Source organism: Mustela putorius, unplaced genomic scaffold (genome assembly GCF_011764305.1).
Source record: "Mustela putorius furo isolate JIRA1106 unplaced genomic scaffold, ASM1176430v1.1 tig00000695_pilon_pilon_pilon, whole genome shotgun sequence".
In the NCBI taxonomy this organism is placed as follows: Eukaryota; Metazoa; Chordata; class Mammalia; order Carnivora; family Mustelidae; genus Mustela; species Mustela putorius.
Window position 1 is genome coordinate 8,259,781 of NW_025421447.1, and position 424,734 is coordinate 8,684,514.

Sequence of the window (424,734 nt, forward strand, 5' to 3'; positions counted from 1 at the left end):
GTGCAGGGCAGGTCCCAGGGGCTGAGCTAACTGGGTTCCTGGGAGGCTATATTTAAACCTCCCAATGGTTGTGCTTTCTTTAATAAAGAATTCAGTCATTAGAAACCCCTTGCGTTGCCATGCAGAGCAGGGGAGGAGGGGCTTGTTACCAGGAAGCTGTAACGTCTGCACCCACCTGTTTCAAAGACAGGTCTCGGTGGCGGGCTTAGGCTGGCCGTGGAAGGCCTGGAAAGCCCTTACCTTGAGGCTTGGAGAGGTGACAGAGATGCCTTCAGCTTCTCTGGAAGAACCAGGACCAGCCCAGCTGTCGCAGGGGTCCGGCTCTGAGAGATGGGGACTGTGTTCTTGGAGCCGGGGGGGTGGGGGGGGGGAAGCCCAGCCAGGCGTGATCTCCAGTGTCATCAGCTCAGGACATGCCGAGGAGAAAGGAAGCCCCAGGGTGGGGGGTGGGGGTGGGGATCTGTGGACTGAAGATCCGCTGAGTCACTAGGGCTAAGAGGCATGTGCCACACACTCACCTTGGGTCATCGAGGGTCAGGGATCCAGTTCTCAAGGATTTTCAGGATGAGGCTTTTTTCGGTCCTTCATAAAAATGCTATCTCTGCCTGAGGGCACTGACTCCTTTGGGGCCCCGCCGTAGCCAGGCCCCATGTGCAGCCACAGCCCCAGCACCCAGGCCAGAGAGAAGCTCCCCATTGGTCAGCGACAACATGAGAGCATGGTCTGTAAAACAACCTGCCTCCAACGGCCTTGTGTTCTCGCTGGGGAGGGACACGCTGCCACCTGCCGAAGTCAGTGCAGGAAGGGAGCCCCAGACGCTGCTAAGTGCCAGCCCAGGAGGGCCGACAAACCCAAGGAGACAGCCGCGGGTGCCCAAGGAAGCCAAGCGACTCCATCCGGGACTCCAGGTTCAAAGCCCACACCCTCAGGGCCCGGGACACGTCCCGGGGTCTGCCCAACTTTCCGGGAGGCGAGGCCCCCGCCCGCCTTTGTAAAGCCGCCCCTCCTCCGGAGTCGGGGTGCCGGGACTGCCTGCTCATGGCAGAGACGCCTTGGGTTTCAGATTTTGTGGAACAGACATCTCTTTCCACGCTTTCTTAAGACTAAATAAAGGCAGAGAAGGCGCGTGCCACGAGAAACGAGGAGGCAAGGACGGGCAGAACCGGGAAGACACACAATACATGGGTAGATGAGCTCACTGCTGGGAAGGGGTAAATGCTTGTGATTGGCATGTGGTTGGGAGAAAGTCTGCAACTAGACGAAGCAATTAGGGGAGAAATACCCCCATTTAACTTAAGTGGGGCTAGGCTGGAAAACCCAACAGATAAAAGGAGATCCGTGGTCTGAGCACAGAGGTCTCAGGGTAACCCCGAAGCTGAAGACGCGGGGAGTAAGGGGTCGAACAGGCTGGGGCTGGCCTGGTGGACCAGGAGCGAGGATGCGGCCGCAGGCCGGCTGGCTGGTCTCCATGGGCAGCCGCTCTGGAAGCAGAGGGGCCTGTGGGAATTCCCCAGCAGCCCCGTGGACGGACAGGACTCTGCGGGGGCTCCGTGGACCCTGATGGATGCACAGCGGACGCACTGGGGCTGATGAAGACCAAGCTTTACAGTTATTAATAATAACAAAATTTCAACAGAACGTAAGTACCAGTCATAAGCAGGTGTCTGGACTTCTTTATATGGTATCCAGCCTTTAAATGCTTATCATTCACAGTCAGGTAAGTTAAACAATACTTACGCTGTTATTTTAATATGGTTTATTTTCACAGAAAAAGGCCCTATGTTGCCTCTCTTCTCTGTGCTTAGGGTGAAGTCCTAACCACTCACATGGCTGATGCAGAGCACTGTGGGCCCCTGAAACCCCTCTGGGGCTTGGCGGTGGGGAGACCAGGTCTTAACGGGTTCACTTTCCAAACCAGCTGGAAAATGCCCCCGTTCACGTCAGCCACGTTAACTCCGGGGTGGGTCTCGACCCAACAGATCCCCAAACCGGGCGCATCCCAGCCAGGCGCCCTTCGCTTTGGAGAGGTGGGTGTTTCCCGTGGGAAACTTAGCCCCCAGGAAGCAAAGAAGAGGGGGGATCCTTCCTGCACTGCACCACCCCGGGGCTCACATGGCAGGTCCTCACGGCCAAACCAGACGGCATTTCGCGCCTCCCCTGTCTGCGGGTCCAGAGAAGTGAAGTCACTTGTCTAGGGCACCCAGCTAGCAGCGCTGGGGCCGGGCCCGGAGCCCACTCCGTCAAAAGAACAGAAGCTGCTGTGTGCAGACATCGGCTCAGTGTTTGGCTTGAAAAGGCCTTTCCGTGTGACTGAGCCAGGATGCTGTGGCTCTGGTTCAAAGACGCCCCACAAGTTGCCGGGGCTCCGTGCTGAGCAAGTCAAGAGGAGGTGAGAAAGTCAAACAGAACTTCAGTGCTGTCTCCCATGAGCCCCAAGGTGGGGGGGCTCCAAGGAGACGCTGTTTATGCGGATTCGGGGGTTTTGCACGACGAGGCTGGAAGGCCGGCTCTGCAGATTCTTGATCGTCCTCTGGGTGATCCGTTAGCAACCACCTGCCTACCCACTTCCCAACAAGGAACACGCATCCTGGGGTGCCTTACTATCCGCATGGCCTCTCTCCTTCGAGAACACACCCACATCGAGACAAGCCCCCTTCGGTTTCTCATCTCAGCGTCCCAGTCCAGGTCCCTGACAGCGTGGCTCCTGTTCACCGCGGCTGCCGCTCCCCAAGGCCTAGCCTTGCTCTGGTGTGTGCGCAGCCCCCCCCGAGGTCAGCAGGTGAATAGGATCCAAGAGTGCGCAGTAGAATCCTGGGGCTCCGATGTGGAGACCGTCCAACCCGCTGGGTTTCTTCTTAGGTTAGCGATCACATAGCTGACCGGCGTGTGCCTGTCCCGGGGGCTGTGCCCCACCTAGCTCGGGCTCTCTGCCTTCTGGCCATGTCCTGAGGCCCTCACCCGGTCAATGAGCTGTGAGCAGAGGAAATGGGTTCACTTCTGGACAGAACATTCCACAGCCACTATGAGGGCTCCCAGTGTCCCCCTCTCCTCTGTCAGAGCCTGCCGTGGCTGTCCCCAGGGCTGTCCCCCTAGCTCAGGGTCTGCAGTGAAAAGACCGGTCACTCGAGGGATAGGCAGCAGGGACAAGACACCCATGACTGGGATGGACCCAGGACATTTGGGTCTAGGTGGTTGGGGATGCAGCACTATCCTGTCAGTTCCAGCTGTCACTGGGCAGGGTGCAGGGACCAGGCAGGCCAGGTCCAGGGCTGGACGCCTCTCAGAGAACAGGCAAGCATGTCCCAGCTGCGTGCACACACCAGGGGCAAGCGGGACCACTCAGGTGGAGTGGGGGCTGGCGGGAGCTTAAGTGAGCCCATACTACCGGAGAAGAGCTGCCGAGAGGAGGGTCACCCCCCCTTTCTGCAGGATGTAGGACTTATCAAGCCTCTGACCGAGGGCCAGGCCTCTGGACTCAGGGCCTCCCGCACACGGCTATCTTTGGTCTCGTGGCCAAGGACACGCCACGCTGGGTGGTGCTTTGACTCTCCCTGTGTCCATCTCTGCCCACGGAGGATCCCGCTGTGCCCTCAGAGGGCAGGAGACCCTGGGATTTCCCTTCCACGGGCCCACTTTCTCCTTTTTCCTCAGTGAAACCTCGGGCTTAGGGAAGGGCCCCATTGCCAACCCTAATTCCCTCCCCCTCCGCCAGGGAGAGCAAAAGCCTGGCCAGCTGGCCACCCTGCTCTCTCGTCACCCAGAACAGAGGGCATCTTTTAACGCGGAACTCCCCGAAGCTCCTGCGGGCTGGGGGTCCTCAGGACGCCCACCGCACCGCTTGGCCCTGGCACTCACGCGCACGCACACATGCAGTGCCCTCCACTCACACACACCGGGTGCTTGCAGCCCGCGGAGGAACCCAAGAAAGGCCCTGCCCTCCTGACGTCACATTCACACCTCTCTGGACCCTAACAGGTGCCTTCCAGCCCGATAATGTCCCATGCCTCCCCACTCCTACCCTACTCCCCAGACCTGGTCTGGGGGCTCGGAGCCCAGTCACTGAGGAAAGCAGCGGGAGCTGCTACTGGGTCTGAAGGCAGTTCCCAAAGTAGAGCCTGCAAATGTCCCCGCGTCATGGCAGCAAGCCCGGGAGCGCGGACTTGGGCGGGTGACAGGTGCGCACTCACACATGCGCCCCTCCTCCCCGTGGGGCCGCGGCTGTTCACTCACCGTTTCCCTCGCGGGCACACGACTTCCCCAAGCAGACGGACGCCTAGCACACTGCGGGGTGGCCGGAACTCCCCCCGCAGCCATGGGGCACGGTCACTTGGGCCTGGCACCCAAATGACCAGTGCCAGAAGCAAACGGGTGGCACGCGGCCTGCGGCCCTGGAGCCTCCCACTACGGGCCCATTGACGCAACGCGCAGCCGCAGTTCAGAGCTTGGGGGGGGGGCATTTATGGACGCAGTGCGCAGCCGCAGTTCAGGGCTTGTGGGGGGCGGGTACTTTAATCGACGCAACGCGTAGCCGCAGTTGAGAGCTTTGGGGACGTTTATTGAGAGCGGGTTCAGGTACCACCTGGGTGCTGGGCTTCTCTGCGGCGCTGGCAGGCATCACAGCTGGTGCGCTCCTTACTGCCATTAGTTGGTGGGCCAGACGGCCACGACCACAATCGCCACCAGCAGTAGCAAAATCACCATGATCATCCCTGGAAAAGACAAGCATGAGAGACGGCTTCAGTGACTCATGCTGGAAGGGCATGACCTAGCCTGTGACCTACCTTTGCGGGGGACAGGGAAATGTGGCTCTGCTTTCGGATTGCACTGATGAAACACCGAGAAAGCAAAGGGCATTAGGGTCTGCAGGGAAAGGTTAAATCCAGAATCCATTGTCTCCACTGGCTACATGGCTCTGCCTTCTTGAACTCAAGATGCTTAGGTCACACATTGGCAAAAGCATCCAATGGAGGGCTGCCTGGGTGGCTCAGTGGGTTAAGGGTCTGCCTTCAGTTCAGGTCATGATCTGGGGGACCTGAGCCAGCCCAGGGTCCCTCAAGGGTCAGGCTCCCTGCTCAGCGAGGAGCCTGCTTCTCCCTCTCCCTCTGGCCCTCCCCACCATTCGTGCTTTCTTGCTCTCTCAAAAAAATAAAATCTTAAAAAATTAAAAAAATAGATATCCAGTGCAGGGATTCCTGCAAAGTCGGCACTGGATACACATCTGCTCTCTCAAGGGTCTCCTGAGTTACTGAAGCCCCCAGAGGGAAGCGAGAAGCACACGAGGTAAAGCAAGTGAACATGTCTAGGAAGTAACAGGTGACTCAAATGTGTAGGATTACGTGGTTCTGTGGCCCCCAGACGGAGAGGCTATTTCCAGAAAGGCCGGTCCCAGGAGTTCAACTCCCGATGCTCTTACAGGAAGCGCCCCCAGCACATTATGCATCTTATTAACTAAATACCCACTGGCCACATGGGGCTCCTTACATTTCAATGAATTAAAATCAAATAGAGTAGAGAGCTCAGTTTCTCGGTGCCACTAACCATATCTCAAGTGCTCAAGGGTCCCATGTGGCCAACGGCTACCATGTCGGACAGAGACAATTGGTGAACTTTCCACTGGACAGAAGTGATGGAAGGTATGGAGATGGGATTACATCACTGGCTGCTGCACCCCTAGCTTCCATGATGGCACCTGGAGTGGATTCAATGCCCGTTTGTTGAATAAATGGGTGAACGGTCACTCAGTGTGTCCTCAACACTCACCCTACCCTCGGACAGTTTCCCACACTGGGAGTTCTGCTCTCCCTTCTTCTGGACTCGGTTTTGTTAAGTTAGATTTTTCTGGGAAACTGCCCACTTTTTCTGAGTGTTCAAAAATACTGGTGTAAAACCGTTCTCTTAGAACACTAGGCTGTACCCGTGCTCTTCTTTTTGTCTCTAATGTGGTATATCTGGACATTCCTTTTCCTGATTAGCGCTGCCTCAAGGTGCCTCTTTTGATCATCTTTTCCAAGAACGGGTTCTGATGCTGCTGGTCGTGTCCCCTCATTTCCTGTTTAAATTTCTGCATCTGTATTCCTTAATCCTACAACTCATAGGTTTTCTTTGGATTCACTCTACTGTTCTTTGAACTGAAAGTCAGCTCATTCATTTTCCATCTTTCTTCTAAATATTGTCCCTCTACACCTACAACTTTCTGTTTTAAGATTTTATTTTCAAGTAATCTCTAACACCCAACATGGGGCTCGAACTCAGGCCCCTGAGATCAAGAGTTGCACGTTCCATCCACTGAGGCAGGCGGCTGCCCCTGTCTATAATTTTTGGTGGGAAATAATTTCACTGCTCTTAGTTTCTAAGTTCTATGTATTTTAGATTTTTCAGCAATTTCTTCTTTGGCCCAACAATTACTCAGAAATGTGTTTTAAAATTTCTGGTTACAATGGAACATGCTTATCCAATATATATATATATATATATATATTTTTTTTTTTAACTCTGAGAATCATCATGTTTATTATATACACAGTCATATGGTTATGAGTGTTTTTAACACAATGGCAGCCCAGAATTCACAGCCCCTCCTCTTATTCCAATATATATTTTTAAAAATTTGAGATAATAGTGTATTTTGATGTGAAAATACCTGCGATTTTTACAGGTGACAAAGCCACCAGGACTTCAAACAATAACGTGGTTCATTGCCTGCATTCTTAACTGAAGAAAAGGCTGTATCTCAGTTTTCCCACCCAGTTCATAGATGCCCTGAATTCCCTCCACAGACCTTCAGGGTTCAATGTAGTTCAAGTAGTGAGCATTTTATTTTATCTTTTAAAGATTTATTTACTGGGCACCTGGGTGGCTCTGCTGGTTATGCATCCACCTTTGGCTCAGGTCATCATCTTGAGGATCACGAGATTGAGTCCTGTGTCAGGCTCCCTGCTCACTGGGGAGTCTGCTTCTCCCGCGCCCTCTGACCCTCCTCCCCGGCTTGTGCGCACTCTCTCTGGTCTCAAATAAATAAATCTTTTTAAAAATTTTTAAATAAACATTTATTTATTTATTTCACAGAGAGACAGGGGAGGGGCAGAGGGAGAGAATCCCAAGCAGACTCCCCACTGAGGGCAGAGCCTGACTCCGGGCTCGAGCTCACGGACCCTGAGATATGACCTGAGCCAAAACCAAGACTTGGATGCTCAAGCGAGTGAGGCACCCAGGCACCCCAAGTGGTGTGCTCTTTAAACTCAACCGTTGTAAAGCACAGCATGGGCACAGTGTCAAATATTAAGAAGGCACATAAAAATATATAGCAGGCTTCCCTGTCATTCTGTGACAGTGGATGATTTTTTCCCAATACCCCTCTTTCCTCTAATGATCTGATCTTTTGCAAGTACTCCCTCTTGGGACCTAAGAATTCTCCCCAACTTCGTATGGACACTAACCCAAGCCTCTCCATCAGGAGCCAGCAAAGTGTGGTTCCCCTGGTTGCTGGTCTGTTTTTGTACAACCCCCGAGCCAAGAATGGTTTGTACATTTTTTAAGGGCTGTCAAAGAAGACAAAGAGAAGCTGTGACGCACCGTCTGTGGTCTGCAAAGCCTAAACTCTTTACTATCCGGTCTTTCACAGAAGTCTGCGGATCCCTGCTCTCTATCACTAGGGCCGATAACGACCCAGCTGCAGCCTCGGTTCCTCCACTCAGGCTCTGGTTTCCAGCTCTCTCTCCCATTTCTCTCCTCTGGGGATTTCCTCTCTTCCTTGTCAATTTGGCTCTGCATCAGCATTTGAGGGGCGGGCTGTGATATTTTATCTCGCGTTTCAAGACATGTATAGTAAGATGCACGAGTGTGCATAGGTGAACGTTATCTCAGCCCATCTTCCGGCCAGAGCCAGAAGAACAAATCTCCTCTTCCTTTATTTCTGCCTCCAGAAATATCTTTATGTTGACCAAAAGCTCCCCCTGGGCAGGAATCCCACCACCTCCTGGCTGGGCTGAGAGGTCGTCCTGCTTAGGATCAGGGACCCAGCATGGAACTGGAGGACACAGAAGGATTGAGGAGCACTGGGGGGCACCTGCTAGCACTCCAGAATGCAGGGTAACCCCAAAGACAAGGGGGAGGCCTGGGTGCTGAGAAAAGACGGGAGACAAGGCATGGTGTTCAGTTACGGCTGCTCAGGCAGGATTGGAGCTGGGGGAACACTTGGGGCCCAGAGGCTGGTTGTGCAGCAGCAGTGGTACTGGACTGGAGGGAAGGGGGAGGGCCAATGGAGAGGCTGACACCAGGACCCCTGAGATTCACAGCGGGCAGTGACAAGCACAGTGGAACAAGAGACCGGAGCCAGGAAATGGAGGGCAGAGACTGGCTGAGAAGAAGAAACCATATGCCGGGTTTGAGCTCATACACGGTCAGGGAAGGGGCCTCCAGGCTCCGGTGGCTACTGCTGCCTCCCACCTGGGCCCACCTGCCGCCGCTCTGCCCAATGCCTTCCCTGCAGCTGAGCTGGAGCGTAAACCAGATCAGGTTACTGGCAGCCTTGCAACTCTCAGAGGCCTCAGCAGAAATCCAAACTCTTTAGGGGGGGCCTCGCACGCTCTGCGTCCGGCTACCCCGGCAGCCATTCTCTGCACCGGCTCCAGACACGCACCCTTCAGTTTCCTCAATGGCCAGGGTGACGCTCCTTCCTGTCCCTCTTGGCCCACGTGCTCCCTACTCGTCCCCCAGAACCCAGTGCCAATGTCACTTCCTGAAGGACCTTGTCCCCAGCATCCCATGAACCATGCTCCGGCTGTCCCTTCCATGGCCCTGCAATGCCCCCTTCTTCCGTCATGATTTAGGTGCTCAGACACTGTCTGTCTCCACCATGGGCCCCGGAGAGTCCGACACAGGGGCTGCGCCGGTCCAGCTCCCCTCCACAATGCCCCGTCCCCAGACCCTTTGTTGGTTTCTTTTCTTTTCTTTCTTTTTTTTTTTTTTAATATATGTACAAATGAGTCAATGTATCAACTATCAGGAAGAGACGAGAAGAACCAATAAGAAAGGCAAAGCGGGAACAGTCAACAGAGAGAGAGAAGCTGAGAACATGTGTCAAGGAAGCCAAAGAAGGAGAAGATTGTAAAGGCGGCAATCAAGAGACACCGCACAGACACCAGGAGGCCAGACAGAAGCTTCTGGGCTGGGAGTCCTTCGATGGGACAGTTTAGCAGCCCAGTGGGTGGGCCTCCTAGATCACTCTTAATACAGCAATTCCTCTGTAAGGTGGCAATGGTTCTATCTTGGACACTGTGAGTCGCACAACACGTGCCACAGGAGAGGTGACACAGGCACCCTGACACCCGTGCCAGCTGGAAACGCAGAGAGCGAGCACCTTGATGTCATGGGCTCAGCTGGGCTCCTGTCCAGAGATGAGAGGGGCTCTAAGGCCGAGTGACAGGTACGTCTTTTATATTTTCAAGCCTTTCGGAGCAAACGGGGGCCCTCTGGCCGCGACATTTTCAGCAGGTTTCACTGAACGGGTGTGCACGGACCGTCAAGTGAGGAAGTCCTCTCGAGACGGCAAGTGACAGTGACAAGCCAAGGCCAGCGCAGCCTTTGGGATGCTCCCGGTCAGAAAGCAGGTGTTCACAGACCTTCCCACACAGCAACGCTTTCTCTTTAAGAGTCTGGCCTTCTTGGAGCCAGGCCACGGCTCTGGCACCTTCCTTGAATGGAGTCTCTCTTCTCTGGAGGATGTTTCGGGAAGAGTGACCAAGGCTCGTTCTGAAGCCAGGGAGGGCTGAGCTGCACCGTGCACAGAATACGTGGATGCGGGAACCAGCCCGGAAATCCAGGTGGGGCACCCCCCACCAGCACCCAGCTCCACCTCGTCCCCTTTCTCTGCACCCGTGGGGCCGGTGCAGGGGGGATCCCGGTCCCCGACACAAAGGGGGGCTTCTCAGGGACGGGGGCCCCAGGCACGCTGGGACTCGAAAACAGGGATACAGAGCTTTGACTCGGTTTTCTCTTCTCTTTCTCCTTCCTCCTTCCCTCCTTTGCAGTCTGTATGGTGGAAACTTTCAGAGATGAGGGTGGATGGGCAGGTGTACTGCATGGGCACAGGGATCAGATGGTGGCCAGTCTGGTTTCACCTGTGCCCTCCCCTGCGCCCTGAACCCCAGCCGTACTTCCTCTCCCACTCCCACTCCATCAAAAGCATCAGAGATAAAGAATCATTAACACAAGTCACCACCACACAGAAGGCGATTTGCCTTTCCTTCAAGACAGAGGCAGGGAAAGCCTCCAGCCCTGGAGACACAGGAAAGTGACTGTGGCCTAGAGGCCACAGCAGGAGACCATGTGGCCTAAGGGGATAGTATTCAGTCACAGTGGGGTGGGGAGAGAGAGAGAGAGAGAGAGAGAAAACTTCCTTCTTTTGCCTCAGAGTGGTGCGTAAACCTCAGGGGGTCTGCTCATCTGTCCCCCAGCTACAGAGATGTGTGACATTTCAGAATGAGGAAAGACAGCTGAACTTCTGGGAACCTGCCAACTTCTGGAACAATGAAGGCTCTCTACCCCACCCCCGGCACAGAAACACCTGGCGAGGCTCCTGACCACGGCACCCCTCCTGCCGAACCCCCGCTGCTGCGCGTCCCACACCCAGGTGCCCCTCTCAGGGCCAGGCACGGGCGCCAGAGGCCCAATCGTGGAAAAAAATGGCCATTTCCTTTGGTCAGTCTACCAGATGGGGATTACTCAACCACTTACAATATTTACAAGTCCAGCTCGTGGCAATTAAAGAAAGATGTAGGAAAACAAACTCCTTTCAGACTGGGAAGGCACATGAAATGCAGTTCTCTCCAGAACTTCTGAAGAGTGTTCATCGGGATTCATGGCCCGTATTTTTTCCAGTGAAACACTGGAAACCTGCGAAGTAATGGGCACTGTGTTGCCAACGCATCTGCCCCGGGTGAGGGTAGGTCACTCTTGGTGCTTGAGGAGGAGGGAGGGGAGGCAGAGGGAGGGGAAGGAGAGGGAGAGATGGGGGAGGAAGGGGAGGGAAAGAGGAGGAGGGGGGGGAGTGGAGGAGGAGGAACATGGACTGTCTTCTGGGGAGAGTGAGAGCAGACAGCACAGACCACTTCCCCCTCAGCGCTCAGCTGTAGGGGCTAAGCACGGTGCGAGAGTAGGGGTGGGGGGTAGCAGGGAGAGGCATGCAAAGGGCCGAGTTATCTGAAGTTTCCTGATCTGATCACAGGAGAGCAGCACTGGTTGCTTGTGACTGTCCCCGCACCCCTATCCCGTTTGCTCCTGCGAGCCCCTCTCCCACAGTGAACAGCCTCCAGAGCTCTAGCCTAGACATCTAGGAAAAGACCCCCACGGCGGGCTGGGTTTTTTCCCAGGGGTGCCTGTTGACAGGTGACATTTGCTTATGCATTAAGCAGTAGGTTCTCCCTGATCAAACAGATTTCTTGCAGCAGACTCCTGAGCTGAGATGGGGAGCGAGCCAGAGAAAAGACAAAGCTGGAATATTTGTTTTCTAAAGTTCATGTAAATGTTCCCTTTAATCCCATTACTGGGCAAATAAGCTGAGAAAAGAGTAGACACCCAGCAGAGAAGGTGAACGCATTTACAATCTGAGCGCCAGGCCACAGGGCACAGAACGGCAGGTGCCCTGGGGACCCCACGCGGGAGCTGGGTACAAGGCGGCATGGGCGGGCTCCCCAACAGCCTTCTTGCCCGCAGCCTGGAGCTCAGCCGGCCCAGCAGACAGGTGCGGACAGCCGCTCCCTCCCCTGCCGCTCTGCTTTCCCGCCACAGTCCCGCAGACAGCGCTTCCAGTAAAAACCTGAGCTTGAGTCTTCTGTTCTGACTTTGGTTCTGTTTTCACCTGGCACTCAACACATCCCTGGGATTTCTTCTCTGCTTTGAAGAGTGAACCCCCGGGCAGCACTGGTGGGCTCCGTCCCCTCAGCAGACCTCCCGTCTCCCTCTCCCTTCTGCTTCTGCCCTTGGCCCTCCGTCACCCTCTGCAGGGACACAGCCTGGGACCCTCCACGGACCCTGCTTCCTCTAGGCTGGTGGCTCACTGCCCCTGGAGCCAGAGACACTCCAAGAGGCAGGCCAGTGCCCCTAAACCTCCTCCACCCTTCAATGCCTGTGTTAGATATAATATTCCTTCCGTTAGGCCTGACGATCTGCAGCAACAGGGATGGCGCGGTCTGGTGTGGGGGCAGCGGTGCTGGCCTGGGGGTCAGGGAGGCCCAATCTCCATGCCTTTATGGTGAGCTCAGTTCCACCCTCTGTCAAAGCCCCGGATACCGACTTCCTAGGTGCATGGGGAGGACTCAGTGAGATGAGGTGTGGGAGGCTCCCTGGGGGCGAATCTAGAGGCCCTTCACAGGCAGAGCGAAGACACTAATTATTCCTGCATCTGGGACCCTCCGCTGGAGCAGGGGGCCTCCGAGCAGCACCTGCGGCACAATGTCCCAGAGAGAGCCAGATGCCATTCATCCCCAAAGGGAAGGGAGGGGCGCAGAACCAGAGGGGACACCTGGGTGACATTTCGTGCAGACACAGAGTCCGGTTCCAGCCACAGCTCGGCCGTGATGACGGGTGTCCAGGAAAGGCTGAATTTTAGGGTCAGGTACCTGGCCACAGCCGTTTGGGTCCTGAGCACAGGAAGGGCAGCTGGGCTAGGCGCAGGCCGCAAGGCGAGCGGAGCCAGCTGAGCGGACGCCAGGTGATAGGAGCAGCGGGCCCTGGGGTCGGCAGGGGTGGTGGTGGTGGTGGTATGGACAGGGCTGGGGGTGGAGGCCCTGTGAGGGGGCCAGGTCAGAGCGGGGGCAGCACCAAGGCCAGGGTCATGGGCCCAAGGACTTAGAGACGTACAAACCAAACCCAAGGGGAACCTAGAAGGCCTGCAGAAAGCCTGACTTCGAAGCCGTGCCAGACCCTGGAAGCCCATCAGCCCTGAGGGTGGTGGGGGACACCGGGCACCGCAGCGGCGCCGGCAAAAGGCATTACGAGTAACGGCAGCGTGGCGAGAACAGAAGGAACACAGAGGAAAGGCAGCTGTCCACGCCGCTAGACATGGGCTCAGAACGTGCCATGCCCCGGTCCTGTGCTGTTCCCACCAGGAGTCAGCAGGGCAGGCAAAGCAACAGTTCCCCCCCTGCTTTGGAGGTGAGGAAGTGGGGGCTCACAGGTCAGCCCTGCCCTGCCCTGACGGGAGCCCCAGGAAGGCTGCGGGCCAACAGCCCAGCTAGCTCTGGGCACACGGCCACGTTCCCTGGGAGGGAGCCCCACGGGGCCGGGCCTCGCTGGGGACCAGGCTCACCAGGGGACCCAACCCAGGTGACGGTGGGAGGCCGTGTCTGTGATGCCAAGTGACAGACTCAGAGAAACACACGAGAAGGCAAAGGATTGGCCTGGAATTAGCCTGTGCTTTGATTCTGACTGAAAACCAAGAAAATTTAGATGAAACAGGTCTTAACGTTGCCTTGGCATTTATGTTACTCTGAGTGTCTGTCTTCGCCTTTGGACAGGATCATGGCCGGCCCCAGGACAGCACCTGGGCCCACGTGACCAAACCCTGGCTCCTGCGGGAAAGATGAGCTTCCTGAAGGTACTGTGCTCTTCTCGGGAGTGGCTCTGGAAGGGGCAAGCCTGGAGTCCCATGAGGGGGTCTGTCCCGGATCTGTGCTGGGGTGACGTGGGGAGGAGAAAGGGGCACCTTCCTCACCCTGCCCTATGAAGCTCCAGGTCCCATCTGGGGACAATTTGTCTCCCTGGTCCCCAGGATGCCACCCCATCACAATGCGGACGAGAGGTAATGCGTCACGTCCACAGAGAACCTGGAAGAACGTCATTCTGGAGAGAAGGCAGGAGACTGGGGGGAAGGAGGATGGTGTGGGGAGACATCTGGGGGCCAGAGAGACCCCGCAGCCTCGGCAGGAAGCAGGAATGGGGAAGGTGGCCTGACAGGAGTGGGGGATGGGGCAAAAGAGGGGCTTGCCTGGAAACAGGAAATTGAAAGGAATTAAGACCGCAATAGCTGGGAGGAGCTGGCTGCAGGCCTAGGGGAAGGCAGGTTCCCCGGGCTCCCAGCTCCAGGGACCAGACCTCTGCCTCACTGGGCATCAGGCGTCTCTGTCACAGCCACGAGGCCCCTGTGAGGCCAACACCTGATGTTTGCTTGGGACAGGACAGTGCACGTCACTAGCTAGGGCACATCATGTCGCAACCTAGGCGTCAGACCTGGGCAGATCTGACCACAGGGTAAGGGTCTGGCCAAGAGAGCCAGATTTCCTCACACCAGAACCTTCTGTGGGGCAGGTCCGACGGGAGCAAAGACACGTGTGTGGCTCTGCGTGGGCCCCAGGTCTCAGGAGAGGGGCAGAAAATCAACCCCCTCCCACAAAAAAAAAAAAAAAAAAAACAAGAACACTTGGCCTATGACAGCGCTCCTTGGAAGGGGGTATGCACAAATTCGGCTAGTCCCGCTGCTCCCCAAACAGAAGGTGCAGACGAGTTCCTCGGCTCCATTTGTGTTCTGAACGCGTTACTCAGTTCCCTCCCCCAACGTCCGGCAAATCACCACAATCCAACAGCAGAACTCTGCTGTAGAGAGACGACCTTTCCCATCAGTCATCAAAAGCTGCCTCTCTTGAGTCGTCAGGGCAATAATTTAATGCCCACTCTCGGGCGCATCACTATTGGCTAAAGAGATATCCCCTCGCTGTGCCGCGGGGTCCCCCTGGGAAAGCGAGCCTGTCTGGAATCTGGCAGAAATTCAAGTGCCTTTGAAAAGACAGTCAGGAACTCTGTTATGGATATCTTGTTTTGACAATTCCCTCTTGACTAAGTGTCAAAAGATTTCTGGATGGCTCCACCCGGGCTACGGATTCAGCATTACGAACCCCTCTCTTGGTGCCGTTTGCATTGGGAGACGTCACCTGGCATCAATTAGGGAGACCGGGCCGGGCGACCAGAGTGGGCTGCAGCCCAAGCTCTAAGTCAGGTACAGAAAGGGCGGGCACGGAGCTATGGCCATCCAGAGGCTACTTTTTCAATACAGCAGATGCTGGGCTCTCTGAAAAAAAAATTTTTTTTTTTTTTAAGTAAATCATGTGCCTGAGAAGCGGAAGCCCAGAGTAGTATATTTGAACCGAGGCTCTGAGTTCCAAACCCCAGGAGAACATCCCCCGGGAGGGGTGGGGACAGCTACGTGTCTGTTCAACTTGGCATGAGGCCATGTGAGGCCCCCGGGCTCTCCACTCCACGAACCGCAAAGCTTGGACTGAGCGGAGTTGGGCTCCGTCACCACAATGGTGACACTGTGGACGGGTGGCTGACAAAATGGGCCTGGAGGTCCCCCGCTGGGCCGTGTTTCCGACTCTTCCTGGCTCAGTTATCCCTTGGAATCTCACTAGTCACCGGACAGCATTCAAACAAATGACACGTTCTTTAACCTATACGAGCCAGAGCCCTTTCCTCTGACTACTTCTTCTTTTTTTTAAAAAAAGATTTTATTTGACAGAGAGGGGAGATCACAAGCAGGCAGAGAGGCGGGCAGAGAGAGAGGAGGAAGCAGGCTCCCCGCTGAGCAGAGAGCCCGATGCGGGCCTCGATCCCAGGACGTTGAAATTATGACCTGGACTGAAGGCAGAGGCTTTAACCCACTGAGCCCCCCAGGCGCCCTTTTCCCTCTGACTTCTAACTGGGAGCTTTCAGGAAAGAGCTCATCAGCAAAAGTAAGTGTCTCTAATTTGGGAACACGGAAGGGCGGTGCAAGGAAATAGCTCGCCGGCAAGACGCCTTCTCAGACACTCTCTCGCAGTCATGCCTCCAGTGACATCACAGACGTTCTCAGGGTAACGCCATCAGTGCTGTCCTGAAGAGACAAAGTGAGCAGGAGACGCGTGGGGGTTCTGGGGCAAGAGGAACTGGGAGCAGAGGTCGGGGCAGGAGAGCCCCCCTCCTGTCAATGAGGCGAACAAGAACCCCTTGGATGGGGTGAATGAGTTGCTTGGAGCCTTTCCCCTGGGGACCCCTCCTGCCCCAGAGTACACTGTGGACGGGCCCGTGGAGGGTGTGGGTCAAGCAGACCCACACTATGGACGCACACCGTTCCGGCCACCGCTGAGCTGCTAATGAGAGCCACGTCTGTCCCCATGAGCGGTGCTAGACACTCTATCTTCATCACGTGTGTGACGGGCTGACGTGCTCAGTAAATGTTTGATCGACAAGATAACAGAAGGCTCCCACTCCTGGGTGGCCAGGAAAGTGAAAACAATACCCAGAGCCTCTAGATTCTACTTCTTTACAATGGATTTTGATTGAATTTTTACAAAGATTTTATTTATCTGAGAGAGAAAGAGAGAGCATGAGCAGGGGGGAGGTGGGGAAGGGCAGAGGGAGAAGGAGACTCCCCACCGGGCAGGGAGCCCCACGTGGGGCTCGATCCTAGGACCTGACCATGACCCGAGCTGATGGCAGACGCCCAGCAGAGCCACCCAGGCACTCCTGGATGTTGATCTATTTAACAAACATCAATCAATCCATCTATAGAGTGCCAGGCACTGCTCTAGTCACTGGGGAGAGGACAGTGAAAAAAAAAGACAAAAGTCCCTGTCCTCACTGAGCGTCTATTTACACCTGTGCATGCTCACACGCATGTGTGCACCTGTGTGTGCCTGACTGCTGGGAGGATACGGCGGGTGAAGACAGACAAAACCCAAAATAAGTAAATGACATTGTGTCCTCAGAGGTGCAAAGTGCTGCAGAGAGGTGAGTGCTTGCTGGCAGCTCAGAGGCATGGATCCCCTCCCTCCGGCTCCAGGGGCAAAAGCAGGAGCGGGTGCTAATACTTTCCAGAAACCGGCCATCCCACAGTGGGATCTGGAAACGTGCTGTGGGTCAGATGAGTGTGCCTTTCTACGGGGCATCAGGGAACGGCCACCAGTGAACGCTAGTGACAGGTAAGGTCAGCAACAACATATGACAGAAGTTGGCTGGAATGCTGAATGACGTCGCGACATGTGGAAACAGAAAGCGAACTGATCAGGGAGTGCAGAGAAGACAGGCTGGCGAGGCTGACCTTATCAGGGGGTCCCCGGCACTTTCCAGGACAGGATGCCCTGGCTGGTGAAGGCTGGAAGCCACGCGGTCTCGGGGGACGTGTGGTTTAACACGTGGTCTGACATGAAGGAGTCGTACACGGCTTCTCCGACGGCAGCGGTTCCCCACACGACCCGTTCTGACAGCTCTGTGCCCAAATGAACATCAGAAATGGATGACTGCCACCTTCTGGGGGGGGGGGTTCACTTTCAAGTAGCACTGCCCCCCCCACCCTGCTGCTGCTTGCTAAAATCTAAAGGAAGTCCACATTCTGGTGGCAGGAGGAGGAGGAGGAGGGAGTAAGTGCCAGGGGTCACCAGAAGTCTGGAAGAATCGGGGTGAATGCATTTCAGGGGGATCATTAGTGCTACTTCTGGGGCATCAGGTAGACAGCCACTCTGTCAACCCCAAGGCTGTGTCTGTCCCCCCAATCCTGTCCCCCAACCTCAGCGCTCCTTTGGCCTACAAGATGACACAGACCATGTATAACCAAGAGCCACAGAGAAGAAAGGTGACTGGTAAGAGCCATGGGAGGAAGAAGAAAGAAGGGCTGGAGAGAGCCGCCCGACACGGCCCTTTCCTTTGAAGAGCAGCGCCTTTTCCCAGAGTCAGAACCTACGTCATGGTCCCTCGGTTTGGCAACAGAGCCTGTCCCTGTCATCAAGGCAGAAACATGAGCTCCAGTGTACTCTGAAGGTCATCCTGCTTTTTCAAATGGTCACCAGTAAGCCATGTGAAGCTCCCTGGCCCCCTGACTTCCAGTACAGTGTGTGTGTGTGTGTGTGTGTGTGTGTGTGTGTGTGTGTGACTTCCCAATTGTGAGGCCAAGTGACAGATGGGAGAACATACATGTATGTATGAATACAGGGTCCAGCTTGACATGGGGAGCGGCAGTGTGGGCTGAACCATCGGCCAGCTGGCATCCACACCATGGCTCTGGGGAAGAGACCCCATCCATCCTCAGTGCCTAAAATTGGGGGACACTAGCCCTTAGCTCCCAGAACTGCCATGGAGATAGGACGAGGTGGGATGCTCAGTGCCGAGCACGCTCCCCGGCCCACGGCATGTACTCAATGGACATCAGCTGCCCTGACTCCTGCTGGAAATGGTTCTGGCTACAAAAGGGGCCTTCACAGTCTGTACTCTTTGAACAGAAGACACTCTGGTCGGCATCCTGTCTGCAAATCACTCTGGTTGCCAGCACCACCGTATCTGTCCACCACACGACACCAACACCAGGAAGAACGGGGACCCCCGAGAAGGATGGGACCACCCTCCGTCACTTTCAAGCATGCTACCACAAACAGAGATTTTGAAATGTGCACTCATGCAAAATCCCCCAACAGCCTGGATGACTGTGTGAAAATGCCCATGTTAAGCAGCAGCTCTTTCTGCTCACGGGTCCCGTCCCTGTGCTTTTTTTTTTCTTTTGCACCAAGGATGGCACAAGAATTCCTTCTTGGCTGTTGGCTCTGGACCTCATCTCCATTCCCAAGCTGCATCATATGGTGCCTGAACCTGGGGCTTTGCATCTTTCCACCTGGGCTCGGAGCCTTGGTGCATGCTTGAATACTTTCTGTGGTCCCGTGGCGGGCTCTACGTTCAGCATGGAGTCTGCTTGAGATTCTCTGTCTCCCTCCTTCTCTGCCTCTCCCCCTACTTGTGTGCACACGCACAAGCACGCGCGCTCTCTCTCTCTCAAATAAACTCTTTTAAAAAATACCCTCCTTAAGAGTACTTCCAGGGGCGCCTGGGTGGCTCAGTGGGTTAAAGCCTCTGCCTTCGGCTCAGGTCATGATCCCGGGGTCCTGGGATCGAGCCTTACGTTGGGTCTCTGCTCAGCGGGGAGCCTGCTTCCTCCTCTCTCTCTGCCTGTCTCTCTGCCTACTTGTGATCTCTCTCTCTGTCAAATAAATAAATAAAATCGTAAAAAAAAAAAAAAAAGAATGGAAGTTTATATCAGTTTTGAGGATAAGGCGAACTAGGGAGGTCCTCCCCTGCAGGTGGTCATTGTGGAAGAGGCTTCATGAGACTTGAAAGATAGAGTCCAAGAAAGGCATCTTGATGACACAACTGAGTGTCCCAGGTGCCCTGTAGGCTGTTCCTGCCAACACCAGGTATGCGTCCAAGGTCAGGAGCCACACACAAAACAGAACTGCCCTTCAGACTCGTGTTGTGGGCACAAAAAATAAAAGGCTATTGGAGGATAACACAATGATGCCATCAGCTTCTCCAGACCCAGTCTTTTTGGAAACAAGTAGAACAGAGGATCCAGAATGTCAGATTTGGCTCTTTGAACTATTTGCTGACTTACACTGAACTTGGTCTTGTCAGATAACTTCAGCAACCATTTCAAGGCCGAACAGCAGAGCTGAGTTACGACACGCTGCCAGTGCGAGGATCTGATTTTCCCACCTTGGCCACTGCCGCTCAGTGCGCCATGATCTCACACCTCCTGCCTTGGCACGGGGCTGTTCACACCACCCTATAGCCCTCCACGTTTTCCACACACCCAGCACGCAGACGCTGGCTTTTGGCCTCAGCTCAAAAACGTTCCCTCCCCAGTGACACCTCCTCTCCCATGCCCAAGGCACCCAAGGACTGCTTTTCCCTGGCTGCTTCTGCCAAGGACTGTATCCTGAACACACGCGTTACAGAAATTAGTTCATCACTAGCGTAAACTAACAATCGGTCAGATTCATGGAAAGCACAGCCCTTCCCTGATCGTCTGTAAATTCTTGAGAGGACAGACAGTCCACGCACTGCCATGACTCTAGTCCCCGTGATGCTCTCCACAGGTGCCCAGCACAGATGTCGTACAATGCGCACTTTCTGCATCACGCACTTGTGTTTTGGTTGACGGAAAAGAAGCTCATCGTTTAGACTCAAATACTGGTTGCGTGGGGGTATGGAGAGTCAGCAGTGGGGAATTCAAACAGCACTTTTACTTGGTGATAATTAACGTGGAGATATTCTAGCAGCTAGACTCGTACTCCGCACAGACTAAGCACTCAATGAGTATGTGCTGAATGAACGAATGGAAGAGGATAAGCTACCCACAGAAAGGGTTACTAGGGAGTGTTGGTTCTAAAGAACTAAAGGGGATACGAGTAAGTACAGCTGGTTCTGCCAAACTCAAAATCAATATATTACCCCAAGTGGTGAATATCGGAATATAAAATTACAGAAGAACATATTCTACTAGGTTCCCGCAGATAGATCCACGGTCACATTCTCTCGAAATGTCGGGATTGTACCAGAGACTCAGAGCTTCTTTTTAACACGGAGGAGGACTTGGACTCAGCTAAGTGGATCCTCTGTATTGCACAAACAGCCCGCATCTTACTCATTCTCTATAACTTTCTATCCCTCTCTATTCGCAGACATTCCTGAGGAGGAAATCACTAGAAATGGCCTAACGACGGAGACACCATGCTGGCATTCCAACACTGTCACTCCTGCCTGATCGCTGGTGAGTCTGTCCCACCAGGGGGAGATGGTTCAAGAGGAGACTTCTGATCCCCGCCTCACACCTGCTGAGTCCAGATCTCTGGAGGTGGGACCCAGGAAGCTGGGGGCGTCACATCCCTCCACGCCACCCTTCTGGCACTAACATTTGAGAACGGTGTCTTAGAAGGCAGAATCAAGAGCTCACCAGAAGTTCTCCAGCCCCTAAAGTAAAAAGTCAACTATGAACATGCCAGCAAGGGCTGTGCTTTCGCTGGGCACTGTGAAGATGAAGGGACGGGGTCCACAGCTAGTAGGAAGGCCACTGTCCTGGTGGGCAAAGCAGGCATCCAATGACTTCCTGCTGATGACAGGCACCCTGGCAAGGAAGGGGTATACAGCCGGGGATGTGTCCGATGCACAAAACTCACCGGCTTTCGCAAGGCCCCTGTCCCCAGCCAATAGGAGCCCTGCCCCCATTTCCTCCCTACAGAGAGAACTCTGCTCTGCGGAGGTCTGCGGGACCACAGCAGCACGTGGATGGCCAAGACTGCCTTGCTTCGAACACAAGGAACCATCTCCATGACTTTCCAGTTACCATCAGGTGGTAACTTTAGCAGTTACCAGTTAGCCAGACTTTGCAGTTACCATCGGGTGGACCCAGATGGTCTGTGCCACTCAGCAACATTGACTCTTCCTCCTCGTGGGAGCCTGAAGGAAGGCCCAAGACAGAAAGAAGCACCAGTGAGGACAAGGACAGCAGGAAGGAGCTGGGATGATTCCAGCTTCCGACGCGATGGCTGGAGGCGACGGGGCCGCTATGATGCTCACTCTCCCGCGTGGCGGGTCCTGATCTTGGCCAACGCCCGTATTTCTAGCGCACCTGAAGAACAAAGATTCACCTGCCTGCAGGCACTGGGCACATCGGGGTGGGGTGGTAGGTCCACCGGCGGCGCTCCGTCACCCACACGCGGCCCCCAGTCCTCCCAGAGGGTGCTCCGGAGCTGGCCCGCTGGAGAGCTGGTTTCAAAGCTTGGGCAGCCCCTGTGTTAGCAGCCTTCCTCCAGCATGGTGGGTAAGGAAATGAGAGAGGGAATGTTTAATGATTAGTTCCTTATGGCCCTCACATTCTTGAAGTGGATTCTTTACGCCCGCTGGAACGCTTCTACATTCTTGATAGCGGGACCGTAATATAAGTCCCTTCCTTTCGCAGCGCTGTCTTTTATTGACACACTAAAATACCCTCGGAGCAAGAGATGCCCCCCCTCCCCTCACGCCCCTACATCGCCATGGCCAAGCTCCCAACGCCCGCCATTCCTTGTTCTCTTTCTAAGAATGCAATAAACATTTCAGCACGGTCCTTTCAATCCGCATTATTTATAATATTCTGAACATCCATCGAGCCTGACTAGAACGCTAAGTAATAAATCAAACTTAACAACAACAAAAAAGGAAAGGGTGGGGGGGCGGATCGCCCTCTGGCAAGGCTAAAGCCTGAGCCGGTTTGTTCCCCAAAGGGCTTAGTTATGTTAGGAAAAGTGAGATGGGGATGAGACTCGGGGTTTAGAATGACACTGAAGCAGGAACTGGAATCTATAGGCATAATCATAACTTTGTATAAATCTCAAACAAACTTACTTCTCTGGGGTGTCATGAGGATAAATGAGATACGTGGGAAGCATTCGGGATACCTCGAATGAAACCAAATGGAGCCCAGTTCTCCTTTCTGGGTCCAAAAGGTCGTCATCTTGGAATGACGAGGCTGAAAGCCTTCCTCCTCTCCTGGAGTTCCAGTCTTTGCTCATTAATGTCCCCTCTACCAGTTTGGATGGGGGTGTCCGGGGGGAGTCCTGAAGTGAGGCCCCAGGGGCCACCCTCGGGACCATCCCCACCTCCACCATCACTGCCCCGCCCCCAGAGGACCAAGCCAGGCCACACACGGTCAGAAGTCTCTCTCTTGAAGGATTCTGCTCCAGCCTGGGGGGTAGGAGGCGGAACTTGTCCCCCACCCATACTGCCTGGCGCTACGCAGGTTTATACCGTCTGACTTTCTCCTCGCAGAGGCAGAATCTGGCTCAAGAGCTCGCTGATGATTTCAAAATTTATCTAAACAAACGTGGAGGCCAGCATCGGCTCTTGGCTAATTGCATAATTGGCCTGAGGCCTCGCTGCCTTGGCGACTTCCCGCTCATTCCGAATCTCGCCCTGGAAACCCAAGCCACTCAGCCTCGCCACGGAGCAGGCGTATGTTTACGTGGCCAGACCTCAGCTTGGTGGCCCTGCAGGCGTGGAGTCTGACGTGCTCTGCGATCTGCTCTAAGTGGTCCCTGTCTATGGCTTCTGGGAGTGGGGGGAGCTGCTGCCTTTCTGGGCTCGTTCAGCAGCACGAGTGTGAGATGGGAGTCACTGAGTCATGACCCGCACTGTGTCATCTCGGTCTCTTGCTGCTTCAGGAGAAATGACCAGAACCCACAGGTCATGGGACTTCTCTGCAAGAAAGCCACTTTTCCTATTAAGTTGGTCAAGCTTGCCAAGGAGTCTGGTGGCTCTGCCATGCTGTCACTCTGCATTTTGACCTCATCTGCCCTTGTTCTATGACTGACGGGGCTTCCTGTTCCGATTTGTCACCTGCCAGCTGGACTGGGTGTCCGTAAGGTCTCGACCAATGTTCTAGAAGGGATCTGATACGGGCTTTGTTGTGTTCACCCACTTCTACCAGTAAGTGTCCCCCCAAAACCCTCAAATTTATGGATGATATCCATATTTGCTTTTAAAAAGTCCTGTAAAATTAAATTTTCTTTTTCTTACAATATCCCTAGGTCACGGGGACCCCCAAAGTCTTTGTTATGTGACGACTATGGTCGGTGATCTTCTGAAATGTTTGCTTCTGATCACAGACACCCTCCGTGCTAGGAGGACTGAGTGGCTGACCCAGATCTCTCGGGTCTCCTCCCTTGCAAGTGTCCACTCTCACTCCATACTTCATGGGGAGTCCTTTCCCTTGGCTCCTACCTCCGAGTCTGGGCTCTTCTACGCTCTGAGCCCCCCCGACATTAAACAGATGATCCCAGGAACCACTGCCACTCTCTGCCTCTCCCACCTTCAACTGCTTAACACATGCTTTCGTCTTATCTTTACTCGGATGGGGTCAACACGTAAGGAGTGTTGAAGCCCATGGTTTTGCAGTCAGATGGCCTGGGTTCAAATCCTTACTGTCCCACTCCCTGTAGGCGAGCTTCTTCACCAGTCTGGGCCTCACCTGCAGAACAGGGATAACAGTAGTATGTGTATTTGTTGGGTACGGTCCCTGTAATGCAATATAGGGCTTGATAAACCTCTGTTTTCCCAGTTACAAAGGCTTTACCAGACGTGTTTCCTGGTGTGCCTACAGCCCCTTCAAATGGGCTCTGTTTTGATCCAGGTTCTGGCTGACAATGAGCCATGGTTATACTTCAGGATACTACCCATCGAGCCCTAGTGACTTGGGCACACAGCTGATCCAGGCTGGCCAGCAGCTTCTGACCCAGCACATGAAGCTGAGTTGAGTGAAAAGATTCTTTTCTCTTTTTGAACTAGGAAATAAGGACCAATGCGGACTTGCGAGGTGTCCTTATAATAAATCTACCTTTGTGGATGGTCATAATACGAGCAGGTCTCTGTTCTTTTGTGCCCATTGGAAAGATCCTCCAAGGAACAAAAGCTTAATTCATATACAGCTCATCTATGTCACACTGCAGATACATGCACTTAAAAGACCAGATTTTGACTTAGGAAACAAATTTCTAGTGGCAAAATTTGGGGTCATCAGCAAAATGGCTGGAAGGCTTTCTGTCTATTTCTTTTGCAATAGACTTTTTAGGCCGTCGGTGAAATACCTAAGACTCGAACAAAATTGGTCTTAGCCCCCTTTTAATATCGACCCCTATTTCAAATCCAGATGCTACAACGTCCATACATTTAATCAGGATGAAAGTCGTTTTTGTTTTTTGTTGTTGTTTTTTTTTTTCTAAATCAACAGAGTTCACAGGTGAAAGTCTTCATGAGTTAAGGTGAGTACAGAGCAAACCCTTTCCTGGTTAACTTCCTTGTCACTCTGGAGAACATCTCTACCAAAGCCTGGAGCTTTCTGGAGCTAGGGATGTGGGAGGAGGTATAAGAGAAGAAACAGCCAGAAATGACAGCTGGTGAGGGTTAATGAGGGCCCATGATGGGGTCCAGGCGGAACAGAGAGAAGAGAGCCAGTCATCCTCCATCCATCAATAATGCACTCTAAGCCGGGTACCATGTTAGACGCTGGGAACAGACCAATGTTCAAGATGGATGCCATACCTGGCCCCAAGGTTATTACATGTTAATGGGGGAGGCAGACATTCAAATAATCACACAGTGAAATCACCACAGATCATAGATAAATGTGACAAAAGAAACAAATGAAGTGTTATGGTAAGAAGTATGTTAATGTTGTGGTCAGATGAAGGTTCTAGTCACAAGACAAGGTGGGCAAAGACTACCCCAGCTGGAGGGAGCAGTAAGCATGGGACACGTGGGGATCTCATGGCATGGAGAGAAAGACACCGACCGTGGCTGGAACTGGCCGATGAGAAGGACAGAAATCAAGATGAGTTTGGTAAGAAGGCCGTGGCTAAGTTTTACATGGTCTTGGGGATCACGGTCAGGAGCTGGGCTTCATTCCGAGCACAAGGGAAGCCACTGGCTAGGATTAAGCAGGGGAGGAGCAACAACTCATTTATGTTATATAGTCATTCATGCCACTGTGTGGATCCTGGATGGCAGGGTCCAGCCTTGGGGTACAGGTCAAGTCAACAAGACCCTGAGGAAACCAACACAGACAGCAACCAGGTGGGAGGGGGGCTGTGGAAGGGAAGCAAGATTTCTTGAATAACTGGTTTGTGGGGTGCCATGCACTGAAATGGAGAAAACCAGGGGCTTCTGGATTGGCTGCAGCGGGATTTTGGTTGAAAGCTCAAATAAGCATGTGGGTGTGCAGTAGAAACCTGGAGCTCTCAGCAGACAGGTCTTGGTTGGTGAGGGAGAGATGGGTGCAGATCAGAAGGCGAAAGAAGACCTTCGGGAAGAAACGTCATGGGAGAGGCAGAGCAGCAGGGACAGAAGAGGAGCAGCAGCAGAAGGAGGTGAAGGCAGACGGCAGAGGGAGGGAACGCAGAGCTTCGGGACTCGGGAGATGAGGGCCAAGGGTTGGTGGAGGGGGACCAAAGGGAGATGTCTGGTTCTGTCACTACCCGCTGAGGACAGCAGCAGCAGCAACAGCCAGAACTTACTGAGGGTCTCCCGCATGCCAAGCCTTGTGACCACGGTCTCAGATACAGCATTTCTACGGCCAGAACCACGAACGGATACCATCACGATGATGAGGACGATGGCGACGATGAGCATGACAATGATGATGATGATGGAACCCGAAGCTCAGAAGAGTTGAACAACTGATCTAAGGTTTCCCAGCTCTCCAGTGTTGGGAACTGAACACAAGTGTGACTAGCTCTGACCGTCAGAGTCCTAGAGACTGTGTATTAGTACAAAGACCAACAACACACCTTCCAGGTCATTTCTGCTTCCCTGGCCAGCTGCCTTGTTCTAGGCAAGCAACTATGGACTTCTCACCGTCTTCCTGCCACAGAGCAATCCAATGTTTCCCCCCCGCCCCCACCCGCCACCCCCGCTTGCTCCCTTCAGGAGCCCAAGTCAACGCCCTTCCTAACTGCCAACTCAAAGCCAAACCATATCTGTTCCTCGGTTTCCCTTCAGGAACTAGAAGAGACCAGATGGTTGCGTGTGGATGACGAAGTGCCTGACCTGGAAATAACAAAATAACCAATAGAAAACCTCTCTGAGCTGAAGATGCCAGTTAGCAAATAGACTGAACAATGAAACCCCTTCTTATGAAGCAGTCATAAACACCAGAAAACACATGAAGAAAAGCTTATTAGCAACTAGTGAATGGAGAGTAAAGGAATGAAGGAACATGGACAGGACTGGTATCTTGGAAGTTCTGTAACTTTACTGAGGGCCATGAAGGGAAATTCAAATGGAGAGAGAGAGAGAGAGAGAGAGATGTCCCATATTCCTAGATGGGAAGATTTAATGCTCTGTACCTGTCAACTCTCTCCAAACTCATACGAACATTAATTTGGTTATATTAAAAAAATAGCAACATGGTGTTTCAGGAACCTGCCAATTATGGTACAACTAGACTATCCCCATCTTGCAGATAAGGAAGCCAAGGGCTCAGGGGAAGAAAGTGGAGTAGATTTTAGGGAAATTAAGGCGGAAGCACAAAAAGATACCTGCATGATGTTCACTGCAGTTGTGTGTGGACGTGTGTGGGCAGAGGAGGAGAAGAGCAGATCACAGGGGCCCTAAGCACTGTCACAAGGAACATGGGCTGTGGGGAATCTCTGGAAGGCTTAGCGGGGGCAGCAGTGCTAGAGGGACAGGCTGGTAAGAGCAAGTCCGTGGTTTACAAAGCCCACCCTGTCTTCAGTGTGGAGAAGGCACTTGAAGGGGGCAGATGTGCAGACAAGGAGGTGAGTCAGGGAGCAACAGGAGGTCCCAGAAGGAGACAGAAGGACAGAAGGACAGGGGCGCCCAGCTTCCATAGGCACCGAGGATGGAGAACTCACACGAGTTGGCATTGGATGGGATATGGCCGGCTGAGCGAGAGGGAAGAGCCAGGGATGACTCCCGAGTGTCTGGCGTGAGAAATGGAATGGGCAGTGGGTCTGCTCATCCAAACAGAAGACAGAGAAGGAAAAGCAGGGCTGAGAGGATCATGAGCCCAAGTCTGGACATCCTGGGGGTTATTTCAAGCAAGTCTGACAGCACAGTACTGCTATAATCCACTGGGATTATAGAGAATTTATCTTTGGGGCTAGCAAGCCATTAGGGGAAAATGTCCTATTTGGGGGTAGGAGTTGGAGGCAGAACACCACCTACTTTACGTACCCCAAATGCGAAGCAGGCACGTAGCCTGGAGTGATAAAGCAGTATAAGAGCTTGGGGGTGGGTATGGCGTCATGGCTGGTAAAAGCCTCCCCAGCAAGACCCTCTCTGGGCTCTTCCCACACTCCTGTCGGAGGCCGAGTCTGCTGCAGCTTCGCGGTTTTCTCTCCTTTACCCCAGCACTCCCAGATATTTAGCTTATGCTTTTGTACATTTGACAAACTGTTGGTTGGCACTTGACACCTCTTTCTTTTCTTTTTTCTTTTCTTCCTTCCTCCCCCCCCCCTTTTTTTTTTTTAAAGATTTTTATTTCTTGAGAGACAGAGAGAGAGAGAGAGCATGAGCAGCGGGGAAGAGGCAGAGGGAGAAGCAGACTCCCCACTGAGCAGGGAGCCCAATGTGGGACTCGATCCAGGACCCCGGGATCATGACCGGAGCCAAAGGCAGACGCTTAACTGAGCCACCCGGGTGTCCCAACTGACGCCACCTTCTTACTATAATCTCCCTCCTCTCTGATATCAGAGTGTGTTCTCCTTCATTTGTCACATTCCTTCAGATGTGACACTGTTTCCGAGGACGGTAAGACAGCTGTCAAGAGGAACGCCTGTGACTAAAGCCAACCTTTCTATTGATGACACAGGAACGTCTGCGGGGTCTGTTTTCTTAACCTGTAACCATCTTCATCGTCCTGATCCTTGCAGTTGGCTGTTCATCGTGGTGTTCGGAAAACAGGTCAGCCAAAGGAGAGCTAGCTTTTCCCCTCTGTTTGACACTCCTCTGGCCAACCTGCCAGCTAGGGAGAGCAGAACCGAGGCGCTCTCAATCACCTGAGGCAGAATACCCACCCGGAGGAATCCAAAGGAAATGGTCCAAGCAAGAGTTACACTCGCAAATCTGACTCCAGGAAATGAGAGAGTAGCTTTATGGGGATGTATTTTCTTTTTCTTTACCCAAACTACAGAAATGCGTGTATCTGTCTTCTGGCAAATGGGTATCCCAGACATCAGCACAAGTGGAAGAAAGTTGCTGTGGTTGCTGTAGAGATTAGACAGGGACTCCCAGGGGGTCAGAGTGGGCGGTAGGGCATCCTCAAGAGGAAGAACGGGGTATTCGCAAATACAGATCCCTGAACTGTGACCTCGGGTGATAAGCATCTGAGAGACTTACCTTACAAAGCTCACAGGGCAGCCCAGGGTAACTTGGGAACCCCACACCATCAGAGAATATATTTGACGCTGACAAAAAGTTGTGGATAATTAGAACTGCCTTTTCTTACACGAAGGAGTTTTCTCCCTTTCTATAAATATTTAACCTTCTGTGTTTGTAATAAAAATTCTCCGAGTTTGCATTTCATGGGGTGAAGATATCAACTCAAGCAAAGTGCTCAGCGTGCCAAGCTTCCAACGGAGAGCTTTGGCGACGCATGGAACGGTTCCCTTCATTCTCGAAGCTTAAACGGCGCGCGTCTTTTAAAATTTAAAAACAATTTTCTTGAGCAGCTAAATATTTCCAACAACTTCTGTCTGGAGGGATTAAATGAGAGTTCCTTTTATTTTCTGGAGTCATTTTATTAATCAAACGCAAAAAGGCCATCCATTCAGTGGAGCCTGGTGGAAACAGTAACCCTGAATAATATTCAAGGATTTTCTTTTGAAGCTGAGAGCCGGCAATTACTGTACTGCAAAAGACTATTTTACTATGGTACATTTCCTCAGGAGAGGAAATGATTTTTGAGAATACTGAAGCCTTTTTTATTCTAAAGCAGGCCAGCAACACCTGTACACAATCTTTCTAGACAACAATAAGACTTTTCTGAGGTTTCGTGTCATGACCATTTAATTTAATAGCGCCGAGAGTTTAAACAGGACACTAATACCTCAGTTAGCTGGCACGATTGGCGAACTGGGGATTCCAGTTAACTTAATTTTTCCATCAACTAATAGGAACCCATTTATGCAATGAAATTTCCTCACCAGGATACAGGGGATCTGGACATCTCTTTGCAGGTATGTACAATTTCATGTTTTGTCTCTCAATCTGACATTTTTTTTTTAGAAGAAAAAAAATCAGCATTTTTGCCCCTCCATAAATATTCAAATTAATAAACCAGTAATCAAGCACATGTGAGAGGCCTCTCCAAAAGGGGGGGGGTTGAATTTCACACTGATAGTCTCCAGCTAAAGAAAATAAACTTAGCAAGGGAAATAAAATATATTCCTCTGAATCTGTGTAGCATTCATTTCACGTGCTACACATCGACCTGCACCTGGGGAGACAGAGACACACAATACATGTTTATTCGGACCCTAGAGGCTCACAGTTTACATACAGGCGAAGTTGAGAACTTCAGAAGACGCCAGAAGTGACAGGTGTTTTAAAATTTTTTTCTTTAAAAGTGTAAAAAGCTACTCTTGCTTTTGAGAAGTCAAGGCAAGTGAAATGTACTTTTTGAAATGATTAGTGGAAAGAAAATAAATTTAGAATTATCCCTAGATCTTTTTTTCCACCAGCGGAAAATAAGAACTGACTTTTTATCTTGACCTCAGCTTGGCAGAATTAGAAAGCTTCAAAGATTCTCAGAATGGTGGGGCGCCTGGGTGCTCAGTCAGTTAAGCTTCCGACTCCTGATTTCGGCTCGGGTCAGGACGTCGGGGCTGTGAGATAGAGCCCAGCATTGGGTTCCATGCTCAGTGGGGAGTCTGGAACTCTGTCTCTCCCTCTGCTCTTCCCCTGCTCTCTTGCTCGCTCCGTCTCTCTCAAATAAATAAATCTTAAAAAAAAAAAAAAACAAAAAACCCCCGATTCTCAGAAATGTGACAGGCAAATGGGGAAAAGTAACTAAAGGAACTTTCTGGCATGATTTGCCTTGGGCCCGAAGACCCCCAGTCTTCCTCAGTTTTTCTAGTTTCTAGGTCTCGTACTTGTCTTTTAATTACCAGATGCAAAGTCTTTCCAAGTCATGGGTGGGTCTTGATTTCTTTTCTCTGATGGTTTCCAGCAGGCAACCTTGGCCTCGGGATCTTAAGTTTTCTGGAATGCTAGGTTCCCTTCTCCCTGCTTCCCGGGGCCCCCGCCCTGCTGGAGATCCCGAGCCAGTGGATCTGGGATGGGGCTCAGGAATTTGTATTTTTAGAAAGATTATCACGTGATTCTTATCATTAAGGAAGTTTGAAAAATATGTCCCTGGATAAGACGATCTGCCTAAGAATCATGGGGGGGGTGGGCAGGGCAAAGTGGGGGGAGGTGATGGTGCCGGGAGGGAAAAGCACATTCCCAGGCCCCACCAGCCGCAGTGGCAGATTCATTAAGCCTGGGTTGGGGCTTGGAGATCTGCGTTTTCAACCAGCACTTCGGCCGACATCTGGTTGACAGAAACACTGCCCTCCGTGCTGCTGGACACAGACAACCAGAATCAGGAAGAAGCCCCGGAAAGGTCCGCAGTACTGATACAAAGCTGGGGCATCTGGAATACCTGCCTCTCCTCACGCCCTCCCCAGCTCCGGGAGCCCCGGGCTGCTTCCTGTCACTCCTGATCTACCCTAGTTGGACCACTTCTCCAGGGCCCCAGCAGCGGCCAGGGTTAAGGCCAAAGCACAGCCAAGATGCCATTTTGGCCCCGACCCATGATCTAGGACATGGAGAGAAACGACGACAGTCGCCTTAGGGAAAAGTGGCAGAATGTCTTTTGGAACGGTCATGGCTTGGGGCGATCGCACCTAGAAATCACGAATAAAGCTGTCACTGGCAGCTCCAGGACGAACACGCAGCTCCCTATGAGGTCTGCTTGAAACAAACCTGTCTCCACCACCAGCTGCTATAGCACTCATGCTTAGAGAAACAAATACTTCAAAGACAAACAACACCTTCTCATTTTTCCCTTCAAACATGACTAATTTTGCTCAATACTTCTGAAAAGTTGTAACAAACTTCTGGAAAGCCCACATTCCTGCACTGGGCCCTTGCCAATAACTGTACGGACCTCGCTCTCCCGGAACGCCAAGGGAAGTATCAGACGTGATACAGCTAAAAACTTAAATATAGGGCAAGATCATAACTGGGATGCACAGCTACAATCGAACGCTTCCCCACGTGGTCTGACCCCAGCCTTTCCTCCAAGAGGCTGAACTCCCAACTTACCCGGTAGTTCAGCTCTGCCCACATGGCTCTCATTCACATCTTAAGGATTCCAAATGAAAACAAACTTGCGTTAGCGCAAGCAGGCTGCTTCTCCAGAAAGGACAAGGGAAGGGACGTGGTTCAGCCCACCCACAGGCACTCTTCTCTGACTTGTAAATATCGATGTGCAACACACCATTATTTTGGCTTTGGAAGACTATACTGTCTGCTTCATTGGGGTGGGAAATTACCAGAGGGGGGCAAAAAAAAAAAAGAAAAAAAATCTCATCTTGAACATGGCCAGAGCTGAAGATTCTTATGCATGAACAGTACAAATGGTTGTCTTTCAGTTTGGAAAGAAAAAGCACCCCCGCCAAAAAAAAGGTTTGCTGGGGAAGCTTTGCAGTGGTATTTTACCTCAACACATCTTTCAAGTTGGATGGCTTGTAAGCGCATGGCTTTGGTTCTGGTCTTCCGCCTTCAGACAACTCTAAGCTGTCTGTGGCAGCTGCAGAGGCCGGGTCTTGAAATGAAATAAAGAAATAATTGCTTCGGGGAACAAAGGAAGAAAAAAAAACCCGCTCTCTTAGCTGGACTGCACGGCCTCTGGGGAATGTGTGTGGTATGTGTTCCTGATTAATACTGTGCGGTGTGGTGAGGAGGAATCCCTGAGCAAGCCCAGAGCATCAGAAAGACGTGTGATGTGGTCAAAAGAGCGGCTTTCAGAGGCGTATACCTGGACTGGAATCGCGGCTCCGCCACTGATCTGCTACGTGACCTTGACAGAGGGCCTTGACCTCTGGGGTCTTCACTCCTTAGCTGCAGCATGGGACTAAGACCACCTACCAACTCGAGGGGGTGTGAGGGAGACTGGGGAGGACGACATATGGCACATGCTGACTTTGGTAAAACTCCACACCCACGGTTGTACCTGCCCACAACATCCCCCCACCCGCCAGAGGGAGAAGAAAGGGATTCGTCTATAAACCAAAAGAACAGGGAGGAGGCGATACCCACTCAGATGGGTCAGTAAAATGCGGAAAGACAGTCAGGCCGTGGACAACAGGGCACAGATGGTAACAACTGATCGGGGTGGGAATCCAAAGTGGGAAGTTGACTGGTACCCCAGGCCCCTGGAAAGGCTCAGGGGTGGGGATGCACGAGGTAGTTCTAAAGGCAGAGCTGGAAACAGAGGGGGCTGGTTACAAATGACATGAGCCTCAGTTACATCCCAGAGCCCCTTCTGTCACCCTCCACGACCAGGCAGCTACCTCCCCACTATCCTCTCGGGAAAGAGGTTCAGAGGAGAAACTGGACCAGAGGAGTTCTAAACACGGGGCAGCCGACACAGGAGAAGGAAGAGATTAGGTGAGAGGTTGAAAATAGGGAAATTAAATACGACTTTTCATGTGGACCAGAGAGCTGGCTATCCCGTCCCCCTACTGAGCTCCCAGATGCCGCTGGCTAGGCTTCTATTCACCAGACAGGGGACTACAGGTCTCCCCTCGGCAGAAAGGGACCAACCAAAGAGAAAAAACCTGCTAGGGGACATCTGGGGTTCCCAATAAAATAACTAGGTCCTTCCCTGTCTGATCATCCTCCAGGCAAAGTTACAACTCAAGAGACCCCACTGATGCATACACAACTTTTGGGTGTCTTTTGGTGTTTCATTCTTAAACAGTAATGGGTAGCCAAGCATCACTAGACATTTGATGCAAGAGAAAAAGAAACCCCCCCAGTCACTCCCCCTTCTCCCTGCCAACCATCCCCCACCAAAACCATGAAAAGGAATTGAGGGAAAAGACGAAGCAAACAACAGAAGAAACCGTCAAAGAAACACTAATTGATATCCTTAGAGATATAATGTCTACTAAAAGATTTTGTGTCTCTGAAACCAGAACTGAGCACCACTTAAAAATCAGAAAACCCAAGTTACAAAAATAAGACAGCAGCAGTAAACCAAGGGATAGATGTGAAGAAGTAGATGAAGAAATGTTCCGGAAAGGCACAAAAACACAAAGAAATGAGAAACGGGAGAGAAAACAAGGAAATCATCAATTTCTTTAGAAAGATTTATTTATTTGAGAGAGAGAGAGAGAGAGAGAGAGAGAAAGCATGAGCAGGGGGACAGAGCAGACTCCCTGCTGAGTAAGGAGCCGACGTGGGGCTCAGCCCCAGGACCCTGAGATCACAGCCCAAGCTGAAGGCAGATGCTTAACTGACTGAGCCACTCAGGTGCCCCAGGGAAATCAACAGAATTAAACCAGGAGGCCCAACAGCCAACCATGAATGTAGAATGTGCCAGAGGGAAAGGAAAGGAAAAAGAGAGGAGGTACTTATCAAAGCTCTAACAGAAGAAAAAATGGTCAGGACAAAGGCAATGAACTCCAGCCGGAAGGGTTCACAAAGTGGCCAACACCAGGACAGGGGGGCTGGCATTATTCAAAGGTCTTCCGTGTGAGATCCAGAATGTTCACGCTAAGGAAAAGCTCTAAAAAGCAAAGCAGGACGTGTAACAAGACTCAGGACAAAATGGCACTGGACTTCTCAGGAGCACCACTGGGAGCCAGAAGACAATGAAAGATGCCTTTAGCGTTCGGAACACAAATCGCCCTTGGCGGAAAATTCTATACGCAGTCGATCTGTTAAACTGCGCGAGGCAGAAAGGGGGTATTTTCAGACATGCTGTATCTCAAGAAATACGCTTCTCAGGCAGTCCCCGTCAGAGAGCTAGGAGAGGGTGTGCCCCATCACCTAAGGAGGTAAACCAAGGAAGAAGATAACGAATTCCAAGGAAGGGGGCTCCGAGGGGAGATCAAGGGGAGAAAAGTGTCAGGAAGATATCCACGTCGCAGGGCAGTGGAGGAGCAAGGGACCTGGAGAGCTCGCAGTTGGGTTCAAACGGAAGCTGGGGGCTCAAGAGAGCTGAGCCCCGAACAGAGAGCAGAATGCGGACAAGATGGGTCTGCTGGTGCGCGGCTCACAGATCCAGAGGCAGTTCTCAGTTCCGCAGGGGCCAGAGTTATGAGAAGCAAAGGGAAAGGGTGACACAAAGTCCAGGAAAACCAAAATACCGGGTCGGAAAGGAAGTCTAATTATAGTGAGCTACGCGGCTTGGGGAAAGACACCGACATGATCAAAACGAAAATGCTGAACCATGATCTACCTAACAACTGTGACTGAACTCTGTTGGGGGCAGAGAGGAGGGGTGTGTGCACGCGTGTGCGTGCGTGTGCACGCGCGGGAGGGGGTGGGGGGCAGCCGGTGAAAAGGCGACGCCCACCTTCCATGGCAGAAGTTAACAGACAACATCTCAAACCGCAGTTAGATCAAGTCCTAGGGGTACAAGCATATTCTGCAGAAGGAAGACAGTGAGATCCAGGGGAAACAGCTAGGAGGAGCTGAAAGCGCTCTCCTCGGGGGACCGGGGCCCGGGGGAGGGGAGGTGGGGCAGGTCACCGTAGCTTTCTGTTCCTGGTTTGAAACAGACCGTGCACTTCTGTCTTTGTGAACTATGCCTGCACACTATTTCGAGTCATCCCCAGGCCAGAGTCTGTGTGAAATGCCTCCCCCTGCCTGCTGGCCATGGGGATCAAGGGCACCTGTGCAGCAGGGGTGGGGGGCTGGGGCGGGTGAGTTCCACCCCCATCTGAACCATACGGATCAGACCCAGTACCCGGGTGCAAGAGAGAGAAGAGAAACACAGACTCTCAACGGTCTCTGCTTGGCTGTCCCGCCAGCACATGGCCACACACAGAAAAGATTTCAACAAGCTGACCACACACTGATGATCATATGACTTTTGAGCGCACCCCAAACTGCAGGAGAAGCATCTCAGATCCCACTGTGCTACTGCACAGAGAAGGAACGTCAAGGAGCCTCTGGCGAGTCCCTATCTCTGGTTGAGAGGCATTTTTTTTCAATCTAAGGCATCTCGAACTCTCCATGGCACGAGCAAATAACGGAATCATCGTCTCTATGTCCTGTATATACGTACACGGAAGCACACCTCTCACCAGTCCAGGGCGCCACTTTCTGAGGCGGTGCCGACTGCCCCTCCATCCAACTTCCCCCGCCCCACCAGGCTCCTTCCCTTCTAGTGCAGTCTGCGGGGAGGGGGGGACACCCCTTGGGGGGCTTTCCCACTTGACCTAAGGTCAGCCACAAGAAGGACATGCAGCAGAGCCACGGAGAGCAAATTCTGGGAAGGGAGGAGGAGCCCATCAGATCTAAAAGGAGTATCAACACAAACACTGCTCATCGACTGAGCGGAGAGAGTTTCTGGGTGTTCTACAAAATCACTGTCGAATTAACATGCTGCCAGCACCGCGGTAAATACTCAGGCCAGGACAGAGCTAGCTCTTCTTGGAAAGCACTGTCCCTTTCTTTTCTGTTAGTATTGTCACTGGTAAATAAATAGGTGACAATTCTTTTTGCATTTTGGTTTTCCAGGATTCTCTTCCTGGCGCTGAATTTGGTGTTTCAGCACGAGAGTAATTTAGTGCTTGATATATTCTATTTATGCTCTTGTCTACGGGTAAACGTTTTCAATTTCTTCAGCCGTGCTGATGTTAAACACACACATATATTTTATCATAAACTACTCCATATCTTCTTTGGAATACGAAGTTTATGAATTATAAATTAAATCTCTCCTGGGATCGTGGCTGGACTGTCCTTGTTCCAATCTGCTCTACAAGGTCCTTGGGTTCCAAGGTGGGAGAAGGAATGAGGCTCTCTGGACAGTCTGGAAGGCTTGCTGGCCGATCAGCCCAGCGTGCTGTTCCATCCGTAAGTCCCTGCCGGCCAGACTCCGTGAGCTTACCCATTTATTTATGCTGTTGTGTATATTTTGCTGTTGTTTCCAAGGAACGGTTCTGTTTGAAATTCTCCAGCCTTGCCTTAGTTGAACTAAGGGGAAGCAGGATTGTTTTTCCTCATACGCCTATGTGTTCCCAAGGGCTGGAAGCTGCCAGCCAACCAGACCAGAACCAGGACTTGGGAACAAGCAGCTTCTTTGCGTGGTCAGAGGGACACATCAGACAAGGGGTCCCTGAACATGAATCTCAGAAGGGTAAGGGCAGAGGCACCCTGAGAGTCCAAGCATGGTCTCAGCGGTGGTGCCCGGTGGTGGGGCTTCAGTGTGGACTGGCTTGGAGACCTCCCCCTGCAAGCTTCGGTATGTCACCACCAAGTGGCGGCAGAGAGAGTAACAGGCGCACAGGGCCAAGGGGGCTCCTGGTTCCCAGTCGGGAGACGGAATGCTCTTCCAAGCCGTGGCTCAGAATAAAAATAGAATCTGTTTATTAAACTTGTCTCTTTCATAACACAACACAGGCTAAGAAAGAGAACCACTCAGCAGACACAATAAAGGGAAAGCATTGGGTGTTTCTCTGGCTACCTGTGAAAGCCTACCCTGCAGCTTGCTCCGCTCTGAGCTCGGGCCAGACAAAAAGCAGTCTCCTCCTCCCACCGAACTCGGGCAAGAGTCCCCTTAGCTGTGCCTTTGGACTCCTCCAGCCTGGAAACGCTCACTTCTGGCCTCAGGTCTGCAAAAGGTGGTTGGTTTCTTCTTGCCCCTCTGTTTCTGATCTCCAAATGCTCAGGAACCCGAGTATTCAGATGTCATGACCCGGTCCCCCGGCCCCGTCCTCAAGCACAAGGGCCTGACGCTGGGCCAGAGAGCTGGCCATCCGGAGACTATTTTCAACACAGATGAAGGGAATCTGCCAGAAAATGGGACAGAGCATGAAGCCTTCGTAACGATCATGACGGGTACTGGTTGGCTGGGCAAACAAATTCAACGCAGCAACATTCTGGAACTGGGTCGAGTCTTTAAGTAACAGCACACGCCTCCATAGCCATGTTCCTCCAGGTCTACCGATGGAGGAGGAAAAGGACCTACCAAGCACTTACTGGGGGCCAAGCGTTGTTCTTGTGTCTTAACTTTGTCATCCTCACAAACCTTACCACCAGAGGGATGTCTCTCCCTCTCGCTCCTTGCGCTGTGCCACCCTTGTCCCGAGGAGCTCTCTGCTGGCTGTGGGGTCAAGTTAGCAAGGCTCCGTGGCCAACACTGCAGCTGTTAGGGGCGAGATGACCCACACCCCCAGCTTCCGGCAAAGGAAAAACAAAGGGGTGTTCCAGGTCACACAGCTGGTAAGTAACAGAGGGGGCTCAGATCCACAGTCGGGCTGTGCTGCTCTCCCCCGAGCCCCGTACTTCCCAAGCTCCCCCCCACCGAAGGTAGTGGTTTGTTCCTCCCCTATCAGGCCAGGAAGGCTACACAGAGGGCTGGAATTTAGAGACTAGTATTGAAAATGACCACATCATAACCTGAGCGCGCGAGAAGGGTGCGTGTGAACGGTAAGATGGCTTTGGAGAATTCTTGGAGACCTGGTGAAGGGCCTTTTGGGTTATCTGATTACAGTGAAACAGGGGATGGGAGAGGGTCTGATGATCCCTCACCACTGGAAAACACAGCTGCAGAAGCACAGGACTCTAACTGCTTTTGGACTGAATCCTGCATGCTGTACTTTGCAGAGAGCCTTTACGTTCATGTGTATTTTGCAGTCCGCAGTCGCTTGCTACACAAGTGGGAGAAGTCTTCTTTGTTCACGGTGTCGCACTCTTAATGCTGCGGGGAGCCAGATACAGAAGGGATTCCTTGGGGTGAGGGCAGAGGCAACTGCTGCTTCCCCACCATGGCCAGCCTTGGACGACGGTGGAACGAACAGCCGACGCCTGGTGTTTTGCAAGTCGGAGCTGTGTCAGCCTTATGCTCTTTACAACAGACATCAAAGAGCAGACTGGAAAGACTGAATCACCGCGCTGAGGCTTCTGGGCGCGGGCAGGGTGCACGGGAAAGGACTCTGAAAACAAGCATGAACAGAGGGATTGTGGGGTGCCTCCATGGGGAGGGATTGGGGGAACTGGGGGGGGGAGCAGGGAATCCTGGGTGTTGGCGTGCATGATGGACTGACTTATGTCCCCCCTCCTCAATTTGTACATTGAACCCTCACCCCCATGTGACTGATTAAGGAGGTAATGAAGGTTAAATTAGGTTATAAGGCTGGGAGTCCTCATCCAACAGGGCTGGTGTCCTTATAAGGAGAAGAGACACTGATGGAGACACTCACGCTGTCTCCCTCTCCCTCTCCTTCCTCCCTCTCCCCCTCCTCCCTCCCCCTCCTCCCTCTCCCCCTCCTCCCTCTCCCCCTCCTCCTCCTCCTCTCCCCCTCCTCCTCCCCCCCCTCCCCCCCCCCCCCCTCCCCCCTCCCCCCCCCCTCCTCCCCCTCCCCCCCCCCTCCTCCCCCTCCCCCTCCTCCCCCCCCTCCCCCCCCTCCCTCCCTCCCCCCCCCCCCCCCCCCCCCTCCCCCCCCCTCCTCCCCCTCCCCCTCCCCCCCTCCCTCCTCCCTCTCCTCCCCCCCCTCCTCCCTCTCCCACTCCTCCCTCCCCCCTCCTCCCCTCCTCCCCCTCCTCCTCCCTCTCCCCTCCCCCCCCCTCCCCCTCCTCCCCTCTCCCCCTCCTCCCTCCTCCTCACACCTGGCGCCGGGAAGGCCATGGGAGGACAATGCAAGGATGAGGCCTCACCAGAAAGCAGGGCTGCCGGCACCTGGATCCGGGACGTCCCAGCCTCCAGAACCGTTAGCAAACACATTTCCGTTATCTCGGTCACCTGGCCCATGGTTTTTTTGTTAAGGAAGCCCTGGCAGACGGACACAGTGAGCCGTGGCCTTGGCCCTTGGCCAACGCTCGCTGTTCTCTGTACACTCCCGAGATACCTCCTCCGCCAGGCCTTTCTCACCCAGCCTGGCCACTTCCTCCTGGATGCTCCTACTCTACACGAAGACATTCTGTCTGGGAACCTGTAGTGAGTCTGTCTGCCCCTACTTTTTAAAGACATAAGTCCGTCTGCCCCTTAGACACCAAACCTCTTGAAAGAAGACACCATCTTCGGGGCGCCTGGGTGGCTCAGTGGGTTAAGCCGCTGCCTTCGGCTCAGGTCATGATCTCAGAGTCCTGGGATCGAGTCCCGCATCGGGCTCTCTGCTCAGCGGAGAGCCTGCTTCCCTCTCTCTCTCTCTGCCTGCCTCTCCATCTACTTGTGATTTCTCTCTGTCAAATAAATAAATAAAATATTTAAAAAAAAAAAAAAAAAAAAGAACACCATCTTCTTCTTCAACTTTATATTCCTAGTCTGGGCAGGTGGCGAACATCTCATAATTTCACAGAATAGACAAAGAAACAAATGAGTCTAGGATATGGTCTTGGAAACGTGCGTTTTAGCGTAAATGTAACGACAAGACTTATTCACTCGACTCAACAATCAAGAAGTATATAGCTTGGGTGGGGGGAACAAAGAAGTAAATCATGAAGAGAGAACACTATAACAGCAAGAACATTTCTAGAAGATGACGTGACAAGAATGAAGGACTGGCAGCAGAAGAGAGTACCAATTCCACTCACTTGTATGAATGATGTATGATCGTGTATAATTAAACGGGAAGGGTTAGCAGCACAGAGAAGCTAAGTGCGTTTCAGAGGGGGACAAATGTGGTGGCTGCATCCTGCCTCTGGTGCCTGAATCCTGCCTCTGGTTTGGGGACTCGGGGCAAGACACTTAACTTCTCTGGGCTTCACTGTCTCTCTCTCTCTCTCTCTCTTTTTTTTTTTTTAAACACACATAAATTTTGCTATAGTATAACACACACACAGCCAAGTTGCTTGGGGAAGAGCTCAGTGGATTCTTGAGTTGCAGTATCTTGTAAACAGAGATAACACATGTACCTGTTGCAGAGGGCAGATGTGAAGGTCAGACGGTGTAACGCGTAGAGTGCCCTCCGCCCGGGGCCTGGCGCACAGGGAGCCTATTACTCCTACGGTGACCTGTCCTGCCTGTGACTGCGGTTCCAAACCTGACTCACACAGGGTCGAGCCCTGCGTCATTTTTTACACAGCTTGGTGCAGACTCAAGAAAAAGAGACGCTGAATCCCGCTCCCAATACACCTGCGAATCTAGCAACTCAGCATTAGGATCCCCTTTCTGCCACCCTGCCCGCCACACTGGTTTAACAGACAGGCTCTTCATCTACTTAAAATGCCAACTACGCTTCCAGTTTCAAATGGAGCTAACGGAGGCAGCGGAACAGATCTGGAAGTTTCTTTGGTCGGCACACGAGAGAGAGAACCTCTCAATTCTCAAACAAGCCGAGTAAGGGCTCTGGAGCCAGGCAACGTTTGTTAGGGACACAATCAGAAGACAGGGACAGTTGTGGACCCCGGTGTATTTTGAGCAGCATGCTTATACACCAAGTAACCTCTGTGTACCGAACAAGGCCAGACCAAACCGTCACTTAACTGGGGGTAGCCTGACGAGTAGAAAGAAGTCCTTCCTCTCTACTCCTGAATGTCTTCCCTCCCAGGATTTTGGGCTCAGGGTGCCTGAAATTCCACCGCAGGGGCGTTCTGTTTAGGAATCTGTCATTCTTAGTCTGTTTGCATCTGAAATGGCGAGATGGCTGGCTGGGACGACACTTTCTGTCCCTGGTATGTGAGCGTGAATGAACTTGGGATTCCTGTGCTCTAGAGCAGAAGACAGCAGACCCCGGAGACAGGCAATGACAGAAGAGCAGTGCATGTGAGTACGTGTACAGCGCGTAAGCTGGCGGGGCAGGCGCTGGAGAGGATATGGATCCTCTGCACCTTGGGCCCCCAGCTGGCCCCCCGGGACCCATACATAGGCAGAGGACAGAATCTGGCAACCAAAAGGCGATGGAGGAACTAGTCCCGGGTGTCCTGAGCGGCTTTCCACCCGCCTCCTCACCCTGTTCCGCTCCTGTCTCATCTCTTGCCTCTCCCACGAATGCTCCGGAAGCCGACATATTTCTGTCCTTCGACTTTAACTGAGTGGCACCCATTCCTGCAAACGTTTCTCTGCAAGTCCTCAGAAAACCCAGGTTCTCCTAAGTAGGGAGGGCAGATGTGGCTGGAGGGGAATTTACAGTCTGTGACCAATTAGCCAGATGGGCTAACCTTCCCACCTGGTTTTTCTCTTGTCAGCGTTTCGTGAGCTCCCTCACTTTCGCTGGCCCCCGTTTGCGGAAGGTCATTTCCCTCTGGCCTTGGGGGTTCACGGTCTGAGGGCCGTTGGGGTTCACGTATGCTCTTGGACTTCAGATGGCCCTGGCGACCAAGACACGCTCTCCCCAACAAGCGTCTTGGCCCAGGCAGCCTGACCTTTGCTTCTAGATGCGTATCTCAACATTGTTTCCACACTTCTGTGAGCTCCAGCTTTGCAGCTGGGGTAAATGTGGTTCTGTGATTAATTCCAAACATATGCCGCACTGAACGCTGGGTCTTAGCATACATATCTGCATATCATTTCCAAGGCAAACTGAGGAACGGATTTTGAGCTGTAAAAACCCATGATCTGAGAGGAGGAGGGGACGGCCTGTTTCAGTCTTTGTTCTTATACGGTTTAATGTGCTACTTCTGGCCTCCAGTCAGGGGAGCTGGGCTGCTTCTCGTTCTAAAGGTCATCCTTTCAAATTCTTTGTCACTGTGAATGCCGTGTAAACTCCCTGACTTTCAGTCTGGGTTTGCCTTAATCAACCAGCCGACACTGGGAGATGGAGAGGGCTGTATGTGGTTATCTAGCTGAGATCTTGGAACCCAAACTAGGTATGGACATAAATCACATAAGACAAACATTCATCTCACCTTTTTTTTCTTTTTAAACAAATTTCCAGGGTTGAAAATTCCCCCATCGTTTCCAAAGCCAAAGAAACTGGACATGACACATCCCGACAAAGGCATTACGATGCGTTACATACTCGCTTTCCTTTTCAGGCATGGGTTTACTTTCCCAAGAACAGTGCCATTTACAAACACAAAATCACAAATGTTGCTTTTTCTAACCTGCATTTACTTCCCATGCAACCACTGTTTTTTTTAAACTGACATTTCCTCTCTGTCCTTTTTTTTTTTTTTTTTTTTAATTTTAGAGAAAGGGAGAGAGGGAGTGAGCAAGCACGAGTTGGGGGAAGGGCAGAGGGAGAAGCAGACTCCCTGTCCAGCAGGGAGCCCGACTCCGGGTTGGATCCCAGGACTCTGGGATCATGACCTGAGCTGAAGGCAGAGGCTTAACCCACTGAGCCACCCAGGTGCCCCTCCTTTCCATCTCTTCATTCCTCCGTTGGCGAGGTGGTCAGCATGTGCTCTCTCTTAAGCCATCTCTGGCGTCTTTGAAAATTCTCGACAACTCCACGTTCTTACTACTACTACACAGAGGTCCTGACATTTAAAATCTATGTCATCCACATCTCCCCCAGGGATGTGCAGTAAGTACAGATCTCCATCAACCAACCCCCACTTTCTTTTGTATACTTGTAGTTTCTGATCAGATCATTTATTTGTACCTTCTTCCGGCTCTTTTCATGTTGGCAAACCGATTCCCCGAATCATATGGCATGAAAACAAACTCATAATGTCTAATGCCTAACTTTGGGTGGAAAGGCTGAGCATAGTAATAGGTGGGAAGGGAGTGCGCCTTCTAGGTCGAAGGAAACCCTACACGCCTAGTGGAGAGCCAGCGCTCAAAATAATGTGAGTGGCATTAGCGTATCAGATGTTAGATCTCTGAATACCCAGCTCCTAGTTGCCTGACTTCTATAAAAACTGTTCTAGGAGAAAAGCCTTAAAAATCAGGTGTCAACACCGGATCTTATTTTAAGCCTAGGACAGATGATAAACTAATGACAAGATGAAAAATACACCAATTAAGCTGGCTTCCTGACCCTGGGCAGAATTTTCTGAGCTAATCTCACTATGTAGGCCTGCTACTCTGATGAACTTTAGAAGTGTGATGTCAAGGAGCCCCCCAACTCCCTCTGGGATTCTGAATCAGAGTGTGAAATTTATAAACTAACTTGGGGGGAATCTACATCTCTACACTTTAGGCCTGCCTATCTAGGAAAATGGCACATCCCTACATTTATTCAAATCTTCTGTCTGTAGCTATAATTTTTCCTACCCGCTATCACCCAAGCAACCTGCATAAAATAGCTGAAAAAACAACTTGCCTGCACCTTTGACCAGGGGCTAAGCCGAACGCAGGCACTCATGTTTCATAGATGGATGCAAGACCCCAGCCGGGACCCAAAGCAACCTTTCCCACGACCCTCCTGATTGCTGTTAAGGAAGGAATCCTTCCACAGAGGAAGACGGACTTGAACGTGTGGCTGCCCTGTGCAGTGCTCTCCACCATGAGAAGAAAGACAGTCTGTGGCAGGAAAGCAGGAAGTCCATGCAGAGATGATAAAGGAGGAACGGTGCACAGCCCCACCACTAACCCCGCGGTGCCTCTGTGTGCATCAGAAACAATTACTTCTTGCAAATCCTAAAACCGCTGCCCTAAATATATGACTCTGTGATGACTGTGACCCTGACTGGCAAGCACGTGGATTTAGAGCTGTGCACACTCCCAACACCTATGCCCTGCGGTCCTAACATAAACAGTCCTGGGGGCACTGAGGATCCTGTTCTGCTCCGTAAGGTTTCAGTTCCTCTAGTTGTGACCTGAAATTCTTCTGGGTATGACCTTCCCCCCACCCCCAGTTCCAGCTCCGGGGAGCACCCCTCCTTTGCTTTTGCTTCAGCTACAGTTGGGTCTCAAACCTGAGTAGTGTTTTAGTTTTCTTCAAGGTCCCCTACTTCTTGTTGAGTTTTTGTAGCTATTGGTTTGTTGTTTGCGGGGTTTTGTTTTAAGTAGGGTCCATATGTGGGGCTTGAAGTCACGACCCTGAAGATCAAGACCTGAGCGGAGATCGAGTTGGATCCCCAACCAGGTGTCCCTGGAGCCACCATCAATGTGCCCTCTTTGTTCTCTGTGACATTTTCTAACTGGTCAGGGGTGTTTGTGAGAACCACTTTTTGTGTATTTATCTTATAACTGGCAAAGGGCTTGGCTTTCTTTCTGGTTTTTAGTGGATTCTCTTGAATTTGCCAGGTAGAGTCCTTACAAATGTTTACAAACATGCTAGGTTTGATTCCACCTTATTAATTTACTTATCTGCACACTGTAGAGATGAATGATGGGCATCAGCAGTGAAAGAGGACATTCTTATTTTGTCCCTGATCTGATCTTGTAAATTTTTACCATCAAGCAAGACAGCAGCATTTAGTCTGCAATAGTTATTACTGGGTATGATATCATCTTTAATTCCTAGCTTGAAGAGCTGCTTTTCAAAAAAATCTTTACTTTTTTAATGTGCTTTTCCCTAGTGCGCAATATATACTCTTTTCCAATAATTCCCCAATGTTGAGCAATTTATACACGGTTTTTTCCCGTTTATATATATTATTTGGTTAGGTATCTACTTGTCTTGGCCTTTTTATTTTAAGTCTAGTTTCTTATTGTTGCATTCCACTACTTCTTTGTATACATTTCATGCAAATCTTTCTTCAGATAAGTGTTTTGAAGACATAGTCTTCTAGCCAGTGGCTTGCCTTTCCATTCTTTGAATGCAGTCTTTTACAGAGCGGACATTGTAAATTAATTAAAGTTCATATTTTCAGGGGCGCCTGGGTGGCTCAGTGGGTTAAAGCCTCTGCCTTCGGCTCCAGTCATGATCCCAGGGTCCTGGGATCGAGCCCTGCATTGGGCTCTCTCCTCTGCGGGAAGCCTGCTTCCTCCTCTCTCTCTGCCTGCCTCTCTGTCTATTTGCGATCTCTGTCTGTTCAGTAAACAAATAAATAAATAAATCTTAAAAAAAAAATAAAGTTCATATTGTCATTTTTTTCTTGGATCACGGTTTCTATGTCGTATAGGAAAATTAATCACCAAACTTTAACCCATGTAGATTTTCTCCTAAGTCCCCCACCATAATTTTTATAGTTTTGCATTTTATATTTAAGGCAATGAGCACTTTTGAGTGAATTTATATCTAAGGTGCAAAGTTTGTGTAAAAAATTCCTGTGGTTGTCCATTTGTACCCTCATTTGCTGACGATGACTATAGACCAAAAACTAAACAAACTATTTTTTCTGCCTTGATGTGCTTTTATTCCTTTGACCCAGGTCAAGTTAACTGTATCTGTGTAGATCTGTTCACGGACTCTCTGTTCTGTTCCATTTATCTATGTGTCCATTCATTTCAAAACATCATGCTCTCTTAATTATCGTGGCTTTATAATAAATCTTGAACCGGGCAAGTGTGAGTTCACTGACTTGTCCTTTGTCAGTAACTGCCAATGTGACTCAGTGTTTAACACAAGTTTGTCACTATTTACAAAACAGCTTGCTGAGATTTCTAGGAGAATTTTATTGGCTCGTCAGATCAATTTAAGAACTGATATCTTGATAACATTGTGCCTTTTGGTCAGGAACAAGAAATATATCTCGAGTGAATTATTTTTCTTTCATGGCTTTCAAGAGTGTTTCTTAATTTTTACATTGTACTTTATTTATTTAAACTTAAAAAAGAAAAAAAAAAACAAAACAGTTCACCCATCTCTTCCAGCCCCCAGCTCTTGCAACCACCAATCTGTTCTCTATATCGATGAGCTTTTTTATGTTTTGTTTTGTTTTGTTTAAGAATCCACACACGAGGGGCACCTGGGTGGCTCAGTTGTTAAGCATCCACCTTCAGCTCAGGTCATGGTCCCAAGGTCCTGGGATCGAGCCCCGCACTGGGCTCCCTGCTCGACGGGAAGCCTGCTTCCCCCTCTTCCATTCCCCCTGCTTGTGTTCCCTCTCTCGCTGTCTCCCTCTATCAAATAAATAAATAAAATAAAAAGAATCCACACACGAAATATCATATGGTATTTGTCTTTCTCTGGCTTATTTCACTTAGTGTAACACCTTCCAGGTTCATCCATGTTGCTATAAATGACAAGGTTTCATTATTTTTTATAGCTGGATACTATTCCATTTGCACACGAACATGTTGTAAATAATGCTGCAATGAACACGGGGGTGCACATTTCCTTTTGAGTTAGAGTTTTCATTTTATTCAGATAAATCCCAGAAGTGGAACTGTTGGAGCCTATGGTAGTTCATTTTTAATTTTTTGAGGAACCTCCATGCTATTTTCGATAGCAGTCGCAACAATTTACATTCCTCCTGACCGAGCAGCAGGGTGCCCTTTCTCCACGTCCTTGTCAACACTGGTCTCTTGTCTTTTTGATATCAGCCCATCTACCAGGTGTGAGGTGGTATCTCATAGGGTTTTGACCTGCGTTTCCCTGATGATGAGCGATGATGAGCATCTTCTCATATACCTATTGGCCACCTGCATGTCTTCTTTGGAAAAATGTCTATCCAGATCTTCTGCCCATTTTTAATTGAATTGTTTGGTTTTCTTTTTTTCCCTACTGAGTGGAATCCTTCATATATTTTGGATATCAGTCCCTTATCAGACACATGGTTTGCAATCATTTTTCCCCATTCTGTAGGCTGCCTTTCATGTTGTTGATGACCTCCTTTGCTGTGTGCTTTTTTTTTTTTTTTAATTTCAAACTGAGAACAGACACTGACTTTTATTAAATGCCTTTTTAGTTTTGACATTCAGCATATATATCATCTTTGTTGGGTTCTGACATCAGAGTCATTCCAACTTCACACAGTGAAGTGAGATGCCTTCCTTCTTTTTTCTGAATTCTGAAACAGCATATATAACACAGGAATTCTTTTTCCTGGGAAGTTTAAAACAATGTGCCTATACAACTGCCCACGGCCAGAACATTTGGGGAAAGAGAAGTGCTTTGGATTGTTTCTTTTTTGCCACTGGACTGGGCATACATTTTCTATTTAATTAGCCTTTCTGGAAGGACGGCTTTGATATTTACAAATAAGTCTACTGCGTATATGTTCCCACGTGGGTGGAATGGTCATCCTCCTCTGAAAGCTTTCAGTTGGAACTTTCTGGCTCACAGGACATTTACATCCTCCGTGCTGTAACAGCTCACTTCAGCTACTATAAGAGTATCTCTAATCAAGAAGACTTGGTAAATGCTGGATGCTGCCCGTGTCCACCCAAGCCACCTGGTAGTGTGGCAGGCAAAGCTGCCTTTTGGGAGCGGGGAGGAGGGCTCGTGACATTTCACTACAGGGTTGATTTCACAGATCTGCTTCTTAAGGAATTCATTCACACCTGCCTCACGTAATCCTGAAAATTAGGTGGTAGAAGATTACTTAACAGTTTTCTATTAAAATAACTACAATAATATAATTAAATATATTTAGGGATAACGCACATGGAGTAAGGAACCAACTTGTGGCAAGCCACTACAGGAAGGAGATGAGCTCATGCGAGAGTTGGCCGGTTTATGAGCGGAGATGGAAGGAAAGGGTTGAGAAGACTGGGTGGCAAGGCCCGGTACTGCCAGGCCTGAGGAGGAGGAGGAGGTTAGGCTGTAGGTATTCACAGCCTTTCCCAACAGGCTCCCAGAAGGCCAAAGAAAGAGGTTCAGCCTCAGGGCAGAGATCAGGTTTACCGCCATCCTTCCTAAACTCACCTTTCCAGGGAACCCCAAAGTAGTGGTTTTTGAAATGGGGAGACGGGAGGAGTGTAGCTGGAAGCCACAAAATCAGCCAGGACTGTGCACAGAGATGGAACCGGGATGTGGTTCCTGGCCCACAGAATGGCAGTCCCATCCGTTCCTGAAGAAATCATAATCCTGGGGAAGAGCTGGGCAGGGGAGATACAAACAGCTTGTGTCTCAGTTCTGAGGTCCCTAGAACCATGGGCCCCCTCAGCATCTATCTGGGAAGACCTACCATCACCCAGAAATCCTGGCCTTTGAGTTGCGCGTAGTGACTGGATGGGGCTTGGGCTGGCTCCCTCGGGGAGAGGGTGTGTTCTCTGCGGATAAGTAGGTGGCCAGGCTGCAGGGGTGAGGGCGAGAGGAGTCCGCTGGCATTCCCTTTCTTCAACGCTAGGCTAGTCCATTTCCGGGCTAGGTGGGCACGTTCCTGCATTCTCACTAATGGAATTCGAGCCCAAGTGATGTATCCCCCCTCCAGCTCTGCAAACACATCGATGCGTGTTAATGCCCCTCTCCTTCCTGATGTGTAGCCCATGCCCTGACCATGACCATGGGGATAAGGATTTGCAGAGCATAGGGGAGAGAGATAAGACGGAGACAGAGTGGGCCAAGAATGGTCCCGCGACAAGGCAAAAACCATTAGGGACAGAATTTAGAGCCGTGATTGTCAGGGGCTGGGTGTGCTGGCGGGGGAAGGGAGAGGAAGCGAAGGGACTGACCACTAAGTAGTGGGAAGGAACTATTCGCCGTGGTGGGAATATTTAATGTTTTGACCGTGATAGTGGTTACACCATATATGTTTGTAAAAACTCATAGAACTGGTCACATAAAAAGTCATAGTTTACTGTGTGTAAATTAAACCTTAAAAGGAAAAAAAAAAAAAAGAATGACCCCCCCCATGGAGAAGAGACCTCCCTTTCTAAGCTAGACCCAAGACCGCTCACTCAGGGGCTGCTTTATGAAACAGAAATACCGTTCTGTGTCACAGAAGCCACTATATCATACTGATGTGGCTGTTACAGCAGCTTATTCTTTACCTGAGGTGTGTGCACGTGGCTACTAATATACAGAAAACAGTAACACTAGGAAATTGTAGAATTAGGGTCATTTCATCGTCCAAGTTTTGTTTGTCTATATTTTGTTCTGTGAACACATATTCATTTTTTTCAAAACTACTAATTTCACATATACAAAGATATTTTAAGGAATGTCACCATATATATGTGTGTGTGTGTGTATATATATATTTCCAGCCAGAAAGTTTAAATACATTGCCAGGACTCAAAAGCTAATCTTGCCAATTAGTATACGGTCACAGTGATATCCATAATCAGTAGGGCTACGGATGGAATTGTTGAACCAATGGTGTTGGAACAACCAAGGAGCCATCTGGAAAGAGAAAAAGTGGTCTCTCTATCTCAAATTGGGATAAACTCCTAATGGATCCAAAATTTAAAGGCAACAAACAAAACCATTAAAGCTCTAGGAAAAAAAAAATCCCCAGTAGAATTCCTTCATGTCTTTGGAGTAGAGGTGAATTGACATGACTTAAGAATCTGCGTGTTGGGGCACCTGGGTGGCTCAGTGGGTTAAAGCCTCTGCCTTCAGCTCCGGTCATGATCCCGGGGTCCTGGGATAGAGCCTTACATCAGGCTCTCTGCTCAGCAGGGAGCCTGCTTCCCTTCCCCTCTCTCTCTCTGCCTGCCTCTCTGCCTGTTGTGTTCTCTGTCAAATAAATAAAACCTTAAAAAAAAAAAAAGAATCTATGTCATTAAAGGAAAGACTCATCATTACAATTACATAAAAATCAGAGACTTCTGCAGGCAAAAAGTAATTAAAAGCAAAGTTGGACAAATTCAGAAAAAAATATCTAAAACTCACTCTCGCAAGAGATTCTTCTCCTGAAAGTACAAAGGGCTCCTTAAAATTGATAAGAAAAAGACCAGCAATAGAAAAATACGCCAAGGTCAACAGCATGTTCAGAACAAAAAAGGAAGACAAGGGTAGCTGAGCTCCATCAAAAGGCATTTTGTTTCACTTGCAAGAAAAATACAAAATAAAGCTGTTAAGTTGAACCGTATGAAAGTGCTGATGGCCTACCACTTCTGGCCACATAAATTGCAATTCCATGTGCTTTTACCCAATATGATGAAATGATAGTTTTTCACCATCAGATGGGCAAAATGCCAAGAGCTGAGTGACATACTCTTCCAGCAAGGTTGCGTGAACACTTTCCTATAGTATTGCTTGGAACTGTGCTGCCCTTCAGAGGGCAATTCGGGAAACTGACCAACATGCCCATCTCTAGGAATTTCCCCCACAGAGATACTGGTATGTGTATATAAACTAATGGGCTACGGGCAGAAAAGTATATGTGTATGTAATACACTATCTTTCATATGGAGAGATAGGGATATGAGGTATATAGACAGGGACATGATTTGGGGACACACATACACACACACACACACACCTGTACCTAGGAGAAGACATGAGAAGCAGATAAAAATTAGTTACCTATATGGGAAAGAGGGGAGAGGAGAAGATGGGAAAGAGAGGCCAGATTTCTCGGGGTATACAGAGTTGGCTGTACTGGCAGTTAAAATACATATTCAAAATAAAAAGTAAGTAGAAAAGGTAAGGGGTAAAACTACAGATATTTAAAAACCCTTTGTCATAGTCCTAACTAGTCAATGTCGCTCTATTATACTCTGGTTTGCAGGACTGATCTCCACAAACCACATCACTTTGGGTTTCCTGTTGGGTTTGGCCAATGGAGGTGCTGGCTGCAGGTCAGAGGTCAGGAGAGGGAGAGAGGATGGTGGGTTTCTTCTCTGGTTCTCTCCTTGCTTTAGCACAACCCTGCAGCAGCCACCCTTCTGGTCTGTGGTCCCCTTCTAGGGCTGGAGCTCTTAGTAAAGCTGCCCCCCCCACCCCATCCTCCTTCGCGGTGGGGGGTAGGGGGGTGTGGGTAATGGTGACCTGACTGCTCATCCCTAGCGACTGGTCTGTCTTCTGGCTTCTCTCATCCCTGACTACACCTCTGTAAACTATCCAACTCAGTCCGCCATCCACCATTCCTGACCCATCTAGTCAGTCTTCTGCTTCCTGGAAAAACCATTCAAAATTCATTCTTTCTCATCTTTGCAGCCCAGGGCTACATGGACTCTCTCTCTCTCTCTCTCTCTCTCTCACACACACACACACAAAACTTCGCTCCCATGTATCTCTATACTTCCCAGGCTCATGATTATCATCTCCCTCTTTCCTGCTTTTCACAAGTCTTGAAACTCATTCTGCGTTGCCCGTCAATTAAACCAAGACCTCACCCCGAGGTCCTCTGTCAGAGATACTTTAAATGACTATACTCTCATCCACCCATCCATTCAGCATGTACTTTCTGAGAAATGAGCTACTGAGATTCTAATGGCGTATAAAAAACAGACAAGAGCCTTATGTACTCATGGGAGGTCTAACTTTTGTGGGGAGAGAGAGAGAGGGAGAAATATTCTGACCATATGAAAAAAATGCAGAATCATAACTGAAAATGCTACGAAATAAGAGTAAGAGAGCCTGAGACTCCCTGGGATGTGGATCAGAAAGGGCTTCCTGGAGAAAGTGATGTTCCGTGTTTGAGCTGTAATCGATCAATCGACTGATCGATCAGAAAGAGAGGAGGGCACTGACCAAGCAAGGGCAAATAGTAGACAGGAAAGCAGGTGCTTCTGTTTCTCCCTTCACATACAGCCTTCTTCCCAGCAGGAACTTGCTCCCCACCCTGGAAACTTCCTGAGTTTTGCGGGTAGCCGCAGTAACACGGGAAAGAGCGCATCTTTGTTCTGCCCCAACCAGTATCAGCTCCTAGCACGTTCCCATGCCTTCAAGTCTTGGTAAAAATCTCAAGCAGCCCTCTCTGTCCCCTGCAGGCACAGTGCAGAAGGTTCTAGTTCCCTCCCTGCAAAGTGAACGGTATTCCAGGGAACCTTTTTCGGCAGTAGAAAACCCATTTTGGACTTGTTACTTGGATGTGTTTTTGTATTAACAAACTCCAGGATAAATGTGATGTGTGCCTTAAAACACACACACAATCAGGAAGTTTTAGGAAGCAGAACTTACTTTTCCTAAAAGTAATGTTTCTAGTTGTTGGCTTGCAGAGAGCAGCTTAATCTTTAATGCTGACTTCACTTAGAAAGAAAAGGGGGGGGGGGTCGGGCGGGGGCAAATTAGTGTGAGCCATTGGCAGAAACAAAAACAAAAACCTTCCCCGAACAAACCCAGGAGCAAACGTCCAGAGCTAGCTGTGAAGAGGCCAGTCCTATCTCTGGGGGTGGGGGGGACGTTTTTTCTCACCCATTTATAGTGCAAGGGAAAATATCTTCCAGGAAGCCAACATTTGTAAGATTTCAGCTTTTCAAATGCATGGTACTTGTGATAAAGGGTGTTTTCCAGCCTCTTCTTCACCGTAACCTGCCAGCCAACATGGGAAACCATTAGCTCAGGCTGCTACAATTAACTCAGGGCTGTTTCTTGAAAGGCTCACACAATTCCCAGCTACTTATCATGCAAACAACCTGGGGGACTCATTTTCCTTGCAATGCAGTAGGAGGGGTAAATTACTGAGATAAGTAGATTATTGGGAAAAAGTCACACTCAGAGGCCTTACGCGATGATTAAACCCTGGGAAATTCATCCCCCGAAATCCCTGGCCCCTGAGAGTACACATTCATTACTGGCTCCTGGATAATCGACAATGGAGAACCTTCTTTGGAAGCAATAAATACCGCCATGCCACTGAGTTTCCATCTCACTTTTCAAACAGCGGGTTCTTCAGTTGTATGCTGAGATTCGCCACAAAGTGAATTAAAGCAAATGGGGGAAGTTATCAGACTTGTAATTTTTTTTTTTTTTTAAGATTTTATTTATTTATTTGACAGAGATCACAAGTAGGCAGAGAGGCAGGCAGAGAGAGAAAGAGGAGGAAGCAGGCTCCCTGCAGAGCAGAGAGCCCGATGTGGGGCTCGATCCCCAAACCCTAGTATCATGACCTGAGCTGAAGGCAGAGGCCCTAACCCACTGAACCACCCAGGTGCCCCAGACTTGTAAATTTTTTGTTTGTTTGTTTTTTGGGTTTTGTTTGCTCATTTGTTTTTCGGGAGAGGGAGAGAGAGAGGGCAGGGGGAAGGGAAGAGGGCAAGGGAGAGAGCAATCCGAGCAGACCCTGAGCCAAACCTGAAGCCCCACATGGGGTTCGATCTCACCACCCTGAGATCATGGCCTGAGCCGAAATCAAGAGTTGGACGCTCAACCAGCGGAGCCACCCGGGAGCCCCAGACTCATAAGACATGTAAAAATTTCTAAGATAGAAGCACAAACACTAAAGCTAATAAAACAATTACTCTGGGAAAATGTGGTCTTACTGACCTCTCTGTATTAACTTCGTAAACTCCACATGAGTAGAAACCACTCTGAATTTGATTAATAGCCATGGTCAAGGCCACTGTCACACTCTGTCTTCTCTGTAATTAAGTACTTCCTTGTAGGTCGCAATAATCAACAAATTGGCAATTATTGGTGAAGGTGATGATTAGCTTAAAGTCACTTAAATGTAGCCACGGGCTAGAGACAGTGGAGACAGAAAATGAACCATGATCTTCTGGCAAGAGGGAAAAATTTACAAATCAAGAAGCCAGTGGGGGAGCTCTGATAACCAAACTCTAAGTAAGACAACGGACGGACGTGGTGGTGGTGGTGGCTATTAGTATCCACGCAGACTTCCTGCTGCAGAGGCTGAATTGTGAGCAGCTGGGATAAACAGGCACAACACTGCCCCCTGAGAAGTGAGGAGGCACCTGGGAGGCCTCTAAAACAGGGTGACGCAGCCCCCTCCCTTAGTCTGGGCAACACTTAAGGAATCATCGGCTCTCCGTCAAGCTTAGGGGAGTGCACTTAATTTAAGAAAGGGACCCACTTTTCTTATAAATGAATATGCACTGACTCCTGGGAGCTGAGGCTTCTGTCCACCTGACAAAGCAGAGAAACGGGCCAGGACAGAAGGGCCCAGGAGGCTGAAGGGGGCTGCTGGGGAAAGACAAGTACAAGACAAAGCAGGGACTCTTCTTTTTTTTCTTAAAGGAAAGTTGTGGTCAGTGGGACACAATACAATCTGCTCTTCTGTCTCCACAGGAAACCTTCAGTAAAGTGCAACTGTCAGGTTTCTGGAAGCTGTTTCTGTCCATGTGCAATGGGTATGTGGTTGTTTGGGGAGCTGGGTGTGATACGATGCACTGGGATTCACCTTGTGGGGAGAGGTATGGGGTGCGGGGGGGGGCATCTATGCTGATCTGTTCACATTCACTATACAATAGGCTACCCTCAATCTTCCAGAAGTATCTGACATTTACAGAGGTTATGTAACTTGCCCAAAGTCTCAGTGCTTGGGCTGGGATTCACACCTACAGTTGGGTTTTGGAACCCAAAGCCTAAATACTAGACAAGATGTATCCTGGAAGACTTCAGAGAAAAAAACACCAGCCCTGGGGCGCCTGAGTGGCTCAGTGGGTTAAAGCCTCTGCCTTGGGCTCAAGTCATGATCTCAGGGTCCTGAATCGAGCTCTGCATTGGGCTCTCTGCTCAGTGGGGAGCCTGTTTCCCTTCCTCTCTCTCTGCCTGCTTCTCTGCCTACTAGTGATCTCTGTCAAATAAATAAATAAATAAAATCTTTAAAAACAAACAAACAACAACAACAAAAAGCAACACCAGCCCCTATCCCAAAGTGCTATACTTCATTTATCAGAGGACGCATTTCTGGATGTAACACAAGGGATATTTTCAAAGAGGAGGAGCCAGCAGGGTAGTATAGAAAAATTCATCACCCCCGCCAGCCAACAGCTGCCTGAAATATTTATCTGCAATAGCGCAACATTATCTTTCATGACCAAATTGAGATTCAAATCAGAATGTACAGCAAGGAAATAATACAGGAGAGAGAAAGAAAAAGCATTTCATTAAAAAAAAAAAAAAAAAAAAAAAAAACCCGGGTGGATATATGAATGGAATTCTGCTTTTAGAAAGCACAATGTGTGATGCTGACAGTGAGACAGTTATCACATATATCGTTAATGAGAAAAAAGTGTTTTTCATATCCATATAAAGATACACAGATATCTTGGCAGCCCTTAAAACAGGCGAAGGGGGTGCAAACAGAACGGCTACTAAGAACATGGACAGCTCGAATCCCAGCTCATCCACTTGTCACCTTGGGAAAATCACTTAGCCTTTCTGTTCTTCATTTCTTCATCTGTAAAATGTAGACATTAAATGTCCCTGTCTCATTGAATTGTTCTTGAGGATTCAGTGACTTAATGTAGGAATATGTTTGGGGCGTGTACCTGATACACGATATGTGTATCTGATATGTGTACCTGATAACGATAAGCACCTTATAAGCATTAGCTAATATTATATTCTCAATGCAAAATATGGGGAGAAGACATCTCTACCGGCACGGAGCATTTTAGCGGTTAACATAACATAACATAAGCGGTCAACATAACATTTAGCGGTTATCATAACATAAGCATTACAGTGGTTAACATGGTAAGTGAGTCTGCTGGACTACATCGGGCTGTGGCTCACCAGGGAAGAGAGCTGGACTGACATGTTAGGACAACATGGAAGAAAAATGAAAAATGCCCAGAAGATAGAGCAGAGGTCGGCAGGGAGGCAGTAGTGGCACAGGAGGCTGTGGCCAGAGAGGGGAGCTCTTACAGGTGACACAGTTCCAGCTGTAGCCCTGGAGAGCGAAAGGCAATGAGACCACAGTGTTGCACAGACCATCACGTAGACTCCTTCTCCACCCGTTAGCACGATGGCCAGAAAATGCGGGGAGAGACATAACCATGAATCGAGAGTCAGAAACTTCAAGGAACATGGGTGGGTGACTGTAAAGTCCAACCAAATGGTACCAGTGGGGGTTTTTAGCTGTTGAGACCACATCCACTCTAGCTGGTTTACGAAAAAAAAAAGAAAGAAAAAAGAAAAGGGGGTGGTGTTGGAGCTTATGGAACCTTCAGAACAACCAGAAAACCAGATTTGGAGGATAAACAATGACCAGGACCAAAAGAGCCGGCCCTACAGGAGGACAGTTCCACCTCACTGCTGCAGCACCCTGTTGCAAGCCTTGCCTGACGAGAGGTACTAGATTCTAGAATCTTCACAGAGCTTCCCACAAGAACCAAACACTCTCCACCCCTGTGCCCGTCAGGAGATCGGATCTCCCTGGACATCACTAACACCTTGTGCCGGTCTCTCCTATCTCCGCGTCTTCTAAGATAGAAACTGGGCCACATGTGGAACCCTCGTGGCAAGGACCTGTGTAATTCAGGAAGGACGGGGGGCTGAAGTGACAGGTTGAAAAAGCCGACCCAACCTACCCACCCGCAGTGGCAGCAGTTGGAAAGGAGATGTTGGCGCTGCATGGCAAGGGCGTCCTTGGATGGGCTAACAGGAGCAGAGTGCTGGGACGGAGCGGGAGGGGAAGCTGTATTTCTGTGGCTCTGAGATATGAACATCGGGTGAGAACAAAGACCCTCAGCAGAACAAGGTGCTATCAGAGGAAATCTATGCTTTAATTAATAAGCCAGCGCTAAAAGCAATGTTCTAGGAAAAGGGCATTACTTCATGAAGACTTATTATGAGCATCTTCAAAATTCTGGCTCCAGTCAAGGTGAATTTCTCTTTGTACCCTGGATTCACCTGAGTTAATTCCTCACCTTCATCCCCATTGATCCAAACTGTCTTTCAGTGAGCCATTCCTCAATGACCCTGTTTTCATTTCCCTTACACAACACGCACACTGGCAGGAAGTAATCTCTCCCTTTACGCAGAATCCCCATAACATTTTAACCTATATTCCTCAGACATCACTAATCTCATTTTGCCTTGCATTGGAGAGTTACTTAGGTACGTGTCATCTACTTCTTGAGGCAGAGTGAACAATCAGACGGACTTCGAGTTCTCCTCAGCATCTAATACAATCACTTGCACTCTAAAGTTCTTCGAAAAGAATACGTTATATCCATCATGTGCTCTTTGCTCTATCATGTGACAATTCCCAATTTCTGTGAGGAAAGAGATCACCAGATATCCAGCCGATCTGTTCTGAGGTTCATTCTAACCAAAATGCCAAATCTTAAAGACGCCCGTAATTCTGGGCCTTGTTCTACCTATACAATGGGCTTGCCACTAGATTATGGGATTGGGAATACATCTTTTATGTCTTCCTAGTCCCCGTAATGCCTACTGTGGTACACACTCAAAGAATACTTGTTGACTCATCTAGTCTCAGAGGTTATGTGGGACACGTGGATAGAACCTGAACTTGGTCTTACTAAGGACGTCTACAAAGACTGCTGTGTGTATGTGTGGGCAGACAAACGGCAGTAACAGGTATTAGGTTAGCTTCACTCTGGAAAAAGTATGGTTTAAGGGGAGACAAAGAGGATGAGAGGCATAAAAGAGGTGTGGCCCTGCAACAATGAGGAGATCTGGTGAGGCACCGTTAGTGAAGGCAGACCCCCACTAATTTCTTGAAGACAGAAGACCAGTGGGGTACGGTTGACAGCCAAAAGTGAAGAGGAAGCTGTGGCATTGAGACGGGGGAGAGCTGGAACTGAAATGGGTGCCAACCAGCCAAGCACAACTCTTGAGAGGCTCCGGACTGACAGTGAGCAAGACGGTTAGAAACTGAACAAAAAAACAGGATTCACTGAAGAACTTTCTGTGGACCCTCCTCCTCCCCCACTTACCAAATGACAAAGCCACCAGGCAGCCAAGTGTTTATGTCTACATTAAAAGCTGGAGAAAGAAACCTCTCTAAAGAAACCCAGCAAACGATCTCTGGGGCACGGGGGCGGCTACTGTGGGTGCTCCTGTCCTAGTATAGATGTAGAGTCCTCTGCTATGTGGCATGCTGGGGGTGGGGAGGCGTGAGGCCCATCAATTGTCCAGATCCATCAAAATACAGAGCTTCCCATCAGCCTTTCTACTTCCGGATTCATACAAATGAGCTCATCCCCAAGATTCATCAGGCATTAGGCAAAGCCCATAGCATGACATAGAAAACATGGAAAAATAAAAGAACTGACACTAGAGGATACAGAAGAAATTCTGATAACAGATGAGAACTTAAAAGCAAACAGCAACATGACAAAAAAAAATCTAGTTAGTATTCTGGAAGGGATTGAGGAAAAATATTGCACCCATAAAAACAAGGACAAAATCCAATAAAAAAAGGGGGGGGACAATTAAGAATAAGAAAGAGTTTTAGAAATTAAAAGACCCAGAATCAGACACATTGTTTTGACATTTTGAAAGTGGCCACAATAAAAGACACTAAAATCTTCCAGAGCCAAAACCAAACAACGAGGACAGTGAAAAGATAAATAAGAACAGGGTACAAAGAAAGAACTAGAATCGTATTGGTGTGAACATCTCAGTAGCGACACTGGATATTACTAGACATTAAAGCAAGTTCTGAAGGAAAAGAATTTGCAACTTAGAATTCTAGACCCTGTTGAAATATCAACTAAGCATGAAGATGGAATTAAGCATCTTTACACATGATAACTCATGAGGCATACCACTCTGGGGCCCTTCTGCAGAAAGTTGAGGATACTGTTCAGCAAAATGAAGGTTAACATTTTTCAGAAAAAGGAAGACATGAGAACAGAGAAACGGTATACGTACACAGGTTACCAACAAATAGAGACACCAGGATGGTAAGCCATGAAAACCTCCCCCTCCCCCACATAAACTAAAACCCATCTAATTTAGATTGGACCCAAAAGGTTCTAGAAAGCAAAACCTCCAAGAGGACCAAGAAACCAACAAATAAGTAAACAACAAACCAACCAAAATAAATACATAAAAACCTTGAGATTATCTGACGAGTTTTTCCATGTGGAAATCAGTATTGTTAGGTATTCTAAAGAGATGTTAATATATTGGGGGAAACTACGAGTGCCTTGAAAACCGAACAAAAGAACAAAGGGAATTATCAACATCTAGAAAATAAAAAAAATTATGTAAAGACAGAAAACACAATAGAGGCATACCACTTGGATCAGCAGTAAACAGCATTCACAGAATCCTAAAACTATCCAGATTGGAAAAGGAAGCCTGAGGGCTAGAGGATTTAGGTTTGGGGGGTGGGGGGAGGGAGGGGAGGGATTCAGTTCACAAAAACTTCAAGAGAAAAATAAAGGCAAAGAATGTAAGGAAAAAAGAAAGGCAACAGGAAACTCCAGGATATGTAGATAGCAGTATTAACTCTGTTTTTTGGTGTATGTGGAAAGCAGTAATTTAGAGCAAGCACATTAGAACAGAAAGCTGGTGGGCTTCCAGAAGGATGGAATGGTTTCAAAATAACAGAGTGAGTTGGAAGTTGGAAGGTATCAGGTGTAGGGTGAAAAAGACATGCTTTGCTTTTTTTTTACCCCCGAGTAAGAAAAAGGGGGTGGGGGTGGGGGAATCAGAAAACAAACAAACAAACAAAAGCCAAGAAACAACAACAACAACAACAACAAAAATATGATTTTTTAAAAATTTTTTTGCAAACAAAGATCCACATCTTGGTTTTAAACCAGTGACGGAATGGAAGGAAAGAAAATAGATTTCAACAGGGATTATGATTTAGGATTATAGAGAAGGAAATATAGTCAACCACAGTGCCTCTCTTGGTTTTGCAATATGTAATATTCGTATTGATATAATAACATGAAAGCTATTTATTAGCTTCTAAAATTGGAATCAACCTAAAATCACAGTACAAAAATCTTGATTGTGGTCAGAATGGTAGGGAAGCATCGTCAACACCTGATAGGAGTGAAGGGTATAGAGACGAGAAATGGAGTGGCAGAAAGGTGAGGCAATCATCCTGTCTGCAATCCAGGTAGCAGGGAATAGAGATTTGAGTATATTACTTAAAGTTACAGTAATAATATACAGAGGAATAAAAGCAGGGCTATTGGAAAGAGAAGAGTTATGGTTATAGAGTTTGAGGAAAACCCTATATATCAGATCAGGAAATCAATAGGTCATGTCCAAAGTCGAGACATTAGAAATGGTGTGTATGAATGTATCAGTCCATAATACGCAACAGAAGGAGGAAAAACAAAGAGGATTCAGAGCCATTGATTCGGGTTTGGGACAGGGGATGAGGAGGGTTGGGGCAAGGGACCGGTTCATTTCTTTCTTTCTTTTTTTTTTTTCAAAGCTGTGGCCACGCATTATTTAATTCTTTTAAAAGTAAATATTTACTTTGGAACATGCACATTTTGGCTCATGGCCGCTATGACATTAACCTCTGACACGTACTATTGGGATATACTTATTTCTACAGCAGAGTTTCTGTCCTGAGTTCTCCAGACACGGGCCAGCAGGACACAAGTCCTGGGGGGAACAGTATCCCCATGGCATCCCACAGGCCAGGATGTAAAGGATGTAGGAAGTACTAACTGGGTTTACCAGCCTTCTTAGGGAATTTTTGCGACAAGTCAAGACAAAGAGGAAGATCTCCCCCAGGCTTACTGCCGGAATAACCCTGGGTCTTACCAGACTTCCATGCTTCTGCTGGACAGAATAAGTAAAATGTCTTATATTTTCCTTTTGAAAGCACTAGGAACAGCTCAAGGATTTGCACAGCAGAATGAAAGAGAAGCTGTCACCGAGTTCCTTAGGACTCACAGCTTGAAAGGAAAGAGGAGGCCCACGGGGGGCCTGTGGACCAAGCCCAGCAGGGGAGACTGAGCACTTCCACAGCCCAGGGGGTGGGACCACAGCTCTTAAAGCCACAGATCTCCTCTGTAGGCACAGAGACCCTCGCAGCAGGAATCCATTCACACCAGTCACCCTGGGAGACTGCTATTTATGCTAAAGAAATTTATCCCACTCCATTGTACGTTTCTTGTCCAGAGTTCTCTTGGATCCCTTGTTTACGGCCTTAGTCCTATATTGTGAGCAGGGGAATGGACAGGCCATTTAAGAGGGCAGGGTGGCTAATGATGGGTCTGTTAGCTTTGCAGTCAGTCTTTCCTTTGTGAACCAAACCCAATTTGGGTGCATTTGCTTAAAAAAAAAAAAAAAAAAGAAAGAAAGAAAGAAAAGAAAGAATGAAAGAAAAAAAAGAGAAAGCAAAAACCTCATTTGAGATTGAAGAAATGTTAGTTGTGTTCCATCCTTTTTACTGCGGGGGACGAAACACCCACTGCTGGAAGAAACCAAAAATCCTATAATATTTATAATCCATTCCTTTGGGTGAAATACGTACGTAGCCGATTATTTCAGGTGTAGGGGCAAATACTGCGGCTGTAGCTCCAACCTATCAGGAGGATCTTAAAACACAGGAGGCCTTTTCATCACTAGAGGGATGCTAATTTTTATCTTGCAAAAAGTAAGGAGAAGTCCCTACTGAAATGTTTTCTTTTGAGGCAGAACTTAAACGCAAGCTATTGCTTTCATGAATTCTGTGAGCCAAATCCTTATAAATCCTTTCAGTTGACAGATCAATTATTCCTTCTAACAGCTAATGAACTAATAACCCTTGGAAATTTTTCCTTCCCTGGGTTTAAAATAGGGAAAAAAAAAAAAACTTCAGGAGGGAGGAAAAAAAAATCAATGAGAGACTGCATAGCAATAAAAACGAAATTCATTATAGCTTTTTAAAGAGAGCTGTATTTTGTTGGAGAGCTGTGATTTTTAAATTAAAACCACGTCATAGAGCCTTGTATTTTATAAGACACCATAAATATTCTAATCTCATATTGCGTCCTGTCGAGGGATGGGAATGAGAAAGGAAAGGGGAGAAGGAGAAAGGGACAGGCACGGGGGAAGGACGGCAGCAAGAAGGTGCCGTGGTTGGCTCTCTGGGAACCATGGAGAAGGAAAGCATGGGCTCACGCAGGACAGGGACAGGGAGAGACTTTGACCGTGGGGTGCACTAGGCAGGGACGGTAAAGAGAAGAAGCCCATCATACTAAGCCTTATGCATGGAAGGAGGGTTGGGAGTAGCAGGATCTGGCAGAGAGGAGACTTGGGCATTCACGGAGATAGACAGGAGGGGACCACCAAGGGCTAGAGCAGGTGGCAGAAAGGGAACCGGGACACGGGAATGCACGGCAGGGCAGAGAGGCACAAACGTTGCGGGAGAAGGTCAAGCACTTAAACAGATGAGAAACCGGAACCACCTGGAAGTGAGGGAAAGACTTGCTCAAGGTCATATCCTGAATTCAGTTGTACTTGTCCCACACACAAACGTCTGCTTTATGTTGATTTGCTTGTAACTTAAGTGCTAGACTGGGGGTCCAGCTCCTGGCTGGGGAGCACTGTGCTCTCTGCTTCCTGTCACGCAGGTCCTGGATGTGGAAGACCAAGCGTTTAAGGGAGTGAGTGGTCTTTTCTCTACAACAGTAGCAAGTCTGGAGGATGGCACCCCAAGAGTGCTGCGTGCAGCCGTGGGGGCGCCACACGACTGTCCCCTCTGAGCTCTGGAGGAGCCGCGGACATGGCGTGGAGAAAGGGCAATTCAGAGTCAGAAGGCTCAAGGGGGAATCACAGCCTCGTCTGCTCTAACTGTCCAACGGGGATGATGGTAACTGTGAGCAGGAAATAAAGTGAAGTAACAGTGACAGATCCGAAATCATCTGAATGGCTTTAAAAAGGCCTCAAGACCCGCCTGAGGACCAAAGGACAAGCCAAGGCTGGCTTCATGGGTGCGTGACCCGAGCAGGGTGCGGCACGGGGCCCCCATGCCCGGGAGGGCACCATGTGTGGTTTCTGCTCTGCTGTAGCCCCCTGAACGTTTAAAATCTCCCCCTGCATTTGCACCTTTCACTGGGCCCCACAAGGATAAGTCGTCTTGGGTCAAGCTGTCCACTCCAGTGACAGGAGCCAAAGAAGATGTCCATCTGTGGCAAATGACTCCCAGCAGAGTGAGGGGACACGTGCTGGGCTTTCAGCTGCTCTGCATCTGAATCTACCTCGTATATTTGAGGAATTCTTTGCTACCTGAGTTTTGACAGGAGGCAAGGACAAAGGGCCAAACCTTGGCATCCCCTGCCCCCAGCCCCAGCGTGTCAGTTGGTGGCCAGCCACTCGGGTGCTAAGACTAAGGACCACGGGACATTCATTCTGGTGGTGGCGGCAGCAAGGACATGCTCCGGGAACATCAGTGGGAGCCCCAAAAGCTATGGCCTCTGGGGCCCTGCACTGGCAGGGCTGGCCAGCGGGGGGCCCTCAGCAGGTGCAGCAATGAGATCTGCCCTGGAAGGTTCTCTGGGGGGAGGGGGGTAGTGGCAGCCGTGCTGGTTTCTCTCCGTGTGGTAGCCCGATCTGCCAGCCTTCTTGGAGATTTACTTTTCAAACTACTCACTACCCTTTCAGTCAATTCCTTCTGCACTTAAGTGACCAGAGATGGTTTCTGTTGCTTATAGCAGCGTTTTTTTTGTTTTTGTTTTGTTTTGTTTTTCAGATACAAAGCTGGATGCTGTTGCGGAGTTTCTACCCTGCTCTGATAACGCCTCGGTTGACAGGTTGACAAACGGCAAAGGAATCCTGTGTCTGGAGGAAGAACCTGCTGGGCCCTCTGCCCCTGGGGATGGAGGTACCCACATGGAAGGGCCCTTGGAGGTCATCCGGTCCACACCCTTTCCAAAAGTAGGAATCCTTCCAGAATAATTCAGAGTCCGAATTAGATGCAAATACAGATGCTCCAGCTAACCAGAAGGGCATGCTACGCAGAAAGCCTCTGTCACAGGCTGGCCAGCTCCCAGGTACACGCTATCTGGCCAACGGTCCCCTTAGGGTTTCTGAGGATGCCCCCAGCTACCAAGTTGTCAACGATGAAGTCCAGGGGACCTTCCCGTCACTCACGGGCAGAAGACGGAATGCCATTCCTCCGAGTATGCAGGTAAGAATGGGGGCTCATTCTGCTCCTGATGGATTTCCAGAACATGAGGGGGCTAAGGTGCTCTGAGGTTATGACACCAGGGACCACCTGGAAAGGATCCCAACATCCCCCCGCCCCAGCATGGCCACAGAAAAAAACCCTAAGTGTCTAATAGCATGATGCTGCTTCTGGCGTCTGGATCCAGATGCCACGGGGCGATTTCTTTTCCTTCTAGAGGCATGTTCTGTCAAGGAGCTCAATATTCTACATTTTGCCCAGGGTTGGGAGACTGGGCGAAAAGAGTTTGGACGAGCTCATTTTCCAACACCTGCACTGAACTCCTGGCTGAAATGAAATCACTGATGGTTGGCATTACAGCTGTGTGTCTCCAGCGCCACTTGGCCGGCTGGGTATTTTCCAGTCACTGGGTGAGTGACCATGGTGGCAGGACAGGGCCATTAGCCTGTGACAGCAGAAAGACCCAATCATGAGAGGCCTCCCTACAAAGTCTAAGATGGGCACTCCCCGCTCTGACAGAGCTAGGGCCAGAGGTAGAGTAGGGTTCCTCCCGGCACAGCCCAGCACAGGGCACCAGGACAGGCTTGGCCCATCATGGCCAGCGATCACAGATGAAGATGGTCATCATTTATGTACAAGGGAGGCAACTGGGTCTCATGAAGTCCATAAGCCAGAGGGCAGCAAGGGGGATTGGAGGGTGCAGGCAGCCAGGGGACCAGGGCTGGGGTCACCCGAGCCCTGAGGGCACCAGCTCCTGCAAAAGAGGGTGCAGCCGGCCATGGGCAGGAGGAAGCCGAAGGCCTGCAGCGCCCCGCTTCCCCCTGCCTGGCAGGGAGGGGCAGGCCGAGGAGGAGGGACCCCGGGAGGTCTTGCTGCTTCAAAGGGAAACGAAGAGAGCCAGGCAGGGAGAGAGAGAGGGAACCGGGAGCCTCTCTGAAGGCTTTCCAGAATGAGTAAAGTACTCATACCCGGGGCTTTATTTGAATTTATCACCTCTTATTAGTGTCTTTTGAAATGCGAATTAGCTGATTAACCACCGCTCACAGCCTTCCCACTGTTCTTTATTCTCCCGCATTCACCAACTTTGTTCTAAATAGGGTAGGCCACAGTAGCCCACCAGGGGGAAATTATTCTCAAGGTTAGGAGAACAGTGACCACAGCAAACTTGGTCCCCGGGGCTGGGTGGAAGCAAGGTGGGGGTGGGCCAGGGCCCCAGGCCAGGCTCGAGCTGCCCACGGTTTCCATGCAAAGGGCTGGGGGTGAGCCCCTCGGCCCATCCCGATGCTTTGGAAACAGACTGCTGGAAAACAGACAGCCCCTCATCCCCCCCCCCCACCCCCCTTTTTTGTTCACCAATATTCATTTTATAAAAGGTTCATTAGTTCTAGGTCCTGAAGGAACCTTGAAAGCTCCTGCACCTTGCTGGAGCTTTCTGTTTGGGCCTGGGGTGGGGTGGGGGGCTTACGTTTGGGACAACCAGGGATGACCTCTGGCGGAGCCGGGTCCGCACTCGCTCCTGTCTCCAGTCTGGCAACACGACACAAAGGCAGTCCAGCGTGTACACACTTTCCAGGCTGAGGCCCTATTCAGCGGGGGCCACAGCTTGCGCGGAATGGGCCCCCTACAGACAAAGCCAGCAAGTTTCTTAATTAAGTCTAAGTGAAAGACAGACCCTGCTTACATCTTCGGAGAACCTTCCTTCAGAACTTCAAAAACACCCAAGAGACGGCCCTATCAAATCCAGGCACGGATAACTCGCGAACAATTTTTTTTCCTCCCCTCTTTTTAAATACAGAAAGCCAAGCCCCCGGCGCCAATTCCTCGGCCCCTCTCACTTTCCCTGCACTTTGAGACATGCCTCTGGTTTCTAAAACAGGAAACAAAGGGACTTCTTGTGTGTCGGGAGGAACCCTTGGAGGGTCTGCATTTTAGCCCGGGCCCGGCCTTCCCCTAAGCACCAACCGCACTGTCTGAAGAGCTCTTTAACTGGTCTGGTCTTATTATCATTTCCACGAGGTATCAGGGGGGTGCTCAAAACCAGCATGGGTACACGTATTACAGAAGGACAAACCCTAGCAGGGGGTGATGGCAAAAAATTAATTATTAGCTAATTACCTTTGCAAAAATGTGATTTTCATCCCCCCCTCCCCTCCCACTCCCCACCCCCCCCATCCCTGTAATGCACCCGTTTCTCCCCTGGCCTCGGCAACCCCTCTCTCTCTCTCAGACAGACCTTTCTGTTTTCTGGGCTTTGCTGTGATAATGTTCTTTGCAAACAGAAACCAATTATTCTGCAGCAGTAAGTCACCAGGAGTATGAATTGCTTTAATTTTTCCCCCTTTTAGCAGCTGCCCAGGGTGGGTTGGGAGGGGGCCCGCAGTAATGAAGCGGGAATGAATACGAAAGCAGCACTAAGGCCGGGTGTCCTGCAGGGAAAATGATGTTCAAAAATAAAAGTGCGTTTTTTTTTGTTTTTTTTTTCCCCCGTTTGCAAGAAGCTCATCAATGAGTCAGACGTTTCCAAAAAAATGCGCTTTCCACTCTGAATCTGCCTCGCCAAGGCCGCCTCCCCCAGTGGGTCCTGGGCACCTGACTAGCTTGTAAAAATGTCACCTCACCGTTAAAGTGCTAAACACGCCCTGTTTTTCCGCGCCTGTGCTCTTCTCCCTAACCACCCCCCCCCAACTCCTTTTGCCTTTTTCCTTCTGCAATTCTTTGCTTTCTCATTAGAGATGCCCAGCAACGTCCAGCAGACAAAGACGCGACCAACAAAGTGTATGGAAAGGGGGGAAAAATTAAAAAGGAAAAAAGTGCAGAGGAATTCTTCACTCACTGATCTCTAGAATACATTAATATCTGAAACTTGGCACAGCCCGCAGGACCCGCGCAGCGAACAATGCGAGCAATGATTCCGACTCTGGGATCTTCAAATAAAGCCCAGCGCTGTGTCACGGCCACCAGGAAGGAGAAGAATGCCGATACTAGCTGACCTTCATTTTGTTGTCTCTTCAGACCTGACTGCGGGACCCCTGTTTGCCTGTTACTAGGATTTCTTGGCTCAAAAATTTTAGCATTTCCCAGGCCATACAAGAGCCAGTTTATTAGGTAAATAAACCAGGCCTCGGGCAGTGTTTTCCTGCTTCCTAATGGGGCCTGGGTGAATGGGAATGAGGACTGGGCTGGAGTCCGGGAGAACGACGAAGAACCAGACCAAAGGCCATCCCACCATCTTCTCCCTTCGTCCAGAGCACCAGCGGACCACGAGGGCAGATTTTAACAAATAGCTGAATTGGTGTGCTGGCTTTTTTGGTATCTTAGTGGACCTCAGCCCAAGGCTTGGCTCACGGAAGCAAAGAGCGAATGTGGCGAGGGTCTTCCCCTAGAGATCTAGATCTTCCATGGCATCTCACGTACCCCAGGTTTATGAGCAACTAGAATCCATTTTATAACACATTTGAAAGCAGCTAATTGTATCAGATCGCATTCATCTGCTGTAACTTATCTATAGGCCCTCAGGTTATCCATACCGCTCTCTGGTGTCCTTCTGAATGCTGTTAATAAACTTAAGTAATGCAGACCCGGATTTTTTTTTTTCCCCAGAGCCTTTGAATCCAGAGGGCCGACCGGACCGGCTGTCTAGACTATCATGATATGGGTAATTCTTACATTTGTGTGTGTTTACAGTTTACTGCCTCTCCTCCTTCTCCTCCCTTGTCCCTGGACTCGCTGCTGTGGCCTCTCCCACCTGCATGGCACCTGCCACCCAAGACGACAACGCCAGCCTGCCCACTCTTTTTGGCCCACCTTCAGGTAGATACACTGCATCTTTAAAAGCTTTCATCTGCCCCATGCAATAGGAGGAAGAGGCAGTATTTCCTTCGTGTAGTACTTCTCCACTAAAAACGACTTTATGTTTGGTGTGGTTCAGAACTTCCAGATTAAAATGTGTCTTTTTTTTTTTTTAAAGATTTTATTTATTTGACAGACAGAGATCACTAGTAGGCAGAGAGGCAGACAGAGATGGGGAAGCAGGCTCCCCACTGAGCAGAGAGCCCGATGTGGGACTCAATCCCAGGACCCTGAGATCATGACCTGAGCCGAAGGCAGAGGCTTAACCCACTGAGCCACCCAGGCACCCCTAAAATGTGTCTTAACCCAGGGCTAGAAGTGGCCACTCTGCTTAAGGCAGCACATTATGGCAAGAGGTAGAGTACACACGCTTTTTAAAAAAGTTACAGTCACTGGAGGCACCATCTTGGAAACAATGGAAAGACAGAACTTTCTCAGACTCCAGAAATGAGAAAGGCAAATTATATAGTCTATGAGATACGACCCCAGAAATGTTTTAAAAAGGTAACGCATGTAGACACAGTCTTCTCTATGGGCCCCAAAAGAGACTGGAAAGATCCACCCAAAGTGTTAATAGTAATCATCTGTAGGGGTGGGTTTTTACTTTGTTTCCTGTAAACCTGTTCTGTTTAAAATAACTAGCAACCTTCCATGAGCTTTTGTGCAAGAAGATCTATTAGGAAACGAGCAAGGTGTCTACCTCGAGACTATTGAAAAAGAAATTGTGGTTCCTTTACTACAACAGGGACCCAAGTGCTGTACCTTAGATGCACACGTGTGAGCACATGTACACACCCCCAAATCATGCGTGTGTGCTCCCCGCAAACACACGCCTGAGAGCTGACCAGAAACACTGTGGGGCGGGGGTGTGTCTGTGGCTACTTATTTCCGAGTTTATTGAGCTAAAAAATGCCAAAGGAGTCCGGAGGAAGTCTCTCTCTCAGCTTGAAGCAACTTGGTTTCACATTTCCAGGTTTTAAAGTAAATTATATTCAAGGATGCTCAGTTGCTTTCAGTAGGTGTGACATTCCAGGCTGGGGGGGGGGGTACTGGCACCTGTTGGCAGCTGCATATTAGCATTTCAAAACCCTTCTGAGGCGACTTAGGAACCTTTCCGTGAGGGAGTTGTAACCCAAAGGACTCTTCTGCCCAACACAGCTGCCCAGACCTACGGGGTGACATTCCTGCATCAGGAATTAGGAATAATAATGCTGCCTTAAAGATGGCCAAGGGAGCTTGCTTACAGGGCAGGGTGGGGGTGGGTAGTGACTGTCCCTGGGGGAAAAAGCCTACGGTGACATAGGACATTTGTGACATTTACTCCCCAGCTCCCCCCACCCCTGCTTTACCATCCACTTGCTCCTTCTTCACCTCTGCACAGCTCCTGTAAGGCCCTGGTGGAAATGCGGGTGGGGGGGTGGGGGAGCCATATTCACAACAGTCAAGCAGCTGTTTCCAACCACCATGTTGCCTTGAGGATGTCATTTTAACGGGATCAGGAAGTAGGTGGGGCCCAATCCGGGGGACCTGTGGGCTTCGCATGAGAGAGCCTTCAGACAACGCCTAAAACAGCTGGAAATTCATTTCTGAAACACGGCATCCCTTCATGGGCACGCAAAAAACATCTTGAGGGTTCCATGGGAAAAACATGCGCCCATCCAAGCACCCACTTATTTTAAAAACCTGGTCCTGATATTTTTGCCTTCTGCTTCCCCGAGTCTTCTTTGGAGACTCTTGAATTTGAACGGCAATATCCTCTCTGCGGACCAGCATCCCGCTTGCACGAGCTTCTCCACCTGGAACTCTGGCCTCGGATTTCCCGTCACTTTTAGGCACTTCCCTTGACAGGACTGTGTGAGTGAGCAGCAGAAGCGCTCTCTCTTTTAAACAGTCTGTGCTTATGAGGCCCCTCTGTACTAGTTGTGTGCGTGTGTTTATGTACACACAGACACACCCACACCTCTGGAACACAGTGCGTATAAACTTCCCATCATCCATGTTATCTCGGTGGGTCAATTTCTTTTTAAATCCACTTTCTCGGGCGCCTGGGTGGCTCGGTTGGTTAAGCATCTCCCTTCGGCTCTGGTTATGATCCTGGGGTCCGGGGATCGAGTCCCGCATGGGGCCCCCTCTGCTTCTTCTTCTGCCTTTCCCCCTGCCCCCTGCACTGTGCACACAGGCTCTCTCTCTTTCAAATAAATAAATAAAATCTTAAAAAAAAAAAAAAACCCTTTCTCCACCAGTATTCAATTAGAGCTTTTATTATTACCTAATAAAGACAACAGGGGCAAGGGAGACTCGAACTAGCCAGAAGAAGGAATCTAGAACATCTGACAGAACCACAGACAGGACAGGTCCAAATGATCGCAAAAGTATAAGAATGTAACACACCCACTGAAAAAAGGAGCTATGGCATATGAAAATTAAAGAGAAAAAAGCTGTTTCCTAGACTACAAAACACTGATTAAGGTGTCAGAGAACAAGAGCTCATCAGTATTTCAAAGAAGGGTGACAGCAGTCTAATCTCCGCAGCCACTGGGTGGGTGGCTGGCCACTCAATCACCCAAGGGACCACTGCCTGTCCCTACTCTTCCCCTGCCTCTGCCACCTCCCCCACTCCCACCTCTCCCCTTCTCTCTCCCTGTGACTGTTCTCTTTCTTCCAGGCCTCTCACTACTTCTGAGCCCCTCCCTCTTTTTTTATTATTTGTTTTATTTATCGACAGGATTTTCAAGCCCTTTACTCTTAAATTTTCTTTCTTTCCTTTTTAAAAGATTTTATTATTTATTTGTCAGAGAGAGAGAGACAGTGGTAGGCAGAGGGAGAAGTAGGCTCCCCGACAAGCAAGGAGCCCAATGCGGGACTCGATCCCAGGACGCTGGGATTATGACCTGAGCCACCCAGGCGTGCCTATTTTTCCACTTTTTCAAGTGCAGTTAATAATTCAAGTGTAGTAACCACTCCCTGAATATGAGGGCTTGAGTTCTTAAAAATCCCCCTGCTGGAGAGAACTCAGTTCTAGAACGTCCGATGTTCCACAGGGGGAAATGGGTGTTTAAATGAAACTTAAAATGCTCCTACAAAGAGCACATAAAAGAACTCTGAATACTGAGACAACGGGGGCGCTGCACATCCTAGATGTAAGTAATACATGGCACCAAGAACAACTTTTCCATTTGCCAAACCCGCTCCCAAGACCTTTCGCAATGTCCCTCTCATCCAGGTGCTTAATCCACACATTCTGGAACATAAGCTGAGCAACCTGGCTTCGCCTGAGGTTGTCCCGCTTTCCAAACGCTGCATCAGCTGGCTGATGCTCGAGGGTTGGGTGATGCTGCTCCTAGCCTCCAGGCCATCCAGGGACCGGACACGGGGTTCCCGGAGCGCTCAAGGTGTTTCGTGACAACCATTTCCCACCCCATCATTCCCTTCATTGTCCTTCCCCCTGGCCCTCCTTCCTTCCTTCAATACTTAGGACGGGCCCCCCATGCCAGGCACTGGGATAAATGCTGGTTCTTCTTTTATGCTGTGAATTGTGTGAGTCCAGGGACCAGGTCTGCCCAGCGGGCAGCATGGAAAAGGTCCCCCAGGAAGCCCTCTTGAAAGAACGAACAAGAGACAGCACCCACTCTTGGGAGACTAAGGGTCCACTGGGGGACATAGGCAAATGGTCAGTCTATGACCGAGGATGAGCATCCTGTAGGCATCCATCGTCTAATCTGAAGTGCCTCCTTTGTCTCACGCCATCGAAATCCCACCCATCTTTCCTGCACTAACTCCAATGCCTTCCCGTCCCAAGGCCGGAAGTGAGCTTTCTGTTGAGCTTGAACTTGCACGACACGCGGGATGGACCACCAAGCAGCCTCCCCCATCGGCTCTATCCTGGCAGTTATGTTTTGGCTGCGGTCTATCTTATCTCTCTGGCTTCTAGACCAAGGCTTTGCAAAGAATAGTTTTCTGAGCATCACTAATTCACCACCGAGGGTGCTCACTGGACGGACAAAACCCGAGACTCCCCGAATAGGTCTCACTGTGTGGGGCCCAGACGTCTGCATTCAAGAAGGACTCCATGGGTGCCCTAGGTAGAGACTTGGGGCACAAGACTGCGGACTCCCTGAGATCCAGGGCATCTCATATATCCCAGTGTCAGGTCCTGCACCTCTTCGTACAACTGTGGCACGCCACAGGCCAGGCAGGGGAGTGAATGAAGTGTTTTCCCTTTTTCCCTCGACCCATTCGTCATTAAGTAACAAATCAAGGTGTCCCCAGAAACAAACCGAGAAAGCTTATGGGAACTTAATGAAATATGGTAGAAATATACCCTTTGTGGCTGATCTGTCCTCAGTCTTCTGGTCTATGCTCAGAAAGGGCTTTTCCACAAGAGCCGGGAATGGGTCTGGTTTCCCTCATCATGAATTTAAGATACAGAAGACTGGAACCGAACTTCCCCAAAGAGGTGAGGGACAGACCCACAGAGACGGCAGATAGCTCGGAAAGCATCAGAGACACGTCCTCTTAATTATTGCTAACTTTCTAGATCGGTCAGTTAGGACCTCAGGAACACGGACATGTTCTTCCTCATATCCCTGTGCTTGTGATGTTTGTGATCCTCCAGCCAGATTTTTTTTTTTTGTTTAATTTTATTTGTCAGAGAGAGAGAGGGAGAGAGAGCACAAGTAGGAGGAGTGGGAGGCAAAGGGAGAGGCAGACTCCCTGTCGAGCAAGGAGCCCGATGGGGGACTCGATCCCACAACCCCGGGCTGATGACCTGAGCCCAAGACAGATGCTTAACCAACTGAGCCACCCAGATGTCCCTAGTTTTCCTCCCCACCCCTTTTTTTCTTAAAGATTTTATTTAGAAGAGAGAGAGTGTAAGAGAGCACAAGCGGGGTGTGGGGGCAGCAGAGGGAGAAGCAGACTCTCCACTGAGGGGGGAGCCTGATGCAGGCAGGGTTCAATCCCAGGACCTCTGAGATCATGACCTGCACCGAAGGTAGATGGTTAAGGGACTGACCCACCCAGGCACCCCCCTCCCACTAGATTTGAAGCAACGTGCAGGCGGGACGTTGGCCCACGCCCCCTGAGACCCTCGCAACAGCTCAGCATCATTGATGGGACTCAGTACAAATGTGATGAATGAATGAAAGATGGCACTGTCACAGAGGCCCAAATGCTATAAAGCAGGGTTCATCTGGAATTTGCACCTGCATAGGAATTCCCTGAACACCTGCGGAGGCCAGCGCCTCCTGTCTTCTCTGCCCATCAAAAAGGGCAGCTGCTTCGTTCCCTCCCGTGACCTTTCATTCATCTGCTGGGAAAGGGCTGTGATCTTCCCCAACATACAGACCCTCTCAGCATGTCACAGCACCGCCTCCCCCCCACCCCCACCAAAGAGACCTGCCCTTTAATGTCAACCTGGTAAAATTCCATGTAAAAGTTTGTTTCATTGGAACATTTTCACGAAGGAAAACAACAAAGAGATAGTGAAGGCATCCGGTTTTACTGGTTTAAGGGGAGAGGCTGTCTTACTGAAGTCGGCCGCAAAAGGAAAGAGCCACCAAACACGGCCCTACTTCTCTCCTGCCATCAGAACCCTAAATTCAATTCCTGGATTTCCAGCCCCCCTCCTTTTTGAGATCCCAAACCCATCCCGAAAAGCAGAATTCCTACCCTTTTTAGTATGTGCCCAAGGCATGAACTGCTATTTCATACCCATGGTGCACATGCAGAAGCCCCCCACCCCTTTTTTTTTTTAAGATTTTATTTTTACGTGATCTCTACCCCCAATGTGGGGCTGAAACTCAGGACCCTGAGATCAAGGTTCGCACACTCCATGGCCAGCAGCCTTGCGCGTCGTAATCTGTAAGTTGTAATCGCAAGCAATGGTGTTTCCCTGGTAGGGACCACCTTTTAAAGTATGATGTGAACAAAATGTAAATTAAGCCATTTCACAGGGAAATGAAGACTTCCGGCTTTCCTGGAAAAATCAAAGGTGGACCCACCTGGCTACCAGGCAGCAATCACCTGGGGCTGACCCCTTCAAGGGAGGGGATCCCCCTACCAGGCTCGCTGGCTCCCATACCCGCCTGACCTGGCTGCCTTGGGGTGACCACAGAGAAGGAGGCAGAGCTCCTCTCCCAAAAGTACTTATATTTGTATATTGTTTTTTTAAGATTTTATTTATTTGAGAGAGAGAAAACAAACAAGGGAGGGGGCAGAGGGAGCGGGAGAAGCAGCCTCCCTACTGAGCAGGGAGCCCCGTGCACTTCTTGATCCCAGGACCCTGCAATCATGACTTGAGCCAAAGGCAGATGCTTAATCCACCGAGCCACCCAGGTGCCCCCCTGTTTGTGGATTATGAATAAAAAGTAAAAATGCATGCTTGCCAGGAGGGAAAACGGAGTGTCGGTCACAATAAGACCCAAGGATTAAGTGGATATGAGGAAGGCTGGAAACAGAATGGCCACCAAGGGAAGGCCGCCAGTGGGAGCAAGTGCAGACAAGGTGGCCGGAGATCGCCCATTTGGAGGAGGGCAGGGTTCCCACAGGAGGAAAGGAGGAAGATGGCAGATGGGAGAAAGGGTAGAGGGGTTGCACAGGGCCTTAGATGCAGAGCCAAGGGTTGTGGGCTGTGTTCTAGGGGCAGGCTAGACTTCTGGCAGGTTCACTGCCAGTGGCCTGACGAAGGACAGTAGGGTTTCGGAGTGATCAAGCGGGGTGGCTGTATCAGACATACACCGGAGAAAAGTGGGACCAGAAACAGGGGCACTGGGGGCCTCTCAGGGAGAGCAGCGGCAACTGGCCTGCTTGAGCGGTGGCAGAAGGAATGCAGAGGGAGGGAGAGGCTGGGTGTGGGTGCTGAGCCCAGGAATCATCCTGGCCTGGGGAGCAGAGGCACTGGGGGAGACGGAAAGGAAGGACTGGGAAGGTCGTGCCACATGCAGGTCCCCGTGAGGGGAGCGCTGTTTGCTTTGGTTTCAAGGGCCTATAGGTTGTAGATGAGGGACATGTGTTTGTGGGGGTGGGGGACAGTTGTAAATGATGAATTTGCTCCAAGACCCCGTAAGTGCCGGAAACAACCGGCCATCCTACAAGACAGATGTGCAGACTTGGGGCGCCTAGGCGGGGAGCCGCTGAATGGCGAGGACAACAGGGACCCAGAGATGGGCTTACTTTCTGAGAAAGAAGAGCAGAGGACATCTGTGCCGCCTTTCTGCTCCACTGTGGGGACCTTTCTGCTCCACTGCGACAAATAGTGGATATTCTTCCACTATTCTTCCACTAATTCTTCCCTAGGTAGCCTTAGAAACCCAACCAAACTGTTGTCCTGGATACTCCCAACCACTCCGAGTTTTTACTGAGCCCTTGGCATGATGGATGAGGCTCAGTTTACCCAGAGACAGTAAAATCAGAGGAAGGGGGTTACGTGCAGCTGTTCTCTCTACTCCTAGGTGCAGAACAGCCACAACGAAGCCAACGTCTATTTAAACAGGCAAACTGATCATTGTAATGGTTTTTCTATAAAACAAAACAAAACAAAACAAAACCCAAAAAACAAAAAACCACGCATTTTAAGCCCTATCCCCGCTTCTCAAAGCCTCTCTTAAGAACGAACCTCAAAGTGAGAGATGGCAAAACCAACCTCGACCTTAAAGAGGCCTTGATTTATCATTTCACAACTGGTTCCCAGCACCCCACCTCCCGCTTTCCATTTTTTTCAGAACTGGACTATAAATTCTGCCGTCAGAGCAGGGGAGGCAGACATGGTAGTGATGGATGGTGGACCAAGGGTGGGGAAGGCGAAGTGCGGCCCTGACTGGGAACAGACAGGCATGCACGCTGGCCAAAGCTGGCTGGTTGCTTTCTCACGGAACGTTCTAGTTCCAGCTCAAGCAGCCAGCAGCCCTCTCGCCTCTTGGCCTTCCCCATCTGCCAGCCCAGCAGTCTCTTCTGCTCCTAGCTCCTGGCTACGTCCACTCTTGTGCTGGGGGAAGGAAACTTCTATTCCTGTTTCATCTTGGTTTACGTTTTTGTTTCTTTTTGGAAAAATACCAGATTAATCAAGCCTACCTAATTAAAAAAATAAAGTTCGGGGCGCCTGGGTGGCTCAGTGGGTTAAGCCGCTGCCTTCGGCTCAGGTCATGATCTCGGGGTCCTGGGATCGAGTCCCGCATCGGGCTCTCTGCTTGGCGGGGAGCCTGCTTCCCTCTCTCTCTCTGCCTGCCTCTCTGCCTACTTGTGATTTCTCTCTGTCAAATAAATAAATGGAAAATCTTTAAAAAAAAAAAAAAAAGTTCACCTGTGTTCCCTTACCTACCTACCTTTTTTTTTTTTTTTTTTTTTTTTGAGCAGATGAAAATATACAAGTGACGAACAATGAGGACCAAACACAGAAGAACCGATCAACAGTCCAATGAATTAAGTTGCAAAAGGTAAAAGTAACAGCTTAAAGCCAAGCTAATCTACCTTGTTCATGTCCCAGGGTTTCTGCCACGGAGGTGGAGAGTTCCTAACGTTTATCTGTAGGTTCCAACTTTAAGCAAAGGGGGCACTTCCCATTTCCTTTGGGGAAGGCAGAGCTGGGCCCGCGCGTGACCAGGAGGCTTCCAGTAAATGTGGAAGTCCGGCCATCTGCCTTTGATGCCCAACAGGTTTATTTCTTTTTGTGCTCTGTCCCCATGGCTTGGTTCTCCCCTGCCCAGCACCAGAGACCCAGTGCCACTGCCTCCACCTACCGAGACACACAGCATCACACCTCACCCACCCCACCTCCCACCAGGGTATAAAATGGTTTCTCACCAAACTTCAACTTTCCTAGTATGGATGATTTCCTGGTGACAGATATTTTTTAAATCAAATTTTGTTACTCTCAGAGGTAAACTCTTTGGCCTCTCCATTCTGCCCACTGCCCCGCCACCATATTCAGCCTTTGTGTCTGTACTTGTAATCTGTTGACTTCAATCCCTGGTCATAACTTGTCAGTGGCCAGCCAGCCAGGTCCAGTTGGCATTTAATGTCTTCCTTTGGGCAGGATTTGAGGGACTGGCCAATCTGACATAAAATCGGGTTTCTCTTCTTCTCAAAAAGGAAAGGAAAGGAGATGCGGCAGCTGACTTGGCAGCCGGGGCCCACAGTTCCAGGTGGCCACGTGTCCTGCCGCCCAAGGGGCAGCCATCTTGTCTGGATGGGCATGTGACATCGCCCTCTCCCCAGAGGCCATATACCTGGTCTGTGGCTCTCCTGTTCTTTACCTGACTGGCATCTGAATTCGTGAACCCTGGGTTACCCCACTCTAAAGCACGACATGATGGAAATGAGCAGAAGACATATTTCTAGGGATGGGTCCTTCCTAGCCTCTGGCTGTCCTCAGAGTCCTAACCCAAACATTCCTGTTTTTCATTTCTCATGGATTCAGGAACTCTAGAAACAAGTCACTGCTGGTGCCAGAAAATGAATCCCAGTATAGGAAGGGGATTCCTTAGGGGAACATGGGAGGCACTCATTATTGGGGGAGGGGTCTCTCTTCTTTGCCCTCAGTACCCCTCTTCCCTCTCTTCCTCACTCATCTCCTACATTTCCTTCCTGTCCCTGTCCTCCCTGGCCCTCCCCATCTCACCCTCGGCCAGTCACGTGTTACCACAGGAACACACATCTCTCTGTGGTCTGCCTGGCCATCCCACTTAACCCCAATCCTCAAGGCTCTGGCGTGTCATGGAAAGTTAAGAACTTCTGAGAGGTATCATGGGAAGAAAAAGTTCAGCAATGCGATGGCCACAAACCACGAACGCTGGCCGCATCTGGTCACTGTTCTTTACAAAACTCAAAAACTTTATCAAACACTCGATGGGGGGCCTTCCAGCCTATGCAAATCTAAGGGCTGATTTCACAGGCACCCAAATCAAATATTTTAGGGAAAAGCAAACAAACTCAGAAACTGGGAGGCCAGGAAGCCAACAGTCTCCCTGGAGCTTCTAACTTGCCGTCTGGCAGCAGTCAGTTAGCAGATGAGAGTCACGCTGGGTCAGGTCCAGTGTTATATCCTTGCCCCTTTTATGACAGTGACAAGGAGGGACATACTCAGAAAGAAATGCCTCTCCTCATTAGATAGATGTCAAAAGCTAGATGTGCCCCAACTTAACCTAGCTGACTCGGAGAACCTATTGTCATTCTGCATGGAACTGTTTTAGACTTTTACTTATTTTTTAGAAAGATGTTATTTATCTATTTGAGAGAGAATGAGAGAGGGAGAGAGCATGAGAGTGGGGGAGAAGCAGACTCTCTGCTAAGCAGGAAGACTGATGCAGGACCTTATCCTGCGACACTAGGATCATGACCTGAGCTGAAGTCAGTCGCTTAACCAACTGAGCCCCCCAGGTGCCCTGTTTTAGACTTTTAAACCAGGAACCCCTAACCTTTCCAAGTTGCTTGTGCTGCTTGAAACCGCAGGACCGTAGAGAAATTACTTCATAAGAATTAGTCCTTATTTTTAATGGCTTTTTAAAATTGCCGTAAAATATAGATAACGTAAAATTTACCACTTTAACACGCAAGGTCATTGCCATTAATTACATCCACAATGTTGTAGGACCATTGCTACCACCTTACTGTGTCTTCACCATCCCAAAAGGAAACTTCATACCCACTAAGGAGTCTCTCCCTGTGCCTCCCCAACCCCTAACTCCTGGCAACCACTGATCTGTCCTCTGTCTCTGTGGATTTGCACATTCTAGACAGTTCACGTAAATGTCATCATACAAGATGTGGTCTTTTGATTCTGGCTTCTTCCACTTAATAGAATGTGTCAAAGTTCCTCCCTATTGTAGCATGTATTGGTACGTGTTCCTTTTCTGACTGAACAGTATTCCCCTGTAGGGTACATGTGGGAGTTCTTGCAATACTATGATGGTGGCTGGAGAGTGTGTGGCCGTAAGCTACCAAACTTTCTTTCTGATGGTCCTAGATATTTGAGTATTGGACCAAATCCAAGTGTACCTTTTTTTTTTTTTAAGATTATTTATTTATTTATTTGACAGAGAGAGATCACAAGCAGGCAGAGAGGCAGGCAGAGAGAGAGGAGGAAGCAGGCTCCCTGCTGAGCAGAGAGCCCGATGTGGGACTTGATCCCAGGACCCTGAGATCATGACCTGAGCCGAAGGCAGCGGCTTAACCCACTGAGCCACCCAGGTGTCCCCAAGAGTACCTTTTTTATACCATTCACAATCTACTAAATGTTCTATGCTAACTCAAACCTCACCTTCCCAGGCTGACAAGTCCTTAAAAATAATCTGAGGATTCAGAAAATCCTCATCCCATGATTTCGGTTGCCTTTCAAATAAATCCAATACAAAGCCAATCATCTCGCCTCTTGCTAGGGATCAGAACGACAGATCCAGTCAGAAGACCTCAAGGAAATCAAGGTCTAGCAAGCAGATAAACACCCAAACAATTTCACCACAGCGTGATGACTTTCAGGATGGAAACGTACACTGTGATGAGTTGGGTGCACAAAGTATTCCGCCCGAGGGAGTCCATAAGCGCACTATGTGCGCAGACAATGCTTCGGTTTTGCATCTTGGCCAAGGTCTTCAGAGAAAAGCCTGCAATGAGACAGGTGTTGCTTGCTTGAGTGGCTGGAACCTTATGATCCCATATGTGTAGCATCTACCAGCTTTGCCTAATACACCAACTTGCTCACACGGAAGGGCATGTATCTCCAAAGGTCTTCTTGATCTGAAATCAGATCTGAAAGCGCGTATTAGCGATATACGTAGAAAGCTCACCGAGCTATTCATTCCCTCCTTAAACAACATATTAAAATGTGAACGAAGACAGCAATCCATGGGAAACGTCACTGTTTCTCTCTCTTCCCTCCCTTCCCCAATGTTTTGATTTTGACAGATTTAGAACCTGCAGAAAAGTACAAAAAAAAAAGATACTACAAACAGCACCTGTATACCCCTCAGTGAGATTCACCAAGTAACACCGATGGACAACTGTCACATGTAATTGTCTAATAAGTAAATAACAGTGAGTGTATCTGTTTTCTCTCTAATTGTATTGTGCGTGTGTGTGTCTGGCTGAGATTCTGGAAAGTGAACAGCAAACCCATGACACCTCATTCCCAAGAGCTTTAGCATGCATCTTTTAAGAACAAGGACATTCTCCAAGAAAGCACAAAATCACTGTTATAACCAAAAACTTCAACATCAACACAATCACTTTATCCAATACATGGTCCATTATTCAAATGCCCCTCAAGGTCCTAGGACTGTGCTTTCAGCTGTGTGTTTCTGACCACAACCCCACCAAAATCACAAGGTGTCTCCTTTAATCTACAACAGTTATTCTGTCTTTCTCTTTTTTGCGTGACAATGACACTTTCGAAGGGTCCAAGATACTGTCTCATAGGTCGTCCACCAATCTGCACTACTCTCATTATTTCTTTTTTTTTAAATTTTATTTATTTAACTTGACAGAGAGGACAAGTAGGCAGAGAGGCAGGCAGAGAGAGAGGAGGAAGCAGGCTCCCTGCTGAGCAGAGAGCCCGATGTGGGACTCGATCCCAGGACCCTGAGATCATGACCTGAGCCAAAGGCAGAGCCTTTAACCCACTGAGCCACCCAGGTGCCCCTACTCTTATTATTTCTTGATATAGATCAGGGTTAACGATTTGACATAAATACAATGGAGTGTTTACTTCCCGCTGGGTCACACCTGGAGCCATGCAACGCTGGGCTGTCCCCAGTGCTGGTGACCCTGAGTGCGCTGGCTTGGCTCAAGTATCTTTCCTCCGTTATGATTAATAAATAAGCTGCGAGGTTATAATTTGAGATTGAGAATATCCCACTTCCCACAACCTTTTCACCGACCAGCTCAGCATCCACGGATGATTCTGAAACAATTATACTGACAGTTGCAAAACGGTGATTTTATGATTTTATTATTCTTCTCTACTTACTAGCTGGCAAGAAGGCCCTCTCCCCAGCACCACCTCTGCCTTTTTTGATTATTGATGTAGACTCGTAAACCCAGTGTTTATTACCATGATTATGACTTTTATTCCTTCAATTGCCCCAAATCTGACCATTGGGTGTCCCTTTGAGGCAGCTCCTACAGTCTTGTGATTTGCCTTCATCATTGTTTGTACGTTTCCTAGACTTCTGACACAAGAGAGTCTAGCCTGGTCTTACATTTCTCTGCCCTAGACCCAGAATTAGCTGTTTCTGCAAGGAGCCCTGGTTCCTCTTCATGGTGAATAGCACTTAGAAACCGAGAGCTGGGTACTCATTGTACTCACTGCTATTGGAATAGAATTGCTTCTAGGTTCCTTCTCTGGTTGAAAGCAGGAGATTTATTACTCTTTAATCAATGTATTACTGTAATCATACTCAGAATTCAAATCTAACATGAAAGAGTTCATTCTTACTTTTCCCACTTGCTATATGTATCTCCCTGTTTTGTTTTTTTAAGATTTTATTTATTTGACAGACAGAGATCACAACTAGGCAGAGAGGCAGGCAGAGAGAGAGGAGGAAGCAGGCTCCCTGCTGAGCAGAAAGCCTGATGTGGGGCTCGATCCCAGGACTCTGAGCTCATGACCCGAACCGAAGGCAGAGGCAAAACCCACTGAGCCACCCAGGCGCCCCTGTATCTCGCTGGTTTTTAAGTGCATTGATATGTTTACTCACTTTCTTTCTCTCTCCAACTAACACACAAAGTAGATTCAGAAATACTCTGCTAATACCACTCCCAACAACAAACCTCTTAGTGGAGTCTGAGATTTCTACAGTTCATTTTGGGAATATATTCAACTAAGGGTATACAAGGAACTCTACTCAAAAGTTACTTGAATTCTTTTTTACTTAATAAACTCTATATTCTCTAAATTCCACAATCTCTAAATTCCATCCATTTTAGATATTACATCGTCATTTCCTCTTTCATACAGAAGGATTTAGTTCTAAACTCCACCTCTTCTATTTCCCATCTACCATATCATATACTTAAATCATACGTTTAGGTTATTTTAACAACTAAAGTCTAAATTATTATGGCTATGCCATAATAAATAGTGCCATAGTCACTCATAAGCAATGACTGTAACTATGTTTCCTTTTTTTTTGCACTACTCTTTGTTTTCTTGGAGTTACTAATTGCCTTTCTTTTTCAATTGCTTAGATTCCCTGCTACCGAATCTCACACCCTCCAACCGCCTCTCAGTGCATTTTTTTTCATCTAGGAAAAGTCATCTAGCTGACTTCTAAATCTATTCTGGAATGGTGATTTTCTTGGCCTGTTGCAGTTATCATCCCAGGTCTACCCACCGCTATCCTCCAGGGAATTCTCTTTTACTTTTCTCCTTCATTTCTGGCATCAGAGATCCCCTTTCTAGAGTTACTTTCTCATTTAAGGAAAGTACATCTGCCAGGAGCTTCCTCAATACTTCGCTGCCATCCAGTGTTTTTCATGAGATACTGGATGCCATACTGATTTCAGGTCCTTTGAAAACTCTCCCCCACTCTCTTGTGCCCCCTTCCACTTAACTCTGGGAAACTTACAGGAATTTCTCTTTATCCATATGTTTTGAAATTTCATTATATTGTGCTTTGACATGGGTCTTTTTTTCATTTATTAAGCAGGGTACCTAGTGGACTCTTTCAAGATGGTAAATCCTGTCCCTCAGTGCTAGGGACATTTCTTGCATTCTTTCCTTGGAAAATTTCCTTGCCCCTATTTTCTCATTGTGACATTCCTACTATTCAGGATCTTGGACTGGTCCTCTCATTTTTATACCTCCCTTGTCTTTGGTTCTAATTTCTGGAAGGTTTCTTCAACTTTACCTTCCAGTCTCTAAAACCTGCCGGGAGTGGCCCATGGTCCTTTCTGTTTGTCACATTTTTCACAGATCTTCCACAAAGAGAAATTAAATAACTGAAGAATATTAGCCAACCTAATTATAAAACATTAAGTCCAATTGTTGTACATTTGTTCATATCTATAATTATTTAATATGGTAGGCCCACGTGCCAAGCAATGGAAATGGTATCATTTCTTCCAGTAGCTCAACATGACAGCAACACTGTTTTTTGTTAATGACAATGTATTATTGTCTGAAAGGCTGATATTCATATTGCTAGGGATGAATGACTGTAACCAAACAGTTTTCTATACATATAAATCTTTTTCCAGTTCAACAGGTCCACGAGGAACTTCCCAATTCTGAGAGAAATAGGAAAAGCTGGGGAAACACCTCAGATGATTTCAGTGAGAAAGATACAGAGAACATCTCAATGGTCCCCAGGTAAAGAGCCTATAGGCCAGGAATTATCTGCTGTCTCTTAGCGCTAGGTACACCTGCCCTTCTTCACTCTGTCATGCTGCAGTTTGCAAACCACCTTTGGAGTTTGCAAAACACTTCTCCCAGATTCCCTTGCCAGCTAGCTTCCTATTAGATTCTGCCAGTATTAGGTACTAGAAAGAGTTCAGAAAGCAAGAAGGATGGAAGCTTTCCTTCTTCCTCTCCTTCATCTGCCTCCAGCAGGGTCTCTGCAAGTTTCTCGATTCCCTCAGTGATCCCAGCTGCAGCCACAGCAGCCTCTTGCGCAGCGCCAGGTCTCCTCTGGTCTGATGGTCATCTGAACATGGCCCTGCTGTTCCAGCACTGGCCGGGCAGCAGTCCCAAGAGGGCAGCATGAGTATGTGCCTGTGTTCTGGAACACAGTTCCGTGCCTTCCTTTTCCCATGTCTATGAGCAGTAGCTGCCTCACACAGCTACAATGACTGGATTACCTCATCCTCCTTTTTTTATTCTCTCAATCCTTCAGACTAGTTCTCTGTATTAAATCTCCTCTGTCTGAAATACCTAGTACGGTTACCCTTTTTCCTGCTTGGCCCCTGACTGGTAGCACTGAGGGATTAAAAAAGGTTTTTTAAGCAGCTATCCATCCTCATTACCAGAAAGAGTTAAGGCTTCATCTATGGTTATTATCGCAAAACTACAACCTGACTTTATTATTTAGATAAAATCAGACATCTCTAGAAGATGGTGAAGCAACCCTTGTACGAATTCCTAAACCAAAGTGATCTCCACTGCTTTCCACACTAAGTAGCCAACGCATGACAGACCCTTCTCGGTTAAGTCTAACTGATATCAAAATGGCGGCCATACTGCTAAGACGACCAAAGAACAAAACCCCAAACACCTTTTACAAGGAAGTAAAAATGAGTCGGGAGAAGGTAGCTTCAGTCTTCAACTTGGCAAAAACACAGTCATGAGGCATCACTCAGGTACTAATTCACTAGCTTCAACACACTTTAAAATGAGTCATGGACATGGCAAGCTTATGTACACAAGACATATTTTTACAAAGTAAGCTGTAGAGTATATCATAAAGATATGATACCATAACTTTTATAAAAATGTACTTCTTGACTATTTCTGTCTTCTGTTCAGTAGCAAACTTCCAGATGGTTCCATGCTCCTTGACTCAGCGAGGGCAGAAAGGGGCTGGCTGGGACACACACAAGAGAGCAGAGGAAGACAAGGCTTTGCAGAAGCTGGCTGGGAGGGCAGGAGGAAGCTGAGAAGCAAGGCCTTTGTAAACACACACACACACACACATATATATTTAAGATTTTATTTATTTGTTTGACAGAGAGACCACAAGTAGGCAGAGAGGCAGGCAGAGAAAGAGGGGGAAGCAGGCTCCCTGCTGAGCAGAGAGCCTGATGCGGGGCTTGATCCCAGGACCCTGAGATCATGACCTGAGCCGAAGACAGAGGCTTAACCCACTGAGCCACACAAGCGCCCCAGAAGGCACGTTCTTTTAATGAAATGATGAATAGCGAAGAGCAGTGAGGAAAAGGCGGCTGGGAGTCTGAAAGCTTTCCTGAAGGAAAACAGGAAAGAAGAAGAAAAAGGCCTAGAAAGAGAGGACAGAGGAGAGTACAGAGCGCACAGGGAGAACCCAGCACCCAGAGCCAGAGACACAGCTTAAGAGTGAACGGTTAGGGCTCCACTGACTGTCATAGTCCAGAGCCCATCAAGGCGAGCCCCTGGGGGATGTTCACGCTCCAGGGCTGTGAGCTCAGAGAAGCTACTTAGAATGACACTTGACCCTTGAGCAAAGAGGTGTTAGAGGCACGGACCCACACACTGTTGAAAATATAGGTAGTAACTTTTGACTCCCCCAACATGGATCCACTCACAGCCTACCGCTGACCTTCCAGTAGCGCCTTGCTGGAAACAGTCCATTAACACATGTTCTGTGTGTTGGATGTTTTCTACCCTGCATTCTTACAGTAAACGGAGCTAGAGGGAAGAAAATGCTATTTAAAAAATCACGAGGAAGAGAGAATATATTTGCAGGACTATACTGCATTTATTGAAAAAAATTCTATGTATGAATGGACCTGCACAGTTCAACCCTGCGTGGTTCAAGGGTCAAATGTGTTGTTGGCCTTCTCCCGCCAGAACTCAGGAGCCTGAGCCAAACTAGGAACATCAGCATGGAGGAGAAGAGACATTACCGCCTGTGGGAGTAACTACTACCTTCAAAACAAACCCATCAGCCCAGGGAGGAAAAAGGTTGGATAGAGTCTCAACTCTGTAGGCAGAAATTCTCCAAGGCGCTCCTTATTACTTTCCATCACCTGCAAACCCGACAGTGTTCCAGCAATGCCAGAGGCCCCTGATTTGGCTTCTTTGAAATGAGCAGATAAACAAGTTTGCATGCTGCTTGGACAGAAAAACTCAGTAAAACTACCACGTGCATTCTGAGCTGTACCGGTATTATCAGTAGTAATTTGATCTTTTTCCAAAACAAAAACAAAAACAAAACCAAGAAACCCATGTAATATGTGCCTTAAAAAATACCTAAATCTTCTAATTTGCCACCAGCATGTTATTCTGTTCAGCTGTGCGAGCATTAGAACAGCCACAGGACAAAGAGAAGCTTCCAGATGGCTCTCCTTTCCCTCTCCCCTCATATATAAAATTGTATCACAATTACAGTCTGCACTTTGCAAAGTGCTTAGAAATATTTACTTAGTACTGACAGGCTAAAAGGGCTCTTGTTCTGAAAAATTTGCCCAAGGTCTAGAATTTTCGCCACCTGGCAATAAAGGTGCTTTGGGTAGGGGGAAGGGGGTTGGTGGTGAGGGAAGAATATTGAAAGTCCAGCACATCTGGCTATTAAGTTGACTGGACCCCGCACGTGCTACCCAAAATATTAGACACAGCTAGAAATACTTATGGAAGGAGGAAAACCACAGAAGCCGCTCCAGATCACTTTAAAAAACAGGAAGAAAGAGAAGCAGAGTTGAAAAGGCAGGCAGAAGGGACGTCAGTTTGGGTCACAAAGAGGTCGACCATTGTTCGGAAGGACTGGACGTTTCACTTTGCTGAGGAAGGCGCAGCGAGTATAAAACAGGCTCGCTGTCACGGTTAAGGGGAGCCTGCGTCCCGACCGAAGTGAAAACACACGTCAGAGGAGACAGAGGAGAGTACAGAGCGCACAGGGAGAGGCTTCATTACCTGCAGCCAAAATGAAGTCAGAGCAGCAAGGTGGGGCAAAGGCCCTCCCTGAGTTATCTAGGATGAAAATGCTATGAATCACATTACTCAAACTGTGTGAAAAGTGTTAATGCCAGAGGGCTGATGACGGGAAGAGGGAGTCTCCGTAAACCAAACATTCCAGGAAGAAAACCTGCCTTTTGGGTTTCAGAAATAAAGTGCCAATACTTTTGATATAGGGATGTATCAGGGATCAGTTACCTGTGCTTTCCCAATACAAACAGGAATAATAAAGATAGGGCAACAGTAAGGCTTCATTCCCCTACATTTATTCGTGAAAGGTCCTCTAGTGTTTGAGGGCATTTTTGTTCCCTTCTCTGTTTTGCTTAGGCAAATCTGGATCGATATAATTAAAATTCTGTTACCACATCTCATAAAAAAATGGTTGTATGGGGCAGTATTGTATGTCATTTTATAATGGTGCCAAGAAATCTTAGAAATTGTATTACTATAGCTTTGCCATAATTTCATGCAATGAAAAGTTTATTTTTTAAAGATTTATTTATTATTTATTTGTATTATTATTTATTTATTTGAGAGAGAGAGAATGAGAGAGAGAGCATGAAAAGAGAGAGGTCAGCAGGAGAAGCAGACTCCCTGCTTAGCGGGGAGCCCGATGTGGGTCTCGATCCTGGGACTCTAGGATCATGACTCAAGCCGAAGGTAGTCGCTTAACTAACTGAGCCACCCAGGCGCCCTCATTTGTTTTTTAAATTAAAAAAAATTTATTGTGGTTAAATGCATGTACCATGAAATTTAACATGCGAACCATCCTTAAGTGTGTGGTTAGGTTGGCCCTAAGTCCTTTCATGGTGTTGCGTAACCACTGTATTTATTCATTCTTAAAAGTGAGCATTTTCTGGGGCGCCTAGGTGGCTCAGTTGGTTAAATATCTGCCTTTGCCTCAGATCCTGATCTCAGGGTCATGAGATCGAGCCCTGCGTTGGGCTCTCTGCTTAGCAGGGAGCCTCCTTCTGCCCCTCTTCCCATTCAAGTTCTCCCTCTCTCTCTGAAATAAACAAGATTTTTTTTTGAAAGTGACCATTTTCCAGTTTCTTTTCACCTCTCTGTGTACTTACAGGTGGGAAACTATACAGGACCGATGCCAACACTACAATGAAAACTCTCAGATCCATAGCTACAAGAAAATTTTAAAATATATAAGGCTTTTCAGAAATCCCAAAGTCATTCTGAAAGGCGCTATTGCTTCAAGGGCTGAAATCTCTAATAAGCACGAGTACGTGGACACGGGGAGACTGCTGAGGGCACACAAACGCAGGTGTGTGCCTGACGTGCGGACATGAGCAGAGGCCCGAGGCGCCTGCGTCACGGACCGCTGAGACTCAAGTCCAATACTAAGAGCGTTCTGCTGCTAATCCGGAGAAATTGATCTGACTGTTCACACGTGCAAGCAGAGAAAACTCATCAATGATTTAAAATGAGTCCCAGATCAATTTTTCTTAACAATTTAACGCCGGTTCAATGACTGGAAATCATCATGATTGCTTGGCCTTGCGACAGAAAGAAAAGGTGAGTTGGAGATTAAATACTGAGTCACTGGTGAGGCTGGGGTGAGGTGAGGAAGGACTCTCTCAAGCTTTAATGAACATGACAACATCGAGAGTTGAGTTTTTTAAAGGTTAGTATCTGGCTGATAACACTGCATGTCCCAGGGGCTCAGTAAGGGAGAATGGTCTATTTTTTTGAATACTACGCATTCCCTTAAAACTACCCAATCCCTTTGACTGCGTCCCAACGTTTGCCCTTCCAGGTGCCAGGTGGGTAAGTCCATTTGGCTCGAGAGGAAGTCACAACGGCAGGTTCTCTGGACCGTAAGCATCGCTTTGCACTTGACCTGCTTTCCAGGCAGGCTCTGAAGCAGGGGCAGGGTGAAGAGCCAGTAGAGTGGGGATTCACTAGGGGACGGAACCACACCACGTGCGCCCGCCAGCAGAGGCGCCGTGTACACAGTCAGACGGTACTAGGGCTGGCTGTTAACTGTCACGATTTCTAAAATGACAACTGCTCAACCTTTTTCAGCAGTGGCGGTTTCTCCTAAGCGATGCTGGCTTTCACAGCCAGTGTCCAAGCAAACCGCCCCATTCACTGAGCACCCACCAAAACCCGGCGGGGGCCAGGAGGCTCCCTAAACAGAGCAGACACAGGAGATCAGGAAGATAATCTGATACCTGAATTTCTGTTTTGATGACATACGAAGAAGATAATCCACTTGTAAATGAGTGCGACTTCAACAACCCTAAACCCAGATATGCGTCCAGTTAATGCATTTTAGCAGTATATTTTTTAAGAGGGGAGAGGCATGAAAACCTGTACTCAAAACTTCAATCTTAGAGCTGTTTCTCAAAAATTTTTAAAAAAAAAAAAAAAAAAAAAAGCCCACCAACTCTCTTCTAAAAACGTTAAGTGAAAATAGCCCAACTCGAGAGAAAAGTGTTAGGAATCTCTTTCTAGCTACTACTCTTGAACACAAAACCCAGGAGTTACTCCCATAACCCCCTTCCTTTATTTTCCACCTTTATCAACCCACCCAACTTTCTCTGTATCGTCCATTAAAAATCTCCCTGACTTTCTTGTTTTGTTCCAATGAGAAAGATGACAGACGTTGGTTAACAACACTTAAAACCAATGCAGCAACACGTGACGGTGCGGGTCAAAACCCTGGCTCGGCTATGATTTAATCCTGCAAACCTCCAACTTGGTGCTCGCCAGCCTTCAGGAGACGAGACGGACACGGTTCTGGCCTAGACCGCCGGCCCGTCTCGGATTTGTCACCCATGTGCATGCGTCAGGTACAGCAGGGTTGCAAGGGGGAGCCCGATTCTCTCCAAAGGGGTCTGGAAAGCAGACGACAGAGTCAGAAGAACCTCAAAGAGCGTCTAGTCCAAGCCACTGGTCTTGCCAGTACAGAGATAGCCAGAGATCTCCTGCTCCCAGGTTTCCCCAGCCCGGGTGATCTCTGTCACAGCCAGAATCCAGTTTTTCATCTCGTATCAGTTTACAGATAAAAAGAAAGTCCACATACGAGTGGGAAGCACTTGGGTGTCACGGTCAAGTCCTGAAGGGTTAGGTTGAGTTGACCAGACATGTCAAGCAGGTGTCGACGCACTCTTCCCCCACCATGGGCAGTGGACAAAAAAGAGAGGTGAAGTGTACCTCGAGTATGTCCCAGGTGTCCTGACGGTCCTTCTCAGCCCAGCCAGCCCTTATGGGTCCCAGAGGGCCAGCAGAAGGCCCATGAAGTCACTGGTGAATGCACATTACCAGAAAACATGCACGAACACGTACATTGGGGGGGGGGGTAGCTCCTACTGAGGCCCATATGGTGTCATTATCACTCCCGTAGCAACAGGAGCCACTCTTGGAAATCACACCTTATCTTTCCAAGCCACACCAAGCAAAAACAGTAATCAAAAAAATGATTCTACTTTGTGATCATTTCTGACCCCTTGATGATAGCCTCGTAGCAGATTACAGAAGCGTGGAGGCCTCTGAGGCTGTCAGATGCCATCAATCACCTTCCATTAAATAAAGGTTTTCCAATTTTGCGCTTCTCTCAAAGGCTTCATTTTGCCCGGATTAAGCCAAAGCAGCAACATTTGAACTTACTGCTCCTATTCCTGCTTCCCAAATAAATGCGGTGAGCAGAAAAATGGGCTTTTCCACAGTTGGAACTCAAAATCAATGCAGACAACAGTGATATGGTCACATATATGAGACATCAGGCCACAAACGCCTCGCACGTGCATTTTACACATTTCACGGGCAACCACAGGGCCTAGGAGGGAAGGAGCACGTAAGGGGTGCCCCGAGCAGGAGAAGTGTCTGTGAGCCGTACGCATTAGGCACTGAAATGCATCTGGGCCAGTCCCAACATGGTCATGAGAGTTCTACAGATTTCTCTCGGGTTCCAAAAGAAGCAGGTCTCCTAAGAGTCGTGCACTGTATGGTTTTTTAATACATGCTCTCTGTCCTCCCCATGACGGAGAAAAGTCATTTTGTCTAAGATGCAGCTGATGGGCCTAAGGGAGGGAAACAGTTGAAAATCGACCGGGAAAAGACATGTTTAAAAAATAAGCATCTTCAGCAGACAGACTCATTTTTTTTTTTTAATGCTGACAGATGGGCGGGGTGTAGCAGGACACGTTTGCTGCACTCGCTCACCAAAACCAGAAGCCGCAGGCCACAGTTTCTATAAACATGATCAAGACCCCACTCACATGCATTCTTCTGTCCCGATAAACAGGCTTCGTCATTATCATCTGTAATGGCCACATAAATGTGACAAGAGCCAGGAGCAGAGACACAAGAACATCAAGCAATGAAGGGGGGCGTGGGAGATCTCAGGGTCATTCCCAAACAGGCCTTGAGTGGGGGCGGGGGGCGGACTGGATGGATGTGACCGCAAGTACCATGCCAGTGACGTGCTTTATCTGGCCCTCATAGACATTTTTTTAAACGTTAATTTACTGTCAACACTAAAATGCTGGGAGATTTCACTTGAAGATCCAGATTCCAGGCTCCTCCCAAGACAAAGAGCAGAGAGATGACCACACAGCATTCCTAATCGGAGATGATCTGTTGTTTACTCTCCAGTTTGCCCCCGGAAGTCATCGTGGCGGCCCGCATCTTTATGAAGGTTCCTGTGGGGTCTCCGAAAGTATCTGAGGGGATCAAGGGAACTTTGAGCTGGGAAAAAAAATAGGAAGCAAGCATGGAAGAGGAAGCTGCATGGGGCTGAAGGTAAGGAGTGACCAAAGAAGATGCACTGATGGAGAGGGTGCTGGGGGGCAGGCCAGAGAAACAGACTGGCACAGCCAGAGAAATGGACCTTGAACTTCAGGTGCAGTCTGGGTCTGAGATGTGGAACTGCCGGTTGACCATGAAGCCATCCAAGAGAGCCATGAAAGAAGCTTAAAAATAAGGTGCCAAGAGGACTGAGCCCAACATAAGGTCTTTTTTTAAAAGATTATTTATTTATTTATTTATTTGACACAAAGAGAGAGAGAGATCACGAGTAGGCAGAGAGGCAGGCAGAGACAGAGAGGGAGGGAGAACAGGCTCCTTGCCGAGCAGAGAGCCTGATGCAGGGCTCGATTCCAGGAGCCTGAGACCATGACCTGAGCTGAAGGCAGAGGCTTAAACCACTGAGCCACCCAGGTGCTCCCCCCTTCCCCCCGACAACGTAAGGTCTTCAGTAGAAGCAGGAAGAAGGAAAGCAATGCCAGCCAAAAGGGGGCTGGGTTTGGAGCTTGGGCTCCCTTGAGCTGGCCTAGCTTCTGTGACCAGCCTCATTGCCATGCCTCTCTGGCAGGCACCCTTGGGCCCAGGCAGCCAGCCCCAATTTTTGTTTGAGAAATCAAGTGTCCTTTCGGGTCTTAGTGTCTCTTACAAACCTGTATTTCCTACTGCCTGGAAGGCTAGCCTGCGTCTGCAAGATTTCTACCCAACTTTCCAGAATAAGCAGCCCCAATGAGGTCACTTTAATGGTGTTGTGTGACCATCTGGCAGTCCATCGTGCTGCCCTGAGCTTGCTGCCTTCCTGTCTCAGCACATGCTCCCCAAAGCTGGCCACCAGGTCTTATGACTTCTTCTTGCTCAGCTACTCTGACCGCAGCATCCTGGCCTCCTTGCCCAGGGATGGCTGCTGTGGCCCCGGCCCTCCAGCCTCCCGTCCCTTCTCAGGGCTCCAACAACCTCCCAATCCCTGTCGAAAGTAAGAACCAGACCCAGCCTCTGCTTCTGGCCCCAGAAGCTAACCAATGCCCTACATGACAGGAACAAATCTTTTATATGGAGAAGAGCTTTATGTATATGATGCAGCATTACTTAAACAGCAAAATGAGGAAACAGGCAAAAAGCCCCCAAACAACAGCACCTAAGTAAAGGACGGTGTATCTATTTGCTAGAACGGTACTAATGATACCAAAAGAAAAAAGGGCTCATAAGAACATGTTAAAAAGATAGAAGCATTAAAAATAGAATACCGTCAGCATTGTGTAAAAATACCACGAGTAGAAAAAAACACTAGCGGTACCAAAAGATAGAAATAGATTTTCTTCCAAGTTTCAATTAGAAAATCAATTAGAAAAGTACCCCAGGCCCTGACAGTCTCTGGCACCCCGCCTCAAGCCTGGCCCGCTCACACCACTCTGAAGGAACAGTGTTAGCTCGGTATGTTCTAGCAAACCGTCCTCTACAGTTCCGACACGGGTCTTCCCACCTTTCCCTCTGTCCATCCCTCCTTTCTTTCCCCCCTTTCTCCTCCCCCTGCAGGGGCTCACAAGATACACACCCTGCTTACTTTGGGTTTCCACTTCACCAGACCCAGGGAAGCCTATCCTACTCATTCCTCAGGTCCCTCCTCCCGTCTTGTGTCCTGCTGGAACCCTGGAGGCCCTAGGCTGGCTGAGATCCTTCTCCGCCTGGGCACCTTGCAGCCATGGGGGATCTACACTGTGTCCTTCTCCTCCACACCACGGTAGGCACTATGTCCTCCCCACCCATCAGCTTGAAGACAGCCCAGTGACTGGCCCACAGATGGTGCCCAGTGTTGACAGGGAAGAAGAAAAGAATGAATGGATGGGGAATGAAGCTTGAGGACAAGATGGCTTTGAAGGCAGACATGCAGGACCAGGCACTTCTCCACAGACCTGGAATGAAAGACGACCTGGGTGCAGAGACAGACAGGAGGGTCTGTTGAGAATAAGGGAGTGGAGGAACTTAACCGGATTATCTCAACGAAGGAAAAGTAGAGAAAGTAGCAGAAGATAGGCAAGAAAAATATTCCTGAGAAGCAGTAAGAGAAGCAAAAGCATCTGTACAGTTTTTTTCCCGCTCCATAATTAGGTATCTAATGACCTGTTTGTGGTAGCATTTTATTATTTTTAAGATTTTATTTATTTGAGAAAGAAAATGAGCGAGAGAGAGAGCACAAGTGGGGGGAGTGGCACAGGGAGAGAAAGGAGACTCCTCGCCGATCAAGGAGCCAGATGAGGGACTTGATCCAAGGACCCCAGGATCATGACTAGAGCCGAAGACAGATGCCCAAACGACTGAGCCACCCAGGTGTCCCTGTGACAGCACTGTAAAACCAATTCCTTGAGAGATCAAATGGTCTCCAAGGTCAATTAAATAAACCAGACAACTCAGAATTCAGCTCCCTACCTATGTTAAATTCAAAAGAGCTAACGTAAGAAGAAATACGTTCGCGCTCACCCAAGGGAAGGCAGTGTCAGCCAAGGTGCACTCAAGGCACCCCTTACCAATTTCATGCCTGGCAATGGCTTCACCACAGAATTATACATTTCAGCGTATCGGAAGGAAAGCTACCCCATTTATAATTCAATGAGGATGTGAACCTCCCAGCTCTGGGATCTCCCTGCACAGCCTTCTTCGGTCATCGCTGTTCTCCTTAAGAGCCTTTTTCCGCTGGCTTCCAATAAGGGTCACAGCCTCTGAGTCTTACTCATCATGGCAGCTCTGGGCAACAGATGGAAACCCATCCTTCCCACGGCGCTGGCTGGGGGCACACTAGAACTGGTCACTGGGCCACCAGCTTGCTCTCATAACCATGAGGACAGGGCATCTGGGTCCTAAGTGGACTCACTGTGAGCCAGCTGGGGCTCCTCATCAGCCTCCCTGACGCCAAAACGCTGAAGGCCCATCGAGGGGCTCATGTTTGGATGGCGTTAGCACAGTGTCGGCCGGGTGGGTTTCTCCCCACATCACTGAAATTGTGGCTAAAATCGCCATCGACGTGCTCAGACAACATTACGTAATAGTCAAGATGCTGAGAAGCAAGGCCATCCCTCAGCCCGAGTCATTCAGAACTCTCAGTCTGGCCTCTCACAATTGGCTTCGTCCGTCAGACTCAGACGAGGCTCTATTTTGAATTCTAATGAGGACGGGGTACACTGAATATTTAGCTGCGATGACAAAGATCTTGCTTTGTGGAGATGCCCTGACACAAGTAACAGATCTGAAAGTACGTATAGGGACCAGTGAAAAATGCCAGTCTCATTTGTGTTTGGATGCTTGCAAAAGACAATATTGTTTTCTACTTGATGCTCTTTGAGAGCTGGGGGTGGGCCAGAAAAAGGGAGGAAGAGTCACACAAAGATCTCAGGAAAATTTTTACAGCCGGGGCTCCTGAGTGAAAGGTTTACAAAGACGTGCTTGAATCCTTTGTTAACAACCGCGCAAACAAATTCATCACCAGGCCCTTCTGTGTGGCCCCCTTGCAATTCAGTCTGTGCTAACAACTGGAAATTTCCTCTCTGCAGAAGCACCCATGACTTATATATATCAGATCAGCAAGGAAGACACGCTGAGGGGAGGGAAATCAAAGCCCATTTGAGGGTTCACAACCTACCTCTGCACTTAAAATGATGATGTTCCCGCTGCCACCCCAGAGTTAAACAAATGGGGACCACGTGAACAGTAACCGAGGGACATTTGAGTGGGTCACTTAACGCTGACCCTGCAGACAGTTAAAATATACCTCACTTGTATCTTCCTATGCATGTGTGCCCATGTTTACGTGGAAATGATCAACTGTGCCTTACATTTGGAAAGTGCAGGGGATCGACCCTTTGCTATGTCTCGAGGCTCCTGGACCAAGCCCTCCAGACCTTTCTTATTGAGATCGTAACGTTACTTCCCTAGCGTCTGGACATCCTCTTGTCAATGCTAGCTACCAATTATGGAGAGAGGATGGCTTCGATTTTTCCTGGTTGATTCTCTCTGCTGCTACCAAATCTGATCACTGAGTTTTGAACTTCAGGTAGTTTGTTTGTTTGTTTTTTGGTAGGAGCTCGATTTTAGTCCCTTTTCAAATTTTCTGCTACTTTCTATGGTTTTCTGAAGCCTGTCACTTCTTTCTTTAAAGGTACTAAACATAGATGTGTCTGATAATTCTGCTACTGCGAGTCTGTGCAGATCGGTAACTGCGGTCTGTGGCTCACGCTCTGCTGTTTCCACATCTTCCAGGTTATCTTTGACTGTGTGCTGGGTACTGCTCTGAACAATTCATTCTGGGGTAATTCTTAGAGACTGGGGGTAAAGATGTCTTCTTCCAGATAGGCATGTCATTCTTTCTGCTAGTCTTTTGGAGCTCCAGCATGTGAATCTAGAACTCCAGACCAAAAGCAGTATCTGGGGCTTCCTGGCCCAGGCTACAATGGATATCCACAATGCTAATCCATAGGGCCTTTCTGGGCCCACAACTGGCCAGGAACTACAGTTTTGCCCCTTTCCCTCTCTAATCTTCTCAGTGCCAAGGCTGCGTTCTCCACACTTCTCAAGGGCACCTTACTTCCAGTTCACTTTTACCCTAAGGGTGCTCTCTGGGGACCCACTTCAATGGGGGAAGGGTCCCCTGTTCCATTTTTCAGCTGGTGTGGGCCCAGGGCAGTAACTTCTACCCCAACTGTCTGTCTCTCTCAGACTACAGAAGTCTCTGACCCCTGCCTGCAAACGGGCTTTATCAGGAAAATAATCAAACCACCAGAAAGTACCTAAGAGTTTAAGGACTGAAGGGCACCTGGTGACTTGGTCGGTCAGGTGACCAACTCTTGATTTTGGCTCAGGTTGTGATCTCAGGGTCGTGAGATCAAGCCCTCTGTTGGGTCCCACATTTGACTCCAAGCTCAACGTGGAGTCTGCTTGGGATTTTCTCTTTCCCTCTCCCTCTGCCCCTCCCTCAGCTCGCACATGCTCTCTCCCTTTCTATAAAATAAATAAGTAAATCTCTAAAAAAGAGAGAATTTAAGCACTGGAAGCAAAACAAAAGGATGTGTTAATACAGTATTTCTGTAAAAAAAAAAAATTGAACACTGAATTATCATTTGATTCGGCAAACTGACTTCTATGTACACATGCAAAAACTCGGTGTTGAATCGACACTTGTATACCTACGTTTGTACTGGTGTTATTCACCCAATAGCCAGAAAGTCCACTGACAGATAGATGGATAAACAAAATGTAGTATATATATGCACTGGAATACTACTTAAGCCTCAAAAAGTAAGGGATTCGTGTCACACACTACAGCATGGAGAAATACTGAAGACATTCAAATACTGTGTGAACTTACTCATAGGAGGTACCTGATGTAGTCAAAGTCACAGGGAGGGAAAGCAGAGCGGTGGCTGAGAGGGGCCAGCTGGAGAAGGAGTAGTAGTCATTGTTTCACGGGGTCAGAGCTTCCCATGAAGATGGAAGGTTCTGGAGACAGGTGGCGCTGACGGTCCCCCAAGTGCAGGAATGCACTCTATGCCACTGAACTGTGCACTTAAGACAGTTATGATGGCAAATTTTAGGTGTATTTTATATTATGGATCTTTTACCATAATAATTTTTTTTAGTTAGGTTAATAGGGGCGCCTGGGTGGCTCAGTCATTTAAGCACCTGACTCCAGCTCAGGTCATGATCTCAGGGTCCTGAGTTCGAGTCCCAAGTCGGGCTCCTTGCTCCTCCCTCCATCCCCCGCCCCCAGACCTGGCTCAGGCTCTCTTTCTCTCAAATTAAATAAATATAAAATCTTTACCAAAAAAAAAAAAATGGTTAGTCAATTTTGGCAAGGGCTGCTGAACCCACTCAGTAGATTCCACAGGGCATAATAACTTTACGGGGTTCATACTGATCAGCAGGAAACTTATTTAGATGGTAATGGCGGGGTGTCATGAAACCAGTGTGACCTCTCTTCGAGCTTGGGAGGCCACACAATGAGCCTTTATCAACATGCAAAAACTGGCGCTGCTTACCAACAAACAAACATATATATATATATATATATATATATATATATATATATATAAAATAACAGATTTCCCTATAAAAATATAAATGCAATACATTTTCCTTTAAAGGTATCAGGCATCAGAAATGTTAAAAGGTTAAGTTGTTAGGGTGTGGACCTACAGTACCGATGGTATGGGTATGGCTAAGTAAGTATTAGGGAAACGAATTGATGGGGTAAGAGGAAAGAATTCTCTTTAAAGTATTTCCAGTGAAAAGAAGGAAGAACGTCTGTCTATTTCCCACTGCTGTATCTCCCTTCTGAGTTCCTACATACACAGTTGACCCTTGTATAACACAGTTTCAACTGCACAGGCCCACTTACACTCAGACTTTTGTCAATAAACATGGTATGGTACTGTAAATGTACTTTCTATTCGTTATGATTTTAACATGTCCTCTTCTCTAGCTTCCTTTATAGGAAGAAATCAGTATATAACATATAGTATTACTATATTAAGCAATATTAATCAATTATTATTGTTAATCAATAATTTTATATATTAATTATACCATATAATTATATTACATAATATATACTACAATTTTAAGACATATATGTATATATGTATAATTACATATTATATATCTATAATATAATACAGTATATATAACACACAAAACGTGTTAACTGATAGTTTATGTTATGGGCAAGGCTTCTAGTCAACAGTAGTCTGTTAATAGTTAAGTTTTGGGGGAGTCAAAACTTAGACGTGTATTTTCGCCTGCACTGGGGGCCTGGGGGTCAGGACCCCTGACGTCTGCACTGTTCAAGGGCCAACTGTAATTCTGTTACAGATTATAGACACCTAAATATAAATGGTGCAGAAGATAAACTTACAGTTAACTCACTCTGAGAGACCCAGTTTTAAAAACATGCCTTTTTGCAATTAAGGGAGCCTCTCCATTTCTTCTACTAAAAAAAAAAAACAGAGCTCAAGTCAGAAGATTTTATGCACCTTTCTGGGTGTAAACACCAACACTAAGCAATACCATAAAATAAAAAATTGGCAACAGAAGTAACAGTCCTCGTTGGGACTTCATGAGTAACGTGTGCTGAGGGCCACTGTTTGCAAATACAAAAAGCTTCCCGACATATCTACAAATATGTTCATTCCAAAACAATAACGACATGACTGCCGCACACATAGCAAAAACTTCAAGAAAGTTGTCACTGAGTAGGGAAGTCTCTTCCTATTTTATTTATTTTTAAGAGATTTTATTTATTTATTAATTTAGAGAGCACACAAGCAGCGGGAGAGGGAGAGGGAGAGAGGGAGAGAGAATCTCAAGCAGACCGCGCTGCGTGCGGAACCCCATGCCGGGCTCAATCACAACCTGCAATCACAACCTGAACCCAAATCATGAGTCGGTCGCTTAACTGACTGCGCCATCCAGGCGCCCTAGACTATTCCTAGGTTAGACACGTGAGAGGAAAGCTAATCCTTGCTCATGGCTTACCGTGTGCCACATACTCTACCTGTGTCTTTATCTATATTAAGTCCTTTCTCCCTTATGACAACGCTCTCAGGGCTATACCATTAGCATTCCTATTTCAAAGACAGGAAAACTGAGGCAAAGGGGAGTCTGGGCTTCCCCAAGGTCACCAGCTGGTGAGTGGCAGAGCTGGGATACAGGGCCAGGTTCTAGAGTCCCCACTTCTCAGCCCCCCACCTGCAGGGCCTCCCCACATAAATACGGAAAGTCAAGGAGGGTGGCCAGCACGAGACACCTCACATGCTCCATACAGTTTAACTTTGATAACCAGGTTTTTAAGAGTCAATAAGGTTAAGTTTCTATAGAGATCAAAGACAATGTCAGAAGAGATCTGTCTCCAAACGATCTAGTGCAGAACCAAAGTCTCTGTGGGCAGAAGCTACATGAGAAGGTCGGTAAGGCAAGAAGCAAGGAGGTGTGGCTTTCAACAGGAAGCGCTTCTGCCCATGGGGGCAGGAACACAGAGTGGCCGGCATCTGGTAGATGAGAACCCCGGGGCCAGGGAGCACAGACAGGTGATAGCAGGGGAGCAGTGAGGCCCCTCAGATTCCCCTTCCCTGAGGTTTCAGAGTCCATGGCTGCCCGTCCTCAGTCACCCTGTTATTCTAGACCTCAGTCAGCCAGCACATCAGGTAAAAAGGTAATGCCTCTTGGGCCGTACATCTTGGGCAGAGGGTCTCGTTCTAAAACTGGACAGGTCAGAGGGATCTGTCGTAGTTTTCATACCAAAAGGACTAAGAGGCACTGGAGTTTGGAGTGCTATCATACTTCTGCTTGTAATAAATGTATTAGCTCGTGCACCTTTGTGAGACACAGTACCGAGGAACCATCACTGTGGTCACTCCTACTGTCACTACCATTTATCAACACTGGCCTCGGGCAGGGCGCTGCACACAGGCAGTGGATAATTCAAACCACACGGAATGCAGCCCTCCTTCATCAGAAGCTGTGGGGCAAAGCCAGAGCATCAGTATTGCTAGAATCCCTTGTCTTGGCTCGTGTGCCCCCATTTTATGTACAAGGTAGTAAACGGTGAAGCGACTGCCAAAGATAACATCACTACATGTAGGATCTGAACTCAATGGACTTCAGAACCTGGCCTCTTAACTGCTCGGTGGTCCAAGCTCCAACAATTAAGGTTGTGACAAAACAAAGGAATCAAGTGAGCAAGATGGCCTTCAATAGCCACGAGAATGTACCAGCACCAACCTGTATATTGTCACACAAATTCCCAAACAGGTACTCTCGAGAGGTTTCCTATCTTAAATTTAAAAAATTAACAATGTATTATACTTCTCCCACATTTGGAGCAAGTCGCTTCATTTTTCCTTATTTTATTCTTTTTTAAAGTAAGCTCCACACTGGGTGTGGAGCCAAAAGCAGGGCTTGAACTCAGGACCCTGAGGTCAAGACCTGAGCTGAGACCAAGGGTCAGACGCTTCACTGACTGAGCCACACAGGCCCCCTTACAACTCACTTCACTTTAGCAAGATTTGGGTCTCTTTGAGCAATTTCAGTACTTCATCAAACAGGACTGTCTGCGTTAGAAGCGGAACCAAACCCCTGCAATAATGAGACAAATGTGGGAAACAGGAAACAGAGGATGGTTGAGCGGCGAGAGAGGCAAAACCGTAAGGGCAGCTTATCCTTTACCGCAAGATGCTGATTTTCTGTCCACCATAGTCACACGCCTGGTCTCCGTGCGGAGCTTCCCGTCTGTGTTCTCCACCAGGTTGGCAAGGTCATCAATTATTTCTAGAAAGGAAGACAGAGATGCTGGTTAATACTCCAGAAACATCCCGCTCACATCACTGTATCAGAGCTGTGGCTGGCCTCCCTACGAATAAATTCTCTCCCGTGCAGTGAGGGAATAGGTAAAAAGCTCATCTATGTTCTCTGAAATCTGCAAATCCAACCCATAAAAGGTGGTGGTGTGGGGGGAGTAGTAGTAAAGAAGAAAACTGATTTCCCGTGAGTCCGCGACACAGAGGAGGGCTGTAGGGAGTCCAAGGGAAAGAAAGCAGGACGCAGCGAAGTTATGCTCAGCCGAGTTGTCATTCCAGCATAAAGCTGGTGGACAGACTACAGGAGACTGCAAGGACTACTGGAGCCCTTCTCGAGAAAACAGCTTGATGATCAAATCCAGCCAACTGAGAGGCTAGTAGAAGTAAAGAACTCCAGGATAAGACAAGCCAGAGCCATGATGGAAGAGATGCCGGGGAGAGCTAGGGCCATCGAAATACTGAGTTGGGGATCAACAGATACACGGGTTACACTGCAAAAAGGTAGATAAGTGCTGTGCAGCGATGCTGTAATTATAACTGAAAGTCAGGAAGCAGTTGGGGGGTTGGAGGATTCGGGGTCAGGGGGAGAAAGGTGGAGGGAAGTTGGAAGTGTTAATTTCTCCATCACTTCACAGAGAAGTCCTAGTTGAAAAGGGAGGTATTGAAAAGGGAAACATAGAGACCCACGGCTTTTCAAAACCACCATCTTTTTTTTGTCAACCTTAGATGGATCTTTTAGTAATTACTATCTCTTGTCAAGAAACCTTTATGTGAAGTTCAGCTTCTATTTTTTTTTACACTAATCTATTCTTTTAAAATTGGAAGTATCATTGACACTACACTAATCTCCTCCAAGTGAAATTAAGCACTTAGCAACACTTAAAATAGTATATATTGTATGATCCTAATGATGTAAAATTATTTCTATCCCACCGCTCGTATTGGACAAACTTACAAGGATATATCTGGCTGATGTCAACCTAATGTGAATAATGATTATTTCTAGGTGCTGGGATCCTGGGTGAACTTCCTTACATTTTCCGTATTGTTTGAATTTCTTCTAACAAGTCCGCACTATTATTTCCATTTTGGTTCCTGTTCCTCACTCCTTCCCTCCTTGCTCCTTCTTTTTTTCTTTTCTGATTGCTTTAGAGATACACTGTCCAATATGAGTCACTGTTTCTGTTAAATAAATAAAAGGAATCAAAGGAAGTTTCCAGAAGGATGCCAGAGCTGAGTTTTGAAGGACGGGTCGCTGAAGAGGCAGGAAGGGGACAGTCCATATGGAAAGAATAGCATGTGGAAGGCACAGAATAGCTGCTCTCTCTCCTGGGTTCCCGCAGCCCTTCCTACAGCCTGTTTACTTACAGACCCTTAAGGTTCACATTCTAACAATTTGCTCGTATGTCCTTCTTTAGCGGAAAGAGTATGACAGAGAATTGCCTTCATTCATGGCTCCCCTTGTGATGCCTGGGAGAGTGCCTAGTACACAGCCAGATAAAACAAATGCACACAGATAAAGGCAGTGGATGCATGAAGTCTAAAAGAGACACATAATTTCAAAGCACTTTGCTGCATCTTAGACTAAGCCAAATCTGTCAAATATTACCTATAGAACACCTGCCTAGAAAACCTTTCACTGCCATTTAACAATTAACTCGTGACTCTCTATTCCTTCATATTCAGTGACATTCTCTCTCCCAGTCTTCCTTCCATCTGTCTCCAAGATCTGTCTAGAGTCTCCTCTTCCCATTAAATGCTGACAATCCCACACTTCTGTATATTTTTACTCTCTAATACTACCATGGTGATTTTACATACCTTTTGGGTTCCTCAATATGTAAATTAAAAATGTGAAAATCTGCTCCGCATAGCGCTCCAAAATTCTGGACCCAGGTAGCAAACTGCCTACTACTTATCTGTGCCTCAAGATGCGTAAAATATCTAAACTAAACTCTTTATCTTCCCGTGAACCTGAGTCCCTCCTACATTCTCTGTCCCCATTAATGGCATCTGACATCCACTTGCTGGCCCATGCCAGAAATCTTCAGTCACCAGGCCTCCCTCTTCCCCAGCTTAGACAAGCCACTTGCAGCCACTCAGGTGACCCTGCCTCCAGGATCTCTTGATCCCACAGTGTCTCTTAAACTGTCTTATTAATACCTCACAAAATTGCGCCAGTGATTCCAAAAACAATGTCCTAACTCCTCTTCCTGTTTGTGGTTCTGTATCTTCTCAGTCTATTCCCCATACTATAGCCCGGGATGTGTTTTATTTTATTTTCAAGTTTTTACTTAAATGCCAGTTAAAAAACAGTGTAATATTAGCATCAGGTATACAATTTAGTGATTCATCACTTTCATACAACACCTGGTGCTCATCACCATAGTGCCCTCCTTAAGCTAGGAACATATTTTAATTTTTTCATATTTTAACTAATTGAAACTTAAATAGCTGTGTGTGGGCGGTGACTACTGCCTTGAGCATCAGAGCTCTAAAGCAATCACTTAAAAAAAAAAAAGAACCCCCCCCCAAGGTATAGATTTTAAAACAACAAAAAACAGAGGGAATAAAACTAATACTAAAAAAATGCATGATTTACCCAGAAGGAGGCAGGGAAGAAGGCACAAAGGAACAACAACAACAACAACAAAAACGGGACAAAAGGAACATAAATACCTAGAAGGCAGACCTAAACCCAACTATATCAGCAGTCACATTAAATATAAATGGACTAACTCTCTAATTAAAAGACAAAGACTATCAGCCAAGACTAAGAAAGACACAAAGACAGAAAGGAAGAAAGAACAACTATATGCTTCCACAAGAAATTCACTTTGAACATAAGCCACAGAAAACATGTGTAGGAGAAGGCCGACATGGCTACCTCTGCTACACCAGACAGACTTCAAGCCAAGGAGTATTTTTTTTTTTTTAAGATTTTATTTATTTATTTGACAGACAAGAGATCACAAGTAGGCAGAGAAGCAGGCAGAGAGAGAGAGGAGGAAGCAGGCTCCCCACAGAGCAGAGAGCCGGATAGGAGGCTTGACCCCAGGACCCTGGGATCATGACCTGAGCCGAAGGCAGACGCTTGACCCTGGGATCAAGACTGAGCCACCCAGGCACCCCTAAGCCAAGGAGTATTATTGGAGATGAAAAGAAACCTTTTTTCATGGTGAAAGAGCACATGTGACGAAAACCAAGAAAAATCTCCACATCAGAATATTAAGGAAACCACCTTTGAAAAAACCTACGGGACAAAAATAAAAATCATAGGAAAAACAGAAAATGCTTTGAACTGAATGATAATGAGAATCCAAAATTTACATCTATGGGATGCAACTAAACCAGAGCTTGGACAGAAGTGTACTGTTCTAAACACAAACAGTGGAAAAGGAGAAATACATAAAACTGGTGATTGGACTAAGAGATGCTCATGATCATTTCAATAAATGCAGAAAAAGGATTTGACAAAACTGAATGTCCATTCATGATACGAATTCTCAGCAAAACAGGACTGAAGGAGCACTTCATCAACCTGATGAAGGACATTTGTGAAAACACCAAACTACCACTGTCCTTAAGGTGATCCCAGTGACACTTGGAAATAAATCTAACCAAAGACCAGCAAGACTTCTACACTGAAAACTGTAACAGTGCTGGGACAAATTCAAGAAGACCTAAAGAAATGGACAGTTGTCTACCACATGCATGGATCGACAGACTCAGTGTTTTAAGGATACTTTCTCTCTCAATTGATCTGTAGATTCACTGCAGTCCCAATCAAAATTTTAGCAGGTTCTTCACTCATATTTAGAATTTAAGAAACAAAACAAAGGAACAAAGAAAAAAAAATAAGAGAGACAAGCCACAAAATAGATTCTTAACTATAAAGACCAAACTGATGATTATCAGAGGGGTAGGGGAGTGGCAAGGGGGAGATGGAGAGGAGGGGTGAAACAGGTGATGGGGATGAAGGAGGGCACTTTTTTTTAAAATTTATCTTTTATTTATTTTCAGCATAACAGTATTCATTATTTTTTCACCACACCCAGTGCTCCATGCAATCCGTGCCCTCTATAATACCCACCACCTGGTACCCCGACCTCCCACCCCCCCACCACTTCAGACCCCTCAGATTGTTTTTCAGAGTCCATAGTCTCTCATGGTTCACCTCCCCTTCCAATTTCCCCCAACTCCCTTCTCCTCTCTAACTCCCCATGTCCTCCATGCTATTTGTTATGCTCCACAAATAAGTGAAACCATATGATAATTGGAAGGAGGGCACTTGTGATGAGCACTGGGTGTTATATGGAATGGCTGAATCACTGTGCGACGTACCTGAAATTAATATGACATTGTATGTTAACTACACTGGACTTAAAATTAAAAATTCATTATTTAAAAAATCCTAGTGTAAAAAAACAAAACAAAACTGGAAAGTCAATTCTAAAATGTGCATGGAAAGTAAACAGTTTAGAACAGCCAAAATAAAAATACTCTTGTCAATGAAAAAATAAAAGTTGGAGGTATTATACTATCAAAATCCAAGCTTTATTATAAATATACAGCAATCATGACCATTTGGTATTGGCAGAATGACAATGGATCAATGGAAGAAGACAGAATCCAGAGACAGACCCCTCTGTGTGTGTGTGTGTGTATTCAATTCTCAACAAAGGTAACAGTCAGTCAAATACACAAAGAAAAGTCCTATCAACAACAAATGATACTGATACAAGTGACCACCCAAACAAGGAAGACAATCTTGACTCTGCTCCCATCAGATGCAAAAAATTCATTTGAGATGGTTCAGAGACCTAACCGTAAAACCTAGGAGTGTAAAGCTCCCAGAAGAAAACAATCAAACAGTATCTTCATAACCTTGGGTAGGCAGAAATCTCTTGGATGGGACATAAAGAGATTATGCACAAAGGAAAAGTAGTCAAGTGGGCTTTATCAAAAATTTCTGCTCATCCAAAGACACCATGACAAAAATTAAACAACCCACATTCTGGTAGGTATCTGCAGAACATAATCTGATAAAGTATTCATATCCAGAATATATAAAGAACATACCCATCTATCAACAAGAAATAAGACAGTCAACCTAATCTCATTTTATTTTTTTAAGACTTTATCTGTTTATTTAACACAGGTAGAGAGGGTAAAAGCAGGGGGAGCAGCAGAAGGAGAGGGAGAAGCCAGTTCCTGCCAAGCAAAGAGTCCGATGTGGGCCTCGATCCCAGGGCGAGAAGGCAGACGCTGAAGGACTGAGCCACCCAGGCGACCCAATCAACCTAATTTTAAAATAGGCAAAAGATTTGAGCAGATGTTTTGTAAAGAAGACACACAAATGGCCAATCAACACATGAAAAGGGGCCCAACCTCATCAGTCATTAGGGAAATGCAAATTCAAACCACAATGAGATACTACTTCACATCCACTAGAACTAACAATGCTAATTGCTAGGGATGATTGGGCACAAAGGTAATTGTAGAAGTGTTTGTCAGTTCCAATCAAGTTAACCATTTATCTAACTTAGGACCCAGAAATTTCACTCCTATGCATTTAGCAAACAGAAACAAAAACAGATTTCTCCAAAACACCTGCACGGAAAACATACACAGCAGCCTTATTCCTTAGAACCCCAAACTAGAAACAACACAAATATCTATCTGTAGGAGAATGGATAAGCAAATTTGTGTGCTAAGCATATCTGTATAATGGAATATTATTCCGCAATAAAAACAGTGAGCTAATGATTAATGCAGCAACCTAATAAACCTCAAAAGCATTCTGTTGGCTAAAAGAAGAAAATGAAAATCAACCTATATTTCCCAATTCTATTTCTATGTCGTATAAGGATAAACCAAATGTACTGGTTAGAAATCAGAAAGTAGCTGCTTCTGGGTGGTGGTGGGAGGTACTGACTAGATGGGGACACAAGGGAAATTTCTGGGATGATAGAAAGATTCTAAAGGATGACACGATCACATACAGTTGTCAAAACACAGAGAACAGATCTGTATGTTTTGTCGTATGTGAACTGCGCCTCGATTTAAAAATGTAAACTAGAAAAAAAAATTAAGTTTGCAATATTATGATACTCCTAAGATCTTCCAGGAAGGCAGGCAGGCATGTGTTCTGGAAAGACAAAGCAAATGCCTTAGGATCACAAAATTGTAGAGTGGCAAGAGGTCATGTGATCATGCACAGCTTTTCTCCTTTTTTATAGAAATCCCAGCAGCAGGGTGATTAACATTTTGCTGAATGCTCCCTGCAGCTGGTAACTTGGAAACAGGAACTCAGTTTCTTGCCTGAGCTGGAGGGTAACTCTAATTATTATAAAGTTCTACACTTTGAGCCGAGAACCTGCCCGCTCTCCATGGTCTGACTTAGTCATTTCTGGAACACAATGCCAGTGTTCTGTCTTCCACAAGACACCCCTCATCCACCTCCCTAGTCTTCTCTTCTGGGAAAAAGGCACTTTAGCTGGAAAACTCTAACAGACCCTCAGAGGAAGTAATTTCAAGATCTTATGAGACCTTCATGCTCTGGGCACAGAATTCGTCCTACAATGTGACGTGAGGACTGGACATGCCCCTTAAGCTTTTGTCTAAGTCAGCACGGACCACAGATGAGCTTATACACAGGAGCATATACAATGTTTTTATCACCCATTCTTCATAACCTACCAGGCTGTTTCACCTGACAGTTACGTTTCATACAGTTGCCTGGTACACACAACTGATCAGTTCAATTACGTTCTAAAGCCGCCATCTATAATGTCAACTTCAGGCCCGATCTGCCTCTGTCACTCAAAGAGGGTCAAGTGTGAAACATTCTTTGACACTAAATATTTGTCAGTTGTTACGGGTTAATTGGGTTTTTAGAGAGATTCCTTTTAAACTTTATATAAATTATGTACAGCTTAGAGGTATATCAAGACTTTGTAGCGAATGAGCTTGGCAAAGTTCGGTAGGCAACACGGAGGGGCTGGATTCTTTTTTTTTTTTTATTCTAAGTTTACTTATTTACTTTCGCAATCTCTGCACTCAGCAGTGGGGCTCCTACTCATGGTCTTGAGATCAAGAGTCTGGTTCTCCTCTGATGAGGCCAGCCAGGCACCCCAAGGGGGTTGATGTTTTTAATCTCAGACCAAACACAAAGGTTTTCACTGGGTTGGTAAACCTCTTCTGATTACTAGTTTGTTTGTTTACAAAGCTGACTCTACTTTTTTAAGCGATAAAAAATATTTAATAGCAGCTGATAAATGGGGGGGGGTCAAAAGTGATCCAAGCGTCCCAGTAATCACCTCTATGTGTTCTCTCCTAAGATTTGACATAAACATATGATTTTTATGTAATTGCAACATATAAGCCTTTTGCCCCATGCACATGGTATCTTTCACCCTCTTTCATGTTGCCAGGCTCCATTCACAGTTATAATTTCTAATGGTTACAAAATACTCATTCCATTAAATAAACACTCATTAAAAATAGCCCATTGTGGTGAACAGAGAATGCTTCTATATTTACACATAATGAGTCAATGGATTCTTTCCTCCCTGATCATTTTCCTTCTTTTGTCTCATTTCCTTAAGTTAACAACCTGTGGTTAGGACCGCTGAGTGGACTTTGAAACACACTGTCAAATCCCTTTGTAAAAGGTTTAGACTGCCCCTGGGGGATTGGTCTGCTGGCACTGCCCTCCTACCCCCCCCCACCCCCCTGCTGTCAGCTGGTAGGAACTCCCAGGATTTCCAAGGGCAGGGAGCCTGGGGGAATTCCCACCCTGCAGCCCAGCAAGCTAAGGTGGGAATTCCCCCAACCACAGTCTCAAACCAGCAAATTAAACGCAGTGTGCAGAGCACACAGGTGTGGAGAAACCACCAGCTGACTCTTGGGTTCCGGACAGTCCAGCCTCCCGAGAAACTCCTCTTTGCTTCCTGGTAAGGATTTGCATTGGGTTCTGAGAAGCTTCTATTTCGGTCATGTGTTAATTTGAGACACCAAGTGGAGTGGCCATTCTGATGCAGTCAGGAACACCAGACTGTGTACAGTATGATGCAGAACAGACAGGATCAAAGGCAGTCAGAAATACGAAGTATCAAAATATCGGACTCCAAGTAATTATATCCGTCAATTTTCTCTACTCCCAATTAGAGTGCCAGTACATTCTATCTAAAGGCAGAACACGTGCTACCTACTTTCTGATAAGTTTGGGGCCTTCTTGTACTCACAGTGGGTGCCCGTGGTTGTGAATCATTAATTAGACCTTTTGCTTCTACTGCTCATCACACTTAAAGGTTAAAACAAAGAGCGAATAAAGAGCTTTTCCTGAGGGTGTTTGTTTAACTCCCTCTACTCCCTATAATGTAGATTCAGAGTGGGGGGGTGGTGACCTCTAACAATATCACTAGGAAAAGAGGTCAAATATGTAACAGAAATTGGGAACAGAAGGAAATCTGTGCCTCAGCAAAGGAGAAGCTATAACTCGCTCACAACGGGGCAATTGGTGGGGAACTCCAGCACACCCAACCAGAGCCTCTGGGACCTGCTCAGGCTTTGGAGGCCTAAGAAACCCCCCCCCCCCCCACTTAGCTATTATACCTGCTCCCATCTTCAGGAGGGACAGGTCAATGAGTCTAGACAGAAAGCAAAGACTCCTTTCCTTCTTCCCTCGTTGGGGCCTTAAACTGTCCCAGAAGCCCAAGCTGACATAGAGGAACCTTCTCCACTTCTTCTTTTTGAGATTTTATTTATTTGAGAGAGAAAGAGCACAGCAGGATGCAGGGTCAGAGGGAGAGAGAGAAGCAGACTCCCCACGGAGCAGGGAGCCCAAGATGGGGCTCAATCCCAGGACCTTAGGATCATGACCTGAGCCCAAGACAGATGCTTTACCGACTAAGTCACTCAGTCATCCCAACGCTCCCCCACTTCTAAGAGTAGACGGACAAAGATCTCCCTTGTATGAAGAGGAGCAAACAGGAGTAAGCAAAGAGCTCAAAATGAGGGAGCAGCCTCTCCCTCCCTCACTTCTTCTGCCCAAGAGAAGACAATTCCTTCCAGAAAAGCAGAAATCCGAGGGACCAGTTTCTTTGTTTTAAAACAAGATTCAAGATGGCAGTAACTGTGTGCAACCGAAACACAGAGCCACAGAGAGGTAACAACTTTGTTACTAGCCACACTGCATCCAGACAGAAAAACAAGTGTCCAATTAACCACAAGAAAGGCAACTAAACAGATGGCCATCTAAATACAAGATTCAGACAACAAGCCTGAATGATTTCCCAGAAGTCACAGAAAAAGGTTAGAGAGGACAAAATATGGGAGGGGAAAACCAAAAACGACAGGGCTAAAAGAAATTCCAGGAAAACAGAAGAAGGAACAATGACCAAATAAATAACTAATTTTCCTTGAGCTGACAAAAGACTTGAGTCTTCATGTTAAAAAAACAAAAACAAAACAATAACAAAAAAGAGGAAACATCATTGAGCTCTGAACAACGGTCTTATAAAAGATCTAGAAAGATCTCATGAAATTTCTGAATTTGGGGAAAAAAACATTCTGACTGAAAAAAACATTCTGACGCACTCAAATGGTAGTGCAAAACACTGAATATTTAGTAAAAAGGTGTGAGCGACCCAGGCTAAGCTCATGGATGAGAGGTAGTCAAGTCGCGAAGTACTCGCCCAGCTGGTTTCTGCAGGATACAGGAATTCAACCTGGAACAGAACTGCAGAGTGTGTGACGGTCAAGTTCTTACAGGACCATGCAGAGGTAAACACTCACATCTGTGTGGCGCCCCACAGCCACCGCTAGGCCTTGGCCATCCAGCCACCACTCCGTCATTTCTCAGTTCACTCATTCCATGTTGCAGTTAACGTCGGTGACGCCCTTCAGAGCATCAGAGAACTGGCCAAGTCCTTACCTGCCTGCCGGTCTTAAACCTCACTGCATTGCAAAAGCACCTGGGCTGCCCTACAACTCCTGTCATAAGATCCAACAAGAGGGTCTTCCTACGTTTCTCTCCAAGCCAAATTTAGCAATATCACCTGGACGCTCTGGTCAGCCGTTAGAGCTCTGAACTGTCAAAACGCAAACGCAGCCCAAGTGGAGTAAATAACATATGCAAAGCGCACTCGATGTAAGAGGGCCAAGTGGCTGCGTGCATTCACCCCACGCCGCACTCATATTTGGCTCCCGAGGGTATAATCTCCTGGACGAGCTTACATTTGGAGAAAGCATCACAAGTGTTCAGAGCTGGAGAAAAACAAATGATACACATGTCTAAGAAAAACATTTTTAAAATTAACTTATTTATCTGAGAGAGAGGGAGAGAATGCCCACCTGTGAGCTGGGGGCGGCAGGGGGCGGGGCAGTACAGGACAGAAGGTGAGAATTCCAAGCAGACTCCCTGCTGAGCGTGGAGCCCTACGAAGGGGCTCAATCTAGGACCCCAAGATCATGGCCTTAGCTGAAACTAAGAGTCAGGAGCCCGATCAACTGAGCCACCCAGGTGCCCCCCAGAAAAGCATCTTAAAGACAATTATCATTATAACACCCTCCAAAGCCTGTGAGTATATACGCTTTTTTTCTTTTCCTGAAAAAAAAAAAAAAAAAACACTTAAAGAAGTATTTTCGGGGGCACCTGGGTGGCTCAGCCGTTAAGCATCTCCCTTCAGCTCAGGTCATGATCCCAGGTTCCTGGGATCAAGCCCCTCACGGGGTTCCGTGCTCAGCGGGAGGCCTGCTTCTCCCTCTCTAGTTCCCCTTGCTTGTGTTCCCCCTCTGGCTGTCTCTGTCTATAAGTAAATAAAATCTTAAAAAAAAAAAAAAGAAGAAGAAGAAGAAGAACGGGGCACCTGGGTGGCTCAGTGGATTGAGACCTCTGCCTCCCGCTCAGGTCATGATCCCAGGGTCCTGGGATAGAGCCCCGCATTGGGCTCTCTGCTCAGTGGAGAGCCTGCTTCCTCCTTTCTCTCTGCCTGCTTCTCTGCCTACTTGTGATCTCCATCTGTTAAATAAATAAATAAAAATCTTTAAAAAAAAAGTATTTTCAGCTGATGAAGAACTGAATGGAAAAAAGAGAAATCCAGATTAAGTCATAGTAAAATAATAAAAAATATTAAATAAGTCCTAATAAGCAATGAATCCTTGACACACAAATGTAAATATTATCATGAAACTTCCATGCTAAAATCTTAACCTTTCTCACATACAGGAAAGCACATGTACAGAAAACAGATGTATAGTTCAGTGAATTATTAAAGTAAATATATCCATTTAATGATCACACTGGCAAAGAAAAAGGTGGCTTCAAATACCTCAATACCCTTTTTCTTCTTCCCAACCCCCCTGTCTCCAACTATCTAATCACTACCTCCACCAACTTCCCTGAAGTAACTGCCATTATGACTTTTACAGAATTGCTTCTGGGCTTTTCTGTATAGTTTCACCACCCACAAAAAGTCAATGATTCACACCATTTTGTAACCACCTATATAAATATTGATTCAGGGAAGGACCATCAGTAGATTTTAAAACCACTGGGTGCGGGGGCAGGAGTTTCTCTGACACGTCAAATTTCTTCGACAACATTTTTCTAGCTACGCCTCTTGAGACAAGGAATACAAAAGTAAAAATAAACTACTGGGACTATAGCAAAACAAAAAGCTTTTGCACAGTGAACAAATATTTGCAATGACACATATGATAGAAACTAATACTAAAAACGTGTAAAGAATTTATGCGACTCAAAACTAAAAAAAAAAAAAAAATAACAATTTGATTAAAAATGGGCAGAGGACCTGAGAAGACATTTTTCTAATGAAGACATATAGATGAAAAGCAGATACATATGAAAAGATGCTCGACATCACTCATCATTGGGGAAATACAAGTTCAAACGACAATGAGGCACACCTGTCAGAATGGCTAGACTCAAAAAAAAAGACAAGAAAGAGCAAGTGCTGGTGAGGATGCGGAAAGAGGGGACTCTCGGGCCCCGCTGGCGGGAATGGAAATCAGTATAGCCAATATGGAAAACAGTATGGAGAGTCCTCAAAAATTTTAAAATAGAAACACCATACAATCCAATGATTCTACCAATTGGTATTTATCCAAAGAAAATAAAAACACTAATTTGAAAAGATATATGAACCCCTGTGTTTACTGGACACTATCTACAATAGTCAAGACGTGGAAGCAACCCAAGTGTCCACTGACAGATGAATGGATAAAGAAGATGTGTTGTGGGGCGCCTGGGTGTCTCGGTCATTAAGCGTCTGCCTTCGGCTCAGAGCATGACCCCAGGGTCCTGGAATCGAGCCCCAAGTCAGGCTCCCTGCTCTGCGGGAAGCCTGCTTCTCCCTCTCTCACTCCTCCTGCTTGTGTTCCCTCTTTTGCTGTGTCTCTGTCCAAAAAAAAAAAAAAAAATTGTGTTGTATAAATACAATGGAGTATTATTACTCAGCCATAAAAAGAATCAGATTTTGCCATTTGATGATGACATGGATGGACCTAGAGGGTACGATGTTATGTAAAATAAGTAAAAAACAGACAAATATCACATGATCTCACTTATATGTGGATTCTAAAACATAAAGCAAACACACAAACAACAAAAAAGTAGAAATAGTTCCATAAATATAGGAAGCAAACGGGATTGCTAGGGGAGAGACAGGACAGGAGATGGACAAAATGGGTGGAAGTGGGAGGTCTAGGCTTCCATTTATGGAATGAGTAGGTCTCAGGGATGAAAGACAAAGCACAGTGGTATTGTGGTATTGTAATAGTGTTGCATAGTGACAGACAGCAGCCATACCTCCATAAGCATAGCCTAACATATGGAGTTACCAAGTCACTATATTGTAGCCCTGAAACTAATATAACAATGTGTGTCAACTGTACTTCAATTTAAAAAAACAAACCACCCAACCACTGTGTAAAGGGCTGATGGGAATCAGTGTATCCATAGTCTCAAAGTGTCACCCCAGGAATTCCTACCTACTTAGAGAAAAAGGTACCTTCACAATGAAAAAAGTACAGCAGGTAGCACTTTAACCAAGCCAGCAAACTTAAGGTCGGCAATATTGAGACAAACTGTCACTTTAGGTTTCCTGATGTCATGCGATGAGAAGGACACAACTCTACCTATGTGGTCTTTTTACCAAAAATATTTACCTTGACTCTAATGATAAGGACACACTCAGGAAAATCCAGATTGTGGGAAATCCTACAGGACAATCTGCCATGGACTTTTCACAAACATCAATGGCTAAGGGGTTCTGGGGAGGCTCAGTCAGTTAAGCATCTGACTCTTGATTTCAGCTCAGGTTGCAATCTCAGGGTTTTGAGATGGAGCCTTGGTTGGGCTCTGTGCTGGGTGTGGAGGCTGCTTGGTATTTTCTCTCTGCCCCTCTCCTCCCCTCACTCTCACACACACTCTCTCTCTCTAAAAATAAAAGTGGGGCGCCTGGGTGGCTCAGTGGGTTAAGCCTCTGCCTTCAGCTCAGGTCATGATCTCAGGGTCCTGGGATCGAGTCCCACATCGAGCTCTCTGCTTGGCGGGAAGCCTGCTCCCTCCCCTCTCTCTGACCGCCTCTCTGCCTACTTGTGATCTCTCTCTCTCTGTTAAGTAAATGAATAAAAGTCTTAAAAAAAATAAAAGTGAGGGAGATGTTCTAAATTCAAGGACATTAAAGACACAGGACAACTAAATGTAACGCTTAAATTATGAACAAATGCTGGAGAAAAACACGTCAAAAAAAGAAAGTGGTTAAAGGACATTGCTGGGGCAACTGCGGAAATTTAAATATGGGCTCCATGCTAAGCAATATTTCATGTCAAAGTTAGGTTTCTTAGCTGCTAATGATACCATGGTTATGTAGGAGAACATGCTAGTTCTTGGAAAATGCACCTCAAGTATTTAGGAGATATATTCATCTGACTTTTATATGGTTTACTGGAAATTAAAGTATATAAAAAAGGAAGAAAACAGGGTAAAATGGTAAAAACTGGTCAACATAGGTGCACAGTGACCAGATATGCAGGAAGCACATGTACTCAGCTTTTCTGTTGGCTTGAGAAAAATTTTAAATAAAAAGCCAAAAGAATAAAAAAATCAGACTCAGATCAAGTTAAAGAACACAAGAAGAACAAGATCTACAGTGGGAAGTACACAGCAGAGGGGGTAACTAAAGCCCCAGATCTGGGCCTGGAGGAACAAAAAAGGGAGGCCTAGACACCAAAAAGTGCCAAGAAGACCATGTGGAGAAAGAAGATGAGGAAAGAAACGCTTAAGGCTGTTTCTGAATTCTGGGACCCCTCTAAGCTGTGCATCTGTGGATATGAACTACAGAACAGAAAGACACCCACTCCCAGACTGGCCACTGGCAGGCGCACAAATGGGTCAGATCCAAACAGCACTGTGAAGACTGAAAACTTAGCTGACACTGGAACCACAACCCATGGAAAGCTAGAGGGAGCTTGCGGCCTCAACGCAATCAGGTCAAATGCATGCTAAACCAAAAAATATCAACATCCCTGTAGGATTTAAACAAGAATCAGTATCTCATAACATAAGAATCAAAACGTCTGGGATACAATCCAAAATCACTCAGCATAGGAAGAACCAGAAGATATGCAGTTGCATGAGAAAAGACGATGCCAGTGCGGCCAATGGAGGCCAGCGCTGAGGTGACACAGTTGCTGGAGTTATCTGGCAAGGACTTTAAAGCAATGAGCACAAACATGCCCCAGTAAGTAAAAGTGAACACTCTTGAAACAAATGACAATTTGCAGAAAATTTCAGCAAAGAAACAGAAGATACAGAAAAGAACAAGATGCAGTGGGTGCCTGGGTGTTTCAGTTGGTTAAGCGCTGGACTCTTGGATTGGATCTCAGGGTCGTGAGATCAAGCCCTGCATGAGCCTCTATGCGGTGTGTGAAACCCACGTCAGATTATTTCTCTTCCTCTCCCTCTGCCCCTCCCTACTTGTGCTGTCTCTCTCTCACTCAAAAAAAAAAAAAAAAAAAAAAAAGCCAAATGCACATTTTGAAACTGAAAAATACAATAAATGACTTAGAAAAACTAACTGGATGGGCTCAACAGCAGTATGGAGATGACAGAGGAAAGAGGCAGGAACTTGAAGACAGGTCAATAGAAATTGATCTAATCTACGCAAGAATAAAGGAGACTTCATGGGGGGGGGGGGGCTGATGAAAGCCTCAGGGACCTGTGGGACAATGGCAAAAGGTCAAACATTCCTAACATCAGAGTCTCAGAAAAAGAAGAAGAGTATGGGGAAGGAGTAATATTTGAAGTAAGGGCCGACGTTTTCTTAAATGTGGCAAAACACAACAACAATCTATAAACCTACACATTCAGGAAGCTCAGTAAACTTCAAACAAGATAAACACACAGAAATCCACACCTACACATGTTATACCCAAGCTGCTGGGCACTGAAGAAAAGAAAAGAAAAAAAGAGAGGAGAGGAGAGGAGAAGACAAGACAAGACAATGTTGTTTTTTGTTTTGTTTTGTTTTAAATTTTAGAGAGAGGGACAGAGAGAGCCTGGAGGGGCGGAGAGGGACAGAGGGAGAAGAAGAGATATTCAAGCAGACTCCCTGAGAAAGGGAATCTCCCTGTCAGAGCCTGATATGGGGCTCGATCTCACAGCCTGAGCTCATGACCTGAGCTGAAATCAAGAGTCAGATGCTCAACTGACTGAGTCACCCAGGTGCCCCTAGAAAAGACAGTCTTGTAGGGGTACAGAGATTTGAAAGATTGTGTAGTTCTTATCAGAATTTGGGGATGCCAGAGGGAAGAGCAACAACAATTTTAAAACTGCTGAGAAGAAGGGACTGCCAACACAGGACTCCATTTGCAGTGGAAGTCCCCTTCAGGAGCAGAGGGTAAAGAGAGACATTCATTCTCGAACAAATAGTGTTAAGAGACTGTACTGTCAGGAGGCGTTGTAGGATACCAGAAATGAAGGAAAGGCAACGGAAGTGATAAATGCCTGGGTAAATAGATCAGATTCTCCTCTAATTAAGCTCTTTAGTATTTGACAGTGAAAACACAACTCAGCATGTCCAGTGCTCAGTGCACTGACAAGGACAGCATACAAGGGCAGGGTAGAGGGGCTACATGCTGGTAAGGCTTCTATGCTTGATTTTAAGCAGTAAATACCAGTTCTAAGTGGACTGCAGAAGGTTAAGCATATATCTCATCATCCCTAGTAACCCTGAACATAGTTCCTACAAAGACATAAAGTTAAAAAAAAAGAAAGAAAGAAAGAAAAGAAAACCAGAAAAATTAAAGTGCAATACTAACAAAGTTCCTACATAGGATTCCATTTATGTGGTATTTTCAAAACCCCCAAAATGATGGAGAACAGAACAGTCGGTGGTAGTTGCTATGGGGAAGGGATGGGACAGGGTATGGCTGTGAGAAGAAAAGGACAAGGGAGTCTTTGGAGGGATGGCACTGCTCTGTGTTCTCTTTGTGGGAGCGGTTACACAAATCTATACCACCACGCCCTATGCATCCACACAAAGTCAATGTTGCTGCGTGTTAATTTAAACATTAGAGTTAAGAACAATAGAGTGAACAAAAAGAGGTTGGCGTAAAGGAGGAATCTCAGAGAACACTAGTATTTGAAGAATAAAAAGAGGGAAATGCTAGCAGGAGGGAGGCGGGGGGGGGGGGTGGACAGAAAGACCAAGAATTCCACTCCAGAGGGCAGCCCTGCAGAAAGGGCAGGCAGGACAGACCACGTCTAGTGCAGTGGCAGCTGGGGAGCCAGTGTGGACCATGCTAATAGTTGCTTTGGGTGTGGGGGGTGAGAGGAGACAGAGGGCATTTTGCCGGAGCTGCGGGCCTGAGTGAACGCCAAAATGTGGGAAGGGAAGACATCCAGGCTAGATGAGTGTATCACAGAAAGCGCCTATTATGTAAAACCATAACAACAGCTACTAATATTTACTGAAAACTTGCCATGTGCTAAGCCATTGTTTCCCTATCTTGAGTTGCATATGGTTAGGAAGTTAAAAAACAAATTCCTCGACACCCCTCAACATTAGTCATTTTGTTCAAATTATTTCATTAAATATAACCACACATCTGGATACATATTCTTGGCTTATGGCTCTGTATCCCACAGTCCTAAACACAAATATTCATGTTAAAAGTAAATGGCATAAAAGTAGAATTCTACTTAACAACAGTTTAATGTTGACAAATAAAGGTTGTGTCCTTAATACTAAACTGCTCTTGAAATGTGAATGTGACATAGACTATAGTACAGCTCCTTCAGGCCTGTGCTGCTAGCCTTCATTCTAGCTATGGAGACACCCTTTAGACACGGCACAGTGACAGCCTCTGTCCTTCTCCCGGAAGGAAAGATCGTTCTATACTGAGGGAACCTTCTTTTCTCATCATCCAAGAACTGTTGGGATCAAGGACATTTATACACACACATACAAACACGGGCTGGAATTGGATGGTGAGACACGCTGGCGTGGTCGTCCTGATGATCGGAATATTTTTTAAAATTTCTAAATATCATCAGCAGCACAGAAACACAAAATTTAAAACGTTGCTAAAAAAACCCACAGAGCTCAGAGAAGACACTACGAGCCCTAATTTGAAGACACGATCTAAAAGCATAACATACGTTAACTTAGTTCAGGCATAAAACAACTCTACGATAGGAATGATAATTAACCCCTTGCCTAGTTCCCTAGAACCCCCAATAAAAAGTTTACTTAAAAAAAAAAAAAGTAAGCTACATTGGAACCCTTGCTAAACAAGGTAACAACAAAAATACACTTCCCATTATTTTAGAAAACTAGGATCCTGGTGATCATGTGTTTGGGACTGACTGACTGATTCATAGATAATCAACCTGTATTTCTTAGCACCCTGCATGTGTAAAAGGTGCTGTAATGCATGAATCCAATTATATGACCTTCTGGAAAAGGCACAGCTGTTGCGAGAGTACAATGGTCAGTGGTTGCCAGGAGTTCGAGAGAAAGAGAGGAAGGATGAGTAGGTGAGGCACGGGAATTTTAGGGCACTAAAGACATTCTGTGTGATACTGTAATGCCAGATATGTGACATTATGCAATTTTCAAAACCCACAGAACTCTAGAGCACAAAGAGTGAGCCTTAATGAATGTAAATTAAAAAAATCATTTCGGAGGCAGAGAGTTCCGGGAGGGAATGAGCATGCTGGTGGGAGAATCGAGCTGTACCATAAATGTGTAAAACATCGTCACTGAGAGGGATAGAGAAGAGGTGCTGATCCTAGTTCCTTTGGAAATGAGCAAAAACCAAGACTCAAGGCAAAAGTAGCTGCGTATTAGAATGAAATTCTATTTGACAGATTTGTTTTCTTTCTTTTTAAGATTTTACTTATTTATTTGAGAGAGAGAGTGGGGAGGGGCAGAGCTGAGGGTGAGAGAGAATCCTCAAGAAGACTACCCGCTGAGCATGGAGCCCGATGTGGGGCTCGATCCCAGAACCCCGAGAGATCACGACCTGAGCCAAATTCAGATGCTTCACCCACTGAGCCACCCAGGAGCCCTGATAATGTTGTTTTCAGTTGGAGTCTAGCTAACAATTCAGATACTGCTCCTATATACATGAGCAGTATCTGGGAAAAAAAAAAAATATATATATATATATACACACACACATATATATTTACACACACACACACACACACACACACACACATTCTGTTAACTGAACAACTGAGATGAACAATGAAAGGTAGCAGCCAAATTCTCACTGTCGGAGTGGGAATTTAAAGACAGGCGAGGACAATCCATATGATAATGGATGAGAATTAGAGACATCGGTATGCACTTGAGTTTAGCATAAGGTAAACATAGACGGTTACATAGAGGTAATAAGCGTACATACACATACCTGTAGTTCTATGCTTCCTCAGCCAGGAAGGTCTTTAACAAAGCAGTAGCAATGAGCACACTTAGCATCCAGACCTTGGTTTCTAATCCTTTTTTCCAATAAAAAGAGCCAGGGCTCTTTAGAGAAAGAGGCTGACTCTCAGACTGGGGCTGGAAATACGTAACATGAGCCTGAGAGTCTGGTAGCACTAGAAACTGAGGAATCCCTTCAAGAAATGAACGAACAAAAAACTATACCATCAATGGGGGTATGTCACCAGAGCGCAGACACAGGGACCAAATGACAGAACTCCCAATGACTAAAACAGGGAAAGTTTGAGCAACAAAATACATGAAGCAGTTTTGGATTGAGGCAAAAATATAAAATACTATCCATGCATCCATGCAGATAGAAACCCATGACTGCACAAACTCATAAATGCAAGAGAAGAGACAAAATTCCTGCTCAAGAGTCCCAAATTGTTTATGTGGATACTCCGTCTCTGAAGAGGGGGTTGGGCTGTGAGTAGTGACTCCCTTCCAAAGGGTAGAGTATGGAAATGGAGGTGGGGGGTAAAGTGTAACTTTACAGTGGAGAAGCCTGACAAATGCATCTTGGACAGACAATTAAGGTCAACACCAATAGTCACAAGCCATGTCCACAGCACGTACCCTTGATACGACAGGAGCAAAGAGGTCCTGCACCTCTGTGGTCTTCCTCCCAGCAACCCATAACCCCAGTCTTATCACAAGAAAAACATCAGACCAGGTCTGGTATATCCCATACCAGACCTGATCAGTATCCCTCAAACATGCCAATGTCACCAAGAACGAGGAGAGTCTTAGAAACTTCCACAGCCTAGAGAAGCCTAAAGAGACATGGTTATGAAATGTTAACATGGTATCCTGGTTGGGATCCAAGAACAGAAAAAGGTCATTCAGTAAAAAATGAGGAAATCTGAATGAACTATGGACATTAGTTAATAATAATATATTGATATTGATTCATTTATGTAAATACAACGCTAATGTAAGATGTTAATAATAGGTGAAACCAGGTGTGGGGTATTATGCAAACCCTCATGTACTATCTGTTCAATTTTTGTAAATCTAGAACTGTTCTAAAGAATAAGGTCCATTATTAAAAAAAAAAAAAAAACCCTTATAGCTAACATCGTATTTTTTTAAGATTTTATTTATTTATTTGACAGAGAGAGAAAGCGAGCACAAATGGAGGAATGGCAGGCAGAGGGAGAGGGAGAAGCGGATTTCCCGTCAAGCAGGCAGCCTGATGCAGAGCTTGATCTCAGGACCTTGGAATCATGACCCGAGCCCAAGGTAGATGCCAACCGACTGAACCACCCAGGCGCTAATGTCATTCTTAAAGATGACACACTAACCACTTTCCTCTAAGATCAGAACAAGACAAAAATGTCCACTCTCACCACTTCTAATCAATACTTTGGAAAAATAAACCCGGAGTTGGAAAAGTAATACTATCTGATCTCAAGAAATCCTATAAAATTATAGTAGTCAAGATAGTATAGCAAGGACAAAAGCTCAATGGAACAGAAGGTTGTCCAGTAGACTCGCATGTGTGGCCAAATGGGTAACCACCAAGGATATCCATCCAAACCTCAAGTTCCATAAGTAAAGTCTATAGTTGGGGCGCCTGGGTGGCTCAGTCAGTTAAGCATCTGACTTCGGCTCAGTTCGTGGTTCCAGAGTCCTGGGATCAAGCCCCGCATCAGGCTCCCCGCTCAGTGGAGACCCTGCTTCTCTCTCTGCTCCTCACCCCACTTGTCCTCTCCCTCTAGCTCTCTCTCTCTCTCTCAAATAAATAAATAAAATCTTAAAAGAAAAAAAAAAAAAGAAATGTCAGCAAGCCTACTTCCTCAGTTCTCATGGGATCCCAGTTTTCATGCAATAGTGAGAACACAGTAGGGGAAACTATCAGTTCCCCAGTGGCTCCTAGGAGCAAGGTACTATTCCTGTGAATCCCTAGGATAACCCTGTGAGGCTAGTGATATGGGAGGAGAAGCTCAAGGAGGTCATCTGTCCACAGGCACATAGCTGGTAAACAGCTAGGGTGGTCTGTGCAATCAACAGATTCTACACGCTTTTCTGTAACAGTCAGAAAGGGAAGAGGGCATCCAATTAAACACCTCAAGACTGCCTTGTTTGTTCTGTTTGTTTTGCTCGGTTTGAAAGATGAGATCATTCAGCTTCCCTCATAAATATCTTCTAAGCAACTGTTAAGTAAATCTTTAATTATTATTTGCCACAATGAACATTTTAATTTATTAGACCAAATATCTGGTCCAGTTGAGTGTTTCTATGTGCTGTGAATCTATGTTGTAGAAACTCAGGGCTTTTTGCATAGGCAGTGGAATTATTTAAATGCTATAAAGTTAAAAATGTAAATATAATTAAAAACTATTTTTAATTGTTACATAAATGTTCAGTTGTTACTTGTTACCCTCTCCCTTGTTGGTCATACACATGATTATCTACCATCATGACTTTGGTCAAGGATACAACCTTCAATGGTGAAGCCAAGGTCATTTGCTAATACTTTCCCCTCTTAAAAATGCTTATAGAGGGGTGTCTGGGTGGCTCAGTAGGTTAAAGCCTCTGTCTTCGGCTCAGGTCGTGATCCTAGGGTCCTGGGATCGAGCCCCGCACCGGGCTCTCATCTCAGCGGGGAGCCTGCTTCCCCCTCTCTCTCTGCCTGCCTCTCTGCCTACTTGTGATCTCTGTCTGTCAGGTAAATGAATAAAATCTTTAAAGAAATGATTATAGAAAACTGGACAAGGGGTGCCTGGCTGGCTCAGTTGGTAGAGCATGCAACTCTTGATCTTGGGGTTGTAAGTTCAAGCCCCACATTGGGTGTGAAGATTACTTAAAAAATAAAATAGAATCTTCAAAAAAGAAAGAGAACCCTGGACAATTTTTATACCTTCGCTTACCACTTAAGTTTCTAGAGTCTCTCATCAAGTATCTGGACTCAAACTATTAGATCTCTACTCCCTTCAAAAAACAGCCTACATCTCAGATCCAAAAAGATATGTCTGCCTAAGTCATTATCTTTCCTCTGGGACTCAAAAATGCTAATAGAATCAAGCTTATATTTCCATATCTGCCCATTACCAAATATTGAGAGCATGTTCAAATTCTTATAACATAAAACAAAAAGTGTAACATCAAGAAGAGAATATTAGGAATGGAGAGAGTCTTGAACATGATTTCTGGGTTCCTCCTCTCAGAGCTCAATAAGACAGATGAGCTTTTCGTGAAATGCACAAAACGCCGTCCTTTCTAAGTTAGGGCTTACATTTCCTGTTTCAATCTGGTGTCATATAAATGAAGAGCTTTAAAAATACTTCTGATGGTGGGAATACAGTTTTAAAGCACCGTTGCCGGGTCTCTCTCAGATCCCCCTGACAACCCCGAAAGGTAGATGGGGAAATTGTTCTAGTATTTAAAGATGTCAAAACGGGCCCACGCAGATTATGTCATTTGTCCAAGTCCCCGGGGGAGTGAGTGGGAGGGCACGAGAAGATGCGTCTCTGGGTTTCGATCCCTGAGTTTACACAGTAGCACATGCCTCTCATGTCTCAGATTACAGCTCGTGTCTGACTGCAGACTAAACACCGTCTGCATTTTTCCCATTCCATAGGCACCTCACCTTGATTTCTCCACACTTCCCTTTTTTTTTTTAAAGAAGCGCGAGAAGATCCCTGATGAAACCCAGACAGCCGGTGAAGACTTGAACTCTGAGAGACTCAGAACTGCGACATCTGTCAGTCAGAAGGCAGATGCTAACTGAGCACTCCGTTTTTTTCTTTTTTTTTTTTTTAAACAACAACAACAACAACAACGATGATGAGCTTGAAGAAGAAACATTTCTCCACCTAAGGAGAGAATGCTCCTCCTTTGCAGTAGAGCTATCTGCCTTTTTTTCAACACGTTTCCACACTTCAGACATATTTCGGATGTGTTTCTTGTTCTAGAAAGAGGGCACAGAAGGAGATACGTGCTAGCATTTATCCATTTATTCTGAAGCAGGTAGCTACAGGCAGGCTTCTCAGAGCCACAGTTTGCATGTGCGTCTTTGACTTTTTGACTATAAATGCATTTTTAATAATCCTTTTGTTTTACCTTAATAGGTATTTTTAAACTCTCCAAGCACACAAAAGAAATCCCAATGCAAAGTACCATAGGAAGCAGGGCCCGAGTAAAAGTCAGGGGGAGTCCCATTAATGGAAGAAAATGTCCCAGTTTGATAAATTGCATTGACAGACTGATACTCTGCATTATATATATTTTCTTCCTTTATGCTGATGGTCATTTTACTGCCTCTGGGCTCCAAATTCACCCCTAGAACTGACTTGGAAGCGCCAAGCTGCTCTCCTTTGCAGGCAGCCCGATGCACCGCCTTCTTGCAGAAGTGTGGGATGGACCGTGCAAGGGGAGGTGGCCACTCCAGGATCAGGGATGCTAGCATTTTTTCTTCTTCCTGCTGCAGTCCCTGCCTCCTGTGTCTGTCTATGGAGACGCATAACATCCAGCAGTGAGCTGGGGGGATGGCCCCTCAGTGAGCTCAGAGCCCTGGGCTGGTGACCAGCTTGCCGCTGTCCTGCACACAGGGGCACTGCACTACCCTGCAGGGAGCCAGCTCCCACTGTGGGCCTGCCCACTGCCCCAGCCTGCCTTCAGCCAGAGGGAGGCTTCCTCATTGCCAATCCTGGTTGTGGCTATTTTGTCTGTTGGCTTCTGCATCTCTTCACCCCAAGAACAGTGTTTTCTGTGTAACAGCCCTGGTCCAGGGAACCCAGCAAACGTCTCTGCCCTCCTTCTCCAAAGGGGTCAGAGGGGACTGGAGGGCTGTTTTCCATGAACAGACAAACCCAAGAGGAAAGATGTATATATTCTGATCTCTGACATGCCTACAGTGAAATGGTTGAGTCTCCCCTCTACTGCTCTAAAGGGAGGCCCACTGGTTCAAGTTCACCCAAAGTCCTTTGGATCAACTCACAGCACCTCCCTTTTAAACATGAGCATTTAGATTCAGCAGACATTTGTAGAAAGGTTCCAAAACAAACTTTTGGAGCAAAAAAAACACACACACAGATGCATGGATGCATGGACACACACGTCCTCAGAAAGATAAAAGACAATGTCTCCGCAAAACTGTAACAAAAGGATGACAGAAGAATTTGGGGAAAGAAGAACGAGTTCTTAAAATTAGGATGGCAATAACAGTTCCGAGTCTTGACTGTGGTAATGGTCACACGAATCTACACATGTGATAAAATGACATGGAGAGGCGCCTGCTGGCTCAGTCAGTGAAGCGTCCAACTTTTGGTTTCAGCTCAGGTTGGGATCTCAGAGTCATGGGACCGAGCCCTCTGTCAGGCTCTGTGCTTAGTGTGGAGTCCGCCTGAGATACCCTCTCCCTCTGCTTCTCCCCCACCTCATGTAACTAAAAAGTAAAACCTTCAATTTAAAAAATGTTATGAAACCCAACACGCATATACTATACCAAAGTAAAATTCCTGCTCTTGATATTGTCCTATACTTACAGAGAGAATCCTTGACAGAAAGTGGGTGAAGGGTATATGGGACCTTGGTACTATCTTTCCAACGTCTTGTGAATCCATAATTAGCTCAAAATGTAGATACGATAAAAACTTTTTTTTTTTTTTTAAACAAAAGCTAGGAGACGAGACAGATGGGGGAAAGGACAGAATTGTAAGATAGAGTTGAAGACATTACTTCAGAAATAAAGCAGTATGACAAAGCAGTGAGAACTAAGAGAGAAAAAATTTTTTAATCAAATGGAGGATTACTTCTTGAGGCCCGATGCTGACAACAGAACTACAAAGAGAAAGAGAGGAAAAAAGGAGAAAAATCATATGGAGGAAATTAACAATCAAATAATACAAGAAAGGTCCCCAGTATTTAAGGACACAAGCTCCCAGATGAAAAGAGAGTAGCAAGCACTCAGAGCAATGAGTTGAGGGGGGTAAAATGTCACACCCATATCGTTGTGAAATTTCAGAAACTAGAAATGAATGGTTCATTTCTCAAACTAAATGAAAAGGTTCTAAGAGCTTTCAGAGAGATGGGAGAAAAAAAAAAAAAGTAGCTCATGTATAACGGAAATTTGAACAGCAGACCTTTTTAGAGCATCCCAGCAAGCTGGAAGCAAATGGAGGAACGCCTCCAAAATTCCAAGAGAATTAACTCCAACCTGCAACACATTCATTCTTTCAATCAAACACGAAGGGCCAATGAGGTGACTTCCAAACAGGTCCACTCTCAGATTGTTTTTACCTCCCACGCCCCCTTTCCTGGAAGTTCCTGGAGAATGTGTTCCACCAAAGAGGGGAGAGGGGAAAAAGAGGAAGACGGTGGTCCAGGTAACAGGGCATGCCCCTGAGAGAGAGGCAAAGGGCATCGTGTTCCCGGTGCAGCAATGCGTGCCATCCCAGACAGGGAGGCAGCTGCCTGGGGGTGGTCTGTCCAGGTTAGACGGGGGAGCGAGGGCTCCAAACAGACGAAGCTTGTGGGCTACTGCTCTGGTATGAATGTGTTCATCACCCCCAAGCTCATAGGTTGAAACTATAACCCTACAGTGATGGTATTAGGAGGTGGGGGAAGTCTTTGGGAAGTGCTTAATCCCTGAGGGCGGATCCCTCATGAATGGAATTAGTGCCCTTATAAAGAGACCCCACAGAGCTTCCTACCCCTTCTGCCCCATGAGACACGAGCCTGTGACCTGGGAGGACCCTCACCTGACCACGCTAGCAGCCTGATCCCAGGCTTCCAGCCACCACCCCCCAGTCGACACTCTTCTGTTACAGCTGCCAGAACAGACCACGACAGCACTTCTGGTATCGATCTTTAGAAAGGGATTCCATATCACTGTCAGAGGTAACAGGACGGGGGTGGGGAAGGAATGAAAGATGCTACAGACAGCTAAGCGAATCAAAAAAAAGAAAAAGGAAAAAAGAAAGAAACAGGTAGGGGTGCCTGGGTGGCTCAGTTGGTTGAGCTTCTGACTTTCGGTTTTAGCTCAGGTCATGATCTCAGGGTCGTGGGATCAAGCCCCGTGTTGGTCTCCATTTTCAGTGCAGAGTCTGCTTGAGGTTCTCTCTCCCTCTGGTCCTCCCCCATGCTCACTCTCTCTCCCTGAAATAAATACTAAAAAAAAAGAAAAAGAAAAAGAAATAAGTATAGTTGCTAACTTTAGAAAAGAGGGTGCAATGAAATGAAATCTGATTCTGGTACACACTATGACTCAGCAGTGAACAACACTTACAAAGTCATAATTCCATAAATACTGCCTTAGCTAAAATGTGTGATGGGGGGAGAGAAGGGCATCTGGGTAGAACTGCTACAGGTTAAAGTAATATCTTCTTCAGGAGGGGAGGTCCACAGAGCACAAGGTGGAAGACGTCAAGAGCTAGGAAGCACGCTGTGATATTACTGAAGTGCAGATACCGTTTTATAAGCCCAAGGAATCAGATGCACTGCTTCGGCGGGGTAGGACTTTGAGGTGGGGCGGGGGGAAGCCCTGCTTCTTCTAGTCTTTCTAAAACTCTCTGACTTGTCAAAGTACGTAGAGGTATTATTCCGATACAAATAAAAATTTCTGAAAATTAAGTCCAAAGAAGAACTTGGCGTGAATGACACTACAGGCAAATGGGACAAAAAAACGTCACGGTCTTGGAAACATGGCGTAGGCAACAACACCCCACTGAAGGGTGTCAGCAGGCAGGCGACATGAACAGAACTGTACTTTAGAAAGAAAGTCACTGAGATGGAAAACAGCAACAACAAAGGATGGGCTGAAAGAGGGACAGTGCGGGAGTTAAAGGAAATTTCTAGAGGGCGCCTGTGAGCACTGTGGGCAGAGTCTGTGGCAGGACTACTGGAAGGGTGGGGGTGGTGGGCTGCTGGGAGGGTGTCAATCTTTCGATCTGGTGGTTCTCCGACTGTGAGTTTGTGTTCAGTACAGGGATGGGGACAGATCAGATAGCAGAACACCCTCTCACATGTGGATAAAACCCCACCCTGGGTTATGAATCAGTCATTCAACAGCTGTCACCTAGTGGGGATTTCAACCATGTCCTAACCCGACCACCCTTCTAGAACCTCCATCAAAGTCCTAGATCCCGTGCTTGGAGAGGCCAAACCTTAAAGGTAAGGACACTTGGCTAAATACCGCCAAGCCACCCTTCTACATCCCTTCACTCACCAGGGCTCTGGCCTCCATGTTTACGAACCGAGACTATGGAACATCAGTTCACTTTTTTTCCCCCTCTATCCTCCAGCTACCAGAAGATGCACTGGACAAAACGAGGCAGATGATGTGTCTGGATTTTGGAAGACGTGGGCAGAAGGACTGGAGGTTTGACCTCCTGTGGCTCATCCATCAGAATTGTGTCCTAGTTCATGAAACAGTCCCCTGGGGGCCCCGGCAAAGGTTGTGAGCATTGGGGATCCTGGGAAGCAAGTACTAGGGTGTATGAGGAAGTCAGAGTCATACCTACCCAAATGCATTTGGGGTCAAGCCACAGACCAGAAGTCACACTGAAGCCCAGGATCTCTGCCCCAAACATGCACGCCCGCCTACATCCCATGCCTGTTTAGAACCCCACTGCTCTCCCATATGGTCCTCAGCCACGGGCAGCGGCATCCCCAGGGAGCTTATCCGATGGGAGCGAATCTCGGGCCCCACCCCGGAACTAATGAATCACAATCTGCATTTTAACAAGACCTCTGGGGGATATTTATGCTCTTTACGGTTTGAGAAGCACAGACTTAGAAGAGAGGGAAGGGAGTCCTTCTGGCTCTGTTGTCCCCAGGGGCTCCCCAGCCGGTGCTGGAAGGCGTGCAAACTGCACTCGCACCCAGGTGTCCGAACCCGCCGAGGCAGCAAGAAAGACGTGTGCTCAGCGTGAAAGCGGTCAGGAGGAGCTGGCAGCTCTGTCTCTTCTGGAAAATGCCCCGATTCCAGGACACCCGGTTATTTCTTAGGAGTAAGATTTTAGACTCAAGTGAGAGCTCGGGCATGAACCGCAGATTTCCCTCTAGAGCTGCCTATTTTACTTAAACAAAAAATGCTAAACATTAATTTTAGTTGTACTTAATTGAATAATTTCTCGGGGGAATAGTTCAGGGAGAGTTTAAATCTGCCTGTTTCCAAAAGCCATTACAAATTGGCATACGCTAAATGTCACTGTGCCAACCCAAACAGCCCGCTTCAAGGTCCCTGGGGCCGCCCTCACTCCAGATGTGCTCAGAACGCCGAGTAATCTAATGCAGGCAAAAACCGTATTTACGCGAAGTTGTATTTTGAATATCCTTTTCCAATTATCTGCAGTGAGATAATAGATCCCTAATTGGAAGCACTGGAGGTGGGGGTGGAGATCAGTCCCCGGGTCTCCCCAGCGAAGGCTTTTCATGAGTAAAAACTAAGAGGGTCCGTCCAAGAGTAAAAGAAAGCTCCTTCACCACGTTGAATCTTCGGAACTCATCTATAATCTTGGAAAGGGCCCTGTGGTCACCTGTAATTAACTAGCTGATTTACTTCAAAAGACTGATCTTGTCTTTTCCTGTAAATCGCAAACACAAAGGACTGGGGTTGGGGGCGGGGGGCAGGAGAAACGCACTCAAGTGAAAGAAATCCACAAAATGCTTTGTGGGCAGGTGTCCCTGCTCCAACCATCAACCTCCCCGCCCCCGCACCAATCCCACCCAAACACCCTCAATCCTGTTCTGTGCTGGCGTGAACAGCACCCATTCTGAACTCTCATTCCTGACTAATAACACTAGAGACAAGGCCGCTGGGTAAGCCAGAACCATTTCTCACTGATGTGCTAACCCGTGTCCCCAGTTCAATCTACTGATAAGGAATCACCTCGTTATTCTCTTATTTAAGCATGTATAAACAACAAAGTGACGCATTCTATGCTTTTTGCCAGAAGTTTCCATCCTTCCCATTTTTCTAATGTCAACTTAGAATTCAGGTGCAAGTGAAGTACATTCTTTGGTACAAACCGGCAGCCTGTTCGGCGACAGGCGATTCAGGCCCTCAAATGTGCTGTGCAATCCCAGCATTCTTAGTGACTGGAGCTGTCTGTTTTCACAGATGTCACAGAGAAGCCATCTGAAAAACTATGCAAAAATGCAGCTGTTCCTGGCTGTTAGCAAGATACACTTGGAAACCTTGTTCCCTAAAATGTTCAAAATTGCAAAGGGCTTTTCTAAATATAAATTAATTCCCGAATTCCGTGTGTTGACAAGCAAACACTCTAATGTTTATGCTTCAAACTTGACAAAGGAAATTTAAGCATATTACCCAGAAACCTCTAAAGGAAACAAAGTCCTTGTATGGTATTCACTCCATCACATTTTTTTCCTAAAATGTTTAAAAACATTTTTATCCCGAAATGCAGCATGCAAATAGCAAAGCAAAAGACTTGTCTGCACAGTTTCGCAAACAGTTACAAAGCAAAAACTGTATCTAACCATTCCGTGCCTGCTGTCCCAATCGACCAGGGAAAAATCTACATAAGCTCCTTTACTCAACCTGGCAATCAGCAAACTATATGCCCGGCATTGCGTTACGTGCGAATTTCAACACCCTAGCAAGTTTTGCTTGCTGACATATTTGTTCAAATAACAGTCGCAAATTCCTTCACTGTTACCTACCTGAGTTTCAAAGTAAATAAATATATAACTTTATCATATGGACAAGGAGCCTTTTCCCCCGATAAATCTGCACTAAGGGTTTGCGCTCTGGGGATGCTTGACGATATATCACTTCTGAAAACACCGCAAGAAAGGGCTTGGTGGTTAGTAACACCCAGATGTGAACTTTTCTCTCTGACCTGTACCAGCAGTGAATGATGTTCCCAGTGTCCCTCTGATTAACCCCGGAACAAAGGCCTCCCCACTTGGGAGCTACTCAGAACTTTCCCAAGCACCTTGCAAAGAGTCTTATTTTTCATACTGTGTCCAGATCTGAAAAAAGCATTTGTTCCAGTACAGAGACAATGAAATCCCTGGTTACGATGTTCTCTTAACCCTCAGAAAAGAATAATCCGCAGCTCTGCTTTAAGAGAAATAGTTCTACCTTATTAATCACAAAGCTTTCAAGTAAACTTTTCTGTGAGATTCTCAGAAACAGTTCAGCTGTTTCCAAATCACACACTGGAAAATTCCTCCGTCACACGGTCCAGGATAATCAGTGTAAAAACAATATACATAACAGCATCGCTTCCTCCCCTGGTTCCGTTTCTGTTGGGAAAGGAGAGAGACACTCAAACCAAGACGATAAATTTAAGCCAATAATCTACAAACTGGGGGGTGCAAGGTGAATCACTGAATTGTGGCAAGAAAAAAAAACCTAAAACTTCTTTTAATAAGCGGTATTTATTTTTTAACTCAACCATTACTGATTTTAAAAGTCCCACAATATGTACATAGTAGTACATATAATCTTATAAAGGCAATTATTTTTTTAAAAATCCTACAGGGTTGATCTTAATATTTTTAAAAGATTTTAGTTATTTATTTGAGTAAGTGAGACAGAGAAGGAGCAGGGGAAGGGACAGAGTGAGAAGGGGAAGCAGACTCCCCACAGAGCAGGGAGCCCGATGAGGGGCTCAGTCCCAGGACCCTGGGATCATGACCTGAGCCAAAAGCAGCCGCTTAACTGACTGGGCCACCCGGATGTCCTAGGGTTGATCATAATTTTTATAGAAGTGGTACATGATCTCAAAATGTTGGAGGCCAGGTGTTAGGAGTGGTACAGATTATCTATCAAAGGATATAAGTACATGTAGCCCAAGCATCTAAGAGTTAAACATCTTTGTCATTGTTCAAGCAAACATTACATAAGTCCTAAGGGTAATAATTGTGCATTAGTCAGCTTCAGTGGGGGGAGGGTTAAAGACCACACAAACACACAAGCCAAGGAACACAGCAGTTAAGATGTTCGTATTAGGGAAAGTGGACAGAGGGAATATGTGGGAACTTGGTCTTACTTTTGCAACTTTTCTATAAATAAAAACTTAATTCAAAATAAAACACTTAAAAGTGATTTATTGAGGCGCCTGGGTGGCTCAGTCGGTGAAGCGTCCAACTTCTGATTTTGGCTCAGGTCATGATCTCAGGGTCATGAGACTGGGCCCTGCGTCAGGCCCTGCACTGGGTGTGGAGCCTCCTTGAGATTCTCTCTCTCCCCCTCTCGCCCCCCAATCTTTGAGTGTTCTCTGTCTCTCAAATAAAAAATAAAAAAAGTGATTTGTAACTGATCACAGCACCAAAAATTACAAATTATTTTCTTTTATGTATTTTTTTTAAAGATTTTATTTATTTATTCGACAGAGTTCACAAGCAGGCAGAGAGGCAGGCAGAGAGGAGGAAGCAGGCTAACCGCTGAGCAGAGATTCCCGATATGGGGCTCGATCATGACCTAAGCAGAAGGCAGAGGCTTTAACCCACTGAGCCACCCAGGTGCCCCACAGTTATTTTAAATAAAGCAGAGAGGAAGTAAATCCTAAAATAGCACACGTATTTGCGTTACCCCTCCCCTGCCTCTCCCCTCTACGTCAGAGATCGCTTTTACTGATGGACACCTTGTAGGGGCAATTTGGTGTTACCTCAAGGCTCCGCTTCCCTGCAATATTTTGAGAGCTTTTGTTTGTTCAGAGTGCTCTTTGCGTGGGATCTGTCTCTGGAGTTCTGACAGAAGATGACAAACACAGGTTGAGAACTGCCGTACCAGAGCCGAGTGCGGAGCCTGACTCGGGACTCGATCCCAGGACCGTGAGACCATGCCCTGAGCTGAAATCAAGAGTTGGACACTTAACTGACTGAGGCACCAGGAATCCCTCTCCCTCTCCCTTTACTCACCTCTGTCTGGTTCCTCTCCTGTGTCTTCACCTGATTTCTCAAACAAAATCTCAAGACCCAAGTGCCTGGGTGGCTCAGTGGGTTAAGCCTCTGCCTTCAGCTTAGGTCATGGTCTCAGGACCCTGGGATTGAGCCCTACAGCGGGCTGTCTGCCCAGCAGGGAGCCTGCTTCCCCCTCTCTCTGTCAAATAAATTAAAAACAAAAACAAACAAACAAACAAACAAAAAAGCCAACCTCAAGGCCCTTCACCTGACCTTGATGCCCTCATGAGTTCTCTCCTGTCTGGTTTGCACCTTCCTTCCACTAACACTGTTGCAGCGCCGAGAGTTCACACCTGTGGCATCTGTGGCCTCTTCAGAGAATGTCCCTGAATCTGGCCTAGCATCTACCCCAGTGCATGCTGCTGAAGCTGCTCCCTTATTAACCCCCTTGGGAATATGGCCGTTACAAAAGCCACAGCTTTTCTTCTCCATCACCCAAGTCTTTGTCCTGGCCCCATTTTGCTGGTAATGAGCTGTCCTGGATTTATTTATTAAAGATTTTATTTATTCATTGTAGAGGGAGGAGAGGCAGATGGGGATGGGGGGAGGGGGAGAGAGAGAGAGAGAGAGTCTGAAGCAGACTCCACACTGAGTGCAGGACTTGATCTACAACCTTGAGATCATGACCTGAGCCGGAACCAGGAGTTGGATGCTTAACCAACTGAGCCACCCAAAAGGTGCCCCCCCTGCTGGATTCATGTCTAATTTGACAGTGACCCCGAGTCCACAAGTCCAGGCAGTCATTTCCAGGGAGCTCCAGCGCCATGTCACTGGGGACATCCCACCATCACGTGATTCCCAGCCCAGCTCATGCATTTGAAGTACCTGAGACTCCTTCAGTCAGACCATCCCTGGGCCTCGCACTCAGAGATTCTGGCTTAATGGGACTGGAGGTAGAACGGCAGCTTTAATATATATGTATTTTTTCTTTGATAGGAAGCATTTGAAACCATTGCCCAAGAAGACTGCTTCCCAAACTTGGCCGCGCACAGAATTACATCAGGAAACTTTAGAAATACAGATGCCTGGCTCCTACTCACAGAAATTCTAATCAGGTTGGTTGGGATATAATGAAAAAGATCTATCTGGGGGCGCCTGGGTGGCTCAGTAGGTTAAAGCCTCTGCCTTCAGCTCAGGTCATGATCCCAGGGTCCTGGGATTGAGCCCCAAGTCAGGCTCTCTGCTCAGCGGGGAGCCTGCTTCCTCCTTTCTACCTGCCTTTCTGCCTACCTGTGATCTGTCTGTCAAATAAATAAATCTTGGGGAAAAAAATAAGATCTATGTGGTCTCTGTCTCTGGTTCCTGGTGCGGAGTTCCTGAAACTGATCGGGATTTTTTTTTAGTGATATGAGTATTGTCGGTTAGTCCTAACAAGGCCCTTGTGGCCATACTGAAGTTTATTGTAAGGAGGTGACTCTTGTCCCCGGCAGGATGGCCGCTGGTCACCAGAAGGAACCATGTGGTTAGAGGATTGGCACTTTCGGTCCCACCCCTGCACCTCGGCAGAGAGAAAAGGGGGGTGGAGACTGAGTTTAATCCAATGGCCAATGACTTCATCAATCCTACATGTGTGATAGAATCACTAAAAATTCCTAAACGATGGGCTTCAGAGAGCTTCCAGATCGGTGAACGCATCCACATGCTGGGAGGGGACAGAGGCTCCTGCACTCAGGGCCCTTCCAGAGCTCATCCTATGCCCCTCTTTATCTGGCCTGTTCATCTGTAGCCTTGCTACAGTATGAGCAAATACAGCATTATCCTGAGACATTCCAGCAAATTACCCAATGGGAGGGAGAACAGTGGGAGCCCCCAAATTTGTAGCAAGTGGGACAGAAGTGCAGGCACCCAAAACCGCGGTACCTGATACCTGTCTGGGGTGGGGACAGTCCAACGGGAGCTGTGGGGACTGACAGCCATTACTGTCAGAACTGAACTGCACTGTAGGACAGCCAGGTGGTGTCAGAGGATGTGAGAACTGGTGTAGGAAAACCCTTGAGTTGGTACTGGGTGGAGCCTGGACATGAGGCTTTTTAAAAACTCCCAGGTGGTTCTCATCCGCAGAAGTGGAGAACCACTGCCCAGGATCGCGCGCGCACATCTGAACTTGCCTTTCAGTCCAAGTAAGCCTTCCTTCTTAGCCTTACTTCCCAACCACAGCGAGGGAGTTTTTTAAAATAAATGCACCCGTGCAACTCAGTGCTCCATCATCCGGCCTTCTACTACTTGCTGGTTGTGTTACCTGTGTTAGTCTTCCCTCCCAAGCTGTATTGGAAGCTCTTTGAAATTTAGGTAGTATTTTGTAACTCTTTCAACACTCACAGTGTCAACGACACAGCTAGGTGTACAGCAGTATTCAGCATTTACTGTGGGTTCAAATTTGCTTTTCAGGCAGGATCACTGCATCTAACATCAAGTCCCTCGCTACGGTAAGGCTCCTTGAAGGGACTAACTGAATCACACACTTCTATCTCCAGGGACAGCCATAGTGGTTCTTTGCATTCTTTACACTATAAAATTATTTATGGCCAGAGAATCTAGAGCAGCAATCTTTTTCTCTCTTTTTTTTTTTTTAAGATTTTGGGTAATCTCGACACCCAACATGGGGCCCGACCTCACAACCCTGAGTTCAGGAGTCACATGCTCCGGGGACTGAGCCAACCAGGAGCTCTGATTACTTTTTAACAGGATGCAGTGTACCATGTACTCCTGAAAATATGTGGCGTCCGCTGGGATCATTCATTGCTGAAACGTGGAAGGAAGGAGTTCAATGTCAGCGGCAAGTGCAACTGATGGGAGTACATGTTCAGCGTCAAGAATGCTATATCCAAGAATGCCAGTGGCTGCTCACACCGGGTACTGGAAAGCTTTTGCTATCAGCTTATTGGTCACTGGGTCATCAACAATCAATGGCGTTAGGAGGATTCACCCCTAACCTGAAAGGCCACTTACACCCCCACTAAAAAGCCTGAGTTTTCTGAGCTCTATGGACATCTATCTTGCTCGCACTGATTTTTGCTAGAACAAGCAAGCAAACTAAACAGGGGAGGTGGGGGGAGGGGGAGAGAGAGGAGGAACACATGTCTGATCTAGCTACCAAATCTCACAGGATTCACAAAAACCCTGCAAGAATTGGGAACCACCTGTATGTGAACTAGAAATGACCTTTCATGTTGGTGTAGGTTAACTGGCAACTGTGTAAAGGTCACCCTCGCTGCCCATATAACTAACCCATTGGAGGGCTGTACAGATTCAACCATTACAAGTCTACCACTTGTAGCCACTTCTGCGAGTTTTGGGCTGCACAAGCGAAGAACTAGCAACACTTCTACTACTCTGTCTCATGAAGGTCTCGTTGACAAATTGGACGTGATCTCTAGTGTTCTTAGAAGGGTAAACCCCCGACACCCAGAACGTGGTCAGTAAGCATCTGCTGACTGAGTCCTACGAAGTCACCCGTGGTAGTGAACATGAGCCGCCAGGGACATTCAATCCCAACTCGGAGCAGCCGCCCCACACTTCTGCAACTCCCTTACACCCCTGGACCCTATCCATCACCTTCCTCATTTCCAGTCCGTGCTCTTGTCTATTATTTCAGAGGGAAGAGGTCCTTTAGAAGAAACTCTCCTCTCCACCTCTTACCTCACCCACAGACACCCTTCCTGGCAGCCCATTTTCCTCCTCCATGCAGGCTCCACCAACCTGCTGCCGGACCTCGATATGCCGCCCCCCTTCTCCGGGCCTTCGTCCACCACAGCTCCCGCCCGCATCTTCAAGGAGGCGAGCGTGGATCCTCCCTCAGCCTGCGAACACACTCAGATGGTTCCCTTTCTATAAAAACCAGGCCTCAAACTCGTGCTTTCAAAGCTTCCTTCTTTCCTTTAACACCAACCTGCTGGACAAGGTGGTCAACAATTCCGCCTCCGTGACACAAGCCCTTGCTCACTCTCTGCCTGTGACCACTGGGCTGTGGTACCATCGTTCTGGAGATGCCGCTCCCGCTGTGGTAAATCGAGGCACTAACCGGGAATTCCAAAAGCCTTCATCCTGTTGGCTTTTCTCCGGAACGGGAAACCTCCCAGAAACCTGGGCCCCCTACTTCCTCACTGCCATTCTCCGGGAGTCGGGGCTCTCGACTTCTCAAACCAGAACAGGGTCTCTCAAGTTGGGACCGTTAGTGGGCATTTGTTTGGGGAAAAAATGTACATTCATGGACATAAAGAAGCAGTGGGGTGGGGGCGGGGTGGGGGCAAAGGGTCTGGAGACTCAGCAGATTCTCCAAAGGATCTACGGCCTCCCTCAGGAGCTTCCCTGACTCCAGTCTTTACATCTACCCAATCCTTACACCTACCTGGGTCCATCAGATCCAGCCTTCACATTACCGACAAAGGCATTTTTCAGACACCATCAGAGGGTGGCAAACTGTGGCCCAGGGACCAAGTCTAGCCCACCTTCTCTTACATACATCAAGTACAAAGTACCAAAACACACAGCCACGCCCACTCATTGCCATACTGACTAGGGTTACTCTCCCAGCCCCCCAGGTGCGGACTGCCTCTCTTTCTTCTATTGGGGTGAAATTCACATAACACAAAATCAACAATGTCGAAGTGAACAATTCAGTGGCACTTCATACATTTCCAGTGTGGACAAACCACACTACCTCTACTTCCAAAGCATTTTCATCACCCCACAAGGAAACCCCCCACTGCCCCCATCAAGCAGTTGCATCCCACTGTCCCCTGTCCCTGCCAACCACCAATCTGAATCCTGCCTCTACGGATTTACCTATTTTAGGCACTCATATAAATGGAATCATACGGTGCGTGACCTTCCGTGTCTCACTTCTCTCCTTTAGCTCATTACACATGTGTCAGTGTTACGTCCTGCTCGTGGCTGCATAGAATTCCACCGCATGGACGTACCACCGTCTGTTCACCCAGCTGAGGCTGTTTTGAACTATAATCGCAGAGGTAAGTGGTTGAAACAGAGACTGCCGGCCTGCGGCAAAGCTGAAAATACTTCTTATCTGGATCTCCACTGGAAAGCTTTGCTGAGGCCTGGATTACACAGGCCCCGACCTTCAGAAGTAGTCGTCTTGAGAATCAGCTTGTTAATGGTCACGGCGGTACTGTCTGGAACACAAACACACTGGAAATGAAATGTCTACCATTAGGGACTTGGTTAAATTACGGTGAGTCTGTACTTGAAATAGTATACGACTCCTCGGACAAATCAGGTAAATCTGTGTGCTCACAGGGAATGGTCTCTGGGACTGATTAGGTTTTAAAAAAATGCAAAGGCATATGATACGTGTAGTACATATATCCTTTTCCTTAAATAATCACGGCCTATAAATAAGAACATATCTACTTCTCTGCATAAAACTTTCCTGAGAATCACAAACTTTCACTGACTGCACTGTACCTTTCTGTACTGTCTGAAACTTCTACCTTTGTACATGCCTTCCTTTCTTAGCAGTGACCAAACACAGAAATGATGGTGTGTTTACTTTTCTTCTTTAGTGATCTCTGTATTTCCATGTAATCAAGAAAAGCCAGTCTAATAAACGTATGTGTAAAGAAGAACAAGAAAATTCAAAACAAAACGCTATGTTAAAAGCTGATAGGAGTTATGTATTTTTATAACCTTCCATTTAAAAAAAATTTTTTTAAACCTCTGCAGGTCAGTGATCCTCTAAAGATAAAGGAAAAAACCCCTACCAGTGGTTCGATTTTTATCTGCCAGAAAACTAGACATGGTACCGGGCGATTTTTTTCACATGCTGGTCCCTGTCAGTCACAGACCGGGTTTCTACTCCGGTTTTCGGCTGATTATTATTGAAAAGCATACCACATCCGTCAGACCCAGGACACTGCAGGTTGTGTCAGGCCACAGAGCTCCATACAGCAGGGACCTGGGCCTCAGCACACAAGTCAGCCATGACAGGCTGGCTTGGAGGGTTTATCGATGTTGGCTGATAGTCCCCAAACGTGTTCCAGATGTGCTGACCTCATAAAACTGCCACCTACCACAGGCTGTGAAAGAATCGCTCTATGCACGACTGTATTTTCCCATCCCTCAACTGCAGCAACCCCCAGGGCTCTCTGGCTGGGTCACCCCCAAGGTTCTGACGCTGGGTTGGGCGCCAGTCCTGAGCCTTGATGACAGAACGATGGCCGAGGGGCTCACTAGCACCTGCCCAGTCTGACTGTCCCCAGGGGCCAGGAGCCTGCCCCGTCCTTTTCCCTGAGGCTTCGGCTACTGCTGGGCTCTGGGGCCTGGCCTTCTGCTCTACTCAACCTGTGCCTAAACCCCACTCCCTTTGGTTGGGTCCCCATCACTTGCCGCCGAAGCTCCCTATTAATGGACTATCAACGCCCTACAGCCACCCAGATGGACCGAGACAGCACTCCTACTGCCTCCCCAGGACCCCGCAGTCGACCTGCCTCAACTAGCATAGAGCAGTGGGACCCCTATTTGCCTACAGACTGGAGCTCCTTTCCCCCTTGGTGCTTTTCCCCCCACCGTGAAACTCTGGGTTCGGCATCAGGCCCGGCCCATTACTGATAAAGCCCTAATTACAGTATCAGTATCAGCTTTCTCACGGAAGCAGGCCGGACAGGTGGACCGTTGAAATGTATTTTCTTAAAACTTACAAGGGGAAAAAAAAAAAAAAAAGAACTGAGGAACCAACTCCAAATTGAAAATAGTTATCTTTCTCGAAGTTGTCTGTTGTTCTAGGCACTCCGTCCATCTTCCAGGACCGCAGAGATAGGATGGAGTTCTTCCCTTGAGGAGTTTGGAATTCAGTGGAGAGAGAGAACAAAGTCAGAAATAAGGATAAATCATCCGACACAAAGGATACTCTCTGACACAGGGTGCCAGATGGGTACCAAGTGCTCCAGGGGTTTAAGGATGAAGAGATCATCCCCTCCTGGGAAGCAGAGAAGAGGTCCACGAACCAGGCGGCATTTGCGGTTCATACTGATGAATGATCAGGATTTCTGCTGGGTGGGATGCAGGCCGCCGTTACTGACGAGGAGAAGGGCGATTTTTCAAACCTGTGTATAAATAATGAGCAAATCTGGCCTCCTGTCTATACGTTCTTCCTAATCAGCTGGCTTTTTGTCCGAAACATGATACTACTTCATCCCAAGTTGTGCATAGAGAAAAATATCTTCTAGGGAGAATCATCATTCAACCCTTTACAAAATCTCAAGAACCTCCATCAAGCGCCCCCCCACACCCCCAGACAGGTTCTTCCTTTTCAAAAGCCTAACTAGCCATATTTCACATATTCGCTGTAATTTAAAATTATGTCTATTAATATCCGCACGATAAATGACACGATTCCTCTGTCGTTAAAACAAAGATGTGTGCCTGCAAAGGGCTGTCCCATTTAACAGCTGCGCTGAATAATGACAGATAATAGCTACCAGCTACGGAGTCCCGCATGGACTTCGAATGTTACCACCTAGAGGTTTGCACGGTGAAAAGCACACGGTTTTTAACAATTTCCTTATCACATTCATTATGATCAAAAATTTGTAGCACTTGCCCAGTAAGGGCAGGATTTGGTTCTTCCTTCTGGGTAAGGGACAGGGAAACTGCACGGCCTCACACGCCCTCCGGAGAGCCTCTGAGATAATCTGTTAATGTCCTGCTCTGCTTAGACCCCCACATTCGCTGGACCTGTGCGGGCCCGTCCCTGCACGCAAAGGCTCAACGCACACTCCTACGGGCCTGCACTTCTATGCACAAGTCAGATTCAATCTCTGCCCCCCTCTCTTAGGTACATGCGCACACACAACTGAAAACATGGCTTCAAGGTCACGCCATTTATCCTGTAGTACTTGTTCCCTCTCTTCTCACATAGGGCGGGCCGGCCACCCACTAAAAAGCAACCTGTGAATTAGAACCCAACCTGCCTTTTAATTTGCTCAAGTGCCAAAGCAGCACCCAAGTCCTGAATTTCGACATTCTGAAGGATTTCCCCCTGGGTTAATAAAGAACTGGGGTGGAAAAACCTATTCTCTGATTTTCAGAGGTTCTGATCCGAGACAACAAAATAACTCGAAGGGAGCTATGCCTTGACGTATTTATTAGTTGGAAGGAGGGAAGGCAGTCTGAAATTCCTATTTTACCACTATCTATCCCATTTCTATGATTTGCACAGTAACCTTTGGCTTCCCAAGTTTGCACTTCCCACTTTCTCCTTCGTGGGGGTCGAGGTAGGAGAGTAGCTTCCTAAAGGTTTTGCCAATTTGCGAAGAGAAGGAATTCCCCCAAAGTGTGTTAGTGAGTTGACTGTTTAGAACTCAAGGACAGAATACACTTTCTCATAGAAATAATGTCGTGTATACAGAAGACCGGTCCCCGGGCAGCCCACAGACTTGCATACACCATATCCTAGGCGTCAACAGTGTTCATCCAGCCACACTGATCAACATACGCGACAGTCTCAATGTGCCGGGGAATGCCCAGGGGCACACCATCCCTGTAGGGCAGCAGGACCTTGGCGTCCCCTGGGTGGCGCAGGACACCGTTCAGGACTGGGGTCAGGGGTGGGGGGCGCTAGGTCTGGCTACAATATGATACACGCGTTCCTGAAAATCCTTACCTCCTGCAAAAATCACACTCTGAAAATAACAGGGTTTATGGTAGAAAACACTGCGAGGGCCAAACCACTCGAAACCTATGTAACTCTGTAACCAGAGCACTAACCAAGAGAATGATTAATACTAGGGAGAGGAAGTGGACAGCCCAGGCAAGCAGCGTGGCCGTGGCTGTGACCCTCTCAGGCGATGTTAAAGACGCAAGGGACAACTGAGCAGCAAGGCTGGCGTGCAGACACCGGAAGGTCCTGAGCCAGAGGGAACATCTCTGTGTCCCCAACACACACACCTCCCCGCCCCGGAGTCAGAGTCCCACACACACGGCTCAGGGTGCTTCTCTAGAGAGGGGGCCCTGGGTAGAGGTGTGCATTTTTAATTTTCTTAGAACAGAGTTGAAAGTGCATCTGCTGCCTGTGAGGGCTCTTTTCCTTTCTTGTCAAAGGCTGTAAGTCTAGTCCTGCTGCTTCTATTCCTCTTGCCAAAAAAAAACTGCCTCTGAACCAATCCAACCTCCAGGGCCTATGGACGCCCATTCCTCAGCTGTCTGATTACACTCCCCTGTGTTATAGAACCACGAGTCCCAGATGATCAAAGCACATTCCCTCAACCTGGTCAGAGAAGGACCTGTCCTAGGTCTGCCATTTGCAAAAACTCTGAATCAGAGACGAAGGCACAGCCACTGTTGGGGAGGTGAATTCCCTTAACCTCCAGGCCAATTCGGGGAATTCTTTTGTAGTCTACTCAGTCATTGGAAGTGATTCTTGGAGTGCCTGGGTGGCTCAGATGGTTGGGCGTCTGCCTTCAGCTTGGGTACTAATCTCCAGGTCCTGGGATCGAGCCCCATGTCAGGCTCCCAGCTCAGCAGGGAGTCTGCTTTTCCCTCTCCCACTGCCTCTTCCCCTGCTTGTGCTCTCTCACTCTTTCAAATGAATGAACAGACTCTTTGTGGGGGGGGGGGGAGAAGTGATTCTTAATCTCTCAAAGTCCATGAATCTTGGGTGGGGTCAGTCTGATTTCTAGACAAGACTGTCCCATCAAAATGCGGAAACTGAGTCACACATGCAATTAAAAAATTGTTAGCTGGGTGCCTGGGTGGCTCAGTGGGTTGAACCTGCCTTTGATTCAGGTCATGATCTCAGGGTCCTGGGATCGAGCCTAGCAACAGGCTCGCTACTCAGCAGGGAGCCTGCTTCCCCCTCTCCCTCTGCCTGCCTCTCTGCCTACTTGTGATCGCTGTTTGTCAAATAAATAAATAAAATCTTTTAAAAAAAATGTTAGTAGCCACATTCAAAAAGTAAAAAAAAAAAATATATATATATATATATTCAGTGGTATATTTTATATAACCAAATATATCCAATATACTATCATTTCAACATGCAATCAATATAAAAATTATTAGCAAGATACTTTGCATTCTTTATACCAAGTCTTCAAGATTCAGCATTACTTTGCACATGTAGCATTTCTCAGTTCAGTCCAGCTACATGCTAGGTGCTCAACAGCCACGTGTGGCCAGTGGCCCGTGGACTAGACAACCCAGGTCTATTCAGATGCTCTGTGGATAGCTAAGTGTCCTACTTCTAAAGATACGTAACTAATGGAATATACAACCCACTGCAGCACACACAAAAAAATTTTTTCAAGTTTATCTTCTTATACCCCACATAAGAATACCTTTCACTTATTAGTTTTGGTGCAACTGCATTAGTCCTTAATTACTAGAACATTCGGTTAACCAGAACATCATGCTCCCTACCTCTGCATAGTTTTCCTTAACAGCGTTAGCAAGAGATAATGCATATGTCATAAATTCACCCATTTAAAGTATACAGTGCAGGGGTGCCTGGGTGGCTCAGTGGGTTAAGCCTCTGCCTTTGGCTCAGGTCATGATCTCAGGGTCCAGGGATCAAGCCCCGCATCCGGATTCTGCTCAGCGAGGAGCCTGCTCCCCCCCACCTCTCTGCTGCCTCGCGGCCTACTTGAGATCTCTCTCTGTCAAATAAATAAAATAAAAATCTTTAAAAAATAAATATACAGGGGCGCCTGGGTGACTCAGTGGGTTAATGCCTCTGCCTTCAGCTCAAGTCATGATCCCAGGGTCCTGGGATCGAGCCCCGCATCGGGCTGTCCACTCTGTAGAGAGCCTGCTTCCTTCTCTCTCTCTCTGCCTACTTCTGATCTCTGTCTGTCAAATAAATAAATAAAATCTTTAAAAAAATTTTTTAAAAATAAATAAATATACAGTACAGTGGGTTTTGGTGTATTACATAATTCTTTTAAACAGTGGTAAAAATATATATAATGTAAAATTTGCCATTTTAACCATTTTTTTGAAGTTTCTTTCTTTTAGTAATCTCTACACCCAATGTGGGGCTCCTGCTCACGACCCTGAGATCAAAAGGCACATGCTCCACTGACTGAGCGAGCCCGGCGCCCCCTGATTTTAACCATGTTTAAGTGTACCATTCAGTGGCATTAATTACATTCACAGTGTTGCACAACCCTCCCCACTGTCTATTTCCAAAATTGTGTCATCGCCTCAAACAGAAATGCTCCATCTAGAAGGCAGGCGTCCTCTCCGTTTTACCAAGAAAAGCAACAGGGCAAAGTGCATTTATGCAAGATTAAGAGACTAAGAGCAACACCCACGCCAGACATCTTGGCGTTAACGTGATGCTGTCGGGACGAGGAACGCTGTGTGTGTACACACACTCTCTCCAGAAACCTCCCTTCCCTCCCTTTCTGAAGCCGGGAAGTTCCTGGGCTACTACCTCGTTTCACAAAACATTCTGGAATTCTGTGAGCAGCTCGGCACCTTGTCTGCTCCCTTGGACTCAGTCTCCCGCTTCCTAACAACACGATCAAATGCGTTTCGCAGCAACGTTACTGTCGTGGAGGCAAGAGACACAGCTCCGCCGGAATTCGAAGTTAAAAACCCACATTCGAAGAAAGGAAGCTCACAGGCTTTGCTCTAATGTCAGTTTCAAGCCACAATACACTGCTCTCCAGGTTCTTTTTTTTTTTTTAAGTGGTTCTCAAGGAAAAATAAAGAAGTTCCAATGGACTTCCTCCGGCTTATGATGGTAAAACGAGATGTGGAGAAAACATCTCAGAGTACCCACCAGAGTTAATTAATTCCAGTATAACCTTACACAAGGCCGGTGCTTGTGACCAGATGTGCTGGCTGTATAGTTCAGGTCAGTTTCAGCACATTGCTGAGAGTAACCTCCCATCCCTCACAGAGTCTGGTGGGAAGTGTGCAATCCACAGCAAGCAGCCAGGACACGTGGAAAACTGGGATTTTACATCCCCCGACTCCACTCTTCATGGATTCCCAAACCTCTGCATCTCAACAGGAAAGGAAAGAAAGGGGAAAAAAAAATGCTCCCGTCATCCCAATATAGACCATACAAAGTATCAGACGCTAAAAGAAAAGATGAGGAAGCAATTTTAAACCCAGTTACCACAAATGTGTTTGGGGGAACTTTCACCCTTGTTTCTCATAAACTAGAAAAGTGTACTTCACGTTCCTTTTGATTTCTAATGATCAATGCGTTTAAACTAACATTTCATTTCCAACCCGAGTCTGTTTCAGAGCTAACAGCTGGACCATTTATTTTGCTAGCTGGTGATAGAATTAAATCCTGAGTCTTTGAAAACATTTACAAGCTTTCCCCCTAACCTTCGGTGTACTTTCCAAATTAGGCTACTTTGATTTTTATTAGCTAAAGGTTTACATACTGCAGTACTAACACTGTTACCTTCAGAATAAATTGTTTATAGCTCAGGTGCGGTTTAAGACATTTTCCTCCACGGGATACTCTTGAGATGGAGAAGAAAACTTGAACCGGTTCTCTGTGGATCAACAATTTTTCTTTGTGAGTCAGACAATATTAAGGGCATACAGATAGAGAGGCAGGCGGGGAAGCAGTTGTGAAAACATTTCTAGTCCCCTACAAAACCACGGGCTTCCTTTGCACTTTCCCAAGTGCTTTATAATCACGAAATCGCTACCCTCGTGGAGGGCCCCATAAGGCACTCTCAAGATTTAGTCTGCGGCACCAGCATTTTGACACGGGAAAGACAAGGCATGAGCCCAGACCCCAGACTGGGTGCAAATCAGGGCTCCTTTGCTGATTAGGGAGAGAATCACGCCCCGATAATTTAACCCGAGACTTGGTTTCTCGAGCTCTGCAAAATGGATATAATTACTTCCTCCTTGTAACTTTACTGTGAGCACTTGCCATCGAACAGACATTCAATTAGTGGTTTCGATGGAGCCAAAGAGCCTCCCCTGTCACAAAGCCTTCCGCGGTGTCCCCAGCCCACAACCGGGGATACTGAAACACTGGGGATCCCAAACAGTGAGTACTTGAGTGGCCACACAAATGTGAGTGACCGCACAATATGGTGAGAACTAGGGTCACAGATATTAAAATAGGGGGATCCCAAACAGGGGTTGCACGCAGTATGACGAGAACCCAACACCTCATGGAGGAGGTGATGTTTGAGCTCCGACTGTGTCTCGGCAGGAAAGGCAGGAACAGCATCGCAGGGAGAAGAAATAATATGTGAGAAGGTAGAGAAGTGACACGGACAACAGGTGAGGTTGCTGCGGGGTTAGCGTGCTGGACTCTGACCGCTGCTCTTCTGCCCTAAACGGGATGAGGAGCCACTAGAAGTTGCTAGTTGTTTCTAAGAAGCCGGTTCTGTCCGCAGAGGGGCAGACAGAGCACGGCACTGAACACCAGTGGCAGGTGAACCAGCAGCAGTTCTCAAAGGGGCCTTAGGACGAGGAGGTGGTGGCCCAGGTGGGGAGAAAAGACCGGAGAGGCCTTTGGAGGGGTGAAACGAATTGAATTCAGTGACGGCTGTAGCGGTCTGAACCGGAAGATAAATGGGACGGCTACACCAGTGACCTGCAGAACAGGTTGCAGGGAAAGGTAAGGGGTTCGGTGTTAGACCCTCCCTTGCTCTGGGAGTCCCCCTCCGGGTAAGGGTGCTCAGTAAAGGCGGAAATACAGATCTGGGATTTTGGGGAAACAGTGAAACCCGATCAGCACCCCTACGAGGCCAGGGGCGCAGGGATGGGTGAGGATACTGACCAGCCGTCAGGGACAGGAGAGGGTGTGGGGAGAGCACGCAGAGTAAGGAGAAACCGAGGACAGGGTCCTGGACGGCCTGGGATTTAAGGGGTGCTTACCTGTGTGACTCACCTGTTCTTAACACAGCCTTTATCACTAGTTAGTGGCAATGTGAAAACACACTGTCTCCCTAAGGACGTTAAAATTATAATGTTTCATTTCCACCGCTTAGAGAGCACCAGAAGGTATGCAAAAGGCGTATTTGGAATTGAAACAGAAGAAGTTCATATGGCACAAAAGAAAATGAGAACTGGATTAAAAAGGGCTTTGGGTCGCCTGGGTGGCTCAGTGGGTTAAAGCCTCTGCCTTTGGCTCAGGTCATAATCTCAGGGTCCTGGAATCGAGCCCCGAGTCAGGCTCTCTGCTCAGCGGGGAGCCTGCTTCCTCCTCTCTCTCTGCCTGCCTTTCTGCCTACTTGTGATCTCTCTATCTGTCAAATAAATAAAATCTTAAAAAAAAAAAAAAAAGGCTTTAAGGGGTGCCTGGGTGGTACAAATGGTTAAGTGTCCAACTCGATTTTGGCTCAGGTGGTGATCTCAGGGTCGTGAGATTGAGTCCCACATCAGCTCAGCTCTGGGAACAGAGTCTGCTAGAAATTCTCTCTCCCTCGGCCCCTCCCCTGCCCTGCTCATGCTTTTTCCCTGAAAAAAAAAAAAAAAATTAAATTTGAAAATAAAATTAAAAGGGCCTTAAATAACTGATACAAGGGATTTTATCATTATCTACCAGATTTTAAGGAAACACCTGAAGCTTTCTGAGCATTGAAGTCATGTGGCAAAAAATGGTATTTTTAAAAAAGACTGATATGAGTAGTGTACTAGTAGAAGAAAACTAGAAAGTCTGCCACGAAGGAGCGACTTGGAAGTAACTGTGGGAAGTGAGCAAAACAAGAGCCAGAGGGGTAATAATCATCCCACTAACAGAACAGAACAACTTGCATGGGTCGTAAAATGGTTTTCGTAAAGCAAACCTCTCACTTGCTGAGACAGAGAACAAGAACCATAATCAGCCCAAGGACTGCCTGAGACACCCCAAGAAGTAGGTGGGTAGAAAGGGAAAAGCCTGGGAAGGTACCTGAGGGTCTGTGTTTGGTGGTAAAAGTGGTGGGACGTGGCACCCATGAGATGAACGAAAGCAAGGACTGACATCCAAAATGGTTGGGATTTTCTGTTTTCAAGATTTTATCTTTAAGGAATCTCTACACCCAAAGTAGGGCTCGAACTCACAACCCTGAGCTCAAGAGTTGTGCGTTCCACTAGCCCAGCTGGCCAGGTGCCCCTAAAAGGGTCATGATTTTGAAAAATATCAGTTAAGCGACAACAACCACCACAAAAATAAAATAAAATCCACTGAGGTTATACAAGATCACCAACATACTTAGGACCAAATCTAAACTCCGGGCTACTCGGGTTTTAATAATCAGGATAATGGTTTGGTGGCGATGAATATAATAGAGTGGATGATGATAAACTGTCTGAAAATCCCGAGCTTTTTTGAAAGATGTTTGGCCCACATGGACGTATGGACGTGGCCGGGCTTGGAGATGTGGGGGTGGCAGGCAGATTTGCAAAAAGAACAAGCCGCATTGTGTGCACGCGGCCTCCCACCAGCTGTTCCTCCCCCAGGTTAGCAGAATGAAACAAACTCCCCCGGCAAGATATTGATTCCCATTTTTCAAGTGCTGACTCCTGGTTTGGATACGGAGCTGAGGTCAGAATTCTTGCGTCCTTTTCCAGCCAAACTGATTTTCGGGACAGGCAAGCAATCACAGAATGCTCTTCCGTGCAATAAATATGAAAATACTTAACCCCCCGGGGGGATTAGGAAGCATAAATCATGTCCTTAAAGGCCCGTGACAAGCTGAAATGAAAAGCACTCGGAGTAGGAAACAGCATGAGACCCCCGGCTACAGCCACGCTCACTGGGTTTGGGGCAGATCGGTATCCTATTAGTTGAATAAGTTTTATGGTTCTGAACGTTATTTGTCAATAGCTACATATCAAGTTGCTCAAACACTTGGTGACTCACCCATCTGTCCAAGTGTGCTACACTCTCCCTGTATCGTCTTGTTCCAAAAGGCTAGTTTCTTTCCAGCCTTTTTTTTTTTTAAAGAACATTTTTTTTTAAGGTTTTATTTATTTATTTATTTGACGGAGAGAGAGAGAGATCACAAGAAGGCAGAGCGGCAGGCGGGGCAGCGGCGGGGGGAGCAGGCTCCCCGCCAAGCAAGGAGCTTGACGTGGGGCTCAATCCCAGGACCCTAGGATCATCACCTGAGCCAAAGGCAGACACTTAACCAACTGAGCCACCCGGGAGGCCCTAAAAAGGACTTCTTCATGGAGTGATGAGCAGGAGGGTTCACTCATCAGAGCCTTACAACAGCCTGCAGCTGGGGGATCACATGACAAGCACAGAGCCTTTTCCCCAGGCTGGTATTAAGAGATTACAGGGAAGGGGGGTGGGGCGCCTAGGTGGCTCAGTTGGTTGGGCATCTGCCTTTGGGTCAGCTCATGATTCTGAGGTCTTGGGTTTGAGTCCCACATCGGGCTCCCTGCTCTTAGGGGAGCCTGCTTCTCCCTCTTCCTCTGCGTTCCATTCCCCCCGCTTGTGTGAACACGTGCTCTCTGTCAAATAAATAAAATATTTTTAAGAGAGAGAGAGGGGAGGGGGTACAGGATGAGGGAGAAATGGACCCAAGTGGAGAGGAGCAAGGCCTGGGATCACCTCTGCCTACTTTCTAGGTAAGCGAGAAAACTGTATGAGTCAGGCAAGTGTGGGCTTCTTAAGCACACACAAGGGGCGACTCAAGGGATAGGAAGTACAAATTGAATTCTAAAAACCACAGCTGATTTTGAGGCGTGTGCTGAACGGCTGGCCTGGCTAGCTTCTCATGAAGGTTGTGTTGCACCAGCTGACAGAGATCAAGGCAACAACACCACCGTGTTAGACGGGGTCTTTCCACCTGACGTACAACACACAGTTCTGCCTTCCCTCCTAATGATCATCTCCTCCTCTGCTTCACGGTCAAAGGCACTGATCTGGAAAGAGCTCAGTCACCACTTTCCACTCGAAAAGTCCAGCTGCTGCGCAACCCAAGGCACTTCTCTCTCCCCGCTTGACATTTACCTTTGGTCCCTGCAATGATTCTACAATTCCGGTTACTCGTTACAAAGTGCTTCCTGGAGGAAAATCAACACTGGCACTCATGGATCCCAGCGCTGGCTTCCGGAATAAAGTAGAATAAGCCTATTTCTCCTTGAAAAATCCTAGGAGGGGCGCCTGGGTGGCTTGGTTGGCTGAGGGTCTGCCGTGTGCTGCAGTCATGATCCCAGGGCCTGGGATCGAGCCCTGCATCGGGCTCCTTGCTCGGTGGGGAGGCTGCTGGTCCTTCTCTCCCTCTGCCTTCAGCTCCCCTTGCTTGTTCTCTATGCATCAAATAACTAAAATCTTTTTAAAAAATTCTATAATCTCCCCTTTACAGTATATCTCTTTGTTTCTTTCTGTATTTGTTCTAAATACCTAGGCCCTTACAAACCCAAGTATGACCCAAAGAGCAGTGGTTCTGACACCGTCCAGAAGCTGTCAGAAAGGCAGACTCCCAGGCCTTGCCTCTGGCCTCTGGACTCCGGATCTGCATTTTAGCAGGATCTGCAGGTAATTCATATGCACATTCCAGTCCGGGACCAGGAGTTGGTAAACATTTTCTGCCAGATGGTAAATATTTTAGGCTTTGCAGGCCATATGTCTCTGGGGCAATTAGCACAAAAGCAACCATAGATAATATGTAATCAAACAAGCAGGGCTGTCTTAAAAAGAAAAAAATAACTTTACGGACACCGGCATTTGGATTGCATATCATTTTCACAGGTCATGAAATACTATTCTGCTTTTGGGCTTCTCAACCCTTTAAAAATCTAGAATCCTACGTTCTTAGCTTGTGTACCGTACAGAAAGGCAGTGGGCCCCAGTCTGCTGAGCCCTGCTCTATACCCTGGGACTGACATTATTTGCCAGCTCCACTGGGGCTTGTTCCCCGAGTCTAGATAATGTGTTCCAAGCCCTTAATGCGGCATGTAGAACTGAATCAAACACAAAGGATGATTTTTCAATAATGCAGGGTACGGCAAGACTGTTACTTTTGATTCTAATAGTCTCAGTCTTAACGGAGACCAAGGCTTATTAACACAATCCTACTTTAGCACAGCAGGGTGCAATACAGCTGGACGAGATCGAGTCGTGAACAACTAAAAGGCTGGGTTTTTTTTCTTGTTTTTTTTTAACCATTTTGCAAAATGAACTTTTATCCCCAATAGCCGTATCCTCTCCATACCGGGGTAACGGCTATGAATTACCACTATTATACTCTCCTCCATATAAATTCTGTCATTTTTATCAGGGAAGGACTGCTGACCAGCCTTCCTGATTGGGCGAGGGGGAGTTCTGGAGCTGGAACGTTCCGCCATATGCCTTTTTTTTTTTTAAATCCATTAAAAAATTCTCACCAGAATATCCCCTGGTGTGTGTGACAAATGAAGACACGTGGGATTTTTCCAACCATGGTCGGGACAGGTAAAAGGAAGCTGGCAGCCAGGCATGGTGGTGGCATAAACCAGCCCACGTGCAGAGCCCTGGAAGGTGTCGCCAGGAAATGCACGAAGAAGGGAGGCCATAAGAAAAGACGGGATAATTCCTTTAAGTCTAATGACCTCTGACCTGAATTACTCCATGAGATCACAGATGGGAGAATTACTGAGTAAGATGACATTAGAGAGATTTTCTGACTCTGAAATGTGGAGATTTGTCCCTTGTACCATTACTCACCGGGGCTGGGAGGCACCTCTCATTTACCCCACGGCCCTCAGACCTCCCTTTGGATTCATCCCGAAAGCCTGCAGATTCCTCCTTTCTCTTTCTCCGATGTACCCCTCCCTCCCTTCTTTGTCACCATCCTTGTCCATGCTTCCCTCCAAATCCAACTGGCCACAGACATCCGTGATATTCCAAATCACCGCCCAGTGAAATCCATGCAAATCACTTTTTCTTCCTCTTTTGCTCACTGTCATTCTGAATAATCTTCTGGAGTTTCCCAATACTTAGAACACAGGGCCCCGTGTCCCCAAAGCTACCACCCACTCTTTCTTCAAAGACAATGGCCCAGCTCAGCCTCCATTTGAGGCCAAAGTGACTCTCCCCCCTCTTTCCAGAGCCCCCTCTTTCTAGCTCATCTACACTTCAGTTTTAGAGCCCCACTGTCTCTGGAAAAATGACACATCCTGCCTCCCCTGACCAAGGGGCAAAAAACTCTCTGCTCCTTTATATCTCCGTACTCAGTGACAGAATCTGTCCATCCAGCGGGCTGGGGTGATCATAGACAAGAAAGAACAATCAGTTGTGTTATGAAACCCCCACCAAATAATATGCGACCTTTCTATTTTTTTTAAATGTTAATTTAATTAAGTAATTAAATAATTTATTTGAAAGAGCATGAGTGGGAGCGGGCAGAGGGAGAGAGAGAATCTCAAGCAGACTCCATGCTAACCATGGAGCCTGACTCGGGGCTCAACCTCATGACTTTGAGGTCACAACCTGAGCTGAAATCCAGGCAGATGCACAACCGACTGAGCCACCCAGGTGCCACACATGCCTCCGTCCTCGCACTTCCGCCCCCGTGCACAGGGGCTCACTCAGTCCCTCGTCTGCTAACCTTTCACACATTGCACTCTTACTTGCTCCTTCACGTCCACCAACTCAGTCCCTCTGCTGTGCCACGCTTCCCGGACCATGCTGGCCCCCTTCTGCACTAGCCAACTCTGAGAAAGATCTTCCAAAAGTTCACAACTAGAGGGGCACCTGGGTCACTCGGCTGGTTAAGCGTCTGCCTTTAGCTCATGATCCCAGGATTCTGGGATCAAGTCCCATGTCAGGCTCCCTGCTCAGCAGGGACTCTGCTTGTTCCTCTTCCTCTGCCCCTCCCCACAGCTCTCATGCTCTCTCAAATAAAAAAAATCTTGAAATAAAAAAAAATGTTTGCAACTAGGAAGACACATCATGTCCAATTAGCATGGACTCAGCAGAATCATCTCCAGCCGAGACCTGGTCTTTCTACCTTAATTTGTAATATTAGCCCTCCAGGGAAAGTTCTGCAGCTCTGTTCAAGGCAGGATCACAATGCTGGCTTCACCTGGAGCTTAGAGAGGCAAACTAAAAATCCTAAAACCCAGGACCAGCTCATCTGGAAGCGAGAAGTCTCGAGAGGTGGTAAAATTCCTATCGTGAACACATCATCTTCACGAAAGAAAACCAAAAGGCTAGTTCTCGTGTGTGCGTGTGTGTGTGTGTGTGTGAATGCACACTTAACATAAATTCTCTTTTTTTTTTTTTCGGGGTGGGGAGGAGGCAACTTCCTGACCTCTCCAGATGATTTCCTTAGGATCCTGGCTGTGGATATTTGCATGGATTTTTCAATAGCTGGTTGTGTAAAGGGAGACAGAGCTTTTGTCTTTACCCCCGAAAAGAATTGAAACAGACTCTTTCTTTCAAAAGTTGGCAGAGCTACGTGGCAGAGGGGTCCAGCTCATTTGTAGAGGCGAACATGTTGCCGTCTAACCCAGATTGATCACCAGCTGGGAGGCAAGGCGTTCCACTGGAGGTTCACAATAACACTGGCGCTTTGCTGCTCTGCTGACGGTCAGCGACAGATTGATGTGGAGTTCTTGGAGCAGGGAGGCTGGCTGCAGAGGAGGACTTGGGGCAGTGAAGGAGGTCGCAAGTGGATTATTCATGAGCTCCCTGCCTATAAAAATAAAAGTTTCCCACCTTTCTGACCTGAGCCTGGAGAACCGTCAGGGCCTCAGTTTGCTTTGTGACTTGGAAGGCTGAGCAGAGCTTTCCAGAAGAACATAAAAAATGAGTACTTATTGGCACTTTCCAATGAAATGCCAATATCCACAAAGAGAAATGACCACGGAGCATTTTTTTTCCTTTTCCCACTGCGAGTGGGAAAGAAGAGACATGATGTTTTATGTCACTGCTCAAGAGTTTGTTTTGTGAGAACAAGTGAAGATGTACGGCTTGTGACGCTATCTGCAGCGAGTCTGGCCAGGGTCTCGGGAGAAGAACGGCACGTTGCTGGGTGTCTTTGAGGACAGGGAGGAAGGCAAAACTGTCGGAAGGGAGAGCCTGGAGACACCACGCAGGCAGGCAAGGCACCTTCGCTTGTTTAAGAAAACTGGTCCCACAGTGACAAATTAAAAAAAAAAAAAAAAAAAGGATTGACCTGCCAATGGGCTTTATTTCGTGCAAGTGTGAATTATTAAATTTTCCAAAATCTTGCATTTTTAAAAAAAAAAAAAGATCATAACATGCTTCCCACCCTCCAGTTTACTTTTTTAAACCACGAGGATACTCTAGGTACGCGAATACTCCGAAAGTCGTTTTCTGCGCTTGTTTTCTGCCGTCTCCCAAGAAGACGTTTTAACCAGAGACAGGCAGCCCACAAAAATGGGGGCGATCACACAGGCGTCAGGGACCATGCTGCTTGCCACGGGATTGCTAGAGCTTAGAAGAATGCTGGCACATAGATCCTCACTCAATATTTGCTGACTGCCTGGCCATTTGCTGGAAGCCAACTTAGCAACTTGTTATTCTAGCCTACTAGGAATGTTTAATGACAAAGTTTCGGGAGCCGCTTTCCCACAAACTTCAAAAACCATCTTCATGGAGAGACACAATGAACACTGTCCCGGGGTCTTCTGTTACCACTGGGTCCACGGTTACAAGTACTAAATTAAAGCAGAATGTAAAGAAGACATTGGCCCGTGGGATTAATTTCGGCACAGCTAGTGAGAGGGAGGAAGCAGACTACTGTTTTCCTTTTCATGGGAGTGCTGCATGGGTTACTCTCTACAAAGATAGAGAGGAATAAATATGTACTAGTTAATGACGGGAGAAGCAACAGTTTTTTGGCAGTAGTACAAAGCCAGGAAATTTAGCAGTTTCCAGAGAGCTGCGTATGCTTTTCGGTGAAAGGGCTTATGATAGCACTCCCTAATGAAATGCCAAAATCCACACCGAGAATGACTGAGTAGCCTTTCTTTTTTTCCTTTTTCCCACTGCGAGCGAGACAGGAGATGCGTGATATTCATGTCACTGCCAGGATAGTTTGTTTTGTAACAATATATGAAGAGAGACGGCGTATGACACCACCTGTACTGTGCTGTTTGTTAGTATTTTAATAGGTGATTAATCTTGATTTGATAGGATTTAAGATTTTTATTTTTTGGCACATATGCTCAAGCTATTATGTTATAAATCTCCAACTTTTCAGCAAATGTCATCCTGATTGTTCCCTACTGCACAGAACACTACCAGCGAAATATTCAAGGTCAGGAACTTGGATTCTTTATCCACTGTATTCAGGAAAACCAATTTATTGTTCTGTCTCGGTAAAGAGGGGTGACTTCTTTGGGACCTATATCATATTGGCAATCAATCTAGAAAACTTATAATTACTTTTAGGCAATGGGCGTTTGGTAAGTGCATTAATCTGTCTCCGTGAATTTAAACACATGCCCTATAGCTATTACTAAGATAAAATTCAGAGCTGAACATTTCTTATTACTTTTTAAGAATGAAGTGTATGCTTATTATGTTTGAATGGTGCATGTGATCTTCCAGCATAAGTCAAGAGCAAGACTTTGCCGTGGGGGTGAAATCTTGGGAAGGTCTTGAAGTGGTTTTAAAGCAATCTCCACACTGAGTGGCCCTGGTTTGGCAGGTTAATTTCCTAATTTCTCGGAGTAAAAACACTGGCCGCTGCTTGCTCTTAAGACCAAGCCACGACAAATCGTTGTTTAAATTAAGCCGGATGTTAAGCATTTTGGAAGAGAGAAAAACAGAGGTGAATTCGCCACTTGCTAAACTGCATCTGCGACCCCCAGAACGATACCCGTGACACCTGTGCAGTCATTCCTGGCCACGCGCAGAGCGTAGATAATCTGAGTCATCTGACCGCACTCCCAGCTGGGTCCCAGCTCCCAGCCAGACATGGCTCGGCCTTCTTGTGTCAGCTCTCGCACTGGAACCATCAGTTTCCTGGCCAATTGAGTGCCATGGTTTTCACATTCTTGTGCTTTTTGTGGGTGGTTAGGCATGGCCCCCCAGCACAGGTTGGGATGTGTCTTATGGAGTGAATGCACGCATTAGATTAATGCACGAATTCAGCATAACTGAATCAACAGTGTATTATAGAACGTGTTTTTAAATAGAAACACACTTAAGAGAAGATTACATATTGATCAACTGGCAAAATTTTGGGACCGGAGCCTCCTAGGAACCTCACCTTGGACATCCCCTGGGATCGATGGCTCAGTAGTCACAAATTCAGTGGTCACAGTGACTGCACAGACCACACGTACGCTAAATAACGAGAACCGGGGCTAATTATTTTTTAAATGACCTTCAGGCAAAACTTTCACTCTTCTGAGAAAGAGATTTTGCTTTTGAAGAGGAAGGGCTAAGCTCTCTACATTATCAAAAGTATTAATGCAGCCAATTTTTATATTTTTAAGGTTTTATTTATTTGACAGAGAGAGAGCACAACAGGGCGAGGGTGGGGGAGGGAGAAGGCGGCTCCTCGCTGAGCAAGGAGTCAGATGTGGGGCTTGATCCCGGCACCCAGATCATGAACCAAGCCAAAGGCAGATGCTTAACTGACTGAGCCACCCAGGCACCCCAGGAATCAGTTTTTAAAGAGGTGCTAAAAACGGCTTTAAAAAAAATGCTTTTAATGACAATACCAGCGCTGGCAAGAATGAGGGGCAACAGGAACCTGCATATACTGCTGGCAGGAATGCAGGCACGAAAACTGATCTTACGTTCTCCAAGGAGAGCAGCAAGCCTATCCCAAGGAAATACGCACAGGAAATAAAAACAGGGATTCACAAAGACCTAAACATGATTGTTTGTGGCGGCATTATTCAAGAGTGCCAAAGATCGGAAGCAACCCACTGTCCTTGCACTGGTGAATGAACTGACAAGCTGGTACGGTGATACGGTGGGACAGTCACCAGCAAGAAAACGGAATGGGCTCCAGATATCGGCACCCGTCTGGACGAAGCTCAGACGCGCTCTCACCTCAGTGAAAGTAGCCAGATTCAGAAGCCACACAGTGCCTGACCCCATTTCTATTCCACTTTGGAAAAGCAAAGCTGGAATGGGAGAAAACAAATCGGTGACACAGGGGGAGGGGACAGAGGAGGAATCGGCCACAAAGGGGTGTGAGGGAAGTTTCTGGGCACGATGGACCTGTTCTGTATCCCGGTTGCACGTGTTTGTCAAAATGCATAGAACTGCTCCCCTAAAAAGGACAAAGTTTACTAGAGGGGAGTCCCATCTCAAAAACCCCACCACACATACACATAAGGTAACAAAGGACAATAACGCATTGACGATAGCCATGCCATTCAATTCTCTGATTTTTACCAAGGCTCACAGGCGTGCTTTTAGCCAGCATCATATAAGTGGATGATTTATTTTGTCTTTTAGAAAATTTGGTTTGTCCTGCCCCTCTAGCGAAGACAAGCTCGTGACAGTGGGACCTGTGAATTGGCTTCCCATAATCATCTTTCTCGTGCAGAAATGGTTTTATTCTTGGGTGTTCTCAGCCTATTGTGCAAGATCTGCCCCTACCCAGCCACTGCGGAAAGGCCAGCTGGGGTCCCAAGACACGGCCTCTTTGGTGGCCTTCCTGCAGGGGGGGAACCTTCTCCTGCTTCCAACCTCAGAACCAGCATGTAAGGAGCACAGACTGTGCCCCCAGGCCCGGGGTGCAGCCGGGGACTCCAAGAGTGAATCAGACAGCCTGCTTCCCATCACTTCCTCGCTGGGTCTTAAAGCAAAGGCACCTGCATGGATCTGATCCCTTAAAACCTCTGGCAGGAGCTCCACATCACAATTCTCTCCTTTGTTTACACTCTTTCTCCCTCTCAGCATTTATCTTCCCTTTCCCCCAGCCTAATCCTCACCATAATCCCATTACCATCTCAACAGTTTGACTCACAGGGTAGTCCCAGCTCCTGGTGCTTAAAGCTGTCTCCTTGTGGAAGAAAAACAGGGCCACAGGTGGCACTGCTGTCACACCTTTTCCTCTCACGCGCTCTTACGGAGGATGCACGAGACTGGTATCTCTACAGAGACCAACGGTTCCAGTGGAAGAACTCAACACGAAGCATCATTTCCGTGTTTAATGTAATCTCCCCAAGTAAGTACGAATTCCCTTTGGATACAGCGGTTTTTGTAATTTTCCTGAGTAAATGCTCCTCTGACAGAAACGTGGACTCTGCTACAGTTCATGGTTTCTAATGACTTACAGGGACTTAAAATACTCTGTGTCAGCTACAAGTAACTAGAATGTCTAGTCCAAAAGTCCTCATTTAGCTCCTGCAATACGTATGTCCAAATTCTCTTCCTAATCTTATCAATATACCTGTCTTTACGTTTTCCCTCTCGATAAAAAATGAGTATTTAAGGAAACATGGGAAGATAACCCAAGGCATAGGGTTTTCCCCAAATGATCATTGACTTTTGAATACCTCAGAAGACATGAACAGGTAAGGTAAACACACACACCTACACTCATGTACACAGACACACAGAGTCCCCAGATTCTTGGAAAACTGAGCCAAAGTCTCACTGCTTCGGAAATCTGCATTTGACAGGTTTTTTTTCTTATTTGGTTTAGTTTGGGTGTTATCTGCTATATGCTTTTTTTCCTAAATCCAATTAAATTAAATCAACCATTTACACTTAAAATGCAGAGGCACTAGAGGTGCCTGAGTGGCTCAATGCTCGATTTTGGCTCAGGTCATGATCTCGGGTCGTGAGATTGAGCCCTGTGTCGGGGCTCTGCGCTCTGCACGGAGTCTGCCTGTCCTTCTCCCTCTGCTCCTCCCCCTGCTCTTTCTCTCTCTCTGGAGTAAATAAATACGGTCTTTAAAAAAAACATTCTCTCTCCCTTTCCCTCTGCTCCTCCGCCCTCACGGTCTCTCTCTAAAAAACCAAAAGCAAAATACAATAAAACTCAGAAGCACTTTCTCCCATCTCTCAATATTAGGTCGATGAACCATCCTCCTGGGGTCAAACAGTGAGTAACTATATGGAGATTTCACAGAGAAGACAGGCCCCCACGGCAATTTCATCTTCATTACGACTGGGCTGGTAGGGGACTCGGATTCTGGTTACTAGTAACCTGTAACATCAGCTGGTGGTAACCGTAACATAATCTGGAACCATCTTTGATGTTTTAGTCTAAGTCTCTTAATTGAGTCTCATGCCAGACATTCCCAACACCTGAGAGCTTCTTGGTGGGGTCTTTGCCTGAAACAATGAACCCTATATTCCCTTCTCTCAAACACAAGAGTGGTTGTGAGAGGAAGACTGATGGAGGCAAGGTGGGGGAAGAGGGAAAAACAGTTCTCTTCAATCTCATATGTAATTTAGATGCCAAATACAGGGGGAAAAAAATCTTTGCTCACCAAGAAGTGAAATGTAAATACAAAGTCTTTCTGCTTCTTTCTTTCTTTCTTTTTTTTTTTTTTTAAGATTTTATTTACTTATTTGACAGACAGAGATCACAAGAGACAGGCAGAGAGAGAGGAGGAAGCAGGCTCCCTGCTGAGCAGAAAGCCCGATATGGGGCTTGATCCCAGGACCCCTGACCTGAGCCGAAGGCAGAGGTTTTAACGCACTGAGCCACCCAGGCGCCCCCCACCCCGCCTCTTTTTAAGAAGTCTTTCTGTTTCTTAAGACTGGTTCTTAGTTACCTAATTATAATGCTTTTGTCTGAGTGTCCCAGTGCAATGGGCTGGACCTAGGTCTTCTTTTAGGCCCTTCTCATTTCTAAGGCCCAACCTGGCTGATAGCTGGTGTGGGGATCTGAAGGGTAAATTTCCTAGGCCCCGAAACTCACTGACACTGGTTCATGCTGCAGGTTCATCCAATCCATTGTAAAACTCCAGGAAAACCAAGAAAGGTAGGTATAAATCAGCTCAGCTTCCATAGCTCTAGTGAAAACATGTTTACTCCATGGAGAAAACGCTATTGGTATTTAACGATGACTGTGTTCAATGCTCGTACAGATCATGAAGAACTTAGATGCTCGGGGCTGAATTAGGCAGGAGCCCAGACACCATGCAGCACTTGCCAATACCGGGACTCCGATTATTCATCTTTCTTACAAAATATTGCAATTCTCTGTTCACAACGCTGCCTTTGCCACCAGAGGGTAAATTCCTTCAAGGGGAGGGACCAAGGCCAGGAAGACAAGTTCTAATAGATCTCTGTACCCAGCACTCCGCACACTCTGCAACAAGTGGATGTTGGATATCGGTTTGTTGAATTAATAAATAAACGGTGCCATGAGTCTCTTGCTCCCGGGCGACAGGGAGATTTGGATTGTAGCTAAAGAAGGGAGAAGAGGAGGCTATGGGAAGGTGCTCTAACACAGATGGGGTGACAAAAACACTGTCGTCAAAGAGGCACAGTGGAGTTTGAGAAAATTATCTCATAAAATGAAAGTGGAAAAGGCTACAGAAAAGGCTGTATTTCTAAATATTTTTCAGAGTCATCTTAATTATATATAATTGACAAATCAGGGATTATAAATAGAGAATTGCCACAGCCCTGAACGCATGTAAGTTCCAAGTGGGGCAAGACATTTGGAAATACAGGGATTATCTTATATTTAGGTATGCAATTTTACAAGAGTAGATAAGTAACAGTAAAGGCACCTGGGACACCAGGGAATGCACAGCAAGGAAAATATTTTGGCAGGCTGGGTGTGAAAAAAAAAAAAGCACAAACGAAAACATTACAATGTAGCAAGTAATTACAACAGCAGCTGAATGAAAAATAAGATCCTTTTCCTATGGTATCGGGAAGGGAAAGGCAGAGAAGGAGGAAACCCAAATCTGGACAAGAACACAGACACTCCAGGAACATGGTCATATGCCTTGGAGATGGAATGTTCTATGATTCACAAAGTGGGCTGACTACACACCCACAGTCTTTCATCCAAGACACTTAAATTTATTTACGACACCTTATAACTTGCAATGGTAAGGGGAAATCTGCAACTGGAGAGTCTAACTAGGGTTCTGGCCATTTCTTCTAAGAAAAATTCGTACCAATGAGTCCTCTGTGGCATAATCTGGGATTTCGGGGTATGGTGTACGACCCTAGTACACACACCCCACGCCAACCCCAACAATACAACTGTGGTTTGCAAGGATCCAGATTCTGGGAGGGACCATCACGGCCAAGGACGTGAAGTATATTAAATACGCAACATTTAGAGGAGGGTCCCACTAGACAGGCAGGGCTGGAAGCCATGTTGAGGTAAACACTGTTTTCCCAGGGACATGACCTAGGCTGGTGAAGGGGAGGAGGAGGAGGAGGAGAGAGACTGAGCAAGTGTCTTTGGGAAGTGCAGAGAGGGTGGTTGTGGGGCTCAGCACGGTCTTTGGAGCAGAAATTACAAAAACTAATTCAAAACCCAGAAGTGGTGGAGCGGAGGCTTGGAAAGCAACCGAAATAGCATTTGACCTTTGGCCCCTCTGCTCTCAGCCTGGGCTGAGCCTCCGGCTGGGTTCACGGGGGCCACCGAGCAGCTGTCCGGTGATAACTGCTTTCATAGCTGTCAGCAACATTTGGTCAAAGCCAGTGCTGGGGCTGTTCCCACTCTCTGCGGATGGGAAAAGAGAGCCTGTGTCTCCCTCCATTTCTTCCCCCGCTTGAGCTATCCTAAGTTAGGAAATCATCTGGATTTGTAAAAATAATCACTTCTTGGCATGGTCACGGGATCTGCTGAAATGTTATTTCGGAGCGGAGAACGTGGATGCCTGCAGGTCACGATAGGAAATGAATCTGGCAATTTCGAAAAACACCTGCCGAAGTTCCAGGCCACCTCAGCATTCAAACAACGTGTCCGTCCTTCCAAACATCTTTTGTGTCTTTTATGAGAAAGAAAAAAAAAAGTTCTAAGTTATTACACCTAGTATGAGCCAGAAAACAGCCCTGCGTCCTCAGATGTGGATTCTGGGCGTTTTTTCCAACATTTTGTCACAGTTGAACAAACACTCACATACAGTCTACCGTATTTATACGCAGTATTCCGCAAAGCCTGGCGGTATCGACTGGGACAGCTTGGGCCTCGAGTGGCAGAAAATCCAGCTCAGGCTGGGTCAGACGACAGAAAAGGCTTGTCCCAAGGGCTGAGATGTTCAGGGGGCACTGAAGGGTTGGCCGATGTGGAAGTCTAGCAAAGTCGTTGAGGAGGTTCTTCTCACCTTCCTGTTAGCTACATACAGCCGTTGTGACAAATTACCCACAACCCACAAGTCAGTGTCTTAAGACGACACAAACTGTCTGTCTGGCAGTTCTGGAGGTCAGAGTCTGATGCGGGTCTCACGGGCTGAAATCAGGTTGTCCGCAGTGCGGCGGTGCTTTCTGGAGGCTCCAGGCGACAATCCACTTCCTCGCCTTTGCCAGCTTCCAGAAGGTGCAGGGACTCCCTGGCATGTGGCCCTGTCTGTCTTCGAAGCCAGTGGAGACTGCTCGAGGCTCTCACGTTGCTTCGCTGTGACACTGACTCTCCCTCACCCCCCTTCTAATTTGATGGACCTTTCTGATATACACCGGGCCCGTGCAGATAATCCAAAATAATCTCCCCATCTCAAGGCCCACACCCTTAATCACACGTGCAAAGGCCCGGCTGCAGGTGCCAGGGACTGGGGCACGGGATCTCTGGGGCTGCTCCTGGGCCAACCAGGAGCTCTGTCCCTCCAGCCTTGGGGACAGCTTTGTCCCCAGACTGGCTCCTTCCACAGATATAAAACAGTACTGAGAGTAGTCTGAGTGTCACATCCAGGTGCATCTTCTGGAAAACGAAAAGGGGGAGCCATCTCTTTCTTAGAAGAGAAAGAAAAACTTTGCTGAGGGCCCTAGAACAGGTCCTCCTTTGTCTGGGATGGGCCACCTGCCCATTATCAATCTGACTTTTGACAAGGAGAGTGGGTTCACTGTGATTGGCATAGACTAGTAATTTGGGAACGGCTGTCAGAGACTCAACCATCAAATTCACTATAATGTAGCAAATGCCCAGCAAGGAAGATAATTACTATCTACAGAATATTTAGCTATTTATGAAGGATGGAGGAGTTGGTTTGAAATCCATTGTTTGCCATCAAAAACAAAGGCCTTTGGACATGATAACAGTGTTGTCAACAGTGGTCATGCCTCTGAGAAGCCCACCCTACCACTGGCTAGAAAAAGACGAGAGGTCCCCCTGCTTCAAGTCTGTCGTCATGTTCATGTTCGTGCTCCTCGGAGCCTGTTCAGAAGCCAGCATCCCCCGCACCGGGCGAGTGTGCCTGAGAGGCTGCCCACAGGTCTGCTCCCCAAAATGCACACACTAGGCGTGATGAAACGAAACTGAAGCAGAGCACCCAAAGGCTGAATTCTATGGGCATATCAGGCAGGGTCTAATCAGGAGACATCTATCACACCAGTCATTTTAACAGCGAGAATTTAATACAGAGAATCGTCAGCTAGATACGGAGTCGTTAACTGCTTAATGGAAAGGGTGGACACCCAACTCTAAGGTTTCATGAAAGCTGCACAGGTAAGAAAAGGAAGCAGTTAGAATGATTAACATTGGAAGCCTGGAGAGCACCCCGTCCGCACAGTTGGTGGATCACGTGCCCTGTTCACGAGGTTGTAAGTTCAAGCCCCACGGTGTGTGCAGAGATTACTTGAAAATAAAATCTTTTATTTATTTGTTTGGTAGAGACACAGTGAGAAAGGGAACAGAAGCAGAGGGAGTGGGAGAAGGAGAAGCAGGCTCCCCACTGAGCAGGGAGCCCAATTCGGGGCTCGATCCCAGGACCCTGCGATAATGACCCAAGCCAAAGGCAGACGCTCAACGACTAAGCCACCACGGTGCCCCAAAAATAAAATCTTAAAAAAAAAAAATTAGAAGCCTGGAGGTGGGCTTCGTGGAAATGCAGCTCAACTTTTGGAAGAAGAGGCGTTGCTTCGCTGGTGCTGGGCTCCAGGGAGGAGCTCCAGGAGAGGCAGGACCTGCAAGTGAGCATGTGGGAGGCAAGCTGGAAGGTGCGAAGTCCTCTGCGTCTTCTGACCTTGCCACGTCCTTCCCCTGCTTCCTGCCGGTGCAGCTTCCTGGAAGGCAGCGGCAAGGCAGGAATGTGGCCCGTGGAATACCAACCGCAGCGTCACGGGGCAGGACACCAAGAGGGCTTGGAGCTGACAGGCAGTGGCTTAATAAAGAGCACAGTAGGGCACCTGGGTGGCTCAGTCAGTTAGGCATCTGCCTTTGGCTCAGGTCGTGATGCCAGAGTCCTGGGATCGAGTCCTGCATCAGGCTCCCTGCTCGGCGAGGAGCATCCTTCTCTCTCTCCCTCTGCCCCTCCTCTCATTCATGTTCTCTCTCTCTGTGTGTCTAATAAATGAATAAAATCTTAAAACAAACAAAAAAAAGTGCATAGGAAGCACCACCATGTCGTCCCCCTCTTTCTGGCACTGGATTGTTCTGCGTCTTTGGGAGCTTAGGGAAGAGACCAGTGGGCTTCAGAATATACACGGCAGTTTAAAGGCATCAAATCCTTCACATTTCGGGACCACTAATTTAGGTTTTTTGGACCGCAAATGTTTCCTCCCTCTATGGCCACAGCCCAACACTCACTGCTGACTCCTAGATGTTCTCACTCCCCCTCCTTCCTGGGGGCACAGGGTAGACAAGGCCACAGGCATATTGGTACCACAAATACCCCTTTAAAGGAGCTACTAGTTCATGAGAATGCCTGAGTATCCCACGGGGAGGCAGGAAATACGCAGCATAGTTACAAGAGCAGACTTCGTCATGAGGCAGATCTGGGTTCGAATCCTACTTCTGACACCCAGTAGCTGTGTGGGCCTGGGACCTCAGCCGCTCAGCCTCCGGTTCCCGGGGTGTTACATGGGGGCAGTCACGGTACTGACCTCATAAGGTTGTTGCGGAGATCAAAGTAACAATGACCACCACGGTACTTTCCACGTGTGCGTTACCTGGTTTTATTTTGAGAGTGTGGACAACATCACATCAGTCTGGGTGTATAGTGTGGTGATGCCCCAAGTCTAGGCTCCATGACACTCACCACGCATGTAGCTACCACCTGTCACTGTACGACGCTGTCACACCCCTGACTCCATTCCTCATGCTGTGCCTTTCATCCTTGTGGCTTGTCCGTTCCATCCCTGGGAGCCTGGACCTCCCACTCCCCTTCCTCCATTGGGCCCATCCCCTCCCCACCCCCCCGACTGGCGATCACCAGGTTGTTCTCTGTATTTACGTGAGTCACGCAGCAGCCTAAGAGAGAAAAACACCCATGCCTGCTTCTGCTGAACCTGCTTTGTAGCCTGCCATGGCTTTCCTACTGCCAGGCCGGGTCTGATCTCAGTGTATTATATCTACTTTTTCTCAAGTAAGTCTTCCAAACTACAATGAGTTAGTGAAAAGTGGAACTGTGTATTCACCACTGTGGACACAGCTCTGGAAAAAAATGCCGTTCGCCTCCTTGACAGATCCTAACATGGATGGATTGAAAATACGAGCTGATCCATACAATCCCACCCCAGCAAAGTGAAAGAGCGCAGATTGTCATTGTGTGTGTTCAGGGTGGAGTGGGGTAGGTGAGTGCACGGGGCAGTTGGGTGTATCAGAGTCACCTGGGACTTTTTTCCAAAGGCACACACCCTCCCCTACCATCACGCTAGATTTTGGCTCAACCCCCTTAAGGAAATTATTAAGACAGGATTCCTTCAGGAGCTAGAAACCAGTATAAACAAGAGACAGCCTTGTTTTCCCAACAGCAGTGGGCCTGCCATTAAGTCCGGGTATCCAGACCCAAATGTGAGGGGACAGTGACTTCGCAGAGAGCCAGGGCCTGTGGAAAGCAGGCAAGGGCATCAGGGGAGCAGGGACCATGGTGGATGGGTCTGCTGGAGGGAGACACAGTATGTCTCTTGCTCAGTCACATACAGACAGAAGTCAGAGCACAGGGCAATTATATAAGGAAGCGCAAAGCCTTCTAGTGAAAGCAGCAGGGAACCCCCAGTTCAACCTCATAATAAAGACAACTAACCTAGTAGCTTGATAACCCTTTGAAGCGAACCAAAGCAGAGATCATTCGTGATTGAATAGAACCTCACTGCAACCCCTGACTCTTTCCCCTTTCCAGGATTCTGTTCAGGAAAAAACCCATGGGACAATAGACTATGCTACACAACACTACGTAACAATCATCCGGGAACAACGTTCCTTTTACTAAAGTGGGCTGGAACATGGAAGGATTGTTGGAGGGACCTTCTGGATTCCTCTCCACTGGGGCAGTATTAGTTGAGGAAGTGAGACAGAGAACTAGCTAGAGAAATGTTCCAACTGAGGCCATGACTATTCTCCCCGGGTACCAGCACACGGGGACCCAATGTGTAGGGCACAGCTCTACAAAGTCCAAGGAAGAAATACCCACTCATGCTGGGCCCTAGAGAGAGGGAAGCAAGACCCCCCCAGTCTTCTGCAGAAGGGGTAAGATGGTCTCACTGAGGAGAGTTGAGGAAAACCAGGAAGAACAGGTCCCAGAACAGAGTGGGCACCCCAAGTGGTCACAGCAACATACATATATACATATATATATATATAATATACCATATAAACACAGTTTGTGTCCCTACTGCAGAACTACTGATAATAAAAGCTATCGCTGGAATCGGTTTCATCCACAGACTTCCATTCTTTCCTCCAAAGAAAAATAGTTTGAACTCTCCAGTTCAAAGTGAGACATTTTATTTATCGCAGGACTGAAATATTCTATTTGCGACTGCGACCGTCTGGGCTGTGCACCTTCCTTGAGTCTGATTCTCAAAAATCAGCAGCTGTAAGAGGCGATTATCAAAGAGAACAGGTGCTTTTGAAAAAGATTTTCTGGGGCGTTCCCATAAAGACAAAGGTACGCTGAGGGATTTGGATGGTGGCTTGCAATTACCATCGCTCAATGCCAATCTGCAATTATTTCAGGAACACAGGCACGACACGAGGCAAGTGTTTACACCTCTGTCACAAGTCTGTTGCTCGGCATAACCCTTCATCGCGGCTCAAAGTCAGGGGCGCGCCTTACCGAGAGTGGTCTGGGTAAGTGACTGCTGAACAACTTTCTGGCTTTCCACAAAGGGGCACAAGAAGGAAAGAAAAGTGATTTCAACATGAAATCAAGCCACGATCTCTAGTCTCCAGTACTTGTTAAGCACCACACCGATATTCCTAGAGGGCTCTCTGCACTGAGAAATGTCAAGTGTGTGTCTTAAGTGAAGAGCGTCAGAAGTGTGCACGTGATCAACGCTCAAAGCCACGGCAGCAGCCAGACCCAGGGCCCCAAGTGCCCTCTGATGCCCATCTCAGCCTCTTTAATACACACTTTCGATCATGCCTTTGAGCTTTCTGAGGTTTTAATGTATGCTCCGCCATGCAACCTTTCAGAATTCTTCTCCCCTAAGTCATCCAATTTTCTCTCCTTTCTCCCCAAAAGCACTTCCTCGGTCACAGGCGGGGGATTACTGCTTCAGGTTTTTTGCTATGTGCGTGTGTGTGTGTTTTCCCTCCCAACTGGAGAAATGTCAGGCATGTTATTTTCCGAGTGATTTAAACAGCTCTAGTGTTATACCTAAACAGAAAGAACAAAGATGCTAAAATATCCATTATTCCGCCCAGTCCATCCGCAGGGAGTGGCTACAAAGGGCAACGCAATGCCGTCTCCGGGCTGCGGGACTCCAGCCCCACGCAGCTCGCGAACACCCCCTCTCCTGAACATATGGGGCCATCACGGGAAAGCCTCTGCCTCGGTGAACCCTGACTGGCCAATCAAAACCAGAAAGTTTCCCAGTCCAGTGACTAATACCAGAAATGAACTGTGCGTGGTGAAAGGGGAATGGTGGTGCGCTGGAGAAATTTATACCCTGACATCAGTCGTATCACAGGTGCGCGGGATCACCTGGAGAAACGGAACTTTCCGGAGGGCGAGAGTTCAAACACTTCTTCAAGCAGTGCGCCTGTCATCACTGGGTATGAAACACTGAACGGCCCCTCCACGGTGTCTGGGCGCCGCGGCCCCCGGAGCCGCCACGGACTGAGGACTTCCAGGCCTTTGAGCTGGGCCGGTCACTGCGCCGAGCGCCTGTATGATCTTACTCGGTATAATCCTCACAGCCCATAAGGTAGGTGTTATCATCCCCGGTCTCCATGTGGGGAACAAAGCTTGGAAAGATTAAGTAAATTGCTCTTGGTCGTGCAGCTACGGGGGTGGGTGGGGGTGGGAGGGGGAAGGGGTGGGGGGTGTCAGCTCCAATTCCAAAGCCTTTGTTCTTGTCCACCCTATGCTCAGTATTCTTCTTCCCCTTCCTCATGCCCTCACGGTCAGAGAAAAGGGTAAAAAATTAAATTAAATTAAATTAAAAGTAAATAAGAATAAAATAAAATAGGAGCACCTGGGTGGCTCAGTGGGTTAAAGCCTCTGCCTTCGGCTCAGGTCATGATCCCAGGGTCCTAGGATTGAGCCCCGCACGGGGCTCTCTGCTTAGCAGGGAGCTTGCTTCTTCCTATCTCCTCTGCCTGCCTCTCTGCCTACTTATGATCTCCGTCTGTCAAATAAATAAACAAAATTTAAAAAAAATATATTTTCTAAAAAAATAAGAGAATAAAATAAAATTAAAATTAAAATAAAGCAAAGCAAAAAACTACTGGGACAAGCAGATGAACCCCAACAGGTACAGGGTGTGCAGGACAGTCTTGGAAAATCCACAGTGTGGGGGATGACCTATCCTCTGAGGAATGGACTCAATTTGCTAACCACCAAGAGAGATAAATTAAGGAGCAGTTTTTTTTTGTTGTTGTTTTTAAAGATTTCATTTATCCATTTGACAGAGATCACAAGTAGGCAGAGAGGCAGGCAGAGAGAGTGGGGGAAGCAGGCTCCCCACAGAGCAGAGAGCCAGATGCGGGGCTTGATCCCAGGACCCTGGGATCATGACCCGAGCTGAAGGCAGAGGCTTTAATCCACCAAGCCACCCAGGCGCCCCTTAAGGAGTATTTCTCAGACAAAAACCATTTTGGTGTTCCGGCTGTTCAGAAGGACTAACATTTTGACAGTGCAACAACAGAACGCAGGAAAAAAGCACTGGAGAGAGGTTTGTGAGCTCTTCAAATTCTACATGAAACACGAGGGTGCCTGGGTGGCTCAGTTGTTAAGTATCTGCCTTCGGTTCAGGTCATGATCCTGGGGTCCTGAGATGGAGCCCCGCATCCGGCTCTCTGCTCTGTGGGGAGCCTGCTTCTTTATCTGCCTCTCCCCACTGACCATGCTTATGCTCTCTCTGTCTCTCTCAAATGAATAAATAAAATTAAAAAAAAAAAAAAAGAACATTAAAAACTCAGTAAGTATGTTATGGATTCCTAGCCAGTTTCATCGTAAAATTAACAGTGATGTTAAATTCCCACCCTGCTTTCTCACAACGAAGTGACATAGACCTGCGTCCAAAAAAGCCCTCGCCCTACCTCCCACAGCCTGACGGGGTTAACAGACACAGCGGTGGGGGACCCAGAGGCTCCACGAGAAGCCACGGGATCTCAGCTCCACAAGCTCCCACCTGCGAAGCACAGGAGTGAGCCCTTTACACGTTTGCTCTCAACTCCTCCCCGCCAAACCCCGGTGAGGTGGGCACTTCTTGTTGCACTTGAAAAATGAGATAACTGAGCCACACAGAGGAATTAAGTCACATGCTGGAGTCTCGGGCTTCACCACTCAGGCCATGCTGCAGGTGCTCTGGGGTGAAACATGGTGCCTGCCCTTCTAGATTCCCCAGGGACGCAGAGGTAGGGGTTCCCCCACCTCCGGGGTTAGGGAGCAAAGGGAACACCCATCCACTCCCTCCCGTGCGGACAACACCGTAACTGGTGGACATCAGCAAGAAGGACCTTTCTTTTCTCCTTGAGAATTCATCTCCAGGACTTTCTGGAGAATGGCTCACTTGGGAGGAGGGAGAGGAAAAGTGGAAGAAGAGGAGGTGTCCCAACTCATGACTTCCACATGCTCCTGCTTCTCTGAAAGGTAGGACACGGGCCCCAGAGAAGGCGGGGAAGTGACAACGTTCCCCCTACTATGCAGAGCCACTCACGGGGTGGGAGGTCTCCGGTAAGAGACCCCAGGGTCCACATGTTCTGACCCTCCCAGTCGTTCGCATCTCTGCAGGTGTCCTTATCTGACGCGGCAGGGACTGCCCCTCACTACTTTCATACACATTAACTCAGAATGGCTCCTGAGTGGACGTCAGATGCTAGAAGACGCTTTGTGGAAGGGAGTTAACTCTGTGCTATTTTAAGAGGCAAAAAGAACAGAAAAGCTAATGTCTAAGGAAAACCATCTCTTTTCCGACTGAACCGAGAGCTGGGCTCTGTAAATGGTTTCTTGTGGGGAAGTTCACCAGTCTCCAAATAAAAATCTGCCCGTTTAATCCTTCCCTTGATTAATCAGTTAACAGTGAGAATGACCAACGAAGTGTGAAATTTTGAAAGTACAACTATAAAGTCTGACTGGTTTGTTTTTGCTTTTGTTTGTTTTTTTTTTTTTTGCAAAGTAAACGCGGTGTGATGCTGATGCAGGGGGTAGGATGCTGGCACTTATGAGATAAAGCAAATAATCATTTCTATCGGGTGTGGGGTCTTTATTCATTCTGAAAAGAACCCTTTATATCTGCTGACAGGTTCCAGTTGTTCTTGATAAAGCTTTCACGGGACAAGTTTTGAAACCTAGAAGGCCCTAAAACAGAGAGTTCCCGTAACAATACACATTTAAGAAAGGTAAAAAGACAATGTTCTGTATTTTTATCCTAACTACTAACAAAGCTATGATTAGAAATCAGGTAGAATTCTCTGGTTCAATTTCAAGGACTTATAAACATCTTTCTGAAAATGCTGGCTATGGGTCCGTCATTTCCAGAGGCTTGCATTCTAGCACATTCCATGTGACCTGCTGATATCTGACTCTAGAGACCCAACAAATTTCCGATGCTTAAAACTGACCCAATGTGTGGTGGACCCAAAGGAGATGCACCACCCACTTTCCCCTTTAAGGAAGCACTTCTGGCCCAGGTATATGGAGTGTTTTGAGCACATGGCTTTTACCATCAGCCTCCTTAGGGATTGTCTCAAGAGCACAGAGCTATCTTGCCCAAGGACAAGCTCTCCCCATGGCATTCTACATCCAAAGACTGCTTGAGATGGGGGTATAAAGGCTCAGCCCTGTGAATTCAAGATGGCCACTAACAAATGATTTGGGCTGCAAAGCTTCCCACGGTGTTGGCTCAGGTTGTCTTCAAGCTCAGCTTCTCCCTCTGCCCATCCTGCTTACGTGATCTCCCTATCTCGGTGAGATGGTCCCACAGGTGCTCCTTAATTAACATCTTACACACTAAACTCCTTCCCAAGAACCTTGCCCAAGCCCGCCCTGAGCCAATGGTTCTCCGCTCATCCCACATCCAGTGAAACACACTGCACCCCAACACTGATGGGTCGTACACGGGCAGAGAGACGGTGGCCAGGTTCTGACAGGGCTCACTGCTGCTTCTGGTGCTGCTCCTCTTCCCACAGATTTATTCAAATCAAACAATTGCTATAACACTTTCAGGTAACTCTCCCCAGAATACCTTGACTGCCCTAAACTCAAATAATGCCACCAACATGGCAACTGGCAGAGTTCCGCAGTCAAAAGCCACTCTTCGTGATCTCATTCTCCCTCCTCTATTACTACTGTTAAGAGACTCAGGTCAAGAAACATCTAAACTGCTGGATCTTCTAGACCCAATCCAAACAGCATCTAGACATCCCAGTGTGACCAGGAAAAAACAGGTCTTCAGTGAAGCTGCGAATTCTACCCTGTATTTTACTGACTCATAAAATGTTGAGGATCCCAAATTTGATGGGTTTGAAGAACATGTGAAGCATCTGGCTAGATGATGAAAGCCTCTTGAATCTACTGGTGCTTCATGTACAAGATGAAGAGACAACATCCAAGATAACGGATGATTTCTTTAAATGTGGCTTAAGAAGCGTGGACACGTAAAATTCTACCTTGAACACGAGAGTAGATTTTATATCTTACCCAGATCTGAAGGATGGGATGTTAACAGATTCAGTTTTCATTTGGTTCATTAACTCTTTAAGGCCATAAAACAGGTAACACAAAAAGCTTTGTGATTCTATTTATGTGTACTTTAGAAGGAACTTCTGGGTGTTACTGTAAATCCTCATGCACTGACTAATGTCTGTGTACTCTGGATAAAGTTTTACATTGTTCAGCTCTCACGGTCTCTTCAGAACTGTATGATTTCCTCTGAGGCTTTGGATTTCACATTGCCTTTGATTTTTTTTTTTTTTTTAAATACAGTAACTGACATGGGTCAGGGCAATGATGGATTGGTGTCTTCCTCCCATTGAAGCCTAATGGGTAAATTTTACTTATACACTAATCACCTATTCCAATCCAACAAGAGTGATGGATACATTACACTGATTCCAAAAAGAAGTTTGCTGACCTCAACTACTTTCAAAATGCTTTCATCTCTGCACATACTGAAACTTTTTACAATTTAAAAAAAAAAAAAAAAAGATCTGTTTTGAAGGTAAAATTGACCAATCTTGAGATTGAAAAGGCAAGATATATGTAGGAGTCAAAGCTGTAAGTCAAGTATTTGGAAGTAAAGACTGACTGGAAGCTTATTAAGTTCAGAAAATCTTTCATACTTTTTCTGTAAATACTTTCTTTTTAAAAACTGTGAATCAGAACAGCCACATTTGGAACACTTTCTGTCCTCAGTCAATATTTTTAGATAGTTAGGATCTGGTCCTGAGCCGAATCTGGGCTTGACTCTGGAAAGCAAATCTTTTCACAGCTGCCTTGATGCACAGAAAGCTTTCTGAAAACAGACACTCTAAGGTCTTTTGTTCACATGGTCACACACCGGTACACAGAAGTTCTGGTATCTACTATGGTCACAAGCAGTCCTGATAACCAAAATCAATTTTTCCTGTCTTTAAAAAAAGACGGCACCATAACAACCACATCCGACAGATCTCAAGCTCCTGTGTGTTTGAATGAACATTCCATTTCTTTCTCCTGCCCGAGTGGTGTGTGTCCATTTTGGATTGTCTATTGTATTTAGGTATTTATGCTTTGATTTGCAGTAATTTCTCATGTTATTGAACTGATCTGCATTGCACACAAGCTGTAAATAAAAGGAAATGGCAGAAAGAGTAGAAAAAAAAGAAAATTTAAAAAATTAAAAAATTAAAATTAAAAAATTTTAAATTTTAAAATTAAAATTTAAAAAATTAAAAAAGAAAATTTAAAAAAATTTAAAAATTAAAAAAAAAATACTGAGTTTTCTCCCAAGAGAATCCAAGGTGTGACTCAAGGCCTTTCTGGATAAGAAAAGGATGCTTGATTTCCAAGCCTAAGCAGCACAGATTAAGCAAGGAGGCTGAAACAGAGTTTTCCTACTTCTCTTGGCATTCTTCCTCTATGCGACCACACTCCACAGTGCTCCAAGAGTCAGCCTAGAAAAAGACGAGGCAGTCGGCCTGCATTGGTCCTTTGCTTTATTCTGATCAGATAAAGGAGCACAAGAGAACTTTCAGAGAGGCAAGCTTGGAGATACTTGGTCAGCCCAAAAACACCCCCGAGCAGGGAGAGTAGCACTGGATTCGGTACTTTCATGTACTGCGCAGTCCTGGACTATCAGACACACGCCATTCCAAATCCAAATGTAAGCCCACACCTGTCCGTCTCTCGACACACAAACATGCAAGTACTCCACGTCGTTCCCTCTTCCTTCACACGGGAAACTGAGGCCTGACAAGAGCAATGTTAGGTTCCAGGTACGCAAGTACATAGAAGATGAAACACGAATACAGTCATCTCATTAATTTACACCCTAAACCACTTCTTCTAGCCCGAGCTCCTCGTGAGCCTGCCCAAAACACATTTCCCATAGAACGCCACCAACTGACTTCTTCCTACATCCTCTACCCATTTCTGGCAAGAACAAGTACAAGAGAAAGTATTATTTTGAAAACAAAGCAAAACAAAAATGGCTACTCTTAGGCTCTTTGACTGAAAATAATGAGTACTCACCATACTTCCATCCCTAGAGATTGGCCAAGCTTGGAACGAGTGAAGTAGCACAAATCTGCCATGGCAGGAGCTAGGAGTGAATCCTAAAGATCATTACTTTTCCTTTTCTTTTTCTTTCTTTCTTTCTTTTTTTTTTTGAGAGAGATTGCAAGCAGGAGGAGGGGCAGAAGGAGGCGGAGACAGAGAACCTCAAGCAGACTCCACGCCCAGCGTGGAGTCCGACACAGGGCTCGATTGCACAACCCTGAGATCATGACCTGAGCCGAAACCAAGAGTGGACACTTAACCAACTGAGCCCCCCAGGCGCCTCCCCCACAAACGGTCACTTCTATTCACAAAGCCTCAAATTTTCTTCCCCAAACAACCCCAAGGGATTCAGATACACATCAGAGTCTCCTTAAGTCCCTTATTCATAAGTACATACACTCAGTAGGGGCATCTCTCAATATATTCAGAGGACGGTTATAGACACACTCTAAACAAGTAGCTGTTAATTCTTTAATACAGCTCATTGTGCTTATGGATTTCACACTAACCAAACTGACTGGCAGAATTTTATCTTCAGTATCATTCCAGTTCCTAAATGATGGCTTAAAATGGCTACAATAATTTTAGTAGTAACAGAAATACAAGTAAAGGTCTTTATCAGTGCACTTGAAATGTTTTCTCCAAGATTTCCCTCTCCTGGCAGGACCGTCCAGATGGAAAGAGAACATCACGTCTCCCCCCAAAATAAATGGTCAGGACCACAGCATGTTCCTGCTCAGGCTGCTTTATGGATTCTAAGTCCATTCAAACTGCTGCTCAGCCCTTCCGTTCCTCCCTTACGCGGTCTTTCCCTGCCTGAGCACTTGGTCCTAACCAGACCACTTCCTTCCTGCTGGCTTCGGGTTTTGTTAACAAAGTTCTTCCATCCCTTTCACCACCCCACAGGCTCAACAACTTCCACTGAGGAAAGCACATTCTCTGACACTCCCAAATAGAGGCCTGGCGGAAGGCCACCAGGCATGGAATGGGCTCCCCACTATTCCAGAAGACGCCATGAAGGGTTTAAGTTCGTCTTCTGTCGCCCGCACCCTCTTTGCCCCTCACCTTCTCAAGAGCACAGGCCCACCTCTCTCATTCTTCCCGAAATCCTCCCATCACAGACAGACCCAATAGTGTGATAAATAAATCGTAGTTGGTGTAGGCCTCTTCGGGAAAAAAAAAAAAAAAGAGTTGACACAGCAGGCCTAAGTGCTTTTCTCAGAAAGGCCTACTTACAAAATTGGCTCTTGGCTGGTGTTTGGGAAGCTGGATTTTCAGAGGGTTCCCACCATTCAGTGATTGCTCATCTGTGTTCCTAAACTATATAAATAACAGTTTATGCAGAACACCTGCTCTCCTTCTGGGGGGCTGAAAGCGGGGACCGTGCCAGCCAGAGACTGCCTTGGTGACTGACAACCTCCAAAGACCCTGGGCCCTGAATTTCTAATGAGCTTCCTTGTTGGCAACACTTCACAGGTCACAACTCATTGTTGGGCCACTGCAGGTCTGCGACTTCCCTGCAAAGGGGCCCAGTAGAAGTTCATGCCTGCTCTCCTGTGTTTTGTATTTTTTCACTGTAATAAATCATAACTGTGAGCATAGCCGGAGTCAATTCTTGTTATTTCTGGTAGTTTTATAATCATCAAGGGCGCTGAATTAGCAAATGTCCCTATGTGTGTGTGTGTGTGTACACATTATACAAATATGTGTGTGTGTATTTTTTGGGTGTGGGGATGCTCAAAAATTTCTTCTATGTAAATTAATAATAATTGCTTCTTTGCTTTATGGCATTTTGGCTTATAAAAGACTTCAGGAATGCTCTACTTTTGGATGGTGAGGGAAATCTGTGTGTTTGTGTGTGTATCTAATTTCACAAAGATTTTATCTTAAATCCTAAAAATGAAGTCATCCTGGTAGATACTATTTATTTTTCAAAAGAAAAACAAAGTTCAGAAGAGTTTCATGACTTGCCTGAGCACTCCACGCCACCCCCCAACTGAACACAGCTCAAAGAGTTGGGATTCCATCCCGTCCACCTGGCCCCAGAGTGGGGGGCTCTCCATCCTCAGCTCATCTCTATGTAAGAGCAAAAGCAAAAAGGCAGAGCGTAGCCTTGTTTGACCTTGGCTGAGAAGGTATGCACCAGATGATTCCAAGTTTTCACCTCTTTACAAGCATCTGGGAATTACTGCAAAACCAATATGACTACTGATCTGAGGGTTACAAAGGTTAGTAAGTAGGCATATCTATGCTGAGCCCTTCCAGCAAATCACAGATTCTGGAGTGGTCTTGGGGACCCCCGACACAGCCTCCAAGGAGAGCTCCAGGTTTCCCCTTCCTACCAAGGCACCAAGGAGGAGGGACAGTACTATCACTGGGCCCAAGTGGTAGGACCGGGAGCTTCCAGGGTGACCTCTTGCCATCTGTGATGGCTTTGGCCTTTCTTTTGAGATTCTCTTTGGTCTCTCGTTTGGTGTGCTTTTCTCTCAGCCATCCTCCACTTCAGCTGCTATGGCTGGCCTCACAGTCTCCCTCTTGGAAGTCAAATAGGAACTGTGGTGAAGCCCAGGGAGAGAGGAAGCCTGATGAATCACCTAGGCTGGCCATCCTGCGGCAGAGGATAAATGCCCTTTTCCTTGACAACTGTTTCCACAGATTCTTCTTTGGAAAATCCTTGCTTCTCCCTCATGAGATGGCCTTCCAGACTGGCTTCAAGGCCAGAGTAGAGACCAAGACATGGGCCTAGAAGAAAGGAATGAAGAAGGCCCTAGATCAGACAGGCATGTCAATGCATGGGGTCCGATCTGGGTCCAACCCCGGTCATCACCAGAGTTAAAGCTGGTTGAGAAGCACCAGGGGTGCAAGCCTCTGGTATTGTTTTTTGCAGAGTCAACAAGTTCAAAGAATCTGGGGTCTTCGTGTGACCAAAGATTTTGTCAACCATGCCTATGTAATGAAGCCTCACTAAAAATTCTCCAATGATGAGGCCTGGGGAGCTTCTGGGTTGGGGATAACACTGATGTGCCCGGCAGGTGATGTGCCTGGAGAAGGCATGGACACCTCCAGCCAAGACCCTGCCCTATGTACCTCCTCCATTTGGCCTTCCTGAGTTCTATCTTTTATTAAAAAAAAACAAAAAAACAAAAAAAAACTGGGATCATGGTATAGCCTTTCCTGAGTACTGTGAGTAGGGCTAGCAAACTACTGAATCCCAAAGGGGTATTGGAGGAACCCTGTGTTTATAGCCAATGGAGCAGAAGTACTTATGGACATTTAGGACCTGAGGCTGAGATCTAAGGCGAGGGTAGTTGTGGGACTGAGCCCTTAAACCTGTGGAGTTCAACATTATCTCCAGATAAATAGTGTCACAACTAAATTAAATTATTGGACACCCAGTTGGTGTCAGATAGTTATTGTTGGAACAACACACTTGTCTTGCTAAGTCATTCTCTCTCTCTCTTTCTCCCACCAGACTCCATTATTATAAACTACCCCTCCCTAGAGAGGAGTAATGATTTTTCTCTTTTAGGGAGGAGGTGGCAGAGGGAGAGATAGAATCTCCAGCTGACTCCATGCTCAGTGCAGGGGTGGACGTGGGGCTCGATCTCATGACCCTGAGATCATGACCTGAGCAGAAATCAAGAGCCGGATGCTTAACTGACTGAGCCATCCAGGCACCCCCTAATCTTCTTTTTTTTTTAATGAATGTTCTGATAAAAAGCTGATTTTACATTTACCGAATATTTAATACTGTAAGTGAATGGAAAATAATCACCTTAGCCCTAGAGAGCAACTTTCACGGACTATATTAAAAATTTGTTTAACTGAAGCTTCCAGAACACTAGCTGTTGCAGCAGAACAATTTCTATAGATACTGTGACCTCGTAAAAAAATATAAAAAGAGACTCTGAGCTCAGGACAGTAGAGTAAACATACATGCTGCCCCCTTTCTTCCTGAGAGCACAATGCAATGCCAGTAAAAATATTTTTTGAAAGAAGAAATCCATGGTGGGCCTGAAAACACAGAGTGCTATCAGTGAATAAGTCATTGTAAAGGCTTTCTTCTAGAAAGAAGATAGCCGGGACTGTACTGAAAGGTCAACCAAAACTGGAGCCTGAAATACATCATCAGAGTCACAGATAGGGGCTCTTTCTTCCTGAGAGAACTCTGGAGAGTCTCCAAGTTTGGAGTGAGTCAATGGCTACTGGGAGCCAAAGAAAGACCTACAAAGAAGTGGCTGTCAGGCAGGAATTGGGGCATCTGAGTGGAGAATTGTCTACAGAAAAGCTGGGCCAGTTGGCTCTTGGGCCTGTCTTGTGTAGACTAAAGTCTGCAGTACTGGGTCCCAGCTGGAGCCCCCAGAACAGCTCTCTCTAGAGGGGAAGGGTTGCCTGGCAGTCGCCCGTGGTGTTGGTGGTCAGGCTAGTGAATGAGTCAAGGAAGACGCTTTAGAATAGACAGAGAGAGGAAAAGAAATAAAATACATGGAAGATGTCACCCAAAGGTTCAAGTTGTCCTTACCTTAGTTAATTCTGGGATGAGGGTTACAGGGAAGGGTCCCAAATCTCTTCTACCTAAGCACATACCCTAAAGGGGAAACCTGACTACTGGTATACCCTGCCCATTGAAACGCAGGACACAGCCAACCCTCCCATTCAAGAAAGAAAATTTTGGGGTAAATAAGTCCACCTAAATACAAAGAAAGCCTATATTAGCTACCCATACTCCTTGATATGGTCCTTAATTTATAAATACGAAGTCAGTACAGAATTTCATACCATGCATTATTCATCCACTAGGATGGCCACAAGGAAGTACCAAGAATGGGCATCTTAAGCAACAGAAACTTATTTTCTCACAATTCTGCAGGCTATAATATAAGTATGAGATCAATGTCTGGGCAGGGCTGGTGTCCTTCCGAGGGCCTCTCTCTCTGGCAGGCAGAGAGCCCCCTTCTCTCTGCATCCTCACGTGGTCTTCCATCCACGTGTGTCTGTGTCCCCATCTCTTCATATGTGGACATCGATCACAGCAGACGAGGGCCCCTCTTAATGACTTCATTTCAGCTGAATCATTTCTTTAACGACCTGAGTTCCAAACATGCTCACCTTCTCAGGTTCTGGGAGTTAGGCCTTCAACACATGAATTTTGAGGGGATGTAATTCAGCCCGAGACAGCATGAAAGGCAAAGATCGAGATGAATACACCAAAACTCACACAGAGGAAAACAGAAAAAACGAAAGGAGCAAAAGGAGAAATTCTCTGTTCTAACTAGTACCAGTACTAGGTTTAATAGATTTTACAACCTTAAAAAAATACTTTTGAGGGTGCCTAGGTGGCTCAGGCGGTTGAACGTCTGACTCTTGGTTTCAGCTCAGGTCATGATCTCAGGGTCGTGAGATGAAGCCCCGCTTTGGGCTCCACACTGGGCATGGAGCCTACCTGAGATTCTCTCTCCCCCTCTGCCCCTCCCCTTCCTCTCTCTCTTTAAAAAGAAAAAAGGGGTACCTGGGTGGCTCAGTGGGTTAAAGCCTCTGCCTTCAGCTCAGGTTATGATCCTAGGGTCCTGGGATCAAGCCCCACATGGGGTCTCTGCTTAGCAGGGAACCTGCTTCCTCCTCTCTCTCTGTCTGCCTCTCTGCCTACTTGTGATCTCTGTCTGTCAAATAAATAAATAAAATCTTTTAAAAAATAATAATAAAAAAAAAAACAAAGAAAACATACTTTTGTGGGAAAAAGCTACTGTGAGCAGTAAAGCATATTGGTGTTTTAAAAGTACAGTTCGGGGTGCCTGGGTGGCTCAGTGGGTTAAACCTCTGCCTTCGGTTCAGGTCATGATCTCATGGTCCTGGGATGGAACCCCGCATTGGGCTCTCTGCTTAGTGGGGAGCCTGCTTCCCCCTCTATCTCTGCCTGCTTCTCTGCCTACTTGTGATTTCTGTCAAATAAATAAATCTTTAAAAGTACAGTTCTCAAAAAAAAATATATATATATATATCAAAAGAGCTGAGTAACAGAATGACTACAACAATTATAACAGAAATCAGTAAACAATGCTGGTAAATCTGAAGAAAATACTGGCTTTAGGGAAAAAATGGGGTTGGGGGGGTGGGGGAGCTTCCATTAAAAACAGCAGGAAATATCAGGAGTTTGAAATAGAGTTTAAGCATTCTAAACTTGATTTATTTTGAGATATTTATTTGCTTCAGACTTTCTCAGAAAAACGTAAACTTAGGTATGCATGTTAAAAATAAAAGGGTGGCTGTGGCCCGAGGTGGGTGGCCCAACTGAGCATCTCATTCTTTGGGCGGGGGTGGGGGACATTAGCTTTCCTATAAAAGTGTCATTTCCCAGCTCCTGGCTTTACACGGGAGACCCACTTGCAGCCCCTCACAGGGCACAGGGCCTGCAGCCTCAATTCCCGTCTCCATGTCCGTGTTTACGCGCAGATTCCCAAGGGACATATCTGGTTCAGCTCGCTGTGAGGACCACGAGTCTTCAATTCCACTCACCTCCGGGGGTACATGCCTTCATTTCTGACACCTGGAGAACTCCCTTTCTTGCTTTCGAGGTCAGCTAGGAATTATAAAACAATTTAAAAAAATGTTTCAACTTACATTTCCATGTGTTTGGAAGAGGACGTGGGAGGACTCCCCCATCAGCTCAGCCTACCATTTTGACCTGGAAGTCTGTACTGTTAATAGAGCCAATAACGGAAAACACTTCGACAGCGGTTACAGCGTGTGAAGCACTAGTCTTTTTTTTTTTTTTTTTTAAGATTTTATTTATTTGACAGAGAGAGAGAGAGAGAGAGATCACAAGTAGGCACAGAGGCAGGCAGAGAGAGAGGGGGAAGCAGGCTCCCCGCTGAGCAGAGAGCCCGATGCGGGTCCCGATCCCAGGACCCCGGGATCATGACCCAAGCTGAAGGCAGAGGCTTTAACCCACAGAGCCACCCAGGCGCCCCTGAAGCACTATTCTAACATACTCTGAAACCGGCACTAAAATCCCCATCCTACAGATGAGAAGCTTAGGTGAGAAGATGGAATTTGCTCGAAGTCACACAGCTAGTTGGTTCTTGACTGCTAAATACTGCTCCCGTGATACCTCTATGTGCCCTTTAATCAGTACTTTCTGTCCCCTTTGTCACCCAACTAGACATATTGGTAGGATAACACCTCCTGACGGCTTGGTAGGGGCACATGATTAGCTCTGAACCCTGAGCTGCAAAAGAGGTTGACCAGTAGCTTCTGGGCCAGAGCACTTCATTGCAGGAACAAGTCCCTGGAGAGCTCTCTTATCTCTGATGCAGTACCCCAAAATGTTTGAGACGGTGGCTACTGCCTCAGCCAGGGCTCTCCGTTAACCACGCCCACCAATGACCAACAACAGACACGCAACGAAAGATAAAAAATACAATAAGCCTTTCCTAGTTGAAGCTGCTGATGTTTGGGGGTTACTGTTCATAAAACTCAAGTTTTTCATGTTAACACTAATTGTGTGTTATTCCTTTTTGAAAGAATTCATAAATGTTTTTAAAATGCCTACTTTTACAATGTTCACAATAGCCAAACTGTGGAGAGCGGAGTTGCCATTCAGCAGACGAATGGATAAAGAAAGATGGGGTCCATATATACAACGGAGCATTCTGCCTCCATCAGAAAGGGTGAATACCCAATTTTGGCATCAACATGGACGGGACTGGAGGAGATTATGCTGAGTGAAGTAAGTCAAGCAGAGAGAGTCAATTATCATATGGTTTCACTTATTTGTGGCACAGAAGGAATAGCATGGAGGACATTAGAAGAAAGAAGGGAAAAATGAAAAGGGGGAAGTCAGAGGGGGAGACGAACCATGAGAGACTATGGACTCCGGGAAACAAACTGGGGGTTTTAGAGGGGAGAAGGGTGGGAGGATGGGTGAGTCTGGTGATGAGTATCAAGCCAGGCAAGGACTGCACGGAGCACTGGGTGTTATACGCAAACAAGGAATCATGGAACATGACATCAAAAATTAATGTACTCTATGGTGACTAACATAACACAACAAAAAATTAACAAATAAATAAAACACTCACTTTTCATTTCAAATGCAGTTAGTACCGACAGCGATAACACACATACACCACAGCTCTCAGGAGCTCTCGACAATTTTGAAGGATTCAAAGTGGTCCTGAGACCACAAAGTGTGAGAAACGCTACACTAGGAAACGCTCACCAGAGGAAAGCCTAGGTAGTGATATTAATATCAGACCAACAGCCCTAAAAAGGGCAAAACACACTAGAGATGAAGGCGTATCTCTCCCTAGTGACAAAAAGAAACAACCGCCAAAACAAAAGAACCCTGTGCATATATGTGCCTGAGAGCCTTTCCTTGAAAAGCAGAAAACAAAAAAGCGACCCAATCACGTGGAAAGCTGAAGTCACAGACCCGGAAGCAGATTTTACGTGCCCCTTGCAGAAACTGACAGAGGAAGCAGAGAGGTGGGAGGTCACGTCAAGACGCGGACAGGAGCATTCAGGAGGCTGCTCCAGAAAGCCTATTCAAAGCCCTGTCTCCACGGCCTGGTTACTGCACCTTCTCAGGCACACGCGGAGCAGTGACTACTGGTGACCGTTCCCACGCCCCAGAAGACGTCCGAACAAGTGGAGAAGAACCAGTACGCTATGGGGCGTGATTCTCTGGCACCCAGGCAACTCAATGGCAAAATCAACACAAATGTTTGGAAATTAAGAAACAAGGGGTTAAAAAAGAAAAAAACAATGGTAATTTATAGAATGTAATGGACTCAGTGATTTAAAAAAAAAAAAAAAAGGCACCAAACGTGGTATTTGTGGCGCGTAGAAGTGCTATGTGAGGGAGGATGTATAGGCTTTTGTATATTTCAAAAGAAGAAATAGCATAAATGAGCTCAGAGCCGCAGTCCTGTTCAAAATTGCTGTTAACATAACTGCTTCCTGACGAGAACTGTTGATTGTGGCTAAAATAAACCAGAGTCCTTCCCAGGAAAATAGAAAACCTCTGTAATTTTCAGGGCTTACTAGGTGTTCACACTGTGAAGCCTTTCCAGCCCCAGCCCCAGATCCCTGCACAACCTCACCCTCGTCCGTTTGCCTCCTGACTCACTCTTCCCCCGGCCACAAAAGCCTTTGTGGATTTCTCAAACTTGCAAGGTTCTCTTCAGCCTCCAAGACCTCACAGGGGATGTCCGGCCACTCCCTGGAGGTGGCAACTGGCCCACTCCCCCTTCACTGGCCAACTCTAGCCTATCCCTGAGACCTCAGTCACCATCTGGCCATGGAGCTCTGTGTGAGCTCGGCCACGGCAGGCCTCCTCCCTGAAAGCTCTTACCAGGACTAGAGAAAACACCCTGATGTCAGGGAGTATCTGTTTAATGTCCATCTCCCCCAGCCAGACAATAATCACAGTAAAACAAAAAAGGGAGGGTTGGTAAGAAGGACTTGGGTTTTTAGGTGCTATCACTGGTTTTCACTATATAAAGAACCATGCTCGATAAATGAATAAATGTTGTTGCCGATGTGCTCATTTCTTCTGCCCAAAAGTGGCCGAATACTTTCAGTTTGGACGTGCTAACTACTGCAAACAATGCAAGAAGCGTAGATGTGCATTTGCAGACCTGTCTCCCTGAGTCTAAGTGAGTTAAACGGACAAAATGACAGGACCAATGAAGTAAGAAATTGGGCAATTTCGCACAGTGGATAGTGCTAACATGATGGATGCCCAGGGCACTGCACAGTGGCAGTCGATGGCCACCCCTACACGGCTTCTGCCCCAACTCTGCCTGCTCTCCCTTCTCATCTTCCAAGGCTCTCTGCACTTTGGGGACGCTGGCCTTCTTACACATTCCTCAACCTTGCTGTGCTCCTCTCCACATCAGGGCCTTTCCCTATGCTGTTTCCTCTGTTTGAAATGCTCTTCCCTTTAAATCTCAGTACCCATTTCATTTCCTCAGGGAAGGCTTTCCTGAGTCTCAGAATTGGTCAGGCTCTCCTGCTGCATGTTCCGCAAGTACCCTGTACATTGGGGATGGTCCCAGATGCCTTCCTAGCCTTCAGAGATGAAGTAACTCAGAAGCTTTTGCATGTTTGAATGAAGTACAGGCACGAGGGCCCGCTCTGCTAGTCCTAGCAGTCCGCCAAGTCCACTGAATGAAATCCCAGTCAAGGAAACGAATCCGGATTAGCACAGCCACTTAGAGAAAACCATTTCCCCACCTGACATTTATATGTCTCTATTCCAAATTTGGAGGTGGAGGCTTAGGTTCCCATGTCAATTTATAAAAGCCTGCTTGACCAGTAAAGCACTGGACGCAACAGGGAAATGCTCGCCAAGTCTGGGCACGGCTCCTTTGGGGGACAGCTCTGGGCAGCAGATCAGGGGTCACTCAGCTCACACGTCACCTGCCAAGTGGTCACAGGAACTCCCCACACTCAAGCCACTTTATATCTCCTTGAAAGAAAGGCGGTTCCTGACTGTCTTGCTTCCCTAAAGGGCAGTTGTATTTAGGTTCTGGGGGTGCGCAACCCAACGACATTGCTCCTACCATAGCTGCTGCCTTACAGAGCTACAAGCTCGCCGGGCTGGGAGGCATCGCAGCAGCTGGTCCTTCAACCCCTCTGCTCGTTTAACATGTGAGCTCACTGCTGCAAAGGCCAAGGGGAAAGGGGGCACTTATTAAATCATGGAGAGCTCTCCCAGGACAAGGCTGAAACCTCTATAAGTAAGTACTCTACAGCAACCCAAACTTGAACAAAAAGAGTCTTCTTATAGTGGTGTTTCCCAAATGTCAGCTTTTCAATGCCACCTTTAGACTTCTTTGCCGTGTTCGTATTTCACCTGCTCCATATATGCTTAATGTTTTCCTTTAAATCAACTCACTATTATACTTCAATAATAATATATTATTACATAAATATTATGCTTATTATGGTACGTATTATGCTTATTTTTCTCCTTATGTGATTTAATTGAATAAGGAAATTTTATATTGCTGTAAAATCACAGGTTTCAAATGTTAGTCATTTTTATTTCATTGAAATATGCAACTATTAAAATGGAAAGTGTTTCTCAACATATTTCCTAAAATCACCTTGCCTAGCACGCATTGAGAAATTCTGATCCTGGATACGCCACAAAAAGATCCCTTCACCAGCTGCCCACACATTTCTTTCATTAATACAAGACTAAATTCTATTATCAAAGTGCTAAATAAACAGCTTGAGAGGTCTTCGGGTGGGGACTGACTGCGGCACCAGCAATGCAAACATCCTTCTGTGAAGCCTGCTTTGAAGAAGTCTCTTCAAGAGGAAGAGCTACAGACACCTGACTCAAAATAATTTTTTAGCATAAGAGTGGTTAACCAGGATTCACTGACAACTGATAAAAATACATTATTATTCCTTATATTGGCTTCCTGTTGCTGTTTTAACAAATTATCACAAACTTAGGGGCTTAACACACATTCAAATTTCAGATCTGTGAGAATTCCCTATAGACACCTAACTAAATTTGCTTTTCTCCTCTGAGTCTGTCTCATGTCAATTTGATTTCTCATCCAGCTGGAAGGACCTTGAAGAACAGAGGAAAATTCTTCCTCCCCAACAGTATGCACCAGGTTTTACAGGAGTCAAATATATGCATGTTCTGGAATAAAGTGTGATCTAAGACTAAGAAAGGAAACTCACTACACACACACACACACACACACACACACACGCACGTGCGCACGCATTCCCTTAGAGTCCTGGAAATCAGAAGTCCAAAGTCAGTTTCACTGGACTGAAGTTAAGGTGTCCCTTTAGGGGCTGTGGGGGAGAATTCATTTTCTGGCCTTTTCCAGCCTCTAGAGCTGTGTCCCCTGTATCCCTTGGCTTGTGGCCCCTTCCTCCATCTTCAAAGCCAGTAGAATAGCATCTTTTCAATCACCACCTTTCCTTCTTCTGCCTCAAATCTCTTTCTGCCTCCCTTTTATAAGGACACTTGTGATGACCTTTTGAGACCAAACACACAATACAGGATGATCTGTCGGTATCCTTAATTTATTATTAACACATTGGCAAAGTCCCTTCTGCCACATAAGGTGCCATTCACAGATTCCAGGGATCAGGATGTGTATTTGGTGGGGAAGGGGGGCTGTTATTCAGTCTACCACATTACTTTCTTAAATGTTCAACAGGAAAATTCAGTTGAGTGGCTCTAACAGACCTTTACATTGGCAATTCACTGAGGTGTATATGAAATCTTTGGTCTTCTGTCCTTCAAGGACATTAGTCATATTTTCTGGCTCTCTGAAAAGACACACTGATCTCCTCAATCTCAGTGCTGACACTGTGAAGGCAAGTGCCCTTCTTTGCCATTCTGCTTTCTTTCAGAAAGCAAGAAGTGCTCAAAGATTAACAGAGAAGCATCAGAAGAACTGGGCCAAAGTTGGGACATCGGAACATCAAAAAGAGTGTCAGGATTGGCACACATTAGCAAAACTTGGTGGAACAGTCTGTTCTTGGTGCTGTTTCTACCATCCTTTTTGGTCCTGACTTTAAGGCTTGGCCAGTGCCAAAATTAGGAACAATTATGTTAGTCAAGTCGATCCCATTCATCTTCTTGTGTTAGTGTTCTTTTCCAAAAGTCCTGCCCTTTTGAGTATGAACTTTAAGGAACTGTTCAGTAAACAGTTCCGTGACTCCCCATTCTGGAATGGCATCCAGGTAGTCTACATGAGCCCTTCGTGCCCAACCATCCATACATTTCAGCTTGAACTGAAGGGCACAGAACTCTGTATTTCCACAAGGTGATCTCCTTGACTCGGTTCCCCAACCCCCAGACCCAGGTACAATTTAGGCCTCCAGTACTGGGGTTTTCACTTAACTGCTAATCCTTTTCCTCATTAGGCTTGGTCATCAGCATATGAACAGGGCAGTTACTGGTGTTGGTCTGGCCCTTTTTTAAATCTATGTGAGAAGACTGAAACCTGAATTCCTAAGCTGATGATAATTTGGCTCTTCAGCTTGTGGTTAGGTCCTAAGTACAATGTATTTTCTTAGTAAGGTTTTGGTAGTTGATTCCAAAATAGCCAGCTGGCCATTATCTTAGCTCATTGTTTTTCTCATTTAATGAAAACCAAACGACTAATTCAGTAGGTCAGTAAATCAAATAGAGATATTTACAACAAAAGTGGTATCCTTCTCTAGTGTCCCTGGCTCCTCATTACACACTCAGGTCACAATAAAAATCCGGATGGGGCTGCCACCCCGCTCTCAATACCTACAGACAGAATGGCTTTTTTGATTTTGATAAAAGGAATAAAGGCCAATTGTAGTCTTGGCAGGGATATCAGTTTTTATCCTTACAGAGTCTCTCAGTCCCTATGAAGGAAAATGGCTGACTCTGCCCTATTTCTGAGGAGCAAACGTGCACATTAGAAAACCACCAGCATAACTACAATCTCTCTGGGAGGCCACCACAGAGAAAACCCAGCTTATTTTGGCGACTAAGTGGAAAAATACCTCCTGTTTGCCTATGTCACATGTATGCATCCGGGGCTGGGATGGAGCAGAGGGCTGGGAGGTAAAGAGGAAGAAGGGAAAAGGGAAAAGGACGGGGGTAGAAAAGGAGATCAAAGCCGTGACGAGGATGGTACGTGTGTCTGTGTAACTCCAAGTGGACTTCCGCACACATGCGTGGGGTCTGTAGCTGCCATGCGGGCATAGGAGAGACAATATGAACAGAGAGTGTTCACGTTTGAAGGGAACATTGGTTCTCAAACTCGGCAGCACAAGGAAGCCATCCAGGAAGCCTTAAAGATGTGGATGCTTGGGACCCAACCCTGGAGACTCTAGTCTAACTGGTCTAAGTACTACGGGGAGTGGAACCACGGTCCCTGGAAAGAGTCTACATTCCAGTCCCCAGAACATGTAAATATGTTACAGTACACGGCCAAGAGGCGTTAAGGTTGCTCACCAATTGACCTTAAAATGGGGAAATTATCCTAGATTATCTGGGTGGGCCAAATGGTATCACAAAGGTTCTTAAACGCAGAAGAAGTAGACATAAGTTAGAGGTCAGGGTGATGCGATATTAGTAGGACTCAGTTCACTGGTGTTGGCTTTGAAGACTGGGAGGAGGGGGCCATGAGCCAAGGAATGGAGGAAGTCTCCAGAGGCCAGAAAAGGCAAGGAAATTAATTCTCCCCTGGAGCTTCCAGAAAGGAATTGCAGTCCTGCCCACATCTTGCCTTTTTTTTTTGTTTTCAGCCCAGGGAGATGTGGGTCAGACTTCTGACCTCCAGAACTGTAAGATAATAAATGTGTGTTGTTTTAAAGCCACTAAGTTTGTGGTAATTTGTTACAGCAATAAAAGAAATCTAAAACACTGTTACGGCCTGAGCTTCCAGGAGTTTCAAAGCCCCCCGGGTGACTCTAACAGGCGGCAAAAGGACGATAACCACCAGACTACAGGGAAGACAAGACAAGGACACGCTGGCATGGTTGCTTATGCTGGGAAGATGCATGCTGATCTCACCCGGGAAGTCAGCAAGTCACCCACCAAAGAATGTACCATTGGTTCTTAGCCACCCGCCCAGACATGACTACACAGTGGCTTACCGAGGCACATCACAGGATGGGCCTGCTTCACCATCCTGGTGGCTAGAATCCTTTCTTGTCCAACCGCTAACTATGCTATACTTCCTTTAGAGAAAGAGTAATTGGGGCGCCTGGGTGGCTTAATCAGCTGAGTGTCCAAATCTTGGTTTTGGCTCAGGTCGTGATCTCAGGGTCGTGGGATCAAGCCTCGCATAGGGCTCAGCACTCAGTGAGAAGACTGCTTAGGATTCTCTCCCTCCAGCTCTGCCCACCTCTCTATAAAATTAATATATAAATCCCCCCTCCTTTTTTTTTAAAAGAACAATTATACCTATAATAAGCAGATTTTCTCTAGAGTTTATTTTCTTACTAACACTCTCTCCAGGAAGGAACTGGCCAATCACTGAATTATACGCAAATATGTAAATTAGTTAGCACCATCAGGAAAAGGACTCAGATATTCTCCCTTCAGTGCTTGAACTAGTAAGAAGCACTAGTAGGATTATAAAGATAGAGGGTTTCTCCATTTGCTTTAGCAATCTACTTATCCACCATAGACGATAAATAGATGAGTTTATTTCTTTATGACAAATGCAGTAGTGTTGTGCGAAGAAATGAACTCATTCTCTGTGGAGATTGAGAAAGGAAGTCCTTGCTGGACAGTATCCATTCCCAGGACTGCTGTGCTCACAGGCCTGTGGTCATTTTTCTTGAAAGCAAACCATCGCGAGCTTCCATGGTACTGTCCCCGGAGCTAAAGCCTTAGAACCTACGGGGGCTTCCTTAGAGAGGAAGGGCAGTGTGGTGAAAGAGCAGTCACAAGGATCCGATGACCCATGCTGGAATTTCGATGCTGGCACTTCTAAGTGATGTGATGTTAGGAGGCCCCTCGGCCACTCTGAGCTCCATCGCTAGCAAACAGGACTAGAATGGCCTTCATGACGCTGTGTACTGATTACATGCAATGACAAAGATGGAGGCCCTACTGTTTCTACACTTTCACACGTCACCTCCACACAGAAGCTTCTGACGTTCCTTCTCGTTGGTCCTGTGTTCTCGCTGAGCTCTGGGACCAAACCTCCAACTGTCTACTCAACACTGCCACTCGGATGACTCTTGGGCATCTCTAACTGGACATGTGCCACCTGGACTTGGGCTCTCCACTCACAGACCACTGGTCCCCCAACCCAACCAACTACTGCAGTACAAGTGCCATTGGTCACCTGCCTCTGTCCTCTTTCTCTCCATTCCAACGGCTGCACTGCTCATACCATGCGCCACATGGTGGGGTCCCCTCGCACCATGTGCCACAAGCTTGGGAGCTTTTCGCGGGGTGGGGGTGGGGGTGGCACCCTGACAAAGCTGTTTCCCCAAGCCATCCTGCTGTGGTTTTCAAATTATCTTGCTCCAACCAGATCTGTCACATCAAGTCCTGAGCAGCGATCTTCAAGCACTTTTCTGCCCCACGGTCTGCAATTTATGAGGGAAGAGGTGCCAGCTTCCCTGGGTGCGTGGATGCCAGAGTCCCCGTGGCCTGGAGGACCACACGTCAGTGTACAGCGCTCTGAGCAATTTCATCCCATTGTCACATAATGAAAAAGCTCCTCGGACACGTGGCTCATAAAACTAAGTATTTTTTAAAGCAGCGACGAAGGACTAGACATTGCCTATCAAATTTCTTTACATGGCATTCAGCTCACTACAATCTAACTCTGCCAAAAAGCACCCTCGACTGCGTTGAACTGTAATACTCCACGGGTGCTGAGCTACTTTACATGTCTTGTAGTCTTCAACTCGCTTCACAAATATCTGAGCCTCTCATATGCACGCTACACGGCAAACGTGCTCACCGCCAGACGTATTCTTACCGTTTTGTTCATCCAGTTCATTCCCAATTTCCTTCCCCATCTGTTTCTGCCGACTGATGATAGAGGATAGGGCATCCAGGCCTGCATCCTGTTCTGAAAGAAGAAAAAAGGCCACTAAAAACCAAAGGAAAACAATTTCGAGTCCACACCCAGGCATGTAATGCAATTCAATATACTATAAAAGTAACACTTAGGTCTGGAAAAGAGAAAAAAAACAGTTAATATTAAGAGAAAATAAAGAAAAAAATAGTAAATACCGATCTCATACCTTAAACGAAAACAGTTGTCAGATAAATTAAAATTTTAAATATTACAATGGAAATAACGAAAGATTTGACTACATAACGTTTAAACTTGAACACATAAAGAGCAAATGCAGATAGGTAAGAAAAATATTCCAATTTTCTAAATGGGCAAAGGAGAGAGACATGAAATTCACAAAGGAATACCAAAGGAAAAATAAATAAAGGCTTTGACAGCATTGATTTTTTTAAAGATATCGATAAAAATCAATGATGAGCTTTTTTTTTTTTTTGGATTATCATATTTGGAAGGACTGAAAAGCACGCCAGGCCCAGGGTTAACTGACGTGTGAAAGAGGAGCTCCGAAGCACTGCCATGGGAAGACGGGAAACGTACCTTTCTACAGGGTAAATCATGCCTACGTTGTCACCTCTCAACTGCATGTGTACGAACGTTAAGAAAACATTCAGATGGTATGCAACGAGGTATTTACGAGGATATCCCCTGAAACGTCTCCTGGGCTGTTTATCAGTTTACTGCCTTTCGGTCCCAAAGTCACCCTTTTTGGCTGCTCAGTGAAAACACGCCAGGATCCTTTAAGTACTTCTTCCTTTGCCTGCTCTGTTAATAGGCAGGACTGCAGACCCTTGGCATAAGGACGGTGTCTGGCTTCTGGGCTCCCTCCAGCTACCCCGACAAGCTCCTGCAATGCTTACAGCTACTCCCTCTGCTGGCGTGGCGGGTGGGACTTGGCGGGTGGGACTTGAGCTCACTGGCTGCGGAGTGCCCCGGGGCCCTGGTGGACCAGCTCTCCCTCGGGAGCGGCAGAGTGTCCTGCCCTGTTGCTCTCCTCCCCTGCTATGGTTAGTAGAAATGTTACATTTTCCCCTGTTCAAATCTCTTTTTCCTGATTGGACCCCAGATGCATACATGTATAGTAGTGAAAAACTGGAAACTATCTAATGCCCAAACACAGGGGTTTGTTTTAAAATATGTAGTATATTCCTAAGTAAAACACTAGATAGCTTTTAAAAAAAGATATCGTATATGAACATTTTGATGTTAAAAGAAGTTCATGATACATAGGTAAGCATGGATACAAAACATATATAATAAAATAGCATTTTTGCTTTAAAAAATGAAGACATATGACTTTGCTAGATTTTGAAAATTTAAAGGGAAAAGAATCCAAGTTATTCGAGATCCTTTCTTTAAAATGTGTCATTGCTCTCTTTGTTTCTGTTTTTGTGTTTCACAGGACAGTCTCCATGAGCTCTTTGAACTTTTCTCTTCACGTTCCGGGGCACTGGGGAAGAACATTCTGGGGCTGAGTCTAATGATAAGGGATCTTTCTACCCCAGCCATATGCTAGATGAGGGCAACGAGTCATTCGCAGCTTCACTTGCTGATGGGGATTTTTAAATGGCTGTGTCTCAGAAAAGCAGATCTACAAGAACAGAAATCACGAAGGTCTTTTCTTACCCAAGATCACATTAACATTTACTTATTTTTTTCCCTCGTCTTTTTATGGAATTAAGCCATTACACTTAACTTGTTAATTCATCTGGAATTTATTTAAACTAATGGTGTGAGGTAAGGACCCCTCAGTAACATGTCTTTGACACTATGTACATTTTTAACTATACAAATGACCTGCCATCTCCAGGGATTGTTCCAAGGGGCCATTTTATAGCAAAATCACTTTATAATGAGGACCTTTCGGGCTTGAGCAACAACCTTTTGGATGGCCTCCAAGAAAAATCTGTCGTCAACCTAGTGCTGCTATAGGATGACCGACCTTGAGGTACAGCTCCAAATGCATCTCAAGCACAGTCTATATGAGGGGTCAAGGGTCAATGTGGATTTAAAGGTAAAACAATTTAACTAGAATTAGGAAAAGAATCAGGAAAGCCCTGAAGTTGCTTTATCTGGCAGAGACCTAGATTATGAATGGAGATACCAATACTCCTGCACTCTTTTCTCTCAATCTTGGCTCACCGCCTGACTTGACTACCAAAAGGTTATCTTGCTGATGCAAAACAGAATGAGGGTCGAAAACTCTGGGCCACTTATTTCTGTAAGAACCTGGTAGCTCCTCACTAGGATAAAGTTTCCATTCCATAATGCAAAGACACAGAGGGTCCAGGTAATGGAGATGATGTGTATGTATTAACGATCACACTGATGACCTGAGCTTCTCCAGGCTTACGGTGGCATTTCCAAGGGGATGCAGTGCAGTCACCCGAGTGGCACTGAGCAACAGTAAATGCTACTCACAGAGACAGAAGCAATCAAGACCCATGCAATTATGTGAAGCCGTGCAAAAATACGCTAATGGCACGCTCGTAGCTCACTGCCCCTAATCTGCCCTCCATCACATAACCCCAGTCACTATGATATCATAACCATTTGCCACACACCACACTCTATCAACCGTCTGTCAGTATTACAATGGTGTTAGTTTAAGGATGGATGAGCACGTTACCCAGAGTAACGGCCCCCTGAAGATGTCCACATCCCAACCCCTCAAACCTGAGATTAGGAGACTTTCCATTGCAAAAGTAACCATGCGGATGTGATTCCGGCTACAGAATCTGAGCTGGCAGAGGGTTCTGGATGATCCAGCTGGGCCCAGTATAACCGTGAGTCCTTCAAAACAGAGAATCTGTCCCAGCTGTGGTGAAAGGGAGACTTGAAGAAGGTCAGGGAGATGCAAGTTGCTGGCTCTGAACACTGAAGAAGGGGACTGGGAGCCAAGGTATGTGGGCGGGGGGGCTCGAGGAGCCAGAAAAGGTGAGGGAACGAATTCTTCCCTGGAGCCTCCAGAAAGGAACCAGCCCTGCCAACACCTTGATCTTGGCCCAGGAAGAGCTGTATTGAACTTGTGACCTGTAGAACAGGAAGATAATAAACTTGCGTATTAAGTCCCTAGGTTTGTGCAAATTTATTGCAGCAGCAACGGAAAACTAATACAGTCATTGTTTCTGAAAATCCCCTCGGAATAATTAGGTGTTTGGATCCTTCCTATCTTTAGACGCTCGGAAAAACCATCCCCTCACTGAACATCATGTAATTGTGGGAGGGCTATCTGGTGGCTCTAGATCAGAGAGGGACAATCATCACAACATGTTCTTGCCAAAAATAACAAACTCAATTCTGATCAAGCCACCAAATCTAACTACCAATTTACAGAAAATATGTGGGGAGAGGAATATGTTAAACAATATATGGGATTACAAATAGCAAGTCTAGATAGTGGGAAAGTATAGGGCGAATGACCTTCCTTCTTCAACAGAGAAACTGCAAAGGGAAAAAGAGAGGGTTGGCAAAAGCACCTATCTATTAAAGACACTTAAGGGACATATCAATCAGTTGCAATGTATAGACCACATTCAGATCCTGAATCGGATGACCTAAAAAAAAAATCCATCGTGGGAAATCTGGGAGATATGAACACTGGGTATTTGATTATCTTAAGGTATTCCCATTAAATTATTAAGGGTGATAATGGCATTACGGTTATATTTAAAAAAAAAAAATCTTTACCTTTTATAAATATGCTTTAGAGATACATTCCCAAATATCCACCGCTAAAAGGGTTTGTCCTCTAGGATTTGCTTCAAAAATAATCTGGGGGGAGTGGTGCCTGGGTGGCTCAGTAGGTTAAGGCCTCCGCCTTCAGCTCAGGTCATGGTCCCAGGGTCCTGGGATCAAGCCCCACATTGGGCTCTCTGCTCGGCAGGGAGCCTGCTTCCTTCTCTTTCTCTGCCTGCCTCTCTGCCTACTTATGATCTCTGTCTGTCAAATAAATCAATAGAATCTTAAAAAAAAAATCTTAAGAAAAATAATAATCCAGGGGATGGACAGTGTGGGGAGGTGGGTAGATGAAGAGATGAAACAAGACTGGTTAGGAGTTGGTAATGGTTGAAGCAATTGATGGGCAAAATGGGACTGTTACCTTATTTTACCTACCTCCTTATTTTTGAAACTGGCCATGGCAAAAGGTTACCAACATTTTAACAGGCAGAGAAAACCGAGGGACATTCCTAAGAGCTGCCACCCCTGACCAAGCACATGACCAGGGCCCCAATGGCTGGAGCTGTGTCTTCCTTTCCTGTATTTTCACCCCAGTTCTGAGCCCAAGCAATGGCACTGAGCATACTTAATTAATATGCTTCCATCAAGGAGTGACCACAGAGGGCCCACTAGGCTTGCACAAGAATGCACTTTATTCCCCGGTGGACATGGGGGAGGGCTTGCGGGCAATACTAGACATTCCTGAGTTTAGGTGATAGGAAAAGTAGTTGATGCTTTGTCAGTCCAGGGCCCAGAAAGAAGCAATGGGAATTCTCACATTTGACGCAAGGAGGAACTCTCCTTGGATAAGGGGAAGTAAGGGACAGAGGAGGAAGGCTGGACACACTGGATAAAATTAATTACTCCATTGGGAAAACTCCCAGATGCTTCTATTTTTGTTTGCGTTTTAAGATTTGGGGAGAGGAATCCTGGCATAGGTAACAGCCACGAGAAAGGGTATCTTCCAAGAAGGTCATCTGTGAAGTTACAGTTGCTGGGGTTTGAAGGTGAGCTGCCCAGCTTTGCCGGGTCTGGCCAGCCACCTTCCCCACCGCTATTCCACACGCCGACCCAGAGGGACCTGAGAACACAGAAGTCCAGAACAAGTGCCCAACTTTCTGCTGGAATCTAGAAAGAATGTCGACGGAATCATGGTACGAAGAGATGGCATTAAAACCCTACGTACAGAGCCCCTGAGTAAAAGTGGAAGGGCACGTCCTCTCCTCCACGGTCAGCTATCCAACTCAAGAGGCAAGGGTCTGTCCTACCCAAAAAGTGACCCTTCTCTCTTCTGTCTCAGGGATTTTTGAGGTGATCTGGTTAATGCTGGCCCCTCACCCGTCTTCTGCCTCATGTCCATCGGTGCCTCAAATTACAGCTTCGGGAGCACAGAAGCCAAAGACTGGCCAACTGGTTGTCATGAGGCTTCATTTCGAAGTTAGAAAAGGAAAGCATTCATTGCCTTGAGTCTAAGTTCTACCGATGAACTGTTATTTTAGGATGATTTTCAAAGTGTTTTCTAAGGGTCAACAGAAGTACAGAAAAGCTCATGGATTCCATGGGTGAAAGGAAGTTAGACATGACCCTTCGGGGCCCTTGTTTCTTCTAGTGCAGGGCCCGGCAATGAAGTAAAACCACGGCAACCTGAGCCCATCCCCAAGCTTCTTCAGATAGGGGTTTAACGTCATGATTGCTTCCATTGTTTTTAGTGTGCATGCGTATCCTTGAAAAACAGCTCACTGGGAAAGTGAAGAGGAATACAGCGCTTTAGAACACCAAGGTAAGGGGAGAAGAAGAAAATGTCTTGAATACAGCCAGTAACTGTGCCCTACTCCTTCATGCGTCCATCCCGTCCCCACCCTCCACGCACCCCCAAAGGTGATGGAGCAAACAATAAGGACGCTCTCTGCTTTGGAGACCCGACACAAAACACGGCAGGCGGCACCCTCTCGCACCTGACCTATAGCAGCCTCCGCACCGAGCGCCCTCTCAGTGACGAGAATACTTCTCCTGATGGAAAGCAGCTTTTCTGGGCCAAAAAAAAGCAACAGTGCCAGAAAATTCATTACTACTAGCAAGCAAGACACTTCTTTCAGGAACATGAACGCAGAAGGATGAGTCACTGTAGGTGAACAGCTGTGCACAGCACCCTATGTGGTTTATTTTGCTTCAGACATAATAACGAGAGAAGTACACAGTATTAAAGAGATAAGGGAGGCACAGGGGTTCATTTACTAGATAATTCCACTGTGGACAGGAGTTCAAGACAGAATTAGACTTCTGCTTCTGGCCAAGAGGGACTGACAGGGATCTGATTTACTTCTGGTCTGAAACAACTGAAAAAGAAACAACTGGAAAAAACAAAACAAAACAAAAACAAAAACAAACACAAAACCACAGGCAAAATACATAAAACTACAGTTGAGAGATGCGGAATGGATCAGGAAATGAAGGCGAGTGCTCCCCAAGGGATGGGAAACAAATGAGATGAGCTCTAGCGCTGCCCCACATATTGCCTGGCATGGGGGGCCCAGCGCTGAGAAGCATCCAAATAGGTCAAGGAGGGGAGAGTCCACAGGGCATAGCACAGAGGGGAGAGGGCTGCGCAAAGAGGTTTGCACAGGGCCCACCTTGAGGTGTCAGTTGGGTGATCGTTAACCAGGATCCATGTGTAAGGGAAAGAACCATCTGAAAGCCAGAGTGAATGACCCTCTGAGCTCAGACGGGGTTGGACATAGCTCCCATTCCCACTAACCAGGTCACCTCATGATTTACGGGGCGTAAGAGTTCTCAGAATGCCTGTAGCTCTCTAGCAGGCTAGACCACTCGACGCTGGAGCGGCGAACATCTTATGAAGGGCCAGACAGCAAATATCTGGGACTCTGTGGTTCATAGGGTCCCCAGTACAGCTATTCAATTCTGACGCTGAAGCAGGGAAGCACCCATAGGTAATACATAAGTAAGTGAGCAGGGCTGTGCTCCCACAAAAGTTCATTTGAATTGTATACAATTTCTACAAGTCATGAAATCATCTTCTATTTTTCAGCCACTTAAAAATGGAAGAACTGTTTTTAAGCCTACAGCCTGTTACAAAAACAGGTGGTGATGAGACGTGGCCCACACATCATGGTTTGCTGACTTCCCTAAAAAAAAACACCGTTCTGGTCCACCTGACAAAATAATACTCAAATAACTGCACCGCCCCTCCCCCCCGAATCCCAAGAAAACTTCTGGAAATACAAAAATATCTACTACCAAACAAAAGAAAAATTCACACCTGGCTTCCAAATGAATGTTCCCTGGCTAAGATTAGAAACAAAGCAAGGACGCCTGCTCTTACAATTTCTTGTCGACATTGTATTGGAGATTGTAGCAAGTGCAATAAGGCAAGAAAAAGAAATAAAAGGCATCCAAATTGAAATTAATAAGTAAAACCACAATCATTAAAAGAATGTCAGAGTGGATCAAGAAAACAAGAGTCAACTACATATTGTCTACAAGAGCCCCACTTTAAATATAAAGGCACATATAGATTAACAGTAAATGGATGGAGAAAGACAAATTGTACTAACACTAATCAAAAGAAAACAGGAGTAGCTATACTAATTTCAGACAGAGCAGACCTCAAAGCAAGTAATTATCAGGGACAAAGACAATCATCATCTACAGAGAAGAGGGCTGATTCCCAGAAGACACAGCCATCTTTAATGTGTACATGCCTAAACAAAAGAGTATCAAACTACATGGGGCAAAAACTGATAGAACTGCAAGGAGAAATAGATAAACCCATTATTAGAGTTGAGATAGAACATCACTCTATCAGAAATAGATCCAGTAGGCAGAAAAATCAGTAAGTTGAACTCTCCACCATCAATCAACTGGATATAAGGCACATCTATAAACTATGTCATCCAACAAAAGCAGAATACATGCACTTCTCAAGCTTACATGGAACATTCACCCAAGATAATCCACATTCTGGACCACAAAACGTACATTAACAAATTTTTTAAAAATAGAAATCATACAATGTCTGCTCCCAAACTACAATGGAATGAAATTAGAAATCAGTAACAGAAAGATAACTACAAAACACCCCAATACATGGAGATTAAACAACACACTTCTAAATAACACATGATCAAAAAGAAATCTCAAGGGAACTTTCCAAATACTTTGAAGTAAATGAAAATGAAAATAAAGCTAAATTCACCAGATTTGGCAAAAGCAGTACACAGAGGGAAAGTTATAGCACTGAATATTTATGTTAGGAAAAAAAGAGAGATCTAAGATCAAGAGTCTTCCCACACTTCAGAAAACCAGAAAAAGAGCAAATTAGGGGCGCCTGCATGGCTCAGTCTGTTGAATGTCTGCCTTCGGCTCAGGTCATGATCCCAGGGTCCTGGGATCCGGCCCCGCGTCAGGCTCCCTGCTCACCGGGAGCCAGCTTCTCCTCCTCCCCATTTGTGCTCTCTCTCACTCTCTCTCTCTCTCTCTTTTTTTAAAGATTTTATTTATTTATTTGACAGAGAAAGACACAGCGAGAGAGGGAACACAAGCAAGGGAAGTGGGAGAGGGAGAAGCATGCTTCCTGCTGACCAGGGAGCCCAAAGTGGGGCTCCATCCCAGGACCACGAGATCATGACCTGAGCCGAAGGCAGACACTTAACAACTCAGCCACCCAGGTGCCCCTCTCTCTCTTTAAATAAATAAAATCTTTTTTTTAAAAAAAGAGCAAAGTAGGGGCACCTGGGTGGTAAGCAATTGCCTTCGGCTCAGGTCATGATCCTGGAGTCCTGGAATTGAGTTGCGCATCGGGCTCCCTGCTCAGCAGGGAGTCTGCTTCTCTCTCTGACCCTCCACCTTCTCATGCTCTCTCTCTCTCATTCTTTCTCTCTCTCAAATAAATAAAATCTTAAAAAAAAAAAAGAAAATTAAATCCAAAGTAAGCAGAAGAAATAGTAAGTCAATGAAATTTAAATAAGAAATCAACAGAGTAAAATCAATGAAACCAGAAAGATCAATAAAATCAGTAAGCTTCTAACAAAGCTAACTAAAAAAAAGAGAGAGAGAACACAAATTACTAATCAGAAATTTAAAACGTGCACATCACTACAGCTCTAATGGATACTGAAAAGATAATAAAGAAATATTATGGACAACTTTATGCCCACAAATTTGATTACCTACATGATAAGGCCTAACTCCTAGAAAGACAAAAGCTGCCAACATTCACACAAGAAGAAACTGACAATCTGAATAGGTCTGTATCTATTAAAGAAACTGAATTAACAATAAACTCCCAAAACAGAAAACACCAGGCCCAAATGGGTTCACTGGTGAATTCTACCAAGCAGCAAAGGTAGAAATTACACCAATTCTCTACAATCTCTTCCAGAGAACAGAAGCAAAGAGGATAATTCCTAAGTCACTTTCTGAGGCCACCATTGTCCTAATACCAAACTAGACAAAGACATTAAAGAAAAGAAAAACACAGACCAGTATCACTCTAATAGATAAAAAGAATTCTCAAAAAAATTGGCAAATCAAATCCAATGATGTATAATATACCACAGTCAGTGAGCTTTATCCTAGGTATGCATGCCTCGTTCAACATTCAAAAGCCAATTAATGTAATCCATCATATTCACGGGCTAAAAAAGAAAATCCATATGATCGTATCACTAGACGCAGAAAAAGCACTTAACAAAATCCAACATTCATTCATGATTAAAAACTCTCAGTAAACTAGGAATAAAGGAGAATTTCCTCAACTTGATAAAGAATACCTATGAAATTCCCAGAACTAACATCACACTTGATGGTGTGAAACTGACGCTTTTCCACTAGGATCAGGTACAAGGAAAGGATGTCCTCTCCCAACACTCCTTTTCAACATTGTATGGAAGTTCTAGCTCATGCAACCAGATGAGACAAGACAAGACAAAAAAAATATGTACAAACTGGGAAGAAAGAAATAAAACTTTGTTTAGAGATGATAGGATCATGTAACGGAAAAGATCCAAAAGAATGAAAAAAATCTCCTCAAACTAAAAAGCAATTATAGCAAGGTTGCAGGATACAAAGTTAATATACGAAAGTCGTTCACTTCATTATAAACCAGCAACGAATGGGTGGAATTTGAAATTAAAAACACAATACCATTTATTTCAGCATCCCTCACAATGAAGTACTTCGGTCTAATCTAACCAAATAAGTATAAGATCTCTATGAGAAAAACTATAAACTGGTGAATGGAATCAAAAAAGAACTAAGGGGCACCTGGGTGGCTCAGTGGGTTAGAGCCTCTGCCTTCAGCTCGGATCATGATCTCAGGGTCATGGGATCGAGCCCCACATTGGGCGCTCTGCTCAGCGAGTAGCCTGCTTCCCCCTCTCTCTCTGCCTGCTTCTGCCTACTTGTGATTTCTCTCTCTGTTAAATAAATAAAACCTTCAAAAAAAAAAAAAAGAACTAAAAGAGAGATATTCCATGTATGTGGACAGAAAGACCCAACCCCCCCCAACTTTATACATCTAACGCAATTTTTTTTTAGATTTTATTTGTTGCAATAAATCGAATGCAATTTTTTTTTTTAGATTTTATTTGTTTATTTGAAAGACAGAGATCACAGTAGGTAGAGAGGCAGGCAGAGAGAGAGAGAGGAAAGCAGGCTCCCCACTGAGCAGAGAGCCCAATGTGGGGCTCGATCCCAAGATCCGCATCGGGCTCCCCCACTCAGTGGAAACCTGCTTCTCCCTCTCCCATTCCCCTTGCTTGTGTTACCTCTCTTGCTGCCTCTCTCTCTGTCAAATAAATAAATAAAATCTTAGAAAAAAAAGAGTTATCCTAAAGCTACAGTATTTAAGACACTGTGCTACAGATGAAAGAACAGATCAACAGAACAGAACAGACTGCCCAGAAATGGACCCACAGAAATATCATAATGATCTCTGACAAAGCAGCAAAGGCAAAGGCAGTAGAGAAACACGGTCTTTTCGACAAATGGTGTGGGAACAAATGGACACTCATATGCAAAAGAACCTTCCAGTACATTTTCCTGTGTACTGAAAACTGCTCTAAAAAGAAAGAAAAAAGAGAGTCCTACAGACTTTATGAAAAAGCTCTGAACAAATTACTGAGTTTAACAAGGCTGCATGATCCAAGATCAATATACACAAATCAGTTGTACTTTTACACATTAGCAACAATCATTAGTAGAAATTTTAAAATGCCATTAAGAAGAGAATAAAAAATGTGAAATACTTAGTTGTAAATCTGATACAAAACATACAGGACACAAGTAGTGTCATACATTTCTCAAAACTTCTTGAATCGTACATTTTTAAGTATGTGCTGTTTATGACATGTCAAGTATATCTCAGTAAAACTGTTCTGAAAAGGTATTAGAAAGAAAGACATACCCATAATACACAAAAACCATGTACAAAAACAGGCACGTGAAAAATGTCTATGACACACATTAAACAAAAATGTCAAAGCTATGGCATTACCCTATATCATGATTTCACTGACATAAAAGTATGTGTGCTTCTATGTGTATGTGTGTGTAGGAAAAAAGCCTGAGGACAGATATATTGATCTGTTTACAGTCTGAGATTAGAGGACCAATAAGAGAAGCGCTCCACATTACATATCCCTGTATTGTTTTAACTTTCCATAACAATCATGCATTACTTGTGAAATTTAAAAATGCAGAAGAAACAATTAGGCTTAAAAGCCACTGGACAAGATGAACTTGAAGGTAAGAGCTAAATGGACTTATTTTGTAGAAGAAAAAGAGGGGAGTGTTGTGTTTGGAGAATGAGTCCCATCATGGAGTGAAGGGAGGGAGGCGCGTACATCAGATTCGCCCGGGTTTACGAGACTCAGAGCTCTGGGAGCGCTCTCCCTCCCAGTGGAAATCATTACTTCCATGGGCTCCCTGGTGGACGACACCATCTGTCTATGCCTCAGGATATCACCAAGAGCTTTCGAAGACCAACAGCTTTCCCCGTGACCTTCAATGGTGGTAAGGAACATTCGAGAAGGTAGTAAAATTCTGACAAGGTCTCTGGGCCTGCCCTCTTGCAGTGTTCAATACCTTGGATAATTTTCTGCTGCTGTTGCCGGAGTTCATCAAAACCCAAACCTCTGGTTTCCTCTGGCTCCTCAAAGAGCCAAGGGTTGGGGACTCCTCGCTTAGCCCCTCCAGTCATCAGGCTGGACCTGGAACAAGATGAAATGCGTTACATAAGTCAAAAAATATAGCTCTGCTGCAAATTACTCCCGCAAGCGCAGAGGTGGCCAGCCTCACATGCTTTGCAAATTCAATTCAACCACAATTTATTGCATCCTTAGTTTATGCCAGCAACTGTGTTCAGTGCTGGAAGAGGTTTGAGGATGAATGAGGCACAGGCCTGGTCCCCCGGGAATTACAGCCTGTTAAGGAGACTACAGCAGCATATAATAGCTTTACTAATCTTCCAAGATATATTTGAGTCAATAATCATAAATGAGGGTCTTAAATTTCATAAACATGAGGCCAAACAGAAGTGGCCTCTTCATTATCTGTCTCATAGGCTACGTGACACCAAAGGCACAAATACTATTTCTCAACAAGATACAATGTTGCAACCACAGATTGCAGCATTTAAAAATGACCACGGCATTTCTTATTAAAGAGGGTTGGGTTGCGTAAGAAAGAAACAGATACAGGGTTTCAAATCCGATCTCACAGACACAATGTAGCACTCATGCCATAATAAACAAATTCTGAATTATCAGTCTTAATCTTTAGTCGCCCTAGTAGCCCACATACCCCTTCTGCGCCAGGCAGAGTGGCGTCCTTGCTGTCCAAGGAACAGGAAACACACACATTCTCAGCCTCGGTTTATAGGATTTTCATCTCCAGTATTTCCCTTCCTGTCCGCACCTGCCCACATTCCTCAATGACCACCTTGTTCATGAAACCGTCTCTGGCCATTTCAAGCCACAAATGAACAGTCACTCCTTTGGGAGACTGGTTCATAGGAGTCATAAAAAATGATGGTGACATTATCATAGTCGTGGTCACAACGGGGGTGACACGTAGCAAGCACATGCAGTGAGCACAGCTCCAGACGGTGTGCACGATTCACTCACCTCTCCCCTACTCATGACTCCTCTAGCACTTTGCACAGTTCTTGTGTTGCCTGGAAATAAGTGCTACCCCATTGCTGAACCTTTTATGTAGGTGAGCCTCACATCTACTAGCTGACAGCAGGAACCGGAAGTCACCCTTGGCGGGACTCGATCCCCCGCCCCAACCCAAAGTGAGCAGCTGTTGACACAGGTTCAAATCCGGGCCCTACCCCCTACCAGCAAATCTGGACAGCCAATCCTACCACCAAGGGCTGCCGGGGAGGAAATAAAATAATCCATTTACCCAACAAACATTTAATTCGAGACTTAGTATGTGCTAGGCATTCTCATTCAAGGGAATGAGAACAAAACAGAATATAGGAGAAACAGGCCAAAATCTCTGCACTGACAGTGTACGCTTTTTTGTTATAGGAGTTCCTTCCTTTCTGGTGGTGGCAGGTAGGAGGGAGCCCAGGAGGGAAATGTGTGGAAAGCCTTCAGTGTGGTCCTTGGAAGATAAGTTATTCAACCAATGGTAACTAGTCTCGTTCCCTTGCTGAACGCACTGCACGGCCAGGGCAAATACCATGCATACGGGACACTGCGCACACTAAGCACGAAGGGCTGTACCAACTTCATTTTCAGTCGAGCACTCTGCAACCTATAGAAGATGCTACAGATTGAGAAACAAACCCAGGCAAGAAGAAAACTTTGAACTTCCTTGGATTCAGATTTTAAGCACAGGGCTGCCCTCTACTCAAGGACACAGACATGCCAAAGAGAAGCACAGTTTGCTTCCATCTTGTCAAAATGGCAGGCACTGCTGTAAGGCCTTCCTTTACCAGAGGGCCTCAAGGATCTAAGACTTCAAGATGCCGGATCTGTCCCTAGAATAATCTGATTCAGGCTCATCTAACTCTGAAGATGGGGAAGAAAGCATCGGAGAAGGGGAAGGAAGAGGGAGTTTACAAAGTGTTCTTTGACTCTACCATCTCCTTGCAAACACCACTCTGGCTCAAAATAGGACTCCTACCCTTGACCTTAGCCGAAAGGCCAGGAAGCAATCAAAATAGGACTCCTATGGGAGGCTGTGTATGGAAACAAGTGCTAGGACCAATGCAGTGGGTTAGAGGCTCAGACAGTGACCTCAGCAGCGTGCTGTCTGTCACCAGCTCCGAGCAGCCACCCACTCAAATGAGTACACTGCACCTGCGTGGACAGTGGACATCGTTCCTCCAAAGTTATCGCTGGAATGTCAAGCAGGTGGCTCTTGCCACATTGAGAACTCGTTTTTACAAATGATTAAAGGAGAAAACAGAACAGATGTAATCAAACGGATTGAGCAATCTCAAAAACAAATGAGAACTATGGCCTTTACATATACATCCGTATTTAATGCATATGAGAGAACACGGGGCCGCATGGGCACTGCTTAATATTAACATCAAACACACAGGAGCCCAGCAGACATATGGGAAGGCAGACCCACAAAGGCCCTAAGCACTTACAAAACGGCTCTGGCCTCACTCTCACATAGTTCCATATAAAAGCAGTAGTAAGCAGTGTGTGACTGGCCAAAGTAGACCAACGCCACCATTCTTCCCTAACACATCTCTCCTTGGTTATCTGATTCCAAAGCATTGGAAGTTTGGAAAGTTTCCAAGTTTGGAAGTTCAAGGCTGAACTTTGTCTGTCTCTGCCCTTGGTGCATATACCTGGTTGATGCCCCAACTCCAGTGGGAAACTTGGCAATGGATACGTCTTTAACTGCGGGCACAGGTAAGATCACAGGCATCAATGTTTGCGGAAGACTTTTCTTTTCGTGAGGTTTTATGTTCAAGTTAATACTTGGAATGATACCTGTTATTACTCAGCATTCTCTGAGGCAAGAAGGAAAATATGAATGACTTTAAGACATGATTCCTGCTTTCAAGGAGTTTACCATTGAACTGAAAACAGAAACTAACCAAATGCAACATAATTTCATTAACCAGAAGAGTATCACAGCTAGCCTCGTATCCCTGGCCATTCCAACGACCTCTTCAGCTCTGTTCTTCTCACCCACAGAACAAGCAAACGAAGTAGGTCATTTCCAACCTGCTTTCTGGCCCAACCCTGGAGGAAGAGGACACCTTCATTACTAGGTAAAGACTCACTTTGAGAAGAGGGAGGCAGGTGTTTTTTATAATCCTGCAGCAGATGACTTTCTATCGGAAATCACTGAATTAGATGATCTTGAAGATCTGTACTTAAATTCTCTCTCATGAAGCACTAAATTGCATAAATAAGAGCAGGAAGAGGGGGGAAAATTTTCCTCCACAAAAACCTATTCTGTCCCCCCATTTTCCCAATTTGAATTCAAGAACACTACTGACCCATTGGCTCAGGATCGAAATCTTGGCATCAACTTTGACTTATAACCCCCAGCATCTATTGCATTAGCAAACCCATCAGAATATATCTAAGGTCTGACCATTTCTTCTCATGCTATTGCTTCTACTCCATGTCCGTTCCTGTCTCCTGCTTCTGCTTCTACCCTCCACAATCTAGTATCACCGTCGGCATAAAATGCAACACCTGTACTAGAACCTACAAGCCACACTAGCCTCCTTACTGTTTCTAGAACACAGTGCATGCATTCTCATCTCAGGTTCTTTGCATCTGCTGTGCCCCAGATGGCCCCGTAGCCTTGCCCCCTCACTTTATTCTCCTCTGCTGAGGTATCATCTCCTCAGGATGTCCCCTGACTACTCTTATCTCTGGGCTGCCTCAGTCAGTTAAGTATCTGACTCCTGGTTTAGGCTCAGGTCATGATCTCAGGGTCATGGGATCGAGTCCCAAGTCGGGCTCCGAGCTCAGCAGAGAGTCTGCTTGAGAGTCTCGCTCTCCCTCTGCCCCGTTCTCTCTCTCTCAAAGAAATAAATCTTTAAAAATAAAATAAAATAGGGGCACCTAGGTGGCTCAGTTGGTTAAAGCCTCTGCCTTCACCTCAGGTCATGATCTCAGGTCCTGGGATTGAACCCCACATGGGGCTCTCTGCTCAGCAGGGAGCCTGCTTCCCCCCATCCCCGCCTGCTTGTGATCTCTCTCTCTGTCAAATAAATAAATAAAATCTTAAAAAATAAAATAAAATAAAATAGTACCCTTCCCTGTAAATCCTCAGCCCGCCTCCTCCTTTTGCATTATTTTTCTCTATAGCATTTCAACAACTAGCCATTAGATAGGATGTAATTATTTATTTCCTGCCTCCCACACCAGACTAGAAGCTCCCTGGGGTAGGGACTGTCTTGCTCCTCCGTGCTCGGTGAAACAGGCACTGAAGGAAAAAACAAAGTTGAGGGAATTAGCTTATCCAGCGGAAACCAGGCCTGAATGAATGAAATCAGTCCACGGAGTCAGGAAATGGTAGTGTCACACCATCGTGCCGTGTTGTGTGTGATTTCAGAGGCATTTCAGAGGCATATCTCATTCATACGGTACATAAGTCTGTGTGTAAGTCAGAGCAGGTATTACGGACCAGAAAACCAAGGAAAAGAGATACCACGTGACTTTCTGGAGGTCACACACTTAGTGGCAGAGCTATAGATGACACCCACCTTTTCGCACTTTTTTTTTTCTTTTTAAGATTTTACTTATTTGAGACACAGAGAGAAAAAGAACACAAGCAGGGAGGAGGGTCAGAGGGAGAGGGAGAGGGAGAAGCAGTCTCCCTGCTGAACAGGGAGCCTGATGCAGGACTCCATCCCAGGACCATAAGATCATGACCTGAGCCAAAGACAGACGCTTCACCGACTGAGCCACCCAGGTGAACCCCCGCCTTCACGCTCGACCCAAGGCGCTGTCTCTCCACCACCTCAGGAGAGGCCTCATGAAGGTAGAGAGACTCGACAGAACCTTGCACAGTGGGTAAGGGTTAGCGGTATGGGGAGGGCGGGAAAGGACACACACGTGGATGAGGTCTCTGGGGCAGGGGCTGTGAGCCATACAGGGGCCCGGGATAAGAGTGGAGAGGGTGGAAGCTGGAGGGCTGGGTCTAACAGCCTTAATCCCGGGGCGTGCCTGCATCTGCTCTCCTCATCCCCTCCATCCTCACTCCTGCAGAGCCTTCTCATTTTCGCACGCTCGTTGTTTCTCATCCTAGAAATCCTCCGGTTCACAGCCAAGTTTCCCTAAAGAAGGAACTATGCTCACCAGCCTGACTTCTGCTGCCGTCTAAGGCTGCCCGGTCGCTCTACAAAACTCTTCCTCCTTCCCTGTGGTCTCCTTATGGCCTGAATGTCCCCTGTTGCCGCTCTGCCCCTTGTCCAGTCCTCATATGTCATGGCGACCATAGCCCTTGACAGTAGCCCTTATCCATGACCCAGCCTCTCCTCCCTTGGCTTCCTCCAGGCTACTCTCCCCCACGGGCAGTCTCTTCTCTGTGATTTGCAAGGCCCTCTTCCTCCACCTGCCCCTTAAACAGTCGTGCTCCTCAGCAATTCCATTCAGATGGTCTCTTCCTCCCATCTGATCTCTCTCTGGGCAATGCTCTCTGCTCCTGTGGCTGCAGGCTGTCCGAACAGGAGCCAGCAAGAGAGCTTGGGGGCCTCAGTCGGTGAAGCACCTGCCTTCAGCTCGGGTCATGATCCCACGGTCCTGGGAGCGAGTCTCACCTCTGGCTCCTTGCTCAACAGGGAGCCTGCTTCTCCCTCTGCCTGCAGCTCCCCCTGCATGTGTTCTAATAAATAAATAAAATCTTAAAAAAAAAAAAAAAAAAAACCAAACCCCAGGAGCTAACAGGTGCCCATGTACTTTTTCTGCCCTGGTACAGGTGAAACAGGACACATTCTCTTGGGTCCTTATGGCCGTGGGTTCGTAATGGGGCGCGGGGGGGCTGGGGGGGGGGCTGCTCCCCTCCCCAGCAGGGCAGGATCAGAATCTGAAACCCCACACAGCAAAATCCAAGGGAGGCAGGTCTTCTCTCCCCCGCATCCTGATTGAAAATCACCATGCTCGAGACTTTCAGCTTCACCTCTACCTATGAAATTGTCCTGCAGGCTCCCCTTGCACATAGGTCTTCTTGTTTGGGACCTCCAACTGGGTATTCCACTGCAAACCCAATATACCCCAAATCACACCCACCCTTTCACCCCACAGCCTCTCTTCTCCTACGCGCAGGCACTCTTCAGGTGAGTGGCAACACTGGATTCCCAAGTCACCCAAACCTGTCTCCCTTGTATGATTTTTGCTCTCCCCGCCCCCCCCCCATCTCATCCATTCCCAAGGCCTCCCTCAGGGCCGTGCTCAAGTCTCAGCCCTTCTTTCACCCCCTGCGGGTGCTGCCTTGCTTTAGACCCTCATGTCCCCACGCTCTGGGTCACCTGCGCCCAAATCACCTTGTGCCCTGCGATCAGAACTCTCCTCCTAAAACAGAGATCTAGCCGGGACATCTCCTGCCATAAAACTTTCGCAGCTCCCTAGAAGCAACAGCGACTTTAAACTCAACAATGTGGCCCCAAGGGTCTCTGCCACTTCGTCTCCCGGCACCCCCATCCCTACCCTACTCTTCCTTCAGCCCCACAAACCGCTCACGGCTTCTCAGACAAAGGCACAAACTTTCACGCTCTCATGTTTTTGTATGAGTCTGGAGGGTCCCCACCCCCCACCCTTTGTCCATCTGGCAAAATTCTATTCATCCCCTAAGGCTCAACTCAAATGTCACTTCTCCTGTTTGGTCCTTCCTGATCCCCTTCCCCACCCCCCCACCCCCTGAATCAATCACTCGCGGGCGCTCCCATGGCACTTTGTTCAAAACCTCCAACGTGGCATTTATCAAGCAGGATTGTAGTGAGTTATTTACTTATCTGTCTCCCTTCCTAAATTATGAGCTCTGCGAGGAAAGAGGCCACATGACAGTCATGTTTATATCCCTCGTAGCCAAAAAGAAAAAAAAAAAACCCAACCCCAAACCCCCAAAAAACCAGTGCCTTGCAACATGCCAAAGAACAAGCACTCAGTACATGTTTATGCAACAGAACCAGGAAAACCACTGAGCTCTTTAGGCAAGAGGGAGACAAAATCAGAGCAGTATCTAACATCTTCATCTTGAGAGATTAAAAAAAAAAAAAAAAAAAAACAAAACTTAATCAGTTGTTGGGTGCCTCCGAGTCCAGCAGCAGAAACTAATAATGTTGAAGCAGATGAAAAGGGTATCACCAGAAAGAAAATTCTTTTACTGAAACACAGTACAGCTCAACCCTGCTTCCAGAATGACACGGAGGGAGTGTTTCTCTTCTAGAAGGAAGTTAAGGAAGGGAAATGCTAAACACTACGCTCTGGAAGCTAGGAGAGACTGGAAATTTTTTTTTTTTTTAAATATACCAGTTATTTTTCCTCCATATTCTTTCAGGATGGAATTTCTCTAACAAATACAATTTCTGAAATGAACACATTAATAAATGGGTTGGATACCTGTCTTATAAAGATTTTATACCAAAAGGTTTCACAGTTGCTTCTAAAGATATAAAAATATTTCATTTTTATTCCCAAAAGCAAATGATATGCATGAAATTATGACACTACCTGGGGGTAGGGCCGGGGCAGGTAACCCATGTTTCTCCGCTGACAAATGGGCTGAAGTTTGTTGGGAGCTGGTAGGGAAGGGCGTTCTCATCACACAGATATTGAAAGAGCAGTGAATTCCAAGAGGTAGCTTTCCTTTGCTGTTCTTAGTATCTCAGAAAAGATGTCCAAATGACTATATAAAATGTCTGTTTTGTCTAGAAAAGTATCAGTGTTTGAGTATTCACAGACCACAGGGTGGTGTGCAAACAGGACCGGAGAAGGTATTTCTAGGGTGTCCGTGAGCTGATTCAGAGCCTGTGAAACTCTGCAATTCGACTTGTCCAAAAAGATGAGAAAATGCTACCGCGGTATGCAAAGGGTAATTCCTTTCTCCGAACTTTTCTTGGCAGTTTCTTTCCACGAATATAAAGATGCACACGGGCTCAAATTTCAATCAGAAATAGATTCTTTGACATAAATTCTTGGGAGGCAAAATCTGGCAACAATATGCGGCCTGGATTATGCTGAGGAGAGGCCGCAGGAAGGGAGGGGGGCCAGGAGGCTGGTGGAATTCAGGCGGAAGGTGACAGGGGTCTGGATGAGGGAAATGACAAGGGGGAACAGAAAGAGAGGGACAATTCCCGCAGTGACTCACAGAAAAACTCCCCAAGCATTGGTGAACAGACCAGAAACAGGGTATAAAGATTTTCAAACGTGAGGGGCTCAGGGAAGTGACACAACCTAGCGGAAGAGGAATTTTTTTAATTTCCTTCTAGAATCTTCTCAAACTTCTACATAGTTCCTAAGAGCAACACGAAAGTAAAACTGCTCCTGCTACTCTCTGTGGCCCTGTTTGCTAGATGGCCAACCTCTCTAGGCCAGGACTCTATCCTGTTTTTCTGTACCCCATCCACCTGTCTATCCACCCTTCCAACAAGTACTTCCTGAGCACCTTTGTCAAGCCAGGCTCTAAGCTTGGGGCTTGGAAGTGAACAAGACAGACCAATATCTGACCTCATAGGAACTGATACTCTGGGGACCCTAAATGGCCTCACATTGTGCCTTTTGCAAATACTCAATAATTGTTTTTGTGAAGTTGAACACATCATCTTTATTGAGTCTGAGGCCAGAACAGGTAAGAACTCAAACAAGGAAAATATCCTCTTACATATCACCCAAGAAGACCCTTGCCATGGCATCTCTAAAATCTACCGCAGTCAAATATTTTTCTAGTTTTATCCATTCCCACGTTTCCTTTCCTCCCTGCCAACCACGCTGCCCAACAAGAAGTATTAATGTTAAGTTACAAACTTGACAAGAGAGTTCACAGAAGAACAGAAATGGAAGCTGGAGAAGGTCATGGTCAGTTTTGACCTCCAAACCCAAGTTCAGAAATCCAGGTGTGCTTCTCCTAAGGGTTACCCAAGCAGCCCCAAATCGAGAAAATAAAACCAAAAGGAACAGTTCTTTACCCTAAGTGTTTGATTGCCGGGGGTTCTGAAGAGTAGAAGAGGGAGACACAGGGGTGGTGTAGAAAACTGAAGACTCCTAAGTGAGATGAATTAGCCACTAGGCCAAATTTCTGGTGACCGAGAGCCATCTGCTGGTTGCTGGTTATAACTGAACTACAGAACACTCAGCAACGAGCATTATACTTATACTTATAAGCAGCTCCTTCCGTAAAGCACTCCTGAAAACGTGTTTGGAAACAGAATGAGCCAAAGTCAAACAATATGTTTATATATGGGGGGAGGGTGCTCAATTATAATGGCCCTACATCTCCCACTCCGTTCTTCACAACCAAGAACACTTGAACAACATATTTGTTGGGCACCCAACTGACATTAACAATTTACGTTTAAGCATTCGGCATGACCAGTGATCTCCATCTTTGCTTTGACTCTACGCACCCCCCACCTATTTGCTTTTGTCCTCACTCATCTTATAAAAATAAAATGCAGTAAAATATTCACTTAATTGTATGAACTAGCAGTGTTCTGCAACAAAGATGCAAGCGTGATAAATGAAATTTTTAGCAGGCAGAAGGATGATCAATGGTGGTAGAAATCTGTATTTGTATCGGCTGATGTACAAATATCCAAACCTGGCATTAAAAGACAGGCTGCGGGTCTCCGTGAATAATGTGTATGCATCCAAGACGCGCCAAAGCCACCAGTCACCTGCATGGTCATCATTTCCACCACAACCATCTTGTTTTCAATCACATCAGTTCATCTAGTTTCCATCTAAAAATTGAATTCTCAAGACAGGCACCCCAGCTTTTAACTGTGCTTTTCACTTTCCCTCTGGGAACAGGGCCTGGAAACCTCTATGTGCCCTGGGGTATCTCTACGGTCAGATGGACACCAGGATGCAGATGATACATGACGTGATCAGTCTAGAAAGAGGAGGGTTCAAGAAAGCACCCAAGTAAGAGGGAAAACACGCCAGTTCTACTGACTCCATGACGGCCATGTTGGCTATGTCAAGTCTCGTTTCTCCACCTTCTCTGCCTCCCCCAGCTCTCTCCCTGTTCTTATCTCCTAGACCATGCATGGCCCGTAGCCCACGATTCAGCACTTACCTATCAACTCTCATGTACCCTTCTCTAATTGGGGAAGGACAAAAAGGGCTCTCCAAAGGGCAGGCCATTTCTGGATCCCCCTCTGCTAGGAGCCGTGACAGCACGTGGTTAGCTCCATTCACAAAGCACTTTACGGAGTCATAAATATACCCCTTCGCCTACCTTTATCATCGGGACTTCACAACCTTTTGTGGAGTCATGATGACCTGCATTTTTACAAAAAATGATGGAGTCAAAACTGAAACCCAGGTTTTGTAATACCAGACCCTTTGTTCCCACCACTAAATTACACATGCAGAGTTTGCCATATGGGCCTTGAACGTATGGAGGGAACCACTGTGTGTTACGAACCAGGACTAGGAAGAAGGACAAAGTACTTGAAGCCAGTGAGAAATGAACCAGTGAGGGTTCCTATGAGGGAACCATGGAAGGAGACCAAAACTGGGGGGGGGGGGGGGCAAGAGAAAAAAACTACAGCAAAGGACAGGGAGACCTGAGTTCTAGTCTTTCGCTGATTTATTCACCTTGGGTACAATGGCTTCTCCACGCACTAGTGTCCCTACCTGCAAAGCAGCACTCCTCTCTCCTCTCTTACCCACAAAGAGTATTATGAAGCTTAAATAAAATCTAAAAGTGCTTGATAAACAGACAAGAGAGGGCAGGAGAAACAGAAAACCCGTTTGAATAAACCAGAAAATGCTTTTTTCAGTTTCTCACACATTTTCACTTGTAAAAATCCCAAGTTGACAAGTATTAAATAGGCCTTTTTTCCAAAAAAAAAACCCAAAAACCAAAAAACAAAACCCCATAAGTAACTTACGATACAGCGCACGTAGGTGTTTTTTGGGTTCTTCTCCCGGTTACTTCGTAGACGGGAATTTTCTTTTTCAATTCCCACGTGCTTTTTAGAATTTACAATTAATACACACAGGGGTAGGAAATCTTATTACCTTCCCATCAAAAGTCACAAATATATCAGGTTAAAGACTGCAATTCAAAACAAGATACTGTTTGTTGCCCATCAGATCAACAAACCCAGCCAGTTCTGTAACAGGGCGCCGGGGGGTACTGGGAGGCACTGAGACTTTAAGCAATAGATCTGGCAGTGCCTGCTGAACTTGGATACCCATCCCTTCATTCTAGTCACCCCATATTGGGGGCCATGTCCTACAGAAATAGAAGCCACGTCACCAGGGATCCCGACTGCTGCATTTACTTGTCATAGCAAAAAAACTAAACAACTCAGCACCCATCAAATTGGGGAGTGGTTGGATGAATGACTGCTTATTTATACGGTGGAATAATGCAGCTATTGAAAAGAATTTGTTCGATCTACTGATTTGGAGTTCGGTTCGAATTTAAATGGAAAATGTAAATTACAGAGTGAAATGTATAGGACAACTCTGTTTTCACAAAAAAAATAGGAAAGGAAAATGCATACCTATGTAAATATATTTGCAAATATTTGAATAAACAGATAAACGCAGGGAAGGAAACCATTCAAACGGTTAACACTACTTACTTTAGGATAATGGCACTGCAGGGAAAGAATGCGAGCGAATTAATTTTTGGCTACCTCTCAGTACGGTTTGACTTGTTATAATGAGCCTGTATCGTGTTGATAATTTGTTTCAAATCCAATTAAGGACGAGTCATTTGCACAGGGAAGGGGATCAAGGGGAGGGAAGATATTAGGGGAATAAAGACCCACAACATTAAGTGAAGACTGAGAGAAAGTGGTATTGAATGCATCCCTCTGCTTTTAATATCAAGAATAGGAAACAAACACTAAAATCAAGAAATGCCAGAATCACACATTTTTTCCCCCCGGGGAAAAGAGCAATGGAAAAGAAAGATCTAAGGGTGAGGAAGGAAGGCGGAGGGGGCAAGAACCGGCAGACAGGCTGGGCAGGGGTCTACAGTCACCAAGGGCAAGTCTTCAAATGACAAACAGGGCCGCTGTTAATGGAGGAAGGGAAAGAGAGGAAAAGGAAAATGAAGACAGAAGGGGGACACGGCTCCTTTTCTGAAAGTGGGCAGAACAGGCAAGCCGAGCACTCCCTCCCTCACTTTCAAGGGTAAAAAAAAAAAAAACCAAATTCTCAAAATCTGCACACTGGGAAGGGATGAGTGGTTTTCTTCTAGTTCTGCTGACTCACATCTCCATCTTCTGGTCTGTTTAGGACATAGCTCTTGGCGGGTGTGAGTGTGTGTGTGTACACACATGTATCCATATGAAAGTATATATGTTCATATCCTCACACATAAGCATATATGATTAAATATATATGTGTTTTTGTAAGTGTTCTTAAGTATACATGTACTACAACAGCTTACATTGTATGTACTACTTATTACACTATGTTATTACATTATACATGTAAGTATGTATACATATACATGTACACATACAGGTATATACACACTTGTCTGCATGTGTAATACATAAAAATGTACGTATGTATACATGCACTTATATATATATTTTTAAGTTCAAGTAGAACATGTAAACAGCAAAGTCATAAAAAGACGTGTACAGCTCAATGATAATTTGTGGAGGGAACACCCCCAATTAGTCACTATTCTGGCAAGAAACAGAGCGCCGCAGAACACCAGGATTTCTTGTGCCCCCTTCTTACTCACTGCTTCCCAAAAAGGAACCCACTTCTAGGATGCGTAATACCATAAGGAAGGTCTGCCTTTACAGGAGTGGAATCTTACAATATGTGCTCTGAAGTCAGACTCACTGTGCTCAGCATGATGGTAATGTAAGCTCTATCCATGGTGTGGTGTGCAGCCGCAGGTCATCTGTTCTCACCTTCTGTGTAGTGTCACTGTTTATATATGCCATTACATATTTACCCGCCAGAGCATAGGTGTTCATGGAGTTGTTTCCAGGTAGGAATATTAATAACGCTGCTATACACTCTTCTACGTGCTTTTGTATACCTCCGTTTTAAGAGATACAGTTTTTTTTTTTTTTTTTATAGGGTTTCCAAAGTGGTTGCAGAACTGAGAGAGAGTTTCACCAGCGGGGGGAGAATTCCAACCACTCCACATCCAGCAACACTTGACCCATCTGCCATTTTAATTTCCGCCAATCTGGTAGGTGCGATGGTCTTGTGTCAAGGTTTTGCTTCGCACTTTCCTGATGACTAGTTAAATCGCACATCTTCTCATATGCTCACCAGCAACTGGGTATCCTCTTTTGTGATGTCCAAATTCTAGTCTTCTGCCTCTTTTTCCTAAAGGGTTGTTGTCATTTTCTGAAATTATCGGTGTTCTTTATATATTCTGGATAGAACTCCGGTGTTGGATATATGCTCTGCAAATACAGATCCTCATTCTGTAGTTTGTCTTTCATGCTTTGTGGTATCTCGTGTTTTTTTTTTATCTCTTGATAAAAATAAATTTCTTATTTTACAGAGGTCCAACTTATTTTGTGTTTATTTCATGTTGAATGCTCTATGTGTCCTGTAAAAAATGCTTGCCCATTGCGAGGTTGTAATGACATTCTCCTATGTTTTCTCCTATAAGCTCTCATTTCACCTTCCTCATTTAGACCTGCAAGCCTTTTGGTACTGATTTTAATGAAGAGTGATGCAAAGGCAAAGATTCCTTTCCTTCCGTAGGCATGTCCAGTCGATCTAACATTATTTATTGAAGAGACACTCTTTTCTCCACTACACTGCAGTGCACCTCTATCATGAGTCAGGTGGCAAAACGTGTGTAGACTCTGTATTGTTCCACTGGCTTATTTGCCCTTATGGTAAATCCTGATAACTGATAATGTGAGCCCTCGTGCCTTTTGTTCTTCAAAATTGCCTTGGCTTTTCCTGGCTCTTTTAAATGCCATATAAGGTTTAGAATCATATCTTAAATGACAAAAGAAGAAAAAAACTGGCTGGGAACTCTAAATGGCTTTGTTCTGAACCTAAGGGTGAATCTTGAGAGAGCTGACATCTTTTTGATATTGAGACTTCCAATCCCTGAACATGGTCTATCTTCTCGTTTTTCCTTAATTTCTCTAACCAAAGTTACAGTTTTGGGTGTAGAAGTTTCATACACCTTTCATTTGACTTATTCTTACAAATTCGTGTTGTTCATGCTATAATAAAAGGCATCTTAACATTTTTAAAAATATTTCTTTGTCGTTCAGCTTTCAAAACCTTCTGAGCAGAGAAGTTACGAGGTCACTGCTGCTCACCTGTTATGTGGATGGACTATATCCATTACGGTTCAGGGGGTATCACAGGTTTGCTCTGTCAACTTGATCAATGGCGTGGGATTGCAATGACTAATATTTATTCATATCTCATGGTCTTTAGATTCATGTGCCTGATCAGTCATCCAAATGGATAATCCTTCTTTCCACTCAGTATCTGACTGGAAGTCAGGCTACTTGATAGAGTTCCTTTCCTATCCCACGGAGAGGGGTAAAAAAAATCTGGACTAAAATGCCTATAGAGATCCATTAGAGTGATTGTCAGTCTTGTGAGTACATCCATCACCAAAAAACTTCAAATAGCTATTCTGTCAAGTTCTGAAACACTTATGAGACATTTAAGAGTATTAGTTAAAACGTTCTACTTCATAATCTCCAAGATATCCTGTGGAGCTGAAAAGATAGTGCAGAGAGTCAAGGGGGCATATGACACTATAATTCATGTTAAAAGTAAAAGAGGTGAGAGGGAGATCAGTGGTGTGTGTGTGTGTGTGTGTGTGCGCGCACGCGCGTGCACACACACATGCTGCACCCCTGTATGTAGAATCTCTCTGGAGGGACAGATTAAGAAACTATTAGAAGTGGTTGTCTCTGGGGAAGAAATGAGGAACTTCACATCTGTTGAAGTGGGAGGGAGCTCCAATCTTCATTGATTATTCTTTTGTACAATTTGGGTGTTTACACCATGATGCACAACTTTTAGATTAGATTTATATTTTTAAAAATTCTTTCAGTTCCCACAAACCACTGGGATATCCCAAAGGGTCAACATTTTGGTCTAAGCCTTCAACCAAACTGCCTCTTCTACAAAAGGAGTCACAGAAACCACTGTCATGTGATGTACTCAGTTTTTCTCCCCAAGGAAACACAGTCATTACATACACTGTGTGGCTGCTTATCGAACCAGCAGTCAATGCAGAGAAAATAAAATGTACTAAGACAATATACAGTCCAGACTTTTCAGGTCAGTCTCTACCCAAATACTCCACCTTGTCAATGAAGTCTCAGTCCACGCATCGAATTAACCTACTGCATTTCTCCAGAATGTGGAGACCAGGTCAGAGGCTATGACCTCCCACCAAGAGTTAAACAACTGACAGAAAACGTACAAGATCATCTGTCTGCAGTAGAAATCAGCTCTATGAGACCACATAAATGTGTCACTAGAAGAACAATGGTGAAGTTCAAAAGCACATCTCTTGAACCTCGTCAGGCAGACAGGTGGTAGTGGTAATATCCTGGCTTCCTTAAAAAGTGAGCTGAAGGTTTAAAGTGATTATCTAAGTTCCACGTGAACCTAAATAAAATCACCCAGAAGGCCAGTGAGCTACCACTTCTCTGGGACTTCAGGACCAGGAGAAGGGACAGGAGATGAAGGTCCTTAGTATGTTCACACAACTCGAGAACCTTCCTCATCTGGTGTCAAAAGACACTTGGAGATGTAGTGAGTTACCACTGCTGGAAGAGCTGTGGGAGGAGGGCCGAGGTGGTCACTATGGCTTGCTTTCCTAGCTTTGCTAAGTCTCTTCTCACTTCTTATCAGAACCCTGATTCTGTTCAAGGCTCCACTGCTCAGGGAACAGAGTTTTAGCCCAGGGAAACATGTCTCCTGGGCAGACCCAAGCCAATCATGGCAACCCCATTCTTCCCCAGCTTTTGGCATAATCTAGCAGGTGATGCAAGCCTAGCCTAGCTCTATTTTAAGCCAGCTTACTGACTGGGAAGCTTCTAGGAACTGCTTCCTCTCTCTTAAAAACAAACAAATATAACTGGAAAATAGAAAATCAACAGAAAGTCTAGAAACAATCAGAGTAGTAAGAAAGTGTTTATGATATTGACAGTGTATGGTATGAATGGTTTCACATAAACGACAACCAGAAAGCATGACGGCGTGAAAAAGTGAATCTAAAACCAAAAACACAAAATACCTAAAAATACATTAAACCAGAAATGTGTACAGCACACCTGAAGACATTCTGAAAGCCCTGAAAGACAGCTTGGCCCAATGGAGACATGTTCCTAGAGAGGGAGAGCCAGCAGTATAACGGGTTACAAGATTGAATGGAATGCCAATTTTTAAAAAATGATTTTTCCCTTTTTAAAACATTTTAAAAATCCTTTTTTTTTAAAAAAAAAACCTTCTTAAAGGTTTTAAAAAGGTTTAACCCCTTTTTAAAAGCTGGGTTAGCTTATTCTAGAATTCATGTTTAAAAAAAAAAATCAAAACTCTTAAAAAAGAAGTGTAATGACAAGAGGCGAACTCAATCATGTATTAAAACGTACAATAAAGCCTGGAAAGTAAAGGTGCTGGCATGTGAGTAGTCAGAGAGACCCCCAGAACACACCACAAAGTCCAGAAACAGATGCAAATATATATGTACACAGACATATGATATTACAAAGCTCATCATCTCAAAATTTGTGAAAATAGATCATTCAGTAAAAAATGAGGTTAGTCCAAAAAAATTGGGTAGCCAAGTAAGAAAGAAAGTGGGATTCATACTCTTCACCAAATTAAATTCCAAGCGGATCAAGTATTTAACGGATATGAAATAAAATCCCGAGAGTACTAAACAGAAATACAGGAGAATTTCCTGATAACCTTGGTTCATTACAATTACATATAATAACTACATAAAACTCGACTAAGAAAGAACCATCTTCATATGTTAGATTGTGATAGGAACCCAAAGTTTAATGACCCCATCTCTGGGGCAGACTGTATGGAAAGAGGCACTCACATGAATGGCTAGTGTAGGTCCACACTGGTTCTATGCGAGTTACAACTGCAAATGCCCTCTGATCCAGCCACCCTATTTGTAAGAACCCATCTAGAGACAGATCTTCCCACAAGTGAACTCCCTTTCATTCACCAACATTATTCTATAGTAGAAAAAAGTGTATGTATTAAGTACGTAGGCACACGTATAAACTATATGTGTAACGATCGGAAACAATACACACATCTGTTAGCAGGAAGCTAGTTGAAGATATTACGGTACATGCATATAATGAAATATTGTAAGAAATAATAAGAAATTAATTAGAAATTAATTAAGTTAATAAGAAATATTGTAGCTATAAAATTAATAACAAACCTCCTGGTTTGGGAAGCTCTTGGGTGTATTTGATTAGGTGGTAGAACCGTACAAATCATTTGTGTGAAAGATGGAGGGAAATAAGGAAACATACTCACATTTGCCGGTGTATGCTTAAGAGAACTTTGTAAGGATATACCAACGATTTTTAACAGTGATATTTACATCTGGAAGTGGGGAACAGAGTGGAAGGGAGACTTGTCCCCAAGTCCTGTTAAATGCTTTTCAAACTTCTCAGCCGTGTGAATATATTACTTACACAGGTATGCATTCTTTTGCTACTTCTACTTCTAGAAAAGTAGCCTGCTCATGTGTTAATCACTTGATGCAACATAAAATATGAACCAATGACTCTTTAGGAAAGATACAAATCATCCTTCTTATAACTCGGGCTTTCATTTGAAATAAAACTGCCAGTGACTTAAAATGGGGAAGGGCTGCTCTTCATGTAAAATTTCATGTAGATTTTTCTTTCACCCACCTTGGCTTCCAATACGGTGACACTGACATGAAACATGAGCTGGAGGGATCATACTTTACCAGCTCAAAGAGAGAAATCTGAAATCAAGTGTATAGTTCACACTCTCAGAGGACATGAGCATTCCATTACCATCATTATTCTTTTGAGTTTAGCCATCCGCCTGCTTATTAATACACTATTCCTGACACACAGCAACCATCTCGACATCTAAATAACTTCCTATTTCCTATAATCCTCAATATAGTTGGCAGTGTGAGGATTAAAGCTTAGCCAATTAGCCACCCACCACAGCTGAGTTAATCACATAATGTCTGAGATGCTCACGGAGCAGTGGAGTATGCAAGGATTTTTTTTTCTCTCTACAGACAAAGATTTAACTAATTGTGAGACCCAGCCATGCTCTCAGATATAAAGGGCAGCAGGATTTAAAAATCAGAAGCTGTGTCACCGCTTAATATCTTCTGAGAGACATTGTTACCCAGCGACTTCTTTAACAAGTTTCCAAATGCCCTAAATTAGTCAACCATTGCTTATTTAGACTCTGGTCCTACCGCAAGGTTTACTGCTTTTGAATAATGACCAGTTAATCCGTAAGGTACAACTAAGATCCCATCACATGACAGCTCCGCATTCAAGGGCGTGATTGCCACATTAATGTCGGGTTCAAGGAAATGCTAATCCAAACTGGGGTCTGACAATCCTCTTGCCTCCTTAATCAGGCCACATACGAGGAGGAAAGGAAGAGAGAAGGAAGGGGAGGGGGAGGGGAACCCCCCAGGGAGAGAGGAGGCTAAGGGTTCCAGAGTGGCAGGGGCAGGCAAGGGGGGGTCACACAAAGGAAACCGGAAGCAGGGGGGGGTCCACGTGATCTTGTGTTGGGGCTGCCGGTTATCACGGGGCTCTAAGATACTGATGAGCTGATCTGCCCCAGGCCTGCCACAGGGAGCATGCTGCATGGTGGCCTTGTGGTGTTAATGACAAATTGTGCCACGGAGAGAGCGTCTCTCACATGCTTAAGTTCTGATAAGGCTTTCCGGCCCATGTTATTTCTGTAGGTCAGGACCTAAGGCGAAGGCATGTGCCACCACCCAGCCCCCACTGCCCCCACCATGGAGGACAAAGTGACCCGCAGTGACAGAAAGGATGACAGAAGCAAACAAAAGTGCCGGAGGAATCTAGGGGTCAGAGAAGTAGACAAAGACACTGGAGGAGCCCAGAACCAGGAATTACCCGTGGGGAGGGCTAAGGAAGCCCTTGTAGGTTAGAGAAACCGAGTGGCAGAGAAAGGAATGGGGTTCCTCCAAAGACAGAGTTGAATGGCTCCAGTATCAGGAATGACCGAGCATTACAGCAGTCAGGAGGCAAAAGGACAAGTCTGTGAACCCGAACTGCTCCTGTCTCCATCTGAACTCAGATTCTCAGAAGGCTAGAGAAAGATCAGGGTTTGAGAAGTTGGAGAGGGTAGGGGAGGACTCAAGTGTGGGGGTTAGGGGTACAAAGGGCAAAAATAACACTCTGACGTAGGCAGGTGAGTGAAATCACAGACCGAAAACTCTGACTTACAACCTCAGACGATGACTTCTAGCCCAGACGTGATATCCTTTCATTCACACGCTCACCAAGATCCTTATTTCCTGCATCTTGCACGTCTGCAGGGGTGCTGTGTTCCCTGCCGAGTTGGGTCAGGGCCGCCTGGGTGTCCCTTTCAAGGCCCGCAGGCAGATTTCCCTACAAATCTTTGAGGCCGCTTTAATCTAGCAGGCACCCTCTCATTGATCAGATCCTCTGGGAACGTCTACTGGACTCGCACTTTGGGGACCGAGTTCTGGGCTGTACTGTGTCTCCACAAACATTCCGATGTTGCAGTGCAAGCCCCTAGTACATAGCTCAGGACACAACGACATTTGGAGATGGGTTCTTTCGAGGGGTAACTTAAAAATGAGGGCATCGGGGTGGGCCATAATCCAGCACAACTGGTGGCCTTAGAGGGAATCTGGACACGGGCACACAGAGAGGAACAACCACGTGAAGTCGGCCATCTACGAGCCCAGGAGAGAGGCCTAGAATAGACTCTCTGTCATGACCCTCAGAAGGAACCACATACTCCTTGATCTGGACTTCTAGCCTCTAGGACTGTGAGCACATACGTTTCTGGTAGTGACCTTCCAGGCCACCTAGCATTACCTTTCCTCAGTTTCCCTAAAATTCTCCCACCCATCAGTTTACTTTGGGGCCCAAGGAGGCTTCAGGTGACAGAGCTCCAGAAGGTTAAGTCAGTGCCAGTCGTGGATCTTGAAGCCAGAATCCACGCACAACCATTTGCTAACAAAACAACGAGTAGCAAGCCGGGCACCGGGGAAAGATGCCATGACGAGATTTGGACCGACAGAATGGGCAGGCACGCTGGAACAAATCTGGTCAGCCAGGGAGGCTGGGGATGGGACAGAAGCCCTCCAGGGTTGGATGGGGGGTGGGGGGAACAGGGAGCAGCCCAAGATCTCTCCTGGCCCCACGGTGACATGATGCGCCAGAAAGAACATCGTCCGTTTGCAAAGGTTTTGGAGTCCACAAAGCCCTTCATGTACCGATCACCTCATCTGGTCCCCATGACAATGAAAGAGAGGCAGCGCCCATATCTGCACCTCAAGGTCAATGATTTTGAAGCCCAGATGCCTGGGAGACCAGCAAGCCACTGAGCTAATCCCCACACCGGGTCCCGCCCTTCTCCAGGGCGAAGAGTTTGCATCTGGAGATGCCCACATCTGGGTGAAACCTGAACTCTGAGACTGAACCGTTTTAGAACCTTGTGCCAGCGACCCAACCCCTCCAGACCTCAGTTTCTCTAGTCTAAAATGGACGCGTGTGCTAAAGATCTCCCGAGCGAGTGCAGGTGCGGACTCGGATGCGAAGTGCCACCGCTAGGAACAAAGGATAAGGGGCTGTATTTCTTAAATGGGAAGGTGCCTTCAAATCACTGAGGATCTTCTTAAAAATGCAGCTTCGGGGGTCCTTGGCTGGCTCAGTGGGTAGAGCATATGATTCTTAACTTCAGGTCCTGAGTTCAAGCCCCAAGCTGGGAATGGAGCCTACTTCAAATAAAATTATTTTTAGAAAATGCAGCTCCAGGACACCTGGATGGCTCAGTCGTTAAGTGTCTGCCTTCGGCTCAGGTCATGACCCCAGGGTCTGGGATGGAGCCCCGCACTGGCTCCCTGCTCAGCACGGAGTCTATTTCTCCCTTTGCCTGCTGCTCTGCTCTGTCAAATGAAAAAAATCTTTAAAAGAAAAAGAAAAAAAAAAAACCAAAACCCAAAATGCAGATCCAAAAGGTCAGGGGCGGGGCCTGAGCTGTGCGTTTGTAACACGCTCCCAGCTGGTGCTGACACCTGCGCGCAGGTACCACTTTACATGAACAAGGACGTGGAAACGATCACAGGAGAGAAGACAGGTGGTAAGCAAGTGGGGACTAGAAAACCCACAAAACCCATGAAGACCTAGCACAGGAGGCGGTCCCCCTGGCATCTTTATGGGACGCGATGAGTAGGGCCTGGCACATAGCAAACGCTTGTCGAAGGGTAACCATCACCGTCCATCATGGTCACTACCTCCAGGTCCACAAAGCAAGGGTGTGGAGATGCCCCTCATAGCCTCGGCACTTGACCTCTCCTCCTGAGTACACCTCAGTTCTCTTTCTGGACTGCAAAGACCACTCCCTTCAGGGTGAAGGCCCTTCTTGACAGATGGCATGGACTCTGCCCGTGGATCCCCTCTGCACTTGACCCTTCCTCCTGAGTACACCTCAGTTCTCTTTCTGGACTGCAAAGACCACTCCCTTCAGGGTGAAGGCCCTTCTTGACAGATGGCATTGACTTTGCCCGTGGATCCCCTGGCTCGTGTGTTCATTTCACCCACTGCTCGCCGCCAGAGAAACACCCCGCTCACCCGAGGCTTCTCACAAACCCTGCCCAGGACACGATCCCTCCCTCCCGGACTCCTGGGCTTCATCTCTCCACTGCAATGACTTAAGATTTCACTGAACTTCCCGTATCTTTCGTAAGTTCTTTCTAAAAACCCTGGATCACCAGAGGTCTGAGGCTGACAGGAAACTGTTTCCCTCCTCAGCTTGCCACAGGGCCATGGTCTGCAAACCTGGCTGCCTGTGGGCCTCACCTTGGACTCTCCTTCCCCCACCCACACCCCCACTTTAATTGTCTGAGGCGGGACCTAGTAACATGTGGCCGAAGGTTAAAAAAAAAACAAAACAAAACAAAACAAAACCCACTGCCCTCAGGAAGCCGTATTATTTCTGATCAGGAACTCCACAGAAGCAAGCTCCTCTCCAGAATGAAAGCCTCATCCCTAGAGGGGAAGAGGTAGAGAAGTTTGTTTCTACTCAAAGTTCATTTCCTGCTGTGATGCTTTCCACCAAGGAGCTTGGAAGTGGGGTGCGGGGGGCAGTTCTAAAGACGTAACCATAAGGGATCATGAACCCCAACCCTGGAAAGCTGGATGGCCTTTCTGGGTCTTCCAACAGAGCTGGGCACAGGACGGCCATCAACTGTGTTGGCAAGTAAATCACTTCCAGGCACAGAACAGGCAGGAATAAACCTGCTCCACTCCCATACCTTCATGAGCCACAGACGACAAGTCTCCCTAGGACACAGCTTTCCAAGGTGCCAGTGGGGGGGGGGGGGAGGAAACAAAAGAAACACCTCTCTTCCCCCACAGATGAGTTCATGCCTTCAGGAGTTTAAAAGATAGCTCCCATAGGACAAAGCAAGCAAAAAATGCAAAGGACATTTGCTGACATCCGTACTCTCCCCAGTCTTCCCTCGGAATGGAATTTGGCTGAACACCCCGATGTACTACATCTAGAACATTAAAGAACACTAAACTGAAAGAAAGTGGGAGTCAAACACTCTAACAGAGCGGAGTGTATTTTACTCATTGAATTAAGCCGTTCAGCACGCCAATCTCTAATCTCTGCAAATACATCTTCACCCACCACGTAGTTCCTGTAAATGAAGGCGTCCTACCTGATGAGATCTGGTTCTGCACCCTCGTTCTTAAAGGATGCCACAAGTAGTCTCTCTCGAGTTACAAGTTCATCCAGCAGGTTCTGTCTTCGGTCTCCTTCAAGCTGTGTTCTGCAGGCGTCTCGTTAAGGTCCAATGGTGGGTGGATTACCTCAGTTTCCCTGTTCTGGTATTAAGGGAGCTCTCCCGGTCGGCTGTGACCATTACAGACCCTAAGCAATTGTGGCCAGAAGAGACCTGAACTGTTCTTCTCATCCTGCTCTGACCTTCAACATCGCAGATCTTCCAAGTAAAGGGCCTTGACAGAACCGAAGCAGGGTTCTGAAACAGAACCTTTCCCCCACCCCCACCCCCACCCCCGGAAATACAGCAGGTAGAAATTATCTTCCTCCCAGAGACTTACACTGAAATGATTATTCCTGTCGGCAGAGCCATCGCACTCAGGAATTCCTCGGGTTTTGGGTTATAGGAGGCAATGTTCAAAGGTGATTTCCTAGACCCTAGTACCCTAAGGTACTCTGTAAGGAAGGAAAGAGGTTCTCTATAGCGCCTTTCTTCTGTGTTAATGCCTATGAACACACCTCAAATAGCTTTTGTAACGTGCTACTCTATGCGACAGATTCGCTCTAAAAGGAGTTCCCGTCAGTTCATTATTTAAACACAAGGCATGGTACTTACCTCTAAAGACAATTACAAAGAAAGAATCGGATCTCAGTGTGTTATTCTAGCAAGCGCATTAAACCAGGAGTCCAAAGCTTACAGTCTCGCTTTGACCACTCTGTCTGATCTTGAGTTCCGTGTTTGGATCTCCATGTCTTTACATGCAATGCCAGAAAACAGATAACCTCTAACACCTTTTCCAGCACAACTCATGAGTTATGGCTAAAAAAATAAACTGAGGCTAAATCCATAGTTTTCTGCACTACCTTTCTTGAAGGAGGCTAAGCGAGTCCTTTTAGGCTGAGTGAGAGTGTGTCTGTGTGTGTGTGTTTAAAAACAAAATAAAATGTTCAGGGAGAACATATCCGCCGTAAGAACAACAACGGGAGAAAGCTAACCGATCCTTCTGAAAGGGTGTATCCAACACCAGACATAAAAAGTAAGTACAGAAATAAGCCATCTCGGCAATGATTTTTTCTGGCTTTGAGTTTGTTATTAGATGGCTTTTGTTTTACTGGCCCTGAAGCCCGGTAATCCAGCGTCACCCCGGCCACAATTACCTAGTGCTGGTAACAGTAAGAGTGAGTGAGCCTGCTGCTTTACATTCAGAGACGTTTTTCTATTTAAGAGGAAGATGGCAAACGCTGCATGGAGGCCCAAAATATTTCCAAGAAATTGGCCAAATCAAGCAGTAGCATCGCCCTTTCCCGCAGGAGGCGTGGGACCACGGCCCAGGGAAACTGCAATTTCTGCTGCTAATTTTGAACAGAAAGAGCTGGCTTGCTGGTAAAAGCATAATAATCTTTAAAAATCCAGAAAAAAGGTCCCCGGTAACAGAGAGTAGTTAGTCAAACCAGGAATCCCTAAACCAATGCAGCTACGCAGTATCAGTGGTTTCAGATGATTAAAATAAGTCAATAAATAAATGAATGAATTCTCTGAATATTCCAGAATGCCACACTACCCCCACGGAAAATTGCTACCATTGCTCTTCCATTTCATTCTTGCCCATATGTCACTATGCCCCCAACTACGCCATCTGGGAAACTGTAAGGTAGCAACTGCAACTAAGAAACAGCAGGCTGGGGATGCCTGGGTGGCTCAGTTGGTTAAGCAGCTGCCTTCGGCTCAGGTCATGATCCCAGAGTCCTGGGATCAAGTCCCACATCGGGCTCCTTGCTCCGCAGGGAGCCTGCTTCTCCCTCTGCCACTCTGCCTGCCTGTGCTCTCTCTCCCTCTCTCTCTCTGAGAAATAATTAAATAAAATCTTAAAAAAAAAAAAAAAAAGAAACAGTGGGCTGGGCATCGGACTTGGCTCAGGTCATGATCTCAGGGTCATGAGACTGAGCCCCGCTTTGGGCTCCACGCTGAGTGGGGAGCCTGCTTGAGATTCTCTTTCCCTCTCCCACAGCCCCTCCCCCTGTTCATGCTCTCTTTCTCTAAAGTAAATTTAAAAATCATAAAAAAAATAAAAGGCCAAACATCTGCCTTTTGATCAATGCCAACATCAGGAAAAAGTGTTGATGTTTCCTTTAGGGACAGACTGTCGACAGAGCAGAAGGCAAGAGAAGTTCTTCAGTGGGGAGGGAAAAGGAGGGGACAAGCTTTCAGAAGCTATGGCATGAATTATATGGGACAAAATGGGAATTTTAATTTGCAGAAACTATTAATTACATCACAGTACTAATTCACTTTGTCCTGTGCCCTATGCTCGGCCTGCTCTGGCAACAAAAGCTGAACCCCCATCCATTCTTAAAATCAAAGTCAGAGTACACTGGCTCAGGATTTAAAGATTTTTTTAAAAAATTATAAAAGTATCATTAGAGAAAACAGAAGGGGAACTTTTTGATAATCTTGGAGTAGGAGAAATCTTACTCGTCGAGACTGAAAACGTAGAGGCCATGAAGGAAAAGACAAATCTGACTACATAAAAATTGTAAATATCTGCAAATGATAAATTTGTAAATATCTGCAAAATAAATTTATCAGTGACAAATGAAAAGAAAGGCAAAGGTGAAACGGAGCACAGAAGAAACCGTAATAATAACAAAAGTATTCAGTTTTACGTTAGTCCAAGAAATGCAAATGGAAACACAGTATCATTTTCACCCATCAGTTAGGAAGTGTGACCAGGAAGTTCTGGAAAGGGCAGAGGGAGCACCCACTGATACTCCTGGTGAGAATGTAAACCAGCTCAGCCAATGGCCAGACTGCCTTCTCAATGTCATAGCATTCAGAAGATACATTCCTTCAACAGGACCTTCTGCAGATACAGTCACACGTCTACACCAAGACTTCAGAGCAGAGATGTTCACGGCAGCATTGTTTATAACAGCCAAAGAGCAGAAATGTCCTGCCGTCCACTAATAAGGAATTAGCACAACCCCACAGTGGAAGGTTTTGTAGCCTAGAAGAAAAGAGTAGCAACGCTCTTTATGGACTGAAAGATAGTAATTAACGTTGCCAAGGGCTTACTAAGTACTTACATGTATTAGCTGATATGGAAACATCTCTAAAACACAGTGTTAACACAAAACAAAAGAAAAAGCAGCAGCAAAAAGTTAGAGTGGATGGTGTCTTCCCCTGCATTTAAAAAATACTCAGCAGGACACACATGTTTGTCTATTTACTCGGGAAATTTCTGGAAGGATACATAACAACTGCTTCCAAAGAGGAAGAACTGGGGATTCAGGGTGTCAGGGAGTATCCTGTTCATGAAGTATCGTGTTGTATTGTGTGCCAATCATAATGCTAGTTAATAAAATTAGAAGGTGCTTTTATAATAAAAACAGGAAAGAAAGGTTTTAAAATATAGCAGACACCTGTTATAGTATCAAGCTTGTTAAGCATGAACTTTAAGTCACATCAATTTCAAGAGCCGTAAAGCGTGGTGATCGTGTTTTGTAAGTTAGCAGCTAAAGAACAGAATCACAGATGGTTATGGCTACAAGAGACCTTAGCATTCCGCTAAGCTGGCTGGGGTTCTTCTGGTTCTCCCGACTACTAGCTTGTCCCAGTGTGGTTAGTGACAATGCTGGGCAAGAGCCCAATTCATTCTGCTTTAGGTCAGGGTTTGTCTACCACATTGGGCTGACCTTGACCACCAAACCTTCTGTGGGCTTCTCCACCCTGGGGCTCCCAGGACTGCCCACTTAACTTTGCCACTGCTCAGCATCCTGCTAAAGTCAGTAACAAGACGAGTAATACTAATTCAGAACCTCCCCAGAGACTCCCTGCTAACCTGGGAAGCCCGGACGTTTAAGCAATTAGGAATGCCCTCCTCCTTTTTTAATTTGTATTTTAATCTACTGAGAGGACACAGCATAAGGAGATGGAGGGAAGAGGGCAAAAGGAGAAATCATAAATTAATAGCCCCTCTGCATGGAGCACTTATTACGTGGGGGTGTGGTTAACAAGAGGTCCAAGCAGAAAATAGGGCACACAGTCAGCGGCCAGTGCTGGGACCGCCTCCTCCACCAACTGGAAGAATAACCAAGGAGAAAGGTCGGAAGACAGACAAAACCATAGTACTCCGTCATCGGCTAGGCTGGTCTTACACAAGTGATGGGGATGTAGGTAAGGTTGTACGAGATGGGATGCAGACTTCATACTACTAGTACTTGCTACCAAGGCACATTAGCAAAGTTTCCCTGCTGTACTCCATCAGCACTTGGATCCTAAGAGGAAGGGGAACCAAAATGCTGCTGGTCCTTCAGGATGCCCCACCCCACTCCAGCTTCTAGATTTTCTATTTAGTAGAAAGGCTTAAGGATTTTGACAAGTCTGGGACACCTGGGTGGCTCAGATGGTTAAGCATCACCTTCGGCTCAGGTCCTGATCTCCAGGTCCTGGGATCGAGTCCCAGGTGGGGCCCCCAGCTCAGCAGGGAGCCTGCTTTTCCCTCTCCCTCTGCCTCACCCCTGCTTGTGCTCCCTCTCTCTCTCAAATGAATAAACAAAATCTTTAAAAAAAAAAAAAAAGAATTTTGGCAAGTCGTGCTTGTGAATTCATCACTCTGGAGAAGGAAGAAGTTTTCAGACACACTTATTTTTTGGTGCCTTAACAGAAGAGTTGCAAGAGGACAGTTTATAAAAGGTCCTAGAGGCCAGACTTCTCCAGCTCACGTGCATTGCATCCTTTTTTTAAGTTAACAAACTGCACTGAATATTTTTCATGTACCAGACTAGGTCCTTACCTCCCTCAAAGCACTGACCACATCTTGCAAGCACTATTTCAATACTGTCATTTTTTGTGCTTTGATATAACTTCTTTACATGATGATGAACCCTGTAAGGACTACCTGTCAGTTCCCACAGTAGCAGGGATCAAAACAGTAAATAGCAGGTAATCCTCAAGGGGGGCTGACTACACACCAAGCACCCGCCCTGCACATCACTGAATCCTGCCGACAATCCTATAAGCCAGGGGTACTTTTACTACTCCTATATCCAGATGAAAAAACCACACACACACAAAACCCAAGGTACAAAGAGGTTAAGTAACTTGTCTGAGGTCACACGGTTAGTAAATGTTGAAAGCTACCTTGTATGCAACACCCCCCCCCCAGTAGGAGGGGCTGGTCCCATGAGGTGCTCTAAATTGATTCCCTGCAGCTTTTTTTTTTTCTTTTCTTTTTTTTGAAGATTTATTTATTTGACAGACAGAGATCACAAGTAGACAGAGAGACAGGCAGAGAGAAGGAAGAAACAGGCTCCCTGCTGAGCAGAGAGCCCAATGCAGGGCCTCGATCCTAGGACCCTGAGATCATGACCTGAACCAAGGGGCAGAGGCTTTAACCCACTGAGCCACCAGGCGCCCCCGGCAGCTTTTTGAACAACCTGGCAATGTATGCGTATTTAGTCCTCCTCTAGACAGACACGAAAGTCTAGAAAGGTGAAGTTGCTCTTTGGCCTTGAGGAAGTACCAGAGCTCATTCAATCTCAGCTCTGTCTGGTTCCAAAGCCGGGCCGTTGCCGCTAGACTGCAGCAGAAATACTTCCAGACAAATTGGGGGGGCGGGTGACGGCAGACTTCATAAAAGTTACGTACATGCATTTTGCCAGGTATCTGAAACAACCACAACAGACAAAACTGCCATCCACCTTTACTACCCAGGGAACAAAGCAAGGAGACCTTAATGTGGAAAACTGCAAAGGTCACGAGACTACAAATCAGAAAATCCCTACTGACCTCAACACCGTCCTGTCCTCACTTTCCTCGCCATTCCAGGCACCAGTGAAAAACATCAAGTACAAATACAGTGTTTGGGAACCACCTGACGTCCCCTGGAGCCCCAGGGGCTCTCCCCAGCAGCTTCCTGGCTAGCCCCCAGCACCTGCCTTCATGCAGTTACAGTGATGGCTACACCTATCCACCCACCTGTCTGTCTCTCTCCCCCCCAAAAAGACAAAGGGGAGAAAAGTTATTTATAGTTTTTAAAAAATCATTTCTATAGGACTTTTCCCAAGACCCAAAATACCTTTTTATACTGAGCCCCTCTGTAAAGAGACTTTTTTTTTTTTTTTAATTCTCCTTCAACTTATAAAGGTGCTGCCTTTGAGAACCCAACAAAAAGACAAGCTGCACATTAGGCCAATTCTAAGAATAATTTCACTTCTACCTGACATTTCACAGGCGGCCCTCCTGTGGCCCAGGACTTTTCTCAACCAGCGGGGTAATGAACAATTCCTGTCTCCAAGAAACACGGTGAATAGAAATTAATGGTATTCAGTAATTTTAAATTCTCTGGCTGCAGGACTTTGGTTTATGAATTGCAAACTAACCAATTCAAAAGCACGCGACTTTGAATTTCACTCCACATTTATTCTTGCCAGGAGAAAATACTTTTTCCAAAAAAAGCAAGTAACATCTTATGCCTTCACTCCGTGAGTTTAATTGTTTGGAAGGCATTTTCTGAGGACTTATCTTTCTGGCAAACCGTAGTGTTCTTTGGAAAACTGCACAAATGCATAAATTTACTAGGTGAAGTGCCATAAACCCTCAACTACCCGACACAGTAAGGACATGTGGTATTCAAATATTCCCATTAAAAAAGTCACCCAACATTAATTAGGCCTCCAAAAAAAAAAAAAAGGATTAAACAGTCACTCTGTTGGCGATTTACAGACAAAAATTTTTCTAAGAATTACAACATCATAAAGTATACCTAATAAACCACAGTGAACAGTGTTTAAGCTTTCTGATGACTAAGAAGGGTCTCAAGGATTTGCATTACAAACAGGATTTGTCTTGGCATCAGAGCAACATGCCCATTATTAGGGAATTCTAGTGGAAGACGTTCCAGGTGACAGATGACTGTATTATTTCTACTAAAGTAGAATTCGGTTTTTAAACAACTGGCTTTGGGGCCAGACAGCCCTGACTCTGCGTCCGCACTCTTCCATTTCCCAGCTGTGGGGTCTGGGGCAAGTTCCTTCAGTCCTCAGATTCCTCTCCCCGTGTAAAACTTTCCTCTGCTGCGATGTGGGATTTGTTTTCCAGCTCTACCCGTGAGCTGGTATGCAAAGGTTGACCTGGGCTCTGTACCTTTTTGGTAAAGAAAATAACGAACCACCCACAGAAGTAGCTATCCCATATGGCTTAAATCTGGAAATAGCTGGGAAGATGAAGGGCAAAGGAAGGGAAGATGTGGGGAACAGAAAGAGAATTAAAAAGAGGCCTTCATAATGCAGAAACTACCTCCTTTCCATCAAAAGAAATGGTCTCCCTGAAAACGCAGAAGACCTGAGCGCCCCCTTGGGGTAGGAGACAGGAATTCCATCTTTAGTACGAGTTGCATTTCCAGCAAGAGATCCAACTATTTGAAAAAAATCCTTAATATTTCAAAGAATGCTGTTACAGTCCAGCTGAGTTTCTGCTTTATCCTACAACATTCTAAATTATCCACAGTCATGTCCTTAAATATTTTCATAATGTGTTTAATAACTCTGTTCTATATTTTAAAACATTTTTATATATTTTTCATGCTTCGTTCAGCAAATTCTGAGATGACCACAAAACCAAAGTCTATGAGATTTCAAAAGATGGTCAGGTTGAAAGCACTCGGAACAAAGTCAAGGCAATTATTACAGCCACATGCTCCTCCTTAACTAATAATGAGCAGAAGTTACTAATATAAAATGGTTAGAGTGCTTCATTTGTTTCTTTTTTGTCCTGTAGTTTAGCACATAAATATCATAAGGGGCATAATAATCAGTAACCTTGATGGATAGCAAATACACAGTTGCTAATATTAAATCATGAAAGGACTATTTAACATAGGTGCTTTAGGTTAACAAGAAAATGAGCGCACGTAGCTGGACATCACTTGTGGACACTAGCCAGGCCGACTGCAAACCATCTGAAGTCGACATATTGGGACTTGTTGATTTTGATAAAATAAAAACCGCTTGATAATAGATGTGTAGGGGGTGCCTGGGTGGCTCGGTCAGTTAAGAATCTGCCTTCAGCTCAGATCATGATCTTAGAGTTCTGGGATCCCGCCACCTTGGTGGGCTCCCTGCTCAGTGGGGAGTCTGCTTCTCCCTCGCCCTCTGCAGCTCTCCCCGCACACATGCACATGCTTGCTCTCACTCTCCCAAATAAATAAAATCTTAAAATATGTGTGTGTGTGTATACATATATATGTGATAGATATACAGGAATAAATAATACCAGATAGAGGTTAAAGTCACAAACTAAATGTATTAGAATATTCCAGATGTCTTAAAAATAAGCCCCCCACTGTTTACTGAAATTAAACTTTTACCTGAAACCTTAGTGTGTTAGTAACTGAGTATCTACAAACTCACGCAATTAATCTAAACAAACCTCCCTCCAGCATATGCTCCCTGGTAGCATAAAGGGGTGACGCTTGGGGAAAATAATGGTTCAAACATTTTCTATTATTTTGCCAAAAAGCTAGATTCCTACACTCTCCCACTGAAAAGCAGTAATAACCATTTCTTTAGATACTCAAATCTGGCTTTTTGGCATGAACTGGTAATTTGAGGAAACGATGAGAGGTTAAGAGAGGAGCACTGTGCGGCCAGTTTTCAAACCGAGATAAACTCAGGTGCAAAGGACTAGTTTAGGTAACGGGTCACAGGTGTTTTCCTCAACTGATCGGATTATGAACTTCTTAAAAAAAAAAAAAAGTTTCAACACTTGACAGTGTTGGTGGGAGGTTGAAATGGGGCACAACTTGCTTCAGGCCAGGACTCTCTGCCCGCCCCTCCCCGGCCCCCAAACTCCCAAACCAGGGGCAAGCGTCTGTGCTTCTCGAAGAGTAAGAAGGTGAACGAGTCCCATCTCAATAACCTACATAAACAGGGGAAAATCCCCAAAGATGTACGATTTCTACTGCTACTGGCCTCTTGGAAAAGAAAACGGACCAGTCATAACTCTGGCCACTCCAGCATCGCCACAGCTGAGGTTATGGTAGAAGGTGCCCTCCCCTGTTGACACAGAGGCTCACCATCTCCAGGGCTGTCTAGACAGGGGGCAGTGTGGGGCTCGGTGCAAACACAGCCCCGGCAGAAAGCACTGGCTTCCTAGAGCATAGAGGTTACACCCAAGTCACACCCAAATAAGTGAACGCCTTCAGCGTATCTTGCTTTGCCAGCATATTGCCTGTGAACCACGTAACAGATCCTTAAAATAGAAATCGAGAAGATCGGCAATATTTTGGAAACCCAGGTCTTCCTCAAGCTGTGGAAAAAATCTGGGTGGCCCAGATTCCTTCCTTTCTTAAAATAAGACTGCGTTTCCTCCCACTCTAGAAAAGAGGTGGAAATGTTTACATGGATACATCTGATGTGTTGACACAGCTCTTAGCAGCAGGTCCTTCAAAAGGGCGATCTTGTCCTTCAGATTCTGCAACAAAGTTCTGATGGTCACGGTAAGCTGGAAAGAAAAGAACACATCCTCAGTATGCTGGTCCAGACCTGTGGGATTTACTACAAATATCCAGTAAACACACTGTCATTCCTTCAAGGGCGAGCAGGCAGAGATGTCTGACCTCCCAAGGACACCCGCAGGGCGGTAAGGCATCTGAATTTTGGTCCAGACACCCACCGAATGCTTGTATCCATTTTCTACTGTGACCAGGCAGTAATGGGGCCATACCTGAATAGGGAAACTGCCACTTGACCCTCACGGTCTGAATTCTGTCCTCTGAGCCTCTACCCTCTGATCCCATTTGTCTACCTTGGAGCCATGCAGGAACCTGGGTTCCCTAGTCTGCATTCACCAGCGAAAACCCCCCAGTTCCCCCGACCTTGCTTCAAATGACAAGCCATCGAGTTCCACTGCCACCGCAGCCAGTCTTATTTAAACGCACTAGTGTATTTCAAACCCATGTAAAAGTTTTACAGCGGTGTGTTGTCCTTATACAACGTTAACCACACGTGACTGTTTTTCTGAGAGTGTGTGAATCTTCCCGATCATTCTACAGACCCCGAGGAAATTTTGGTTTGTGACCCTGAGTGCTGCCCTGAAGGATGGAGGGGGGTGGGGAGAGAGGCGCTCGGGAACTGAGAAATATGAAACATAAAACTGCCCATGTAAATTAAATCCAGTTAGCCATGGGTGAAATCAGAGATAATGTTTTCAAAAGACACGATCACAGGTTTCATTTGCTACCTTGTTTGGAGTAGCAATTACAAACCTGCAGTGGAAGGGAAGGGGCCTCCCTCCCAAGATTGGCAGGGTCACACTAAGGAGGAAAATAGCAGGACACCAGAGGCTGGCCGAGGGCTACACACATCAAGCAGCCCTCAAAAGTATCGGGCAGCCAAGAAAAGTTTAATCTTAACTATTCTAATACCTCTTGGAACCATGGAAAACCACCTACAGTGTTTATGAGGAAATACCGAGGAAAGCAGATCTCCCCTCATTCAAGAAATAAAGAGCAAAACAAACAAACAAAAAAAGCAAAACACACCCCCGCCACACACACACACATCCAAACTAAGAAAAGTCTACAAAACTAAAGCTCAAAATCATTCAAAAGACGAAAAAGAATGTAGCCATTAAAAAAATATGATTGGGGGCGCCTGGGTAGCTCAGTGGGTTAAAGCCTCTGCCTTCAGCTCAGGTCATGATCTCAGGGTCTTGAGATCGAGCCCCGCATTGGGCTCTCTGCTCAGCGGAGAGCCTGCTTCCTCCTCTCTCTCTCTGCCTGCCTCTCTGCCTACTTGTGATCTCTCTCTGTGTCAAATAAATAAATAAAATCTTTTAAAAAAAAATACGATTGAAATCTCAATATGTTACCACAGAAAGAGAGCCATGATAATCTATTCAAAGAAAAAAAATCAAGTCATAAAATGAAATGTCATCCGTATTGAGAAAAAAATCAATCCAGGAACTAAATACTTAAAATGCCATGGGCCATTACCCCTAAGTAGTGGGATTTTAAAAATTTTTTATAAGAAAATGATTACTTTAATAATCAGGAAAAGTTTTCTATCATCATCATTTAACAGAAACTTCCCAAAGCACAGAAAAAGACAGAAAGTCTAATTTATATTTTAAGCTAACACAACCCTGGCAACAGGCACTGACAGAGATCTTGAGAAAAAAAGAAACCACATGCCAATCTCCCATAAGGATTATAAAATATAAAAGTCTTTTAAAAAGATTAGCAAAGCAAATTCAGAATGATGTTAAAATGATAGTATATCACTACCAAGAAGAATTTATCCTAGTAATTGCAGAACAGTTTGATGGTAGAAAATCTAATAATAAAGCTGACAGTGTTGGTGATTAATACAATATGGGGGGGGGGTTAACTAAAACCAAAACAGAGGGGCACTGGGGTGGCTCAGTGGACTAAAGCCTCTGCCTTCAACTCAGGTCATTATCCCAGGGTGTCCTAGGATAAAGCCCCGCATAGGGCTTTCTGCTCAGCAGAGAGTCTGCTTCTCCCTCCCTCTCTCTGCCTGCCTCTCTGCCTGCTTGTGATCTCTCTCTCTCTCTCTCCTTTCTCTGTTAAAGAAATAAATAAAATCTTTTAAAAATATATTAAAAAAAAAAAACAGAAACAATAAAAACTAAGAATGGAACGGTACTACCTTAACAACATTATTCAGCTTTGGTCTAGAAGTTCCAACCAATGCAATAAGATAAGTTAAAGAAATACACAGGGGCTGGAAGGAAGGAGAGGAAATTCAATATTTCCAAATGGATTCGTCTGTTTGGGAAAATTAAGTGAAGGCACTGACAGATTACTAGAAACAGGATAAGAAGTCAGTAATCAACTGTAAATTTAAAAAATCAAGGGCATTTCTATGTTTAAATAATAGGTCGGGAGACCTGTTTTTAATTATTAATTTTAAACATCATTAATAATGCCAACAAAAGGGGACCTGGGTGGCTCAGTGGGTTAAGCCGCTGCCTTCGGCTCAGGTCATGATCTCAGGGTCCTGGGATCGAGTCCCGCATCGGGCTCTCTGCTCAGCAGGGAGCCTGCTTCCTCCTCTCTCTCTGCCTGCCTCTCTGCCTACTTGTGATCTCTCTCTGTCAAATAAATAAATAAAATCTTTTAAAAAAAAAAAATAATGCCAACAAAATCTCAAAAATATCTAGTACAGTGCCCGGCACATAGTGATTGTGGAGTAATAATTGATGGAGGAATGAGTAAAAGGAAACACTTAATATTGTAAAAATGTAAATGTCCCCCAATTTAATCTTTAAATAAACGACATAACTATTCAAAGTCCCATCTGGAGTTCTTTTATTGGAAAAGAGGTGGTAATTGAGGCACAGTACAAAAGAACTTTAATTAAACTATGCAAAATTATTCTAAACCATGGATAAAGGGAAATATAGGAAGAAAAGGAATATGTGATGGACGGGGACTTTGACAATCAGTTCTGGAGTCTTTATAAAAACCACAATAGGAACAACAGAACAGAAGGTCCAGGAATGGTGCAGCCGCGCAAAAATTCAGTGAATGAAATACAGGATATTTCGTATCTTGGAGGGGGTAAGGTAGGGAATAATTTAGCAAATGGGAAAAAAAGTAAAATTAGATGCCCACAACATAACCAAAATAAACTTCAAATATTTTAACAATATGTGCTTAAAAATAAAAACTGAAGGAAAGCTTAAAGATTATTTAGGTGATCAGATAAAATATTTATACAGTCTCTGGCTATGAAAGATGTTTATCGCCATGATCTCTCCTCTTTCTAAAAGAAGAGACCATAAATAAAAATACTGAAAATTTTGGGGTGCCTGGGTGGCTCAGTTATTAAGTGACTGCCTTCGGCTCAGGTCATGATCCCAGGGTCCTGGGATCAAGCCCCACAACGGGCTCCCTGCTTGGCGGGAAGCCTGCTTCTCCCTCTTCCACTCCCCCAGCTTGTGTTCCCTCTCTCGCTGTGTCTCTAATAAATAAATAAATAAAATCTTTTTAAAAATATTGAAAATTTCAAATCCAGTTTAAAAACAAGGGACGCCTGGGTGGCTCAGTTGGTTGGACGACTGCCTTCGGCTCAGGTCATGATCCCGGAGTCCTGGGATCGAGTCCCGCATCAGGCTCCCAGCTCCACGGGGAGTCTGCTTCTCCCTCTGACCTTCTCCTCGCTCATGCTCTCTCTCACTGTCTCTCTCTCAAATAAATAAATAAAATCTTAAAAAAAAAAAAAACAAGTACAAGTCTAAAAAATGTCATTTATAAAATAAAAAGCCAAACTAAGAGAAAAAATACTGATACCAAATATGCCAGATCAAGCTTGAATATAGTCAACATACACATAAAGAACACGGAGATTAAGAAATAACAGGTTAGGGGATCAAGCCCCACATTGGGCTTCCTGCTCAGCAGGAAGCCTGCTTCTCCCTCTTCTGCTTGTATTCCCCTCTCGCAGTCTCTCTCTCTCTCTCTCAAATAAATAAAAATCTTTAAAAAATAAAGAAAAAAGAAATAACAGGTTAGATTAAGGACATATACCAGTAAGTCACAAAGGAAGAAATACAAGTATTCAATAAATAAAAACATGCTCAGTCACATAAATAATTTAAAAAATGCATAATAATCTATTGTATAATTTCACCTCCTAACAGAATGAGAAAGATTTGAAAAAGATAATCAGAATTGAAACAGACTTATATGTACAAGAGGCTTAAGATTTCATACGACCTAAATCCAGAAAGTCTACACTAAGAAACTTACTCTGACGTGGGCAATGATTTAGCCACACTGAAAACTCACTTATAATTGGAAATAATCAAACTATCCAAGAGGATGACACCAGCTAAATGAGATCTAAATGTAAAAAGTGAAACCACTGGTTTATTGCAAGAAAACAGGAATAAATGCCCTTACATCCCAGAATAGCAGAAGTTATAAATGAAAATGTGGAGGCATTTAAAGATCATTAGCCAACTCTGTTTAAAAAATCCAAAACTTTCACATGGCAGACGATACCATGGGCATAGCCAAACAACAAATGATAAAAAAAATAAGTTACAATCTATCGCCAAGAACTAAATCTCTGTATTATATAAGGAAATCATAGAGACTAAAAAGACCAACCACCCAATAAAAAAAACTGGGCAAAAGACAAGAACGTCTCAGAAAAATGTATGTAAATAATGTTTAAGCATGTGAAAACATACTTTCCTTGATTAGTAAATGAAAAATGCAAATCTGAAACTACACTGAAATACTATGTCTCACTTATCTGACCAGCAACAACTCCGGAGACTGACAACCCCATTTGTTGTGCTCTGCTGATCAGGGTACCAAAGGTAAGCACCCCTATGGAGGGGAATTCGGCAACAGGTGAAAAAAACCACATACATCCTAGTTCTGAGAATTCACCCTTGTAAAACACCTCCACAAACATAAGGTGGGGGGCGGGGGAGCATAAAGGTATTTACTGCAGCATGTTTCATAACAGCAAAAGTGTAGAAACAATCCAAACACCCATCCTTAGGTTAAATGTGCCACAGTGTATCCATGCAGGAGAGTATTATACAGCCCAAAAGAAGAACAGCAAAAATCTAAGTAAATAAATATGGAGGGATCACCACGATATAGTATTAAATGAAAAGAAAAAGATACACAAGAGTAACTTTTGTGTAAAAGCAAAAGAAATGAGAACACACACAAACATACGGATGTTTATTTCTGCAAAAAGTTAACACGGGAAAAATAAACCAAATTTAATGAAAATGGTTACATATAAGAAGTACTAAAAATTAGGGGCGCCTGGGGGGCTCAGTGGGTTAAGCCTCTACCTTCGGCTCAGGTCATGATCTCAGGGTCCTGAGATCGAGCCCACATCAGGCTCTCTGCTCAGCGGGGAGCCTGCTTCCTCCTCTCTCTCTGCCTGCCTCTCGGCCTACTTGTGATCTGTCAAATAAATAAATAAAATCTTTATTAAAAAAAAAAAGTACTAAAAATTAATATAATAAACCCATAATTTTATGGTCAATTAATCTCTGACAAAGCAGGAAAGAATACCCAATGGGAAAAAATACAGTCTCCTCAGCAAACTGTGTCAGGAAAATTGGACAACAAAATGCAGAAGAAGGACACTGGACCACTCTCTTACACCACACAAAAAAATAAGCTCAAAATGGATTAAAGACTTAAATATGAGGCCTAAAACCATAAAAATCCTGAAAGAGAGCACAGGCAGTACAAACTGGCAGTAGCAATGCTTTTCACAACACTTTTCTAGATACCTCTCCTATGGCAAGACAAATAAAAGCAAAAATAAACCACTGGGAGAACATCAAAGCAAAAAGTGTCTGCACAGCAAAGGAAACAATCAACAAAACAAAAGAAGCAATCTCCTGAATGGGAGGAGATATTTGCAAAGGACATATCTGATAAGGGATTAGTATCCAAAATTTATAAAGAACTGATACAATCCAACACCCCCAAAACAAATAATCCAATTAAAAACGAGCAGACAACATGAACAGACATTTCCCCAAAGAAGACATCCAGATGGCCAAGAGACACATGAAAAGATGCTCAGTGGGACTCATCATCAGGGAAATGCAAATCAAAACTGCAAGGTATCACCTCACACCCAGCAGCACGGCTAAAATCAACACAAGAAACAAAAGTGTTGGCAAGGATGAGGAGAAAAAGGAATCCTCTTGTGTTGTTGTTGGGAATGCAAACCAGTGCAGTCACTGTGGAAAATGTATGGAGGCTCCTCAAAAAGTTAAAAATAAAACTTTCCAATGATCCAGTAATCACCCTACTGGGTATTTACCCAAAGAATACAAAAACACAAATTCGAAGGGGTACATGCACCCCAATGTTTACAGCAGATTTACTTACAACAGACAAGCTGTGGAGGCAGCCCAAGTGTCCACTGGTAGATGAATGGATAAAGAAGTGATACAGATACACTGGAATATTACTCAGCCATAAAAAAGGAATGAAATCTTGCCATTTGCAACATGGATGGAGCTAGAACATGAGATAAGTCAGAGAAAGACAAATACCATATGATTTCACTCACAGGTGGAATCTTAGAAACAAAACAAAGGAACAAAGGGAAAACGAAAAAGAGACAAATCAAGAAACAGACTCAACTGCAGAGAACAAACTGGTGGTTATCATAGGACAGGTGGGGTGGGGCAGATGGGGGACATAAGTGATGGGGATTCAAGAGTAACCCAAAAATGAATAAAAACAGATGCAAAGGATAGCATAAAACACAGGGAAAAAGGATCCATTTTAGTAACTTTAGAACAGAATAACCTCAGTATTAATAGTGGGATATTAGTTTTAAAAAGTTAAAAAAAATAAAGACAAATTCAAAGGTAGTGTTTGTGGCAGTACTTGTGTAGTAATCCTGAAACTGTCTTCTGTAAACAATAAAAGACCAAGTGGGCAAAAAGAGATCATAGTTTTTGGAAACCAAAATTCTGACTGCTGGAAAAGAAAAATACAAATTTAGAATGGGGAAGGTTGGAAAGAGACATGGTGTTGGACTGGGATCAAAGGTGCTAAAAAGGGGGTGGCTAAAATGAACTCATGAGGTCATGAAAAAATCGAGCCCTAGCAAATCCTGCCTGACTCTCCCCCTACTTGTGATCTTTCTCTCTGTCAAATAAATTAATTAAAAAATCTTTAAAAAAAAAAAAAAAAAGGTGCTAAAATGAACTCATGAGCGTCTAAAAAATAGATTTCCTAGTCAAATCCTGCCACTGTTTTTGTAGCACCTGTAAGCTATTTACATTTTTACGCGTAAAATGTAAAAAAAAAAAAAAAAAGGTTATTATCCTTTTGGCAAGAACAGATCTTCCAAGAGGTCAAGACGTCACCTCTTGTCCTGCAAAGCCTGGGAGATTCATTGTCTGGGGTTTGAACTAGACTATGAAATTGTCAGATACTTGTAAGGGGAAGTAGGAGACATTAAACAAGTGTCACGCTTCATTTAGTCTTAGTCGTAACGAGCATCTGATTGGTTATAATGTCAATTCCACTGTCTCACTCACACACATGCGTGCGCACACACACGGAACCTCAGCAGGAGGAGGGTTTTCAGACCTCCAAGCTCAAACAAATCACTTCAAGTACTAACTCTCTCCTGGTCTTACCCTGATTGTATTTTCACCATTTCTTTCATACTGATTTTGCTGTTGGATTTTCTCGGCAATCTCTTGCGCAATTTGGCAGGTAGAATCGTATGTGGAGAACCTGCATCAAAGTCGTAAAGGGAGAAGAAGGTTTAAGGTTCTTTAAAAGAAGACATCCATGTTATCTGCGTTTCAGTTTTATTAATTCTAGCCACGGATTCAAACAGGAGGGGAGGGTAGTAATAGCGACAGTCATAGGGACGCGTGTTGCTATTACAGTAAGTACAATGTGCTGGGCTCTATCCTGAATGCTTCTTTCGTAATAATTCACTTAATCCACACAAAAACACAAGGAGACAGGTCCCACTTCCATCTCCACCTTCCAAGGCAGAAAATCAGGCACAAAGAGGTAGAGAGACTTGCCCAGGTGGTACCCCAGCTGTAAACCAAGGCTGTCCGGCCCTGAGCCTCTGCTCCTAACCACCTTGCCATTCTGTCCATGGCTATGTGTCTGAATCCATTCACTTCCAGAACATTCGGCAAATGTTTATGGAGGACCTCCGCTTGCCAAGCACTACTACAGGCCCTGGAGATCAGAGCAGTGACACAACAGACAAGGTCCCCTTGCTCAAGATGCTTAGCGAAGGGAGAAAAAGCAGAGGATAAACACGTAGTATATCAAGCACTAAGAAGAAAAATAAGGCAGGATAAGAGAACAGAGAGTTTCAGGCAAGGTGAGGAAGGAGCCAGCAGGGGAAGAACTTTACAAAACAGGCACAGGAAGTACTATTTATCCTAAAACAAAATGCTCTGGGGACATGGGAAACACACCCTCCCGACAACTAAACTTACGAGAACGCTCTCAGAGCATTTGCTGAGTTTCTATTTTGTACTCATAGCGTTTGAGGCTTTGGAAAACTCACAATGAATTCCCAGTTGTCTCTCATTTTGCCCTTTTGTGACAAAATACTGTCAAACATTTTTTAAAAAAATATTTGTGGAGAGAGAGTCAGAGGCAATATTAAATAAATGTGACCAAATCACATTTCTATCTGTTTCACAGAGAAAAGCTAGGTGCGTGCACACACTGCGTCTCCCCTACTAGGTGGTCTGCTCCGTACAACCAACCTATTTCCCAGCACTGTCCCAGCACCAAATACTGAAAACTGCTACTGGTCCTAACGTCCCCATTTCTGCTTGAAAAAGTAAAATGATCCATTTCTCAAAATCTCTGAACTCCCACGCAGTATTCGTACACTGAGGCAACTTGGCAAATGTGTTTTTCAGTGATGGAAAAAACAATCTCCAATCGCTTCCCTTGGCAATCTTTCTACAGTAATTCCAGCAGTGGGGGACAGTCGAGCCCTTGATCTGGGCCAGGTCCTGGGTGGAAAATGTTACATTCTGAACTTCACATGCCAAGAAGCACGATCTTTAGCAACTCCCCAATACACAGTAAAGCAGCCTCATGCAAATATTCATGGTTAAGTGTGTGTATGTTCACGAATACAAAAAACAGCAGGGGATACAACACATAATTAAGAGAATAGGAGGAAGGGGTGCCTGGTGCTCAGTCGGTTAAGTGACTGACTGTTGATTTCAGCTCAGGTCATGATCTCAAGGTCGTGAGATCACACCCCAGGTCCGGCTCTGGCCTGAGCACAGAGCTTGCTTGAGATTCTCTCTCCCTCTCCCTCTGCCCCTTCCACCAATCCAAAAGAAAAGAAAAGAAAAAAAAAAAAAAAAGAAAACAGGCTGGTAAGGAAACTGGTCCTGGCTCCAGCTCTGCCACATCTTCCCTTCTCCCCGCCCATATCGTCCTCTCTGAAAAGAGGAGCTTAGGTCTGGCTCTGCGGCCCCATACCACACCTATGAAAAGTAATAAGGTGTGACACAGCAGCTCCTTCCAAATGAAGACCGGAAACGAGAGTAACTGATGGCCTAGGGCACTCAGACTTGACCAGGCTGGGCCAAGAGGGCACATCATGGGCTGAACTACAAGGCTGAAGCAGGAGGGAGGGGCACGTCCTTGACTTGGCAAAAGGCCCAAGGAGCAAGCAAGGGTGAAAGGAAGGAAATGGAAGGACATGTGCCTGGTGCATTTGGCTGAGCGGCCCTGGGTGGGCGGATTCGACATCAAAGGGCACAGATACATGGAAGCTAGTTTCTGCAGAGCCCTGAACACCAGAGTAATCAGTTGAGACTTTTGAAAGAGGGCTTTAGAGCTGTAGGGGACCCTTTCACACATCGAGTGAGCCCTTGAAGAGGTTCTGTGAAATGCAGAAGGCCAAAACCCCAGATAACTCGCTCCCACTCCCCACCTTCCCATGTTGGCTTTGGAGAGCAATGGTCCTAAAACTTTTCTAGGGCTGGACTCACCAGGGGAATCTTCAAACAACAACATCACAGCCAAGTCCTGGCCCCCAGCCCCATGCATTCTGCTTGAACTTGAATGGGGCTCAACCTGGACACGAGGAACTGTGAAAGCTCCCCTGGGTCTTCCGATCTGTACCTAGAGGTCATGGGCAGCCTCATCACGGTATCAAGCATACAAGTGCCTAAGGTACTAGTTCAGGAATCTGCGTTCGGTTGCACAAATGGCTAGGCACGAGAGAGACGTGGGCGGGAGACAGGAAGACTTTTCCAGCTCTCCAATTCTAGAACGGGTCACCAGTATCTACTGCCTGCGAGGCACAGGGCTAAAAGGATGGGACCACAACATGAACAGATCACATAAAATTTAAGAGAAAAACCATAGGCTTAATTATCTGATAGGAGGAGTGAAGAGAAAGGGGATGATTGGAGCTTCCAGGCCTGGGTGACTCAGAGGATGGTGATGCCAAAAGGCAGAGACAACGAATCCACAAAGAGGAGCAAAGAGAAGTTTCCAGACCATGGACTGATCTCCTGTTCTGGCACAAAAACACTTAACGCACAGTTAAATTCATATATGTATGAGATTTACTCAGGGAAAAAAAATCTCAGGGGGGAGAAAGATGTGGATGATGAAGTATGGGGGAATACTGGTAATTACAGGAATCCATTGATGAGTATAAAGGGGTTATATTATACATTACACAGGGTCATAGTATGTATGATACTATCCCACTTTGCATGTATTTTACCTTCCATAACAATTTTTAGAAGGGACCCAAGAAAGGCCCAACCAGAATACAAAACTGGTAAGGTCTGTTAAACTGTAATTTTTCCAGAAATAATGTATCATCAACAAATATGTTGCCCCAGCAGTAAAGTTAATTAGCTTCAGCAAAGAACCACTTCAGAGGCAGTCATCCCTTGCTTCCTCCATTAAAAAGTGAGCTTGCCCTTTGCTCTGATACGCCATTAAAGCTGTCACTGCTATATTCCACTTTTTTTATTATTATGCTCAATTAGCCAACAAGCATTCCATTTTCAACATTAGGATATCACTCAGGAGTAAAGCATCATTGACCTATGGTTTTTCAAGAGCAGGAAGGCAAGGCTGTATGTAGTCAAGTCTGTTTTTATAGGTTTTGTCAAAGTCCCGTTCCGTACTCCCTTCGGCCCTCCTGACCAGCAATCCACTTTGCAAGATAGCTGATGCTAACCCAACAGAGTTCCCTCACTGTTTCACTGTCAGTAGTCAGGGGAGAAAGCTGCTGGGTCAAACTACTTGAGAGTACGAGGGAACGTGATGTGCTCTCAGCATAAACTGGAGAAGAGGCCTGGGGTCCAGTGATGGCTTCCAGCAATCTACATGGACAGCCACCTCTGAGCTTTACTTCCTACCTTATGTATAGTGAGGGGCTTAGCTCCCAGGAGGTGGAGGGCAATTTAGCAATACATATCAAGGGCCTTAAAAATATTCTTATCCTTCAATCCAATAGTTCCACTTCTAGGAAGCAAGTGGAGGAAATAAGGAATGGAACAAAAGGGAGTCTTTGTAATAGCTAAACAAAACAAACTCTAACATTACAAAGAGGTACAAAGAGGGAAATAATTAAATTATGGTTATTCATTATATGTACCATGCATTATTACGTACCATGAAAAAATCATCCTTTCTGTAAAAATTTTATGTCACGGAGATATGTGCTCTGCTTTGTGAAACACGCAGGTTTCCCTCACTATCCAAAAATAGTCTTCCTACAAAACCTTTCCTCAGCCGAAATGGTGTAAAAGCAAAGGGGCCAATTACCATAAATATATATGGAAACGTTTTTTGAGCTTTCCTAAACCCCCAAAAATAACCTCTCTGGGACTTTTCTGATACCTTGGGGGCACATCTTGCTAAGGGATACACAAAATAAACCAAGATAAAGCCCGGATGCTCGCAGATACATTTCAAAGCTATGAGAGCTGGATGCTGAGATGCAGAATGTAGTTTCCTGGAAGGAGCTTGGAGTGGGGGATCACTCTCCTGGACCTGGGGAATGCAATGTCTCTATGACCTTTTGCTACAAAAGAAACACTGAAGGCTAGCTTTGCTTTCCCCTCTTTTTTCATAAAAGCAAAAACCCTCTTCTGATTTCTTTTGGTTAGCGAAAAGAAGTACTAAGGTAAGTCTTTCATAAAACCAAAGTAGCACAATGTAAAGTCTCAAGAAGCTGGAGATACTTGTACGTGATATATAATATATACGCATAGTATATACGCTTTCCTTTTAAAAATCAGTACCGGCTATTACTCCAAATGACAGAGCTGAAGATGTGGCGCTCTTTTTCTCTGGAAATGGTATTTTTCTATCAGAGTGTACAACAGGTGTTAAAATTAGGTGGAAAAAAAATCATTAAATCAAGTGAGCCATTTGGCCCTGTTAACCCAGAGCGGAAGTAATGCTTTGATCCTGCAACCTATTCTAGTAGTCACAGTGCCTACAACTTAATTATAAATTATGCCAGAAATATTAACAAGAACTTTCCAGAGCTAGGATATGCTTTTAATCATTAAACCGAAAAACTCCAGTCCGACATGCAGGTAGCAAGATGTTCCTTAGGATCAGAACTTGCTTTTCATCATTCAGTCCTTGGGATGTAATTGTTGAAGAAATAACCCTTTCCAGCTTTTTTTTTTTTTTTTTTTTTTTTTTTTTTTTTTTTTTTAACTGCAGAGCTGCTGCAGCAGAAACAGCCTGACTCAGGGAAGGGTTAGCCGCCTTACAAACAAATGCGTAATTTCCCTCCCTGATTCCTCTAAGTTTTTTGAAGGGCCCACAAGATCTAGGTCCTAGTGCCAACTGGTTACTAACCGGCGGATGACCGTGGATTCTGAACCTCGGTTTTCTCAGACCCGGAGGTAAGAGGGGGGAGGTCACCCGATGCACCGGCGTTCCACAAAAAGGTGACTCGGACTTCACTCTCCCCGCAGTCCAAGGAAGCTTGCACCACCAGCCAGCTCTGCAGCAGGACGGGCGGGAAGTCCCCGCGGCCAGAGGCAGCCCAGAAGGACTAAACGCATGTGTCCGGGAGTCGGTACTCGTCCTCACCTCCCCAGTGTCCACCCGGTTCCCCTCCCGGGCCACCCCCGCGAGCACCGAGGTTGGCGGGACGCGGCGCGGTCCCCCTGGGCACGGGAAGGCCCCTCCCCTTCTCCTGAGGGGCTCCCCCAGCCCCAAAGCTTGGCTACCGTCCGCTCCCCGGAAGCCCGGCCTCCCCCGCGGACCCTCGACGCGGCCGCCCTCACCCAGGGCTCACCAGGGGTCCGGGGCCATCGTGCAGTCTCCGCCCGCCGCCGCCGCTGTCGGACACTTCCTGCTCGCGGCAGCTGACTACGGCGGCCCGAGCGGCTCACACCCCGCGGTTCGACCGGGCGCGACCGCAACCCGGCGTTTGCCCGGGGAGCGTACACCTGGGGTTGGAAAGGATGATCGCGAAAGCGAAGCGGCCCCCGGGGAACGTCAGATTGGAGCAATCTAATCTAATCGGTTCCCCCTGAGGGACGCGAACAGCCTGGCCCAATGAAAATTAAACTGTTGGGCAAAAATCTGAGCATTTTCCCGGGAAGGTGGGCGCATCTCAACACTTCCAGCAGTTACCTGAATTTTCATCCCGCTTCAAAACAAAAACAAAAACAAAAACAAAACAAACAAACAAAAAACTGGACAGGGGGCACAGCGGCCCGACTGTGCTGTGTAAATTTACTAAAACTCACTTAGAGTGAACTTTATACGTAAAGTGATAGTTCAAAAAAGCTTAAAAATTCTTTTCAACCCTGCTTCCAACAAGGGACCCAAAGAAGTGGTCATTATATCAGTGCCTGATTCTATAGTTGCGAAAAAAGTCACAGATGCTTTCCGTGGAGGGAAAGCGTGCACTCAGCGACCTTAAATTTCCAGGGAAAGGGGAGTGGGGAAAGCCCACCTCGTTTTGCAGCGCGAGCTCGGGGCGCGGCAGCCCGGAGCGCATGCGCACGTCCGTTACCATACCGACAGGCAGACGCTACGCCGCGGTAAGCTGAGAGCGGGGAGAGCCCAAGCTCCTGGGGATGGAGAACCAAACTTCGCTCAAAGCCGAGGTGGCCGAGCTGGAGCTTGAGGCCGTGATTGGCTTCAACGGTGAGGCCTCGAGCGTGTCTGGGCTGGGCGGGTTGCGAGCCCCGGGGACGAGTAGCGCGAACGGGGACACCGGTGTGGGACCTCGGGTGCACCTGGAAGGCAGCGCGGGACACTGGCCAGGGCCAAGCTCTCTTCTGCCCCAGGGCCCCGGGGAGTCCCTTCCTCGCTCCAAGTCTCAGGAACTAGGAAGGCTTCGCAGCACCTAGAAAGGACAAGGGCCTCCTCCCCGGGATCGAGGATGAGTGGGGTGGCCGTAATCTTTCACCCCATGGTCAGTTCCACCTTGGCCATAAGCCCTCGCGCAGCCCCTAGAGCTGCCCGCCCCTCGGCCCCTGGGACCAAGAAACTCCTAGAACCCCAGCTGATGTGCTAATGAGAACGGGCTGGGGACTGAACGTGGGTGTGAGCAGCTGCTTTAGGGAATGGTCTTGTCCCCTAACCCAAGAATTCTTAATGGTGAGGATTTCAGACCCGGATAAAAGGCGGAGAGGACGCCAGGGGGAGCTGGAGAGGAAAGATGCTCGGGTCAGGGGAGACCTGCTGGTTCAGTTCACATCTTATTTAGGACTGCCTGTTATTTTGAAATTTAAGGGGTGGGTGGTGGGAGGAAGTGCTCTTGATGTTGGGTGTGAAGGAAGGAAACAAGCAATACGTTATGATTTAGAAAAAGTAAACCTTTTTAAAAAGTGCGTTGTGTTGCCTGGAAGTTTTAAAATTATGATAATGCAGATGCAGAACCATCAAAGATTAAAGTTTTTAGGCACATTCTGGGACTTGGCTCTTGACTCTTCGTTTTGGTTTAATAGTTTCTGATAGAAAGTGGGCAGCTTAGTGCATCTGAGAAATCTTTGTAGCTGGTGACAAGGTCATTGGTAAAGAAAGAGAGTGAGTGACCTCTGAGTGCAGGGGGTCACCCCAGTGACCAGTGCAGAGCTTCCAAAACAGAGCTCTGCGACCGAGTTCATTCTGTTTTGTCGAGCTCTAAGAATAAATACCTAGCCCCTTATATTCCATTGCTTCCCATGGCCATGACAGAGGTTAGCTTTCGCATGGAAACAAATTAGAAGCCAATGCAAAGCCCCTTTTCTCATTTTCATGCTAGAACTCCTTGCAGAGTTACATTAAAGTTTATGAATTTCACCTTGAGAGTGTGAAAGTGTAATGGTGCTTGACTATTGTAGGTATTGTATTTTGATGGGAATTTATTATTTAAGCAAACCAAACATAGTTGTATGGCGTATTAAAGCATTTTATAAAGCTACAGTTATTAAGAATTTGATATTGGCACAAGAATAGCCACATTTATCAATTGACTGGAGTAGATAAGGCCATGTTTATCCTATCACGCGAAGAGTTTCTAAACTAAAAACAGCCACAATAGACCAACAGATCAAGGGTCTACAATCTATAGACTGTTGGCTTGGGTTTTTTTTTTTTTTTTTAAAGATTTTATTTATTTATTTATTTGACAGAGGGAGAGAGATCACAAGTAGGCAGAGAGGCAGGCAGAGAGAGAGGGGGAAGCAGGCTTACTGATACTGGGCTTGATCCCAGGACCCTGAGATCGTGACCTGGGCCAAAGGCAAAGGCTTAACCCACTGAGCCACCCAAGCGCCCCATGCTCTGATTTTAAAGTTTTACTAGAACCCAGCCATGCACATTTGTTGATATGTTGTCTATGGCCGCTTTTACACTATGGTAGCATACTTGAGTAACTGTGGTCCATGATGCCTACTGTCTGGCCCTTTATAGAAAATATTTGCTGACCCCTGAAATGGATAAAGGGTAAAGAAATATAAATGGCGGGGCACCTGGGTGGCTCAGAAGGTTAAAGCTGCTGCCTTCGGCTCAGGTTATGATCCCAGGGTCCTGGGATCGAGCCCCACATCAGGTTCTTTGCTCGACATGCAGGCTGCTTCCCCCTCTCTCTCTCTGCCTGCCTCTCTGCCTACTTGTGATCTCTCTCTATCAAATAAATAAAATAAAATCTTTAAAAAAAAAAAAGAAATATAAATGGCTACTAGCTCAAAATGTTTAAACAAGGGGCGCCTGGGTGGCTCGGCGGGTTACAGCCTCTGCCTCCGGCTAGGATCATGATCCCAGGGTCCTGGAATTGAGCCCCACATTGGGCTCTCTGCTCAGTGGGGAGCCTGCTTCCTCCTCTCTCTCTCTGCCCGGCCTCTCTGCCTACTTGCGATCTCTGTCAAATAATCAAATAAAATCTTTTAAAAAATAGTTTTTAAAAAAGTTAAAACAAAACAGATAAAAAACCCTGCTATTAAAACCTTGACTCTTTTTTTCTCAGACGGGCAAAGCTACAAATAGAGATGACAGTAGGATAAGAATAACAAATGGCTCTGATTACTACTGCCAGAAGCATAAATTTTACAACCTTTTTGAAAGAGTTTTTGTAGTAGCACCCATTAAGATTTCTAATGAGAATTATCTTGGGACTTCTAAAACTTGAGCCACTTATTCAAGTTTCCAAAAGAGGGATATCTCAGCGGCTCAGTTGGTTGAGCGTCTGCCTTAGGCTCGGGTCATGATTCCGGGGTCCTGCATCGAGTCCCTCATGGGCTCCTTGCTCAGCAGGTAGTCTGCTTCTCCCTCTGCCTCTGCCTGCTCTGCCTGCTCTGCCTGTTCTGCCTGCCACTCTCCATGCTTCTGATCTCTCTCTGACAAATAAATAAGAATCTTCTAAAAAAAAAAAAAAAAGTTTCCAAAAGAACTATGTACTGTGGGATTCACTGTGGTACTCTGTATCATTGCCTATATACCGGAGGAAACCCACCTGTCCATTGGTTAGAAATTGGTTTAAAAACAATTGCAGGGCACCTGGGTGTCTCAGTGGGTTAAGCCTCTGCCTTCGACTTAGGTCATGATCTCAGGGTCCTGGAATCAAGCCCCACATCAGGCTCTCTGCTCAGCAGGGAGCCTGCTTCCCCCTCTCTCTCTCTGCCTGCCTCTCTACCTACTTGTGATCTCATTCTCTCTGTCAAATAAATAAATAAATAAAATCCTTAAAAAAAAATTGCAGTCCAGCAGTGTTTTGGAACTAGATAGAGGTAGTGGTCCTTTGACAGTGTGTATGTACTAACTGCCCCTGGATCGTCCCCTGCTTCAAAATGGTTTATTTTATGTGAATTTCACCCCAGTAAATTATTTTTTAAATTATAGTCCTTTTGTACAAAATACTACATAACCCTTAAGAAAAATGAGATAGATCTATAGGGCAAGAACAAGGAAAGACGTGAAAGGTATGTTAGCTGTAAAACGCAACTTGCCCAATAGTACATGTGGTATGAGCATATTACAGTTTAAGTCTGTGTGTGTGTGTGTGTGTGTGTGTGAGAGAGAGAGAGAGAGAGAGAGAGAGAGGTGGGGAGTGGTGGACGTGAGTATATATGGAGAAAAGAGGGAAATGTGTTTATTCTAGGGGACATGTGTGATTTTGGCTACTCAACATCCCAATATCTTTTTATTTGAGGAGAATCCCAAGATAGGCCAAGAGGGGTATCTGCTGCCTTTGATCAGGTCTTAAAGGGGCGGAGGCTTCCTCTCCTAACTCATTGGAGGACAGTTCAGAGAAAGGTGACATCATTGCTCAGAGGGGGCCAGAAGTGCCCACCCAGAGCTTCCCCTCTTCAGGACTGGGGCATAAGAATGGAGCCCAGTGGGAATAAGAATTCCTTAGTTCATGTCTCTTGGTCTGGCCTAGCTACTGGTCCTGTCTCTTTTTCAAGTCTGATTTTCCATACTTCCTACCAGTTCTGTGAGCTTTTTCCTTCCAAGAAATTATTTTTCCCTTTAAGTTCTGCCAGAAACGACCTTTCTTGCTAGCAACCAGGAGCCCTAATTATCAAATGCAAAGAAATAAATCTGGAGAAATACACATCTTTGTGTTAACAATGGTATGCAGGGGGTAGTGTAGGGCTCTTTTAGTTTTATCATAAAATAGTTGAACAGAAATTTAGGATGGCACAATGAATACAGAGTATTGCATGCAGAATTAGCAAATTTTGACACTTTTTCTTATTTGAGTTAGTATTTTTAAGAAAAAAAAATCACATTTTCTGTTCTTTCTCCTGACACACTATCATATCCTTTCTCCCTCTTTGGAGACAACCACTTTCCTGAAGGTAATGTGTACTCTTTCTAGCTATGTTTTTACATTTTACTGTACATGTAAAATATTAAATATGCTATATATAAATAATTTATAGCACAAAGTTGCATATTTCTATATTTTATAGAAATATCATCCTGGACACATTCTGAAGCCTGCTTTTTTTTTTTTTCTTTAAAGATTTTATTTGCTTATTTGACACAGAAAGAGCATAATCAGGGTCCTGCAAGCAGAGGGAGAGGGAGAAGTAGGGAGCCTGATGCAGGGCTTGATGTGGGGCTCCATCCTAGGACCCCAGGATCAGGACCTCACCAAAGGTGGCTGCTTCACCACCAACTGAGCCACCCAGGTGCCCCATATTATCAGCCTTTTTAATTGTAGCCATTTTGATGGAGAGGAAATGGTATCTCCTTTGAGATGTAATCTGCATTTCCTTGATTACTTGCAGAGTTGCCTGCCTTTTCATATGTTTATTGGCTTTTGACTTTCCCCCCTCATTAGTTGCCTGTTCCACATCCTTGGCTCATCCTTCTGTTAAAGCCCTTTGTGTCTTTCTTATTTCTCTGCCATAGCTCTTTGCATATTCTGGGTAGGATGCTTGTCTGTCTTGGCCATTGCAAATATCTTCAACTGGTTTCCGTTTTTCTTTTCATCTTGTCAAGAGTCACTAAAAACTTTACATTTTTAACATAACTGGACAAATGTATTGGCCTTTTCTGTTAGCATTTGCTGTTTTTGTGACCTGTCGAAGAAGTCCTTTCCTACAACTTGTGTACACGTTGAGTCTCGTTTGTCACAGTTGGGTCCTTGATCTATTCGAGATGTACTGTTTGTGGTTGGTGTGAAGTTGGATCTAATTTTACATTTTCCCATATGGATAGCCATATGATTGCTTATAAGGTAACTACAACTGAGTAACTCTACATATAATGAGTAAATCACTCCCAAAGACACAAACCTTAGTCTTTTGAGAACCTACTGCATGAAAAAGGAATGACCTCAATTAAAGCAAGAGAAATCATTTATTCAATAAATATTTTTGGCAATTTGAGCAAAAAAAAAAAAAATCTACTTAGCTCCCGGAATCACATTATGGACCAAAATAAATTCTAGAGGGAGTTAAATGTAAGAGATGAATTCACTAAAAGACCAGAAGATGATATTAATAAATATTTATGACTCTTTTGATGGAGTAGGAAATAGCCATAGAACAATTTTAAAATACCCAGGAATAAACATACCAAGAAATGTGTGAGATCTTTATGAGGAAAAATTGAAGTTGAAAAAATGGAAAATGCCACTGGAAACCCTGAAGGGAGACTTTGGAAAAACACATCCTACTTTTAGAAAGAAGATCGAATGTGTTATTATAAAAATTATTTTTCCTTAATCTACACCTGGAATACTATTCCACTTGAAGTGATTTTTAACTGATCAAACTGACTTTACAGTTTATACTATAAAACACTATCAAACACAACCCCAGGAATTCTGACCCATGTTGAGTGATAAGGAAGGACTTCTGTCTATTTCATATTAAAACATTTAGCAAAGGTTTGCAGTTCTTGAGATGGTTCTTGGCAAATACCTAGAGGATGGGGGGTTGGGGGATGGGGTCTCACACTGAGAGGGCCTGACTTCTTTAGAGTGCCTGGTGGTGACTTAGAACCAAATTATTTTTATCCAACTTCTGCAGTGACTTCACATTCCTCATGCCTCTGCACTTGCGGAGACAGGCACTCAGGAAATCTGCTTCTCAGCATTACACACTTGGCCCTGGGGCCTCGCTCTCCAACAGTGACATTGCTGGACCTGCGACAGGATCTCTGAGAGCTTGTGAGAAATGCAGAATGTCAGCCCCTCTCCAGACCTCAGATCCGAATCTGCATTTTCACCAGATCCCCTGGCAATTTTATACTTGTTAGGGTATGAGAAGTGGTATACTAGGCTGACCTTGTCGGTTGAATAAAATTACATTACCCCCCCACACACACACAAAACACACTTACTTTAGTTGAAATCAGGTTTATTCCAAAAGCGTTCTCTTTTCCGTTCAGTTTTTTAAAAATTGGCCACTTTACCAAATTATTACTATTTTTTTAAAAGATTTTATTTAATTCTTTGACAGATAGGGGGAGTGAGCACAAGCAGGGGGAGCAGCAGAGGGAGAGGGCAGCCGACTTCCCCCTGAGCAGGGAGCCCAACAGGGGGCTCCATCCCAGGATCTGATCCAAAGGCAAACACTTCACCGACTGAGCCGCCCCAGGCGCCCCCTAACTGTTTTGTTTTAAGTAAGCTCCATGTCAAACCCCAGGGCTTGAATTCACAACCCAGAGATGAAGAGTCAGCTGCTCTACGGATGGAGCCAGCCGGGCGCCCCTAATTACTACTATTTTTATTTTTACTTACTTATTTATTTTTTAATGGCTACTCTTCTTTAACCTCTCCCTTTCAGGACACGTGCCCACGGGCCTGAAATGCCATCCTGACCAAGAGCATCTCATTTACCCTCTGGGCTGCACGATCCTGATTCAGGCAATTAACACCCAGGAACAGAATTTCCTGCACGGTCATAGCAACAACGTCTCCTGTGTGACCATCTCCAAGAGTGGGGTTTACATAGCCTCCGGACAGGTCACGTTCATGGGCTTCAAGGTGAATGCGTGAAAGACAGCTCCCTGGCAATAGATAGTGAGGTGCCCCCCCGCCCCCCAGAAACCCGGCTCCCTCTCCAGCTCGGCTCTGTGCTGGCACACATCCTTCCTCTCCCTCTTCTTCCCTTGGCCTCCTCTTTGATCTTGTCTTCATTCCCCAGGCCTGAGGATAAAGTATTTTGGTGTTCACACCGGACCCGGCAGCTTGCAGACTGATAACGCTCAGGAACTGAAAAGTCCCTGCTTAATTCATTTTTATTTTTATTTTTCTAGTCCTTGCTTCTTTTAAAACTGTTGCCGGTTTCTCACCGTTGTGTGTGTTAAGACATGATCTAATTTCCAGAAAAAGTGCAATTACTGATTATTTCTCGCCCAGACGGGGAGCTCTCCCCTCAGAGCCTTTGGAAGCTGGGCTGTGTTCTGATGTGTCTTCTTGCCCCCAGGCAGATATCATTCTGTGGGATTATAAGAAAAGGGAGCTGATTGCCCGGCTATCACTTCACAAGGGCAAAATTGAAGCGCTGGCCTTTTCACCAAACGATTTGTACTTGGTGTCCCTCGGAGGCCCAGATGATGGAAGGTAATGAACTCACGTTAATCTCTAGGTATGTTCTGCGTCCTCTCCCCATGGACATTCTCTGTTGGCCTGTCCCTGTTCAGCTGTGTGTCCTGTGCAAAGCCTATGGTACCACAGGGCCAGAGTTCTCAACCTGAGATGCTCATTGCAAACCACGGGGGAGCTTTATTGTTTTAATTTATTCATTTGAGAGAGACAGACAGAGGGCACAAGCAGAGGGAGATGGAGAAGCAGACTCCCCGCTGAGCTGGGAGCCCGATGTGGGGATCGACCCCACAACCCTGAGATCATGACCAGAGCCAAAGGCCATGCTTGACCAACTGGGCCACCCAGGCATCCCATGGGGTGTTTCAGAAATCCCGGATACCTAACTCCACCTCCAGGGAGCTGGATTTGATTGGCCTGGGCTTTCGGTGGCCTCAACGCTTCCCAGGCGATTCCAACATGCAGCTGAAGTTGGGCACTTTTGCTGTAAAAGAAAGATGACATCATCATCATCAATGACAACAGTTGATTTGGCGGTGGGGTGAACACCTTAGTATTATCACCTTAACTCGAAGTGGGAGCTCCGGGGTCATGTGACAGGTGATAAACGAAGGCCACCAACTGGTAAGTAGTAGAGTGGGGAGAACCACCCAGGCAGTGTGACCCCAGAGGTGGTGACATTTTTTTTTTAAAGATTTTATTTATTTACTTGCCAAAGATCTCAAGTAGGCAGAGAGGCAGAAGAGAGAGAGAGAGGGAAGCAGGCTCGCCGCTGAGCAGAGAGCCCAGTGCGGGGCTCCATCCCAGGACCCTGAGATCATGACCTGAGCCAAAGGCAGAGGCTTGACCCACTGAGCCACCCAGGCACCCCATCCTTTTCCATGGTTTATAAAGAAAGGATATTGTCCAGCTACACCCAAGAATTCAGAATTCATATCCCCTCCAGCATGAAGAGTTCTCTCCAGGAGCACTGGGATATTTTTTTTTTTACACCTTCATTGAGATATATTTCACATACCATAAAATCCACCCATGTAAAGTATATGGCTGTATACTTTTTGGCATAGTAGTTATCCGAGTGGATTCCTTCCTTTCTTCCTTTCTCCCTCCCTCTCTCCCTCTCTTCCTCTTCTTTTTGCTGAAATATTTCCCCCAAAGACATTTTTTACATGTCAAGTGGTATAACCACCACCACAAACAATTGTAGAACATTTTAACACTCCAAAAAGAGACTTTCTGCCCATTAGCGGTCCTTCCCTGTTCCTGCTCTGCCCTTACCCTCCCAGCCCCGGGCAACTGCTCCTCTACTTCCCATCTCCCTAGATTTGCCTGCACTGACTGGCTCCCCTAAGTGGGATAATACAATAGGTGGCCTTTTGCAACTGATTTTTTTTATTAAGCACAGTGTTTTCAAGGCTCATCTGTCCAGTAATACTCCACTGTATGGCGACACCACATCTTCTCCATCAGTTGATGGGGCTCTGGGTCTTTCCTACCTGGAAGCTATTATTCATAATGCAGTAATGAACTTCATGTGCAAGACTTGGTGTAGATGTATGTCATTTCTCTTGGGCATGAGGGACTTGGTTTTAAGAGTGTTTTTTGAGGGGGAGGGGGATATGCCTCTCAAGTTTTCCACTTCCCCTGTCAATTTCCTACTAAGAAAAAAAAATTATGGCTCTTATGTTACCTCCTACCTCCCCATTCCTACCCATCTTGGTTCCACCTGGATTTTAGACGCCCTGTGATAATCCCTTCTACATGGAGGAAACCAAAGTTTGTAACATCCACATTCCTTTTTCTTTATCATTTTGATTCGGATGTTCCCCCAGCATTTGTATTATTGTCTGAACACATTCAGTTTAAGGCTAAGTTGTGTGATTGCACCAGAAGAAAGGAAAGGGAACCCAAAGCAGTACTTCTCCAATTGGGGTCCGCAGACCAGGAGCACCGGCATCACTGGGGACTTTTTTAGAAAAGTGAGATCTCAGTCCCATCCCCCAGCCCGCTCACTCAAGTTCTGGGGGTGAGTCCCGGCAGCCTCTGGCCAAGCCTGCCATGTGACTCTGGTACATGGTCACATTTGCGAGCACTGCCTGATGTCATCCTCTTTGTTGCGCTGTTTTTTTCTGGAATACTTCTCCAAGGAAAACTTTTTACATGAGAGAAATGGGTGGTAAATTTTTATGCCTTGCCTCTCTGAAAATGTCTTTACAGCTTCATTGATGGGGTCCCTGGTTTCCAGCCTCCTTATCATTTTCTGTCAAAGCCTTTGAAGTGTCACCTGCTTGTCTTCCAATATCCAGCGTGACGCCAGGGACGTCTGGGGTTCTATGTAATTCTTTCATTCCTTTTCTTCCTTTGATTCTAGAACCACTAAAAAAAAACTTGTTTCTTCTCTTTGAGAGCCTGTCTCCCCCTGACTTTTTCGGTCCCTCTTGTTTTGGCAGTGTGGTCGTGTGGAGCATAGCGAAGAGAGAAGCCATCTGCGGCAGTCCCGCGGCCGGCCTCAACGTGGGCAATGCCACCACCGTGCTCTTCTCGAAGTGCTGGGATGAGATGTTTGTCACTGCTGGGAAGTACGTGCCTGCAGTCAGGGTTTTCAGTACTCGTAGCAAGGTCGTTCCAACTTGGGGGAATTCAGTATCAGCCCTGCGACAATACCTTACGTCCTAATTTGCATGATTTCGTAGTCCTTAAAAATCCTTTTAACGGGAGTTCTTTTCAATATGGTTATTTGAGAATTCTGTGTTTCCTAACCGTAGAGGGCTCTGCTCCCCTGCTAAATTCATTCTGGATTCTGGTCTGTTTGTGACTGATAACACCCCACCTACAACTCACGCTCGCAGTGCAACGTGCACAATTGCACGGATTCACTTGCTGGTCCACGTTTCTCAGCACCTGCTCTTGATTTAGGTCTTCTGAAATGATAGCTCGCAAGCGAAAGGGCCAGGAAGCTTCAGATGTTCGGCTCTTAGCCACATGAGATCATTTCCGGTAGGGTCAGCTCATAACCAGCTAATGAGGACCAAGCTGAAGGCCAGCATCTGTCTAAGAAAGACAGCAGCGAGAGCAGGTCTGGAGTCTGAGTTCAAGGTTAAACCTGCAGGAAAGCATCATCTTTCCTGTGGCCGACCAGTTAAAAGTTCCGAACGCTGTGAACGTGGGGTCAACGTCCATGTTGGGTGGAACTCTCTGTTTCAGCTCGTCGTGGTCTCCCTCTGTGAAAGGCACACACCAGGGGCTCCTTTTCCAGCCAGAGTGAGGGATTGCTCATGTCTGCTGTGTGTCCTGTGCCCTCCTTATGACACGCAGCATATATTTGTTCCAGGGCTAATTCTGAGGACAGGTTTATTTAGTGGCTGTGAACCTGGCTGGCTGAACGGGAGCCAGCCCCTAAGGAGTGAATCTTAGTAGGAGAGCGCTGTGAGCTGGAAGCAGGTGGTGGTGTAACCCTGTCTTCCGCAGCCACTGGCGACCACACAGTGCGTTCCTGGGTTACAGCCTGGCTGCAGAAGGCTGTGCGCGATGAGGGCCCCACTGGTCCTCAGCAGCTTGGCTTTGGCTGTGGGCATCAGCCCACTCTGATGTCCACGGACAGTGTTCCTCCAGGGGCCAAAGCTTGAATCAAAGCTGCCCCCTTCCAAACTTTTTCTTTTCCTTAGAACAATCTATGTTGTAGATGGGCTTTAACTGGGTATGACAGTGGTAAGTGAGAACAAGGACTCTTAAGGAAGACTTCAGGTCAGACATCCACAGCCGCCTCCGTGATGCTTCCAACTCCAAATATTCCATGATAACGTCCCCCACGGGAGATTCTGCAAATTCCGATTTGACATCCAAACGACGTCTGCCAGGAAGGCCACGGAGAAGCTGGTTTTGTTTTTGTTTTTTATTTTGTTTTAATTTTGAAAGTACTCAAGAGAAGTAATCAAATAAGAAATAGATTCATATTCAGGGATGCCTGGGTGGCTCAGTCGGTTAAGCGGCTGCCTTCGGCTCAGGTCATGATCCCAGCGTCCTGGGATCGAGTCCCACATCGGGCTCCCTGCTCCGCAGGGAGCCTGCTTCTCCCTCTGCCTCTGCCTGTCACTCTGCCTGTCTGTACTGTCTCTATTCCTCTGACAAATAAATAAATCTTAAAAAAAAAAAGAAATAGATTCATATTCAAATAAGAAAGTATTCAAAATACTTATTTAAGGGCACTTACTATGTGCATAGCTCTGGAGGTTAAAAGGAAAAGGAAAACTGAACTTGACTGATCTATTTTTTATTTTTTATTTTATTTATTTATTGGCAGTTAATTTATTTTAGTAATCTCTGCCCAATGTGGGGCTCCAAACTCAAACCCCAAGATCAAGAGTCACGGGCTCTTCTGACTTAAGTCAGCTGGGCAGTCCGGTCAAACTATTTTTAAATTAATCTTTTCTGCCTTTGACTATTAGCTTCAGCTGTTATGTTGACCGTGATACATTTATACAGTTATTAATATTAACATGCAATGATTAAATGCCAACTGTATACCAAGTCTTATGTCAGATGCTGATTTTGTATGGCTCTAAGGTTGCTATTTCTCATGAAGAGAGAGGACTCTCCGTGATGAAGCACTTCCCTTGTCCCTGAGCCGGGAGACAGATGCGTGGGTCGATCCAGGGTCACAACCTGAGACGAATTAGCATCTACCTAACTGAGCCACCGAGGCGCCCTGATCGAGTGAAAACTTTTAAGTAGAACACGAAGCCTAACAAACCCTCAGAAATATCCAGTTCTCCTCTCTTCAGCCCCCTTTTCAGGGAAATGCAGAAAACAGAGAAGAGATCAGGAGATTCTTTTTTTTTTTTTTTTAAGATTTTATTTATTTATTTGACAGAGAGAGAGATCACAAGTAGGCATAGAGAGAGGGGGAAGCAGGCTCCCTGCCGAGCAGAGAGCCCAATGTGGGGCTCAATCCCAGGACCCTGAGATCATGACCTGAGCCGAAATGAGGCTTAACCCACTGAACCACCCAGGCGCCCTGAGATCAGCAGATTCTTAAGTGCATATTCCTTTGATTGTGTCTCTCTTCCTTAGTGGGACAATCCGAGTGTGGGAACTGGATCTCCCGAACAGGAAAATCTGGCCAACTGAGTGCCAAACGGGTCAGATGAAAAGAATAGTCATGAGTATCACAGTAAGTATTACTCCAAGTGTGATTGTCCATAATTATTGGAACCAGGTCCTGTTAATAATATTGACTGAGGGGTGTGTGTGTGTGTGTGTGTGTGTGCGTGTGCACATGCGTGCACATACATTTTGCATACTTAGGTACATGTACCTTGGGCTGAGCGTTGAGAGATGAGGTCTGGACCTCGAGGATGCTGATTGAGGGGGTGCAGGTGAGGGCGAGTCTCACTTCCAGAGCTCCCTTTAGGAGCTGGAGAGGAGCTGCCTAGACACAGCCCCGGGGGAGTCTTGTTTTACCAGGACTTGGGCTCTGCCACTGGACACCAGATGCCTGCCTCCCCTAGACTGAAGCCGTGTGTCCAGAATGCACTCCGTGGCCATAGCCCCTCCTGATGGCATTGGAATAGGAAATAATTCTTCTTTTTTAAAATTTTATTTATTTATTTGAGGGAGAGAGAGAGAGAACACAAGCAGGAGGATCAGCAGAGAGAGAGGGAGAAGCAGACTCCCCGCTGAGCAGGGAACCTGATGCGGGACTCCATCCCAGGACCCTAAGATCATGACCTGAGCCGAAGGCAGACACTTAACAACTAAGTCACCCAGGTGCCCTTATTCCTATATCTTTAATGTGGACTCACACACTCATACAGACAACTCCATTCTCCACTGACTTGTTTCTCTTATCTACCACATCAATGTTTTATGCAGATAGACTTTGGAAAATATGAGATTAAAGCAAACACAAGGCACCCTTCAGAGGTATCTTCAGAACCAGGACTGGCAGGCTATCTCTGCATGTGTATCTAACATTAGTTAGATAGAAATCCCCAGGCTGGCTGGAGTCCCGTATTTCCTCCACTTCCCAGTTTGGCCCTGATTCTGCGCCCTGGGCTCTTCGTGTCCATCCTAAAGTCCGAGGAAATTAAAGGAGTCATGAGCACCTTTGTAGGTCTTCCTGGGGCCTCAGAGAAAGTTTGTCCCACCCCGATCCGGGCTTAGGGGCATCCCTGAGAAAACATAGGTCTTTAGGCCTCTTTCCTCTCTGATCCCCAGATGGCCGCCGACGACAGCTTTTTCTTCCTTGGCACCACAACTGGAGACATTCTGAAAATGAACCCGAGGACCAAACTGCTGGCAGACACTGGGCCTGCGAAGGACAAGTTCAGTCTGGTGAGTAGAGCTCACCAACGTCTGTCCTGCCCTCCTCTCTTCTGACGATTTCTTCCCTCTCCTGCAGCACAGACTTGCGTGAAGAGTCTGTGGAAAAAAGAAAAAAGAGTGTGTGGTGTCCAAGGCCACACTGAAATTTGCAAAGTGCAATGACTCATTACTGTCCAAGGCCTCATCTCTGGTTCGTATGCAGAGCAAGGGTATTCCACGGGGTCCCCAGTGAGGGGATCAGACCACACGATTTTTACGTCATCCAAACACAGGGCCATACATACACATACAGAGGTATGTAATTTTTGTCCTAATCTAATAGCTAGATCTTAAATTTTAACTTTAGCCAGCGCTGTAAGTCATAAGCAAAACCTAGAAACTGTGGATTGTTTCTATTTTGCAGAGTTCCTAACAATTCTGGTTAAAAGTCCAGAAAGACCTCGATATTTAAATCAAAATAAAAGCCTACGATCATAGGATCGTCTTACATATTAAGTGATGCTGTTTCCGGGACCCCAGAAAGTAACTGGGGCTGTCTCTGCTAACCTTTGAATCTGAGAGCTTGTGGTAGGTTCTGCACCTGCCTGTCTCATGTCTGATAATAGAACAGATGGTTCTTGGCTCCAGTGCCTTCCCACTTAGCAGATATTCTCAGGAAGACGTGAAATCTCGCACCGTGTTCCTAGGGAAGATGTTAGAGTTTTCTTAATCATGCAAGCTTAATCATGCTCAAGCTTTTAAGGGCGTACGTAAGAATAAGAGGATACCATAGTGTGGGTAGAGAAGGGTTTAGAAATAATCCGCTCTTTCAAAGCGCTCCATAAAACGCTATGGAGGAATTCCGATCTGGATATCTTGGGCACCCTCCCCCTCCAGCACTTGGGATCTGAGTGCCTTTCCCATACAAAGAGCCCAGCGGTCTCAAGTGTTCCTCACCCTTCGGGTACTTAAGTGACCTTGAGGGTAGCACTAAGTCCTAACCATTTAGGCATTTGGGGCTGATGGTAAATTCCACAAAGCGGTATCCATTCCAAGATGCCTCTTATACACATGGAAAGAAAACAATTCTTGTGGGATGAAGGGACAGGAGGTATCATTGAAGACATTTGCTTAGAATATTCTGTGATCTTGGGCAGTTACCCGTTTTGAAACTCTACTTAATGGTCGCTCTGTGGTTAGAAGGGTAAAAGGATGGGAGTGGTTTCGAAAGGACCTGGTAGGCATACAGTGCTAACATGAAGACACAGGTGCTGATGGGCACGAAACTAATATGAAAAACAGTGCACAGGACCCCGGGATCATGACCTGAGCCCAAGGCAAGATGCTTAACTGACTGAGCCAATTAACTGTATTATTCTTGAAAGCTTTGAGATGAAATATTGGCCACATATGTTTTAAAATTAGAACTTCAAAAATAAAATAAAATAAAATTCATAATGGGTGCTATAAAATGACCATCGTATCTCCCCAAACTTGGAAGATGGCTTTGAACTTAACTGCGTCTATTATTGGCAAGATTACGTCCCACATGCTTCAGTTCAGAAACTAGAGTCTCCGAACAATAAGGGCTCTTTGTGCTTTCCTGGGATGTCAACTATGATCTCTTTGTAGTATAAGAATTATGTTCTGGCGCAAGCAGGAGGCACTGAGGAAGTAACGTTGCCCATGCCTCTATCTTCGTCTCTAACTTCATGGGAGCTGATAGGAAATGTTAATTTCGAACACAGTCACAACTGGCAAATGGTTTTACATGGAGGAGGTTTGATGAAGCGTGCTGGCGCCTTGTAGGACCAGGGGGCAACTTCTGGCACGTGAGCTCCTTGCTGGCACCGAGCCCTGGTGTTCAGCCTCAGGGTTCCTCCCAGGCAGTGCCTTCCTGCATTTCGTCCAGGCATGGCCATGCCCTGTGCCCTGGCATCTGCTCGCCCACTGATTCTTAACAATGAAACCATTTGGCCTTTCTCTCAATGTTGTTCCTCCCCCTTAGGGAGTCTCTGCCATCAAGTGCCTGAAGATGGGGGGTCTGTTGGTGGGTTCTGGAGCCGGATTGCTGGTCTTCTGTAGAAGCCCCAGCTACAAACCCATCAAGTAAGTTCCAGACTCCATGGGGTCTGGAGTGGGGGGAGCAGGGGAGACCCACCAGGAGGTCTGCCTAAGGCTGGTGATGATACAATGTTGCCAAACTGACACTTGATAAAAGAATTTCATCTTACCATCCAGATGAGTGGTTGGAATCACAACAGCTGATTTCCCTGCCAGTGGAAAGACAATAGCTTGTGTTGAATCAGGCCAGAGTCAGGCCAGAGTAGTCCACGATTACCCCAGGGGACCTTGCCCTTCTACTAAATGTACCAGTTATTATTCTGTTAATACTTGGAGGAAATAAGGTGCTGCTTATAAGATACCCAGCAAATAACCTCACATTCCAGCCTTTCAAAATGTGTTTATTCAGTGGAATTTATTAAGCAATGGGTCCCTGTTCTGGCTCAGGCACTCTGCTGGTAGTGAATTCATTTAAATACAAGTTTTAGTAGAAATAGCCAGCACTCCCCAGCTACTTCCATGTACCATGTACTTTTCGTGGACTATCCATCGAATCAGTTGAAACGAAATGACATAAAACTTTACCCATTGTCATTAACGCGTATTTATTGAGTACCTCTGGCCAAACCAACGTGCCAGGTGCTATACGAAAAAATAAAATGAGATGCCATCTTTGTCCTCCCAGAGCGGACAGTCCAGTTTGGGGATAAGGTAATATACATGTGAAATAGTCCTTGTAATACAAGATAATACATAAACACAAATCCCATGATCCAGAGTGCCATGGCTATTATAGAGATCAGAGAAGGGGGTGGCCCCACTGGGGCAGTGGGGTTGGGATAGATGCGTCCCAGAAGAGCAGAGGTGGAGGTTGAGGTCACCTTCAACCTAGCCAGACACCCCCTAGACATGTTCCTTATGGCCCCCCTAGCTCAAGGGGAGCCAGGGGTGCTGGCGTGTAGCGTGTCGAAAAAGCATCAGCCGTCTTCATTCAAACACATCTGGGCTATGCATGCACCGCGTACCGGATTGTGTCCTAGGGGCCCTTGGGAGACAGCCACAGCTAAAGCAAACAGAAACAGAGGGAGAACTCCCTGCCCCTCATGGAGCTGACATTCCAGCAGGAGGAAAGACCGTCAATAATAAACCAGTAGTTATACCCTCTTAGAGGGTGACAGGAGACAAATGGAGTTGCAGGGACATGAAGGGGGGTTGGGGTTTGAAAGGGGACAGGAGAGAGGTCGCAATTTCAAATTCTGGGTTCCGGATAGGTCTTGCAAATGCATCTGGACCAGTTCTATGTTTGTGTGGAGGGGAGGAAGACCAAGAGGTGATGTACATGAGCGGTGTTGGTCGGGCTCCAGATATATGGAGGGACTATAAACAATTAACCCCTTCATGTGTGAACGCCTCATTCCGGACACACAGATGTTCCCACTGTGATGAGGATGATGAATGCAAAGCCGTTATCACAGGGTTTGCTCTGTGCCTGTCCCCACCGTAACCCTGTGGGATAGCGTAGCCTCCTGTGGTTGCAGTGGTTCCTGCCTTCTTAGGTTTTCGTGGGCTGAGAAAGCAGCTCTCATGCGGAGTCAAGAAGTAGTAGGATGAAGCAGACCCCTGGGGTTCAGGGACCCCTGGCCTCACCCCTGTAGCCCTGGGTTCCACCTTGTCTTATAGGGAGCCCAGATGTCCACAGCCAGTATTTCTGTCGGCAACTCTCTGGGTCCTCGTGGGCATTATCTCTGATCCTTGCTGCGACCCTGCCAAGGAGAAATTATTTTGTGCCTGAGCGAAGTGGGGCCGGGAGATTTCCGGTAATCTATCCAGGTTCAGGGAGCTCTAGTTAGTCAGTGAAGAAGCCGGGACGGAACTCAATCCTTTCTCCATTAACCGTTCTGCGTCCCAACAACAAATAGATCTTTGTAAAATACTGCCTTTCCCACGCTTATCCCTTGCACAAGCATCTCCACTGCGTTCTTACTGTCTAAACTAAATTAGTTGCAGAGCAAGGTTGGGTTTTTAAGATGCGTTCATTTATATTACTCTTTTTTTTTTTTTTTTTAAGTTCATACTCGTTAGATGTTTGGGAAGCAGAGGGATTTGAAATGTGGATAGAGAGAAGAGAGCCACTATTAACATCTTGTTATTTCCTCGTTTTGTGTTCTTCGATTACATTTCAAAACGGTTGTACTTCCTTTGGGTACAAAATTTTATTTTCTGGTTTATTTTTACTTAAGGCAAACGTCATAAACATTTCCAATATTAGTATCTTTTTAAAAACTACTGTGCTAAAATATGCAGAAGCTTTTAAATGTGGTTTTACTGGTGAGGCAAATACCTTAAGAAGTTGCCTGCTGTCCCATAGATGATTTAACTGCTGCCTTTCAACTGGATATTTAGCTTGCTTCCAACCTTCAACTCTTTTCACTAAGGTTATAACCTTTGACATAAAGGTTTCCCCTCCCCATTGTAGGATTATCTTCTACAAATGGAATTAATAAAGTATTTAATTGCCATGATCATTTGTGCCCATTGCTTTCCTGGAATGTTCCCTCTGTCCAGATCCTGCCTGTGTCCCACAACCCATTTTAGACTCTCTCCCCCTGAGGAACCCTCCCAGCCCCCCACTACTGTAAACTGTGCTGGCCTCTCCCTCTGCTGACCATGGGCCCCCAGTATTGTGAGTCACTCCTGCCTTTCCAGTCGTGTCCCCTCCCTGAGGGCATGTCCCCAGGTCCTACACCTGATTTCTATCCTCTGTAACAGTCCTTCTCACTGACTGAACGAATCTACTTCACCTTCTTGCTTCTCCATAAAGGAAAATCCAGTTACAAGGTGGCATCACATCAATCACACCTCGAGGGGAAGGACACCAGTTTTTTGTGGGAACAGAAGAATCACACATTTACCGCGTCAACTTCACGGATTTCAAAGAGACTCTCATCACAACCTGTCACTTCGAAGCTATCCAGGACATTGTCTTTCCATTGTAAGTACAAGAGCAAAGTCTTTTGGCTCCTGAAATCAGTGAAAACATGGAGGTCTGATGCAGTGTGCCAAGAAATTTAATTGTATCTTATTCGTGCATTTCAACATGTATTAATACGATTATGATCTTCCATCCTTAAATTTCTCAATTATAGTCAGTTGTCTTAATAACAATTATCATCTAATATTAATTATAATAATTAGAAATATAACACTGGTGCTTTATTATTATTTAACAACTATTATTAACAATAATTATGTCTGTTGCCTTCACCCTGTGGCTACATTAATTTTCACAGTTCAAATCTGGGCTTCTTTAGAACGTTGGCTTTTCTTTCTTTCTTTTTTTTTTTTTTTCAGATATATGCATATTTTACTTTTATCAACTCTAAATATGTACCTATCTAGAAGGTTGGCTTTTCTAATAAGGCCATCATGGAAACTTTTCTGTTTTCCCAGGGCTGTCTGGTGAAAGCTTGTTAGTGCCCTTTTCCAAACTTCTTTCAAGTCATTCATTCATGCCTTTCGGGTCTTCCAGACTTGGCGCACTTAATGGCGGTGGACACAAGAGGTCTTCTGGACCTCTCAGTAGTCTTCTGGATTTCTTGGTAAATCCCATCTGAGACAAGTGAACCAACCAACCACCAACAGTTTCGATATCAAAAAAGTCTAGTTTTCCATTACTTGCTCCTGAAACACATTTTGTCTCTGGTGACGTTCATCCCAGGAAGCTGACCAGATGGTTTTGGCTCTGACCTTCCTCAGTATGTAGCTTGAATTTACAGAACTCAGGGTCATTGGTTTATGGGTAGTAAGACTCGCTTTGAAAACTGGATGCTTACGATCATGAGATGGACTTTGAAGTTGGCAATTAGCTTCTTCCAAGTGTTTTGTTTATTTTAAGTAAGCGCCATGCCCAGCATGGAGCCCAGTGTGGGGCTGGAACTCACAACCCTGAGGTCAAGACCTGAGCTGAGATTAAGAGTTGGATGCTTAACCGACTGCACTACCTAGGCACCCCAACAATTAGGTTCTTTTAAATGTTTCTAATGGTGAAAATGGCCAGTGCTTCCCACCAGGGGGATCCTTTTTGGAAACTGTTTGGTTCTTTTCTTTCCATCTTAACTTTTTTCCTCTCTTTCTAAGGAGTTCGGTAGAATCAATCTGTAAAATTATTTGGCCTTGGGGCCTTTTATAAGAGAAGATTTTTAATTATCTTTTCAAATCCTTATAGTTATTGACCTATTCAGGATTTGTAACTCCTCTTTTTTCCCCCTCCTCCTTTTTCTTTTTCTTGAAAACCAGCTTTATGGAAATAGAATTTACATACCATAAAGTTTACCCACGGAGTGTGTGCGACTCAGTGTGGGTCTTTTTGCATATTTACAGAGCTGTGTGACCAACACCATAATCTAACTCTAGAAGATTTCATCATCCCAATAAAAAACCTATTAAGAGGCACTAACCATTCCCGCTTTGCGCTCTCCTCCTCTCTCCCCGCCAAGCTGTGGAGAAAACTGAGCTGAGAGGAAGAAGGCACGGTACATGAGCATCATGTACAAGACTGTCTTTTTCCTTTCCTTGTGGATTCGACTGTATTAATGTGTATGGTTTTCAGTTGCCAAGGCATTGATCTGCAGGGAAGAAGTGTGTATGGACCAAGGCAGCCTCTGTGATAGTCTGTGGGCCGGTTTGTCAATTGCATGAGCCAATGTACATTTCAGAGACAATCGCTGTAGCAAAAGATACCATGTCTCTTTCCAACCTATAGGTATTGTTTAGTTTAAAGTAAGTCTCCGTCTTTTCATAGAATTTAGTCAATTCGTACTTACATCTATCTAATAAGTTTATAGATTTTTTTAAAGATTACTTATTTGATAGAGAGACAGATCACAAGGAGGCAGAGAGGCAGGCAGAGAGAGAGGGAGGGAAGCAGGCTCTCTGCGATCCCACTTGGGGACTCGATCCCGGGACCCTGGGATCATGACCTGAGCTGAAGGCAGAGGCTTTAACCCACTGAGCCACCCTGGCACTCCTAGATTATTTTCTACTTAACATGTTACCTTTCTTGTGTGTTTTCTTTTTTTGTCTTTCATTGTGTTGCAATCGTCTTTTTTGGTCCTGCCTTCCCCTGCCCTACTTCACAGGACTTGTTAACTAGTCATTGTATTTTCATTCACTTAGTGATCAGCCTTGATTTTTTTTAATATGCACGTTTAAACATATTTTTCTGCCAAAGACTAGGGTTCACCAACATTTATATCATGTTTTCCAAAGAAGCAAGAGTCTCAAGGTATTTTATTTCCCTCTTTATCTTCCTCTCACCATCTCGCATGCTAACATTGTTTAGAATTTATAGAATTAAGTTTATGAATTGAATATAGAATTACATAGTTATTGTCTTTTGCAAATAATCACCTTTAGATTTTTATTTTTTTACCTTTAAATTTTTAAAGATTTATATATTTCAGAGAGAGAGAGAATGAGAATAGGGGAAGGGGCAGAGATAGAGGGAGAGAATCTCAAGCAGTCTCCCTGCTGAGCACAGAGTCCAGTGTGGGGCTGGATCCCAGGACCCTGATATCATGACCTGGGCCATGATCAAGAATCAGCCACCCAACTGACTGAGCCACCCAGAGCTCCTAGTCCACTTACTCTTAATGTAAGTTGTGATATAGCGGTATCAAATCCTCCATTTTGTTATTTGTTTTCTTTTGTCTCATCTGTTCTTTGTTTTATTCTTTCCTACCACCTTTTGCTTTAATCAAAAACATTTGATTAGCCCTCCATTTTAGTTGCTCTGTTGGCTCTCTACCTCTATATCTTTCTTTCCATTGATTTCTTTAGTGGTTGCTCTGAGGATGACCATACGCATTTTTAACATGTCACAGCCTGCAGAGAGTTGACATAGAATGACTTCAGGTAAAATGCAATCTGGGAACTTTGCAACAGTGTATTTCTCTTCCCTTCATTCTTAGTGCTGTTGTTTTCATATATACCTATTAACGTTATAAACCCATGAATTCAAAATCATAATTTTTGTTTTAAATAGTCATAAACTTAAAGTCATGAATATATATGTTATAATTACTTATAATATATCATGAAGATATGTCTTCTAGTTCTTTGTTGCTATTACCTGTGACTTCATGGTATCATCGTTTCCTTTAATGCTCTGAATACATTTTAAATTAGTTGCTTTTAAGTCTTTGCTAATCCAACACCTCGATCTACTTGGAGTCCGTTTCTTTTGACTGCCTTTTTCCCAAAATCATATTTTCCTATTTCTTTGCATGTCTGCTTACGTTTTTGTTGAAATTTCAGCGTGATAGCTAATACACTGTAGTAATTCTGACTTATGTGGTGTTCTCTGAGGATTATTGGCCTGGACTCAAACCGCAGATTTTGTCTTTCTCCCAGAATGCAGCAGCTGACATTCTCATGGCTTCCCACTGCTCCTTTTTTAATACTCAATACTCCTGTGGGCTTGCGGAATTTAGCATTCACTAAATGCAGAATTGAATCTCATCCTCTCTGTGGTTTCCTTGCTCCTAGGGATTACCCCCTAATTTCCAGGTGTTCTTGTGACCTCAGGCCCTGGCTTCTGATATTTTAAGCCTGTAAGGTCCAGCTCTCTGCCCCCCAAGCTGAACACAGTTGGTGAATGTATTCAGTTAAAAAGGCAAAAAAACCCTCTCAGGTTGATCCCATGTAACTCTGTCTTCAAAAATAGACTGCTTAAAAAAAAAAATCAATAGAATTTTTAAAAAAGAAAAGCAGAGTTCCTCTCTGGTCTCTGTTTCTCCTTCCTTTTGGGTTTTCTCCCATGCATGTAGAAGGGAGCTGTCAGATGGAAATTTGGGCAGTGTTTCTAATCTTTTTTTTTTTTTAAGATTTTATTTATTTATTTGGCAGGCAGAGAGGCAGGCAGAAGGAGAGGGGGGGAAGCAGACTCCCTGCTGAGCAGAGAGCCCGATGCGGGTTCAAACCCAGGACCCTGGGATCATGACCTGAGCTGAAGGCAGAGGCTTAACCCACTGAGCCACCCAGGCACCCCAAGTGTTTCTAATCTTAATTTAGATTTTACTCTGATGGATCTCTCACTGCCAGGATTTCCCCTTTGAATTTTCCAACCCTCAGCTCTGATCTCTGCACACCATCAGCCAGTAAGACTGTGGTTTTTCCACCACCTTCTTCTGTGGCCACCGGAGCTGGGAGAGTGGGGGACACCCTCAGATTAGCCAGTGATGCGATCATGACCCATAACCCTTTCTGGCTGCATTTTTACAAGAGCAAACGCTTCTTGACTTCTGTGGACTTTTAAATGTTTTCGGCATCTTCGGGATTTTAGGTTCTTGCTGTCATTAAGGCCATCCAGTGTTTTTAACTGTTGCCTGTGGGAAAGTCTGTGTGACCGTGTCACTGCTCCAACATTACAAGAAGTACTCCTTCCTTGTGATTTTGGTATTTTGTGTTTCTCTCTAGGTTTGTCTCCTCGCAGATTCTATCTGGCTGATTTCTCTTTGTCCTCAACGTTTCTGGTCTATTTGATGATGACCTGTCCTGCTTCCCTGTATCTACCTCTGCATTGTCTACCTCTATCCCCATCTCTGTATCTGTCTCTTCGTTTCTGGGCTTTTCGAGGGGAGGCACGTAGGCCTACGGCGCCATCTTGATCCAGTCAGTTTGGATTTTTTTCTGGAACTTCACCTTTCAGATCCAAAACTAGGGAAAATATGCTCCATGAAAAGCTCAGGTCTGGACTAGATTCCTGATGAAGGAGCCTGTCTATCCAGGGTAAGGGAAGTTTGAGAAGTTCTCTAGGTGCCCTCATTCCACAGTATTTGCTTTTCATGAGGAGTCCACATGCCTCTTTAAGAATTCACTGTCCCCACAGAAGAGGCCCCTCCCATAGAAAACCTCTCTTATTTTAAATAACCGTTGTCTTCTAAGGTTGGCTTGATTTGATCAAATAGAAAGCGTATTGTCACCTCAGCCATCCCTTCCAGGATGCACTCTTTCTAAGGAACTAGTCCAGCATTAGAATTTTCTTTGAGCCCCAAATTAAATATAGGGAAAAGATCCACTTATTTTTCTATTCATTCCAAAGCAAGTAGGTTTTAAAACATGAGAGAGGGAACTCTCTTTTCCTAAATATGCTTTGGAGGAAATACAGACATTTCTTGAGAAGCACTTAAACCTAAAAGTTAACCTCCATAGAGACTCTAAAGCTATAAATTCATAGTTGTAAATCAGATGACTTTATTGTATCCCAGTAGTACTCCTTTTTCTTATTCAAACTGGAATAACCTGTAATTTTTGACGTAATAGTGTTTTACACTCTAATTACGAGTTGTCCTTTAAAAAAAGTGGGGGGCGCCAGGGTGACTCTGTCAGTTAAGTGTATGACTTTGGCTCAGATCATGATCCTGGGGTCCTGGGGTCAGGTCCTGCATCAGGCTTCATACTCAGCAGGGAGTCTGCCCCTCCCCCCACTCATGCAAGCTCTTTCTCTCTCTCAAATAAATAAATAAAATCTTTTTTTTTTTTTTTTTTTTTTTTTTTTTTTTTTTTTTTTTTTAAAGAAAGGACAGGCCAATTACTCTGGCTTCACTTCCTTGTCCAGAATCTCATATTTTCTCACAACCAACCAAAGTACTGCTCTAGCTTATCCGCAGACACGAATTCTAGCCCCTGTGTCATTTTTCCCTTTGAAATTATATGATTACTCTATGGGACATGTGAGGTTTAGCTTCTCTTCATATCCATATTCCACAGCTGTGTTTTGACCCCAGGCTACCAGGCCATTTAAAAACTTTGACATTTTTCCTCTTGAGCAACTTTGTCCCAGTTCATCCTCCAGGCAAAGGGCTACAGACGATGGTCTACGGATGTCTATGGATGGTCTACTTGTGGGCATTGAATGCCATTTTACACAAGGGTTCTGTGAGCCCGTGGGGCCCGGAGATCCGGGTGCCCAGCGGGCATCCTTCCCCGGATCCTCGCTCGCTCCATCTGAGAGCCGAGCGTGTACCTTGTATGGCTGCTCTCTTCATTCTCGCGGTGGCTCCTTCGCAGCGGCACTGCCGAGCTGTTTGCCACCTGTGCCAAGAAGGACATCAGGGTGTGGCACACGCTGTCCAACCGGGAGCTGCTGCGCATCACCGTGCCCAACATGACCTGCCACGGCATCGATTTCATGCGGGACGGCAAGAGCATCATCTCGGGTAACGTTGACATTCTTGGGCGTTGGCGCGGGCTCCGGCTGTGGCTTTGGACCTTGCTCTCCTTCCTCGTGGGTCTCTTCGTGTGCACACCCCAGGGCAGCCTCCTGCTGCCCCCTACCTCGCTTCTGATCCCGCCTCCCTGTGGAGTCCCCTTCCAGCCTGGAGACTTTCTGAGCTCAGAATGAACAAAGACAATTCCGCTCCCCCCAACGTTGCTGCACAGAGTGTGTCACTTTCTCTCTGGAAGGAGAATTTATAGCAATTTGATTTATAGCAATTTGATTACCAGACGGATTTGGGGGGGTTGGTGAGTACGGGGCGCCCGTGTTAGAAACCCTTCCATTGTTGGAGAGAGAAAAACCTGACTTCAACTATGTTATGCCCCAAAGGGAACCGCTTTTAACTCCATTGATCCTCTTGTGCCAAAATATTTTAACATAAATTACAGACTCCAGTATATTCCACCTCCAAATACTTCAGGGTATATCCCTAAAAACAATGTTTTCCTATGAAACTAAAATTTTATTATTTTTTTAAAGATTTCCACATATTCATTTAACAGAGAGATCACAAGTAGGCAGAGAGGCAGGCAGAGAGATGGGGGGAAGCAGGCTCCCTGCTCAGCAGAGAGCCTGATGTGGGGCTCGATCCCAGGACCCCGAGATCATGACCCGAGCCAGAGGCAGAGGCTTTAACCCACTGAGCCACCCAGGTGCCCCGAAACTATAATTTCTTAATATCATCTTATGTTCAACTCATACGCAAATTTGTCCAGTGGTGAAAAAGGAAATTCACTTGTTCACATCACTCAGGAAACAGTTAAGTGGATCTTTTTTCCCTTTTTAAGATTTTATTTATTTGAGAGAGCGTGCACACACAAGTATGGGTTGGGGGAGGGGCAGAGGCAGAGGGAGAAGCAGACGCCTTGCTGATCAGGGGGCCCAATGCGGGGCTTGATCCCAGGACCCCGGGATCACAACCTGAGCCAAAGGCAGATGCTTATGCCATTGAGCCACCCAGACCCTCAAGTGTATCTTTAAGTGCAGCCATTGAAATGGTGATGTCAGGAGCCCATATTGCCCCCTCTTTTCCTGGCTATGTTTCCTCCCCGTTGGCTTCTCCCTTGGGAGAACACACAGCAGACACAAGGAGCTCTTGGCTTCCAGCATTTGCCTCTGATGGCCCTCACATCAGGACATTTTCCATCATCTTCACCCTTGTCCTAGCCACCACCATCCCCTAGATTCTTCTAGTACCTTCTTACCAGGGCTCCCTGCCTCTGTTTTCACTCACCAGCCCTCTCCCCTAGTTTGTTCTCAACACAGAAGCTAGGGATCTCTTAAGGTATGAGTCCAATCATGCCTTTTCCAGGGTTCGTGACTCTAATTCCCTGCAGTTGCCCCAAAGTCCCTCCATGACCTTTCCCCTCCACACACACCTTCTTACCTCTGATTTTGTCTCTTACCACTCATCCCCTGTGGCCATGCTTGCTCTTTTGCTGTTCCTCAAGCACATGATACATGGGCCTTTGCTCTGGCTGCTCAGTCTGCCTGGATTCATCTGTCCCCAGGCAGCCCCATGTCCCACTTGGTTCACCCCCGCACTCCCTCAGATCTTTGATGAAATGCAGGATCTTCCATGAACATCTTCTTGAAAATTGTCCAAGTCAAGAGGTGACACTAAAGCCGATAAGAAAGAGCCAGCCCCCATGAAGACCTGGGGGAAGAGCATTCAAGGCAGAGGGAATAGCAGGGGCAAAGGTCCTGGGGTGGAAAATGGCTTGGTGTATTGTAGGAATAGAAAGATGCCAGTGTGTCTGGAGCTTAGTGAGTAGAGTTGGGGTAAAGGCTGAGGGAGAATGGTAGTAGATGAAGGTGAAGAGCTAGCTAGGGAGCAGAGAGTAGTTACCACGGAGAGTAGTCACCATGGGGGAAAAGGAGTTGGATTTTCTTCGTTAGTGAGAATGACTTTTGAATCTTGGTTTTTTTTTACTTTTTTTTTTTTTTTTAGATTTTATTTATTTATTTGACAGACAGAGATCACAAGTAGGCAGGCAGAGAGGAGGAAGCAGGCTCCCTGCTGAGCAGAGAGCACGGTGCGGGGCTCGATCCCAGGACCCTGGGATCATGACCTGAGCCGAAGGCAGGGGCTTTAACCCTCTGAGCCACCCAAGCGCCCCCCTTTTGAATCTTCTTGATTGAGGGGGTGACATGATTGTAGATGCACCCAGGCCCCCACATAGGTAATTGATTGAGGGAAGCAAGAGTCAGGCCAGAGAGGAAGCCGTTACGATCATCCAGGAGAGAGGTGCTTGTGGCTTGGATGAGTGTGGGCCCAGTCGAAGGATTGGAAAGTGGCTAGATTTGAGATGTTTTTTAACTGTAGAGTTGGGGCTCGCTGATGGGTTAGACTCGGGTTGGGTTTGGTGGGGCCGGGTAGATGGAATAGAGAGGAATCAGGGATGACTGTGAAGTTCTTGGACCTAGATGGTTGATGGCAACCTTTTTTGGAGAGTTAGGGGAAGGAGGGATAGGATTCCTGGCAGCTGTGGGGGGCTGGCCTCTCTCCTCCATCACCACCACGGCTTCCTGGTCCTGATACCTTTATGACTGAAGAGCGCCAGGGTCTGCCCAGAGAGTGGGAGCGTACTGATCCTACCTGCCTTTTGTTCCCCTTCTGTGCCAGCGTGGGACGACGGTCGAATCCGAGCCTTTGCCCCAGAGACGGGCCGGCTGATCTATGTCATTAACAACGCCCACAGGATCGGAGTGACAGCCATCGCTACTACCAGTGACTGTAAACGGGTCATCAGCGGCGGCGGGGAAGGGGAGGTACCATTCTTGAAGGTGGAATCTTTTTCTAGAAACCTCAGTTTAGAGCAACTACCTTATGGAAAGCCACTGGCTTGATTTTTTTTAAACTTTACCCGGAGTCAGGCAGGACCAACGTAAGATTTTGAAGAAACCCTAAAATACATCATAAAGTAATGTTCTAATAATGGAGACACACATCTAGGTATGTTTATTCATGAACGAACATGTAAGATACAGACACGAAAGCATTCTATATGGAATCGCGCTGTGATTCCAAGTTAGTGTTTTGCCAGAATTTTGGAATTGCTTGTTCTTTTTTTCCCTCCAAAGACTAGAGTTATATAGTTGTCTTCATCGTATCTTTTAAAGAAGATGTTATTTTTAGAGTGAATTCTTTCATCTACCCAGATGTTCGACTGTGATTTTAAAGTCGTTACACTTGACCTTCCCTTCGTCCTTTGGAGGAGCCTGAAACCTCTTCCGTTCACACGTTTTTCTCAGCCTCCCCCTCCCCACTCCCCAGCTTTCTCTGCCTCCACCCCCCATCCCAGCCTTCCCTTCTCCGGAAAGGACATTTTCTTTTCCTTTCTATTCCTCCTGCTGTTGGAGGAATAACTTAACAGGGAGAAAAAAGATCCAGCATCTCGATGTGGCCGCTAGCAGAGTTTGGACCCATGGCTGAGCATTTGGGCTCCAGACTCCTACTGCCGGGGCACAAAGTCCACTTCCGCCACTTCCCAGCTGTGTGACCCGGGGCACGTGCTTTAACCTCTCTGTGCCTCCCTTTCCTGTGCAAAAAGGGAAGATAACAACGGACACTCCCAGTTCACGAGATATTTTGCACTGCTTGGTACCAAGTCTTCAAAATCGGCTGAGCCCACGTGGCGAGTCACGTGACCGGTGTTCCAGAGACACGTCCAGCCCTGGACCCAGCCCTGCTCTCTGCCCACCGCCCCCTCAAGGGTTTGGACCCCTGCTTTCACTCTGCGGCTGCGCTGGTGCCGACCCCCGCAGCATCCTTGGTTGCTCCCTCACCCTTTCGGGGCGTCCACCTTGCTCATGCCCAAACATGGCTTGGACCAGATCATCTGCTTCTGGGGGATGACAACTGCGGGAGGAAATCCTATATTATGAATGCATTCATTGCCCTTGGCAATCTTTTCAGAACACCCCATCATTCCTTCCTCCCATTCCCCACGCAGCTGCTACAGACAGACCTTCCTTCCAAAAGGCATAATCTTCAAGGTCTTTGCTAAGTGCTGGAGACCAGGGGCTGCCGGTCAGCAGGTGTGCACGGGTATGAATTCAGCACTTCCCGAAATACTCAAGCACTTCCATTTTCATTGGTAAATGGCCTCGCCTGAGTTGCAAGGACCCCAGTACCACCATCTCATCCCCTTCCCCCCACAAACACACCTCAAACCCCCGCAATCTCACCGCGAAAGGGCTAGTAACGCCCAGAACATCCAAAGTTCCAGGCCTGGGGGCCCACACCATAGGAGTTAGAAAATTTTAGAAAATTTGAAAATCTTGCTGAAGGCTGGATGTACGCCTCTGCATATATAGTGGCTTAAACAAGATTAGAGAATTGTTATGGACACAGCTCATCGGGGATAATTTGGTGGTTCCTCCTCTTCCTACTAAGGAAATGGCTTAGAATGGTTTTCTTACTTTGTTTACGGCCGCTTTCCCCTTTTGGGTACAAATAAGTTAGTCTGTTATCACTTACCCTACTATTCTTGTATTCTTGTATTGTCTTCTGTTTCTCATGCTAGACAATCTCATCTTCTTTTCCACAAGTCTGACATACTCAGTGTAAGAAAGGGGAAGTGTCTGACCACATTATTATGTTTTCTGGTACAGTCACGACAGAACGTTTATCTTTTATACGACATACGATGACTTTCCTTTTATGCCCTTTTATTGCAGTGAAAGCATCCTACTGACTGTTTTGAAATTTCGTGGGTAGGACCCATGACCTATGATATGACTTTCACTTCAGGATAGCAGGCGGGTGTGGGGGGGGGAGTGGTCGGAAAATATTTGCTGCAGAAAGTGGGTCTTGGCTTTGATGAGGCTGGGAACCTTCGATTGGAAATGATTAAAGCCCAGCAGCTGGTGTGATGCTTAAATACAGCTCTGGGTCCCCAAGAGCCTTCCCGATGGCCTCGGAAGCCCCAGAGCAACGCTCGGCAGAACTGAGCAGACACACTATTCCTCTTGGTTTCGCAGCAGGCATGTGGTACCCTTCTCAGCCTGAAAAGCGCACGTAGGTCTGGGATCGTTGGTAGCATTTTCCTGGCTCCACAGAAGAATTTTCTTGTTCTGCGGCTTAGCGTTCCCACCCTACTCGGCTGAGATTAGAACAGGGAGTTTAAAATAACAAGCACGGCGGAGCTGAAAAAGCTCCTAGATATACATATACATGTGTGTGTGTGTGTGTGTGTATTTTTTGGTAATCCCTTCCAAAGCCCCCAGCTTGTGTTGAGAGCCTCTGCTTGGTGGCTTTCAGGTGAGGGTCTGGCAGATCGGCTGTCAGACCCAGAAGCTGGAGGAGGCCCTGAAGGAGCACAAATCCTCCGTGTCCTGCATCCGGGTGAAGAACAACAACGAGGAATGTGTCACGGCCAGCACGGACGGGACCTGCATCATCTGGGACCTCGTGTAGGTACCCGTCCATGATAGGGAGCGTCCTCTCATGCTGGAAGCTTGTCACAACCCCTGGACAGCGCCTGACTCCCAGCTAACTAGACCAAAGCACGTGAACTTTATTGTTGGTTTCATATAGCAATTTTTTTTTTTTTTTTTTTTTTTTACTATAAGCACTTTAGCTATGTGTTTTCATTTGGAATTACACCCTATTCCCCTAACCCTCTCCTTGCCCAGCCCCTCTCTACCGCTCCAAGGGTGACTTGCCTTTGTGCCTAACTGCATTAGAGAGACTCGAATAAGACCAGAGGCAGGAGAAAAGAGATCTACATCTAGAAAACGGATCTAGGTATTGCCAAAGAATACGGAGCATTCTAGATTGCAGAGAAGAGAATGGGAATTAAGGCAAGGGCAGAACACTTTTTATTCAATGCATTAAAAAAAAAAACCCAAACCAAAGAAAATCCTCCCCGGGCTGGTCCTGTGTGTCTCTCACTTTGACCTGCCTATGAAGCACCTAGAGATCTTGCCAATGTGTAGATTTTTACTGAATAGATCCAGAGGGCTGCCTGAGAGCCCGCATTCCAAGCCAGATCCTGAGAGATGCCCCTGGTTCAAAGACTGCACTTGTCGGAGGTCGTAGCCTCCCCTGGAACTCCCTTTTGGGATGACCACACGTGTCCAAGTGGTGTGGGGGGGTGGGGGGGGAGGGAGAAGCCATCCGTACCAGTTTTTTAGCGTCCTATCTGCTGCAATGGTTTTTGGACTATGGTGCCCCTGGGAACGATCTGGGCTGCTGATGAAAAGCGCCCGAGTGTGGGCCTCATCCCAACCTGCTCTGGAATATCCCTTGGAGGCAAAGCTTGGGAATATCCCTTTTTAAGAAGCTGTCCCCCATACTTCACCACTTGGGTGGGAGGAATCTTTCCTTCAACTCGGTGGCCTCAAGAATTCGGTGGCATGCGAAGGCAGCAGGGTGACTCTGAATTCAGCCTCTCCTATTTCATGCTTCCTGGGACTCCAAAATTCCCCTGGGGTTCTGTGCTCTGTCTTTGGAAAAGGCACCCCCCCCCCACCCTGGGTCGTTGGGCTATCCCACAGGTGCCCTGGGAGGATCCCAAAGTGGAGGGTCAGGGTCGCTAGAAGTCTGTCTGGGTAAGCACACCAATGCAACACAAACTTGTACCAGATCCCATCTGAGCAGTAAACACATCTTAGAGGGGAAGGGAAGTCACAGCTTCTGGGTCTCATTTTCAGACGTCTCCGGAGGAATCAGATGATCCTGGCGAATACTTTATTCCAGTGTGTTTGTTACCATCCCGAAGAGTTCCAGATCATCACCAGTGGGACCGACAGGAAGGTAAGCACTCCCTAGCAGGAGTCAGGATCCTTCCAGAAGAAGCTGCCATGTGCTGCGGCCGCAGGAGTGGCCTCTGGACTGGAGCCCCACACTGTCAGAGCCCAGTTTTGCTGATAGTAGCTGCTTAGAAGTACTGGTTTTCATGATTAGGGCATTTCTGAGGCTAGAACCCAGTTGCGCAGCCCGGAGGTCCCTTTGATGACTTTCAATCAAGTTCTTATCTTGTGTCCCTCCTACTTTATCAGCATCGTACTAAAATCTCGATAGCTGGAGAGTCCCTGTCCTTGGGTGAAGATTGGTCCCTCGTTGGGTGGGTGGGGGGAACCCTGCCTCTTGGAGCAAAGGAAAGGCTTCAGGAGAGAGGCACAAGGAAGAGCAAGGACGCTAGGGGGTCATCTACCCTCCTGGCCACGTCAGACCAGCCCGGTGTCTGTCTCATTACCTGAGCAACCAATGAATGGAATTGGAGTCCTCTAACCCAGACTTGGAGATCACTGAAGAAGAGAGCTTGTGCATTTGTCTTTCCACAAGTCACAGAAAAAGTTGAGTTCAAAGTATAAAAATATTGTAGGAAAAATACTAGAGGGACCTCTCTATGCTCCCCCAACACTAAAGATAGAATCCAGGGATGGGGGGTGCTCTTTAGGGGGCTCAGTTAAACATCTGCCTTTGGCTCGGGTCATGATGTCAGCGTCCTGGGGTCGAGTCCCATATCGGGCTCCCTGCTCCCTCTCTTCCTGCTCCTTCTCCCTGCTCGTGCTTGTGCTCTCTCTCAAATAAATAAATAAAATCTTAAAAAAAAAAAAAAAGAATCTAGGAATGGGGCTTTTCCCTGCTTAAGCTTCCCAGGTGACTGGGGACTACTGTCCAAAGATACTTTTTGTCATAAAACCCCCAGAAATGCCCCCAGGTGTGGGCCAGGGTTTGCCTGACACAGACAGCCTGTTTGGGGGGGCCCAGAGTTCTGCCTCACTCTAGTGTCTGTAAGGTTGGCCTTGCTAGTTCCTTTGTGTCTTGCCCACCCAACCTGGCTTACGTCTGCCCATCCCCAAGCCCGTTTCACTTCCGGTTCCTCTGGGAACAGGGTTGGGGGCAGTGAGGGCGCAGAAAGGATATTAGGAAGTTTGCTGTGAAGTCACCGTAAGCGCTATTAGAACATGGTATATAAAGCTTCTAGATTTGTGTCCCATTTCCCTTATGCCAGGGAATGGAATGGTCTTTGAGTTTATGAGACTTGAAACAGTCTCCTGCCCTCATCTGGCAATTGTCACCAGAATACTCAAAGCATAAATCATGAGTCAATGCAACGACCCGAAGGGCTGGGGACATGATGGCGTTCTTGCTGTCAGGATGCTGGTCAACCTTGCATTGTTACCGTAGGCGGGAGGGGACGGATGGGATGGGCACTTGGAAATGAACCCGTCCATGAACTGTGGGTTAACAGGAGGTCAAGACGACGTCAGATGGTGACACGGATAAAAGGAAGTAGAACAGGTTACACGATCCAGCTTTAGCTAGGATGATTGGCGAAGGTCTCCTCAAGGAGGTGACACTTGAGCTGAGAACTGAGTGGCAGAGGACCTCACCATGCTTAGGTCTCAGGGAAGACCATCGGCAGAGGATACGCCTGAGGGAAAGCCAAGACACCGTCAGGCTGCCCCGAAGAGGGTCACTATGACTTTGGCCAAGAGACCAGGCAGTCAGCTACCCGAGAAGCGAGGATTTGGGCATGCATCTTTATTCCCTTACGCTTTTCCTATGAAAACAACTCTTTGTGGTTTATTTTTATTTTTATTTTTTTATTTGTCAGAGAGAGTGAGCACAGGCAGACAGAATGGCAGGCAGAGGTAGAGGGAGAAGCGGGCTCCCTGCTGAGCAAGGAGTCCGATGTGGGACTCGATCCCAGGATGCTGGGATCATGACCTGAGCCGAAGGCAGCTGCTTAATCAACTGAGCCATCCAGGCATCCCGAAAACAACTCTTTGTTAAAGTGATCAAGCATCACTGGAAATTAATAAATTAGCTAAAAGAAAAAAATTGTTTTTAAAACAGCATTTCTAGCTCGATTCAGAGGAATATGGTTTCCCGACATAATGACCTGAACAGCACATGTCTAACACCATGAGATATGAAATGCCTGCCCAAGCTCACACTCGTGAGTCCTGGTCAAGTGCTTTGCTTGGAAAGAGATCTTCTCCGAGTGCCTGGGTGGCTCAGTTGGTTAAGCGTCTCCCTTCAGCTCCGCTCATGATCTCAGGGTCCTGGGATCGAGCGAGCCCCACGGGTGCTGCTCTTTCTCCCTCTGCCTCCCCATCCCTCTGCTTGTGCTCTCTCTCTGTCAAATAAGTAAATAAAATCTGGGGGGAAAAAAAAGAAAAGAACATTTTTTGAATAGGTTGTTCATTTACACGGTTCAAAGTTCAAGAAGTATAAAAGCAGTATATTGAGAGAAAAATCTCCCTCCCTCTAGCAACCCCCACTCTACCCCCCCCACCCCCGCCGCTCCCCATCCCTAACCTAGGAGGGGCCATATTATCAATTTGCCTCTAGACCTCACGCTGGCGGGGGGGTGGTTTCACTGCTTTAAGGCAGAACAGAACCTTGGAAATAGGGCGCGGTGGGGAAGAGCTCGCAGTCAGTGGTAGGGACCAGATCCGGCAGAACTCTCTGGGCCGGTCACTCCCCCAGCAGCTGGAGGGGGGACACTTCCCTTCCACCAGGCCCTCCCCTGAGAGCTGAACCGGGAACGTGGACGCTGTGGCTGTTTCCTCCTTCGTTTACAGCTTGCCTCAGACTCCCGAGCGCTTCGTCTCACCCAAAGAGCTTTCTGTCACAATCCGGGCTCACTGGCACAGTCTCCTTCTCTCTAAATAGAACGAGAATGTAAAAACCAACGCCAAAAATACGAAAATGCCTTTCTCCACCCCCTGCCTGAGCCTATTTATAATTCCAGCCCATCTCTCCTCCCGGGGTGTATTTTTGCCACTTTCTATATAAAGTAGAACCATCTTCTGCTAGCGTGTGCGCGTGCGCATGCTTCCACGGGGCCGAACCAAGCCCGACGCTGCTTTTCTGAATTCCAGATTGCTTACTGGGAAGTCTTTGATGGGTCGGTCATCAGAGAGTTGGAAGGTTCCTTGTCTGGGTCGGTCAATGGAATGGATATCACCCAGGAAGGAGTGCACTTCGTCACGGGTGAGTCCTGGGGTGGGAAAAGGCAGCCCCCAGCCCTGCTTATTTAAATGGGAACCTAGAACCCCCCAGAAGGTGGGAGGCAACAGGAAGTGAGGACACAAGTGTCAACAGGCCCCCGTGGTGCAGAGTCAGGCCCCAGCATTACAGGCGGTGTGGCTGGAAAAGAAAGTGGCAGAAGTCACACTTCCGTGGGAGGAAACTTCTGTCCATGAGCCTTGGGGGCACACAGAAAAGCTAAGCCCTACATTGCTTCCCTTTTTTGGTGGTGGCAATCGATGCAGAAATGGGCCTTTAAATGGTCTGGGTTATCTGGCATGCCTTGCACCGTTATTTCCTCCAGAAGTCTTAAAAATCAGAATTTCCAGGAGGTGGGCATCGACCATACAACTCGCCTTCTGGAACATCATTGACCATCATTTCCTGCCAGACCCTGATTCTTCAGGACATTAACGGATAAATGCTCCGAATGAATTAAAGTTTCACAAACACATCTCCTTTCAACATGATAGAAAACTACGCAGGGTGTGACCCCAACCGCACATACAGGTGCTTACATAGACCTGTATACTTGTACCGAAAAGACCAGAAGGAGCGAAACCAAAGGCCCTCTCAGTGGTTATTTCTGGGCGGTGGGCTAAAAGGGGATATCACCTCTTTGTGTTTCTTTCCCCACAATTTACTACAACAGACCTAGGTTTTTATAACCAAGGAAAAGAGTTCCTATGCAGATTTTCTTCCTTTATCTGGGAACGTGGAGGACGTGTTGAAAATTAGCCACTTGCTTGGAATCAGGACTGTTCTTCCCTAACCTGGGGGAGAAATTACATACACCTGCTGGTCTTTTTCAGGTGGAAATGATCATCTGGTCAAAGTGTGGGATTATAATGAGGGTGAAGTGACTCACGTTGGGGTGGGACACAGCGGCAACATCACCGGCATCCGGATAAGTCCAGGAAATCAGTACATCATTAGCGTGAGTGCTGACGGAGCGATTTTGAGATGGAAGTGCCCGTTTTCCTCCTGAGGCCGCAGAGACTTCTGGGACTGCAGCACTGCCTACGGCTCTGTTGAAAGTTGACCTTAGATAACTCTTAACACTGGTTTGGGTTTCCTCACGTCCGTGATTCTGTTCTTGAGTCAAAATATTTTTATCGTGAAATTTCTCCTTTTCTTTGTAGGATGCATTTTTACCTTCTTAGATTGTATATTAAAATGGGAATGTGTTCAAGAATAAGTTGTCCAGACTGTAATTAAAAGGTTTTTTTTTTATTATTATGAATAAATTCCCAGTTGCTGGTTTCCTGTCTTAATCTCTGCTTTACGACAGTAAAACCCTCGGTCTTTCTGCACCATTTGTCCACACACAGCACTGCTGCTGTTCTCTAAAAATAAGGTCTGCTTACCTTCCTAACCAGCCTTTCATCCTTCAAGCTGCAATGGGGCAAGACTTGGTTTGAGTCCAGATCATGGGTAGGATATTAGGATTGCCTTTCTTCCTTCCAACTCTCTGAACCTCAGTTTGGCCTTTTGTGAAGCGAGAATACCAGCTTAAAATGTTATTTTGAGAATTAAGTGAAATAATGAGTTAAAGCGTTGGCAGAACTCCTGATGGAGTAGAGTGAATTTTGGTACCTTCTCAAAGAAACCGTGCATTCTTGGGGATCCCGGGTTAACCATCAAAGGTGAAATTTCACAGATGCTTTTCTGGACGAGGGAAGGCAAGGGGTTGGCCTTTGTATACTGATCATCCAAACATTTTTTTTTCCCCCAGAGAGGAAAAATCATGGCATTTCAAGAAACACTTCAAGTCTCCAAATCACAGTACACTTTTTTTGTTGTAGGCCTGTTTTTTAAATTCTTTAACTAATGCTCCCCCCTCCCCCCGCTTTGTTTTGCATCAGGTCATCTACTGGGACCCTATTTGACACATCAAGGCAGATATTTTAATAAATGATCACCTATCAAATAAGTAACATTTCAGGGCGTTGATGTAATAATGCGTCCCGCTGATGTCTTTCTGAGCCAGAAAATGATGAGAAATTCGTCTGCAAGACTTTGCCTGATTAATTATAAACCTGACAGTTACAGGGTCAAGTGAGCAGAGGCCCCCAGGGTCACCCAGGAAACCAAGGGAGGGGCAAGGCCAAGCCAGTTCCGATTGGGCACCAATTCAGCGAGGGGACCGCACAGGAGGCGCGCCTGAGGGCCGGAAAACTTCCTGGTAAGCAAACACCGAGGTTGGAAAGAGCCAGCCTGTGTGCTCGGCCGACCGCAAAGCCGGGTCGAGTTCCGGTTTCTTGGCCTCGGTACTGGCGCGAACCTCCTCGGGCCCGCTAGGACGCTGAAGTCTCGTTTGCAGGTTTTGGGGAAGCGACTCTGACCTGGTCTGCAGTGGAAAGAAGGAAATCACAACCATCCCGGATGATTCTTCCCGGGGCAACGCGCGGCTCCCAGTCCTGGGAGGCCTCCCGGACCGGGACAGACGGGCTGGAGGCAGCGCCACCTGTGCGCGCACACCTGCTCCTGCAAGTGGGAGGACCCCGCAGTCACTCCCCGAGCCGGTCCCAGCTCCCGGTGCGCGCCTCTCGCTGCGCCGGAGGCTGCCCCTTGGGGAGTCTCCCTTTTCCCGTTCTTCATATTCACCTCCACGTAATTCCCAGAAACTCAGGCTATCCGGGGCTGGGCAATCCAGCAGGCGCTTTCCAATGTACCACCCCTCTACCGCTCCGCAGCTTGCAGGCTGGTGGGAGTGGGAGTGAAATTCGGGGCGTCGGTTGGTTAAGAGGTAAGGAAGGGTGGGGACCCAGAGCGGGCGAGTCCCGCGCCTCTGCTCGCTGGCGGCGCCGCGGGGCCGGGCCCGGAGGGGTGGGGGCTGGTGGCGCTGCCCTGGGCGGGCCCTGCGGCCGGATTCCCGCGCGGGGCGGGGCGGGGCGGCTCCGCCCCTGGCTCCGCCTCCGCCCGGTCCCGGCACACCTGGCCGGCAGGTAGTCCGCACCCGCCGCTTTTCCGGGGCCGTCAGGGTCGGTTAGCCGCGCGTCCGTCTCGCGGCCGGGGGTCTCGGCTCCGAGGGCGCGCGAGCGGGAGCCATGGACCCGGGCGTGGGAGCCGCGGCGGGAGAGGGGCCGCCCGCGCCCCGGCCCCGCCGCCGCCGCTCCCTGCGTCGCCTGTTCAGCCGCTTCCTGCTGGCGCTGGGCAGCCGCTCCCGCCCGGGGGCCTCGCCTCCTCGGCCGCGGCCCCAGCCGGGATCCCGCGAGGGCGACGGGGACGGCGAGGGGGGCTTCGCCTGCGCGCCGGGCCCCGCCCCGGCCGCGCGCGGGAGCTCAGGGGAGGATCGCCTGCCCGGCGCCCAGCCCCAGCCCCCCGCCGGCGACGGCGCGCGGCCCCCGGGCGCGCAGGGCTTGAAGAACCACGGCAACACCTGTTTCATGAACGCCGTGGTGCAGTGTCTCAGCAACACCGACCTGCTGGCCGAGTTCCTGGCGCTGGGGCGCTACCGGGCGGCGCCGGGCCGCGCCGAGGTCACCGAGCAGCTGGCGGCGCTGGTGCGCGCGCTCTGGACGCGCGAGTACACGCCCCAACTTTCCGCCGAGTTCAAGGTAGGCAGCGCTCCCGCCCCCGCCGCGATGGCCAAAGCGCGCGCCACGGCCGGAAAGGGTCTTCTGGGGGCCCTCATCCGAGGGCACCCAGCGCGGCAGCTCGGCTCGCCGCTTTTGTTCCGCGGTGATGTGTTGTGCTATCGCTTGCCGAAGTCTTCTCTGTGGATTTCTCCCAGGTGTTTTGGGGGTGGAGGGAGGAAGGGGGAGTCGATTTGGGTGTATTCAGCATTTTTGCATTCAACAAACATTTGTTGAAGTTGAAGGCCTTTGGGTCCCGGTGGCGATCTAGCGCTGCGGGGCTCTTTCCAGTCTGGAGGGGTGTGGCGTGGCAAGCCTGATTCGAAAGGCTTCTGAGGAAGGAGGGGATGCTGGCGTTGAGAACTGAATGACAAGGACGCCGCCTGGTCAAGGGGCTAGGAGTGACCCAGGTAGAGGGAACAGAGAGCCCCAGAGCCTCAGGCCTGGAGGCACGAAAAGAAAACTAGTGGCCTGGAGCGTCAGATTCTGCAAGGTCTTCGAGGCCGAGGCGGTGGTAAGGAGTTTGGGTTTTATTCTAAACCCAGTGGAAGATGAGATCATGTGGGCCGGGTACTGTGCTGAGTGCCCCGGGGAGAGTCAGTGAGCGTGCTCTGTTGGAGAAAGTGCACCTTAAATCGCCCACCATGCCTTAGTTTGGGGTTGCAATTCACTGGTGGCGGGATCACCATCTACTTTACCCTACCCTGTAGGGTCCTGTGGCCCTGGAAGTTCTGTATGTCTCACGAACCCCCTCAGGGTTCAGCCGCGTGTCTGGGATCCCAGTTGGATTACAGAATTCCTGATCATTGATGCACATGGCTTGCTTCCTGCTACCAAAACCACAGCTCTGGGCAGAGAGCTGAGGCTCCCCATGGACTAAAGATTGTTCTTGGGGGAGGGGAACCTGTCAGTGTTCATTCCACAGGCATCACCGCTCTTGAGTTTCAGCCTGAAAAAGCAATCTTTGCCATGTGACCCACAGGGTGCCAGCCTCCTGCTCTCCTCTCTGTTCTGCAGGTCAGTGGGTCAATAGGATGTCATTCGCATCTCCCTGTGGCAGCATTCGCCTTCTCAGTAATGAGGCAGTACGGTGTTCCCCTGCTTATGCTTGGGGGATACATCCCAAGACCCCCAGTGGGTGCCTGAAGCCATAGATTAATGCCGTGTTTCTTCCTACACATGCATACTTACGTGCGGTAAAGCTTACTTTGTAAGTCAGGTACTGTAGGAGAGGAACAGCAGTAACTCATCATAAAGGAACAGTTATAACAGCATACCATAATAAAAGGTAGGGGAATGTGGCGTCTCTCTCTGCAAATATCATATGCTGTACTCACCCTTCTGGCAAGGATGCAAGGTGATAAAATGCCAAGGTGATGAGGCCAGGCAAGGCGGGGGAGGTCGGTGTTGCCACACCATTGAGCTTCTGACCTAAGTCGGGAGGGTTGTCTGCTTCCCCACAAGGTTTGCCCGCGAGGACCTGAAACCACAGAAAACTTAGGATGTGGGGGACTGCTGTAGGGTAGAGTGTGGTTAACAGCATGGTCTCTGGAGCTTTGTGACCTCCAGCGAGTTAACAAATCCCACTGTGCTTCAACTGTCCTCCTCTGGGAAATGGGACAGAATGGTACCCACCTTATCAGATCATCGTGAGGATGGGTGAGTTCTCTGCATTTTGTTATTCCTGCCATTCTGCCTTCTCACCTAGAGAGGCATGGGGGAGGGAGGGAGGGAAGTAATGTTTGTATACTTCTCCTGTTCTCCTCCAGGTCCTGCCCCCACGGGAGAGACAGAAGTAGCTTGAAAAAAATCTTCCAAATTAGTAAACACTCTCTCGGGTGACTCACCAGGATTTCCTATCTCACCCCTGCACTTTAATCCCCAGGGCCTGGAGGCTCCCTCAGAGCCCCGGTGAAGTGAAGGCTAGTCTGGTTGTTAATTGTTAACATGGGTGATGTCATCTGAGGTTTCCGGGGACTTTTTGGGTAGCCAGAGCCTGGAGGGAGCCGATGAGGACAGCATCTGGGCTCTCAGTAAACCCCGCTGATTACAGACTAGGTGGGCTCCTCTTGTTTTATAATAAGGAAACATCCCTTCACCCAGCAAACATTTCTGGAGTGTTCCGAAGCTCTCCCAGGAACAAGGAATTCACGAGAAGCCCTGAGTGCAAAACCTCCTGGGGCTGCTTTCTAGGAGTTCCCCATCCAGCGGGAGAGGTGGTGTTAATGCAGTGATCCCATAGGCCGGTGATCAGAGCTGGTGACAAGGGCTGGAGAATCAAAATACAAGGCACTCAGAAGGCAGTTGCAACAGGAGGTGGTGATTGATGGGGGGGGGGGCGTGGGAGGGCATGTCCCCAGAGAAGTAACCATAAGGAGAGGTCAGGCAAGGTCAGGGGAGCGTGGGGATGTGCCTGCCTTGTCAGTCACTGATTACTGCGATCACCCCGGGGCAGGTGGGGCTGAGGGGCCTTCTGTGGTCTGGGCAGCGTGAATGCAAGATGAAACAAATTAACAGAAGGGGTGCCCGGGGGGCTCAGGAGGTTAAGCACCTGCCTTCAGCTCAAGTCCTAATCCCAGGGTCCTGGCATCCAGCCCGTCATGGGGCTCCCTGATGATCAATGGGGAGTCTGCTTCTCCCTCTCCCACCCCCCCACCCCCACTTGCTTTCTCCCTCTTTATCAATTAAATAAATAAAATCTTTTAAAAAATTAATTAATTAATGGGAGACTCTTCCCCTGGGTAGAGGGTCTGGAGAATTATTTGGGGACAAGTGTGGAAGGTTCTGTCCAAGAGTTGGGTCTTGAGGAGGGATTGATCGCTTCAGACCAAGGAAGGGGGGAATAGAGAAGTGCCTGGCATGCCGGACTCAGTTACCCCAATCCCAGCCATGCATATGGGATGGCTTTGCAGTGTCCTCTTTCCTGACCTCCCAGACACGCAGCCTACGGACAGTAGGACCTCTCTGTTTCAACAGCACATGAATAAACACCTGAAAACAGATCCTGTCCATGGTATTATCTATGACACTTGGCTTCTCTAATGATGTTCATTAAATATGTGCATGGTATAGAAACTTGGCAGGTGCTAAAAACGTCAAAAGTGATTTGGAACTGGACCCTTCAGAGATAGCCTTCATAAACATCGATGTGTATCAGAACATCTACATGTTGGAAATTTCCAGTATTGTATCCTGCTCTTTTCATGTAAATATTATCCTAAGTCTCTCTTCTGGTCATTACAACATTCTGTAAAACTTAATTTTAAATGATTGTGTCATATTTCAATCCATGAACCATTCCCTGCAGAGACATTTGACTGTACAAGTCAGTGTCTAATTGACAATGTCTAATTTTTAATTATCACACTGTACTGGAAATCCTGCTACTTAAATCATTGTCCTCAGCTCTGGCCATTTCTTAAATTTGATCCCTTGATGTGAACTTAGGTGATCAAAGCAAAGATATGACTGTTTTAGTTCTATGTGTTTTTTTTTAATCAGTGTTGCTGAGGTTTAACTTACGTCCAGTGCCGTGCACCCATTAAAAAAAAAAATCGAGCTATCCCTGCCATGCAACATTGTGTAAGTTTAAGGTATACAACAAGTTGATTTGATATGTTTGTTGCAATATGATTGCCATAGTTAGCATTAGATAACAGCTCTATGGTGGGTCACACGGTGGTCATTTTTTCCTGTGCCGGGAACAAAGGCTAATGTTATGTTTCAGCTTACTGAACAAAAAGAAATAGCATCTCACTTTTATTTGTTTCTTTGATTAAGAGTGAGGTACAGGATTTTTATGCTGTTTTACTAGTTGTGAGACTGCGCCTGGGTTTTCCTGTCCATGTTGACTGTCCATTCTGCTGGGTCTCAACGCTCTTTTTACTTGTTTCTGAGTTCCTTAACCCTTACGCTTGCCATAAATATTTTCCGCAAACTCTCTCCTTCGTATCCCAATCCTGGAAGTTGTAGATTTTATTTATGTCATACCTTTTGGTAAAGGTTCTGTGTTATGTATTTCTAGTTTTTCCCATGGCTGTATTAAGGATTTCAGCCATCTGGAGTTTATCTTAGCTTACGTACTTAACCATCACTTTTAGACCTACAGTTTTAGACACACAGTATGCCTCACGTGATATACAAGAGGCATTGCCTTTTACAGGCAAGGATGTCTTCTTCATTGCTCTTATACTTTGAAAGTTCTGGATGAAACAGTAAGACACGAAATAGAAATGGAGTAGAAAAGATTGAAATCAGAAGGGAAGTTGCTAGATGGGTCTAGAAATCCCTATTGTGGCATTACGGCGGTCACTAATGAGGTCAGAAGCAAGATAGAAAATCACAAGTAATCACCATGTAGAACGTATGAAAATCAGATTTCCTTCATGAAAAACCACTGGAAATAGCAAATAACTAGGAATGATTTTGTAAGAGACGTGTTAGAAATTATCAGTGTTGAGAGAAACGCACACGCAGCTAGAGCTATGTCAGGTTGAGGGGTAGAAGGATGAGATACTTCCGTCCATCTCCCCCGAGTGAGGATTTTGCTTTAATACAGCTCTGGTGACATTTTCATAGACTTTGTGTGTCTTCTGTTAGGAATCAATAGGTCAAGTTATTTTGAAAAAGCCCAAACTCTGTACAAATACCTGCCAGAGACCATTCTAATCAGAAAAAAGCCAAAGGACAAAATTCACTGTTTAAAAAAAAAAAAATTGCAGCATACCAAAAAAAAAAAAAAAAAAATCACTTATGGTCCCATCCTTCTGTGATAACCATTTAATAGACTTCCATGTATTTCTGGGCTTTTCTAGCTGTGGATATATATATAGATAGATACCAAACAACCTCAAATAGGTATTTTTGCACTTTAAGAAAAAAATGATAGGCTCATTGATTTTCTTCTCATTATTTCATCATTTTTAAGGCCCGCTGAGTATGCCGTAAGTCTTCCCCAGGAGACTTCAGTACTTAGCAGTATCTTTGCTCCTAGCTCGCATTTCCTTATGCCAGATCCCCCAAAGCAGAATCACCCTGTCTCTCTAGAAGGACATGTCCAAGGTCCCAGCTTGTCTGTCTTGAAATTCTTACATTCTTTCTGGAAAGGTTGCGTGGCCTCCCTGCCAGGCTACAAGGAAGAGCATAGGTCTGGAAGGGTTAACACGATTTGGGGGAGGGGAATGGGTTTCACGTGGAAGGAAGAAAACATCAAGGTGTAGACCCATAGGATTGGGAAGAACAAGGTTTGGGGCACCCAAGTCGCTGAGTTAGCCGGAGCTCTCCAACCTGGGGGAGGATAGTGAAAGACGGGGTTGGGGCCAGATGGGAGGAGTGTGAATTGTTAGATGGTGAGTCAGGGGAGGTTTGAGCCAAGGTATGAAGTCACCCAGCTTGGGGGTGAGGGTGGGGGATGGGCCTGCTTCCCAAGCCTGGAAGGAGCCATCATCTGGGTCTGCAGCAGTTAGGACTCTGGCGGGAATGGGTTTCTGCTGAGGGGTCACCGAGACTGCTTGGCACTGACCTACAGGGGCTGGAGAGAGACTCTGAGAGAGGACACTGATGTTAAGAGGGAGAGCTGGTTTTTGGAAATTTTGGCTTGGAGGTGGCTGCTCCCTGCCCAGACAATGCTGGTACTGAGGATGGACAGTGGGATGGTAATGCCCCAGTTACACTGGAATTTCAATTAAACAACGGGTCCCATTTTAGTGTGAATATATCCCAAATAACTGCATGGGCTATACTTCTATTAAACACAATCATTTGCTTATCAGAAATTCACACTTAACTGAGCCCCTTGTAATTTTATTTGCGAAATCTGGCAGCCCTCCTTGGAGGGTCAAGGGACAAAGAAATCTGGAGAAGGAATCCAAACTAGATCCTCCACTGAACCCTGAGCTAGGAAGACCGAGAAGAAAGACTCCCAACTGGTATTTCAGCTAATTCCATCTTGAATTTTGCTCTGTCATATCCTAAAGTTTCCTTTAAATCCCAGTGGAAGGATTAAAGAAGGGGAAAGGAAAAAGACCAAGCTGTCTGATTTGGTTGGCATTGGCGAGGATCATCTGGGCCCAGAGCTTAGACAGCTGGCTAGGGAGCCAAGGACAGCCTTGCATGGGGCGGGGCTTGATGGCAGGCGGGGTCTAAGGGGGCGGGGCAAACAACCCCCGTGGCCTGTGTGCACCTGCTTGTGCACGCGCGCACAGGCAAGGGGATTTGCTTACTCTCAGATGCTCCTGCTTGCACATGCATTTGAAAAACATTTTTTTTCCCCTGGAAAGATGCTTGAGAAAAATGCTAGGAGTACCACCCCCCCGCCCCCCGCCCCCCGCCCCGGGACCGGTTCCCAGAGCTGGGGAGCTGGGTGGAGGGAAGACTTTTCATGATGGTCTTTTTTTATGTCTTGAATTCTTTAAGTATGTCCATATGTTACCCTTTAAAATAAACCTTAAAAAAAAAAAAAAAACCCGGAATATGCCTTCGCGTAGAAAACGACAAAGTTGCGGCACAGTTTGACAGGAGGGCTGGAGGGAATGAAAGCCCCGCGGCTATCTATCGTGTGCCTTGTTTCCGCTGTTGTAACCCCGTCCCTACAATAGTATCTGGCACGTGGTGGGCACCGGGTAAATATGGACTGAACGGGTGAAGGGCTGGCTCAGCCCTCGTGGGATCTAACCACAGAAGTGTGATTCCACACCCACTAGAAAGAGGGGGTGTTTAGGGCACCCGCCCCGCGGTCTTTCCCAACAGAGAGCCGAAGCCGCGGGAGTGAATGAGTCACCGAGGGAGAGAGTAGGGCCAGATGCTTCCACCTGCGGGAGCTAAGAACCAGGGGATAGGGACAGACTGATGGAGGTGGCCAAGGGGAGCAGGCATCCTCGCCATGAAGGGACAAGAGTGTCCAGATCGTCAACCAAGACAACCCTGTGGGTTTCCGAAGGACAGGACGTGTTATCAGCAGGTGCCTTCTCTGTGGACCGCCTGGAGAGCATTTGCAGACACTGCCCTCCAAGGGCAGGCTTTGGCCCATTGTTCTCATTCCATGCTGTTTCCACATTGTCAGCCCCGCTCAGGGCTGAGTGGTGACCCCTGGTAGACTTGGTGCTTCCAGGTGCAAACTTGGCTGTTCCCAGGGCCACACTGACCCTTTGACTCTCTACTTTCCTCTCAGAACGCCGTGTCCAAGTACGGCTCTCAGTTCCAAGACAATGGCCAGCACGACGCCCTGGAGTTCCTGCTCTGGTTGCTGGATCGGGTGCACGAGGACTTGGAGGGCTCGTCCCGGGGGCCGGGGGCCGAGAAGGTGGGTCACTCTTGGAACACTGCGTTGTGTTTCGAGGCTCCCGTGTATCCTGCCTCCTGTGTCCACAAAGCTGTTCCGTGCTCCTTTCTCTTAGCTCTGTAGGCTATAGGCGTGACATTTCCTCCCACCGCAGGATTTCTGGTCCTCTGTCCTCCAGGGATCTGTCTAGTGAATAGGGTTTTCCTTTCATTTTAAAGTTTGAAAATCTCCTTTGTGTCTATATTCCAGCATTAAGATGGCCATCTGAGGCCATGAGCATTTCATTCTTTTTAACCATTATTTTCTTATTCTTCTGCTTGTTTTAAGATTTATTTTTAGAGAGCAGAGAGCTTATGCAGAAGGGGCAGAGGGAGGGGGGAGAGAGACTGTCAAGCTGACTCCATGCTCAGCACAGAGCCTGACATGGGGCTCGATCTCACAACCCAGAGATCACAACTGGAGCTGAAGCCCAGAATTGTTCACTTAACCAGTCATGACACCCAGGCGCCCTAGCCATGAGTATTTCAGATAGTTCCATTTTACCTCTTCCAGTCTTTTTTTTTTTTTTTTCTCTCCAAACACAGGATGGTTGATTACATGTGTGTACTTAGCATTCCCAGATTTTGATGAAACCCCAAATCTCTGGGAGTAAGAAAGCACTACATCATTTGTAAGACCACAGTTAATTGATATCAGCTGTGTTCTCTATGGGTTTCGCTAAATAAAGATCAACAATGGGTTCTGCTTTCCTGCTATCTTTTTATCTCTCAAGGAAGTCAAAGCGAGTGAAGTCATTATCCCATGAGTGAGCAAAGTTATTTTAACAACATCTGTGAATAATAGGCTGTAATTTAAAGAGGTGTCACACAAGCTTTGGTAAATAGTCAGGCACAGGTCACCTGTGTCTGACCTTTGGCTCAGGACATGATCCCAAGGTCCTGGGATCAAGTCCTGCCTGGGGTTCCCTGCTCAGTGGAGAGCCTGCTTCTCCCTCTCCCTTTGCTGCTCCCACCGCTTGTTCTCTCTCTCTCTTGCTAATAAATAAATAAAATCTTAAAAAAATAAAAAATAAAACAACCAGTTGCAAGTTTAAGAAAAGGAGGGGAGAAGCATAGATGTCTCGAATAAGAATAGACCTCTTTTAAATAATATAGTGTAATTAAAAGCTCAGAGTTTGACAGACCTGTAACAACAGCCCTTACACTCAGGACAGCAGGTGAACCCATTGCTCAAGGAAAGTAGAGATTGTACACACCTCCTCAGATCACATCTTAGGAGTGTTATATACGGTCTGAGTAACTTTTGGTGTTACGGAGTGCTACTAGGATTATTATCTCCATCGTATATATGGGTAAACCAAGAATCAGAGAGGTCGAGTAACCTTCCCAAAGCAACACAGCTCAAGAAGTTCCAGTGTTCCAAGTACAAGGGGGTCCATCTTGAAAGCCTATTTTCTTATTTTAACAAAAGCCTTCCGGGTTACCCCTAAAACACATAAGTGAAACAAAGCAAAGACATCACCACAACGGAACCTGGGAAGGCCACACACTCAAAAGTTACGGTGTTTGTGGGATCGTGTTTCTGGGTTGTGGGCTTTTTCTTCTTTTAAATACAATGCTTTTCTGTTTATCCTGTTCAGACCCTTTCAGTTGCAGGTGACAGAGATTTGACTTGATCCTACTTAAGGAGAGGGCATGTATTGGCTTTTATGACATGTAAGCCAAGGCTTGTAGCAGCTTCAGGTAAGGCTGGATCCAGGAACTCAGATGATGTCCCCAGGTCTTCTGCTCTGTGTTTGTTGTTGGCTTCATTCTCAGACTGGCTCCACATACACGATGACAAGAGGAGGCTCAACAATGCTCACTTAGTCTTTTTTTTAGAGAGAGAGAGGGAGAGAGTGTGCATGTGCTTTCATGAGTGGGGGTGAGGAGGAGGGGTAGAAGGAGAGAGAGAACCTTAAGCATTCTCCATGCCCAGTGTGGAGCTCAGTGCGGGGCTCAGTGCGGGGCTCAATCTCATGACCCCGGGATCATGACCTGAGGGGAAATCAAGAGTTGGATACGTAACTGACTGAGCCACCCAGGCGCCCCCAGTGCTCACATAGTCTTTGGGCTGAGTCCCTTCTCCAAAAAGAGGAATGCTAAGCAGAAATACATTTCTGCCACACTGTGTATCCCACAATCTTACAGTGAACACATTTTGAAATCAGAATGATGTATTTTTTTAGAAAGATACTGTGTACTGAAAATGCCTGTGTGCCACGCATCTCCTCTGTTGCTTTCCGTGACTTACTTCACTACTGACTCATAAGAGACAGCTACTAAATTCTTGAGTGGTGACTATGTTACGTAGCCATCCTGCTCTAATGTTTGCGAAGATAGCTCATGTTTTATAGCTAAGGAAGAGTTAGGTCAGGGAAGTTGCCCCAGGTCACCCAACTTCTGTTTGGGGGAATTAGAATCAAACTTGAGTCTGTTTCATAGGTGGGCTGAATCCCTTTCCTTACCAGACAGGTGGCTAGGAAAAGCCTCTCGTCCTGTGTTCCCCTCCTCCTCCTCCCTGGCTGTGCCAAGCAGCGCTTCCTACCTGCAAAGCAGAGTAGGAAGGCTAGACAGCTTTGCAAATTGCCTTTCAGTCTTCCTCTGCTGGCCTCTGGGGGCAGGAAGAGGTATTGGGCTTACAGGGAGGGAGGATCACAGAGAGGTTCAGTAATTTTTTTTTTTTTGAAGATTTTATTTATTTATTTGACAGAGAGAGATCACAAGTAGGCAGAGAGGAAGGTAGAGAAAGGGGGAAGCAGGCTCCCCGCTGAGCAGAGAGCCCGATGCGGGACTCGATCCCAGGACCCTGGGATTATGACCTGAGCTGAAGGCAGAGGCTTAACCCACTGAGCCACCCAGGCGCCCCTAGAGGTTCAGTAATTTGCCCCAAGTCACACAGCAAGTACATGGGAGAGCCAGGGTCCACATCCGGGAAATGGGACTCTAGAAAAGGGTTTCTCAAATTCTGCACATTCCACATCTGGATCCTGTGCAATGTGGCCTCCGCAATATCCCTCTACCCACAGGATGCCGGGGGCACCCCCCGGCTGTGATTGACAACCAATGTCCCCTGGAGGGGTGGCGAAACGTTCACTGGAACGCTCTGGAAAGTTCGCTCCCAAGCACCGTACACCAGCCGCAGGCCTTTCTTTAAGGTGACCTTGAGTTTCTTTAACATGAGCGGACTTGCCAGTGATTCTTTTTACCAGCTTGAGGACTGAAGTAAAAGCAGCCATGGTTGGCCTTCTGCTAGATGTTCTCCATGCTGAAGCCAGGGCCATCTTTTGAGAAAGGACAAAAGGTCATGTCGCTCTCCTTAAATTTCCCCAGTGGCTTCCTGTCATACTTTGGAACACAATCCAGACTTCAGCCTGGGCCTGCCGATGGCTCGGCCTGCGTTCAGGCTCCTCTGCCCTTTGTTCATGGTTCTGGGCCACACCGGCTACATTCTGTTCCTTCCGCAGGCCAAGCCTTGAGGTCCTGGGCAAGAATGGGGGCAGCGGCTGTTGGCCCCAGAGAGGAGCCCGCCCGGGTCTTCACTTGACCTGACTGAGACCGGAAAAGATCTTTTTCCCCAGCTGGGGCGGAAGCATCTCCTGGTGTCTGCTCTCGGAAAACTGGGCCGCCTGCAGAGGCCCGGCTGGGGACGCTTGAAGGCAGAGCCAGACCCGGCACGAAACTTAATTTTCCCTTTCCAGGAAGGAAAGGCACTGTCCTCTGTAACCGAGCAATTTTTTTTTTTCTTTTTGAGGTTATTTCTGTTTCAAAACATGTAAAGGCCATATAGCTAGATGTATGTGAAACGGGAATAGAAAACATAAGGACCACTTTCTTCAGGGTTCTCGAATGCTTTCATCCGGCAAAAAGGGCATATTTTTACCTTCCTATACATGGTCTCACATAGGCAATCTTTTGGGGTATTAATTTTCCAGAAATTGCCGCTCTTACAGAATCAAGAACGGTAGGGGGCTGGGGGAGAGGACGAGGAAGCCACCATTTATGACTGACATACGCTGTTCCTTGCGGGACACAGAATTTTTTTTTTTTTTAATTTTATTTATTTGACAGACAAAGATCACAAGTAGGCAGAGAGGCAGGCAGAGAGAAGGGGAAGCAGGCTCCCCACTGAGCAGAGAGCCCGATGCGGGCTTGATCCCAGGACCCTGAGATCACGACCTGAGCCGAAGGCAGAGGCTTAACCCACTGAGCCACCCAGGCGTCCCTAGAGAGTCTTCTTTTATTTTCATGGTGGCTTGGGGAGGTGGGTGTAACATTCCTGTTCCTTTTATTTATTTTATTAACAGAGATTTTATTTATTTATTTAACAGAGCAAGAGAGGGAGAGAGCACAAGCAGGGGAAGCAGTAGGGAGAGGGAGAAGCAGGGTCCCCGCTGAGCAGGAAGCCCAATGTGGGGCTCCATCCCAGGACCCCGGGAGCATGACCCACGCTGAAGGCAGACACTTTGCTGGCTGAGCCACCCAGGCGCCCCACTCCTGTTCCCCTTGGATGTAGAATGACGCCCAGAGACACCCAGCGTGGCTCGGCTGGCAGAGGGGAGTCAGCCCGGTCTGATGTCCTTGTCCGTGCTTCTCAAATGACCCTGCTATCTCGCATCCTAGCCTCGCTAGGGATTTTCTCCTTCCATACGCCCTCCCAGGCGGTCCTGCCCTCTGCAGCGCCCAGACCCCCACGTTATCACCTTGATGCAGAAGTAACTTGTGTCACTGTGAGGTCTTTGGCTGCCTGACTGGGAAGAGGCGGGAGGTGCAGCAGGCTCCGAGGGGAGCCGAGAACCAGACAGTTCTGGGAGTGGGGGTGAGGGTCCCGGTGGCAGGAGCTGCTGGATTCTGGTGTGGACACCACTGTTGGATGCCATGTTTTCAGGCTTTCAGTCCCTCTGCTCATGATTCCCGGGCAGGACTGTCTCACTGGTCTCACTTAGGCCATGTGCCTGTCCCTTGCAATGGGAGGGCAGGACCCCTGATTAAAGAGCTTCCTCACCTCCCTGTTCCAGAAGGGCTGCTGTGACCAAGCAAGGGGCCTCAGCCCTGCACAGCCACACATCCCAGCGTCCGCTCTGCCTCCGGGGTCCGTCCCCTTCCACTCAAACTCCGCTTGCCCTTCCTGGACCCACTTCTCCTTTCGATTTTCCCTCGTCCACTAAAGGAAGACAGGCATTCCCGGGGTACCAGATGGGGCGTTGGAGCTGCTCCTGCGTGTCCCTGCCCCCTCTCTTTGCTGCCCCACCAAGTGCTCACTTAGGAGCTGCGGACACAGGGCACCTGGAGTCCATCCCCTGCTTCCATTCTCATGACTCCTGCTCTCCCGATTGTGTCCCGGGCCCTGGAGCCTGCTAAGCTGTGTCCTCCCTCCGGACCTGCCGCTCGTCTCCATGCGTGGCATCAGGGTAAATCATCTCGCCATGCGTGTCGCTACCCCGTGGGTTCAAAAGCCATCAGGTACTCCCTGCCACGTCTCCACAACCGCAGACCGTGCTCCCTGTTCCAAGTGTCATATATGTTAGCTCCTCCAGTTCCAGGACATCCCTCCGAGGTGGGCACTGTTATTCAGCATCCCTTGATAGAAGTCGGGAAGTCATGGGGCCAAGGGGTTAAGTAACAGTCTCATCCGGCTCAGAGGTTGGGCAGCGTTCCCAAGGTGTGTTCTTTCCGAGGGATTGGGTCCCTGGCCGCCGGAGCCCAGAGCGGGATCTGAGTCCTGCTGCTGTGCTGTTCACTGAACCGGGCAGTCGTCTTTAGGACACGGAAGCCCCCCACCCCCACCCCCGTGTGACATCAGACTCGCCCCCAGTCCCAATTTCCGCTTCCCTTCGCACATCCCGTGTGCTAAGACACAGCTTCACAAAACCACGGGGCCAGTAAGAAGGTTCCATCCTGAGTCTTTGCCCCAGTCTTTCATTATGGAAAATTCCGTATGATGGAAAAAGCGAATGAATGATACAGTGGATACCTCCTACCCACCACCAAGACTCTACAGTTTACGTTTTACTAACATTGTATTATCGTGTCTCTGTCCACCTGTATACGCCGCACTCCATCTACGTTTTTCCTCATCTTACTGCTTCTCGATGAATTTTAAATGACGTTTCAGACATGGGTATGTCTTACCGCATGCACTTCCTGTGCATTCCTCTCCTGGCCCTTTGAATGTACTGGCCATAAAGCCTGGGGTGATGTGGCCCCTGGCCGTGGGATTCCTGCAGCCACCAGAGGCCAGGAGAGCCGAGGGACGCATTCCCCGGAGCCCCTTCATTCCCGTTCGTGGCCTGGGGATGCTGATTTTGGATGTCTGGTCCCCAGAACCGTGAGAGAATACAGTTCTGCCACTTTAAGCCTCCCATGTGTGTGAATTTGCTCCAGGAGCACCAGAAAGGGAGTACAGAAGGGGATACAAAGCGGGGCACAGCAGGACTGATGTGGGGTGAAGGAGGCTTATGCGTGATTCTGAGAGGCAAAGCCTAGTGTTCCGATGCTCACGTGCAGACTGGCTCCTGGGAGATGGGGGTGGGGCGGGTCAGCAGGTGGAGGATGGGAGATGTGTGGGCACGTTTGGAGCAGTGGCAGTGTAGACACACAGGGCCCGGCAGGAAGGAGATACAAACAGGAGGTGTAGACACGCAGGGTCCAGCAGGAAGGCTGTGTGAATGGGAGGTGTAGACACACGAGGTCCGGCAGGTGTAGACACATGAGGTATAGACACACGGGGCCCAGCAGGAGAGAGGTACGAACGGGAGGTGTAGATATGTGGGTCCCAGCAGGAAGGAGACGCGAACAGGAGGTGTAGACACAGGGCCCATCAGATATAGATACGTAGGGTGTAGACATGACATGCAGGGTCCAGCGGGAAGGAGATGCAGACAGGAGGTGTAGATACATGGGGTCCAGCAGTGTAGACACACGGGGTATAGACACCTGGGGCCCAGAAGATGCAAATGGGAGGTATAGACACATGGGGTCCAGCAGGTATAGACACGCGGGGCCCAGCAGGATGGGGAAGGGAACAGGGACAGGTGAGACCAAGGTCACGGCGGAGGTGGTCTCGTGTGTGGGAGCATTCCCACGCCTCCGCTTCTGCTCTGCTTCCTCAGCACCTTCTCCGTCGGAGGGGATTTGGGAGGTCTAGAGACCAAAGGAGCCATGGAATTGGGGCGGAGTCAACGGAAGGGCCAGGGCTGGGCGGTCCGGAGGCGGTAGAATGATGGGAGCCGTGTCTCATCTTGCTTCCTTCCCTCATCTCTCTGCAGCCTCAGCCTGAAGCCAGCAGAAGCCCCGAGAACCTCCCGTCACCATCAGCTCAGCCTTCTCCAGTCCCAAGCTTTGTGCAGAGTCACTTTCAAGCGCAGTATAGGTAAGAATCTAGGGGAGAGTGGGATGGGCTTGGAACGGATCGTCCGGACTTGGATGCCCGCAACTGGTCTCCTGTTGATCCCAAGACAAGAGACCTAAGCGCCCTTCTCCTCCCATTACAGATCCCAATTAACCTCTCCCTCCTGTCGGCCCTGGTGGTTAGCCTCGCTGGCTCCTGGGCCTCCGTCTCCCTCTGAAGGGGGTTCTAGAACCTGACTGTGGAGGTCAGGGCTTCCCCAGCCGGCAAGGCAATCATTGAGCCTTTGGCGAGACCTTTCTCATTCATTCCTGCAGTCGGAGAGCCCAGTTTGCCAAGTTCTTTCAAGCTGAAGATTTCCCAGCAACATGGAGGATAATTACACTGCCTCTGAATTCAGAAACATTCTCTTCAGGCTTTCATATATGTGACAGTTCAGAGCCTGAGATAAGGCAGTGTATTTCCAAGTTCAGAGATAAGATAGTATATTTCCAAGTACTGTGATGGTTTAGTAAAAGCCCTGACTGCAGGGAAGAGGCATTATGGAGAGAAACCCCCCTGGGCTTCTTGGAGGAGGTGTGCCTTTTGATGGGCTTCAGGGATGGCTAGGATTGAACAGGTCGGAGTGTCTCCAGCCTGCACGGAAGCTGTTCACATGTGGGAATGAGCACAGTAATCAGGATTTCAGGGAAGCCATCCGTTACAGAGAGCCTCCCCTTGGTGACACGCTACCGTTGGTCGCTGAGCATATTTGTTAATTAAAAATGCTTCTAAATGAGCCTAGGTGTTATTGTTGTACACGAAGTAAAGCCCATTTCCTTCCTGCAGTGGCATGCTCAGAGCGAGCCTCAGTGTTGGAGCGGCCGACCGTTGCTAGCCAGGAAAGCTCTGTGCTGGGCGTCCGTCTTATCTGCAGGTGCCCGGCGCAGGGGCTGCTAGAAACAAAAATGAGACAGAAAAAAAGAGGAGGAGAAAGATCGTCTAGGAGGAGGGAAAAGGGAGTCCAAGACCAGGGTAGGTTAGACTGCAGTGCAGAGACACCAAGAATTGCCACCCGGTACTGCTCACTGGTGTCTTTGTACAGTGAGTTTGCTTATTTCTCGACTCACCCGTTCTCTCGCCCCCCTTGGCTCCCGTGCACACGTGCTCCCTCTCCTCCCTTCTTTCAAGTATTCCAGCGTCTGCTCTTATGCTGGGTCCCCTGGGTAAGTGAGGAGCACCACTCTATGCCCACAAGAGCAAGACACCAGCCAGGTACCCCTGGCGTGCTTGTCTCGATCTTTAATTCCAAATACACCCTCAATCTTTACCATTTCACCTACGATGGGCCACTTCCCTTCTCAGCGCCAGAAGGGAGCTGTGAACAGGGTGTGGCCCCCATTCTCATGGAGCTCACGTTCTGCTGGAGCAGGTGTTCGGTAACACACCACACACGTCACAGGGGCTCGCGATGGTGATAACACATGGCTCGGAGTGTGGGGGAGGCAGCCAGCCTTAGATAAGGTGGCCTGGGAGGCTTCGTTTTAGAGGGGGGGGACATTTGAGCCGAGAGCAGAGTGACGAGGTGTCAGCTATTCACATATCTGGGGACCGGGTCATCCGGTTAGAGAAAACGGCCGAGGCCAAGGGCCTGGGGTTGGAATGACGTCGGCACAGCAGGGGACAGAAAGGGCAAGGTAGCTGCCAGGGAGGGAGGGGGCAAGAGGTATGGCTGGAGGGGTGGACAGGGGTCTGGTGGTGCAGGTGTGGGTTTTCGCCTCAAGGGCACGGGAAGCTGCTGCAGATTTTGAAGCCTGTTGTGGCATCATTTTCAATTTTGGAGATCATGCTAGTGGTTTTCCAAGGGTTTTAGGAGCTTTTCCAAGGGTTCCAAGGGTTTCAGCGCCGGGACCTGGGACAAAGACCAAATACATATTTCTTATTATAAGTCACAATACCGCATGGTCTCCGACTGCTGTGGGGGGAGCCGGGAGGGTTCCCGAGGAAGCGACAAGCGCCGTTTGGGTAGGTGCCTGTAGGATGATGAGTAAGAATCAAGGCATTCAAGTTTCCAAAAAGGAACCAGTGACAGCTGAAAATTACCCACTTTGAGCGGGATCTTGGGGAGTACAGAAAAAAATCGAGTTAGGGATGTCCGTCTGAGTGAGGGCTTTTGAGCTGTGGGAAGTGATTTTCTGGGGAGGTGGGTGGGGCCAGCTCCGAGCCAAGCAGGTGCCTCCCAGCGGGGGTGCCTTGGCTCTGGGTGCCAGAGCCTGGCTCTCCGCTGCGGAGGGCTTGCCGGCGATGGAGAGTCGCTGTGGTATCATCCCTTCTTGATGAAATCAGAAGCTGGAGGATATATTGTGGGTTAATTCACAGATCCCTGTTCAGGAAGGTTCTCGCTCCCCTGCCCCCCGCTCCCCTTTTTAGGGTGTCGGGTTTTTGACTTTGCAGGAGGAGAGAAGGAGGAGTGGGATCGGGGTGCTGGACTGGGTTATGGACTAGAGGAGAAATAACTGGTTATTTCATATGGTTGGTACCACAACCTAAAAGCACCTGTGAGTTTAAAAAGCAAGGATTGGTGCTATGGTGGGGTTTGCCTATGAGAGGGCGTGTGTGTATGTGTGTGCGCGCGCGTGCATCACCCGTCGTGTGCTCCTTGCTTTGTCATTTGTGCCTTTTTTTTTTTTTTTAAGATTTTATTTATTTATTTGACAGAGAGAAATTACAAGTACACTGAGAGGCAGGCAGAGAGAGAGAGAAGGAAGCAGGCTCCCCGCTGAGCAGAGAGCCCGATGCGGGACTCGATCCCAGGACCCTGAGATCATGACCTGAGCCAAAGGCAGCGGCTTAACCCACTGAGCCACCCAGGCGCCCCTGTCATTTGTGCCTTTTATCCACAGAGCGTCTGATCTGGTCCCCATTACAGGCAGCAATCCCTGCTAGGTTTTCTCAGTGCAGGTCTTGGAGGGAGGGGTGACATCTGACCCGTGTGTTATCAGGGGCATGAGCGCTGGCAGAGACGTCCCCTGTCCAGGGAGCAGGTGGTGCTAGGTGCGTCTAAGGGGTGGGAGGTGTTTCGGCTGGCCGCGGAGAGAGGTCAGAGTGCTGACAGGTGTGTCACCAAGGCCCCGGGCTTGTGTCTGGGCGTCTGTACCCGGCGGGAACACAAGCACGGTTCTAGGTCTCAGTAGCGGCTGGAAGGTTGGTTATTGCACCAGAAACAGTTTGACGAGAAGGACTCCCTGAGACGGGTGGGTAAGATCCACAGGCAGCGGGGTGGGTTTCTGCCCCTTCCCCCATAACAAGCTTGGGGGACAATAGGACAGGACTGCGTCTGTCCAGCCAGGATAGCAAGGACAGAAGGACTCCTCGGGCCACATGTGAGGATGGCCAAAGCTTCGGAACGTCCAGAGTCTTCTCTGCGCCTTGTCTGTTTGTCCCACTCGCTCTGTCCTCATGGCTCATCTCGGAAAGACAGGTGTATTTCACACCCTTTCTATAGCTTATTTATTATAAAGCCCATATGTTTTCTTCATTCTTTATGTGTAAAATTAGACCGTTCCATGTTTTTACCAGTTACACGTCCCTTGGTCCTTACAGAGGTTTGTGGCTCCGTATAAAAACAGACCTTATCTCCATTTCATACAGTGCAACACTGCAGGAAAAATGCAGCCCAGCTTAGCATTAGTCAGCTCTAAAACACAGACAAGTCAGAAAAAATAGTCCTTTCTATTGGCTCGCTTAAGGACGCAAACAGGGATTTGGAAATTTCCCCAAAACAAAAATCTGTCTTCCAGGCCTGTGTTCTATCTAGGTACATTATGGGGGAAGGAAGAGAAGGATCAGGAGAAACAGGGTGGCAGAGGGGACCCCACAAGCATCAGGTCCCCCTAGCGCCTGGAGCTCGGTGTCTGATGCACTGTTTTTACCAAAAGATCACCGTGGTTCTCCCATTGGGAAATTTACCAGAAGCCGCAAGTTATTGGACATGAAACACTCAGGTCTAATACTCGGTTTTCTAAAGTCATGGATGGTTGGTAACTCATCCCCGGGTTGCTGAGTGGTTCTGCCCGGCTCGCTTAGGATCGCCTTTGTCAGCACCGGAGAACCTCAGGGTTTCATGCTCTTAAGTAAGGGAGTATTAAGTGTGAAAGTTCAAAGGATATAAGTCAACTGTGTCTTCCTGCTCTGAATCGGTCCATGCCTCATCTGTTTATACTAAGGACTGGAGGGGGACCGCGGTGAGCTTGCACTCCGGAACCTGAGCCTGGCTTTGCCACTTAAGAACTGTGTGGTCCTTGGGAGAGGTGCTTAACTTCTCTGTGCCTCACTCTTCTTGTCTGCAAAACGGGGCTAATACTGGGGGTTATGGGCAGAAAGTGAGTTGATACAAGCACAGCGGTCAGAAGAATGCCCAGTTCTCAGCGAACGCTGTTTCCATATTAGCTGCTTTTCTCCAGCCTTGGCTGCTTCACTGGTACAGCGAGGATGGTGGACGCCCATCGGTGGTTCTGCCTCCTGGCTGAGCACAGGTATCGCCCGGGGAGGCTCCCCTCCCCCGCCCCTGCTTGGAACAGCCTCTATGGGAGGCCGGCTGAGATATCTGCATTTTTAGAGAAGCTCCCTCTGTGATTCTGGAGCCCAGTGAGGCTGAGAACCAGGAGAAGGCATGGGCCTAACATCCCTTCCGGCGTGCAGGTCAGCTTGCTGATTCTGCCTCGAGGGGTTTTCGCTCACCTTCCACTGCCATGCGGGAATCAACCTTTTTTAAAAAATTGAGGTCAAAGTCACCTGACGTAAAGTTAGCCATTTTATTATTTATTATTATTATTTTTAAAGATTTTATTTATTTATTTGAAAGAAAGAGAGCATGAGAGGAGAGAGGTCAGTGGGGGAAGCAGACTCCCTGCCGAGTGGGGAGCCCGATGTGGGACTCGATCCCAGGACTCCAGGATTGTGACCTGAACTAAAGGCAGTCGCTTAGCCAACTGAGCCACCCAGGCGCCCCAAGTTAGCCATTGTAAAGCATAGAGTTTTATGGCACGGACATTACATTATTGTGCAACCAGCACCTCTGTCTAGTTCCTGACCATTTTGATCACTGCAAGAGAGAACCCAGTACCTGTTAAGCCCTGCCTTCTGCTCTCCTGCCGGCAGCCACCGATCTGCTCTCTGTCTCTGTGGCTCTACCGCTTCTGGATTTATCTGGTTACCCTGATGGGAATTTGGGTTGTGTCCGCCCTTTGATTCTCGTGACTAGCGCTACTCCGAAATCTGTGGGCAAGCGTTTGTAGAAATCCCTGTTTTCAACTCTTTTTGGGTATGTATCTGGGAGGGGGATGGCTGGATCACACAGCAATTTTATACTTAACTGTTTGAGGCTCTGCCGAACTGAGTGGGTGCCGTTCACCATGAAACTCTTATCTTTTGCCCTCACAGATCTTCCTTGACCTGTCCCCACTGCTTGAAACAGAGCAACACCTTCGACCCCTTCCTGTGTGTGTCACTGCCCATCCCTCTACGCCAGACGAGGTACGTGGCCATCACAAGCGGCGAACTTGACTCCCGCCCTTCGTCCTCCCTGGGTACCTTCTGGCCTGGCACCTGCCGTTCTGTCTCTCGCGCATCTCAGCCAGCACATCTGCAGAAACCAGCCTTAGAAAGCTGGCGATGTCCGGTGGCCCGGTGTGACCAAGTGAAAGGTTACTGTGTCCCTTCCTGAGCCCCCAAAAGAATGATCTGCAGCTTGTCTGTCACGCCATGGCCTGGCTTCCGTCTCTGGGTCACTTAGAAGCAGGCATGGGCCAGTCGGGGCCTCTGGGCAGAACCAGGGGCAAATCTGCAAAAAAAAAAATCTGTTGCCACCTGCTTTTCCTGGCTTTGTTTCCACGTCCTTTTTGCCTTTCGTGAAGGTTCAGGGAAAAGGTTTCTTTAAGGAGCAAATAAAAAAGGGAAGCGGGTGTGGAAGGGGAGGAGAAAAACAGAAAAGAGGAGTGTAGTCAGGTCTGGTAAGAGGCATGGTGGGCTCAGCTTTATAAGCGTAAGAGGCACTCGGGGCAGGCATTCCAGAAGCCTGGGTCTTAAGGCCGTTAAGGCATCTGGCCATTGTCAGTGTCATGGAAGTTTGCCGAGTCCCGCGCTGGTGTTGAGATGGCGGCATTTCTAAGATTCTTGGCCTCGTGCAGCACAGGACAGGGGTTGGGACCACTGACTCGGGGGCTAGACTGCCCGGGGTTCCAGCCCCAGCTGTGGCTGTGAGCTGTGTGAACTGACCAGTGTTGCAGGAAGGAGAGGAGAAGCAGGAGCTGGAGGAGGGAGCCCCTGTGTGCTGGTGGGGACAATACCACATAGAACTAGAGATTCCAGAAAGTATGTGTGGAGGGGGCGGGGGGAGAAGGGACAGACTGAGTCCTGTTACCAAGGGGAATTTCAATAAGGACATCATCAGTAGTGTCGAGCCATAGTGGAAGCCTGACCCTTTTACATCTTAAATTTCCAAGTTCGTTTGTGCGCACCGTGATGTATTTAACAAACAGAACCTTGAGATCACAGGTCTGTACTGTGATTCTTAAATCAGGTACCTTTTATTTCTAACTACGGAAACGATACTGAGCAGAGACCCTTTGGCGATTTGACTCTCTGCTGCCACCTGGTGACAGTATACCTAAAGTACAGTGACCCAACCGGGGAGTGGAGACCAGCCCAACTGTTGGACTTGACCCCAATGCCAATGGCTTTGGCAGTTCATGGCCGTCCTTTAAGGATGTGGACGCCTTCCTATTTTCCAGATTCTTGAGCGTCACCTTGGTCTTCCCCTCTAAGAGCCAGCGGTTCCTGCGTGTTGGCCTGGCCGTGCCCATCCTCAGCACAGTGGCGGCCCTGAGGAAGATGGTTGCAGAGGAAGGCGGTGTCCCTGCGGATGAGGTGTGACGGAATGGCACGGGGGCCTGGTCACCAAATGATGGAACGCTAACTGGGCCAGCTGTCTAGCGCTGTTTAGACTAATTTCTGGTTCCTGGGTGACTCCTCCTGACTCATGAGTTTCTGTTTGATTGGTCACCCCTGGTGCCTTGATGACTGAGCCCTGACCTCTCCCTGCATTTACACGGAATCACCAGAAAAGGATGAAGACTGGGATGATGGTCACAATCCTAGTGATCCCCACGACGCTGCGCACTCAGTAGTGCTTCCCAAGTGCTGGGCGCCATTTTGGGACCTTGGTATTTGTAGCCATTTCAATCCTCATGACCACCTTGTACAGTTGACACAATTATCCTCCTTTGATCAGTGAGCGAGAGAGGAGACACTGAGAGGTTGAGGGACCCTCCCAGGGTCACAGAGCTGGTCAGTGCTGACCAGGATTTGATGGAGATGGTGTGATTTCAGAACCTGAACTATGTATTTTCACCCTGAGACTATAAACCAGGATACTGAAGGGGCCGGAAATGAAACATGAGGGGCTCCTGAGTACTTTTTTTTTTTTTTTTGAAGGAGTCTTGGTAAAGAAGTTGCATTTACTGTGACTTTGAGGGCAGAACTCATAACAGGGGCCCCCACACAAGGGCAGAGTGGAGGTGACGGTGGTCAGCAGCCATGTGGCTAATGGGAAGGGTTTGGAATAGGGCTCTTCTGTTTTCTGACCTTGGATGAAGCAAGCAACTGCTCCCCTGTGTCTTTAACTAGAAAATGCAGTTTTACACTTCCCTGACGACCTCATGGCATTTTGAGCAAATTAAAAAAAAATTTTTTTGTAGCCTTCAAAACACATACAATAAAGAGCACACACCTTAAGGTTATAGTTTGTTGAATTTCTGCGTGTGTGTCCATCTACGTAACCACCGTGATTACTCACTCTGCAGGCTCCTTCCTGCCCCCAACCCAGTCAGTGCCTCTGATCTTGTCACTGTGTTTAGGAGGATGCAAGTAGGGGGAAAAGTGTGTCGCTTTCTCAGTGAACTCAAAGTGCTTACAGGGATATATTGAGAGAGAGAGAGAGAGAGAGAAGAGGATGGGGTGAGAGTCTTGGGGAAGAAATGGCAGTTAAAAAAAATACCAAAAGGAGGATGGGGCATTGAGTTTGAATAATTACAAGAGTCAGTGAATTGTCAAGAATTTGCAAAGTGTGATGTGTTTGTGCAGGGAAGTAGGACTCACTTAAGGGTTCCTAAGTGCACATGTGGGCATTTTGATAGTAACTTACAATCTGTTTTGGTGTTTTAATTGGCAGGGTTATTCCTCTTCCATTATCTATGGTCTTGAATATATTTGGATTTATTTATATCCTCTTTATTTTATACTTTCTGTTTACCCTGCTTTTTCTTTGTTTCCTTTCCCTCTCCTTCACTGCTGCTTTTCTGTTGAGCAATTTTTATTTTGTCTCTTCTGGTTTGGGGACATATAGAATCTATTTTTATGGTCATTTAGTGGTTATCCTGAAAATGCCAACATGCAGAATTAGCAAAGTCATACGTTAATTTTCGGAAACAACGCAAGGATCTTGATGTACCCAAATCTCCCTTCCACCTTTTTGAGTATTATTGTGGATGGATATTATTTCCCAGTATTTTAATCCCTCCTGCCCTTTCTGCCTGGTTGTAGTACTAGTACAGATTATTATAGATTTATATAGTCAGTGTGTGTTTACTTTTACCAATGTTTACCATTTTCTTTGGCTCATCATTTCTTCTTACAACTCAAGTGTTTTTGTTTTGTTTTTGTTTTTGGATTCAGTTTTTTTTTTTTTTTTTTTTTTTTAACCCTGAAATGTATCTCTTACAAGAGAATTTCCCAGAGAATTTCCTTGAGTGGCTTAGGTGCTTTGAGATGTTGATCCCTTTAGCCCTCGAGGTGACAGGACCCTTAAGATGGTCACCTGTCTTCTCTGCTATAAGAGCAGCTTCTCCTGCTTACCTCAGCATTCCATAAAAATATGTTCTGCATATGCCATGATGTGGAAAAAGTTGGCAGAACTATTTAGGCGTTCTTTCAGTAGAGATCTGTGAATGGTAAACACTTTAAACTTATAATTTGAAGAGATCTTTATTTTATTTTTACTGCTTGCAGGATAGTTTAGCTGGGTATCCAGAGAGCTTTATTTTTGTTTTATTGGTTGCATGATAGTTTAGCTGGGTATACATTTGAGATTTAACACCCCTGCCCCCCATTGTCTTCCCACACCCCTTCCCAAATCAGTCTGAGATTCTGTTGTTGCCATTGAGATAGTCTGTGGTCAGTCTTATTGTCATACCTCCACTGTTCTATTACGACTAATAAGTAGTGTTTCTCACTTTGAAGGGAAGAAAGGGTAAAAGAGACTCTCAGTCAGTTTTAGATTTCTTGCTTAAGTTCCTTTTGAGAAATCAAGAAGGAAAATGATCCTCCTCGTTCCAGGTGATCTTGGTTGAACTGTGTCCCAGTGGATTCCAGCGGTCTTTCTTTGATGAAGAGGACCTGAATACCATTTCAGAGGGAGACAATGTGTACGCCTTCCATGCACCCCCACCATCTGGCCAGGAGTTGCTTTCAGGTACGGTGGTGCCTCACATAATTTTATTTGGATAGTATGAGTTACACGTTTGAGAGTTACATGCCTGTGTGCCGAGGCATAAGACGTTTCATTTTGGTACTTGGACCTGCCAGGCTTAGTTTCTCTGATGTTTGCTGTATAGATGGTTGATGATTTAAAAATTATTCAATCAGTCAGGAGTTCTCAAAACCTTGGTGAATATCAGAATCATGTTGGAAGCTTGTTAAGGCAGAGTCCTGGGTCCGACACACTGAGTTTCTGGTTCAGTAGGTCTGGGGTGGGACCTGAGAATTTGCACATGTAACAAGTTCCCAGGGGATGCTATTGCTGGTCCCGAGGCCACGCTTTGAGAATAAGAACCACTATTCAGGGTGATCTTTGTCTTCAGGACTCTTGTAGTTCAAGGTCTGTGCTTGAAGTCCAATGTTTACAAATTGAAACAGCAGATGGCCAAAAAGGTTATGAAATGACTTTTGGTAACATCCCACTTCCTGAAGTTTGGACTGACAGTCTTCGATTGCAGTTCATATACCTTCTGGCCTAATTTGCTGGTCAAGAAGGCCCGTATTTGGAGGACCCTCCACCAGTATTGCCTTATAGCCCACAAGAATCCTGTACCTGGGTCTGTGTCTTCAGCCAGCCTTGGTGTGGGCTGTGGGAACCAGGTGTCTGTGCTTGCTCTGAGTCACCAGGGAACCCCCTGGGCCTGGAATCTGCAGCAGGACCTTCCCTGGATCCAGTTATGTGATAGCTCAATGAAAAGACCCTCATTTCAAGTTCAATCAAAGGTCACACACCTGTGCTTGAAAAGTCTGATTTTCAGAACAACTGGAAATTGAGGAGAGTCTAATTCTGTCACATCCTCAAGGATAAATGTTCTGACCTTCTCTCTGTACTTCTGTGGGCTGAGGAAGCCGGAGCCCACTTGTGGCTCTCTGATTGAGGCATAAAAGCAACCCAGATCATTTTGGAGTATTTCTCGGATCGACTTTGAGAAGCCTTAATTAACATCCCTGCCCACGTTTTACTATTACCGGCTGAACGCAATGGCAGATTCACTACCTCGTGTATAATCGTCGTGTACCAGGTACCAGAAGGCACAAGTGCCGCACGTAGCTTAATATCTTTTAAGTCTATGAACATAATTCTCTCTCTCTAGCTCATCCGTCTGGTCTCGCGGTCTCCCCGCGCTTGGCAGCCCGAGATGGTCTGCGGTCCTCCCTGCCCATCCATAGCGAGAACAAGGTGCTAGTCCTCTTCTGTAACTTGGTGGGGTCAGGCCAGCAGGCCAGCAGGTATGTAGAACCTGATCTTCTTCTCACATGATGTCTGGGCTGTGCAGACACATGCTTGGGAGCCCGTCTAGAATAATTCTAATCTGATAAAATCAAACATCTGTTCTCAAGATTAATGCAGGAGGAGTAGGGGACTTTCTAATCAATAGATGGCAGACGTCACCCTTCACCATTAAGCATCAGAGACTTTGCTGTTAATTTCTGGAATAATTATGGCTCCCACTGCTATCATTTTGCATGATATTGTGAGGCCTGGGCGGTGCAGTAAGACGAGAGAAAAAAACTGGCTGTAAGAAGAGAGAGAAAATGACCACTGTCTTCAGATTATATCGTGGCCTATCCAGAGAGCCAAGAACTGGGAAATGATCAAAGTAGTGAAAAGGTCCAGGTGTGGTTACGTAACAGACAAGACCAGGTCGCTTTCATTGCTAGCTCAGATAAGACGCTTGAAAGCTCTAACTCCGATCAAAGATGTCTGTACTGATAAAATGTTTGTGAAATTCATCTCGAATAATAAACTCATAAGGACATTGATAAAATACTGGGCGAAGGAGAGAGGAGGAAGGGAGAGAGGTTGCTTTATTAAACCAGAATAACATTTCGATTATTAAAAAAATTAATGATGTAGGCTATATACATAAGAAAAAAATTTGAAGCCAAAAAAAATTGTAGTATAGTTGGAAGAATATATACTTAAATCAATGGAATGTAATAGGCTGAAGTACATTTGGGTATTATGTGATAAAAATGGTACATTTCACATTACTAAAGAGTAAATGAATTATGTAGTATATAAGGTGGGCAAATTGATTTTTTTTAATATAATCCATTTTTTACTTCTGCCATACGTTCACATGATTAAATTCTAGATTGATTAAAAGGAAACCGTAAAATGACTTACAGATAATGTAGGGAAGTATTTATGTCTTTTGGGCTGAGAGGACTATTTTTTTTTTTCAAAGATTTTATTTATTTATTGGACAGACAGAGGTCACAAGTAGGCAGAGAGGCAGGCAGAGAGAGGAAGGAAAGCAGGCTCCCTGCTGAGCAGAGAGCCTGATGCGGGACTCGATCCCAGGACGCTGGGATCATGACCTGAGTGGAAAGCAGAGGCTTTAACCCACTGAGCCACCCAGACGCCCCTGAGAGGACTATTTTAATGCCTAAGGCAGGCAGGAGCTGGAAAGGAAAAGGCTAACGTTTTAGACACTGAATATTTTAAGCACAAACAAGAAAATGTATTTATGTCACGTGACAGGCAGAGGGCGCACAATCCACGGTATAAAAACTCCGCTTGGAAATCAGGGAGAGAGATACTCTTAGTAAAACGAAGCACGGAGATTCACGCCAACTCACGAAAGAAACACAAGCGTAGGGCTAAAATATCCAGCTTTGTGTGTAGCAGAAGAAATTCTCACGGTAACAGCAAGAGGCTGGTCACCTTTCGGATCACGGTGAGAGAGTTTTGAAACGTGATAAGGCTCCTTCTGGGCAAGTGTTAAGAGAAAGGGGCACCTGCCTCACTGGTATGTGGGTGTGGTTTTTCTAGGGCATGGCCAGCTTTGAGCTTGAATTTCCACTCCTGGAAATATATCCCAAAGAAACGAGCTGTCGTGTGCGCCCAAAGGTGTATGTGCAGGAACGCAGGGCTTCCGCCATCAGCGGGCACTGCTACAATGAAAAGATGGGCAGTGATGTGAACGCCTGTCCGTAGAGGATGAGGGGAGTAAACCCCCCACAGGCAGCACAGTCCCTTTTCTGCTCCAGACCCTAACAGCTTGGGTTTGTGCTGACTTTGCCAAGTTTATTCAACATTCTTAGCCTATCGGGTCTTCGTACAACCTTGCGTGGTGCAGCCACAGGACATTCTGGTGGGTGATTTCTCTCGGCAGTGCCCGTGGCTTAGCCAGGACTGTGGCCACAGCCATATCTGGCGATCTGGGTGCTCTGGGCTCACTGTGAACGCTTGGGTCCTGGTGCACAAAACCTGGTGCACAAAACCATCAGGATGTCTGCTGGACCGGCTTGCCTCTGGATTAATCTCTCCCTGCCTCGCTTCCCTCTGGCTCTGGTGTCCTCTGACCCTGTTGTGGGGGAGAGAGTCTCCCAGCTGGCCGATCGTTGGCAGCCATCCGTTTCCACCGCCACGTCTCTCTTTGGCTTTGTATTTCTGGACCTTTCTGTATGCCGTGGCGTGTCCTGCTGCAGCGAGGTTCTCTGATGGGCAGCCTCGAACCGTGCTTGTGCTCAGCTCGTACTCAGTGGAGAAGTGTCTCTGTTGAGCCGTGTTGGTCTTTCCTTCGCTGAGCTAACCTGATCCCTTCACTTGTTCAGGTTCGGGCCACCTTTCCTGCTGAGGGAAGACAGAGCCATTTCCTGGCTCCAGCTGCAGCAGTGCATTCTCAGTAAGGTCCGCTGTGTCATGAAGAGTGAGGCCCCGATCCAGGTCAGTGTGCATCGTGGGGGACGGAGAAGGGGTAGGGATCTAGGAGGAGCTCAGGCTAGACGGGCATTTGCTTTTAAAGAGGGTGTTTACACTGCTGGATAAAACAGCTTTGATCTTGGGCAAGGAGGTGACCATTCCATGGCCTGTGCTTTTACTCTTCGCACCATCACAATGCCTTTCATGGGCAGAGCCCTTTTCTCGTTAAATCTTTAAAAACACCACTGGGATAGCATTGACATAGTTCTTCTCCATTTTCTACATTTATGGCTTACCTGTGGTTTTTCCTGGAGCATAGTGAATTACAGTAAACTGTAACTTACACGTTTGCATCCAGAATTTCAGGGGACTTGAGGCCTCACCTCTGTGGAAAATGAAAATGGGTGTTTATGTCTAAATGAGAACATCTAGATGTTAAACTAATTTTGTCCAGTGTTTGTTTTTTTCCTTTTTTTTTTTTTTTTTTTTAAAGATTAAAAGCTCAAGGCAAAACACCTTTTATTGCCTTACTCCTTTATTTATTCCCAGGTAGGTAGTTAACAGGTAAACCCAACACACACTAAAACCATTCCCTTTGGCCCCCAGGGTATCAGAAACCATTCCTGTGGTTCAGAAGATGTTGACATTTTGTGGGGGGACAGGTCAGGAGCCTCAGAATTTTGCTTCTCTACGTGAGAACTTCTCAGAGGTGATTTCTTCATAATTCATGCTCCTTCCTGCTGGGGGAAGACCATACATTTGATTCAGGAGGTACTCGAAATAACATTTTGTCAAAGACTTTCTCTACGTTTGTACCAGCCTGTATCTCTGAAGGATTTTTTTGCTGTGGTGCCCAAATTAGAGCCTCTCACTTCCCTCTAAATAGGTCAGAATATCTTCTAATAATAGCTCCAGGCCTCTGCCAGCCTTGTCCTCCTGATCTTTGCAAGTGGATGAAACCACTGTTAGGTGAACTTGGCCGTCCTTGTCGTCCACCTTGTCACACATGTACTTCTGCCTCTGCACCTCTCTGGGGTTTGCAGAAACCCATCAGGCAATCCGTGGGGCCAGGAGAATAACAGAGGCCACCTCCCACGGAGTATGGGTGCCTTTCTGCAGACTCTTTGGTCACTGTGGGGGTGGGCCTGATTTTCTGTGGGAGAAGGGTGTTCTAAACGGTGGTGGGGTTCCTAGGATAGCCCACGCACTTCACCCATAAGGCTTTCATTCCTTAGAAGATCCTGGCTAGGTGTGGTCATCATTGAATGCATTCAGAATTCTCAACCTGGAGCTCGAGAGAGGAAAAGGAGTGAAGGTTCTAAAATGAATTTTCCTAGCTGGGGATGGAAGACAGGAGAACGTCTTCCAAAAATGACCAGTTTGCTGGACACACTGAATTTGTTTTTTTGTTGTTGTTGTTGTTTTTTGTTTTGTTTTGTTTTGTTTTAAAGATTATTTATTTATTTATTTGACAGGCAGAGATCACAAGTAGGCAGAGAGGCAGGCAGAGAGAGAGAGGAAGAAGCAGGCTCTCTGCCGAGCAGAGAGCCCGATGCGGGGCTCGATCCCAGGACCCTGGGATCATGACCTGAGCCGAAGGCAGAGGCTTTAAACCACTGAGCCACCCAGGCGCCCCCTGAATTTGTTTTGAATCCTGAAAAGCAGGGGTTTATCGCTGTCAAGACATTTTCTGTGGTCACTCTCTAAACTTGCTTTGTGTGCAGATGGGGGAAGGTGTCTCCATGAGGTTTCGTGCCTTGATTGTGTGGGTCATGTTGCTCTCCAAACAGCAAGGCTCAATTAGGAATAAGAGCACCCCCAGTCCCATGGCCAAACCTCACCATACCTAGATTTAAGAAACAGTCTCCTTAGGGAAGTACACCCTTCCCGGGCCACCCATGGATCAAAGCCTCTGGAGACAGCTTGCTTCCTGCGATTGCCTTTGCCTTTGTTAAGGCTGTAGGTCAACTGGAATGAGGTTATGGTCCAGGCGGGCATGGACCTTACCAGTGTCCCCTTGCTCCTCGCACACAGGAGCTGCCGGGAGGAGGAGGTCAAGGCTGTCTGGGGGCGTGTTAGGTCATGCCCACACACTGTCGCTCTTTCCTGGAATTCCAGTACCCTCTCTCTCACCTCCTCCCCTGTCTGAATTCAACCTATAGCTCACCCGTGCTTTGTAAGTACTGATGTGTCTGCCTTTGATCACTGTCAGAATTTGGAAGGAAATTTCATTGTTTTACTGATTAAAGCTAAGCTCATCAGTGACCATTTTAAGAATGTATTTGCGAGGCACCTGGATGGCATAGCAGGCTAAGCGTCCAACTCTTGGTTTTGGCTGAGGTCTGTGATCTCAGGGTTGTGAGATCTCCGAGCCCCACGTGGGAGTCTATTTGGGATTTTCTTCTGTCCCTCCCCGCCATGCACTCGCACGCTTTCTCTCTCAAATAAATAAATAAATCTTTAAAAAGAAAAAAAAAGGACTGTATTTACTTAAAGATTGCATCGATTATTTTTTTTAAAGAATTTTATTTATTTATTTAACAGAGAGAGAGATCACAAGTAGGCAGAGAGAGAGAGAGAGAGAGGAGGAAGCAGGCTCCCCGCTGAGCTGAGAGCCCCATGTGGGGCTCGATCCCAGAACCCTAGGACTCTGAGATCATGACCTGAGCTGAAGGCAGAGGCTTTAACCCACTGAGCCACCCAGGCGCCCCTCCATCGATTATTTTTAATGGTGGTAAAATATACACGACATTGATTTTAGCCATTGGTAAGTGTGCGTTAGTTACAGTCACGATGTTGTAAAACTATCACTGTATCTTTACCCCAAATTTTCAGCATTCCTACCAAAACTCTGTGCCATTTAACAACTCCCTATCCCCTAGCCCTTAGCCTCTGGTCACCCCATCCCACTTTCTGTCCCTAGGAATTTGCCCGGTCTTGGTATCTCATGAAGCAGAATCATATGGTGTTTGTCCTTCTGTGTCTGGTCCAGGGTATTTCCGAGGTCAGCACATGCTGGGACACGTGTCTGAATTTCCTTTTTAAGGCCATATAATATTAACTGTGTGTGTAGACCCTGTTGTGTTTATCCATCTGTCAATGGACACGTGGGTTGTTTCCACGTTTTGACTCGTGTCAGTAATGCCACTTAAGGCTCCCTTCAACTTCAAAAACGTTAGAATATTTTTAAAAACATGCATCTTTGAAAACATAGGCAGTATTTCTTTATGTGGCTTATTTTGAAGTATATAAATACTCCTTAAGCATATGGGGTGTAAAATAGACACTGGCTTGCTTTTAGATCCTTGCCTTGTTTTGGCCATTGGGTGATGATGATAATCCTCTTTAAGTCAGGTAAAGGATCGTTACTGAACGGAGTGGTTTTTTTCCATTGACTGGGCCAGCATCTCCAATTAAACGTCAGGATTTAAAAACACTGTTCCTTGTTTGGGAAAATTTAGTATGTTAAACAGTGTTAGATTGCTATGTTACAAGATCGCTATGTTACAAGTGTTACAAGGTACAGTGTGTACCTTTTTTTTTTTTAGAGGGGGGAGGGGCCAAGAGAGGAAGAGAGAGAGAGAATCTCAAGCAGGCTCCACGCTGAATGCAAAACCCAAAGCAGGGCTCGATCCCATGACGCTGAGATCATGACCTGAGCCGAAATCAAGAGTCAGACGCTTAACCGACTGAGACACCCAGGCACCCCTATGGTGCGCATCTTTTAAAAAAATTATAATAAAAAATTTAAAAAGGACCTTTATATCTGCAGGTTTTGAGTACTAATTTTTTAAAAGATTTTATTAATTTATTTGACAAAGAGAGACACAGCGAGAGAGGGAACACAAGCAAGGGGGAACGGGAGAGGGAAAGCAGGCTTCCTGCCAAGCAGGGAACCCTATGAGGGGCTCGATCCCAGAATGCTGGGATCATGATATGAGCCGAAGGCAGATGCTTCATGACTGAGCCCCCCATGTGCCCCACTGAATACTAATTTTTAAGGGAATACTCAAAATAGGCTATCAACAAAAAGGGTGACGGTCTTTGGATAATTTATTTTGCCCTTGAGCGTCTCAGTGCAGTCTATGCGATGCTGACTTATTTGCTCTGTTTGATGTCTCCTCAGAACCCGGGATCTCTGTTCTCTGTCCGGGTTGTGGGGCTTTCTCTGGGCTGCGGCTACTTATCCCCGCAGGACAGCCATCCCCTCTGTCACTGGGCAGTGGACAGGTAAGAGGGGGTAAGACAACCGGTGTCCTTGTATTGACCGGGGTCCTTAGAAGTTCTGTATCCGTACATTGACTGTCGTATCTGCTCTTGGTTCCTTGCCTCCTGGTTGTTAGATCCTTGGACACATTCTGTGCTCTCGACCCTTAAGTCTACAGAGATGCTGCAATGGCCACCTTGAAGATGAGGGTCACTGAGGTTCTCAGAGATCAGTTAACCTGCTCACGTTTTTTTTTTTTGAGATGTTTATTCATTTATTAGAGAGAGCACAAGCAGAGGGATGGGTCAGAAGGAGAGGGGGAAGCAAGCTCCCCACTGAGCAGGGGGTCCCATGCGGGACTCAATCCCAGGACCCTGAGATCATGACCTGAGCAGAAGGCAGACGCTTAACCCACAGAGCCTCCTGGGCATCCCTAACTTGCTCCGACTTACATAGCTAATGGCCCAGCCTGAATGTGAACCCATTTCAGTCTGGTAGAGAGACCCAAATTCCTTCCATGAGCTCATGTTGCCAAATTCAGCCAGAATGTGCCATCTGGGGGTGGGGAGAATTCTGCCACGGAGTCTTGGGCTCAAGCTGTAGAACACTATGTCTGTGATTGAGGGGTAACGCCAGTGCCCCCCACGCCCCCACCCCCCACTGCCACGGCTTTCCACCTGTCTCGGCTCTGTCAGGCTATGCACATAGGCTGCAGAGTACCTGGGGCCGGTTTTTCTCTGTAAACTGTCGAGTACTTCTGGTCATTTTCCCCACTGACACAAAGCTGCCAGTAAACATCTCTGACTTTCTGGCTGGGCCAGCTGAAGCTGAGTGAACCCTTAATACAGGCATGATACTCTGATTTATCATAAGAAATATGTCTTCGGCCTTGTCGCGGAGAGCTCGTAAGACCCTTGGAATGCTTTCTGCGATCAGTGATAAAGGTGTCTTATTCTCACTCACATGCCCCTTTCGACCACACCCAAGTTTACACTAATGATGAGATCATTTTTGGAAAGAACCTGAGGATGGGGCCAGGTTGCCAGGGGAACTAACCCTGTGATTGAAGATTGGAACTCTCCTTCCCACCCAGAGGCCTCGGGATGGGGAGGGGCTGGAGACCAAATTCACTTCTAGCGGCCAATGATTAATCAACTGTGCTGACGTGAGGAAGCCTCCCTAAACACCCAGAAGGGCCAGTTTGGGGAGCTGCCAGGTGGGTGAGCACACAGAGGGGCTGGGAGGGCCAGTGGTGGCCCAGAAAGGGCATCGAAACCCTGCAGCCCTCCCACACACGTCACCCTCTGCCTGTCTTCATCGCCTGTACCTGTCCTGAGTTACAGCCTTCCACAATGAGCCAGTGATCTAGTAAGTGAAATGTTCCTCTGAGGTCTGTGACCTGCTCTGGCAAATTTATCAAACCCGAGGAGGGGGCCCTGGAGACTCCCAGCTGCGGCCCACATGTCAGAATGTCCAGATGACAACCCCGACTTGCAGGTGGTGTCTACACTGGGAGGGGGCAGTCCTGCTGTAGGACGGAGCCCTTCACCTGTGGGGTCTGATGCTGACTTTGGGTAGATGATGCTGGAATTGAGTTGGTTGCTTGATGGTATTGACCGAAGCCACACATTGGAACGGGCGTCAGAATCTGAATGGGAGTCAGGATCCTAGTGAGGAAGGACCCCTCCCTTTGTAAAAACCAGGAACCCTCAGGGTAGGGCATAAGCCCAAAGGTTCTGTGCCATGTGTGCTGTCCACACCCTCTTTGCTCAGGACCCGCTTTACGGAGTTAGGGAAGCTGGAGAAGTGTTGGCTCATCCTGCTTGGATCCGAGGGGAGAAGGGAGCACAGGGGTTTGTGGGGGCTCTGAGAGAGGGCCCCCCCTTGCAGCATTCTGGCTTCAAAGTAAATTCCACAGACTGATGCCTGCCTGTCCGCTGATTGTCCCCGGCCCATGACAGAACTGGAGAGGAAACACTTAGGTGGGTTAAGGCAATAGGTCAGGGCCATTGAAAATAATGGCGAATGTATAATCATTTTGCATTCTCTATGATAATTTTTTCAATTGAACTTTTATTTTGTCCCCCCATTATTTTTGTTGTATTCTACCGAAGGATCTGCCTGTAACGGTTTAGAAACAGACCAACAAACAGGTCTTTGGCCACAGGAAGTTTGAGAAGCCACGGAAGGTGGGCCACACTTAAGGAAGAAGGCCTTCCCCAGGCCAAGGCCCTTGTGGTCACGTGTGTGTGTGCCCTGGCCCCGGTTCACACTCCGATTGGTCACTTGAGTTTGGGACATCCGTCCTGGGCTTGGGACATCCCCCCATAGCTGGGGAAGGAAGCCCGGAGCTTTCTGACTGGCTCCGTGTTCTCTCCTCTCAGGGCTCTGCACCTCAGGAGGCCGGGAGGCCCTCCCCATGTCAAGCTGGCCGTGGAGTGGGACAGCTGTACCAAGGAACGGTGAGTGCAAGAATGGGGCGCCCATGGGGGGGTGGGGGGGCGGACGGATCACAGGCCCTGCGGCCACAGATAAATCTGGCTGTGCCCCACTCCCTTGACTAGCCTGAAGGCATTGACGCCCTGCGGTCCCAGCTTCTGGGAGACCCTCATGACCAGCATCTGTAGTGAAACACCGCTAGTGGCCGCGGTCATGACCATGCTGGGCGGTGTGAGGAGCAGCGGTGGTGACAGCAGCGAACACGTGTGTGATGTCGGCCCCGCCGTAATGCACAGTTCCCAGATGCGTGAACCGAGACACAGAGCGGGGATGCGGTTGCTCAGTGTCCCACAGCTCAGGGTGGGATTCGAACCCAGGCCACCTGGTGCAAGTCTGCACGCTCAGGCCCTCTCAGCCTGGCCATGCCTGTCACCCCCCGAGTGCATGTGGCCATATTCTGAAAAAAGCACACGGGTCAGCCCAGCAGGTGTTCATGACTATCCTCCTGTGGGGTCCCTCCAGGAGATGGGGGGGGTGGAGAGCGCGAGGGGCCTCCCCCTGATGCCAGTGGTCCCCACTGCTTGCAGCCTGTTCGGGAGCCTCCAGGAGGAGCGGGTCCAGGACGCGGACAGCGTGTGGCGGCAGCAGCAGGCCCACCAGCAGCACAGCTGCACCCTGGACGAGTGTTTCCAGTTCTACACCAAGGAGGAGCAGGTGGCGCAGCTGGGACTGTGGGTGGGCCACGGCGCCACGGGCCGGAAGGGGACACTCACGGACCGGAAGGGGGCACTCACCGTCCCCGTGGCTTCCTTTCCAGCTGGCCCAGGACGACGCGTGGAAGTGCCCGCACTGCCAGGCGCTGCAGCAGGGCATGGTGAAGCTGAGCCTGTGGACCCTGCCCGACATCCTCATCATCCACCTCAAGAGGTTCTGTCAAGTGGGCGAGAGGAGGAACAAGCTGTCCACGCTGGTCCAGTTTCCGCTATCCGGCCTCAACATGGCTCCGCACGTGGCGCAGAGAGGCACCGGCCCCCCGCCGGGGACGGGCTCCTGGCCCCCCTGGAAGCAGCCGGCCGGCCTGCCTGCCGGCTACCCGCTGGACTTCCTGTACGACCTGTACGCCGTCTGCAACCACCACGGCAGTCTGCAAGGTGGGCATTACACAGGTGAGCCTTGCCTCTCGGCTCGTGGCCGCCGTGGTCACACGTCCTGACCGGGGCCGAGCTTGCAGCTGCCCCCGGGAAGAGGTCTCCCAGAATGCCGAGCTCCCGCAGGTCCTGGGCCCACACGGACCCCTGGTCACATGCCAGGCACCTGTCACAGAACGGGGTGTTGGGCGGTTAAGGTTTGGGGATTGGGGGTACACACGCAAGTTCCCCTTCAATGCAGGCTCTGTGAGTGGCACTGGAGCTTCCATGATGAGTGACAGGAGTGCTGCCCTCATGGCACTGCAGTCTAACTGCAGACCCAGTGAAAAGACGCTTGTCGCTTTGGCTCTTTGCCTGCCTGGCATTACAGAGGGTGTTTGACTGACCGTGTCTGTGATGGAGATAAGGCCTCTCTGAGGAGGGCGCCTACAGGCCCAGAGCTCAGGGAACTAGGGAGGTGGATAAGGGGAGGAGGACCATGATGGGAAGCGGTAATAGTATGTGCAAAGGCCCTGGGGCGGAGTTTGATGTGTTTACAAAATGGTGCAAGCCTGTTGTGGCTGACGTCTAGTGACCCAGGACTGAGGGACACAGATGAGTCTGGAGAAGTAGACGCCGCATGTAGGCCATGGGTGAGAGTTCGGGTTTTTTTTTCAAAAGGTATCGGGAAGCCAGTAAGAGGCTTTAGGCAGAGGCCTGAAGACATGATCTAGTTTGCGTAGCTGTCCTCGACGAAAACCAGGTAGAAGGGATTAAGGATGGGAGTTAGAATCCCAGTTGCTAGGGCTCCAATGAGAGATGGTGTTGGCTGGGACTCAGGAGGGGACAGTCAGGGTATTTAAGATGCATTTTGCAAGTAGGATCAGTGAGACTGGCTTTTGGACAGGGGGTGGGGGAAGGGAAGGGAAGGGCAAAGGTGAGCCCCTACGTACCTGGTTTGGGAGTAGCAAAGGGTTCAACCACCTGTGGCCCATGGGCCAGATCCAGTCCACCACCTGTGTCTGCATAGCCCATGAGTTAAAAAAGGTCTTTACATTTTAAAAGGTGATATAAACAACAACAACAAAGGAGAATCTGTGTCAGGGACCATCTGGGGTCATACTTGACCTGTAAAGCCTGAGCTGTTTGCTCTGTGGCTCATTACAGAAAAGTGGGCTGACTCCGCTTTAGTGGGTTCTGGCTCATTCGCTGAGACATGGAGGGAAAGGAGAATATTTTGTAATTGTTGAGAAGGTGGCGAGAATCCTATTGATGGGCTTTTTCCTAAATGGTTTGTTTTTATTTTCGGGTTTTAGGCAGGAAGGGGGCGTACCATAATCCCAAATGAGTTTGGTTTTTTTTTTGCATACTGACACAGGTAATGCATTTCAAAACTCCCCGAGGACCCGTGTGAACATTGACATTATTGTCTGGCTCCATGATTTAGGGCTCCCTATTGTTGGAGATTTTTGCCTTAGTGAGGGCTGCAGCGTAAGGATTCATCTTCAAGTCACGGCACGCTTATCTCAGTCAGCATCAGGGAGCGTGACAGATGGATCTTTCTGAGTCCACAGAATTTATCTCTGGTCAAAAATGGACCGATTTTTCTCATTCAGTTACAAACATGTCCATTTTTCAGCTCTGCTTATCTGAAATACCTTTCTGGTTTGGTTTGTTTTTGTTTTTGTTTTGTTTTTTGTTGGTGGGGTCGGGGGATGCCAGTAATTGGCACTTGGGGTTTGGACCTTTGCAGCCTACTGCCGGAACTCTCTGGATGGCCAGTGGTACAGTTATGACGACAGCACGGTGGAATCGCTCCCAGAGGACGAGGTTAACAGCAGAGGGGCTTACATCCTGTTCTATCAGAAACGGAACAGCATCCCTCTCTGGTCAGCCAGCAGCTCCCTGAGAGGTAGGTATTTACTGCTCAGGAAGGAGAGGGGAGCTAGAAAGGTACTTGGCCGAATGATGACCAGGACAGGGAGGACGCATGGGATCTGGCACGGGGAGCTCCTCCTGCAGCACAGAGATTTGGGCATGACAGGCCAGTGTCCCATTCATAAGGAACAATATCAGGTAGCAGGTGCCTCTTGGCGGTTTGGGGGTTTCAGTTTCCCTGTCTCTCTTGAGCCAGACTTTAATTTTTTTTTTCTTAAAAGATTTATTTTTCTGTTTTTCGAGCCAGAGACAGAGCACAAGTGGGAGAGGCAGGAGGGAGTACCAAGCAGACCCCTGCACTGAGTGCAGAGCCCGATGCAGGCCCCAGCTCACGACCCTGAGAGTGTGACCCGAGCTGAAACCCAGAGTCAGACGCTCTACCAACGAAGCCTTCCAGGCGCCTCTCAAGCCAGACTTTAATTTCACTTGTGCACACACTTGTGTTCCTGTTAGGAAGGGCAGGGTGGTTGTGAGGGACTCGGGGCCTCGATAATAAACTTAGCGCCTTCACTGTACCCAGTGCCATGTTCGTTAAACGGCCTCAACTTGGCTGTCTGGAGGGAGAAAAAAAGAGGTCAGAGTTGACCTCCTTAGGTGATTCATCTCACTCACAGTCCTATCCTTATCTTTGGAATGAGAGAGCTTTTTTTAAAAAAATACTCATATTTTCTTCCTAATAATCATCAGAAGGTCAAATTAAAGTACCGACGCCCCCAGAGGCCTGAATCCAAGGAAGTCTGCCTGCCTTTTTCAGGAGACAGAATGAATGAAAACACAACTTATGTAGACAACCAGAGTCGGTGACCAAAGTAAGGGGAGGGACAGCCTTTCAGGACCTGTCCATGCCCTGACCTCTGTGCCTGAATGCCTTTCCCTACATTTCCAGCTTGGTCACACGGCAGAGCTGTCAAGGGGGCTCTCTTCTGGTCCTGACGTTTGTTTATGTCTTTCTGCTCTGGTTCTGCAGTCCCAGGGCTCGGGGGTGGGGGTCCAGCCACTCAGGGTCCTCCAAACCGCAACCAGGTGGGGCAGCGTCCAGCCTCCTCCCTGTGTTTACCCCACAGGTTCCACCAGCTCTACCTTCTCTGATCACTGGGTCCTTCGACTGGAGAGCAACCACGGCAGCGCCCAGGGGAGCTTGCTATCCTGGAGCTCCAGCCCTGGCCCCTCCCGGCCCCAGGAGCCCGACACTCCCAAATTCACCACCAGCCTCCCTGATCAGGAAAAGGGTATGTCCTCTCATGTCGGCCAGATTGGCTGCTTTTTATTTTCCATTTCTGGGACTCAGTGGCTTTGGGTGTAAAGACTGCCCATCTCTCCTCTGAGACCAGCCCTCAGCCTCCCCCTCCCTTGTCCACTGCCCTCCAGCGGCAGGTACGTTCCCTCTCGGCTCCCTGGAGCCTTGTGTCTAATGGGGACGACGATGTGTAAATGAGTAAATGTGTTAATGGCATGATGAGAAGCAGGGACCGGGGGAAGAGGTAGATCATCAGAGGGATAAGTTTTCTAGGCGGGGTTGCGGGGGTGAGATGTCCCATCACAGGGACGGGGACAAGTGTGGGAGGGCAGGTGGAGAGCTGACCGTGGTTGTCCCGGCTAGATAGTGGCGTCGGCCCTGGCATGCTGGGTAGGGGGCGGTCAGATTCTGGGTGTATGGGAAACTAGAGCTAACAGGGTTTGCCGCTCTGGGGCATTAGGGAAGGAAGGAAGTCAGAGAGGACTCTTGGCTGAGCATCTAAGCAGGTGGCCCGCACTGCAGGTTGTGAGACGGGAGAGGGAGAGGTCCGTTTTGGAGGGAAATTTCACACGGTCATTTCAAGACCCCTGTAGGACTTCAAGTCGGGATGATAACCAGGGGAGACTGTAAATAGTTGAGAGCCCTCGGCACGTGGATGGCACCGAAAGCCCAGGGAAACTGGGAGCACAGAAAGGAGGAGAGCCTGACGCCACGCCCCGCAGCTGCCGCCGCCCCCGGTGTCGGAAGCCAGGGGTACCTACGGGAGCAGAGTCTTTCTGGAAAAACCGCGAGCATACATGCACCCACGTGCCTGACTGCATGTGTGTGTGTGTCGTGCAGCCTGTGTGTTCTTCCCTCGGAAAGAAAAGCAGCAACGCGCTCTGATTACTTACAGTTTCCATGTTTCCCATTAGCTCCAGAATTCGTTGCTAAAATAAGATGATGATTATTATTATTTTTAAGATTTTATTTATTTATTTGACAGAGAGAGATCACAAGTAGATGGAGAGAGAGGCAGGCAGAGAGAGAGAGAGAGGGAAGCAGGCTCCCTGCTGAGCAGAGAGCCCGATATGGGACTCAATCCCAGGACCCTGAGATCGTGACCTGAGCCGAAGGCAGCGGCTTAACCCACTGAGCCACCCAGGCGCCCGAGATTATTTTTTTAAGGAAGTTTGATATACATATACGGAAAAGTGCATTCATCACGCATGTCTATCAGATGAATTATCATAACAGGTACACACTCACGTAACTCTCGTCTGGTGAAGACATGAAAGGTCCGGGGCCTCCCCCACACCCCGGTTTTCTCTCTCCAGCATCACTGTCTCCCTCCTTTCCAAAAGGGGATACCATTCTGACTTCTAACACCATAGATCCCTTTGGCCCCTGTGGGAACTTGGCGTCAGTGGATCCCTGCCGTCCATACTCTTTCCCGCTAGGCTTCCTTCGCTCAGCAATCTATGAGATTCGTGTATGCTGCATGTAGCAGTGTTTCTTCCACTTAGTTCCATGGATCCAAAACAACAAAACAAAATCAACCCTCAACCAACTGGGACACAGAAAGTTCTCCACACAAAAGTTTAAGTGTCCACAAGCGAGCGAGTGACAGACAGACATTATTGGTTGATGGTTCACTCCGGTCAAAAGCCAAGAGCAGGGATTTGGGAAGAAAGCAAGCACGATGGGTTGGGGGGGGTGCGGAGACTCACCGCCTTCTCTCCGTGGGTTCTGAAATGGACCTGGGGCTGGCCTGGAAAGTTCGGCTTGGTCATCAAGGGAAGCACCTCGAGTTACAGACGGAGGGATCCTTCAGTTGTTTGGTGACTGTCCAGAAATCCCTGCAGGTTTGCCGGGGAGCACACAGGAGGGGTCCTCTGCATGGGAGGTGGGCTGCCATCCTTCCCGGCATCTCCACCTCAGCGGATGGGTCCGCTTCCAGCATCAAAACCTCCTACCTTGCAAGAGGCGTTTATGGTTAATTTACATACTCTGTTGTGGTTGCTTTTTGGGGTTGTTTCCGGTTCGGGCTTGGTTCGGTGTTTCTCAGGGTTTGGCATGTTGGTAGACGAGTAGGCAGAACACGGATAGGAGCGCCCCACATGCCTATGACATCTGTCCAGTTTCCTTAGAATGCGTTTCTGTGGAAGCAAAATGTTTAACGAAGTATGTTAGGACTCACCCTGTCTGAGCACTCCTCTTCCCCTCTCATGATGGACATTTTAGGGTCGCATCTGGCGAACAAGAAAGGCCTTCTTTTCCAAGCTTGCCCATCCCCATCAGCATGAGCCTTGGGCGAGCTCATAGATCATCCTGGTTCTGTTCAGTGCCATGGGGCCTCGGGCCACTTCTCACTCCTCCCGGGCAAAAGGCATTTCACACCTGCCCCACCCCCCACCCCCAGGGAGGCCAGCTTGCGAGATGGCCCGGCTTCTCAGCCTGGCGCTCAGACAGCGGTCAGGCCCAGCGTTCGAGAACCCCCCCACCCCACCCCAGAGAGACAGGGCTAGGGTATCTCAGTTCGTCACCCGCATCTCCAGGAGGGTGACATGAGAAAGCTGAACCTTGGAAGTCACCAGTCGCCGGCTTGCCTCCTTGGAATAGGGATTAGGGCTGCATATAGACACTCTCCCCCAATCCCCCCCCCCCCCCACACACACCCCGCTCCACAGCCGCCTGGTGTAAATTGCAAAACCAAGTTTATTCGCGTGGCCTTGGCAAGAGCCTGGCTTCCGAAGGGAGTGGTCCCTCTTGAGGTTTGACTGAAATGGTGATGGGATTTTGGAACCTGTTGAGACAGTCGAATCCAGCCTCTTTTCTTATTTTCTGGCCTGGGCAGGATCTAACTCCAGCATACAGGTTTCGTTGGCGGTTGGTCCCGTGCCCTGTCCCTGTGGGTTTGGGGGAGAATTTTGTCACTGTCAAAAGGAATATTCAGGTTCTCTGGAGAGGAACATGGACAGCTGGGGAGTTCTGTCTTTCCAGTAGCTATACTATTAGATTTCAAAAGGCATTTTAATCCATTTATTTATTTTTCTAAGATTTTATTTATTTATTTGACAGAGTGCACCAGAGAGCACAAGCAAGGGGGAATGGCAAAGGGAGGGGGAGAAGCAGGCTCCCTGCCAAGTGGGTAGCCCAACACGGAACTTGACCCCAGGACTCTGGGATCATGACCTGAGCCAAAGGCAGATGCTTCACCGACTGAGCCACCCAGGCACCCTAAGTGCATTTTAACCGACAGCGATGGACCCAAGTTTTGTGGGAACTATAACTTCTGTCACTGGGGACCGGTGTAGGGAGAAGCTCTTCAGGAAGGAGGATGTGATGGGGCACCTGGGTGGCTCAGTGGATTCAGCTTCAGGGTCCTGGGATCAAGCCCTGCATCGGGCTCTCTGCTCAGTGGGGAGCCTTTCTCTGCCTGCCTCTCTGCCTACTTGTGATCTCTCTCTCTGTCTAATAAATAGAACAAATAAAATCTTTTGAAAAAAAAAAGGGAGGATGTGAAAACACCTTACTTTTGCAAATTTTATTGAAAAAACAAACAAACAAACAAGACCCTGTGAAAAACAGCGGCTGGGGCCCTTCGCAGAAGTCCCCCCCACCCCATCCCCAACCCCGCCCCGATGCAGAAAGGGGCCCTGGGATTTCATCCTTTCAGCAGACATGCTTCTGATGGTAAATTATCCCTGTGGCTTTTATTGGGCCTTGGAGACTTTGCTTTTCATTTTATCATGCTTTACCGGTCCAGACTGTGTTATTCTGGGTTTTATTTCCATTTTGAAGGTTATCTGGGAGTTTCAAGCATTTATGATTTGGGGGGGACGTGATATCTCCCTTTAATTCTTTCTAATTTTATGGGTTGTGATCCCAAGAATGTGGTTTTCAAAAAGCACTCCCTTATTTATGACCAGGTTAAGTACACATTCATTATTTCGTCTGTCTTCTGTGTACGCATGAAATAATGCCCGTTGTGTCTTTTGGAGGGATACGAGCTTTGTGTTGTAACTGCTAAATGAGGTGCGTTGATTTTGGGATTCACTTCACCTTGTCTTTAAATTGACTTTATCAGGGACTGCCTGGCTAGGAAGGAAGTCTAACTATTGCAACCTTCCTGTGTGGCCATGTTTTTAATCAGGTATCCAGAGACTTCAATAGTTTCTGCTTTATATTTCCTCTGCTTACTGTTAGGTCTTCTTTATAAACTGTCTGTTTTCATTATAATGTGGCTCTTTATCTAGCTTCATGCTTTTCATCTTAAGTTCTACGTTGTCAAGGGGCGCCTGGATGGCTCAGTCGGTTGAGGGTCCGACTCTTGATTTCCACTCAGGTCCGGATCTGAGGGTCATGGGATTGAGTCTCTTGTCCAGCTCCACGGAGAGCCTCCTTGAGATCCTCTCTCTCCTTCCCTTGTGTCTCTCCCTCTGCTTGTGCTCTCGCTCTCAAATTAAATACATAAAATCTAAAAAAGAAAATTCTATCTTGTTCAAGATTAGTTCTACCCTTACTTTCTTTCTTTTTATTTGCATTTGTCGGGTATCATTTTGCTATTCTTTGCTTTATGAATTTTTCCTTTGGAGCTAACTTTAAGTGATTTTCAGTAAACACTGTTGCAGTTTTATTATTTTTATTGTATATTTTTAATGTCAGAAATTGAGAGCTTCTCTAAAAGGGGAGCGTTCAGTCCATTGATACATCTTTTTTAAAGATTTGATTTATTTGCCAGAGAGAGAGCATGCACCAACAGGGGGAGTGGCAGGCAGAGGGAGGGGGGAAGCAGGCTCCCCACTGAGCAGAGATCCTGACGTTGGACTCAGTCCCAGGACCTTGGGATCATGACCTGAGCCGATGGCAGATGCTTAACCGACTGAGCCACCCAGATGCCCCGTGTCCATTCATAGAATTTAAAGTAACAACCATAAACTTGATTTTGTTTCATTGAAAAAATTTTTTCTTATTACTGGTTTTTTCTTTTTTCCTTATTTTTGCTGAGTTGATCATGTTGCTCTTTGTTCCTTTTTTTCCCTTCATCTGGAAGTTCTACCCTGCTTTTCCATCTAATTCATTGTCCCTTCATTCTTTTCTTTCTTTCTTTTTTTTTTTTTTTAAAGATTTTATTTGTTTACTTGACAGAGATCACAAGCAGGCAGAGAGGCAGGCAGAGAGAGAAGGAAGCAGGCTCCCTGCTGAGCAGAGATCTTGATGTGGGTTTGATCTAGGACCCTGAGACCATGACCTGACTGAAGGCAGAGGCTTAACCCACTGAGCCACCCAGGTGCCCCAAAATGAGCACTTTGAAATGCTTTTAAGAGTTCCCTCTGGTCTGTTTTAGGAGCCCCCTCCTTCACTTTACTCCCTCCCCTGTTAGATTCTCAGAGATGCTCCAGCCCTCGGTTTCAGGCTGTGAGCGCTGAGCCTTTCCAGATCCCACACATGCAAACATCACTTTGTAGCCCCATCGTGAGACCCGGCGGGGGTACGTGGTACATGGGCAGCAGGCTCTGCGGAGCACCCCGTCTTTCTTCTTTCTGTGCTCCTGCGTCTTGAGGTCTGGGTTCTGAATCTTCAGTGTTAGGTCAGAGTCCTTTCCAAGGGTGGGTGACACGCCCATCCCTCTGCAGAGGCACGGGTATTTCCTTGGACCGGAGCCTGGGTGGCCCCTTGGCTAGTTGGAGGACTCATTGGATTAGAATTCTTCCTCTCCAGTGTCTGTAGATGTCAGGGTTGCAGGTGAGAAGCCTTTTTTTTTTTTCCCTTCCTTCCTGAAAATCATTTGTTCTTTCTCACTGAAAGCATTTGCGAGTCTGTCTTTGACCTTGGAATTTGGAAATTGCACCTGTATGTGGCTAGGTCTGTGTTTTCGTTCATGTACAACCTACAACCTCCAGAGCCTGACCGTCTGCAGACACAGCTTTTCTTTAGGGAAACTGTTCTTTTAATTATCATCTGACTTTTCAAATTCCTGGTATTTGCCTGGTGGGCCCCCCTGGATCCATTTTCTGATTTAGCTTTTCCCTGTCATTTTTCTGTGTCATTTTGCTCTAAGGTGTGAGATGTTCCTTTCCCTTTATCTTTTCTGCCACTGATTTGAGTCTCAGCAGTGACCCTGTGGGCCTTCAATGCATTTACTGCGTTTTAAAACCTAGAAGACCTTTTTTCAGCCCTCTCTTGTCCTATACGTGAATCTCCCCGAGAGCTCTTTTTCTCTGTTCTTCCAGTGGCTCTGTTTCTTTGGGGCCCTGTTCTGTTGGTTCGCACGGTTCCGTTGATTCTATTTATTTATTTATTTATTTATTTGTGTGTGGGGTGTGTAGTGCACAAGTAGGGGGAGCAGTAGGCAGAAGGAGAAGCAGGCTCCCTGCCGACTAAGGAACCTAATGTGGGACTCCATCCCAGGACCTTGGGATCATGACCTGAGCCAAAGGCAGGCTGGCAACCAACTGAGCCACCCAGGTGTCCCGGTTCTGTTGATTCTTATTCTCTGACTCCCAGACCTCCTTCCATGGGTTGTTGTTGTTTTTTTGTTGTTTCTGCCCATTGTGGCTCCCTCATTCTTGGGAGTGATGGAAGGGTCAGTCAGCCTTGGCTCCCAAGGCAGCCCTTCCCCTTGCCAGCCTCATCCTCCTGGCCTAGTCACAGAGATGGAGGGGGCTCAGCCATGTATCTTGTCCTCACCCTCTAGGGGACCAGAGGACAGTCAGGGGGTCAGGCTTGCCCCAGGTTGCCTCTGCAACCAGAGATAATGAGGTCTCCAAATACAGATGGGGGCAGAAGATGAGAACCCTTAGTGGAGAGCCTCTTCTCCCTTGGTTATAGCCTTGGTGGTCTGTTTGCTGCTTTTCTGACCCACCAAGCTCACTAGTGCCACAGGGCCTTTGCACTTGCTGTTCCCAATGCCGGCATGCTATTTTCCCCCAGTCTCCACATGGCTTCTTCCTCTCTTTCCCTCAGGTCTCTCCTCACTCCTCTGTCGCTGACCACACTACACCCCCTCATTCTTTGTCATAGCTCTCAGCACTATATTCCACCATAGCAAACATTGTTGCTTTCTGGCAAACCCCCTTAGGGACAGGCACTTTGGGCTTTTTTTCCCACAGCTGTATTCCCAGCACCGGAAATAGCCCTTGGCACCCAGCAGGCTCTCATTACGTATCCCTTGACTGCGTCAGGGGGTGGCTCTAAGAGGCACAGTGGAAATCTTTGCACAGACTGAGACCAGTGGACCCGGAGGCTGGTCCTGTTTTATGGGACTAAGGATGGCTGGGTGGAACCCGCCCCTGCTCACAGCACGCATCAGGAGGTCAGACTGATGCTGATTTCATTAGCCGAGGAAACAGAGTCACAGGGGAACAGATAGGGCATTTCCTAGGGCAGCATCTGTCATTCCCAGAGGCATGGTGCAGGCGGGGGCTGTGCCCTCCAGTTGCCCGGCCACGGCCACCATCTGTGTGAGGAGGCCTCGTGGGACCTGGGAAGCCCATCAGGCAGGTTTCTATATCCTTCAGGAAGGACTTAACTACTTACGTCTTCCATGTGGCTTAAGGCTCTAGGCCCTTCCTGCTTCCCAAGCTGACCAAGTGTGAACAGGCCACAATTCCAGGGTGGGGAAGAGCCCTCACTTGGGCATCTCTGAACGCTACCTCTGCCTCCAGCTCCCGGTCTCCAGGAGGTCCCCCCAGGGACGAGCAGGAGCAGCTGCCTCCCCTCCCCCAGAAGGGAGAGCTCTGTGAACAGTAAGCATCAGCATGGGCTCTTTCTTGTCCCTTCTGTCTGTATACCACACCCACTGTGCCTCCCCTGCTGCCGTCTGGAGAAAGAGGAGGAAGGGCTCGCATGGGCATCTGCAGTCCCCGTGCAAGGGAGCTGCAGGGGTGACACGGGCCAGGCCCCCAGCCTTTCATCCAGGAAGAGGGGCCGCACTGCCAAACCACCTGCCAGGCTGCCAGCTGTGTCCTCTTGTCCTGAAAAGCTGAAAGTCACAGTTTTGTCCTCCAAATAAAAGCTTCCCTTTCTACCCTTCCCAGGGTTGTGGGCAAAAAACATGCATGTCTCAGACCCCAGGATGGGAACTTAATGGGGGGAGCAACAGGGTCCATCGAAATTGAAGCTGTAAGCTATTTTGGGCGACATTATGTTTCTTGCTGACCGATCTGAGGAAATGCTTTAAAGAAAATAATACCATGTGAAAAAAAAATTATTAAAAGCCACCAGAACGGTCCAGGGCAGGTAAAATTCCCCAGGAGCCTCAGATGCTGTCATACCCCTCCAGGCACCAGTGGGCACTGGGCTCTGCCTTCCCATCACCTCTTCCCCAGGAGCCAGCACTCCCTGAGCTTTCGCCGGTCCCCTGAGAACCCTGGGTCCCTCTGCCTCGAGTTCATCCCAGTTGGCTGTGCTGACAACAGGGGTGTTGTATGGAGGAGGGGTAGGGCTGATCTCATGCTCACCGGTGTGTGTGTCGGCTGTGGGCCAAAGGCTGTGTGGTTGACGTCAGATCTTCGAAATGCATGTGACTGTCCCTGCACCGTGTGGTTCGTGCGGGTGAAGCTTCCCCCCCTTCACAATGACAGGCATCTTGGACATCAAGCAGCAGGCTGAGCCCGGCTGTGGATGAGCCAAGGCAGTATAATGGTTCAGTGACCAATGACTGCGAGTTGCTTTACTTTTTGCATTTATTATGTTAAAATACACAGAACGAAGTTGATCCTTTTGACCATTTTAAGCACACATTTTGGGTGTTCGCATCCACGCCCGTGACTCTTTTCATCTTGTAGATCTGAAAGTCTGTCCATTTCACAGTAATGTGACACCCTCCCCTTCCCTTCGCCCTGGCCGCTACCTGTTCACTCTCTTTCTCTCTGGTTTCGACCCTTCTGAGCTCCTCATGCGGGGAAATCATGTTGGGACTGGCTGTGGAAGTTGCTCAATACTCCATCATATGAATTTCAGGATGGATTTTTTCTTTTTTTAAAGATTTTATTTATTTATTTGACAGAGATCACAAGTAGGCAGAAAGGCAGGCAGAGAGAGAAGGGGGGAAGCAGGCTCCCTGCTGAGCAGAGAGCCTGACGTGGGGCTCGATCCCAGGACCCTGAGATCATGACCTGAGCCAAAGGCAGAGGCCTTAACCCACTGAGCCACCCAGGCGCCCCTCAGGATGGACTTTTTTGATCTCCGTAAAAATCCCCATTGGGATTTTGATGGGGATTGGGCTGATGCTGTAGATCAGTTGCTTTGGGTAATATCATTTCAGCAATATTAAGCTTTTGAATCCATGAACATGGGATGTCTTTCATTTCTGTCTTTAACTTCTTTCTTCTTAATGTTTGTAGTGTTGTACAAGTCTTTCACCCCTTCAGTTAATTCCTAAGTATTTTATTCCTTTGATGCCATTGTCAAGGGAATTATTTTCATAACTGTTTCTTAAGAAAAAATATACAGCCATGGTTATCTGTGTATTCCCTTTAGAAACAGTAAGATTTAGGAAAGAATTAAGAAGAAAATCAACCACACACAGCATCCCAGCGCCCCCTTGGTGCCTTGTCACTTTAGTGTTTATTGCACACACATGTGCAAGTGGGATCACATGGTTTTTCTAGATTCTCATTTCATATCACACATCAAAAATGTGTTTCCAACTACAGACAGGTGCTGCGAAACACACAGGGAAGACAGTAAGTGGTAGCTCTGATAAAACTCAATGCGCATTTGATTTATTTTTCAGCCCAGGGTAGGATATCTGAGAGTCTCGCACTTGAAAAGTACAAGCACCTAGTTTGATCTGGAAGAGGAGGGACTTTTGCTGAGCATTCTGCTTTGTGCAAATACTCAGCTATAAATGAAAATGATGTTCTGCCGTAGGACTAGATTCCTCCAAGACTGGGCTTGACCTGGAGTCTGGGCTGTTTGGGCGTGTAGCTCCCTTTTTTGGCACTGGCTTGCCCAGTGGCTTCGAAGAGGTAAATGAATTCCATGGGACAGCAGGTGCACACATGAGTGCTCCCAAGAGCTAGAACCCTGGGGTCCTATGTGCTGATGTGTCCCCGACCCCAGTGCTGCCTGATGCATCAGAGATCTCAACCCATGTCTGGTCGACGCCAGGCATCATAGTCACTCAATGCACCTGGAGGGAAATTTGGGCACTGATGTTCTTGGTGTCTCTTTCAGGAGGGTTGACGTCCAAGCCTTTGGTACGGGGCATACGAGGTCGAAGCATCAGCATGAAGGAGCCCACCCCTTCCAGAGCCAAACAGGGGCCCTTCAAGACCATGCCCCTCCGATGGTCTTTTAGACCCAGGGAGAAACCCCTGGGTGCATCCGCTGAGCTGGTGGAGTACTTGGAGTCCAGGCGGAGGCCCCGATCCACGAGCCAGTCCATCGTGCCGCTGTTGACGGGTGCTGCCGGCGAGGATGTGAAGTCGGACGCTGCCAGCTCTGCTCAGGGCGAAGAGGGTGGGCGAGCCACTGAGAGGCCACCGGCTGGAATGCCCTGCCCCTCGAGCCACGCCAGCCCCTCTGCAGCCCCCGGAGTCCCAGATGGTCTGAACTCAAGGAAAGCCAAGGAACATGAAAGTCAGGAGATCAGGCTCCCCAGACAGTTTGACCTGCCCCTCATGGTGATGCCTTCAGTGGGGACTGAGAAACGAGCCCGGCCCGAGGGCCAGAAGACCGCGAACTGCAATGGAAGTAGCCAGGCAGGGAGCCACAGCAGGGTACCCTCCCCGACCAAGGAGCCTTTGGGCCCTGCGGTGTTACCTAGAAACATCACAGACAACCGCCAGAATACCTTAGCCAGGATGAGGGCCAGCGTGGAGGCCAGAGACCCTGAGGCAGACAGATTCCCACAGGGGACCCTCACCTTGCTGAGATCTGTGTTTTGGAAGAAAGAGCACAAGCATAACAGGGCGGAGGCGGCCCTCCGGGCATCCCCAGTGTCCCTGGCGAGCAGCAGGCTGAGCCCGGCTGTGGATGAGCACACCCGAGGCTCCTCGCCTTCCTTCCAGATCCGAGAGAGCCTGGCCAGGGTGTCCGCTAGCTGCCTGGAGAGGGACGTCTGGTCAGCACCCAGCTCTCTGCGCGTCCCTCGCAAAGCTGGCAGGCCCACGAGGGCCAGTGCCCTGGGCCCGTCACAGAGGACAGTTCCCGGGGACCACACTCCTGTTGGCACCTTGCAGAAGGTGAAATACCACACCCTTTCTTTAAGCCGGAAGAAAACATTACCTGAGTCCAGTTTTTGATGGTGTGTTCCAGTCCCCTCCACCCCAGCCCCCACCAAGCTGGTGAGCTCGAAACAGAGCAGCTGCAAGAAGCTTCTTTTGTGTCAAGAGTGGGCTTTCTGGAAGCCAGTTGTCTTGTGACCCCTGAAAATTTAAAAAAAAAAAAAAAAAAAATTTTTTTTTTTTTTGGTCCCCACCTCTAGATCTCCAACATAGCATGTCCAAATACCTTCCTGTACCGTTGGGTGCTTTCATACGCGTCAGCCACGAGATGGTGCTGTTGAGTCAACATTACCGGTTCAGGGCAAGAAGGGATTTGTTTCCCTAATTCCCCCGCCTGAGGACATACTGGGGAGAGAGATTGCAATGTGGCCCAGTTAGACAGCATCTAACCCTGCAGAGAAGCCTCGTAAATAGGAGCCTAAGACATCAAATCAGTTTTTGCCACAGGCTTCTCTTTCTCAAATCTCTAATGCTTCTCTGGGATAAAGCCTTCAAGATGCCAAAATCCGTCAGGCAGGATTCGGGGAGAGATGGAACAGAAGTGATTGAGATCATAGGAAGATATTTAATATATAGCAACATAATTGTATTACTGTTTTTCAAGTATTTAAAAAAAAAGAACTATTTTGATACTAGGAATAGAAGTTCTCTTTAAGAAAAAATTAAGTATGAGATCTATATACAGTTTTAATAAAAGCCCATTGGTGAAACATGCAGACGGCTCTCTGAGTTATTCACATTTAACAACTGATCTTTTTTTCCCCTCAAAGATTATAATTTTAAGTTATCTCTGCACCCAGTGTGAGACTCGAATCCACAACTCTTTGAGATCAAGAGCTGCCTGAGGCTGGCCAGGCACCCCTACCAGTGATCTTGTTCTGTTCCCGCTGTGCCGGCTTGGCTCCGTGCTGTCGATATCAAAGTAGTGACCTGAGTTGTGTCTGAAATTTTAAATAAATTGACTTTGCTCTCTTTAAAGAAATGGGAGTCCCCTCAAGTCTCTATCTGGAGGACTCGTACTTGCAAGGTCTGAGAGTCTGAGCCTTCCCCATACACTGGTAGCCGACCATCCCGTTTCCTTGAGCTTTACTCTCTCCTTTCTAGCTGCTCTGACAAATATCCCGTCACTAATTCTTACTGGGAAGCTGCTACGCCTGACCCTGGGTCTGTACTTAGTCTGTTTTCTAGAAATACTTCCTCTCCGATGGGAACCAGTTGTACAAGACATTAGACTCCAGAAATTAAGTTTTCTTCATACCTATCGTGTGACTCATTAGTATGTCTCAGCTACTTTTATTTTTTTCCTTAAGGAAGAAAGAAGGTTTTTTTTCCCCCCTAGTGAGAAAGACTTTTTTTTTTCAACATTTTATTTATTTTAGAGAGAGTGAGCAGGGGGAGGGGCAGAGAGAGAGGGAAATACTCAAGCAAACACCACTGAGTGCGGAGCCCAACCAGGGGCTCAATCCCATGACCCTGAGACCCTGAGATCATGACCTTAGCAGGAATCAAGTCAGATGCTTTAAACCACTGACCCAGCCAGGTGGCCCGAGAAAGACTGCTTTGAACCACAGTTCCAAAATAGGAAGAGCTGAGAGGACCCAGCCACTTGGCCCCACAGGGTGACATAGAGGCCAGTAGATCCGTGCGCTTGCATTTCAAAAGGCATCGAGGTTCTCAAGTGTGGAGTTGGCAAGTCTCTGGCAACATGCACCACACGTGTCGTCTTGGGCTCGGGGAGTCTGGGAATCCTGCTATTTCCAGTTCTTTCCTCCTCTGGTGGTGCTCATTTGTTATCTTTGGCTCCCATGCCCTTCTAAGGTCAGTCTCCCTTCCTCAGTCCTCTTGGGGATTGGGTGCTGACTCATGTGTACCCTCTTGGTTTCTCCCCTAGAAGGTCTCAACTTTTTGGGATCCCCTTGGATACCATGAGCAGGTCCCAAGTGTTAGTGGTGGTGTCCGTAATGCGTCACGGGCTGGAGCGTTTTCCCTGGATGCCAGACTTGGAGGTTTAGTAAGAGAAGATGACACATGGACCTTGGTAGCTATGTTTGCCATCCCAGGTCTTCCATGGGGATGCCCGAGACCCCTCGGTGTCCCCTTCCCTGAGCCTGCTTTTCCCTCTATAGGAACCTGGCAAGAAAGGCTGTGAGAATAAGTGGGAAAGGATTTTGATCTTTCCAGAATGAATTTCAATTTAATGGTTTTCCTTCCAGGAAAATTGGTCTGTTCTCCTTAAGCCTTGTTTTCTTATTCTTTAACAAGTGTGCGAAATTTCTGAGGGAAACCGAGCTGTAGCACCCTATTTTGGAAGTCACAGTTAATGTAAATTGGACAAAGTTGGAGGCATTGACTCCAACTGATGGGTTCATCGACTCCAATTGATGGGTTCCTGTGAGCTTTATCGATCCTTCAAACATCCTCTCCAGACCCCAATTTTCTGAGTGGACAATGTAAGAGTCTCGGGGCACTTGGGTGGCTCATTTGATTAAGTGTCCAACTCTTGATTTGGGCTCAGGTCATGATGATCTCAGAGTTGTGGGATTGAGCCCTGCATCTGCGCTTAGTGCAGAATCTGTTTGAGATTCCCTCCCCCGCCCCCTCTGCCCCTCAACTTGTGCTCTTTCTCTCTCTACAGTAAGTAAATCTTTTAAATAAAAAGGGGTCTCTAATGAGAGCCCTACTCTGAATAGGTTAAGAAGGTGTGTGTAATCGCTGCATTCATGGTAGAAATAGGCTAGTCACACTCCCTTCCGAGTCCCGGTCTCTGAGCTGTGCAGAAAAGGACTCTAGACTGACACCTGCCTGCGGCAAATCAGCCCCACCAAAGAAACAACGCCAAGGTGGTCAAAGAAACACGGGGTCGGAGGGGCCCCAGCTCCAAACCTAGGTGTGGAGAATTCGAAATAACTCCCCCTGTAAAGATCCACTTCTGGCTCTCTATTGCTGAATTCTGAAATGTTCTCCCATCTGTGGCTGTCTGTTATGATGCCGTAGATGAACGTTCATCTTCGTGACCCTGTCTGGACCCCAGATACCTCGACAGTGACACCCGCATCACTTGTGACATCATGACGAGGTCACAATAGAGCCCGGGGGTCGACATCCTGAAGGTTTCTGTGGTCACATGTTTTCCTGCAGTCCCCTATCGGACACAAACATAACAGGCTGTGGTGCAGGACCAAGACGGGCTCGGTGTCTTTGACAGGATGGAGGATGAAGATTAAGGGTAATTCCACTCTGACCAGAGCACTGCGGTTGGGGATTCTCACTTAGAGAACACGAGACTTTGGACCGATTGGAGGACCGGACGGACCTGAGTCACTTCTCAGATGGTCTGAGCAGCCAGTCGGGGGCCCCAGCCGGACATTGAACCAGATCCTCCGTGACCCGGGACCTGAGTCTTGACTTACCCTGAGAGACCAGACCCTGGTGCCGGGCTGCCTGGCGTTCCCAGCCCCTGTCTGGCTGTTTGAGTTTAGGAAGTTAGTTTTGCTCTGCTGTGGTTTGAGTTCCTTCTCTGTGAAGTGAGGATAACAACAGCACAGGATCCGTCGGGTGGTTGAGGGTACAGAGGGAGCTAGTTAGCAAACATTAGTTAATCCCTGTTACAAGGACTCTGAGCTGCCGGGAGACGATCCCAGTCAGTCGTGCTCTGAGAACCAGAGGTCCTCCTAGTCCTCGGAACAAGCTGGTTTACAGTATCGGAGGGTGACAGAGGGTACATCCCAAGAGGGCTAGCAGGAGACATTCACAGGCCAGGTAAATACTTGCATTGACGTATAATCGATTCTGGAGGTTTGAAAACCTGTTCCACTGCCTTAGAAATGGACTAAAGTTGACTCCGTTTTTAGAGATCCTGGAACTTCACCTGTCTGCCGTTCCAGCCCATTCAGGGGCCATATTTATTTTTGTCCCTGGCCGAACCCAGGCAGTTCTTACCCGGGGAGTGTTCCAAACCGAGATGTTGACGAGTCCGCTGGCAAATCTGTGAGATATACCAGGAGTCATGCTCCTGAAATCTCTGTGACGTTACCCAAAATTCTACTTTCTTTCAGGGGGTTCAACCCTACGTGCCGGGTCATGGCCAGCAGGTGCTATTCAAGCAAAGGACTTCCAGACATAGTCGTTTCCTGTCCTTCTCGCCACATCCCAGAATTCCCCCTGATAGGCTGGATCTGAATGGACTGGCGTGCAGGTGCCTGGGGCATCCTGGTGGCTGGGGCCGTGTCACACACTCCTTCATCAGACCTAGGCAGCCAAGCTACACAGACTGAGCATGCCCTCACCCTCCAGAAGGAAGTGCAGGTGCTCTTGGCCTAAGATGGGAATCCTGGCAGACGGATCAGCTCAAGGCCCTTGCCGTGGGCCCCCGGAATATTGCTCTCTTACTCCATTTACTTTCCACCTGAGCCAACACCTCTGTTTCTTCTCCCCTTCTACCTTTTCCTTCTCCCCTTCTTCCCATGTCTTTGCTCATTGATCAAGGGCCCTCCAATTCGGTCCAGCGAGCACATGAACAGCCCCATTAATGTCTAAATCACAGGGGTGGGAGAGATCAAATTTAAAGAACATTCCACTGTCAAAAAAGTGGTCTGACCCATCTGTCAGGTAGTGACACACTCTTTTCTCCATCCCTAGATGGGAAGTACAAATAGAGTTGTGCAAGTGACCAACAGCCTTTTTGTAGAGGACCCAAGTTCAAATTCAGAGTTTGCTATTAATTAGGCCTCATGGCCTGTGTATGGATGTCTTGCCCCCGCGGCAACCTCACAAAGTTGACCCCACAACTTCATCTTTTTTCAGGAGCTGAGGACGATGCCACCTCAAATAGAAGCATCCACAGCAGCCTCAAGGCAGGTCTCTGACCCTCAAGTGCAGTGGAAATACGGTAAGCTGCCTCTTGGGGAAGCTTTGCCAAAACGAGTTCCTTCGAGATTCTTCTGCAGATAAAGGCAGCTCAGAGGAAGGCATAGTTAGGTAAAGGGAAGAGGCTCACGATATGGGGGAAAAGTAGCAGGGCTTACAGACAGCATCGAGGAGTCGAAGAACGACTCAAGAGAGCTTCAACCGGAAACATGGCTGGTCTGAGTTTTAGAACCAGTCACACACTGACCAACGAAGCCTCAAGCCAGTCACTTCATCTCCCTGGTCTGACTGTGGTTATATGCAAAATCCAGAAGGAGGTCCTTGCAATGGGAAGGGTCCTTCAAACTCTGATAATTCTTTGATGGCACTGGAAAATGGTTCTGGAGCCAAACTTTCTGGAGTCTGTGACCAGATCTGTTCTTTACCAGATTTGCAGTTTGGGCATATCCCTCCCCTGTAGCTCGAGGATGATGGTGGAGCATCACGGATGGCGTACCCCGCGGGGTTATTGTAAGGATCATACTTTTTTGAAAGAGCCACGAGAGTGCCTAGCCCATAAAAATGCTACGCGGGTCTTTGTTTTTATTATGCCTCTTACCTTCTCATCGAGGTGAGCTTCATAAGACCTAAGGCAAGATTTAGAAAGTTCAGGATGCAGGAAAATAGTTCAGCTGGGGACACGTGCTCAGTGGACAGGCTTCAGTTGTGGCAAGGGGGACATAGGACGTACTTAATTCTCTCTTAAAATTGAGGGAGCCCTTCTCCTCAGCTCCCCACCAGGACCCTGTGTCTCCAGGAAGGATGAAAGGAGACGACTCCTCGACTTGCTGTCTGTGTGCCCAGCATCTTCTGCTGGGTCCCAGAGTGACAGAACCATACCTGTGCTCGGTCCCCGATCTTGTTGCCATGCGTTGTGGGAGCCCAGCCAGGAGACAGAAACCACAGGGGAATTCAGACAAGTTTAATATAGAGAAATATACTGCCTGGCAAAATTTGATGGGAATGTGGCCTCGAGGGTATGCAGGAAAGCTGCTCTCAGGAGGGGCCCCCCGGGAGGCACACCAGTGCAACCTCCAGAGGGGGTGCTGAGGAAGGCTCTTGGGGGCTGCTGGCTACCACGCATACCCAGCACTGAGAAGACATCTATGTGCTAAGAGAACCAGCAAGAACTAGAAGGAGAAGTCCCTTCTTTCCGCAACACCTCTCCAATGTCCTCTGCTGACAAAACTTAGCGTCATGCCAGCTGGAAAAAGAGATTTTAGAAGGTCCAAATGCCTGTTCAGAGCAGATAATGAAGTGTGCATTAGAAGGCAATGTGTTGATAACTGGTACCAGCTGTGTTTTTCCCAGTCCCATGTTCTGGATTCTTCTGGATGAGCAGGGCACCTGTCATGGGTCCTATCTTTATGCAGGTGCCCTTCCCCTAACCCTGCAAAGGCTTAAGGAGACCCTATGGGCATGAACTCCAGGCTCTGTGCATTTCCAGTCCCCTGAGCTGTTCAGTTCCCGCCCACGTCTGGTTTTCAACTTCATTTCCATTACCAGCACCTACGGTGCTTCACTGCGAACATTGTAACACCTTACAACTTTCACCGTTTTCTTTATGTCTGCTGTGGGGACTGGAGTTGACCCAGAAGTACCAGGCACCACAGTGAACCATTGCACGCATCCACAGGGACACACGCGGACACGGGTGGGATATTTGACACCTTTTCATTTGCAAATCCACAATGTGGTTTTGTAAATAAAATCGCAGATAGGATCCCTGTTAACATCATCTTGTAGGTAACTTGATAGTGGGAAGGGGCCTCGTACATTTGATCGTCGTAAAAGAACAATAAACACCATTAGGAAAAAATCAGAGGACGCCTAGGGGGGCTCAGTCGGTTAAGCATCTGCCTTTGGCTCAGGTCATTGATTCCAGGGTCTTGGGATGGAGCCTCGAGTCCATCGCAGCTCATCGGGGAGCCTGTTTCTCCCTCTCCCTGCTGCTCTGCCTGCTTGTGCTCTCTCTCTGTCCAAATCAATCAGTGAATCAATCTTAAAAAAAAAAAAAAAAAAAAAAGAGACAAGTGAGAAGGAGCACCGATCTTGGAGTAGTGCAGACAGGGTAGGCGGGGCAAAGACCCACATATGGGGTCTTCATCGGCCACCGCTCCTCCCGCCCTTCCCCGTGCTCTCCTCCCCAATTCCCAAACACGGAGGCGCTCTCACACCCCTTGCCCTTCGCCATTCTCTCTTTCTGGAACACACTTCCCCCCTCCACCTGGAAGATGCCCATGCAGGCTTCAAGCCTCAACTCAGCCGTGACCTCACCTTGGGGAGCCCTCTGGACACCCCGGCCGGCACCTGGCTCCTCTGTATGCTTGGGTTCCTACAGAACTTCGTTCGGGATGGCCCATGAGACCCTCAGAGCTCGAAAGTAGGAGCTGTATGTGCATCTCACCTGCCTGCATGGCTTAACGTAGTCAAGCTCCTTAAGCAACAGAAGGCCAGAAAGTAAAAGCCTGGACATCCCTTACCCTCGCCGGGCCTCAGACCAGGGTGGTCAGAGTGGTCCCTGTGAAACTGCTCAGGACAGTCTCCTCCTGGACACTCTGGAACCTTCTCTGAGTCAATCCCCGGTGGCCAGGGATGGGCCTCCCCCTTCCACCCCGCAGAGGCCAGCCGCCTGACATGCTGAATTTTCTCTGCAAGCCCACAGCCTGGGGTCCCTCTTTGTTTCCCAGGACAGGAGGACGACACTGTAGACTCGAGCACTGTAGACTCGAGCACTGGAGCACAGTCAGGACTGAGCTCCCTGGCGCCCTCACCAGGAAGGAGAGGGAGCACTGAGGCTGAGCGCGTCTGTGGACTACTTCGAAAAATCCAGAAGCCCGTTAAGGGCAATGCAAGCCTGTCAGGGGTCTCCGACATCCTGAATGGGGCCCATGCTCAGCCTTAAAGTAGTGTCTTAGAAAGGGCACATGATCTGGGGGGGAGAGAGTCTCCCCATGATGGAGGGAGCGGAAAATAGTGCTTTCATAACCAAGTGGGGGCAAAAGACGACCATTTGGGAAAGCATCTTCAGTATTTTATTTTATTATTTTTAAAAAACATTTATTTTAGGGGGACAGAGTGCGAGTGGTGGGAGGGAGAGAATCTCAAGCCGGCTCCCCTGCTGAGCCTGGTGCCCGACGCAGGGCTCCATCTCACGACCTGAGATCATGACCTGAGCTGAAACCAAGAGTCCAGTGCTCAAACGACTGAGTCACACAGCTGCCCTACATCTCCAGTGTTTTAAATGTGTATTTGCAAATTGGAAAGAGGCTTGCAAGCTAGGAATGGTATATAGATTCTCAACCGCGGAGACTGTGCCCTAAACACTCAGATCGGGTTTTCATGAAATCTAATCCCACTCACTTAAACCTAAATTTCACAGAGAGGTAGAGGAAGACTTTCATGTATATCTAAATGTGTTGAAAGATTGGAAAACCCGATTTTGGGGGCCAAAGTTTCTCCTGCCTTCTCTGTCCCATCTGAGGTGTGAGGAGTATCTTTGAACCCCGGAGGGCAGCCCCAGACTTTGGGAGGTGGAGGGAGGCAGCCACATTCTCCAGGGGCCTGTTGAACCATGCATGTTGTAGTCTAGGGACAAGAAGGCCTTTCATCCACATGTAATTTTTTTTCCCCTGCAGCGGGGCCCAGGATGTCAGAGGATGGGGGGAAGAGGGAAGGTATGGCTTGGTGGCCATGGCATCAGCAACGTAGATTCCCCGGTCACCCAGGCTCGAAAGTCCTCAATGAGGCAGAGGGCTGTGCCCCCACCGCCCCGCCCCAGGTACAGAGCCCGGGGCCACGCCGCCTCCTGGCCTCACAGATGCCTGAGCCCCCGGGAGCACTGGATGCTGTACACAGCGGAGGCCGTGGGATCTGCTGCGTGCTAGCTCCCATGTCCCAAATCCCTGGAACCTGAGACCACTCCCTCACATGGCAGAAGGGAGTTTACAGGGAAAAATGTGAGTCAGTTAAGGACAGAGAGGTGGGGGGATCCCCTGGATGATGGGCGTGGTCCCCGCTGTCAAGCCCAAGGTCCTAAGGAGACACAGGCAGAGGATGGTCCAAGTCAGAGACAGAAGACAGTGAGGATGGTGACAAGGTCTGGAGAGGCAGACTTTCCGGGGTGACAAGCAGCTGGTCCACAACACAGAACTGAAGCCGACTTTCCGAATAGTTTTATTTGAATGAAGAATATTGTTGTTACTGATGTTTAAACATTCAAATCAGGTGAGTCAAAATCCTACCAGTCTCTATTGAAATACCTATGGCCCTGAGTGGTCAGTCACTTACCCTGTGTTGATATTTTTCCGATCTGAGATGCTCCTTGCTCAGTGTGGGTGTGTGAGCGAGCGAGAGAGAGAGAGAGAGAGAGAGAGTAAATGTGTACGTGTGTATCTATATGTAGTAGTGTATTTGTTTATGGCCGTCTGTCTAGTAAATGGATTTTTTTTTTTTACAACATACAAGCTTCAGACACTCAGTATTTTGAAGAGTCCTGAATGCCAACATGAGGCATTTAGGTTTGGTTTTTTAAAAAGATTTTATTTATTTATTTGACAGACAGAGATCACAAGTAGGCATAGAGGCAGGCAGAGAAAAGAAGAAGCAGGCTCCCCGCAGAGCAGAGAGCCCGATGTGGGGCTCGATCCCAGGACCCTGGGATCATGGCCTAAGCCGAAGGCAGAGGCTTTAACCCACTGAGCCACCCAGGTGCCCCTTAGATTTGATTTTTTAAATGAATGGGGATCGGGGCATCTGGGTGGCTCAGTCAATTAAGCATCTGACTTCAGCTTAGGTCATGATCTCAGGGTCCTGGAATCGAGCCCCACATTGGGCTTTCTGCTCAATAGGGAGCCTACTTCTCCCTCTCCCTCCATACTCTCTTTCAAGTAAGTAAATACAATCTTAAAAAAAAAAAAAAAAAGAATCAGGGACTTGGGAAAAATTTGAATACAAGTAAGACATGGGAAAAGTCTCAGGACTTATGAAGATACTGCACTGACCATAAAAACACCACCCTCAGCAAATAACCCTAGGCCAGTTGGCAGAGTGTAACTTGGGTGATCTTTTCTGTTTTCCAGAAAGCCAACACAGCGCAAGGACCGGGACAGAATCAGGGTGAGATGTGGAGCACTGGATTGGTGGCAAGGGACCTAAAGCCTATATTTTTTCTTTTAAAATATAAGTACTATACTTATAGAAAGCCAAGAATTACAGAAAAGTAAAAAGATAGGGGGGAAATCACTTTTTGATAGGAAGTTTGGTTTCTAGGGCTGTTTTCCTCATGATTGATCAATTCTCTCAAAGGAATTCTTTGGCTGGTTAACCGAAAAGCTATTTCAAAATTATTTCATTATAGGGATGCCTGGGCGGCTCAGTCAGTTAAATGTCTGCCCTTTGCTCAGGTCTTGATCTCAGAGTCCTGGGATCGAGCCCCACTCGATCCTGCTCAGTGGGGGGTCTGCTTCTCGCCCTTCCTCTCCCTCTGCCTCTCTCCCCCTGCTCAGGCTCTCCCTCTGTCTCAAATAAATAAAATCTTAAGAAAAAGAAATTAATTAAAAATCAAGTGTTTTTAAAAAAATGTCTTCATTAAAGACTAATAGATCTTTTGATGGGTTAATAAATGTTTATTGCCTTCCATTTGCAAGGTACGGGGATACTGTCATCCACACGTTGTGATTCCTTAAGTATAATTCTGTATTATGTAATTATCATATTTTGAGCAGTTGTTTTGCTTTAAAATGACATAGTATATTTACAAACTGTATACAATCTAAGTGAATCAGCCCCTTCCTCCTGGCCCTATGTGAATCTCATCACCCTCCCCAGAAGTAACTCTTGTCATCTGTTTGGAATGTTTCCTTCCGCATCTCTCTTATGCATTGCTTTTATAGGAAAAAGCATGTAATTTTGGTCCGTTTGTGTGTTCCCACAATTGCTTTTCTGCAACTTGCTTCTGTAGTTCAACAGTAGGGCTGGGGTATGTTTCCCTATTGGTGTGGATGGACACACCTCCTTCCTTCCAACTCGTGCTCTGTGCGCTATAGGGCTCAGGTACCTGTGAGTTTTTAAACCCCTACTGATGGACATTTCCTTTTATCCCAGTGATTCTGATGTGTTTGTAGTCATAATCATGGTTAAGTTCTTTTTTTTTTTGAAAACAAAAATATCTTTTATTAATGTGTACCCACAAACGAAACTAGTCACAAAGAGTCCCTCATACTATCATGTACTCATAAAATTATAAGATAATCACTAAGGTGATTAGCAATTAGTGAAAAGATTGGTTCTGTTACTCCTTAAAGACGTGCAGAATTTCTCAAGTTTAAATATCTTACTTACACCAGTGTCCTAAAGTCCCAAGATAGACTGTGGAAAATGGAACCTCAATTGTCTTGAAGGATTGAAAACAAAACTCAATACATTCTACAAGATGGATATACTCACAGGAGGGAATTAAGTATTAACTAAATACCTCCCCTTCCTCCCTTCTCACCTATTCATCCTCTACAATACACATTTTTCTACAGCATAAAATTAGCCAAATGACCAAGTATCAACTTTTCCAAAAAAGATACATTACTCCTGCTCTCCACAAAAAAGTACCCTATAGCAAAAAACATATGAATGCAACACACTGAAATTATTTACTGAGCACTAAGGCTAAATCTATTATTGCAAACTCGACCAAAAAAAAAAAAAGAAAAGGCAAAGATAAAACCCAAAAAGCTCTTTGCATTTCTGTAGTGTTTTCCACTTTCCAAAGACTAGAAGTAACAGGTCGTTGGAATTACTGCTACACATCAATACAATTATGGGAATAATTATGCAAGATAAGATTAGAAAATGCCAGCAACAAGATTCACCCTAATGTCATCCAGTGTTTCTGTTAAGAGGTAAGACTAGAATTCAGGTCCTAGTCCTAATTCTGTGTACCACCTCCTTCCCCACATGTTCTTACATACTGTTTCACGGAATGTTACTGGGTAGGCTGGTAGTCACTGTGCTCATGGGTTTCAAGTAAGTTTTGGAAATGCTGGGTAACATGAACCAGACTCTCAGAACTTTTAATGTGCCATCATAAATCTCCAAGAAGGGTATGGAGAATAGAGCTGTCAGAAATTCAAAGTGCCAGTCACAGAGCAAAGGACAAATGTATATGTGCAGGAAAGGCGGGGACTGGGTGCCGGGGAAGGGGATGGTAATAGCACCATTTAATGGGGCCCTGACCATGGAGGAATGCCATCCAGTGTTGCCAGGTCTTTCCAGAGAAGCTACAAATCTAGGCTTTAATCTGAAATCTCCATGTTTATCATGTTATTTTGAATTTAAAAGAAAAACACTACAGTTTAAACAATAAATTTCTTGGGCCAGATCATTTGGAAAATCCAATATAACATGTTTAAAAATCCTATTTGCCCATATAACCTTTATTTGGAGGTCCTATCCATGTCCTAGAACCCCACAGACCAAAGCCAAAGATGTTGTCTTCCTCCTCTCTCTCTGCCTGCCTCTCTGCCTGCTTGTGATCTGTCTGTCGAATAAATAAATAAAATCTTAAAAAAAAAAAAAAGAAATAAACAAACATCCTGCCCTCCTAGACCACTATGGAGTAACTCTGAACCCTAAGCAGGACTTCTTTCAAGGTCTACTCAGATTGAAATTAATACCCAGCCTCCTTAACTGTTCATGTAGCAAAGCTTCTAGTGACTAAAGATATCCTCACCATTAGCCTTTGCTTAACTCTTAGAAAAACCAAAAATTTAACTGAACCGTGAAAGAAAGGAATAGTACTGGAACTGTTTTTACTATTTAAAAAAACACCCTTCATCTTTCCAGAACTGTAAAAAATTAAAGTTACCTGAGGACAATTTAGAATATTGATTGAAACTAGTAACATTCTCAAACAACACTGTTACCTTTGCAAAATAACTTTTCTAAAGCGGGAAGCCTTTTAAACTTCTCCCTCTTTTTCTTCTATTTCTTTTAGCCTTTTCCCTTTTTTTCTTCTATTTATTTCTGCCCTGCCTCATTCTAAAAATTAGTTCAGAGAGCATGACAATCATGTATACAAATGCTTGGAACTGTGGAACTGGTGTAGCAGAAATAGCATGCAATAAATCACCGGGGCAACTGATTTTCTTTCCCTGGTATCTACTTGGTCCACTCCCTACCCTAGTTTCTTCTAACTGCTAAAACACCCACCCCGGGTCCAGGGAAAACCTTTTTAATACTGTGTATTTCCAGAGCCATGCGAAATCAGATTGACCTGTAGTGGTGAAATCATATTCACTTCTATTTCCCCATGGGGGAAATAAACACCTGTGTACCCCTGTGATTTGAAAGCCTCGGCAAACCTAAGAAATGTTAACATTTGGAGTTACAACGTAAAAAACAAGAGATTATCACAAAACTGCTTCCAAGTGAAGTCCTTTAAGTCCCACATCAGATCTTCTGATTTTAACTGCTAGTCTGCTTTTCTTGACCGCTTTGGTGACCAAAGTGGTAGCTCTTCCCTCACTGGTGAGCATTCTTGATGGAGATAAGGTTCATATGATCCAAAGAGAATATGTAATTATAACGTGTTCACATTTGGGAGAAATAGTGAATTAAGTTTTAGCATAAAAAATTAGGACTCTATGGCCAATGAGGGTGACTATACACAGATGAACCAGGCACTCTACCCAATATAACTGACATGTTGGACTATCATTGGAAATTAACTGAAAAATCATTCTAGGGCTTACAAGAACTCTGACATGGTGGTATCTTGTCATTGTCTCCCTCAGTTAAGGATATAAATCCTTAGAGGGCCACTGGGTCTTAATCCATGACATAAACATTGTCCTCAATAATGTAGATATTGTCTTCTGCTCGGATGCCCACTTTGGCTGCACTTTGCAAAGCTCCAGTCCGAGGGTCGTTCATGCAAGCCATGCTACAGAAAGAACAACACGAGTCTTTTAGGAAAAGCAGACCACCTCTAAAGGATGACAGCACATTCATGTAGATGCAGGCAAGGTTGGGTATCTGCAACGCCCAGAGCCTTTAGTTGTTCCAGCTTGTTTCTTACGCAGACATATTTTTTGGTAATCACGAAGACCAGCATGGTGAACAATACCGCAGCAGTAACGCAAATGCCGATGTACAGTCCCTTACTGGTGGTCGTCCACGGATTCTGTGCCAGCGACACATGTTTGATTGCTATGCCAAAGGCCATCTGAAGACTGTGTCACGGTGCCATTCCCATCGGTGGGGCAGGAGTACAATGGTGAACCGGTGGGCTGTCTTGTGCTCCTTTCCCGTGGCCCAGTAGGCTGGGTTCCTGCTGTCTGCAGGGCAGAGGATGAAGTAGTTTCTGGCTTGAGGTTCTGCGTGAGTGCTGGCGTTGAAGAAGTAGAGGTAAAGACCCTAGGTGACCTTGGAACACTGGTGACCTCAGCTGGCTTTATCTCCAGTGACAGGGTGCGTTTCATATCATTGAACCACCCCTTGTGCTCAACACGGCAACAGTAGAGACCACGGTCAGTCTGGGCCACATTCTCTATGGTCAAAGATACGTTCCCTCTTAAAATGCTTCCCTTTAGCTTATAACATGGGTGCTTCCGAACAGTGACATGGGATCCATTAGTCCAGACCACTTCATCGGAGCAACGGGACATGGGACATGCCCCTCGACCCCAGCACATGGTAGTGACTCCAGGGGCTGTTGACTAGGTGCAGGGCAGCGTGATGGAGTGACCCACCACGCCAATCACTTGAGTGTAAGAAACTACAGCATCCCTCAGAAGTAGCAGGAGGCCTGAGATGGCTACCCAAGGTTACATGATGGTTATGGCCTACAGGTACGCCAGGACGGAGTTTTCCAGCTCCTCTGGTGGTCTCCATGGTTAAGTTCTTTAACGCAGGTCTTTTTTCCTCGTCCTTGTATATTTCTTCAGCTAGGTCTTGCCATCTGTCTTTTATTTATTTGCAAATATTTTATAGAAATATAGATTTTAGAAAATAGAAATATAGATTTTAGAAATACAGATTTTAAAAAAGATTTTTAATTTTATTGCTATGGAAATACATCTTTTTCTCTATTACACTTTAAGTAGCTTTGATATTATTTTTTTGTTTGTTTGTTTTCTTTTTAGTGGATCTTGTATCTGGTCAGTTTGTTGACTATCATTTATTTTATTAGTTTTTTCCTCTTAGTAATGTCAGTTTGTCTCTCCCAGTTTAACATTCCTACTTCTTCTTAATTTTCTTATTTTACTGTACCCGTTAGGACAAGCAGTGTCCTGCATATTTGTACTGGGAAAGGCTGGCATTCTAGTCAAGTTAATGACTTTAACCTTTCAACCTTTTAGGTATAAGTATTGTAAATATCCTTCCTGGATGGTCTTTGAAGAACTTAAGGGTTCTTTTGATACTATTTCCTAAGTTTAAGAATAAGTTTTAATTTTTCAACACTTTTCACAGTGAAATTATCATGTTTAGTTTATTTTTATTCTTTGGCTAGTGTTTAATGTGTGCTTCAAAAATGTATTTTTTAAAAAAGATTTATTTATTTATCTTGGTCAGGGGAGGGACAGAGGGAGAGGGTGAGACAGTCTCACGTTGACTCCAGCTGAGCCCAATGTGGGGCTTGATCTCACGACCCTGAGATCATGACCTGAGCCGAAATCAAGAGTCAGATGCTTAGCCGACTGAGCCACCCAGGTTCCCCTCAAAAAAGTGTGTTCTTTAGGCCTGACATCCCATGGATGAGTACTGGATCAAGTCTGTTGAGTTATTCACGTACTCTAACACTTTACCGATTTTGTCCCTTACTCGATCTATTGATTTTTGTAAAGATGATTGAAATATTTCACAGTGACGATTTTCCCATTATGTCTGTTGGGTTTTTTGGTTTATAGATTTCAAAACTGAGTATCATTAGATGGCCAATTTATCTGTTGTGTTTGTATTTTGTTACTAGAAATGTAAAAGCTTGGGTGTATTTTTTCCCCTTGAAAGTTCTAGCCAACATCCTGCCGTTGGCTTTGACCGGCCTGAGGGAGTCCCTCTGACCACCTTTGAACACTGTGGCCGGAAGTAGTATGCCGGCATGCTGGGTCTGGGTAGCAGGTCCGTGGCTGGCTCCAGCGGTGGGATTGGCCCCCTGTAGACAACATGACTGAGATAGGAAAGGGGGGGTTGTCACAGAAACATGAGAAGGAAGTGGGATGTTGGTCAGGCCAATACCATGGATGTGCGCTTTCTGTGCCTATCCCCCAAATCAAGGGTTTCCATATGTGGAGATTGAGGAGGAGGACATTCTGGGTGGAAGGAAGCTGTGAAAGGTGGATTGTCTGGGAGAAACCGTCGTGTCTTTGGACAAGTTAGAGAGTAGGGGCTGGGCCCTGGAGGGGAATAAAGCTGGTGTCTTTGGGCCAGACCATGGGGTCAGCTAAGACATTTTTCTTACTTTATTTGGCAACTAAAGGGGAATCCCTAATTCAGATATTTCCTGCAAACTTCTCCCCTTCCAGAATTACCAGGCGGAAGGGAAGATCCAAGAAAGGATCCGACGCAAAAGGCTGACTGATGAGTCTCAGGATACAAATAATTCAATCAAAGGAGTGGACCAGAAGCAGAAACCAGGGGCCGCCGGAGAGCGGAAGATGCGGAGACTGTGGTTTCAGAGGGTGACGCCGAGGAGTGGGTGTCCACGGGAAGCTCGTGACCCTCCCCGAAGGGGTCGGTGCCTGCCAGCCGGCATCAGTATGGACATTGTGACGATCGCCCACAGTGAGCGCCATTTTCCTGCCCTTCCCTTTCTCTGACGTAGACTTCACCTTATTTCCTTCCAGTCTCCCTGTTTCTCTTACGGATCGAGACACAGCTACTTTTGACCGGCTTGCGTAGTGTTTTTTTTTTTTCCCAGCCCACCCACCTGCCTTTCACCCCCTCAACAGACCGATCTCAGCATCTTCTTTTTCCCTCTTTAGACCTTGTGTGTGGACCTCATCTACGAAATAGTATCGCCTTATCCTCAGATTCTCTTCCAGCTCTAATATTCTCTATACCGTGCCAAGTTCCATGTGTCCTCCCATGCCCTTACGACCGTCTTCGAGGACTTATACAAACGCCCTTCTGGTCACTTCCCCTGGTCTTGTAAAAGCCTGCCTGTTCCCATCCAGTGATTTTCGGTGTGCATCTGATATTTCCAGCCACATACACTCAGAAGGTGTTGGGACATTTCCCTAACTTAGTTTGACCTTGGACTCTCTGCTCCTCATCAGTATGGGACTACCTTGTCCAATGCCATGGAAAACCCATTGATTTGATTTGTGTGGATAGTGTATTATTTGGGGAGGGGGAAAGCTTAGATTCGAAATCAGAGTGGCTAGGCAAGACGCTTTCTGGTTGTGTGACTTTTAACTTCTTCAGGTGGGATTAATATTTGTCTTTTCTGCGTCAGACAGTTGCTGTGAGAATCAGATAAGATACTATTGACCCACTTTCTCAAGCAAGAAGCTCTGTATAAATGGGAGGTATGGCATTAAGCTTTAATAGATTCATAGAGAGTGCCATGTTCCAGTGCCAAGTGCAGTCGGGGAGCAAAGCCCAGTCAAAGGGCACAGATTTGCTCTGAGATGCGCAGCATACCTAAAGTCGCACTACTTCTCCCCGTCTGCGTGACTGTGACTCTGGTCCATATTCCACCAGCCCTCTCCTGGATGACTGTCCTAGCTTCCTAATTTGTCTCTCTCCCCTCTTGCCTCTTACAGTGCCTTCTCCACAAAGCATCCACAGTGAGCTTTTAAACAGGCAGTTAGCTCGCAACTGTCCCTGCCTTCAGCCTTCCATTGGGAGGACCCATCCTGCATAACCCCCATCTTGCATCCCATTCCTTCTTTGGGCTCTGGCCACACAGGCCTTTGCTTCTCTCCCTCCCAGCTCTGGCTTTTTCTTAGCATTCAGGAAGGTCTCAAACATCACACTCGCTGAGAAGTCCTCCCCGAGCACCTTCTCTAAAGTAGCATCTCCTTCGTTTAGTTCCCTAATAGTGTTCTTCACTGTCTGTGATGGAGAGGGCTTCCAGTCTCCAAGGCATAGTAGGAGCTGTGAAAGTAGCACGGAGTAGGCACTCAGAGATAAATGCTGCATGAATCTGTCAACAAGGCCCTCATGGGTTTCCATCTGGAGATAGTGTCGGACCAGGCTGGTCTGAAGTCCCCAGATTTTATCCCTCATTAAAACACAGCAAGGCCGGTTCTTAAATGCTGTTTCAAATGTTTCTTAAATGTCAAATTTTTTTTTTTTTAAATAAAGATTTTTATTTATTAGAGAGAGGGGGAGGGTGTGAGTGAGAGAGCACCAGCAGGGGGAGCAGCAGAGGGAGAAGTAGAAGGAGACTCCCCACTGAGCAGAGAGTCCTCGGGGCTCAATCCCAGGACCCTGGGATCATGACCTGAGCCGAAGGCAGACGCTTAAACGACTGAGCCACCCAGGCGCCCCTTAACTGTCTGATCTTCATCTTTTTGGTGAAGTTTACTAGAGCGGCAAGCGAGAATGATGATGCAGTGAATATAGCCATTCAATAGCTCTTCGCAGCTCTTGTGACGAATCCAACGCCCCAGACTATCTTCACAATCTACTTTCAGAAATGTATCATGAAAGTGGAGGGATTTCAGGTGAAGGGTGTGCGAACCTGCCGGTTATTCTTCAAAACAGCTGCCGCCGAGCCAAAGGCAACGGACTTGGTGAATCCTGATTGCAAACAGATTGCTAATGCATTTAGATCCACTTTTCCTTGTTCGGCAGATCCTGCTGCTGCTCAGGCTGTTGGAGACGGGGTTCGTGAGCAGCCCATGAATTCCCTACATTCACAAACCCACGTGCAGCGTCCGAGAAGGATTCCAAATCGTTAGGGCTTGTGCGGGAGAATGTGTCTTACCTGGGGATTCTGTTAGAAAGTCAGAGTCCAAATTTGCCCTTGAGGTTACCGTATGTCACACGCCAAGGGCAGGGCACCAATTTTATGTCCCCGCAGCATTCTACCGATGCTTCAACTGATCCCTCTGACTCTTCTTTAGAAATTAATCCCACTTCTCCTTTAGGACATCTTCACAGTCATCACTGATTTTGTGTTTGGCCACCAAAACAATGCCTTCTAGCTCTTTCTCAAATGTTGAAAAACTCTGAAAATAACCTACAATGTATTTCTACAGGGTTTATCGGCAAACTTCAACTGTTTTTTCCCAAGCCACCGAAACTGATCTCTCATCAATTACATGCACATAAATTCAATGCACGGGGGATGTTGCCCACTGAGACAACAATGGCTTGTTGGTGACTCAAGCCTCCCAAGTTCTTACTGATTTAGGTGTGCAAACACAACACCACTGAAAATCATCCAGATTCCAGAGGCTCTCCCCAAACTGCAAATTTCAGTCACGTGGTGCAAGTCTGACCCCGTCGGGGTGGAGGGGTGCTACCACCAGGGTGGATGTTCTCATCCCCCAGCAAATCACTTCTGGTGGGTCCCTCCCCTCGGCCGTCCAGCAAGGACATGCAGCTGGTGATGTCCCTATACTGGTACGAGGAACTGTGGCACATAGTGGTCTCGCTTATGGTGCTGCTTTATGGTATCTGGTATACCAGCCTTGTGATGTTTGTTCGTGTCCAGTGATGTTGAATGCTATCAAGAATAATCAAGCAGGACAGGGGATGCCTGGGGGGCTCAGTCGGTGAAGCGTCATGCTCAGGCCATGATCTCAGGGTCCTGGGATGGAGCCCTGTGTCGGGATCCCTGCTCAGCAAGGGATTCTACCCCTCCCCTCCCCCTGCCCCTTCTGCTTGTGCTCTCTCACACAATCTCTCTCAAATAAATAAAATCTTCAAAAAGAATAATCAAGCAGGGCAGAGAGAAAGGTAAAAGCAAAGGTAATGACTAGCTCATTCAACCACTAAAGCGTCTCATTGTTCGCCTGGGAAAAGTACAATAAACACATGATTTCTCCTACATTTCCAGATTTTCTGGACACTCTGTAGCCGATGAACTGTTGTAGTTACTACTTTAAACACAGAGGTACTTCATCTGAAAAAATATCTGGAGATTGAAGAAATATATTACAGATGCTTTTTTTTTTTTAAAGTAACATAATGTTTAAAAATAAGTTGACCTTGTTTGGGACATGCCTCTGAATGTCAAATCCCAGAAGGATTTTCCTCGGGTGGGCATTTTTTTTTTTAAACATTCCTCTGACTTGGGAGGATGGTGTTCATTTCCTCCTCCTTTCTTTCTCTTTAGTCTTCCAGTGGAGAGACAATACAGGTCTGACTCAGGGGACACGAATGGCCTCCCCATTACTTGGAGGTAAGAGGGTTCCCCAATGAGGGTGGTGTTACTGTCTTCAACGAGGGGCCGCCGGAGGCAAAAGCTCACTTTTCTTCCAGAGGCAACCAGATCTGTTTCCTCTCCCAATACACCTACTTGTGGAATTGCTCCTTGTCCCAGGTCCTGCCCTCCCAACACCACACCTTGTAGGACATCTTTCCCACGAGCTCAGGGCGGGAGAGGCAGGGGAAGATGGGTTTGCCAAAATCTGGACACATTTTGCTCTTGGGATCCTGAGAGAAAAGGAGTCCCCAGAGCTGACAGGAGCCACCAACCCCAGTGCTGTCTGGTTTCCTTGGAGAACAAATTCTTTTGGGTCTTTTGTTTTCCTTTTTAGACTGAAGATACTTCCCAGACCCAAGGAGAAGGTAAGTGGAAATACTATGAACCAGCAGCCGTTCCAGTGTCCATGACTTGTTGGCCAAACAAATAGTGCCTTTACTTGAAGATAATGGGATGGGAGAATGAGAAAGAGGTTGGTTCTCTCTCTCCCTCCCTTTTCTTTGTAGTCTCTGATCTGTCATCTATCTGCCCATCCATCCATCCATCCATCTGTCCTGCCATTGGGGAAGACAAGAGAGAACCGAGTGTTTTATTTAAATACAAATGCTGTAGAAAATTCTGTAGGGTAAGAGTAGCCCATATTGGAGTTCCTGTTATTTCCAAGATAGGAGAGTATATGGCTCATTATAATTTTTAGTTCTTGAGTGTCCAGGCCAGTTCCAAGGAAGCTAGTTATGGTTCTGCTGTGTTTTTCCTTACCTGGGCATAGCGGGGCCGCATGCAATAGACGCACCGTCCTCTGGAGTCAGTCAGAGCTCTACAGGCACCCATACTGAAACACACTCACGCACTTTAACAAGGATAGATGGATTACGTGTACTTTTCGTAAAAAACACCAAATAAAGCAAGCGTTGGAGGGTGACTGAGTGGCTGAAGGAGCACCTTGTCTTAGTGGGTTTAGGGGGATGGCCCGTGTCAGGCTACCCCTCAACAGGTTACTTATCTACGAGATAAGTATCTACTAGATACTACTTATCTACTAGTATCTACTTATCTAGTAGATAAGTAACCTGTCCTCTGCAGTAAGGACCGCAGTGCATTTGTTGCATCGATCTCGTGGCTGATGGTGGCTGAGGCTCAGCATATTAGGTACTCCCCCCAGTAACTTACTTAAAGTGATTCTTTAAGGGCTGGACTAAGCCTCTCTCAAAGAACCATTCTGAACTAGTTAAGTTTCACGTGATTGGAGGATTTCCTGTCACCTACCTGTTAATCCATTTCTTTTGTTTATCGTGATTTCCAAATAGGAGTTTTTACAAATATAATGAAAGTCAAATACATCCCCTCTCTACAACAGAACGAGTGTTTTCCCCTGACTCTCTGTGTTCTCATTCCCTGGGAAAATACGCTCTCCCCTAGACACCTGTTGAACGACCTGAGCCTGTGTCCACAACAGGTGAATATAGTCAGAAAGAAGAAAATGCAGACCTAACCAGTTCCTCATTTTGCATGGGACTGAAGAACAGGGTGCCTGTGCCATGGGCTGCTTATTCTTCAGATCTTCATCTGCCTGCTCTGGACGCAGCTGTTGCAGGGGTGGTGTGGGTTTGCATTCTTATGCTCTCAGCAGGCGTGATCCTCTTCAAAGCAAGCAGCAGTGGTGGCAGGTGTTGGCGAGGTGGACGTAGGATGCATGGGGCAAAGATCCTGGGCCAGGCTGAGGATACAAAGACCTAGAGGGTGATGGGATCTAAGTCAGGGAGCTGGTTAGGGCCATACCTGGGACTAGGGAACAAGAATTGAGTGATCCCCTGTAGTCCCCTATAGCGATAACTCAACAACCCCAACTGTAGAGATTTGGAGATTTAGTCCAAGGAGACGTTCCATGAATGTGTGTGAAAATCTTCCCCGAAGTGTGGGGTCATTTATCAGTGTAAGATACAAATTCCTTGCCCCAGAACATTCTCTGACCTGTATTTGTGGTACAGAGCAACTGTCCAACAAGCAGTAGGACATAAAATTCTAGCCGTGGGAAGTTGGGTTTGAAAGGATTGATTTGAGCTTGAGCCCTCCCCCATGTGGTCATTTGGGAGATTCTGTGCTCTGTGACTTTCCAGGGGATGTCAGAGATGAGGGTACCACGAGGGGACACTGAGTAAATAAGCAAGCTGGGTATGTCCTTTTCTTTAACCGAGTCAGACTTGGAAGCACTATTAGTGTTGCATCCTTTCTCTTTCCAGAATCAGAAGACCAAGCACAGTAATAGCCCTCAGTCCCCCAGCTGCCCTTACCCATCACTCATCTCTGAAGGATACCCAAGGCTAAGCTGGGTCTCACTTCTTGTGATGCCCCGTAGGAGGAAGGTGAGCTGCCTTGGCAGAGGGATGGGATATATAAAATTTTCCTATCCAGTGCAGGACCTACTGGAAGAAAGGACTGATTAAATATTGCAGTAACCCTTACTGATTCCATGTTATTCTTGTCACTTCTTTTCTTGTTCAAGTTTCTTCTAACTCTTAGTAGCCTGTTTGTCAGTCAATCACCTCAAACTGAGAGGAGTTTTAAATGAGTGGTAAGAAGACTACTTGGGCAAATAATGGCTAACTGCTGTTTTAATATGATTTTTCTTTAATTCATCTTTAAGAACATGGTGAGGTAGGATGGATAGCATGTATCAAAATAACTCTTTGCAAACACTGACATTATAGAAGAACTAGAAGAAGGAAACAGTGCTGAGCACTTAGGTAAATCTAACAGGAAAAGCAAAGGAAGATCAGTCGGAGGAAAAAGACAAACATTAGATGGTCTGCAGATTTTAAACTTTCTGTACATCAGAAGCAAGCTAAAAGAACTTGGGGAGATGGCTATAAAGCTCTACCTCTGTGTCTCTACATACGTAGACTGACAACATTTAATATATGAAGTGCAGTTTTATAAATAACAGACAAATAATAAAATAGGTACATGCGCCAACAAAAACTACATAAAATAAATGTAATTGGCCAATAATCACAAAAAATGTTTGGAGCACAACTGGCGAAGACAGGAAGCAATCAAATGACCTTGGTTGTATGAAAGTGCTGAATCACTGTATTGCCTACCCAAAACAAACAACAAAACAACTAATTGGAATTTAAGTAAAAACCTAAAATAATATATCATTTCTTGGCCTTTTGGCTAAGATCAAGTGTAAATAAAAACTTAAAAAAAAAATGACCTTGGAAAAGGCTTAGAAGAGGCAGAGGATGACCAGAATTTTCAGACGTTTACTGCTGGGAGTGAAAACTGGTGAAACTTTTCTATAAAATCGTGTGATATAACAAACGTCTTTAAAATGTTTGTGTCCTAGCAGTTACACTTCTAGGAAATGGCTCCAGGTTAAAGATGGGCTAATCATTGGGAAAATGTTGATGATATACTTTCAGGTGAACAAGGTGGTTTACAAAATTTTATGTATAATATGATTTCCATTATTATTCAGATGTAAGTATTTAAAAAGGCCAAACCAGACAGCTTGACTCAAAAATGTTAACAATGGCTAGATCTGGTAGGTAGGTAGGTTGGGGGTTGGATTTCTAATTTTTTCTTTCTGCTTTCCAACTTTTTAATATTTTTCTACATAGAGCCATCTGTCACTTACATAATAAAAAGTTTTTTTTTTTTAAGTTTTTGCTGCAAATAGCAAAGGCGCTAAGATTTAGCATATTCACTTAGCAAACCAACCCTAATGTATGCTTAGCTTGGTACAACAGTTCTCGTTCCAGTTGTCATTCTTTTTTCCTTCAGTCTAGGCCAGAGCTGTCTGTTAGAACTTACTGCAGAGATGGGAATTTTAAATCTATCTGTGCTGTCCAGTATGATACCCACTAGCCACATGTGGTTACTGAGCACTTGAAATGTGACTGGCATGACTCAAGAACTGAATTTTTAATTTTAATTTTAAAAGCTCCATGTGGCTGGTGGCTACCTTCAGAGGTGAACAAGACATTTAAAAAGCTACCTGGTTATGTGTGTGTGTGTGTGTGTGTGTGTGTGCGCGCGCACACCTGTATCCCCCAAGGTTTTCACAAGGATGAGTCCTTGTACACCTGCATTTGTGTCCACACTCTCTCAGGGTCTCCTCTGTTTCACTTTCAACAGAGGATTCCCATATCCACAGTCAGATCTAGGTCCCTTGCCTGAAAACTATATTCTTATTTCTGAGTTCATGCTAGACATTTTCACCTTGCTGTCCTCAACATGTTTAGCTCACAGGTCTTCCCATTCTGCATGTAAAAATAGCCCCTCTTCTATAAATGGTAAATTCAATCTTTAGACACCCAGGTGTAAACCTCAATGCCCTCTTTTGCACCCTGTTTCCAACCACAAGGATGTTCATTTGTGTCTATCTGTCATTCCCTCCATTTCTACTTTGAAGTCTTTAACTCCTTATGCAGAGAATCCTCAGCTTCCAGTTGGTCTCTCTGCATCTCTATTACAGTTCCAGGAGCTCCATCCTGAAACCACAGTGTATATGCTTCCTAATATGTCGTTAATTCACATTCATTCTGCAAACACCTGCTGTGTTCATGGCACCATGCCGGGTGCCGAAAGGGGTACAAAACAGGATGGGATATACTTTCTGCCCACGAGGCATTGCAGTCTAGTCTATGATTTGCAACTTGAGCAAAATAAAATTGTCCAGGTGCCATAGTAGAAGCCAGCAGATGGGCTGTGGGAGTTCCAAGAAGAAAGAAATTACAGTATCAAAGAAAATCAATGAAAACATAGGTTTGAAGATTGATAAAATGGATGTAAGAGGAGGGAAGTGGTAGGACCGTTGGAAAGGTTTCAAATAGAGACAAGGAAAGCAGAGGTGGAGCTAGTAAACTGAGAACTTGGCCCCAGATCCCCATGTTGTTGAACAGCAGGTTCAAGAAGGAAAGGCAGAATGGCAAAGGGGGGAAGTAAGGGACCCCAGTGGAGTCATTGGTGGGAAAGCAACTATGCATTCCAAGAGAAGAAGACAAAACCCAACACATGAAAAATGAATGGAAATATATTTTTCATGCACCATGGCTTCTGAACATAAGCCAAGCATCTCCCGTGTTTCCCAGCTGAAAAACAGCCACTTAGTACAATGTCAGGATAAGCTGGCTGTTTGGGCTGTGTTGAACTTCCTGAAAGAAGTTATCATACACCTAAAATGATCAACATTCTTTTTTAGGGGTGACTTGCGGATTGTTTGAGGGAAAATTCAACAATCCTTTTTTTTTAAAAAATCTGAATGCAAGATTTATTGTTTCACATCCTTATAATAAATTTGACCATTCTTAATTAGAATTTGAACTGGCTCTAGAACATAACCTCCCTCCAACATGTGATCCACTGATGACCTACTGATAGGGGGGAGGGTGGAATCCAGAGTTTGAGATCTCAGAGTCATTTTCAGTAAAGAACAAGATGATGTTGGTATTTACACCTCCCAAAATAATGGTGGAGATTTATCTAGAGTTCCCACTGCGTACTGGTCATTATGTTACTTCCTGGGATGTCAGAGATGAATGAGACACTGTCCCTCAGATGAGGAGTTTTATAGGGAATATGCAGAACTCCGGTATGGGAGTGAGGATGGATTGTCCCATGTAGGCCATCGTGTGACACTGGAGATGTTTTGGGAACAGGCTAGCTTAGCTGAAGCAGTAGGTTTGCGTAAGACATTAATTACATACAAATCTGAAAGGGAGGTCTTTGCATACTGGGATGGGCAGTGAGGATCCACTAAGAGTTCTTTGCACCAACGAAGCAACAGAATAAAAGCTATACTTGAGGAAAATTTCTATCTTATAACCTATTGTCTTTTTCTATTTTAGAAAACCAAGATGCATGAATCAGACCCACAGCTAAATGAAAGATTTGAACCAGGTAGGGAGGATTCTGACTGGGAGCCTTTGCTGAGAGGACAGAGAATCTAAAGTCCTAAAGCCCTGGGTAAAGAGAAGGGTGGTCTCAGACACAAAGAAATTCTTGACTCTGGTATTTCCTGACCCACAGTTGCAAAATGATAGCCACCTTTCATTTGAGAACTGCCTCATGGAAGCCCCGGAGTGACCTCAATCAGGATGTTCTCAAACGTAACTGAGCCAGTGCATTAACCTGCCAAGAATTGGCTTATTTAAAAAACTTGGTGGGTCATTTCACCTCTGAAGGAGCCCATAGCTCATTTATGAAGGAACCAGAAGACTCTGTTGGAAATTCTCTCGATGGTGGTGCTCAACAGTTTGGGTTGGGATTTTATTGCTTTAAGCTGCAAGCCACGATGAAACCCAAGTAACGGAGGCCATCTGAAATGTAGTTTCCATTAACATATTAGGATGAGCAAGCAAGGACTTGAAAACAACTCTAATTAACTCAAAAATGTAGAAATTGGGTACCTGGGTGGATCAGTTGGCTAAACAACTGCCTTTGGCTCAGGTCATGATCCCAGAGTCTCGGGATCGAGTCCCGCATTAGGCTCCCAGCTTTGTGGGAGTCTGCTTCTCCTTCTGACCTTCTCCCGTCTCGTGCTCTCTCTCTCTCTCTCTCTCAAATAAATAAACAAAATATTTTAAAAAAAGAAATAGAAATTGCACCAGAAAACTAGAGTCTTTGTTTAAAAATAGTCAAATGGGAATTCTAAAAATGAAACATAAATGCAGTATCAGAAGCTCAGAACTCAGTAGGTGGATTTAAGAGCAGAAAGGATGTGGCAGATGATGAGATGAGTAAATGCAACTTCAGGCCAATAGAAAATATCCTGGAGAGAATATACTGTGAAATGCTCATTTCCTGGAATACTTTGCAGCAAAACAAAACAAAACAAAACAGAAACACAAACTACTAGACATTATTTCCAAAGAAGACATCCAGATGGCCAACATATACATGAAGAGTTGGGCAACATCACTCGATATCAGGAAATGCAAATCAAAACCACATGAGACACCACCTCACACCTGTCAGAATGGCTAAAACTCAAAACCCAAGAAACAACAGGTGTTGGCAAGAATGTGGAGAAGAAGGAACTCTTGGGCACTGCTGGTGGGAATTCACACCAGTGCAGCCATGGTGGAAAGGAGTATGGAGGTTCCTCAAAAAATTAAATACCATGGATCCAGGAATTCCACTACTGGATATTTACCCGAAGAGTATGAAAACAATACTTCAAAATGATGAAAGGTACAGTGTAGGGATGCAGTCAGTGGCATTGTAATAGCATAATGTGGTGGTGGATGGTCAGTACCCTGTTGGGAGCATAGCGTACTGTATAGAGATTGAATCACTGTGTTGTACCTGTGAGACCAATGTAGCCTTGGGTGTTAACTATATTTCAGTTAAAAAAATACAAAGTACTGACATATGCAACAAGTGGAATTGACTCATAAAGTCATGTATGCAAAAGATGCAAGACACACACACACACCAAGTATACTCTACAATTTCCTTTTTATGAAACTCAACAGGTAACAATTATCCATGGGCAGTAGACATCCATGGTGGTTGCTTTTGGGAGACAGCTATGGACTAGGTAGGAGGAAACACACTTGGGTGCGAGAAACGTTCTGTATCTTGATTTGTACAGTGATTATGTGGGCACCGACACGTAACGTTTCACTGAGCTGGACACGGATGGTCTGTGTACTTTATTGTGCATAAGAAATAGCTCAATTTAAAAAATAGCAGAAAAGATATTTTTCCCCCTTGTGATCCCTCTTTATTCTTTCTCACCTTTCTTATGCTGGAAGGAAGGCCCCTTGGTATCTTCAGTTACTTCTACGGATGCTGGAAAGTCCTGCAAGAAGGAAGGGGCTTGAGCACATTCAGAAACATGCAGAGTGTGTACCATGAGTCACTGCCCTTGGAGATAAGAAAAGTCAAGTTGTCCTTGGAGAGCATCTACTCTGTGGTCCGGAGGAAGATGGTCAAGACCTTGGCTTCCTGGTGAGGAAACACACCTCTTTAGAGGTACTACAATGATGGCACTCAAGGGACATCCTGGAAAACTTCGGCAAAAAGTCATCTAGGCTTTTTAAAATCATTACAAATACACACACGTGCATGCACAGTCAGCATCTCTTGGGTCTTACAATGTGCAGCAGAGGAATTTAAAAGGAATCACTGTAGCCTAATCGGGAGCTCATTCTTACATTCTCATGGGAAGAGCTAGAAAGCATTTAGCCCCAAACTGAAGGGCAGAGGGAGGAACTGTGGCTGAGGAGAGAGAGGTCCTAGGGACTCTTAACCCAGATTGCCTCTGCTCACTCCATGTTGCTTTGCCAAGTTCCCTGTTACTCCTCTAAGTCATTACCTGCCCTCTCTGCATTTTCCTCTGAGACAGATCAAGCCACCAGATGTGTCCAGATGGACCAGATGCATGGTCTTACTGGCTTTCTGTTTGGATTTGCAGAAACATGTTGAGTCTCTAAGTGGGAAGTACAGATAACCAGGAGGGTGTTAGTAGAACTGGTGGGTGAAGAACGGGCTTTGAAGAGAAGCCAGCTGAGACTTTGTGGCTGAGCTGAGAGGAAGAGGCCCCTTTTAGTCACTAGAGACCAGTCCCAAGGTTTTAGCCAGATCAAATGCTTGAATTGCTTTCTTTTAAAACATATGTACGAGAACGCTTAGCTGGCCTGGAATTTTCAAATGATTTACGTTGTGGACAGAGAAAGTGGGAGGATATTTATGCATACACCAGGTTATTCATTGTGTAAACCCTCAAAATGCATCTGTGTCAAAAATGAGCATGTCCTTATTGAATACACATGACCCGAGGGGGACCTGCGCCCTCTCCCCCTTCTGTTAGATGGAACCTCTAGGAATGGCCATAGTTGCCTCGCTTCCTGACAGCCAGGCAGTCCCAAGCCAGGATATGAAAATAGAATGGGTCTGAGGTCCCCCTCTCCTCCAGGGTTTACAGAATCAGGGGGGAACCTTGGACAAAGTTCTTCTCACCAAGAAACCTTAGGTTTAAGTAATTCTGTGGATTTGAAAAGGTAGCTTCACATTCTGAATTACTCGTGACTCATCAAAAGAAGGAAATACTCTAACAGATCCACTTCCCTTTTTCCTAGTGAGGAGGTGTGTGGAACAAAAGATAAAAAAGTGAGTCCATGTATTTGTTTTTTTAAGTTGAATACTTTCCATTCAATTAGGATGGAATTAGATTACAATGGGAACCATGGGGGACCTTTACTAGATAGGGTTGCATAATTAGACCTGAGAGATAGAGATTTGTACAGTGATTACGTGGGTAATGACATGTAACGTTTTCACTCCATTCATCCGTCTACCCATTTTCCACCCACCCATCCATTTGTCTGTTCATCAGTTCACCCTTTACCCATCCATCTATGCATCTACCCACCCACCCAACCATCTACCCACCCATCCAACCATCTACCCACCCACCCAACCATCTACCCACCCATCCATCCATCCATCCATCGATCCACCCGCCCACCCCCATCCATTCATCCAGCCATCTACCCACCCATGCACCCATCCATCCATCCATCCATCCACCCATCCTGTCAACATTTATTGATTATACAGTACATACTAGACACAGTTCTAGGCTTCAGAGATACTCCACTGGTCAGGGCAGAAAAAGCCTTTTCTCTCATGAAGCCTGCCTTTTAGTCAGGAAGACAGACCAAAAAACCCAAGTAAATGCTTCCTTGTGTGCCACAAAGAAAACAAGAGTGATGACAAAACAGCTGGAAAATGATTGGTGATTACTCTGGGTTCCAGTTCAAACCCCTTTGAATGTAGACATTCTTCTCTCACAGTTAAGTTTTCTCTTCTAAATTCTTCTGCAGTGAACATTTGGGTCCAATTTGTGAGGTTTTTATGAGGTACATTGCAGTGGTGGGGCAGGATTTATTGTGCTTTCTTGATGGCAAATATGTTTGTATGTAAAGTCTGCCTGAAGAAGCACACAGGAAGCAACTCATCAAGATAAAGGGAGGGTTGTGGAATTCTGGAACAGGAGACAGACACGGAGTTTACTTTATAGCTCACTTGGTCTCCTGAGATCATATATAAATCAGTGATGGTGTATTAAGTTCCTCTCAGCCTCCGTAGAGGGGGGGAGCCAGTTCTGTGACTCACTGGCATGTCACTGCTCCGCACAGATGGTTCATTGCTGGAAGGAGGAGAGGCATGTGCTCTCACACAGCACGGTGAGGTTTGGACCGAGGACCCTCGTGGGAGCCCGGAGGTCAAGGTAAGTAGATTATGAGCCATGGCAGCAAAGCTTCCCCCATCCTTGCCCTCTACTTCCCACCCTTCTTCCCTCCCTCATCTTTCGTCCTTCAAACGGCTGAAACCAGCCGTCCACACCCAAGGCTTTGTCAAATTGTTGGTGTCTTCTGATGGCTTCCTGTAAATGCCAGACACGATGCTTTCCATTCTGTCCTGGTCCTATGGTGCTTCACTCTGACTCCCTATTCCTTCTGGAAAGTACTTTTTCTTTGACTTTTGGGACGCCACTCTTTCTTAGTTCCCTTCCAGGTCTGGAGGCGGGGAGCCAGATGGACAATTGGGAAGGGCATAGGTGGGAAAAGCTTCAGAAAGCAGGCGGACCGGCTCCAGGTGAGCTGAGAGGGATAAGGCGATGAGTTCAAGGTGGCGGGAAAGAAGGCAGGGCCATGCCTTCACCCCAGCCCCTCATTTCTTCTCTAAAAGACACATGTAACTGAGCTATTCTGTTGTTCTCTTTTTGTAGAGATGAGTTTCTAGGATCAGCTCACATCAGGAGGGTAAGTGAGATATCTTCCATAATGCCAAAGTCAAACTCTGTGAACCTTTATGTGTAACAATGGTTTTCAAACCTGGGGGCAATCAGCAATCTCTAGAAACATTTTTAGTTGCCACAGCTTGATTTAGGGGAGCTGGGCCACTAGCTAGCAAGCAGAGGCCAAGGATGTTGCTAATCATCCTACAATGCACAGGACACCCCCCTACAGCAAAGATTTATCCCGCCCCAGGTGTCAGTAGTGCCAAGACTGAGCAGGGCTGATGTACGCTCTTCTTAATTTTCTTCTTAATCTTCTAGGTTTTTGGGTTTTTTTTTAATTTTTGGTTTTTGGGGGTTTTTTTAGCCACTGTTAGCATTAGCGTAGTTCAATTTTCTCCAACTTCAGTGAGATCACCTGGAGGACTCATTATAACACAGATCACCAGGCCCTGCCCTCCCAGATTCCCATTCAGCAGATCTGGGGTACAGCCCAAGATTTCACATCTCTAACGAAGTCCTGGGTGATGCTGCCTTTCTGAGGACCACACCTTGAGAAACCCCTCTGTAGTTTTACTGGGAGAGGTCTAAGTACCGAGTTAAATAAGGGGCTCTCAGACCCCCCTGAGTCCAGCATGCCATGATCCCAGCAGGGGACAGAGGCTGGGCAGTTGTTTTGCTCAACCTCAGAGAGAATGAGGGACCATGTGTGTGTGTGTGTGTGTGTGTGTGTGTGTGTGCACGCGCACGCGCATGTGCATGTGTGTGTGTGCAATACACACACCTTGCTTACCCTGGAATAGTAAATGTGCCACTGGAAGCAAGTGTACATCTTTTGTGGTCTGGTTTTACTCCATGTTGGATCAAGTTCAATGTTCCAGGTTTGTAGACAGACACAAGACAACACTGATCCATGGTTCCAACCAGGAACTCATTTAAATTGAAGCACACTCATGAAAATAATTCTTGAGGCTCTAACTTCATTTTAATAAAACAAATCTTCCTGCCCCCAGAGTAGTGTCATGTGCATTTTATATTATTATAAAATACAGATAAACAAAAATTTAGAAATCCTACCAGCTCAAAATTGCCATTAATGCCAAAGCTCTGTCCATCCACATATGTGTGTGTGTGTGTGTGTGTGTGTATACATCTATCTCCACGAAACTCTCAACCACCATCATGATGATAAATGTATTATCCCTCTGAAAATTAGCCTCAAATCCCTTTGTAATTTCCCCAAGCAATCACCCATCTACTTTCTGCTACTTAGGTCACTGCATTTTTTGAATTCTTTTTTTTTTTAAGATTTTATTTATTTACTTGACAAAGATCATAAGAGGTAGAGAGGCAGAGAGAGAGAGGGAAGCAGGCTCGCCGTTGAGCAGAGAGCCCGATGCGAGTCTCGATCCCAGGACCCTGAGATCATGACCTGAGCCAATGGCAGAGGCTTAACCCACTGAGCCACCCAGCTGCCCCTTTCTTGAATTCTTGAATGCAACTTGCATTTTCTAGAATTCTATATTTTTCAAAAAATCATGCAATATGCACTTATGACTTCTTTCATTCAGCATAATTTTTTGAGATTGATCCACATCAATGCATGGGTCGATACTGACTTGTTTTTATGCCTGGGTAGTATTCCCTTGCATGGGTATGCCACAATTTGTTTATCCATTCATCTGGTTGGTCGACCTTTGGGTTGTTTCCACTTTTTTGGTTGTTACTAAAACTGCTGTAAATATTTGTGTATAAGTCTTTGGGTGGACATGTTCTGTCCTCTCTCTTGGAGAAGTACATAGGAGTGGAATGGCTAGCTCAAATGGGAAGTACATGTTTCAACTTTTTAAGAAATGGTGGTACTGTTTCCCAAAGTGGTTGTAGCATCTTCTGCTTCTACTAGCAGGGGATGAGAGTTCCAGTTGCTCTGTATCTTCACCAATCTTAGTATGGTTCAGTCTTTTTAAGTATAGCTGTTCTGTTATGTGGGGGGTGGTATCTCACTTCGGTTTTGATTTCCCTGTTGTGTTAGGATGTTAAAAGTCTTCTCGCATGCTTGTTTAACTACCTTCTATCTCTTTGGGTAAAGTGTCTGTTCAAACATTTCACTCATTTTGAATTGGGTGGTTTGTATTTTTGTTGAGTTTTGAGAGCTATTGATTTTGATTTTGAGAGCTATTTTTGGATACAAGTTCTCCCTCAGGTAGGTGATTTACAAATATTTTCTGCTGGTTTGTGGCCTGTCTCCTCATTCTGTTAACAGGGAGACCACGGGCTGGAAGAGGCCTTGAGGGTAAGTCTGCTCTGAGGCTCTTGTTCTGTAGATGAGGAAAATTGAACCAGAAAGTTCATGTGACTTGCCCAGGGCTTCACAGTGAATGGGTGACTGAGCTCAGATCAAGTCCTTTGTCTCCCAACAGGTTTGCCTCTTAGAGCTTCATCCATGAAATAATTTAATTTAGGTTATTGACAAGTAAAATATCCAGTCAAACTAGCTATATGTCATTATGAAGACCCAAAGATGCATTATTAAATTCTACCAACCTTCCCCAAACTTAAAAAAAAAAAAAAAAAACTACTGATTGGATTCAAGCTGGTATTCTAAGTAGACAGATCCACTGGATCAGCTTTCTTTAGAATGTTAGTATGCCTAGAACCATTCATCCACTCTAAACGATATCTTGTGATTATTCTCAGACCACCCAAAAGAAGAGAGGACACAAAATTCCTGTTCTGACCCACAACCTGGTTAGATTTGGCTTGAGGACCCTTGTGGGAGCCAAAAGGGCAGCAGATGTTTCTGACCAGTGAGTAGATTTGGGTGGGTGGATGGGAGGAGCTTGTCAAACAGATACTGGGACATAAGAGATCACAGATCTAGAGGACCATAACATTAGAAGGGAGTTTGGAATGCATCTTTCCCCCTCCAGCCCATTCACTGCTATATAAAGGGCATGCTTATTGGCTTTGCCCATAGTCACCCACTGACAGATGAAATGTGATCCAGATGAAAGATGATTGTGACAGGTGTACATGGAGACTAGGAGAATGGGATTGAGGGCCAACCATTCTGATACTGAATGGAGAAAGGAAGAAAGAAAATACCGAAAGCTTTTAAAAGGAGTATTTATTATGTTGGTCATGATCTCAACTGTGGCATCAAATAAAGACAGAAATCCTATGGGGCCCAAGCCATTTTGCTGCCCATTTCTGGCTTATTTTATCTATAGCTCTATGGAGGCACAGAGCAATTTTGCAGACATTTTTTTTCCTTCAACAGTTACAAGCTGACACAATCTCCAAGGTGAAATGTAGCATGGATCCATGTATGTAGGCTTAGTTTTAGGTTTCAAAAGTCAATTCCATAAGCACAGTTTGGTATAGGCAGAAGCATCCTTGCATCTTCTGAACTAGTGAAACCACTTTTGGACCATGCCTTGAGCTCCTGGAACATTAGAAAATTGTTACCATATTCAAAAGGTGGGTGGTGAGAGGATTGGAAACCATGTTGTATGGGGAAGGGTTGGAGAAGTTGGAGATTTTGAACAAAGCCTGGAGAACCATTAGCTGGGATGGTAGTAGTGTTCAGTTATTGAAAGGGTACCATATGGAAGAGGGATTCCATTTCTTCTGAACTGCTCTTGATGATTAAACTAGAATCAAGGGGAAAAAACAGACATGAAGACACGTCTGGCTTCCTGAAATGACACCCTTTTTGTTAGTTTTCACTTGGATAGGCTGTCTCACCGAGGAGTGACCTGAGAGGTCATACTGGGTTTCTTGTAAGGAGTTAGGATTTGCAGTCCTCAAGGAGCTCTTACCTGTGCTAAGATTCAACACCTCCACCTTCTTCCTTCTCTTTCCCCTCTTTCTCTTTTCTTGGCGCATTGCCCTGTATGGGTGCATTGCCCTGTATGCTCAGATCTTACTTTCTCTTTGTAGGCACTCCTTGGGAAAATATCATTCCATATTGTCACTAGTAGATTACTAAGTATATATTATTGCTAGTATACTATGAATATACCCCTTTACTAAGGGATGAAGTGAAAGAGAACTCTTCTTTGACTTACAGATGTTTTCTCATTTTGTGAATCGGTGTTCTCCAGAGAAACAGACCCAATAAAATGTATATATATGGGAAGAGATTTATTTCAAGAAAATGGCTCACATGAATGGGTAGGATGGCACACTGGAGACTCAGGAAAGAAGTTCAGGTCAAGTTCAGAAGCTGGGGACTGGTTCTGGAGAGGACTGCTTTTAGTTCTAGTTAGGTCTTCAACTGATTAGGCAAGGCCCACCCACATTATGGAGGATGATCTACTCTAATCAGAGTCCATTTAAATGTAATTATCATACAAAAACACCCTCACAGGAACACCCAGAATAATATCTGGCCAAATCTCTGGGTACCCCATGGCCCAGCCAAGTCGACATGTAAGATCAGCCATCCCCCAACCCTGCCATATATAGCCTTTTGTGTCTATACCTGGAACACTTTTTGGCAAGTTTTGTAGAAGCAAGCACATTTATTTACTCTTCTTGTATTAGTCATCAATGTTAATCCTTGCATCTGTCCCCAAGAAGCAAGAACTTTCATTTCCCTATGTGAAGTATCTAAAATAGTCAAATTCATAGAATCACAGAGAGGATGGTAATTACCAAGAGCTGGGGAAGAGGAAATGGAGATGTATTAATCAATAGGCATAAAGCCTCCTTTGAGCAGGAGGAATTAGCCCTAGAGAAGTGCTGTACAACATTGTCCCTATCTCCCAACAATTCTATATATACCCTAAGCATTTGTTAAAAAGTAGATCTCTGAACAAACTGTGAACTGTTCTTACCATAATTTAAAAAAAAATTAGCTGAGGAGGTGGAGGTTTGGGGAGGCCAAGAGACTTGCCTGAGATCATACAACCCTGAAGAGGCCAAGGGCCCTGGTCTTACTGTGCCTACCACAGATGATCTCAGCCGCTAGGCCATCCAGCCCCTCTGCATAAGTGGACAGATCTTCAGGTGTATAGGAGAGCCTGGCCCTCTGCTTGGCCTCATGTCATTTCACACCATGGGAGTTCTCACCACCTTCCCTGTTCTTTGTCTAGGGAGCAGGCAGTTGGAGTCAGGTATCAGAAAAGGGTGAATGACATTCTAAATATATGACTTGCTACCCCTCCAAATGCTATTCTCTATCTAGGGAAAAGAGGGAGCAAAGTTACAGCAAGGACATCTGCAAGGGGAATATAACTTGTCCAAGATGACTTTGGGATCATGAGGAGCCATAGAGGAAAACCCTATCTAGCATGCTTCCCTATAAATGACTTTGAGCAATAGTTTCTTCATTCAAAGAAATACTGTATTTTATTGGTTCTGGGCATGCCTGTTTTCACACTTTACCATCTCTGACACTGGGATGTGTCTCACGTTGATGGCATCTTATGTCATAGTCCACTTGGCAACCATATATTTTTTCCCATAAGAAGATATTTTTTAAAACCATGGTACTAATGAAATATAGTTGTTATGTCATGTGACAGTTGGGTCAGATCAACTGTTGCTTACAATAGTTATTCATCAGCTAGAACTTTAGTTTCACTCTTCAAAATTTAAGAGTTTTCATGCAGTAAAATGAACTTTTATGGGATATGTGAATGGCCTGTGGGTTTTAACCATGTACGGGTTCACGAAATCACCACCACAGTTAGGATGCAGAACAACCCCAATCAGCCCCCAAAATCTCTCTTGTGTTATCCCTTCAGAGTTCTCCTTCCCTCTTCCCAAATGCCCCCCAACCCCTGGCAATCACTGATTTCTTCTCTATAGTTGTATTTTTTTGAGAAGGTCATATAAAGGGACTCTTTCAGTAGGCAAGCTTTGAGACTAGCTTTTTTTCCACTTAAAATGCCTTTGTGATTTGTTTAAGCTACTGCCTACTACATGTGTCAATAGTTGGGTCCTTTCTTCCTGAATAGTGTTTCCCTGTATGGATGAGCTACAACTGTTTGATCATTCACCTGTTGAGGAAAGTTGGATTGCTCCCTTATTTAAGCAGTTCTAAACAGAGCATCTATAAACATTCATGTACAGGTTCCTGTATGAACATAAGTTTGTTTCTTTTTTTTTTTTTTTAAGATTTATTTATTTATTTTGACAGAGAGATAAGCAGTTCAGGCAGAAACAGAGCATCTATAGAGCCCGATGTGGGACTCGATCCCAGGACCCTGAGATCATGACCTGAGCCGAAGGCAGCGGCTTAACCCACTGAGCCACCCAGGCGCCCCACAAGTTTGTTTCTTGAGGGCAGATTCCCAGGTGTGGGTTCATTGGGTCACATGGTGTATGCATGGTTTAGCTTCTAAGAGGCTGTCAAACTGTTTTCCAAAGTGGCTGCACCATTTTGTATTCCCACCAGCAAAGTCTGAGAATTCTGGTTGCTCTGTATCCTTGTCAGCACTCAAGACTGTGTATTTAATTTTAGCCATTCTAATAGGTAAAGAGTGGTATTTCTTTGTGATTTTAATTTGCAAGACTATGATGGCTGGTGGCGATGGGCAACTTTTCATGGACTTAATTGTTACCCATATATATTCTTTGATTCAGTATCTGTTCAAGTCTTTTGTCCACTTTTGGAATTGGTTGTTTTCCTATTGTTGAGTTTGAGGGTTCTTGATATATGCTGGATACAAATCCTTTGTGGAATACACAGTTTGCAAACATTTTAGCACAAACTCTGGCTTGTCTTTTCATTCTCTTAAGATTGTCATTCACAAGGCAAATGTTTTCATTTTGATGAAGTCCAACTTCATCACGTCAAAAAAACTTTTTTGCCTAACCCCTAGGTCCCTCAGATTTTGTTTTCATGTAATGAAAAGTTTTATAGTTTGACCTTTTAATCTAGAGTTCGTTTTGGGTTAATTTTGTATAAAGTATGAGAATTTCAATTGAGGTTCCTTTTTTCCTTTTTTTTTTTTTTTTTTTTTTTTTACAGAGTTTGACTATTCTAACAGTGTTTGTTGAAAAAGACTGTCCTTTCTCCTTTGAGTTGCTTTTGAAGCTCATTCTGAAACTAATGGGCCATGTTAAGTGGATGTGTTTCTGGAATCTTTGTTCTGTTTTTCCCTTTTCACAAAAACACACTCTCATTATAAAAGTGGCTCACTTTGGGTTTAAATAAATGTCATTCTATGAATGGGATTTGTCACATCCGTGTAATGTGACTTGTTGACCTAGGATGGGTCGACACAATGGTAAGAATCAGAAGACTAAGGAAGCTTCAAAGAGGCGAGAGTTCGTGCCTCTGCGATGTGGAATCTGGAGAACGGAAGGGCTGAGGTGTACGGCTGTAAGTTCTCCATTATACTCTGAGTCAGTTACACTCTGACTTTTTATACTTCTTTGTTTAACTTTGAAATGTTCAGTATCAATTTTTGTTATTTAAAAAAGGAATGGAGATAAATGGGCACCATCAGTGGGCATTTTAGAGGTACTGGTAATGTTCTGCTTTTTCTTCTGGGTGCGGTTGAGTGGGTGTCTTCCTCTTGCACAAACCCACTGACCTGTCTGCTTAAGCTCTGTGCACTTTTCTCCAAGTGTATCACATACTTTAGTCAAATAATTTACAGAAAATGTAGCCACCTCAGGGATTGGAATTGTGAGCTTAGAGATAAGATATAGATATTTATTTTTCATATTATAACCTTCTGTTATGTTATCCCCCCCCGGGTTTGATGTATTACCTTTACAAAATAATATTTAAAGGGATTTTCAGCATGTCAGCTATAAGAAGAGAAGGAAGTGGACCCTTATTATATACACATGGGGAAGATGACCAGGATAAACCTCTAAAAAAAAAAAAAAAAAGCTGTGGAACAGTATGGTATAGTATGATGCTTAAAAAAAAAATAAAGGAAAGACTGGAAAGCATCTACCCATGGCTTGGCTGTTTTTCTTCCTTAACTGTGTATTTCCTTAATTGTGTGTGTAAGGGCCAGGATTCTGAGAGGCAGTGGGGGTTGGTTCCATTTTCAATGTTACACTTTGCTGCATGGGACTTTTCCAGAATGAACTTGTATCCATTTGATAATTATATAAAAAGGAAAAAGAAGTGGGAAAGTTAGTTATAAAATAATAAAATTAATGGACACCCTGATATAGGCATTTTGGTCAATCTTAGGCGGTCATGTCTGTTGGGATCTCTGAGACCATGACCTCAATATCTGTAAGTCTGGCACATCGTAGATTCTCACTTGACACTATTTCAGATAAAACATGGAAATAATAAAAGTATTTCTTGGTACTTGTTCAAGTTAGTGTCGCAGTTCTGTTTTGGTTTAGTTTAGTTTCAACTTTTCTTTTTCCTTTTTTTAAAAGATTTTATTTATTTTTTTAACAGAGAGAGATCACAAGTAGGCAGAGAGGCAGGCAGGCGGGGGAAGCAGGCTTCCCGCTAAGCAGAGAGCCTGATGCAGGGCTCGATCCCAGGACTCTGGGATCATGACCTGAGCCAAAGGCAGAGACTTTAACCCACTGAGCCACTCAGGTGCCCCCAACTTTTCTTTAGGTTATCTTTTTCACCAATGCACTGTGATAGATTGATTTTCCAGAACAAGACGTAACAAGACCCTGGAGCTGGGGAGGGGAAATCAGGCAGGTGTCAGAGGCCATCTGTCCCCATCACCGGGAACCCTAGCCTACAACACCCTTTCTCATCCTTACTTACATGACCCCTCTATTTCAGATGTATGGCCCAGAGGTAGCCTCCCACTTGACGTAGAATGGCTCTCTGACACGGATGGCTTGGGGCTGAACCCTTGTCATGAGTACCCCTTCACCTTCAGATAGTCAAGCACCTTATGTGTCTCCCTAAAAAGATGCTGTGAAAATAAGCACTAGATTTGCCCCCCATTTTGCCAATGGCACTAATGTTGCAAAAGCCACAGAGTGTGCCCCACATCACCCAACCAGTAAGCCGTGGAGGCGGACCCCTTCTGGACCCTTTTGTTTATGTAGCTTTGCACATCTGTCCGGCCACACTCCTGCAAGCCTTTGGAATTCGAAGATTGAGAGGCATCATTCAGACTTGGGCTGTCTGTCCTCAACCCCCTTTCCAACGTCCTTCCGTCTCCTCAGAGATTGTCTCTGTCTGGAGAACTGGGGCCACCACTCTCATGGGCATCAACACAACAATGCTTTATGTACGCGCTGGACACAAGAGTGTTGTCTTTCAGGGGCACCTGGGTGGCTCAGTGCGTTAAGCCTCTGCCTTCGGCTCAGGTCATGATCTCAGGGTCCCGGGATCGAGCCCCGCATCGGGCTCTCTGCTCAGCAGGGAGCCTGCTTCTCCCTCCCTCTGTCTGCCTCTCTGCCTACTTGTGATCTTTCTCTCAAATAAATAAAATCTTTAAAAAAAAAAAAAAGAGTGTTGTCTTTCAGGTGTAGAAATGGTAAGCTAGATCATAAACACAGAAGTGTAAATTACCTACGCCAACAGTCTGAGGAAGAATAAAGCTGCTTACGGTCCCACCACTCAGCTTGAAAAATGCCACTTTGACCAGCATCTCTGTAGTCATGGTTCCTCTGCCTGGTCACATCCCCACTCCTGCCCAGCACAGGGATAACTATTCTAGGGATGTCCTCAGACCCTTTTCTGCCTCCTCTAGAGTTTCATCACATGTGTTTATGCCCAAACTCAAGCTGGTCAGTTTTTCTACCCCAGAAATTTGTCGTGAAGTGAGGGGCGTTTGAGAGACCCAGCTCGCTCTGGAGAATCAAGCTCTGAAATTCTGTGCATTTAGGGTCAGATTTGACATCGCAGCAAATCAAGGGCTGGGACCAGCCAGGGCTGCTTGGGAGCAGAAATCCTGAGCACACAGAGGAAGAGAGCCGACAAGGAGAAGAGAAAATGGGGCAGACACAGAAAAAGAATCAGACAAAACACTCTGTAGGGAGAGAAAGAGAGAAAGAGAATGGAATCCCCCCAAACTACAGCTTTAAAGAACACTGGTGATTGATGTTTGAGAAAAATTTTCCCTTATTCAATAAATTTCCTTTTTACATGAACGAGTTTGAGTACATTTCAATCTCTTGTCAACCATGAATCCCCGATATTCTGTTTTCTGATATTCTATCTTCAAATAGAGCCACCTTCCAAAAAGCCTGTAGTCTTAGCTGGGGTTTGCCTGAAGACAGAGCCTGGGACAAGGACTAGGAGGAGGCGGTAATGGGGGAAGGTGACCCCAGGAAGCAGGGAGTTGGGGACAGGGAAAGGCAGAAGGAAAAGCCAGTAGAGTGCACTTTATGGAGCTGGTTCCCCTGTGAGCAGCTGGGTTCATTCGTGTTCCAGAACCTGCAGGAACCCCATAGAATGTGTCTCCCATTTGCCCCTCATTGCCTGCCAACTCCTGTACCCTGTCCCTCTGGGGACATTAACTCCTCTGCAATTCTGGATGGCATCGTCAAGGGCTGAAAGCATTCTTACACTTTAGAAAAACCCCCAAGACAGAAAAGTGCAGAGGGGGAAGTGGAATGCGCCATAAATGGACTTCCTCTTACGATTCCTAACGTTTTCTTCCCTCTAGCTTACTTTATGCAAGGATACAGTAGAGAATGCATATAGCATGCAAATGCTGTGTGAATTGATGGTGTTATCAGTAAGGCTGCCCGTCGATAGGAGGCTTTAGTAGTTAAGTCTGAGGAGAAGTCAAGAGTTATGTGTAGCTTTTTTTTTTTTTACTTTTGTTTTGTTTTGTTTTGTTTTTTTATGTAGCTTTTTGGCTGTGTGGGGGTCAGTGCCCCCAGCCCCTATGTTCAATGGCCAACTGTACAAAGAAAGGCCATTTTGCCTGCAAAATGTGTTCTCGCTTTCATCTTTTAAGAACATCTTCACTTTCTCTGGGTAAACCACCCCTTTCCCATTCTGCCCATCAGAGCTGCGCCACCCCCTCCTGCTCTAAAATGGACACATGGCCCAGGCCTGGGTAATCTAACACGTCGTGGTAATTTCCAGATGGTCACATGGCACCAGTGGATGTCAGTACCTTAGTTTGAACTAGTGGGAAAGAAGAATCTTTATTTAGGTTTTAAGCAGGTAGAGCGTGAGCCTGGAGCTGTTGATTTGCATCTTGTCCCGATGAAGGGGGGATTCTGTTGAGAGTGAAGCCCACCCATTAGAATATGTTCCTGAGAAATGGAATTTAAAAAAATAAAAACACACAGAAACAAACAAACAAACAAGACTAAATCCTGGTGGTGTGGCACCATTTGGTTGCCTGGATCTAGCCATGCCTGAAATAGGTTTCCAGTTACTTAGGTGAGTAGATGTTTGAGTTGCATTTATGCCACACGTAACCCACAAAGTCATTGCTGAATTCTCAAGGATTCAAATGGGAGATGGGGTCGTAACAAGTATGAGAGGCCCAGGACGACCAAGGGGACCCACTTTGGTTCCTTCCTGTGTCTCCACCAACCTATCAATTATTCTGGTGAGGAATTCCAAGTCTGAGAAGACCCACCTGTTTCCAGGAAGGTTGAGGGAGGCAGGGTGGCAGCTGGTGGGGTCCTTCCTGGCTCAGGAGACCACATTTGCCTGGTTGCTGCTGGGCGGCTAATTTAGAGTCTGTCCTGCCCTGGACCCCACCCACCACGCTGTTTGGATGCTCCAACTTCAGGAAGCGCACCAGGCTCTGTGTTTCTGACCCTGAATCCTCAGCCCTGCCCTTGCAGCCAACTCCTCTGCTGATATCACTGAGTATATGTGCTTGGAATATTCTGGAGATGACAGCTGAGCCCCTACAGGGAATCCCCACTAGCAACCTTGGAACAAGTAGGGCCCTCTGGTTAGGCGCTACTTGACTCTGATGACATACAGATCTGGTAGTTCTTTGGGCTTAGTGGTAAGCATACCTACAAGGATGCTTGCATCTCCTTGAGAGATTGGCCTGATGTCCTCTGGTTCTTGACTTTCCCCGAGGAGGCTCATAGATTTCTTCTGGGCTTTGGTTATCAGTCAAGACCCAGGTTGGAAGCAGTTGTGCACTCAAGTGGGGTGTATTCGTTTTCTAGGGCTGCTGGGATAAATTACCACAAGCTGGGGGGCTTTAAACAGCGGGAATGTATTGTGAGATAATACAGGAGTCCAGAAGTCTGCAATCAAGGCGGTGTCAGGGCCGTCCTCCCCCTCCTCCCCCCGCCCCCGAAACCCGTAGGGGAGAGCTCTTCCCTCCTTGCCTCATTGTCGCTCCTGGCAGTTGCCAGTTTCTTGGCTTGTAGCTCTAGCGTTCCAGTCTGTTTTGGTCATCATGTGTCATTCTTCTTGTGTGTCTGCACACGGCTCTCATAAGGATGACTGTCTCATTGAATTAGGGGTGCACCCTACCCCAGTGTGACCTCATGTTAACCCTCACATTTGGAAGGGACTAGGGCTGGGGGGATTAGGGGTCCTGTGGCATCACTCTGTGGTCTGGGATGGTCTCTGGCTTCCATGACTCTGAATCAGTCCCGTCCCGTAACCCACCCTGAGCTGCCCCAGTTCTGCCCTGAGTATCTCACAGAGCACGGTCACCCTGAATTTCCTCATCTGTGGACTTGTCAGCCGTGCCAGTGACTCAAGGTTCCTGAAGTCAGAACACGTTCACAGAGGGGAATGCTCATCAGAGACTGGGAACTGCCTGGAAATTTGCGGGATTACACCTGTGCTGTGCGGATTGACCACGGAGAGAGAGGTGGATGTAGAATCAGTTTGGGGCCACAGTGACATCTGGTGGCCACTCCGCATACTGCAGCCAGTGGGCAGGGGGACATCGGGGCAGACCCACGGACACGGGAGGTCCTTCCTGCTGCCTTGTTCTCCATATGGCTTCTATGGGGGAGTCCCAGGGTCGGAGGTCTGACCCCCCCCCCCACTTTGGAGTCCTTGTGGCTCCAGTGCATCCTGTCCTGAAGCTAATCTCTGCCCGCTACTCAGCGGACCCTCCTAAATTCTTGTGACCCAAGCCACATCCTGACATCAGCCTTAACCTTGGGGCTTGGCGGGGTGTGGTGGGATCTGCAGTGATCACATGACCCTGGGCATTTCGCTTCTTAGATTCAGTTTTGTACACGTGCATATGCATACAGTATATATTTCGATTTTGTAAGCGGCTTGGGTCCGGGGGTGGGACATTTGAGCCCTCTTTCATTTATGCATATTGGAAAAGTTTACCTCAGCAGTTATGGTCTTAGTGCAAAAAAAAAAACCGTTCCCTACGCTTTCCAAGATCCCAAGAATCATGAGCTGCTTTGTGTACGAGAAACTACCCTCAGCGGGATGCCCACCAGCAACGAGAAGGGCGGTGTTAAAGGGCGGAGTTTGGCTTTGAATACGCACCAGAAGGCTGGAGTGAGGTAGATATCCGCCCCCCACCCCACCCGGGCCACCTTAGCATCAGCTGAGAAACGTTTTCCCTCCTCGGACCCTTTAGTTCCAGGGAAGAGGCGGATTCTGATTGTGCCGTGGACCTGGGAGCCTCCAATCACGTGTGGCTGTTTTAATTCACATTCTTGCCGGGGCCATAAAATTCAGAATTCCGCCTCGCTGGCGCACAGACCCCATTTCCAGTGGTCAGCGTCCACCTGTGGCTCGTGGCTGCCACCTTGGACAATGCAGATGGTAGAGTATCTCCACCGTTCCGGAAAGTTCTGTTTGGTAGTGCAGCCCTGAAGGGTTGCCAAGTCCTGCTTCTCTTGTTGGAGGTGGACATGGGCAAGTCAGTCTTACATAAGCTGGAGGTGGTTTTCTAAGTTCCTGAGCAGCTGTTGGTCCCAGTGCGTGTGTGTGCGTGCCCATGCATGTGTGTGTCCCGTGCATGCATATGTGCATGTGCCCATGCATGTGTGTCTGCATGATTGCGTGCCTGTCTCTGTGGAGGTCAGACCCATTATGGTTCCTGATTTTCTTCTGCTCAGTGTCACCCTACAGAGTAGGGAAGCTTCTGGAGGTGTGCGCTGGGAATGCTGAGTGAGAGAGACCCAGAGACCCTGCAGAGACTGGGCTGGTGTCCAGGCCACGTTCACAGGGGTGGAGAACATCTCTGGAAGGCAGGTGTAGGTTAGGGATGTGTTGTAGGCTTGTGTTGGGCCCCCGTGTGGAGAAGACAGAGGACCAGCACCTTGCCAGGAAAGCCTTTATTCCCAGTGAGGTGACCCATCTGGCCCCCAGCAGTTAGCTCTCCTCTGGGACACTGAGTTTCTCCTTCACCCCACAGGCCACCACGGCGAAAAATAATTCTGGGAAGAAGGTGCGGAGGTACACGGCGGCCTTGGGGATGGGGTTGGCCATGAAGACCTCCTGTTTCTTCCGTCTCACGGTACGCATCACCTCCTCTGCAACGTCCACAGGATGCACCCCGTAGGTTAGCTTCCTGAAAAAGACTAACAGCCCCCAGGAGGGGCGGCGGTTACAACCTCTGGGCACCCAAACAGAGAGATGGGGCCGGGGCTGGGCCTAGAGTTATGGGCTGGGACCACCTGCCCACATCTTGGGTTCTCTTGGTTCCCTAGACTAGGCAGAGCCTTGGGTAGGGTGAAGCAGCTCCCTATTCAGAACATTCTAGAAGAGCAGTAATTAGACTGCATTTAAAGAGCGCTTGCTGTTTGCTGGTTGCTGTCATAAAGCCTCTCTGAGCTGGAACCTTCAGTCTTCCCAATGCCTGGGCACGGCCGGTACTGCCATCATTCCTCACTTTCTAAAGGGGAAACTGAGGCACAGACATCAAAGGGATTGCCTGTGTTTGAACACTGAGTGTACAACAGAGGCAAGCTCCAAGTGCAGGCATTGCCTGTGTTTGAACACTGAGTGTACAACAGAGGCAAGCTCCAAGTGCAGGCATTGCCTGTGTTTGAACACTGAGTGTATAACAGAGGCAAGCTCCAAGTGCAGGCCGTCCCGTGCCAGACTTTCAGCCTCGGCTCTATGTAGTCTCCCAGGGAAGGGACGATGAGGGGGTGGGGAAGATAGAAAGGTCCTGAAGACCAAATCTGGCTGTTCTGCATGGGAAACTGAGGCCTCCAGGGATGCAGGCCCATGGCCAAGGTCAGAGAGCCTGTGAGTGATGGAGCCTAGCCAGGGCCTTGGTCTGCTGGTTGTGGGTTAGGATTCTGTCTACCTGGTTGGTGCCTTGAGACTAAAATTTGGGGGGTCCCCTACCCTCTGTTAGCCGGGTGTGGGGCTCCACCAACCCCCCAGTCTCGTGCTTCGGGAACACACCTCCAGGCCCAGTGACACCAGGCTGCCCCCTCCCAGGCCCCTGTGCCTCCAGATTCCCTCGGAAAGCTCACATTTCCAGATGGAGGCATCCCAGTTTCCCTGGCCCGGATCAACACGGTAGGACCGGATGAAAGTGGGGCTCACGGTGCTGACGACAACATCGTATTCCTCCACTTCGGCTCGGAGACAGTCGAAGAAGCCTAGCGCGGCGTGCTTGGAGGCAGCGTCTGGAAGAGAAACCAGCCAGGGTGGGTGCGGGGGGGGGGCAGGGGGAGGCCGGCCCTGCTCCCCGGCGAGAGTGTGGGCCACAGAGGCCCGCAGGCACGTTCCCACATCTCAGCTGACAAGGACCCACATGTCACCCAGCCCTGCCCCGCCCTGCACAGATGGAGACAGAGAGCCCTCCGGGAGTGGTGCACAGAGGCAGAGCTGGGATCCAATCCCGCTTAAACACCTGTCTGCTAGAGGACCTCGAGCAAAGCGCTTTCCCTGTATGAGGATCGGTTTTCCTACCTATAAAATGGGGACAATATCCCCATTGGCGAGTGATGGTGAAGACGGAAAGAGGAAATGTGTCCGGGACACCTGGCCCAGGTATGAATCCCCAATTCCCTCCCGCTAAGGTTGGTACCAAGTGATTCCCTCCCGGTAAGGCCGGTACCAGCGGGCGGCCCCTGGGAGCCCAGAGCAGGTCTCCCCTCCCACTGCCCAGCCCTTTTCCTCCGAGGTCCTGTCCGCCTGAGCTACTCTCACTGAATCCACAGCAAATGGACGAGGCCATGGGTTGGGTAAACAAGAACCTTTCCAGAAATGTCACAAGAGCAGAGGGGACACTTCTCAAAGCCTTGGGAGCTTAGAGCCACCTCTGGGGTCTGATGAATCTCAGCTTCCCATTCCGGGAGTGTCAGCTGGAGGCTGAATGAGGCTGGGAGTGGGGGTCCCGTGGTCTCTGCCATCACACGGACCCCTGCCGGCAGACCCAGCCCCCTCTGAGGCCGTCCTAGTGGGGAGTGGGGCGCGTGCTTCCCAGACAGCCCTCACCAGCCGTCGGCCCCTCATCACGCGGGGTTAAGAACACAGGGGTGTGGGGTCCTGGGACCTTGCCCAGAAGATAAGGACAGGGACAAGACGGCTTCTCAGAGCTACGTGAGGATCTGGCAAGGTGGGACCACCCCTGGGGAGCCTCTTGGAGGAGGGGCCACTGGGTTTGCAGCAGGGACCCCAGTAAAAACACTTACAGAAGGCAACAGGGGCAGCCCCGGGGGAGAGAAGGGAAGGTGGTGCCAGACCTTTTGTTGCTCAGGAAGCTGGAAAGCCTGATTTTTACTGAAACGTCCTTGTATTTAAATAATGAAATACTGAACAATTCCGCACCTCATTGCAATGCCTGGGTTTCTGCCGGCCGCCCCGACTCGCTGACACCAGCTGGGTGTCCGGCCACTTCGGTCTGTGTGGTCTACCTGCAGATGAGGTCAGAGCCCTCGGGCTAAGGGCCCAGTCCCAGGATGGCTCCTGTCCCCGCCTAGTTCAGGCCAGTCACAAGCCCCCCCCCTTGTCTTCTGTGCTTCCTACTAAGTCGCTGGGAGATGGAAGTTTCCAACAACCCCTTGCTTGAGATCAGTTCATCTGCCGGAGCGGCTCACAGAATTTGGGGGAAAGTTTTACTCAGTGGATGGTCAGTTTCTTACAAAAGGACAGAACTCAGGAACAGCCAGATGGAAGACATGCGGGGTCGGGGGGTTGGGGTGTGGGAGAAGGTGCTCAGAGTTGCCAGATCCTTTCCAGGCACCTCCCTCTCCCCCGAATCGCCCTATGTTCAACCTGGAAGCCCCCTGAAGCCCCCCGTTTTGGGATTTTACGGCAGGTCCATTATAGGCATGATGGGTTAAATCAAGCCTGGGGTGACAGAACTCAATCTCCAGCCCCTTCCAGTCCCACCCCCTAATTACACAGGCGGTTGGCCCCTCAGGCAAGCAGTCCCCCTCCTTAGGCGACATTCAACATCGCCTCACATGACAAAAGACACTCTGATCACTCTTATCACTTAGGAAATGCAAGGGTTTTAGGAGCTCTGGGCCAGAAATGGGACAAAGACCAAATATAGATTTCTTCCAAACCACTCTAGGACAATACTTAATGGGTAATTAAAAAGTTGTGGGCGGGGGGGGGGGGGGGGGGGGGTGCCTGGTGGCTCAGTTGGTTAAGCATCTGATTTCTGGTTTCCGCTCAGGTCATGGTCTTGGGGTCCCGAAATCAAGCCCACCCTGGGCTCCTTGCTCAGTGGGGAATCTATTTGGGATTCTCTCTCTCCCCCTCTGCCCCTCCCTGCAACCCCACTCACACTCAGGTGTGCTCTCTCTCTCTCTCTCTAAAAATAAGAGAAGAAATATATAAGGTACGCACCCTGCCCTCCCACAGACTACCTCATGGTAGGAGGGTAGCTCCCCAGAGGGGTCCCAAGATCATCTGTGGACTCCTGCCTCTGGGGCTTCTCTGCACCCCTCCTGCAAATCTGCATCTCTCATTCTCCCCTTCCTCCTTCCCCCTGAAGCTTCCATCCGTCTGCTACTGTGTGACGGGCGCCCGTCTCCTCTTTCTGGGTTGTAACCTGTCCTGTCCTTCAAAGACATCTTTATGGAGAACAGGGGTTTGCACGGGGGCTGTGCGCCCAGGCCAGGAGGCATGGACGGTGTTCAGCCAGGGCCGGCCCTGACCCCCTGGGGGGATGTGAGCCTCTGGGGGAGAGGTCACCTCTCTGGTCACCTCCAAGTCATGGGTGCTCAGAAACGGGAATAGAAGGGATGAAAGAAAAACCATTAGACTGTTTCACCTCCGGACGCCCCTCCCTTAGAGCCACGTGCCTAGTGCTAGACAGAACATCCCTTCTAAGACATATAGCCTAAGACGAAACATTTCTGTCATAGCAACTTACAAGCTGTGCGGAATGGGATTCCAAGCTTCCCCTGGATGTTATTCACTAACACAATCTGGCCTGTCCTCCGGGAGATCATGTCGGGAAGCAGGGCTGGAAAGCACAGGACAGAGTCACGGTTACACATGGGAGACCGAGGCAGGCAGGCCCCTCCCCCGGACCTCCTTCCTTGCACAGGGCCCCTCTACCTCCCTGGTGATTCGATGACAGCAGGACCCTGGGCAGGAGCCTGGACATCACTGATCGCACTGACCCCGTGTTTCCTAAGAGTGGGCTGGGCTCGGCCGCTCATTTCTGGGTGGTTTTCAGTGACCGGCCCACATGCAGATCTCCGTGGGCAGAAAGGTCACAGGTCATCCCATTTCGATCCCCCGCAATCCTACTGTGTCTTGAACAACTCTCTAAATCTTTTAACAGCGAGCCCTGCGTCTTGGGAGAACCTGCTACTTGGTTCTGTTTTCAGAGTTCTTCTGTTTATTGAGAGGGAAGGGGGCTCTTAATTTATGGTGATATTCTAAAGATTCCCCTGCAAATGAACTCATGTGAAAATGCAGAAATTTAGAGACAGAGAGAGATCGCAGTGCAGGTGGAATGGGGAGATGGCAACAAAACAAAACAAAACAAAACACCCCACAAAAACAAAAACAAAAACAAAAAAACAAAACACCAAAAACCCCACCAAAAGATGGCTTTCCGAATGGCACTGACACTAAGCCTGGCGTGCTGCAGATGGGCAAGCTGAGGCCCAGAGCTAGTGACTGGACTCAGGTCTCTTAGCACATTAGAGGCCCAACCAGGGAGATGAGCCAGGCCTGGCTGCCCCTGACCCCCTCCACTCCCTGTGTCCCTCAGTTCCATGCCGGGAAACCCTGAACCCTCAGAGGCCTGGCCCAGAACCCTCAGAGGGACCGGATCGGAAGAAACCGTTATCTCTGGGGCCTCGTTTCAGAAGCTCGGAAAAGTGATCTTTCTACTTGAGATAACTCTCCTTTCCTCTGTGCTGGTGCCCCAAACCCCATTATCATGCAGAAGGCAGCTCTAAGATCACACTGCCTCAACCCCATGTTCTAAACTCAGAAATTCTCCATGCATGTAGCCTCCCTGTTGGGGTCCTGCCTTGATAACCTTTGCGGGGGATGGTGATTCAATTCTTGGTTCTATTCCATGTCAAGTCCAGCCCCAACCCCTATGTTCCAGAGCTGCATTTGAACTTGGCAGGGAGCTCCACCGAAGAGTGGATATTTTACCCTTGAAAGGGGTTCTGCCCTCCCTATTTCTGCAAAGGGGCTGACACGACACTGGGTCTCTTGCAGTTTGGGGATAAACCCTTTCCTTCTTTATTTCTGAGGCCAGACACTCTACCCTTGACCAACTGACACTGGTAGGAACAGATCAAGGGTAAGGTCGATATATCAAAATATATAGCAAGACATGGACATGAATGAGAAGGGGAGTGTCGGAGGCAGGCCCCTGGCCAGGGCGGCCTCCACCATTAAAAGATGGCGCCTGGCGAGAAAGGGCAGGGCTTGGATGGGGAGAGGGATTTCCCAGAGAGGGAGGTTGGAATATACTAGTGAGATACTTCCAAAATCCCTTTTCTTTTAGCAACATTTATAGCCAGAATGCTGAAAGCCTTCACCAACTAAGTAGGGATTTTTCTGAGGGGGAGTGGAGAACTCCATCCAGAATTGGAGACTCTATGTAACAGAGCCCTCTCTAGCAGCCGGTGGCCCAGAAATCGGTGGGAAGGTCAAACTCACGAGACCTTTGGTCAGTGTGATGGGCCCAAAGTAATTGGCATCCATGATCTTCTTGTCAAGCTCCAGAGAAATCTTATGGGCAGGCCCCTTGATCTTCATGCTGGCGTTGTTGATGAGGATGTCCACGCAGCCGTAGCAGTCTAGGACCTCTTTGGCCACGTCCTGGACACAGCTGATGTCTGAGAGGTCCAAGAGGACCAGCTTTGGGGTGAATGTCTGCTGAGCCAATGAGAGAGTCAAGACAGGTTGGGAAGACCTCCCTCTGGCAGACCCTAGGGCCCTCGAGCTGAGAGCCACCGCTTTGGAATTTCAAAGCTTATGGAACGACTACAAAATAAAAAATGGAAGGAAAGAGCAGAAACGTCTCTGGGAGGAAGGAAGCTGATGGAGAATCCATTCGTGGGTACCCTTGCTACACCACCAGCAATCCAAACATGCAAAAATGCAGTAAGAAGTATGAACTGTTGGCCAAAGGGACCAGAACTGATAAATCCAAATGAACATCACCCTTTACAGAGGAGGCAGAGCAAGGATGCCAGTGGAGACGCCATTATAATATATATGAGCTCCTTTCTGCAAATGGGTTTCCAGATCAGCTTAGGAGCCCCAGGAGACTCCATCACCATGCTCTGCAGCCACATTTTGTTCTTGACCAAACTGGTACACTCCACACAGTATTTTTGGGGCACCATCTACATGCCAGGTATTGCGTTCGGCCCTAGACACTCAATTGCCATTGAGGCTCCTCATGGTCTAGAGCAGGGAACAGGTTGGAAAACGGATGCTACCATGGGATAAATGTAATCCCAGCATTTGACAAACATTAGTCCCGACGAGGGGGTTCCCGGGTCAAATTTGTTTGGGAAACAGACTATTATATGCCTTGCTTGGGGATACACAATGCACATTCGCCTATCAAAGGCTCTGAAAAGTCCTGCAGTAAAGGACGCACCAGACAAGCTTGACTTTACTCTGCATTTCCCACACAGTTGACCTCAGAGCCTCCTTTTATCTCAAGACCTGATAACATGCCCCAAAACAGAACTTGAATTCTGTGTTGTCTCGTTTGTTCCCTCCCCCCAAATACCGGACTTTGCTGTGAATTATTTTTGCTGTTTCCAAAAAGCAATTCAATATCAGGGCCAAATTGAACCATACCAAACCAAACTGCGAAGACAGCTCTGAAGGCAATTCTCTCAGCAGTGCTCCAGAAACACTTCGAAACCTTCAACCTCTCAGAAAGTGCTCACCTCCCAGTGGCTTCGTGAAAAGTAACTTCACTTCCCCGACTTCTTGGAAGGAAATATCCTTTGAGGCATTATTTTATTTTAAAGATTTTATTTTTATGTAATCTGTACACCCAACGTGGGGCTCGAACTCACGAGCCGGAGACCAAGAGCCGCACGCTCCACCGACTGAGCCGGCCTGATTTAAAAATCAGCCATAAGCATTTATAATCATGCCCATACCTGTGCCTTCCTAAAGCTTCTGGATCCTCTCTGATTCTGACTTAAATACAATAGGGGGTGGGGAAGGTGAGTTGCCAGAGAACAAATTCTTGGTCTGGAGAATGGTCCAAATGAGCCAATGCTTGTGCCTGGCAGACATGCCTGGGTCGAGATTAGGGAGAGCACGGCCTCCTATTCCCCAAAAGCAGTCACCAGAACTCACCCACCAGGTCCATGAGCTGCTAACGCAGCAGTCAATGAAAGTTACGGGTGCCCAGGAGCTCCCCGAGCAGACTGCCGGAAGGCCTTACCTTGCTGGGGTCAGCCACGCTGATGAGGGCGTCATACAGGATCTCTAGCCTCTCCCAGTTCTTGCCACACAGCACCAGCCTTGCCCCACCAGTGTGGAACACCCGAGCACACTCTGTGGAGGAAGAAGGAAAGAGGGCAGGGTGCACTGTGTGGATGGAGCCACGGACGATGAGCCTCTGTTGTAGGAATTGAAGATTTCGGAGAATTCGAACATCCTATGGCCAGGAGTCCTAGGTCATTTCAATCACCTTCCCACCCCAGGACTGGAAATCTTTTTTTGTCATTTCTAGCCTCTGCATGGCTACCTCCAGTGAAGGGGAGCTCAGAGCGGAGACAGCCAGCCCTTCCGTCCTGGGATGGTTCCGATTGTTAAGATGCTCCTCCCTAAGCTGGGCAGAAGGATGCTCCCTTCCTGTCCACCCAGCCCTCTGGGATCAAAGTCCTCCTTATATCTTCATCTAAAGATCCTGGAAAGAGCCATCGTGGTTTATTTTTGGACCTAATCCCCCCAGTTTCCCACACATTTTCTCTGTGGCTAGATAGGCCAGTAAGGATTCTTTTTATTTAAAAAGTAAACCTGCCTTGTGTCTAGTTACTTTTATTCCAAAGGAATTCCTGACTCACCCAACATGGGTCCTTCTCAGTTGGGCAAGGGCTGGGTAGACACAAAGTATTTGGGAGGGCACCTGGCTCTTGATCTCAGGGATGTGAGTTCCAGCCCCCATGCTGGGCGTAGAGACTACTTAAAAAAAAATAGACACACTGTGTTCTTGTGTAGCAATAATATTTAAGAACAATAAAAGCTAATGTATTTTGAGTGTTTACCTGTTCTACAGACTCAAGAAAGAGAGTTATATATATTAGCTCATTTAATTCTCATGGGAACCACACAAGGTGATGTCTTGGGGGGGGGGGGCAGTTCTCAGAAGCCGAATCAAAGACAGGGGCTCAGCTTGTCAGGATTTATTGAGGGAACGTTCTTCAGAGAAAATTCACAAGGCAGTAAGGTCTCAGGTAAAATCTAGCCTCAGTTGGGTCCGAGGAAGGCTCTGGAGTGTAAACCCAACGGCAGAGATGTCCCACTTAGAGGCAAAAAGGACCAGCCTTTTTATATGCTTGGGTCTAAAGACTGTGTGCTGTCTCCCTCCGGGGCTGGGGCAGAGGCTGTGTAACTCCCAGGGGCAGCAATGTCCACCGGCAGAGGTCAAGGCTGTGAGCCCTGCAGCCCACACTCACAGCACCCCGGGAATAGAGAAACTGGCCTCATACGGGAACCTGGGAAGGCATCACCAACACCTCCCAGGTGTTCAAGACCTATGACTGCCTCATTTTATACCAACCAGCAGTGGGCCTGATGGAGCCAAGATGCCGGGGGATAGCTGGGGAGCCCCGGGTGCCCGCCGGAGGCTGGGTATCCTGAACGCAATGGTTCAAAGCGATCTCACGGCTGGTATGCAGGTGGAGAGAAGGGGGCCCGGCCGGGTTATCAGCGGGCATCATGAGTGGGGGGTTGTGGTATTGGAGGAGAGCAGTTGTGGGGCTGCACCATGTGGTCTCAGCCAGATAGGAGCCAGGTGGAGGGATGGAAGGTCCCAGTGAGGTCTAGAAACAGGTGTACTGCGTGAGGCTGAGAGCAGAGAGGAGGGGGGATGTGCACAGCTCTGCTGATGGAGGGAAACCCGAATCAAGAAATAACAGTGTTAATAATGCTGGGATCACAGGGAAGGGACGATTTCTCTGAATGTAGGTGCTTTATGGAGAAGGAGGCTGTCCATGACCATTCTGGATGGACGAATTCAATGAAGATGTTGATCCGCCTCCAAGTGAATTTGATGCAATAAATTACAATTCCAACATGTCTTGGAAAGGGATGACAAGATCCTAAACTTTACTTGGATACTTTTCAAGCCTTATTTGGAATAATAAAGGCATAAGAAAAGCAAAGAACAGTTTGATGGACAGCAATAAGAATGGACCAGTTCTATCAGTTATTAAAATACATGATAAAGCTACAGAAATTAAAGCAGCCTGTTTGTGGCTTAAGTATGGATAGAAATGTTGAGGCCACTTAGAGGCAAAAAGGACCAGCCTTTTTATATGCTTGGGTCTAAAGACTGTGTGCTGTCTCCCTCCGGGGCTGGGGCAGTCCGGAGGGAGGGTGCCTGGGTGGCTCAGTCAGTCAGGTGTCTGCCTTTGGCTCAGGTCATGATCCCAGCATCCTGAGATCAAGCCCCATGTTGGTCACCCTATTCTGCAGGGAGCCTGCTTCTTCTCCCCCATGACTGGTGCTCTCTAGCTCTCTCTCTTTCCCTGTCTCTCAAATAAATAAACTCTTTAAAAAAAATAGGGCCACGAGTCCATAAGAATGTGGTATATTGTAAAGTTAGCATGACAAATCAGTAGATAAAGAACATGCCATTGAAAAAGTGGTATTTGAAAAATAAAATAAAGCAAAACAAAATACAAAATATAAGTGGTATTTGAACTCCTAGCTAACTACTGGGGAGGAAGTGATACACTAAAATGTGTTAAATAGTTAAATGTTTAGACAGAGTGATACAAGAACTAGAAGAAAGGAGAAATGAATAAATAACCTTGCTTTGGGGAAAGATCTTGTAAGCCTGTCCCCAAAGGAAGAAATCATAATGGAAATCATTTATAGACTTTTTCATCCTTAAAAAAAAAAAAAAAAAAAAACTTCCCGACAGCAGAAAACAGAAATGAAAATTAAAACCAAGATGAACGGAGGAAACCTATGTACTTTTATTTTTTAAAGATTTATTTATTTATTTTAGAGAGAAGGAGAGACAGAGTGAGCAGGGGGAGGGGTGGAGGGAGAGAGAATCTCAAGCAGACTCCCCACTGAGCACAGAGCCTGACGCAGGGTTCAGTCTCATGACCCTGAGATCATGACCTGAGTCAAAATCAGGAGGTGAACGCCTCACTGACTGAGCCACCCAGGTGCCTGACGGAGCCTATTTGAAATACATATGTCAGGAAAGAGCGAATTTATTGAATCTATAAAGAACCGTTATAAATCAGTAAGAAAACCAGATGAGGACCCTAATGAAGAAATGGGCTAGCGAGACGGGTAAGTCAGTCATAAGAGAAGCATGGAGAGCTAGTTACTTACAAAAGGTAGCAGTTCCGTGCCAAGAATAAAGACATGCATTTTGAAAGACATGCAGGACACTACTCTTAATCTATCAGAAAATCAAGAACAAAATTGGGGGCAGTCACACATTCTCTGTTGGTGGCAGTGTAAATTGCCACGATCTTTTGAACAAAAAATTGGTCAGAATCCTTAAAACTAAATATACACTTGAACCCTGTTATTTCATTTACGGGCATTTGTTCTAAGGAGATAATTAGGAGCATCTGCGTGGACACAGTTACGATGTTTATCTGGGTACTATTGTAACAGCAAAGAGTTGGAAATGGTTGTTAATGACCAACATCGCAGGAGGTTGTTGATACATGATGGTATTTGTCGAATATTTTGAAGCCTTTAAAACGGATGTTGCAGAAACTGTTTCCCTGCCATGCACCTGACTGTGTGTGTGTGATTGGATATTAAATTGTACATACACATGTGTAACGGAATTTTAAAAAGGAAAGATTGACCAAAGCACCAAGATCAAACAGATACAAAATTCTGGAGTTAGTTGCCAACCCAAGAGGCACATTTTCTTCCTTTCTTTCCCTCTCTTCCTGCTTTCCTTCCTTCCTTCCTCTCTCTCTCTCTCTCATTTTGTCAGAGAGAGAGTGCACAAGCAGGGGGAGCGGCAGGCAGAGAGAGAGAAGCAGGCTCCCCGCTGAGCAAGGAGCTCCATCCCAGGACCGTGGGATCATGACCTGAGCTGAAGACAGATGCTTCACTGACTGAGCCACCCAGGTGTCCCCCCAAGAGGCACATTTTCAAAGGAAATCACTAAAACCCTGTTTATGGAGTTCAGTACGCCTTACCCTCCAAATAGGATGCAAAATTGGGCAAGGTAGAGGAGCAAGAGCTTGGACTTTGAGGAAGGATTTGGGAAGAGGACTGTGATGTGAGTTTTTGTCCTTTATCTTTGTCCTAGAGAACAGGGAGCAGGGAGCCACTGGGACCATCTGAACAGCGCACTGTAAGTTCCGTGCAATGGGGAACCAGGGGCTGGGTCTGAGTCCACATGCAATATCTAACACGAGGAGGGGGCCACCAGGTGTGCTCAGAGCAGAGCAGAGGAGGAGGAGGACCCGGCTGCCCCAGGGGCTCTGTCTGCATCCCAAAAAGACCCCGCCCACAAGCACGGTGGGCCAGACCCAAGCCCTGACCAAGCTGCTTGGGAGCCGTTTTGAATTCTGCCCCAGGTTCCGTTAGCAGGGCAGTGGCAGTAGCTAATTAGAACCAACCACAGAGGCTTAACCTGTTGTGGCAGGTGCTGACCTGTGGGAACTCAAGATCCTTGTGAGAGGCCTAGGAGACCACGGAGCGGGCAGAAACCGGAGGAGTCCGGATTTCAAGGCCACTAGATCAAGGGTGTGGGACCTTGCTTGTGATATTGTTAAAATCAACGCCCCTGGGTGGGGCTTGTGCCCCATTAGTGTCCCGTGGGATACGTGGCCAGGTCTGATGTTACCCCACACAGACCCCACTCAGACCCCCTCCTCTGCACCTGCTGGCACTTACGGGGTGTGTGTATTCACGGGGCAGTTCAGTGAACGCACACTCTGCTTTTTGCTCGAGACAACACTTTGGGAGCTACCCTCAGTGATCTCCTTTCTTGTGGCAAGGAATAAACTCTCTTTTCTTGCTATCAACCCTGGCCGGGTCTCATCAAACCAGAGGGCCCCAGAGAAGCATCCGCCCTAATACCAGGGTCGGAGGGAGGGGTGGGAAACTGGAGGGTCCAGGCCTTGCAGAAAGGGTGAGCGGATATTCCCAGGGAGGGCCTGGGGAGGACCCAGACCAGAGGAAGGGTTTTCTCTGCTCTGTGAATCTGAGAGTGGGGTGGGCTGTTCATCTACCCACTCCCCCCTCCAACTCCAGCGAGCCCAGAATACTGCACCCATCACTTGCAGACTACACTTATAAGCATCAGAAAGGAGCAAAGGACACAGGGTGAAGTATTCCCGAGCAGGCAGCGTTCTAGTGTGTTTCTTGTTCTTTTTACCTGAAAATCCTTTTTTTTTTTATTATATTAGATTTTATAACAGAATTCCCTACAAGAGACTTCATCCCGAAGCTGAAAGCCCGCCCTTCCCCCCCTTCTGCCGTAACTGAGTAGCAGCCATCGGGGGTGGGGGCCACGGGAGGCAGAGGCAGGAGCCCGGTGGTGTGACCGCTGCTGGGGGACAGCAAGCCTTCAGCCTTGACCCTCCCAAATACGTCATTTCCGCCAACGCAGACCCTGGCAGACTCAGGCGCCCCTCGGTTTCACAAACACTTCAAGTTCAAGTGCGGTGGCTAAGTGCAGACACAGTGGGTACAAAGTGACCCAATCCCTGACACAGCTGAGCTGGGTGGGCTTGGGGCAACGGTCCGATGTCCTGATCATGGTCTGATTTCCCTGGGCAACAGCTTGGCATTGCTTCCTTACAACTTTCCAGCACTACCCTCCCTGGGTCTGGGCAGGTTCCAGGGGACGGCACGGGGTGTGCCGCGGGCCGGGCCTGGCCTGTGTCGTCAGCGCCGTGCCCCTCACTTTTTTTCTTGCCTCGGACCTCAGGAAGGGAGCGTCCACCTATAATTGCTGTGGTCAGCTGTATGCTCTGGCGAGGTGTTTATTTAAGGACACACACACACCCAGCTTCTCGGATTGCTTCTAAATATTTGGACTTGCTTTTTTTCTGCTTTGCATTCCTTTCTGGGGTGGGTCCATAGGACACGTTATTCATGACACGGAGGAGACCGCGTTCCTCTGAAGATGCCCCGTTGCTCCTGGGATGGGTTTCCCTCGTACCTAATTTGTACAGTGCATTACCATAACTGAAGGAGACTTCAAGCATAAGTTAAAGAGGCTAGCAAGACAATTATGTGCCTCTCAGCGGTAGATAGAACAGCACTAGCTAGTAACCTAGGAAATCGGGAGCCTACGGGACAGAGCTGCCTTCTCAACCGGCAGGATCCGATCGTCGCTTTGTGGGACATTCGACCCAAAGACGGTAGGATGCTCACCCTTTCCGGGAGCCTACAGATGGTTCACCGAGACGGGCTATAGCCGGAACAAGCTTCCACAAATTTCAAAGAAATCATAGAGAATGTGTTCTCTGATCATATTGGACTCTGGCCACAAATCAACAAATCAAATATACAACCACATACTTAAGTGTCTTTCCCTCCGAAGATGGTTGCTTTTAAAGGCATTTATTAAATAAGCTGTGTTGTTTGTTTGTTTGTTTGTTTTGAGTGCTTACTCTATGCCAGGCTCTTGCTTTTGAGCCCTGGGTCTAAGGATCCAAGAGGTCCTCCTTGGGAACTGCTTCTGGGACCCATGATGGGCCCCACAGGGAACCGGTTTATCTGCCTCGTGCTTTATTTTCTCATGTCCCTCCGTGAGCCTGAGTTCACCACCTGCTGAAAGAATATGGATCGGCTCCCCTTGGGAGGCCCAAGGGAAGGAAGTTCTTAGAAAATTCCCAGACGGGGCGCCTGGGTGGCTCAGTGGGTTAAGCCGCTGCCTTCGGCTCGGGTCATGATCTCGGGGTCCTGGGATCGAGTCCCGCATCGGGCTCTCTGCTCGGCAGGGAGCCTGCTTCCTCCTCTCTCTCTCTCTGCCTGCCTCTCTGCCTGCTTGTGATCTCTCTCTGTCTAATAAATAAATAAATAAATCTTTAAAAAAAAAAAAAAAGAAAATTCCCAGACAAGAGGTTTTGAACGTTCTCATGATGGCAGCCCCATGGGAATAGGCACCGCGGGGTGGGGGGGATGCTCTTTGGAAGGAGCGATGCCCATCTTAAAACACGGCACGGTAATGGGCTCCGTGGAGGCTTGTTGAGCGATTTAATGAACACTGGGCCATGTGGGTTCTATGTTTGACAGAACATAACAACAAGAGCAAAAAGTACCCCCAGATTACCATGCGTGGGTGCCACCCCCATTGTTAGGAGAGAGAGTCAGAATGTCAGAATCTTACAGACCTAAGTCAGCAGCAGAAAGGCCCCCTGAGACCATCCAATTCAGGGTCACAGACATACGTGCCCTTAAGAACAGGAGGTAGATGGTTGAGCTAATTAGGCTGAGTGTGGTACGCTAGGGCTGAGTGGGGTATATGGCAAGCGAGAGCACATATTTCAGCCTAATATGTTCATTATCGTTATTACATTATGGACACTTGAGGGGTTCAACATGCTTTCCAACTATCCATTCATTCCTTCGTTCATTCATTCCCCAACAACATCGTGAGGTAGAGACAATCAGTATCTTCACTTTCCTAGATGGGAAATCCAAAGCAGACCAGAGCAGTCACCAGCTGGTAAGCGATGGAACCCAGAATTCAACCCAGAGCCCAAGTCTGGGCTCATAGTTGGTACGTCTCCCCAACGAAGGACTTTGCATTTCAAAATTTCTGCAACCCCATGAAGGCAAAAACAAATCACATCTGTAGACCCAATTTGGCCCCGACGCTCTGTGAGTTTGCAAGCCCAGCTCTCCCAATCCCCTCATTTCTCCCGCGTGGGAGATGCAGCGCCCCCACCCCTGCCCCCAGAAAGGACACTTGCTGGCTAATGACAGACACTGGGAAAGGACACAGCATCCATCTCCCTCCCACCTAGCAGGTCAACTGCACGCCGTCCCGCCACCTCTCGTCCCTAAGGTCGGGAGTGTGCATGGGGCGGGGGTGGGGGGGTGCAAAGCTGGCTTACCTTTGCCCAGTCCTGAAATGGCATCAGTGATCACCACCACTTTGTTCTGCACGGCTGACTTTGACCACAGCCGGGACACCTCTTGGTAGATGAACAGAAGACCGCTGATTCCCAGAAGCAGCAGAGGCAGTATGAGCACGGCTGTGACTCCCATCTTGTTCTGGGGGGAAACGGAGGGGAAAGGACTTGGCTTTGCAAAGAGACTCTGAAGAGGACACCTGGTGCAGAGGGAGGCCCCAGGCTGCAGGGTGCGTTCACAGTGCACCCGTGTGTCTTCTCCAGGGAGCGAGGCTCTGTGCGAGCTCCCGGAGGGCTGCCTCTGGGCTAAACACCCAGAGAGCGTGCTAATCCCTGAATATTCATTGAATAGGAAATTACTCACGGTGTGTCCAAAAGCAAATGGAATCCGGGGCCTGCCCTCCCAGAGGTTAGTGACAAATTTAATTAAAATGGGTCTGCATTTTTGGAAGGAAATCCATGTGTTAAGGCCACTCGCTTGGGCCCTAATGACTATTTATAACTCTCAGCACACTGAAGGGCTTTTCAAGGTAAATATAGTGTCTGTTCTGATATTCAGGGACACATGCTGGTCGGGTCCGATTTCAGAGTTCTTGCCAGGAATTTTAAAGCTCGCCGGAGTGCCTGATGATTGGAGGTTTCCTTTGCAGTTCGGGGCTGGGCCTTAGGGATCAGGACCCAGGATTGTCAGTGCAAACATCCCCGCCCTCTTGTCCTATAATCCTTTATCAAGAGGCTTCCAGGTAGCTCAGACCGGAGCGGCTGCAAGCCCTCTGGCCTTCCCTTTCTGGCTGGGGACCAAAACCACAGAAAAATGGTTAAGCAGAACGGAGCTTGCTAAGACTGAATCGCTGGGAAGTGGTCCAGGAGCAGAGTTTGGGGGTGTTTCTCCTTAAACTGTTTCACTTCCCTGGGCCTTAGCTTCCTCGTCTATCAAATGGGCGTAGCAATCTCATCCTGCAGGTGTCTTGGCAGGACAGACAAAGATACCGTGTATTAACCCAGCACAGACATAGCTCCCAAGAGGATAACTATTGTCCTCTTGAATAATTAAGAACACTAAGAATTTGGAGCACCTGGATGGCTGTGTCGGTGGATCATGCAACTCTTTTTTTTTTTTTTTTTAAAGATTTTATTTATTTATTTGACACAGAGAGATCACAAGTAGGCAGAGACGCAGGCAGAGAGAGAGAGGGGGAAGCAGGCTCCCTGCTGAGCAGAGAGCCTGATGCGGGACTCGATCCCAGGACCCTGAGATCATGACCTGAGCCGAAGGCAGCGGCTTAACCCACTGAGCCACCCAGGCGCCCGGATCATGCAACTCTTGATCTTGGGGTTGTGGGTTTGAGCCCCACGTGGTGCAGAGACATAACTTACGCATAAAATACTAAAAAAAAAAAAAATAAAGAACACCAAGAATTTATCTCAAATGCTAAATTTTTATTTACATAATGGAATGCTATAGGATTAGAAATAAAGACACATAAAAAACTAAAAGCCTCTTCAAGGGTTCTGACTGCCAGAAACAGGAAGACCAATCACAATGATGTCCTCCTGTGTATTGGGCTGAGCTGGAAGAGAGGCAAGGAGCAGTGCCCCAGGGGTAGGAGTGAGGAAATGGTATTTCTTCCTTAGAAATTAGGATGTCCGGAGACGTTGAAGAAAACCCAACTTTTTATTGGTATAAAAGAGACATACAGAAATGTGCACATAGGCATATGTGATATAAGTGTGGCTCTTTCTGGATCTTCCTGAACTGAACATACCCTCTAACCGGTACCCAGATCAAGAAACAGAGCATTGTCGACCTGTCCCCCCTGTCCCCCAGCATGTCCCTTTCCAGCCCCCGTGGAGTGACTTACTTTCTAGCTTTGAAAAACATATATTAGTTTTACCTGTGATTTTTAAAGCTTTTTATTTAAGTAGAGTCACAAAGTTGCTACTGTTTTGCTGACCGTGATGTTTGCATCCATATTGTTGTGTGAGTCTGGAGATCGCTCTTTTCCATTGTGTGGCCATACCTCACATTTAAAAAAAAAAAGATTTATTTATTTATTTGAGAGAGAGGGTGCATGCAAGCAAGAGGGGTAGAGGATGAGGGAGAGAGAGTCTCAAGCAGATTCCGAGCTGAGCTCAGATCCCAGGACCCCGAGATCATGACCTGAGCCAAAAGCAAGAGTGGAACAATTGAACCACTGCACCCTCCCGGGGCCCCCTGATACCGCACATTTTTAATTCATTCTGCTAAAAATGACGCTTGAGATGGAGGTATTTTTTTAACTTTTTATTTTTATATACATATATTTTTATCCCCAGGGGTACAGGTCTGTGAATCGCCAGGTTTACACACTTCACAGCACTCACCAAAGCACATACCCTCCCCAATGTCCATAACCCCACCCCCTTCTCCCAACCCCCCTCCTCCCAGCAACCCTCAGTTTGTTTTGTGAGATTAAGAGTCACTTATGGTTTGTCTCCCTCCCAATCCCATCTTGTTTCATTTATTCTTCTCCTACCCCCTTAAGCCCCCATGTTGCATCTCCACTTCCTCATATCAGGGAGATCACATGATAGTTGTCTTTCCCCGCTTGACTTATTTCGCTAAGCATGATAAGCTCTAGTTGAGATGGAGGTATTTTTAAATGAAACTATTCATTAAAATTTGGGATGGGAAAACTTCCAATGAACATTTTTTTCTCTTAGCAGAACAGCGTGCTTTGGGAAGCTGGAAATCCTAATCATGGTATAATGTCTACCTGCCAGTGTTGGCTTGGTCAACATAGACGTTCTTTGGTTATCTCATCCAAGCATGGTCGCTGCTGTGGTTGGACAATTCACAATTCACAAGTGTACCACACCATGGTACAAGATCCTTTATAAAAGAGGAACTACCGGGTCTCCTGTGATAGTTAACGGCAGTCTTTCTATTTCAGTACTTGAAGAGGACAGTGGTTATCCTTGACCAGGTACGCCAACAGACTATTTCCCTCTTCCCTGTGATCGTACAGATGTTCTAGGTGCCGTTTCTACGCTGCTGTAAACAATGATCATGGGCCAGCATTCCACCCAAAGACTAGCAAACAGAATCATAGTGTCAGATTTCACCTTAATGTTTCCAGAAGATGATCCAAGTTGTCCGTAAATGTCATTCATTGATTCCTTTATTTCTTTTTCAACCGTTCCTTATTGCTCAGCTGTCATGAGCCCGGCAGAGTTCTAAGTGTGAGGAACGCAGTGCTGAATGAAGTAAAGACCGTACTGTACCTGCCTTCACGGGGTGTTTTAGCCACCTAGTGTTGGGAAGTGGACCATGGGTCCACAAGGAAGTACTCCTGCAGCATGTTAGAGGGTGGTGAGTCCTAGAAGGGAAAAACAAAGCCCAGAGAATCTCTTAGTGTCCAGGCAGGAAGCAAAACCCCATGGATGGTTCAAGAAACTTTAATGGAAGGATCACTTGCAGGGCTGTGGGAGGGTTAAGGAAACACACCAGGGCTGCTAAGGACCACAGAGACCAGCAACAGTGAGAAGTTGTTAGCACCTCGTCAGATAAGAGATAGAAAAAGCAGTACTGCAGCCCAGTAAGAGCTGGAACTTGAGTGGGGGCTGTCCAGCAGGTTCCATAGGCATGGAAACTAGCAGCTACTGCCAAAGCGGGAAGAAATACCTTGATGGCTCTCTTTCCAGCCTCTGACACCATGGTGTGTTTGAACAAGCACGGGGCCCACTGGTAAGAGAGGTAGTCCAACACTAACAGCACTGGGCATTGCTCACCTGATTAACAACAGTCCCTGTGCAATGACTAGTCTCTGGGGGACATGCTTACAGGACCAAACATCTTCATACTCAGTGTCATTACAAGAGGAGAGTCCACACATCCATTCCCCAAATCTCCTTCTCCTCCAATTTTTTTCCATAGTCTCCAACCCATTGGCCAACCCATTAACCAACTACAATACATCTGTGCAGATCTCTAACTCAGGCCATCTTTCCCCCCGAAGGAACTGGACAATAGGTATTGCTCCAAGTTCTGTGCATGGAAGGTCTTCCTCCTCCACCGTGTGTCAGAGCCGATCTTCAGTGGGATTGCCCACCTCCAGCTGATCCCAGGGTATCAAGCAGACTCCACCAAAAATCAGCCCTTTAACAGAAAGCAAAGTGGTCCATCAACACGGGTCAGTGTCATGGAGTTTTAATGCAATGGACTCGTGCCTTCTTTGCCTCCTTGGGTCCAAGTGCAGGTCTCTCTAACTGGGGTGGTTCCTGAGGGGGCTGAGCACTGGCTCTCCGCTGACCATACCACTGACAGCTGGGGTAACAATTTCATCAGTGAAGAGGAATCTGAGTGGCCCATTACAGGGTCTATCCCAGGAGGAGAGAGGAGGCAAACGGAAAATAAGTCACTCTCACTTCATGGGGCATGATCAGAAATTGTTCGTGAAAAGATGATGCTCGAGTGGATGCCTGAGGAAGGGATGAGGATATATGGGGGACAGAAGTTCTAGGCAAAGGGACCAGCAAGTGCAAAGGCCCTGAGGCAGAACATGGTTGGGATTCTCAAGGAGCAGCAGAGAGGCCAGAGCATGGGACAGGAGCAGGTGAGTAGGATGAGGTTAGACAGAAGTTGAGAGCCTACTTATCTTTAAAAACATTTTTTTTAATTTAAGTGTAATTAACATGTAATTTTGTGTTAGTTTCAGGTGTACAACATATTGATTTGCTGATTATAGACATTACTCTATGCTCACCTTGATCAGTGTAGTCACCATCTGTCACTATATAATGTTATTATAATATTAATAACTATATTCCCTATGCTGTGCTTTTCATCTCTGTGACTTATTTATTTTATAACTGGAAGTTTGTGTCTCTATTTTATCTATTTTGCCTATCCTCCTAGGCATCCCGCTCTGGTGACCACCAGTTTGATCTCTGTATTTAAGAGTTTGGTTTTGCAGGGACCTGGGTGGCTCAGTTAGTGAAGTATCTGCCTTCAGCTCAGGTCATGATCTCGGGGTCCTGGGATCTACCCCCACATCGGGCTCCCTGGTCAGTGGGGGAGGGTCTGCTTCTCCCTCTACTTCTGTCTGTCACTCCTCCTGCCTGTGCTCTCTATCTCTCTGTCAAATAAATAAATAAAATCTTGGGGCGCCTGGGTGGCTCAGTGGGTTAAGCTGCTGCCTTTGGCTCAGGTCATGATCTCGGGCTCTCTGCTCAGCAGGGAGCCTGCTTACCTCTCTCTCTCTGCCTGCCTCTCTGCCTACTTGTGATTTCTCTCTGTCAAATAAATACATAAAATCTTTAAAATAAATAAATAAATAAAATAAATCTTTAAAAAGATAAAATAAAATGCGAAATCAGAAAAGATCCTCTCATCAGCAGTTTGTGGATACTGGTGCGCACAGTAAATGTGCGTGACCATGCGTAGATGTGGCTTCTGGATGGTGGTTACGACCTGGGAGAGAGAAGGAGGAAGAGATGGGGAGGAAACGCAAGGCTTTCATTATGCCTCTTACAGCACATTTCTTTTCTTTTTTAAAAAAGAGAGATCTACGGCAACCATGACAAAGCATTGACTTCTGTTCCATCGACCTCTGTTACATCAGCTCATGTATATTAAAATATTTCCTACTTGAAAAGAGAAAATAGAGCATCTAGGAGGCTCAGTCATTAAGTGTCTGCCTTTGGCTCAGCTCATGATCCCCAGGTTCTGGGATCGAGTCCCGCATCGGACTCCCTACTTGGCCAGCTTCTCCCTCTCCCATTCCCCCTGCTTGTGTTCCCCCTCTCACTGTCTCTCTGTCTCTGTCAAATAAATAAATAATCTTTAAGAAACAAAAGAGAAATAGAATAAAATAATCAAACAGAGAGAGAAAGGGAGAAGCAGATGGATCCCGTCTGACATCTTTATTTATAATCTCGCCTGACCTCCAAATTCTGTTTTCGGATGGATGCCTTCTTTTCTTCCGTGTTTTCACTGTGCAAAAGATGTCTCTCTTCTGCCTTGTGTGACAAGTTAAAAAAAAAGTCCCTAGGATTTCATGTACCACCTAGATATTCTGTCTCTCTGATGCAGCCCAGCTGACTTAACAGAAGTGAATGATACGGTTGGTCAACCACCAAGTGACGGACATGTCCCCTAATGTTTAACCTTGGCTGTTTTCCAATCTCCCCCAACCTCCCTCTTGGGGAACAACACTAAATTGTTTCTAAAGGGCCAGGGTATGACTTCTTGAGAGCAGGGGAAAATTCTCAGCCATGCTTGTCTCTCCATGACATGTCCACTTCTTCTTACACTGGTGTACACCTCACAGCATTTAAGCGGTGAACCACACTGACATGAGCAAACAAGACGCATCTCCCTAGGTAGGCCTACTGAGCTTAATCTGGTCTTCAGAGAAGTCCCTCTCAGCCCAGACTACCCAGCTGTGATTCGCCAAGAGGGCTTGTCCGATGGCAGCAATTCGGTGCCCCTTCGGATCACTACTTTTGTATCTTTAGGGTAAATACCCAGTAGTGCGATTGCTGGGTCATAGGGTAGCTCTATTTTCAACTTTTTGAGGAACCTCCATGCTGTTTTCCAGAGTGGTTGCACCAGCTTGCACCTTGATGGGTTTATTAGAACACTTGACCTTCTGGAAACCGCCTTGTCTGTTGGTGCAACAAGTAGGCAGTAGACCTAGACTTGTTCTCTCCCCAAAGAGGAATTTTGCTAATACCAACAAAGGGTGAAGCTTGAGCCCTTACTTGTAGGAGAAATGGCATGGTGCCTGGAACATTGTAGACACCTGATAAAAAGACACTGAATGTTTAACCAAGGATGGATGGTGTCCAGACTAAAAACGGGTGGGGGGTTGGCACCCATTCGATCCTGGCTTTCTCCTGGATGTGGTCACTGAGATTTCAGTCGTTTCTCCAACTCACTGGCAAGGACTCAGACTCTATCTTGCTTCCCTAAATACCCACAGGGCCTGACCCAGTGCTCTGCACATAGCAGATCTGAGCAGTTAATCCCCCTGTTGTGTTTACTAGGTGCTGGTATTATTCTAAGAACGTCACGCATCCTAATGAACTCAGTCCTCTCTTGAAATAGGCAGGATTATTCTCTCATTTTACAGATGAGGACTCTGAGGCACAGAGAAACAGGGGACTCACCCAAGGTCAAGGTGAGGAACTAAGGTTTCTAGTCAGGTACTCTGGTTCCAGAATCCATGCTCTCAATCCCCAACTATATAAATGTCACTAAAAAGGTCTATTTGAGATATATTTATCTACCTATATTTCTATATATACTTAGATGATATTCTTTCTCTCAAAGAAACCTATAGCTAAAAACCTATAGCCACACATATATACACACATACATACGTCTGAAGGTTTTCTGCTTGCTGACCACTGTTTTGAATGTCGGGGAAGGTAGAGAGTATAGTCCTTGCCATAGAGAAGTAATTTACAATCTTTAAGAGGGGAATAGATGTATAAATAATTTCAGTACTCAAGACTTAAAATCCACCTGGGTCTGTCTTAGAGCAAAACTAGATGAAAATAAGACACGGTGGTCCTGTTTCTTGATCTCTGGGGCAGTTACATGGCTGCATTTACTGTCTGAAAATTCACTAAGCTGTACACTTAGGGTTTGTGTATACTTAGCGTTATGTATGTTACACTTTAATAAAAGTGACATTTAAACATTTCAAAGGAAGAAAAGTGCCTTGGGAGCTCAGACAATGTAGCAAAGAGTCCTTTTGGGCTGGAGCCTCAAGAACCAGTGACCTTGTGTCCTGTCATGGTGTCTAACTGATCACTGTGTTCCCTTCCAAGGAGGCACCTGTATGATCAGATGACACCAGCTTCTCTCACATAGCTCCAAAAACCTCATTTCTTTCTTGGCACCTTCAGCCAAATTCCGCACAGACATGTTTGGTTTTGCTTTGGTTTTTAAAAGAGAAGGGAGTGTCTCTGAACATTTCTGGCACATTTCCTTCTCTCTAGGATCAGACTCTGACTTGATATTGTAACAGGGACACAGTCTCTACCTATATACATTCAATGAGGTGACAAACCATAGAAAAGAACCCACATACTGTGGAGGGCAGAACCCACAGTGCACAGACCCCTCTGCTCCAGGTGAAGAAATGGCCCAGTGGACCTCAGCACGCCTCTCTGAGTTGGGCTTATTCTGGCAAAATTCCCGTTAACCTCTTCAAATATGCTTGGTTCAACACAACACGAAATGCCCTGGAACCATCGTTTGTTAGATGGCTACTCGACTAGAGCCCCAAACATGAAGAGGTAAGCTGATTTCCCCTTATTCTGTGACAGTACAAATACCATTTAACATAATCAGATTCAGTGATTTTATTTGAAACATTCAGGGGGTTTGTGTCCTCCCTCCCCCCCAGAAATGATGTGTTTCCTAAAAACATAAATACTTTAAAAAAAATGAATCTAAGTTAAGACATATTTAGGTTTGTTATAATTTGGCAGTTTATTTTTTTTTCAAAAACCCAAATTATGAGCCTCAGTAATATGTTAGCTTAAAAATACAAGATAAATTTATATAATTTTATAACTGAACACATCAGGAAACATGCAGAACCCCACTGCTTCACACAAAACTTGCACATTTAGCAATGTTTATTTTTAGAAACAAAAGTGCCTGGTAATTTAAGCATAACAGATCCAACATTTGTTCTACTTAATTGTGATAAGATGTCATTTCATTCGACTGTTCTCATGTTGTTGTATCATTTGGTTATCCTTCCAAATGGATTCTACTCTAGGTGGAAATTAGTAAATTGCAAAGAAAATACATATTTAAAGTAACACAAAACGAATTATTTACATTTAAATTTGTGCCTTCTTCATTAAAATAAAAGAGAAAGTATGGGATAGTCACACATACTATCAATTTGTGTGTGTTCCTTAAGGGAAACATTTTCTGGACTCCTCTGTCAACAAACTTGTGGGTAACACTTTTCATACCCTTTGTAGTTAGAACCTTGCTTTCCCCTTTCTTCAGATTCTTTTACCCTTAGGGCTCACATGTTCCCTCTTTATTGGTTACCCTTATTAAACACACTGTCAGAAAAGCTTGAGGTTCTGATTTATACTACAGTGTCAATGGTTGATACCTTCCGTAAGTGCAATCTTACTTGAAGACGCTGGCATTTTACCAAGAATCAGTACCTGAAGCCAAAGTTGTTTAATAAAGGGTAAGATGGTGGGTAGAAGGTTTACCTGGACCACAGCCTTCTGAAGTCCACCCCCGAGATGTTTACTGTGGACCCTAGTGCCTGGTTTGCCTGCCTGTGCGGATCTGGTAGCCACAAGCACTGCCTAGCACATGGACACTTTGCCTGGCACACTGGGCAGCAGGTGCTCAGATTCACTCACGAGGGCATGCCCAGCAGGGCTGGGAGTAGCTTCTGTTTCCTGAACACTTGCCGAAGCCTTGGGTTCCGGGAAGTTGTGTTGAGAATGCCGACTGCCCTTCTGTACCCTCTGCTTCTCTATGAACTCCAGGCGGGCTGCTGTGTATCTGTTCATGGCCATGACCGACACAGCCATGCAGAGGGCAAAGGAACCCCACGCGAGGCTGTCAACAAAAGCCACAGTTAAGAAGGAGTATAGGGCTATGATACCAGAGCTTCCTGCTGGGGGTCAGTCTGGTGAAAAACCAGCTCCTCGTCCCATTCAATTTGGACCTGGACTTTGGATCACAAGTTTCAGAAACCAACCAATAGTGTTATTGTAGCCCAGTGGTTAAGAGAACGGCTCTGGGGTCATCGTGCGAAGCTCGCACTGTGGATGTGCACCTATCTCTTATGAGCTCTGTGTCCTTGAGCTGGGGGCTTCATCTCTATGTATCAGGTTCTCATCTGCAAAACTTGAGTAATAGTAACCCCACAGGTAGGGTAGTTGTGAGGATATTAAGGAACTAATGCTGGGAAATACTGGGAATACTGTGTATCCGCCAACATACAGTGTTGCTTTTTGTTGTGATGGTAGTCGGCTCTAACCCAAGACAGGTCATTAGTGTTGTTACTTTCTATCCCTACCCCCCAGAAGCCTGTTGCATTCTGAGATGATGGTCTATACTTCTCACCTTCTATAGAACCCAGCAGAATGTTTACTGAGAAAGAACCTCTGCCAACTGGCATTTGTGTGATTTCAGGGGGTGAAATTCCCAGGTAGAATAGAGTCTCCTTATCCAATGACCTACAAAGAAACCTACCCATAACTGAGTTCCAAACCCACTCCAGAGTTTTCAATCATCCTTAAATATGACTTGACATTAAGAATACCAACATCTAGGGGAAAGGCCCAACAGTAAACAGGAAAAAAAAAATGGGGCAGGGAGAATCCCAAGAAAAGAGATAGCGCAAGAAACAGAAGAAAATAGCAACCAGCAGAAAACCCTTTGATCACTATCTATAGAGAGATACAAGAAGACACTGCATGAACAAGGCAAGATCAAGATATGGGAAAAAAGAACAACCAGAAAAGAAGAAAGACCTTTTAGACATTCAAGTAAGATCCAAAATAAGACTTCAATAGGAAGGTTGGATGACAAAGAGAGGAAATTTTTCAGGAAGGATTACAAAAGGAAGGAGCTAGAAAATATGAGGGATACAATGACATCTAGGCAATTAATCTGAGTTTTGATATCTAACTAACAAAAGGTTTCTAAAAAGAGAACAGAATGCTAAGGAATGGAAAGAATCAATGGAATAATACCAGAAAATTCCCCAGAATCCTAGGACATGAATATTCAGTTTGAAGTTCTGACATATCAAGCACAGGAAAGAAGAATGAATGAGTGAATGATAGGAGATTTCTCCACCAAGTACATTATCCTAACATTTCTGAACACCAGTAATAAAAAGTAGAAAACACCAGCTTATCTGTAACAGCATGAATCAAAATACTGTGGAACTCTTCCCAGAAGCAAAAAATACTAGAAGGCAATGGAACCACATCTTCACATTTTTCAGGGAAAATGATTTTCAACAAAGAGTTCTATACTCTGCCAAACTTTCAAACGCATCTGGAGCATCGAATAAGTACCTTTCCAAATAAGCAAGAAATAAAATAATTTCTCCATCATTGAACCCTTTCATAGAGAGCTACTAGGGGATGTGCTCCCATAAAACGTGAATGCAAACTAAGGAAGTTAATGATATGGGGCCTGGGAAACAGCTCTCCAGGACAAAGGAGTAGCAAAGGAAGTGTCATATGGCATGCCTCTGAACAGCCATCCCAAGTAGAGAGGAAGATGGGGGTTCTGATGGGGCTGGAAGAGTGGGAGAGACAGAACTGAGAGATTGCTATGTTTATGCTATTTGACTTTTTTTATGGTTTTATTTTTAAGCAATCTCTGCACCTAAGGTGGGGCTCAAATTCACAACCCTGAGATCAAGAGTTGCATGCTCTACCAGTTGAGCCATCCAGGTGCCCCTGTGTAATACTATTTGATTTTTAAAAACTATTTGCCTCTCTTTCTTTGATTAAGAGTTAAGATATTACAAGTAACTGGAAATGAAACAAAATGATATTGGAAACAAACAGAATCCTACAGATTCCTTTGATGTTTGAATTGTGGGCCAGCCTGACATCGATCTGAGCTCTAGTGCAGCTAGGTTCCCCACTGTGGGCAGCACCAATGATGTCACCTCAGACACACTGACACCTGTTTGGGAGGAGGAACTAAAGTGGCACACAGTGGAGGGAATGGTGTGATGCTACAAAGAGATGTTTGTAAAAAAAAAAAAAATAAGCTTTTTTTAGGCTGGAACACAAACTAAGATGGGTACAAAATCTAATACATCATATGGGTAACAGTGTCACAGGCGTGTTCACCAAACCCTAGAATGGTGGGATGAGGGAATGAACCAAGAATGTGTTATTTGTTTTACAAAGAGAAAAGTAACATAAGAGATTGTTATACAGGATGAAAATGTACGTGTGTGTGTGTGTGTGTGTGTGAGTGTGTGATGTGTGTGTGTGTGTATAAAGCCACAGCTGTGCTTTGGAAACCCATATCAAAAAGGACCCCTGTGGGGCGCTTGGGTGGCTCAGTGGGTTAAGCCTCTGCCTTCGGCTCAGGTCATGGTCTCAGGGTCCTGGGATCGAGCCCCGCGTCAGGCTCTCTACTCAGCAGGGAGCCTGCTTCCCTTCCTCTCTCTCTCTCTCTCTGCCTACCTCTCTGCCTACTTGTGATCTCTGTCTGTCAAATAAATAAATAAAATCTTAAAAAAAAAAAAAAAAAGGACCCCTGTGATCTTCAATGGCATGGCTGAGTCTTCCCATTAAGAGACAGAACTTTTATGTCCTGTCTTTCTCTGTCCATTAGAAACTGGGGCCAGATCTCCCATCACTGAAGTATTTACTAGGCATTATTACTCAGGACTTTTCCCCTAAGCCGTGTTTAAGAAAGCAATAACATCAGTGTCTCTGTTGCCTTAAGGCCTTGACTCTGGGTCAAAGGTTTCACAAACCTAATCTCTTTAAATGCCTATGAACACATAAGAGAGGTATCACCCCTTCACAGGGGAGACAGCAGGGCTACAGGATGGTTAAGAAAGTCATCCAAAGTCAGATGGCGGAACGATGGCCATGGTCGGTAGTCTCACAAATTTACCTGTGTGCATTCTCACCAGCCCATCAGGACCCGAGCACCATCGCCAGAACTCACCAATAAGACCAGCCATAGTCCCACGTCTGAGGCTTCCAATCTTCTGGTCCGAGGTTCACCGTGATTTGGAAAATGGTTGTGTACATCATGTGGGCCACCATACCGAGGAGCCCTGCATAAGGAGAGCTCTGTGAGCCTGAGTTAGGAACAGAGTTTCTCTAACTTATGTGAGTTGGATGAAAGAAAGCCAGTAGCATCCTCCTCAAGTCCTTTCAAGCCTCCTTCATGTTGCACGCACACACTACTAAGTCCTTATTGACATGAATTCACACAGTGGCCATGTCATTCCTCCCATGACCAACTCTCCCCAGTCTATCATGCCCCTGTCTCCCTATGCTCAGAGGCTCTGAAGTTCCATTCTCTCTTTCCCAGCACTGAAGAGGGATCCTTGAGCTACACTGGGTCTGAATCCACATTCTACAGTGTTTCGTCATGTTATTCTTTTCCATGTGGATGATTTGCTAATGCTTCAACACTGGGATACTCTGAAACAAACAAACAAACAAAAAACCAAGAATGTTCTGGCCACACTAGACTCATGTGGTAGTAATCAGGAGGAACAGAAATCAGCTGCCAATGGGATTTTCTTTCCTTTGTGTCTTGGCCTTTTTGTCTGGAGACCCCCTAAAGACTTTTTCCCCCATAGGTTTGGTACGATATGTTGAGGATCTGAATGCACATGTTTATTTTTCCAGATACTTGGAGTCTGGTCTTCTGTTCAAGAACGCTTTCTTGAATTTTGCTTTTAAACCCTAGTGTTTTGTTGTTTTGTCTTTCTTCTGCAGGGACTCTAATTCCACATATGGTGTTACAATTTAATAAATGTATGGCAAACGGCAGCCAGTTAGAGATCATCTTCAGGGGCCCAAACAGAAATAGATTTAATTGGTGGGGGTGATTATTTATGTTAATAGGGTTGGCTAAAGTCCTTGCGATGTGAATCCTCAAACATTCTATCTGACATAGTGCTTACAGTCAAAGTGAAACAGACACCCAGAAAGAAGACTCTTCTCATGATGTTGGGGTCCCTTGGGAATTTCAGGACCTGGGGAAGAGTCTTCAAGAGTCCATGGCCTGCCTCTTTGCTATGTAGATCCAGAAACTGGATTTTATCATCCTATTCACTGATGATAAGGCTTGAGAAAGACACCTGACACTTAACCAAGCACAGAAGCAAGTTCCCCACTGGACTGATACACTATTAACAGAGCTTATCAGGACAGAGAAGGGAAGGAAGTCATTTGTTCGGGGTTCTTTCTTGATGGAAAGGCCAACTCAGGAGACCAAATGAAGTTGCTCTAAAAGTTGCTTGGAGGACAGAGAGGACCCCTACCCCCCCCAAAAGGGAGTTTTTCATTCTTATAGGTACACCCAACTTGGATGATGATTTTTAGCAAGTGACCATTTCTTGCATTCTTACTACATACTAGGTGCATTCTTACCCAGTTATCACCATAGTCTTTTGAGAGAGCTGGCTCAGAGAGGTTGAGTGACTTGCCTGGGGTCACACAGCCTCTAGGTTGCAGAGATATGAACCCAGTCAGGATTTCATGCATAACCACCCAACTAAATTAGGCAATTTCTGTTCTCAGAGCCAATATATCTTCTTCCCAAAGTTGTGATAAAGACGCAGTTAAGACATCTTATTCTCTATCCCTCTGCCTACCCCCTTTCTTTTCATCCGCCACCCAAAGCATCATTGCTTTCCCCGCAATGGGGTTCACTCAGTGACTTCTCTGGCAGACCAGCCCGCTGTTCTGCTGAACTGCCCATCAACAGAAAACTGCCCTGCACTTTGGCTGAAGCTCTGTCCCTCCCTCTGTCCCTCCCACTGGGGCAGGCTGTGGGGAGTCAGCCTGTCTGACTACTGCTGCGGGCCAGTACCTGCCAGAACCATGAGAATGGCCACAGACGCGTCCACCTTGAGCCAGTGGAACACAGGGCTATGAGAACTCACTCTGGACCCCAGGAGGATGGCACTTGTCAACAACAGAAGGATATTCAGGATCTCGGCCCCGATGGACAACCACAGAACACCTGCAAAAAGGTGAGGACGACAGAGATGCTGAGCGCTGAAAATTCAGAAGTACCACCATGTGCAGCCCTTTGGTTTAGTTCACTTCTGAAATAAAAAATAAAAAACAGACGCCAAGGGTGGGGGGAACCAAACCCACAGCCATGTCTGTTGAATCTGGAAAGTTGGCAGTGATAGAGGACTCCTTGGAGTTGAGGGAGGATTGTGTAAATATTATCCTCTGCTGGGAGAGAAGAAAAATTGAGTAAGGGTCTGATGAGAAGACCCAAGAGATGCTGGGGGTCTTTATTCCCCAGCTCAAAAGCTAAGGCGTTGTTTGATTTCACCAGAAGATGTTACCTTTGCCTTTTTAAAGAAGATACACACACTTAAACAAGAAGGTAGAGACATCAGAGAGTAAGAGCTCTGGTTAGAGATCCTCAAGCCTTCTTTGTTTCGATGTGAGCCAACCGTCTGTTCTCTGGAGGGGACCCCGCCTGCGGCTCCAAGGAACTGTGTTAGAGGTGAAGGCCAGTGGATCGCGGGAGGGGACAGGGTGGCAAGCTCATGTTCCTGGAAGTCCCCCAGAAGAGCCCGCTAGGTGCTGGGCACCCAGGAAGGGATGAAACAGGTATGATTCATGCCTTCACAAAACCTTTATTCCAGCTGGGGAAACAGATACTGAGAACGTCCTTGTGAATGTGATGAGAATTACAGAGACAAAGTGCTTGAGACAGCGGTCAGAGCTCGTCTCTTCCCAGCCCTGTGTCTACCACACATTGGTGGTTTGCAGTGAAACACAATAGGAGTGTTCCTACTGTGGGAAACGGCAAACACTACCCGTCGGGGCTTCCGGTCCCTCCCTGCGGGCAAAATTGGAGGCTGGACATTTTCCAGCACCATTGACTATAGGGCACGCAGAGAGAGCCTGCCATTCTAGCTGTTGGATTTGACTCCGTGGGAAAAATCCTAAATCACTCTCTCGCCTTTTCTCCCGTCCCCACAAAAACAGTAAAAGTTATCCCAGTTGTGGGGCGTGCTGGTGGACAGAACATGAGTAAGGTGTTTACCTTGTTCTTCAGCTGGTATTATACTCTGGAAACTCCTACACTTTTCACCTAGAACACAAAGAGAATTTAGTCCTAAGTAGGAGAAGCCAAGACAATTAGCGACTGACTGGGTTTCTAGCACCTTCAGTCAATGCCGGGTCATTCTGAATGAGGATTGGGGGGAATGTGGCAGATTGTTTTCTTGTGGGTGTGCTGCCTCCGCACCCACCCCATGGGAGCATGATCTGATCTCATCCCCACCTATCCCATCCCGGTGAGTCCGGGCTTGGCCATATGACTTTCTTTAGCCAGTGCATTGCCAGCTGCCATGGGATGGGTTACTTCTGCTTAGAAGCTTTAAGAGCCAATGGACTGCCCACTGGTTCACATTCCCCTGACGGATGGCGTCTCCATCAGCCTGGGTCCCTGAATGGTTGTGGGGAAGACTCACCCCTTGCCCACTTGAAAATTCCACACAGAATGAACTAGAAGCGAATTTGCCTTAAACCACTGGGGACTTGGGGGTTGTTCGTTACCGCGGCACAATCCAGCCCATCTGGACTGATACTGCCAGCCTTAGACCCGGGATTCCCAACTTCCCCAACAGCATCCCCTATGTTCGAGTCTCAGATAGTTTGTTTCCAGTTAGAGGGAAGGTAACAACATTGGTAATGATATCTAGAAATGAGTTAAAGCAGGGCGCCTGGGTGGATCAGTTCGGTTGTGCGTCCAACTCTTGATTTCAGCACAGGTCACGATCTCAGGGTCTTGAGATCAAGCCCCGTGTTGGGTTCTGGGCTGAGCATCGAGCCTGCTTGGGATTCTCTCTCTTCCTTTCCTTTTGCCCCTCCCCCTGCTTGTGTGCGCTCTCTCTCTCTCTCAAATAAATAAATCTTGAAAAGAACTAGAGCAGATTTGTATCTGTTACTCAGTGACCTCGCCATTTGCATTCCATTGTACTTTCTGGAGTGTGGAAAGACAGTGTGTGCACCAGAGACCAGAGAGAATCCCGCCCCCACCCCCCAGGCTTACTTCATGTTCTGGAAAGATGGGCTTTGCTTAGGAGTATTATCAGCCATGGCAGGTGTCCAGATGCCCGCACAATCACCTGCTTCTTCCCCACAGAGTTGGAGTGGCTCCAAGGACCCCAGAGGGTAAGTGACAGGTACAGGGCAGCTTAAGCAGAGGCAGTTTGAGCATTAGGGCTCAGTCTGCAGGGACCCAGATTGGGGCTGTCCCACTACAGCATGGATTTAATGCATTCTGTGGACACAGGGAACATGCAGGGGGATGTGGAGAGACCTAAGACCCAGAGCTGCTCCCTGTCTGGGCTGTTAGAAACTAAAACGGGGTAACATGGGGCACCAATCATTAACTCTTCAAAGAATAGCTTTCTCATCCCTAAAACAGGTTCAGTAGTCCCTGCAGTAGCCTCGCTTTGAGGATTTGATGACATCATAAACGGGAAAGTCGCTCTCAGCTCCTACTCACTGCAATTCCACTGTAATAAAATGAGTTCTGCTGGGCCCTTTTTGCACGGGACTAGCACACATCATGATGAATTATAATAGACCCTAAGTACTCTGAGGGTCAGTGTTGTTATGCCCCAATAATGGGTCCGTGATTAAAGGAGCGATACTGATACAAAGCGAAGGTCAAGCTAAGCCTTATTTTGCACCAAGCATCAAGAATCTAACTGAACGTTCGGGGCCACACCTCTTATAAGAGAGGGCGACCCTTCTCTGTTTCACAGACTAGTTTTAAGGGCAAAGGCCATGCGGTCGGGCCTGGCCACGCACAGGTGGCCAATGACATTGTAACACACACAGGAAACTCCAGGCTAGGTGACCAACTGAGTTACAATTTACCCTAGTAGACATTTGAACCAGCCTATTACACCTTGATTGGGATTGGTGCCCAAAAGGGCTCCCAGAGGACGGGGCCCATACTCCTTGGTAACCAAGGTGACAGTATGCATCCCCCCCCGCCGCTGATCAATGTCTCCACCTGGCCTGACCCACCTTTGTATCTGGGCTTTGTTACCTGTAAATCCTCTGGGGGAAGGGGAGCAGGGATAGTTTCTAAATAGGTCCTTACAAGGGTCACATCACCAACTTTTGCTGGAAAGGTTCGGGGACAGAAATAAGCTCAGGGGAGCATCTTTTGACTGTGGAAATTATTTCTCTTTTGTTGGAGAGAAAATGCCAGGTAACTCCTGTTGGGCTGGCAGGAAGGGCTACTTAAGATGGCGAAAGTTCCCACCACAAGACCTGAGCTCGGACAGGAGAACAAAGGCCCACGCAGGAATCTGAGACCCTCCTGCCTCCGGCTCCTGTGGACCAATGGGACCCCGACAAGCAGGAGAAATATCCAAATAAGGGAAACTTGCCAGAAGACCCCTGAGCTCCCCTTGAGACCCCTTAAAAGCCCCCTCCTCCCTGCCTTGGGCGCGACTTCCGCCACTCTGCTTTCCAGAGTCGTGGACCCTCGCCCGAGGGGGCCCACCTCCTCCCGGCGCAACTTTCCTGGCTCCCCTTCTCCTGAGCCCTGAAACTTTGCCGGAGAGTGTTTTTAATAAATCTTGCCTTGCACCCACTTTGCCTGGTGTTGTGTTTATCTCGCCGGAAAAAACTTTACAACTCCCTGATTCAAGAACCTATAGCGGCTCCCTATTCCTCCAGCACTGAGTCAAAGTCTCTCTTCTTGTATGGCTAGCCTCCTCTCCCTATCCTCCCAACACAGAGACCTTCCCTTGGCTACACCTTCCATGGAGTGAGGCTCACTGGGGAAGGACCGGATGCAGGAGCAGTTCACACCCTTGACAGCGCCGGTCCAAAAGATGATAATCCTTAAGATTTGCCATACTTTTCCTCATGAAACTCCAAGTTCCCTGGGGCCTCATTGCTTTGCACATCTGCAGGGCTCCTCTACGGGGCTATCAGAGGAAGACAAACGAAGCCTGGGTTTATGCTAGAGGCTTTTATTTGGTTGAGCTGCCCTGCTGGGATACTTTCTGAAGAACAGACATGCAGAAGGACTTCACCTGTCACAGAACCATTCACAACCAGCGGCCTGAGGTTGGGGGTGGGGGAGGATATTTGCACAGCCTGAGGGTGAGGATGACAGCCTCGGGGACCCATTGGCCAATCTAAAGCCAGTGTGACCTCTTCAGCCACGTTTTAATTAAGCCAGTTTTAATTCAGCCAGTTTTTAATTAAGCCAACTTTGCACTGAGGCAAGGAGTCTGTTTTTCTTGCAGATTCTCTGATGTGGGGGCAGCCAGCGGCTGTGATGTTTCGGTCAGAGCTGCCAAAATTTGTTCGCATCCCCCTGGTTCTTCCAAAAAGCACCCCCTGCCAACTTAGGGGGGATGTCTCTACACCACGTGCTGCTTTCAGAGAAACATTGTATCGAAACTTCACTGTCTTCATCTGTGAAATGGGTGCTCCAATTTCACAATTGTGCAAGGATTCTGTGAAATCCCTGACACTTTTCTTTTTTTGGAGTGATTCGTTATCCGTCAGGGTGAGTACACATTGCCTTTGACAGATCTGGAGACCAGGCTCAGACAGGTTGGTAGAGTCAGAATCAGGAACTGGGTTCTCCCACCAGACGCTCGTATTTTTCTGTATTATCACTTTCTTTCTTTCTTTCTTTCTTTCTTTCTTTCTTTCTTTTTTTCCCCACCTGCTGTCTTTCTACATAATGCACGGATCACTGATCATCTCTGTGGCCTTCCCAATAGGCCTGCCCTTTGTCACAGGAATAAAGAGGGGACCAGGTACAGAGCCAGGGGTGGGGCAAAGAGAAGGTGAGGGCCAGCCAAGAAGATTAGGGGAATTCACCGTAGCTCTGAAGGCTGAGGTCAGCCAGGGAAAGGAGTCAGGTCACAGTGACCCCTCGATTAATCTGAATCCCCAGAAATGGTGTTCCTTTTGAATGAGGCCAGCAGGATTAAAAGGAAAAATCTTCATAAATCCCACAAAAGCCAGAGAGGCGGGTGTTACATAGCTGGGCGGCGAGGGCTTCTCCAGCCAAGTGGGGCAACGAGCCAGCTTGGGACACAGCGGCCAGGTCCCCAGCGCTGGGTTCTCGCATCCCCGTCCGCTCGCCCTCCACTCCTGCCCCACACCGGGTGCCTGGGCCCCTCCGTCCTTGACCCTTTGTGGGGTTTAGCAGAACAGTGAAGATCTGGAACCCAGCACATTTTGTTGACTCATTGCCTCGCCTAAGGAAAAGAGCGCAATGTAAGTGCCGTCCGGCCACGAGTTTTCATTTTGGACCCTGGAATCAGAGGCACTGCCCCCGCCTTGAAAGGCACTAGGGTGACAGGAGTGGGAATAGGAAGAGGTGGCTTGAGCCAGGGATGTCCGCAAATCACACTCCAGGCCAGAGCTCCCCTGGAGGTCAGCTTTTGCGGGGACAGAGAGGAAGCTGATTTAGAAGGAAAACATCCAGGAGGCCTCACGGTGCTGCAGCAGCGCTGGGGGTGGTTGTCCTGCCCTGAGGCCTCTTTCCTGGGCTTTTTTGGATCAAGGGCACCCTCTCCAGGCTGGAGTGCTTACTGGCAGATCTCCCGAGCAGTCTGAGCCATTTGGGTGCCTTCCCATTCACCTCTAGCTATAATCCTTTTCTTTCATGTCCCCCGAATCTCCCAGGCACTTGTGATAAATTACACTTAAGAGCAGATGTTTGTGTGAAGTGAGCTTTAACGGGGGGCCCCAGGCCATATTCTGCGGCAGACGTGCTTTCCCGGGCCAATGCAGTGTTTTCAAGATAACTTTTTTTTTTTTAAAAGATTATTTATTTGTTTGAGAGAGAGAGGAGAGATTGAGCAGCGGGGAGGGGCAGAGGGAGAGATCTGAAGCAGACTCTCTGCGGGGCATGGAACCCCATGGGGGCCTCCATCCCATGACTACAAGATCATGACCTGAGCTGAAACCAAGAGTCCAGGGTTTAGCCGACTGAACCACCCAAGTGCCCCTTCAAGATATTTTTAAAATTGGGAGTTCTCACGTGGAAATCTAAATATCTTACTTTCCATGAAAAATCAAAGGATCTGACAATACCGAGCGCTTAAGTCCACGAGGCCGTAACGCTGAGCAGAGCCAGGGACTGCCTCCTTTAGCTGGGGGTGAGGTTCAAGGTCATTACCATTCCTTGCTCCCCTTGCTCCGTTCGCTTCTGTTACCACCTTCTGTGGGCACTGGTTTTTGACCTGGGATGAATATCTTTTGTTTCGTTCTTTTGTAGGTTTGCTATGAATTTAGTTATTATTCAATAAAAACTTAATTCCAAACTTTCTGGTCTGAGGTCATCTTGTAACATGTGAAGGTGATCAAGTTTCTCTTGAGGGAGGGAAAAAAAAAAAAAAAAAGGTGTTCTGGAGAAGACATCCTCTTCTTGGTTCTTATAAAGTAATGACCATATTTAAAGATTGTGGTTTACCCGGTTTACCTAATTAGGTTTACCTAATATAATGAAGTTGTATGAATGCATTGGTGTCCATCAATCCAAAAAACCTCTGCTCACATTTTAATATGTTTCCTAATAGGAAATAGGTTTTTTGGATCGATGGACACCAATGCATTTAGTCGCAATTATAAGACAATTGTCCTTTATTTAAGTTTTGGGCTTTGGGTCGGGGAGGGGGGAAATAGGGAGTTTGGGTTAAGAAGTCTGACCTCTGTGTCTTGCTTTACTAGTATCTAATTGCTCAGTCTTCAAAGGGGGTGGGGGGCACTTCTGTCTCGAGAAGTCAGTTTTCCCACCTGTAAAAGGCATCTGTTGTTTTAGGTAAGACTTTCACAAGGAACGTTCCTCCAAACAGACTCTTTTTCCTGTGGTTGACTAACTTCGGGAAGCCCTGGGATATGTAATAAACAGTGAACAGTCTTCTTCATTGTGGTGCCTCTTAGAAATTTTAACATGTTAACGTGCATTGTGAATTTTCAAGAAGAGAGTATAAGATGCAACATTTTTCAATTTGTTTTGAAAATCAAAACTCTTTCTATTTAATTTCACAAAAAGCATCTCAAAACGCATCTCGGGGCGGGGCAGGGGTCATCCTCTTTGAGAAAACCCAACGAGGTGCTTGTTAAAGTCTCTTTTTGGCATGACATCAAGTATATAAGATGTGCATAAACCCAAAAATGACTCTTCATTTCTACTTGGCTTTGTGCATGAATCACTGAGAACCTCAAATATATTTTAATTTAAATCTATTTAAATCTAAATTAAATTTAAATCTTTTAATTCTATTCAAATAAACCCATAACTTAAATTAAAATTTATAAAATTAAATTTAATTTAAATATATTTAAATATTTTAAAGCCTTTCAGGTGTGTGATCCACGAGAAGGCAGTGTGTGTGTGTGCACAGTAAACACTCAGCGGGTTGGCAGAAGTGCCACTGAGATTCCTGGTCTCTCGAGGAAGACTGAAAGACCCTCATGTAGCCGTTGGCTCCTGTTTTAGGTTGAGAAGGCCCCCCCTCCCCCAATCTGGTAATAACTTTTTAGCGGAAAGCTCAGAAACAATTTATATCATCTCTCTGCACAGTGTTTGTGTGACTATGTCAGGCATGTGCCGTATGCCGGTAGACAGTTTGCACCTGCTTCCACTCCTGCCTGAAGCCCGATGCTTTGACATCATTTAAGAGATGAGGCTTCCAGTCCCTGCAAAGCCCAGCCTTCCTCCGAGCCCAGCCCTTGTAGAGTCCTTTCTCTCAGCTCGCTGGTCACTGGGGAAGCAGGTCCTAATGTCTAATCTTCTAATTCCTGCCTTCAGGTTCACATTCTACTGTGGCCCAACTTGCCCTAGCATTACAATTAGTGATGCTTCTAATTTTCTTCAGTTAGGTTTTTTTTTTTTTTCCCAGGGAACATGGTCTTGCTCGGTTCCTTGTCCTGGAGTGACCCTGACTTTGTGTTGCAGGGGAGGAGAAGCTGCCTCAGGTGACACTGTAGAGGCACGTGAATTAAATTCTTCCATGATGAGGCCTCCCCTGCCACCCTGCCTTGTTTTCTCATGCAGATACCGGAAGTGTCCTGCCTCAGACCTTTGCCCATTCTGTCCTGTCTGCCTGGAATAACCTCAGCCCTAATCTCCATCTACTAAAATCACAGTCCTGCTTGGAGGTCTGGGCGCAGCGGCCACTTCCTTTATGAAGACTTCGCCATGCCCAGAGCTATAAGGAACTTTTTCGTCGTTTCTATTCCCATATCATAGGTCAGTCTTTGTGAAAACTATTGTCCTATTTTTCCTTGTTTTAGTTTCATCTCAGTTCTCACCACTCTGGCTCACTTACCTTTCTCTCCCTCCATTCCCCTAGCACATTCTTCCTGCACTTAACAAGGAAATGGCTTTTAGCAAATTCATTCTGTGCTGCTCTGAGTGCCCTTTTTCCAGAGGGCTTTGCTGTCCCCTGGGTCATGTTTCTCTGACTTTGGTGTGTGTCTTAATCACCAGGGGAGCTTATTAGAAATACAGATAACACCCGATGGAAAGGAGAGCCGAGGGGACTAAAAAGCAATGCTATGAGGATGAGAAAAGAAAAGGCAATTGGGAATTCTAGGAAAAACAAAAAGCTACACAGGAAATTTAATGTAATAATAGCACTTTTTTGATTCCATGATGAACAATATTTATATACTCCAAATAAATGATTGGTTTGTTGATTTATCTAAAACAGAAATGTAGGTACGTCAGGAAGAGGGCAGAATAGATGTGGGACGGGGGGGTACAAGAGATTTAGCTTCATCTATTATGACAGCAAGTCAATAAAGAAGATCTAACATGAAGACAGCACATATTTTTTGAAACATGGAAACAAATACCAGAAGAAACAACTTAGCTAAAAGGGGTTTCCCTGATGGGCGGGACTAGGTTATAAAAAAGCCAGAAGGCAGCAGGGGTCTGTTGATTTTTCTTATAAGCATTTCAAAATGATTTTATCTTTTATCTATGTGTAAATATTACCTTGGTTAAATATATTTTTTCAAAAAGGACTGTAGATTTCTAGACCCCCTCTAAGATCTACTGAATCAGAATCTCCAGGGGCTGGGCACCTGGGTGTGTATTAACTTCCTGGGCGATTGTCCTGCTCAGCAAACATTTGATAGCCAGTGTGATGCTTACACACAGCTATGGACTGAAGTAGGCATTCCTTAGATGGGGATTTGGAAGGGGAGTGCAAGTCTCCAAGCAACTCGTCTATGGGATTGGTGACCATATTTTTCAAACTGAAAATCGGAGACTGCCTTTGGTCCCCTCCAGAATGCAAGACCCTAAGCCTTCTGGGCCTGTTTGTGGGGTAGAGAGAGCAGGCTTATAGGAAGATAGCTGCACTCCCCAGAGGACGGGACAGGGAGGGGTTTCTGGCAGCCTTAGCTCGAGGCACTGTGGCAGGGTGTGCATCCCACTTAAAGCAAAGGCCATACACACGGACTGGGACATGAGGAAGGGTAAGACTTGGCATTGCCCTTCTGTGGCCCCCACTAAGGCAGGATGGAGAGGAGTAAGCACCATATCAGAGGGTTCCTCCTTGGATCCTTTTACTCAGACCTCAAGAATAAACCTAATGCTATGTTAGGTTTTAGAAAACTAAAACCTAACATTAGAAACTCCAGAGAAAGTAAAAAGCCATTAGAAAAGGCCATTAGAAACTCCAGAGAAAGTAAAAAGCTGGTCAAGAAATTTAACACGTTAAGCCCAAGATCAAAAGACAAATGGGGAGGGGGACCTCTCCTTTCCACCTTGAGGAGTATGCTTTCCTAGCAGGAAGGGAAGAGAATCCTGGCCCCAAGCATGGGCTTGGGTTTCTGGGCAGGATGCCTGACCCTGGGGAGTCCAAGTCCAAGTCCTCCTTTCTCAGTTCCTTGGGAGGTTTAAAAAAAAAAAAGAAAGAAAGAAAGAAAGAAAGAAGAAAGAAAGAAAGAAAGAAAGAAATTTCCGATATATAGGAGCTCCGAACACCAAAACTTCCTCTCTCTCTTCTCTCCCTCTCCCCCATTTCCCTCACCACCCCTCTGCCAAACCCACAGAAGCTCAAAAGATCAGAGCTGCATCATGGGGCTGAGAAAGGGGTCGGGCTTACCAGCCATGTGACCTGAAACTCTAAGCCTCAGTTTCCTCATTTGTGAGCCGAGGAAACGGTATCTACTCTGCAGGGTTATTTCGAGGGTTTCCAGAAACAAAGGTCTAACTTGTTAAGGATTCTCACTTCTGGTAGGTGCCCCACAGAGGCGGGGGGTCCCCTTCCCACCAATGATGATAAAAGTCAGTTTTTTAAGAGAACCTGCCATTCCAAGCCCCCCTTCGGAGTGCAAGGATGCAGTTTGGAGACGGACAGGGCCATCTGGGGTTCTCTAGGGACTGGGAGACAGTAGCGAAGGGTAAAAGCAAGTGTTTACCAACACACGGTTGGGGTGTTGCAGGCACGGTTGCAAGACAGTGCATGTAGTCAATCTTTATAATCACTCTTGGTCATGAGTACCACTCCCATTCCCATTTGACAGCTGAGAAAGCAAGCTCAGAGAGGTGAAGAGGTTGCCCAAGGATCCAGTCCAGCCATGCTGGGACTCAAAGCCAGACGGCCCGGCTCCAGAGCTTCTGCACCTGTCCCCAGCCCCGTCCCCCCGCAGCCGTGCTCACCTGTGCCGCCAAGGTTCTCCTCGCAGGACTGCCAGAGCCCCACGTGGAACCTGCACTGGATGAACTTGTCGTCCCCCGTCTCCCAAATGTACTGGACAACCTGGCTCCCGGTGTCCCTCCTGCCATCGCTGTCGTGGCCCCCGCTGAGGTGACTGCAGTGCGGCCCACCCGGCTGGTCCAGGCACAGAGGCTTTGCCACCTTCCGGGTCCCCTCGCACCAGTAGCTGCTGCCCACCGCGACGAGGGAGAAGGCCAGGGCGAGGCAGGTGGGGAGGAGGGTCAGTACCTGCTTCTGTCTGGCCCCGACCATGGCTGGAGGAGGTGTGCGGCGTCAGGCTGAGCAGCGGGCCCCCTCCTGCCTCCGCAGGCTTCCCGCCCCTCTCAGCCCTGCCATCTGGCACCCTGACGGGCTTCTCTCACATCCGCTGGGGGATCCTGGGTGCCCCCTCCCCCCAGCGTGTGGCCTCCACATGTGCACCTGTGGCCTGAGAAGCCGCAGGAGAAAGTCCAGAGGGGGACGGGTTCCCACGGACAGAGCTGGCCCTTCGGTCCTCCCCAGGGAGCAGGTGTGCAGAAGGAGGCTGGCTCTCTGTTTTTGTCTTTTTCAACTTGGGGTAAAATATGCAGGAGACGAAACTGGCCACGGTGATCATTTTTACCCTCAGATGATTGTGCATCCTATCTCCAGACCTCTTCACCTTGTGACACTGGAGCTCCGCCCCTGAGAACACTTACTCCCCATCCCCCCCACCCCAGCCCAGGCACCTGTCACTCTACTTCCTGTTCCTATGAAGGTGGCCGCTCCTGGGCCCTCCCATGAGTGGGGTCATACAGCATTGTTTCTTTGCAACTGGCTTATTTCACTCAGGGTATTGTCCTCAAGGCTCGCCCGTGAGGAGGTAGCAGGTGGCAGAATTCCCTCCCTTTCCAGTGCTCAGTAGCATCTCATGCTGCGGACAGACACGTTGTGTGCCTGCGTTCACCAGTCCGCAGACTCTCAGGTTCCTCCCACCTTTTGGCTCTTGCAGAGGGCGCTGATGCTCCACTGAAGACCAAGGGCATCTGGGCAGGTGTCTGGGTGAGTCTGCCCCACCCTCGCCTTTCACTTTCATCAGGGTACTCAGTGTCCGTGCCCGAAATGGGGAGTCCCACGGCCTGCACAGTCTGTTCCCTGCCCAGCCCTACGGACACAGGGACTGCCAAGGACAACGTCCTCTTTCTGGGACTGAGAGACTCGAGGTGCCGGCAGTCCGCTCCAGGGCCGAAGTGCTGGGGGGAGCAGGGGCGGGCGGCACCCACCCCACAGGGCATGGCATTCAGCACCGTCCTGGGGCCTCAAAAGCTGGCAAGCATACCCTG

General features: G+C 46.9%; 5 protein-coding genes, 2 long non-coding RNA genes and 1 pseudogene across 17 annotated transcripts; 4 read left to right on the plus strand and 4 right to left on the minus strand.

Moving 5' to 3' along the window:
* Nucleotides 1–4,534: 4,534 nt before the first annotated feature.
* On the minus strand, nt 4,535–248,059 carry STX8 (syntaxin 8). 9 transcript variants are annotated; one of them, XM_045083381.1, is made up of 9 exons: nt 247,909–248,059; nt 242,255–242,354; nt 234,489–234,583; nt 225,020–225,130; nt 202,034–202,158; nt 190,112–190,204; nt 100,529–100,630; nt 17,069–17,236; nt 4,535–4,709 (listed from the first exon to the last, which is right to left on the minus strand). In XM_045083381.1, the coding sequence occupies exons 1-8, from the start codon at nt 247,923–247,925 to the stop codon at nt 17,073–17,075; spliced, it is 807 nt and encodes a 268-aa protein (XP_044939316.1). In that variant the 5' UTR covers nt 247,926–248,059; the 3' UTR covers nt 4,535–4,709; nt 17,069–17,072. The 9 variants fall into 9 exon arrangements, 8 of the variants coding, with proteins under 8 accessions (XP_044939316.1, XP_004760232.1, XP_044939314.1 ...); XR_006607668.1 differs by lacking the exon at nt 17,069–17,236 and adding an exon at nt 180,156–180,219 and having other exon boundaries at nt 4,692–4,709; XM_004760175.3 differs by lacking the exon at nt 17,069–17,236 and having other exon boundaries at nt 247,909–248,058.
* LOC106006598 lies at nt 10,363–21,895 on the plus strand. The gene is made up of 3 exons (XR_001180762.2): nt 10,363–10,942; nt 13,515–13,594; nt 20,472–21,895. It is a non-coding gene; the product is annotated as an uncharacterized LOC106006598 (long non-coding RNA).
* A 569-nt stretch (nt 248,060–248,628) lies between the features above and the next one.
* CFAP52 (cilia and flagella associated protein 52) lies at nt 248,629–285,011 on the plus strand. 2 transcript variants are annotated; one of them, XM_004760170.3, is made up of 14 exons: nt 248,629–248,768; nt 255,350–255,549; nt 255,992–256,128; nt 258,561–258,689; nt 261,181–261,280; nt 262,327–262,443; nt 264,422–264,522; nt 267,299–267,469; nt 273,547–273,695; nt 276,381–276,526; nt 279,021–279,172; nt 280,415–280,517; nt 283,601–283,712; nt 284,561–285,011. In XM_004760170.3, the coding sequence occupies exons 1-14, from the start codon at nt 248,699–248,701 to the stop codon at nt 284,734–284,736; spliced, it is 1,863 nt and encodes a 620-aa protein (XP_004760227.1). In that variant the 5' UTR covers nt 248,629–248,698; the 3' UTR covers nt 284,737–285,011. The 2 variants fall into 2 exon arrangements, with proteins under 2 accessions (XP_004760227.1, XP_044939312.1); XM_045083377.1 differs by lacking the exons at nt 248,629–248,768; nt 255,350–255,549 and having other exon boundaries at nt 256,009–256,153.
* Nucleotides 285,012–286,690: 1,679 nt separating this feature from the next.
* USP43 (ubiquitin specific peptidase 43) lies at nt 286,691–338,094 on the plus strand. 2 transcript variants are annotated; one of them, XM_004760172.3, is made up of 15 exons: nt 286,691–287,308; nt 294,495–294,626; nt 301,912–302,015; nt 307,413–307,505; nt 308,762–308,897; nt 311,364–311,499; nt 312,659–312,794; nt 315,129–315,240; nt 319,343–319,446; nt 321,808–321,885; nt 322,450–322,576; nt 322,680–323,028; nt 324,743–324,901; nt 325,992–326,156; nt 336,329–338,094. In XM_004760172.3, exons 1-15 carry the CDS (start codon nt 286,799–286,801, stop codon nt 337,396–337,398), a joined length of 3,411 nt encoding a protein of 1,136 aa, XP_004760229.3. In that variant the 5' UTR covers nt 286,691–286,798; the 3' UTR covers nt 337,399–338,094. The 2 variants fall into 2 exon arrangements, with proteins under 2 accessions (XP_004760229.3, XP_012915734.2); XM_013060280.2 differs by having other exon boundaries at nt 322,680–323,013.
* Nucleotides 338,095–340,025: 1,931 nt separating this feature from the next.
* On the plus strand, nt 340,026–347,682 carry LOC101680600. The gene is made up of 4 exons (XR_200031.3): nt 340,026–340,606; nt 341,436–341,575; nt 342,184–342,268; nt 347,367–347,682. It is a non-coding gene; the product is annotated as an uncharacterized LOC101680600 (long non-coding RNA).
* A 3,370-nt stretch (nt 347,683–351,052) lies between these two features.
* Nucleotides 351,053–352,112, minus strand: LOC101680801 (annotated as a pseudogene).
* A 30,441-nt stretch (nt 352,113–382,553) lies between these two features.
* On the minus strand, nt 382,554–398,475 carry DHRS7C (dehydrogenase/reductase 7C). Its single transcript, XM_004760169.3, has 7 exons — nt 398,329–398,475; nt 397,947–398,106; nt 390,101–390,213; nt 388,347–388,557; nt 386,582–386,674; nt 383,721–383,876; nt 382,554–382,814 (listed from the first exon to the last, which is right to left on the minus strand). Exons 2-7 carry the CDS (start codon nt 398,098–398,100, stop codon nt 382,606–382,608), a joined length of 936 nt encoding a protein of 311 aa, XP_004760226.1. The 5' UTR covers nt 398,101–398,106; nt 398,329–398,475; the 3' UTR covers nt 382,554–382,605.
* A 7,949-nt stretch (nt 398,476–406,424) lies between these two features.
* Nucleotides 406,425–423,685, minus strand: GSG1L2 (GSG1 like 2). The gene is made up of 5 exons (XM_045083386.1): nt 423,376–423,685; nt 413,743–413,790; nt 412,543–412,695; nt 410,659–410,770; nt 406,425–407,559 (listed from the first exon to the last, which is right to left on the minus strand). Exons 1-5 carry the CDS (start codon nt 423,683–423,685, stop codon nt 407,301–407,303), a joined length of 882 nt encoding a protein of 293 aa, XP_044939321.1. The 3' UTR covers nt 406,425–407,300.
* Between the last annotated feature and the right edge of the window lie 1,049 nt (nt 423,686–424,734).

What these genes read in the sequence shown, in the direction of transcription:
- USP43 (XM_004760172.3), top strand. Translation starts at nt 286,799, where the DNA reads ATGGACCCGGGCGTGGGAGCCGCGGCGGGAGAGGGGCCGCCCGCGCCC. An exon ending in ATCCCTCTACGCCAGACGAG is followed by an intron (nt 307,506 to 308,761) that starts GTACGTGGCCAT and finishes CCTATTTTCCAG; the next exon opens with ATTCTTGAGCGTCACCTTGG. An exon ending in TCTACACCAAGGAGGAGCAG is followed by an intron (nt 322,577 to 322,679) that starts GTGGCGCAGCTG and finishes CTTCCTTTCCAG; the next exon opens with CTGGCCCAGGACGACGCGTG.
- CFAP52 (XM_004760170.3), top strand. Translation starts at nt 248,699, where the DNA reads ATGGAGAACCAAACTTCGCTCAAAGCCGAGGTGGCCGAGCTGGAGCTT. An exon ending in GGCCGTGATTGGCTTCAACG is followed by an intron (nt 248,769 to 255,349) that starts GTGAGGCCTCGA and finishes TCTCCCTTTCAG; the next exon opens with GACACGTGCCCACGGGCCTG. An exon ending in CCCAGCTACAAACCCATCAA is followed by an intron (nt 264,523 to 267,298) that starts GTAAGTTCCAGA and finishes TTCTCCATAAAG; the next exon opens with GAAAATCCAGTTACAAGGTG.
- STX8 (XM_045083379.1), bottom strand. An exon ending in ATGGTGAAAATACAATCAGG is followed by an intron (nt 234,584 to 242,254) that starts GTAAGACCAGGA and finishes TTTTCTTTCCAG; the next exon opens with CTTACCGTGACCATCAGAAC. An exon ending in TGAACTGGATGAACAAAACG is followed by an intron (nt 100,631 to 190,111) that starts GTAAGAATACGT and finishes CTTCCTTTCTAG; the next exon opens with AAATAATTGATGACCTTGCC.
- DHRS7C (XM_004760169.3), bottom strand. Translation starts at nt 398,100, where the DNA reads ATGGGAGTCACAGCCGTGCTCATACTGCCTCTGCTGCTTCTGGGAATC. An exon ending in GCCCATCACACTGACCAAAG is followed by an intron (nt 386,675 to 388,346) that starts GTCTCGTGAGTT and finishes TGTGCTTTCCAG; the next exon opens with CCCTGCTTCCCGACATGATC. An exon ending in AATCCCATTCCGCACAGCTT is followed by an intron (nt 383,877 to 386,581) that starts GTAAGTTGCTAT and finishes TTTCTCTTCCAG; the next exon opens with ACGCTGCCTCCAAGCACGCC.
- GSG1L2 (XM_045083386.1), bottom strand. Translation starts at nt 423,685, where the DNA reads ATGGTCGGGGCCAGACAGAAGCAGGTACTGACCCTCCTCCCCACCTGC. An exon ending in AATACCAGCTGAAGAACAAG is followed by an intron (nt 412,696 to 413,742) that starts GTAAACACCTTA and finishes ACCTTTTTGCAG; the next exon opens with GTGTTCTGTGGTTGTCCATC. An exon ending in CATTCTCATGGTTCTGGCAG is followed by an intron (nt 410,771 to 412,542) that starts GTACTGGCCCGC and finishes CTCCTTATGCAG; the next exon opens with GGCTCCTCGGTATGGTGGCC.